General features: G+C 38.3%; 7 protein-coding genes across 34 annotated transcripts; 4 read left to right on the forward strand and 3 right to left on the reverse strand.

Annotated features, from left to right (window-relative positions):
* The first annotated feature begins 66,730 nt into the window (after positions 1-66,730).
* On the forward strand, positions 66,731-83,761 carry HNRNPA3 (heterogeneous nuclear ribonucleoprotein A3). Of its 17 annotated transcripts, XR_007904586.1 has the most exons (15): positions 66,754-66,864; positions 70,534-70,645; positions 71,120-71,143; positions 74,539-74,661; positions 74,751-74,897; positions 74,980-75,190; positions 75,432-75,521; positions 75,582-75,689; positions 75,824-75,904; positions 76,621-76,767; positions 77,560-77,685; positions 77,771-77,842; positions 79,115-79,184; positions 80,904-80,978; positions 83,114-83,761. XR_007904586.1 is itself a non-coding variant. In XM_051787853.1 (13 exons), the coding sequence occupies exons 2-12, from the start codon at positions 70,580-70,582 to the stop codon at positions 77,821-77,823; spliced, it is 1,173 nt and encodes a 390-aa protein (XP_051643813.1). In that variant the 5' UTR covers positions 66,731-66,864; positions 70,534-70,579; the 3' UTR covers positions 77,824-77,842; positions 77,929-78,305. The 17 variants fall into 17 exon arrangements, 14 of the variants coding, with proteins under 14 accessions (XP_051643813.1, XP_051643819.1, XP_051643811.1 ...); XR_007904584.1 differs by lacking the exon at positions 79,115-79,184; XR_007904585.1 differs by lacking the exon at positions 79,115-79,184 and having other exon boundaries at positions 83,504-83,761.
* A 2,354-nt stretch (positions 83,762-86,115) lies between these two features.
* Positions 86,116-110,836, reverse strand: NFE2L2 (NFE2 like bZIP transcription factor 2). 4 transcript variants are annotated; one of them, XM_051787840.1, is made up of 5 exons: positions 110,697-110,836; positions 91,643-91,912; positions 91,394-91,489; positions 90,528-90,707; positions 86,116-88,503 (listed from the first exon to the last, which is right to left on the reverse strand). In XM_051787840.1, the coding sequence occupies exons 1-5, from the start codon at positions 110,724-110,726 to the stop codon at positions 87,295-87,297; spliced, it is 1,785 nt and encodes a 594-aa protein (XP_051643800.1). In that variant the 5' UTR covers positions 110,727-110,836; the 3' UTR covers positions 86,116-87,294. The 4 variants fall into 4 exon arrangements, with proteins under 4 accessions (XP_051643800.1, XP_051643801.1, XP_051643803.1 ...); XM_051787841.1 differs by lacking the exon at positions 110,697-110,836 and adding an exon at positions 110,315-110,476; XM_051787843.1 differs by lacking the exon at positions 110,697-110,836 and adding an exon at positions 110,050-110,272.
* Positions 110,837-135,775: 24,939 nt separating this feature from the next.
* On the forward strand, positions 135,776-183,736 carry AGPS (alkylglycerone phosphate synthase). Of its 2 annotated transcripts, XM_051787838.1 has the most exons (21): positions 135,776-136,135; positions 144,530-144,619; positions 148,434-148,524; positions 152,713-152,833; positions 152,915-152,989; positions 154,587-154,658; positions 156,476-156,555; positions 158,709-158,789; positions 159,869-159,994; positions 162,055-162,163; positions 162,594-162,721; positions 165,272-165,323; positions 167,564-167,640; positions 169,730-169,842; positions 171,443-171,512; positions 172,455-172,516; positions 174,302-174,391; positions 174,826-174,925; positions 175,716-175,781; positions 176,624-176,681; positions 182,713-183,736. In XM_051787838.1, exons 1-21 carry the CDS (start codon positions 135,942-135,944, stop codon positions 182,832-182,834), a joined length of 1,977 nt encoding a protein of 658 aa, XP_051643798.1. In that variant the 5' UTR covers positions 135,776-135,941; the 3' UTR covers positions 182,835-183,736. The 2 variants fall into 2 exon arrangements, with proteins under 2 accessions (XP_051643798.1, XP_051643799.1); XM_051787839.1 differs by lacking the exon at positions 175,716-175,781 and having other exon boundaries at positions 135,803-136,135.
* Positions 183,737-223,449: 39,713 nt separating this feature from the next.
* Positions 223,450-225,895, reverse strand: LOC127471168 (tetratricopeptide repeat protein 30B-like). Its single transcript, XM_051787837.1, has one exon. The coding sequence runs from the start codon at positions 225,824-225,826 to the stop codon at positions 223,826-223,828; it is 2,001 nt and encodes a 666-aa protein (XP_051643797.1). The 5' UTR covers positions 225,827-225,895; the 3' UTR covers positions 223,450-223,825.
* A 1,163-nt stretch (positions 225,896-227,058) lies between these two features.
* PDE11A (phosphodiesterase 11A) lies at positions 227,059-355,222 on the reverse strand. The gene is made up of 20 exons (XM_051787836.1): positions 354,075-355,222; positions 338,467-338,625; positions 307,100-307,189; positions 304,848-304,988; positions 300,908-300,972; positions 296,762-296,894; positions 294,264-294,339; positions 292,805-292,872; positions 292,355-292,447; positions 289,071-289,121; positions 269,264-269,410; positions 269,053-269,160; positions 263,763-263,872; positions 260,923-261,013; positions 257,843-257,943; positions 252,466-252,543; positions 251,027-251,094; positions 248,008-248,078; positions 245,784-245,867; positions 227,059-232,054 (listed from the first exon to the last, which is right to left on the reverse strand). The coding sequence occupies exons 1-20, from the start codon at positions 354,885-354,887 to the stop codon at positions 231,893-231,895; spliced, it is 2,709 nt and encodes a 902-aa protein (XP_051643796.1). The 5' UTR covers positions 354,888-355,222; the 3' UTR covers positions 227,059-231,892.
* Positions 355,223-362,660: 7,438 nt separating this feature from the next.
* Positions 362,661-376,127, forward strand: RBM45 (RNA binding motif protein 45). 2 transcript variants are annotated; one of them, XM_051787844.1, is made up of 10 exons: positions 362,661-363,002; positions 364,277-364,399; positions 364,529-364,655; positions 365,674-365,784; positions 366,103-366,282; positions 367,169-367,298; positions 368,482-368,578; positions 368,934-369,100; positions 370,677-370,873; positions 375,113-376,127. In XM_051787844.1, exons 1-9 carry the CDS (start codon positions 362,724-362,726, stop codon positions 370,867-370,869), a joined length of 1,407 nt encoding a protein of 468 aa, XP_051643804.1. In that variant the 5' UTR covers positions 362,661-362,723; the 3' UTR covers positions 370,870-370,873; positions 375,113-376,127. The 2 variants fall into 2 exon arrangements, with proteins under 2 accessions (XP_051643804.1, XP_051643805.1); XM_051787845.1 differs by having other exon boundaries at positions 368,937-369,100.
* An 8,647-nt stretch (positions 376,128-384,774) lies between these two features.
* Positions 384,775-481,949, forward strand: OSBPL6 (oxysterol binding protein like 6). 7 transcript variants are annotated; one of them, XM_051787829.1, is made up of 25 exons: positions 384,775-384,858; positions 427,279-427,516; positions 439,444-439,539; positions 442,335-442,457; positions 445,722-445,775; positions 446,501-446,614; positions 446,737-446,901; positions 447,415-447,547; positions 447,980-448,083; positions 448,916-449,008; positions 453,833-453,907; positions 458,107-458,272; positions 459,218-459,348; positions 461,331-461,438; positions 463,631-463,768; positions 464,630-464,717; positions 464,913-465,166; positions 465,537-465,674; positions 466,019-466,082; positions 466,666-466,744; positions 467,787-467,931; positions 469,054-469,198; positions 470,234-470,360; positions 470,900-471,022; positions 472,003-481,949. In XM_051787829.1, exons 2-25 carry the CDS (start codon positions 427,415-427,417, stop codon positions 472,109-472,111), a joined length of 2,874 nt encoding a protein of 957 aa, XP_051643789.1. In that variant the 5' UTR covers positions 384,775-384,858; positions 427,279-427,414; the 3' UTR covers positions 472,112-481,949. The 7 variants fall into 7 exon arrangements, with proteins under 7 accessions (XP_051643789.1, XP_051643791.1, XP_051643790.1 ...); XM_051787831.1 differs by having other exon boundaries at positions 384,802-384,858; positions 427,285-427,516; XM_051787830.1 differs by lacking the exon at positions 384,775-384,858 and adding an exon at positions 398,695-398,789.
* Positions 481,950-487,587: the final 5,638 nt, after the last annotated feature.

The raw sequence follows: 487,587 nt of genomic DNA on the forward strand, positions 1-487,587 counted from the left end.
CCTTTCATGAAGTGAAGGTTTGTTCAGGATTAAGATTAAACTGCCGCATTTTGGGAAGAGACGAGGCATCTTACCAGAAAAGCACTTCAGCTACAGTAAGGAACTGGAAAGAGTCAGATCACATCTTTTACTGTATTTCTTCCTCCTCATTTCATTTTCTTTCAGATTTTTGTTCCCTTCCAGACCCCACCTCTGTCCTCTAAAATCTGTTGGTTTTCAGCTTCATTCTTGACCCTCAGCCATATTATTCTCCTGCACACTACCCAGAACATTCATCTACATTCACCTTTTAATAGCATTGTTAATGATTTGAAGGGAGTAAATCACATACAAGATAATGGCTGCAAAAAATTAATAGACATGATTTTTATTATATAATCCACTAGTATACTAATCGTCTGAACAGTTAATTGAAAAGCACTAAATATTTTATTATTCATTTGGTATTCCTTCTCCTTTCACCGTTCTTGCATCTGTTTATTTTTATTTCTTTAGGACCTTTTTACCTACACTAACCTACCCTGTTAATTCATTTTTAATAAAAATTGCACCCTACTGGCACTTTAAAATCCTGGCACTTTAAAATCCTAGCACTTTACAAAAAAAAAATTAGAAATTGAGAATTTCTTTGGACACTCTTACAGATGAGATGGGGAACAGATTCCATTTCAGCCTCGAGAAAGCTTGCTGTAGAAGGAAGTCCTATTTTTTAAATCATTTTTAAAAAATTAGACTTCTTAAAGAACTATTGTCACTTTGAAGCATGCAGACTCCTCATGATAATCAAGCTTAGACTCTTAAAGGGACAGAACACTTGCTAGTCAGGCAGTATCTCATGGCCCCTATTTGTTTCTAACACATTCCAACAGCTCAGAGAAGAATTAAAAAAACCCGAACAAACAACACTATGGGATCTGTCATATGTCAAGGATTTTTTCCAAAAAGGTTATAATAGTTAAATGTTGTGTTACATGTAAATTTATGAAAACGAGCTTTTATTTTTGCTTTATTTTTGCTTTATCTTCCCCCCAGCAGAGAGTATTGGGGTTTGTTTGTTAGAGATTTTGCCTTTAGTATTAGCAAAAATGCAGTGTAATATACTAAAAATTACTTGTTTTGTTGTTTAGTATTTGTAAACTCAGACGTGTGTGTGTGTGTGTGTGTGTGTGTGTGTGTGTGTGTGTGTGTGTGTGTGTGTGTGTGTGTAAAATAACATTGTCTTTCATAAATACATGCATTGACTGAAATAAAATCAGTGATAATTCTGTTTAGGTTTTTGTGGAGAGGGATTGTTTTTAAACTTTAAGTGAGCTTAGTGCTTATGAAAATACCGCATATACAATTCAGCAGGCAAAGAAAGCATCAATGCCTATATTACCACAACCTTTTGATATCTGTGCAGTTAACAGTCGTCCTGCAAAGGACAATTCCAGTGAGATCTCTGATGGTCCCATGGTGGTTAATATAGTTACACACTCACACAGCTACATAAAACTAATGCTAAATTAACAAACCAGACAAAGTTCAGTAGAAAGTTCTACACAGTCTGTGATTAAGCGATTAATGAGATGACTGCATGCAGTATTTTTCCACAGATTCCAGCTTCATTGTGCAAATGAATACTTATGGAGTTTTTTTTCTCTATATGACCCTCAGAACACATGGCCACAAATACAAAACTGTTCAGTTCTATGTGGGCATCGCTACAGAGTTCCTCAAGAGAATACAAATGCATTTTTTCTTAGAAAGATAGAACAAAACCAAAATCTATGAAATGAGGCAATATTATTATTTTATATTGTCTCTATAAACTTCATTCCTTCAATGAGGACCCTGTCAACCACTAGTTCTCAAGCCTGAGCACACGAGGAGGCACTCCACATTGCAAAGATCTGTCCCCAGGATATGAGCTGCAGGTTTACATGGTCTAGCCCTCAGGAAACCTGCAGATCTATTCTAAGAAATGTTCAAAATACTGAAAGTAACTGCAAATGATATGAAGGATTTTATTTTCACTCTGACATTCTAAAAGATTTATCTCAAGTGTTCATACAAAAACATCATGCAAACATTATTGTTTTTCATTCACAAATGAGTGTGTGATTTAGCCTTTTTAATACCTTTCCTCCAGTACACATACAGCCATGCTTAAGACAGATCTCTGGTAAAAAACAGCCCTGAATTTTCAGATGCGCAGGGTGCCTGCAGCTCCTGTTGCTATCAGCTGGAATTGCCAGGCTCTCAGCACTTCTGAAGCTCTGGCCTTTGTTTATGGACTGCCACAGGTGCACTCATTCTTCAGTGAGCAGCCAGCATTTTGATACACTTTAATGTGATAATGGCACATATGAGGAAAGCAGAAAAAAGGTGGAGAGAGCTAAACTACTCAGAAAACCTATTAATTCTGATGTTGCCATATGCCTAATCAACACTGTGTTTGACACTGCTCAGTTTAGCTGATCCATTTCAAGGGTAGGTATACCCTGCACATAAAATGTATCCATAACCACCTCTTCCTCTCACATAAAACAGCTTATTTACCTGTGGGGAAGTGCAGCTTCTTGTAGAACAAGTCCATATGTTCAATGTCACAGTGTGACTCTTGTGTGAGGATAACGAAGGCTCGAAGCCACTGAAAAAGCAGCTCTCCTGGGTAGCTGCAGGAGCTATGCACAAACTGCAGCTATGGAGACAAATGCACGCCTGGAAACAGCTAACTAGCTGGTTCTATCACCATAGCCTCCACTCTCTGCCCTGGAACAAGCTGATGGCCAGTAGATTACAAAGGAAGAGCAATCTCATCCTCCCTGGGAAGATTTCTCTGTGCTCAGCTATATTACTGTGCTCAATTTCCAACCCATCAGTTAAACCTCTTTTTTTATAGGAATTTTGGAATATTTTATGATCTTATGACGATACAAAATGGTCTTCTGTTTGCTCAAAGCTATTGTGCACATTCAACACTATCTTACCCAGACAATCCTCATCTTTATTGTCAATATCTTCATTCGAATTCATTCACACTCTCACATAACAAAAAATGTTGAACTACATTGTCCTACAAAATTAATCTATTAATATTTAGTAACAAAAGGCAATGAGTTCTATTTCAGATTGTATGTGAAAAGGATGGTCCTCTCCTTTGCTGAGCAAAAGAGCCTGTCTTATTATTATTACAGCACAGGCTGTGCACTTCTCTGAGGCTGTTGCAGTAGTGTTTCACAGACAGGGCAAGAAATAGAAATTTCAGCAGTTCCTCCAGAAACAGCATCAAAGAGGTCACACAGGACTACTCCCAAGGTGAAATTCACTGTAGTTCTTAAGACAAAACAATTCTTACGGTATTCTTGAATATTTTGGCATTCCAGGAGAGACTTAGAAGGACTGGGTGCTACATTATAAATATTAACAAAAAGGGTAGGATATTTGGGTTTGTGTATTAAGTTTTGAAAACACTTCTAGGTGAACATATTTTTATTGATTTGTATCTGGATAATGCAGAACTATATGTGATAGGTTCAATTTTGAACCTATGTGATAGGTTAAGAAAATCATGCCAAGTTCTGATATGATGTAAACTAATTGGCTTTATTGGTTACAGTTAATAAATGTTGTAATGAATGTATTCCTTACACTGAATGTAAACCTGGGTGTAATCCTCACACTCAGAAGAGCTTTAATTCCTTCTCAAAATGAACCTCCCAGACACAGTTCTTTCTTCCAAGTTCAGACCACAACTGATGCACGTAATGCAAACCTTACAGGTCACTAGTCAATGTTATGACTTGAATGACACTTTCAAATGACTATATTCTTACCATGTTCTCCCAGTGTTAGGACTAAGCTCTTACCCATTTACGCTGGGTAGAAGGGTTGCTCTGCATCCCTTGAAGCCACAGAGCTCTCCTGTCAACAAGTCCACCAGCACAAGAACTGAAACCCTGTAGGGTAGGACCAGTAGGTCTCCCAGGGTTATTGTACTGGTGTGTCTCCAGCCTCTAGACCTGGAACTGGTCAGTGCTACACTGGCGCTGCCAGCTTTCCTATCCGCAGGTCTGCAAGCTGTGATCCTTTCAGAGTCACAGTTCAGATTTCTCTTTCTGAGCTGTCTGTTTTGATTTCTTTCTGGCTTCTGTTTGTCTACAAATGTTTTTATTTTTGTCATGCTCCGAGGATGAGTATGATTTCCAGCATATACACAAAGACATCAGACTTGCTTGTTTCAGGAAAATTACCATTCTTCATATCAAGTCTTATACATGATAACTATTTAAAGAACAAAAGGCTCCCATTCAGCTATGTACTGAAAAGATACCATGTATGCACTATTAGGCTGCTCAAACTGCTTCAGCAATGAGTTCAAAACAAAGACACTCCAAAATAAAGGGTCTGCGAGGGTTGCCACCACTTTTCAGAGCTTTTGATGCAACAACAAATCTCTCCTGTCAGACGTTCAAGGGTATATTCTTCTCTCAAGAAGAATCCAAAACACAAGAAACTTCATTTTTTGATTCATCATTGCCTTGAAGAAGGACAATATCATATGATGAGATGACTACAAGTCATGAAGTTTTGTTAAATAATTTATGTATCACTGTCTTGATTCTGTATGATTAAAGGCATGTCAATGTATTGCTATAATGCATAATAATACTAAGGTTAATGCTATACAGCTGTTTTTACTTGAAAGGATTTTCAGATGCTAATTATACTTTCCTCAGATTTACAGCTTATAACTGAAGTTTCCCTTCCAAGCATTTTTTACCTCTCCAAATGTAAGTTTCACCAGTATGTATCACTCTTCATCGTTTCAGCACAACACTTACACTTTGTGAACTTAATGAAAATATGAAAATCAAAATTAAAGAGAACAATGATAAATAAAAATCACGAAGTTGAGCCTTTTCAATGTCAGTTGACTCTTCTTTTGACATCACTCAGAATCTTAACGCTCAGCTAATGAAAACTCAAAAATAGTTACTTAAGTTAGGTAAGCAGAGGCACACAAGCTGAAGAATTCAAAGTCACAAAAGGAGGCAATAACAGAAATAAGAACAATGCCCATAAATACTATTTTAATTCTTAACTGTTACTGTGAAGACTGATGTCCTTGATATTAGTGCAAGTATCAAAGAGACTAACAACTTGTAAGAAGAAGTACTCTGTGACAAAGCACCAGTGCTGTCAAAGTAATGATATTACAGCAGTGTATCAACAGAACAGCCATGTCAAAATCTATCTAATCCCCCGTCTTGCCTTCTGTTATAGACAATAAGGATGCTTCAGAAGGATTATATATCACATACTGCTATTTCTCCAGAATAGTCCATTTCCTAGCAATCTGTACTTCGAGGACTTTCTAAGCCAAAGCAGTAAATTTGTATTTAATATTTTTCTCTCAGAAATCTGTCTAATTGTTTTTTGAATCATAATGATTTTTTTGCAAGTTCAATACTAAACATAAACATTGTGGTCAGGAATTCTACTGCTTACTTTCTTTCAGGTAAAAAAAGGATCCCTTCTGTTTGTTTCAAACTGAACACTCACTAGCTTCTTTAAATTCCTGTTCATATAGACTAAATATTATTTTTAATTAGTATATAAATTCTTGGTAGTTTGGAACATATGAGCACAAGGATAGGTGGCATGTTTGTTTGTACTGAAGAATCTGCTTTGGCTTTTACAAAAATGTAATGCTTCAAATAGATTTGGTGGGTGTAGCTGAATGGGCTCGGGGCACTGTTTCTTCATAGTTTTAGCCACAATTTCTTATCCTGAAATCAAACCCTTTTTTATTCTAGGAAATCTCTGTGCCCTTACCAGAGCTGAGAGCTTTTTCCCAAATCTAATGTTTAACACTGAACACTTAAAACTCTTCAGTGGCTTCAGAGTGAGACTGGCTTATGAGGGGAAAAGAAATAACAAAACAAGAAAGCACTACAAAAGTAATGCCAAGTTCTTTCAAAGCATGAAGTAGTTTACATTCTTTTTCCAATATTGAAAGCAGTTACATCAGAGTAATGACTTCTGATTTGATACTTGAGGCATCTTAAAGACTTTACAGGAGTGAGACCAGAAGGATCCTACATCTTCAGAAGAGAGAATAAAACATTGTATTCTTTGCTGTAACACACTTTATTAACAAAATGCTTTTCTCTCCTCAATTTATGGTAAGGTCTCTGAGAAAACAGTAACCTCCAATGGTTTCTTCTAGTTTCTTAATTAACATAAGCTACAGAGACCTGTGCTGCAGAGTCACCATCCTACCAGAAAGATTTCTGTAGACAGTCTGTGCAATGGAATTTCCATTTTTATCACTGTGCTTTTTAAAAACATTCGGTTTGATTAAGTACCTGCAAACCCTGTCTGTCATTCTCTAATCAAATATATTTCCATCATTTATTTACACAATCAGATAGTGAATTTTTCGAAGACTCTGCAAGTAGATCTGCAATTCACATAGATGTATCTGAGCTTTCTTTGAACTAATTAGACTAAAGTGAGTTCCTCAGCAACAGCAGCCACAGCAACACGGGAGGTGCTACATGCAAGCTACTGCATACATACCTATGGCCCAGGAAGCTTTTGTAAAACAGATTGAACTTTTTTCCCAGTGTAACTATACAAAGATTGTCTTTCAAGGAATGCTGCAGGGATCAAAACTCAATCAACCCTATGGTATTACCAATAACTTGATTAGGAAATAAGGAAAATGTGTTCTTGCAGTTTGGAAATGTGACAATAGACCCCATTGCTGAGAACTTAACAATCTTTAGAAACTATGAGTTTCTTTTCAAATAAAATATTCTATAAAGATAATATTCTGAGGGACAAGAGACTGTTTACTAGACACAAGTAATGGGTTTAGATTAGGTTTTTGTTTTCAATCTTCATTTTTAACAGTGTGGCATTTGCCCCAAAGGCAGCACTCTGGTTTATGTTACCATCCCTGGGAAATACATGCCCCAGAGAGAAGCTGTTTAATAAAAAAGTTTTTATAATATATTCATGATAGTTAATGTGAATAAATATTATATCCTAATGAAATATATCCTTATCAGGGCCACAGAAACAATTCATCACTTCACCATAAGGGAGTTTCCCAAGAAGTCATTCCAACAATATCAGTAGAAAATAAACACATGCATACACACATACATAACAAGTTTGAGTTTTTTTCAAGCCTTATCACTGAATGTGGTTTATAATGGAACTTGCTGCTAAATTAAAGTCTACTCCCTCAAGGACTCTTATGCATCTTTCAAAATGTTTTTAAAGCATTTTACTCTTCAATAGATCACTACAACGCCATGTAAATAAAACTGATTAATAAGAATTCAGTGAGGAGAGAGAGGCATTCACCATAAAACCAGGAATGCTTTGAGCTCTGTAGAGATTCTTTTCTGCCACACACAGCTTGGCTGGAAACATTCCACTGGTCCCACAATGCACATGTTTTCAATTACAAACTACAGATTTTATCAGAGTTTAAGTTAATTATTTTATACCTCTGAGATAAAAGCAATTCATGTTTAAAAACAAAAGTACATATTTTCCTATTTTAAAGCAAAAATATTTGTGCTTCTCAAGAATGGGCTGTGAACCCGTTAGGACAATTTTTTACTTTTAACATCATTGTCATAGGGAATCTATTCTTCTCTGGTAGTTTACCTCTCTTGAGTTATCAAGCCTTCACAGCTTAATGAGAACAAAATTACATCTTGTGGCAGTCAATTATGATCCTGTTACTTACAGGCCTTTAAAAAAAAAAAACAGCCCCTGCACTAGCTTTTGTAAAAATGATCCAGCACGCATTTTCTACCCACTGCTGTTTTCAATGTCCAAACTGTATCAAAGTAAAACAACCCAAAGGAAATGAAGCAGTTTCTGTCAACATCCCCAATGTGCCATATGAAGTATACACCCAGTATAAAACTTGAGATTTATATGTTAATAATATCGGCTTGTATTTAATAAGTAAATCATATATATTGTTTTACAAAATGAAAAGCATCATCAGTCAGGACAGATAAATCTCTAAAATATGTTACTTAACTTTACGCCAAAACCAAAAATATAACTGTGTGGAAATGTTGTGTTTTCAAAATTCAGTGTTAATACAATAATACCCTGTCCAACAAATCAATATTTTTTGTTTTCTCTTCTCTGAGAGGAGAGTACACACACCATGACATTACAGTTAAAAGCTAGTAAAGGAAAAATTTCTCCAGCATTTTTTTAAAACTTGCACAAATGCCAGAAAAGATGATGGATAAGAGTTAATGAGTACTCCACATCAATTGCTGAAAGCTTATTTTCTTTAAGGGTATTTGGAAAATTAAATCTTCGTGTTTCTGAAATAGAAGACACTAGAGGTCTGTAAGATGGGGAAAAAAACCCACAGACTAGGGACTCTATCTTCCTCCCTTGTCATGGAATTGCCACAAAGCTGCAGCCAAGTCCACACTGCACACCACCACCTATCAGCTTATCAGTCTTTGAAATAGGAGAAATAAAGGTTTGCTGATCTGCTTTAGTAAAGCACCACAAGATTTACATAAAAAACATGTTATGTATGAATGCAAAACTGACAGTAAATATCCTGAAGCAAAGAATGCCTCATCAGCAATGAGATAACTTGTGGCAAACACTCATTACTTAGCTAATTTGTTGCAGAAAAGAATAAAACTATAACAAATATAGTCTGGACACAAAGGGCATCCTGAAAATAAATTCTGCCCTTCTAATTTCATGATAATTGTCATGTAAATTAGGAGAGCTAAAATTACACCATCTGGAAAAGTAAAATGTTTCTTTTCTTTCATGAGTGATCCTCAGAAAAGTCTTTCCCACCTGATTAAGTAACATTGTGTTTGTTTTTTGGACAATAAAATGTAAAAAGTTTTCTTTTTCCTGTCAGCAAATGATGAATACATGTGGAACAGATTATTTAATACCACTAGACCACCAGGGAAGAAGATTTAGGTGAGCAGCAGCAGAGCTGTACCATTTATTTTTATTACCATGCATTAAAAATTATGTTTACAGATAATTGTTTTTCTCCCTCCAATAAACCAAGATTAAAAAAAAATCAAGGAGAATATTTAATAATACCAGACCACCAGGGAGGAATTTTAAAAGTTGATTTTTTTATTGACAAATTTGATTCTCTTTTTCTTTCTTTCTTTTCTTCTAAATTTCCAATTCTTTTTAGCTGCAATTTGTGGAGAGAAAATTTGAAAATAGAATGACAAAATGAGTTTTCAGATGGGGGAGTTTCACTCAGATTAGATTGTCCCTTTATAAGGGCAATTAGCTAATCAAATAGTCCCTCAACACCAGCAGTTTTATAACACCTGTGTAGCTGCCCACATATTATATAATGTTTTGCAGCTGTAAGTCCTCAAACATTTGGTCACACGGTCCTATTTCCTAGTATTTGTCAGTTTTGCTCCAACTGAAGTCTGATACTACTGCTATCTGTTTCTGTGGGAGTGTTACTGGGTATAAAGTTGCTGAACTTACTTCACTTTCCTGCCAGAACTGTGTTTTATATAAACCTCTATTTTAAATTCCCAATCCCACTTTGAAATTAAAGGTTTGTGAGAAAGGTCATTTATTTCAGTGATGATCATGATGCTAGGAAACCCCAAAAATACTGGAAACATAAGTAGTCCGTTTGCTTATGTGAGAGCTCCAGATGATTTATCTATAAAAGGAATTCGGGGCCAAATTCTCAAGTCAATGCTCATTAGCTAAACAAAGCTGATATGGGCTTCAAAGTCAGTAGTGATTTTGCCTAAGTAAAACCAGCAAGCCAGTCAGGATCTGATAAGCATCTGAATGCCTCAGATTTACAAAAAGAAAAAGAAATTAAGCCACTGAATGTTTAGCTGTTTGTCTATTACAGTATGAAAGGAAACAGATGTTAGAAGAGGAGTCTATGCTATTATATAGTGCTGGTCAGGTTCACACTATTTTCTATTTGAAGAAAACAAACAATTCTGCATGCACAGCAGGGCCATAAAAACATGCAGTGACACATGAATGTGCAGTGAACTTTTTCAAATGTGCACTGACTTTTTGAAACATAAATGTTGGCTACTCAGCAGTCACCTATAGCTGCTGCAGCCACTGCTTGGATCTCTGTTTGCCAATTCACAAAGTGGTTACAGAGGATTTTTTCTTATATGCAACTTTAAAAGGAAATACATATGCCTGGAATTCAACATTTGCTACATATATTTTCATTTATGTCCTGATTGTTTTATCATCAATCCACACACCAACCAACTGTTAGCTTAAATGCAAACTATACACTGTATAGGGAGGGCTTACAAACTTTCCTATGTTGCTCTCATGTGACCAGAACACTCACTCAACAAAGCACAAACAGCCTGCAGTGACATACTGCTTATCTTGTGTCTAATGACACAAGACACCTCTTCTTAAACTCTTCTGCTTTCACAGCCAACCCCTCCTGCCATTACTGCCCAGGAGAGTGTAAGGCACAGTGTTCATTGCTGACTGTTCCTCTCAGTACCAGCAGATAAGGTACCAGCAAAAGGAGAAGAAAGACCTGCTCTAATGAGTACAGTTCATTTCTCAATTCCTACACCATTCTTTCCCAGACATGGTTCTAGTCTTACCCTCCCACATACAGGGAACTCTTCGTATTTGGACCTTGTCTTCTTCCTCTTTCCGTTCTTTCCCCATCCAGAAGACTGAAAAGGTCGAATAGCAGCTTTTGCAAGGAAGGAAAAAACTCCTTGCTCTTACATGACTAAGTCCCCCACCAAAGCTCACCTTCATAATTTCCTATGGATGCTATGGATGGAGGTGATCTATGATTTCTCAAATAGAATGCTATTATTTCTCAGATATCAAATTCTCCAGAGCTCTACTGACTACACAAGTCTTTATCCCCACATACAACCTTCTAAAATTCTCCCTCTGAAGCCCTAGTGACCAATGTCTTCTTTCAGATCCCCAGCAACCAAGTTTTCTAATATCCTTAGCCTCCTCAAATCCCAGCCTTCATTCACAGAAGTCTATACTACAGTTAGAACTGAGTTTTGCCTACATTTTTGACACCACCAAGGAGTGGTGCTCACTATAATTACTTGAAATTCTTCCAGACAGTTTAGAGGGGTTCTATTTTTTATTTTTACTTTTTTATTAGGCCTTTAGCTTTGGTTCTAACTTTCCTATACTGGGGAAAAGTCAGTCAGTTTGTACTTTTTTTTCTATGCTGTTTTCAAAACCTAGAAGATGAAAGGGAATATGTTGGCATAATATCTAAATCTAAAAAAGAGTAATTAATTTTTATGAGATTCATGAAACTTCACATATTTAATTTGCAGGCACATCATATTATCAGATCTAAACATGTATGCTTATTCTTAATTTTTTTTTTCAGCTCTAGCTACGAGGACAGTAAAACATACCTGTTCACAAGCCATTTGGTACTACTCTATGTGTTTGTCAATAAATATGTTCAGTAACTAAGTAATGGAGCTAAGTAGCAAACTACAGTAGAAAGAAAATACGTTTCAAATGAGGTTTGAAATGAGAGCAAGAGTCAATGAATGGGAGTTACACAGGTGTATCTATCCCCAAAAAAGCTTAGTTATGAACGAATGAAAAAATATTAATTTATCTTCCCTCTCTGGATATTTGATCATAAGCAGCATTCAAAAATTATTCGAGTTGTCTAACAGCAGCAACAAACTGATTTTTAAAGGAGCACCATAAATGCTCTTGCAAAATCAGATTCAGCTACTACATTCACTGGAATTTGAATCAAAAGGCTGGGCTCCTCCCAAACAACTACAAATCCCAGGGCACAGTCATGATGCTTTCTGGCTCTTCAGGTGTTGTAAGTGTCCTTTTCCTTACTGCTCATAGCAAGTACAAGAAGCAAACAAAAGAAATGCAAACCTTTCTGGCTAAACTAGTAAGCTAAATCCAGGAGAGGCAAATAGCATACCAGTTGTCCAGAGCAACACCTAGCTGATGAATGAACTAATGATGATGGACAGCAAACACATCCCTATTCCCAAGGTAAATTCTTGTTCACTAAGTTAGTAAAATCATGAATATCATTATTACATTTATTTTACACAGCATCTGCACTGGACTCGCTGTTACATTTTATTTTGACTACTGTAGCAAGTAGTAGTTATTCAGAAGTGTGGGCACATATATCAAGGGAGAAAAAGCAAGGTGAGACATGGTAAGTGGGCTTACAAGACCATTTTTCATGGCAGTTGTACAAAGGGAATAGTGAAAACATTTTCAATTTTGACTCTACTTCCTTTGCCCCTTGTCTTGAAATGCAGTGTTTTTCTTGGCATAGGAAAGGTGTTGTTCATACTTCATTTTAATTTTGCCTGTTAAGTGACTGAACGTAGGAGTAAGTTCTGGCAATGGAAGAAATTATTTTCTTAATTTTTAATGCTAATGAACATACAGTTATATCATATATTCATGATGCCTTGCACTTAGCACTTACAACTCCTTAACATTCAAAACCACTTCGCAAACAAGCATAAAAATGATATGTAAAGATTACTCACATAATTTTCCTTGCAATATCTGCTTCCAATGTCACACCACAGAAGATGTTTTGAATAAGTCAAAAATAATATGAGTGAAGTATTATTGTTTGAACTGACTTTGGACATAAGACACCCAGATGAATGCATCTTTCCTTACAGGAAGTGTTGTAGGTGGTCAAAGCCCTGAGTTAAATATTCCCTAGAATAACAGCTAATACAGAATCAGAGCATCTCAATACAGACTTGTTCCTGAGCACCACAGTTCAGTATTTGGAAATAGTACCAATGACTGACAACTTGCTTCATCCATTTCCTTCAGTATTGTCCCATTTTCCTGCTTTTACAATATTTTTACCATGACAGACTTAACTAATGCACAAGCACAAGACATCTTTTCGTAATTTTGAACTGAGTTGGATATAGGTAAATGGAATTCAAGGCACTGCATGAACAAGCAACATCTCTCCGCCAGTTTTGGACTATATTCCAGTTGAAGTTTAAAGTACTTCTTTTCTTGTTAAGGCAAAAAAATCTAGCTTAAATAGAATCACAGAAGGGTTTGGGTTGGAAGGGACCTTAAAGACCATCTAGTTGCAAAAACCTGGCCATGGGTAGGGACACCTTCCGCTACACGAGGTTGCTCAGGGCACCATCCAGCCTGGCAGTGAACACTTCCAGGGATGGGGCATCCACACCTTCTCTGGGCAACCTATTGCAGTGTCTCACTACCCTCACAGTAAAGAATTTCTTCCTAATATTTAATTTAAAACTATACTCTTGCAGTTTACAGCTATTACCCCTTGTCCTGTCCCTCCATGCCCTTGTGAAAATTCCCTCTCCAGCTTTATTGTAGGCCCCATTTAGGTACTGGAAGGCGCTCTAAGGTCTCTCTGGAGTCACCTCTTCTCCAGGCTGCACAACCCCAGCTCTCTCAGCCTGTTGTCATAGGAGAGGTGCTCCAGCCCTCAGATCATCTTCATGGCCCTCCTCTGTATTTGCTCCAACAGGTCGCAGTTGGAATTGTTTTCTTTTCCTGCTACCGTGTTCCATGCAGTTTGGAAGCATCTATTGCATCACTTTCTCTGGGAAGCTATCAAGTTTCATCTGCAGTTTCTGTAATAAAGTTACATATAAAGAAGTTTGATTTGAGCATGCTGCATGAAGAACTCCAGCCTGTCCAATTACTTGTTCTCACTAACTTGCAAAAGAAACCATATTTGGTAAATTCAGCCTCTTTCTCTTGTTTCACTGTTTAAAGTTTATAATTGTCAGGAACAGCTGTACATGTTGCCAGTCACCTTCCTAAGAACTAACAAGCCTCCAACAGACAAAACTTCTATTCTCCTGCTAAATTTGTTTTTAATTATATTGCAAGTAAGGAAAAAAAATACCCCAGCTGTTAACACTGACTCAGAAAGGCTGAAAGGAGATGTAGAGCAGACATTAGGAAATACTTAAAAAAATTCTTGCTTTAGTAACAGATATTTCTGGCTTTGAATAAAATCTGAAATATTCTGAGATGAAACATTAAACAATAGACTGTGACTACTATTTTCAGATTTTAATGCCTTGAATTCTGCTTCAAAAACACAATGTATTAACTTTATATTTGCAGGTAAATACTAAGTTATTTGTCATAATAACTTTACAACTTTGTGTTTTGTCTTGCCTTGATTGCTGAAGGTAATAGGGTCTGCTTTATTATGCCCATAAATTGAGTCAATTGACTTATCCTTATATCCTGTTTCCTGAACTTAATGAGAGATTCTGCATCATTAGGAAAACACATCATCCTACAACAGGATCAAAAGCAAAGGAAGACTGATAATAATTCATTTGGATTTCAGAGAATGCTCACAGGACAAAATTTCAGTGTTTTGACCTGAGTTAGGACAAACAACTGGCTTTGTAAATAAGTTTGCTGATTACTGTGCTTAGTTTGCAAATGGCCCCGGAAACACAAACAAAACTGACTTCTGAATGTAAGTAACATTCAGATGAATATAAACTCCCTCTGCTTTGTATAAAAAGATAAAAAAGTTCAGAAGTCCAAAATATCAAAAGAAGCATGTATCAAAGCAACATATTAAAGGAGCTGTTCCCAATAAAATAATAGAAATTTTTTCAACTTTAGTGCATTTTTATTTACATAAAATATCTATTATATGTTACGTCACCATCATATTTGAATGTAAATGGTGCCATCTCATAATCTAAATAGGACAACAAATCTCTTAAATCCCAGCAGATTGAGTTTATTTGGTATCTGGGCACACAGATAGAGCACCAGTACCAGACCTGGCTAATAGGATTCACTGTCACAGAGCAGGTCACAGGAGAATTCAGTCCCCCTGCCTGATCCTTCACTGCTGTGCAACATGGCCTGTGCCACTGTTTGGCCCAGGACAGTACCCACAGCACATGCTTCATTCCTAGCACTGGGACAGGTTTTCTGTGGTTTAAATACAAAACAATACCATCCTTATCATCTTGCCTCTGCTCAGGAAATATAAGAAAATAAAAACTGATCAACAATCTTGCAACAGATGCTCAGATGTTCTCAATGAATAGGAGTGCATAGGAAGTTGCTCTAAATAACTTTCAGTTGTTGATTTTCCACCCATTGCCACAAAGATGTTTTTATTCACCCACAGACAAAGTCAAAACTTTAAATGAGAGTAAGACCTAGAAAGAGAGAAGAATGTTGCATAGAAAATGTTTTCATCAAAACTGAAAGCAAACTGTGGAAGTATTAAAAGTAAAGGTGTTTTCAGGCCTTTTTTCAGCTCACTTCTGGGATTTTTTCTGAATAGGAAATTTATGAAATTTCTAATGCAGATATGAAACTAAACCAAACTACAGTTTTGTTTCTTAAATATGATTCGAATATGCACCTGCAGTCCCCTGAATTCCTGCCCTTGGGAGTTCACACATTGCTAACAAGAATTTTTCATTTACTATTATCTTTAAAGGATAAGGAGTAATTTCCAGATAAAACCTTATACAATTTACATAAAAGCTTAATTAAAAAGATAAATTAACTACAAACTTAAGGTCTGGCAAACCTACTGAACTAGACAGCTTGAAGTTAATACCAAAAGCCATTTTTTCCAAGTAGTAAGGAGTGACTGCAACATACTGTATGGTAAACCATACCTGACAATCCAGTAATACTTACTCCTGCTAATAATAAATTTTCAACCTCAACTCTGCCTTTGAGGTTGTGGATATATACCAATGCATTATTATAACCTATCTTTTCTAGATATGCGAATATTTCTTCTGGAAAATATTATTTCTATTTTGATTCAATTTAGTTATGAAATAAGCAATCCACGGTGGAATAATTATAAGAATGCTATGTATGTTATCTTGAATTAATCTAAAATCATGAGTAGGAAGGTTTTCCTGCAGTATGGAGTTTTATTGTTAAATGGAAGTTCGAACTGAATACTTTTGAGCCTCGGTGGATCCATAACACTTTTCCACTGCAAAGCACGTACAAAAGAACTTTATATGCATGTTATCAATATATGGTTGCAATAGAGAATGTAGAGTTGGATGTGTCAGGGAATGCTGCAAAAGGCTCCAATCAATGACTTCTCTTTGGTATGTATATTACTGACGGAGTAGACCAAAATGGTCAAAGACAGGGTCTACTTACTCCCTGTTTAGGCACAGATTCTCTAAACAAAAGCTCATAAAAGCTCCTCAGAGTTGTTATAGTCTGTCAATAAAGACCTTGTTTAAGATAAACCACTGTCTTGCAAAGTTACCACGTTCCAGCAGTTCGCACATATTTAGCATCTATTTAGGTGTTCTCAACACTTCTCCACTGTGATTATCCCTGTTTTCTAGTAACTACACATTAGAAATAGACATCCTGCAAGTATATTTCTATTGTTGTTCTTTTAGGCACTGCATAAGAGAGACAGAAGTTACAAGATGGCGTAAGTGCTCCCTTGGCCACAAATATCTTCAGTAAAAGAAGCTGAGAGAGAGAGGTTGTTCCTAACTAACTAAAGATTAGTAAATATTAATTGCATGTCCAAGTGCTGCATAGTCTTGTTTTTGGACTGGTTTAATGGTGGTTAAAGTTAATGACAATTTTACAACACGCAGCACATCCGTCACACAAACAGCTTCATTTCAATATATAGTTTTATAATAGCAAAGAATATGTTCCCTTTCAGGAACTGCCTCAGATCTTGAGTGAATGCATGTAGATAATTTAGATAAAAAAGATGAATTTTCTTTTTTTTTTTAAGTCTTTAGTCTAAATTGAAATAAATACAAATGCCAACAAGAAGGTAAGAATTAATCTTTCTTTGGAGAGGCTAAAAGCTTCCTATGTATTGGCTGCATCAATTATACATTGACATGAATACTGAGAAAAATAGCTCTAAAATGCCAATGCATTAATTTACACATTACAAAATCTCCAAGTTAGGCTCAGAAATTTACTCATGGCACTTACAATATAATTGTGCAGAAGTACTCTCTACTGAACTGCAGGATCAAACTTTTACTTAGAACTCCAAAGACCTTTCTGGGATGTCACCCAAGCCTCACTGCTCTTTTGATTAACTCCACTAACTGCAGGATGTGGGAATCTCAGTTCCAGCCTCTTACTACTTCCAGGAACCAGTAAGAACACGCAAACCCTGTCTCCTCTGGAAAAATGGAGAGTATTGGCTGTCTGTAGAGGTGGTTAGTGTATCTCCTCAGGGCTTAGGTATTTGGGTGTGAATTGAACAAAAGCCAGTTATTTCTGCAATCATCATACCAGGAACTTTCAAGGAAAATAAATGTGCTCCCTGTTTGTCATGATAGAACAACATTGAAGTCATGTAAGCCAATTCCACCTGCCTTCATGAACCCCTCTGTTTATGAGGGAGAAAGAAATTGCCTGCGCAAGGAAAAAAGGGGTTTAAGACTATGAATTGTGAATGTAAGTGGTGTGCAGAAGCTACATAAATCAGGCCTTTCTTTATCAGAAATGCCAAACATATTGTAATATCTTCACACTCATTTCTTTTCTCGGAACTACTTTACGGATGTTTAAAGGGTGTGGAAAGGAAGAAACACTTATGTGAAAACACTAACATTGGCAGGCATTCAAATTGCTATGCAGACCCACTGCAACCAATTCTAAAAGTCTCTTAGCTAATATTACATAGTATTTTATATAATACCTCCCAAAGGGTTCAGAGGAGAAATTTTGAAGTAAAAGAACTAAATGACAAGTTTGATTTTTGTACTGAACTCTGGAATAATAAAGTCTGGGATAATTCCTTCTCAAATAGATCTGTGTTATCGAATCGATAACCATTTTTTTTTAGATTCTTTTTCATGCTTTAATGTATTTCTAAGTCCTCCCACATTGCCTGACACTTTCTTTGGCTTTATAAATGATCATGGAAAAGGTTGTGCTGGTGAAGATGTTAACTTTTTCAGAGTGCTATGGTTAGGCCTAGAGACAGCTTGAATATTGGAACTGAGCACCAATCTATAGGGAGCAAAAACACAGAAGTACCGGGTAAAGCATTGACAATATTACTAGCCAGATCAAGTGTTATAGTTTCACTAGATAAAGCTTTTTTTCAGGGTTTGTCACTCTGCTGCTAGGTATAGTATGTAAAAATACTTACCTTATGCCATAAAAATCTGACGATTTATTAATAAATAAAATACTTTGTGAACAGTGTATATTTGCATAATGATAAATACTACTAACAAAATTAGCAAGGACTACTAGGCCGAGGAGAACTTCCATTTCTGTTTGATAAATGCATAAGATTCCTTCTTTTTCTAGAAGCAGGAACCATTTCCCCTCTTACTATTTGCAAATAACATCCTCTTCTCTGTTCCTGTATTGTATTTATAAAAGCATATAACTTTTGACTGTTTCGTAGAAAATAAAGCTTTCTGTGTCACAGTTCACAGAGATACTCTGAAAAACTACTACCTCTAGTGCTCGTTTTAGAAAAACTAGTCTTTATTCTCAGTCAGAAAAAGAACTTTTAGCCAAGCCAATCTAATTGGTTTGGTTTTATAAATTACTTCTAGCCACTTGCACAGCTTTGTTTTTACCTTTTTCAAACCTAAATGGTGTCAAAGAACAGGTTGAGAGTTTCTGGTGACACAGAAAAAAGATTTCACATTAATTACAAGCTACACAAATGTTGCTTTGGCTTGACTTAGGGTTTTTTCTTAGCCAAAGAGACATATTTAAATCTCTCAGTATCCTCTGGATATCTTCCTTTGGCCTGACTGCCTACAGGAAATAGCTTTTAAATACCAAGAGTGCACAATACTTGTCCAAGCTTCAAACACAGTTATGAGATTTGTAACAGCTTTTATTATCTTCTAACATATGCCAAAGTAGAACACATTGAATAGCTCGAAGCATTGAAAAAGGAGAGAGAATGTGAACAGGTCCTGAAGCTATGGGTGATTACTGACTTAGAAGAGTGATCACTTTCTGAAGACACATATCTTGTTTAAATAAACACTCAAAACAACTGTGCAAAGGACTTCTCTCTCATCACCTTGAACTGCATCCTCTTAGCTACACAGAAATGTGTCTTTCAGTGTGAATTTCCTCTGCTGCAATCAGTATTCCTTGTTTTGGAAAGACCATGTATCTATAGCAGCAGTGTGAACAAAACAGCTTTCCACTCAGTGAGAAACAGACAGAAAGGGAGCTGGCTCAGGAGGTCTATTCCCAATGCTCTCTTACTATTCCACCTCTCACTAGAGGAGGGGGCTAATGCTCTGAAACGCTGAAGTATTGACAGAAGATTGGCTGCAGGCATATTATTACTTCAGTGGATAAACTCTCACCATCATAATTATCATGAATACTGCAGTACTATTAAGTATCACTTGCATACCTTTTATCTCTGCTAACCGTCATTACAAAAGAATATTACCTTGTTTTTCCAACTGCTGAGAGCATTTGAGAAAAGTGAATTACCTGCTCTTCAAGATCTTTACCAATCATGTTATATTACCTTTTTTCATGCAATTTTTCATGTGTTTCCAATTTAATTGGTTTACTGAAACTTCAGATTGTGAAAAGAATGAAGTACAGTTTGGCGGCAGCAGCAGAGGTCATTGGAATACCCAGCTATGGCCAAAGCAAAGTACCACTCCATGAAGCAAGGATGAGGCAGCTGTTATGAGATTATCAGTGGTATTAATTTCAGAGATCAGGATGTTTAAACCAAGTACCTGGAAAAGAATTGTAGGGGTTTGGGGTTGGTTTTGTTTGTTTGTTTGTTTTTAAAGAAAACCTACCCTTTTAAATTATCTTATCAGAAACTTTATTGCAGTCTTGAATTGAATAGGGAGGAATAGAGTAAAAAGTAGCACTCATACCAGAAAGGAGTTCAAGGAATAGAAAACAGGGAAATTAAAAATCAACACTTTCTAAATAGTGATGTCCTAAGTCAGCTTTATGATGCTCCTAATTCATAGTTTTGCACCTTCCTCCACAGGCCAGACATAGTGAGGTAACTGATATGCTGTTGCCAGATGACAATTTTAGTTGTAAGATATTTTAAGTGATAATCCATTATCTGAAATATCATTTTGCAGTATTTCACATTGCATTTACTTTTAGCACATGTATTGATAAAACTTACAAATGACAGAAGGGTATTTTTTTGAGGTAAACACTTGTTTAACTGGTATATAGTGCGTTATCCCTGAAAAGTTAGTCACCTTCCCTGATTCGTGTGAGTCTTTCTAGGAACCTATAGGAGAAAGACATTTTAATAAGAGCACAGGTTATGCCAGCAAATTCGTTTCCATTTTTTAAATTTAAAACATTCCTTAAAAAAATTCCTGCTCACTGAAGAACACCAGCACCCAAAGTCCTAGGACTTTTTTCTGTGAAAACTGTGCAAGGAATTATTTAAAGAATTATCATATTTAATAGTCATATAAAATCTAAAAAAAAAAACCAAACAAAAAAACCTGCCAAAAAACCACCCACAAACCCTAAAAAAAACTAACTGAAAACAACAACCCACATGGTTTCGTGGTAGGAAAATTAAAAAACAAAGCCCAATGAACATTACTGAGCTCACCAAAAGCCAAGGAGATGAGGAATGAGGTAGTCTGTGGAAATGGCATTTGAGGAGCTAAATAGAAGAAGGGAAGAAAACCAGTTAGCAAGACACTTGGAAGTTTAGGTGAGCCAGAGGCAAGGCATTCTGTGATCCATACAAGCAGTCAGAGAAAGAGCTGGCTGCCCATCAAGTGATGAACTGAGATACTGAGCAGCTTGAGAGCTTGCCAGGTCAAGAGAACTTAGAAAAGAGGTCACACAGCTGTTGACAAGTTGGTTGATTGGTACAAAACCTGGCAAGAAAATAAAAGCTCACCTCCCTGCTGATTTTCTGTTGATAGCTATGACAGAATGAACATTCCTATGGAACATTTTTGTTCCATCAACAGGCATATTTCTATTGGAAAAAAATCTGCAAGCTTTATTGAAGGAACATTCTGTCTTACTTCTAAAAATACCTACTGGTCATAAAAGATGTTACACTGCTGGAGACAAAACCAGTCTCTAGGACTACTTCAACTGCTTTCTTCCCAATAATGGAAGAAATGCCTTGGCCAAATTCAAGGCATTGTCATGAAAGACAAAGTTCTGGATTTCAGTTCTACTGATCCTAAAAATGGAGGGACTTTTGAGTAACAGATGTATGAGAGCAGATAACAAAATAATGCACTGCTACTAGAAAAATAGTCAAGGAAAAATGGGGAAAAGCCAAGATATAGGACTTCACTACAAAGACATAAGTCTCTACTATTTTCTCATTTCTAGCATATTATTTGTAAAGAGGCCTAGATTTCATTTTCTTGCAGATCAGTGAAGACTGAGTTAAAATAAAAACCCTGTTCTCTGCCAACTCTTCACTTCAGAAAAAAACAATAGGAATATTTTCTGGCCAAGGTCCAGGGTTTTCATGCTTTTCTGAACCAAACAAGTGTACAATATTAGCAAGGGTAAGAAAACTATTATTATTTTGCTAGAAACAGCTTTTTAAGTTGCACAGAGTAGCTCAGTTAAGCAGTAATATTTCTCATACCATATAGGTTTCATTGAACTCAGCATAACAACATGTGATAGGTGAAAAAGGAATCTAGTGAATAAAGACAGCATTATTAAAGATAGCTGAGCAGATCAACTGTCACAAAGACACTCCTGTATTCTTAAGGTAGAGATATTTTCCATGCTCTTAGCCAAAAAAAATAGTGGCATTGGGGAGGTGAAAGAAAGAAGTATGCTTTCCCTTACCTTGGCAAGAGATGGTGAGTTGTGTTCCAAGCTCGTAATTTTTATTCTCATTCTGACAATCACAAACACTTACTTAAGCTGAAATATTGGACCATGGTGCAGATTTTCAAATATGATTTTTGAAACTTGAACTCTTGACTCATATTTACATGAGAATTATGACATTCTATCCCTTAGTGTTAATACATGTCCATTTCACAAATCCTATACTTTTGTTTTTCAGCTAACCAATCCCAACATAGAAAATCCCACCACACAAAGTAAAATGAGTGATAAATTACTTATCTCTCAACAACATTATAAGTCATAACAACAAATAACAGATATCAAGCTATCCACTTTCTTACTTTCATGAAGCTATATCAACCTTGCATTCTCCATATAAATTTACTTTACAGTTCATCAATTTAATTAATGTTTTGTCCATCAGCCACTGAACCCAAATTACCCAAATTCTCTTCTTTTTTCTCTTTCTTTTTTCCTCAGCTTCTTGCAGCCTTGAGCCAAAATTTTTCAACTTTCTATCCACAGCAACCATTGTAGCCTGGACTACATCCAGCCTTTTACTAACATCTGTCAAGTCCATATTTGTGGTTGCAATGAAGTGGAATAGAAAATAAAGATGGATGGCAATGGATTAACCCAAACACTTCTTTATTACACTGTAGCTATTTTATATGTCTCTCCTGCACTGAGTCTTACTCATGTTTCCATAAAAATATCCTCTCCTATGTTATCACCTAGTAACAGAAGAAAAAAATAATTCTTTTCATTTAATGAGGCAAGTGTTAGACCAACATTATCAGTGACACAACTAAGATTCGTAAGTCTGAAATGTAAACTTTTGTCTATTGCACATAATTGTTCATGCTCTGTTTCATACATACTGAAGCTCATAAAAGTACCTAGGAGGAAAATATTTTGTCTGCAAAGATTAAGAATAAAATCTATATAAAGGGATTTTATTTTCAAGATTCCAAAATGTAGTATTGATAACTTTCAGTTCTTCTATGAATTCCACCCAAAAATCTCACTTCTTTTTATAAAAATTAATTAGCCCCCGTGAGGAAATCCTTATAGACAGAAAGATGATACTAAACCACCCACATAAGCCAAGCAGAAGGCAGATCTCCTGACATTGTGCTTGTTTGTCAAACTCAAAGCAAGGAAAGGAGAGTGTAGTTCTTTGATGTGCTAATGAAAACTATTTATTGCAACAGCCTGTTTTTTATTATTATCTTAATGTCTGTGTCTGTAGAGTTCCAAGCACAACTTTTCTTCAGGGGAATTCAGTGGTCATTGAATTCAGTGGGTGTATGTTTGCAGCCCTTTTACTTAATAAGAAAGAAATCCATCTTTGAGTGCGAGGTATAAATAACTGGGGGGGTTACCTGAAGGAATCATAAATGTAGAATATTTGAAAACTCAAAAATTCATTAGCTCCTATTAATTTCCAGTAGAGTCTTTAAGCTTTAATTTTTAAAAAAGCTTTCTAGGAGGAGAGCATTTGCTAAACTTGTGCAGGTATAGCATGTAAGATGGACATGACAATGAATTACAGCTGAGCTGTCTACTGACACTGGAAAGAAATGAGCTTGGAATTCAGGTTTTTTATTGATTAGATTCCATTTTGAGCATAAAGGTAGGAATAAAGATAACAACCCAGATAACAGAGTATAACACATGATAAAAAGTCCCAAGAAGACTATTAAAATGTACTTTGGTATTTAGAATTGTTGGATTTCTTCCAAGCTTGATAAGACACTGCCTATTACTTTCATGAAACAGTTACAGAAATTCAGCTTGGCCTAATGCTCTAAATCAATACATGGGAAAGATTGAAATTTTACAAATGCTCAAAGTTTTTGTCTTATAAAAGTGCCCAAGGGACATGAAGAACTTGAGCAATCAATAACTATGCTAGATTTTCAACTAGAACCAGGTGATAGGAAGGCAAATTCCTCCTTGAGTTTGTTCTTATTCTGTGATCATTGTGTTTGAAATGAGCTAAAATGGTGTCTGAAATCTGCCAACAAAGAGTGCCAAATGAAGACACTAAAGATTTGTAATTATCACCTGAAAAAATAGGATAGTAACCAAACACTATTAAGTCAATAAAGACAAAAAGGAAAAAAAACCCCAATTGTTTTAATTAATTCTGATAGAAAGATAAAGCAGTCCTACATCTCTAGGTTAAAAGCCACTGAAGTAGCTAGTAAAGTCTGTTCTGATTTGGGCCACGTGCTACTTACCTCATTTCTTGCCAGGAAGTAAATGTCATGGATTTAAAAAGAATGTAAATGAAATGTAGATGCTAATGTTGTCATTGAGTAATTTTTTAAGCATTTGTCTCTATGATAAATACATCAAATGGAGAAGGCTTTTTTCCTGGTAAGGGTCAAACTGACACTGCTGATGTATTTTTAAAGTACCAAATAGACAGGCATATCAGTAGAATTTGCAAGATTAGTAGGAAGCTATAAGTAGGACTCTCCAAGTAAAACAAGAGATCTGAAGCACAGGCACTATGGAAAGGCTGGGCCACATAAACTTTTCTTATGCTTGTTGACAGTCTGTCTTCACAGGAAACAAAGTAGAATGCTCCCCCCAACACAGGACATTTTGAACACATAAAAGCAGTTTGTGGTCTCTCAGCTTACCCCCAATGCTGAAGCCTTCCCTTCCAGGCTTCCTGCAGGAGCAAAAAGTGAAAAATCTCAGTCACAGCTATGCCAGCTAAAAACCATTGCCTGCGTCACTCCTACTGCCGTCACTATCTACTGAAACTGTTCTTTGACTGAATTTTAGGAACAACAAACATGACAGAGCAAAGTTCCTGAAGTAAACAGAATCCCAGAATGGTTGCTGTTGGTAGTGACCTCTGGGGATCACCTGGTCCAACTCCCCTGCTAAAGCAGGTTCATCTAGAGCAGGTTGCAGAGGATCATGTCCAGGTGGGTTTTGAGTATCTCCAGAGAAGGAGACTCCTCAGGCTCCCTGGATAGCCTAATCCAGTTCCCCATCACCCTCAAAGTAGAGAAGGTTTTCCTCATATTTAGATGGAACTTCCCGTGTTAGTTTGTGCCTGTTGCCCCTTGCCCTGTCACTGGGCACCATCGAAAAGAGCCTGGCCCCATCTTCTGGACACTTGCCCTTGAGATATTTGTATGCATTTGTAAGATCCCCTCTCTTCTCCAGCTGTCTCATCCTGTCCTCATAAGAGAGATGCAAAACAATGAAGAAGAAATGGTAATATATTTAGAAAAAGTATGAATGATTGCTTATTAAGCAGATGAGATGGAAGCATTCTTCCCCTATTGCCATATGAATATACAGACAGGGTATGCACACATACACTTGGTGGGACAATATCACAGCTCCCAAATCTGTACCTTCTGACAAGTTAAAAGATTATATTTTAAGCTGCAGGAATCAAAGCTCTTCAGACATCTGTTCTACCTAAGCTTTTCTCAGTTCTGTGTGAGGCCAAGTTGAGGAAGGGAGAAAGGAAAATAGTGATTGCTAATGTAACAGTATTGAGATTTGGAGAAACTCAGGTTGTGGGTCACAAAGAAACCTGTATAACCTCTGCGTTTCTCAAAAACATTACTAGATCAATTTTATCACATATAATAAGTGATCTATCTTTTAAAATTATTTCAGAGCAGAACCAATAGTTGTGTCTTACACCAGCTACATAAAGATCTGTGTTATAACACTAAGTAGCTTTTTTGGGTGTTGGATTAAAGGAAGTAAGTTCAAAGTTCTGACATGGGGCTAAAAAAATAAAACAACTTTTTCTTACATCAGTTTCGTCATTTGTTTTGACATCTTTTGTTCTGATGTGAAGATTAACAGACTCAGTAATACCTATAGAAGAGTTCAGTTTAATTATTGAAGTGTTCCTTATGTATGGTTGTTTGCCTATTATTATTTTAATAACATCCATTAAACTGTGTTAAACTATATTTTTCTTACAAATTTTCATCACGAACCCTGTATGTGAAGGAAAATTTATCTGAGAAGGACTTGCCATAGTTGTAAAATCATGAATTTGTCCTGGAAAATACCTCAAAGTAATAAAACAGTTCTGTATATGTTGGGGTTGTATAAATTGATGCTTTCTACATTTTATTTTAATTTAAAAGGACTTCAGATTACTTCATGTGCCACAGCTAAACTGGCTTTTTTTCCTGAAAAAAAACCTCACACAAACAAAGACATTTTATACCATCTCAACTGGTATATTTCTGCTTCTGCCACCTCTCAACACTGTGGCAAGTGACTGGTCCTCAGAAGTATGGCTCACTCTAATGAAATTATAGATCTTCATAACTGTAAAGCAAGACAAGTTATTAAAGGGGACCTATTACTAGCCTTCATATCAATGAGTCAGCTAATATCTAGCAGCATCTAGGTTCCTACATGTTCCTCCTCCAAACTGCAGACTTTTTATTCTTCTAGTTATTCGCAGTTTGGAATAAGAATATTTCAGCTGACTACTATTATCTGTTTCATTTGCTGTAATAGAAGTACATGGTAACTATCACTGGTCATGCTTTGGTTGTAAATTGATGAAATTATTCCAAACTTTGGAAAGCCAGCTTTTCATTCTCTGCAGAGCATTTTTCTTTTTTATAAAGTTGGGTTGTTGCCAGGAAGTCTATCCTCCTTGCAGCATCTGGCCTCCAGGTTCTCTAAACTGAGAACCAGCCAGGAAGAATTAAAATAAGGCTGATTTTTATGAAGTTCTCTGCATGTAAGTGTAACATCTATTCCAGCTTCCAAATAGGACAGAAAAGAGTACATAGAAAAGTTGGAAATATTTTTCTTCTCTGTATTTTCTTAACCAGAATGGGTGTGGTTGGCTGTCTTCAAGCAGTTCAAACAGCAGCAGATAGAAGTTTAACCATAGTCACGAGCCAGGCCAAAGGTACACGTGGTTTTTGGCTGGCATTGTTCATCATTTGCAGTAACGGAGATTGCTTTGTAAATATTTATCTTGCTAAAAATGCTTCCTGATGCTGAGCATTAAATCCTTGACCAAGGGAGACTGCTATCACAGTGATGAAATTCTAACAACTGAGGTGCAATTTCTACTCTGTTGTCTGTAATTCCTCTGCTGACTTTCCTATTACTATGAGGCAGTGTCATGCCACTAAAAAAAAAAAAAAAAAGCAGGCACAAAATGAGAAATTAAAGCCAAGGAATATCCAGAACACATCATATTCCATGCACATTGTTCTGCCAGAGCACTTGGTAAAGCAACATAATAGTGATTCATCAAAGTTACCCTCATTTTTGGCAGCGAGGGCTTTTATTTTATTTAGTTATTTTTGAATAATTTTAACTTTCAGAGGTTAACTTCTCACACAGAATGATTGAAGTTGGAAGGGATGTCTGGAGATCATCTTGTCCAACCACCCTGTTCAAGCATAATCACCTAGAGCAGGTTGCCCAGAACAGAGTCCTGACAGCTTTTGAGTATCTCTAAGGAGGGAAACTCCACAACCTCCCAAGGCAACCTATGCCAACACACCGTCACTCACACATTCAAACAAAACCTCCTGTCTCCTTGGCTCTTGTTGTGCACATTGTTTCTTGTCCTGGCACTGAACACCACCAAAATAAGCCTGGTTCCATCTTTACATCTTCCCTTCAAATATTTATACATGCTGCTGAAATCCCCCCAAGCAATCTTTTCTCTAGGCTAAACATCCCCTGTTCTCTCAACCTTCTCTTCAGTTCCACAATCATCTCAGTGGCTCTTTTCTAGACTCTCTCCAGTATGTCCATGTCTCTCCTCTACTGGGGAGCCCAGAACTAGACAAAGCATTCCAGGTGTGGCCTCACCAGTGCTGAGTAGAAGAAAAGGAACACTTCCCTGATAGGTTGGTGATGCACCTTCTAATGCCCAACATACCATTGGCCATCATTTCTGCAAGGGCACATGGCTGCTCAAGCTCAACTTGGTGTCCATGAGGATCCCCTGGTTTTCTACAAAGCTGTTTTCCAGCTGGTCAGTCCTCAGCATGTGCTGGTGCATGGGGTTATTCCCACCAGGTGCAGGACCTTAGATTTCCTTGTCTTGAACTTCATGAGGTTCCTGGTCTAATTTCTCTGGCCTGTTGAGGTCCCTCTGAATGGCAGTACAACACTCCTCCCAGTTTGGTTTCATCAGCAAACTTGCTGAGGGTAACTCTGCTTCGCAATCCAAACCATTAATAAGGCCATTCAATAGTATTGGGCCACTATTGACCCCTGGGATACACTTAGTTACTGCCCCCAGCTACATCTGGTAGTGCTGATCAGCACTCTCTGAGATCAGCCTTAAGGTTCTATTTACATATGAACTAGTTCCTGGTACTGAAGACATGATCTAAATTATATTGGAGGTTTTTTCTTCTGCAGAATCATGCAAAAAAGAGCAACAGTCATAAATCACTGAAAAATAAAGTTTACTAAACCCTCTGAGTAGTGCACAAATTTGTGTATGTATGAGATATGATGACGAAGGTAGAAAAGACGATGCATCACCAGTGATGTATTTTTAGTCTGAGAAAGTGATTTGTCTTTCTTGCACAAATTTTTAAATTTGCTACAGATCATATCATTAAAATGAAAATAGCACTTTAAAAATAAAGTTAATGGGTACTTTTTTAAAATCATAAATAATGGTTAAAATCTATTTTCAGTTACACACAAGTATCAAGAGGGGCTTTTGAACTTCAAACTGACACTTAAAAAGCATGTTATTAGAAGTCACAAATTCTTGAAGTGTCTTATTAAAAATAACTTATTGTTACTATTAAAATATTAATAAGATTAAAATGTAAAATATATATTAAAATTATAATTATCTCAATTTAGTTGCTTCACCCAAAATGCTATTTCTATCATGTCAATAGAACAGGACTTTCATATTTGTTGAGATTCTATCTCTATAAATTACATCTTGTAATCAGTTCTTAAGTACTGAAAGAATGAGTTAGCATGCAGTGGTAATGCAACATGTAAACTACTTCATTCTGCAGCATAACTGAACTCAAACTGACCCAGGGGTGCTGAAATGAAAATTTACAGCTTCCAATAGGTGTGGGATTAGCACATACTGTGTGCTAATCTCTGTTGCTCAGTTTACATTTAAGACCCGAAGCATTCACAGTTTTAAAAATTACCTTTGGATTGAGTTGAATTTCACATATAACTCACATGCCAAAAGATATTTATAGAAAGTTTAGTTAATTAGCTGCCCAGCCAAAAGAAAGCAAATGACGACCACTATGAGCAGTCAAAACACCAGAAAGCAATTTGGTAATAAACAATTAAACTATGTATTTCCTTCCCTTTCATACCAGTGGAAAATGTACCAGGATCTCTGTGTTCACTAATTCACTTAAAATTACTTCAGAAGAAAATGCAATTTGCAATAGGCTTTGCTTCAAGCAATAAATACACATTTCCCAGCTTAGTGTACATCCACAGCACTGAGATCATAAGGCTTTACAAAAAGCATTACTTAGTGAAATTTCTCTTTTCACCACTTATGGTGGAGGGGAAAGGACTTACTTCTGTTGCATCACAACACATAATGATTTCTTAGTGAAGCAGAAATGGCAAACTCATCTTTGAAGATGCAAGTAACATTCTTCCTCCTCACTCTTTGAGGATTACTGTCCAATGAGTAATGGTCATTTTGTATATGGCTTTCCCTACTAAATCAATGTAACTATTTTTTGCAGTTGCATTTTCCATGAATCTTTTACATACAAATGCATGGACACACACCTGAAGAAGATTTGAGACCGCAATCATTGTCTTTGAGGTCAAGAAATACAGGCCTGAGCTTACAAAAGAAGACTTTTACTGCTTCCTGTAGATTCAGGTTCCTTATCTTTCAGACAGACATAGGAGGACAAAATGGCTCCAACATACATGCTAATACTCTCTTCCTGTCTTGAACAGAATTTATCCTTAACCTCTGACCTTCCTAAGAGTCCAAAGCAATGTCAAAACCAAAATTGTTTGTCACCACTATTGCTTTCAAGAATGTCCACACTACTGGGGACATCATTCATAAAACAAGCACGTTCTTTCATGTTCCATATAAACAGTTACATATGAAACTGATGGCATTATATATTACTAGTAGTAGTAATAAGTTTTTTTAGGGGTGATACATATACAAATAAAAAAACCCCAACAATCAGCAGTGACTCAAGAGGATAACATTAAATTCACACTTAATGGGGTACTGTCAATTATTAGTTTTATGTCACGTGAAATTTTATTTCTTCTCAGTTACACAGAGAGCAATAACACGTTTTCATGACTGTGATTCTTTCTTAAAACTCCATCCTTAAAGACAATACAGCTTTCCACAATTGTCATATTATCTCTTCACTCTAAATAGTATTCCCTTAATTTGAACAGTATAATTTTAATGAAATGCTTTCCCACCAAAATCTTGACAATTGGAATTCCATTTTCCCCATTTCCTGTACCTTTGAGAAAGTCAACTGTACTCATTTCTAAGGCTTCCTATTTGATATCCTCAGTACAAAATTAATGGAAGCATGAGTTTCAAACATGGCTGGATAAATGGCTGCTACACAATTTTCACATAAGTAAATTCATCTTATGTTTGGCTATTACATTAATTGCTTTCCTTGAGCACTTATAAAAGCTCATGGGTTTCTATACCACATACTTTTTAATATGAGGAAGGTATGTTTATGTTTTTGTATTATGCTGTTTTAAGAGAGATTTCCTTTCAGACAGTTTGCCCATTCAAATCTCCTAAAAAGTGTCAGAAAACATGCCAATCATTTAGAAACTGTAATGAGGTAGTATTTTGAGGAAAGTGAGTGGGTGGGACCAGAGTCAACATACGCAAAGGATTTTGTTATCACTTTTGTCCTAGATTTGTTTCTGTTTGGGCAAGTCATTTACTAGTGTGTACTAGGAACTGCAATATCTGTAAATGAATAAACCAACAAGTTATGAAGTAAGCCTCGAACTCTTATGTGCATTTAAATATCCAACAGTAGTCAATGGAAATATTCAGGCATGCAAAAACAATACAAGGTGCTTAGAGATTATAATATGAAATATAAAATATGATCATTATTCATATTCTGTTACTACTATCTTTCTATAAAATTTACTGTAGTTCAGCCACAGGTCATCAGAATCAATGAGGAATCACCAGGGGAAATGGTCTATGGTCAAACTACATAATCATAACCATTTCTTTTAGCCTTAAAACTCTATTAATCCATTTAAAAGCTGTTATAAATCTAGAGGGTTACATTAAAATCTCATGACTAATAAACACAAATACATCAGCTTAATTCCCTTTTAATATGTTGTAAGTTGTTATGTACTAAAGAAACTCAAACTAAAAACTGAAATAAACAGAGCTACAAATATAAAATTGAGATATTCTATCATATTTTCAAAGCCATTTCTTCCCATATGAAATGTATTCCACCTAGCAAAACTCAACACTCTTAAACTGTATGTGCATTTTCTTCTGTTCTCAAAGCCTTTTGCTTTACTTCTAAATTGTGACCATTTTATAGAGTGGAATGAACAGAGTTCAATTACTGGTTCCTGTGGGAAGTGGCTTCTATTCAGCTGTGAACAACTAATAACTCTGGTGAGCCTGATTTCTGGTGAGTCTCTTGGCCTTTTCTTTTTCAACCAATTATTTATGCACAGCATTTTTTTAGTGGGACCTTTTCAGGCCTGTATAAATAATTTAACATGGGTACCTTGAATTCTTGCTGTTGCAAGTTTAATCAACACCTTGTCATGTGGAATCAAACTAATTTTAAAAGGCTCTAAATAAACATCGCCATTTAATTGTTCATATTATCAGGTAAGAAATTCTGCTCATCTAATAAGAGGTGTATATCTGTGTTCCTACCCTCTTCATTGGGTTAATGGTGATTCAATATATTTAGAGCTGCAAGCTACTTCTCTAGGCTTGAACATTTGAATGAAAAATGGGCAATTCAGCTACGTCTCCCTTGGCAAAACAATCCATTTAATCAGTGTTATAGTTTGTATCTAAACAGTAGGTTTTAATCGGAGTATCCATCTACTAACTCTAAATAGGAGGAAGTAGCAGGAGTAGAAAAGGGAGTGAGAATCATTGTATCATTGCTGAGTCAGTTTGTTTCCTGTAACTATCCATCATAGCAGGAGAAGCAGCAGGCAGATGCGCACTTACTTCAGAGGAGATTACTTTTTTCCTTGGGGATTCCAGTGTTGGATCGAGACAACATCTGCTCCAGCACTCCAAAAAAGGTTTAGTATCTTCCTTTGTTCCTTTCTGTAGAAATGTGCAACTATTTTGTGCAACTGTGTGGCTGTATCTTCCAAAAGATATTATGGGCTTGACACTGAAAATACGAGTTTCAGTGACAAGTGGAATAAAAGTGGCATGGCATACACAGGCAGTTTAGTTAAATGAATATGATGGTATCTCCTTGTCTTGCACAAATACAGACTAGGCTTGTGAATAAGGCCTTTCAGTACTGCTGCTCTCTTTTGAAAGTCTTTGCAGTAGGACCAGGGTATGCCGTGCAGTGACACAGTTATCAGACAACACAGAGCTGCACACACACCCACTCATGCATCACATTATTATCTGATTCTCTGATATTGTAACAAACTATGTAAAAAACCTAAAAGCAACAATCTTAAACTGACTTGCTCCACTCAGGTAACTAGACCTAAAGCTTGGTTTCATTCAGCAATCAACCAATGGAAGTGCTTGTCTATTCCCATTATGTCCGAAGAAACAGTCAAATTACCATGCTTTTACAAAAGTTCCCAAAGTGAATCTTGGCCAAACAGAAAAAAAGGCAAAGATTTGGCCTTCTGGTCATTAACTAAAGAGATGCAAATCTATTACTTAATAAAACATTTCTAGGACAGTAACTGTTGGTAAGTGGAAGAATTCAGCTGAATTTAACAGAAGATGCTTCCTAAAGTTATTAAAAAATGCTTGAAAAATTTCAACTGAAAATTTATTTGATATTTTCACTTCTAAGAAATAGAATTTAGTAAGAAGATACAGAAACGATGATTAGCAGTTGGTCACTTTACCTTAGTAATAACAGTACTCAATGTATATATTCATACTCCAGCAAAATATGAAAGCTTGTTTGAAAGTACTTGGTGGATCACACTGAGAACTATGATGTCTCTGTGGATGAAGTGTTACTCCCATTGTGAATATGTTGATTTTGGACCTTCATTTTTAGTACCATGAATAGCAAACTTTTAATCATACATAACACAACAGATAGGTAAGCAGGGGCAAAACATGAAGAATTGCCATGCTGTTAGAGATATCAGGCATATGAAAATGAATATTCAAGACTAAATTAGATACAGGTATCAATATTTGAGTATGCCAATTCTGTAATGTCAGATTATTCTTCTTAAGACCAAGTCCTTCATTGTTTATTGATTTTTGACAGCCAAGGACACTGCTTGGGCCAGTTTCTGCTTTAGGTGATCAGCATAATGTAACATAAGCCTTTGTAAAACCTGATTTATATTTATATTATTTATATTTATATTTATATTTATATTTATATTTATATTTATATTTATATTTATATTTATATTTATATTTATATTTATATTTATATTTATATTTATATTAGCAGAAACAGATCCTAATACAGTCAGGGTTCCCAAATTCTGTTTTGCACAAAACATAGTATTCATTAACACATAGTATTCAGTATTAAAACAATTCACAAATTTAAATACTTGTAGCAAACTTCTAAGTTAGTAGAACATTGAATTAGTCTCTGTTACATCGTCCATATCTCTCTGAGATCAGACAAATATCTTTTAATAAATGGATTTGGATATAATATCTTTCTGGGCTTTTTTCCTCAGATTTTATTTAAACTTTTCTAGAGAATATAACACCAAATGGAGTAAAGAAAATCTTAATACTAACTTGTTTCCAGCCGTTGGCTTGTTTTCTGGTTTGGGGTTTTCTGGTTTGGGTTGGATTTTTTTCCCCAGGAGAAAAAAAAATCAATATTTAAGGCAAAATACAAGAAAAGCATATTTCAGACTCACAGTTATATATCTGATGCAAAAACTCACATCATAAATCTGACCTTGTAAACGTAAAGGGAAAAACATCAGATGAAACTTCAGTAGCATTTTCCTTGTTTTCTTAAATTTCCTAAAGAAAGATAAATTACTTTTGCATAACAGTATTTAAATCAAAGCCCATTATTGTCAGACTTCCCTCAGCAAAAAGCTGCAGCACCTATTGTTTTCAATATCCTATGGCTATTTTCTTTTTCTCGTAAAATTAAAATGTTCAGGAAGCGGTCTCACGGACTCAGTAAGTGGTTGCTTTCTCCTGCAAATCGGTCTTGAAACAATGTTTCAGCAATGTTAGGAAAACATTTGGCTCATGGTACCATGACTTGAATGATACTTAAAACTGAAGTTGCTGCTGATTTGAAGCACTTCAAAATCAAAGAAAAGAAACGATTGATTTCAAAGGCTTTTTATCAGATTCCAAAATAACTCCCACTTTCATATGACTTTCGTGCCCATTCTGCAACACAACTAACTTATTGTTCTCTATGGTCCTGGTACATCTGCTCAAAAATGCATCCCTAGGCATTTACTGTTGGCTTTTGCTGGTCATTAGGTGTACCTATGGACTGCTCTACATTACTCTGTTGACCTAAAGACTTCAGAGGTAAATACAAGTGTAAACTGTTTCCTGCTTAGGTTCTCTATATATTGTCCAGTACTATTTAAATAGGTATAAAACCAAAATGAGAATCTGTCCTACTGTTTTGGTGCTCAAAGGTGCTCCATTTTTCTCAGGCACATGTTCTTGACAGTCCAAGAACAGTTAATTAGGGGTTCTGATTCTCTGTTTTTACTTTTTTTCAGAAAAGCAACAAAAAATGAAAATAAATATTGCCTCACATGTAACACCAGATTTTTTATTTATGTTACAGCCAAGAAGGAGTCATTTATTTTTTAGTAAATATTCTACTGTAACCATTAAAAAAGTAATTGGGGGAAGAAGAAGACTGTTAGAGCACTGGAGTTAGAAACATACCCTGAACTAATGAATACATTTTGCAACTAAAGAGTATTGGCTTTCCCTTTAAAAAAAAAAAGAGAGAGAGAGGATCAATACAGCAATCCAGGTGAATATTTTCTAACATAACTACCTTTTGACTTTGTATTTTTCCTTTTATAAAGATTAAGTCAGAGTGTAAAAAGCCAATTTAATAACATGAAGAGTTTGTTTTTTCCTTTGCTTCCAGAAAGAAATAAATGTGTACAGCATTTATAGCAATGGTACCATTTGCATCACAATATAAAAGGACTTTTACTGCACTGTGACAGTAGCTCTAAAAGTAAACAGAAGAAAAAAGTGAACCTTGCCACTTGATGACGTCAAATGTCCAATAATTGTATGTTTAGTCACTTGGGTTTGCTTTGATATCACCAGAATCAAATGATATGGTCAAAGGGGAAATAATTAGCATCTTAACTGATAAGGGCACAATGCTAGGACAGTGGAAAGCTATGAAATTGGATTGCATTCAAGCTGAGAATTGTTTTACTGTGGAAATGTAGTGATCTCTCGGGACTACTCTTCAATTGAAAATGATTTTCCTGTTTATAAATATACATCACTTGAGGCTGGGTTGTTGGGGCTTTTCTTTTTGTTCAAGTTATTATCTTTTGAAAATTATCTTGGCTCCCAGGAGTTATTGAGCTTATTTAAGATGACAGCTTTCTCTTAAAATTGAAATCCAAACCCATTTGCAGTTATGTAGTTTTATTCCCTTTCTGACTTCAACAATTAAAAATGGAAACAGGCATTTCATTGAGATGATTTAGAATTTTAATCCTACAGTACCAAGGCATCAGTTTGTTAGGAAAACAAATCTTATTATGCGAAACTTGAGTGTTAACTGCCAGGAAATAACCAATTTTACATCACAGCTGTGGAAAATTTGCTTTAAAAATACAGGAAAAACCTCTCCATTATTACTTATCTGTAAAGATGTTCTATGTCCTTACATTAAAAACAATGCAGTAATTGTCAAAAAAAAAATTCTTTTATACTATTGGACATATTCTGAGCCTAGTTACAGAATGTTGACTGTATAGATATACAATTAAATATAACATAATAGTCATATCCTTCTATTCTTGCTCAAATAAAAGCAAGAATAAAAGTTTTCCAGTCATTTTCTCTCAACATTTCTACTGTTTCTCAAAAAAAAAAAATCCCTCTTAGCCAATTATTAATCCAATTAACTACAGGTCCATTAGCTTGTAGATGGAATAAATAGCTGTTCTGCAGTTTAGATAGAATAAAGAAATGGGGTTTCAGATCATAAAAAAAACATAAATGCATTTGCTGCACATACAGCTTGTGCCTGACAAAAATGTTCTGTTATATATTACAATAAGGTGTTGATGTACTAGAGTCTGGATCCACAATGTGTAGCAGAGACAGAGTTGGTCCAAGTCATCTGTATATTCAGCAAACTTAGAAGTCTCCTCTCATTCAGACTCCCAGGAGGAGAACACAAGTCTTAAAAGCAGACAGACCTTTCAGTGTCTTGTAAAGAGCTGAAAGGATTGTGTTTTCACAAACATTCAAAACCTTGATAAAAAAGAGTGCACGTGCTGCATTCAGAGAATTAATTGCATATTATTAACACTTCATAGAACACCTACTGGAGAAATGCCCAATGGAAATATTGCTTTTGATTTTTAGCTGTTAATATTTTTTCCACAAGACTCTACTTTTTTCATATTCACACACCTAATAACCACAGTGAATCAAATTCAACATCCTGCACTAATCTACTGGATTGAATGGCCCAGTTCCAGACCTGCTATAACTGAATATGGCCAGCAGTGTTCCACACATTTCCATTTGTTGTATTCAGGACTGGATACAACCATTAGTCGATAAACAGTTCCTCCAAGACACATTCATATGACATTAAGTCATTATAATTAGCCAGATAAAAATAACTGTTTGACCCAAACGTCCGTTGTGGATTAAGTTTTGGATAGAAACATTTCCTCCCATTCTGTTTGTGATTGCTTGAAATAAATACATTTTTTATAGGTTGTGTACGCATGCAGAAAACCAATTTAACAAAAGCCAAATAAAAATAAAATCTACAGGCTGTTCCAAACCACCAACGTTGATTTCATCAGCAACAAACAGTTGTCCTGAGAGTCTTCAGGTAGCAGTCAAGATGATAAAACCTGGTACACAAGGCACAGATCCAGCTGTTATTCAGTGAAAACTGTCATCCCTCAACGGCCAAACAAGACTTTGAACTTTCAAGCTCTCCATAAACCTAATTAAAGCAAAAGTCACTGTAATACCTAGAAACATCCTGATGAGCAAAGAGAATGAAAATTTCAAGGGGCAACAGGAGAGGATGATGGGGACTGAAAGAAGTGAGCTTCAGATAAATTTTTCCACAGTATCCCTGTCTGGCTGCACAGATTGGAGCCATACTGTGGTTGAATTTTTATAAAAGACTTTTTAGACTTTCATTTGCTGCAGAAAGGTGCAGGTGTATTCTTAATGGGAAGTTACAGTGAAAATTCATGTGCAGTGCAACTTCAGCACTTTGGAGTCCAGCCACAGTGATTGTCACTATCTTTCATTTTAGTGAGCCAGATCGAATGTGACAGAATTCAGCCTGATATTTCCAGAAATACCTTCAGGACCTCACAAGTCACCTCAAATCAGGTTTTCTGCTTAATATGATTGAAGTCAGCCATGAAACAAATAACCACTTTAATGATGCCTGGGTTGTTGTTTCATAAAGCTTTCCTATAATATTTGACATCTCTTACTTCAGATCTTTTTATCTTCCTTGCCACATCCAGAAATATTTGTTATATTATGTGGGCTAAACTATATAATTAAAAGAATTAAAAGTTAGTAGAAACAGAAGAGAGAATTTCCTGAATAAGACAGTTGAAATACATCCTAAAGAATTAGGAGCTATCATTGACTTACACAGTCCTTATATAGTAGGCAAGTAACTCAAAGCAATTTTTTTTAAGTGATCACCAAATATGTGTTCTTCATGCATGATAGGAATAATTGGAATCAATGGGGATAGTGCTTTTAATGTGCTACTATATTACCAGTGCTATTATATAATACAGGGCTGTTATACCAGCTGCTGAGAAAAAACAAGCCAGTACTGTCAAGCCATGCTCCTAGAATTAGTAGATTCTTTTGATTCTTGTTTCTATCTGTCTCAGCTTTGCATCTGTAAAATTGACATAATGGCACTTTTTCTCCCAAATGTTTTGTTAAAACAAATTATTATGAAGAACACCATTGTGATAGCAAAGAGCCCAGTGTAAAGCTCAAGAGGGAGTTGATGTTTATATAAAAAGTTCTAATAATGTGCTGCAAATGAGTGTGCCTATTGAACAAGAAGATATTAAAAGTTGTTATTATCTGAGTGTAAATTATCTAATTTAGAGTCAGCTGTTAAAAGGGCAAAGTCACAGGACCTGGATGATGGTGCAAAACCACCTTGTGAGGATAAAAGGACACACCTTTGGAACATATGGATCACAGACTGCAAGTTTTGTGCTTTCCCTTTCAAAGGCAGCCATTTAAAAATAAAGTGAAAACTGAAAAATGTATACATATACAAAGCTTTCTATTTCCTGAAAAGAAAATACCACACGCAAGACCACTTTTTAGAGATGGAACTTCCAGCTGCAACTTTTTCAAGCTAGTTTCTTTTCCCTGTTTTCTACATGTGTATTTCTATAAAATATTGGCTGCTGACCAAATCTGACACTTGGATAAAATTTCTACTTATTCTTGAAAACTTACCAGAAAAACTGAAGCCAGGGAAAATTTACTTCAAAACTGAATATGGCCCATACAATTTTGTGTTAGGCAACTGAAGATTTTCTCGTACATTACTTCAAAAGCTTTAAGTACCTTTTGCATCAACTTGCTAAAAAAAAAACAACTAACTCCTACGCAACCTCTTACATGACAATGAAGGCAAGATGGGAAAATCTAGAATCCCATACTATTGTCTCCCCTCTCTCCCATAGACCTAGCACATTATCCTTCTTCCTTCCCTCAGCTTTTGCATCTGGCTCCTCCTTCCTATCAGTTCTGGCATTTCCTACTTGATGCCTCTGCAAGGGCATCCAGCTCACTATCAGCAACACACAATTCCTCCCCAAAAACTATCCTTAGTTACAAAGAGACATTTCAACTGATACAAAGTGAGCAGTAGAAAAGCACTCTGAAGCAGGGAGAGAAGAAGCTGCCATGGGGCACAGAAGGAGAACACCTCTCTTTTCAGTGGTCAACTGGTATGTCAAGTCCTGCTCCTGATATTACTTCTGTTCCTACTGGTATTAACAGCAGGGCAGCCTGATAATATCAGTATCCTCTGCTGTTAGTCATGTGGTCAACCCTTACCCTTTTGTCTGCACAGGTGAAATTTAATAATATGTGTATGCAAATTTAATCATTTTATTATTGAATGTATTAATAATTCAGATAAAAAGAAAGGAATCTTAAAACTAAGCTCCAAGAGAAAGGAGACATTATGAGCAGAGTCTGGCTTCTGTTTTCTGTGTTGTCGGGTTTTTTTCCATGAAAGTTCATGTCAAAACTCCTGTTTCCTGGAAAGGATTATGGTTTTGTTTATACAAGCACCTGTGTTACAGTCTTTACTAATAAGCAGATAAAAGTCCTCCCACAACTCTAGGACAATCCATTTCCAGCTCACCTGCAGCAAAGGACTCAGCAGGAAGACAGAGGGAGTAGAAAGTGTTTTAAAATCTGTATTAACCCTGATGCTCATCTCATTCAAAAGTGTTCCCTCTAAGACGTCACAGCAATGGGTATTGTGATCTTTTTTTAAAATCTGAATTTCTAGAAGTCATTCTCTTTTGTATTAAGATTGCATCCAACTTCCATTAGCCTACACATCTTCCAGAAAGTATTATAAGATTTTATGTTTGTATATGTATATTTATATATAAAAAGTCAATTATATTTTATACATATACTTTAATTATTATATGTGTATATACACAAACCAAATTCAACACATACTTAAGACTATTTCTAAAATGTGGACACCCATTTAGGACAAGAAATAATGAGCTGCATTTCTTACAAAGGCTCCTATGACACAAGAGTTTCATTAAATCTTGCCTCCAGTGACTAAACAATCTGCAGACAAGTCTAGTCATTTCATAGCTCTTGATTTTGGAGCTATGAGCAGAGCTTCCCAGTCATGCAGAGCCAGATGGGGTTTTTAACCAAATGCAGTGTGAAAATGGATGTTGCAAACATTACTGAATGAATCAGCAAATTCTTGTACTCCAGTAGCAGAGACAGAACAGTAAAATAGGCAGCATAAATCAAAAAATGTGTTGCTGTTTACATGATCAGTGGGAGAAAGAACAGAAAAATAATTTAGCTTAATATAACTCTTATGAAAGCCATGGCAAATTGCACATTGCAATTACTACTGGTCTTAAATTCTCAGGGTTTTCTCCTCATTGCTAATAAAAACTGCTGACATTATTTTAGTGGGCGTTGCTTGGCATAAGGTAGGTAAAGTGCTTCCATTTCTTTTGTAAAATCAGGAAAACTAGGTACAGACAGGAAAAAAATTCTAACTTTGCTTAATTTACCTGGTGCTTTCTTTGCCTCATATGTCCCTCAGGGTTTTCACACTTTTTCTCAGCAGCAGATATGAGACAAAACATGTATGATGCTCGATCACCAAAAGAGATAAGTTTCAGTCACTGAAGTTCCTGAATGAATGAGTCAACACCCAGGATGGAAAACAAATGTCAAATGGCATTTAAAAGCATATAAGGAAAACGCCATCTGCACTTGAAGCAGCCGGTGCAGTCACCACACTACATCACCCAAATACTACTGGAAAAAAGCCACTACAAACGACCGTATCATAAACAGACATGAGCACAAGGGACTGAATGGAGCTGGATCATCATCGTATCAAGGGGACTTCTGAATATTCTTAGGTTATCTTTATCTTTTCCTGGTTATTCAATGTGATATATCATAAAGCCATAGGATATGATGGGTACAATAGCAACTAGTAATTTTGAAAATCTATTCACAAATTCTTTAAGTGGAAGGTCTCTGTGTCACTGTTAGTCTTTGCATGTAGCATTAAGAATGTAGCATGGAACCCTGACTCCAATTAAGCAAAATACCCAATCAAAAAATAATTGGCATCTTTTAACCTGGTTAAAAATGTAAGAAATATTTTCTTTTAAAATGTACTCTTCACCTCCAGGCCCAGATTCTAAACTACAGGAATGCCAGGGAAAAAAAACTGCCATAGAAAGCTGTCTGTGATAAACTGGAGAACATGGACACTGGACTAAATGCACAGTAGAGCAAAGATGAAAGGAATTATAAACAACAAATATTTATGATTAGATGAGAGCCACGTCATTAAGCTTGCTAGTTTCTGAACCACACAATAAGATTTTTTTTTTTCAGAATTGTAAATTCCGTGTAATTAAAGATTCAGATAATTTAAATAATCTTGAACACCACCATTGCTGATTTGTTATGCATTGTTTTTGAAAATCATTTAAATTAAATTCTCTTTGTATAACAACAATAGGAGGTAGTAGATTAGGTGCTCTTCATTGTAAAGCTTTTTATTTTCTGCTTGGCAGCTTTTAACCAACAGTGGTTCATTTTTAGCACTTATTGCATATATGATTGGGTTTTTTTTGTCAGCTTTTTATTGTTTTATGAACTATTCCTCCACCACAAAAAAAATTAGGGCTACTGCTACTAAAATTATTAATTTCTCTGGAATAAAAGTCTTTTTTTCAAACATCTTTTGTTGGAAATAAAACTAAATGATCTTTTATGAGGAATAAAACAAGACTAAAAAGGTATATCCTCAAAATATGAGGAGGCAAAACACTAAAAGAAGACATAAAATTTTTATTCTCTCTTGACAATAGTATATATTGAAATGGTAGTCACTAAGAGTTGACAATGATAACTTACTGGATCAACTCTGCTAAATATTGTTAACTTCTCTTACCTGGAAATCTATTTCATTAAAACTGCTGTATTTCTTGAAACCTGTAACTATTATTTACTAAACCATTATAGATTCCAGAAATATCTCACTTTAATTACACATAAACAAATGTTGGGGTTTTCTTTGCAAGTCTGAGTCACATTATATTTTCATACCTAAAAAAAGGGGCTATTTACAGAAAATAGGATATACTGAAGACATGTTGATTCCACACTGATCTTTGACATTTTTTTAAACATCACAACTCTAATAAATCAGTAAAATATTATTTTACATGTTTGATTTTTGAGTATAAACTCAGAACTCTTATGGTTGATAAACATTTCTCACAACTATATGCGTCTTCCAGATTAAGAACTCACAGTACTTTAATTAAATTTCACCAGAGCCCTTCAAGGCTTCAATACTTTTCAAGTATTATTAGTTCAGCTTTCACTGATGACATGGAAAATAGGTACAGATCAATGGGGCACCTAAAATAATTCATACCTACAAACTCTTCCAGTTGGAGTCTTCGCTGGACCACAGTTGATTCAACTAGATGAAGGCCCATTCACTCCAAAAGAATTAACTCTAACTTTGGTAGATTAACTCTACCAAAGTGTTGGCTACCTTATTCTACAACAATGACATTGATACATTCATTAAAATATGTGAGCAGGATGAATCTCCCCTTTAAGCATCAAATTTGGCCAGCTATTCTGTGGGACATCCAACTTATTCATGCTTGTGATTTTATTAACAACTTGTTTAGAAGTGAATGTAAGCTGACACATCCAATTTGAACACAGATGAAAGCTGAGCTGGATACAGATCTACTGCAAAAGTACTGCAGAATACAGTACCTCATTTGTTTTGAGCTAGTTTTCTGATTCTATTTTTACTCTCCATGATTTACCACCGGTATCCTCTGGGTGATAGTTAAGGAAACAGATGCTGGGAATCTCTGTCCCTTCAGTTCCTGAGAGGACAGGTCTGACTCACACTGGTGCCTAGTCTCTCCTTTGTACTCACACATGCAAAGGGTGGTTGTGTGAAACTTAAATTACTGCTTGATTTCCAGTTTCTCATTGCCAGTTTCCTCAAAGTTTCCACTTACGTATTTTACAGCTTGACCAGTTTCATTTGAGCAGCATTTTATTACACATTTCCCCTTCCAAAATCTAAACTGCATGTTCCCAGGATAAAGTTAAATTCTTTTATTTTGAAGTGTTCTATTTATTTGGGATTTTCCAGTGAAACTGGATAGAAAAAAAAAAGTACAAATCTGGGACAAAGTTGAAATTAATTTTTAACAGATGCTTTAGTCTGAATTTTTCCTCTACCACTTTGAACAAATGCATTATAGAACATATATAGAACTATTGAGCAGAAACAAATACAGTTTGTGAGGCAATTGTGGAACTTTCCACTGTCTGTGTCCAGGTAAGAAAAGGCTTGCTGGCTTTCACTGATAGACTGTGGTACTTAGCACAGTGCAGGAAGAATGACACTGAAGATATGGCAAGACAGCAGAGTATTCCTCCCTGGATGAGAAAAGGCACATATCATGACTTAAAAGGCAATCATTACTATTTTGAGAATGTTGCTCAAAACACAACCTTATAGTAATGAAGGAGTTAAATGACACATTTGATTTCATTCATAGAAGATTTTTATTTGACCAGAATTAAAATCATAGTACAGTTCAGAGAAGAGGTCCAGTGTCATTTAGCAATGAGTTGCCCTGGCTGAGCTTCTAGGAGAAATAGTCACAATATAATTAATCTGGTGGAACAGCTGGATACACAGACTGCAATTAATTTTGCTCTGAACAGTAACAGTTCCACAGCAGAAAGAAATTATATTGGTCAATAGATTTTTGAATTATGTAGGTTGTGGGCAATAAAGAAAATTATTGTTGATATTGTAGAACTTGTTTAAATCAACTGAATGATTACAGTAAATCTCCATACTTATTTAATCTGTACTAGTATTCATTTATATGAAGAAAAAAGCAGATTCACATTTCAACTTCTAACTAAAGAGGCAAGAAAAGTTTTAAATAAACCATCAGACTACTCGCACGAAACAGAACAAATGTGGACTGTTTACTGTTCCCTTGTTCAGTACGTTAAAAGCATGTCAGAACAGTGCATAACTAATATCCATATAATAGAAACTTGCTTCTTGATTATCCAGAGATATAGGCAGTATGTCTTTAAGTTTCTTTCAGGGAATATTTCTGCAATAAGAGCTGGACTTTTAAGCAGATGGTCACCGCACAAGAAACAGTTGAACAGTGGCACCCAGAGGTGAAAAGTGTACTGCTTGTGAAGAGATTCCATTTGTTGTAACCTGTTTCTCATCTTTTCCTTCTGTCATTCCCATCTTTCCTTTTCCAAGTAATAAATAACGACAGAAAAATGATGCAATTTGGAAGAACATCCTCTAGAGTTTAAAAAAGAAAGCTACTTCTCTGTAACAACTATTATAGTTGGGAACAGATTTTAGAAACACGTTTTCCTACATATTTTCTCTAACAAAGAATAGGATTAAAATAACTATGGAAAAAAAGGATATTTTCAGATACATCTCCTTAGATGGAATTCTAAAGCCACAAAGTCTTGCATTCTCCCTAAATTCACTAGCTGAAATTATTGTGCAGGATTATAACAGGAACTTGAAGATCCAAGCATAAAAATTGGTGGCTTTCAGGAAAAGGTCTTGGGATCATAGTACAAATAGAATTACAGCTGACACAAATGGTCCAAACTGTCTCAGATGATTTGACTTCAGATCTTCCAGACAGAAACCTACTGTAGCATTTTCATAAAAGCACTGGACTGAGAGCACCACCCCTCTGTGAAAACCTCTCCATGCTCCTTGGTCAATATCTATTTTTATATATGCATAAATACATATATGCGTTACACGCACGCCAGTTATTTATTTCACAAAAACTTTAATTAAATGCAAAGAAATGGTGTGGGTATGCAGCCAGTCTCAGTAAGGCCCAATAAAATGAGGCCCATTGGTTTTTAATTAAAAAGGCCATACTTTTGCAATTTGCAATGAGTGCCTGCATTTTTCAGCTAGAGCAGGACTCTGTACCTGGGCTGAGCTGCAGCAAACTCTGTCCACACTCTCTAAGGATCCTCGAAACAACCTTCCACTTAATGGTCCATAATAGGCAAGCATCTGCTCAAAAGAGAAGGGAAAAACAAGCAGGTGTTTGTTTTCCTTGAATTTTAAAATTTATTTCTGTGGGTTTAATGGATTAGGTGAGATGCCCCTAGTTTCTGATGATTTTCCCTGCTCTACTCTTTATGCTGGTCGCTAATAGCATTGTTATTGTTATCACCATTATTATAACTATCATTATTTATTATCATATAAGCAGCAGTAGTAAGGTGGCAGGCAAAATGTGAAGTTCACCTTTCTATATCTGCTTTTCCAGCCCATACATAAGGAGGGAGTTTCCATAAATTGTAGACAGACACAATTCCTAAAATTATCTACATATCAACTGTGTTCAGGATTGCACTTAGACTGCAATCCATACAAAAACCGTGAAGTCAACTTGCAGCAGTTTATAGGGTAGGACATTTCTCCACATCTGCCTTTCAAGTAGGATTTTAAACAAGAATGTGAGGGCAAATAAGGATAGAAATTGTGACTTTATGCAAGTTCATATCCTTCCTCTCCCCATCACAACTTTGTTTTCCTATCTTTCTATTAAGATCGCAGCTATTTGCAGAAAATGGTAGTTGCGGCAAGGCAGTGACTCACTGCACGGATCTGCCATGAGCTGCGAGCAGAATTGAACAGGCCGCAGCGCCGTTCTCAGCACGGTGATCCCGTAATGATCGCCAGCAAACGATCGCGTTACAGGAACTGCACGGGGTGCCGCTGGGTTTATGGCACGTTTTATCCCGGCCGGTCCCGGCGCATCCATCCCGGCGCACCAATCCCGGCGCATCCATCCCGGCGCATCCATCCCGGCGCACCAATCCCGGCGCATCATCCATCCCGGTGCATCCATCCCGGCGCATCCATCCCGGCGCATCATCCATCCCGGTGCATCCATCCCGGCGCATCCATCCCGGCGGCGCGGCCGCAGCTCCCGAGGGACCGCACGGGCGGCGCGGGCGGCGGCGCCCCCTGGCGGCAGCGCCGCGGAGGGACGGGGACTCCGCGGGGCATCGCTCCAGGGCACTGCACATCCACAGCTCGTCATTCCCAGGGCACTGCACATCCACAGCTCGTCATTCCCAAAGCACTGCACATCCACAGCACATCATAGCCAAAGCAGATATCACCTGGCAGTTCGGTATCCACGCACAATCTGCGGTGAGAAGGCCTAAACAAAGGCACCGATCAAATTCCTCACGAGCATCAGCAGCAGAACTGCTCGACGCTCTCTTACACTCCATACAGAATGTATTGTACTTATTATTATGTGTTACTACACTCGTATTTGCCTCGGATGTCCAGAAAATATTTTAATGATCCTAATTAAGATTGTGTTTTGGCTGTTTCTTGTGATCAGTTTATGTTCTTCTCATAGATACAGGCAGGGATTTGGCTACATTGGTTTTGGATTTTTTGTTCTAGTTCCCAGAAAATGTCATCTGAAAAGTGATCTATTCCTTCTGAAACAAAAGTCCCTTAAATGCATGGTTGGAAATGTAAAACTTAACAACAATGTTTAGAGCACAGTTTCTCTTCAAAGATTGTGCTGTAAAGAAGGTGTAAAAATAAATAATATTTATCACCAGCCAATAAATAAGGGCAACACCTTTTAATTCCATAAAAATACATTGAAAGAGAAGAAACATTTAGTGGAGGGGTAGAATAGAAAATCAGTATGTATTTCCTTCTACAAAAGTACAGAATTTTCTGTGCTCTGTAAAACACAGGTGTTCTATATGGGTAGGGGGAAAAAACGCAACACACGACAAAATAAAACAGAGAGCAAAAGAAATAAAAATATCAGTTTATCCTTACTGATGATAGACACTTGGAGATAAGTTGAAACAGAAGTGAATACTCTTGTTTCAACACATGGAGGCATGTATGGTGCAAGAGATGGGGAGAAGGATTCACCCTTCCTCCATTTAATCTTCTAATTTATAGACATCCCTTTAAAATTGACTGATTTTTTTTAAATCTCTCAAATGAAAAGACACTGCCTTAACCCTTCCCACCTTAGCTGCAGCACCCAGGCTGACATTCTCACTCAGCCCACGCCCCAGACCCCACATTGGTAACGCTAAAGAGATCTGTTTATATTTAATTGCACGTGTTATGCCACACAGCCCAAACACAATTTTCTGTCTTGCAAGCACTGCAGCTTATTGTACTTGGTTGTAGTGATACAAGAAGAAAACTAATCTACAGTTTTGCATCAAGGGTTTAACCATGAATAATTACTCTTATGAATTTTCCTTTATAATCTTTGCTGCTTATGTGTGCAGCCAGAAAGAAAATGTTCTCAGTATCTTTTACATACAACCCCAAAGGCCATACCCAGAGAGTTAATGAGTAGTCCAAACTTCTGTTCCTGTCAAGCATTCACTGGATGCATAGATCCCCAGTATTAATACATGTTACAGATTTTCATAATTTCTGGCAAACTAAATTGCCAAACAACCTAATCAATGGTCTATTTATCTAACCTAATTTTCCACTGCTCCAGGGGCATATAGAGGAGCTTTCCATGAAGTACAGTTCTAGACTAAGCTGTCCAGCTTAACACAGCAGTTGGTAATTTTCCCCCAAAGTATTAGTTTATATCCCCACTTAAAAAAATGAATCCAACAGGACTGCGAATGCTGTTACTCCTATTGTTGGATAGAATCTTGTTTAAAAGTTTGATATAGGAAGACATTTAGTTTTCCATTAGAAACTAAATACTCTTCTGATAAAAGAGTTGATAAAATGGAACTCTGCAAGAGGAGTAGCCCAGACAAAATATCATACATTGCCTATGCGGGGCACAGAACCGACCTGGCTGTGCCCTGCACATGCCATTTCTAACTTCAGTGACTCTATGATTATAAGGTTACAGAACACTTAAAGTTGTTTGACATAGTTAAACTATAGCAGCACCATATAAGCTAATTAAATGGTATGTCTGGACATATATGAGTTTTATAGTAAGTAAGGTAATTTTACAAGGTATGTTACTATTTAGAAAGACATATTAAGCAGAGATCCTTCTATTAAGCCTAAAATTTGAATCTACATTGGTAGATCCTTAGGTTATGCATTATGTAAATGCATATAAGTGCATATATATATATATATATATATATATATATATATATAAAATCCAACAATAGTGGCCTGTCTGCTGCCCATCTGATTTTAACTAACCAATACACTTATCAAAATGACAGTATTATTTTCATAGCTGCCTGAACGTAAAAATAAGTTCTATTTGATATATAATGTTTACATTAATCCTTTTAAACATTTGCTGCCTTTCACCCCGTAGGTGATCTCTGCAAAATATGTCGAGTGATTTATGAAGGTCTGACCCAGCAAAGCACGGAGAAGTCTCACATCCCGCTGACTTGAGGAACAACTAAGGTCTTCTCCATGAACCTTCCAGGAATAAGCTCTGAGGATTTGGCAATCTTTTGGGGCTATGGTTTTGTTCAGATTTTTCTGTACTAACTTGCTTTATCATGCTTTCATTTTGTACTGAGGTCAAATAACAAATATATCCAAAACCCTCTCTCTGAGCAAAATTTTCAGCTAAGTCAATATGAGTTTGAGTGAGAAAGGAATTCAGACATGAGTAAAAAGTTTGTCACAGCTAGATGTTACATGGCAAAGCTTACTTCAGAATTTTATACTACACGGATTTCACAATCTAGACCTGAAAAAATAGTTAATTAATAATATATAGCAAAAATATTCCTACTATAGCGAGTAGTTTGTGCATCTAAAACTAACATTCACCAATCCTATCTACATTTCTTTCTCGTGAAATTTCCTCTACTACAAAGCAACATGTAATTCAATGGAAAAATACTGGAAAACTTAAATCAATGGGAGTCATTTTACTACTAAAAAGAAAATCCATTGTTCTAATTTTTCTTTTTTGCTGTTTGCCCTTATACTCCAGAATTTTCTCTTTTTCACTTGATATTTTGAAACCTGGGTTTAGGCAGTCTGTTAAGTAACAGTGGCCATGAAAATCCACAAGGCATTTGAAAGGATCCAGAGGATTTATTTGCATCTGATTGAACTAAATGACTAAGCAAAATAATAAATCTTTTGGAAAAACATATACCTCTTTTTAGGACACAATGTAAGAGCACTCAGTATTATAACAGGTAGCCTAATTTGAACACTAGTAAAAAGACAGCACAGCATTCTTAAATTCTGGAAAAAAATGTGTTGTTCTTTCAGTTGTGTCTTTGCTAACAATTTGGAAGCATCCATTGTACTACTACTGCAGTGTTATTGAGCTAGTTTTATTAAGGCAAATTTATAGCAATGTTAGAAATTAATACCACTCTTATTTCCTCCAGTGCCTGGCTTTATTGAATGCCATGGGGCATATTAATCAGTAAAGCCAAGTAGTGCATGAAATAAAAGTATAAATTAACCTGTAACATGAATGTAAAAGGAAGCTTAATAAAATAGAAATAAATAACACTTAATGATAATCAACCCCGCCTGGCTTAACCAAGCATATAGTGCAATAATGCTATCAGAAAAAAAAAGTATTTAAACAAAGTTTAAATCATGATGCAAACAACATCATTTACAAAGTAATACTTACTTCACCATGTTGTTTAAACACACATAAGATTGTATAAAACACCCTCACATTTCTACCCTGTTACTTCTTCACGTAAAATTCCTGTCCAATTTGAAAGCAGGCCCAAGGTACAAGGACTATGAATGTGAAAATTATTTGAGAGCAATTTTTGCATTTAGGTATAACTGCAAAAGAAATCTTTGTATAACATATTTTGCATATACCAAAAATGTATCTCCAAATATCAGCTCAGAGCAGAACAGTCTCTTCAAGCCTGTTTCACACAGGTGAACTGCACACAATGTGTGTAGTGATTTATTAAGGGCTTGACCTTGCAAGTGGGTGAAGTCATCTTAACCTGTCCTTAAATTTATGTCGAGGTTTTTCTAAAGGCAGTGTACTCTGCAGTATAACAGAAGGGTTTTTTTGGAGGGGAAGTCTCTTCTCTGCAGGGTACAAAAAAACTGAGTCCAAATAATTACTCCCGGTACACAAACTGATATCTGCAAATCTTTGCAAAATCAAAGATAATTTTGTAATGATAGAAGAAACAACAGCTTGGCCTTTCTCCTCAGTTACTGAACTTTCAAAGCACAAATATTTGGCCATGTTCTCATATATAATGACCATGTTTATGAAAATATCTTTCCAAAAACAGGGGGGGGAAAACGGCAAAAATCTGTCAGTACCATAAAACATCAATGTGTCTGCTCCCTCTGCTGGCTCTACTGCAAAGTTAACCGTGGAACACACCTACTGTGATAGCTCTGCTACTAAAAACACTGACACAAATATGGAACCACTTCGCTAGAAACACCAAGCAACAAGACAGGCAAGCTGAAAAATTCTGCATGAGTGATTGCACACATCACAATACAGACATGATACTAAAGGAAAGGTTTTGCAAATACAAATCTAGACCATATTGCAGATCATTGCATCACAGTTGGGGTATTATTGTGAAGATGTACTAATATCAGATATAGCCAAACCTTAAAAGATATGGTGAGCTATGCTGAAGACAGTGTTTGGATAGACCTGTAATGCTGGAACCAGTACTATTTTTTTATTCTTTTTTTAACATTTGCAAACTGTACAAAGGACTTGCAGACTGGTTACATCCAGGGGTGTCCAGGCTCCAATAGAAATAGTTAAGAATATTATTTTGCAGAAAAATGCAATGACACTGAACAGGAGGCAAGCCTAACATTTAGTCCAAGTGAGATCCCCATACTCTTGGATGATGTTTGCTCTGAGTTCTGGCAGCTAATGAGTTGAACCATCTGTAGCAGTTTCCTGACAGATGTGGCCAACTCCCATACCGGGCCACTCCATCTTCTGACACAGAGCTTGGTGGAGGGCTCCAGTGACAGCATTCCAAGGGAAAGGCAGAAAACGGCACCCTCAGGTATTCAAATGTGGGAGCTCTTTGTCAATAATAAAGCAGCTGGTTGTTGGTTGATTTTGTTGGGGGTTTTGTTTGTTAGTTTGGGGTTTGTGAGATTTCATTTGTTTGTAGGTTTTATTGCCAAAGGGCTTTCCAAACACACTCCTTTTGATTTCAAAACTATCGTGAAGCTTTTTCCCCCCTTTGTCAGCCATGGTATCACATTCAACTCCACCAACTCCAACACAACATCAGTAGATGTAAAGGAATTACATGACAGCTCAATTTAGGCAGGTTTTTTTTTTTTAAATCAAGCTTTAAATCAAGCTTAAGATCTGGATTTTTCTTAGTCAACTGAGCTTAATGTATTACATAGATTTTAAAATACATAAATTTCAGAGAGTTCTATGAGATGCACAAGGGTATCCAGTTTAGAATACACGTAGTGTGTATTATTTCAGTACTATATTAACAAGACATGTTCTATAATAGTAAAGAAAGCAAACTGCTAAATCTATATCTTAGTCAGTAAACATGTAAAAAAATAAACTTAAAAATACTTTTTAAATGTTTTTAAAGAACATTTTTGTATAATATCTGCTTGCTGCATAAATTACTCATTTGGGACAAGAAATACATTTGGAGTCTAACACCATGATAGCTAGAGGACTGCCAATCCAAATGGATGTATCAACATAATAAATATTGGTCCCTGTGTTTATGTCACTGAACTCCATGTTATTTTGTTTGAAAGTCAAATGCCTTGGCAATTTAATCTCAGTGCTGACAACATTATAGCCATTAGTCCGAATAAGTAATTTTTTTTGCTTAAATGACAGTGGAATTCCAGTAAAATAAAATTAAATAAATAAAATAAAATGGTGGTTTAGTTACACACTGATACTATGCTTATGGACATTTATTTAATTTAAAGCACAAAAAGAGAAAAATAAAGCTGGAGACTGCCATTTGTTGACCTCACATTCAAAGTGTGTACCTAATTTTCTATGACTGTTGCAACTGGACAACATATGATATGTTCTTTGAAAAATTAAAACATTATTTATTTAATTCAAAGTTATGCAAATGTTAGGAGACTACCAATTTGCAGAATAAACCAAATAATTCAAGTAATAAATTAGGAAACAGCATTAAAGACATATTATAAACATCCCAGTTAAGAAATCAGCTAAAATTCCTACTTGCACTTCAATATTTTAAGAGATATAGGGGTTTTTAATTGAAATATTCCCTGTAGTATTAAATTAAAGCAATTGTGTTGTAACAGCATATGAGAAAAAACAGAAAGTGCACATCTGTGACAAATACACTGGTAAGGAAAGCGGACCAGAAGGAAGTGTATGATGAAACTATGATGGAATATTTCAAGTAGTTATGTGGAAAGAAACACACATGCACCATGGGCCCCTGAAATTTTTTCACATCTATTAGAATACAATTTATTTTCATAACAGAAAACTATTTCTTGCATAGGTTAATATTTTAAGTGTCTCTTTTAAATAAATTGCCTGTGTATCTGTATGAGTTGATTCAATCTCATAAAAAAATCACTCCATTTTCTTCATTCCCTTGGATTAGCAGCTATATTTTTACACCAGTGTAATCACACACATTTGACTGGAAGTAAGACTGTGGCAGCTCTGCTTGCTGCCTGCAGCTGTCACTAACACTAGATCTATCTTCACAAATATTATTACAAGTGTGTTCATCTGAGATGTCCTTATTCACAATAGCTGACCTTCATGGCTATGTCTGACATTTAAAAAGAAAAGTTCTGCTTTACAACCTTCAGTGTGCCTTCAGTTATAAATTACTCGTAGAGTATTAGTAATAATAATTGATTTTAGCAGTAAGTAATAGAGTTATAAGCAGCTTCTACTATTTAATGAAAGAAATGCTTCATCTTCTAGTTTTATTTATTAGTATTCAAGAGCCTTCCACAACCTCATTGAGATCGGTTATTGTTTAATTAAACTAGAAAAGATGGCCTGTCAATGACTCCTTGTTCAAAATAAAAATAAAAAAAATTTAAAAAATTAAAAAACCAAACATTAAAAATATTATTTTTTGCATTTCCTTACAAATGTTCTTAAAGGTTGCTTATTTTTCTTTTCTGTTGTGAACTTATATGAATACAGACAGTGCATGTGAATAATGAATTGTTTCAATTTTCCCACATGTTAATAAAATACAAGATTTTCATCTTAGTGGGGTGCATCAGCTAAGTAAATAGAATAGAATAAATTAAGAGTTTTACCCTGTTCTGGCCAAACTAAAGTTCTCAATTTTCATAAATAAATCAATTGCAGAAACCCTCTAAGTATCTTTCTGCTGCTCACAACTAATCTCCACTGCATTTTTAAAGAAATTCAGTTTCTAGAAAAGTAAAAGAGCACCTACAGCTTCATATTGCATAAGAACTGATGTTCACACATGAAAACCTAAGAACTAAAAGGCTTCACTGGCAAATGGCCTGATGAATGATATAATTACTCCATCAATAATGGCAGAAAGGTTTCAAATAAACAATACCAAATTAAAATCCAAGTGGAAAATTATAGCAGCGGATCATTTTATTTTGCATTGTTTTGTCACAAGGTACTGATAACTGACAAATAAAACTTAATGTCATCTTATCATGATGCAAATAAAAATATACTCTACACTTACATAAATGTCACGCTTGAGACACTGTCTATCATCTCTCACCACTAGCTGGCACCATAGCTTTAAAAATGTAGTGAAGTATCTGGTTTATATCTTACTAATTAACAAGCCAGCTACCTAATTTTTAACAGAAAACAATTACTCAAAGCAAACAAGAAATATTTCGGGCTATAAACTAAAATGAGTCTGAAAGTAATATTCTCAATGATGACTGGTATGATACATCCTGCAAAGGGAAATGGATAATAGTTAACAGACTCAGGGGGTGTTTTTATTACATGAAAATAAATGGCACTGTGCACAAATGGGAGAGTCTGATATTTTTGCTGCTGGCTGGGAGACCGTAGGGGTCAATATCTTGGGTTATGAAGAGGATGAACCCCAATAAACTGCCTCCCTTACTGGGCTTTTCATCCCAAATTAACTCAGAGGCCACTTCAGGTTCATTCCCAAAGAAGCAGCTTTATTGCACCAGCTAATAAATTTCACAGAGTCTGTCTCCTTCACTGGCTTCCCTTTTCTCATTAGAGCCTGCTGCTTTCATTGTCTGCTGGCTGGATACAGATGCCCTGAGAGGCAGGGCCCTGGTTTCCATTCTCTGACTGCAGTGGCTCTGACATTGCAATCGACTTCACTGCCATGTTCTGCTCCAGTTCTTTCAGACCAGCCGCTATGGGCTGACCCGACACAGGCACTGCCACACGCACTCACACATCCAGGCCCACACAAAGGTCAAAGCAGCAGTTACAAGCCAGCCTTCTACTGCTGAGCCTCAGAAAAAAAATCAGAAAACTGTTCCAAACTGTCTATGAAATTTCATATTTATTTACAGGTTGGGCAAATAAAATGATATTGTTCACCCAATACCAACAACAGAGCACTGATAATTTATAAATACATCACGTTGGAGGCAAATCTCTCAGTTGTGATCTGAATACAAGAAAAACTTCCATAGAGTAAGAAAATCTTCCCTAAAAAGAAAATAAAGCTTTCTCCTACTCTGGGATTCTGTGCAACTGTTAATCAAGTCAAAAGTCTCTGTGAAAGTGAGGACATACTGACAAGATTTTGGTATCAGTAATGGCAGTCTCCTCAAGAGAACCCTGCTATTCTGACCTTGGCACCATTAAACAGCATAGCTCATAAAGTTACACGTATTCTTTTTCACAATCTTCCATAGGACCAGAGAGAAGAGAAAGTACACTTGGAAGAATAGTGCTATACATGTTACGAATTCTGTAGTTGGTTCACTACATAGCTAGCTGATGGCTCTTTTTTCCTGACCAAAAAAAAAAAAAAAAAGTTTCACAGAATAGCTTATACTGTTAGCTACATAGGGAAAAAAGCATTCTAATTCTTCCTGACATTTCTGTCCTACCTAACAGGGAAATGGAGAACCTGGCCTACACCTTCACTGTTATCTACACTGGTCAGATTCTGCCATTTGCATACTACAGTAGCACTGCCGGGCCAGTCTCCAGCCTGCTTTAAGCACTGCACTTCCACCCAGGTGAACTGCAGGCAGAAGGCAGCTCCCAGCACCAGCACAGAGGTGAGTATGCACACAGACTGCACTTGTGTTTCCAGGGCGATCACTGATGTCATGGAAGTGCAGTTGTCTGAAATGACAAAATCAGTCCTAACTAATAGATCGATTTGGAAGTCTGTGCATGGATGGATTTGGGTTAATAAACACTATACCATATATTCAAGCTGATATGGTGCAAATACTTACCTTCCAAAAGAAAAAAACTCAATCAAACAAAAGACTGGAAATCAATGGAAGGAACCCACCAAAACCAAATTCTTTTGGTGTTTAAATCTCTTCAATATCTTCATATTTGCTAGTGAATTTCATTCTTTGCTGATACAGATATTCTGTGTTTTGTAAAGCATTATTTCAAAATTAATGTTATCTTGGAAGAGAAAAGAACAATTAAGAAAGCATACTTGTTTCTCTCCTACCTCAAAAAATACTGTCTAAGGAACACAGATTCAGATCACAGTTGTTCTTTCATAAGAGGAAACTTTACAAGGCAACATTTCTTCATTGTATCTGGACTTCTCAGACTCCTGTCTTTTGAATGTAACACTTCCAAAGTTCCCTCTGTAGCCAAAGGTTTTGAGTCTTCGTTTTGTGTAACAAAAACTGTCAATAAACAACAAATTAGTTGTCCCTATTTTTTTACAAAGCCATTGAAGTTGACACCTTTTCACCATATATACTCCACAGGATAAACACTGCCAACATCAACTAATCATAATGTTAAGAATGTGGTAGGTTTGCCTTGTTCCAAAGTTGTTTTGAGGTCATTTTGGTAGTCCTGCAAATAGTCAGTGGGGCAGCCCTTTGTAACTGAGTCAATTCCACAGAATTCAGGGCAGGCAGCAATGGGGGACGAAGGATCATAAATTGGAGAAAACCCACCAGTTTTAGTGAATGCAGCAGAGAAGCTTCTAACAGCTGCAGTATAATAAAGAAGTGTTAGAGTTAATCCACTGCTATCTGTCTTTATTTTGCTAACCCAGTCGAGTGGACACCACAGCATTGAGACTACATTAATCAAAATTTGGAATGACCTGTTTTTCATTGCAAACTGCAGTTATCTTTCTTTACTGATTGGCCTTGACCTGTCAGCTGCATTTGGTACTGCTGACCCTGGGGGTTCTCTCCAAGAGCCTGGAGTACTACGAAAGGTTGTCTGACTGTTCTTGCCTGGTTTAATTCATATTCTACTCAACATGCCCATTTTATTTCCAGTAGAAATTGTTCATTTAATTGCATTGTAAGTTTTATGGGGTATGCCCCAGGCTGCATTCTTTATGCCAAGCTTCTCACTATTTATCTGTGGAGGGAAGGGGGGGTGTGACTCACTAACCAAGCTAAACCAGGCTTCATAATACCAGTAATTTTCACTGCTTTAAATCGCATACAAAGCCATTTTGGGAATAACACAAAGTGTATATGTCACCACCTGAGGTTGATCTGACAAATGCATTGTTTTTAAGTGAATACTTTCAAGTCAGGTTCATCCTCTTTCTAGGAATTTAGCAATCCTTTCTTCACTGTTAGTATATGCTATTCTGATAAGAGCCCCTAAGTACAGCTTTGTATCTAAGGGCCCCAAAGTTGGTTGGATGACAGCCTTAGCACTAAAAACCCAAAGAGTTCATAGTCAAGAATTCACTATTTTTTCAGATAATACTACTGTAGTGGTGTCAATAGTGTGCAGTAGAACTGATATATTACATCAGTATCATGGTCATTATGAAACTGAAAAATTTAGATCCATCATGCAGGAATAATCTGGATCCCAGTCATCCAACCAGTTTTGTAAAGAATGACTCCTTCTTTACCAAGGGCCAACTGTAGGGGCATGCCATGCAATTACAATAACTATTTATTAACATTTCATTAAATTTATTTTGTGTTATATTAGCCATCTTATTTTAAAATAAAAGGAGAGATTGAAGAAAAAATACAAACTATAATTATAAATATAAAAATAAAATTATCATTAACTTAAAATTTTTTACAACCTATTTTTTAAAGCAGATGATAGTAATAAAAATGAAAGATACAATCAAAAATTGTAAAAAAAAGGGGAGGTACATAAACAGCAAGGCAGTTCACTCATGAGTAAAAGCAAAGTATAAGACAATGTCTGTTGAGAGATCGGAAGGCAAATCTGGAAACAAAACACCTCCAGATTGTGAAAAAATGCATCCTGGAATCCAAATTTTGTGAGCCTGGACATATCAGTAGAATAATAAATGTAACCTTTGGTGGAAATCTTTTAGCCTATTACATAAATATGTTTAAGTAGACTCCAGATGGACTCTGGTATTTATTCTGTTGTTCCTTGTTCTAACTTTATACTAATTTTAGCTGAATTAGCACCAATTACCTCATCTGTAAGTACAATCCCCAACCATTTATACAGAAAGAAAACAAGCAGTTTGTTTCCATAACCTGTCCCCACTAAGTTCCTCAAGCCCTTTCTTTTTGATATCACTTTTCTCTGCTATACATTATATTTAGGAACAAGAGAAAAATAAAGAAAAAAAATAAGGTATTCCTTTTGATTAGCTAGGAGCCAATGACTTTTTTCCTTGTCATGCCTCACCTTGAATTTTTTTCCCCACAACACAGTCTGCCTGTTGAGCAGTAATTGCTGGGGGAGTATTGCCAAAGTAATAAAAAATCTGCATTAATACTGTAACATTCAGCTTAACTACAATTGTAGCACATAGATTACAAAAACCGAAAAGCATACACACTTTCCACTTTTGATGAATGCCACAAATTACTCATAACAACATGTGGCACCAGAACAGAAATGAGCCAACAGCTGCAGAGATTTAAGTCATTTGTACACTGCCTGTTGTCTGGTACCTCCCCTGCTGGAAGTTACCATCTTCAGAAAACAGTAAGGAGAGGGGAATGTGGGCCTACATTTCAGATGCTGCAATTCACAATCCAGCATTTTAAAACATAGCCAATCTGACTGTAGTAAAAAAACAAAAACAAACAAACAAACGAAAACAAAACAAAAAAAAATGAAACCAAACCAAACCCCCCACACACACACACAAAACAACAAAAAATCAAACCAAACCAACCAAACAAAGAAAACAAAAAAAAACCACCAAAAAGTATTTGAATTCAGCATTATGAAAGTAGCATTTTGCTTGATTTTATTAGAAACACAGAGATTCCTGTCCCCACCCCGAAGTAACAATGACCAATTATATATTAGTTGAACTTTTCAAAATGCTCATAATTTTTTGTGTATTCTGTGTGTATTTATAACCCAGTTCCTCACAGAATGGTTAAAGCACAGCTGACTGTCACAACAAAGATGGTTTACTTCTCTTCCCAAATCATCCTACCTAGACTGCGAACTTACAAGGTTGCAGTCCTACAATATTATGTAGTGAATTTCCTATGCAGTTCTCAGTGGAAACAGGAACACTCACAGAGCCGCAGGAAGAGCAGCAGTGACCAGGAGACTCTCAGGAAGGTCTGAGACAGTTTTGGAAAGGTCTGGGGAGACCTTCTGCACCGGTTGGTTTCATACAGTAGTAATTAATATGGGTTCTAGCACACTAAAACCATTTATGTAAGGCAGACAAAAAAGCAACATGGCCCCTGCTACAAGGAACCAAAGGTTTGTGGGACAGTTATCAAGCTGAGATAATACCTAGCAGCAAACTGTAGGGAAAGCATGATTCAAAAGAAACTATTTTATATCAAAATATTCCCTTCTCCTCATCACCCTTCCCAGAGAAGTAATTCAGCAACATCTGTTTTAGTCCAGTAATCAGCTTTCATTAGAGTAAAGAAGCTTGCTATTGCGTGTATGTACAGGAGTCTTTCTAAAACAGGTTAAAGTTTAGGTATTATTTTTACTGGAATACCACTAAAGTAAAACCCTAATAATGGGATGAAAGTTGCACAGACTTTTTTCAGCTTATATACTGACAATTCCTTCTGCATCCTAAGGCTAAAATGCATGTAAAAAAATTGGTTGGGATCTCTGATACTGATTCCACAGGAAAAAAAGAAAAGAACTTGGGTTCAAAAAATGGACTGTAGGTAGATCTTAAAATCAATATTGACAGATTTAATCCAAAGGTCAAACCAGGAAAATCTGCCTCTTGTTATTGAAGTGAACAAAACCAAAAAAGGAAGAGCTTTAGGCTGGTAGCTAATATTTCACCAGTGCTGCAGTCCATGTATAATTTAATACTCCCTGACTAGCTAATAATACTCTTCTTTGTGTTCCTTTCACAAGTTTTGCAATAATGGTCAAGATTTGTAGTTTCCAGCAGTCAGTTTGGAATATTGCCTTGCTGCTCCAGGTCTGATACAGTAGTCCTAATTTTCCACTGGGATGTGCTACATAATTGCATCAGTGTGCTTTCTGAAACTCTTGCAAGGTTGTTAATCTAAAAAACTACAGGAGACAGAGGCTTTGTTTGGGCACTGGACTACAGAACAGAAGGAAAAATAACTAATTAATTTAATCCCATAGCTAACTTCACAAGTTGGAGGTAAAAGCAACAGGTGTACTGGAGGGTTAGCACACGCCCGTATGAAAGGATAAAGAAGCAGCTACTTCTTGCTTAGATAAAATGGCAATTTTAACTGACAGAAAGAGCAAGCTGCATGTTTTCTATGTTTATATGTTATAAGCACCTTTATTTTTAAATATAATCTTGTGTACTGATAGACTTGAATATTGAACAAATTCAATTTTCACTACAGCAAGTGTCTGTTGACCAAACTTAAAGAGAAACTCTGAAGTCACAGACTCCCAGGTGATACTTCTTTGAGGTGGCCCCACTGCAGTGAGGCAAACAGATCCATTTATCTGCATGGTTTTACTAACAAGCCTCAGAAATGGCACCCAGAAAGAGTATGAGAATGGACGATATCTGCAAATTACTTGTGTCTCCTTAGACTGCAGGCCTCATCCTCAGCCAACATAAAGCACAAGCAAGAATCAGACATCAGAAAAGAATCTGATTTCACAATTCTAGAGGCTTTATTTTCTTTCCATATTGGGCACATTGCTAGACAGTTTATTAAATCCCTTAAGAACTACAAAGTCAAACTATGTTTTAAGTATATTTGGCTCAAGATCTTGTAACCAAGTCCTCTGACATCTGGGTAATGTAGATTGATGAAATACATGTTAAATGCAGATGAAAGAACTCCAATGTTATGGTTGCAAACATTACATTTCACCAAGTGACAAGTTTCAGGGGAAACTGCACAAAAAATACTTTTTTGTCATTTTTCCAAAAGAAAATTAGCAGCATTGAAAAATCTGAATTGTTCCCATTTATACAAAGTGACCTGTTTGAAAGTTAAATATTCATACATTTTTTTTAATTGGATCATTGACCTTATGTGAGATTTCTCTTGCATAATCTATTTGCCTGTATTACCATCTTCTTATTAACACAAAGAAGACAATTAATACTATGTCCAATGAATTCAAACCATGTCTGTCCTGAAGGTAGAAATGGAATGGGATTATATATTGCCATAAATATTTCCACTACTCAGCATTTTTAAACTGTGTTTATTGTACATGACCTACAATATTTGGCGAACAACCATGTGCAGCCATTTCCCTGGCAAGTACTCTAGCATTACAGGGCATTTTTTTAAACTAATAACACAATTTTCCATGGAATACATCAGCTTGTACACTTGAGGTCTCTGAATGTACAAATGACTACCAGCTGGTTTCCTCACCTTTGGCTATATTCTCTCTGCAGTTTCAATATATTTCTCTTAATTAAGTGATTTAATCAGCCACAATGAGTAGATTGGTTCTTGACATTTTCTGCAGTTTCACTCTACTTGCCCAGCATCTCCACTGAACTCCTGGTATTGGTCAGTACAATACTGACCAATAAAAAAAAAAAGCAGGGAGAAAAAAGTATAAGATATTTGGCAGAAACTAATATAATCCTTATGATATGGGTTTAAACTACAACCTCTCGTATTTTAGGGCTTAATATTTTATATTTAGCAATATCTATTTCTAACTAAATACAAAATCTCTATGTTGGGAAAAAAACACAAACTTGTACGGGACGTATTATGAAAACTCAATTTTTTTAAAACAGATACACCCTAATTCCAAATTCCTAATACCTGTTCCAAATGCAATCATTAGCATATGTGGCATTACCCTCTTGAATTTTAAATTTATTTTGGCAGCTTTTGAAAGACATAGTCTTATTCACATATTTCATGCCATATATAAAGACATGCACATATGTCCTTATGTCACAGTATTCTAAAAATCTCAAATACACGTTATAAAAAGAATAAACTGTTTCTCACCAGTAACAGACCAGAAAATAATCATGTAAAAAATCAACTCAATGCATTTTGAAATATCTGACTTGCGAGGGGGTGTAATACTAAAAAGTGGAGTACGATTTACAAAGAGACTAAAACACAGCATGCCACCAAATAGCACGATCCTAGCAGCTTAGAGCATAGCACGGAGAGCAAGTCAGGAAAAGGATCATCTGTGTAGCTGTGTTTTTAAAAAATCCTGTCTGTGACAGGTGTTGGCAAAGTAATTGTTAGGGTAGCTACAGTGTATACCAGATAAACAGTTAAAACTATGTTTGATATAAATCACAGTCGGAAGACTGCGTGTAAATTCAGTTTGGGGGGGGGGGGGAAAGCGAGAGGTTTTCTTGTTTAGCAGTCGGAGAGCCACTCTGAGCCACACAAATCCGGTGCCAGATGTGAAGCGAACGATTGGCTGGGCACAGACCATGTGTTCGAGCCGTGCGGGTACGAAAACCCCTCCCAGAGCCAGATCTGCATTGCAGTCCAGGGAAGAACAAGATTTATTTCCTCTGCTCTACTCTCTTGCACAGATACGTACGCAAGCAGGAAATCCACCTCCTCGCCTTCGCAAAATGTATCAAATGATTCTTACTGTTTAGTTAGTTGTTCAATTACCTCTAATTAGTGTTTTGCAAATCTTAGCAACAAAGAATGAACACCATGATCAAGCATAATTACGTATTATTTTTTACAATTTTGATTTCAAGAACAGGAGATATTACCGGCTACATCCTCCATTTTTCTTCTTTCTTCTACATTTCATATTATGCAAATTTCAGAACAGCTGACTCCTCATGCACTGGCATCTCAAACGTAACATATTAAACTTCATTTTACCTGGAGTTTTCAACTGTAAATCACATTCTTTTTTTCTCCCAGCAATACATTAACTCCTTTCTGTTTGATCTATTTAAAAAAAATGTGTTTGCTAACAAAAAAAATTTCTAGCATAAACAAAGAATTTTGCTTTTAAGAAAAAATTTACCCAAATTTACCGTAGAGCCTTTTCTAAATCACACAGCATAGAATGTTAGGCATAGGATTCTTTGTCTGAAGTAAGATCCTTAAATATGACTGTTGACACTTAAACATGGCACCTTTACACTTTGTCTAGGGCATAATTCTGCTAGTAACAGAATTCCCCCATCCTAAGACAGTAAATGTGAAAATCTTGGGCCCAAAGTTACAGAGCCAGCTGTGTTATAATGGTATCTCAGCAAGCTATTTTTCCTTCACTGCTAGTGGCTTTATTGTTTGGTTCATCCTAGTATCGTTGCTAATGCACACTTCTTCCTTTCATTTTTGTCAGAAGGGTTCAAGAAAATAAAATTTTTTAAAAAAATTCAGATACAACATAGACAAAGCAGATGATGGAATAAAATACAGTCTAATAGGTTCAGATTTAATTAGCATACAAAGAAGAGCAGAACAAAAGGGAAAAAGGAGTGTTTAGGAAACTATTCATATTTATAGCAATCCAAAATGCAGGATTATTTTCCATATTACGTGTCTGATAAAAATGTAAAATATTGTAAAAAGTTAACATTTTATATAGAGATTAATTCTTTGTAGAAAGAATTAATCCTGTGACCTTGAATGAAACTGAAATATACAAAGGGAAAGCATTTTAAAAGTATTTTTAACTGAGATGCTCAAAATTGTTTGATCCCTCTCATTTTCTGGATCACAGCTCTCAGATATAGCTCTTAAAGAACAGAAGTCATGCAAATTGATCTAAGGTCTCTGACAGATGGAGTCAAGAGTTTGGTGCTATTTCCAAAATATTTGCTGGAGATTACTAAACCTGTACTAGGCTGGTAGATAAGTATGTGTGTTTTCTGTTCAAACTTGCTCATAGACTGACATATTACTTCCAACACCCCTTATCAATTATTAAAATTAAAATAGGAGAGTTCACATTGAAGCAGCTGACGTGTCTGCATGCACTGAATAACTTCCACAGGAAAGAAAACCAGACAGAAAGCCTTCTCAAATCACAGCAACTAAGACCTGCAGAGACTACCAGAGTTCTGGGGCATGAGACATTTGATTGGCACAATCTGTAGTGGAAAGGGCCTTTAGGATTTGTTGTTTCTGTAGTGAGTGTGTATACAAATATATGTATGTATACATATGTGTCTGTATATATGTAGTCATATATTTCTGTACATATATATAAAGAGTATTATTAACAATTACTGAAATATAGTAAATATTGTAGCATAACTGTACTAAAAATAATTAGTTTATTAACTCTATGTATTTTTTAATTAATGAAGTAAAAGGTTTCCATGCACCATACACTGCATACAAGAATTGCATAAATATTACAAGACTTTACACTAATTTATTATCCTGTCTTTTTTTCAGCAAAGCTCAGCAATTTAAATCAAATTCAGAGACGAGAACAATTCTTTCCCAATGAAGAAGATAGCAGAAGCTGCAGTCTTGTTGTCTTATTGTGCAAGGAAGCTTGCACAATAGTCAAGTGTCTGCAGTAACACTTGTCTATGTTTAAATATACTGTATTTCTATAACCCAGAAAAAAGAACTGAATGTTAAACAAACATTTGTCCTGAAGCTCACGCAAATGCTTTGCTTTATAGCACTCAGGCCTTCTTATCAAAATTGTAGTCTGCATCCTTCTTAAAGTATGAAACTTAAATATATGCAAATCAACTACATTTGCAAAACTATCATGACAATACTAACATTTAATTAATAATGAGTCCATTTGTTTCTGTAATCCCAGAGGTTTATAGAAAATACATTTATTTCAGTGAATTGGCTCCATTAACATCACTACTCTAGAGACTAGAGTTCAAGAGCAATTTCATATTCACATCTTAAACTCTGTGTAACACTAGAAAACACTTTAGCCAATTTCACTAACAATATTTACCTATGCAAGGATTCACTTCACAAACAAATGCTGTATAAGAATCAAGCAATAAAAACCTCCAATAAACCCAGGACAAAAAAGGACATTGAAGAGAAACTGACATTTCAGCCACAGAAATATATAAAAGCAAAAAGCCTTTCTCACTGTTTTGGTTTTTTTTTTGTTTTTTTTTTTTTTTTTTTAACTACTGCTTCCTTGTCTTACAAAGAGGAGACTACATGTTTGCAAACACCGCTAGTAAAAAGAAAAGCATGTCAGCCACGTGCATAGATGACCAATACCACATCTGTTAGATAATGTGAAACTTCATCTGACTATGAAACTACATCAGCCAGAATAGATACAGGTGTTTTAAATGCTACATTTTCACTTACGGAAGTGGGTGACCCGAAATGGTAAGCAATATTCTACTAGATAACCTGATAACCTGAAAACACTTTACTAGCAGAAAATTGTTTGTTTGAAATCAAAATTTTTTTTTTTTTTATCTAAGCCCTCAAGCTTGTGGATACTTTTCATTTGCCACTGTGAATCTTTGTAAAATGTGCATCTCCTTCATTTACTGGTTTGTCTTTTATGTCAGCGCAGTAAGCACAGTATTATAAAATTATTACATTCTCTACAGTTGATTACACACAGGGGAGGGCGATCATGAACTGAAACTGTAGAATTCAAATGTGATCTGCCTATGGCTGTGCAACTAAATGAAACTCAGAGACAATCAGCCTTCATGAGTAACAGTTAAATGCAAAATTAATGACAAACAAACTAATAAAGGCATGGAATTCTTCGAAATCAGGAAGGCAGCTCCCATCTAAACTACAGGAACCTTTGAAACTAAGAGATGTATTTAGCCAGTACCATTGTCTGTCTCTTGATACTCTCACCCTGTGGGTAATGGGCAAGAGAATAAACAGCATATATGAAGCATTTTATTTTAAATAAAAAATGAAATTGAGTGGTTTACTTGATTGAGAGAAGGAAGACGAGAAATTGTTGGGTTTGGCCTCAGTGCAAAGAATATCTGGAGACTGCTGAGATTTTCAATAAACTTTCTGTAAAGGCATCTACCTTCTCACAGAGATGCAGGAATGATCTAAAAACTTGTTTCAACTTCTGCACACAGTAGCAGTGAGAACATTTCTAGACCTATTGGGAATTTCTCTACGTATTAGGAAAATTCTCTTTAGTTAACCAAACAGGTTTTTAAACCTTTGCATAAATAAAATATGCCAGTCTGAAACTCAGTTTTTTGGGGGTTTGGGTTTTGTCTTTTTTTTTTTTTTTTTTTTTTTTTTCCAGAAACTGTATGGTAAAATAAAGAAATTAAATTAGCAGCTAACACTAAACTTCCAGTGATTCAGTAAAACCACATAAACTAGTTTACTCCTTTACACAGCATAATAAAGATATTTTTAAAGTGGCTAAGTGCCAACTCCTGCTTAGGTTAGGTCATCATACTAAAATAGTTACTGATACTGTGAGAGGATAGAGATAACCAAAACTAAAGACACGTTGACTTTATTGGTAGGTTTTTATTATGCTGCTTCTCCTGACATAATTTTTCAGATATGGAAAAATTTTTAATGCATGTGCTTAACTGTGCTTTATTCTACTCAAAATTCTTGCAGAATACCCTCTTTTGAACTCTCCATGCTACTTTATGATGGAAAACGCCATTAAAAGGTATAGGCAATGTGTCTGCGTGGGAAAGTTCGTGAAATATATTGCTTCGATTTGTTTTGCTATTCATCCGAATACCAGTTCAAAGGGTGAGCGCCGAACAGGCTCTGGAGAGCCAATCTTTAGCTGCGTCCTTGCAGCATTTCCACAATAAAAACGATATGTGGGGAAAAACAACTTCTCCTGGAAATTCCTGAGCGCCTCAGGCACATTCTGATACTCCTGAGGAAGTCCCCCGTAAACACCGCATCTCCTCCTTCCTTCTCTTTCGCACAAAGCACGGCCTCCCTCCTCGCCGCCCCCTCCCGCGCAGCCCTCAGACGCGGACACCGCCCTGCAGGGGCCGCACCGCCCGCAGGGCGGGGCCACGTCCGGGGGGCGGGGCCGCCCCGCGCGCCAGTCGCGGCTGCGCCTGCGCCGCCACCCCCACAGCGGGCGGGCGGAGGTTCGTGCGCGGGGCCAGCGGCCGGCGTGGGACCTACGGGGGCGAGAAGGCGCTTTCGCTGGACGCTCGGCACGGTGATATCTTATCTTTTCTCGCTTCTCGACCCCTCTCCCCATCTTTCCTCTCCTCACCTTCCCTCGCTCCCGGCCTTTTCTGCCCCCCCGGCGGGGCGCGCGGGCGGGGTAGAGGGGCGGCGGGCCCTGAGGAGAAAAACGTTAATGGCCGGAGCGCGCGCGCGCGCGGTCCGAGCCCGCCTTCCCGCCACGTGACACCCCGCCACGGCCTCCTCCCTTTCCCGCTCGGCTCCATATTGGCGCTGCGCGAGGCAAGTCCGGGCACAAAATGGAGGTAACGGGGAGTGGGCCTCGCCGGGCTCGGCCAAGGCGGGGGTCGAAGGAGAGGCCAGGCCAGGCGGCTCGTCGCGCGGAGCCGGAGCAGCTCGATCTCTACCCGAGCCCTCAGGCGCAGGCGGGCGGGAGGGCGCGGAGCGAGGGTGGGGGGCACCTCACGGAGCCCCTCGCGGTTCCCATGGCCGCCGCCTCCTTGTAGCGTTCCTGGCGCGCTCCAGACCCGCTTTCCCTGGCGACGCGGCGCTTTGTTCCGCAATGGCGCGGGCAGGAAAAGGGAGGGAGCGGGAGAGCGGCGCTTCCGCCGCGCGGCCCCGCGAGCTGCGGCCGCCATTTTGCAGCGCTCTGGCGTGTGGGCGAGAGCGGCCCGGCCCTCGGCCTGGGGCAGGGCTGTGGGTAGCAGAGTCCTCCGCAGCACTCCTGGGCACACCGAAACACCTGGGCGCGGATTCAGGCGGGAGTAGGGAGAGGCGAGCCCCACACGTGCCTGTGTCATTGTTCTGCCCTCCCTGTGTTCTCCCCTCCCCCCACGTAAGTTACCCGAGTAGTGCGCCAGGGACATTTTTTCCACACTCACTTTCCTCAGAACAGACTTTTAAAGCGTTAAGATCGTTAGGTGCAGTACGCTGCTTCTCGTAGAGGAATGCTGATACACGTTGCGACAGCTCCCTAATATCTCTCACCCCTTTCTAGGGGGAGTTAACACGTGTAGCGAGCCTCTGCTGCCCAGAGAGGTGGGGGAAGGCAAAGTACAGATCTCTCTTCCCTTTCTTCACTCTCCCAACCACACATGCACAAAAGTCACGACATTTGGTGGCATCCAGCCATAATCTTGGTGTGCAGCACGAAGAGGCAGCCCTGTACAAACCTTGGTTCAGATATCCTGAACTTTATTGAAGCCGAGATCAAATGCAGACTGAAACAATCATCCCTGCCCTACCTGGAGGGAAATGGTCATTATCTTCCCCCTTTTCTTTCCTCGAAACCTTTTCTCAAAGGCTTTTTTCTCAAGTATTTCAGAGTGTGGTGAGAAGAATAGTGCAGATTCTTTTGTGTGGTGTTTATTCCCTTCATTGCAAGATGAAACCCTATAAAATTAAGATCAGAAAACAAGAGATCACACTAGTGATCTACACCAACTACTGTTCCTACATTAAAAGCGGAGAAGAAACTGGATCCCTTAGCAAAACAGCTAAAAATAACTTTTCCATGTAAACAATTGTTTTAGCAGCTTCAGGGTTTAACTGGAGGGGTTGATGTATTCAAAGCATTTGAACATGCTTCTGTAAAGCTTGAAAATCCATCCCATAAGATACTAAGCTTTTATCTTGGCAATTTTTTTCCCAGGCAGACATTCCTGTTGGCATTGGGAATAAACTGCCAACACACCTAAAGCTGAAAATAATTTTTTCCCCGCTTTAACTTTTAGGTTTACTACAGTACACTAAGTGTGTGCACTTTAGGTCCAACTTTAGCTATTTACAGAAAAGACTGATATATCTCCATAGTATTCTCTGATTGGACAGGAAAACCTCCATCTTGGGAATGTCTGATTTGCCTCTGTTAGCTCCTTGTCTCCTGTAAGAGGTACAGCAGCATTGTAAGTTCCTTTGAGTAGTGAGATGTATCCTAATGACTTTTTCTCATTATAAGCTAAGAGATTTGCTCCAAGACTACTTTCATTTCTGTAGTGAAGTTGCAGTATGTAAGTCTTCAATGCTAGTTTAACTAGCATTTAGTGATAGCTGTGTTCCAACTGAGCTGGTGGTGTGGCATTAGCAAGGAGACAATACTGTTCTGACCGTCGTGGCCTGCAGAGACCATGCCCGGGAGCTTAATGTTGGCCAGCACTGAGCCTCACGGGGGGAAGCAGCAGGTGACAAAATTAGAGAGGGATTGCATACTTTCCATTACTTACAAAAAGTATTTAAATAAGTTTATCCCTTTCCTCCTAACAATTCCTGAAGTTGTATTTTGCCATACAGCCAGTTTATAAAAAGCCTTTGAACTGTTAATGGTCTGTTCCATACCTGCCATGTATGACTTCAAGAACTGAACAGGTCAGTTGAAGCACTTAATATCCTAATACCTCCTAAGTCAAACTGTTGTTTGATTTAATGGATTTCAAGAGGAGGTTTAATATTGTGTAGAGAGGAATTAAAGATAATACAAACACTTCGATGTTACTTAATAAAACCTTTAAAATTGTTAATGTGTTAAATCATGATACTCAAGATTTCACAGCTGAGTTTAATTTAAAGCTGTATTTTAACATGGAATTATATTAAACAATAATTTCCACTATGAATAACAGCACATATTGGTCATTAGTAGGGACCTGTCTGCCTTTCCGTATGCAGTATTTGCATGAAGAAAACTTTAAAAAAAACCCCAACCCAAACAAACAACCCCCACAGAAACACACCTAATTTTGTAGATATCTGTGATTTTAATACACCACAAGAGTAGTTTTACTGAAGTATGTTATAAAATGTACAGTATTGCATTTTAGTGACTGTAATAAAGTTTCAGGAAACATCCAAAGTAGTGATGAATTGTGGTCAGATACCAATGTGCTAATACTAAGGCAAGTAACTTGAAAATCTCAAAAAATTTTAAAGAATAAAGGCTGTAGAGAACATTTTTTTGTTTAAATGTATAGGTATGGGTTCATCCACTGAGGTTATCTTGTAGAAGATGTAATTTTTGTAATGATACATACATAACTTTATATAATACAGTAATCAAATAGATAATTTGGAAGCAAAAGTAATGTAAATGTCTAGTGTTACATATTGCTGAGGATCAGATGTTAAAATTCCTGATGTTGCAAGAGACAGTCAGTAAATTCCACTGCTGAAAGTGGTAAATGGTTTTCAGTACAGAAAACATTGTAAGACATCCTTTAGTGTTCCAGGATGCTGGATTGCTGATTACAATAGGTTACCATCAGATAGTTCTTACTAGCACTATTTACAAAATGTTAAGTGTTTTGGGGTTTAAAATCCAGAGATTTTAGATTTATATATTTTTATATATATATTTAGAATTTATATAGTGGTTTTGGGTATCAGAGGTGGCATTTGCTTGCCCTGTATCAGTTGTATCTGTGATAGTTATGTAAGACAGTAATAGATACAGGTTTTCTGCAGATTTTAGCCTTGTACCTAGGTATTCCAACAGTTGTAAAACGAGCTTTACTAGGATAGCAGATGTTCCTTCTGCAGCTCTTCATCAGCAAATAGGCTGAGGATTTTTACCCTTTTAAATACTTGGATTTTTTTTCCTGCTTTTACCCGTTTCGTCCTGTAAAGCCACACCTGTGCATTTCAGCCAGAGAAGGCCCTGTGTCACAGGAATTGGGGTAAGTGCTGACTTATCCAACCTGTTTTCTAGGTTTCCTAGATCTAAAAGAAAGGCTGAGTTAGAGTACCCTTCCAAAATGGCTGCTATTAAGGAAGAGAGAGAGGTGGAAGACTACAAGAGGAAAGGAAGACGATCCTCACAGGTGAGAGGATTGTTTTTTTTATTTAAAAAACACAAGTTTTAAGGGGAAACAAAAGAAAAAAACCCCAAGTTACTAATTTCTATCTGATATATTAATAAATGGCTTTTTTTTCTACCTTCTTCATCCCCGTGTTAGCAGAGTAACTTTAAATTGCAGTTTATTGCTTACAGTTTTAAGGGGTGGGGTGTTAGCATAATGGGAAAATTTTGCTTTTCTAGTTTTCTGTTAAAACCAATTAAATATATGTTTCTGATTAAAGCAAGGTGTAATTATTGAAAAATTCATGCATCCTCAGAGTATCAGCAGGAACTTGAATACTTCATATCTTCAAAGTCCTGTTTTTAGTGGGAATGAAGACAGGTTCCTTTTTTCTTTTTTCTTTTTTTTTTTTTATGAAAAAATGGTTGCCTGATAGTCACTGCAAATGAAAGCGAGCTGTACTAAGTAAAAATAACTGTTTTCTTTTGCTTCTAGCAGAAATACCGTAGACTGAATAAGGTGCGTAGTATAGAGAAGATGTTGGGGCTGTTTCTGGGAGGATGGGAGCTAGTTACTTTGGGGCAGGGTGTGGAAATGGGAGGGGGGTGAAGGTCTTGATACCCTTCAGAAGGTAATTTTAAGATCAGCAAAAAGGGTGTTAAATATGTCTATATAGTTTATAACTGAGGCATTTTCTGATTGTTTATTTCGATTTGCTTGCTTTCTAACATCATTTTTTCAGGATGCCTGAATAGCTAGTTGAAACCAACTTTTTTCTGGAATGATATACTACTGCAATGTGGGAGGGCCTCTACACTTGGTTCAAGAACAAACCTTGTTAGAGTTGAATGCGTCTGTTAGCGTGTGTGTAAAGTCCTTCTGGAAGGAATGTTGAAACTCACTGATTTGGACTTTGGATAGAGTGTAACTGAGGTTGCTCAGCTGCATACTTGTAGTTCACAAGCTCTTGTAGTTCACAAAAGTAGCTTACCCTGGAATGATTTTAAAACCTATAGAGTTTGTAGAGAAACTGTTTCACAGAGAAAGGTGCTGAGGCCACAGTTGCCTGTCAGCTTTCCCGTTTCAGAAGACAGTCTAGGATTGTACTGCCTGGGGGACAGGATGGTCTCACGTTTAGCCACAGCTGCCTGTAGGTGTGGTGCCAGGCATTTTGCGGACACTTGGTTCATAGAGGTATGATGCATGGGAGGGCTCCACCTGAAACCTGTGCCTCTAGAGAGAAATACTGCAGCTCCAAAAGGCTGATTATTCAAAACCCCTGCCATAGAAAATTTCAGTTGATAGCAGCCTCGGGATAGAGGCAGTATGTATCTGCAGCAGCATTGTCAAAACGTGTCCGGATTTCTGCAAAGATTAGGATTCTAACTGCCATCTTTTCTTCCCCTCTGATGAGAGGTACAGTTAGGTTGTGCTGAGCGTTTGGGGGTTTAGGTAGGACCTAGGAACTAGTGTTTCGATGTTGCTGGCGGGAGGAGGTGAGCGGAGGGGACCGCGCAGTCCCCTCAGCGCCGGCCAGTCCCTGCCCTCCTGCCGGGCCGGCGGGCCCCGCCCATGGCGCCACTGCGGCGCTGGGATCTGACGGCGCGGCCCCGCCCCCGGCTCCATATTGACGGCGGAGGAGACGCGGCCGCTCACAAAATGGAGGCGGTCGGGGCTGCGCAGAGCCTTGGCTTTAAGGAGGAAGGCAGTAGTCGAGGCAGGAAAGAAAGTTTCCCGCCTCATCAGAGCCTGTTAATGTGCTTGGAAACCCCTTAAACAGTTCAGGGGAGGAACAGCGTCTTGGCGGCTAAATGCAGGCTGGGCGTTCTTACAGCTTAAACTCTCCGCCCCCGTAGAGGAGAGCTGCAAAATGGCGTGCTGGCCTGCGGTGTCAGCTGAGTAGGAGGCCGCCTGCTGATATTGTTGAAGCAGTGTGGTAGTTAAACTAAGGAGGAAGGGAGAGAGGTGTTGCACAGCATTTGCTGCTCAGGAGAGACTGCTGCTATGAGTAACCTCCAGCAGAACAACCGAGAAAACAGCGCTTTGTAATATAGGACAGCACTGAAAACCCCAGTGAGAACAAACTGGCTGGAAAAAAACTAATTCCCTAAGAAAATACTGCTTTTTATTTTTGTGTAGAGTTCCTATAACGTAGGTGTGTCCTGAGGATAATTTCTCTCTAATGAAAGAGAGAAGCTATAACAGCAGGTGTTCTTGCTCCTGTATAAGAACAGCAGTTCATGTGCACATAATAACAATAAGCTGAGAAGGACTTCACTTTTCCTTTCAGGAGTGACCTGAAAAGTTGTGTGGTCATTCTTTTAAGGTAAAAGCAGTCTGAGTCATTGGCTGAAAACCATCATAGCCGTGAGGGATATTAGAGAACTGTGAAAAGTTTGTCTAGTTTTTCCTTATATAGGTTTTTTGTTTTGGAGGAGTCTGAACTCTGCAGTTCCACAAAATAAATTTCCTTTAATATATGTAAGAGACTTTGAAACACTCAGTGTTCCCAGCTTTAACATGACCCAGGTAGAAGTTACGTATTGTCTGTAGATTTAAAAAAAAACAGCAACAGAAAACAACACTTGGCCTAAAGCAGTTTCCATATGCAGTGGGTGTGTTACCCTATAAAATTTTAAGTTTACATATACTTAGAAGGGAGATTTTATTTATTATACTTTTGTAGTCCAGACCACTTAGAAGACCGTAGAAAAGAAGCTTAACTTGGTAGTCCTAGGATTGTTGACTGTTAATCATTTATATAATGTTCCTGCAGTAACAAGGCCATAAATAGAAAACTATAACTGAGAATGCTCATGGCTGTTTCTCACAAAGTTTAGCAGATATGAAAGCAGGGATTTGCTTCTCAGTCAGTTTTTCATTGTCGTAGGTGTTGTTTCCTGTAGTACAACCTGAACATTATAAACCAACAATTTCCTAAAGCACTGTGTAAATCAGAAAATCTCCCTCAAAGGGATGCTTTCCTGGCTATTCCTAGCACCTTAGCAGAGCTTAAAGCACCTCAGGTTTGAAGCAAGATGTCCACACATAGAAGTCTGTGGCTGGTTTTATGTAGTTCACCTCTTACAATAATGCTGCATCTAGTCTGGTTCAGCGCACTGCAGCAGAAACTGCGAAGCCTGTTGCGCATTTGTGCTGCAGAACTGAAGTCATACCTAGTATAGCTGGCCAGTACCTTGTGGACTGTTTCACATGCACAGAAGTTCATGATTGCAAAACAAGGTTTTAATTTGGTTGCCTTTTGGTAAGACTTCCCTTACAGTGGAAGAAAGTTTTAAAATAATATTTCGTAAACTCCTGTCAAAGGTGTGGGGAAATTCCCTGCCTACTAAAAAAATGCAGCACTGAAAGCAGAAACACAATTGTACTTGTAAGCCCACTTTAATCATTCTATAGAAAACTGGGCTCTAAAACTTCATTTTAAAATGTGACTGCTCATATATAGGCAATGTTGTCAAAAACTTCAATTAAACTCATTTCTGCATCCTTAAATTTTTTATAGTTCTTTGTGATTATGCTTCATGAAATGTTAGAACTTTATCCAGCAGCGCTTCATCGCTAGTCCCTACAGAGCAATCTGCAACTCAAAGATAGGCATAGAATGAATGCACTTCCAGGGGTTGGGGAGCAACCAAGTTATTTAATATATTGAAATTCTTTTACTGTTTGTATTTGAGCACTCTTAAGGTAGTTAGTTAGTGTTTTAATTAAAATCACACCTCATTAATTGTTTATTATGCTGCTGTCTTATACCCATTAGAAGTCATTGTTTTTATGTAAATATATTCCACCTATTTGTAGGTATAATGTGCACAGATAATTTTTAGTAATTCTGTGAAATTTTAATTCTGTGATTTGTATTCAAAATATGTTTTTGATTTTTGATTTTGTAGGGCCATGAGCCGAAGGAGCCAGAGCAGTTGCGAAAGCTGTTCATTGGAGGTCTGAGCTTTGAAACAACAGATGATAGCTTGAGAGAGCACTTTGAAAAATGGGGCACACTCACGGACTGTGTGGTAAAGTGTCTAATAATAGTTGGTGGTTTGGAAAGGGTATAGGTACTTAATCTAGGACAGAGATGCAGATACCTCCTATGTTCTTGCAGGTGATGAGAGACCCCCAGACAAAACGTTCCAGAGGCTTTGGCTTTGTGACTTACTCTTGTGTGGAGGAGGTGGATGCTGCCATGAGTGCTCGACCACATAAGGTTGATGGGCGCGTGGTTGAACCAAAGAGAGCAGTTTCGAGGGAGGTGAGTTAGTGTTTCAGTTAACCTTTTTTCCTCATGTTTACCTAATAATGTGAAGCACCGAATGTCATTTTTGGCATTTCAGGATTCTGTAAAGCCTGGGGCACATCTCACAGTAAAGAAAATATTTGTTGGTGGAATTAAAGAAGATACAGAAGAATATAATTTAAGGGAGTACTTTGAAAAATATGGCAAGATTGAAACCATAGAAGTCATGGAAGACAGGCAGAGTGGAAAGAAAAGAGGCTTCGCTTTTGTAACTTTTGATGATCATGATACAGTTGATAAAATTGTTGGTATGTAAGTCTTCATTGAGTACTACTTTTGTGGGATAAGTGTTAATGTAAGACTTCAGAACAGCAACATGTGGAATGAGGTGTTTGCATAGTCAACTGCTTTACTGTTGTAAGAGATGGGGTCAGTTTAATTTTTCTTTTAAAAGTTGTGGTCATGCCTTACAGTAGCTGTCTCTGAGAGTTTTACAGCATATTATTGTGATGTGTTTTTCTAACTTTGCTATTTCACAATTTTCTGTAGTTCAGAAATACCATACTATAAATGGACATAACTGTGAAGTGAAAAAAGCTCTCTCAAAACAAGAGATGCAGACTGCTAGCTCTCAGAGAGGTGAGTTGTAGTTGTGCATAGTTATTTTATGTAACGGGCTTTCAATTAATGTAATTCAAGTGAAATATTTTGTAGGTCGTGGGGGTGGCTCCGGCAACTTCATGGGCCGTGGAAACTTTGGAGGCGGTGGAGGGAACTTTGGCCGAGGAGGAAACTTTGGTGGGAGAGGTAAATGACTGGAATATTTATATAGAATGTGATTTCTGGTGTGGTTTGTTTTTTTTTTTTATTTCCTGTGTCAGTTGGCTTAAACATTTAACATGTGTGTTCAGGAAAACATTCTCATCTGTTTTGTGTTCTAGGAGGCTATGGGGGTGGTGGTGGCGGTGGTGGGAGCAGAGGAAGCTTTGGGGGTGGTGACGGATACAATGGATTTGGCGATGGTAAGTGTATTGTTCACTTTCTTTTTCCCCACACTGTTAGAACAAGCTGTAAGTCTTACATTCACCTTCAAAACAAAATCTGCTTTGGTGATAATGTGATAATAGTGATAATGGAAGTTAAATGTCTACATTGTAGAGCTGTGAAGAATTAGTGGTTTTTTTGTTTTCCCCACAAAATGATGGATAGATGGACAAAAATACTCCTTTGTATTTACCCTTTAAATAATTTCATATTATGAGGTCATGAGACAGCTGTTAAAGATTATTGAGAACTAAATGAAGATTCTGCTGTCAGTTGAAAAGACTAAACTGAATAAAGCAATGGCCAGCTATCATACCAGAAATGTTTTCAATCAGCTGTAAGAGTTTTCATGGCTCGGTAGTATCTTTTTCATTATGAAGTTTGGATGAGTATCCAGAATGCATCTGAAGAGAAATGTGTACCTTACCAAAAGGCCAAAAAGGACAATTATCAATAGTCAGAAAGGGACGAGGGAAGTAGTATGTGATTACTTGGGTCCTGACTTTATAAACATGGGGGATTTTTTCAGTTAAATAGCTTAGATAAAGTTGGAACCACAATGAGTATAATAAAGGGAAAATGCTGTGGGAGATTTTTATTGGGCAGTCGTGTTGGTTTGGGGTTTTTTGTTTAATGGACCCTTCCTTGCCGGTATTTGGCTTTGATGTGTTTAGTTTGACTTTTTTGTTCAAAGGTGGCAACTATGGAGGTGGTCCTGGCTATGGCAGCAGAGGAGGTTATGGTGGTGGTGGAGGACCAGGATATGGAAACCCAGGTGGTGGATATGGAGGTGGTGGAGGAGGATATGATGGCTACAATGAAGGAGGAAATTTTGGTGGTGGTAAGATGCCAATTTTAATTAGACATCCATATTTTTTAGTCAGGTCTCATTTTACAGTACCTGAAATATGGTGCTGGAATATGTATAAAATGGCTTGTACAAGTAGGTTTTAACATAGAATGCCGTGTTGCATAAGGAGAGTTCTTTTCAGTGTGGATCAGCTTTGATACACTATAACACTATGTTGCCTGGGATGTATTTTTCGAAAAGTTTCAGCTGTAGTTCTGTGTGTGGAGGTAGAGTATTAAAGATTTTGACCATTTTAAATACACTGTTTTCCTCAGATACCAGTTCACATCATGTAGATCACATCTTCCTTTCCAAGGACTGTGAATATAAGTTTTTATGAGCTTTTTTTATTGTTTGCCCCAAGTTTGGGAAGTCAAGCTGCAAAAGCTGCTGCATACTTTGTTATACTTCCTGATGTACATTTGCAGCATGCCCGTTACACTTCTGTCACTTTTTGGAGCAAATAGTTAGTATGTAATTTACATTATTGTCATACATGCAGAGTGTTGGGCAGTGGAAGAATGATGGTGAAACTCATGTGCTTTTCTAACTTTAAGGGCCTTAAATTGTGTTAACATCAAATTGCCTACTCAAATCGATAAATTTTCCAATGTTAAGGGTTTTCTGTTATTCATACGTTTTGCATAAAGGTAGCATGCAAAATGCTTGAACTTCATTTGAAATAGTTTTAAACTATTACTTTCAGATTGGATACCATAATTTGCAGGCTTTGTGCCCTAAGAGTTGATCAAACATGACTTTATACATTTGTGTTTGTTTCAGGTAATTATGGTGGAAGTGGAAACTACAATGATTTTGGCAATTACAGTGGCCAGCAGCAGTCTAACTATGGTCCCATGAAAGGTGGTGGTAGCTTTGGTGGCAGAAGTTCAGGCAGTCCCTATGGTGGTAAGCATGATTTTGTATAGAGAATGTTTTTTGAGTTAAAATCCCTTGTTATTCTTGTATTTCAATATACATCCTATTTTTGTAGGTGGTTATGGATCTGGAAGTGGAAGTGGGGGCTATGGTGGTAGAAGATTCTAAAAATGCTACCAGAAAAAGGGTAGGTGTAATGTATATTTATAATGATGATTAATAATGTGCAACTGTTCACTGAGAGTAATAATTTTCTTATCCTGTATTCAACAGGCTACAGTTCTTAGCAGGAGAGAGAGCGAGGAGTTGTCAGGAAAGCTGCAGGTTACTTTGAGACAGTCGTCCCAAATGAATTAGAGGAACTGTAAAATCTGCCACAGAAGGAACGATGATCCATAGTCAGAAAAGTTACTGCAGCTTAAACAGGAAACCCTTCTTGATCAGGACTGTCATAGCCACAGTTTGCAAAAAGTGCAGCTATTGATTAATGCAATGTAGTGTCGATTAGATGTACATTCCTGAGGTCTTTCTCTGTTGTAGCTTTGTCTTTCTTTTTTCTTTTTATTTTCCCATTACATCAGGTATATTGCCCTGTAAATTGTGGTAGTGGTACCAGGAATAAACAAATCAATGATTTTTTAACTTTTCAATATTTGTGTAGTTCAGTTTTTCCACATTTAGTACAGAGAACTATAACAGAAATAAAATGTAGTTTAGGGTGTTTCCTTGTTAGTTAATAGAGAAGATTAATGCATTTCTCAATTACTATTTTGTATTAATTTAAAGTTAACAATAGAAACACCTATTGATTTGCAGTCTTAAGGGTCTAGTCTCAGTGTATATACGTAACTGTCATTGACATGACTTACATAGGCATACAGAGGGAAAACATCTGTATGTTGCATTATAGTTTGTTTAGATGTATAACTAGGATTGAGTTACTCAAATTAGTGTTTGTGAATCATAGAAATAAGCTTTACCTTAATGAAAATTTAAAATTACTTTTTGGTTTGTGCATATTTTTTTAATTTGTAGTTCTGTATTAGTACTAGCGCTTCAAGAAAATAAGGCATGATAAATATTTTAACAAGACCAACTTTAGACACATGAAAGCTGTCTCCCGTCTCGTTTGAGATGCATAAGGGATAACTGAAGTTGTTTAAGTCTTGGGTTAAGAGAAAAAGAAACTTGCTTTTTACCTTTATATTTATTGTAATTCCCGAGAAGTTAAGGTGGGGGGAATCAAGTGCCTGTTTCCTTGAGATATACAATGAATCTGTTTCAATAAAACTATACTTTGGGGAGGGTGGCTTGGAATTTTCATCCCCTTCCTTTGTCCCCATTTCCTTTTCCCTCACACCAGACTGCACTGTTTCAATTAAATGAGGCATCATAGTGAGAGTAATAGGTATGTTCCTCAATAATTTAATGGCTATATACTTTCTTGCATGCACCCTAGGCAATTTTCTGGACACATTCTTCTGACTGGGAGCCAAGGGTAGCGCAGGTGTAATCACTGACAGTCCCAGGTAATGCGTTCCAAAAGCCCATTCCCCGTGGGCTCTGAAGTAGTATAGTTTGTAAGCTGCTTCCCTTGCAGATGTCTGTGCTCAGCTAAGAGCTTGAAAATAAAACACCATCTAATTGTATTTTTCCGACTAGAAACACTTCCCACAATGTAGAATGTACAGTCTCAAGTTCCCACAGGCAGAGCGATAGTGTGCTGCGACTGGATTTGGTGCACTGGAGTAGCAAATGTTACCAGCGCATATGGCTAGAAATGGTACTCCATTCTCACTTCTGACCTCCAAATTAAGGCACTGCAGTCTGTCCTGTCCTCATCTGATGTGAATTCTCTTGACTATTGCCAGGCCAGTGCTTGCTGTCCATTCAGACTAAGAAGAGTAGGGACCCAGTCAATAAAAGAAATACTCAGACACTTGGCAATATGTATTGGAATTACTCACACCTGTTTCACTTCTGGGTCAATGTGCAGTATAAGGTAAATGCAATTCCAGTATAGGAATGAATCTGCAAAGATGTATGAAATGGCTCAAGGCATAATCAGTCATATTAATAATGAATTATAATTTTTAAGAAGTGGTAGAAAAATGAGTGTGTTGTTTGAAAAAAAAAATTAAACATATGTTATTTAAACACTGTTATTGGAGTGTATTTAGACTGCAGTACACTAAAACAAGGAACCAGTGTCAAGATGGTAGCGTCCAAAATGGATTTCAAAGTCTGCTGCTTATTTTCTGTGGAGTTTTAAAAGATCTCAAAAGTTAAAGCAAGAATTGGTGGTTTAGTGAACGCTTCTGTTGTACATATTCATTTGGGCTTGGGGTGGGGGGGAGGCTGTACTTCAATAAAGGCATTTTTTAAACAACCCATTTGGAGTTTGAAAACATGGGAAACTAAACCACAACTCACTAGGGAGTGAGACACCAAACTACCGACTTGTTTTGTATGTTACTATGCTGTAGAAGATGTGTAGACTTGCACTTGGGGTCTGCAACTGATTGCAGGGACAACTGGAGGATGGGGTTGATGTCCCTTCTGACAATTGATCTGGTATTTCTAAATTTTTTTAGAATGTATTGACAGTGTTCTTTTTAACAGGGCCTCTTGTAGCTGTACTGTGACAACAATGTTAACTTTGAAAAATAGTGTCATAATAAACTTTATGAACAAGATCTGTATGCAACCTTTTAAGAGATGGATGTAAGTGACCGCTTTGTAGGTGGGTGGGGTAGCTTAGCTGTTGTTTGTGATGTGGAAAAGTGTAAGCCCTGAGGACAGTGATTCACCAGCTTTTCAGAACCTAGGATGTACTTCTTTGATCCATACATTGCTAAGGAGACTCGTAAGACAGGACTTCAGCAGCCTATTGAGTATGGAGAAGTCAGCCTAATAAAAGAATGACAAGGCAGCAGGAGCAACAGCTTCAACTTCCAGAAAAGTGAAGGCATAAGATACTGTGCTGATAGTGAGCAGCTTTCCCAAGGCTAGTTAAATCTGCTTATCACAGCTGAAATATCGAAGAAAGTCTAGCAAGAGTTCTTCACCTTTTGGAACCTCCTTGAGTGATAGCTACTTGAGTTGACTCAAAATCAATAGGTCTAGCATTTAGACCTGAAAGGAAGGGCAATGAGCATAGGTAAGGTTTGCCTTTAAAATTTTTCATGAATTATAAAGAGTAGCGGAAGGTTTTTTAACAAGGTAAGAGTAATTTCTTTAATTTTCAGGTTGAATGAGAAGCTGCTGCTTGACAAAATGGGGAATGTCTTGCACATCCTCTTCAGTTGAAGGTTTCTGACTGGGTAAGATTTGTAGTGTATAGTAAAACATCTGTTTAACCCTTCTTTCCTTCTAGGCTTTCCTTTGCCAGCCTTTTGATATCAAGGAAAGCCATAAGTAGTAAGGAGCAAGTATTCCAGTATATGTCATCCGGTTCCTATCCAAGAATCTTGTGTTCCTGGCAGATACAAAATTGCTGTGTGTTCCAGATCAACAAGACAAACTGTAAATGTTTTGAAATAGGCACTCTGGTTACTGTAGGGGGGTGTGCTGGGGTCGGGGGTGGGGGGAAATTGTTCTGTGCCATGTAAGGGAAAGAGCCCCCAGAAGCCCAGAAAGGCAGCAACGCTGAAGCAGTTCTGCAGTTCTCAACAGTGTGTGACCTGCTGCTGCATTCATTCTGCACCCTTCAAGAGCCGGGACTTCCCTCCTAGTGAGTGGAGCTTGGCTTACCAGGTGGGGTTGTATGTACCTGTACAAATCAAAGAGCTCCCTTTTAGATTTTGTGTGCCTTTGGGCAGGGTAGTTAAGTGGAGGCCAGTACTGTCACATGATACCCTGAATCCCCAACAGCTTTTGTACAAGTGAAAACTCATGGAATCGGATTTTATGCACATTGGTTCTTAGCGCTTGGAACATGTATTATTTCCTTTTCTGCATCTTTGATCGTTACAGGTCCCTTCATATAGCAGTCCAGCATCCTTTTAAACTTCCTGAAACGTTTCTGAGCCTGTGCATCATTTTTATGAAGTCAATTTCTATTTTAGTGTTGGCTATACTGCAGTTATTCTGAAAATAGTCAAATGGAATCTGCATTTCAGTTTATCAGAGGCTGAGGCATATTCACAAACTGATTCAAGTATTTAAACTTTCTGGCTGCCACCTGTAAACTTCCAGAAAGCAGTTCATGATTTAGTAATGTAAAATCAAAAGTTAATTTGGAAGTAATTTACAGAGATTTTCACAAAATCAGGAGCTACTTAATGGAAAATCTCCCAATGACTGTATATATTTGTTTAAAAAACTTTGACAAAAGCTTTTGCTTAGCCAAGGTTGAGCCAAAATCTGAAACTGCAGCAGTACAGTCACAGTCATAGTGTATTATGCCAGTCAGCTTGTTGCAGAGGTGACAAGCTTGCTTGCTTACACCTGGAAGTTGAAAACCTGTGATTTTCCTCTGCTAGGCAGAGCTTCCCCCAGGCATTTGTGTAGCAACAGGTAGCAGGGAACAGCATTAGTGTTTCACCATTACTCAGGTGAGGGCAAATGCTGTTGTGCTTGCAAGTATCTTAAGATTGTTTTAACAAAAGTAATTTTTAACAAAAACTTTCTAGTTTGCATTCTACTACTAGCCTATGTATACAGCAGAATTTTATCTTTCCTTAACAGAGGATCCCACAGTGCTGCAGATTGGTTTTGTGCTCTGGACAGGTCTTTTTGCACTACATAAAGAACTAAATATTCACTTAAAATTATTTTCACACTTAGATTCATAACACTCTTATTAGACTAATTGGCTTAGGTTCAATTATTCGTACCCTAATTTGTTCAGAAATAACTTTGTCAAAGATAAACACGTTCTTGAAGGGACTACTTGGTCGAGTGTAGCTTTGTCTAAGAGTCACTTTGAAGAGTTGAGAATGTTATTTTATAGCCACCTTTTTTCTTTACTGGCTGCTGTTGAAAATAGCAGCTGTAAATAAAGATGGAGATCTAAAGATGCAAAGTTAATGAAGCACTGGTCCCTAAGCTGCAGTTGTACAGAAGTTTATTTGAAAACAAAGATGGTACTTCCAGGTAGTAAGGAGGGTTTCCCCAAAAGGAGGCCAGATTGATGCAGATGTGATAAGTATGTTATTACATAACATGGAAATTGAACACAGCATCTTAACTTTTATATCTGTTTAATATTTAAAGCTCTTAGTCTTTCAAGCATTGATTGTGTGATGTACTGATGTGCTGTCTTTGGTTCCTGTGTTTAAGACACTAACATGTTTTCATATGCTGTCTGCACTGGGGTGGAATGTTCTCTTAAAAATCAGTCTGTGGTCTCTGACAAATGCCTGTATCTTAAATTGTGTCGAGCATGTAGGATCTTGAGTATCACTGAAATTCAGATATCTGATGGATGATTCTTTTTCTGCTGTGGGTGCTACAGGTTGCCATCTCTATCTATTAGCTTTTTCCTGAACTAAAGTAATCCAAGTATCTCCAAGTAGAAGAAAAATGGCCTTCATGTAGAAGATAATATCGCAAGACTGGAAACAGAATAAAATGGTATAATAACTGGCAAAGACTTCAAGAGCAATGGTGCTAGTGTGCTGGAATCCCAGAACTTGTGGTTAAACAAGTTAAAATAGCATAGAAATTAAAAATTTCAGTATAGTCCATAATGGATTGAAATTTGTTTAAAATATTTCAATTTTGTATCAGAATAAAGTGTATATTGTCAAATGACTTACAATCTAAAATGCGTTGCCATCACCTTTTTTTAGTGCTGTGATGAACACAAAGCGGTCTTGAATTATTGCAACACGTTTTCTTACAGGATCATCTTTCCAACTTGGGGACTGCAAGTCAGAAAACCTTGGTTCAGCCCATCTTTTCAGCTTTACTTTTAACAGTTTTAAAACTGGATGTTTTGATCAAGAAATAAATGGTTTCCATGTGGAAAATTGTCAGCATATAAGGTCAGCACTGTGATGCTTTAGACTTGTCAGTGTCTCTAGCCACTCTCAGGTTTGGGAATATACTCTGTACCTCAGTAATAATAATAAAGGTTATAGTTTGCACTATGAAGTTTTTACATACATGAGTGGTGTGGAATTTTTTTCATTACTGTTAGATGTTTCAATGCGAGTACAGCATTCACTGTGTTCATGATGTGAATACTGGTTTAGATGGAATGCAAGTTGTCACAGTCAGTTCCTTTAGCCTGATTCTTTGCCTGGTGAAATTCAAACAAGGTGTCTGCATTAACTGCAGGTTTTTTATTGTTGCACTTTTTGTCTTGGTAATGCTATCCTTGTATTATATTTTAGACATGGGTACAAATGCAACAGCCCCTCTGAAGGTTGTAAGGTTGCTGTTTGGCTTTGGTTCTCACATTAGTGAACGAATTAAGGAACAAATTGAAGTGCAGGGCAAGAGTCTGTTTTATAACCACTTTGTAATTAAAGTATTTATACTGCAGTTAGAGAGAACATTTTCTCTGTAAGTCAGACATTTGATAGCCTAATTAGTGGCAGGGGGAACCCAGGAGCATTTTAGGTTCTCTCTGCTTTGCCATCAGACCTGCCTGTGTATTAGAGCTACTGTGTATCAGCGTTGAAAGACTGTCCGGGCCAAGGCTCAGTGTGCTTTCTCCTTAATGCCTGTGCTCTAAAACAGCCATCCTCAAATATGGATTAGTCCTCTTGCTTTAAATGGCAGCAGTGTCTGGTATTCCTCTAGTGCTCGCCCAGGTTTGGCAACTGTTAGAGGTGCTTTTCTTCCTGAGCAGTGCTGGTGGCAAAGTCAAGAGGCACATTTAAATAACAGCAGAAGGAAAAGTATCACTCACTGCTGCAGTAGCTTTGATTTTAGCTGGTACCTGGCTGCCCTATCTAGAGCAAATAAATCTGCTTTGTCCATAAAATCGAGCCTCCCAAGTTATCACATTGTTACTGACCGTTTGCTCCAAGCAGAGGAGTGTTCCTGCGTTCAGAGCACGTAAGGACTGGGCAGGGGGATGGCCTGGCACACAGTTAACAAGGAAGGTCAGTATAACCAAGGTAAGCAGCCTCGAGGTGCAAGCTCGGTCACCTAGATTTGCATTTCCTAATATCTTCTGTAAAACTGCATATTTTAGTACTTGCTGTAACAGGCATGGCCCCTGTCACTGCAGGGATGCTGCAAATCTGAGATGAATTTTTTTCATGACTTCCCAGTATCTGCAGTGTCAAATACAGACATTTTGTGGGGCAGAGCCTCACCTGAAACTCTGCAGCAAGGAACACAGTATGAGAACTTCTATGAAACTTTTATGTTACTTTTCTCTTGAGGTAGGTAGGGCTGGAGCATCTGATAGTCCTAGGTTTAAGTACTAAAAACATTCTTCTGGTACTAGCACTTGGCAGAACATGTGCCTTTTCGGACATAGTTAATAGGATCATGGTTCCTGGTGTTACACTGCCCCGAAGCAAACCCATCTCTGTGGGGAAGCTGTTACTGCTCTGCTTTTCCTGCTCCTGCTCTACTCAGCCAAGACTGCACTGCAGAGGGATAGTGTGTGTATGTGTGTGTGTTTGCACCAGGTATTGGGGAGACCTCTGCTATTCAGAATCAGTTACTGAGTTGCAGGAAGATAAATGACAAGGTGACAAAGGTTGTGGGGTAATAAAAGTAAAAGCTGACTGTGAAGTTACACTGAGTGATGCTACTGTGACCAGCCCGACAATAAAAGGGCATCTGAAATTCTGTGCATCCAGGGAAAAACAAAACTACATAATTGTTGCCTCCAAACTAGTACTGCTGTTGAGGTGAGAGGGCTTGGAGTCACTGAGGAGTTGTGTGAAAGCAGCGAACAGCATAGAAGAGTTGAAAAACAGGAGCCCTTCCACAGCATCCTGTGGCACAATAATACTTGTCAGGACTGTGGCTTTCTGTACTTCCTAATTGCACGGGGGAGGGGTGAGGACACTCAGAAGGTTAAAAAAAAAAATTATATAGTATGGAATTGGGATAATCTAAAATTGTTCCTTTAGCTTTCATGTGCAGTCATGGGAAGCTTTCTGATGGATATGCAAATCCAGCACAGTTAAAAAGTCTGGGAAATAAAAATCTCAAGACTAAACTCACCAGCAACTGTATCATTTTACTTGGCATTACTCTAACTTTGTGAATAATGAGCTAATGGAAGGCTGGATTCCTAATCTGATGTCTCTCTTTAAACTCTCCTACAGTAGTATTAAACAATTTTTGTGGATCCTACTCTACCCTTTCTCAGCATCTCTGTCCTTTTTAACAGATGTGCCATGAGGTCTTGCAAAACAACTTGGGTTTTACAATTACTTAAATGAAGTCATGCACAATACTGCAATAGACAAAATACTCCTAAAATTATATAGAGCATAAGTAGCAGGAAAAAACTCACTTCAGATTAAGCATGCCTTTTAGAAGTTTTGTAAGAAGATATGGTTTTTAATGTTCACAAACAATGTGTCTTACAAATCATGCATTTTTTGTACTGAAAAAATCCACAGTACAGTGAGTTCCTTTCAAGAGTAAACAAAACAATGCTATTTGTTTGCCCAATTTTTATTCTTTTATAAATCATAATTTAAACTCCACAACACTTTTCAATTCACTGAGCATTGATTCCAAACAGTGCAGTTGGCTGGCAGTTAGTATGCTGTTTTCCTTAAGCACCAAAGTAACAGCAGGGACAAGTGATGCTTGTTGATCCGAGACACAAGAGTGTATTTCTAGAACAATTACTCTAAAATGTACAGAAATTTTAGTTGGAAAAAGGCATAATGCTGACAATGTCTTAACTGATTTTAAATGCCTTTGGAGGGAAGATCTCACAAATTTAAGTAGTGTTCAAAGAGCAAAACAAAAATGTAAACTTAGCAGAGACTTGAAACTTTGTGCTACGTGATCTTTCCAAATGACAGTTTAAATTACGCTGAATGAAGCATTAGTAATGCTGACAAGGCTGTGCAATTGGTTATTGTGCATATCTGTTACATGAAGGCTTAGCCTTGGAAAACTAGTGAGGATTTCTCTTCTTTAGGGAAATAAACATGCATGTGAAGTAGAGTTTAAAAAGTTTAATGAACTGATAAAGCAAAATCAAACACTGTCAACTTTTATACTAAATTGAAATAATATATTAAATATAAAGCAAGTATAAATGTGTAAGAAAAATGGGAAACATACTATTGCATATTTATAAAAAAGTATCAGAAGCCAACCTGTTTGTCTTGCAAGAAATTATATTTAGAAGGCTAAAATCATTTATATATATATCAAATAAATCTATGAATATAACAATAGATAGAAACAGTATATAAATATGGCATCTTTAAATATTTACATATATACGGAAACTAGTCAAAGTGGTGCTATAAGAAGGAAACATCTGTTATAAAAGTGAGATTACAAATTTTGCATACATCCATCTGCATTACACTATTAATTTTCCACTTGCATCTTCCATAAACTAATTAACAACTTTAAAATTATCATTGCATAGATTTGAAAAATATTACCTAATTCTGCATTCCACCTCACAGTAAAAACTATCAGGATAATGATACAAAAATAGTAAAGAACAGTAGCCAGCCGTACTGCCCTTCAAAGTTTAGTCCCTGACTTCTTGCTCTTAGGAACAAGAAAGACATTGCCATCTGTAGTTTGCTGCAGTGAATATTCACTAGGAGAGTAAGGCTTTCCGTCCTCATCACGTAGCATGCTGAAGACCTCGAGGTATAAGGTGGTTAGTTGCTTTTTTATTTGGCGGAGGCTCCTGTCATGCTCTCCTTTTTCCTTAAGCAATTTCTCTTTCTCATCTTTTAGGTGAGTCAAGTCTTGTGTCAGTTCCACTATATTTTCCAGTTTTCTTTTACGGCAATTTTGAGCAGCCACTTTGTTCTTGCCTCTCCTCCGTATATCTCGAATAAGTGTGAGCTGGGCTTCATTGAACTGCTCCTTAGACATCATTTCATTGAAGTCCTCAACAGGGAGATTGATAATTTTTTCAACAGGAAAAGGGATCTGCAGAGCTTTTGCTCTTTGCTCATCTCTTGTGAGATGAGCTTCCAGGCGGCTTGAAGGTTTATCTTTTGTGAACGGAGCTTCGGGGTAGCCGGGAGCAGCAGGGGGTTCTTTCTTTGGTGTCTTTGTACATGGCAAACTTGGTGTTTGAGTGTTTGGCCCCACGGAAGAAAACACTTGATCCTGGAATTGCATAGAGTGCACACTAGCACTGCCCTGCAGCACACTTCCAGGAGCACTATCCATGTCTTCCATTTCAGAATCACTACAACCCAAAGTCTTATCTCCATAGGCAGATGATTCCACAGAGTGTTCAGGTGATGCTATACTAGAACTTGCATTCAGTGAAATACCAGAGTCAGAGTCATTACATTCTGGTCCGGTCCCTGAGAGGTTGCCATTAAAAGCTTTACACAGTGAGAAGTAAGAAAGATCAATAGGTTCACTCAGAACCTCCGCAAGGGATTGACTGATAGTGTTTGTCGTTGCTGCGTCACCATTCGCCTTTGTATCGATAAAGGTGGTGTAGAAATCCTCACAGAAATCAGAGCTGGAAGGGGACGTGTCATTTAAAGAGTTCACACTCAGCTGGCTGGTGTCTTCTGGTGGCAAAATGCTGGAAAAGGGACCCTCAATACTATCCAGGAAATCAGGACCGCAGTTAACATCCTTTTTCATCACACGTAATGAGCTGCAGTAATGACAGCTGCTGTGCGTCTCTGCTGGCTTGGTAGCAGGGCTGGTGATTGTGCTCACCTCAGCCAGGTTATCATTTTCAATGTTAAGACACTAGATGGGAAATGCAAGGGAGAAGTTGAGAAACACATCTCCAGTTGATAAACTCGTTTTCTATAACCTCCAAACATTAAATATTTTAGCAATCAGCACGCACATAAAAGGGGTATTACAACACTGCTGTAATCCAGATGACTACAGCACACTTGTACTATGGAGAGGCAATCTAGGAAGATGACAGATATAAAAACATGAGCACAAAGCAACTTGTTCTGGACAAAGCTATTTAGATAAAGAGAGTAGAACATCTCAAACTCAGAGCAAGTTGCTGAAGAGACCCATTGCAACGCTTTAGGAAAGATGCATGGAGACCTCCTGTTCTGGTAATTGCTAGTGTGGATCCTGGAGCTGCCAGGTCTGAACTTCTCACAAGCACCACTGCTAGGAATGGCACGAGTATAGTAAATGTGAAATTCCTGAATGAGACTCAATGAGCATTACTAGCAAGCAATTACTTTTAGGACTCTTAGTTTCATGTTATGTTTCCTCAAAACCAAGATTCTTTTAGGATTTACTGAATGAAGCAGCTGTTCAGCACAGAGAAATGAAATTCTTGGTGAACTAAGAGTACTTAACATGAAACCTGGCAAACAACTTGCCTCATACTTTTAGTTAAGCTGGCTAACACCAGTGTGAGCATCAGACTGTTGCACTGATGGGCTTTCGCTGGCTACAAGATCAACGTTCTTTCCAATGGGGTGGAAGTTTCTTAACTGAAGCTGAAAGAAGCAGGCCTGCTGTCCCCAAGGAATTAGGCAGTTACCAAAATGATTCTGTTTCTCTTAATAACAGGACCCACACACTGATTATTTAACCAGAGGTTGTTCAAGGCTTAAGCTAAGGTTTTCAATGTGAGAGCTCTGTTTTTCCATTTCTCTAAACTTAATTTCTAAAAGACAGTGCCCTCAGTTTAATTATCTCACCTTTTTTTCCCCAGAAAATTATTCAATTACTATTCAGAATTACTCCAAGATTCTTTTGTTTTGGTTTCTTAATGTTTTTTCACCATCACTGCTCCCTCTTCACAGCCAATTGCCTTTGCCACTTACGTGGGGCTTTTAAGCCTACCACAGTAATAAGGTTAGGAAACTAGAAAAAAAATTGAAAAATATAAAAAGATGAAGGGAAAAGGCAGAGTGACAGAAAAAACACAATTCCTACAAATTTTCACTTTATTTTTTTGAAATATGATTTGGATTTACGGGCATTCCACCTAGCAATCATCTCTTGTATTGATAGCATAAAGTAGAGCAGCATAGTGCTGGAGCATGGTGACATTCTACAGTAACATATTTGAAAATAAATTTATTCTCGTTTATAGTCAAATCTAAAGAAAATATAAATAAAAATATAAGGATAGGATTAAAAAAACCCTACATATCCTCTGTATTAGCAAAGTAACTTTTTTGTTCCTTTGGAATATCGAATTTTGTACATTACATAAGTAGTTCTTACTGAACACATATAAGCAGCATTTATATAAAATATACCTGACTCTTCTATGTACCTAAATACATGTTCTATTATCAGCTTTAAAAAACCTCTTCCTTAGATGAAAACTGAATGCAAAAGTAACTATAAACGATTCATACAATCAGACACTGCAAAAAAAAAAAAATTTACAGTGCTTGTGAAAACAATTCCTGTTGTAGATCCATAATTCAGAAGTGTCCATTTTTAAGCAGCTGAAATTTTAACGATGTAATAACGCTGCAATAAGTTGCATATAGAGGCAAACAATGACTTGCTAAACATGAGGAAGTTCTGTTTGAGAAGTTAGAGTGTGTTTTATTAAGGCCTATCCATAAACAACTCATTTCCTTCTTTCTACAGGTTTTTCAAGATATTATTTTTGAAAAAGTTAAAGCTTATATTGAATTACAGGCACCCTATAGGTGCAGAATCCAACACAACAGTCATAGTCACCATCTGTTCAAACACTATTGTACTGCCTTCTCCAAAATACCACAGTCTTCCAAAATACCATGCTTCATTTTTCAGGTGGTTATCACACTAACCTGTAACTCTGGAAGGGACAATAATTCTTCCCAGACTTGCTCTATGTTCTGCATATTCTCTGCATCAGTGGGTGGAACTAGATCAGGTGATTCAGGTGGCTGAGTCTGATCAGAGGAAACGAAGGCTGTGTTGCTATCAATCTGAGCAGGAACCAATGACTGAAATGCAGCTGAAGAAACCTGAAATGAAATAAAATAAAATAAAAATTAAAAAGCCAAACAAAGCAACAATAACAAAAAAACCGACCACACAAAAACCCCACTCAAAAAACCAGATTTGCATTTCCAAAGCAAAAACCTAGTTTTTAGAGTTTTACTGTTTCTGCAGAACAGACGGGTATTTCCTAAGAAAAGCATTTTTGTAAACAATGGGATAATATCAAAATATTCCCATGAAAGGTGTTTCCATATTAAGGAAAGAAATGGGGAGGGGGAAAAAATCTAGAAACTGCCTGGTGAAGGGCCTATCCTTGCACATCAAATAGTCTGGGTCAGCAGATGGAAATAAATCAACTTGAAGGCACTAATCCAGAGAGCTGTGCTGAGCTCACTGTCAAAACTGAGCAGCCCACGACCACTGTGTGCAGAACTTGGGGTGGCTGCACCAGCTGGCCTGACAGACCGAGCCCTGGCTGCAGGACTCGGAAGCGGGAGGAACACAGGAGTACCAACCACTCCATTCCCTCCAAACACAGCACTAGTTCAAGCCTACCACACTGCTTTATTCCAGCTGGAGCCAGCTTGAGGAGAAAACTTCAATCAGACCACAAATTAGTATTATGCTGAAGACAAATCTCACTCAGAAAAGACATGAGACTGACCCTGTAGAAGACCACCCATGAAATTGCTGTATTGATCATTTTTACCTCATTCTCATCTATAAATGGGAATGCTTCTGCCAAGAGCTGCATGCAGTCATCAAAGGACAAGGCCTCTGCTTCTGGTTTTGAAGGCTCTGTGGTCTAAATAGGAAAGTTATGAAAAAAAGTCACTGCATCTTTGAATAACTGAAGAATCTTCCATTACAGTAACACATGCAAATTAATTTTAGGCAGCCACTAGCATTATGCCTTTCTGTGAATGGAAAAAACTCACAAACACATATTGGAGTTTACCTGTGAAAAAACAACTGGTGGCTCAGTATTTTCTGACTGAATGCACTGAGCTGGCTGCACAGGAACAAATTCACCTGTCTCTTCGTCTAATTCCAGCTGAGCCAGCAAGGCTTTCTCCCGCTCTTTTTGCAGCTGTTCTTGTCTTTCCTTTTCAAGTTTCTTCTGTTTCTCGAGCTCATACTCCTTCTGTCGTTGACTAAAATCAAAAACTTCACGTCTTGCCCCAAGGTCTATATCTTGCCTCCAAAGGATGTCAATCAAGTTCATGTCCTGTAACAGAAATGCTTTTTTTAAGCAAGTGTCCTCCCCATCAGAACTGGTTTAGAACAATAGCAAAGCTTCTAACCTCTGTGTCAAATGGGTGGAGTCATGTAACTTAGTCCTATTCTCTTAATCCTACAAAATTATTGAAATAAAATATGGCTCTATATGACCTTCCTGAAGTGTGTGAACTGATGGTTTGGTTTCTGTGGCCCACACACAGGCTCATGGAAACCAAGAATTTATTACATTTGGTAAGGTATTACATGAACTAGCTAGAGGATAAATATATTATTCTTTTTTAACTTGTAGAAAACATTAAGCTATAGAATGAATTGTGTCACATTAAGAAAGTCATTTTAGGGGAAAGAAGAGAAATTGAAAAGTTTGACCATGTAAATTTTTTTCATGTGATCTTGTAAAACTGTAAAAGCTGACTAAAAACATGATGGCAGCTTTCTGAAGTAACTAAAATAGCCATACTGCAAAATGTATTTTAAAATATTTATGTTCCATCCTGGTATTAACCTTAAAGATCAGCAGAACAGAGCTTCAGAGTTGGAGGACAACGTAGTTTCAAAGACACCAAGTGATGTAACATCACTGTAGCACTAAACACAATTATTAAGACTATTATTGAAAAATTGTAATTTAAATCTTAGATGTTCTAGATGTGGTTGGTTTGGAGTAGCTGAATATAAACAGTGCTCAAAGGGTTTCAAATACAGTTAATCAGCTGGCCTCTGGTTCATTACCGAGTTCATCATTATCAGACAGCTAACAATGACCTTAATTTCTTGGAAATCAGCTACCCCTTGCACCTGTAGTGTTTCAGAAGACAAATTCAGTTGCTATTTATGAAAAAGCAATAGGTTAATACTACTTGCTTTGGCTACAATTACTTTTAATTTATTGCTTCAGGGGTTTTTTTGGAGGCTGAGGGACAAGAGGGTTAGTGGATTGTTTTGGGTTTTTTCTGTTCAAATATTCAATATTTTTACAGGCTAAAGTTGAGACTATTTTCTTTATAACACTCAAAACTTATCAATATGTATGTCTGTTGATACAGAATTTTAATACTTGGTAGCCACATTTCTCAGATGGTAAGTGCCAAGCATTTATCTGGTGCATGGAAGTTTGGATTTTACGTCATGTTTCATTATGCTGAAAATTACCCTTTGGGGCAGCACATAAAAATAACATTCAGTGTTGGGCATCCTCACCAGACTAACACACTACAAATAATACACCAAACAGTGCATTTCATTTAAACAGAACCTTTCTGGTTCACTTAGCAGCTCTACACCCAAGATACAATTTTTTTGCCATCATTTCAAATTAAAACATTCCCTTATCTCGAAAGGTTATTTTCAAATAAAGAAGCAAAATAACCTGAATGCCAACTCATGCTGCCATTCAAAACAATCACTTATATACAACAGTTATGGCAAAAAGCTTTAGGGAAAGTCCACATTTGAACAAACCAATTCAGTTCTCTCATTTATTTATTAAAAATTCTGTACCATTAGCACTCATATTTACATATGGCACGAATGACTTATACTAATAACTAAAAAAATCACTTTTTAATAAAATTGGGTAGTTACATAAAATATATGGGTGTAACACAATGCAGGCACTCCCAAATCTAAAAAAAAAAACAAAACATTTAATATACCTTACTGGGAGAGACCAAACTCAGCTTTAATGGCCAGCAATGAAGAAGCTGAAATAATTACAGTGGCTGCCCAAGACAATGTTTGGTCTTTCCAGATTGGCAGAGTAAAATGAACTAATTAAGTTCTGCAGTAATTGGAGATATTGCAATATGGTACAGCTTCATTAAGGGCCAGTAGTTTACCAGCTGCTCACTGTCTCCTGCAGCAGCAGATCCAAAAACTGTTTCCTAGTCTCTGAGCATTTGCAATATGTTCTGGATAAAACTGCAGGATCTGGATTTTAGGGCTCACTTCTGAATTATTCATTTACAAAGCAACATTAAAAATGTGAATCAAAAGATGTGTGTATATAATGCACAAAGCTGTGAATTAAGAAAGCTGTTTTCCTCCATGAGTTGTAACAGACTGCAGCACAAAAATATCAGAATTGGTGTTCAATTTCAGTTTAAATCATGTAAAACAAAAGTGAACGGAAAAAAAGAGCTACAGAAGGCAAAACACGTTTTCCTTAGGAAGAAAATTCACATAGCCTTAGTGCAAAAACTTATGGCACAGCTATTACTTCTTTCAGCCATTCTACTGGCAATATTCATTATCAAAGTTAAGTAGCTTTGGGTGCTGCCTCAGTTGTGGGATGAGATCTCTCCAATAACACCAGCTGACCAAAGAAATTGCTGTGGCTGTACAGCACTGCCTCTGTGTGTGCGTAGCAGTCAATTCAGCAAGCAGGATTCTTTTTTGAATGAATATGTTTCCATACTTATCAGGATTGTCAGGATATTCAGCTGTTGTTTGACAACTGTGACAGCATTGATTGGCTCCTGTCACTATTTTTCAAGGGACCATATTTAGGCCAATGTCTTATCTCTGGCAAAAGGCTGAGCTTTGCCAAACAGCTACCCTGGAGAGCGATGCTTCTTGGGAGCATCTTTATTTATTCTATTTAGTAGTTGTATTTGTGGCACTAAAAACCAAGAGCATGGGTTGTTTTGTTGTCTGTTGTTGAGGTTTTTTTATTATCACCATGTAATTGGAAAGGAGTTCTCCTATTTTCAATTTGAAAAGTTCTACATAAATACAGCAATATTAGCCTTAACTTTGAATAACAATTCAAGTAATTACATCTCAGCCTTAAATAGGCTACATGGAGGAAGTGTTCTTCTGGTCAGTATGCTGATATGTAGTATCAAACAGCACACTGATTTAAATATTAACCTGCCATTTAACACTTATCTATAATTTCAGCCAATGCTTTTAGTAATACTGCCCTTTTTAAGAAAAAAAATATTCTAGGCATTAGTCCAAAGCCTCAGGTCAAAGTTAACGGAGTCAACATTGACCAGTGATTCATTAAGGAGTCACAACCACCAGCATAAGGTAATGGCAAAGAACTCTTAAAAAAACTTTCAGTCTAAAGCAAACATTTTGCAATACTGTTCCTTCAGCCTCCCCTCAACCTTCCTCTTTAAATTATTTCTCTGCATTGTTGAACAGCATCACACACATACACACAGGTATCCACACAGGCAGGCACTCTATCACTGAAGCATTTTTCCCCTTCTACTGAGAAAGCATCCCAAAAGTAATTGTGTCTTTGATGTCTGGAGTCCACGTGCACAGAGAGTCCTGTGAAAGACTCATCTGACCCAGGGCTTGTTGCTGCCCTTCAGAGCCACGCTAACCACTTCCCTTAATATCACACATTTACTGCAAAGGCACCGGCCTCATGTGACAGACTCCACAAGCGCCCACTTGTTCTTTCCTCCGTTGTGCAACTCCGTGAATTGCATCAGAGGAAACCATGGCTTTGGCAGAGCCAAGAGGCCGCAGGATGAGCTAGGCCTCCCCTGGAGGAGGAAGGGCCTGGTCCAGGAGGGATTGCAGCCACAATGCTTCCCCGTCGCCTCTAGAGCTGAACACCAACACCTACACTGAGGGGAAATACATTACAGTATTCAATATGGGTATTACTGTTGTCCAACATTTTTAACCTCTGGGAAAATAATATGGATTTAATATTTTCCCCAAGCAGACAGTAATTTAATTTTGGTTATATTTTCTTCATAACTTTGTAGGCAGAAAAAGAACTTTTCAACAGACGACATGCTTTGCTTTCCCATGATCCATGTAAGCAGGAGGTGCCTTGTACTGATGGTTTGATTTTTCTGTTCATTTAGTGATATGCTCTTCCAATCACATTGATAGCTTAGTTTGGACATATAAAGGCACTTTTAATAAGATAAACATAAATGTTAAACAATTCACATTAAGCCACCATCTGGCCCCCAATGGAAATTTTCATGTTTTGGATTTACATATCAGCATTTGCCATCTGGGCAAAGTCTGTTATACATTTTATGAGAAAATCTCTGACTACATTGTAAAGTTTGACAATTAACTCTTATTGCTCCTAAGCAAACATTTGCAGAAGGGTAAACAAGGGAAAGCGACCCTGTTTTCATGTTACTTTCATAGACTGACTTTTGTGCTTTAAACAAAATGTTAATCTTTTGTTTTATTCCTGTCTCATATATCTGACTGGTTTTGGTGTTGTGTGGAATATAATCCATTTACAGGTAGCACTGGTAGAATGGAAACGATCCAGCAGCCCAAGTGTCAGCAGAGAAACAATCTGTTATCTCAGACAGCACCTTCAACCCATTACTAGCTATCCCCTTGATACAGAGCACATTGTGGGGTTTGTGCATTCACTTCTTAAAGTCCTGCCTTTTGTAACATAAACTGGGATAACACTAGCAGAACCGCTCACTAGACAAGGATTTATTTTCCTCTCCCGTGATCTGTTAGCATCTAACCCCAAAGAGACAGATGATTTCACATGCCAGCATGAGTCAGTGAAAGAGGAACAGAAACAATGGCTATTGCATCCAGCAAGGAGCTCAGATCAACATCCTATGAGGAGCAGGAAAGCACTCCCATACCTTACTCACAGAAACAGACATGGCAAAGTATCCTTCAATTCTTACTTCTTTTCCAGAAAGCAAATGAATGAACGAAAAGCACCTTACATTTTTGCTTTATTCAAAAAAAAGTGTAGGAAGTGAGGATCAAGGACCTGAGATACTCCAAGGCAAGAATGAAAAGGAGGCCATAAAGTAACAAAGCAAGTGCAAGAGGAGCTGGACACATCTCACCACTTAAGAAAAGCACAGTGGAAGCAACAGCTGAATGTCTTTTCCTCATTATTTGCTGGAGGAACCGATCTTGTTCAAGTAGTTTTTAAAAATTATTTAAAAATCATGTAATGTTTTCAGATGATCTCTGTCATCACCATAACTAGTGGTTGGTTTTCTAAATCTTTTTAAAGGTAAGTTACTTATTTACAGCTTATAATTACAGAAAAAAATCCTGGACACATAAGCCTCATACTTGAGAGAAAGCACAGAAAGCAGATGAAGTTAGCCCAACATCAAAACTTTTTAAAAACAATTGAGAAGAATGGAGAAAAGGGAATGGTAGAAGTTATCTGCACTGCAAGGCAGAGTGTTACCATAGCAAATTTAGATGCCTGAATTTAGGGTTTGGAAGCGTGACAGAACAGACAGCTGTCAAACAAAGCCATGTGACAGCAACCTGTGATTTGTGAATATACAAGGTCAAATCCCTGACTGCCCTGCGGAGCTGTCTGCTGTCCCACATGCTTCACCAAGACCTTCCAGGCAATCAGGGAGCAAACACAGTGCTTTTGAGTTTAACGGGTGTCTTTTTTCTGTCTTTCATACCTGTGCCTGGTATGGTGTGACTGGACTCATACTAAACCAGTATGTTTTAACACTACACCAGCCTGCTTCTGCTCCTTGATGCCTATTTGCCCTTCCTGGCCCTAAAGTCTTTGGATGCCTGCATCAGGAAACATTTTTTAAGCCCTGGCAGGCTAAACCTAAGAAAGGACTCTTAGAGTTGAAAAGCCCTAGCTTTAAAGAACTGATGTTGCAAGACAATTTTCACTCCATGTCTACATAAATAAGACTGTTAAAATATGCTGTCCACGCTGACCATGTGTCTTTGGACATTCTGCTGTCTCCAGCGAGACAGATAAGATCAGTTCCTGAAATGTTAAGTGTGTGTAGGCCAATTTCTATTTTTTCCTAATATACATCTCATATTTCAGACTGTACCTCCCACTGTATTCCAGCATGCTCTCCTAATAAATGCCAAATTGCCAGGATCTACTCTTATAAATTAGATTAATGGAAAAATTCCTTGGCTGGATTGTCCAGCATTCTTAAGAAAGCTTCGCTACAAGCCTTGTCTGGGCATTACTCTGACAAAAATGGGGAGAGGCTCTGCCTAGCAATTCTGGATACTACTCACCCACTCTCCCAACCCTCACACCAGAAACATCTCCTCTGAGCAGTGGATGACTTAGTATTTCACCTGAAGCAGCACCTTCCAGGAATGGTTTCAACAAAGGCTACGTCTGTAAGGTCTGTAAAGCTCTCAACATGATGGTTTTCTTAAATACACCCCATGGCAAGCAAACTTTCCAAACTGCCAGGGAAAGCATATACCTTGTATATTTCTCCAATAATAGTGAAAAGACAAGTTTCTTTAAGCCTGAAGAACATAAAAAGAGCAAGAACGTAACTGCAATAAAAAATAGCTGTTGTAGGCTGTTTATGGTCATTAATGTACTAACTTTATTTCAATTCCAAAAACTGCAAAATCCTAATGCTAACAGTAAGCGAGACCATAGCAGGTAGAGAAAAACACCTTCATCAGAAAGACAGCAAAGAAAAGAAAAAGGAATGACATAAAGCAGTTTACTTTTTCTCTTTGGTAAGTTTTCTCTTTTTTCTGCAAAATCAATCAATCCCTACTTCCCTGCTACTCCTTAAAACACGGACTGTGTGCAAGAGCCTCACAGCACTCTCTTCCAGCCTGGGGCACAGCAGCAGGAGAGACATTCTCCTCTCTGGTTCATTAATCTCTGGAGTCAGAAATACATATATATATCCTTTCCCACCACATCTGGTCTGCCTTGAGGTGACCATTTATGGTACAACCGATCAGGGGATTCTTGCTCAGTGCTGCAGATCTTTTTGCAGAAGACAGAACATGAAACAATCTCAGATACTCCAGAAGTATCTGTGCTTTCTAAATTGTTTAATCAATACATAGTGTAGATGGTAACTTTAAAATAATAATACAGTTTAATACAGAGGGGCTGAATGGGCCCAGGACTCAACAGATTTAAAAAAAAAAAAAAAAAAGAAATCACCCCCCCCCCCCAAAAAACCCCAACCAACCAACCAACCAACCAAAAATACCGTCTCATCTGCACAGCTTACAGAAAGCAAAATCTTAATTCTGACACTGGCACTTATTTTCTTTGTCCAATACCCGATTTTTCCAAAGTTATCCTCTAGTATTGAGGATTAGATCTATCATGCATTGTATTTGCTCCAAATTCCCCTGCTTTAGCTGAAAGGAAAAGACAGGGTAAGGTCTAACATAGTGAGCTGCTGACAGTGAATTTTTCTTGAATAAATTGAACTATGCCCATATTTTCAAGTGCTACCCTGACTGCTAAGAACAAGCCAAAAATGGCCAAGGGTGTCATGTCACTTCTTCAAACTTAGTCCTAAATCTCTTGACATCTCGGAGTGCCTTCTGGAACATCAGTATCCAAAGCAATGAGTCGTACATGTTTTCAGAACTTTGCCGTTTCACTTAGATGGGTTCCGTTCTTCTCTTTCCAGTCTTAATTATACTGTGTTAATCCAATTTTCACTTTTCCACAGTGTATTTGGGTTGTAGTGTTATGGTCCCTTCTACTCAAAGTCTGATTCTCTGTTTCAGCTTAACAGAGCTATTTGCTCTTATCTTGCATCAGCAGCATTACAAAATTATTAAGTCAATAAGCACACAAGGTTAATATATATTCAAGTTACAATCTATTACACAAGTTGCACAATGAAATTAGGAGGCTGGCAAACATACAAGATTGTTTTCTATGAGAGGGTTAGTCTGTCTGTTTGTTTTTACATGCTTGATACATCAACAAAATACTGCTGTGTTGCCTCAGCAAGTAAAGTGGGTGATTCTGTTGCGGTTGACTTTCTAGCTGTTGTCTAATCTGAAGGTGCTGCACCACATAACTCCATTTTGAAAAGTATTCAAATAGCAGCCATCTCAGATAGACCAGCTTTTCCTGAAATGAAGTAGATTTCTTAATGGCTTTATCTGTGCTTGATTTTCTTCCTCTCAAGTTAAAACTGCATCATAATACAATGGGCATTTATTGAATTTCGTCATTTATACAATAAAAAATCCCCATATGTAAACAAATAATGTAAGTAAAATACTGATCTTTTAACAGCAGGAATACAAAAGCCTTTGTGTTCCAATTTATTTTCTATATTGAACCTACAGTACTTGGAAAACAGTTACCTGTTAAATGAGTATCTTCAAGCTATCCTGCAGTAGTCAGCCAGGTATGTCCTCTGTGTGGACATTGCCACAGGATACTCATTAGTTTATCCACAAGAGGACTTGTTTATAATAATGGCTCAGTCATCTGGGAAACATGATCCAGTCAAATTACAGCACATTCGTATGTCCAATGAAACAAATCAGGAAGCAAGAAAAGATGAACATAGGAACAGAGGAAAGAACCGAACAAAAATGCAAATGACATTTATTAGGTTGTATTAACCTTGGGTTATAACCTATTATAGCCACTATTTTGATTTCACACTTTTTAGAAAAGCATGTTTCAAACCAAACATGAAAACCGTGTATTTGTTTGAGGGTAAAAATATTCTCCAGGATTATTTAGAATCTTTCTTGTACCACACATTTTCACCACACTGGGATATTACTGTAAAGCCCCCATTTCTAGCTGGCATTTTGCTGATGGCTGGGTAAGTTACAGGGACAGGCACCAGATGGGTCATTACAGCCTGGACGTGGAAACTGCTGTGCTCTAGTACTACAAGAAGCACGTTTCCACAAGTTCCATCTCACTGATCTCACAAGCAACTTACTTTGGTTTTGTTGTTTGTGGACTAACTACAGCAGTAAGCAACTAGAGTGTCTGGGTGGGTTACAAAGCAATGAGGTTCACCACATGTCCTGCCAGCACACATCTACCAGCCCTCCTTCAGAAGCACAGACATCTTACCTGGTAAGGCTGCACAAGGAAATTCCACACGAATCAGCCTAGAGCACAATCTTAAGCCTAAAAGCTTAAGAATACGGTTATATTGCAGGGAATAGTGTTTGCTCCAGATATGGGCAGATCTGTGATGTGCCCACATCTGGCAGAGTACATAGATACTCAGTTCCCACTGCAGTCTGTGGGGCACAGCTGTTAAAACACCTTTGTGAGTCAGTCTTGCAATTAATGTGCTCTTTTCACATACATAATTCATATAGATAATGCTGTGAATTCAGTGTCAGTCCATAGTTCTGACTAAATAAGCAGGGTGAATTTTTTTGAGTGTTCAACTTCTAATACAATTAGAGAGATTATTTAGTTTCTAAAAGGGGAGAAAAAAACTGACCCAGAAATAAGGCCAAAATTACATTGCTGTTCAACTGGTCACCACCAGGCAGTACAGGACTATAACAGATTGGAGAAAGGGAGACCCAGAGGCACATTTTCACTGTGGTGACAGTATCTTTCCAAACAAGTAATCTATGGTTAAATGGTTTATTTGACAATATGAACAGCCTTCATTAGTGACATACTACAAAAAAGCTTCAGTCAATAATAATACCACTCATCTGTGCACTGATGACCAAAAACACTCTCCCTAAATTGACATGAAACATCACAGAAATCGTTATTTAATTTGCATGAAAGGACTTTGTATAGCTTTTCCCCTTCCTCTAGCCACACCATTATGTATGTGAGACTTGTCTTTCCATAGAATGAGGCAAGGGTAGATTTTACTCATTGTCTTAAGCACTTGTAATTCACACATTTCTCAGCAAAAAGCAAGCCTCTAAAAGTCATCAGCCCCCACAAAGGTTTCAGGAAGCTCTTCCATGTGAAGGTCCTGTAAAGTTAAACAACTAAATCAGAAAGTTCAAGAAGGGCCAATGTGTCAGGCATCCACATGTAAGTTATCATTTCTGTACGCAATGACAGCTTTTACTTAAAAAAGGTAAGCCCATTGAGGAACTGAACAACAACTGGGTACAAAACTAAAGCTTTGTCTGTGTGATGCAATCTAGCCCTCACTTTTAAATTTATTAATTCCGAAAGCAAAGGGATCTAATTCATCTTCCAAGGCATAAATCAGAGTAGGTAAATGGTTTTATACTTCTTACCAAAGTAATTGTCAATATCCTCAAAAGAACAACAAAACTGCAAAACTCAACTACCAGTAATTGCGTCCTTCCATCTAAATCAAAAGCCTCCACTGCCCACCATTTCCCTTGGGGCTTCTTCCGTGTCTGTCCCCTTGGAGTATACAGGACACTCATAGCCCACACACCCAATTATCACAAGGATGTCTCTCTCAGCCTTCTGATTAAGTAGGTAGATGTACCTAAGAAATCAAGGCAGAGGCCATTCCCTGACGTGTCCCCTCATACACTTTACCAGCACCTATGACAGCCAAAACACAACTATTTGCCACAAATAATAAGCATGTCAATATACCTTTTTCATCCACAAGCAGTAAACATACTGCAGGCATGATAATATTAAATATGAGGGGGAGGAAGGCATCCAGTTTGCAAGTATATTACAGTACACTATATTTAGCAGATTGTTTCTAAAATCAGCATTTATAGCTGATTTTTCTAGCAGAAGACATTACAGAATATTTTCTTGCTTTCCAGATATAATTAGAATCAATTTGTTGAGCAAAAATGTTAAGATCACTTGTAAATTAAGAAAAACATGGAATGCAAAGAAAATGTCAGTTTTGGATCTTACGCAGTTTTCTGTTGACCAAAACACTTTTCTTCCTTGTGCCTCAGTAAATACTTAGGAAAAAATGAGATTATAGCAAATTATCAGTAAAAAAATTGCAAGATTCTAAGGTTTCTCTGTAACACAGTTAATTCAGACACGGAAAGACAGTTAGGGTAAATCACTGCCCATTGACTCAGCTATGAACTGTTAATTGTTATTACTAGTTGCATTTTATAAGACCTTGTTCATCATCTCTGCCTCATACATCCACATTTCACCAAAAACTCCCATCCCAAGCTTCATTTTGAGTTTAAAATAATTCTATGGCTCTGACCTTAGTAACAGTTTTTCAGAATAATTTAAAGCACTCAACTGTTTCATTATTTAAGTGGCTTCCATTCTTCATTTTGCCAACAAAAAGAAACTCTGAGAGATGTCTAGACATGTGCACACTGTTTATCAGCTGAGCAAGGATTCCCAAGAGTGGTTGGTGCAGACAAGATTCCTGAAGTGGTAGATGATAAAGGATCACAAATCGAGCCATAAAACATTCCACAGCACTACAACACTTCACTGAGTCACAACAACTTATACTAATTGAAGAACTGACCTGATAATATTCTAGTTCAAATACTAAAACTGAAATAGCACAGTATCATAAGTCACTGTGCTGTAATTCTCTGTTACAACCTACACATCTATGAGACACAGAAATATGATGTGCATTTCCATAGCCAAAGAATTCAATTTAAATAATTTGGAAGACCGGCTGTTAGAAGTCACAGGTTAGTTTCAAATATAAGTTCTGGTTTTCAAATTATGCTATTTCACTAGCATTATTATTTACTGACTTCCATTTTCATCCTTAGGTATCTTAAATCCTATTTGCTTCAAAAGTCTACTCAGATTTTTTGATTTATTTTACAAATATCAGCGGGACAATCTTCCAGAAACTCCTCAGCTGACACAGATCTGCTGAAGACTCATATACAGTAGAAGAAATTAAACCAAGTGTGAATATAATTCAGTATTATAAAACAGAAAACATGTCCATGCATCTCATGTCAAATAATTCATAGCAGATTGCATCAGGGTCTACAGTACATTTGTTTCAAGAGCACTTAATGACTGTATTATCTGCACTGGTGCAGACTTATCAGTGACTCCTTCTGTCATAGTGGTGAAGACAAGCATTAGTGTAACAAGCTGGGGTGGAATACTCGTACTGACACGTCTTGTATGACCTCTGCCACTACAGTCTCCCTGTTCTCCTTCTGGCCATGAAGCATCTGAAAAGCTCACCCATCTGAGCTGAGCTGCACCAACCTTCAGAGCCACCCACTCATCCCTGCCACCCTCTCCTGCCCATTGTTCTGCTACCCAGATGATTGTGTCATCTGGTCACATAACTGCGCGCAATCTAACTGGAAATACCCTGATTTATAACAAAATTCAGTCTTCTTACCCAACAGCACATAACCCAAACAAACAGTTCCTAAGGGTAGAAAGAAGAAAGGATCAAGTGTCCACACACAGATGCTCAGCTGCAGAGCAGACAGAAAAACCAGTCATCTTACATGGGAGCAGACCTGCATTGACCACGTGCTGCCTGGGAATTCTGAATGGGGATCTTCCAACAGCCCAAGCAGTACAGGAATTGCTCCACTCCAATTACAGCAATAGGTAGGAAGATATTAATTTTACCACAAGGGTTCAAACAAGCAAAACCCCCCAGGATCTTTCTATCATAGCTCTTTACAACTAAATGGTGGTCATGACCTGACCAGGAAGCAAATCAAAGTCATGGCAGCTTTTCACATAATTCAGCTGTTGAAAAGTCACTGCTTCAACATTTTGTAGGTATTAATTTCAAACACAGCAAATAGACACACCCTTAATCATAAAACAAACCTGCTCTTAAAGGCACGCTATCAATCAAGCTCCTTCTGAGTCAATTTCCCAAGTACACAAACTTTGTTTTCCAAGCTGTCTCCAGAAGTGGAATTTTTGTTATACTTACAAGAGACAGCATGTAAAATCAATACAGCAAACAGCAATAAAACTTTGAAACTGCAAGAGAGAGGTGGGGACAAGGAGGGAAAAGTTGATATCTTTACATTTCATAGCAAAGCAGAAGATACTTCCTTAAAAGGTTTTAAAGAGATGGTTTCAAACTGGTCTTACATAACTTGTTGCTGCAACATCAATCTTAAAGGAACTTTATTTTCCTTTCTCTTCTCTTTTTTAATAAAATTACTCATAATAATACTGCAGAAGTGAGACTAAAAGTCTTAAGACTGCAAGACATGTACAAGGTTGGGTGGTGTCAACTCCCTCAGTACTGCAATAGCATTAACAACAAAGGTATACTTCTTGAAATGGTTTAGTTAACCTGTCAATTAATAGTCATTTACAGTACCTTAAAAATAACTTTGCTAAAAATAAACACTATTTTATTCCCAGTATAAAAACTGCAACTAATCAGGCCAAATCAGAAATATGAACTGATATAATGAAAAACTTCAAGTGGATATGTAGTGTATAAATTGCACTCACGTAAGTATTATTTCTCAGCTATACCCATCCTACTGGAGCTTTGCCAATGAATACTTGTGCTAGGGTTTAGTAATCTACTACTGAGCAGGAGTTATACTCTGCTGATAAAATAATGCTAACTTGAGTAATTAGCACTCTTATTATCTCCTAATAGCTTGCTAAGATCTCTGTGAACAATGTATCAAAACACTTATTTTAGAGCGAATATTAACATAAAAATTAAAAGGCAAACACAAAGCCCATGTATCAACACATAACATTCAAAAATCAATGTGTCAGTTAAAGAAAGCAGAGCAAATACTTCACCAAGAATTCAAAATGGCAAAAGACAGATAACAGAAGATCCTTCATAGGATGAAGACAAATGCTCTTCTCCAAAGTAATAATTAAACACTTTTAAATTAAATATTAATTTGAGTAACCAAGAAGTCTGTAACAACAGCAAGTAAAGATAAATGTATGGTGCCAAATTAATATTTAATTTAAATGGATGGTTCTGAGAGACTTTGCTTCTATTTGAAATAGACACTTTGCTTCTATTTGAAATGTTGGCATATGCATGTCAAGGTAAAACTAATATTAAACGAAGAGAATCTGCTAGGGAATGTATTTTTTAATTTCCTTATTTTAAAAAGTTGTAAAGAAAAATTAAGAAATACGTATCTAAAAATCACTGAAACAAAAAAAATACCCAGAGACAGAGCTGTTCCTGCACTTGCTTCACAGAGCAGTAACTGCTCTTATAGTTTAGAAAAACTTGAGTGCTGTAAGAGCAATTGACTTCTTGATGCTGCCAATTAATACGTGACTGTCACTAGCCTTGTTTTTCCCATACAGAAGGCAGTTATGGGGTAGGAAAGCTGAAAGTACACAATGCCTATCTTTACTTGAAATGTATTTGCCAGTATCTGTTTCAGATAAGCCTTCCATGGTTTTCAGCAGTTTTATCCACCACAGATAGCATTGCTGGCTTCAGTTCTTACCGGCTGGTTTAATTGTTTACCTCAATAAAACAAATATGCCATAAAAGTATTACAGTTGAACAGTCTTGAGCAGCATTTCAGTTCACTGTATATCAGTCACCCTTGGATAACACAAATTCAAAGCCATGACTTCCAGCTCCTCCTCCATCATTTTTCACTGGTCTATATGACAAGACTTGCATAGGTAGCAGATGAAGTGTTTTCAAAAGCCATTAAACTAGTTTATTGCTGAAAATGACTAATCTAACCACTGTGTCATATTCTTTCCCCTTCACCTAAAGCTGTATTCTGTGGTACAAAGTTTAACTTTGGTATAATATACTGTATCAGAAAACTGAACATATTTCAAACTCTTTCAAGGTCTCTAGGAATGTGCTATATTAAAATAATAGGTTACTTAGGGTTGGAATGAGATGGAGGCCAAGGCAAACTTTAACCAGGTGATTAACCTGGAGACTTTGCAGGACTTCTTGCTGGCTGCAACTCAAGCACTGCAACTCAAGCAGCAGGGGATTAATATTTAATTCATGCCCAAGAGGTTACTGCCTGGACTTGTACCATACCAGCCTCAGCCAAGACAATCACTGCAAATACATCACGCAAAGTGGCCTAATTTTAGTGAATGGTTTAGTCATTTTAAAGTGTATCTTTATAATTGCAAGGGAGAGGAAAAAGAAGAAAGTAATGTTTGGGATACAAGAATCAATCTAATTCCTTCTTCCTGATGAACCACACATGCAGTGTTACAAGCATGGGTACACCTGGCATCATTTACTGGCGTCTTCAGCTGAACTTTCTGTATTATCTCTTTCTCCCCTAAGCCCACTCTTTTTTGAACCTCCAATTGACTATTTTCACTCTCCTTAAAAAGTCTACTGCATTGCAAAAACGTTCAGTGATAAATTCCAACAGCTTTTGCTGTTTTGGGTTTTCTTGGTTGTATTAAAGGACAAAATATAACAAAATTTTACAACTAGATATGAAAAATTCAACTATAGTATGAATTGATTTTACTTAGAACAAATATTTCACGTAAGTCCTTCCACTTGTAGTTTTCCTCAACATCAGCTCACAAAGCCCAACGTGTTCCACAAAGATATCACAGATTTTTTAAACAAAGTATGTTCAAGATGCTATTGCTATATTCATTTCAGTCAGGATCACAGAAATAGCAATATCTATCAAACGGGTATTTTTCTGATTTGCAAGTTTAAGAGGTAAAGAAAGTAAAAGAAACAAAAGGCTATTCAGGTGCAACAACAGATACAATAATCTGACACTTTTTCAGTAATTTCCTTGTCTTTCTGGACTATACATAACCTGTTGCATTCTTATTCAGGATGACTATTATACCATCTCTATTTTTTTAATTAAAAAAGAAAAAAGTAAGAGACAAAGCCAAAATTTATTCTTGCTCACAAACGTTATTGGGAAGTGTACACAAACTTTCCTAACCACCCACACAGTGCTATAAAAATGTCTCCAGTTCTTTAAAGCACAGAGAGCATCCAGCTGTCCCTCTGCTTACACTGGATATTCTTTTTTGTTACAGTTTAGTCTCTTTCAAACATTTCCCAACAAACTTTCAAAGCCAAACTCTTCTCCAACTTCAAGTGCTAGCAACAAACTTCTTCAAAGCTCAGATTTTCTGAGACAATTAACTTGCACTTCCATCGATTTCCAGTGCAATTGTAAATTCTTAGCACATTTGAAAGAGAAACTACAGAACAGGATTCATATCATGGATATTTACTACACTAACAATAACATCCAATTAGCTGTTTTCCTGAACAGATTGACATGATCAACTCCTACTAGACTACATTCATTTCAGCCAAACGTACTACATTGCATTATATCTAACACTGGCTTAAACAAAAGATATTCTTTTGTGAGTTTTGAAGGAAAGAAAGCTCTACCAGTACAGCTCGATATCACAAGGTGAACACAGAACAACTGGGAGGGTCAAAATAAATCACTTTTACTTAAGAAAGTGGTTGTGATACTCTCTCATCTACTTCCTCCAAACTTATCCATCATTTTGATTGATAACAATATGCTCAGAAATGTGGATGTTTTCTTATATTGAAATTTATCCACACAGATACATAAATAGATATTTTTACAGATACCTTGATCAGATATTCCTATTCAACAAGGTTATTAAACCTCATTGCCAAAAAAATCAACCAACTCAAAAAACAATGACTTATTGCCAGTCCTGAATAGTGTACTTCTTTGACTTGCCTGCAGAATCTACCTCATGTGGAAATGATAGGCTATGGGAAATAAAAAATAAATCTACTCACTTGACAATCTAATGCAGCATGTCAAGAAAAAAAAGTATGTGCAGTTCCTCATTAGAGCCCTTTACACTGAAGAGATCACACTTAATTGAGCTGGAGACTCTTCAGGACAGTTCTCTAGGTAGAAAAACCCTAACAGATACACTTACACGGACACTCAGTTATTGTCCATTTTGCCAGTTGTCACAATCAGTCTTACTTCAGCCTAAGTGCAACCCACAACTTCATTTCTGTGTTGGAAAGGGACTTCTTTTTCCTCTCTTATTGTTGTGAGGCTTAAAACTTAGTAAGAGAGGAACTTGTTGAGGTTTGTTTTTTTTTTACAAGGTTACAAGCAACCATTTCAATAACCTCAAATTTACTGAAGAGAACAGCTACTACATCCTGCCTTTGTATGTGTGATTTGAAACATCATGACACTTGTTCCATTGCACTTTTTTCTTGGATGGTCTGAAGTCCATGTTCCTCACATGTAAGAGGCAACATTTCATTTCACCTCTGCATGCAGAGGTGCATCCTATTTCCAGGCAGAGGTGTACAATAAGGGAATATCTTTTTCAAGAATATTGCAGGCAATAGCACTGCTAACTCCTGCAGAAGTGTGTAGCAGAAGGTGGCGACTTTTTACATTCTAGTTAAGGAGTTAGATCAGTCCCAGTCCTTCACACTCACCTTTACTGCTATGAGAATTGCTACCAGGCATATAGAAACTAGGAGCTTGTACTGCACTTGCACAAGTGCACAAATCCTTCCCCATCTGTTGGCTCACAAAATCTGAGGGGCTAAATGAAGATTGTGCTCCCTGCTGCTCATTGTGAGTGAACATTTTATGGGAAAGGATACATAACTTTTCCATTTAATAAATACAATTAAAACTATACGTCAAAGATGATGATTATTTGCCATCTAAAGAACACAATGCTTTTTCAGGCTAGGTCTGTAAGAGAAGAAGCCAGCAGCTGCTGAACTCAGGAAAACTGCAACAGACGGCTTGGTAGAAAAGGTTTGACAAAGCAGGCAAATGAGTAACAAAAGTAAGGTTTTGGGAAGAGAAGTCACAGTTGATGGAGGAAGAAGGTAGAAAAGCAGGCACACAGGAATTGGTCTGTCAATGGTCCCTCAGGAATGATAACAGAAGTACCTCGATAGTATAGGCAAAAACAAATTCACAGGTTATTTATATAGCACAGGCCAAGAAACTGATTTTTGCTACACTATTTTCCAAGAAACCAAGAAGGAAGCAAAGTGGTCATGGCTATGCCACACACACAGCTAGAAAAACAGATAGGCCAAGCAGAGCCTAAGACGGAAAAGTAACCGTGTCCATTGAACAGAAAAAGGTATATCCAATACTGCTAAAGTGACATTACCTGTAGGAAATACCCACTTATATAACCTGAACAATGTTAAAAGAAACTCCATGGCATAGCATATATTGTACCAACCCACACTAGAAGATCATCAGAACACAAGAGTCTTAGTTTTGGAGTATTAAAAGAATTAAAACAGATCGAGATGAAGCTTTAAGTATTACTTCTTTAAAGCTAACACTCTGTTGATAAGGTTTCCATTTAAAAGCCGAAGAAAAACAAGATTATATAAAATGAAAATGGAGTTCGATCATGTTTTCAGTTATTCGCCCCGCTCTTGTGCAACTAGTTTGCAACACAACGGTTCAGAACTTCCCCGGGCTTCGAGAGAAGAGCTTTCTGAGCCACTAAGTACAAACCACGAACGCTCCCGAGCCTCCAAGAGATGTGCCCCGACAGAGCCCACGGCCGGCCCGCCCCGCAGTGCCCGAGTCCCCGGAGGGGCGTTCCCAGCGGCCGGAGGTGCGAGGGGCGCACCGGCCGCAGCCCCGACAGCCGGCCCGGGCTCCTCGGGCTGCCTGTGCGGGGCTGGCCCGAACCCGAAGCCGTCCCGGGGCGCTGCGTTGTTGTGCAACAGCCCGGGGCGAGCCCGGGCTGCAGCAGCGGGACCCCGCGGTAACTCACCCGAGTGCGGAGCGGGAGCGCCCGGGCCCGTGGGGACAGCGACGCGCGGCTGCGCCCGGCTCAGCCAGCCCCTCCGGCGCCGCCCCGGCCGCTCCCTCGGGGGCGGCTCTGGCCCCTCTCGCCCTCCCGGCCCCTGCGCTGCCGAGGCTGCGGGCGCGGCTGCGGGCGCGGCTGCGGGCGGCCCCGGCTGACCCCGGCCCGGCCGCGGCGGCCCCGCCCCTACCGTGACTCAGCACGTCCGCGGGGGCGGGGCGGCCGCACGTGCTCCGCCGGGCGCGTGACGCGCGCCCCGCCCTCTCCCGGCACCGGCGGGGCTGGGCCGCGCTGCCCGCGGGGGGCGGTGGGTCCGGGGCACCCGCGGGGACCCCCGGGCCGCGCTCACCTGTGCGGCGGGCGGCGGCTCGATCTCCATGGCGCGGGGCAGCGGCGCACGGGGAGGCCGGCACGGCGCGGCGGTGGCTGGCCCGACACCGCCCGCCGCTTCGCTCCGGCGCTGTTTGGGGACGGGGCCGCGCCGGGCCGGCGGCCGCCCCCCCCCGCTCCGCCCCGGCCCGGCCGCGCAGCCACTCAGCGCCCGCGGGGCCCGTGGAGGCGGTGGCTTTCCCGGCAGCGGCCGCGTCGGGAAATTCGTCCGCCCTCAGCCCCGCCGCCCGAGCCTCGGTGCCGCGGCCCGCGGGCAGCCCCTGCTCGGGGTGGTCCCGGTGGGTGCGGGAGCCCCGTGCTCGGTGAGCTCGGCGCTGGAGCAGGGGGACGGCCGGGACGGCAGGACCCAGAGGCACAGCAGAGCCCCGGGATCAGCCCCGGGATCAGCCCCGTGTGCGCTGGGCGGGGGAACCCGAGCGAGCCACCGGACCGGCCAAAACAGAAATCGGGAGGTCTGGGGCTCGGCACACACGAGTTGTTGGGAATTGGTAGCTCCGGGCGAGGTCCCTCTCAGAGCAGCTATGTCACTGGTCCTGATAACATTTTGTCAACCTTTTGGCTTTTCCAGCTATTAAATATGCAACACGTATTAACAGCACATCACATCCACCAACACGTCCTACTCCTCAGGTGTAATAGAAAGCTCGTGCCAGAACACGCCTAAAAGTAGGGGGGGACGCTTAGAGCAGACAAGCCAGGATCCTTACCCCAGTGTCAATGCCAAATAACTGGAGTGTCTTATCTTAAAGCACCTATTGGTATTTAATAAATGACATTATTCAGAGAGCTAGCTGAATTCCCCTTGAAAATATAAGCAGCAGTCAAATAGTTAATCAATTCAGTGCACTGAATACAGCTTTGAAAAGGGTCTGACCACTGCCATTGTGTATGTAGCCTGGGTGACAGTATATGTCAGTATATACCTTTCAGATGATCCTTTGGTCATTTCTTGAGCCCATTTTTGAGGCTACTTTCAAAGATCTAATAGAACCAAATAGAGTGGAATTAGGACACTACCTATTCCTTTGCAGGTGCTTTGCAGGTCTCTAACGCTGCCTGCTTTGGGTACGCACAACAACACAGCTGTTGGTGCACCTGGCAATTTAAACACAGCTGCAGTGAAAATCTCATTTTCAGTTTTGCCCTTCAAGGTACAAAAGTGTGATTTTATAACTTAAAAAATTGCACAAGTGTATAAATTTGATAAATCTCTAATAATTAAATTCCTTGCACCTTCATGTTGGAGGCGGATGTCTACCCAAAGATTTATATGAAATTGATATATCCCTTGGAAGGGAAAAGAAATTTAAGATTTCTTATATGCATATATGGTAACTGTACTAGATATAGTGGGAGCCTTCCACAGAGCCGCTAAACATCTTACAGAGGTCTAAGCAGAAGATGTGCTGAATGAGGCAGGTATATTGAAGTAGCTGTTATGATGCTATGGCTTTGATTCCATGGAGGTAGAATGCATGGCGACAACGAATCATTTGCAATGGCGAACAAGCAGGAAAATTTTAAGTATATTCCCGCGTATTATTTTTGTAGTACCACTTTATTCTGTGGTCTAAAAGTGAACCCAGCTGAACCCAACTGAAAGGACTCTTGTTGGAGATTCTGGAGAAACTGAAGCAGGCTGTCACAAGTTAAAAAACCTTTTGCTGCCAGCTCCTTGCAAAACATGTTTTTATTAAGTACCAGCATTTGACTTTTTCAGTTTTATAAAAGAAACAGTAAGCAGACCACGTTAGCACAAAATGAGTAATACACAATGTAAGTACCTGAAAAATTGTCCTGAAGCTATAAAAGTGTCTTTTCTACATGCTTTATTTATTAAAAAGCAAAATAAAAGCAAGCATGAATCTGAGGTGTTAGGTTGTATCGTAGTGCAGAAATAGTATGCAAAGCCAAGTAGCTTCCTTGAAGCCTGGAGTGAAAAAAAAAAAAGGCAAGGACACTTCCTGGTCAGGCCAGATAAAAGAACATTGACTATATATTTCATTTGTGTTCCTTGCTTAATTTCTTTTTTCCTTTCCGTGTGCTCAGGCAGACCAGCCCTTAATTTTTAATCAGAAGGCAGCCATCCAAAAATCAGCTTAATAAAAATACCACATCTCACTGCATTATCCTGCCCTACGCCACTGAGGAACGAGGTGTATTGTGCTGAGAACTTTCTGAAACAAAGTACCCTCAATACTTGTGCAATATTGTTAATTTTTTTCATTAGGCAACCTGAAATACCTGAAAACACAGGTTTGTTTTGTTAGTTGCCCTTTATAGATTTTTGTGTCGTAAAGTTTTGAAGAAAACGTTTTGAAGAAAAAGTTTGAAGAAACATCTTTCTAATCCTGGAGATTATGTGGGGTATAGTAATGCTTTAGTCTCTGCTTGTAAATATAAACTTTTGACCAAGCAAGAAAAATCCAAAATGCATTTCAATTTGGTGTATTCCTGTTGGTATACATTCATTTACCTTATAAAACATACATACCTAGTCTATATGTATTGACAGTCATTATTGCAATATTAAAGCTTATATGCAAATGAGATAGATATAATTTTCAGGAAATTCAAAGTAGATGAAACAGTACATTCAAGAACAACCTATGGTGGTACTTTACAAAGAGTATAGAGAACTTTTTATTGCTTTAGACTTTTTGTTAATTGTAAAATTTAGAAAAGTATTAATTTGATTATCAGAATTTTTTTCTAATATATTTTCATGTTCTTTTTAAAGTAATGTATGTGCTTAGCATTTTATTTTATATTGTAATAATTTTGAAACTTCATAGTGCCACCTACTGCTGAAAATAAACTTTTTTAAAACCTTGCTGGTTTGGATACATTCAAATAAAAGGGCAATGGAAGAAAATATCTGTTGGAATAACAACTTTCCAGCTTCTGAAAAATGTCAGAAACAAGTGCTGACTTGTTTCAGTCAATTTCAGGCACTGAATTCTTGAACTTTCAACCAGTGACTAATGGGAAGTGACTCTGAGGATCTGGGATTTTGACTAAAGTTTCTTTGATGTTACATTTTTAATAAGGAATTTAATTTTAAAATTTATCCCTGTGATGTCACTAGAAAGACATTGGTGAAAGGAATTAGTGAACCAAAATTTATTTTTCACTCAGTGGTAAGGTGACATCCTCTCTTTTACAGAGAGCTCTGCAGGAGATGTAGGCCAAGCACCCCAGAATCTGGATTACATGTGACACAAGCTCTGTTCCCTTCTTACATCTCAAAGTCATAGGATGGACCAGAGATCCTTGCTTAGTTGTTGGCATAAGGTGGTATGTTCTCATCCGTGATGGCTGGAATTCATCTTCTCTAACCCTTACCATCTAAAAGTTAGATGAGGTTAACATGCAGTCTAAAGTACAGTAAATGGTTCTCTCTTCTGTTCGTGGAGAAAACCCTGTCTCTAGTACTAGAGTACTAGTAACCAAATACCCACAACCTTTCCCCACATCCCAGATGTTAAGTATTGGTTATGATTTCATTCCCAGGAACAGTGGAAATACAAGAAGTGGTAAGACTTTGTACATGAACATGGACAAGTAAAATATAGACCCTTAATCTTTCTGAGGAAAGCTCAATTTTAAATTTGACTCAGAGGAATCAGGAATGGTTTATCTTCTGCTGCTACTTGTCTCATCCTGTAGAATCAACTGACATTGATATGCTTTGAATGCATGATTGTCAGAGTTTCTACCTTGTTCTGGCTGAATGACTTAACCTCAGAAATTAATTTCCTTTCAAGTTGAAAAATTCTTGAGAACAATGGATTAAGACAGATAAAAGATAACACAGGGATGTTTTAGCTATTGCTGAGCAGTGCTTGCACAGTGTCACGGCCTTCTCTGTTTCTCAGGCTTCCCTGACAGGGAGCTGGCTGGGGGTACACAAGGACTTGGGAGGGGACACAGCTGGACAGTTGATCCCAACTGACCACAGGGATATTCCAGACCATATGATGTCATGCTCAGTATATGGAGCTGGGAGAAGAAGGAAGGAAGGGAGGACATTTGGAGTGATGGTGTTTCTCTTCCCAAGTCACCATTACATGTAATGAAACACGGCTTTCTGAAGATGGCTGAACGGCTGCCTGCTGATGGGAAGCAGTGAATGAATTCTTTGTTCTGCTTTGTTTGTGTGCACAGCTTTTGCTTTCCCATTTAAAATATCTTTATCTCAACCCACAAATTTTCTCACTTTTACCCTTCTAATTATCTCCCCAGTCCCAGTGGGGGTAAGTGGACATGTGGCTGTGTGGGGCTGAGCTGCCCACAGTCCTTTTTGGTGCCCAACTTGGGGCTTAAAGGGTTTGAGGTAACAACGGGTTTGAGGTAACAACAGGTTTGACTGGAGTTTGCTAGACTGAATTTGTATCTGTTAGTGCTATTTAGCTATTAATTTGCAAGGTGCTGTCCTTGTCATGGGGCTTGCCCTGCTGTGCATTAATCTAGTGCTTGTTAGTGCCTTTTTTTCTGGCTCTTGCTGTTTGCTGTAGGGCTTATCATCTTACCCAGCTGTGCCTGGGAGCATTTTGATAACAGACATGGCAATGTGCCTAGGCTGGTTCATGGCCTGGGCATCACTGCTGTTTCTGTGCTGCTGGGCTGGACAGGCTGCAGCTCCAGTGTCAGTTTGAATTGAAGGGATTCGACCTGTGGATAAGTGCAAGAGCAGGACAACCTGTAGTATTCATGGCTGTGGATAAGACCATGTTAGAGCAGATGTGTCTGTGGCCATGGATATGTCTATACCACAGCAGGGTGTACCCTGTGGTGATTGTGGCCTGGGGATAAGGACACACTGGAGAAGAAACACCTCAAAGCATCTGGAGCCACGGATAAGTCCACAACACAGCAGGTACACCCCTGAAGAGACTGTGGCCCATGAGTAAGTCCACACTGGAGCAGATCCACCCCTAAGGGACTGGGGTCTGTGGATAAGTTCACACTGGAGCAGAGGCAAGGGTAAGAGTATACTGTGGTGTCCAAAGGAACCAGAGATGGAAACTATAATGTATATACCTCTAAATTGTTGTAAACTATGATCTGAGTTGCATGTTATAGGATTGCTATAGCAGGAACCACTACCAGTGGAGAACAAGGCTTACAAGAAGTGGTGCATGTGCAGCAGTGACCCAACCTGAGCTGGCTTTGGTGCCCAGTAATTCCACACAACACACCATCTCTCCTGTCCTGAGTGACCACCAGAACAGCTGTAGTCCAACATCTTGGACTAATGAACTCAATGGGCATTTCATGAACATTTTATGGACATTTTACAGGGGTGGTTCATAGACCGAGGAAATTATATCTGTGTCTACATCAAAGGATGAGAAAGGGGAAGGTGCTTAATGAGGATCTGTTGGATAGAGTGGGATCTGAGCAGGATGTAAATGGTATGGAATAAGGTGTGGAGATTGTACTGGCTTTGACTGGGATAGAGTTTATTTTCTTCACAGTATGGTGCTGTGCTTTGGATTTGTGATGAAAACAGTGTTGATAAAACACTAATGTTTGTGACTCCCATGTGATAACAGTAGTCTGTGACCCTTCTCTCTATTACCTGTCTAAATATTTAAAACCAAAAGCAAACAGGCAGTGACTAGGGATGCTCTTCTGAAAGGAGTAGGGGAAGTTCTTCGCAACAGTTCTGTGTTGCTTGTCTACCCCACATTCTTGCTTTCCTTTAAAGGCCTTGCCAAAGACCTCTAGTGCCTACTCCTTTTTTGAGGGCAGTTACAATCCACCCAGTCCTTCCCTCTTGATTCACTCACTACGGACTATGGACTTCCAGTGTTAATGTGTATCAGCCTAAATACTTAAAAGCAATGCCCACTGTGTCCCAGAAAACTAGAAAGGTTGAAAATGTGGTTCTTCCATCACAGAAAAAGACACAAACTCAAATCACAGTTGCCAAGAAAATGAATAAGCTATTTGGTGATAACATGTGCAACAAAATAGCATCATAAAAGTGAAATTATTTAAAGTACCATTTGAATCACACAGTCATCATTGATTTAGTTTCCAATTATATAGAGGTAATTGTATTAACAACCTGCCTTTCAGTTTGGTGGGAAAACAATTGAAACTTTTAATGTCCTGGCATCTGCAGATAATAAATAATACAAGCTGTGCTCCTAACCCAACTAGAATCCTAAATCTTTTTTTACCCAGGGCATACTACAATATCTATATGTCTGATGGAAGATACTTCTATGACCTTCTGGAACCAAGACAAATCTGGAATAAGTCTAGAATAGAGTAACTAGAATTAAATATTAAAATAATTTCAAATAGATGAAAGAGCTTGTTCCAGAATTAATGACCCTGTATATATAACTATTTAAATTACAGGTTAAATTGTGTGAATAGAAATGTTTGCAGCCTGCATTGTACTGGATATATTGGGAAGAGTTTTAAAAGATGTAGTTTTGTGATTCTGCTGAAGCCAGACTAACTATAAATAAACATACTACAGAGAGTCTAAAGTGCATCATGTGCTTTAGAATCACAGAATCGCAGAATTAACCAGGATAGAAAAGACCTCTGAGATCATCAAGTCCAACCTTTGACCTGACACCACCTTGTTTACTAGACCATGGCACTAAGTGCCACATCCAGTCTCTTCTTAAACACCTCCAGGGACGGTGGCTCCACCACCTCCCTGGGCAGCCCATTCCAATGCCCAGTCACTCTCTCTGTAAAGAACTTCTTCCTAATGTCTAACCTAAACCTCCCCTGGCAGAACACCATGTTTGGTATGCTCTTGAGCTCCCCACCATCCTCTAAGTGTTGGAATACAGTTATGCCATAACTGAGCTGACGCAGATCCTGCATGTCTTTCCCTTTATATTGTCAAGCACTCCCAGGAGCTCTAACAGCCTAGACATTTCTCAAATGCACACTATAATTGCTCATGGATTTTTTTTTGTTGCCCCTTCCATATCCAAAAAATCCAGAAAGTATGAAAGCAAGAATAATACTGAGGTCTGTTTGACTTCCATTTTCTGATGCAAGATAACACAAGCATTGGGTAGAATATCTGTCCTATCAAAGTATTTTAGCAGTTTCTATACAAATAGAACTCATAGCTGAAACTGCTTTTAATCTATGATACATTCATAATCTCTTCTAGGAAATACCTTCCTTATCTTCTAACTCCTCATTCTGTATGTCCTCTGCTGTAACAAAAGTGTTTGCTAAACAGAGGAGACCCCAAGTTACTTACTGTTCTGATTTTCAAAGCGAATGGGACAAGATGGCTGCTTTACTGCCCCTTATTTTTTCTTGCCTTCTTTTTTTTGTTGACATTTTCATCCTGGTAGTCCCATGACATGAGAATATAATATGTTGTTTACTCCTTCAGCCTCTTGTCATGCCCCATGTATTTTGCAGCAGGCAGTTTGTCCTTACCATGTTTAAAATCCAAGCAACCTGCTGTGTCTATTCACACAGTTCTGCAAGAGTTCATACACGTGGGTGGGATGCTCTGGGTCTCCTTCACAGGGCTGTCATGCAGGCAGCCTGCTGGCTCTGTCCTGAGCTGTCTGGGGGTTGTGAGGATGGGATCAGGCAGGAGGGCAGACACCCAGGCTGTGTCAGAATGCTTGTGCAGCCTCACTACTGGCCAGGCAGCAGAGCCAACACCTTGGCCAAGTTTACAGCCTGGCTTCCAGTGTCAACAGGTCCTCTATGTCTCAGTATGAAGGCAAGAGTCAGCAGTGCAGAAACCCTGAAGTCCTCATGTTTCTGTTGGTATTTTGCCTGGGTTTTTTTCTTTTTTTTTTTCCCCATCTTGCATCTCTTTCTCCTCTTCTAAATGCATCGTTATGTACATGGTGTTGCCACCCATTAGCTTCGTTCCTCATCTTGTCCCCATTGGTGTGTGATAGTGAGAGGCTAACATATAGGCCTAGGGAGGAACAATGACTATATTTGAATAGAAAGCAATGTCAAACAGTTGCTGTGATCCTCAGCACTGCTCTGGAGGAGCAGTGTCCTTACTTTTTATCTAAACATGTGGTAGAAACAAACCTCTGGGAGTGAGTTTCTGAGAAAACAAAACATAAGCTGGATTCTTAGAATATAAATGCAACTCTCATTTTTATGCACTCTTTTGGGACCTGCTCAGCAGCAGCAGCAGCTAACAAAGCAGTGTTGGTATCTCTGGCAGCCTGATAACCCTTTTTTTCTACTTTTTATTTTTAAGTACCTTGTTCCAGAAAAAGTCATTCATTATGAGTTCCCCTTATTCACCCTTAAAGTTTTGGACAAGTTAAACATATACACATATTTCCAAATAAATCTGACCTCCAGTCACTGATTGTTTCCCTGGCTTTTTTTTCAGAACTCTTTCTCATTTATTTTTTGTCTTTTTCACAGTGTTGTGGATAGAACTGAATATTTTAGGCCAAAATGAAAAAGAAAATTACTTAACTTGATGCTGTTACAGCTCATGGGGAGTCCAAAATGACATCGCTCTTTTGCCTTGCCATGTCCTGCATCTAGTTGCCAGGGGAGGAGAAGGACAATCCCATCACTCTCTTTTCCAGTTCATATTTTTCAGGCTATTTCTTCCATAGAAGTATTATTTGGATTATTTGTTCACTATCTATCAATTTGCCTTATTCTAGATCAAAACCATTACTTTCGAGTGCAACATTTCTTTACACCCCATCTATAAACCTTTTTTCATTGGTATTTGCAGCTTTTTGAGATGTACAATTGTAAATGTCAGCAGCATTCTGAAGTTTACTTTATTATCCTGATGAAAATAATTTAAAAAAAAAATCAGCCCTCACACCCATATCTATCACACCCCAAACATCTCCTCACAGTTCAATATATCATATGTCTTTGCAACATTGTATTGAGGTTCCCAGTATATGCCAGAGTTTCCAGCATACTGTAAGGGTGTTTGAGAGGGAGAAGCCTATATGGGAGCTGGAGCAGCAGTTTGGTAGCTGGCAGAACGAGGCAGCTGGGCTGTAAGCAGCCTGAGAGAGCTTCCCGGGGAAATGGCTTGCTGTTGGCAGCGTCAGTAGTAGCAGCAGCAGGACATAAGGAAGCAGGAGACACGACAGAACTGCATTTGTGACTGGCAGAAGACTGGTGTCAAATGGTCCCAACATGACCCACCCCAACCAATCCCAATCCTCATTTGGGATTCAGCTGTAGGGCTGATAAGGTTGCCACTGTTAAGAGGTAATTGTGCTTAAGGGAGTTGCCCTGTTTGTTCCTGGAAAGCCATAAAACAGTGGCATTACTTCTGCAGACCCTGTGTTACATGAGCAGCCTGGTAACCAGAACCTGCAAAGCATCCTGCCTCCAACACCTACAGCACTGGGCACAGAGCTGGGCAGTCACTGCCTGCTGTCAGGGGATGGGTGTCCACAGCAACTCACGGCTTCCCCAGCAAAGCCAGCTTGAATTAATTTTTCAAGTTAAATCTTTACAAAATATGACTTGAAACCTTTAAAAAAATATACTACATCTGCTGTCTTCTCTTCAGCCATTCCTTTTATAAATCTGTCTGAACAAATCACTCAAGTTTACACAGTAAGATTTTTTTAATTAGACCTTAGTGTTTGTTGATTGTAGCCCTAGAACCTTCCAGATGTTGAGCAATCACTGTGCAATATTTCTAGTACTGCTCACTAGGAACAGAAATTATGCTTAAGAGAGACTGATGCCAAGAACCACTCCTTTTTCTTGTGAAAATGTGGTTAATACATGTTTCTCAGTTCCCCACATCTATTGTGATGATAATTTCTGTTGTAATTGCAGTAAGTGTATCACACGTGCTCCAGAAACTATAGCAGAATGCAGCTACTATACCAGTGCAGGAAACATAAATGGTTGCCTGTATTAATTCGCAATTTCTTAATCAATTGATTAAGAATCCGATTTTCAATCAAGCTCTCTGTTTGCAAGGTCACAAAAGCTTTTTTTCCTAGTGTGCAGTGTGTGTTACATTAGCTCACAGACTGTTTGCAAGTGCAACAAAAGCTGGAGGTGTGTTGCTTGGTGGAAACAAGTCCACTGAATGTGTATGTTTTGCTTAGGAGAGTTGATAACTCCAGTAGCCTGGAGTAGCCCCCATCCTATAATTAGTGATGTTCAGGACCTCTGCAAGTCTTAATAGGTTATTATGCAAACTTAACAAAAATGAGAACTTTTCAGAACAAGATTTTTGCTGCAGTTCATACATGCAATTTTTTTCTCTGCTAATACAGACAGTTACTTGGCTGTATTAGTTGGCTAGCTTTGACAAAGTTAATTCCTGGGACTCTGCCTGACTTCTTTTCAAAATTTGAAGCTGTTTTTAAGGAGACTCAGTGAGAAAACACAGCACAGTGAATTTCACTAACTCTGGCTGGCTTATAATGGAAAGGTCTGTAGTTACCCCCAGGCATGAATTTGATTACATTAATAGTAAAAAATACAAAATAAATCACATTTTAATTCTAAATTACATTGTTTGATGTAATAAGAACTTCCCTACCAGATAAAATCTAAATTAGTCGTCTTCCAATAGTAATTCCCAGATGTCTCTGAAAAAATTGCCCTATTCTTCAACCTCCTTTCACCCCTCTGCAACTATAATGGATAATTATGTAACAGCTCGACTGTAGGGGAAGTTATTTTCTAACCTCAGGCTGGTGGTTGATTTATGCCTTGAACTGTGAACATTTATATCCATTACGAATTTTTATTGGGTCCAATCTAATTCCCTGCACAAATGTATGAATATGTATGTATAACCTTTTCCTGAATCCTGCTAAGTGCTTGGCTTCAAAGATACCATTTGCTAGCATGTTTCACAGGAGTACTACTTTTGCCAATTTTAAATTTTGCTTTCATTATTAACATCGGTGTTTGCTCGAGGCATGTATCAGTGGTAGTGATAACCACCAATATCCTTTTCCCCAGTAACTCCCTGCTCTGAACACCTCTGAAGCCCCAGCTGGAGCCTCTGTGTGCCTCTGCTGGACCACAAGGTAGCAATCTCCAGTCTGCTGACATTTCCTGCTCCATCCCCCCATAGTCCAGACCTCACCTTTTACATTATGGGTTGATGACAGGCAGAGGGATGATACTTGCAGCAAATGAAAAGGTTAAAGTGTCTCTAGCACTACTATCAGTCTGCTGCACTGTGACTTTCTGAATTTGCAAGGGTCATTACAATTTAATGTCAAGGGAAGAGTTTATTTTGGGGAGAAGAAGTTGTTTTGGACTATGGGAAAGAAATGAATTTTGATTTGTGTGGGGTCAGGTCAAAGAGGTGCTTTTGTAAAACACTGGGGAGGAAGGGCTTAATCTTGGGATGGCCTGTTACAGCTACATTCTCTTGCAAAAAAACGGTAAATTATTTTGATTTGTGGGAAATTGGTTATAAGTGGTAAAAGAGGATTGGATTAGGAATGATTCTGAATAGAAAAGTAAGAACTATTTTACTTAAAGAGGGGATTTCACTAATGTTTATATGAGATGACTACTGCCATAAAACAAATAGTTGGGTTTTGATTAGAGGGAAAAGAAGATGGAACAGACTGTAGGGAAGGCCATGAAAAGAAAAGAAAATATCTTCCTTTCTCCTCTCAACCCTGGACATTACTAGTGTTATCTGCATTCACAGAAATCTCAAATGCAGGTAATTTCCAGGATAGTCAAAGGGAAGAGGAAACTTTGCAAGTCAAATATTGAATAAGCACAACTTCAATAGTCCCTGTATGAAAAGTTTGAGTGTGAGTTGTGAATTCTCGTAACACGCTCTCAGTAAGGAACTATTACAGGACTGGAAAAGTTAATTTATGATAAACAGGGATATATACAAAGCCAAAAGAGATATGTGGGGTGGTTACAACAGACAGTTGGCAATAATTTCATACAGAGAACTTTGGTGATCATACTCAGTATAGAGCATCTGTGGATTTAGGTATAAAGCTTCAAGCGTGGTATAAATTCTTTAGTTTGGGGGTGAGTTCTGAGACAAGGTCTCTTGTTGGTTCACTTAAATATATAATGAACAGCTCTGAAGCTTTTATTTGGATTAAAATTTCCCTGGAACTCAAGGTAATTTAGATTTGAGGTCTTGGCTCTGGTCCCTTCCCAGCTTGTACTCAATATAAATTACTGTCCTAGAACTATGACATGTTCAATTTATCCTCCATTTCAGATGGCTGAAAAGTGCATGCATAATTCTGTGCATGCCACACTTTCTGTAATCTACTGTGACAAATAGACCAAATGACTAAAACTGCCAGGTAATACACTTTATTTTAGTCACGAACCCACACCCAGCCTTAGTTTAAATACCAGGCATTTGAATTATTTGATTTGAATCAATGCCAAATTCAATCTTATGCAAACTCAGAAAGAGAGAGGGAAAAGAAGTCTTGGTATTAACCCAGTGATTTATGCGTGGGAACATAAAGCAATAACAAGCAGCAATTGATCCAATTGTAATGACAGGAGTGGACCACCATGAAAAATTTGACAACTTTTCGTTGGAGCTACTGTGACTGACGGGTTGGGAACAGGGAGATATTTTTTCACACAGATAATGACTACAAGAAAAGTAGACTTAGGGACCAGGACTCCCAGAATTCCACCTTCTATGAGAAACACTGGTCAAGGTCTATATGCCATGCTCCACTGACACTGACGTGAGGATCTCCATTGCACAGTACAATAGAGGATGAAAAATATTCCCATTCTAGAGATAAAAAGAGAAAATACTTATTATCACACCTGTCTGAGAGAAATATATATTTTTTCATTATCTAATTCCAAATAACTATATCAAATCAAGAGCTGTATCCAGAAATTATGAACCCTGATGCCGAGTTTTGATCTCCTGGGTCAGTCTGACTTGCCCATTAGTGCCATGAGCTTAGGTACAGGGAGGAAATGTCACCTGAACGTTCCCCAGGGAGAAAGCAGGACTGCCTAGAATTCTGTCAGCATTAGGCACCCCATAGGGATAGTGACTTCTAGGATTATTTTATACTCTGAAATATTACTATTTTTCCTAGGGCTATTTTTACTATGTAGCAAGGCCATGTTTGCATAATCAATAGCAGAAAGACAGACAACTTTTCAGCTACACTTACTATTCCAATATTCAACTCAACCCAACAAAAGAGACTGGAGTTTTCTTTGCCCACTGGTACCCAGGGAGGCTCTGAGTGAACTTTCTCAGAAATTACACACAGAAAGGTCCAACTCCTTATAGCTCTTTAAGCAATTTTCTCCTCAGCCACAGACCTATCCTCTAACTTGATGCCTCTTGGTGGATGTGTTTTTTTTCCTGAATTGTTGTGCCAAACAGTTGTTTGCTGTGTTAGTTTTTTCCCAGAAAGGCACCTGTTCAATTTTAGATACTGTTCAGCCTGTTCCACGTCAGTGGTCTGCACTACTCCTCTGAGAGCCCTGAGCTTTTCAAATATTTCAGGATGCCAGCTCTCTTATGTGCTTTTCCCCAGCAGCCAATTTTGCTCGGAAGCTCTTACAACTGAGCCAACTTCCATTCCTTCATAAAGGGATACCCTCTTGTTATTGCAGTTCAGGAGTTCCATAAGAGACTTTTAATGTCTCCAGAGTGTTGTTGTATACAATAAAATCTTGAATTAAGCTTTACCTAACACTTGTTCATGCAATACTCATTTATTGGCAAATTGCATTTGTTTCTGCTGTTGACAAATACTTTTAGGTCTGCTGTTGACAAACACTTTTAAGTTTATCTCTCATAGCAAAATTACATGACCAGATTAATATAGGCCTGAATAAAATGTTATGTGTTCAGTTTGAGTAGCATCTCCAAGCCTGAATCACTAGAATGTACACTGCCATCTTGTGTTCTGAAGTTCTAGATAATATAAAAATGCACACTCTACATAGAGCTTTTCACAAAATAGGAGTTGGCTATATGAGTGGAATCTGCAAGGTTATCAAAAGATGTTTTCTGTAATTTTCTTTTCTTTCTTATAAAATTTAAAATAGCAAGTTTGACTGGTAACTCTGAATTCATCTGTTCTAAGAATCTGTTCCTTTTAGTTAGTGATTTATGGGCAACCCAATTAATAATAATTAAAAAAAAAAAGACTACAGAGAAAATTCTGCTACAGCCAAGCCATTATCTTTTTTTTCCCAATAATAAGGTCCAGTACGGACTCCAAGGTATAGCTCTGTTGCAAGGCAGCCTCTGAGCTGGCGTGGAGTTGCCAGAGGAGTTGTATGCCAAAGGCTTCTCCTCTGCAAAAAGGGGGTGTGATAGAAAAGAGTGAGGACTTGGTTTTTTAGCTGGAATCTCTCCCTTTGGAGCAACTATAGACTGAGCATAACTACATCATTGCTGAGGCTGTTCCAGCACGCACCAGAGGATTGGTCACTTGCTTGCAAGAGGACCTAAAGTGATATTTACTTGCAAAATGAAGAAAGTGAATCTAGCATCTCTGGTCCACAGTGTTTATTCAAAATTGGATTAAAAAAACTGCAAACAGTGGCTGATCTTGGTGGATGAAATAAGTACTGCATGCTCTTCCTCTAAAAATGATCATTCCTTCTTAACATGCTAATCAAAGAAGTATTTTTGTACCTGCATACTTCCAATTGCTTTCACTGTATATCAGTATTTAGCTCTGCCTTTTTATTATGTTTTTATTAATTTTAGCTTCTTTCTTTGATTGTTTAATATTGCAAATGTGTAGGAGCACTCTCAGAGTTAGGAACAATGGCTCTATAAAACTCCAAAGGATTTATTCCATGCAGCTGTTGTTGCCTGAAACAAGCATAAGCAAGATAGGGAAAAGGGTGCCAAAAATCAAGTGCTAAGCTTAGAGACACCTGGGGCAGGGCAGGAAATAGTAAAAGCATATCAAGGTAACAGATGCCAAGGTAGAATGGCAGAGAACATTAGCAGGGGAGAGAAGCACACTCGGCCTTACTCTTTCAGAAGTTTCCCTCAGGTTAGTTGCTTTCCATGCCAGAAACTTTTCTTTCCACCTGTTTGGCATTTGTTAGCCCACTTGCACATACTTTTGTACATGAACTTACAGTATTATTTGCCGTCTCTGAAAGGCAAACACTTGTGGCACCCATTATTGTCTGGTGCAGGGAGTCCTTCTGTCTCCCAAGGTTATTTTTTAATGCCTTACATGCATAATATACCATGACACAGAGTTTAAGCAACCTCCCTTTCTTGTGAAATGAGCAGTTAGAATGATTTGAAAGGGCTTTTGCTTCTGTAACAATACTTGTATAATACTTTAGTGCTTTTTAAACTTGTCTTCAAAAAGTAACGTGTGTATTGCGGTCTGGTTGCACAACCTCCTGTGCAGTAAGAGGAGAACACTAAAACTGTTTGCACAACACATTGCAGTCAATGTTTAAGTAATGCAAAAAGCTTACTTAAAAAGGGCTTTGTCATTTCAAAATCTGGAATGCTTTGCTAAGATTGTTAATGCTATTTTATTTACTTTATCTGCCCCTAAGATTCATGCCAGCTTTTTTAGTTTTCTAGAAGAGAGTGATACTTTCTTAGTTTATATTCTTCGCTGTGTTATTATTCAAGAGATTTTCAGACAGAAAAAGCTAACTGGCTACATATGAGGAATAATAAAACAGTAACTCAAATAATTATAGAATTTATGAAAAATAAAGCAGGAAACTGTTTTCTGTAATCTCTGTTCTACTGTAACCTCTGAGGGGGTGTACATATACCTCTCTGGTGATTGAATAACACTGGCTGTAATAGTTACAGCAAAAGCAGAAGAGGGAAAACTACTGCAAACAGAGCAGGTCTGGGACAAGAACTGATGTCTTTTGTGTCCTCAGTTCCTGGAGATGTCAGCTGACAAAGCCTGTGACTGATCAGTCTAAGCCTCTCAATCACCCCATGCTCCAGCTTTTGAACATCTGCCAACAGTTGCCATACCGTGTTAAACTGCATAATGTCCTAGCAATGGATGAAAGTTTGTTGTTTCCATCCCCAGTTTGTTTTCCATTAGCTAGTTCATTTGGTCATTGTGGGACCTTTACTGATGCAAGAAGATGCCTGTCCACCAGCCTGCCCATGCTGGTAACTACCTACTGTCTACAAGTTAATGGTGGGAGACAAACCACTAGGGATAGTTCTAAGCATGTGAGTTGCACCTATCTCCTCTGGATGAGTTACAGTATGTTACAGCAGCACCATGTCTGAGCTGCTGGGTTAATCTTGAATGTAAATTTTGGAGAAAGTACTAGCTCAAGTTTAGACTTTCACATTCCCATCTAGGTGTATCCTCTGACCACCTAAAGTCACAGGCATTAGGCAAAATTGCAACCACTGGGCACAGCTGGGTCCAGCTAAACCACCAGTGCCCTTGGGAATATCAAAGTATTTTCAGAGAAAGGAAAGCATCAGGGAATGGCAGACAGAGTTCCACTGAACAAAACTTCAAAGCATTTATTTATGTTTTCTCCTGTAATTAAGCTCAATATTTCTAAGCTTTTCCAGGGATACAAAGCCTACCACTTTTGTTATTGCAGCCTTTGGCACTCCTGGTAGAAGTAAATTACCTGGAGGAGGAGGAGGAGAAGGAGGAGGAGGAGTAAAATCCCTGGAGCACAGGCTAAACTTTCCAGAGGCCTTGCATGTATTTTACTACTCAAGGATACTTGTCTGAATAAAAAGAAGATCCACCACAGAGCACAAAATAACAAGCCTTAAATTTAAAGTTTCATAGGCTTTTGGTTTATGTTTTAGCCAAGCTGCCTTTCCTTTAAAGTGTCCATCTGCAGGGTTATAAATGATAGTGAGAAAGCCTCTGCTTAGGTTTATTTTGTGTTAGAAAGAACAGTTGGCCATCTGCTGGGTAAAAAGAAGGCTGTGCTTAGGTGCATTTGGAAGCAAAGGTCACAAACAGCACATTCTAGTCCTTTGCCAATGACACGTTTAGGCTGGGTCAGATCAGGAAATGCCTTGTTAATCCACCCTGCTTAGTTTACCAGCTCTCCTTAGATTAGAACTCAGTATTGTGCAATTTCAAATGGCTTTCACATAGAGATGCTGTCTATGTAAGATTTTTGCTGTCCCCATATGTGGTAGGTCAAATGAGATGATGTCACCAGGTCTCAGGGTACAGCTTCAGCCTCTGTGTTCCAGGATATGAGGCAGGGATGTCTGCAGTAGGTGAGGACTCTAGGACCCACTGCTGACCCTGTCTGGCCTATGCTGGGACTACCTGCAGGATTTGCAGGGCTGAGGACACTGCAACAAAACTTGCTACAGAGGCACTGAATAGAATCAGCTCATCACAGGTCAGCACTCCAGAAGTCTGAGAGATGCTTGAGCAGCTGGGCTGCTGCCTCTGGAGTCTTGCTCCATCACTTAGTACATTTTGAAGAGTCCTAGGAGCAAGTACAAGGTAAGATGGAGTGAGATATAAAGGGTTGACAGGGCAAAAAAATAAAAAATCAGAAATATTTTCTTTTAATCCAGTCAAAACATAACTGACTGAAAACTCAAGATTGACAAGGCTCAAGTGTGACTGTTTTAACACAGCCAACAGTGCCATACAAGTCAAGTAAGAGCTACGGAATGCAGGAGCACTTGGCAATTCTGGGATACATGTTATCACCAGGAAAATTAATCTCAGGCAAATAATTTTCCCTTTTTAATTTTTAATGCTTTTTAGAAGCTGGTTAGAAGCTGCAATGAAGTCTGTTTAGAACTATAACAAAATGTTTAGAAAATACTCGGCTGATATATAAATATACACTTTAGTTGACTACAAAATAATTGCTAAAAAGCTTTCTGTAAAAGCCACTGAAGATCCAAACCCAGTGCTTTCTGCTCTGAGAGTTGGAGAGTTTGAATGATGTACTGAGTAATAAATGAGGAGTTTAAACAACTTACTGGGGGAATAAGACAGAAATGATCTCTAGCCATTTAAGGAAAAATTCAAACACAGGAGAAAAACTCAAATTAGGGACTCAAAACCAGGCATTTTAGCTCTGTCTTTCTTACTTTCCTGTGTACCAGGAGTCTCATCCTCTCCATTCCAGCTGAAAGTTGGTATTCTAATAGGAGTAAGGCAGTTTTAATGCTCTTGGCCTGAGCTGCCTTGTACCAAAATGTCCAAGGTAAGTGCTACCATTGTCACAGCAAGACAATTGTCCTGACAATCCCTCTGCTGAATTTATTATCGTGGGTTTATTCTTCCTTCAGTCACAAGGTTGTACTATTTTCCTTAACTGCCCTCTTAAAACTAATGCATACACTGGCCAGGAGGGAGTGCTCTAGCAGGGGAGCCAACACTATTATCCCAAAGTCTTGATGTTCCAGCAAGCTTGGGAATGATTGCCCTGAGGTTTCTCACCAAGCTGCTTTCAGCTCACAAGAGCATGAGGAATCACTCAGTACCTCTTTTTATGCCTAGTCATTAGGTATATTTACAGTAGTACTTTCTCCATCAAAGCCTGGCACTGCTTTCTTTGCCCTCACTTTCTATTTTACAACTGTTCTTTTGCCTCTAAACTTCCAGTGCCGCAGTGCCGAGGAGCCATGAACACAAGGACAGCTTGTTTTTTCACTTCTCAACACACAAAGAATGTTGTGTTAAACAGAAAATAAATTCTGTTTCTCTCTCATTTGAAAATGCCTACCTTCCTCAGTGACATCATTGCATGTAATGGAGCAGTAAGCTGGTCCCCTATCAAACAAAGCAAGCAGCAGAGATTAATTATCTCACAAATATTTTGGAGAATCAAGCAGTTCACCCATTTGTGCTGCTCCATTTCCCGTGTTTTCAGCTGAAAGAGCAGGCTGCTGTCTAAATTGATGGCATCCTTTTCAGCTGAGACCAGCTTAATCTATTTTGTGTTCTTCAAAAAAGGAGCTGCCTTTGTTGTCCCTTTTATGCACCACATTTCTCTATTGAAACAAAGCACTGGTGAACAGCATTGGCCTGACAGTGCCCGGGACTGGAGTCCTCAGGTCTGGCAAGGCAGCAGCAGTAGGAGCATTTAAGGTGTCCTGCTGGTGCAAATTCCACAGGATAAACTGATGCCAGTTTTTAGTTGTATATACTTAATTAAACTTGTACAAGGAGAAAATCAAATATGCAGATGAATTCAAATCACATCATCATCAGGAAGGAAACAACATTTTAAAAAGTCAAAATCAACAAATAACCAGTATTTCTGAAAATGAAAAGGAGAGAGACTGCCAGGCTGCCTGCTAGTGACTCCCACTATTCAGTCTGCTCTAGCAGTGCTTGCTTACTTATAGGCAAGGCTGCTTTTTAGTGGTTCCTATGCATGACTGTCCACTTCACCCTTCTCCGGGAGGGTCTCTCTCCTCACAAAGACAGTTTAGCTGCCTCTGGAGCAGCTGCTGAACTGCTCCAGTTTACAGCCTTGCATATTCAGATAAATTGCCACTCATTTCTCTTAATATACTGTGCTGTAATTTGAAAAATGCTGAAAATTAACCCTTTTTACCAGCATTTCTCGTGCTAAAACTGTGTTTTAAAAACTGCAACAGATTTGCATCTGAGCAGAAATATTGCTTTTACTCTTACAAATATTCTGTTCAGCTGTCTCTGACTGCCCCAGCCTAAATTAGAGTTGAATCAACATTTGTTTTGTTTCACATAATGACAGAATTAGCTACATTTGTTCAAACTTCCCTGATTTACTACCTGATCTCATTATTTAGACTTCAGTATGTCTCTTCCTTCTGTTTTTTCTTTCTCAGATGGGGTGAAGCTGAAGAACTCAGATTCAGTTCCAAGGAAAAGGAGAATGAGGTATGTCAGCTGCGTGCTTCTGCCCCAAACAAAATGCAAATAGTATAGTACTGGCATAATGATAATTTGTCTGCATGTAAGCTATTAAATCACTCCCTTTCTGCTGTGGCTGGCCACCAGTGCGACACCACACGGTGGATGGTGCTCACCAGCCTGTGGTTAAATTCCCTGTTCACAGCTCTGTGACTGGTTCCTCTTTTGCTGACTGTGATTTCCTCCTTCCTGTTTCTCCATTCCTTGAAGAACAGCAGAGGTACAATACAAATATGGTACAAGGACAGAGAACATCTTATGTTCATGGCATTGGCAGTCTCCTGTTGAAGCTTTCTGTGGCACAAGCTCAAAAAAGCCACTGCTGAATGTTCAGTTTGCCTCCATTGTGTGCCATGTAATTGGGTGCTCAATCCCCCCTTGGCACAGCACAGGAAGAGACTATTAAATGTCTAATATCACCATGTGTTTTTGTTTACAATCTGCCTGATTCTCATCTAATCTTTTCTCATCATCTTTGAATGTATTCTTGAGGGTCTTCATTCTGAAAAATGAATTATGTTTGTCCACTCTAGCTTTTCGAAGCTGTTCAGGTTACCTTATTGACTGAAAGCTGAAATAGTTGATCATCTTTTATACTTTCTCTCTTTAACAGGGCAGAGCTGACTACCATGTTCAAAAACTTCTGCAGTTTTTGTGTGTTTAAAGAGAGAACATGCTGCCCACTAACCTTTTCCATATAAAAAAGGTCAGCTTCAAGTTGGAGATCTCTAAATAGGAGGTTTCAGTCGTGATCCATACTCTGAAGGCTTTTATCATCTTTTTCCTAGTTTCACTCCTATCCTTGTGTAATCTTTCAAATCCAGGCTGATCCCTGCCAATGGCTTGAGGTCCTGCAGGTTTCTTCCTAGCTCTAAGACCTGGGCCTTTCTTCTTCTGTCGCATGGCACTGAGGCTGCCTATAAGATGAGCTCATAAGCTGGTAGTGTATGGATGAACTGGTGAATGGATGCAGTGCCTTTTCCCCATGGTCTGGCGCTATAAAAATGGCACAATGCCTAAGTAGGCCTTAGAGAAATTGGCTACTTCAGAAAAACATCTTGGCCCACTCAAATATCAACAAAACTCCTCCCAGAGCATGAATTACTTGGCGTTGAATGACATGTTCGTGAATATGTGTAGGCTTTCTTTTTTTTTTTTATCCTCTGGTGAAAAAATGACTAATGCAAAGGTTATTGAAAGGGCTTATGCCTTCCTCCCCTTTTGTTGCCTAAACAGCTGCTTGTGAGTTCATGATTCAGCTGTGGATGTCCCACACCCATCCTTTACCCAGGGTAGCCAAAACCCCACCTCTTCTGTAGGTGGGGTTTTTGTTCAGGGGTACAGAGCAAAAAGGTGTGCTAATACATTAGTGTCAATCACATCTGAATAGCAGCTGAACTGGAGAAAGCAAGGACATCTGAAACACCCCTTATTCAAGCAGGTGTTTCCTTCTGTTTAAACCTTGCAACTCAATGAAGAGTCTTGAAAAAAATAGTTTCTACTTTTCCATTTTTCAAGGAAGCAAAGGATTTTTTATGTTCATTTTCTCAGCTGCTAGTCATATAATACTGTTCTTCTGTTGCCCTCAGAAGCAGTGAGGTGAAGCAAGAATTATAACTCAAAGCTGTGCTACTATAAAGTGAAAAATAAACAAAAAAAACCCCACAACTTTTTTTCTGCTACTTACTCAGTAAAGAAAAAGCACAGGTGTTTACTACAGCACTGCAATTCCTGCCAGCTTCTGCTGGAACTGGGAACTTTCTCATGTTTCAATAAAATTTCTTTGAAATGTTTCAAAATTCTTTTTACAGTTTAAGCTGAACACAGTATTCTCTTCTAGATGCATGTATGGTTGCTATTTCAGCCGCTTGTAAGTTGCTGTATCCCATCAATTAATTTTCCACATCTGATACCTACATCTCAAGGGCTCTCATGCTACATTAGGTAATTCTCAGAATCTGTTGCAGAACTTCATTCAAGGCAAGAAGATTTATCAGAAGAGTCTTTTCTTTCCACAACCTGTGTACGGGTTGCCCAAGAGTGTAGTGTTTGTCTTGAGCAGAAAGTTCCCTCTGTAGTCTCCCATGGAACCAATGCATAATAGAGCTCTGAGACACTTTGTCATGAAGACCTCTCTGAAAGTTTAAAGTACTTTGACCACTTTATTTTGTATTACACTGTAAACTGTCTTTAAACTAATATGCCAGTGTTAAGAATTCTGGAAATTAGTGTTTTTGATGACATGAGGAGTATTACATTGATCTGGCATCTCACTCATTCTCACAGATGCACTCGGGTATGTGGGAAGGACAGCTCATGGAACAACGAATGCTGCTGCTTTGGCTCAACAATGTGTAGACTACTTCCAACTACTACCTTATAGATCTGCTGCTAATTTTACTGACATCATCTAGTTCTCTTTGGTGTCACAACCATATTACTTTTAAAATTGTGTTTCCTAAGTTTTCTTCTCAGCACTCTTACTTATCAGATAGGCTTTATATGATTAAATTAGACATATTTTTTGAAAATATGCTAGTGGTTCACTTCAGGAGAGTGAGAAACAGCAACCTCACAATCCAAGAGCACACTATGTTACTGCTGCTTTTTGTGAAGATTGCCATCATTCCAAGGGAGCCAGGGATTGCATGCAGAGCACTGATAGGAACTCAGCATTCTTACTGTAAGAAAAGACCCCTCTTGCGCAAAAACAAGGTGTCACCTTTGCTTTGCGTAAGACAAGGGCTCTCTATGGTTTCCAAACCATACCACCATGTCTCTACCGTTCCGAGTTAAATCTCCACCCACACACATACCTGAAAATTAATTGGGAACTTTTTTGAAATTAAGTTGTGAGGTGGTGACAAATATTGCTTATCAGATATTAGTTGAATTCAATTTTTCACTGGGAATCTCTATGACTAGGATCAAATAAATGAGCAATGGTCTCGTCATTGTTCCGTACAAGTGATTGTGATACAAAGAAACATTTTAGGAAAATCTGAAGCCCAGTTTAGCGGATTTAGTATTTATTTGCCAGCATTCAGCAATGGGGAAAGTTTTAGATAACTGTGACTTAAAGTCCCCCCAGCTATATGCAGAACTTCAGCAAACAGTGTGAATGGAAACTCAGCCGAAATCCGTGTTTGTTCCCTGCAGACTGCCTCCACAGCATCAGACAGCTAAATGTGGATATGCATCAGTTAATCCAGAAAGTTGTATACAAATGATTCACAGGGGGCAAATTTAACTCCATAACCAAACTAACAAACTGCCAGAACAGCTGTTTATGTTGTAGTAATACCAAAAACCTAACCTAAGGCTGAGATCCCATTGCAACTAGTGCAATCACTGCCTTAGGAAAATTACAAGCTATTTTCTAGTCAAAGTATACAAAGGGCATAAAATCAATTGACGATAGTGAGAATAAAAGCAAAATAAACAGTAATAACACCTGGGTGGCTTTTATGTACTGCTTTTTATCAGTAGGCCTTACAGAGGTTGGTCCTACATTGTCACACAGTCCTTAGTGTATTTTCAGACCAGTCTCTCCAGGGAGATACTGTTATCCTTGGTTTATATATGGGGAGCTATGACTCCAGGAAGCACCAATATTGCACACAAGGTAGGGAACTGAACCAAAGTCTCACTGCTTGTGCACTCCATACTGCTCCCTGGAGAACTTCCTGCTGGTTGCCTAGTGAATGGAAAGGTATCACGTTGAAGTATCATGGGAGAAATAGGTCTCTAAGCAAGGTTCAAAAGAGGGTAAGAGCTTTATGAATTTTCATGTGATTTTATTTCATATACATAACAGATGTATGAGGAAGGAATGAACAAATAAATCAGCAATTATTGACAAAATGTCATTATGAAAATATCAGTCATCACATAGATACTAGCATTCCATTCAAGACTTCCAAAAAGCTGGCCGGTGCCAGTCAGCTGCAAAAGCTGATCATGAAAGTAGGTCCTCTGTGACAACTGAGTAGGCTTCACCAGCGGGACCTACTTCATGTCACAGAGAAAAAGGTGGAATTAATCTGAGGTCATCTAGCCCACCTCCGTGCCCTGAGCTGAACTGCTTATAATGATATAATTTCTGATAGATGTATGTTGTCTGTTCTTAACGCTTTCTAACTTGGCCTCTACTTAGGCAGACTACAACAGTTTTTCATTTTCACTGCCTTTAGAAAGCAGTCTAATGCTAATACTGAAGTTACATCCGGTAGTTTGAGCTCATTATTTCTCCCCAACCTAGCTGGGACATGAAGGGCAGATTGATTGCTTCCTTTCACTTCATAGCAGTCTTTTACATATTTGAAGACTGATAACCTATCTTCCTTAGTCTTTTTTAAGGGACTCAGTTTGTTCAGCCTTTTTTCATTCCCTGACGGAAAAAAAACCCCTCTTATCATCTGTTCTCCTCTAAATTTTTTCCAGTTCCCACATCTGTTCCTGAGTGGAAATCTAAAGCACTCTGGTGCATGAAGGCAAATTCCTAGTAGCAGACAGCACCCGAGGCTGGCATGAAATCCGCACCTCCCCTTAAATCCCAATTCTTTTCCCTCTTCAAAGTGATGCTACAAGGTGAATCCCAGATGTTCCCACAGGGCCCAAATACAGTCAGGATTGAGTTTTTGACAGGATTGACCCAGTGATGGCTATCCCAGATACAGAAGGGGTATATTCCCAGCAATCAGTTAGCATTCATTTCATGGCATGGGTTTATTGGGGGAAGCAGATCATCGGGAGCCTGGAGCATCCCTTCTAGGACTCCATGGCGTGGGAATGGCAAGTTATATAGGCAGAGACACTTGGCTCAGCAGCCTTGCACTTACCAGGGCCTTCTGCCCCTGTCAACAGCTACGATAAAATCTTAACTCCTGTAGGATTATCTGCCACCTCACCGACCTATTTCTTAAGTAACCCACCTATGTTATTGCCATTAATTAGCATTTCATCATTAATTTAGGCAATCCTCGTCTCTAAAGGACACCTTTGTGTTCTCTCCGGTGTGTTCAGCGATCTAGCGGGGCTGTAATTACCCCACGAGACGTGAGACATCTCTAACAAACGCCTTTTCTCTCTCTCTCTCTCCGGTTTCCTCAGGCAAGCCCTGCCCTGCTGAGGCAGGAAGCTCTGGCAATACGGAGGAAAGCAGGAAGAGAGGAGCGAAGGAAGGCAGGCGGCAGAGCGGAGCGGAGCCGGAGCCGCTCGGTGCCGGCTCACCCCGCGGGCCCGGCCCGGCCGTGCGGGCGGTGCCCGCCGAGCCCCTCGCGGGGAGCGCCGGGCGGCGCCTTCCGCCCGCGCGCCCTCTCACCCGGCGGCGGTCGCGGCACAACACGGAAGCGATGGCGGCCGCGGCCGGGGAGGCAGCGGGAGGCGGCGGCGGCTCCCCGTCCTCCGCCCGGCGGCGGCTGCGCATCATCTCCGGGCACCTGCGGGGCGGCCCGCGGGCCCCGGGGCGGGGAGCGCTCTCCCCGAGCCCCTGCAAGGCGCAGGGCGGCTCCGCCGGGCCGGCATCCGGCTCCATCCCGAAGAAGCGGTGGGTGCGGGCGGGGTCCCCGCGCCGGGCCGGGCGGGCTCCCGGAGCCCTCGGCGGTGGGTGCGGGTCGGGACCGGGGCAGCCCGTGCTGCGAGCGGGGGTCTCGCTCCCGCCCGGGGACGGGCGCGGGCTGCGGGGCCCGGGGAGGCCCCGCGTGGGCCGTGCGGGGGCAGCGGGGCTCGGACGGACGGGGGGAGGACGAGGCTGATCCCAGTCGCGGGTGAAGTGTTAACGCTGTTCACCGCTGTAGGACTGGTGGAAACCGGAGGAAGGTGGTCTTCAGCCCCTTACCTGCTTCTGTAGTAAGTGGGTTTGTGTTAAAATGGAAAGTCGTCATGGTCCCCTTAATAACTGGAGATGTGATGGAGAAGTTTTGTTTTTATGAGATACTTTTGAGGCTGCTCTAATGAGGAATGTTGAAGCACGTGTGAAGAGCAAGGTCTGTGTATGGGTTCTCAGTCCCGCCCTGTTCTCAGACGTGTGAAACCTTCAGCTGATGTGAGTGCTGTCAAAGTGTACATTAGGCTCTAGCTAAAGTTTCTTAGATATGAATAATTTTAAACACATGAACTACTTTTTCATGGTTTTGCTATACGAAGTAGTAAGGAATCTGAGGTCACGTGAGACCAAGAGAAGACGCACAGTCAAATTCTCTGGTTTGTTCTAGTTCTAGTTCTAATTCTCTGTTTCACTGGCTCTTGGATGTATTTTTCTACTAGATTGTTTTTAAATGATACAATTATAATACCATGGTATAGTTTCATGTAACTTATTATGAGGCCCCCTTTCTGCTGGGGTGGACTTATATTAATTTTGTGATTGTTTTTCCCCCCCCCCATTTCTCAGATGTGGATTTTCTATGTAGACATTGGCTTGCTATCTTATAAGAGCATTTTAAAATTTAGGTCATACACAACCTATTGCTTTCCATTGAGCTGTGGACAGGGACTGGTATGTTAGTGCGTGGGGACTGTCCAGAGACAAGCAGATTGGGCAAGTAGTTGATTAGGATAGTTGTTCTTCCTTTGAGGAAAACCCATGCAGACCATGCTTTGCTCTACACTTTGTCAAGAAAAGAGCAAGAAACAGCCTGAGTTATTCTAACAGGCCATCTGTGACCCAGGGCTACAAGCAGAATCTGCTTGAGTAATTGTTAGGTATGCTGGAAGGTAAGAGTGCTGCAGAAATGGAGCATTCACTGATGTTGATCTTGTCAAAATAGGTTGTGTTATAACTTATTCAAGTCAAACTTTAAATAATTTGGTCTTTGTTAAAAGAGATAATTGATTTAGTTGAAACGTTAACTCAGTAGCCTGTAGGCTTAAAATTTTTTTTCTGCCCTGGAGCAAAAGAAGGCAGGACAGGATCTTGTGATTATCCTGTCTCTTTGTGTAGAAGCTGCTTTCCTGTAGGATGAAGAGAGGCTTGTGAATATCTTTTAATTATTATGGGCATACTGTTATCCAGGGTAGTTGGTTTAAGGTGTAGCCAGCTGACTGCTGTGTATGGAGTTCACAGTCAGGTTGTTCAGGGTAATGTGTTAATGTCACCATACCTTCATGTAGATTCTTGCAGTTCTTGCTGTAGTTGCTGCTAATGATTATGACTTTATTAAGCAGCAACATGAATTGACTCCTAAAGAATTGGTACTACTTGAATTTAACAAGTGACATCAAAGAGCATTCATATCTTACTCCCAAAATTCACACCCATCTTTATTATAAAGACATAACTCTTTAGACAGCAGTGTTTAAGCCACACTTGATGCTGAACTGTATCCTGATACAGCTGATTTCTGAGCTTAAGGTGGTGGAAACTTAGGGCAAGGAAGGAAAGGGCTGATGCCACTTCAGAGTCTTAAGAAATCAGAAGAGTAAGAAATCATAAGAGCCTATTGCATTGGGAAAGGTGTGGCAGTTCATAGGAGGTTCTGTGATTACATCAAAGTAGTTAATTGTTAGTTGAGGTTAATACTTGAAGTAGAGGAACAGGTAAAGATTCTCATATGGAGACGTTATTCTGATGAAAAAGTGTCATAATCTGATGGCAAATGTGACTTCATATGCAACAGCAATTCCTGTCTGACATCTAGGTCCAAGTGGTTGCATGTCAGGCAGATGAAATGTAAGAAATCTGTAAAAATTTAAGTAATACAATATTTATGGTAAGGTCATTTGATACCAAGTAAGCCAAAATGGATATATGCATTAGTTAAATTTGATTAGGAAAAAACCTAGATAAAAGTGTAAAGTATGTTTAATATGTAAAGTTCAATATGGATTATTATATGAAAGTAAGTAGCAGTTTATGGTGAAACCTGAAAGAATTTTTTAGATCAGCTTCTTGATATCTCCTGAAATCTGAACCGTTATGTACAAGAAAATGAATGTGTATGTATAGTTGTTTACTTTAACTTGATGTGTTTATTTAAACTGAATAGAATTAGAATAATCTGTTAATGCAATAGACTAGAGTAATTACTTGGACTAGAAGCTACTTTGAGCTGAAGTAAAGTAAGGAGATCAGTAGTGTAAGAAGTTGCAGCCAACTAGACTTTCCTGAATTGTTAGGGTACTTCTTTGTAGAAAACAAATAATGTTGAGTATTAAAAATGGATTGTAGGCAGAATGTGATGGACAAGCATAATGCCTCTGCAATGTTGTTGTATCCAAAATTGAGTTGTTGTGTACAAGTCTTCAGGGTTGATAGTGAAGGCCAAAAAGTTTTCTTTGGCAGTTATCTCATATATATGCTACAGAGCATGCTAAAAAAACCTCTGTGGAATAGGTAAAACAATGTTGCCCAGAAACTGAACTTATTTTGCTTTTGCAGATTAATGGCAGACAATTGATTTTTTCATTAAGTTGTTTCTTTTAAGACAGCAAAGCAGATATCCTTGTTTTGCAAGTTTTCAGGAAATCCTTCTCAAAGGACTGATCTCTGGTGTTTGAAAAATCTTTAAGTGCTTATTCATTTACTGCCTGGAAGTAGCCATGTGTATGCATTTTTTGTAGTAGAGCAGTTTCTTCAAAGATAAAAATGAAGCTAGTGTCAGCTGAAGTAGTAGGTGGAATACATGGAACTTCTAGTAAAGTATTCTGTTGCATAAGAATCATCATTTGACTGTGTGCTGAGAAGCATGGTTATAATGTCTTGCTTTTCCTCAATCTTTAATTTTCCCTAATTGACTTAAGCTTTCTGTGAAAGAACACTAGAGAAACACCAATTTCCTTATTCCTTGGGGCTTTGTTTATTACAATGTGGTGAAATGAAGAGTAATGAAATAGTCAAGGCTAGGAATGAATGTAAGGAAAGTGAACATTTGTTTTGTCAGAGTAGTTTAAAGAAAGCACACTGTTTTTGAGTACCTAAGTGCTGAAGTCTTATGCCTAAAATCTTGTTGTCTGTTTGCTGCTTACTGTAAATTTAAACTGTAAATATCAATGCAGGTTTGTGTTGTCATATCAGATGTTCAGCAAACAGAATAGCAACTTAATCAGTGTATGTGCAGCTGCAGAGACTTATCTCAAAGTGTGGGCTACAGAACATGAATGTGTCTAAGGTTATAAAACAGATGTTATTTGACTTCAGACTTGATAATGATTATATTAGATTTGCTTCAGGGAAGATCCTCCAAGAGGGAAAAAGTATAAGAATGACAAACACAGTAGGTGCCCTCTGCCTGCAGCATGGTGTTCTTCTCCAGATAAATGATGCTTTCACAAAGCAGTTCTTGAAGGGATTCCTGGGGTTGCATTCTCTTTCTTTATTCCAAGCACCTGATACTAATTTACTGCTGGCTTCAGAAACACTCTGTAGTATTGCTTACTTGGTTGAGAAGTGTGACTGTATAATCCAAACAGAGAGAGTGCTCCAGAGGAGAGGGATCTGGTATCACCTGTGGAAAAGATTCTGAATTTCTACCTGGGGGTCTGAGTTGGTGACCCAAATTCCAGCTGAGGTGGGCTTTGAGGAGTTGCTCTTTGGGTAATGTCTTGTAATGCCTTATCACCATAATATTGCCTCCGTATTACTGCACCCATGCACTGAGTTTTGCAAGAACTCTAAAACCTGGAACACTTTGTTACAGTCGGCAAATACTGGTGCTTAAGCCCATGTGGTAGCCCTTAAAACTGCCATTTTAAACTAGTTTCCTAGAATCTGCTGGTTCTTGCATCATGCAGCAGAAGTGCCTGTGAGTATTTTAGGTATATATGATTTTAATGCTGAGCATGCGCTGGTGATTGAATTTTTAAGGAATGGCAACTGTATAAATAATGCTGAATAAGGGCAGTATGAAAATGCCAAGGGAAGAATGCTGTTACAATATTTAAAAGACTTTGTTTTCTTGTTTGCCTTCTGTTTCTTATTATGTTGTCAAATTACAGTTTTAATTTCCAAATGTGAGGTGGAAGGACAAAGAAATGTAGAGCAGGTGGGTGTTACAGTGTATTTGCCTTACTTGAAGGAGCTGTTGTAGTGAGACAGACCTAAGGAAGAGCAACCTACACCCCTGGCTTCATCTTGCAGCTGCTTCTGAATAATACATCAACTAATATGTAACTCTCTTCCAAAAAGATCAGTCTTTGAATTAGATGAGTATGACGCTGATATTGCCTCAGTAGTCATGGAGGCCTGCAGATCTCCTCTGGATGTCTTGTGCTTTCCTTTGTGCTGAAGGTAATTCTCTTGAGTCTTGAGGTTCACCAGCTCTTGCCTGTGAAGAGCTGCATGCAAATGGAGCATGCAAGAAGATCTGAACAGCTTGATCTTCCTGCAGTGTGTCAGTTACAAATCAGAGCTGACCGATCAGCTGTTCATTTAAAATCTGGCCTTTTTAGGCTTCTTTATTTTAGGGAGCCACATGCAGTATTTCCTCTGACTTGTTCTTAGTGTGTATACATGAAGTGCTAGGAACTGCAGTAAGTAAATCAAACCACAGTTCTTAAACTGACAGTATTCTGGTGGAACAAAAGAATAAATGTAAGATGACTCATTCCAAAAGCGGCCCTTCCTGTCTCCAGAAAGAAACCTCAGACTTGCTCAGTATAGTTTTGAATATAAAAATTAAATGCTTAAACTTTCTCTTCTGGTATTTACCTGTCACACGATATAATACTGCCCGTTGTGTGTGGTGGTGTGGAATCTCCTGACTTTGCATTATGAGGTAGGCAAGACGTTTTAGAGTCAGCTATTGTTGTACAAACATGCAAACCGTTATTTCCAGTTTTAATTTAGTTATTCTTATCACACCAATAACAGGAGCTGTGTTGTTTGGCAGAGTAAAGCTTTGTGCACTTATTTTATTCAGAAATAGTTCAACCTGAAAATAAACTCTTTGGAGTTAAAACTCAGACTCTGTTCTGTATTTTAAAGCCTAATGAAAGTACCAGGTAGTTTAACACCAACCTAGGAAATGAGACCTTTAGAAAAGGCAAACAACCAGGATTGCAGTCAGCTTAGCAGAAAGACCTCATATCTGGGTCTGTCTTTGGTCCCTTAATTAATAGTACCTCCCCATAATTTGTTGGGAGGTATCTGTCTCTACTGACATCAAGATTAATGATCGTTTCAAACCTGTACATTATCAGTTTATCTCATGTTACCAGTTTCTTTAAGACCTGACCTTTTGTGTTTCCAGCTTTGCAGCTAGTTTCTCTAGCCTGTTTCAGGCATCATACTTGGCATATTTATTTTGGCACTGCTTTGCAAGAGCCAAATTTTGCCTTCCTCAAATTTTACTTATTAATATCAAGTCTGTTCTGACTTTACAAGATTCAACCAACTCCAGAAATCAGGTGTATAGAAATACTACATTTAGTCAGCAGAGGGAGAAATCTTACCTTGAAGAGGACTGCAGTGATGGGCATTTGAGTGGAACATTTAGTTTAAAAAAACAAAATAAATGCAACTTGAGTTGGCCAATTCTGGGTCAGCTTGTTCTCAGCTGGGAACAGCTCCACTGTGTATGACTTAGTACCTTTGTGGAACTCGGTATAAATATATGCAATATTTATAAATATACCTATATAGAAATAAGTGTAAAAATAGATAAGTCTGCATAACATGCTTTAAGAACCCTTTTTGATAATCTGTCATGTCAGCATGACAGCACAAGGCATTCCCAGGCAGTGGAACATGGGTGGATCCTTGCCCTTTCTGGAGTGAACTCTACATGTGTAAAGATCAAGTCTTTTGAGAGATGAGGCAGCCAGAGGGGCTTCTGTATGTGGACAACTGTCTGCTCAAACAGTTAATTTTGGCTTAAATTTTAGAATCCGTTCCTCAGTATGGAAGAACAACATAGACTGACTATGTCACAAAACTGTGTAGAGCTTCAGTACTCAGTAACTGATAAAGTTTGCTTTAAGTGCTAGATTTGTCAAAGGCTTGTTGAAGTGTCTGATTCCAACAACATGACCGTGGCCTTTTTTCCATTTGATTAATTAAAACCTTGCATGAAGGCAGTTTGAAGAAAATGGATTTTATTTAAGCCAGGGCTATTTAATTACAACACCGATAGTATGTCAGTAGCCTGTGTTAATATTACCTTTATTATGAAAGCCTTTGGTAATAAATCATCACACAGTTATCTTGTGTGTAATGCTGGAGCTGGGAGTGACTTGAGGCAGTGCTTTCTCTGAATCGCGAGGTCTTTCTGAAATGGTCACCTCTGATCATCTTACCCTTATATTATACAGTCAAAGAGCAAAAGCTACATTCACTGTATATGGGGGAGGGAAGTTAATGATCTGTTGTCAGACTTCTTTATCTAAAGACTTTGTATTAACTAAAATTCAGTTTTTAGGTTAGTAACTTCATTTGTAATGTAAATAAATGGCAAGCTTTTAAAGCAAAGTTAAATTAATGTGTAATTATTCTTAGTGTATTTCTTAAGTCTTAAATATGTTTACACTGATATACTTCTGATGACTTCATCATAATTGAGATCCTCTGATGTGGTTGTGCTTCAGTTTTTTCAGTTTTCTGCTTCTATTTTGGCAGTTGTGGGTTTGGTTTTTATATGTTCACTTTGTTACAGTATCATATCGAGATTGTATTTGCTATGTTATTCCTGCAGTTCTTGGGGTTTGGTTTTGCCTTTCCAAAATATGTTTTCAGTCCAAATGTATCGCAAAGTGCCTCATCAACTGAATGTTAAGAATGCTGTGGCATTGCAGTAGTGATGGCAAACAACTAAAATGATTATTCTCTGTCTAGAAAATAAATGCTAAATTTCTTCTGTATTCTGTAAATATTTAGATGGTACCTATTTGTGTGTTAGTATTTATGTATAGATGTAAAAACAAGCATCTTTCACACATTACTGTTGCCAATTAGAGAACATCACCATGTCACCAGTGGTTTATTCCTCTCTACCCAGAAGAAAAATAAACAAACAAAAAAGAATTCAGTCACAAGAACCCCATGCAGCACTACAGGCTGGGGCATAGTGGCTGGAAAGCTGCCCAGTGGAAAAGGACCTGGAGGTGCTGGTCAACAGTCAGCTGAACATGAGCCAGCAGCGTGCCCAGGTGGGCAAGAAGGCCAATGGCATCCTGGCCTGTATCAGCAATAATGTTGCCAGCAGGACTAGGGAAGTGATTGTCTCCCTGTAGTCAGCACTAGTGAGGTCACACCTCAAGTTCCATGTCCAGTTCTGGGCCCCTCACAGCGAGAAAGACAAGGGAGGTGCTGGAGTGTGTCCAGAGAAGGGCAGCGCAACTGGTGAAGGGTCTGGAGAGAAAGTCCTATGAGGAGCTGCTGAGGGAACTGGAGGTGTTTAGCCTGGAGAAAAGGAGGCTCAGGGGGACCTTATCGCTCTCTACAGCTACCTGAAAGGATGTTATAGCCTGGCAGGGGTTGGCCTCTTCTCCCAGACAGCTAGTGAGAGGACAAGAGGAACTGGCCTCAAGATATGTGAGAGGAGGTTCAGATTGGACATCAGGGAGAAGTTCTTCACTGAAAGCACAGTCAGACATTGAAACAGGCTGCCCAGGGAGATGGTGGAGGCACCATCCCTGGAAGTGTTCAAGAAATGACTGGATGTGGTATTTAGTGCTATGGTTTAGTTGACTTGGTGGTGTTTGGTTAGAGGTTGGACTTGATGACCTCGGAGGTCTTTTCCAACCTTAATGATTCTATGATTCTATACAGTGTGCATTCACTTAAGCTGGTGATGGTATTTAAAGAGCATCTGGTCTTTCAAGTCATAGGATGCAATCTGAAGAAGTAATGGTTGTGGCTTCAGAATTTCTTCTAGCTCTAAGCTATGTGCTTTTGATATGTACGTAATTTCCTGAATTGCTCTCTGATAAAACTTTTTTCAAAAACCATTTTGGATCTGCAGTATGCTAATATGCTAATATTCTCACATATTTTTCTCCCTTTAAGGCAAGAACTTTTGAAGTGGAATGGATGGGGATATAATGACTCCAAATTCATCTTCAATAAGAAGGGGCAAGCAGAATTCACAGGAAAAAGGTAAGTTGAAAATTTATGTAACTGAAGTATCTTATAGTAGTAGTTTTATTGAAAAGAACTTAAAAGCTGCACAGTACAGTTAATCCAAAGAAGGCAAAAAAGTTGCTTCATCTCACAGAATACGTTATTAGTTCTGCATTTAACAGGTTTATTGAAGTCTATACACAATAGTCTAATGTAGTAAAATAGAATGTGTGGCTTATTAAAAGGTTTATTAAAAGTGTTATAAAGACAAATCAATGTGAGTCTTCTCTGTAACTTGATATACTCATGCATTAAACATTTCTTAGAGAATTAAATCAGACTGAGAATCTGCACCATGTTCTAAAACTTTAGATAACACACAGCAGGTCAGTGTAGTTTTGAGAATCTTTTGAGCATCAACTAGTTGCTTTATTAAACTTCTGATTTGTTTCGGGTTTCTTAACCATTATATATGGAGCTACTTCATCCTCTGAACTTAAAAACTGCTCTTCAGTTCAGTGTTCTGTAGTGACTTCACTTCTGATTAATTACCCACTGACCCTTTGTACAGCAAGCTTGTTTTTCTGAGAAATATGTTTTTTGAGAAATGACATTAAAATTAAATCTACTTGGGGATCTCTTAATTTTGTTCCAATGGAATTTAAACCTGTCACTTGACATCTTACTGTTTTTTGTGTGTTTTTTTCTGCCTGAGTGGAAAGTAATCTTGCAGTCTCTTTCCTGGTTTAAAAAATACATTTTCCATAAGAGTAAAAAAAAGAAGGGGGAAGAGAAATAAGTTTGAAATAAGTACTTTCCTTTATAAAAATTCCTTCCTGGTCTTTGCATTTGTGTAAACTAGCATGAACTAGCTTGCATCTAAGCTGCAGAAACCTAAGGGGGATGCTGAGCACTTCAGTTGTTAATGTCTTGATTTTCGGGCCCAAATTAAAATGCAAAGCCTTCTATTAAGCAGTTTACTGTGTAATATTTAGGGAGATGCTGCACAGAAAATCAAAGCACGCTATATAGAATAAACAAAGATAAAGGAGAAAGCATCAAGGCTACCAGTCGCTGTTCTAGAATGGGAGGAGAATGGTGGGTTTTTTCCCCTCATCTACATTTTGTCTCTCTAACTGAGACATAGTATTAGAAATGCCTTGTTGGGCCACACCAGTATAGTTTCTATAGAATAGTTTGTTACAGTGGCAGAAGGAGAGTGTTTGAAGTGAAAATAGGAGAATAGGCATCTGCAAAGGTGTTGTAGATGCTTTGTCCTTTCAGTACCCACTTACAGATCTGTTGTCCATATATTTGTCTAATAACCTCAAGTCTGCTCGTACTGTCTTCCTGTACAGCATCTCACGGCAGCAAGTTCCAGGTTGCAGTTGTAAAGTACTTGTGTTTTGAACCAAGTATCCCATACTGTGTTGCAGGAGTAGGTGAATGATAGTTCTTCAGCCTATCTACTGTGTTATCGATTATATAAGACTCAATCATATCCTCTCTTGCACTTTCCCTCCATGATTAAGAAGTCCCAGGCCCAGAGCGTGCTGTTCTCTGCACCCTCTCTAGCTTCATTAGATCTTTTTAAATCTTTCTGGAGACGGGGACAAAAACTCAAGGATACACCAGTGTTCTACAGAGCAGCGAAAAGAGATGAACTGTCTTCTTTCTTATACCTGCCCAGTAGATGCATAGCACTGTTGGCTGCTGTTGTATGTTGTCAGTGAAGATATCATGGTTTTTTCTATACTGACTACCAGTTACCAAATAATGCCTTTTTTTTTTTTTTGGCTTTTACAATTACTTTACCTTTCATCTTCTTTTGTCTGCTTAGGTTTTTTAGGATCCTGAGTTCCTGTCAGTGTAGTGTCTGTCTCCCCAAAAGAGCTTAACGTTATACACCTAGTTGGAGAGTCCACTGATGAATCCAGATTGCTGATGAAGGCATTAAGTAGAGCTGGTCCCAGTACCAGTGTGTGTGGCAAACTGCACTCCTGAGTCTGTCTTGGCCAATGATCAATAAGCTGTGCCCTTTCCTTCTTAGCTTAACCTTATCTTATCCTTCAGCTTCGAGAAGAACCTCTTCAGCTCTGTAGTAATGTATTTTCTTAAATAAGTTTTGGGGTGAGCACCTGTGGAAGTATAAAGGGATGTGGAATTTCATGTTCATTGTATCCCCTTTTTTCACTTTTTGTTTTTACACCCTGATAGAACTCCAAGGATTAGTGAAACAAGATTTCCATTTATGAAAGCCATGTTGACTTTCCCTACAGACAGATTTATCATGTGTCAAATGATCTTTTTATTACAGACTCTGCCATTTCACCTGGGGATAGAGGTTACTTGCTAGTCTGAGCAACAAAACCTATTTTTGGAGTGTGGCAGGAGGAAGGTCTTTTGGGGGGCTTCTTGCACCATCAACATATATATATACAGAGCTTGCTTCCTGCACAATCATGCACTGCACTCTGTGCAGTAAACTCAGTAATTCCTTCTGTACTGTGACTTCTGTCTCTGTCTTGACTTAAAAGTTTTGGGGTTTCTGATAGCTTTAGTTTGTCCTTTGAATAAGTGACTAAGGTTACCCTTACAAACTAGCTATAGTGATAGGTTGGCAACTCCAAAAAGTAGGTCTGGAGAAGAAAACACACCAAGCTGACTTGGATCTCTACCTTCGTTGCAAATTCTTGATGCAAATGCATTAAACTTTCGTTGCTTATTGCATTTCCTGTTCTAGAATTCACGTAACTTTCATGTGGGTATGATGAAACAGTAACAGCTGTCACAGGAGGAATGGCTGAACCCTGTCTTCCATGCTGAACAGTCTAGCTTGAGTTAAGGTTGTGGGCTTTTATATCTAGGAATAAAGTAGGGGGTTTTGTCAGTAGAAGAGCTGGGGGTAGTTGAGATGAGGAAACAAAAGGAATTGATCTTTCTGTGTAATAGGTAACTCAGCTGTAGAGTTGGTTGCATCAGCCATGAAGGACAGGGTTGTGATGGGATTAACAGTGACTGAATAATCTTAGAGGGAAGACCCATTAGGCCTAATGCAGTGACCCAGGTGAAAACTATGGTAAAGATTCTCAGCTGCTGAAAGCTCTTAATCCCAAAGAAAGATGTTTTTTTTTCTTCTCTGAGAATACTTGTGCATACATAAATATGCACAAAGTGTGTATATGTATACAATTAATAGCAGTAGTTTCTAGCTGTTTTAAGTGTGTCCCTTTATGTGTTTTCACGTGTGGTGCATGTGGTCAACAAGCAGTTCCTCTGTCTCTTGTCTGTATGTCTGCATTTGTCACATGGCTAAGCTCTTGCCAAAGACTTTGTGCTGGAAATAATTTCATGTTGCTTGATGGATTCTGATGCGTTTTGGTGATAAAGGAGGACTCTTTAATACTGGTTCTTTTTTTTGCTTGAAAACATAAGGTAAACTGAAATGAGTTTGTGTATCTGAGCCTGCTGTTGACATTGCAGTGTGTCTGTGCTCACGTCCTCTCTCCGTAAATAGCATGTAAACTGTGGCACTGCTTTCTACACTACTGAAAGGGAGAGACCTTTCTTAAGAGTGGTGGGGTGGGATATCCATAAAGCCTTATGCCACAATTCTGAAAGAAAAGTGATACCTAAGATGCTGACAACCAATTTGATTCTGTGTAGTACAGAACAGTTAAATACAATAAAATGTGCAGTTGCTTGAAAAGTAAATGTGCAGAAGCTTTGCAGGCTTGTAGGTAAAGAATTTGATTTTAAACTTGTTTGTGCATACATAGAATTGAAAGAAGTGTATCTGACATACATTTATTTTAATTTAAAATGACCCTATGTAATATTGACTTTTCAGGTACAGATTAGGTGGTATGATATTACCAACTTTTAAGGAATGGATAGAAAAAACCTTTGGAGCAAGTCTGGAGCACAAAACTACCTCTAGAGTAAGTAAATAGCTGAACCAGTTCCTTTGAACATTAGTCTTGGTGATAATCAAGACCACACTGTTAAAGATGATTCAGCTGTTGCACATAATTGATTTAAATATAGTGTATTAATACCTCCAATTTTTTTTAAAAAATACTTGATGTAGAATTACTGTGTGGAACCTTTCATGCCTTAGCATGACTTATGGTTTCAGGATAACTGGTAGTACATTTATTGGAATTAAAGTTTCCAACACAGAAGTTTTTCGTCCTTGTTGGTAACTTGCATTTCCAGACTGTAGAAACTGTTAGCCTAGAGGGAGTTCTTTATGCAACATCAATTTTGTTCATGATAACAAAGACAGAAGATACAGGGAAGTTAAATTGTGATGTGTTTTCAGTGTATTAAAGGTGTTAAAGTTCTTATTTGACAGTAATTCTTTTTTACATGTCTGGGTGCTGAAAACCAGCTACCGGAATACTCAGGATCGAACTGAATATTTTTTGAAAAATAACACATTGGGAATGTTCTGGGTTTTGTAAATCATGCATATTTTTCTTTTTAGAAAGAGTATCTTATGTTAGTGTCAGGAGACCTGATTCCCTTCTTGTTAGAATTCCTTTGAAGCTTCAGGTTCCTAGAAGCTTCAGGTTCCTAGAAACTATAGACAGTTGCTTAAGCAGTGTTGGAAGCAGGCTGTGCTTGTTCTGTGACTGTAGCAACGCTGCTTTGGGTAACAGTTGTACCCATTTCTTGATTGAGTTCAAGATTACCTGCTTCAAAGAAAATGCAGTCTCCTAGGGCCTGGAAACTTGAATGTTTCTTCAGTCTTCTATTCATCAAGACATTCTTTCATCTGCTCTGACTTATAGGATCTTCATCTGCCAATGTATTTTGAAAAAATTCATCTTGATGTGTTTTTGTTGACCAGGGTTGGTCTTAACTGTCAGCTGCTTTAACTTGCTGTGAACAGAGGTCTTGAGAACTGTTGTTCCCTTTCTATGTTTAGAGAAAGTATAGAAAAAAGTAGAGTTGAAGGACAACTACAGATTTTTGAATAATGCCCTGATTCCATAATATGTTTTGCAAACCACCTTCATGGGATTTCTGCCAGCAATGTTGAATGCATTTTTGTTTTGTTGTACCCCTCTGGTTCTGACGGTCTTGTGATCTGGAACAGATTGTCTTGACACAGAACAGGACTCTTTGGAGTCTCCAGTATCTATCTGGACTTCTCATAGTTAGTCTCAAATACTTCTACAGGTCCCTCATTTTCATGTCTGTTGTAGCTCTTAGTTTATATTTCAGTTTGTCATACTGTGTAGGGTGTTTGCCTTCTACTATCATCCAAGCATGAAGAAACTCTGATATAGAAACAGCAGTAGGAAAGGGACCTCTTGGTACATTTGTCTTTCTCTTTCTCTTCCTGCTTTTATCCTGTAAGATTGGAGAGTTCCCTGTTGCATGTGACTTTTCTGTTTAATTAACAACAGTAATGTCATGCTCAGGGCTGTTAAGTTTTTTCTTTTTTCAGACCAGACTTAACACTGACAGAAGTTTAGACCTAGTTCACATAGGCTTCTTGTCTAGCCTTTCAGTGCACAAATCTTAAAATGTCTCATTCCCGTGAGAATAAATAAAGGTATATTTTTATTTGTCATTATGCATAAGATTTTTATAAATAAATATTAACTTTTTAATCTTGGAGATAAAAACTAAAGGATTAAAAAACTTGTGGAAGAGTTAAAAACCAAGATACTTAGAACTATCTGCAAGGAATTATTACAGCTTTAAGTAGTTTATGTCCCACTTACAGAGAACAAAGATCTTCAAGCACTTAACATTCAACTTGAAATGATAGAAAATAGTTCTGTCTGAGGAAATTTGTGAAGAAACAAAAGTTTAAAATATAAAATGTAAGCACAGCTAGCAAGGATTTTTCTTAAAAGAAGTGGTTTAAAGGACTAATTGGTACCTATTTGTTTGTTTCTCATATTTTCCAAGTTCCTATTGAAGCTCTGTTCTTTGGGCTAGCAAAAAGCATTGTGTGAATGTACATTAATAGCAGAACAGTAAGAGCAGCAATCCAAGACCTGACTTTCATTGTGCTTATTGTGACTGGCTCCTAAAATCATGATCTCTCAGTAGTGGTGTGCCTCTCACCTAACAACACTTAATTTCAGCTTCTATGTCTTTAGGTGACAAGGTGAATATATTGGAGGCAAGACTTTTTCTCATCTGTATGACACCTTATTTCAATAACTACAACATTAGCCTTAAAGCAAGTCAGGATGGCACATATCCTCTTCCAGAAGTCCAATCCTTCTTAAAACTTTATTTTCATTACATCACGTGTCCCATATGAAAATTCTAAACCAAACATTTGGCTATCCTTTTGAACCTGTAAATTATGTTAGCTATCAGTAATGAACATCTCATGCAACTGTTTCTTTCTGAATTATTATTGTGAGTACTCTTAATTTCTACATAACCTTGTGTAATTCCTTGTAGATGGACACTGGTAGGCAAGTTCCATCACCATGGATCTTTTAACTATCTGAAGACTTTCCTGTGGAAGTTTAAATCTTTCCTTCTTCAGCTTTCACAACTTTGAGACTCAACCCATTCAGAATAGACTGCTGCTGTTGTGACATATGGGATACTACTAATCTCCAATTTCCTTGCTGTTAGCTTGTTAACTGGTACTATCTTCTAAGATTTTATTTTAAGACCCGTACTGGCAAAAAGTATCACCTGTTCTGGAGGTTATGTAGAGCAAAGAAAGGCAAAACTCTGTTCCAGAAAAGAAAAAAATTCTTTGACTCTGTGGAACATGAGTGGAAAATGGTGGTAGGGCTGTAAGCCAGCTCTTTGTGGCATCCCTAGGCAGCCTGTAGTCTTTCCTGGTAGCGCTATAACAAAAGCATGAGCACGTTCCTCTCTTTGGGTTGGTGTCAGTTAATTTGCCAGCAAGGTTCTCATGAGAGAAATGTGAAAGCAATGCACTCTTTTAACTAATTTCTCTGCAACTCCAGATATTTGAAACTGTATTTAAAATTAAAGAGATGTGATAAAAACCCTTTCATTTCTGCTCTCAGACTTGAGGGACTTAGCTAACGGGAAGTAAGATTCTTGATGAACATTTTCTTCTGAAATAGGACTTGAAGTGAAGAAGTTAGATTTTAGTCATAAGACAAGCTTTTTATCTAATTAAAGAACTCTTTAATTAGAGGCCATTTGTAATAGAAGACATATTCCTTTAGGGAGATTACCCATATTTGCTCCATTTTTAAGGAGAAAAAAAAACCATGGGATTTTTTTTCCTTTTTTGGAACCTTCATAGCACATAAAAGTGTTACAGTTAATGTCTGCAAAGACTGAAGTGGACTTCAGAAAAGAGTTAAGTGGCTAGGTCTGCACTTTGAGAAACCATAAGAGTACTAGATAAGACATCTTTTGGAAGGACCTGGGAGAATGGGTCATTAACCTTAAGCAAGGGTTCTCCCCCGGGACGTACAGAACCTTGATTCAAGGCCTGTTGGTAAGTCAAAATGTCCTGTGTAGCTTCTTTGAAAGAAAAACTTTTTTCCGAGGTGTTGATCAGGACTTCTGCCTGGAGGCTTTCTGGAAACACCTGCATGTTTGTGACTCAGCATGGATTTTATGAACTTTTGTGGGTGAAGTGTATTTAAAGCATGCCAGTTCAGTTATGTGGTATCAGTTGTGTCTGATATCAAACTTACTTGGGCCTTGCACTGGGTTTCTGATTAGGCTTTGGTCCAATTCGGGTTTAACTTCCAGTACATGACAGGAGATGGGAAAGTGGGTTAGTGAAAACTGAACACTTAAGTAAAAGAATTTGCGGAGTTGTGGTGGCTTTAGTATGTATTTTAGTGTTTTGGGAAGTCTTAAAAAAGGTATTTTGTTCAGTATGCACTCATAAGCTAGTGTATTTCTCTGAATTTGTCAGGAGGAAGAAAGGTAAGAGTGTGCTACTGAAATAAAACTTCTTGTGTGCATATAGTCAGCTGAGTACTGGGTAGGATAAGTTGGATTGGTGGTTGAAGATCTGGAGGAGAAATTATTTCTTTCTGATTTGGAATAGTTGTGTTAGGGTAGCAGTGTTAACCTGTTTTTATTTCTGTTGTATAGAAATGCTGTAAGAGTGAACCTATCTTTAATGAACTTATTTTTTTGTATTGTAGGCATCCTTAAATGTTAATGATGTACCTCCATCCATTGTAAATGAAGAATTTCTTCAGGATCTTATAGCCACTAAAATCTCATATTCCCAGGATGCAGAAGATAGGGTATTCAGAGCTCATGGTAAGAGAACTTGATTTAGGTAACTGTGCTACTTTTGATTCTTCCTTCTTTGGACTTGTTAACTTATTGTTTGTGTTTCAGGTCACTGCCTACATGAGATATTTGTACTCAGGGAAGGAATGTTTAAGCGAATTCCTGATATAGTTGTATGGCCTGGTAAGCTTTAATTATCTTATTCTTCCTCCTAATCTGGGAGGCCATTGTTTACTAAAGTCTGGTGCTTTGTAGTCATGGGGAAGCTGTCTCTTGGTTCACTGACTTTACTCATCTTTACAGAGAAGGAGTTTTCTCATGAATGGTAATCATGATTATTTAACATCTGGACTGCAGATTGTCTGTGAAATCCCATCATTTTGTGGGGAAGTCAAATTTACTAGTAAATATAGCTGAGGCTTCTGTTAACAGATGAATTCATGACTTAAGTAACCATAGTGTAATGTGAACTTGTATGTTCACCAAGAGTAGTTGTCTAAATGGCAATCCAAATTTTGATTTTTAAAGGCATACATGATGGTAGAAGGTTAGTGAAATGTTTGTATTAAAGAACTTTGTTTTATGACATGCTGTACTTCAGTAAAAACTCCTATCAGAGCACTTTACAGAGGATCATTGACTTGAAGACAGAGCAGTGCAATCTGAGTATAGTCTAGACCCACTTTAAATAGAGTAATAAATAATGCTGTTGCAGAAAATGTGCTTGTTTCTGTCTAGTAGAAGAGGACAAATACTTTTTTTACCTAAATCATGTGCCTCTGGTCACTAGGAACTACTTCATGTGCCATTCTTTAGTAGAGAACCAAAAGGTCATTCGATCTAAGTACCTGTCGGTTTCTGTTCAGCTGTATGAATCCAGTTCTTTCCTTATCTTTTATAACTTTGATAGCTGCACTGCATTACCCAAAAGATTCTTATAAGAACTTAATCCTAGCTCAGTTTCACCTCCTTTATTTAGAGGAAAAAATCACATATGAGAAGCATACAAAGAGGCACTATAAGATGCAATTCATTACTTGAGAACAGCTACTTGCATGACAGCACTGGTGACTATGAACAGTACTTGCCACAGCTTGTGTTTTGTGTAACTCCAAAAGCAGCTGAAATAAAATGATTAACTACTTTATTTAAAACTGCTCTGTATGGCAAGAGCAAAGTAGCTAGAGTTTGAAAACCATTTATTTAGTCCCACTCATTCTCTGCTATTTCTACAAACTCATGTACAAACTGTATTTGCTCTCTTTTTTGATCCTTTTATTTGTCTGTGCACAAGCATTTCTGCTTCCCTCTTTGTCCAGGTACAGAATGCATTTTGAAGAACTAAATTTCACCAGCAACTCCACTTCTGAAACTGAATGTCAGCCAGGAAGAAAAGTTCAGCTTTTAGAAGAGACTTATTTCTCACTTAAAATAAATTGGACACCCTATTTTCAGTAAAAGCTCTAATCTTGATTTGATGAATTGTTAACTGTTTGGTAGCCCATCAGGCCCTGAGAATTTGTAGGAGGTCTCAATCCATGAGTAGAGCAAGACACTAAGTGGTTAGTTTTTCAAATGTAGAATTGTTTGAAGTCTAAACTTTACTCTGTAACTCCTGTAGTTCTGAACTCAGCTCTTATCTAGTGCCTAACTTTGAAATGCCTTCCTTCCTGGTGGCAGAAAAGGCATTGCTGCTTATTCAGACCGTGGTATTTTGTAATAAGCAAATAATAGTACTAACAACAACTCCTGTTTTTGTTAACTCTCTGGACTTTTTTAGTTTGCCATGAAGACGTAGTTAAAATTGTGGAATTAGCCTGCAAACACAATCTCTGCATAATACCATTTGGTGGTAAGTGTTATGAAATCTCATATCTGTTTAAGGTCATTAGTGAAAATGTATTCTACTTCAATTTAAATGTGTGTTCTTAGTCATACAGTATAACAATAATTCAATAGTTAGACTTTTTTAGTAATATTTTAAATGTGTTCTTAATTTTTTTTATGATCTTGAGGTATTAAAAGCAGCAATATTCAATTTAGTGGAAGTCATCAAAAGTATGTCAATGCCTTCAATATTGAATATGCAAGAGGAATGACTATATGAAGGTGAAATCTCCCTCTGTGCCTTGGAAATCCTAATTTCCTAGAAGTCAGGAGATTCAAATATTTATATTACATATACCATGGTTTTGGATGCATTACTTGTGCTCTATTCCCACAACATGTATAAATTAGGGTTTTTTTGTTGTACTGTTGAAGCTCATAGTTTCAGGGAGGATTGTGGTCAAACACTGTACTGCAAAATAATTTTAATTTCCCTTTAGATACTTTTCAGTTTGAAAGGTAGAGACTCCTATGGCAAGAGGTTTTCAGGAAGTGTTCCACAGACAGAGTACAGGTAAAGGCCTGTACAATCTGTGTCTGTCTCAGCCTAAAGAATTAAAAGGACTTCAGGTTTTTAATTGTGGATGCTTTTTCCTCTAAGCCTGCTGAAGTAGAGTTGTGAGCTACCTTATTTTGACATAGAGCTCAGGGAACACGGGATGTTGGCTTTCGTGAGCTCAGTCTGTGGGAAGGTTTTTGTCAAAAACTCTTAAACCTGTGGTATAAATCTGTGTATTTTACTTGGTACTTGCTTATGCTGTAGGAGTATAGCCTTTGTAGGAAGGATGTTTACTGTAGGTCATTTGATGGCAATACCAGATTTGTGGAGCTGGTTCCTCCGTAAAACAGGCTTACCCTTGCCAGATGCATCTGGAGAGATGCAAAACTGTTAAAAGGCACCCTTGGTACTGGTAAACTGGTATAGCTGAAAGCAACAATATTGACTATTTCTTGTTTACTGACCAGGATACAGAAAGATGTGCAGGTTGTTTTCCAGGTTTGTTTATAGTAAACTACAATCAGCTTGTGGAGTTATTACAATAGGAGTCGGTATTTAAGGAAATGTCACTGGAAACAAAGGTGATGGGCTTTACTGCTCTTGAGCGTTTTATTAGCTGGCACTGTCTCTGTACTTGCCATTGACTGTTCTTCTTGTAGCCTGCTGTAGATAGATCTCTTCAGCATCCTATTCTCTCTTTTCCAATGGCTTTTGCAGTCTTAGAGAAATGAAAGGCTTCTTGGCATCCTGTAAAGATACGTTAGAAAACTGGAGAAGTCTGACATTTGACTGCATCCATTTTTTTTATACTTACACCCTTTTGGTTTATTTTTTTACTTTTAGATAAGTATTAAATTCCTGTGTTAGGTAGACTTCTTAATCCAGCTTTGTAGACTGAAGTGTAGTGGCTTCCATAGTGGTATCTAAACACTATATAGAAACCATAGCTCTCTGTTTCTTCAAGGCTTTGGAAATTCTTATCCCTCCTTGTTTTAAAATGCTGTGCTGGCCTTAACAGAAGCAGCTGAGATGGTCACAGAATGTTATGTTTTTTTTACGTAGTACTCTTAAAGCATTGTCCAGCTCCACTGCAGCCTTGATTTTGTGAAACCCAGTTTGGGAGAAGGGATGCCCCTAAAAGGCTAATCACTAGCCTCAAACAGTTCATTCAGTGATCTTACTGTATTAAGTTCCATATCAGAAAGGAGGGAGAGAGGGATCGTATTGGAAGAAAAGCTACCTGAGAATTTTATGATCACAATATATCATTCCCATATTTGCAGGAGGGACAAGTGTCTCTAGTGCCCTTGAATGTCCTGAAGAAGAAAAAAGAACAATTATCTCGCTGGATACATCACAAATGGTATGCCTTTCTTAATGTTTTGTTTTAATTTTTTTAAATTATCCTACAGTTACATTGGTGATCACTAGTACATTTCTTTCTTTGCCAAAATAAAGTAGGTATGGAAATATTAATCTGTACCATGCATGATTAAATTGATACTCCTTCAGCTTAAGTGATATTTCTCCGTTGTTAGCCCTGTACTGCTTCATATGACCTGTATGTATTTAATAAGAAAAAAGTCACTGCTAAGCCTTCTTATAGCAACTTTAAGTGAAAGTCAGAGGAAGCCACTCATCTTCTATATTGGAACTTGCATCTGATGTTAGATGAAAGGCTAAGAGGAAGTTGCTATTGCAAATTTCACTAGTTTTTGCAGACTTTAAATTACTTAAAGCAGAGATTAGTAAGGTGACTTAATATCTATAAATCAACTTGAAGGATAAACTTTCAAGAAAAAGCTCTGGGTTTTTTGTGTAGATAACATCTTGAGAACGTGAAGTTCATAGCTTTATGGCAGTCTAGAAATGAAGTTCTGTAAAATTTATTGCTAGTTTTCATCTTTCCATTTTTAAGAAGCTTTATACTTTTAAACTGATAGCTTTATGGCTACATGGTAATGAGGTGCTTCAGATAGAGCTCTGTATCTTTGATGTAAGGCTCTACTGCCTCCAAATACCTGCTGAGCTTAATTCTTTTAGCCTTGAAGGTAAGACCTGGGTTTTGGCTCCATTTTCTCCAGTTAGTCAGCGGTCCTTCAGTTAAACTTGTTTCTCTCTGTTTCTCGCTACAAAGTGGTATTTTCTGCAGAAGTGTTAATTGCATATTGAAGGAAGCTCTTCTGGTGTCTGTGTGGAGTGAAATCCAAAGAGTACAGTAGTGACTTAGACCTTCATTTGAACTCATTGATTTATAGCCCAAAGCTCTGACTTCTGTTGGGGAGTGGGAAGGAAATGTTGTTAATTCTTACTATCATGGGTTTTTTTGTCAGCTAGATATGTAAATATGCACTGAGTTAGAAAATAGACCACTTTTCAACCATCTTGAATGACTGCCAGCCAAATAAGGAAATTAAGGTGAAAAGGAGCATTGTCAGAGTTAAAACCTGTGTATGTCGGAGCAGTTAAGACAGTTGCATGAACTTTACTTTTTTAATAAGTATATATATATATTTAGGGTCTATATTAGATAAAAACTGATTTATGTAAGCATCGGAGATAATTTATACAGTTTATATTGAAACTGAAGGTGTCTAGAAGGAGCTGAAGTAGTTGGCTTTGAATAATTAGCCCATACTTCATGAGGGGGAGAGAATTTTTTTTAAAGCCTAGTTTAAGTTAGACTACAAGATGTCCACATTTCTTTAATTTGAAAAATCAAGGCAGAGGGAAGTTACAGCTGTTCTCCTTCCATATAATGTTAATACACAGAATTATCAAAGTACACCAGAAGTGTACTAAAGAGGGTAAGCAGAAACTTCTATAGTGTCCTTAGTATGTTGTTAAGTTCCTTAACCATATTTGTTAAGTTTCTCCTTGCTGTGAATTGTCCTCATGGAGAATCATGCTTAGCGAACCATGTAACTTGCGGTGTTTGCTACTTTTCCTGTTTAGTAGAATATGCTGATGGGACAGTGAGTGTCTTGTCAGATAACATGATGTAATCCTTCCAAGTATCTTAAACTTCTGAAGTATGTACCTACTGTGGTATTCTGGTGTACTGTGTCAAAATCCAAGAGCTGAACTGGAATAACTGAATGTACTCTGTTTAATCCATGCAGTATGTTGAAGAATACTTTTCTTGGTGTATTCTTAATGTCCAGATAGTCAGATTCAGGTACCTTCAATCATGTTAATTGTGGAAATTGCTGTATTGCTTAACTCCTGTTAAGAGTTTTGACTTAATTATTTCTGGCTTTTTTGCTTTGTTTCTGTAAACGTTCCTAGTATAAATTAATTAATAAGTCTCTTACTCTCTTATAGTGGTGACTTTATAGATTGAAACCTGTTGTGTACCTGTTTGAGGGAGTGAGGAGGCTCAGCTTCCATTGCTGTAATGACTGGAGTGGTATTAGTAGTAAATTGTATGACCAAGCATGTTGATCCTAGCATTAGGGAGAGAAAGAAACAAAAATCTTGAACACTGGTTCTTACTTTTGATTGGCTTTTCAACAGAATCGGATTCTCTGGATAGATGAGAAAAACTTAACAGCTTGTGTAGAAGCTGGCATTGTTGGACAAGATCTGGAGAAACAGGTATTTTCATCTGGTTAACTGGCTAGTATTTTTTCATATTTTTCTTAGGTGTTCCTCATGTCTTCTCCAAAGCATTGAATTCTAGCTTAATCCCTGTGTGTTTCATGCAGCTGGTGTGGTAAGAATTACATGCATTGGCTATGAACCAACCTTCCCTAGTATATGACCAGTAAACATATAAAGCCACAATTTCCTCTAATATGAGAGAGAACCATGAGCTAGATGAATCACCATAGACAGTACACAGAAGTGACTTTCAGTCTTTAAGTTAGAACCACTTTGTACAACAGAACATAGTTCATGATCCACATTATGTGGTATACTTAAATACAGCTGTCCAACATGATTGTTATCAGTTAGTCAGTGCAGATTGATTATCTCAAATGCATTAATGCAGTTATCACTTAATGTGAGACTACTTGGTCTTTGAAGCTGTCGGACAGCAAGAATTAGTGTTGTAATTCTGGGGGCATCCAGTCAACCTCAGGTGCTGTGCAGATGGCAAAGCCAAGTTAATACAGAAAAATGAGAAACCAGTGATTACTTAATGTACAGGAATGTGTGATCTGCATCACAAATAGTTGACAATGTTGCATACAGGAAGCCCAACCAGATGGCTGTGTATTAAAACACATCTCTCCTTGAGAGAATTAAGTACAGGCAATTTACTCGCATTTTCTGCAGACCCGCTGCATAGAAATTAGGATAGAAAGAACAAGAGATTAAGTATCTTATTTATTGGCAGCATTTGTGCAAAGTTGGCACTTACTTAGTCATAACTTTTTCCATATGTATTTGAATTCGCACCTTCTTTTGAATGATAGAGGTCCTTTAAAATATGGGGCAGGAGTATATGTGGCAGGGTGATATGTGGCACAGTGTGTGCACAGCAGAATTAGAATCAATTTGCATTTTATGTACCTATCAAAGATAAAACTTGTGCTTGAATAAATTGGTGTGTGATTGGGATACTTACTTTTAAAAAAAAAAAGGAAAACAAACCAAACAAATACAGAGTATTGACTTTGGAGTACTAAGCCAATGCAGGCTCTGTAGGATGTGTTTTTTCCTTTCTTTAGCTTGCTGAAAGTGGCTTCTGTACAGGCCATGAACCAGACTCCATGGAGTTCAGCTCACTAGGAGGATGGGTAGCAACACGAGCATCAGGCATGAAAAAAAACATCTATGGAAACATTGAAGATCTGGTAAATAGTTTTAATACTTTTTCTAGTTATTCTGTTCAGAGATTTAACTTTTATAAATGACTCACAATAAGAGAAAGGAAGAGTAAATAGTGGTTCTTTGTGTGATACAGTTTTGGCATCAAATCTTGACTGAAATGCTTGTTTGCTTACTTTTGGTATTAATGGTAATAATCCTTGTCACTGATCTAAAAGTAATTTTCATTTGGGTACTCACAGGCTAGCCTAAGGAATCATTATCCTGTCCTGACTCTGGTGCTGTCTTCTACCAGTTTGTGCTCTCTGTTAATCCAGTGTAACAATCCTGTCAAGCTTTTGGGGTGATTGCAGAATTCCCGTGTTTTCTCCTACCTGTTGTGTGTACCTGAAGATGTCTAGTTGAACTATCTAACTCTGACAGCAAGCTAGCTCTTTCCACCTTTCTGGATCCCCCTAGGCTAGTAGTTTTTTTCAAATCAGTAGGCTGATCTAATTGACCATGTGGATGCACAGTGGTGAAATCTAATGCCACCACACGGTCTGTAGGAACCCAGAGGAAGGAAGCAATACACTGGGAATGGCCGTATTCTACTCTTGAATTTGTTTTAAGCATTGAAATGGTTCATCTTTATATTAGGTAATTTTTTTGGTTTTAAGCACACTTTTTGATTTTAAAGTCCACCTTTTCTGTTATAATAAGTATATTGAAGATATTGAAGCTAAATCATCACTGTTCAGACTTTGCCTGTGTTTTTGCTTCAAACTTCCAGCTTTCTCTGGTAGTTTGTACAATAACCCTTCCACATGTGAATTTTTTCCTCCTTTCCTGCAGTACACTCTAGGTAATGTATCCCTGTCACCTCAGGCCTTTTCATCAGCTCATAGTTCAGACCTGTTTGTTCTGTGCAGAGATGTGACACTTCACAGTCAGTGACTGAGCTTGGCAGGAATTACACAGTTTTTATTCAGTAGACCTGGCTGAACTAAAACTAGTAGCACTTACAGAGTGTCGTTGTTCCCCTGCTGCCTGAAGTGTTACTGAATGGTATAGTTTGGCTTGTACTGGGAGTTGTGAAGCAAAGGGCTTTTCTATTATGGAAGCATAACTTCAGGCTAAAACAGCTTCTGAAATTTTCATTAGGAGGAAATAGGATTGAAAATTGATTCAGAACAGTTCATGAGTTTCAAAATGGCACAGTGAGAATGTTTCAGGGAAGTGTTTACCTTCCGAGGAAACTTTTATATCTTGAAACAGTGTGTTATATAAGCTGCCTAAAATCCACTTACTGCAGAATCAATGGTTCATAAATTGCATATAATGAAAATTACTTAGCTACCTGTGCTTGAAAGTTTTAAAGCCATTAGTTGAAATTCAGTAGATTTGCTTCATTTAAAGGCATCACTAAAGAAAAAAAAAGCTGAAACCCCACCCTTCCTTGGTATAAAATAATTGAATAGAGGATTAAAAAGCTCCCACATCTGGGCTCTATTGCATATGCCTGAAAAAAGCTGGAAGCAAAAATATTGAAAAATATTTTTTAAAAAACAACTTTCTCACCCTACATATGTGTTAGTCTTATGACAGATTTTATATTGATAATCTGTTTCACAAAGCTTACTTCTGTCTTTCCTCCTAATGGTAATATTTCTGTAGCAATCAGTGGCTGAATTATATTAGCCTGAACAAGCAGCAGTACTAAAGCAAAACTTAAGCAAAGTTTAAACCCTCACTTTTTTTCTCTGAAGTACTGTATATATTCTGCATTAAAATCCTGGTATTTTTGAAGTTCTGTCTACACTGAGAAACAAAACAGTTTTAACTGGTGTTGCCTGCATGTAGCCAACAGCTGATATGATTTGCCAAAGAACTGGAAATGATCTGTTGTGTGGGGAACCATGCTGTGTTATAAATAATTGTTGGTAACAATCCTTGGGTTACCCAAAAGTTCTTGGGATTGCCTACAGAATGCCTAAAATCTGCAAGGCTGAACTGTATCAAGCTTAATATGTTTTGTAGAAAAGAAATATAATAAAAATCTGTGCTTAATGCTAGTATTTCTAATCATTGCATATTGTTTAAATAGGTGATTCATATAAAAATGGTAACTCCTAGAGGAATAGTAGAAAAAAATTGTCAAGTACCTCGCATGTCAACAGGACCTGATATCCATCACTTCATTATGGGATCTGAAGGTATAAATACAGTATCTTCACTTTCTGCATCTTAATTCAGCTTCTGTAGTGGCTTGATTGTTTGAGCATCTTTAATGCTGTGACTTCCAGTGTGTCGATGGGTAGCATTGTGCAGACAGAATTTCTTGTGTTAGGATAATACATTGAGACTTTAATTAGGACTGTGAAGTTTAGCAGCTTTTAACAGTGGTTTAGACAGACCTGTGGAGTTAGCCTACAAGTCTAGTAACAAGCATCATGATTTAGAGGATTTTTTTTAGGAATTCACCATGTAGATAGTCAGGAATAAATCCCCTACTACTGCAAACTGAATTTTTGGGATTTCAGATTTATGTTAAGTTATAGCATCCTGATAAGCAGTTGTTAAGTTGGGTAACTTGCAAGAAGTTCATCCTGCAAAATTTTGCTCAGTTTTTCTTTTCTCCTGAAGGAACTCTTGGAGTGGTTACTGAAGTTACGATAAAGATTCGTCCAGTCCCTGAATACCAGAAGTATGGCTCTGTGGTCTTCCCCAACTTTGAACGAGGGGTGGCCTGCTTAAGGGAAGTGGCAAAGCAGGTAAAGAAAAGCTGGATGTTGACTTCCCTCAAGGACATGGATTCTAGCAGTAGGGGTGTGTTGATGCTTTAGTATTTCTGGCATTTGATAACCAAGAATCTGAGATAGGAATCTTGTAAGCATATATGAAAACACAGTATATGGTACATGAGGCTTTTGGAAATTATGCAGTTGAGGATTGAGCATTTTATGAGTTTGCTTGGTATTCTGAGCCAAAATGTGGACAGGCCTTGTAATGGCTTGTTTTAGTGGGAGTCATTTGCATATTGCAGCACAAAGAATTTGGCTTTGCATCTCCTTCAACTGAGAACTTTACCCTCAGATTAATTAAGACTGTGTAAAAGGGACCAATATTTAAAGGAATTAAGCTGCAGCATACAGGCAAAAGGCAGTGAAATTTACGGCTCTGAAGTGGCAATGGAACAAAAGGAATGCAATGAAAGGATATGGCTTGTGTCTAGAAATCACTTCCTGGAGCACAGTGACATGTGCAGGTGAGGGGGATATTTCGAGGTGCAGTTGTGCTTACACTGTAGTATTTAAATAGAGAATAGTGTAGTCAGGTGGTTTCAGGTAGCAAAACTCATACACAGTACCCAAATTCCATAAAGCTTTTTCTCCAGACTATGCTTCCAAACAGATCTTACACTGGCGAGCCTCTTTCTCCACTGACTAACTTTTCTTTGCTCTGTGCAAAATGTATCAAGTCGTATATATGGTAGAATGTACCCTGAATTGGGGAAGTAATTTCAGAAATGTTTTAATTAATGCCAAACTAAACACAGCTTTACATTTTTTCCAGTGATTGGTCTAAATTAATGGCTTAATGTTCCAAGCCAGATGTTCAAACTGGTATGTGAATGACATGTATATGCTAGTCAGCAGCACTTGCCAGTTTTTCTGTCATGCTTCTACTGCTAGTGCTTGTCCTTCCTGTTAAAGGTACCTAAGCAGACTTTTCGGGAATGCTTAACATTTACAGTCAGTTAGGGAACTAGTGTCTTTTCCCTGTCTTAGTTAGAAGAGGGGGGGAAAAAAAGGCACAATTTGCCACTTAATGTCGCTCCGTTTCTAAGCTTCTGTTGCTGCTGCTGCTGTTTCACTGCTTATTTGAGCCTGAACTACTTATTCTTCTCTTCTGTTGCCCCTTGCATCAATCTCAGTAAATATTACAGTGATTGCTATCTGAAAAGCTGTTTCTTTTATGTAGCAGTCCACTTTAATGTAAGAATAATCAACCTGCAGGTTGTGGGTGGGTTAGTCTCATTTAAAACTACTCTTATAGCCTTCTTCTGTCAACCTGCTTGGTGGGCTTAGTTCTTCATGTTCCTTCTTCCTATTGTGTGACCAAAGATATATTAATGATACTAGGAAGGGCGAACAAGTGAAAGATAAGTATTTCCATATCCATGTGATTAGATGATGGCTAGCTTAAAATTCAGACTTTGTCGCATTCCTCTGGTCATACATTTCAGTATGATTGGACATGACCATCAGAGATTATACAGTATAGGCATGTGCATGAAGCTTACCTAATTGAAGGCAGCTGTTCTTACTGTTGTTGATCTCTGCACAGTGCAGAATCTAGATTAGACACAGGTATGGATTTTAATTGCAGTCTGATGGCAGAGTGTTACTGTACTAGGTCTAGCAAGGATGGATTTGACTTTCTTCATAGCAGTGTGGTGTTAGCTCTTGTATTTGTGACCAATACAGTGTTACCACTCCAGTGTTTTAGCTATAGCTGAACAGTGCGTACACAGTATCAAGGCTTTCTCTGTTTCTTACTCTTCCTGCCAGCAAGTATATTGGGAGCAGACAGGAGGCTGGAAGGGAAAACAGTTGAGACAAACAACCCAAATTGACCAAAAGCAGATACCATAAAAATCATGATCATAAGTAGAACTGGAGGGGGGAGTTTCCCAGGGGTTGCCATTGCTTGAAGACTGGCTAAATATAGGTCAGCTGGTGGTAATTGATTGCTTTTTGCATTATAATTTTGTGAGTTTTTTTCCCATTTTGCTTACCCAGCTGTCTTTATCTCAGCCTGCATATTTTCCCACTTTTGCTCTTCTGATTTTTCTCCCCATCCCACTGATGAGAGGGGTGAGCAGCTGTGTAGCACTTAGCTGCATGCCAGGGTTAACCCTCAACAATTAGACTTTTCCAGTGGATTTGTATTTTATGTGTATCTCCAATTACACAGCAACATAAGCTTAATACACTAAATGAGTATCTTTAGTTCATATGCCAATTTAGAAAACCACTCAGAACTTGAAGGTCAAAGTTTTTTGCTGTTACTATGTTGGCTTGAGGTTAAACTGAAAATTCTCAATGCATTATATCCAGCCATACCTAAGCGATGTTGCTATTCAAGTGAAAACAAGCTTATAGTCACCCCTTTTCAATTATGATGATGGCCATAGGTCTCTGGTATCAAAGCGTGCTTTCTTGTATGCTATTTTACAGTGAAATTTTTATTGTAATGAATTTTAAAACCAACAATCATTTTATTCTCCTCCCTCTTATTCCCCTAACTTTGCCTCCAAGAGATGTGCTCCTGCATCAATTCGCCTTGTCGACAACGCACAGTTTCAGTTTGGTAAGTATGTAGATCATCTTGTCTGTTTCCAAGGGGTTTTTAGTAGCTTAAGTCTGCTTTGAGTCATAATTCTTTTGCTCAAAACTAGATAAAGAAGGCAATAAATCCAAAGTTCAAACTCCAGATAGTGCCATAATGTGTAGTTTCAGAAAACAGAAACCTGTCTTTGTCTCTGGGGAAACAGTATCAACTAGTTGAGTCAGTAAAGAGCCATGATCTGCATATAAATACATGAGATGGGTTTTTTTGCTACGTTTTCTTTCTTGACATAGTCTCCTGGTGAGTTGGAAATTCTGGAGTCACTTCCTCTATTTTGCTGTAAAGGAGCAGAGATTATAGTTTTGAAGTACAGTACCTGAAACATTTTCTTCCTAAGGGTATTAATGAGAAGTTGGATATGAAAAAAAATTAGAATGCCAGCACCTTACTTTGAAAGTAAGTGGGTTGATGCCTTTAAATTTCATGAAAGCATCACAATTGGTACACAGATTCCTTAGAAGTAATAGGTTTTTTGTAAATATTCTGATGTGGCAATGTTTGACTGGGTGGGAGAGAAGCAATGACATGCTTGTCCAAAGTGAGCTGTCTGTTTTCAAAAGAAGCTCCGATGTAGTAAATGCTGTAATTGTGTGCAAATACAACTAAGCTGTGGGCTTTAAGTCAATGATGCTACTAGAAGATTACTCAAGACAAAGATTTTGTGAAATTTCCTGTGGTTCAAACACCTAAATAGGACAATATCAGACATGTAGAAAAATCATTTTTTAGCATTTCTTAGGAAAACTTGTTATTTTAACTCTAGTAAATTTGACAAAAGATGTGTTCTGGCTCAAGATGCTCTCGTGGCGACCTTAAATTCCACTACCGGAAGCTAATAGCTTGCAGAACTTGAAGGTCTTGCTGAGACCATGCTATTTTGATTGTATCCAGAAGATGAAAATGTGAAGTGTGAACGATCTTGAAAACCCCCATTTTAATACCACTTTAACAAATCAGAATTTCCGAAACTTCTTTTAGACAGAAGCCTCAGTAATGAATCTCAGCTTCAAATGGCATTAATATGATGATGTTGAGAAAGCTGAATTTCGTTTTTCAAACCAAGGAAATGGGGATTTGTTAGACCCAAGAGCCCAGCAAGCCTTGCTGCTTGCTTTGCTCACTCTTTTGTGTTACACTATTTCACTCAGACATTTCCAACAGAAGGCAGATGCATTTTTTTTTTCTTTTTCATTGGGAAGCACAGTTTGACCAATTATAGGCTTTAAACATAGTTTCAGGTGTGTCAATATAGATTTTTCTTGTAGTCACTATTAATTAATTTTTTAGATTGTGATTTAACAAATTCATGTCCTTTTATTATCTGGTGCTTTTTTGTGTGCTTAGTTAAGTGTGCTTGGAGGTATATTCCTTGGTTTGTATCAGCAGAGAGAGTTCCTCTTTACTGAAGAGGAAAGTGGAGTAATCAGTTGCTGAAGTTCAAGTGTTATTCAGGAGGAAATACTTTGTGAAGTATTTTAGAAGGAAGTATCATGTAAATGATGCATAACTTTTTATGAATTGGGCTCACAGCATGTAGGCCAGATGCCAGGCTGCTAGAGTGAAGCAGTAATGGGAATTCAGAAGTTGTTTGTGACTGAAAACAATGGAACAAACAGTAAAAGACTTTCATCTCAATTAAATCCAGTCCTGAGGCATAGATGTTAATTTAACAGGCTCCAAGACACCATTTATATATCCTGGTAATTTTAGTTCCCCGTTTGTCATTAAGGAAGCAATTACTAGCTTTATGTAGAAAACTTCACACAAGTGACATAACTGTTAAGGAAAAAGTTGCTTAACTTCTAACTTGAACCATTTTTGGCTGTTTGTTTCAGTGGTTTTGGCATAACTTTAAAAAAAGGTCACTGATTTTGGCTGAGTTTTACAGTGTAAAAACTAATTAAGTACTCTTTTAAAAATTTTCCATGTGCCATAGGCTTGTGAAATCTAATCTAGGACAGCCTTAATTAAAGTGTCAAATATTTGTGCACAGTTGAACATATGTCTTCAAAAAAGTAATGAAACCTTTTCCTAAATAATTTTCTAAATGATTAAGACAATTCTCTTTGATTTTGATAATCAAAGTGCTCCAAGCAATTCTAGCAATTTTGACTACCAAGCCAATTTTTGTTTGCCCATTGAAGTAGGAATCTTAAGAGCACTGTTTGCCTTAACGCACCTTTTTCTGCTTTTTGCCAAAGGTCACGCTCTTAAACCACAAGTTGCTTCCATTTTTACATCATTTTTGGATGGACTGAAAAAATTCTACATCACAAAGGTAATTTGGGGGTTTAATACTGTTTCAAACTTTGCATGCTGTTCATAAAATTCAAGATTTTTTGCCTAACTGCTTCTAATGCAGCTGAGTTTGTTGTATCTGATACTGCAATGTGAGATATATTAACTTGACGTTCTAAAGGTGGTTTAATTCAAACTGAGATTATCTGTTTGAGGAGTTATTACATGAGAGCTGTTGTCACTGGTCATACCTGTACCTGAGATTAGTGTGCCTTTGTTTGGCAGAAAATCGGTGACAGCGGGAGACTGGAACCAATTTATCCAGCTTGTAGACCAGTGATCATCAGTTCATACTGATGAAGTGGGGCTAGCACTATAGTTTATTTTTCACTTCACAGGTTTTGTCAAGGCATGATCTACCATGTTATTACAATGAAACTAGAATTTTTGAAGAATCTCAAGATATTTGTCTTGATTTGCCCATATCGACTGGCTTTTTGTCTTTCTGGAATTCATCCCTTTTTAACCTAGAATTTGGTACTAAAATACCACTTAGGCTTTTGTATTAAATAATTTGTCTTAATGTTGAGTTTTCCTCCAAATTAGCTAACTAGAGAGTTCCTACAAATATGGGTATTCAAATGTAGAAAATTGCATTATCATGGATAAGAGGAGGTAAACATTCCATTCATATAACACGAACAGATATGCATATGAAGCGATATGATAATACCAAGTGTCTTCAAAGAGTGGGCTCTACTTTTGAAATACAGTGGCTAGTGTTGATTCTGCAGCTTTTTCTTGGACTACTGAAGTGGGAAATAACACGTGTCTTGGGACTTCTGTTGTTAGGGAATACCTATTAGGTTTTGAGATGGCCCAGAAATTTTGCCTTCCACCCTGACCTACTGTAGTGCAGGAATGTCTTAAGTAGTAAAGGTTTTGGCAGCAAGATTGTTGTCAGGTTGAAGCAATCCTAAGCCGGCAGTATCTACTGCTTCTGCAGTCAGCAACAAACATCACTGCTTCTTGGGATATTGTATCACAAAGGGATGTTGTATGCCAATTACAATTCTTTCAGCTCAGTAGGAGAAAAAAAACTGTGAAGCAACAAGAGAAATGCTGTGTAATACTGATGCATAGATCCCAGGCTGGTGACCAATCCTTGGCTCTTATGTTAGGGCTCACTCCCCTGGTGCATATGAGCAACTGCTGCTTCAGAGAAATCCCCAGCTGGGTTGGGAGGTAGGAGTAGACAAAAGGAATAATTTCAATGATCCTGAGACTGCTATCGCAGGTGTTATTGGGACCAATATGCTGAAATCCATCTTATACCTTATTTCATCTGTGAATTTGGGAATGTTCACTGATAGAAGAATGCTAGGTATTGCTAGGAACTGTAGTTCCTCCAGTGCCTCTTAAAGGCAACTATAAGGTGTTAACTGAGCATTACAGCCAAAAGATGGCAGAATAGATGAAAGGATTCATACAAAATGAAATACAAGTGGTTCTAGGACAAGAGGGGACTGTAGATAGCATCTTAAATTCCAAGGACAGAAATAAAGGTCTATTATCATTGTAGTAAAAGTATTTCTTTCTGTTCATTAGCTATGCTGTTTTTGTAGGACTAGTGGGTAAGACAGATCCTTTGCCTGGTGAGGTATATGCAGCTTTGCAGCAGTTTTCATGATTTTTTATTGGGGTAGTGGGATTTTCTGTGGCACATGGCTGATACAACTATTTTTAGAGCTGTGACATTTATGGTGGTCATAGTCATCTTCCTGCTTTAATACATAAATAGTTGATAGAATATAAATGTCTCTATTGCTCAAAGCTGTTTTTTCTACAGCATAGGTAGACAGCTGTTATGTCTATCCTGCTTTTTAACAGGAGGAAAAAGGTGACAGATAATTTCTGTTATTTCAGTTGACTTGTGTCCTGTAAAGGAAAAACTTAAATGTTTTGGGAGTAAATTTTTGAAAGATGATTTTTTTTTTCCCTAATCTTTCCTCTTTGTTGCAGCAAGACTTACTGGCCAGGGCACGTGCCATGTATTTGAAATTAAAAACCTGTTGCTTGTATTCTACCACACAGACTATGAATAATGTAAAGTTTGTCTCTCTTTGCAGTTTAAAGGATTTGATCCCAACATACTGTGTGTAGCTACCTTGCTCTTTGAGGGTGACAGAGAGAAGGTTCTTCAACATGAAAAGCAAGTCTATGATATTGCCACCAAGTTTGGGTATGCTTTTCAAAGAACTTTTTCGGTGTGAAGCTGGGAATTAACTATCCAGGAAGAAATAAGTGTACTATATTTTTGTAGTGATTACTGTATGGATATGTTCTCAGTTTACTAGTTTGAAGTGGCAGCAATCAATTAGCTATTGAATGTTCTCTTTGATAAATAAGGCTTGCAGTAACTCTTAGGGTAACTTTACTGAAAAACTTCAGCTCTCTGTGTATTGCAGTACAATATTTTACTAAATATAGAATTGATGTTATTAAAATGGAAACTAGCCCTTTTAATTGCTTAGTGGCATGGAAGTGGCTTGTTTTGCAATACTAGACTCTACATTTTGACTGCAGAAGGGGGAGGCAAAATCATAAGGGTAATATTAAATTTTTGCAGAATTGATGTGAGCATATGAATACAAGAAGCTTGTTTGGTTAAAGGAGTGCAGTGACTTTCTGTCCCATAGGCTATGTCCTTACAAAGGAACAGAAAACACTCACTGAAGTGGCAGGCTGAGTAGTGATCAGGTAGTTTCTTTCCTTCTGCTTCGATTAAGCATGATTGATGAAAGCCATCATCAAAAGTGTGATTTGTCAAGAATGTACTTTTTATTTTTAAGAAAGTTTTTGCTAATATTGGTCTCAGCTATACAAATGTACCTATAAGTATTGTTTTATCCATTTCAAGGCTATCCTTTCTGAAATTTGTGTTTTCATTGTGCTTTCTTTCTATCACTTCAACCATGAATCCTTTTGTATTTTGGTGTTTCAAGATGATGGTGTATTGATAAGGGATGCTTGTCTGTATTAGATCTGTTAGAAGATGGCGCTGTCTGTGCTGCTTAGTTAAGGCTATTAGTTAAGTGTTTAATGGTTTAACCTGTTTTAAAATACTTAAACCATTTAATGCTTTTATAGTCTAATGTGTCTATCCTTCTTCAGGATGTTCTATCCTTCTGGATGTCTGATTTCCCACACACACACCTTTCTGGGATTTATGGGAGCTTCTAGAAAGACTGATTAAGATACATAGCACTTTCTTATTCTTAGAAACCAATAGTTAAAAACAAAGGCTTTCATAATGATCCTTGATAGACTAGTGAAAGCAAGGCTTCCCTTTTCTTTAGTGCTATGGCTTTTGTGTTTGGGGTTTTTTTTTAATTCATTCACATCTCTTACACTTTTGAGATCTTAAGTCAGGAGTATTGCTCTCATGACCTGGGAGCATACAAGTGCACAAATTCAACATGCTTAGAAATGTAGTTACACATGTTCCTGTAAATTAATATCCTGGATATACTATGTCAGCTTGTGTTTCTCTGCTCTTTTGTGAGTTTTGAAGACTGTTATTTTAAGATCACATCAAATGTTTTGTTATGTTCATCTTTCTTCTGGTTATTGAATGAAAAGACAAATGCAAACCGTTAAAAGTCTGGTCTGAAGTAAGTTGTTTTTTTTTAGTGAAGAGACCGTACTATTTTCAACTATTGTAACACATCTTAGGCAGCTAAACTAGCAGAAATGTTTAATAATCAAAGTTATTTTACAAATATTTTTGTAAATTGGTGACTACTTTGCTGGAAATTTAATTAAATTCTTGTAAATCACAGTGGCTTGGCAGCAGGAGAAGATAATGGACAGAGAGGATACATGCTGACATTTGTCATCGCATACCTTCGGGTAGGTCAGCTTTTGTTTGTCTGCTGAAACTTCTGTTAATTAATATAACAAAATATAGAGATGTCTTTTTGAAGATGCTTTCTTTGAAATCAAAGTGCAGGTTGCCTTGGATGATATCTCAGACTTCTCCTAGAGATTGTATCTCTTCCATTTCTGACTAGTGATTATTCATGGAACTTCATCTGCAAAATACCATAAAGACATTAATTTATATTCTTGTTAAAGAAATAGTTTCTCATAACGGATTGAGAAAATTAGATTGAAGATCCACAGGTTGAATGGAATCAGTCTTGGAGAGTACTTGAAATACTCATATGCTCACTTGGCTTTTTACTCTTAGGAGATCTGCTTATGACTGTGGTTTGAATCAGAATTCCAACATAATGGACCTTCTGTCTAAACTACTGCAGCTGTTCTTATGAATTTTAGTCTTACTATTTGAGATTTTTTTATTTTTCAGAATAATATGCATATCCCAAGTGTTTGATTTTATTTGTCTTTTATAGTCAGGGACAAATCACTGAATTTCCCTCTATTGCAGCAGGCTGTATGTAAAATGGGAAGATATTCATCTTTATTCTACCTAGATAGTAACTACATTCTAAATAAATATTTCTACTAGGTGTTATGATGGTTAGCACAGTGAAGCTCTTGGCTTGATACTATAGTTATACAAGTATTTCATTAGTGTAGACATACTGACAGTCTGACAAGTTGTCTCACTGTAGCCTTGACATCAAATATTTGTTGTCTTTGTCTTTAAAGAGCTTCCCTATTTCCATAATAATAAACTTATGTCTCTGGGACAGATGGGTGGTTTTGCTAAATTAGGATTTCTTTTTTTCTCATAGAAACTAAAAAGTTGTTCAGTTGTTAGCTGTGTAGCATACACTGAATGTTGATGCTGAATGTTACTGATAATTTCCTCACTCTGTTTATTAGGACTTGGGCCTGGATTACTATGTAATAGGAGAATCATTTGAGACATCTGTTCCTTGGGATAGGTAAACTGTGATTACTCTTTAGAATTTCTTAAAACTTGATTTCATTCAAATTATTCCTAACTCATGTTTGCTCATGGGGATACTTAGTTTAGGCCTTGTGTCTATTTAATGCTCCCTGATGTCCTTGCTAGTAGTCCTTGCACCTCTGTGTCCTTGCTAAAGTTGCTAGTAAATTACCTATCAGGATTTTGTAAATGCAATGTGTCAAGCATTCAGTAATATTTCTACATAGGTTAGCTTATTGTAACAAATTTAGAACTTGAAATTGCACATTGAATTTACCAATTGAAATTGCAATTGGTGACAATAACTGCAGTGGGTGATGAGCAGCCATGTGTGTGGGATCAGCTGCATATTTCAAAGAGAGAAGTCTGTAGTGTAGATAATAAAAAACTTTTAAGTGTATTTAAATAAGTTTTTTCTTTCTCCAGTAATGTAGGGAAATGAAAACTGAAAAGGTAACTTTTGCCCAAGATTAAGATCCTTTTCCTAAGCTTATTTCATGTGTTAGCTGTGGTTGAGAAACATTTGACTGCAACAGAGTTTAATATACAAAACCAGTTTGGATGCTTCTGTCCATTTGGTAAACCGGAAGTCTCTTAAGCAGGATCTAAGGTGATTTGAATCAAAGCTTTACAGCATTCAGTGCAAAGTCTGATGACTTAAACTGGCAAGCTTGTATCCTTGCTGTTGAATTTAGTGGCAGTGATAAATTCCAGACCCTGTTTGAAAATTGGCAGAGTTATATTAAGTGAGTGGAAGAAGTTTGAAGGTAATTTTAAAGCAAAAGTGCTCTTCATTTTAGTTTAGCTTTATAGATTTTGAAGCATGCTAACTGCTTAGTCACCAATTTGTTTTGCGTCTCCCTCGTTTCAGAAGAGAACTAATTTTTATCTAAAATGTAAGAAAATATTTAAAATTATCCTCACCAAAGGAAATGCTTTGAAAACCTTTCTCTACTTTGACTCATAAGAATCATGTAACTTTCCATAAACTGATTAACTTGTTCCTTACAGATAGCAGATATTTGAATAAAATATTTAGCTGACTTGCTTATTCATTAAATAGTTTAAATTTCTCTTGTATTCTGTTAATCTTTAAAGTAGTTTTAGATCTGTGTAAAATGTCTTAATCTGAATTGTACAGTGTAGCACTACAGACCTTTGTGGGAGAGCATATTACTGAAGAAATGGTTATTTGAAAAACAGGGATTTCTTTTAGTTGCATCTTTGGTTGTACCTGGGTCTGTCCTAGAAGATTTAAAAGAAAAAAACCAGAACAAGTATGGCTTATGACAAGGTTTAATCGCTCATTGCCATATTAGAATTGTAACATTTCAAGCTGGCAGACTAGTGTACAGCTGAAGAAGAATCTCCAGGTTTGGCCTTGCAGCATTAAAAGGCTTCTGAGTTCTCGAGTTTTCTACTGTATTTGTCTACTACTTTGCCAAAAATTTGAGGCTATTTTGCTAAGAAACTTAGTAAAAACGTACAGAATTAGGTAACCTCCTTTTTTCTGAACACTTTTACCACCTCTTCATTATGAAAAAGAGCTTTTAAGTACTCTGTTTCAAAGTAAACTTGCTCTTCAGAAGTGCAGAAAAAGCAGTACCAGTGGTCTTCATGAGGACTATTCTTAGAACAGAGCTAGTTCACTCTGACTTTAGAAGGTAGTCTTATGTTGTGTTAGATTATGATTTTTAAAAGATTGCTGAGGTTCTTTTTTCTAGAAGTTGTATAAAATCACATATTAAAATTTTATGTTTTAATGTGTTTCCTGTTACAGGGTTTTGGACCTTTGTAGAAATGTAAAGGAAAGGATAGTAAGAGAATGCAAAGAAAAGGGTGTTCAGTTTGCTCCTCTTTCCACCTGTAGGTAAGCCAACAATCTCAACAATTTTTCTTGAATCTTTGATTAGTAAGAGAACTAAGGAAGAGGTCATTAAACTTGCTAGCTAGCAGGTAAAGTAGATCCAGTAATGATACTACAAATATTAGTAATTTTGACCTTCCTCTTGAAACTGCAAGTGGATTACATGTAAGAGTGGGGAATTCAAGTGATTAGTAGCACTTGATTAAACTTTTGCTTATATGTACAAGAGCCAAGTGTAATGACTTAACAGCGTCAGCTTTCAAAGTCTTAGCATTGAGTTGCTCATGAATTATGACCAAAAAGGGTAAAAATGTTAAAAAAAAAAAAAAGATGCTACCCTTTTGAATAAGATAAGTAACCTGATGAATTGTGTAATGTCACATAGTGGTTGGCTTGATATCGTGAAGTTTTGTTTGTAATACAGTTTTCTTCAACAGGGTGACACAGACTTATGATGCAGGTGCATGTGTCTACTTCTACTTTGCCTTTAACTACAGAGGAATTAGTGATCCTATTCATGTCTATGAACAAATTGAGGTAATGTATAAAAGAGCAGTAGTTACAGGAGAGAAGCTGATGTCCTGTAATATATGCTGAACCAATTGGCCAAGCTAACGGAATTTTGCAGGAGAGAGCTCAAAAGCCTGTTCATAAAGCTTTGATCATTAGCAGCTAGGAAAAGAGGTATAGTACATCAAGTAGAGAAAAGACTACCAAGTGACTATTTTAGGCATCAGTAGATGAATACTTCTGACTGAAGTATAGGAAAGCTTGACCTGGAGTTTCTTGCATGACAGAAACTTTAAACCTTAAAACCCCAATCCATGGGAACCTAGTCTTCCTTAGTTCCAGTATTTACAAAACTACTTCTTTTTCTTAATACTCAGTCTGTAAAATGAGTGGTAAAACTTACCACGATCATACTTTATTAATAGTGCTGCATGTAGAGCATAATGAAATGGGGGTGTCTGATGCTATTTTTGTTAGGCCCAGATAAGTGCTGATCTAAGTCTGGTGCATTAGACCAGTTGTAAGCTGCTTGAACATTTCCAAAGAGCTCTGGAATAACTCCTCTTGACACTTTGGCTGATGAAACGTTATACTTACCTAGTTGGGGGAAACTGGTATCCTTGTTAGCTTGAAGATGTAAATTCTTAGAAGGACTATGGCCAAACTGCTTTTTGTCCTATTTTCTGTTTCGAATGCTCAAACTTCAGCACCAGAAAATTGCTAATAGGACTGTGGAGAAATAGTCAATATTTTTAACTATGGAGAAATAGTCAATATTTATAACTAGGATATAATTCTTCTCATGCTTATTCTTTAGAAATTTCTCTTGAATTTGGCAAGCAAAGTTTTATCTACAAGTTCTGAGGCTCCTATGCTGTTGCGTGTAGGTCACTGAAAAATGTAATACTTGAGTGCTTATTTAATGAAACTTTACTAATACCTAGATACTACTTTTTATTGGAATTAGTTAGCAGTGTGATTACCTGGATGCATGTCTTCCATTACAGTAACTAAATTTAACCTAACAAAATGAGTTTGTTGACCAAGTATATGTGTTCTATGGCAGACTGAAAAAATCTCTAACTGCATATGTGCAGTTATATATGTTATTCCTAAAAAAGTACACTTATTTGAAAAAAACATGTAGTGCTTGTGCTTAGAAAGGCTTTCATTGTTACAGCTTCTGATCTCTCTAACCATTCACAATCAGAGGTGGATGGCAAAGAAGATTCTAGAACTCTAAAGTGTTTGTATAATTCTTACAATAAAAAACTAAATTTTGTTTTCTGCCGTAAACTACACCCATGAAAGGGTTGTCAGTTTTAAAGTACCTTACTGCCTCAACCAGAATCTTGGAGATCTGGGTTTAAACACTGATCTGAATAAGGATCTTGAATCATTCTGGTGTGTTTTCAGGCTTCTTTGCTTTCAAATGAGCATCCCAGCCACTGGACTACTTTAGTTTTAGCAAAGAATATTCTATTTGAGAGTAATATATTTGTTGTAAGTGATGCAACTTGAGATATTGTGGCTTTGATAATGTGTATTTAGAAAATTCTTACTTACATTTATCTGCAGACTTGATGTTTGCCTGTATTGTGTGCCCTAATTACTTCTGAGACTTTCCATACACCTGTGTGTATGACTGCAATAGCGAGCATTTCAGAAAATCAAAAAAATTTTGTGCATTTTCTGTTGAATAAATACCATATCTTTCAAATTTAGAGGGCTGCTAGAGAAGAAATACTTGCCAATGGAGGAAGTCTTTCACATCACCATGGAGGTAATATTCTCAGTCTAATATTAGTTTCCTTTATATTGCTAAATATCCATTACTACGTAAAATAGTTTATAGTAGAACTTTGAAAAATATCTCACAAGCATTAAGTGAAATCACTGGGGAAGGGTCAAGGGGGAAGGACATCTCTTGGGATTCTTTCTAGAAACTTCTCACTCCTTTGCTGGTTTGATCAGTTTGTCTTAAGCAACTTCTGTTTATCTTTGTGCAGATATATATTCAGTTATAAAGACTTTCAAGTGGGAGTTCCACAGTTTTAAGACAGTTTAGAGTCCCTTGTGGCTCAGTGAATGCTGTTAGCCCAAATTCCAGAGCACTTAGGCAAACTATCTGCATAAAGAGCTAGTGACTTTAAACTGGGCTATGTTGCAATCGAACATTGTTGCATAATTGATGTTATGTAAGTGTTGATATTACTGGCTTGTTGTCTGATAAGTTCTAGTTATTCAGTTTCTTCTCGTGGAGTTTGGGGATTACTTGTCCTGTGTTGCTAACATCTTCACAAGGTATTTTGTGCTTCAATATTAAGAATCAAAGTCATGTATAAGTGATACTTCATGTACTTGATGCTTTACATATGCTTTTCCCACAAAGTTTGATAGCCTAATTTGACTATATGTGTCCTTTCTAATGCTGTAACCTTGGATGTCAGGAAGACTTGTTGTGAAGTCAGTTTGATTTGTGCCCCTAGCTTCTTGAAACTGGTTAACTTGCTGTGTTTCTTCTCTCTGTTCTCTTGGGGTATTGCCTGGCCACAGATGTAAGAGCAAAGAGGAAGTGTATGGTTTAAAACTAGACAAAACCTTTGTAATTCTCAAAGCTCTCTGTGGGGAAAAGTATGAAGGGCAGAAACTGTGCTTTAAAACATGTTGCTGACTTCCTAGACTTGAAACTTTTAGGTGTGGCTGTTTTCAGGCATCTTGCTTTGTGATAGAAACACACAAAGAAGTCTGACTTAGCAGTATCAGGATGTGTAGGTGATAACATGAGTGGAAACAGTTTCAGTATTTTTTGTTTGATATGCTCTTATTGTCCTCTGATTAAACCTTTAATATGGTGGTGTAGTGGACCTGTCAGTTCTTGCACATGTGATGTGGAATTACCCACTTGATGTGCTATTGTGCTCTCCCTGCTGTGGCAGCTGTATTTTACTGTGACTAGCATTTCATCCACTAACTCACATGCAGCTGGAGCTTGTCAAACATTTGGATGTATTTGCACTCAATGTATAAAACCTTGCTTACAGCATGTGTTGAACAAGAAAAAAAAATACTATGTAGCATTTTCAAATTCTTGCACACTTGAACTTTGTAACTTCACAGCTATGGAAAACTGGATTTCTGTTCAACTTCTTCTGCTCCTGCTGTATGCATGACTGCCTCTGATACTGATAAGTATTTTCTGCCTTGAATGTTTTTGTCTGGCAGTTCATTGTGTACAATATTCAAGATTAAGTTTTTCCAATGCTTAGTAGATGTGGTGCTGAGAATTAGCCTCATAGTATCAGTTTTATTTACTGACCTTGTCACTCCTAGCACTAAGACTGGTCTATTGTGTGGGGTATAAGAAAATACTGGTGCAATTCCTTTTGGTATTTATCTTGTAATTGTGATTAATAACAGTTGTTTTCACTATCTGGAAACAGACAGGCTGGTTTGTCTGCCTACAATCATACTGTGATAAATGGAGCTATTTTAGCTCTGGGTTTGTGTATCGAAGAAAACAGATGTAGTCTGGGACTTGAGGCTATGGGAAATACAAAGCCTGCTTACGACAGTCTTCATATACTCCTTTAGTGAAGAAGTGGCCATATATGACAGTCTGGGTGGTGTAAAGCTCTACATTACTTTACCTCTGGGGAAGGACGAGCTACAGGGTAGACATGTGGCTACAATCCACAGCTGAGTACTGAAATCATGATAGTCTTAACTTTACAAAGAGTAGCTTCAGAAGGACTTAACTTTGGAAATATCTTCCTTCCTCCCCATTTTGGTTTTCACCTTACCTTGCCTATGTCCTACACTTAGAAAGGGATAGTGGACATTTTCAAGCACAGCTTTGATCCTTCTGCCTTTCTGGACACTGCACATCTTCAGATTTGAGTCATGTAAGTAAGGGCTGCTAGAGAGCCACGGTTAGTGTTTAGAAACATAGCATTTAAAAAGCACCACTAGGAATGATAATTTCTTGTAGATACGAGTTTAACTATAGATAAATAATTACTCCAACCATTTATGGCAAGCCCTAAAAACACCCATATGATGTCACACCTTTCATTCTTGAATTCTTGTTTCATTAAACATGCCTAGTTTTGTATGTGTGAAATAACATGTGCTGAGTAGGTATGACTGGTATATAAACACAACTATAACCCCTTTGGGGTACAGCACCAGAAGGAAGACGGTTGCATTTGGACCCAATCCCTTTCATATTACCAAGCTAAGGACCCGTGTAAAACTAAAGAACAGGGTAAAAATTAATGATACATTGATTCCCTTTCAGGGACTGTGTTAATTAAAAGTGGTAACTTAAGGAAACAATTATCAGACTGTGGGGTGGAGGAAAATAGCCCCATTTAGCCACTTAACATAATAGAACTAATTTTCTCCTCCTTTCCGGACAGATTGACTAGAGTAAAGGTTAACCATGTAGCCCATGCTGCATAGGTTTAGCTATAGTATCAATGGCAGTTTATACAGGGGGACAAAAAAAAAGGAAAAAAAACCCACAACACTAAAAAACCCCCAATGAAATCCAAACAGACCCAAAAAAACCTGAAAAGAAAACAAAGGGAAAACCAAACAACCCTACACCTTATTTGCATTCAGGTGCATGTTTGACACTGCAGTTCTTTGGCATCAGTAAGAAGCTGTGGCTTAAGTTATACACTGCAGTAACTAACCCACACAAACTACAAAATCTGAAATTAGAAAATTCCTTTTTGGGGGGGAGTTGAACACATTCTTTTCTAAACAGGAAAAGTATTTCTACCCTTAGGTTAGGCACTGCAGACTGATCATGCTAGAGCTTGCTAGCATTAGAATTAGTTGAAACTGTGACATTTGTTAGACATGGAGTAACTTTATGTGAAATAATATAATAACACAGTTGTATTTTTCTCCTTGGTCTGTTGAAAGTCTTAATAGAATAGTCATCTTCAGTGCCTTTAAAAAAAAAAAAAAAAAAAAAAAAAAAAAAAAAAAAAGCAAAGGACTTCCTGACTCATCAACACAAAACTTGAAAGTATTTAAACTAAGATACCAAGCAAAAATGTGCAAGATGATGTGCTGATGGTGTTACTGATACAGTAGACTTGACGTACACTGGTCCAGTATAATCCAGTGCTACCATGCATTAGATTAGTGCACTGACCTTTCTCAGTACTGCAGAGTTCTCCCTGGAAGAGTAATAACGTGTTAATTTCTAAGAGCAGAGAGCTGTTTCCTGTAGAGACTACTAGCTTCAGGAAGAGCATGCAACAGCTGGAGAGCCCCATCCTTCTTAGGACCTGTCACTGCTGCTCCTTTTGCAAAGCTATTGTTATGCAGTAACTGCCTCATCAAGTTGAAAGGGCTGGAGCAGAGGAAGTCTAGAGCCAAGTGCAGTGCCACTAGAGCCTATTTCCACTGGGACCACATGATGCTATAAATTTATACTCTGCATAGGTGTAGACTTATTCCTGGACTCAGTCAGCTACATGAAAACTTTCCTTACAAGACTGTTCATGTGTGCCCTAGTACTTCATATTCCAAAAATGAGAAAAACAATTGCTGCCTGCTCTTTGCTACCTCCATTTTTAGCAGCCAGACTTTTGTAGCCATCCAGATGCATTTTTGAAAATGATCAAGTGAAAAGGGCAATGGAAGCTTGAACAACTTTGCCAGTGAAACCAGCTGAGGGCTGGACCAGCATGTATCAGAACTGGGAAAAAGTTACTTAGCCAGTTCACGTGTTTCTCTTTCATACATGGACTAGAATGATAGGTAAAACTTAAAAATAAAATTGGTGTTGGACTGTCTAGAGTTGCTACTGAACAAGCTTCTTGGCTTTCTGATCCAAAGTACCTCATCTGTGTAGAGCCTTTCATTCTCTTGGTCTACTTTCCGTTTTATCAGATGGACCAGCTTAGAGTTCTGAGAGGTTGCTTCAATGCTTTTTAACTCTAATATGAAAACTTGAGTAGTTGAAAAATCCGTGTATATCTTATTGGCATGAACAGTAGGAGCAGAGGATCAACTTTTCTGTTATAAAGGGTTAAAATCTTTGCGTTGAGCATGTTTGTGAAGGACTGCTGGTAACTGTAGTACAGCTTTTTTTCTTTCCAGTTCACTAATCAGATGTATGTTAGATTTATTATCTCAAAAGTATAAACCATAGAAAATTTGACAAGATAGATGTGTAAATTATCACTTTGACAGAACTAATGATGCACTCCAAGCACCTTCTGTTTTCCAGCACTCGGTGAGCGACTTCATTAAATATGCAACGACTGTTTGGTGCTGCTCAGACAGTAGTTCAGTTCCTTGTGGAATTACATTATTACTGGAGGTGTAAAAGAGGCAGGCATGCTAGCTGTTGGGCATCCTGCTGTGATTCTAATGTGCTCCATCTTGTTGGAGCAGTTGTTTGCAGTCTTTTCAGGACAATTACATCCATAACCACAGAACACATTCACTGAAACTATATTACAGATAACAGTTGAGAATAGTAATGACTGTTCTTCAGCTGCTTGTGTAAGAGCCAGTGTGAGTGACTTAAGGTGATGGTCAAGCCACATCCATGATTTGGGTTTTTTTGTAGAAGTATTAAAGTTTTCCGAGGAAAAATTCAACCACATCAGCTCGCTCAGGCGGTCACATTGTAGTGATAGTATATTTACAGATGGGGATTTTTTCCTGAACTGGGTCCACAAAATATAGCACAGTTCCTAGCACATAACAAATATAGCAAGTAACAAATTCTTTTGTCCTTCAGTTATGGTCTTTGCTCTTGACACACATGCTGCTGATAGTTGTTTTCTAGCAAAGTGCACATTTCATTCTGTCTCACATTATTTGCTTTTTCTGTTGGCATTGTGACTGGCTCATATTCCTTAAGGTATAAACAAATATACTCTGTTCTCCAGAGGTGTCCCTGTAATTTATTATTCTGATGACAGTTTGATGGTTACCCTGAAAACAGGGCACAAAAGATGGCTTGAATTTAGCTTCAGATACTCTTAAAGCCTCTGTCTCTCAAACCTTTACTATATTGTATCATACTGACAAATGAATTGTGTTTCAGGCTGACAAGTTAAATGCTAGACTGTGTTTAATGAAAAAATGTCTTTAGTTTTGAATGATCTGCTAATCAGAGTTGACGATTTTGTTAATTAGCATGTGAACACTCGGCTATTTAACAGGACTATTGTGAGAATTCAGTGAAAGGAGTTCTTAAAAGATTGTTTCAGCTTTGCTTTTTATTTGTTATAGGTAGTGAATATTTTTACATGAAAAACTAAGCTCTTGTGTAATGGTATTGAGCAATTACCAGCCAGCACAGAAGTTTTTGAATTAAATATTAAGCCTTCTTTGTAGGAAACGATTTTTTGCTATTTAAACCTATACTGGTTTAAGCTTGATTATTGAGTTTTGTTTTCAGTTTAAAGAGATCAAGAAATGCAGGGTTCTGCTTTTTAGTAATCTCCTCTACAGTTTCCTAGTTAAAATTAGTTTGTGGCTTTTTAAAACTTATACTGACTCCCTGTCTTAATAGAACATGTGATTGCAGCCTGAGCTTCATCTAAATTTCATGGTTTCTAAAGAAAGTAGACTGTGGAACACAGTCTTCCTCTGGGAGTATGCTGAGCTTAATGAGCTTGATAGTCTGGTGGGCTCAATAAATCAAATAAAGCAAAACATTTCTCATTTTTGAATAAAAGCATTTATCACACAGTGTTTATTCATTCATGTTTGCAAGATTGATTGGCTCCTCGAATCCTGCCATATATTGAAACACTTTGTTTTTGTTTTTCCAGTAGGCAAATTGCGGAAGCGCTGGATGAAGGAGAGCATCTCTGATGTTGGCTTGGGAATGCTGAGATCTGTTAAAGAATATGTGGACCCCAATAATATCTTTGGAAACAAAAATCTTTTATAAAGCCCTGCACAAATGATGTACTAAAAATTAAAAATTACTGTTCAAATTCCTCCACTTTCATTGTATTGATATCCCAGTAATCAAATATAACATAGATTAAACTTTAAAAACTAGTAACTTACATTGATTTTTTGCTACTCCCTTCCCCCTCCCCCCAATAAAGTGTAAACATCACTGTTAATGTTTATGGACTTTTACTTACAATGCTCTTAAACAACCCACTGGGCACAAGTACCAACCAGGAAATGCAAATTTGTTTTCCAAGTTTGGTGTAACACAGCTGACAGTATTTTCAATGCTGGATACTGCCAGATGTTTCTTACTTAAAGAATCCCCTGCAAGGAGGACAAAGACTGACAACTGTGTTTTCTACAGAAGCAGCTGCTCAACCCAGCCTCTTGCTAAAGGAAAGCTGCTAAGAGACAGATGAGAGAACACCAAGGAGTACCTCACTGTACTGAAGGATTAAGTATGTAACAGACTTGTAACCAGCAAATACTTAGAGTACAAATGTAGGCTTTGATCAAAAGAAACAGTGTAAGTCAAATTACTAAAAACTCAGTAGTCTCTCACTGCAGTACTACTTGAAAATTATACACAATTGAACTGTTCTGAGTTGTATTTGCATTGCTGGGATAATCTTAAATTAACTGTAGGTCAGTCACTAAGTTTTGTACAATGGACATTTCTCACTGTATGTTGAAAACAGGTTTGTAACAAAATTTTGCGTTCATCTGTACTTCAGTCCTAGTGTGTATGGTTTTTGATCCTGTTTTGTTTGTTTTGCACAGATGCAAAATATCTTTATCAGCTAAAAAAAAGTTTTGGCTATTCAAATGAAACTGCCCAGCACTGTCTTTTGAAACAGTCTCAACAGTTTAATAAAACACTTAAGTGGACAACCTAATGTTATCCTGGAAGTGAGATTTCCCATTTAAGTTTTGTACAGTTTCCTATGGCCTTTATGAATCATTTATTTACTTCACAAGTAGCAACAATTTTAATTGTCCATTGAACTTTATGAAAATTAAATATTTTCTTGATCAGTATCATGTGAGAGTAAGCATTTTTACATTGAAACTTGAATATTAATCAGTAAAATAAACTAAAAGAATTTGTCAGTACTCATGATCCATTTTTAAGGTGGGTTCTTTCTTAAAGCAAATTATCCAACTTTTTGATAATTAATGTAAATGCATAAGATAGAAGAAATACAGACTATCCTTTGAGGACACTGTTTCTCTAGCCAAGTGCTTCACAGCTCTGTAGTGTCAGTTTGGACACCTTTTGTATTGGTAGTGCCCTTAATGAGGAGAAAAAGATAAATTGCATTTTTGTTTTTAAACTATTTTAGAATACTGTCTAATTAGCTCTCAGTTTTGGTAATATACCAAAAAGAGTTTAAAGTGCTTGAAAAAATACTGCATACCAGACAACTCTGAACTTGTTTAAAGACTAATTTCAATGCTATAATTAAAACTACTGAAAAACATGAACACTCAAATCATCACTTTAAAAATGCATGCTGTCAAGGTATTTAAACTTTTTTATGATCTGCAGGTCATAAGGCAGAACGTTCATGTGATACTTGCAATGCAGCTACATTTATTTGGAATGCTCTTTGTCTCACAATATTTCAGCATAAAAATGTATTATTTTTTCTCTCCCCCAGAGTTCATATTTCAGCAGTAACCAAAACAATGGGTGTAGTCTCTTTTAGGAAACTGAGCCTTCACACTGTGGTTAAGTGTTCCTTAAGTAAACAAAGGTGTCTCAGCAAAGTGAATCTGCACATTTTTGTGCAGGGCACTCCCTCATCTCACCTGCTGCATGGTGGTGACCACAGGGCCACAGCTGGTGTCTTGCTGATGACTTGTATCTCTCTGAAGTGGAGACCTTTCTAGGAGTTGGTAAATATGAAGGGTGTTTATGTGCCTCAGTGAAAGTTTAGGTCTAACTATGAAGAATTAATTTTGAAGGAAAGTATGTGAAGCTTTTTTGCAGAATGACAGCACAAAGAGAATTAGAACAAGTACTCATAGCATAGTTAATACTGGTCTCTTAAGATTTTGACTAAAGTACAACACAGCTCTACAACATCCTTTCCATTTTTTAATTTTCTCACTATGGTTTGCTCATCCCTTTTTTTATGTTGAATGTACACAGGTAAAAACTCCTTATACTCTCTAACCTTTAAATAGCCACGACTTCTGAAGTGATTTAAAACGTAAAGATTTTTACTGTATGTCAATTGTCATATGGGAAAGTGAAATAACAGGCTATAAGGGTCCCAAAGCACTGTCACTGGATAGCTCTGAGGAAAAGATTAAGTATGAATGTAATGGATATTTTTTTCTACTGGCTCCCCTATTACTGTCTTCCTAAGTATTTCTCTGTCTTACGAACCAGTCAGAGCTTAGTGAAACTACAGTTGAAACATATGTATTACTGTCTTTAACTTCACTTCTAAATTCCTAGTGAGAGCAGAAAAAAATGTAATGCAATTTCAGAAGACCTAGATATACACAGATCATTCACCATTTACATGAAATCCTGCTTTCTCTGATACTACAGTTTTCCACCACTCTTCTTTCTGTATCTCTACTTTCTTCCTACAGACTTCACTTCCCGTAGCTGCAGCCTGTTCAGAGATGGAGTTTGATCCGTGCAGATCAGAGGTGTCGATGCCTAACACATGACTTTTGTATTTGCTTGATTATTTTGGCCATATTTAAGTTACAAGCGGTTTTAATTAAACTTGTAATTACTTCCAATTACATAGCTTCTTCTCCCTTTGAAGGAGGAAAGGTGCAGAGTGACTATGGCTTGACTGTAAAATATGTTTACATTAGAGAGACCTTTATAAAAGTTTTGAGGGGAAAGAAGCAAATCTGTTAGAAGTTGATCCAGGATCTAAATCTTGCAGTCAAAGAAAAACATGTCTTGATTTGACTTACAGTATATTGGTTAAGTTAGAGATGTCATCTTTGCCTTACAGCTGTGAACAGAGGCCAGGCCAAATAGTTCTTCCATAGCAATGTTAATTAACTGAAACAAATCTCAAAGGCAGGGATACATTAGCACTGAAATCCAGAAAACACAAATTGCTTCTCAATCTTGGAACTGTATGTTTATCAAGGTTGTAATTTAATTTTCTGCAAATAAAGCCAAACAGTGTTTGTCATTTTAGTGTGAGATTAACTGTAAAACTTCAGTTGTAATGTTAAGAGATTACAGAACCTTATATTATTAATAAAAAGAAAATTGGCCTAAACAAGTATGTGGTTTTTGTGATGAAACTAAACAAATACATTCTACCAACTTGTCATATTGCTTCACTTTAATTTGGTGATGAACTTTTACCTAAGGAAAACTATTAGGAAAGCTTTGGCACTTGGAGAGAGAGAGAAGAAATTGAATTTGTATGCTAATTGAAAAGAGATTGAAAATGTATGCTAATAGGAGCTCTGGTTTTTTGTCCCATCTACAAAACAGGAAACTGAGAGAATTTCACTGAAGGAAGGGCAAAACCACACCTGAACGCCAAGGCTACCTGGTTCAGAAATTTCACCTCCTCAGTACTCCCTGTTTGGGCAGCACAGTGACCATATTCAACTGCTCTTGGAAAGTTCTCTTAATATAACACAGGAGCATACCTTGTCTTACTCAGCTTCCCTATATTTCAAAGACCTGTTGTATTGAGTTATTGCAACAGGCATCTCATTTCTTGCTGTTGTGCTCATGTCTTACGTAAAACCTCCGTGTTAAGGTCCTGGAATCTGCTTGAAAGTTCTGCATGCACTATTGCACCATTGTGAGCAGAAGTGTTTCTGTTATCTGCATTATTGCTATAAAGTCTTTGTGCCTTTTAAGCCAAAATGGCTGAAATCACACAATGCCTGAAAGAGCTGTTGAACTGTCTTGTAATACAGTCTTAACACATATTGCACAAAAACTGCAAAAGTCATAGTATGCAGGGGACAGAAGGGCTAATGATGAGTTCACCTTGTAGAACTATCACAATTTCTCAATATGATCCAAATTTTTTTGTGTGCTTGCTCACAGGAGGGAGAAAACTACCTGACAGCCAAGCATTTTATTGTGTTTCCCTTCTATTAACAGCATTTAAATGCAGTATTTTTACTTAGATCCAGCAAGTCTCAATTTGAAGATCTTAGATGATGATATACTTGTCTCAGGATGACAGCCAGACCCCACCAGTGTTCTCTTTGTTTGTAATACATAAATTTTATAAAAAGTTGGATCTGAACTTGCAGCTGTGTAAATACTGTAGGCTTCACTGTTTATGATCTTATAGTCCCAGCACTGACTTTGAATTCATATTACCTTTACCATAAATCGATGTCTTTCTTTAGGCTCTCTATTGGGATCAGAATTGGCAGGTGGCTGCTTTTTTCATGTTCATCTTTAAGGTCTGCTCTGCTCAAAGGGCAGAGGCAGTATTGCTCAGAGATGTTTGCCATGCTGTCTCTGAAAAATACTAGTGCTGTCAGTTTTTAAATAAATTTTAAAAGAAGAATATTCCTTTTTAAAAATATGGGGGCTATGATATTTTAAATTGTACTGTTACTTGCAGTTTTTACCAATACAAGTTGCAATAATACATACCTTTACTGAAATGCTATGAAATGTTTCATATATGAATTTGGTTTTGCACTTTAGAAAAACAAAGCATTGATCTTTTTATGGGAAACTTTATGAATGTTTCATTTTGATTCAGAATGAAGCTAAATTTATTTCAATTGGCTGTTCATAAATTTCAGTGTAACATTCCTAGTCTCCCTTTTCTGCCTTCATGGTAGTATGCAATAGTGTCCCACCCCCTTATTGGGACATAGTAGCTTCTACATTAATGTATTTGTTGTAGTGCTATAAGGTATCATAGCAGCCTTCTAAAGGATAAAACAGCAATGGAGTTGTGTGTGTGCAGGAAGATGATGGACAAAACTTGATGATGGGCTGTAATCAAGTAAAGTTCAAGTCAATGCTTCTAGAACTTCAGATCAAAGTAGGAAATAGGTGAAAAATGTTTTGTTTAAAAATAATATTTTAAAACTATTTTTAAATTATGAAGAATGTCAAATGATTGTCCCAACTCTGCTGTTCGATATCATGTGGCTTGTCTGAGGTTGGCTGACTTCCCACATTACTTCTACATAGCAAAATATAAAATGGATGGTCTCAAGACAGGGCTTTGATAAAGCTGCTTCCTTTCAGGAGCTGGAAGGGTTGGCTCTATTCCCATGAGTGACGCGGACACTCTGAGCATGTGGATATCTGGCATTGCCGTTGCATCAGTCTGTGCTGTCTCAGCAATACGGTATTCAAAGAAGTTCAAAGACAAGGAATATCACTGATGTTGTGTACTCAAATTAAGTTTGGCAAATACTGAAAACGTAAAAGGGCACTTTGCTAAGTTCAGTTCTTGACTAGGCGCAATCCTGAGGATGTGGGAGTAACAAGAAGGCACAAACCCAGCCGCTGACCTTTCTCCCTCCCAGCCTGTGGCAGCAGCCGGCAGTGTTTCCTGTCTCGCCTTGTTCCTGCTGCTGCAGAGCAGGAAATCCTGACTGCCCAGAGGCGAGGGTTAAAAGCCCTTCTGAAACATGAAGTGACACACATGCTCACCTAGCAAATACAGAGCAGCTGGGTAAATACACGTAGAGATGAGGCCATAAAAGCTGGTCATTAAGGAAAGTAAATCTGGCTAATGTTAGAAAGCAAGATGTGGGTGAGCTGAATGGAATACTTTGATAAGTCAGTAAGCCATAAGGCAAACTGATCTTCTTATAGGGCACTGTTGGTTCTGGAAGTACAGGGCAAGACTATTTTTCCAGACTTTTTTTTTTTTTAAGTTAGGATTTTAGTAATAAATGAAGGGTTTGTCTTTCTCTGTTCATACTTGTAACTGTGTAATGCCTAAATTCGAAGCTGTGCTCAGCTTTACAGGTTAGCATATTCTAGTGCAGGAACATGGGGAATAGAAACTGCTGGCTTCTTTGGGATGGTATCAGAGCTCAGTTTATACATGCAGAAGTGCCTCAAATGGATTGTAATTGTCAGCCTTCTCCTTAAGAGGTGAGATCCCTCTAAAGCATAGCATTAAAAACAGTCTGCAGGGAACAAGAACAAGCTGTGAAAAGGGGTTGGGGAGAGAGAAGGCCAAAGACAAAAGATGCTGGAAGATGTTGCTCTAGCTTTACAAGCATGGAGTCTGTCCATGTTGTTACCCAGGGTGTGGCTGGGGAAGCAGGGTTTACTGCTTTGATGGAGGAGATGAGTGACAGCTGCCCAAGGGGCAGTGGAAAAAATACTCCAGTGCAGAGGTTAGCATTGCAACCTAGGACACGGAGGCTGTGCATCTGCAAAGCTTCAGCAGGCAGCACAGCCCATCAGCACGCTTAATAAAAACTGCTTTGCACAACTTCACTTGTCTGCTGTATGACTTACTGCTAATGAAATCACGACCAGGAAGCAAAGAGAATTGCTAACGGGAAAAACAGAGCAAGGGCAGTGCAAGCCAGTGTCTTGTGTGTATGGCTAAATTACAATGAAATGAACATCTGGCAGCAACAGCCAGACAGAAGGGACCTGGTTGCTATAGAGAAATGATAACTTTCAGATGGTAACAAATCTGCTGCCTAGGTTACAATTTAGTACTTTTTTAAGGCTGATGAGAGGAAATCACTATCTCTTCATTTGTAGAGCTGTGGGCTGCTCTGCAAACACAAATAAAACATAATGTTATTTCCTGTTCTTTTCAGTAGCTCATGTAAGACTCCACTACATATCTGGGCTCGAGTAGGTGTTTACAGCTGAGTCTTTGGGCTGCCTGCACAGCCGTGCTACAGTGCTTTAGGTGCTTCTGCCTGACCTCTATCGCTGCGTGATTTACATTACTAAAACCAAAATTTCCTTGCTGCTGTTGCAGAAAGAATAGGCTGATTCTCATCCACTCCTTCAAAAAAAAAACACCAAAAAAAACCAAAAAAAAAACATGAAGAAAGAAGAGCAAAAGGGTTGCTTTAGTTTTCTTCTGTTTGTTTTAAAATCTTGTGCTGACATGCTACATCTGCAGACCAGTCAGGACACAGCAAAGCTAAACCAGCTGTGAGTGGTTGGATAGGGAACCTTGTTGTGAATGATACATTAGTGATGAGTTACACAAGTGCGGAGACACTGTGGTAATGAGCAAGAGCGTCAGCAGCCAGAGCACAAGTACTCACCCCTGGACTTAAATTCAGATCCCCTGAACTGAGAGCTGAGCAGGTTTATAAACACAGGGACTAGCGTCCAGGAGTAGTTGTGCTTGCATCTGTTCCCCTATGCATGCAGAACTGTGTGTTCCATGTTGACATTTGGCATCTGAAGTCATATCTGTGATGTTACTCTTCTGCCGTGAGTCTGGAGGATGGGATCTGCTCATTGCTTGCACATCAGCCCTTCAGAAACAGAAACAAGATGTTTATGCGTGCTGACTTCTCGTGAAGCTGGCTGGGGAGCCACATGCCAAGACAGCAGAGGTTTGCTGGTCTCCTGCCAGGCTGGGCTGTGTGGGTGTTTGACACATGAAGAGCTTAGCTGTCTCACAAGGGCTGTTTTCATTCTTTGCATCTGCAAACTCCTGCCATTTTATTCCAGATATATTTTTCCTGCTCTGGCTGTGTGTATTTTGGTCCTGAGAGAGGCACCTTTGTCCTTCACATGATTTCCAGTCCTGCCTGAGCAAATTTCACCTGCCTAAGTCACATCACACGTGGGCACACCCCCCCCCCCCCCCCCACGCACTATCCTGGCAGCCACTGGAGGATAGGTCTTAACCTCTGGGGAGGAGATAGTTAAACAAAGGAGAAAGAGGTCAGGAATCTCTGCTGACAGCTACCCCTTTGAAAGACTATTTGGCCCTTTCCGAACCTATTTTTGACACGACCTATTTCTCCCCCATCCCCAATGATAATAATAGGTCTCAGCTGTGTTTCTGTGTCAGGTGAGGGGGAGATTGGTGCACCAGGTGGGAGATGGGGGTTGGTCATCACCTGAGCTCCTTCTTCCCCAGCCATGGCAGGTTGGAGGGGTGTTTGGAAGGGAGTTGTCTTTGCTTGGGGAGCTGCAGTCCCTGGAGTAGGGGCTCCACAGAGCAGTGGTGCTGACCACAGCAGGCAGAGGTTAGCAGGACACTCCTCCTTGAGGTAAGTGTGCATACTTGTGAGGATGCTGGTGATTTTGTTGTTTCCTGGCCACTTGCCGATAGTAACATGGGGCTTGGAGCCAGTGTGAGTTGGGGAGGGAGAAGTGCATGGGGGGCTGCCCTTGGCTGGACAGGGTGCCCTGAGGAGACCCTGTGGTCAAAGGGGCTTGGAGGTGGCAGCAGAACAGAAAGGCTTTTGTTCCCTGGGCCGAAGTGAAGCTGCATGAAGTGCTCCCTTGGGGAGAGGCTGAGGGGAGTCCTTGCTCCAGCCTGGGATTGCCAGAGGCTCCCTGGGAAAATGTGAAGCCCTGAGCATAGCTGTGTGGAGTTCAGCCTCTCTCAAGGTGCATCTGTGTGTCCATGGGGATCTCTTGGCTTTTGCTTGCATTTCAGAAGTGTTGAGGCAGGGTTTAAATATGAGATCTATGAATCCTCAGTAGCTTAAAGAGGCAATTTCGCTTCCGTGTAGTTATATTAGTTGCTTCTGATAATCTTTCTTCAATTCATGTTCTGCCCTTGTTTATAAGCAGCCAGCCCACATATATCCAACCTGACTTTGCTAATGGATCCATTTTTTTGTGTGTTGACTGATCTTGAGGTTAGCAACTGCTCAGCTGTGGAGCAAGGCAAGTAATTGTTATTTGCCTTTGTACTCTGAAATTAGTTGGCAATTTTCAGTTAAAAGAAGCTTAATTCAAATTTTGCTTGGTATGCTGGGGCTTCCGAAAGCAGGAGGCTTCTCTGGTGCTGCTGTGGGTCACTTGTGTGTTATGTACTCTGTGTTTGAGCTTTAAAACACCCCTATTTGTCTGCCATTGCTGTTGGCTTTGAAATGTGACTGAGAAGTGTCAATACACTTGCTTAACAGTTTTGGATGTGAAGAACGGCTCCATTTCAGTCTTTGCTACTTTTCCAAAACAATACATATGACAAAAGACAGAAACCATTCCTCTACAGTGGAAGCTACAACAGAATTTGCTTTTAACCACTGTGCTACAGTGACTTGGGTATAACCTGCCTGTAAAACTCCACAGCTGCTCTAGCTCTCTTCCTGTTGGAAGGCTGGCCATAGAATAAATTAAGAGTACAGAACTGAAACCAAGATGTGAAATTAAACTTTTATTAAAGTAAATCAGGTCCTGGATTTATTTTAAAGAGTGAGGCAATAAAAGTGAACATATAAAAATTGTAGTTTAAAATAATGTACTTTCTTTTAATGTCATTTCTCTGTTTTCAATTTTATTGGTACAACTGAGTTATATTTACTGAAGTTGCATACCAGTGTTTTTCCAACTGCGATGGTGGCTCACATGCTTGACTTTCACTTTTGGGATGCTATGGAGAAAGAAGGGGAATATAGTGGAAAAGGGAAACCACAGAGACCTCATTGCAGCTCCTTGATCCACCACCATCTGGCACCAATGCAATGCAGGGTAGCCCAGGGGTCTCCTTATTTTACTACAGGGGAGGAACTCTCAGGCCTCTTCCCCACCACAGAGTGTGCCACAGCTCCTAGGCTTCCCCAGCCCTCATGAGGAGGCAACTGCCCCAGCTGTGAACTCTCCATCTCTGTCTTGTATATTGGTGGGGACCCACTCCCCTCCAGCATGGCACAGGGACAAGAGGAAAACTTGCACAGGCAAGGATGCTGTCTGCTGGCATTGGGGCTGTTTAACTGTTAGATTATTAAGCCTCCTTAGTTAAGTGCTGTTTCTCTACACTTCAAGAGCAATAGTAGCAGGAGTGAAGCATTTTGATTGTATTGAATTGCTTTACCTGTTGATATCTTTGATGTGTATTGCTTAACTTCGCGGAAGATAAAATAGAGGGTCTTCCCTCTGGCTTCAAGATCTGCTGGGGTAAGGAGGGAGAACCCTCATTTCATTTCTGGATTCTTCTGAATATATCATCTTTGCACTGAAGAAACTGTAATTCCTGTAAAAGAGCATTCCAGTGTGCTCTGGGAGGAAGGCTGGAGGACAGGGAGGAGCAGGCATGTAAGTGAGCAAGGTGCATCTCATACCCAAAAAGGATCTTGTGTTTGCCATGGATGCAAAAGGAGGAATCACCTGGGTGGAACAGAAAAATTACTTAAGTAAAAGTATTTAACTCTGCTTGCTTAATTTACTCATTCTCTGTCAGCACCCCATTTATTTGTAGAACTGTGGCCTCAGTCCTGCAGCTACTGAGCCCTTACAATCACTATTGTTGTTCAAGCCCACAGATCACCAGTCCAATTCAGTCCAGAAGACTGCTCTGGCAAGGTTAGTCACCTCTTTCATACAATAGTTGCTTTCAAAGACAAAAATCAATTTTTTACCTATTTGCAACTGAAAATTTCCCTATTTCTGTGAAGAGTTGGCTAGCAAAGACTGCAGGGGCAATGCATTTTAAGACCTCATATCAGGTTTGCTCAGTGTGGATACATTACTGCACTCTTTGGAGTTTCTTGTGCAGGCTACATCAGCAGAAACAATTTCTGTGCTTCTGGTGGTGGCTTTCTTCTCTGGATGATAGTGGCATTAACTGGGTGTACAAAGGCAAAGTTGTGCAGATGTTTCCATGCAGGACAATGTTTTCCTCTGTTGTTATTTCTCCTGGCACTTAATAAATTCAAAGAAAACAATTAGTCTATTTCAACCAGTTTATAAAGTTGGAGAGAAATGGTTTAGGTTATTTCAAATGGACAAAAGATGAGATTTATTATGAAGTCTCCAAGTCAGAACTGTCTGCACTGAAGCACTCAAGATTCATCAGCTGGAAAATGAATCTATGGCATATCTGTGCCTGGGCTTCCTGATGCTCCCAGTGTAGACCCTTCTCTTGTCAGATTTGGGGTAAACTGCCTACTTTGTGGTGCTGTTAATTCACAACAGGGTAGTTTACACAGAGACATTAACTCTGTATAAGTAAAATAGAGAATGAATTAGCAACACACTGGTTGCATTACTGAAGCTAATCTATATTAATTCTCTGTGTGGATAAAATGCTGAACTATCTATTCTGGAGCTATTTTTTTTCTCAAAAATTGCAAAGTCCAGAACGAGCCTGCAAAACTCATGTTGCCCTTTGACATTTGGGAATGGGCAAGCTTATTATTTTGACAATTGGATCCCATCCTTACTTGCTCCACTGCCCTCTGGCCCTTGCACTTTTGGAAGAGAGAGATGCAAGGGATGTGTCTGCAGCAATGCTGGGGCAGAACAGAAGGGACTAATGATCTGGTTTCTCTGCTGTTACCAGTGTATTGCCATTGGGAAATCACTGAGGGAGCCTGCTAATTCTATTTTATTACTGTATATTTTAAAGACTGTCCAAAAGCCCAGGGCTTTGGGACAGGTCTTCATTTTAGTTTAGTCTAAATCAAAATAAATAATAAAAGCCTCATGAAGATGTGCAGGCACTGTGAGATACTTATCCAATCTGACATGATGAAAAAATAAACTAATGATGTTTTATAGGCTCATGAAAAAAATATTTACTTGCCTCATATGACCATACCAATGAAGTTTTAAGCAGATTAAAACCAAAGACAGATGCCAATGACCATACCATATGGAAAAAAAAAATTAAGGAAAACACAATTATGTCAAATTTAAGCTCACAAAATCTGATTTAAATATATTGGTCTCTAAGTGCAATGTATACTTGATTCTCTTCTAAGACCAAGAAATTTTGGTATACATTTGGCAAGTCCCTAGAGATAGCTGAATAAAAATGGTACAAATGTACACTGGGTAAGATTTTGGATCAGAACATGGAGTTTGGGAATACAACTAAGTTTGAAATAAGGCTGGTTTGATCTGCACAGTTATTTGTTTAAAGACACATCTGAGATACCAGTGGCTGTTAGAGTAAGGTCACCAAAAAGGCAGGGCACCTGCAAAATAAGCATGTGAACCCAGCTGAATAGAGCTGAATGCTATGGCGAGTATAGGTACATTTAAGTGTTGAAGTGTTTGCCCCGGAAGTATAAGTGTCTAGGAAAATTGGGGATATCAGCAAATCCTCTACCTAGCATAGAATCACAAAATCAATTAGGTTGGAAAGACCTCTGAGATCGAGTCCAACCCATGACTGAACACCACCATGTCAACTAGACCATGGCACTGAGTGTCTTTCTTTAGACACCTCCACGGACAGTGACTCCACCACCTACCTGAGCAGTCCATTCCTATGTATAATCATCCTTTCTGTGAAGAATTTCTTCATAATGTCCAACCTAAAGCTCTGCTGGTGCAGCTTGAGACTATGTTGTCTTGTCCTACTGCTAGTTGCCTGGGAGAAGAGGCCGACTGCCACTTGGCTGCAACCTCTTTTCAGGTAGTTGAAAGGAGTGATAAGGTCACCCCTGAGCCTCCTCTTCTGTAGGCTAAACAGCCCCAGCTCCCTCAGTCACTCCTCAAAGGACTTGTGCTCCAACCCCTTTACCAGCTCTGTTGCCCTAATCTGGAAAAAGTCACAAAGTCCATGCTGCATGCCATAAACAACTAGTTTGGGTTGTAATGTGTGCTTCTTAGATGGGAAGTACTTTTGTCACAGAGATGCACTTCTGCTGTGATTTTCATCCTCTGCTGAAAAACAGGCTGGTACCTCTAACAGTAGGAAACTTTGGAATCGAAATGTACCACACAGGTGGCTCCAGAATGGAAACACACAAGTTTTGTCCATAGAGCAGCTGCCCACACTGCCCCCAGTGAGCTCAGTGACGAGGCTGGTGAGGGCTCAGGGTGGCTAAGCAGGTGTGTGCACAAACATACAGGTGTGAGCAAAAAATGGACCATCTGGTAGATGGTACCAAGGAGGAAAAGTTTTTTTTGTTTTGAGGATGGAATAGTACACAAGACAGACAGATATATCTAAAAATAACCAACTCAACACATTTGTGGTTCTGACTACCACATAAGCATGCACCTTGCCTTGCACTGTGTTAGCCATAGACCACTCCAAATAAGTAATGAATTTCCAAAAGACAACAATTCTCAGGGGCTTTGACATTCTTCCACATCCTTGCTGAGGACTTGCTAAGTCCTGCAGTCATATAGCACTGGCCTTCTGCCTTTTTTTCCTGGATGGTAAACTGATGGTCCATTAAGAGACTGTTTAAAAATATTTACTTTTTTCCTTGAACTTGATCTCCCACAGAAGTGAATACATGATGTGCAAATACTAAAAAGGTACACATAAAAATGGGAGAGAATGTGGTCTGGGCAACATGAATGAGCTGGACAATTGCCCGGGGGTGGAGTAATTCATGATATGACAATGGTGATCTTAACACCACTGAGAAACATCGCATAGGACCTGGAGCTGAACTTGAACTTTGAAAGAGCTAAGCTTCTCTTAGTAGTGTAACCAGGAGCAAGCACATCTCAGCTCTCCAGAACTTCTCTGAATCTAATTTCTGGCTGGGAAAGAATCCTACATCTCATTTATATCTCAGATGAATTTTCTGTAAGTCAACATATTTCTGAGAAGGATAATTATTTTTCCCAACTTTTTAAAAATTTTAATTCAGACCTGCAAACTAACCTGTAAAACAGACTAAAAACAGGCTAAAAAACTGCCTAATATATTTCTGCCCATGGGAGATCTGTAGCTGGATTTTGGGGGGTTTTTTATATCACATTTGAAAATATCTAAGTAGCCATGTGTGATTGAGATTAACCACTGTGCAAAATGATTGCTTTCAGAGAAGAGTGCTGACCAGAGCTCCTCAGGAATAAAAGGTGCGAGCTCTGTTAGCTGTTCAAATCTAATGTGAAAAGACTGGCAATGCTTATGTCTTACTGCTTACTGCATTTAACCTCTTTTCTTCCCTTAAAAAACCTCGCCCCAAACAAACAAATTATATAAACCAGAATGACAACAAAATACTTCAGTCAATGCAGTGAGCAGTGTCTGGAGCAGAGTCCTGCCTGGTGTATGGACTCCTATAAGTCCATACAACAGGTGTTCAGGGTGGCATCTGAGCCTTTTGGCTCAGATACATCCTTATGGATGTATCTATCTCCTAACTGGTCATCCTTGCCTAAAGTGGCTGCTTCTGGTCCCTTTTTCAGGCGTGCCCTTTCCTATAAGTGCAATTTGGTCTGTTTGTTTCCTGAGCTGCTTTTAGAAAAACTCCAACTTTTTTATCACTTGGAGCTATAGGAAAAGCTGTCTATGTGTTCACTGGCAGAGCAAGCAACCCCATTTCCCAGCACTTGAGCACTCTCTGACAGATAAAGCTGCAGCTGTCTCCTACCAGCCATGCTGGAATGACATACTGGACAAGCGAGTCTGTCTCCTCTGTCTTTTACAGTGCTGGCCAAAAGCAGTCTGAAAATACAGTAAATCTTTATTGAACTCTATATCAAAGATCATCTTATAACTTCAGGGAAAGTTAAGTCTCACTTTAAGCTGGGTAGTACAGGTTTGAATGGTAAGACAAAAGATGTTGAAAAACAAATGGTTGATGGAGTATATACTTAGAGTTGATGGACATCCCTGGTCTTAAAAAGCATTTGCTGTTTCCACCATGCAGCAGTCAAAGATCAGTTTGGTGTTATTTTGATTTTATGAAATGAGTTTAAGGTACTTAAGATTAACACGAAAATTTGAAAGACAATTAGCAAGCCATTTTGTTTTCCTTTGGGGTTTGGTTGGTTGGTTTTCTTGGTTTTTTGGTTTGGTTTTTTTTTTTTTTTGAGTAGATGCATTTCAGTCCTTGTCTTTGCTTGCATACTATATAGCAATTATAACATCACAGGAAAAACTGAGCAACCTGATCACTGCTTCTGTCAGTGCACCCTAGAAAAGTACCAGTTGGCAATCTTCTTCTCTCTGTTCTTTTATGGTGTCTGTTGGGATCAGGAGGAACTGTAGTCAGAGAAAGGAGGAAGATTCCCAGTTCATTTAACCTTTGGGCTTTCTGGAGGCATAACAGGAGTATTTATTACTGTTCCTTGCTTTTAATGGCCTTACTAAAAGCCAGCAACTCCTCAAATGGTTGGTGGGCCCCTAGCCCAGTCATGAGTAATGAACTGTCCTTGACAAACTCTGATGTGAAGTCAGCCCGCACAGGGCAGTTTGCTATAAACACAAATTCACTGGCTTCCCTTTTGACAAGTATCTTTATCTCTCTTGTATACTGAGCCAAAGGATCTGCTCCAAAGATCCCAAACTACAACACACTCCAAGTCTCCATAGAAACACTGCAGTTCAGGACCATCTCTTAATGACCACCAGCTGAGAGGAGAATTAGAGGTGCAATCACAAGAGGCAAAGCTGTCCCATCAGAAGGGATGATGATAGAAAACCCCTGGAGAACGGCTTCAGTTGAAAAGCAGAAGTAGTCTGTTGGGTTGCCCCCCTGTCTCTAGTGACAGAGGGCATCACCTCTGTTGATGAGTCCTTCAGTTTCACTACAGTCACTTCCAGTTCTGTTCTCCTGGTCTCTTCCATACTGTGGCCCTCTGCCAACAAGGCATGCAGTCCCCAAGAGATTTTCTGCTGTGGGATATTTCCCTTGCCATACAAAAGCAGAGGTCCAAATTGTGCAGCTATGACAATAATTGGCTCTGAATCAAGGAGTATCCATCAGTTTTTCCAGCCTGACCCTTCCAAAGTTTTGGAATTCTTTCCTTGCTTCATGTTACATCTCTTTTTTGTAAAATAATTGAGTCCAAGTTCTATTAGCTAATCTTATTATTTAACCAATTTTGGTGGTTTGTTGAGCTTAAATGGGGTTTTGTGTTGTTTTATATAAAAGCATAACTCTGTGGGCACTGGGTTACAGTTATGAGGTGTTAATGGGCCCTGGCAGAGCAATCACATGTTCTGGAGCATGTTAGGGTTTGCTTTGGGACTTTATTTCATTGTCTCTATGCTACAACTTGAATATCTGTTCATTTGTTGATTGGTTTTGCCTCTGTCCCATTGCTTTCACTGGCTTTTGTTTCTGTTCTGCCAGGCTAAGTTTAGCAGGACTTCTTCCATGCAGAAATGTGGCCACATGGAGTCTTGGAGCAGTGTTTCCAGTGGCTTGTTTCACCAGGGAATGGGCAGAATTGCTCTGGTTCTAACTTTGTTGTGTGTTTGAGTTGTTAATGCCAGTAGATTTTACTGTTTCCTTTCTTGGGCTTGTTCTATTTGTTATAAGGATTTGCTCAAATATTAACATGCTTGGGGTGCCCATACCAAAGTGTTTGCACTTTGTTCTGATCTATGTTGTAACTTTCTGTGATCTATGGCCCCCAGCACAAGGAACCGACAAGGAAGCACTTGAAATTATGGTTTGGCTGCAGATACTGGTTTAGAGCCCTATTCCTCTATTAATCTGCATTGCAGACAATAGGCCAGATCAGTGCAATGCCACTGAGCCTTCATTCAGTGACCCAAAATTTATGCCAGCTGAGAATCTGGCCTAACATCTTATTTATAACTGAGATTAAATTTGCAAAGAGAGGTGAGATCTTCTATTAGATTCCCTTGATTTATTTGAGGGAAGGTAAAAAACATGTAAAAGATGAGGTTTTGGGCATGCAAGTTTCTTTTCAGGGAGAAGTATCTTTAGTATCCCAATCTTCCAAGGTTACCACAGGAATTGTTATTAACAGTCTATCTGCAGCAAAGAGCTGCATGGAAAAAAATTGTGAATAATGATGAAGCATTGAGCTTTCCCTCCTGGGTCCTGCTCTCTTCACCACATTGAGCCCTCCCCTTCTGTCCTTGCTGTCTTACCTGGGGAAAAGAAGATCTGTGGTCATCTCTCCCCAGATCTGGCAGTCTCCCATGCAGCTGACCCTATTTCTAGGGTTGGTGTGGTAACTGGCCATGCCTCCCTGGGATTGCTGCTTCTCCCTTCCTTTGAAAGAAGGGACTGCACAAAACCATCTCACTAGACTTACATAGGCTGGGACCTGGGACTTCACCCTCTCCACGTGGTCCTAGGACAAGTGTTGGTTTGTTGAGCTGTCACCCATCAAGCACCGCTGTTTGCACCTCACAGGTAATCAGATGCAATTAGAAAATGTAAATTTGGATGTACTCTTGGAACTATTAATTCATGACCTCTGCAAAGGGGAATTGAGCAGATGGCCAAGACTGTTTGAACAAGTGGGCAGTGCCGGGTCCCCCTCTGTGGGCCTGGGTTCAGTGGAGGTGGCACCACAGAGAGCTTTCCATGAGGACACGGTGAGGTGAGGGCTGCTGTCTGTTTTGTCCAGTCAGACAGAGCTGCCAGGTCAGTGAACACCAGTGTGTGTGAACACCAGGTGTAGAGGTGTGATTTTTTTTGGCTGCAAGTACAACTGGTGTGGCAGACGCCCATGAAGCAGAGATGGCAATGCTGCCTTTCAGTGCTTGTGTGCACCAAGTGTTCAGAGTCCCATATATACAGTAGGAATTTCATAAACCTCTTTGAGCAAGGAAACCACTTCCTCAGTTTCCCAAAGAGCAAGTGAAACCAATGCCTTGCCTGGGATTCTCATCAGCCACTGCCAGCAGATGTCCCAGCTGTGCCAGGGTCAGGCTCTACTGAAGATTTAGCACTTGGCCTGTCACCATGAAAGCATCCCACCTTCTTCATGTTTTCTGACACCCTGGTGAGGTTTGCTGCAGAGACCATGCTTAGATTCCTTTGCTGAATTGATCGAGGATGTAATAGGTGAAATGATGGAGAGAGGTCAGACCTAAACGAGGTGGGTACAGGGTATAACAGGAGGAATAAATCTTTGTCCCCCCCTTCCTGGCCAGATGCACCATAAGCCTGACAGACTTCTGATTTTATACGGAGAGCAACATATGCTACAGCTTTTATTTCTCTAACCATTAATCAGAAGGTATTTTGTATAAACAAGGTAATTGCCAGCTCTGGCCAGCGTGGGTGGGCTGACAGAAAGTCTTTGCAGTTCTCTACAGCACAGATAATCTTCGCCAGACACTGGCCCTGGTAGCCAGCAGCAGCTGTAAGGACCATACGCCAGTGTGGGTGGGTGTGCAGGGCTGCACACCCGGCTCCCGCCTCAGTGCTGGGAGGGGTGGGCAAAACTATGTTTCTGGCTAGCCCAGGGAAACACTGCTGAGGACTGGGAATAGCAGCGTTTCAGCAGAGGCAAACCCTCTTGCATATGTCTGGGCTCTTTGTCTTCATGGGTTATAGCCTGGGTTATGACTGCTCATTTTGCTATGACACCAAGCCTGTGATTTTTCTTTTCTTAGTTGTGCCAAAGAATGTAAAACTGCAGACAGGACAGCTCAGCACACATTATTAGGCAGCTTCTTGCCTACAACCCAAAATAGGGCAGGCAACTAGAAATGCTAAGAGGGCTTTCCCTTGGTGCAGGGGGTGGGGAGTGACATGAGCCAAGTGCTGGGTGTGGAGGCGGGTGCAATGTTCTGGCAGTGAAGTGCCCACTGGCAGTGAGCTGGAAGGAAAATACTGGGCTGGAAGCCTTTTCATGAAAACCAAGCCACAGGTACTTTCCACCTCATGTGAGCCTGTGGGAGAGGAATAGCCCCAGGGGCTATGCTGCTGAAGGGATGCTTGAGCACCTTTCTCTGGAAGGTTTTCTGGCTCTGCAGGGGCGCCTGTGAGTAGACTGTGCACGGACAGGTTCTGGGGAGCTGGCAGGAAAGGACAGAAAAGCTTCACAGCATCAGAGTTATTTCTTGAAAAGAAAACATTTTATTGTCCAGTTTTATGCCACTATTTGGTGCAGTAGTAATTTATCTCAAAGGATTGTTTCCAGGCTACTGATGTCAGGTGATGTGAAGTTGTAGCCAGGCCAGAACTACAGTGCCAAGGTGGTTTTGAATAGCAGCCAGCATGAGCAAGAAGTGCCAGGGTGATAATAAAACACTGCTTCTGAAGGCACTTCCAGGAATTAGCAATCTATTTTAATTTTAAGAAATCTGACAGTTTTGTAAGGATAATTTCTAGACTGCTGGCGTAAATCTACCAATCAGCAAATGCTCTGATTCTCTTCTAGAAATATTCATTAATTAATTTAAAATACCAGAATTACAGTAGGATTAATAACATCTCTATTACAGCAACAAAAATCATGCATCTTTGTTATTGATATCTTCTTCTATTGGGAAGGAGTCCCATCAGCTACAGATTCTCTCTAGACTCCTGTAGTTACCAAAAGCCCATCAGTCGCAAATGAGGCTAATGTGAGGTGTGAAGAAGTACAGCACTGGGACAGCAATCCCCCCCCCCCACCTAATTCCAGCTGTTACATGATGTTCTCTGGTATGGGAGTGACAGTTCTGCTACATTTAATTTCCCCAGAAATCATCATAAAAGTAGGGGACAGAGGGACATTAATTCAGTCATAGAGATTGCTCCAGCACAGTTGCCCTTGCATGTTTGCTGCTTAACTTTTGCAACTTCAAAGGGTTTCAGAAAACTTAAAGGTATGCTAAGAGAGGTCAGCCCCAAGCAGCAAATTTCAGAGCCAAATCTTGATGCCCAAAAACTTGAGGAGATTCTTATATCTGGAGATTTGATTTAGTTAGTTTTAGAAGTACTTCAAAACCTGCATAGAGGCCAGGCTTGCACTCGTCAGCATCTCAAAATTTAGTGGTGGTTACTTTGCAGTGAAAGCAGATTTATATCTTGCTGGTCTGGAAGTGACTGATTTGCTGAACATCAGATGATAGAATTTGCTATAACAAACTGCTGGATTGATGATCTAACATGCTAATATGCTGTTACTGACAACATGTGATGATTCAAAGGCAACAAACACACCTTGCTGTGCCATTTCTTAGGGAATAATTTCTTCCTGACAGTTGTAGTGATCATCTTACACCATGAAGCATGACATTTGATTACTAATACTTTAGCATGCATAACTACAAAGGTTGTTATTTTTAATGGAGTGGACAGCATGTCTCGTGGGAGCTATAAACACACTGTGTGCATTTGAAATACAATTGTAATGATTTGGCTTATTTTAATACAGAAGGCTTTGCCCGATTTGATTAGCTAATGAAAACACAGCATTGCTCAACAAATCAGCAGGATTCATAGTTAATATTCATAGTTAATATTTTTCATGAAGTTGCAGTGTAAGGTAGGTAGTTTTCCCCTCAGTAATATGTCTATCTGGAGTGGTAGCAATTTCTGCTGAGAATGTCAAGCTTGGGAACAGCAGCGTGCAGTTGGATGTATCAGAATTGTCGGTTTTGTATATCTTGAAGTGAGAACTGCAATGACAGAGCACTATGATTTGGAGCAGTCCATCATTAAGTAGTGAATTCTCCATCCCCCATTTTGGCCCTCCCTTCCGTGGTGGAAATTTTGGCTAACTACCTCACAAATCAGGAGGACTGGAGTTTCACAAACATTTTTCTAGTGCTATTTATAACTGCTCCTTCAATAGGCAATGCCAGCTGAATTCAGTCTTTGATGCTTAGGTGTTTCAGAAGTAGCAGCATGCTATAATTTCACATGATGCCTCTGGAATTTCCTAATTTGCATGTATGTATTGTGCAAATGCTCTGTCTCAGATTAAACAACCAGTGAGCAGAGACTGACTAACAAGCAGCTTCCTTCAGCTTGCTGCATCCCGGCATCTGCGGTTGACTCCAGTTATCAGCTGTAAAGGTGGGCAGTCAGTCAGGAATTGTGTGATGTTGCCAACATCTCCTTAATGCAACTCTTTTAAATGTAAATACAGTTGCAGCAGTTGATTTTCAAACCAGATTTGTTATGACAGTGCCCTTTGGTAGATGAGTCCTTCACTGGAGATAATAAAAACCCACCTGGAGGTGATTTATTCTGAGCTCAAAGGCTGCAGTACGTGTAACCTACGTCTGGTTGGGGTGTTTTTATTTGGTTCTAAAATCGTGCATGAACTAAAAGATCTAAAATAACTTCAGAATGGACTATTAGCACAAGCTAAACTTATTTTTCTCATATTGTTCATGAATTATTTCAGAGTGCAGACTGTGTGGGATTTGCTGCTGTGCTGTACTTTCTTCACTGGGTGACGGTAAACGTGAGGATTTTTGTCACCTTTGGTCCCATACCTGGTTCTGTGCTTTGATTTCCCAGAGCAATCAGTTTGAGGATATTTACAGCTGGAGTGCTGGATTTACATCCCATCTGGTGTGGCCTACATGTAAAGCACCTCCACTGCATCAGAATGTGCTTTTGTCATGAGACTTGATATTTTCGCAGTGCGTTGTTTCTCTGAAGAATCTGTTCCTGTTACTGGATGGTTGTTTTTTCCTCTGGCACAATAACAGCACTGAAAACTTGGTGTAGGGCTATATAGGGTGTGTTATATATATAAAGGGCTATATAGGATCTACAGTTTCAGTACAGGGCTACGCTTTGACAGACACGTGACTAAATTCTGCCCTCCCCTTATTTCACTATACAAGCATTTTTTAAGTGATGACAAACATTTGACTTATTCTGTGTAAGCTGATGAATGCATATCCCAGACAGAAAACAGGAAAATTAAGTTCACACTACACTGGTGCTTAAAAAACTGGGTGGGCCGCTGTTGGCAATGCTTTCTTTTTAAAATGAGCTTTCAAAATTTGAAGTGGCACTTTAACGTAACAGACAAGTCTGTTACCTTAAAGGATATGGGAGGCTTCAACCATCAAAAAAAAAATCCTACTGGTGAAGATAATATTCTCATCAATCTTCAACATAAGGTAAAATCCTTTAGCATTTGGGTTAGTTCCAAGCCTAGAGGGATGTATTACTCTTTTGGCTCTTCTTCTCAGACAAATGATCTAAATGGGAAAATCCCAGACAGTCCTCTCCTGTTTGCTCTGATTTCAGCATGATCTTAAAGCTGGTCATGGTATTTGCAATTCATGGGAGCCTTCTCATGCCCCCTCCTCTGCCTGGCCCATCCTCAGAAGTTTGAAGTGTCTGAATAGACGAAGGTATTAAAAAAAAAATTAAAAAAAAAAAACCTTTGGCTTGGTCTTGCTTGTTCTTATAACTGGATCACATAGCAATGAAGGAAGATGTTGGCCCACAGCTGAACTCTCTTCAGCTCCTTTTCAAAGCTGAATGTGTGTGGGTCCAACTGTGCTCTCCACCACTGAGATTTTCGGACCTTTAATGTCAGTGAAACTAAATAGAAGTTACAAGCTACCTATGTTTTATTGGGTAGTTTTTTCCTCTCTCTTCCCATCCCCCTACTTCTTTTTGATGGCCTTCTTGTTTAGTGCTTTTTGGATCCAGTCCCTACATTTATAGATCCAAAGGATATATTTTATCTACGTCCGCCTACCCACACCAACCTTTGATTTTTACAGAGATCTGTGGCAATGACTACATTTAAAGCATAGCAAAATAGAATTTAAAAACAAATTGAATCACACCTCCTGGCCACCTCAACTCAATCCAAATGCTGCAAGTATAAGGACCCTAAGTTATTATGCAGAAACTCTTTTTGTCATCAGATATGCAGACCAAACGTTCTGTGTCTGTTTCACTTTTTCTTCATTTCACCTTATTTGAAATTAGAGTGACAATATATAGAGAGCATGCCTGCCTGCCTGCCTGCCTATGTCTGGCAAGATTTCAGTCGTCTATGAATTTATATTGCTTTTTTAATATTGTTGATAAGTGATAGTTTTATTTCTAGACCATCTAGGGGATGCATAGGGTGCATTACAAAGTATAATCAATGCAGTGGCCGCACTCATGTTCACATGAATTTACTAATAAACTAATGTTGCCAGATATATGAAGAGTATTAGGAAAAGCCAAAACGTAAGATAACTTGTAACCAGGTTTCTTTTCCAGATTGAATGTTGAGATCAGTTATTTATTTGTTATCTAAAGTAGGTGAGAAGTAATGTGACTGGTGTTAAGATGCACTACTTACAATGGCATTCTGGACACTTTTTTAGTTGATTTTTAGTGGTCAGTGGATTGTCTATTGAAGGACTCTGTGCTTTACTCTTAAAAAGAGACTTATGTGCTTCTGGACAACCAAAGCAATCTTGGATAGTAATTATTTTCTCTGGGTAGAAGTGCTGTTGAGAGACTGCTAATACAAATCATCTTGCCCTGTTATCACCACTCAAACCTTTCCAGTTCACACCAGTAAACCTGCTCATACTTACTATGGCAGCATTAACAACCACAGGGGAGAAAACTTAGCCTTTTTGCCAGAGCATATTTTCATAAGTCCCTGCCTCTCTGCCTGCACCCATGTGGTTTAGTGTTTCAGCCTGCTTCATTAAGCACTCTTTTGACAGCTTCTCAGTTTAGCAATGGTAAGGCTGCAGCTGCAGAAGGTGTCTGTGAAATTCTTCCTGATGTGAAGAAATTGCGCAGCTCGCCTGCTGCCTCCTTACTATGAAATGCTGCTTCTATTCCCCAGTAAACCAGCTGATTTGCTAAAAGAATTTCTAGTTATTTATTTTTATGTCTTTCATTATTGGTTGTTCATAATCACTCTCAGCCTTCCTAACTTTCATGCCCTAACATTTTATTTGCTCTAGTTCATATTCCCTTTCTTTTGGCTTCAGTTGGGCTGAGTCTTTGGGTTTTCTTTTCCTTTCTTTTTTTTTTTTTTTTTTTTGAAAGGCACCTGTTTGGCTTGAATAATATCTTGCCATTTAGCTATTTTATTACTTTCTCGCATACTTTCCTGCCTCCTCCCTGCAATGCACACCTCTTTTTCTGTGCTCTCCATGATTACATTCAAGTTTCTTAAATAGCTTCCATGCTGAGTCTAAAGATTTTAATTTCCTTGCTTTAAAGTCTTTTTAGTATCTACTGCATTAAGCCCAAAGTTTCTCTTCTGTGGTGCTTGTTGATGCAATGAGCTCCTCCTTGGGATACTGAGTTAGAGTGGCCCCACCCAACGTCTGGGTCCTCCCTGACCTCTTCCTGGATAGCCCTTGGCAGCTGCCCGTCTGGGGTCCTGGCTGCCCATGGTACGAAGGATACTGGGATCAGGAGAGGCATTTTCTTAGCAGATGCCTTGTGCACTGTCCCTTCTCCCCTCATGTGCATCCTTTGAGCTCAGTGCAGCATAGGCTATTTCCAATCACATAACAGCGTGAAGACTCATTGATATCTGGGATAAACAGGGAAATCTCCCTTATTTCTCTGGAGTAGACATTTCTCTTTTGTCACCAGATTTGGTGACTCCACCTGGCCCCAGCTCAGGAATGAAATGGGTGGTGACACGTGAGAAATGGATAACTACTGTCAGGAGAAACTATTTTGGAGGGAAAAGCTGTGGGTGGATTTTTTAGTTGTCCGAGACTGGCTCAGTCATGAAAGTGTGTAAGAATTCAGGTGGGGTTGCTTGAGTCTGTGATGGTGGTGGTGTGCTGCAGGCTTTGAGCTTCACTGGTGTAAAAGAAGTCAGCAGGGACTAACAGAATGCGAAAAGCCACTTTGGAATATGTGCATCTGCATGGAAGAGTTTTATGCTGCTCCTTTCAAGCCTTCATTTTGCATGTTGCTGGTGTTTGGTGAATAGTAAGAACTGATACTTGGAGGTAGAACATGCAAATGTAACATAGTGGAAGGAGGACACTGGCTTCTCCTCCTTAAAATGCAGAGAGACTTCTGGTGGAAAAAGACAAGCTATTCTTAAATTTTAGTGGTATAACTCCAGGAAATTCAGAAAGCTTGAGAACTTGGTAGGGTGGTGGTAAAATCTAAACAAAGATTGCAAAGTATATATTTCTCAGGTTTTAAGGCAGCTCTTTTCTAGACTTCGAGTCTTTCCTATCAAGGACTGAATGAAGGAAACAGATGTCTGAGCTCCTCAGAACTGAATCAGAATTGTGCAGTTTTAGCTTGGCTCTGTTTTTCTTCTCTCTGCATTGTTACCTTGAAAATATCTAGCTCTATTTTCAGTTCTTAATTTATTTTTTTTGCCATTCTCTAGTGCCAGAGCACAAAGTTTCAGCCTAAACAAATTTTTATAAACAGGTTCCAAACTCCTCACATAAGTTATTGGATTGAAAGTACTATTAAGCCTTTGACTGTATACATGCTGCCAGGAGCTGCAATAATGCATAATGGCACCGAGTGCTGTGACTGTTCTCTTTTACTACCCAAAGGGAATACAGAGTGTAGGAGAAGAGAACTTCAGGAAGTGACAATTTCCCCATGGCCAATATGTTTGCTAGAAGGATCCCTTGACTGTTCTTGCAAGATAAGACATGGAAAATAAATTATAGTTATTTGTAATGACTCTTTATTGTTGCAGCAAAGCTATGGCCAGTCAGGACTGGTAATGAGTTTAGGTGTCCTAAGCTCCCTAGTTTTGTTACATTCCTACGCCTGGAGAGTTTATTTAATTGAACTGCTGTGTTTTTATTACCAAACTTTGCGGCTTCAACATGATATGAGGCAGATCATGGGAAGCAGTGTGCTAGGAGAGCATGGAACAGCTTTAATTGTTTCAGATTCCCATATGCTGTCCCTCCTCCTCCACCACCTCTGTCCCTCCAGAGGTGCCTCTGGGTCGAAGTTGAATTGAAAAGTCATTTAACATAAATACTTCAGCATGCCTCAGTCCCACAGGCAGTGGGCAAGGTACCAAACTTCCAGGCGTTTTCAGAACAGCCTGAGGATGGCGTGCCACAGCAACAGCACTGCTGGCTGCAAGCTCGGCTTGCATGCTTTTCTTCACCGACACTGTAATTCCTGCTGTACTTTAAACAAGAACAGACACTGTTCTCTAGGCTTCCCTCCACAAATACATACAAACTGGGCCAAGCTCTCTCCTCAGTGGCGTTGGAGTAAATCAGAAGTAATTCCACTGACAGCCATGAACGTCGCAGTGAACTTACAGCAACTGAGGGCAGAATTTGGACTGCTCTGCCTGCCTGTGTATGCGAAAGCTGTCACTCCCAGCCATGCTGAAATGCTCGTTTACTGCAGCACATGGATAGCATTATTGTTATTTCAGACTTTGTTTGGGTGGAAGTCAGTGGTTAAACACCTGAAATCTCAGTAGACAAAAGAGAAGACTATAAAGTTTTATGACTGTGGAGTAGGAGATTGCAACATGTAGGTTTGATTAAAAAAAAAATTCCAAAACTATGTTATATTACATACTTTAGAGGTTTTGTCACTGAGTTGATTAGTATGACTTAGTTATTAGCTGTTACTAGAAGCTTTCCACTGAGAAATGGAATTAGAAATACCAGTTGCTGTATTTTTATTCACAATCTTGTTGAATTCATCTCAGTCTCCCAGATGCACAGAGAAGGAGTCCTAAGGCTGTTTTACAGGTTTAAATATTTGCTTATTTGTTTTTTGGGGGAAAAAAATGCAATCTGCAGAGAGAAAACTAATGTTTTGTAACAGCTGGGGTTCAGATGCACACACCAGAGCAGAAAGGGCCAAGGGCTGTCAGCCACATTTGTCCTTGGGCAGCTGCAATTCTGGTGACTGGGATACTTATTTTCCCAGGCCAACCCTAGTACATAAGTTTCTAAGCCTCTCCAGCACTCCCTGACCTTCTTCTATCCCTTTGGTTTCCCCTCTTTTTTTCTCTGCCACCCTTACAATTCTCTTTCACTCTGCATCCTCTTTCAAAGCCCTGTGATAGCCACCCTAATCACTAGAGAAAGGCAGGGGGTTAGAAAATATGCATGCTTTCTCACATGCACAGGAATTCACAGGTATTCCTGAAGCATATTTAACATATCAAATATTTTTTTTACCTTGCAGCTAGACCATATACATCTTAAGAAAAGACAGTTGGATTTTTGTTCAATCTCTGACTGAACAAATGCGGGTATGTTTAGGACCTACATGAGTAGATGTCAAAATGGTGGTGGAAGGTGTTGATATGATGTATACCTGTGCACTTGACTCTGAAATGCAATTTCTGTCTTTTAGACAGCTAAATTTGCTACTCACAAGGGCCTAACATCAGAACAGAACAGAGCTTTCAGCATGACTGTAGTGTATTTATTTGAAACACAAAATAATGTTTTCAGGTCATCGTTTGTAGTATCTGTCCAGCCCTGTTTTCTGTACAGAGCCCTCTGCTTCTTCCTCTTCCTCCCACTTCAATATCTTATCCTGTGTATCTTTAGCCAGCACAACCAGTGAGATCCAGCCTCTGCCTGACTTGGGTGCCTCTAGGAAAGTTCACTGGCTGATGGCATTTAAAAACAGGAAAAGCACAGTGATTTGAGAGGGTAAGTTAAGAATTAAGATGAGCTTTAGAAAGCACAGCAGGCCCCAAATCAGCTCATCCCAGTGAATTTGACTTGTATTGGTAGCAATGAACAAGTCTCCAGTGTCTCTCAAGGCAAGCAGCTGGGGCTGATGGGCCAGCAGTGGGATACTGTGAAGTCTTGCTTTTTGACCTGATTGTGGGAGTCCTTGATTCAAATACAAAACATTGATAATATGAGCCTTCAATTGCTTCCACATTTCTATTTGAGCATGGTGTGCCCAAGGGAGACTTGTGGGTGTTCAGGAGTTCACTGGTAATCTTATTTTACCCATTTTTATTACTGACTGAAAAGTGCAGGGTTGAGAGGATTTTTTTTTTTAGCCATGTTTTTGCTGGTGGAGAAATATAAAGGAAAGAAATCCCTCTTGACCTGGGAAATGATGTTATATTTTCTTTAATAAAGAGTAAATTTTATTGTGCACCAAGCCAATTCACAAACTTGATCTCTGTAACTGGCACTTTTAATTACAAAGGGAAAACCGGAATTAGTTCATTAATGCTGTGAAAAAGAGCAGTGACCTACCTGCCAAATGGCAAGGTGGAAATAATTAATCTGGTAAATTAAAAAGGAACTGATAAATTAAAATGCAAAACCTTCCATGTGGTGCATTAAATTAGAGAGTTGCAATTTCCAGAGCACGTGTTTATTGTTAGACTTGATCCTTTCTTTTTTTGCTTGACTTGATTTTGTGTTTGGCAAGTCCTGTTAGAGAGTTGTTTGGTGTTCTGGGCTAACATATAAATTCATACGCCCAGGCGTATTTTGCAAAAGAGAGCTTGCAAGATCAAGCTTTATGAAATCCAGCTGATGAAATGTACATGCTTTTTTTTTATTGTCATATTACAAACTTCCATATTCCCTTTGCTTTACTTGGTCTCCCACTGTTAAATGTCACTTGCCTTTCCTTGGGCTCTAAATGACCCAGGTATGGGGCTGAATTGCTGGGGTCATCTCAATCAATTTATGACCTTAAAAATCTGATCCACACAGAAACTACTGAGGAGATGGAGCTGAACCCTAAAGTATACAGTATATTTGCTCCACAGAACTGGAAATAGTAAAACAGTTTCTTTTCTATAAATACCAGTAAATCCTCTTGACGTTTACAAGTACATAGTATTTTTTTTATACACTGCATGATCTCAGAAGTGCTTAACAGATCAGTGAACTGTGTATCTGCTCAGCATAGGTAACTACAAAACCATTATATGCCCTGCAACATCCTTCACAAAAGCTCAGGACATTTGCATTAGCTCCTGTCCATCTCCAGGCAGTAAATTGCAATAAGAAATATGGTCTACTTACTGAATGTAAGTAGATTTTGAAGTTGACCAGTGCTCTGATGCAGCCTACAGGAAAATATGAATGTTATTGTTTACTTTAACTAGGGCATATATCATACAGAGCCAAGGACTTCTCATTTGTTAAGATGAGAGTTGTGCTTGTCAGAAATAGTTTGGGACGTGTCCCATTGCTAGGGAAAAATCAAACTGGAAACCAAAAGCTAGGCAGAGGATGATCTGAAAGTTTTATGTCTGAGGTGTTAGAACTGGCAAGCATTAAAAATACAGGGGGAGAGCCAAGTCAGATGTTTCTGTAATGTGGTAAAAATAAGCAGTGCATGTTATAGCCTCTTCAGAAGGTGTGGGTTTGCCTTGTGAGAGGGAACAGCGCTAGATGGAATAAACAGCTGTGGCCAGAAATAAAATTCCTGGCAGTTCAGCAGCTCTGGTCCTCCTTCTCCAATACTACAAATCACCAGGGGGATTTCCCTAACCCCAGCTCTCTCCAGCAGCTCTTCAAAATCACCAGGCAGCCCCCACCACAGGGTTTTAACTCCTGAATGCTCATATGTATTGATTAGATTTCCTCGATAAATCCTTAAGATATCATGATTTAGAGCTGAATTATACACTCCACACCCATTTTTCTCATCTAAACCAGCACATCATTGCCTGCATTCCAGCTGGGAATTTCCTCCTGGTGAGGGAGACTCAAGCAGTGACCAAATGTAGGGGTGCAACTTCAAAGGGAACAGCACAGAAAAGGGTGAACCAAGGGATAACAAATTTATTTACTGTAAATGAGCATAGAAAATGTAAAATCTGCCCTGGGGTACAAAACTTGCAAAACTTTGCTAAAATCATGAGGTTTCTCAACACCTTTGTCAGCTTCTGCTGTAACAGCCCTATAAAAACCAAGGTGGATGTCATTGCTGTATGATGAAAGCTATCTCAACTAAGAAGATAAGCCCTCAAAAGCAACTAAAAGGTTGCTGAGACCAGATATGTATGGAAGGCTGTCCTGATGTGGTGAGCTGTACGAGCATTGCCAAAGTCAAGGGAAATCCCATTACTCCAGTGTCCACCCAGTGACTGTATCTTGCTCTGGACTTTGTCCAACTGGCTTGTGAGGCTTGCTCTCCTCTCATCCCTCTGTCTGTCCCACTGTCCTGTGCCCGGCTGGTGGTGTTGTCTCATGTAAAGTCCCATCTCAGATTCAGATGTCCACGCAAAGTGTGTGATGAGACCATTGTATGCTTCCTGAGTATGTAATGAAGGGCTCTCCTTGTGTGTCATGAACTTAGGCTGTACTGGAAGCCACGGTTCCCCTCCTCATCCCCATGCATTTTGCCTCAGTGCTCTGCTGCCACAACTGATGGTCATGGATTTGGTGAGATGAGCTCTCTAGCATTGCATGTAACAGCAGAACAGGCATAGGAATAAACAAATCCCAATCTGTGTTTCATGACAGCACCTCTTTTCAAACCCACAATCCAAGGATTGAAGAAGAGAGGGTTTAAGATGGGCAATAGACTAAGCTCAACTAAGATATTTAAAATGCATTGCCAACAACCCAGTACACTCAGCATCTCATTTCCAAGGCCCAAAGCAGGAGGTGATGGTCTGCTCAGCGGGCATTGGGACCCTGTTGTCTGGCCCTCGGAGCCATAGCCTAGGCAACTCCTTGCCCTGCAAGGGGTAAGCAGCCTTGCAGTGCACTATGCACCCCCTGTGCAGGCGTGCGCTTTCAGGTGGTGTCTCAGCATGCCATATCCTAAGGTACAGATTCCCAAGGATATTTGGGAACCTCTTGCTGAAATGATGAGGCTCAGGTGCCTACATGCCATGCAGATCTTGGCCCAAGGGTTTTGTTGCTTCATCTGCAGTTGCTTCACCCCTGTCCTTGGGCTAGAGAGGGAAATGGCAGAGGTGGCGTGATGATCATTGAAAGCCACTTCTGCACGCAGAACATGGCCTCAGTGTCTGCGTGGGTCAGGTCTGACTTCCCTATCCCCAAGGATGGGAGAAGGGCTGCTGCCCCCTGCACTGGGGGCCATCCCCCTACTCAGGGCATCCCTGTGGGTGTCCCTGAGCAATCCCTGCTGGGGGCTGAAGGAGTGGAGGGGAGCACATGTGCAGCAGCGGCCAAGCACCAGTGTGGCAAGTGTGTAATCCAAACCTGCGCTGCATTTGGCCTTCCCTGCTTATGAAAGTTTCTATTTTTCCAACAGGCTGTTCTTCCTTATGCTATTTATAGTTCAGTCTTCCTCCTTTGCTCTTTCTTTCCTGTCACACCCATGCTGTACTTGTCCTCACTTCAAATCCTGAACATGCACCTCTGAGCAAGCTTCCAGGCTGTGGTATATTTTATGTGCCTTTATTAGCTTCAAAGCTGGAGTGAGATTACGTGATGTCTAGATTCCTTGCAGTCAAACTTAATATCCTGAGAAATGGGAAATTTTACTGAAATCCTGCAGAACTGGCCAGGGTGTGGGAGGGTCCATCCTGCTGTTTCTGTGCCTGTGTTGTTGCCATGGATGTGCAAAATTATTCGGCTTGAATTTTTTTTTTTTTTTGGGGGGGGGAGGAGTGGAAAGGGGTGATGTCATTTTTGTGTATCAGCATGGGTGGGGCAAATGCCCTTTAGGTAATTTTGCCACTTCCCAGTTAAAATTAGTGCGAAGTTGTGATGAGAACCCAAGATGTGTAAATTTGAAAAAACCTGTGGGGAAAAATTACGGTGAAAACATGTTGCATGAAAAAGGTATTCAGCCTTCTGAGTACTATGGGAAAACATACAGGAATAGCTGTAAGCAATAATCAGAAGGATATGAAATGTATGCTAGTTCTTAGCTAGTATAAATATTCATTGCTTCAAGGGAGCCAGGCAAGCCAGCATCAGCTGAGGATATTAGCTACGTGTCATGGACTGGAATATTTCTGTGAAAAAGAAAGAAGGTGACTGTTAACAACTGCATTTGTGGGCAGAGCCAAGACTTGGTCCCTTGGAGGCACAGAAGGGCACCCTAGGCCCCCTGCAGCCCTTAAAGACTTTATCCCATCCCAATGCCCTTGCTGTTGCCAGTGCTCCTGCTTGGCTGCTCCCAGTCTGAGCTTCATTTCAGATGGGAGAAATGGCACAGTGTTTCTCCCCGGGGAACTCTGCCCTAGGCTCTGCTGTATATGCAAGATGCTCAGAGAGGGAAGGTACTGGAGGGTCTGTATCAGAAGCACTAAGCTGATTCTGAGGGCTGCACAACCACACAGCATTATCCAGCTGCAGGGTTACTGACACACAGAGAATAACCTCCTGTGAGATCCCTGCCTCTGCTCTCTAATGAGGACGGGCAGGCTCTCAGGGAGCAAATGCAGGAGCCAAGAGCCCTCGTGAGGGCAGTGCCAGGCTTACTCCACAGGTTTAAAGTAAAACTCCCACTGACTGAAATCTGTCACAAATCCTCATTAAATGGAGATGCATTTATTGTTAGTGTTATAGTAGTGCCCAGGAAGGCTCCTACAGGATTGCATCAGATTGCAGGGATTCAAACGCAGGAGGTGAAGAAAATGACAGTCAGGAAAATGTGTAAATGAATCTGTCTTTGTTCAGTGTCAGGAAATTAATGCCAGCTTCTTAAGGCATGGGAAATGACATTTGTTGCCAAATACACACTGCTCTGGATTTCATGGGAATAATTATGACAGTGAAATATTTTCTTAACTTGACCTTGGGCCGCATACTAAATGGAAATTTTAGTAAAAATGTAATTTTCATTACAAATGCAAACTGAGACACAGTAACCTATACCTATGGAGGATCTGGCCTTACAGACCCTGCCCCTGCTCCACAGGGCCAAATCCTGCTGTCACTTACATTGGTGTAAATCAGACTGTATTTTGTTGAACTGCATGGAAGTACTGGGGCTTGTTTGCTCTGGGTAAGTGTGAGCATAATTTAGCACTTGGTAAGGACAGTGGCCTCGGGAGGTCAGTGATATCCCAACTGAGCAAATCACCAGCTCGTTTGGAGCTCGCACAGGAGCACTGTAAAGCAGAAAAGTAGTGGTGAGGCATAAAGTTTATCCCTGTGGCATCCTGGGAACATGGGATGGGGCTTTCTTGAAGTGTGGTCTGAGGTGACACTTGGGCATGACAGAGTCCTAACCAGAATCTCATCACTGTCTGCAGACAACCTACTGGAGATAGCAACCCCCTTCTGAAGGGCTGAGCACATATTCATCAACAGCTAAAATGAAATCTCAGTTTTTGTAGCTCTGGTTTGTACTTCTGGATGTTTCCAATGTGTTGATTACCAATCCAGTCATGCTGTTTGCATCCTGCTTCTGACACCTCCTTACATTCAAATGAAGAAACAGTTATTAGCATTATTACATATTTCTTTGTAAGAGTTCTCACCCCAGATTAACACCTGATGGTACTAGGTTTCAACAAAAACCAGAATGACAGTGCCAGCAAATAATCTGTTTTGCGTTCTCATTCTGGGCTCATTTCCCCCAGTTTAATTCAAGAATAACTTTAGAAGAATAAAAAATATTGTAACACTCTATCACTAGAACAGGACAAGAAACCTGGACTCAGATCAGCTTATATTTTCATCGGGAAAAGGGAGAACATCAGACAGGAAAAAGACTTTAGGAAGAGAAACAAAATGTCACAGCCCACTTTTGGTTTACTTTTCTTCAGTAATTTTATGGCAGAAATATTAGGCAATCATTGTCACATAGGTTGCCTTCCTCATCATCCTGAGCCAAGGCTGATTACGTAGGTTAAAACTCAGAATGAAAGCATTAGTTTTTTAGGTTTCTTGTGTAAATATACATATATTTGAAAAATGGAAATTAGAGAAATAAATTTTGCAAAACTTGGTCCAGTCTTAAATTGCTGGAGACTAATACACATCCTTAGTGTTTTCAAATGCAAAAGATAGGAGGTATCTATTTAATGTGTCTCCCTAGGGAGGAATAATCTGATTTCTAACATGAGAAAACACCAAAGCCAAGGGAGAGACCTGCTGTTACTCCATCACAGAAAAACATGTTCCTTTGAAATTTCATCAGCTAGAAAATCAATGAGTAGGGTTTGGGATTTCATAGAGGAATTTTACTGTTTTTTTTTTTTTTCAGATCCAAATGATAAAAATGCTATAAATTCTATCTTAGACTCTGCAAGTGAAAATTTTAAGAGATTATGTGAGTAAATCATTCATCCCTTCTGAATATCCTGCTGATAAAAGGGGACCCCTGATGTGATATGTACTGTCAGGTTTGAATCTGAAGCAGAGAATTTCTTTCAAGTTCCCTTTAGGGAATCTGTACATTTTATGCTGAATGTTAGGATCACCTCTCCAGGCATAGAAAGGAAGCTAGAATGAGACCCTAAAGCCATAGAGAAATTATCAGAAAGAAATAAACTGATTTCCTTTTTTTTTATTAAATTCTCCTGTAACCAGCTTTATAACCTAGCAAGTCACAAAAATTTCACAGTACATTACACACTCTCACTGGCGTGCATTTTGCAAGATCGGGGAGGCATCCCTACGGTTTTGCCCTGGATTGAGCACAAAGGCAGAGGGCAGGGCTCCTGCATCTCCCTTTCCAGAGACGCCATCCTGCTCTAATAGCTTTCCTGTTGACTCTTTCATTGCTATTAAGTCTTGTTACCAGCATTTCATGTCTTCTGAAGCCCTGATATGATTCCTGTGCAGCCTAAGAGGCAGAAAAGGAGGTGCCACTGGTTACGCTGGGTAAAGCTGTGGCTGCTCCCCACCTCTGCAGGAGAGGTGATTCCTGCCTTGCAAGCGATTGCAAGCATTCAGAAGGCTGATGGGGAGGTGCTCTCCGGCCTGTGAACAACACCCATAGACCAGCTGCGGACAGCTGCGGCGGCGATGTCGGTGCCGTGACTGTCCCTTTGCTACCGCGCCGGCCAGCAGACGTGGCGCTCTGCGCTGGAAAAGCGCGATGTGCGCTGAGCTGCTCCGCAGGGGAAGGGCCAAGGATTTATGTGCTCTGTGAATCTCCCGTCCCTCAGCGCTGATGGTGCTTCTCCATCCCTCCTGCTCCGCGTGGGAGCCGCAGTGATAAATACTATTTACAGAGCGAGAAAATCAGACACGCCACGTCAGAGCCCTCCCGTTCCTCTTTGCCGGCCGTGTGAGCGGCCGTGAATCAGCTGAGGGGCACACAAAGAGCTCTCTGAGGCGCTGGAGAAGTGCAGCTCAGAAAAATCCGAGCGGTGTTAATTTTAGTTTGGAAAACGGCTGTTAGTAAACAGTTCAACCCAACAGGATCTGAGTGTTAGCCAACTGCCTCTGCCCTCTCCCACGGGAAAGAGGGCTATAAAATAAAACCGACTCATAAAAAGCTGTTAGTCAACCTGTTCCCTGCTTGTGACACGGGATGGCAAGGGTCCTAGGGGCAGAATTATGGAGAAGGTAAGCAGCAAGAAATGCTGAAATTCAGAGAAGTGGGCTATTGTGCACAGTAGAAGACAGAATAGCCAGGAGAAGTTCAGACTGTTCAGAGCCAGTGTGTACATTCACGCTACGGAGTTTAAAAGTTTGTGATGCTGACTGATGATTCCCATGTTCCAGAAGAAAATCTGGCACCTGTGTTTTTGATTTCCCTCTCCAAGCCGTTCCCAGTGGAGTGGCTGTTGGGACATGGGTATCTCCATGGCTGGGGTTGTGCTGCAGGAGTAATCCTATGCTGTGTGGACAGGAGTCCTCAGCCCCTATGCTCAGAGCCAGGGTGGGCAGTGTGGTTGCTGGTGGAGGCTGTGCCTTGCCAGGTCCAGGTGCAGGATCAGGATCCCCTGCTGACTTTTACCTCTCATTGTGCAAGAGACACTTTCTTAATGGGCAGCAGTTGCACCATGGTAAACATGGGGCTAGCTGTTTTCTAGGCAGCATTTTAAGTGGGTAGAAACAAGGAGTTTTGTTACTGAATTTGTAGCTTTTCCAGTACTTTCAAGAAGATGCTCTTGGATGGCTTGAAATGGCAGTCTGTGAAAATGGATATTTTCTAAGGTGCCAGTTTAAGACTCATTGAAGTCAATGGGAACTTTTTTATTTGTTTTCCTGGGCTTAAGTTTGGGCTATAAACTACAGTCAATTTAGGGGAAGATCCCCAAACATAGAAGCATTCTGGACTGAATGTTGGGTTTGGCGAGGTCTGCTTTGTGACTGGGCTTTATTAGTTAAATTCAGGCAAGGTCTAGGAAAATTATGCTGATTAAAAGGTTCTTTGGAAAATGAGTCCAAATGTCTCTATTTTTCTACTTAATGGAAAAGCGTTTGCCAAAGAACAAGAGATGCTTTGCTGAAAATAGAGCCAAAAAGTTTGTCAGTACTTAAAGCCTCTTTTACTTCATTTAGAAACTGTTTCTTTTTGTAGGTCATGTTGTCAAAATGAGGTGCAGAGGACTGCAAAGCAACTGTTTGTTGTACCAGTTACGTCTCAATATTTCTCTGCAGTTTCTTCCAACCTGTGTGCATATTTACATTGCTGTTTATATATTCCTTATATTACTGTTTAGCAGCACAGTGATTGAAGCTGGGAGGATTTTAACACTAATTTACTTTTCACTGTTTCCACACTTGTGTAAATCCGTCCTGTCACCCCTTAGGACACTGGATAGGTTCCTTTCTGCTGCTACTGGCATTCATTGTCCATGTTCCCACATCAGCACAGAGCGACTAAGCCACATGTGCCTTGTCAGAAAGACCAGCCTGTCTCTTGTGAAAGCTGATGCAGCACCTCGTGCAGTCACCAACAAAGGTGGACACCACATGAGCATCAGCGCTGCGGGCCCTGGCTCAGTGCATCAGAGGTTCAGCAGGCAAGGCTGGAAAGGACAATGCACATCTTTTTCACATCACAGCATGTAGTTCATGGAGAAAGACAAATGTGAATACCATCTGGTGTACCAAGAACTAGTCCACAAAACACACTTTCTGCAAAAACATGAAGATGGGCATTGTCTCAGGCATATTCACCCCTAAGAAGAAGCAGGATTTAGCAGAGTACCAAAATATAGAGGTGGTTTTACTTGCTGAAAGGTTAAAGGGAGATAAAGGAAGAGAAGACTTGGGGGGGATGACAGGAAGGATCTTTCAGTGCTTATCTTTCAGCCCACACAGCCACGTTATCACATCAGTGTTCTGAATCTGAATTAGTCAGGGTCAGACTCTTCTGCCTTTGCTGGAGACTAAAGCCAATATGGATGTGTGGAAGTTTTGAACTCAGGCTTCTAAAATAGGACGTTATAAGGAAGATACTGTGGAACAGGCTGTTGAAATCAGTTTTTATTCTTTTATGTAACCTCACCATTTCTAGAGAAAAACCATTCCTCTCCTTGTTCATCTTCTAATAGGGCTTGTTTACCCAGTAGAAACATCTGCTAGATGATTCTAGCAGATTGTGGCATCCACTACCTGTGTTCTGATGATGATGATGTCAGCAGACATTTGATTAACTACAGAAGCTTGAGCACCAAGGGGATCCAAGGTGGGGTACAAAGTAAATCACGTCTCAGGCCCTCCATGCCCTCCCGTTCCACCTGCCAGCACAGGTGGGCTGCTGGCAGAATGGTAGTTTGAGGCCTTTGCTTGTGCAACATGTGCTGTGATTACTGCAGGGGCAATCGAGACAAAAAATGTGACTACTGCAGTACAATACAGCTTGTCACCTGCAACACGGGTGGCAAGCCCTTGCAAGGTTTGAGGATACTTTTCCTAAGATGCCCTGTAAGGACAAGATGCAAAAGAGCGCAAATAAAATCCTGGAGATTGGCCTCTATATGGCAGTGATGTACATGGGAGGCATCTTGGGCTGCTCACCTTTCAGATACTGATGCCCTAACAAAGGGCTGAGGGCTTCTTTCCCCTTGCTCCCAATAAAAAACTCTGGATGCTCTTGCTTAGTAATCCATGCTTATCTGCAGCTGTTCGCCTGCTGCAGGCCCTGGAAATGCGGCCAGCCATTTCTGTGTGGTGTTTTTTGTTTACATTCTTTTAAATGAAAACAGTGATTTTTGGTTGGGACAAAAGAAGGACTGTGCTAGCTTAGTGCATTAATTTAGGTGGATTTTACTAAATTTATAAGACACATAAACTGTTATTTCCTGTTTTCCCTTCTCTCCAAAAATGTATGTGCTTTCCTTTAAAAATGTATTTTGAGTGTAAGTCACATAGTGATAACACTAAATGTGGTATAAAGACGGTAATAAAAGTGGTTGTAACATCTATATATTTTTCATGACTGAAGTGCTCTGCAGTGGGAGATGCTCTAAATTCCTGCTTGCCACTGGAGGAGGCAACACACTTATGCTGCAAAAGGTGTCAGCTGCATGACTGCAGAGCCCAGTTCTGCTGGGCACAGGACAGGCGGGCAGGCAGGACAAATGAGGGCTGGGGTGTCTGCCCTGGTATGTCACTGAGGTGGGAAGGTTGGGTGGATGTTGCTGAGGAAGAGGCTGTGGTGGACAGGGTGGAAATACTGCTGGAATGGAGAGGACACCCCAAGCAGAAGCATCTGTTAATGCAGCAGAGGAGAAAGAGCCTGTCCTGGGCTGCCTCCTGTTGTGCCTCAGCTCTGCCACTTCTCCCTCTCCTTTCAACAGCAGAGGCCTCTCCACATTGCAGTCATGGTGTTCAGCATCACCGAACTTGCTCAGAAACCATGGGTTGTCTGGGTGTGCAGTGTACTCGGTGAGGAAAAGCACATAAAAGCAGAAGGAAAAGGGAAGAACGGGGGAAATGCTGCTATTGACATTTTCTCCTGGCTTTTTTTGTACCTCTGTTGTGTTGCAATAGGATGAAGCAAATTCCAAGCATGCCGGCTGCCCTCTAGCTGTATCTTCTGAAATAGCCACAGCTTGCACAATTCCACAGCCATTTATGGGGACATTTTTTCCACTGGGAGCATGGCTGTTCTCCCTTCCCACCCTGCGGCCGAGGGCCCGGTGCCTTCCCCGGAGGCTAGAATGAATCAGGGGGTGTGTGCCAGAGCCGGCTGGCCCTGTCGCCTCTGCCTATTTGTGGTGGATCCTTGTGGGGCCATGGAAGGCAAGGAAGAGATGAAGTGCTTGGGGCTGTGAATCCTGACAGCAGTGCCCTCATGGAAGTCACACACTGGCTGTATGGAAACCTGAGAGCATGTAAGCATCACTAAACAGCCATGAAAAAGTCTATATTGCTCTCAATTAGAGGGATTTCAACCTTTGCACAGGCACGAATCTGAAAAGTGAATTTTTTTTTAGAAGTCCAGTGACTTTTACAGAAATGAATATTAAATAAAGGGCATTGCCTGTTATTGCACTTCAGATGCTGTTAGGTGGTGTGGCTTTTAAGACCTCTTTTTTAAAGGTCATGCTGTTTATGCTGCATAATATCTAATACAATTGCACTGTAAATTAGAAAAATGCTTTACAGCCTGCTGCTGTGCTTCATGGAGGTGAACAAAATTTGAAATCACAGGTCTCCTCCTCGTGGGGAAGCAGTTGTGGGAAATATTTAATGTCAAAATAATCAGGGGCTTAATGGCCTAGTGATGAGCTATGGAGGCCTCTCTAGGACACCTTGCCACATCTCCTGCCTGCTCTCTAGAATATTTTCCCATTCTTGACACTGTTAAATTTGATTTTGCTTTACTGTTCTAGGAAGTTTTGGGTAAACTGTAGCATTACCTAACCCACAGCCATTTCCTTTAGCTGCACACAATATGCTCAGCCCTGACAGGTTTCTCTCCAAACAGGTAAAAGTTGACTTTCTCTATGTTGAAATGGCTGCAGGCCTGTCAAGTTACTATATATATAAACTCTCTGGAAGGATTAATATTCTATTCCTCTGTAGTAGCTTCAAAACTTCAAAAAAGGCTGTTATCTTTCCTTCCAGGTAAACTACACCATAGAAACTGGATTTTGAGGGACATGCAGCATGATTCCAAAATTCTCCCCTGACAGTTCTTCAGGGAATCAGTGTCAAAAGCAACCAAATGAGTTAAAGCCACAGATCTTTGATCCTTATTTTAAAAACTTCATCTCACACATTTCTTCAGAAGGCAGAATACACAAAAAGGAGAGCAGCCATGGGGCACAGAAACAGTCTGCATAAAACCACTGGAAGGTGTTTTGGTCTCACTTCACTGTGGAACATATAATATGGTTGAAAAGGGATGGGAAGACTGTTGAGAAAACACACTGACTGATGGCAGTGTGATGGACATGCCAAGTAAGGGAATTAAGCAAATAAACAGAGTTTCAGAGAGGAATTGAGAGATGCAGGAACACAAGGAGAAAACTAAGCAGCAGATTTCTACCACCTAAGGGTAGAATTGTAAGCCTTGCATGAAATGGAAGTTACATGATGGAAGTTTGGTGGTTTTTTGAGAACTCTGGAAAAAAACATAATTTCACATTCACAGGGTCTCTTACTAGAGACTGGTATACCCTAAGAATGGTATTTGGATTAGAGGGGCTGCACATGGATGACTGAATTACTAAGTAAGCACTTCCTACCAAGTAGGTTTGCAGGGCAACAGCTGCCACCCAGATGGTGCAGGCACAGGACTCTGGGGGTCTCAGAAGCTGAGGGGCAGCACTGAGCAGTGTCTCTTAAGTCAGTTATGTCCAGCCATAACAAACTTTATTGCAAGGGTAGATCTAAACTGAGGTACCAATCTAACAGAGCCTTCTTGGATTATATTGCTGGTCCCTGTATTAGGTATAGAATTTGCCAGAATACTCCTGCATTATTACTGAGTTAGCAAAAGACACTGTTCATGTTTGTAGAACTGATTTTTTAATATAAAGCCATGTCTTGTGTTCAAATATACAATCAACGTGGTCTGCAACATATTAAAAATACCTTGGAAAAAGCAGAATAAAGAAACATTTCACACATAGGCACAAATTACAGAATGAAAACAACTGTTTCTTCAAACTCTGTGCTAGAAGAGACAGATAACACTTTTTTTTTAACCATCAACCAATGAAAAGAAACTTGGTCTAAATTTCAGAAGGATAAAATATTGTCTTACAGGTGAAAACTCTATATTTCTATAATGACATTCTTGGTCAATACATCTTAAGCTGCATTTAACATGACAGGTTACTGAGAATGCCCCTAGTTATTTGATGCAGGTTAATTTAATGAAAATATTCTATTTTCCACTGAATGCTGTTAAAATACAGCATGAAATCTTTAAAGATTTTTGCAAGCGTGAACATCACCTCACAAGTGTAAGAAAACAACAAAGTTCTCATTTCTGCTGTCCAGTTAACACCATCTACTCAGCCCACCCAATGATCTTATACATCAGAGCCCTCAAAAGCCGAGCTTCATAGGTGACCGTGTTTTTCCCACTGTGCATCCTACTCTCTTCCAGGGGGTGCTCAATGACAGCTGGGATGTTTCTCCCATACAGCTCACACTGCTTCAGGAACTGAACGCACTCCTGGATGACACTGTCACGCAGCATGATCATGTGCTTGGACATGTTCTCCAGCAGGGACAGGAAACACCGCTTGGCGTAGTACCACGTGTCAGTGCTCAGCTTTTTGTTATACGGCTCCAGACTTTTAATGATCCTTGAAATACCAAAGTCATAGTTTCCCTTCACACAGTAGAGGGTACCAATGACCAGATTGACAATGCAAAGATGGTAGGTGTTTTTATCAGGATTGTCATAGGACAGCTGCTCTTCTGCCTTCTCGATCTTCCTCATTAGTTCCTCTGCATCTTCATTCTGGCTCGTCAGGATGTAGGAAACGCAGAGATTGGCTAACACAATGGCACTGACATTGAGGATGTTGTCATAGTGCTTCTTAACTATCGGCTCATAGAAGCTGATAGCCTCTTTGTACTTGTTCTCTTGCATGAAGAGCACATGAGCCACGTTGAGCTTCCACACCTCGTGTTCCTTGCAGAACTCCACCGATTTGCGGAAGATCTTTTCCACCATTGTGTAGTTCTTCATGTCCCAGTAAATCTTTGCTTGGGCCATCAAGACAGGTACATATTTATCCAGAGTCTCATCATACTCATTAACTGCCTTTTTTAGAGCTTCATCATCCCAGTTTTGCCTAGCTTCCTGTACCTGCTTTGTGAGTTTTCTCAGCTGCTCAGTCATTGTCCCTGCTAAATCATCTAGCTTGTGGAAAGCCTCCTCAGGGGCAGTTTGACAAGTGATAATGGCATCCAAGAAGTTGTACAAGTAAGGTGTGAGCAGTTTGTAGGTCAGATGGGTATTCTCTGCCAGCACATCAGCTGCCAGGTCGTAGTACTGATGCTTGCAATAGAGGAGTAGCAAGTTACCAAAAGTTTCTGGTGGACAGGGGTTCTGCAGGAGGAGAAACTGTAGCTTCCCAAACCCTTCAGTAGGCTGGCTGTCCATGTTCATCAGCGCTTGGTTGTGCAGCGTGACAGGATCCAGCTCCTCCTCGGCCCTCGGGGGCATGTCAGTGAGTGCCTCCTGGGCCGCCCGCAGGTTGCGCAGCTGGTACTCGATGGCTGCCTTGAGGTTGAAGGCCTCCACCAGGGCCGTGCGGTGCAGGAGCAGCGTGTTGCCCACGCTGCGGACATCGATGCCCTCAGTGGTCATGCCCACACTGAGCTCGGGGTGCTGATGGATGCCGTGCTTGATGATGTCGGAGATGTACTTGAGGGCGGCCGGGTACTGCTTGGCGGCGTAGGAGCACAGCGCCATGTTGTAGGACAGCTCCGGGCAGTACCCCAGCACCTGCATGGCGCTGCTGAACTTGGCGCTGGCCTCCTCGTGCCGGCCCTGGCGGTACAGCAGGCAGCCCAGGTTCACCTCGGCATCGGCCCGCTCCGAGGGCTCCTCGGCTGCGCTGGGGCCGCCATCAGCGGCGGCAGCCAGCTCCTCCTCCACCAGGCTCTGTGCCGCCGGGAGGTCGCCCTGGGCGTAGTGCACAGCGGCCTGGAGGCGCAGGGCCCGGCGCTGGAAGGCGGGCACGTCCAGCAGCGGGCTGGCGGCGCGCAGGGCCTCTGCGAACAGCCCGGCCTTGTAGAGGGCCTGCGCGTGGCACAGGCGGTACGGGGCCAGCTGCGGGTGCAGCGCCGACAGCTGCTCGTAGCACTCGGCCGCCGCCGCGAACTCCTGCAGCTGGTAGTGGCAGTAGCCCAGCAACGAGAGGCAGCCCCGGGAGCGGCTGCTCTTCTGCAGCCCGCGGCTCAGCAGCGACACCGCCTCCGCGTAGCGCCCGCCTCCGATCAGCCCGTACACCACGGCCGTGTGCTGCCCGTCGGGCACCGGCGCGGCCTCCATGGCCGGCACCGGCACCGCCGCGACGGGGGCGGAAGGGGAGCTCTCGCTGCCATGGCAACGGCGCCGCCGGGCCGGAAGCGGGTAGCTTCCCGTTGCCATGGCAACGGCGCTGCCGGGCCGGAAGTACTCCCCGTGCTGGCGGCGGGTTCCGCGGTGACATTGCGGGCGTGGCGAAGGGGCGGTGTGAGCGCGGCCCGGGATACCGGGATCGGGGCCGCCCCTCCGGCAGGGGGATGGCGGCGGCCGCTCGCCCAGGCTTGTCCGGCCGCCCTGGTGCCGGTGGGGGCTGGTACCCTGGAGACGAGCTGCGTCCTCTGCGTTTGCCCGCCCCCTTGTGTTCCCCTCCTGTCTCCCGGCCAGATTCCAAACTGGCTCAAAAGAGCTCGAGCCTCATAAAGTCGCTGCCTAGACTGGGACTTTCCCCTCCTTTCGGGATCTCATGCAGGTGGAAACAATAAAGAGTAAAAATCAACTATATTTCTAAATGTTCTGTGACAGTTCCCTTAAGCAGTACGTGGTGTAAAAGCAGGCCTTAAGCTAAACACGCAGTCCGGGAGTGCAGGAAGTATATTATTGCTATCGTGGGCTTTTTCAACCCAAAACATCCTCGTCACAGCCCATCAAGATCCACAGTTCGTTACAGCTGGTGGAAGGCAGGAAGTGTGTTTGTACCTTGGCACAATCCACCGGCTTTCCTGCAGCTTTAAAAAGTAGAAGAAATGATTTCCAACTTTTCTGAAACTATTTCAACAATGTAACTGTGCTTTGGAGGGACTTTTTACCCCATGGTATTTCTACTGAACAGTGATGCATCCAGATCGCATACTGTATAATCTGTGTAATTACATTTGAACAGCTCTGGAAGAGTCACTGTTCAGATTTGGTTTCTGGTCACTCCAAACTGATGCCAAGTATACTAAGTGAAGAAGTTTGGTTTGCTTGCAAGGTAGTGTGTCAAAAATCGTATCTGGGCCACTCAGTCTCACGTGCTTCCAGGACCTTCTATATGTGTGATTCAGTAATCAATAGATACAGCTCTGATTCATCCCAACAAGGCAGTTTCAAAGCAAAAAAGCAATAATAAAGAAAGAAAATCACAGCAAGCCATTAAAATTGTTTTATTTCTTTTAGAGAGACCAATAAAACCAAGTTGTTAATTTCAAAAACATGCTTTAAAAAACTGAATAAGCATAGTTTGATCTACTAAAGCAAACAATAAGAGTAATGGTCTTAAAATGCAAAAAAAGGAAAAGATGCAGAAGTCTTTTTAAAAAGTTACACATTTTGCAAATATGTGGGATTCGCATTAGAACGTACACATGGTACTTCTGTGCATGTGTCAGTTGTTTCCCACAGGCAAAGGTTCAGGGGTTATAATGGTATTCCCCATACAACGGTAAGATGCAGTGGCAACATGCTTATAAATTTGTAATTAAATACAAATTAATCCAAGAAAGAAAAGGTAACAAGCAATATACAGTATGTATTCCAATACTGGCACATTCAAGTGATGGAAATCTCTGGAGTATCTCATTTCAGCTGATTTATACCTCCCACTTCATTGCTATGTTAGAAACCATTTACGTGACTTTACTCTTTAAATCATTCATCTCTTTGAAAAAGCCAATAAGAAAAACCTTCTTGCTCTACATTTTCTTGCCCCGAACATTCAGCATTGGAAGTGTCTGTTAATGTATTTTACATAACCTTGAAATAAACCTGCTTTAAAATTTCACTCAATGCATAAGTGACCTATCAGTAACTAAATTGTTTTAATTTTATGAAGGGAAAATAAGTATTTGGCCTGTAGACTGAAACACTCCTATTTTTCCACTAGGATTACTTCATCTAAATACTACAATTGACCTTAGGCACTGCTGGTTGCAGTTTTCAAAAATAATTTGTGAGTATAGTATTGGCTTTGTTGGTAACTACAGGCACATTATAAGACTGCAGTGCACTCTAAGAAGGAGCAATTAGCAAGGTCACCAGACCAGAAAAATGCAGCTGCTGTACCAAGGACACCATCTGAAGAAATACCTGAGCTAAAATGAAACATCCTTGTCTGCTCTGTGATTACAAAATATACAACTGACCTTCTGGGCAAGACCCCAGCCCTGTAAATAGGGTTGGCTCCATGGGGAGTTGTGTCCACCACCACATGAGACATCCAGTTTAAACTTCTGGGAGCTACTGCTGCCTGACCCTGTGAGACTTTGCTTTGGAGCAGGAGCAAAACCATGTCCTCACAGAAACAGATGTCTACATCTTCATCATGTTATGAAGCTGTTGTCATTTGTCTGTAGGTCCCAGGCTGGGAGAGAATTGTCTGATTTTACTACTTGAACTATGGCCAAAGACACCTTCTGGGAATCTCATTCCTGGGAGGTGGGAAACCCTTCTGCCTGAGCCACAGCAGAGCTTCTACCCACGTGCTCCTTGCCTGGAACAGTGTTCGGTTTTCTGGTGGGGTCACAGTGTCGTGTTGTAGGGGAGCACTTTAATCCAGAACGGTGTACATATGAGCCTCTCCTGAGCTCTTCCACCAAAGCCTGTCTGCTCCGTGCATCTCCCAGGAGCGATGCAGAAATTGGGGCTGTACCCAGCAGGCATTCTTGGCTCCGTGCTAAGCACATATAAGGGGATTTGGCAGAAGGGCAGGAGACAAGACCACCAATGTGACTCCCCACAGGCTGGTGGGGAAGATGCCTCTGCAGTTCAAAAGCCTGCTGCAAATCAAGGAGGATTTGAGTGTCAGGCTTTTTCCTGATTACCCTATGCAATTCTGTGTTTGTTTTGTTGTTTGGGTTTTTTGGTTTTTTTGCAAGGAAATGTTTATTTCGGTAAGTGGTCTCACAGGTGGGAATCCTGAGTGGAATTACTGTTTGGCCTGAACCATCTTTGAGGATAGGGAGGAAGATCCAGATCTTCTCCTGAGCATTTTCCTGGTGAAAAAGTGAGGGCTGCTGCCTGGCTCCCTAATTCATGGGACTAAAAACCTGACTGAATTCAGGTTGCAGTTAGCACAATTCAGTAGAACACCTAGAAAAAAGGCATTGCCATTGAACCAGCTTAAAGCACCTTTGGGGAACAACAAAGCCTGTGTGATCCTATGGATAATCTATGTGCTCATCACATTTTAGCACTGGAATTGTAAATTCTAGAGGCCTCATTTAAGGCCAAATTTTCACTAACTGCTGGAGCAAGTAAGTGGTTCTTTGTTGCTGATGTGTTGGGCATCTTCAGGGGAAGGCCAAGCACATGCCCTCTAATTTGTCCTCACCTCTCGTGGACCCATGTTTTATATGCACTCACAGAATTAAGCCGATTTCAATGGGTTTTTTAATGTCTCCTTGTTCAGCAGGCAGGGAAGCAAGTAAAAGATGTAGAATGAGATTAAATGATCTACACAGTCATCTCTCCTGCGCATATCTTGGAAGAGTTTGGCAAAACTGACTGAAATACTGCGAAATACTGAAAACCAGATACGATTTCTGTCTATCAAGCTTATGAGCAGTAGCTAAAAAGTGGTTTCCACCATCTTAAAATATAATAGGCTTGGAATACATTTCTTAACTGTACTGCATGCTTCCACAAAGAATCCTCTTTTTCTCTCCAACAGTTTTTGTTTTAAAACATAATGTAAGATTTTTGTTTGTTTAGTTTCAGAGACCAAATGCTGTTCTGAGATGCACTACTGGGCCCCCCGGTTTCCTCAGGGCTGCTTCGTTTCGCCTGAGAACAATTTGATAAGATCGAGCTGTGTGCTCTCATTTTCTTCCTTGTGATGGAGGAGCAGAACCATAACATTAGTCAGCAGTTTCTGAATTTTGACCCACAATGGCAAAGATACCAAAAGACAGGAGAAATAGATGGAGGCAATTACAAACAGTCACTTGATTGATGGTTGACATTGTTAGAGCTTCAGCTGTGTGTCAGCTTGCGGTGGTGCCGAATCCCCATCCCTGCCGGTGGGTGTTGCCATGGGCAACAGTGCACTGAAGCCAATAAAAAGGAGAGGAAATGAGGGGAGACTCAACCTTCGGGGAGGCTGTAGGGTATGCATTATAAATTATGTTATACTTAGCAATATGCAATACCAAAATTCAGGAAATCTGTGTGTACCTGCCAGCAGTACTGTTGGTTCCTAGTATCTGTTTCTCCCATAACGTATGTATTCTAAGTTTGTATGGCTTGCTGCTTACTATACTGTGTCTGTCCTTATTCAGAGAAGAAAGAAGTGGTAAAAGAATAGCAGAAACATTTCCATTTGATGCATGTACTTCACTGCTGTGCAGTCTGCATTTCTGGTCCTTCCTGCTTCTTTCTGCTAGAGAAAGTGATGTGGTTCTGTTGTGCACTGACAGATTGGCTCACAATGCTACTGAATTTCCAGCTATTGTCCTACACACTGTGGTTAGAAGCACAGAGCCTTTTTGTTTTGCTGTGTTTCTTTTAAAGAAGTGATCAGCAGATTTGTTGTTTCTGTTTGATTGTGAGACAGATGTAGTCAGCTTTTCTAAGGCGCTAACGACTCACTTTCCTTGGAAAGGAGGAAAGCTCTTTTAGCATCTGGTCAGCTGGGCCAGGTTCTGATTTCCATTAAGTTGGTGCCAGTTCAAGGTAATTCCAGTGAAGTAAATGGAATTTGGCACAGGTGTAAAACTAAGCTGAATTCAGCTTTAATTTCTGCTGCCAGACAAGCCTATATTTAGAATCCCATTTTTCATAGAGTACAAAGGCTTTCTCCCCCCCCATGAATGGGCAGTCGTTAGCACTGCAACATGACTCCTTTTGTGTCCGGTCACGAAGCAGAGAAAGCACCCTCAAATCATAGATCACAGGCTTGCTACACTAGTGATCCTTGCACTAATAAAAAGAGATCAACTTTCAGGTAATACCAGGGGTCATCACACAGAACTGGGTATGTTTGGTTTTGTGACCTATCATGTTTGATTAGATTTTTATGGACACCTTTACCACTGATGGCTACATGTGAGCCTTGACTAGAGCAGTGCTAGCTGTAGTAATAGCATCTGAAATTGTACTGAAAGACCTGCAAGAGAGTAAGAGGTAGTCAGTCCAGTGTGATGATATTCTTCCTCTCCACCATTTCAAAATATTAATTTCAACTGAAAATTATACAAGGAAGGTTTATCCGTGGTCCACTTTTTAATGTAATATAAACCTGAAGCACAAGGCAACAGATTTCCTTTTTTATTTGTACTCTATTTTCATAAAAGCCCATTAATCTTTTCCTTAGGGGACACTGTAATTTAAAAAAAATGAATGCATTAAAAGAGCATTTTTTAAAAGAAAAAAAACCCACTCTAAAATTACCATGCAATATTTTGCCCTTGTGCAAACTTCCCCTTGCTGAGAAATTTGCTGCTCTGTTAATATGAATTTCTCTGGGAAGAAGGGACAGCTTGGTGCTTTTAAAGATAATAAAGTTTGTTTTTAAATGTAGCAAAGGTAGGCAATTCTAAAAGCCCTGATCAATCACTAAGAAGCTTTGTTGTAAAAAAATACTTCTTTAGAATACAAAGCAGGCTTTTCAGAATGTTCAGGCTTAAAAGAGGAGGGAGAGTAGGAGAGGAACATCACAAAAGCAGGCATAATTGATTCATAACATGTACTGAAGAGATGCAAAACAACAATGTAATTACATACTATTCTGTTTTGTGCAGCTCCTTGCATATGAATTGGCCAGCTTGCATCCCAGTTCTGCTCTGTATTATTAATTTTATTAAGATGTGAGTTCTTATATTTCAGTCTGTTGTCAGCTTTACGGATTTTTACAGCAGCAGTTGAAATGTAGTGGAGCTGAATGAACGCTTCTTATGTTAAGTCTTCCGTGTCTCTCCAGATACCAGTGCAATCTCACTGCAGGCCTTCCTTTCAGTCCCACTAAACCTCACAGTAAAAGCAAACTATGCTGCCATCAAGATAATATCCAATCAATTAAGCATGTCTGCTAAAGCATTTCTTAAAAAATGTTGGGTCTAAGCTTATGTAAACCTTTCAGACAGCTCTTATTGTAAAGTGACACTGATATTTGCAGGCTTAATTTATGTCTTTGAGAGACATTGTAAAGGTAGAGGAAAAGGAGGATGAGGATGTCACCTGAGAAGGAAGTCTTTTTTGGTGCAGCTCCTCCCATTTACCTCTATTTACTGCCACAGAGTCCAGCATAGGCTTCAGTTTCACATTCAGCTTCACTAGACACTGAAAGAAGATTAAAAAGAAGATGAATGAAAAAATATTGACAACTCCTTTGATGGACAGTACATGGAGTAACAGGGTAAAAAAAGAGTTTAATCTGCACCATGCCCCTACCCTCCTTGCCCCCAGGTGTGTACATACCTGTGTAGGTAAAGGTTACTGTTCTCAGTGAGATCTTTTCATCTATCTCACTCATTTCACCTGAGGCTTTAAATAAGCCATCAAAAATGTAAAAAAATTCACATAAGATGGCAGAGTTGCTGCTCAACTACTTTAGCTTTCTGGTAATCTGTATCTGTAAAGATAGTCCGTTTGAGGAATCCCTGTGCCTGAGGCTATCTGATTGCTGGCATCTAGAAGCAGGAGTTCCACTGGTTGGATAGGTTGGACAAAGCTGAAATAATCTCCCTAGTGCTAGATTATTTTTTCCTACAGATGAGTAAACCACAACAGCACTGTGCTTTGCCAAACTGGCAAAAAAAAAAAAAAAAAGAGTGTGTGTGCTCAAAATAAAGAAAAATAAATGAGTTTTCCTTTGAGACTGCACTGAAATCACCTTTTTTGTATATACCCAGTCCAAAGTTCACAGAGGCCAGTAAGAATCTTTTATCTGGTTTTATCTGGCTTTGATAAAGTTATGTAATTCCTGCATAACTTTGCTAGAAGTTTATTTTACCTCCCCCTTTAATATCAAATGCTTATGTGAAAAGACCATAAGTGCTTCACTTGGTTGTATCTACATTAAAGAGAGACAGAACCTCATTAACAGCAGCACTGCATGTGAAGAAAGGGTTAACCAGTTACCTCCCAAGCAGTCATGTAATGTGTCCTTTCAGGACAGAGGAGTATTCTTCTTTTTCAGCTTTTCTGACTAGCAAGAAGTGGGGTTTGCTGAGAGCTGGGCAGCATGTTTACTCTGACAGCAAGGAAAGTACGTATTTGTCATTTGAAAGAAAGGGTTGGTGCAAGATTAAAGAATAAAAAAAAGACAAAGAAGACAGCAACAGTTCCTTCTGCACTTCTAAAAGTGCAGAAAATTATACAGAAAAGAAAGGAAAGGGGAAGTAGGTACCTTTGCAGTTGATAATTTTTTGTTTTAAACAGTAAGGTTAACAGCAACTGTTTTAAATGGTCCCCAGAGCCCAAACACCACTAAAGGACTGGATTTTTTTTATAGCTAGTCTGCAAGCCATGGGAGCTTGGCTTGCTACCGAAGTAAGTCTTGGTAGATTTTTAATTGAGCTATTATACGGTAATTAAGGGTTAATGGCCTGATTTTAAGATGTGCTGAAAACTTGCAATTTCAGTTGACTTCAGTAGGAAATATGAATGCTCAGCACTTCTGCAAAATCATACCATGAATAAGAAGCTGATTTGTGTGGAACTCAAAGTAAATCCATTTGAAATTATTTCCTCAGAATATGGCACAAACTGGGCAGATTATTTTGCAATGTTGGGCTTGGGGTAAGAGGCAGAGTTCACTGCACTCCCTGCCCCATACAGTATTGCTCATTGTGATGGTCATTCATTTGACAGAATGGATGCGGATTTTTAACATTCCCATCACCATGCCTCAGAACTCTCAATTTTTCTCTCTTTATTTCAGACCATTGTGAAGTCCTTAAATCTGATATGGTGGAGTCCAAAACAGAGGAGCATTAATACATTATAAACAGCTGAAAATACCTGAAAAGCTCACTCCTGTTACCATTAGCACCTGCATTACCACTGCCAGCTCAGTGTCGAGAGGTAGCACATTAGACACTCAACTCTTGACAGCAACTTATCAGATCCTTTCTGTGCAAAGCCAGTATCCATCCCCTGTCAGTTAAGCTCATTGGTATTTTCTAAATCTTGAAAGGGTTTTCGTGAAGTATTTTTCCAATATACACTTTAAATTAAAAAAAAAGTAAATATATATATATATATATATATATAAACACACCCCTGGTGGTTAAATCAGTGTTTAAAAATCAGCATATTTCAAATCTCTCTAAGTACAAGGATGGTGTTCTGCACTCACACCCTGTCAGCCCCAGGATCTGTAAGCACAACCTGCTGTACAAGCTGTTCCTGTCATAAATGCTATACCAGGAACCTACACCAGCTACAGGCAACACAGAGGAGACGGAGCTCACTGGGACAGCAGACTCTGTCTCAGTGTGGCTCTGCAGCTCTCGGCTATGTCTGTGTCCTTTTTGTACCCTTTTTTTTGCCATGACTGACCACAAGACCATGATGTTTTCAAGACCAGTGCCAGGGAGCAAACACAGAGGTCTGGGCATGACCTACTGCTGTGCCTGGCCCTCCAGGCCTCGGCATATGCCATGCTCTTGTGCGAGGAGACAGCCCTGTCACATACAGTGCCAAGGGGATTGTGAGTGCTCGAGGTGCTTACATCAATTAGCTTTGCATCAATACAGCCGAGAACAGAAGCCTGAGTAGGTTAGGAATGTATACAGGACCCCACAGTTCTACAGTAATCACTGTTGTCTTACGAGCTGTACACATATTTTAAATCCAAAAGTAAATACACATATATTTCTTAGCAATACAGACTTAAGTGCACATTAGAGTCTAATAATCCAAGTGCAAGAGAGGCCACCAGGTAAATAACAAGAATGGTTAACTACTAACATTAACTTTGATGAAATTTATTACAAGGAGTATTTAAGAAAGAATAAACCATGTCTTTGACATTAATTTTTACCATAGAACCAGCAATTAATTCAATGGAATACCTACAAAATATATAGTGTAATTTTTAGAAACTTTATTTTGTTACACATTAATTTAGAGTAGGAATACTTGACAGTCCAGATTTTGCACTGGGTCTATAAAATGTCTTTATTCAGACATTGATTTGATGTTTGAACCACTGCTTCTGTATTTAGTATCCTTTCACTTTGGGACTTTTTCATTCTGATCTAGTCTTTTAATTAAACTGACTACTATAATTCCTATGGAAATTAGCTTTTATTTTACTTTTTCCAGCTACCAAAGCATTTCAGTAGGATTTCTCTGATACCAAGTGCACAAATTGGATTTTATTTCTTCTTGAGATGTAATTAAAAACTCATTTGATTACTATATATCTGGCCCTGTTTTAATTATTAAACTCCAGTAATCAATTTGCTTTTATGAAGCTTCTGGGAAATTATCTCAAAAGCAACACATTTTTCTCCCTTCTGGCAGGCTCTCAACCATTTACTGAATTACATTCATAGCACCTGTTCCTGATCCGGATTAAACCACCAATTTATTCCCAAAGCTATTTAAGTTTATTTGGCTGTAGCCTTGTCAGGGTTTTCTACCTCCTGGCTGCAGTTTTTACTTTCCATTTTATTGCAGGAGAACCCCTTGATGTATTGCTCTTCCATGCTACTATTTTTGATGCATGCCTCTTATGAACAGCTTTGCTAGCGATCTGTCTAATCTGGTATCCAGGTTCCTAATGCCTAATTTATTATTTGCCTTACTAGGCAGAGGCTTGGTCTTCAACAGTCTGACAGGGGATATCCCCCCATAAACTCAATAGTTCCAGAAACACCCTTTTTCCTTGTGCCTCCTTGGTGCAGCAGGCAGGCTGTGGGCTGGCAGGCAGCTGGGCTCTGTGCTGAGGGAAGCCCAGCTTGGGAGAGTTCCTGTCTCCCGAGGCCTCAATGTCCACTTGCAGTCCTTCCACTGCAATGCAGCTGCCTTGCTACACAGCCATAGGTACAGGATTGGTGACCTTTCCCATTTTATCCCCTTTACTGTAAAAGCTGTTCTTAGTAGCAGTGATAAAGCATGGGGGAGGAGCAGTGTGCACTCCAGCCTTAGGAAAAACCAAGATGTGTTTCCAGTTCCCTTCTGCATCCATATATTACCTCAGATGCGCAACTAAGCTGTTTGTCAGAAAGTTACTGCATAGCAGTGACTTTTCCTTACCATCTTTAATTATTTACGTGTCTTTTGGGACTATGTACTGCTCTGCCCACAGCATCCTTTCGCAAGGTGTAGCTCCACTTATATGAAAGCTCCTCCAGCACAAGAAAAGGTTAAAGACACTTCATCAATATATTATGTGCATCTGGGAGAGGGGCAGGGCTGCCTGAAGGAAGAGCTCAAAGGGGGGAAGAGCATGAGGTACTCAGAGAAAGCTATTTATGGGAGAAGGTAAGGAGGGGAGAGTAGTGTTGGTTTTTTTTCTTGTGTATAGAGATGTATTTCTTAAGCGTATTTTGCTAGATAAAGCATAGAGAATGCAGAAATAGTAGCAGTAGCAGCAAACCCCTGCAGGGAGAGGGGGATAGGTAGCAGCAGAGGCATTTGTTGGTACTCTGAGTACCAGCCTCCTGGGCTGAAGTGGGGTGTGGGGGGAAGAAGACTTAACCTGCTACATCCCATTCCTCTCTGGGGAAGGACGTTAGCTGAAACTGCCAAGATGCAGCGCAGATGTGGCCAGAGGCTAAACTATTGCTAAAGCAAATGCAACATTTTGTTGTATTCTAAGACTGATACCAAATATTTTTAAAGAGGAGCACAGTATGTCCTAACTTACAAACACTGCAGGACCTCCAGCGTATATACTTTTCTTTTCTTCCCCTCCCCACCAGAGATTCTCATCCAAATATTGACCAATTCTGACCTTGCTTAACTTACGAGCTTTGACAAGATTACAGCTCATGAAAGTATGGTTGCAGGGCTAATATTTACCATATAAATTCATTTTTATGACTGAGCACATATAAAAAAGTTATAGGTCTCAGTGTTCACTCTACTTTTGAACCCAGTGGTTTCTAATGAATCACTTTTATTATGTAGGCAGTTTCTGAGTTGGAAGGGAGGACCAGTGACCGAGAAGCCATAGGGATAAATTCAGACTCGGTGTAAGCATATGAAGCATTGTTGAAGTCAAGAGAGTCATGACCAGTTACAGCAGAGCTGAATTGAACTCCTGAGTTTTGCTGAAGTGGCTTTCACGTGAGAATACATAGGCCAAAGGTGAACCATCTATCTGAATGTCCTTGAACTTCAGATTAGTTCAGATAAAAGGGAACCGGTGTTGCAGACATCCACAGATCTGATCTTCATAATACTAATACTTGATGGAAGTTGTTTTGAAAACCTAAAAGTATTTCTGTATACATGCCCATATACTAAACCCAAAAAGACTGCTAAATTTCCACTATCTGTAGGTAGAATGCAGAAGATAAAGTGATATATAGAAGATATAAGGATTAACCTCTATGAACCCTTGATTGCGTGTGTATATGAATTAATTATTTGCCCTACCAATTCAGGACTGTGTTTAATCATTATGTTCCAGAAAAAAATACGGTATTTGTGAGGGGGTTGAGTTAATGAAAAAATAAAAATAAAATTATTGCAATCTTCTAATGGTTGAAGTTTGTTTATTCCTTCTATGGCTTACTGAGGAAGGGTCCAGGTCATCAAGTACATAATGCATGAGTGCATTATTTTTTCATTTCTGCCAGGGAATTTTTTTCTGATGCCTAAAAATGTAATTAGATGAAATGAATATATTACTAACTTTCCTGATAGAAAACAGGAGGGTTTTTTTAGCTTCTCTCTAAAAATTGTTAGTGGAAGGAAGCCAGTTGTGACTGGAAAGGGATCTAACACATGCATCAGTGTTCAGCTCTTCCACTATGAATTAGTGTTAAGCTTCTTTCTGGTGAAGGTATGCTAGCAAGAATAATACTGTACTCCTTTGTAAGTAAACATGCATACTAGAGAAAGATGATTATAAGTAAGATTCACCACTGGTAAAAATGTGCCAGGTACTTCAGGGAGGAAAGTATGTACAGAGCTCCTGGTAGCCAAATGTGCTCTGACCAGTATCAAGCATGTTATGCTGCCAAAGGGAGAGTAATTCTGAAGGACCGGCTACCTACTGAAGTAGCTCAACTGATGTGTTGCTATAGTTGCAAAGGATTAATCTGTTCATAATAATGTCATGAGACCAAGGGTTTGCTAGAAAAGAAGAGTTATTATTTCATAAACAACTTCTTATTTAGCTGTGCCGTTTATGGTTTAGATTCCATGTCAAGCACGCAAGAGACAGAATGTTTCAAACTCTTTTCCTTTCGAGATTTTAGCCAAGCAGCCAATCAATGTCTTCTTCCTTGCTATTAAATGGATTTTGAAAAATTCTTCAAACCATATCAGTCTCATATGCTGATTTAGTTCTTTGAATTTACCCTCAGCTGGGAATTCTGCAGGCAACTGTGATTCTGTTGTGTTAAACACTTGAAGCGTTTCATCCATCATCATTTCTAGTCCTTTTCTGATGCAATGTAGTTTGTGCTTTGTCTTTCTTGAAAACTGAATGGCTGTTAAATTATCCATTCATCTTCTTTCAGATTTGCTGTACAATTTGAGTTCCCTCTATTGGCTGTCTCTTCTACCTTATCTGCCAACTTTTCAATCTACTTCCTCAGATCTTTATACATGTTTCCATACATGACTGCATGTCCTTCGCTATACATTGGGCAGATAATTCTAAGTACAACAGCAACAGAAATTGTAGTATTATGAATTATTCAATTTTTCTCACAGATCAGGGTGAAAGCCTTCAGTGAAGCTTAGCTTAGCTTCACTGAAGTCAATGGCAAATGTTGGTTTTTCTATCTTCTCCCAAATATCTTTGTCAATGAACTGCCCTTTCAGTTGAGACTGTTTGGAAGTAAGTTGAAGTACTCTTGTTTGAAGGGGAAAAGTACTCCTTTCTGCTGTCTCTTCTTCTAAACATTTTGGAGAAACTTGTAAATTCCTAAAATTATTGATAGAAATACAATAATCTCACCAAATTACCAAAATCCTAGCAAAAGTGATATTCTCCTCATTTTCAAAAGCAAAACAAAACACTCCTTGCTCTCGGGAAGGAAAAAGAAAGGATTGGGATCTTTGTTCCTATTTTAAAAAGGTGTTCATAATACTCACAGACAGAAAAATTCTTGCTCTGAAACCAAAACTATGCCTTTTCATATTACACTGTGAAATAATGATGCATTTAGACAAAAATTGCAAATAAAAACATTCTTTCTTCTCTTCCTGTTTTTTCTTTCTTGTATAGCCCTTTTTAACCTTTTCTATTAGTAAAAAAGTAGCAGAAAAAAGAGACTCTCAGATTAAGGGCAAGAGGTAAGAAAAACAGTTTGCTAATGCTTATTCCATTACTGGAATAAGTACTAGTATCTGAGTCTTCTGAAAGCTCAAGGGAATTCATTCAGGGTGGCCTCGTTTAGATTCATCATTAGTAGACCAGCAACAAGGCAACAAAGGTGCTGAACCTAGTAAAGTTCCCATTTCAAGGCTAGAGAGAGATCCTTCTACAGTGCCAAAATCTTCTTTCTCTGGGCCAAACACTTATTCCTAACATAATCCTTAGCTACCAACTTCCCCCCAGCACTGGCATTTGGCCTGATTAAGTTTCCTCTGAAGCAAATTTCTTCCAAACACAGCAGAATATGTTGCACCTGCTCTTCCTTGGATAATATTACCCCCTGGATTTCAACAGAAAGTGAGACTAATTTGATCTGCCAACATCTGTACAGCCCCAGTCCATGGCGTATCACATACTGCATCCCAAGCCTATCCGCCTTGTCAGCCAGGCAGTTTCAGGAAGCGTAAATGCATTATCTCTCTGTGTCCAAATCAAATGTCAGAAATAAACCCTGCCAAAAGTGTGCATCTTTATGGTATTCCTTAGGATCTATTAAAAGTTATCCTTCTCTTCCCTCAACATGCTACAAAGGAAAAGCTGGTTTCAATGAGAATCACACAGAATTGATCAAATTGCTTCCTGTGAACACATCTTTCCAAATTGCTAAGTCCTGATTTTTGTTTTGTGGGGGTTTTGTTTGTTTGGTTGGTTGGTTTGGGTCTTTGGGTTTTTTTTTGTTTGTTTTTTTTTGTTAAAACACTTCTTAACAACTTGGGAACACATTTCGTGGAATGTCTAATATTGCTCAAGGTGAACAGCTAGTGAACTCTCTGCCCCCTGACTAGTTGCTAACTTAGAACACCAATGGCCTGACTTTTGTATCAACATTCCTAGGTATAGGAGAAAGGTGGAAAGCCACTTCCAAAATGTTCATAGTGTCTTCGTGACTAAATAATTTTAAAAATTTTTCAGTTCTGACTGTACAGACAGGACAGAAACATCTGAAGGAAAATGTAATGGTTTTAATTGAATCCAGTGACTCTTGCCTGGGTAAAGACAAAGCCATGCCATACAATCCATTCTGGACAAGCAGAACTTAGAGAGGAGTGATCCAAACCCTGAATTTCTTATACAATATTTCCTCATGCAAAATTGTAACTGAAGGACAGATGGAAAGGGAGAGAAGTGATAATTGAGGAAGGGCTGCATCAGGATATAACAGTGTGAGCATGATTGTTAAAGCACACTTTTTTCATATTCTCTGCAAAGGAATATTAAAATGTTAATCTCCTGCCTTACAATTTTTAGTAGAATATGCACCTTTGAAAAAAAAATCACTGTGTGTATATGCACTTCCAATTCAAGTATCAAAGTCAACTCTTGAACCAGAGAAGTTAAAGCACAAAGGTAGCCATGACTGTTGAATATTTCTGTGGCTCTACCATTTATGATACCTTATGCATTTAATCTAAGTTTACAAGCAGAATGGATGCTTTTGCAGCTACATCATCATACTCTACAGATAGATTTAATTACAAGGCCAGACATTATCTTCTGTAGGAAGACAGGCATATCAGAGCTCTTGGAGTTGCAGACAGAGAGATAACATTTCTTTCTAAGTATGTCAAACAATGTGATAGAGAAGGATCTGTCCCCCCACATTCCATTCAAAACATTTAAAGTATTTGCTAGGCTAAACATAAATGTTTCTACTGTTCCCAGGTTCCCCCTATAATCCTGGATGGAGCAATGCAAATCCAATTTTGTAGATACTATTACATGTTTAAAGCTCTCAATACCCAAGAAAATCTTGAATAGCTCTAAAAACAGCACTAAAATGGAGCAGTTCAAGGAGCACCAAGGTAGAGGTGAGCAGGGCAATCTCAGGCACGCATAAGTTGTAAAAGCCATGAGCTTCTTTATCTGCCACAAAGACATCTCCCTTAAATTTAAATAGCTGCTGTCATTGTCACTGACTACCTGACTATGTATTTATCTGCCCAGAAGCAGAGTGCATGGCCTTTGGCCCTGCTATTCATGGGGTTACTGTCTCTGCCTAACAATGCCGTGAACAGAGCTGGGCTGCTGTTAGCATCTTTTGTTTGATGTGAATCGCTGAAGCTTTGATGTTGTTTGTGAGAAATATAATGATTAAAAAGAATAAGATCTTCACTCTCCCACTGTCTGCTCCCCACAAAGAAATCTAATCTGAGTTGGGAAAAATCTGTGACTGATCCCGTCTTAGGTAGACACAAACGATGGAGTCCAGGAGAGAAATCTGTTAGTATTGAAAGTCTTAGCATCTCCTTACTGGAGGGTCAGAGAGGTAATTTGTCTTAATGATCAAAATTCTGTTTCCTGTTACACAAACATCTATGTTCAAATAGGTATAGAATACTTTCTTTGTGTGGTGAACACAGCTGCCAGTGTAGCCATAGTGCTTTATTTTCAGTGGGATGCCTTAGATTTCTGCTTTAGTTACACATGCTTCCCCTTTATAGGTTATTCTTACAAAACAAGAGGGTGATTACTTCATAGTAAAGCTACATTAGTGGATTTGAAATGCTCTACAGTTCAAAAAAAGCATTTTCTTTATAAATTATTATTCTAATATGCCTTGTTTTTCATCTGTACTGATAAATGCTTTTCTTACTGTCATTTTTGAATGAAGAGCAAATGTGATGCAGTAAAGCATAACCAAAGCCTCTAAAATCTGAGCTTCAATGTAAATGGATGACTGTTCTGCTACTCAAGGCAAAACCTCCCACTGTCACATAAAAATACTCTGATCAGTGATCACCACAGTAACAAAAAAGTAAATTCAATAAAATTATAATGTCCCAAGTGTAATAAAATGCAATGAAAAAAAATTGGGATGCTTTTATCTTTACAGACCTTTGATCCACAGTGTGAAGGAAATGGATTTGATTACTAAGGTATTTTGAAATTGGAGGTGGCTTGATTCCTACATTGAGCAGCAGATAGGTGAGAAAGAAAGGGACCAGAGCTGGCTTACCTTGTGCCAGGAGCAGAGTCGGGCTTACAGAGCAAGCACAAAAAGATTTTGGATTTAGGCACTTGGATATGGGAAATCTCTCTGTGCATAATTCCAGATATTAATTTTTTTTAATATATATATCCCCAGCCATCATTATATATCTATATTCACCTTCAGGCTTCACATTAGCTTACAGTGTAGAACAGTTTTGTGTATCACTGATGTTTTTTTCTTCTGGATGGGATGGGCATTCCAAGGGGCAGTCAAACAGGACTGCTAACAGAGTTGCATAGTTCTTGTTGATTTACTAATCACTTGTAAACCTTCTCACAAAAAGGGGCCAAACTCAGGGAACAGCCAGGTAAGCAGAGGGATGTGATACAAGTTCCCCAACAAAGGAGACATCATTATCCTTTACCTGGGAGAACTACTACACCTCCAAGCCGGTTGTCTTAAGCCACCTTAAGGAAATGCAGAAAGCAGAGCAGATACACAAGGAGTAGGTAGAACCAAATCTTCCCAAAGAATGTTTTGGAACATTCAGAAGAAAAAAGATAAAGCCATAGGAAAGCCATAACTCTCTAAAAAATGCTGCAAAGTTTATATACTGTTTTAAGTATGAAACATTCCTCATGGGCACTCTGGTACATAGCCTAGCTCATAAGCTTGGACTGCAGAGAAGATATGGTTTGTTCTAGTACTGTCAAAGGCACTGGGGTGGTATCAGACCACTCCTGGAAGTTTGGGCAGTGAAGTTCCTTCAGTATTGCATTCTTCAGATATCCATAGCTGCCAAGAATAGCCTACTCTTGAGAACTACTTAGAGCAAAGACAATTTCAGCAAAGACAATTTTCTGCTGATCTCACATGGGATTAATGGGAGTTGCCAGCATTCATTGGTTGCTGGGATCATCTCTGCTGTGTGGGTGTCAAATAACAAAGACCACAGCATTAGGTCCTGCTGTAGCAACTGTGTTGGTAGGGACAGATGCATTCCCCACAGCATTTCCTTCGGGGATCTGCCCACACAGATTCAGGACTTCTGCTCACTAGCAGGGGAAAAAATACATGCAACAGCCTTGATTTTGTTCTCAATGGCTTAATGTTGTAATTTTGGCATGAAAATGAGTGTCAAATGTTTGGGGTTTTTTTTCAAACACATGTTTTTTAGAAGTACTGTGGTAGTGAGCTATATAGGTACCACTAAGATTTTACTGATTTGTCAGCTGCCACTCCACCTCTTTATATTGCATTTGCAATGATGTAACCTGTTCTCTCCACACATGCAGATCCTACAATGTACTACAATGTCAAGAATTTTAAAGCATGTTAGAAAAAAAAAAAGAAAAGGAATCTAGGACTTGTGTTCATAGTTGTGTTCAGCCAATCATAGTTGTGTTCAGCCAGCCCTAAACAGAGGACTGACAATGCCTGAATACTGTGCTGATGTGATATCTGTACTGAAGTTTGATTAAGCTGAATATGAAAATTAAAACTTGGCTCCACACTGAAGAGAGAATCTCCTGCAGTGTGACACTATGGCATCCAGTTTTCTGTTTACCCCTAAGGCTGGTGCTGCTATGACTTCCAGGTTTGTTGATGTCTCTTTTTTAAGTTGTTGAGCAGCAGGCTAATGACTGCACAGCGTGATGCAAAGACAGTAGAAAGCAGGGAAATCAGATGTGAATATATTCCCCAGAGATATCCTGCTAAGATGGAGCTAACTAACCAGAGCTTTACTGCTCAGATGTAGTCTTCTCATGCAGAGGATGGGCTGATTATCAGCTCTTCCTGCTTTACTGTACATTTTTGGATTACAGATGTTATTACACATAATGAATTCTGTTATAATATGCATTCTAGTGTAATGTGAACTATTATATTAAAAGGAACATTACTTTTAAAGAGTTTTTGTCCAAGGCCAGTGTCATTGTCTCTTCCCTATATTGTTCAAAATGATCTTGGTAATCTAAAAAATACAGGTTTATATTCTTCTTCTGTCCTTGTTTTGCCTTAGTTGTTCGAAAGCTGTAGCTGTAGTTTATTTCATCAGGACAAAGGCAAACCTAAGGAATGGACAGGATCTGCTGGCAAAGCAGCAGCCCACCTTGCTGTTTACACAAGTGTTGTTGTCCACGTCACACAACAGGAGTTGCTGTTGCTGCTGGGTAGTCACTTCATTATTGCCACAGTGGCAGCCTCAGATGCCACGAGGTATGGAGGGCAGAGGGCACATCATCCTTCTTACCTTGTATGATATTGGTGATATATCTGGTCTATAAAATGAAAAGGAACTGCCACTCTATTTTTATTTTTGTGTAGGGAAGCTACATTCAGGGTCAAGTTAATAATTTTAATGTTAACATGGGAGCTGTATCTGCTTCCCAGCTCCCGCGTATCATCACTGACCCATTCACTGCTTCGAGGTGTTAGGCAGTCTAGGGTGCAGTAGAACTTGTTACAGTTCCCCAAAGACACTTAGTGAGAACATCCTCATGTTTTCTCAGATACCAGTGGCCAAACTGTCAGTCTTTGGTGGTGTAAGGCGGTCTGTGTGGTTTCAGTGAGTGGGAGGAAGACTGACTGACACAGTAATTGATGATTAAGTTTCTACAGTGTTACTCTGCATTTATCATCCTGCTCTTGAAGCTCTGCTTTCTATACAGATAAGAGAGAAAAAGTTACAATGGTGAAACCATTGTGAAGCCATTTGCCTGTTACACAAGTAAAATCCTGAAGCTGGTTTAATCCAAAAAGACAGAAGCACTGTTCTGGTAGGAAAAAAAATCTTCACTGAAAGGCTGGTAAAGCACTGGAACAGGCTGCCCAGGGAAGTGATAGAATCACCATCCCTGGAAGTGTTAAAAACCCATGTAAATGTGGTGCCTGGGGACATGGTTTAGTGGTGGACCCGGCAGTGTTAGTTTAATGGTTGGACTCAATGATCTTAGAGGTCTTTTCCAAACCTAACGATTCTGTAGTCATCTATAGCCTTAATAGAGGAGTACTTGAGAGTTTGCACACTGTATGCCAAACACCCAGGCAGTCTGTACAGAAGTATAATTAAAAGAGTAAACTCTGAGTTAAACAGCACACAGGTTAAACCACAAATTATTTGTCACTGATCTTAAAGGCTTGGCCTAGAGTGCCTCTTAACAGTTTAAAAATGTGCAAGAAGAAAGTGCAAAGGCTCAGCCTTGAGCTTGCCTTAGGGTCACACAGATTGGGACAGGTTTGACAGCAGCACCTACTGAGATTGTCCTGCTGGCATATCTGTCCACAGTACTCCATACCTTACCATGATGAGAAGCAGTTTGTCTCAAACATAATAAAATAAACAGTTACCCTATCAGCTTTTATAACTCAGAGAGGAATTTTATTTGCAGACATTACCACCTTTGGAGAATCTGAAGATTTCTGCATAGAATTCAGACTTTTGGTAAAGTCAAAGAAGGAGAATAGTTCAAATAGCCTTCAAGGCTTCTCTGAAAACTAATTCTTTTTCCCTATGGAGGCAAGAACAATATTCTCTGAACTCTACAGGAGCAGTAAGTAAAAATTACCTCATACAATGGCATGCAGATGCTATCAATCCACTCGAGCTGCAACCTGGGTAGTTCATGTTTCCTGTTCCGATCAAAAATGGCCTGAATTGAGAAGGGAACAAAACTGTCATGCTTTATTACACTGCAGTATTTTACAGACACATCATCCAGCACTTTTCAGCTATGATCAAATTCTCACAACTAGAACACTTTGTAAACCATAATCAATTTTTGCAGCAGTCTTCCTACTGCTTTGCATGGCATGAAAAATAAACTGTTTATTTTCAATTCTGTTTTGAAATTTTTAGGCTGAATCTGTTCATATTTTATAATTCTGTGATGTAAAATAAATGCTCCACAGTTGGAGCTGAGCTGGTAAGTAACCTCCTGTGCAAATGTAAAGTAGATACCTTTGAGTAGAAATTTCCCTTCTCTCACACAGGGTTTTCCAGCTCAGCAAAATGAACAGTGATGGATCTGGGCTTGCTCTCTCCCTCCCAGTTACAGAGCCTTTCTGCAGAACCAGCTGTGACTGTGAATCCAAAGGGTAGGAAATCAACAGATTCATTTTGGGAGCAGTTATCAGTTTGTTCCTCTGGAATCAGCCTAATTCACAGCTCACTGCACTCCCTCAGTGATATGTCATGGAATAGGTCAGCAGTTGATCTTGTTTAAAAATTCCTCATTAATGTAGTAAAACTCTACATGCTAACTGATGGCCTTATCTCCCAACCTAAAACACTTAATATATCAGTTTACTGAATTTTTTTTTAAGTGGTGAAGGGCCAAAAAAGAGGATAATCTTCTTTCAAGCAGTAAGGCTTCAGAGCATCCTACATGTGGCCCACAAATGACTGTATTCCTTGGTACAGATCATAGAGCCCAAAAGAAGAGTGAGAAGTCTCCCTATTATGGAGAAAATATTAAAGCTATTTAAAGCAATACATTTCTTTCCCACCTGTCTAGGCTGTTGGATGCAGATTTTCAGAAGACATGAGTCCAGAAGAAAGCTCTGGCTTTTGCCTTTCTCTGTGATTCTACCAAGGTATGCCCAAAATGTACATGTAATAACATACCTTAAAATAATTCTTACTGTTACTGGACCTGGGCCATTTGCACTGGCATTCATTGTTACTTGAAGACAGTAACATTACCATGCATGTTAAAATAAAACTACCTCCTATTATGTTTCCTTAGTATGAGAAACACACTTTGCAAATTTTATATAAAGGGCAGAAAAGGCACTTACATCCATACTGTATGGAATGGTGCTTTCAGTTATTCAGGCCAAGATTTAGTCTCAGAATTGTGAACATCATGACTGTGTGATTACTGTTCTCCTGGACTACAGTTCCCACTTTTTCTGAGAAGATCTATGCACAGAACTATTATAGGGAAGAAATCCATTTGTGCCCCAAACTCTGACAGTATACGAAGCGAAAAACCATTTATTGTAGCTGAGCATTATTTACTACCAACTTTTAAGCTTTATTGATTTCATTACATCACCACAGGCTTATGTGTGAACATTAATGTAGTGAGAACGAGTTTGAGACACTGGACTGGCCTTTTCATATTTGGAAGCATAAAATTTTGGAAGCATATTTGTAAATGGCTCATAGGTTAAATTCTTTAGTATACTTTCTGTTACCTGTTGCCTCCAGGTAATGGCTTCAGAACATTTTGAGTTATTTGACTTGGATAAGGTTTTCTCTTCTAATCATTCAATGAAAAACTTTATGAAACATTCCTAATTCTCATTTGACACTTTATACCCATCTGCCTATAATCCACTCAATACTGATTTACTCTTTTATTCACAATGTTACATTTAGCTGTATACCCACAGAAATGCATTTCAGCACTTGATACATCAAATAACACAGATAAACAGCTGCAATATAAAGTAAATCTGACAATTTTGATTTCCATAGGTAACTGGTGATTTTTGATTTGAATTCTGTGTATTAAAACCAATACCCACTGCTTAGAAAAGTCAGTGACAAGATAATTTTGGGAACAGGTACGGAAAATGGGTAAAAGGGCTCAACGCACAAGTGACTGCGTTGACAGGAGAGATTTTATATATGGTTATAAATGCTTATCCTTCTTGGACAGAGGTTCTATTCACTCCAAGACTTTTCTTTGTGTACAAAATACAGTTCATTTTTCTGAATGAGGCCAATAATATTTTCTTACTCTATTCCAGTTAGTAACTATTTCACAAGTGATAAAAACTTACTGAAGGGGTGAGTTTTAGTTCAGATCTTTCTCTGTCTCCTTGTTCAAAGAACTCACTGGTTACCAGCTCAGCTGCCTAAAACACAAATCATGATAAAGATTAGAGTTCTTGTTAAATAAATTTTAGGATAATGAGTTTCTGCTTAGACTGTGACTTCAGCCCATGCTTAATTGTAAAGCCCCATTACATGACTGATGTCAGGCACATGTTCATATAGTTTTCAGGACTGGGCATACAGGGAGTATAAACAGCCATATTCACTGATAGGCACAGCTATTTACCCCTTTTGATAGGGAATTGACTGGGGGAATTACACTGCAATGTCCAGGTAGCACTCAGTGCTGTTATGTGTGACTTACTGAAGTACTGAGAACAGAATGGAAAATTACAGCTTCTTGTTGGCATCCACAATTATGTCTGTAAAGATGCTTTTTAAAACATGCAAGAACTCTCTGGGTATTTACAGGCCATTGCCCTCTACACACAACTTCACTTATCAAAGAAACTTAATTAACCAATACCCTCTGTTATCTTAAACTAATGTGAATTCATAAAGGGTTTTTTCCCCCACTAGACTTTTTCCCCTGTGACTGTTATCACTACAGTATCTGGATATCTAAATATAAACTCAGACTGTGATGATAATATTGATTTAAAATCAAGAACTGGCAGGTTGGAAGTTGGAATGTGTCTTTTTGACTTTTGTGAATGCAGATGTTCTATTCACAGCAGAGATTTGTGCTTCTTAGGAGAAGATGAGATTTAAAAACAAATTTGGTTATGGAAACAAGAGGAATTTTAGGAAGTCAAACAGTGAGTAATTCTGATATAGTACTGTACTCTTGTCACATGTGGGGCTTTGAAGGTAAGCATATGCAATATTTGAGATGCAAACAACCTGGAAACTAATCCACTGAAGATGGCATTCAGATCCTAAAGCTCCTGTCACGCCTGCATACTGTTTTCAAGTCAGGAAATAATATTTCATAAAGCCAAGCCATGAGAGGGTAAACTAAGCAGAGAACCTGCACTCCAAAAATCTCAAAATTTCTTGCTCTAGCAACTGCATGGTAGGTAACATTCCCAAATCCTAAGATTGTTATAGTTGAAATAAGAGTACCAAAATAAATTGGAAGTAGGTGAAGTGATGTTATAAAGTACTCTTAAATCTTGAGCCAGGCTAACATAGTTTGGAACTTTATAATGTATGTAATCCCACTGCATTAATAAAACTCTGGATCAATATTCCAGATAGAGGAATAATTTAACGACTTAGCAGCAATTAAGGGTTTGCCAAGTGTATTGTATAAAAATAATCAAAACATAGTATCATGCCTGTGTCTCAGTGCTATTCTGATCCTGTTCTCCTTATGTCCCTTTCCCTCTTCTTTTATCTGTTTTGATCTTTTCTTCCTGAATTTTCCTTCCTACATGTGGCTTTTATTCCCTTTGATTCACGTATTTTAATCTCTTTCTCCCTTGCTTTTCATGTTTTTTTTCCCTTTTGGCACAGTTGAGGTCCAACTATTTCCTGTCTTGCCTCTGTGGACTTATTAGTGCCTCTGCTCAACCAGGTAATGTTTCAATCAATCTCAGACTGGATTTTTCAATACAAAGTAAACCTGTACACTAGGCTGCAGGGGAATTTTCATCCACAGACCTCAAAAGTGATAAGCATAAAAAACCCCAGTTTTCCAGAGACTTCAGCACTAATTCAGCACTGTAGCACAAAGATTGACAACACGGAAAGCAGCCCCTACTTGATATTTTGGCTGTCAAAGAAAATGCAGAAGGGTTAAGGAGGAAAAATGAGGAGGGATTACACACGCTGCAGCTGTGGCCAGGTGGCACTGAAAAATCCTGTGACTTGTTTTCCCACTGCAGGATATAAGCAGCTTTCCTGGTTTCCATGTGAGGTGGCCATTATTCTGGCCAAGCAGAGCAACAGCCTTAGAAGAACTGTTGTCACGATCTGCTTATAAAAGCAAAAAAGACTCGCCTGACAAAACTGCAAGTTGAGCTAAGCCCTCCCCCCATAAATGTTTTTTTTTTTTACTTAGTTGATGTGTATGTACCTTTTGTAGATCCCTTTCAGCTTCTGTTACTTCCTTATCCTTCTCTAAGAAGTCTGTCTGCTCCTGCATCAGTAGTTACCTGGTCCAGCTTACTCTTTTTCAGCCCATCTTTATAACTACTACTTTGCTATTACACCAAACTCCCTCCAGCTGTGTACCCACACCCAGCTGAACTGGTATGTTTTCTATCTGCTTCTTGATGCTGTAAATCCTTCCAGGACCTGACACAGTCTGCCTTCTACTAGCTTGTTCTGGACCTCAGTAAAGGACAGAGAATGATTAGCATGGATACTGGAAATATTAAGGATGGATGCTGGGAAAGGGAGGATGCCTAGAAGAGGGGAAAATATTGGAGCAAAGGATGAGACTTTTGGGACATGTTGCTTTCTTATATTGTACTTGCTTGCCAATGCTGGACCCCTGTTTTTGTATATTGCTAAAGAGCCTACTCAATAGCAGAACCCCGAATTTTTATTTGTTTGTTTCTAAGTAGAGGATGCTAAAAAAAAGCTCTATACTAGCAGTTTTTTCAACATTGTTAAGAAAATGAACACATTTCTCCTATCATATGTACTGAAGTTTTATGTTAACTGCAGTTTGCAGCTCATCTGCTGGTATTTTTGATTTAGGGAAGATTCTGTCACTGTTAAGGAAAACTTTGGAATAAAACAAGTAAGCACAACTTTTTTGTTTAATCCATCCATTTTTGGATATGGATTTAAAAGGTTAATAAGAGGAGATGCTGTAAAGCCAGATGTACACACCAGCATGTGTACAGGTGAAGATTATGCAATAAACCATTTTTTGCAGAAACCCCCTGCTATTTTTTTTATAGCATTAATACCACTGTAAATTGATTCCAGTTTTGGTCCCTTGTAAGCCAGGGCCCTGGGAATATTGTCCTGCCAGTCCCGCCTCCTCTCAGCCCTGCTATTAATCATGACTTGCCTGTCTTGAAATCTCCCACGGTTTGGTCACAGCTCCAAGGTCACAGGCTGTCATTAGCATTGATCTGAAAAACAGAAATGAACAATACAAGCTGAATCAACCTTTGTTGGATTTCTAAACAACTGTGCTCTGGATGCATAAATAAATAATACATATATAAAATGTCAGCCCTGGCACCTTCTTTTCCTCCAGAAAAGAATGATGTTTGAAATCTCAGCCATCAGCATGGCTTTTACATCACAATTGTGCCTCGGAAGTCTAATGTGTTGCAGGTCATAAGATGATGAATTTTGGTATTGTGCATCGCACACTAGAAAAGAAATGATATTGCAAGGGAGTAACTGCTAATTTTGCAATACTTCTAACACTACTTACATTAATACCTATAATATATTAGAAAGCATGTGCTTCACATGATATAAGTAAGGGTATTATTACATAATAACACCTACAACTGGATTAATTTATATGCCTATTTGTAAGTGACTGCTGTAGCAAGAGAACCTATAATCACAAGAGGCATTCCAGACACTGTTTAAGCAGTTTCTACTGCTCATCTACAATAAAAATTTAAGATTTACTATGAGGTATATGGTTCCACTGTAGTTTAATACCTAGCTACAACCATGTTTTATATGCATTAGGAGAAAGAAACCATTCAGCTGTAGAAAGCGTTTATGTACAGTACATGATGCAGATAAAAGTCTAAGAAAGTTTAAATGAAGAACAAGGGCACTGAAAATGAAGCATCAAATATATTGTCTGAATCTAAAATTAGGAGTGGGTGAAATGGTATGGAAAATAGAAAATGGCCAATATTTTGGTCAAAAGACCAAAAGAAAGCAGAATTTTAATGAAATTTCAGATAAAATGAGACATAATTAGGCATGCATACACAAATACACACATTTTATTGTCTAAAAAGCATGATGTACTTAAACTATCCACAAAGTCTGAGGTTTTCAATAGGATGCACTTTCAGGGCATTCTTGAGGGCTAGAAGAGTACTGTGTATATGCAAATTCTCAGGTACAGACTGGAAGAGCAGAGAAAAGCATGGCCAGTGAAAGAAAACAGCTGAGAGGAGGAGGGAGCGGGGAAATGGACAAGAAAGATCCTTGTGTCCTAAGGCTGTATATTGATGCTTTCTGGAAAAAGAGCAGAAGGGCTGAACAGTAATTGGTGAGGCTGCGAGAAAGGGAAGAAAACATGACAGTGTGAAGGCAGAAATAGGAATGCAGAAGGTGAAGTCATGCCAATTAATTGCAGCCCATATTTAGAAATCATACCATATATTTAATTTCATAGATCATATTTTTAAAACAAGGTACCTTCTCTTGTTATTCTAAGCCTTAACTCCACAATATATGAAATTCCTTCAACAAATACTGCTACAGGCTAAAATTACCAGAAAGCAAGAAATAACAGTGCTCACCGAAATATTTCTCGGTGTTTTTTTATATTCCAATCATAACCACCTCTACTGACAAGTTCAAAAAACTCGGTCCTTCTCCTGCAAAAAAACAGAATTTCAGAGAAAGAAACAAGACACTTCCAGAGCAGCACTGCAGCAGGAACACAGTTCTCTTTATGAGACAAAATCACTGCACCTCATGTATTATTGTTATAGTCATTACACTGACAGTCCATTTAAGCGAAACATACTAATTTCCGAACATGTTCTATAAATGTCTGTTATCAATGTCAGAGTTGCCTAGTAAAAGCAATATTGTATTTATGGTCTCCACAGATAAGGAAATTAATGGCTCTGAAATGTTCGGTCTTCCATGGAAGCATGAAATGTTCACCTACAGCAATGGACAGACAGACAATAGAAGCACCACTGAAATATACACATGCTTCTCTTTATTTGTCCTTGCAAAATGGTTTTTACTTCTATATCCTGAAGGGTTTTTCAGGGACATGCAACTCCAGTCTTTTTCCAGCACACAGAAAAGAACAGAGACACACACAAGCTGCAGCTGTCTTGAGTTGGTAGTTCTCATTGACTAGAAACTACATCTCCCTGCCTCGTCCCATGCTTTGTCTTCTGGAATATCTTCCCTGGATCCTCAAAGATGAACAAAATGTGAAATGGACAGAACATGTTAATGCCTGATTGTTGCCCTTAAGAATCAAAATTCTGACTCATTATAGTCTATAATCTTTTATGGCACTGAGTCTCCAAGCAGCTCTTCCTGCGTGCAGTGTGACTACAATATGTAATAGATCCTGCCCAAGATACAGCAGTAGTTGAGGCACAAACACTTAGAGCACCTTGTCCACAATGACACAGCATATGAGCATCAAAGTTGGAAAGTAAATACCTGTGTTCTGAGTGACAGTCCAATGTCCCATCTCATATGAGACTGGGCTGTCCCTTTGTCAAATGGAACTGTAGTTAAGATTCCTCAACAGGAGAGAGTTTGCAAAGTCTTATATTTTCTACATTTACTTAAACTAGACTGAAATTTTGAACAGTGATTAATGAAAGCACAGCCTGATGGCAGCCAGTACATGTTTTGCACAAAAGGAGATTCACAGTTCCAGGAACACTACCTCTGATGAGTGGACAGAATGTTATGTGGAGCACATTGCGTTATTCTTGTCCCTGACTGTTGTGGTTATTTGACCAGTCACTCCTACTATAGGGTCTTTCTATAATGGATGTCATGACAGCAGCTAGAACAGGGAGATATAAGCATGATGATATCTAATCCCTTATGCTTCACGAAGTAAGATGTGAAAGAGCTTCATGTTACAAAATTTTCTAGGACAATGCAAAGTCACACATATGAAGAAAACAAAACTCAATTCTCTCGCATAAAGCCTCATGCATTGTGGTCCCTAAGGAAATAAATATTTCAACAGTGAAAATTTTAATGGCCAAGAGTAGTTGTCACATAAACCTCAAACCAGCCTAACCCTGAGCAGAACAACGCTATGCTGAGCATCAACAACTACACACTCTATTAAGAGAGCGAGTAGTAGATTTTTGCATCTTGTATTTCAGTGCCCAGTCTAACAATGCAAAATTTGGAAATTATTTCATTTTGAAGTATTGGATATTCCGAGAAATTAATAGGTTACTGGATAAAAATTAGGAAAGAATGTTTAAAACTGAGAGTTCAGGAAGATGACATCCCAGAAACCTCAAATATTCAAATTTAAAATATAGAGATCCATAAAGAGTAACTGAAAATGTGAGTCTCAAGGCTGTATGTTAAGCTGAAAACTTTAAGAATTTTCTTTGAAATCCATTTAAAGGGATACAGAAGTAGTAGTCCAACTCCACAGAGAATTTCTAGTGTAGCAAGGAGTCAACCTGAGAAAAGCAGCCATGTATAATGAAACTATTTAGTGTTTCCTACAGGTTTCTTATGATTGGTATCCAAAATTATGAGGTTTGCTATTAATAAGCAAATATAATACATCAGGACTTCAGAAATAAACTGAACTATAACAATTTTGCAGTGTCTTTGAGTAACATTGACTCTGTGTTTTGTCTGGAAGGGAAGGTTGTCTTGCTACATATGACAAATCCAGTTGCTCTACACCCAGCAGTTCAAGATAACATTTGAGTGAATTTCCATAAACTTCATTTTGGTTCCATGCTTTTGCTTGTTGTATTATCTACAAGCATCATTATCTAGAATTATTTACTAAAATCAAGTATATTTTCCATCTGATCTTTCACTGAAAGTCATCTTTTTGTTTGTTTGTATTAAAGTAGTGCCTTAAGAAGGTCATAATGCCTTGCTCTGCCTGGAGTTTTGTTGCTGTTCTGCTAGATGGAGTTTGTGATCATTAGGTTCAGGCATTTTAAGAATACCAATACGAGAATACCCTTCTCTACAAAAATATTGAAGACGTAGCAAACTGAAAAAACAAGCTAGGTACTTGTGTAGAAACATCTGTTCACATTGGTTGGCTTTAAGAAGTGTAAACCACCAATGTTTCCAGAGAGAGATTTTCAGGCACTTTCGGAAGTAAAGTAGCATAACTACCACCTTATTAATAAATCATAATAACACAAAAGGAAAAAATAACTTGTCTGCAGGGTTTTGAGTAAAGAGGCCTCATTTGCTAAAAGTCTTTTGATTCATGTAGCATATAAAAACAAATTATGCAAGTAAGGAAGAATAATCTTGAAACTTGGCCTATGGCCCTTTTGGACGTTATTTTTCTGTATTAAAGCTAGAAAGACAACTTGATCACGTAGGTTTTCAACCTGAGGCAGTCAGGGAAGAGAGCTCCATTATGTCTAGCTCTGAACAGGGTTCCATCCCAAGGCACTGCCACGGGCCCTCCCTGGCTCTTCCAAGGGCTGCAGGATCTCAGCCAGGGGGAACACATGGAGCTGTACCAGGGCAGCTGCCCTCTCAGTCCCTGCCACTCATCTGTTCCTTGACAACACAAAACATTTCTGCAGCATTTGTTATTTGTGGTGAGACAGGAGAACCTGTACTGGCACATCCCTGTGGTCCTTGTATCTCACAGAATCATCAAGGTTGGAAGAGACCTTCAAGATCATCTAGTCCAACTGTCAACATAGCACCACCATAATCACTCCAAGACTCCCCAAGTGCAATATCAAGACATCTCTTGAACACTCCCAGGGATGGTGACACCACCACCTCCCTGGACAACTTATTTCAATGTCTAGCCAATCTTCAAGTGAAAAAGTTTTTTCTAATATATAATCTGAACCTCCTCTGGTGCAACTTTAGACCATGTCCTCTCATCCTTTCACTTGAAATATAGCAGAAAGACTGACCCTCATGTCTCTAAAACCTCCTTTTGGGTAGTTATAAGGAATAATGAGGTCCCTCCTGAGCCTTCTCCAGACTAAACTCCCTCAGCCTCTCATTTCTCATAAGACATGTTTTCTAGACTCTTCACCAGTTCTGGTGCCATTCTCTGGACATGCTCCAGCACCTCAATGCCTTTCTTTTCGTGAGAAGCCCCAAACAGAACACAGTACTCAAGGCGTGGCCTCACCAGTGTCGAGTACAGAGGGACAATCACTTTCCTAATCTTGCTGTCCACGCTATTCTTGATACAGGCAAAGATGCCACTGGCCTTCTTGGCCACCTGGGCACACTGCTGGATCAAGTTCAGCTGGCTGTCAACCAACACTCCCAAGTCCCTTTCTGCTGAGCAGCTCTCAAGCCACTCTTCCCCCAGCCTGTGGTGCTGCCTGGGGCTGTTGTGACCCAAGTGCAGGACATGGCACTTCGCCTCACTGAACCTCATGCAGCTGTCCTCAGCCCATCACTTCTGCCCACTTCATTTGAAGCTGTCAGCAAACCATGTCATACCAGCCTCACAGATAACAGGCAGTCCTAACAGACAGCTTCAAAAAGAGTGCTTGAAAGGGTTTATTTGTCCTGCTCAAAATATTCATGTCAGCAAGCAGAAATTCCTTCATAGGCTAATGTTTAGAAGTTATTTATAATAAAACTACTTGCTAAAATTCTTTCTTAAGAATACTTCTTGGGGAATAGACTTGGGGAAACAAAGAGTATCAATGTATCTACTGCCAGTAGTGTTTAAAAACAACCCCTGGCACAGGAACCAAATACTGAGAAAAATAGACAAAGCAAACACTGCAGCATCCCAAGTAGTATTTTTACCTTTAACAGTTAAGGATACAATGTTCATAGAGATACTTGAACAATTTCAGAATAAAGACTTTGCCTGAAGTTTTCTGGAAACTTGGTTTGGTGTCATCCACCAGCACATAAGAGGAGCAGGATCCAGGTATACCACCCTAAGAAAAACATTACTAAATGATACCCAGAACTGTATGGGATAGGATCCCAGTGGACATCAAATAAAAATGACCCTGAGATTAGTTCAGTTGGTTGGAGCATGGTGCTAATAACGCCAGGGTTGTGGGTTTGATCCCTTTATGGGCCATTCACTTAAGAGTTGGAACTGATGATCCTTGTGGGTCTCTTCCAACTCAAAATATTCTGTGATTCTGTGAAAATTCCCAAGGATGAATTATTGTCAAGACTGCAAAGGTAGTACACTGAAACTGCACATCTGACAGCACTTCTCTAAGTCAGGTGCAGGCACGTGCCAGAGAGGGGGATGTCAGAAATGCAGTGTGATGGTGACACCACAACCCTTCCAACACCATGCATGCTCCCAGACATTCTCACTGGGAAGAGCTTGGTAATAATTACCAGTATTTGAAAAACATAAAGTAGCACCCACTTGAAATCTGCTTAGAGATTTGACTTGAAAACAGGGAAAAGGAAGAAAACTGGATGAGAGTGACTCTATTTTACTTCACTTCAGTTTTTTAAGACCTATTCTCATCCTGTGATGCAAATTGGCATAATTTGTCTTCAAAGAAGCAAAGTACATGCTTTTGTTACCTCTGCAACTGGATCTGTAACTAAATACAATATTTCTTTACATACATGTTTAGAAATACTGAAATGGTGGAGATGAATTCTCAGATGTTGTTGATTTTCTACATGCCTGAAGAAATGATCACAGAAGGGACAGAAGAATTAAAGGACTGAGCTGTAACTGATTTCTGGGATTGCTTTGAAGTATAAGTCTAGGATTTCACTTGCTTTTGGTGGATACAGACATGTTACATGTTAAAGCAAAACTTACTTGGACACTTGAGATATTTCTATTAGCCTAAGATACACTAAGTATTAAACTAAAGCTCTTCAACTGTAGCTAAACACTAATTTCCCATATTATATACCCTTATTGGTATTTAATAGGTCATTAGAATAAGTTCTCTGAATTTTCATTTGTCAAATACAAGAAATGCCAATACTTACTCAAAATACAGAGTGAGGTCTGTTGCCAATATCGATTGCTTTAGAAGCTGCATAAGGTCACTGTAGTCCTTAGAGGACAAGTTAGCAAAGATGTTGTGACCCTATAATGAAAGAGATAAAAGAGGTAAAAGACTGGCAATCAATATAGGTTTTGAAAAGGTTTTCTAACTCTTTAGTCTACTGTTTCTCTGTAACACAAGCCTTTTCTGATTCATGGTAAAACTACAACAAAATAATAATGTTAATACTGCTGAGATTACATTGAGGTGGAAGAGCTGATGATTGTAATCCAGCACCTGGTATGTTTTTCTAAACTCTGCTGAAATTATAGCCTCTTGAGTAAAGATTTACTCTTTGCTCTGACCCTGCACAGACTCAGTTTATGGGGGAAAACTATGGATACATCTCAATCTTTCCTCTTATTAAATGTTTTGGGGAGCTGTGCATTGGAGCTTTTGAGTTGTGCTCCTAATAGATTTATCTGCACTGCTGCTTGCAGGCACATAAGCTGCTGTAAGAGCAGTCAAGGACACTAAATCAGTTTTTCATTCAAAACAGCCCATTTGCTCACTCTGCCCATTACTGCCTTGTCTTACAGCCATTGCCTACACAGGCTAAAGAACCACATATTTATATGCAGTTTAAACACCCTTTGTGGGCCCAATTGGTGGCTTTTTAAGGAATTGTGGATTAAGAATTTGAAAGGTGCTCTATGGCCAGAATGATAGGAAAGAAATTATTTTACACTGCTTTTTAAGAGTAGGAAGGTCCTTTTGTAACTGAATTTCTGTAATTCCTCTATGAAATCCCAGAAAAAATAAGCTGAAAGAAAACAAAATTAATGGAAAATTCTAAATGTAAACTTAAGAAATTATCTTTGTGACAATAGTCACATATAACTATATTAACATAAATAAAAGAATTACAGGTTGTTTGTTCTTTTTTTTCTAATCACCTCTAGAAATGTTGAAGTTCTTGCTAAACAGTCTTATTTTGGTGGTATTTAGTCCTGTAGTGCCCACATTCAGTATGCACTGCCATCTACTGCCTAGGAAGATTAAAATGCTCTTAAAACCAAGAATTTTCCAGTAACAGGATTGCTATAACCATGATGGTATGAGGACATATATGAGATAAGGTCCAGAGGTAGAGATGGCATTTTTTATTAGAGCAGCTAACTGTTGGACAGAAAAAATAATTTACCATGCATAAAATTATTTCTTTTCAGCTAGATATTGAGGTTTTGAGAATTTAAAGCTTATTTATGAAAAAAAATTACAATCAAAGTACTTAGAAGAAAGTAAAGCAAAATGTACCAGAAAAAGAGTTCTTACAACAGGGGTAATTTACCAAGTTGTCTGTTATTCTCTAATATCTAGTGCCTTTCTGACCTGTTTTATTGTCTAGAAAACCATGTCACTACTAAGCCCAAGATCACTATATTGAGGTTAACATGTCAAGAGTAAGGGATAAATACCTCCTTTGTCCAATATGCTAAAAACCTGAAGAAATAATACAACATACTATGTTTCCTTGTAGTCAGCAAAACCAGACTAGAACATTTCGGCTAGTTTGAGAGAGACTGGCTGCTCAGCTGGCAAAGGATGGTGTATCTTTAAGTAGATTGGGGGATCCACATCTGCATTTTTTCCAAACTAAATGGTATTATGTTCCATTAGCAAACAGTATGGATTGGACAAAAATCCTGTAGGATTAATTTTCTGGACTAGAAATGAAGAACTGGAAAAGAAGCTGTCTGAATGATCAAAGGTGAGGACTTGCATTTCAAGTAATACTTTACATCTCTAAAGAAGCTGGACTAGAGTCCAAAGAATTTTTTGTTTCATAAATTTATTGATTTTTAAGCTGGAAAAGATAAAGAAAAGCATCTAGACTGACACGGAGTTGTCCATGTCTTGAGTCTGAGACATTTAATTATGATGAAGATTTCAGGAACTAGAGAACTCACTGTTTTCCAGAAAACCTTGTTCCAGAGGCTGAACAGAGTCACTAGTTTAGGAAAAAAAAAACCCAAACAAAAAAACCCTATCCTTTTTCCCTATTCTGAACTAGTCTGTTTCTCATTCAAATGCTGCTTTTTCCTACACCTTTCCCTGGTATTATAAGGGAATTTAATTTCTAATATCACCTTTTAGATAAGCTAGCCTAGGCTAAACAAATTGAGCTGTTTAAATCTCATGCTGGTGCCCTCCTTTCCTATGTTTACTTTCTAAATATAATGTCAAGGAACTGAACACTAAAGCCACAGTCCCATGACAAATCTCTCTGGCAGTGTACACAGAGGTAAAGCCATCCGCCTGCTCCCATTTGACGGTGATCACAGGGCATTCCCAGATGCTCTTCAGAAGTTACTGCAGATCAGCATATGGTCTCCAACTGTGCTGCACGAACAACAAATTTTGGTTTTATATTTACTGAATGCATTTTGTAACAATCTAGCTGTGTAAATCCACTGTTTCGTAAGGACTGCATGTCCATCCTTCTCCTTTTTCCACAGCATCTCTGGGGTAGTGCATGCTGTAGATACTGTTACACACAAGATATTCCAGGCAATAACTATGTCTTCATATGTATCTGCAAAGCAATTACTGTACTTTGGGCAGCATGATATTACTGATATTTATTTTTAAAAATAATTTATTAAAAATATGAAAAACCATCACAAAAATACTGACTACAGAAAGACTGTCAAAGAAATTAAATTGGTGCAGTAAAGGATGACTGTGATATTCTGAATATGATACCTGTGGGGAAAGGTAAGAGTTGTTTCAGCTACCTATAAACCACTGAGCAGGATATATGTAAGAAGACTGAGAAAAGCTGACAGTATTATTAGGATATGTTCTCCTTGCCCCTCGCTGATTGAGACAAATATAATCTCTGGGCTCTATGATCAGCATTTGTAGTTGTTTAATTTTGTGCTAGTTGTGACCTTTGTGGTAACCAATAAATAATTCCTCAAGGAGAGGACATTAAAAAGGTACCATGTGTGGTATTTCCTTTCTTCTGCTGAAACTGCCCAACAGCTTACAGTGAGATTAATAGTAATGCTTTTGTACCTCACTTTGGAGAATCATGACAGCATGATTGAAATGGTGATGCTCCAAGGTAGCAGAGGTGCCATAGAGCTGAGCTAAGGCTGATCCACTCCTGAAACAGAACATGGGGAGTCAACAAATACTGCTCATCTGCTTACAAAGCAGGTTTCAGAAACAATTTAGTAACAAAAGCACGTAGCCACAATTCACCTCCATTTCAGCAACCACACCTAAGACAGTTGACAAGGTCAAAAATACTAATTTAAAGCCAGATACAAAGCATTTATGTTCTAGACTTTGCTAAATATCATCAGCTGACTAACAATTTTTCTTGAACTACAAGAAATTTTGTAACACAACTTTCAAAGTGCCTCAGCAACAGCAGAGGCGCACCATTGTGCAGTAAAGACACACAGTAACATCCTTGATCTAGGATTGGCTCTTCCACTACTTTGTTTTTTTAATCCTTAATAGACATAAACACAATGGCTTACGATGAGCAATTAGAAACTCTTAAAATAAATCCCCAAAACACAACAACAAAAAAACAACTACAAATGCACTGAGGTCCTGTCAGTATGTAAAATCACACATTTAAAAAAATACTAAGGTAAACAAAAAACCACAAGTGAGAGCAGTGACTATAAAAGCAAAGTTTAGCATTGCTTCAGAATGTATTTTCTCATCATGTTTATTGTCTAAACCAAAATCAGATTCAAAATGCACAGAGCAGGTGGGTTTTCTAAGTTTCTAAGTTTTTCTAAGGATAAAAATCTATAGAATACAATTATAAAATTGCGAATCATTGGGAGGTGCAGAGAAAGGGACTGGATTGTCAGAATAGTTGCTGTTCACACTTCTGGGATCCAGCCTAAAGCAACAAGATGGGTTTTCTTTCCAAAGAAATGAGAATAAGAGATTATGCTAGAGACAGGAAGTCTCCTAGGAGCATATGCCATAAAACTGCACCATACTGATACTTAATTATCAGAAGCAGCTATATTAGAGAGAAGGATGTCCAGGAAACATTGTCCCTAGAGAATGTGATGCTGAGATATATAACAGAGCCATTTCAAACAACTGTGATATTGCCTCCATCATATACCTCTTGAACTTTCATCATACAGAACAGCAGTATCGAATACTGAAGATAAAACAGGAAAAAGTGATGCTTAAATTTATGTCAGGTTAGAGGAATAAATCATAGTTGCTGTTATGAAAACTACAGCTTCTGTTTTCAGGGATGTTTTATGCATGTGTGGTAATGTTTGTCTTTCATTAAATGTCTTCAGCAGTTTCTTTATGGAGTCATAAAATGGTAGCCTCCTCTTTGTACTCCATTGTCAAACAACAAGTATAAGTGATAGCAGCCTAGCGCTGAAACCCTACACCTTTAACTGAGCCATCCCTCTGCACAAATGATGCTGTTGTGTAATGTTACAGTGGAGAATTGGTTAACTTAATCAGAGACTAAAATTGCTAAGATGTAAATTTTAGGTCTCGTAAATTAGGAACATAAACATCAATCAGCTGAGCTTCCTTCCCATTTGTCTCGTCTATTTTGATTCTCTTCAAGTCTCCACTGCAAAAAGGCATCTAGCAGTGCTTGGTAACCTTTGCACCATGAGCTCTGTCTTTTGAGCACTGCAATTGATTTTCCTTGCTATGGTGATTGAAGATCCAGACAGTGTCATTGTTTCATTGAGATTGTATGGCAACACCAATACCTCAGGAAATGGCAGCTTAGTGAACATCAGAAACATCAGTTTGAGTGATGTTCACCGAGGCAACTTGCCCCCCGAAATGCAGCAGCGTGTACATACACACATTGCAGCAGAGTATTTCTGCAAAAAGTAGGACAAAACAGGCTAATGAAGCATTACACTGTCTTTCAAGTATCTTTGGACAACCATTTGACCACTACCCCATCACACTGGAGGATTAGCAGGAAAGCAGAACAGAAAAAGCTGCAAATGCACACTGGGATCTGCAGGACATATTCTGACTGTAGAGGACCTAGGGAGTGAAGAAAATCACATGGGATTTGAAGGAGTCTCTGTGTCTGACAGCTTTATTTCACAGCTTGGCCAGGATGTTGCCAGGGGACATTTTCTGTTGTCCTGCCTGTTCTCAGGGAACACTGATTTTGGAATTAATTTGACCATGGTCAAAGGAGTTTCCTTACTACCACAGTAAGAAGTACCACCCTCAAAACTTCCTCAAGCCTGCTTCTACCTCACTGTGCCTGATGGCAGCAGCATGGACAGTAAAAATACACGCAAGTCAGGGCTGCTAAATCAGGTCATAAAAACTTTGAATAAAATAAAATTCATTTTCAGAATTGAAAACAGTCTGTAGAGTAAGATTTCACATCAGTGAAGTATGAATCATACTTCGTAAGCTAGGAATTACTTTATGTATGCTTGCTTATACTGGTGTGAAAGTTTTTGTGAAAGCATTATTTCAGTTTTACTTCTTTTCTTTTCTTCTCAATAAGGGAATAAGGTTTTACTCAATATCATGCATTCCAGTCAGTAAGAACAACCCAGATAGACAATTTAGATGTTTCCTGGGTTGAATACCAGAATCAATAATAGCTGAGCCTGAAAGGAACATCAAGTTTTGGCACCACATTTTAATATGTGGTGTCAGTTCAACAGCCTGCTACAAAGGACAGGCCAGCAATTACCTAAAGGAACAGAGAATGATAAAGATGGATTGTCCCTCACTGCATACAGGAATAAGAATACTTGGCCTTGGCCTAGGAGGCTTGAAATTAATGCTTCATTCTTTATCCTGGTCACCTTTTGCTCTCCCATGGAAGAAAACCAAATTAAAATAGTAAGAATTAGAAAGCTTACTTGGCTTGGAAGGCATTGTTGGTTCCCCTGTGGTCAAGGTCGTGACATAAGCATCCCACAATCAAAGCTAAAATTTCAATTTCACTTAGAATCTCCTGGAATCCTGCAGTCTGAGAGCAGAAAAAAAATAGCAGCTGTAACTATCAGTAGCAAAAGGGATAAGTAATGTTAGTCCATCGAGCAACAGTCAACTTTGTTTTGATACCATGAACGTTTCAGTAAGGAGAAGATAAATGCTTTATTGTCATATTCTATTCCCTGCTGTATGTTAGATGGTTAGCAGAATAGATAACGTCCTTGGAGTGATCTGTTATTATCTCTTTGTTGCATTTTCAGCATGCCATTTCTCTGCTACCCAGAAGGCACTGAAGGCAAAAAGAGCTGAAAACAAACATCAGTAACTGTAGACTAAGATAGTAACTGGATTTTCTGATCAGAGAAATAAAAAACCCTCAAACTAAACTGATTCCATTTTGAAATTATTGTTCTGAGAAGTATTTAGTAGATTTCTTCAATTCTGAGATGACCACTTAGGTCAGTCCCTACTGTCCGAGGTAGCTGAGACATTAAATCAGAAGACCTATAAAAGAACCCACATACAATGTACTCTATGAAACTGTTACGAACTATTAAAAGATTTTTTTTTACCTGGGACAATGAAACGAAGTGGCATGCTTTAAAGAGGAAATGTCTCAAATGGCTTTTTTCTGCTGCAGGTACCCACTTGAATTTGGGAGAGATTTTTGAAAACAGATGTAACGAAATTGCCTACAAGCAGCTCAGACTGTGTGAATGAGGAAGCTGATTCTAGAAACATTTTTTTGCCACTATACCTCTCCTCATGGATACTTGCCATAGCAGTCTTCCTGCCTGAACTGACTCATGTCAGAAAGGAAACACTGTTGGTATTGGTAACCTCATGCATCCCAAACAGATCCTGTCTGGAGGAGGTGCTAGAGCCTGTGTAGGACACCACCCTGTTGGTGCTGTGCATCTTACCCGTGGCAGAAACAACCTGGTTCTTCAACTCTTCAGAAGCAGAAGGGCATATTGCCTGCACAAAGTACTGGCTGAGCTGGAAAATCATAACACTTGTCTTTCCACAGTGCCAGTCTCCAAAGACACTTTTCAATTAGCCATATGACCTAGTCAGTATGAAAGGAAATTATATTCAAGAAATATAAAAAACATTTATATTGGAGTACCAAAGCAAGGCTAAACACTAACACCATCTGAGAAATCCCAAATCCCATTGATTTTCATTGGGACATCACACTGGCAAGAAAAGGGTTTATGTGATACAGTGAGACTTGTTGTCCTTACCTGGTAGGAACTTACGATCCACTCAGAAATGCCAGTCAATTGCAGCAATACTCTGAAAACTCTTCTATTCATCCCGAAGACCACGAATTCTACTTAAAGAAATGCACATTCAAATCCAAGTACCCTCTGTTTAGATAGTCTGAAATGTAGCTGCAGTTAATACTCAGGCAGGACAGGGAGCCAAGCTCCCCCAGGTGCTCAGGAATGCATTTCAGTGGGAACTGAGGAAGTGCAGAACAAAAAGGACAAAAGTGCTACAAAAGCTTTATAATTGCTTGAAGTTTACACATCAGAAAAGATGATGAAGTATGAGGAAAAAAGATTAATTTTGTGTAGAATCCACTGGTGTACAGAATAACTTGAACATTAGGAAAGAGATTCTCCTGATTTCTAGTGGCACTGCTTTTTTTTTTAGTTTCATTAACATGTACCCAGGCAGAGGAAATTCTCTAAAAAAATAGTAGTTTATCGCTTTATTTTTTTAAACATTGCTCTTGTATAACAAATTGTAATAAAGGTCTATCTTAAAAAGAGATTGAAAAATAGGTTTTTAACTGATGACATGCCGTATGTCATTTCGGTCTAGAAAAAATATTCATAGCTAAGTTAAAACAACTTAAAAAAGAAGTTCTATAATATAAAATTGATGTTGTAATAAATATTCTTTAGCATAACACAAGCTTTGATTAAACTCAAGGATTCAATCTGTATTGCAAATGCAGAAAAGCTGATTAGGGAATTTATTAACAGTAGCAATATCTCAAAAATAAATGCCACATTTTATTTAATGTAAAGTCTAGTCATTGAATATATGAAAGAAATATAGTATATGTCATTTAGTAAAAAACCATTTAATTTAAAACAGTGTTACAGTAAGGGGATATCTTCTTTGAACATAATGCAAGAAAACAGGGGATTACATTTCCCCATTTTCTGAATTTACACAGAGAGAAAAAAAAACCATGGCTATAGATGATGGTGCAGTAAAATTTATTTTCACCAGAAAAGGAATGACCCATAACTCATGAGTGGCACAGTCTCCAGTGAGTTATGGAGGTCATTCTTTCATGTGAGGAAATGAATTGCATTCATTATACCTTGCCCCACATCTATATGTTTTGTTATTAGCACACCAGATGGGATTTTAATTTTGTATTGCTTACTTGTTCATTTTTACCCTTTGAAATAAGTATCAATGTTAACTGTGCTGGTAAAGGCATTGATAACAAAGCTTGGGCTTGATCCTGTGTTTTACTCTCATGCAATGTCTTAAATTGTGGGAGCAGCCTTGATGCAGTGCTTGTCTTCAGAATATCTGGACATCTGAAATACAGAACTACGGCTCGCAGAACTGTGCTTATAATTGTTCAGGAGATATAAAATACGTAGGAACATACTTTAGATATGCAAAAGGCTGAGTTCACTAGGAGTGAAACAACTGGTTTACTCTTTGTTAGATTTCTGTTGTTTGGCTTGTTCAAGCCAGCTGAATTTTCCCTCTACATTCAGTAAGAGTATGGTCAGGCCATTAGAGGTTACTGCATTACAGATTAGACAGTACTATGCTATGGTAAATTCTACCTGAAAATGCCCCAAATAGACCTGTCGGATTATACTTGTGGTGCAGTCTATACTGCTGACTCTCATGGAGACATTAGAAATAAGGTGCAATAACTGCACAAAGCAGTGCTTTCTTGACCATCAGAGGCGGCCTCTAAAGCCCTTTAAAGGGCTTGTCAAAGTATTTTTCCCTTTTTTACAGTGCAAAAAGAAGACACATACTAACTCGGATGGTATCCCCAAGACAAATGCAGTAGGAGCAAGCCTTGTGCTGTTACTGGTCTCTTGACTCTCTTCTGTGTCTTTTTTTTTTTTTTTTCACAAGATCAGTCAGATCAAACAGAACACACACCTGAACTTATTCTGTCCTCCGCCAGAGCCAGAGCAAAGTGGGGTGGGATGTGTGGCTAGTTCAATGTTGTGAGCACATGCAACTGAATTGCTCAGTTTATTACCAGGAGTGAGGGCAATGAAATGAACTTGGCTTGAAAATGCCAGATCACATCCCACATACAGTCGCATCCCTGTGCTGACTGCTAAAAGGATCCTGAAATTATGCTGTGAGAACCACAACCAAAGCAGTTTACAGTGGAAGCCTGGCAGGCTGCTGGAGCAGCAGGGATGCGCTCTCTCCCTGCTGGCTGCCAATGCGGACACCTCTAGGCGAGATGGAAGTGCCGGGTGAGAGAGCGCGTTTCCCAGCGAAAAGAGCAGCGTGCCGCAAACCTGGCCTTGGAGCTCCACCTAGGGGTCTCCCCGGTGAGGCTGGGGGGCTCCTCACCCCGGGCAGCGTCTGGCAGAAATTACTGTAACTCACACCGAACGGCGCTGCCCGCCTTTGCCTTACTCATCAGAGTAAAACGCTTTTCACTTATCTAAAGCTGAAAAAAAAAAGGTGCATGTCAAATTTATGGAACTCTAAAAACCACCGACACCCGTGCCTTCCGACCAGATTTCATTCGAGAGCGTCAGAAAGTGCCTGCTGAAACAACGTTAGTTCTGCCCAGCTGAACAGCCCCGCGCCCAGAAGAAGATGTGACCGTTCTCCCTTGCTGAACGTCTCCATTTCCTTTGTCTCGTGGTGTACGGAACAGCTTTGCTACACCTCCATAAACACTCACAGAAACAAAGCCACACGGACGGGTTTGGACCAAGCACTAGACCAACATCTACCTGCTAGGGGAGGTCAGACTTGGTTTTTTTCTTGCCCAACAAAGTTCTGGCACACAGACAATGCCAAACAGAGGAGGGCAGCCAGGAACCCACACACAGGACAGTTGTGCCTTGTGAGTAGGAAAAAGGCCACTGACTGACTCAAATCCATGTAACAGTGCACTGACCTGTGCTGGGAATGGCACAGGCTGTGGAGTCTCCCTCTCTACAGAGTTCAAATCCTAAGTGCACTGCAGAGACCAGTCAGCAACAAGAACATAGGTATTCATGGAACAAAAATTAGAGAGCAAGCACACAACATCTCAGATAAATAAATACTTGCACAAATGCTACAAATATGGTCAAGTTAATGTTCACAATAGATTAGGCATTAAAACTGAACACGAAGAAAAAAATTTTAAAAACTTGAATGTTTATCAGAAAATAAGGCAAACCCCAAATGTAAAGTACAGCAAAAAAGTGTTTTGTGCTCACAGACATGTTGCTTCTCTTTCACCATATTAACTAGAATATTAAATATCCAGGATCACTGAGGTTTTTACTGATGCATTTACAAGAATTAAAGCCAAGCATGGGTTATTTCACACAGTGACGTTGCTGTGGGGTAGGGAGAGAGAGCAATTATACTTGTTCTAGTATACTAGCAGTGGTACTTTCAACAGAATTTACTTGTATGCTGAAGGGAGCTACAGGTACTGATGGAGATACATGTTAATAAAACCCCTAAGCATTAATGGTGTCCAGTGGAGACATGAGATTCACTTAGATCACTGTTCTGGAAGTTAACTTTGAAATGCTTTTAGGGAATACCTTCTACAACTATTTAGATGAAGCTGGATAAGGAGGTAATAAATATCAACATCATAAATACTTTGGGATTCTAATCTTCCTTGGTTTTGTACTTTCCAATTTAAGAGTCTGAAATAAATGTCAAATCAAAGGGTTCCAAAAGAAAAACATTTTGTAAGATCAAGATGTATAATAACAAGCTCACTCCAAGAATGCCATCTGTTTTCAGTCACTTTAATGTGCTTATGATACCACTGTCACGAAAACACTATAGGGTTTTGCCAAATATGCGATGCCTTACGTTGAACAAGTTCTGTGTGCTTTGCTATTGGAAATGAGTAGCATAATAACCAGAAAAGAACTGAATGCTGGAAAATGTTTAGACATGTAAGGCAATGTGGCAGTAAAAGCTCTTACGGGATTGCGTCTGGAGCTGGATACTTACGGTTAACATGGCAAACATTAGCTGGCAGACATTGAAAGCATGCCTCCAGTTGTGATACAAAACCATCCGGTAATTCTTCCTAACCGTCAAAAGCCACCTACACAGCGTCTGAAATTAAAAGTACAATTTGTATCAGGGCTACTAAATGGGTACAAATGGACAGAGCAGTGCCAGAACAAAAGCAGCAGATATCCGCAGCGCAGATGGTTACCTCGTAGTCAATTTTAAATTTCTGAACCATTCCAAGTTCCATGAACATCCGCAGGGCTGCAGTAATCATGGCATCCACATCAAGTGAGAAGTCATCAAAATGGATATTGTCAATGCCAAGCTCTGACACCAGAGGGATGTTTGCTGCCTGAAAATGCCAAAGGGAAATTTCCGATTCAAAACTTTGGTCTTTTTTTCCGTGTCACTCTTACAAGAAACAATCCGTACATCAGTTCTGACCTGTCAATACATCCCCTGCTTGATTCAAATGCCGAGCAGTAAAAGTCTTCATCTGAGAAATACAAACGTGTCAAGCTAACAGAGTGTGGAAAGAGTGGGAAGGAGAAGAACCTGCTATGAGCAGAAAATATGTTCACCATCACAACTGGAGCCCAGATACAGGGCTTAGACTGAAAGTTGACCACTTTACAGCTACTGCAGTAACACAATATATTCCAATGCAAATTACAGTGTTGTAATGCAAGAAACATCTGGACAGCCAGCAGCTGGGAATTTTAATTGCTACCATTTAGAATTGCAAAGCAAATATACTGCTCTGCAGAATTTCTTCATCCAAATGTCTTTACAACCATAAGTATACAAGTGCCCTCTGCTTTATACTCTTCACTACATGTACATAGAACCGAAAGAAGAGCAATACAAAATATGTCTAGCAGAAGTATTTTCTAAAGTAAAATGAAAGAATTTTCAACATGCTGATTATGTAGTAAGTCAATATAGCAACAGCAAAAGCCTTACATTTTGCTGTCTATGTAACAGGGACTTTTATTCTGTTTGCAAGAGAGGAATGAGCTTCTCATGAACACACAAACATACAGACAAGTGTGCCGGACTGGCTAATGCATACAGCACCTGCGTGAGCCAGGCAGAGGTGCTGACAACCCTCACGGGCTTCCTTGCCCTTCTTTACGCCCCTTCAGACTTGCCATTCATCTCCCTAGAGAGGGCAGGTGGAGGAGGATGCATTTGCTGAAGGAGCATCTGTTCCCTGTCTCCCACAGTGAGAAGGTGATGGGTCAGGTAGAAGCCTCACAAAGGCACTAGATCCAGCCCACAGTCTATGAGCTGGACAATGCTGAATTAGTTAAAATCACATGGACTCAGCTGGTATGGCACATTCAGCTACTCACTTGCATAAAATATCAATTAGTTCATGCAACTCTAAGTTCACCTTCACAGTTACAGATTCTGCATGACCATCTTATGGCTTCCTTCTTGAAAACTTGTGTTTTGAAATAGTGCACCCTAAGTACAACAATTTCTGACATGTAAAAAGCTTCTTCTGGTTGAAGAGAAAGTGCCACTTCAATAATGACTTTATGCTGAAATTAAGATGCTACACTACACAAGAGAAGATGGTGTAAGCCTGTCATAAAATAGTCTTAACATCATGGGTTTAACTTATTTGCTAGCTAGAAGAAAAGTCTTTTTAGTTCAGTACCCAGTAAAGCATGCCAGTACCACAAAAAGTCATGGCACTATACCAGTGTGTTTAACTGATATAGGAAATACAACAAATCCAGCAAGTCAAGTGTCATCCCAGGACACAGCTGAAGAACCACTGGAGCATGCAGGTAGAGATGTCAGTTCTGTTAACCGCACACTTCTTCGTCTGCTAGCATAATTATCCCTGTTGAATCAGTTCAGCATCTTTTTTTAAGAATTACTGAAAAATCTGAACTACTTCTAGATGATCCTAACATGAGTTACACCTTAATGCTCTTTAAGATTTGTCTGAAAAACTATGTATATACTTCTGAGGTAAAGAAAGAAAGAAAATATGGTTAGGTGTGAAGCAGGAAAGCTGACCCGGAGACTGTGCTGTCCAGACCTTCAGCAGGCTTACAAAAATTGTGACTTCCATCATTCAGTTATTCTTCAGAGCTGTGGGGGATACTCAAGATGCACAATAATATTTAGTCTATGAATACACTCACTGCATAAAAATAGACTCGCTATAAAATGTCTTTGAGGGAAGAAACACATTTTTACACCTTATACTCCTTTGTTCCTTAGTGAAAAGTTTAAATAACAAAGATTCTAAAACAGAAGCACTTGATTGTCAGCAGACCTTCTTGAAATTTTTTTATCAAAACTATCTTTACAAACCGCCTGTTGCATTTTCATTAACTTTGAAGTGGGGTCTGATCAAAATTTTCACTTTTTTGGCATCTTAAAGGAAAACAGATCTTTTCCTTGCAATTTTTTACTGGAAACCAACACTGTTACCAGCCCATTACAATTCAAGAGAGAACACCTGAAGCAGTTGCTCAACTAAAATTGTTTTTCCATTTGTCAAACACTGGAGAAATAACAATATATTCCCAACCTATTGCAAACTGAACAACAGGATATTAATAAAACAAGTCAAACCCAATTTCTTCCCATGTCAGTCTGAAACTTTTATGTATTTATGAGGTTTTACATTCCTAAATTTATCAGGAGTGCCATAATCCAAAATAACTGCTGAATTAATAGCCAGGAGATAACAATTGTAAAAAAGAACCATTTGCTTTAAAAGAGCAATAAAGGAAACAACAGAATTATGAGTGTAGAGACTAATTTGAATAATGTTAAAAAAAAATATATTGTGGGGCTGCAGCAATATTCTGGCTGCACCTGGCATTGATTACCCTCAGCTTCTTAGGCAAGAAATGCAGAAGTTCGGGTTTATAGGAGAGCAGTCATTAAAACTTCATTATTTTAATTACAGAGATATAAAAAATACTAATAATACAGAATATTAAAACATATTCACCCCTAAAATTTTGCTGTACTGCAGGAAAAATTCCAGTGGATTTCTTAAAATAAACAGCAATAACAACACTCTCTTTCAGGAGAACAGAGAGGATGAAAGTACCATGACAGCAAGAGAAAGGGGCAGGCAATTAAAATTCCAAGTTACAGTGAAATTATTTTTTAAAGCACCCCAGTGTTTTAGAATCACTTAAAAGGTTTACTTCCTTTTGAGCATTTTGAAGTTCAATTTCCCCTTTCTAAAAACAATTAAGAACACTATACCCTGAAATCTTTTTACGCTGAGAATCAAGCAATTTCAATGCTCTTCGTCCTTGAGAAAAATTCACATGACTCTTCTGTGAGCTTACAGTAAATTAAAACTGGGTGTGCCTCCTCTGGTCACATTTCCATACTCCAGTACTAAACCAAAAATTTGTCTTCAAAGGAATCGAGAACACAAGTTTGGCTGAACACACGGAAGGCAAATGGTCTTGCCTGATGAGGTGCAAACTCAGTAGCTGCCACACTGGGAAGCTATCATCACTTGTAGGCAGCTTAAAAAGAGGATGTCATTCCTCCAAATGAGACCATAAACATAAGGTCTCATATACCATACTCAGGAGTGCATGGTATAGGGTGGAATGAATACAGGAAGGAGGAAAAGAGCCTTTGTACTCAATTCAGATTGGAGACAGATTCTTCTTGCCCCACTGCTCTTTGCTATCATGTAGATTGTATCACAGCCTGCTCAGTACATGTAAACATGTAGGAGACAAGCAACTGGTTGAGCCTTACCTTATATCAGCCATTGCAAAAGGGCCATATGTCATTAATGAGCATTTTACTTCAAAATACATGGAACACCAAAGTGGCTTCCACCATAAAGTCACAATTCTGGCCACTACAAAAGACAGCCCATGGGAACAGAAAAATAACATTTCTGGTTCCGTATTAATACACGTTTGGGCTGCTATGGATGAGTAAAACCTAAGAAGGAAAATGTAAGGAAACTAAAGTCAAATTTTTAGGGAAACTTTGAAAGGTTGAATACTTGAAAAAAAAAAAGCTACTACTACATCTACTAGTAGGTGTACTACTTACACCTTAGTGCTGCTGAAGACAATTATTTCACAGTTTTAGAATTATGTATAAAACATGTTCTATAGAACAGGTTCTTTATATTGTTAGCATGCAACTACATAACAAAGATAAGTATTCATTAATACTCATTTTTCTTCTGAGCAGTGTGTTTAAATGTATGTCAGAAAAATGCAGTATAATATGCACACAGACATACACAGAGTGTTTAACAACATTCTTGCTGTAAGGGTGAATAAAGTGACTGCAATCAATCAGCAGAAACAAAAGTGGAGTCTTCTGTTGTTCTTACTAAACACATTTCCTGAATGAGACAGAGATTTTACATTCAGCTTGGTTAATGTTACTGCAAATTGCTTTCCCTTTAATCCTGCTTTCAGTTTCTGACATGCAACACACAAGTACCTTAATAATGGCCAATACTGCTATGAGAAAACATATGCAAACCATACCATTAAATGTTCTCTTACATGTGAACTTCAAATCGGTTTATAGTTATAAACAGTAAAAGAATGATCCCTTGGAGATGGGTGAAAGTAAAGGGGACAAACTTCCTATCCTGAGTAACTTCCAGGTGTAATAGCTGCTATAAGCTCATGATAGGTATCTTGCTACATTACCAGTCCTTCCAAACAGGGAAGAAACTTTATGGATTTCCCTAGTGATCCACATAGTTTTGCAACCAAACTTCCTGTGAGAGTTGAAACACTAGTTTTCACTATGTGAAAGCTATATTAAGCTAAAAACCTTCTTGTTCAGTTAGTTAGATGTATTGCCAGTGGAGACCAGTGGACAGGTCACATGCTGCCAGCATAAAAAACAGTCAGAGGGAGATAACTCCTTATGTAGGGAAAAACTGTATCATGTCAGGAATAAATACGAAATCACAATCAGGATATTTAATAACCTCCTATAGCAGAATTTGATTATGAGGCAGTCTGGGTCAGTGGTGGGAAGAGGGCAATTTTAAGGTAGTAATTACATTTTGTCTCGTCTTGCTATAACACTCTTATTCAATTCTTATTTCCTACAAAGTGGCACACACTGATAGACAGCTTGTTTCTTAAATAGAAGATACCTACAGCTAAGGGTCTGATCACAATTAACTTATTCAGCATGTTATATGAAACAGTTTTTAGAACACATTTGATACTAAGAACACAGGAAAAAATGTGATTTCACAGATTGACAGGGAAGGCTTACTTAAATGATTTTGCACTAATTGGTCTAGTAGCATATTCCTCACAATCTCCTACACCGGTATTTGATAATGTGATAAAATCAAATGTAAAGAAACTGGAAAGTTCTTTATAAAGCATTCTTTCTCCTCATAAAATGTTCATTACCATGGAAGTAGTCGCAGTAAACACATTAAACACTGAAATCCTACTTTACTGTGTCATCTTAAACTCTTTCTACTTCAGTTTTAGTACCTGTGTGGATAAGACATCCCCTGCTTATTATGCAAGGGAAGTATTTTGAAACATACTGATAAGTATATCTGTATGGCTTTGTTTAAGAAAAAGGCACATTCTGCCATTTGATATACTCAGTTTCCTTCCTATGTGATAACAGAACTGTTCTGTAACAGTAACTTCCACCTACTGAATGTACTCCACTTTTTGTATAGCTTTGTTTACAATGACATGTGAAGTGGTTAGTAAGGTTTCCTCATCATAAAATACTGCCAGACTGATGGAAAAAAGTAACTAGAAATTTGATTAAATATAACACATATACATATTTCCCATGAAATATATATCCCAATATAGCAAAAGAATGGCACAACAACATATCCTAAATCCCAGGGGCACTCAGAGTCCACAGTCCATGTACTATTTGAATCGCAGGTTGGGATCTGACCTCATTTACACTATAGTCAAACTGGAGCTCCAGACAATGTGACATAGACAAAACAAAAAATTAGACTGCCCTTTCAAGTATCTCTTCTCCTAGAATCTCTCAGAAGACTAGGAACTGAAAAACCTTAAAGGATGATCATCAAAACCTGCATAGAAAGCATCAAAGTGAAGAGTATTTAAACGTGATGCTTTATCACTCACTTAATGTTCTATGAGGCCATTCCAAAGACAGTATTTTCTGATGACAAAGATTTTTATTTGCAAAGGGTTCTTTTCATATATAAAGGCCTCTAAAATACTTGCTTATATTTATAGCTGCAGGCATCTTTTAAAACGTATCTCTAGAGTCAGTTATCAGCAGTAGTGGACAAATTTTGCACTTCTTCATAGTCATGGAAGACTGTTATATTCCAGTCTGAGACATCTACTCTCTCCAAAAAAAAGAAAGAATTAAATGTTGCATCTAGGCATGTTTAATGCCCAGAGCAAACCAGCTTTTAAAGGCCTCCATCCATTACTGCAGACTGTGGATGGTGTCTCTCTCTGCCCTTCACAATGCTGAGTTAGCACCTCTTTTCCAATGACCAACTGAAGCAGAAGTAGGACAGTAGCATTTAAAGGGAACTTTACAGTATTTACAGTAAAGAGGAGTGGGCGTGGAAGAGACAAAGTAAGTAACCCAACAGATGAACAGAGGGTTGCAATTGTGAAATCAAATGCCCAAACTGTGCCCAAAGTCCCACAGTAGATGTCTGAGCCATTTGCTGGAAAAAGTCATTCCTTGCTTTAGTCAAGGTTTTACATGTGCAAACCAAGAATAATGCTGTTCTGTCATCCAGCTTCAAAATCTGCAGTCAAAGCACGTATATGTGGTGCAACTGCTCCATCTTCAACTGGCAAATTAATAGTGTAACATGTAATTAAGACATGAAATGTGGAACAAAGAAAGCTGAATTTAGTCTTGTTTCAGAAAGTTGTATTTGGTTTGATCATTTACCAACATAACTACTTAGTATGAATACTGGTATTTATTTTAATTAAAAGAGAAATTTCATGGCATTAAGAAAGCTATTTATTCTCGTCCTTCTATTAGAATAAAACAATAGCCATTAAGCAGTACAGCACTATCAAATATAGTATTTATGATATTTTTTTATTATTATTACAATGTACCATGGGCTTAGGACAAAAATATGGTATTTACTTTCTGCTTTTGGGATAAACCTGTATGTCCCTAAGAAAATGGTTTGTCTTATAATTTTCATTTTAAAAGGGCAAGGGAAGGTATGTCATTACAGTATTACACATCCTATTTTCAATGGTAGACCCAGAATTATAACTAAAAAGCAGAAAGCATACTGAATTTTTCTAGTAAGTCAATCAATCCTGTCTGAACATGTCACTTTCTGAAATTGGGACCCATCAAAAAGGAAAAATACATTTCCAAGATAAAAATATTATGTTTGAAATTTTTTTTACAAACTCATAGAAAAGACACAAAATATGTTTTTTTATGTTGCTAAGAATCAATCCTTGATGCTAAAGTCGTTTCCTAGTACACAGAAACAAAATATATGGCAGCCTATAAAAGGAACAAGAAATTTTGATTTTAAAAGAACAGAGACATAAAATAAAAGCAATTAATGGTCTGAGCATCTATTATTCTTAAGGCCAAAGTCCATAACCACAGCAGCCTAGGACTGGAGTTTTACAGGGCATGCACATTCGACACAATGATCTCCCGAGGCGCGCAGGGGAGTGTTCACGTCCTTTTGGCTTTTGGTGATTGGGAAATAACCAGTGTGTCACATACTGCAGGCTAGCAACTGTCGAATTTTTATGACCATTAGTGCAGATGAGAAGTTGGTACAAAAGGGTCTATTCAGTCTCTGTTCCAGAATTTCAAACAAACACAAGCAGCAAACCTAGGGCAAGTATTTCTCTGTAATACAAAAGCGTCAAGCATGCAGGCTGCCATTTCCCACAACAGCTTCACTTGGTTTTGGTAGTAGAAAGTCAGCTTTGTTGCTCTGATGAAGATTAGAATGGGTAATGTGGACTGACCCCCCCCTCCTCACGCCTGTAAATTTTGGAGGGTGAGAAAAGAGGGATACAATGTAGCCTTTTCCTACCCAGAAAGGGAAGGAAAGGTTCTAGCTCCTTCCTTGGAGACTTAGAAGAAGAAAAACCTAATTAAGGGTGGAAGGTACGGGGACAGGTTCTTCTCACAGAGAACATGATGTGAAGGGAAGAACTTGCTCTTTTGGTGGCAAACAGCCCAAACCATGCCCTGCAATTCGCAGTTGGACACATGTTGCAAGAGAGCATATGAAAAAAGCAAGGGTGTTGCCAAGAACACACACTAAGAAAAACCCCAAAACAGAACCACAAAAACCCTACCACTGCCACAATGGCACATCCAATGGTATTACACTATTTTTTCAATCCCAGTATATTGCAGCAGCATTCACTGCACTCAAGCCAACCTGCAGGACCACTAGTCTTGTGCCACGCTGGGGCTGTGGCGGTGATGCTGGAATGCACAACAATGGCACTGGAACAAGGTTCCTGTGAGTCACTGAAATTTTCTTTCTGAGCAGCTGTGACAAATCAGGCTGGCAGTACAGTGACTGGTGGTTCAAGTTATGCAAATGTATGAGTGGGTTACTGCTCCACTGGGGAGAAAGTCCTATTTCAGATCTGCTAGAGTGACAGCTATAGCAGAAGCCTGTCAGGTAGATAATAAATAATATTGACAATACCTTCAAACTTACAACATACATTTACAGAAAAGCTACAGAGAAAATTTCAGTGATTATCCTTAATGCACATTTTATCTTCGTCTTTTTCTCCTTAGTTTTTATCAACTTCCTATTGCAGGTTTAAAAGAAATCCAACCATCCTATTCAGAACCCATAAATCACTCCCTAGGAGCATTCAGGACTGTCCAAAAGAGCTTTCTCCCAAAACCAGAGGTTCATCTTACTACAGTTTAACAAGCCAAGGCTTAACGTGTGTGAGGTTTCTGCAGGGCAGGCTGAACACTGAGCCCAGCTCCTCTCCCAGTGGCAGAATGTACACGGCACCCTTCATCTCACAAAGCACATCAGCAGAGAAAGCCTGAGCACCCAACTGCACAGCAGCACAGAGCTCTAGTTCATACACAACTCACAGCCTCACCACCACGTGCTTTCTGAGAAAAAAATAAAATGTACAGATCCCATTTTTTTAACAATAACAAATAACAGACATTTAAATCCTCTATTTATTTAGCTTCTTACTTACTACCTATATTTTTATACATTTTCTCTAAAGAAAAGTTGCTTTCATATGTCACTACCTTAGGGTGGAAGGTTGCAACACAGCCATAAATACTTGTTTCTTGTCATATTTTGAATATATGTATGTATTATGCTGCTTATAACTTTTCCTTACCACTCCTCACAGCAACAGGTTTCCTTCAGGGAAAGTACAAGTAACACAAGTAGATACCTGGAATCAGCTTAACAGCGGAGTTTATGAAGGCCATAAAAAGAAATTGGTTTTTTGTTATTTTTGGGGTGGAGTTTTTTTGTGTGCCCATAAGCTTGTTGCAGGGACGAAACGCACACTGCCGCATGGCAGCACAGAAAGCAGCGTTAGCTGAGCTATGTTTAACCAAACAGAATGCTCTATGTGCAGGCATTCTGATGGGATTCTGATGGGATGTGTGTGTGTGCTACAGTATATTTCTCATACATGTTAAGTGTTTAAATTTGAAAGACTAAAAACACAGAACTACTGACATAATTTCTCTGTTAGAAACCAAATTCACTCTGCCTGGGATTTTTTCCCAGACTAAAACAACAGCAGAACCCCCCTAGGCAGACAATGAAACGACGTAATAAATAATCTGTAGAAGATTGCAATCACAAATATATTTTACATAATATATGCTAGATAATGTTTTCTTTGGATGGCACAGGCCCACACATCCCAAACTGATCTAGAAAACAAGTGTGCATGTAATTTTTTTCTTTCAAATAATCCCAGAGCCTAAATTAATACTGCACAGGAGCATGGTAGCTCACACACTTGTGCCGAAACAGTTCTTTCAGCACAACCTCTTTCTCATCAGCTGATGGAGGAATGCAAAAAAAAAAATTAAAAAATTGCTGGATATGAGACTGGATGTAACATGGCTGAACCTGTGAGGATATTTCTCCCACGTCTCTCAGCGACTCATGCAGGAAGAACACGCTGCCTGTGCTGCTAACATATTCTACCACATGCACAGCCACAAACATTATGATGGTGTGAAATTGCACTGGCATTACATTTTTTTCAGGATTTTACAGCTTAACAGAAATGCTGCTAGGCTACCAGCCTTAAAGTGGAGCAAGGATGGCACCCAGTGGCCAAAGAGATTCATCTCAGAAAAACATGTCTATTTCCCACTCTTCACTTTTGGGAGTTTTAGTTATAAAAAGGTTCTAGCTCTAATATCAACTTGTTGGAAATGTGAAAAGCCTATAAAGAACACTGCCTTCTTCCTTTGGAGAACATTTATGTTTCTTTCTATAAAAATATTGTTTCAAAAAGCCTAAAGAAATATTTCCATTAGTAATTTAAATAAACACAAGTAAATATTTATGACAAACAACTGTTTGCATCTGGAACATTGTATAGAGGAAGAAATAAACAGAGAAAGATATTTTTTTCTTGTAGCATATGTGCCAAGGGAAAAAAAATTTCCCTTAGTTTCAAAGCCAGTATAACAACCAGGGAACTTGTTTATTTTAAAATTAACATTTATAATATCAATGCCAACCAGAAAGTTTCTATCTAAATAGTTTGGTGAAAAGCAACTTGATCTTTTTGACCAGAAAATTCCTAGTTTTAACTGTCAGTCTGCTGGTACTATAAAGAAATCCAAGCACAGGTAAATAAAAAATAATTTTAAATGTGAAACATTATGCCATTTTTATGGATTTCTTATAATTTGGATTTATTTTCTTTTATTTATTTGGATTAATCAGACATCCCTCTGGCTTGCATGGTATTTTAAATGTATTCTATGCCTTATCACTTTTTTGCATGGTCACTGGCTAAGTGGTGTAGCAATGCTGAACTGTGTTTATTCCCCAATGTTTTCCAGCTGACAAGAGATTCTTATGGAGTATGATGGCTGATCAGATTGAAGGACAGACAATAGGTCTGTTGGATAATAAATCATTTCACCTTCACTTGTGAGCAATATTATGTCCCCAACAATTGCTATCTCTAACTTGATTTTCTAAGCATTCTCAAGACCTACCCAATTGTGGTTTCGTATATGAAAACAGATGCAAGAAACAAAATTTCCCATGTAAATAACAAAATGCAGCATCTGAGAGCAGCAAAGTAGCAGTCCACTTTTTTTAGTATGGATAACTTAATAATCGTGTTTAATTACTCCTCTGATGAAAATGTCTGTTGTTTTAAAACCACAATATTACTGTGCTTAATTACTAAGAAACTGAAAAACAGTCACTATTAAGGGCAATAAGTCAGTAGTATTTTAAATTACTTAGAATGTTATTTTTTTATTACTGTAAATATTAGAGTACAGCAGAAATCCTTCGATTTATCTAATTCAATTGAAATCTATTTCAGCTTTAAAGAAAAAGACTTTTTAAAACAACTAGTACAAAGACTATTATTTTGCCCATGCACATATTTTAGTTTTCTGTTATTTTCATTGATTGGAGTTTATTACCTGCTAAGGTCTTTAACCAGGAGATTCAAGCTCTGGTTGAATCTCTATTGTGAAGTGGCTGATCTTAGAAGCAGTCATTTATTATTTAATATTTCTAGTTACTGTATGTCTTTACTTTGCAGTCAGAATACTAATGCTGTTTTTTCACTTTTTTTTAATAATAACCCTTAAGATCCTTCTTTTTGACCTACAATGTAAATGTACTCAAGGATTATTATGTATAGCATTAACACTTAAGAACAAATACATTTTACCTTTATATATTAAAAAAATTCCACATGAAGTTACTTATTGACTTCTGCATTATGCCCTTCTCCTGATGTAATCCACAGAACAGAATCTATTCCTTGCTGAAAGAAGCCTCTTTCAAAAATTCACTTAATGACCTGTGCTAAACTCTTAAGTTAACAGAAAAAATTGTCTGGGCATGGGTATATGATTAAATTGTGGGCTTTATCTAGCTTTCAGGCACAGGCTTCTTTCTTTTGCCTTAAATCTCTAATCGTAGATAGCGTTTCCTCAAGAGAAAAATTTATTTTAAAACAGGATTTACTTATCTCCTACACTAGAAAATAAACCAGTTTTGTGCAGGCTTATCATAAAAATGCAACATAGTTGTGTCACACAAATCTTTTGCAGTCAGAAAGCAGAATTGTTGAAATCTTTCACAGATGTCTTAATATTTCTGTACCCTCTTTGCAAACGGGAAGGCAAAACATGAAGAAGTGCCCTGCCCTGGCTCAGATGATATGACAAGGGCAAGGAAGGTGCCCAGTCAGACCACAAATATTCAGAGGTGGGTGGATGTCTCCTCATGACCGCTGTGACCTCCCTTTAACTCCTCCACAGCCAACAAGCAGGGCTGGCTGGCCCCTTCCAGCAGGCAGCTCAGTGCTTGAGCCCCACCAGTTTAAAGTACTCTTTGTAAGCCTTCCCTCCACAAAATCCTGGAAAACTCATATTTCATTTGCTTTGCAAGGAAGGGAACATTTTACTCTGGGAGCTCCAAGTTTTCACCTGAAATAATAAATACAGTAATTTTAGAAGTATATGAGGAATAATTTCTGTGACCTTTTGCAGCAATTTAATCTCATCTTCATTTCAATAAAACGGAATGTTTAAATTTTTGAAACCCAATTCAGAATTCCCACTAGTTTTTTCTATTAACTATCCCTACAATTAGGGCAGTAGTATGTAGTATGTCATACTGTAGTATGACACTAGCCCAGCAGGACAGCTTCAAAAGTAATTCCTGAACAGGTGCCTCTTGTGTCTGACATCCCACTTTCTTTATTTCATGGAACAAATTAAACCAGAAAACCTTAGGGAATATTATTTGAACTGAGAAAACATACTCCCTTGGTGCACTCTTCTCTGCTTTGGCCAGCTGCACTTTGGAAATTTCCTGACCCAGAGAACATCGGTCTCCATTTGCCTTTTCCTTCTGTTAATTAAGCACTTCAACCCATTAACATCTACAGTGATAGGTCATATAGTTTAGGTACATGTTTGCTGAAGAAAGATTTTTAATCAGATTAAAATCTGCACCCTGATAATTTCATTTTATGTCTCTAAATGTAAACATTGCATGAGAAAAGACTGTGAGCAATCTTTCCTACTCCTAAATGCCATTTCCTTGTTCACTGAAATTGAAAAAAATTGAACTACAGAGCTCTAGTCTGAAGTCAACAGATGACAGCCTCACATTTCAGAAACTAGTATAAACCCTCAGTATTTTATTTTTAATCATTATTTATTATCTGTAATAATTTTCAGTGTATGCAATGTGTTCCTGACTTCTTATTACCATGACAACTGAAGACATAGGCACATGTCAAAGTGTAAAAAATGATGTAATACAATAAAGACCTCAAAGTCATGAATTATGAAACTCTTAACATGGCGCTTTAGGTCTTGTCTTATACATGGGCAGTGAATGTGGAAAAGCAGAGAAATAAACTGTGTTTTGCATCTTGTGATCCTGTGCCTTCTCAAAAGGGAAAAAGGGAACATATTAACACTTAAGCCCTGTTTACTCTCAATGTTTTTTTCGTATTTTTTTCCTTTTTTTTTTAATTGTTTCTATTCTCAGCGGAACTTGAGCAGCTGGAATAGCACTGGGGAAAAGCTCAGTGCCAGCCCACACCCTTCTGTGACAGCCAAAGAGGAGTCTGTATGACTAGCCTTGGAGGACAATCTGGAAATTACTGAAGTGTGTGAAGAGCTTCACACTTACACAGAACTGCAGGTCTCTACAGAACTGTGCATGTTTCACCTTACACGTGGCTGGGACCGTGGCTTGCAATACTGACTTGGCAGTGTGACTACATGCCTTTGGTTTTTGGTAAACCCAGGTTACCAAACGGATTGAAACAGCACTGTCATCAATGCATAAAAACCTCATATTCTATGACAATATTTTGTAAATGATCTGAAACACAAAGGCCAGATTGCCTTTCTGAAATTTAATTACTAAGGAAGACTATAAAGTAATTATTATAAACCACTACAAATTATTTGATTACGAGGATATAAAAGTAACTAAAATAGTTCTAAATTGAAAGATGGCGTCACAGCAGAGAATAACATAGCCACGGAATGCTTTCCCAATCCTTTCAGAGATTGGAGATAAAATTAGTATAAAAAAAATCAATTTTTTCATTGTGCTGCCCACTCTTAGGAATTTAAGGGTGCATAAGACATGAATAACAAGTTCATTTTCAATCACATGTAACTCACTTCAAATATCAAATTCACTTAGATCCATCATTTTTCATTAATTCAACTGTTTACATTGTCATATACGGTAGCAGTCAAAGTTGTTTCTTTGTTTTGGATCAACTCATTCCACTGTTTTTTAGTTAAAAGTGTTTTCAAGAGAGACACAAAAGCCTCCCTATGCCAAAGTAGGACTTAAATAGTCACACCTCGGGCTACAAAACTGAGAAATGCAGGAATTGTTATTCATGTTACATTTTGAATTGAAGATTCTGTAAAGCAGGTGATACATTATTTTTCATTGTGTATCTCTCCTGTGTGCTGTTTGACCTAAAAAAGGGAATCTCTCAAAGGGCTATAAATAATGCATCACAGTCATTAAATATTGATCTGGCTTACACCAGTCACAGCTGCGCAATTAGGTTTGCTTCTTAAAAATAGCTTCTTGTACATTACCCATAATAGCACAGTGTTTACATATTCCCTTTGGAAACTACATTAGTTAAATTTAAAGGTGATGTGTGTTTGTGGGACTGCTTGCTAAGTCACAGGACTTGTTCCTTACTGTCTCAGAAGTTAGTAACTCTTGCTATAAATATCCTGTCCTGGACATAATTCTGCATTCTTTACTCATGTATCTTGGTTTTCTACATTCACACAACTATATTTAGGCTTGGAAAGCCTGAATTTCAGGAAGAAGAAACCTGGCACTACAGGACAATGTCATAGGATAGTATCAATCTTAGATTAATCAGGCTTCTCTAGTCTTACATTTTTCTATTCCAATCATACAACTGCTTATAGCGAAGCACAAAGTGTAGTACACAACAGAAATAACTGAATGGTCTTTTAAGGTTGAAATACAAGAGAGAACTGAGTTGCCAGAGTTTTTAAAATCATACCTATTTCTAACTTCTTGGAAAATAAGAATTTTTTTCAATTCTTATTTTGAATAAGAATACTATTGATACAGCTATGATTCATTGGTGCATTACTTTAGCTTATTCTGCCAAAATTCAGTTTGAATTTAGCATAGTTGTGTAGATTCAAATGAGGAGAAGCATTGTGACAAATCAGGATGAAGACTTCACACATTCTCAGATATAAAAGAAAAGTTTGCATTCAAGGTGGATTTTTTTGTTTTACTTGCATCTGCCCATGGAAAGTAAAGTTTATTTTTTTTCCTGTATCTGGAGGAGTAGCATCAGAAGTCTCCCTATCACAGTAATGCAGCACTTATCAGAAAACCTAAAAAATATTATGCAGTTTGTATGAACTTAACAGAATATTGTATTTAAATAATTTTTTTGAAGTCATAATAATCCAAATCCAAAAGTAAAAGATGAAAGTTGAAAAATCTTTAGAAGCAAAGAAATGTAAAATAATCTGGCAACAGATACTCTATGTACAATACTTGCTACAAATTTTGTTTTCATTGCTCTTGTTTTAATCCCACAAAACATTCACAGAAGTCTCACCCTCTTTCTTAGAACCTGGAAGTAAAGTGCATATTCTAAATACAAGAATAACCATAGATACCAGAAAAGTAATTCTGATTAATCATTAATTCAGATTCAACTGCCTGTTATTGAAACTCTATCAATTTAGTTTCCATGTTTTCCCCCACTTTAAAAACCTACACATTTTCAGGAAAAACAACCCATTTTCTACTGAAACAGTATTGAAAACAACTCAAGTTTTCACTTAGACTGCATTTTAAACTAGCATTAAAAGAGGACTAGATCTTAAAATTTTACCTTTTTTTTTTTTTTTTTCAGAGATGTTCTGTCAAAAAACGCATTGCAAAAGACTGGCTACCAAGAATAAATAGAGGCAAGGTGGCAGAGGAAACATTACTATGCAGTTTTACAAATGCCAAACAAAGCCAAAACCAGCAGCATCCTGCTGAAATCAGTGGCAAACCTCCCATTACCTCCCCTGGGGCCAGATTAGCACCTACAGAGACTCAAGGATTTGCTCAGGCTCTGAATCCAGGTCTTTGCAGTCTTGTGTCTACCCGGAGAGCTAAGCCCCCTCTTATCACTAAAACAAGCTCACACTGGGTTAAGGCCTTGAATTTTCCATTCCCACCCGCCCTGGGCGTGGGAAGCAGACTGAGTGGCCCCACCCAGGTCAGCAGAGCAGCACTTGCCCTCACTGTGTCTGAGCTCACACTGGTCCTGCTCCCAATGCCCTCCAGAGAAGTGTGTGCCTGCAATCCCAAGCGCTAATGAATCCCCAGATAATGGAAAGGATTGGTGACACGGATTTTTACAGCAATAATTCGCAAAACTGGGTTCTCTTTTGAGAAAAAAACTCCATCCATTCATTAATAGAACGATTTCTGGTCATATAAGCATTTTTAAACTTGGCTTTCTGATTTTTATTATGAAAGCTATATTTTAGAAACACCAGAAATAGAATCCCTTCAAAAATGTGCAAAATCAATTCAATGTTCTGTGTGAATCTACGTTGCTGCTTTGTTTTTAGACAATCGTGGAAATCAGATATGGAATTGGCCAATTGCATGACATGGCTCATTTTCATACATTCATGTTTCATTGTTCCATACTGTGAACTTCCCTATGTATTTTCCAGCTCCACAACTAATAGTGCTTTGCACTTTTTCCCAGCCAAGTATCTGGAGAAAGGTATTTTTTTGGTAAGAGTTTCTTATTGTTTTCTTTTTGTTTGTTTTGGGGGTTTTGTTTGCTTTTTTTTTTTTTTTCATTAATTCTTAGATGGAATTAGAAGAAACAGAAATAAATGTTATTTAGTTTACAGAACCTGGTCACAGTGATTATGTTTAATTCTTAAAAAAATATATTTGTGAATTTGTATATTTGTGAATCCATCCACTAACAAGAGATTACTGAAAGAATTTCAAGTAAAAAAATCAACTTTAACTAGTCTTGCTAGGTTTTCTATAATGCAATAAAATAATTTACTGGTAATTCTCCTGGCCAGAGGAAAAATAAACTTAAAGTACATTTGCAATTTTTCAGTTTCTATCAGAATATTCTTGAGATCTTAGGAAAATAAAATATTAATGGAAAAGCATTTTATTAAGACCATAAAAAATAAGATTACAAAGAGGAAAATAAACAACTTGTACTACAGGAATATGTAATTACTTCCAAGCTGCTGGGGTCCAGTTACAGTATGTGTGGGGCAAGATGCTGAAAAGTTGTCAACTCAAATGTATTGTCACTCCAAAGTCATTAATTACTGTTGGGTCTCATGTCAGTCAGGAGCCAATAGTGAACTACTGGCATCACTCTCATTTAGATGTTTCTATCGTGTGTATGTTACTGCTCTGCCTGAACCAGAACATCAGGTAAATCTTAACAGACATTTCCTCTGACATCTGCCAATAAATCACCAAGGAGAGAGGGGACAGTTTTAGCCCCAAACACCCCCAGAGGGAGGGATGGTTTATTAGCCAGTCAAGTCTAGAAGATGACCCTAATATAACAAAGGGCTTATATAAAATATAACAATGTAACAAATAGAGAAAAGAGCAATGATTTCAGGGTAGGATGCCTCGGGAGATCTCAGCAGGGAGACCGGCTGCCAGAGCTCTGCAAGTGGGGAGATGGGAGTAATTTCATCCCACAGATGGATGGCCCTCTCTGGGGATGAGCTTGTCACAGGCCCACAAGACGTGCTGGTCATCTCTGGGTTTTTGTTCTTTTTATTTGCTTAGATCCAGTGGTGTGAAGCATTAACAAAGACTACCTGGGTCTCATTTTGTCAGGAGCTGAAACTGAGACAACGATATAGGAAAGGGAAAATTTTTCTGAAAAAATGGCTTAGCTTAGTTTAAGGATAGCTTGGTTATATTGCTTATTTTCTCATCTATGTTCTTTATTAAAAATTGTATCTTTTGGAGTTATTAATGAATGAATGCTTTTCACTTCCTTTTACCTTATCATTACCATTAAATGGATAGTTGCATGCCTTCAAGGTAAATGAATAATGACAAGACATTTCTTAGTTGGAGACTGGCATATCTATTAATGAAGTCACCTGGGAAAACAAGTAGAATAGCTTTTCATCACACTAGCATCTAAGTCCAAAGAGTAATATAGCAGGCTGCTATTTCAACTACATAGACCATGAAGGAGAATGTCTTTCAATGGCTGACAGCACTCAAGAAGGATGGCCTTCTGGTGTGTACAAAGATACTGGTGGAATCCTGACAGTCATAGAAACGATATTACAGGTGCTTATTCTAAGGTAAATGAAAATACAAAACAAAATAAAAAAACTGAATAGTCCTCTATCCCTTTCTTTCCTCTCTCTCAACGGTGTTCAGTGTTCTTTTTGCCAAACACAGAATACAACTTATGCACACAAAAGTGTTTTCCCCTGGCTGCAGTGCTGGGTTCCAGTAATAATTCAGTAATCTAATCTTCAGCTTACAAAAGCCTGGGTAACTGCACCAGTAACTACAATGGAGGGAGCATATTACACTCTTATCACCAGGTGTCGATACAGTCTTAAGGCACAGCCATCATTTGGGTAATAATTTACAAACTAATTAACTAGCAAGAGCTGCCCTTCCTCAGCCCAGGTAACTCCTCAGTATCAGCTCTGTGAAGTCACCCATGTCTTCCCCCTGCCACCAGTCATCCCCGTGGTGCAGAGAGCAGGTTCCAGCCTGACAGCCAAGTGTGAAAATAATGACCCAACAGCTATTTTTCAGTCAGACAGGTGCCAGGGTGCTAGAGCAGGGAATGCCAGCACTGTGGGGTCACAACAGTCCAGATCTCCTGCCCAGACCTCACTACAGTCTCTGATGCACTTTATGTACAGGAAACCAACACTGATACACTCCACAAGAGCCTCCCAAACAGTTTTGAGGAGCTCTCTACAACATTGCCTCCTCATAGCCAAGGGAAGTGTCAACCCCACGTGTTTCCTCAAGCAGAAGAAGACCAACTAAGTCTATCACAAAAGCAGCTCTGCAGTGCTGCCAGCGATGGAAGAGCAAGGTCACTGCTCCCCCTACTTTCTATCCCGTGGCAAGGCAAGGGATGGCAATTACATGTTCAGAGAGAACATGTTCTCTCTGAACATGTAATTATTGGTCCCTAGCAATGCTACATTCAGAACACATCACTTTAACATTCTGCCCAGGGCACTTACAGAAGTTAAGGGATTCCTCACCTTCCCACCCAGCCTTGTGAGCCTACACACAATCTTGACAGTCAATGCTCTGCTTTTTCAGTAGACACAGAACAGCTTCCACACTATAAGCACATAAAGTCTCAAGTCCCTCTTATTTTCTCTAGTCTCTTCCTCATCTCCTACATGGTATGACTTCCCTATGGTGGTCCATGCTGAGGAGGCCACCAAACTACAATGACACGCAGTTCCAGCAGCAGTTCAACCAGCTCAATGGAACTTTGGTGGGCCACTGTGCACCCACCACTGCAGGTCTTTATCCTTTGAAAGATTTATTTTTTTTCCACCTTTCCTGCTTAGCAGTCTAACATGTGATACATCCTTTATAAATCATTGTTAATTAAGATTTTCTGCTTTTGATGTAAAAATTTTCTCTCAGATAATCCACACCCATTTTAATTTATTTTTATATTTTCAAAAATAACTAAAAACTCAAATCTTACCTTAAATTTATCAACTTCTGCCTTCGAACATGTTGCATGGTAAGACAACACCTGCCCCAGAAGAAAAGAGAAAAAGCAGTTTTGTACACTTGACAAATAGAACTATCGGGGCTCTGTACTACAGTCTAATCAATTATGTTTAAAGCAAATTTAATTAATATTTGTACGTAGTAATTCAGTTCTGAATGGCAGCACATAATAGCTAATTGCAGGTTATGAGGCATGCATTTGGCATTTATGTTGCAGGGAATTTTATAGAGAATCATGGACAATAAGTAATTTAATATTACAAGGATTCCTACATTGTTCTCCTGGAGTTCTACAATCAGAAGGAAAAGAATTTAATGTAAAACTCACAGTAGACTTACAGAACTTAAAAAATGTCTTTTGCTGTAATGCCTGTGCACATCACTGCACCTCTGTGCTACACCTGACATTCTTTTCAATACCCTTCTGGAGATGACAGCATCAAACAAAATGCACAAAGTACTGCAAACCTCCTCTCATTACCTATTAGTATTCATCCATTTATATGGAATACGTTCTATCTTATGTGACAACATTAACATTGAACAAGCACTCCAGAAGGTGGAAGAGCCAGTCTGTGTACGGGACTCACCAGTACTGACTATGCATGGGACAAGGTCCTGGTCCATGGGGGACCTCACAGAGCCAGAGCACTCCTGGCCAGGACAGGTCCTCCTCACCACACAGCAACACCCAATCTGCTTTATGTGCCAAAGCTTTGATGTATGCTTCTCATTTTGAAATAATTTTCATCTATGAATGTCAAAGACCCTTGACTTATAATACCTTGTGGCAATAAGTCCCAAGATGTAGTTACTCTTATCAGTTTTAGAGATGTCACCTTTTACAGTAACAGGAATTCATTCCTGCACTATAAAAGAATAAATAACAAACACCAATTCATTTTTTCTGTCCCACATTTTTACTTTCTATAACTACACATCATGTCCTTTCTCAAGTAGTATCTATTTTTCTCTCCAATTGTATTGTAACTATACTCAGAAATTGTTAAAATTAGTAAAATTATGTCTTCTGCTATGATAGATTACACTTAATACCAAAATTCTCGTCAAGTTTCTCCTTTATCTGCATTCATTATATCCCTCTAGATTTTTACAGTCTTCCTTAATATTTATTATTCTAATCTTCTAATCATTTGCAAATTTTGTATCCTTAATACAAAAAAAACATTTAGCCTGGTTTTGAATTATATGGTATACTCCTGTAAACTGTCCCCACCATTTATTTAAGTTTTGGTCTTCTATTTATTAGTCAGTCTTATGAGAATACTCTATAAAAACCTGTAGCAGTATATCTGGATAAGAATCTTATTATGGTATATATCAAATTGATTTATTTTACATCTGATATCAATGTCATTTTCAAGTGCCATTCATTGCCATTCTCGCTAAATACATAAATACTAATGAAGTATTCTATTACAGTAAAATGGATTCACAGTCCTTCAGCTCATACCATTCTACTGTTAAACACTTTTCTGCTCTCTTCCATCACTTCATACAAATATTATCAAGCACTGTTGCTCATTTATAGAAAGAATTACTCTTTATTAAGGAATAGTGGCCATTTATCAAACCTCTACTCTCCATGTAAGCTATATGGTTACTAGTCTTTTTTAGATCTAAGAAAGAAGCTGTATTTTAAACCAAAAAAAATTAATTTTCTTTTCTTTCAGTAGCAAATAACAAGTGTCTACGTCAACTTTCATCCCTATGTATCTGAGTGTGATATCTGGCACTGCCTGTTTTTCTTGCCAGGAGGAGTATTCATTCTAAGGTGTCATATTGCACAAATATCTGGGACATATGAAGGCTTATACTAATTCATGACTATATAATTTAAAGAATAAGGGATCTTGCAGGAGGCCTGGTAAGGTCTCTTTTCCTCCTAAATGAATACATATAGAGGAAAAATAAATAAAGCCACTTATGTTTATGAAGTTTTCTAACACAAAGAGTGTTAGACTTCAAAAAGTCTTAATATGCCTGTGTCGACCACATGATAGAACTTCTATACACAGATTAATATTTCCAACCCTAAAGCAGAGGAAAAAAAGACTCTTCATAGCAATCCAGTTTAGTTTTTGTTTTACTGGAGAAATACTCAAATCTATTTTTGTGGTTCTTATTGTAATGATGGGTACTGTATAAATTCAAAGGAGGTACACAGTTAAAGGGTGCACACGTCAGGGATTACAGAATATGCTGAGTCCAGCTTTTAAACCTGCACAGGATCATCCCCAAGAGTCACCAGATGATTTTCTTCACTTAGCACATGTGGAATTTGAAACGATACTGAAATCTTAGCAAAGTTACCCTTTCATCAGGGAATGTTTTAAGATTAATTGGTCTTGCCTGATGCTTTTTAAAAGATATGAAATTTAATTCAAGCTGTTCTTAATTATTATTTTAGTAGAAGTAATGCAAATTTGTAAAGCTATCCTCAAAACTCCAAGCTTTGTTCTTGCCAAGATTATTATTAATATGATTACAATTAAAATCTCCAGACACATGACAGAGAATAGTGCTGTATTGTTGAATCTGCTTATAGAAGTTGAAATAATCATTTTTTTTTTAAATGTTCTGCATTTTAGAATTTACTTCATGGGAGCTGGTAGGTATCATTAACTGGGGGGGAGCTGAAACAGGAAGAGCAATAAGCAAAAAAATAGAAAGCTTTCCATCCATTTAGCTCCTCTATAAGTATTTTACAGAAAGACATAATGTGTTGGAATGCCAGGACCTTGCATTATGTATTGGCCTTGGCCCACAGCAGAGCTCTTACTGAGCAGTCACCCATCCTGCTTTGACTCTGTTCTAGCAAGACATACATCTGATAGGGGATCAGCAGATGTTACTTTTGATACTAAAAATCCTACTGACAAGGAAATACATATAACAGGTAGATTAATTCCTACACTTATATCTCTAAGAAACTAGATTCTCCACCACCACTGTTGCACCCTCTAATGTAAAAAGCAGAGGCATCCAATGAGATATCCAGGTTCAAAATTACTGAAGCTGTGCATGCGCTCTACAGCTAAGTGCACCTTGAGAAAGTTTCCTTTCGGCATTACCTTAATAAGACAACCCAAAGTGCAGGGATGTAGATACACAAAATTATTCTACCTACTAAATAAATATATAAATAAATAACTGAATAAGTTCAGAAGCAGTAGGCTCCTTTACATGTGATACTTAGGAGTAAGAACAGGTGTCATGAAGATGTACACGTACGTCAAGAGCCACAGACTGTTTCGCCCAGGATTTCTTCACTTGGTCATACATAATTGTGTTGTTGATACCCAGGCCACAAAAAATAACAAAAGCCTAAAATTAAAAAAGAGAAAAAAGAAAAGAAAGTAAATTATAAATCAGTTATAATACAAACACAAAGATGAGTGCTGGCTTAATTATTAAAAGAAATTGCTTGGAAATATTAGGAATAATCATGCTTAGACAGGTTATCTTAAGAATGCAGGTAAGTGACTGGCCTCCAGGTAAGAGAGATCAGATGCCAAAAACTTGTTTTAGTTAGGATACAACCTTATTAAGTGAGGAGTTCTGAGAATTAATATCAAACCGCAAATATAGACAACATATTCTTTCCCCCCTCCCTAGCATTACTCAGAAATAACAAATCCTGCTGAAAAGTATGTTAATGCTAAGAAACTAAATGCCTCTTACTTCAAACAGTCGCTGGTCAGCATCATCAAAGGATTTCCCATCGAGCCTGTTCAACACTTGAGCTACCCCTTTAGAAAGAGTTAATATGAATTAATTCTCAGAGTGTTTTATTCATTGGTAAAAAGTAAAATACATATTTCAAACTGAAAAGTAAAATTGCAAATATTTCTTCTGAAAATCATTAAACAGACATAAACATGCAAAAGTCTGATTGTACTGATACCAGTACTCAGTTTACTTTCAATTGTTATTCTTTACTCCCTATGTTAAAATACTGCAAATCTATAAGTCACTCACAGTGCTTTTCACAAAAGGTTAAAGATCTGCTTGAGTAAGAACTTGAGCACTTTGCTAACAACAATCACGTAAGTTGTCCTAGCAATTTGGAGTTAGCAGTAGAATGTGCTGAATTAGTACCTTCATTCTTAAAATCTTGGTTGGTTTAGCATCACCTGGGTATATAAGTCCTTTTTCACTCATGACTGATCCATTAATTAACTGGACCAATGAAAAAAATGCATTTTCCTTAAACCACTTGAAAAACTGTTCAAAGCTCTTGTCTGTATCTGAAGTAATACTGATTTCTACTGCAACAAACCATTTCTATTTCATTTAGCTACAACATGCCCTTAGAAAAATCCTTTAAGAGTCATCAGCAGTCAAGGAATCAGATTCTTTCTACTTCTTTAAGATAATGCACACTTCACAGCAGCAACAAGCTGTATTTTTAAGACTCAATCCCCACATCATCTCTACTAAAGAAGCTCAAATATCCTGCCTTCACCGATGCACTACTGAAAGCCACAACACAGGGATCTAACTCTTGTGCTGATAATTTAAATTGCTATGGCTTTGACGTCAGTTCTACTGTGGAAAGTTAGCAGAGGAATCTGGCATTGTTATTTACAAACAGCACCTTTTTTTTGTGCCAAAAGTAGGCAATAACACAGGGCCAACCGCAGGTGTAGCATAGCTGGGAAGCCTCCTACCAAACATTCAATAAAACCCTGTCATATCCTGATCCGGCAAACACCACTGCAACAGGCAACTCTGACAGCTGCCACAGCCCCCCCAGTAAGTTTTCCCTGTATATCATTAGAGGGAAATGACCATTTTCTTGATGCAGAAACAGTTGCCTGAGTTGTGTACTAAAGAGGGAGACCCGAGAAAGACATCAAACATTTTTTACTAGGATTCTTAGAACTTTTGTTTTCATCACATTAGTTTTAATGTTTCAGTTCAATATATAACTTAACAGTGACACAACTGGAAAGCTGAAAAAGTCCATGCAGTATCCAAGACAAAACATCCCTTCTTGGATGTACACTCAGCATGCATCCCAGATACCATAACTTAATAATATTCAGCCGTGAAAAAGAAGAGAAGGAACACAGAATTAAAAAGACAGAACGAAATTTACATTAGCACAAAAGTTATGCATCTATGAGGAAGGTCTTACCAATTATTTGGTGGGTGCTGTTCCATATAGGAACACACAGAACGGATCTTATGTGAAAGCCAGAAATTTGGTCAGCCTGAAATGTAGAAATGAGAGCTTCCATTAGTGGTAGGTACCATTTGCAGCCTTTTAAATCATAGTAATAGAAATGTCCAGGAGTAAGAGTAAGTATATGTTTAAAAATGTCATTCCGTATGGATTGGCTCTCACTCAGAAAAAATTCTGCTGAAACCTCATTCACAGTAACAAAAGGTCATAAGGGTTATTCTAAAAATTGCCAAAGAAAATATAAACATTGGCATCTTTGACACACAAAGCTTATACTATTTGAGTGTGATTTGGCACTGAAGACAAATTGCAATTGAGGCAATATCCAGACAAATCCTGGATTACTTACACTGGTGGTTTAATGGAGACAACTTCCACTGAACAAGTGTGCCTTAGAAATACTGTTCCCAAGTGTCAAACTGAAATTGGACTTATCAACACAGCTGTAAAAGGAGGCTCACAGGAAATATGCATTTTCAAGAGTAGGTGGGGAATTGTGCAGAAGTGTAAGTTAGTAAGAAATGGAAGGATGGTGTAAAAACCAATATTTGAGATAACTGCTCCTTTTGTTCTGATGACAATTTACTGCCTCATTTATTGTTTTCTATCTAATACAGTATACAACTTCAGAATTTATCATGTGTCACTGATTCCCTCTCTTCTACAGTTAATAAGCTTTATTCCATAGTGTCACTGCTGCAAAATCCAATGAATCGGAAATATTTTTTACAAGATTAGAGTAAGAATGACATGAGCCCTCCTGCAGAAGATCAGGAGATGTTCTCTTACTAAAACTGCCAGTGCTACAGGCAATCTGTAATAAAAGGAAAGTAAAAGACCAGCAATAATTCATATACTGGAAGCATGAGGGGATCACTGTGATCTCCTAACTAGCAAAAGATATAACTCAGGTTTTAACAGGATTTCTGCTTATTATACATACTCAGAACTCATCACTGAAATCAGTGACACCTAAAATCCACAGAAGCAGGGGAACAATTGTTACAGATATATGCCTTAAAATGAACTCAAAAATACTTTGGCATTAAGTTCTTGGTGAATGAGTTGAAAGTTGAGCATAAACATTTGAAAATGACAATTAGTGTTCTGAAAAAAAATAGTGTTTTCAACAGAAGCAGAGAACAGAACATCTGTTCAAAACTACAAATGTTTGTATGTATGATTCCACCTAAGTCATAAGGGATACTATTTTCCTCCTACTACACTTGACTATAGAAATAATTGAATGCAAAACCTGACTTTAAGAATTAAATTTTCACAGGAACCCATCAAAAGAAAATAATTGTTGCCCTTTGTATTGTTTTCTTTTTCTCTACATAAATTGGGCAGTGTCTCTAGCTTGGAAAGGACTGTGAAACAAATAAGAGACAGCTGAATTATTCAGGACATGATATAATAAAAGTACAACTGCAAACATCAAGAATTGACATGCTTTATGCTAGCGTGTCTAAAAACCCCAGGCATTAATTGTATTTTTAGAAATTCTGAACGTATTAGCATCAACATAGATTTCTTGTAGTTTTTTACAGCAGGCCCCTTTTATTTTTCTTATTTCAAAAAACTCTGTGGGTTTGAGAGATAATCCCTTTAATGATGCATGGAATAAAACTCGAACCAAGCCAACTCTCAACATGAAACACTTCCAAGCACACTTATTGTAGTAATATAGTTTGGGAAGCTTTCTGACCAAGGCTGTCCACTGATTAATGTGCTGCCCAACTGCTGGCTAAGTCCTCCATAGTAATACTGTTTCACTGGACAGAATTCAGTGAAGATTTTGTCCTTCTATATGCCTCTAACATTTATTTAGATGTTAAGTATACACATAGACTTTTATCTGCAGCTACGGCTTTCTAACTGAGGCTGAAATGAATAAAACACACAAACAACACAATAAGATACCTTAAGATACACAAACAACTCTTATTGAAAGCGATATGTATCTGGAAGAAATAACTAATCCAATGTGTATTTGAGCAAATTAAAAGGTTAATTGGCTAAGTTAAATCACAAACAACATTTCTGCCTTGATATCAGTTCTATTTACAACCAGTGTGTACAGCCCCTGTGACCCCAACAGCTAACACTGATGGTGGTGCTACACTGAACATCAATAAATTTTCAGCAATAAAATCAGTTTGCATAAATATCAAAGCACATGATAGATGAAGTTATCACTTATAAATAGGAATAAAAAGAATGATGGACAAAGTAACTGCCTAAAGTCATACAATAATTCAGTGATCTGTGTCTACTGTGTAAAGCCATGTCAATACCAGAAAGACCATCAGGAGCACATACTGGTTAGGAAAAAAATTCAAAATAAATATTTACATGTTTTAGAGCTACTTGGATATAATGACAAAATTTTTATATAAGTTGCAATGCCAAAAAGATAACATATATTTACATTTCTAAAAATCTCTTACTTCAGCATCAAAGCGAGGATCCTGATAGGCATCACTGATATTCACTGGGAGACCTGTGGAAGCGACGAGTTCAGCAATGCTATTATTTATTAGCCAGTCAGAATAAGATGATTTTTCCACACTGTCTTTGAAACTATCAAAATGCAGAGCAAGGGAAAAGAAGAATACAATCAGTGTTACTTGCAAGTCCAGCATGTCTTACATGCATATTCATAGGAAAGGCAGAACCATTCGCAATTTTTAAGTTACCAAGAATTAACTGTGGAACAGTAATTTGGTATTTACTGAAATGATACCTCAAAAATTCCCTTCTTTACATAACTCCTTCTATTGAAAATAGCATCAGCATCCCAAGTAAGTAAAATATATGATAAATATATGCATTTACCTATGAATCCAGTGTGGATTATGTTCCAGGTTTCTGTGGGATATAGGTCTGCCCACCTAAAGCTCTAAATAATATTTAGAACAGTTCTAAATAATATCAGGGTATTTTTAATTTTTAGTTCTAATAATTTTCCTGTCAAAATGCCTTTTTTTTTTCTTTTTTTTTTCTTTTGGTCTGAAATGACAGACCTGAATGGCTGAAGAAGGGATCATGAAATTAGTCTTAAAATCAATACTTCAAGTATGTTGCAGCAGGTGGATCCAAGCAGTCACACAATACGTGAAGGTTTCCTTTTTTTTTTTTTACTTGGTTCAGCTTCTGCCACAACTACTGAGGGTTTAGAGAGCTATCACTAAATGAGCATAAGACATGAATTATGGGCTCAAAATTCATCACACTCCACTGCAGCTTCTCCAGAAAACCCAGTATCTACACAGACCTTAAAGTCCTCTCCCTATACCCCATCCAATCAGCAGGAAAGTTCTCACTGACCTATTGCAGGCAGGTTTTTGACATTTGTAAGGTCTAGCTATTCATATGTGAATAAACAAATGCATGTTGTCTTAGTTTTGAGAAGAAAATTGATTAATTTTAAACACATGAGAAATATTACTTAGAAAAAAGCAATGAAGAAGCTATGGAGAAGAGTACAGTAGCTTGAAGCTTCGAAGTAATGCACATGAACGAAAGAAGGATGCACAGTAAAATCCTTGAAAGAGTCAATCAAAATAAAAGGATTGACTTTGTCAACTGCATTGATTCTCTGGAGACTAATTCAACTACGTCACTCATCTGAAAGAAAACTTAATATTCTTAAAAGACTATAAATAAAGGTAATAATAATGATTTACACAAATCTAAGTGTATCAACTTTCATTTGGGATAAGAATTTTGAGTGACTATAATAAATGTTATGTGTATACTTTGACATGAGCTTTTACATATATATTATATAAGGGGTTTTGAGTTAAGTAAAAGAGTCACCTTCATAATTCAAAATTTATTTCAGGACATCAATACATGAGAAGTAAAAAATCGTTAAGTATAAGAATCTAATTTCAAATGCATAGTTCTCAGTTCATAACTTAAAAATCTGAATGGTATTATCGCTATATTAATATAAGACACATAAGTCAGGACTGCCTCATGGGCATCAGGCACTTTAAGCAGCAAATGAATTCAAGTCAAATAAACAAGCTAAAATTGATGAAAAAGTTTTAAAAGTAGGTTTTATTACATTGTCTCCATTCCTAACAAGTGCTTTACACCGATACTTTGGAAGAGAGGCACAACATTCCAGGGACAGCGGTGGTGAAATATCAGTAGAGGGATTTTAGCAATTCCTCTGTACCAGCCCAAATGGGAAGGAGCACTGATATTTTTGCCCACACAACACATACTCTGGCCCAGGCAAATGACGTGTCCACTACCAGTGGGACTCAGGTTAGAGAACTGTAATCTCAGCTACCTGCTAAAATGTAATCCCATCTGTGAAAATGGCTGCTTCTGTGCAGGGAAAACACAGTCCACAGCACATTCCATCAGGCTCATCTTCATCTAGAATATATCAGAACTTAAACCTCAAGACTTCTAAGTTTTATGTATTATTTTTTCAAAGATTTAGGAGACTTGGCAAATCTGTACTTCAAGAACAAAATCACTGTCAAAAACAGGCATCAGTGTGCCATTGTGCATAATAAACAAACTTGATTATGGTATGATGGAAAATTGCAAAATGAACAGATAAATTCAAGCGTGGTATTGCAAGGTATTTCTTTACAACTAACAGCAAAGAAAAAAGCTCTGAGTATTTATTATAATATTTAGGAATTAAACAGGTGAGCCGCTATCAGGCATATGTAAGAAATGCAAAAAAAAAGCCAACTTCTTTTTCAACTCTGTGAGAAAGTTGTATTGTCCTAGGAGTTTCTCTCTCATTCAGGTAAAACTTATAACTAGAACTGTTCTCAGCCTACAGTTTCTTTGAATTTCCATTAAAATTTCAAATGAAAAATATTTATCCTAACTGCTGTAATGATGAAGAAATTCATCTTGCCATTTTTTTTTCCACATGTGAAGTCTCATGACTATATTCAGTTACAGCTGCAGAACATAGAATGAAAAGGGCAAAACTCACTAGAAAAATACTCAAATGTCAAGAGCTCACGGCATTGTTCTGTATCCTAAATAACCTTTATTTTCCCACTACAGTGCCAGTAACTCAAGCTGTGCCTGTGGTAGATCCAAATGTGATGTCATATCTACCAGTCTAACCTTGGTCATTGTAAAACCAACTTCACCGTTCACTGGATAAAAAAAACCAAGAAAAAGCAATACATCTTTATATTAAGATACACAGAAATATACCTTTATAAGTCTTATAAAGACTAGCTACTAGGTTGCATGTGTTTATTCGTGTCTTGGACTAAAGTTAAAATAATCTTGACTACATGTGGAGCAGGCTACTACAAACTGCTTTGTGGAAACATGCTAATATAACTATGGTAACAAGAAACGAGCCAGCTTGGTTATCTTGACACCACTCTACATTGTTTTGACTAATCTGGCTACAGATCAAGTTGGAGAAAAACAGGAATAACAACCACATCCCTTGATTCATACTCCTGTCCCCGAACAAAAGAAATGTATTTTCACCCCCTAGGAAAGACCAACTGCTACTCTGAAACTCTTTCAAAAGCAGCAACTTGTGATTCTCAGATGAATCACAGATTATTTATTCATATTTCAATCTTCCTGTTTCTTATCACTTGTTTTCGATTTGCCTCACCATTCCCATATCTGAAGTAGTGGACAGGACATGAGAGAGATCTAGTCTCTACCCATCTTTCTATGTGGCCCTGGACTCTGCTGTCAGTTTGCACATCTTAAAAACAACACTACCCATCTTTTTAATGCTGCAAGATCAATCCATGAGAAGGTTTATAACAAGCATTTGATATGGAGAATTCTCATTCAGAATCAGTATGAATTAATTTGCATAAAATGCATTATATTTTACATTATATGATTATCATATTTGCAAAATATGATAAACACTGAGCCCTGAAAGATGGAACAAAGCTCACAAGAGCCCTCAATCTTCCTCCCCTCACTAGGTATGTAGGGCATTTTATGTGAACTGTTACCATTGGTATCATCTCATAGGAATTAATATAGCAACCCTACATGAAGAAAAAGCTTTTTCTCTTACTACTTAAAATTAGCCTTTTATAAATGTTTACACAGATCCTAGTAAGCAAAACATATACTTCCGTTTTGACTGGGCTCCCAAATGAGATTTAGTCACACAAACACAGTTTCTAGGAAATATATATGCTCTGAGGTTTCTAGGCTTTCCAACTTGACAAGAGCAGAAATAAAATTTTACTGGAAACATTTCAACACACTGTACAGAGGCATTTTGTAAGAGATCTAAAGTAATTCTGTAATTTTTAATTCAGCATTAACCATGCAAAACAATATGTGTGTTATCCACAAGTTCAACAATAAAAAGTCAGTTTTTTTCCTGGCTTCTTACCTGAGACATGCACATATATATAAATATAGGCACATATATTTATTCAAGCAAGTCTCCATTTGAAGCAAGCAGGAGTCTTGTCTGAGTAAAAACTGTAGGCTCACACTCTTCAATCAAATCTACCCAAAGTTCCATCAGCAAATAAAAGCTTGGTGAAGAAAAATTTAAAACTTTGCGAAAAAGAAAGTAATCCATAACCACAGAAGACGTGAGCACTAACCTGTTGTCAGTATCAGCGCTGCATTTTGGAGATAACAACTCAAAGGATTTTGTAAATTTCACCACCTGTCACAAAAAAAGTAACTTAAGATTGTTATTAAGATTAATATCTAAGAAAACAGTAATGTGAGGTTCCTATATTTAAGCTGTATTTTTATCAAATGGTCTTAGAGTAAAAATACAATCTGTATTTCTCCAATGGAGACTTCATGTTCAAAATACACACTGTGCACAGTTTACTAACAAACAATATAAAACCAAATCATATCTTTCAATTCCAGGAAACTATCTTCTAAAACAGGATATGCTTCCCTTTAAAGGCTTTCAGAATGTGAGTTATGGAGCTTTACCCAAAATTCACTTGTTTTATATAGGAAAATATACATTTGCATTACTAATTGCAACTAATTGCACTTGAACATACGTGCCAACAGCACCTATATGAAACATTTTAAGAGTGGCTAACATGGCACAGAACAGAGGTCATGTTTTCGGATGAGTCCCCAACTTTGCTTCAGTTCTGTATCGTAAAAGCTTTTTGCACAATGTACAAATGACAACATTTTAGACATGGTTTAATATTGAGTTACTCTATGGAGATTTATTTTGATATGTAGGTTAAGCCTCCAAAATGGGGGAAAATCAGGAAAATAACTGTTTTGCTACTTCTAAAAATTACCAAATGGGTGGCAAGATGCTATTCTCCTACTCCAAATTAACCTAAGATTTATGACCATTTCGAAAAAGTTTAGACTTTTTGACCACATTTCATAATTTGGTCTAGAGGAATGAGAACTCATTGCTTATCGTTTGAGAAAAAAACCCCCAAGGTCAAAGGCAGAAATAGTACCAAGAGCAGAAAAATGAACTGAACAGTCACTCAGAAGTCACTAACACAATGCACTGTTCAGTGGAAAATAAAAATCATATTATACTTGTAAACACAGTGACATTTCATAGGAATGGAGTAGAACTGTCTGCTGCAGTTATAAGATTGGGGGTGGAGGGGCAGGAGAATTTAGAAAGAAAAAATAAACTAAAAGCGTTAAAATTCTATAGCAGAGAATATATAAGTGAAATACAAACCTTGATTTTGCTTTTATGAAAGCTAGTATAATTTAGGGCAAGCTCCACTGCAATTACTTCATTTCTATTAACTTAAATGAAATGAGAATCATATCTTTCCTCCAAGGAAAAGGAATGGGTTTTTTTTCTGCCATACAAACAAACTTATGAGTCTGTCTCTGATAATCATTTAGACTTGTCACAGCCCAGCAACAAATAATCAGCTGCAGAGTCAGTGAATCCAATAATTCTTGGGTAGAAAAAAAATTATATTATGAACAATGTTTTTATTCTTCAACTACTTCTCAAATCAGTAGAAAGGAGGACAGTTTGTGCTGAATAGTTTGAAATCACTGGAGGGAGCTACCAATATGAAGGCAGCCACTTATTTTACTACTAATAACAATACTCATAAAAAAGTTAGGCATTTTTAAAGAGACTTTCGTACCCTATAAATATCAGTACTGCAAAGTCTCAGTGAAAGCCCCTGCCAAAACATCTCTCTGTTCAACTTAACAGAGCTCTGCAATGAAATAATTATTCACTGGTCAAGTGGACAGGGCAATTGCAAAAAACCAAACCTACTTCAGTAATGCTGAAATTTGTGTTTTCATTTCATCTGCTCAATGTAAAAGCTTATTCCTATCACTAGAACATGACTATCTCAGCATTTGTATACAAATGTGTCTTTTCCAATGGATTTTGTGTTACAAGAGGACTTATCTTTTAACAGCATTTTCATTATTTAGGAACTGAAACTAGTTCTCATTATTCATTTTGCAAAGTAGTAAAGAAACTTGTTAAAAGGGGCAAACACAGCTATTCCCAAACAGACCCCTGCCAACCTAAAGTGAGCAGAAAATTTCCAGGAAGGAAAAAATCCCACTGGCCACCAAAAGTAGCTGAGAAAACTCCCTGTGTTGCAGGTTCAGCCCTCACTGTCTTGCTGTTCTTCCACACTGAAGAACTGGATTCCACAAAATTATATTAATGAGACAAGTTCAGAAGCTGATTACTGTGAAGACACTTATTAGACTGCTGTAAACCCTGCTGAGTTGCTGAATACACAGGATCTCAGTTAACAAAGTCTTGATGAGTTTATTTTTAGCTGTGATTTCTGAGTGGCCAGTAGTCTGACTGAAGATACAACATGTTTACATACTAGAATAGAAATTACTTATTTCAGTCTTTAACACTTCAACAACAGATGCAAAATTATGAACACCATAGCAATATCAACAAAGATACCTGATAATTACTTACTGGATGTTATGCAGAAAAGGTTAGTTGTAAAAATGAGCATTAAAGATTTGGTTGATGATGCAACTGTTTCTGGTTCTGAAACTGCTTGCAAGCACCACCCATTTGATAAGTCAATGGCCTGAAAGTGTTAGCAAGGTTATAAATGTAAATGAAGCTATAGACAGGATTTTTCTTTCCTTCTTGGGGCTATATCATAAAAGAAAGGAACTGAGCAAATAAATATTTGATAACAAATTAGGTAATTTTTCCTTTTTAAGCAGACCACAAGAGCAGCTTGCTTCTAAGCTAAGAAGTCATAGCTGCTCTGTAGTAAGCACTAATTCCATCACACAGACTGCTGAGAATCACAGAATATCAGCTGGATCACACACCAGTGATAGTTTGATCCATCAGCAGCTTACAGACATCCATTAAATGCCTTCAAGTGGCCATAAGGAATCACAAATGGTATCTTTCAGTTTCCATCTGAAAAAGTACCTATACTGGTTTTGGCTCAAGTGGCACTGATTTTCTTCGTAGTAGCCTGTAGTGATGATACGTTTTAGTTATGTGATGAAAACAGCATTTATAACACAGGGGTGTTTTACTGTTCAACAGTACTTACATAGTGTCAAGGCCTTCTCTGTTTCTCATTCTGCCACCCCAGGGAATACCTTGATGGGTGCACAATAGATTGGGATGATTCCAGCTAACTAAAGGGGTATCCCGTACAATGATACCATACAATGTCATGTTCACCAATAAATCTGAGGGAATTTTCCACTGCACATGATGAAGCCCTGCTTTCCTGGAAATGACACATCACCTGCTTGCTGACTGGAAGGATCATATGAATTCTTTATTTTGCTTTACTTGTGTATATAGCTCTTGCTTTACCTACTGAACCATTGGAGGTGGGAACGATGAAAACTCTGAGGACTGGAGGAGGAATTTTGAGGAAGAGGAGACCACGTGAAAACAAAACCCTTTTATGATGACTTAAACTAATTAAACTGTTGCACTTTGGGTTATGAATTTGTGTTCATGGTTAACTGTATTTTTCCCCACTTATTGTACCCCATTTTCTCTAAAAATCCCCTTTATCCCATATGTTCTTATGTCCTGTTATCTTATTGGTCAGTTATTGCTGCATTGCAGTATTTTCCTTATCCGGCCATCCCTTCCCTATGTGGTTTTTTTTAGCATGTTCTGCCCTTGCTCCTTCCCAGTTACACCACTTTTCTGGCAAGTTCTGCTCCTGCCCTATATAAGGCAGGAGCTGTGTTAATAAAGAGGCCATTTTGCACCAAACTCCCTGAGTGGCGAACCCTTCTTTCCCAGTGGGACCATCACTGAACTGTCTGTACCTCAACCCACAAGCTTTCACACTTCTAGCCTTCTAATTCTCTTCCCCATCCTACTGGGCTGTGTGGGACTTAGCTGCCTACTGGGATTAAAACATAACAGTGGTACTGATAAAGATTTGACCTGTACCTAACTCACATTCAGGAACAACATGCTGGAAGAATTCTTGCTGTCCAGTACTTATGACAGGCAACAGCTCCACTACAATAAAAGGAAGTGCTCCACCACTCAAATATTAGTCTTTCTACAGAATGTGCAGCTCCACTTACAGGTGATTCGATATCTTCCAGAAGTAACACTGAGCACCTTTCACACTTCAGCAGAGTCTGGGCCCGATGCATAATTTTCTTGACAATTTTCTCCAAGTCAGTCTGTTCCTCAAAGAGATCATTCACTACTTCCAGTAATGCCTGCATACAGGGACAGAAAACTCTTATATTGGCTGTACAAATTAATAAGTACGTGGAGCATTGCAAAGTGGACATTATCCCTGGGACTGATTTTAATATGAATGATCCATTGAAATCTTCATTCAAAAATGTTCTTAATGGTTATGGCAACAGTATTGGCGTGGGGGTAACTGAAGAAAGAAAGTATTTCTCAGTTCATAACTAGGTGCAATCCAACTCCTAGCAAACAGTGGCAATCTTTCAAACTATTTCATTTTGGTCCAAAAATGAAAAAATGGCTGCAATGCAATGAAGTATGGATTGAGTTACTTGATTTTCTATATCGAATTTGCTAGGGCATTTAAACTCCATTTTATTCTTTTATTACCCAATTTTCATGTTCAAAGCTGGAAAGGAAAAAAACCCACATCAATACTTCATATTCTAACAGCACTCTGATCCAGCCTTTACCACTAACATGTCTGTAAAATATAGTGTTTTAAAACTGAGGGCTTCCCCTCTCATTTCATCAACTTTAAAAAAAATAAGCCCTGTCCTTTCTTACCATGGATCAAAAGAAGTGTGCTTTTTCCTTTATTTTCATTTAGGGCACGGACACTAAAGAACATCAATACAGGTAAGCATATAAACTGGAGTGGTCTTAGCTCTTCTAACAAGGTGGTCATCAGCAAAATTGTGGTCACACTCACTGGAAGTTGCCACTGTTGAGGGCCAGTGTGATGGGAAAGGCAAAGTATGGACCTGTCCACCACTTAGTACTTGCCAACTAACTTCAGCCATGGACTAGGCAAAGCTAAAGACAACCAATAGGCTGGAATGCAATCATGTACGGGTCACCATGTAGTTGTCAAATGGCAATGACATTTGTTATGCTTTGCATGGCTGAGCAGCAACAAGAAACAAAGAATCTGTATCTCTAACCCAACCTCCTGACACATCCAACCACCAGAATTTACCCTTTTCTAATAAAGAATGAGGATGTCTCTAACGCTTTTCTGCTGAATGCCTCTCTCAGAAGATTAAACATTGATTTCTTAAAATTCTGTGTAGTTCTCTGCAGTCTGGGAATCTGAAGCAAATTTTAAGCCTCTGTGTAGTCAAACAATTATTTTATTTGAACATCAAGCAAAGAAAAAAACTCCGACAGACAATCTTTTTTATTCCCCAAGTCTCCTCCGCATCTCCACCCCAAAATATAATGGTCTGTTGTCAGATCTGAACAGAAGACAAGCTCAGATTCCTCATGACCCTTAAATATAAGAGCCATTAGAAAGGGCTATTGTTAGTTTTCAAAGTAGTGCAAAGCATTAGTTTTCACATATGGAAAGCACTAAAATCACGAATATAAAAATGTCAGAGCTCAATATACAGGCCCAGACCACTGTTTTCCCCTATTTTGTGAAGGAAGAATAGGTTCAACACTATCAGGGGTATTTTTACCAAAGTTTTGGAGCTGTGCCCCATGCTAACAAAAGTATAACCTCCTGTCATCATTGCAGGAAGGGTGATTTAAAAAAAAAACACCTCGAAATTACCATTTTATTTCTTGAAAAAAATTAAAAAACCTCTCTGACAAGTAAATGACATGAGAGCTCAGCATTATTTTCACTTCAGAACCTCCTGTCCCAACTCATGCACGGCACTAGCAATCATGAGTAATGCATCTTTGCAGACACATGCTGTCAAAACCCTTCATATATAGGGGTTTCTTTCCTGCTTACTTTTAGAAAGATATATCCACATTATTTGCACATGAATTGAATATTAAAAATTCAGGATGGAAAAGGTTTGATATTACTAGAATTTTATGAGAGTTTGAATCTCTGCCAAAGCAACACTCTCTCCTGAACTGTCTATGCCACAAATGCAATTGTTTCAGCACTACAAAACATGGAACTGACATCAGGAAACAACAGCCACCCCCACGAGTGTATTTCCCTCCCACGCTCTCTGCTTGCTGCTTCAATCAAGGCAGAGATCTGTTGAAAACACAGTTTTTGAAATGAAATGTAGTTAAAACTGTCTGCTTAGCAAACATGTACACATAGCTGGACCCTGAAGGAACAAAAGACCAAAGTTTGATATTGGTCCACTACACGTTTTTTACTTACCCTGCTTCTGTCATATTCCTTCCTTGAAGCTGCAAATAGTTGGGCATTGGATATGGCAATCCCACAGAATGGGAGGTACATCTGCATCACCTAGCATGAAAAGAAACTCACAGTTATTAAAAACAACTGCATCTGTTTATAGGAAAGAGACCTAAACTTAGGGGACATGTCCCAGGAGAGTCTCAGCTCACTCGCTCTTCAGTAGAACACTGAACACAAAACAAAATTGTCATGGGCAAGGTACATAAAATAGGTGGAAGAGAGATCAAATATCTAGGAAAGAACAAAAGCAATTGAGTTCAAGGGTCCCAGCAGTGAGCATTCTCTGGAAAACTGCAGACCCTCAACTCCATAAAATGTCTGCTGAAGACTACATTAAACTTCTGTAGACATCACAGCTTCCCGAGAAAAATATTCTTTATTTTTCTGGACCTTTTTCTTGTTCTAAGCTCAAGAAGTAAGCTTGAATCACATTCCTGTTGATTTCTAGGGGATGTAGATTTTGGAGAATACCATCACAGTGGAACACAGCACATTGATCCAAAACTATTAGTCAGAAAGCTGACTGTCTTCTCAATGAAGGTTAAAAAGAAATAGCTAAAGAACGTGCTTGAAAAACTGGGCCTTAATGCATCATCACACATGAAGAAAGATTGGAAAAGAGGGACTGGGAACATATTTTGAGATGCACAAAATGACTTTAAATATCTGTAGGACCGGCACTTTCATGAGGATGACAATGGATCAAAGTCCAAAACCAGCATTTTTAAGCCACATACTGGTAACAAGTCTGTAATATACTGCCACTGCTGAGTGGTTCCCAAGCTTAGGTCTGAAACACTTAGTAAATTTTACAGGTGCTGAATAGCCTTAACATTTGCAAAGCCAGTGGGAGTTGAGGTACTCTGTTGTTTACACAGCCAAAAGAATGCTGCAGCAGCTAACTTTTCTTCTCTTTGGTCTGTTGTCTGTCTACTCTAAGGAATCCTTTCTGTAGCAAGCTTTGGCATTAAGAGGGCATTTGTCTTTGAAATTATATTTAATTAGAAAAATACTGTTTACCCAGGAAACGTGGCTATTGAGGCTATTTGAGGAAAGAACCCAAAAGAACCGAAACAGTAGCAACTGCTGTTATACTTTATCTGCTTTAAACACTCCACTGGTTGTATACCCACCTAGTCTGTGTTTAAGTAATGAGGAGTTTTTGAAAAGGATCTTCATATCCTCTGAATTTTGTGCCTTCACAGCTGGCATTCTGTCAGAATAACTGCAGATTTTAAGGTGCACACCTATGCTGCTAATTTGGAAACATTTTATTTTCAACCTCTTTCCATCATGATTGCCTCTAAAGGAAAATGATACATTCTGGACTCTAAAAACAACCAGATCTTCAGGAAAGAATAGACAAAATGAAAGAAAATGTTAGACTGTAACAAACTGACAAGTGGGATTAATTTTTTGGTGGTCAGAACTTCTCTGAGAGAATTTTGCATCTTTCAATTTAGTTTTTTTTTCCAAAATGAAACAGAAAACCTATCCATATTTTCTTGTAATGATATTAAAAACACATCCAAATAAGAGATGCAGAACCAAAAAGTTAACTTGAGAAAAATCTGACATTTAGTGCAATTTGGAATCTCATAGTGAGACTGGATACATTTTTACTTAATAAAAATAAGTGAATACTACTATTTATTGACCTCCCATTGGAACCTCTATTCCCAACATTAATGTGACCCTGTGACAATGGAAAGCATACAAGAAGTTTATTATGAACCTTCAGCCATCACAAAAACATCTAGCAAAAAAGTCTTTTTATCAGTAAGAAAATATAATTTTGCAATATTTAAAAACACTGCTCCCTGGAACTCAAACTCCAAGGCACTGGCTCTATACAGAAATTAACATCCAAAAACCACTGCTTTATGAACTGGCAAGAGTCTGGAAAGCCGCTGACATAACATCATTCTTTTCACCACTTGAACTAATTGTGTAAGGTGTAGTGTAACTAAGAAAAGAGACACAAAGCTGTTTAAGATAATCAGTAGAAGAAATTAACAAATGTCAACATCTGTGAAGGAAAAAAAAAAAACAAGAAAAACACTCCTGTCAGGTAGAGAGAAACTACCTTGTGATAAGATACATCAATTATCCCTGTTTACCTAAGAACAACTGGAAAAACAAACACCCACTGTTGTTCCTCTTTCATACCTTCTGAACTCTGAGGGTGACTGCTACCTAAACCACTTTTGGAAAACAAAGAATGAAGACATTTCTAATGGTAACTGCATTTTAAATAAGATTTTTTTAATCAAAATTGTAGAATGGAGCAGAAAGTAATTATCCTGTCCTGATTTCAGATTACAGATTTAAATCTGCAGTACTGATACTTACGGGCACCTCCAACATGTTGATGCTATGGCTGTTGACACTCCGTACAAACATGGAATAATGTAATATTCAACTTTTATCTGTCTGAGCCACATACTGTAAGGAGCTGGTATTGTTATTCAGATTCACACTTCAGGGATTTTCCCTCCAGAGAGAATGTAAAACGTTGAGGAAATGGCACATAACACCATAAACTGGACACAGCCTCTTTCCCTCCTTTAAGTGACAGGTACATAATTACTAATTCTCTGGTGATCCAAGGTAAAAACATATTGTATCACTAAACCATAATGCACTGTAATTCTATTTCCATTCCTGATGACTACTACTATTTCTCCTTATATAGAAGAATGTAACTTGTAATGAGCATAAAGCACAGTCCATATTTTATTATCTTAATTCTTCAGCATGGATATGCTTCAATAATATAATAATGACTTTTGGTAACAGCAAATAAATTGAACAGAAGACTAAAATGTATTGTAAGGAGAGAGTATTGAATGGTTGGCCATAGACACACTGTTAAGCATCACATGACAGGAAATGACAATTATAAATGACATGGTTATTTCAAATTGTCTTGGTGAGACAAGACCTCATTAAGAAGGAGCTGGGCTTTTCTCCATCTGCTGTTCTTCCTGTAGCACTGAACAGGCCAGGACAGCTTGCCTCTACCAACCAACATCTGTACAAGTTTTACAAAACAGTTTATTAAAATGAGGCCAACCAGATGCAGCAACTGTGTTCTGACACCGGGTCCAAAGGTTGAATATGCAACGTGTTTCCTTTACATCAATGCACAAAATATTAGTGTGAAACTCATGGAAAAACACCCAATATAACCTTCTGAAGTACATAAAGTAATTTCCCTTTGTTACACTGAAGGCCATAAAAAAATAGTTTTGAAGCAAAATGGAATATATCTGAAAGAAAATTTCCTTCCACATCTATTTTAAACTAATTACAGGAAAAGAGCCTCCAATTTTATCAAACTAAGCAATTTTCTAAGAAAGCAAATAGACAGAATTAAAAAAAAAATCAAAAGCACAGCTTTAGCAGATACAGCTCATTAATTTATTTTGTCTAATAAGGTTAGTTGTAATGATTCATCAAAGTACTATTTTGCATATTGAAAAACAAATATAAATATAGATAAGTATGTAATAGTATATTTTATAAAAATTATGTTCAGGTTGAATAACAATCTAATGAATCTGCTGAAATGTTGAAATATACTACTTTTTTTTTTTTTTGTGCCAACTATAAGGCATTCAGGTTCAGTCACTGCAGGTTAACAAGATTCTCATACCTAACCCTCCAGTAAGTACTATGTCCTTGGGCAGCAACTACACTCACGTCACAAATTCACAGCAGCACACAAAAGCTAAAAAGCTGTGCTCACAAACTGTTCAATATTTTATCAGGACAGGAAACCTTGATGAAAAGAAGATGAAGTAATGGGCACTGCTTCAATATCTCACTCTCTTCTGAATTCTATTATTTCATTATGGAGTTATTTTATGGTAGGAGTATTAAAACATAACTACCAATGAAACAAATAGTATAATTACTGGAAGTTTTCATATTCAGTTATGTAGCTACCTTTATTTTCAGCTATGTCTTGAAGATGATGTATCTTTACTGCAAAACTACACCGGTTTTGATCAATGAATGCCCTGACGATAGTTACTTTGTCCTTCCCACAGAAGGATATATTCCCATTGCTTTAGTATCTCCACACACCTCCACACTGTATGCCTAAAGATAGACCTCTGAATAAGAACTGAAGCAGTATAGTCTAATATTTGGAAGTATAAAGCATTTCTAGATTCTGCAATATTAACTGCTCGGACAAGAAAGCTACAAACTGTGCTCATGTTTCATTGAGTTTTGTTTGTTTGTTTTTAGTGGCATCAGTTCTGAAATCCGTAGGAAACACAACAGTTCTCTCTCAGAATTTTAAAGTGCAGGTTTCTGTATGTTTCCTTCCATAATCACAGTTTTACAGGCCAAAAGTTTCATACCTGGTTGCAGAGTTGTCTGGGCACATCAGCATCTGGACACCTACACTAGAGCATCACAGCGTCTTGAGTTGTGAACACTCATTTTCCTTTCATCTGGCTTTTCACAGATGATGAGACATAGAATACATAAGTTAATAAAATGCTTATTAGTGTTCCTCTGAACTGCTAAAAATAAGTTAAGGGTTTCTTCTCATGATCTGGTCTTACGTTTCACAATAGCTTCATACACGATATAAATTTTTTTTATCATCAGAAACAGGACGGAGTAGACCTCTGGCCAATGCCTGTCCTCAAGGGATACCACCTTTCCCTTCACCACACAGTCTGGGGATGAAGGTCCTTATGGAACCTGCAGACTCTTCCCTTGCTACACAAGAAAAGTCCTTGCTGGTTCCAACTTCAAAAGTTCAAAAGAAGGCTATTTTCTAGAATTGAGTACCTCATGGGAAATAAGTTTTGAAAATTTCCCTTCATGAGAAGGTGTAAAAGTAACAAAGCCACATGCACATAGATCTGCACTGCTAACCATGAAAAACAGCCAGTGCTGCAATGGCAGCACACTGCAGAGGTAAAATGTTAGCTTCACGCTTGCTGGCTGGAAAGCAGCCCTGAGTCCAGCCTCAGATAAGTGCAATGACATTTACTCTGCCTCCCCCTCATGCAGGTTTGCCCTGACCTAGCATTCTCCAGGAGTACACACTGCTATAACTATCCAATACAGTCTAACTCATGGATTCTGGCTTACTCCAAGCACCTGCTTGCCTGTGGCCACAAAGGAAAACAATTCTGATGTCTGATGGAAGACAGAAGCCTCTCAGTAATGCTTGTGTACTCACTCTGACACAAACTCCAGGTTAAGCTCTCAGCAAAGGCCTGTCTGGTTCAGTTGTTTTCTTTAGTGGCCACAGGAGCCACTTCTCTTTACACAACTTGCTCGGGAAGCCTGGGGGGAAAAGAAGCTAGAACAGCCTTCCTAGAAAGAGAAAAGAAGCCCTTTCAAAGTAAATGTTGTTGCTATAGTTTAAAGTGATAAATGTTTTGTGGACATACTTTAAACGCAGTCAGGGAAGCCAGCTGCCCTTTGAAACATTTTCTAAGGTGTGCAAAATAGGTTCAGAGAATGAAATATTCTACTGAATTCTGAAAAGGATAAACCAAATTCAATTGCAAAATGGTTAAGCGTAAGCATTCATCCAAATTCCTTCTGCCAGCTGTGCAGGGTCTGGCTATCCACACACCTGATAAAATCTAATTGTCATTTAAGTTTGTAATTCTCAAGAAATATTTTCCAAAATTATTTTTCCATCCCAAGCATGGAGACAACATGGTTGGTAGAGACACCCCTTGAATTCTGGGCACCCAAACAGGGTGCATAGCTCCCACCTTTATCAGTGAACCTGCAGAGGCTCCTGCAGCCCTCCAAAACAGTGTGCTAATGCTCGCAAACAGACAGCATCATCTCTGACCTATAAAGCTCACTATCTAACTATGGAACCTTTTGGTGTCTGCAAACAGCTGAAAAGGACCACGGGAGCAATCCTTCAGCACTGACTCTGTACTTGCCCGTCTCGTATAATAACTGGCACACATTCAAACCAGATAACTGCGTCACCAGACAGATTACAAAACATGTCTCAGGTAGAAGCAGACTCATTACAGTTTTAAAACCTGAATCCTATGTAGGTCACTGTCCTCACAAACCATGGCACAGGGAGACTATCACATGCAGGACCAAGGGGCAGGAAAGGGCAGGAGTGCAGCTTAAATGTGTTCAGTCTCAGCCTCTCATCTTTCTGCAGGCCCCATCACTGCCCTCTGGTTGCTCAACACAAACCCCATCTTTCTTTTCTGCTGTGCACCCAAGATCTTTAAACTGGGAAAACAAATGAACAAATTGAATTTGATTTACCATAATACACTTGTAAGACTGTTTATACAGTCAGAACTATACACATCTACTAATCATATCTTTTTTTATGGCAGGTATTTGAAGGTTTCTTATTCATAACTCCCCTCACTAGCAAAGGGTGAAACTCAAAAAATCTAAACAAGCCATGCTGAATTATTCTGTTACACAAACGAAAACATTGGCAGTGTCTATTAAATCTATTTTTAACGATATTCGGTAAGACATATTTAAACATTTTAACATTGGATTAAATTTAGCACTCAGTATAAAGTAGAAAGGACAATAAATTGTACTGTAAATTTCCATAGAGCATCTAATTTTAAATGCTGTTGCTCCAACTGAATCTGAAATAGGAAAAAATTCTGCTAAAGACTAGAAAGTCAAAAATAATTTAAATATATGTAAAAGAAAAAAAGGCTACTATTCTATGATCCAATTGCCTGACCTCCTACATGCAAAATCCAGTTATTTTCACTGCAAACTTCTCTATATTTTACCCAAACCTGAATCAGTGACAGCCACTAATAAGCCTTGTCCCAGCAAACACTTCAAACTGCCACTCCGTTATTCAACATGTGATATTAAGCCAGGATTTCTAGCAGGAAAAATTAGAACAAGAGGAGAAAAATTACACAAGGAACAACAGTGGTTTTATTAAAATCAGAAGTGTATAAACAGAAGAAGAGTAGAGGTAGCAGACAAGGAGCATCACCATGCCAGTGTAAGCACCTGTAAGGCCAATGTCTGGCATCAGCAAACACAGTCCTGGGCATTCAGCAAACACACATCAAGCTTGAAAGCAAGGAAAACTCACTCTGCAGGCAGCCCAGATGAGGGCTGCAAAGTTAAAGTAATATGATTAACCAGTAAACCAACATGTTTCTATATTGTAAAAAAGTCAAAAGCCATGGAGACTCCTCATTGCAAGGGCTACTGAGGGCTCCCAAATCTGGATGGTGGAGGTACTGACTATATCTGTGTGACCACCTGCAGCCAGAAGGCCATTAAATCAACCCAACTATTACAGATGATTTTACTTTACCAACTCTAGTGTTTCCATCCATTGATTTGGAAAGTTGGCAGGACTCCATCCTTTGTAGCAAAGTCTTACAGAGAAGTGCTAGGCAGCTTTTACTAGTTCATCTGAAATAATATGGATTACAAAAGGTCATGAATCCTCAAAACCACAACTCTACCCACGAATAAACTTTCTCTTCTTCAAAGGCTGAACGCTGGTCATCTTTGACACATCAAAATTATATCATCACCTTAAAAAAAAAAAAAATCAAGCTGAGATGGTTCACGGAGGACATTTTACTTGTGTAATGCTTTCCAGAAAGACCAAGAGGGGCTGTTACTGCCTGGGTGCTCTCCCCCGTTTAAAGAAGAGCCACTAAAGTCCAGTCCCCAGCCTGCAGGGAGCCTGCAGCTGTTGTGTGAGGCAGGCAGTTCTGCAGTGCCTAAACCTCACTATATCAAAGCACTTTGGCAGACCATGAACAAAGTTTTACAGCAGCAATGTCATGTCATAATTTTTATCTAGAGACAGCAAAACTGAGCCAAAGAAAGATTAACTGATTTATCTGAGTGGAGAAAGAAGGTCACAAAGAAAAATTCTGTCAAAATTTTGGAAAAGCTCCTGGTTCCTACTATGCTTAAATCAGTGGAACCAGCCAGTCCAAAGACACTGTTAAAGCTTTATAAATGTCACTGCATGAGATGGGAAGATCTTGATATTGGCACTGCAAAGTGAGAGCTGTGAAGACTGAAAATACCAATGCTAAAAACAAGAGCTGCAGATCAGAACTTTAAATTGGCATAGGAAAATTAATAAGTATCACCTCAAAGTTGATTTTTCCTGAAGCACAGTTGCAGACTTTGGTTTTACCATTTCAACTTCCACATCTGACCTCTGGCAGATACTATCCATAATAACTGATCATGCTAACTGAGTGGTATTGAAACCAAGAATAAATTCCATATGCATCTATACACTGAGAATGTCATCTTCAAGTCACAATTCTACCTACAACTGTTAAACTATTCAAGTCGCAATTCTACTTACCAACTCCCAGTTCTTGTTAATGATGAGAAATAGATTTATTCATTTACACAGCGCTGCAGATTTTAAGTATTAGAGTACACACACTGAAAACTACTTCTACTAATTCTTGATTTAGCCATAACTGAATGAAGATGTCTTCTTTCACTTTTAGTACAAATTAAATTTTGTCTTTAAAGCCAGAGTGCAGGCACAGGACCAGAATCACAAACTGGCTGAGACTGGCTGGGGCCTTTGGAGGTCACCTAGTCCAACGCCCTGCCCTCAAGCAGGACCACCTAAAGCTGTTTGCTCAGGACTCTGTCTAGACAGTTTTTAAATATCTCCTAGGATGACTTCACAACCTCTCTGAGCAACTTGTCAGCCTCTCTCACAGTAAAAAAGTGTTTCTTGATGTTCAGAGTTTCCCCTGTTGAAGTGTATGTCCACTGCCTCTTGTCCTATCAGTGGGCACCACTGAAAAGAGTCTGGCTATGTCCTCTTTGTAACCTACCATCCTCTATTTATACACAGTGATTAAATCCCCCCATGAGCATTCCCTTCTTTGATAAACAGTCTCAGACCCCTCAGCCTTTCCTTGTAGAGGAGATGTTTCAGTCCCTTAATTCTCTTTCTGCACCTTTGTTGGACTCTATCCAGTATATCCATGTCTCACTTGTACTGGGAAGTGCAAATCTGGACATGTTGTTATGAGTCATGAGTGAAAATTAATCCTGCTGTTGCATGAATACTGTGTGCAGTTTAACAAAGAAAGAAGTAAGCACATTTACATATAACAGTCTGCACTGAGATTACTGTGACATTAAGAAGTTTCTATTCAGGTTCTTCTGTCACATACTTCAAAAAGTGTTTTGTGATTTCTGAAGGAGAAACTACTTGAACAGTAGCCTTTTTCATATTGGACTTTGTTTAACAGACAGAGAATGTTTCTGGCAGAGCTTACTGCTGAAGCCTGATCCTTTGCCATGCTGAGCTTCTCCTTCTCCTTCAGCAAGGTGGGTGTTTTTGCCTGAGTAGAGCCAATGTTGCCAAGAACCTTCCTGCTAACTGAAACTCCGACTGGAACACAAAATCCTGAATCTGACACATAAACCAGCCAGGTTACACTGTGCCTGGTGTGAATAAGTTTAGTTCCCTTGACTTCCCCGTCTGCAGCATCAGTTCCAAGGGGATGAAAAGGGTTAGTTCTGTTCAACTAGAAAAAAAAAGTGAAGCAAGTGAGATCCATAGCACAAGTGACCCTTCCTTTCACCACACCCTTTTATGTATCTTGTTCCAATCAGGATACATTGTACCTTGACCCTTTGTTCCATAATACATAGAAGCATCACAACACAACATAATCACATCATATTTTTGACACATATTCTTATGTCAATTTGTTGAGTTTCTCCTCAACATTGGGAAATTTGCCCGGGGTGTTCTACATTTGCCTATTTTGAGTTTATGTATACTTAGTGACTAATATAATTGTTACTGAATGTCAGAGCACTTTATGTTGGTGACATTTGTCTACTCTTCATATATTTCTCCCGAGAAAGTTGTTCTTATTCTTTTTTTCCAGTTTTTAAGATGAAAAATAATGGTAAGGAATGCAGTGTGTTTTTAATGTATCATTTTTACCCATATATTTTTTCTTAGAAATACAATATTTCTGCAGGAGTGCAGAATCTTATTCTAGCAGAATTGATTATACAAGTGGACACACTTAACAATACTGTTATTTAAACCTGATTATACCAATTAGGAATCTGAATTAGTATCTGTTATAGTATTTTCAAACCTGGTTAAAACCACTTCTAACATACATTGTAATTTCTACCTATTACATTGTGTTAATGTTTTACACAAGGAAGTAGGGGAATAAACCCTACAAGCCTTTGTCTTTAAGAAAACAGCTCAAACCCTCATGTTAAATACATATCTGAGAGAAAAAAAGAAAGCAGTGTATAGTAATAATATCATCTTTAGAACAGTTTCTGTGTAAAGTGACAGAGAAGTTGCTGGAGGAAAACTTATCTATACATCTAGATAGTGTCATTCTTAGTGGTTTGAGGTTGGCAACTATTAAACTAGGGACAAATGAAAAGTAACACAATACCAAGGCAATAGAATAACTTCTTAAACCACGAGAAGGAACAAAAAGGCTAATTCTTATTGGTTTTAAATGAAATGAGATTTTTAAACCATCACAAAGCATAGAAAAATTCCTTAACTACTTTCTTAATAAAACTATTTACAGAAAAGTGCGTTCAGCAATTATATATTACCACTCCTTCATTATGAGCACAGTGGAAAGAAACAAGAGCAGAAAAGCAGCTGAGCCAAAGAGTGCTCTGATCTACGTCACTGTGAGCCTGCAGTAATACCTCTGACATCTTAATTTGGATTTACGTGCTTCTAATTTACAGAATTTTGTTGTCTTTAAAAATGTGGAAAGGTGGTTGATGCCTCGGGCCATTTTCATCAGCTCTAGCTGTATCAACATCACAGAAGGCAGACTAACATTAAAATTTTTTTTACCCTTTCCAGGCAGATGCCAGTCAGGAGAGGCTGAGCATAAATATTTACACAATTCCTGCAGAACCATGTAATTTGTAATAGAGCCTGAATAGTTTGACATTCTCTGGTTTTTCTATATGTTATTCTATGTCTACTAGGATGTCCAATTCTCATACTTCACTGTTCAATCCATGCACAAGAACATGCCAATGGAAACAGGAAAGGAGATGATCATCTCTGCACAGAACTTTGAATCCTAATCATAATTTCAAAACACTAAGCAAGAAAAAACATAGGGTATCTTTTGATAAGACCTTAAGCCAAAATTTTAGTGAAAGTGATCGAAACTTGTGCTTCAATTTTCTATCTTTATTTCACTGCAAAAATAGGAAAAAGAAGACATATGGCAAAAAAGGATTGTTCAGCAAATAGTGAAATGTGCACCTTATTAAAATAAACAAGGATTCAATCTGCAATATTGAAAACACACCAGATCTAGAATGCAAATGTGCTTTCATATGAAAAAGAACCCACTTCTGTCTTTAATCTTCAGTTAAAAAAATAACTTGAATCCTGTTTGAATTCAATTGTTCTGCCGAGAACCTTCACCTGACATTGAAGTTGTCTATCCCCCTTCAGCTTAACTTAAGCCTTGAAAGGATAAACTTTGCCAGACCAGTTAGAACTAAGTCAGGTATATTCCTGAACTAAAAGCACCATTTTTTCTTTCCCTGAAATTCTCTCCAAAACCAGCACCTTATCATAAGTGCTATTTTGGTACTTGTCGATTTCTTCATTACACCCTCCATTAACTCTGCAACCAGGGAGGTCAGTATCATTAACTGTTTCCAGTTTCAGCTCATGAAACTTTAAAAATAAAATCAAGTAATAATTTTGTTATCTCCTTAGAACTTAAAAAAAATGTTCTAAAACAATGATTTACAGAAAGCAGCTCTGACACACATTTTTTGTGTGCGTATGTGGGGGATATTAATTTATTCAGCTGACATTGTGATAATTAACTCAGACAGTAAACTAGTGTCTTACAAAACTGCCTTTTGAGCGTGACTGATTGACAAAGCACTGGGAGAAGCATTGCATTCCATATTATTGCACCTTTGAGCTTTAAGATTGGGTGGGCTTTAGCAGCCTGACTTGAAAAATTTATTTTCTGTGCTGCAGACTTCAAGGGGCTGATGAAAGTGTGTGGGCTAGTTTGGATGTGAGCCATTCTTTTTCCACACATCATTGTGTCTCCTGCACTAATGACTCACACCTGCACATGCTGCTATCTGATTTCTAGGCAAAGTTATTTATAAACTGGAACAGCAGTGCCAAATTCTAGTGGTATAACTATACCCATTATTATTTACCTAAAGTACTTGTCTGTGAAGCCCAGGCAATTTGGGGACAGCAAATTAATTTTTCTTTGAGGAGCCATGAAAACCGGATGCAGCTTCTTCCCAGTAAAACCCACACTGCAATTTCATCTTGCAGATTTCTATGAATCTGATGTGTTAACACACTACCTTTCACATGGCTGCCAGATAAATACAATCACAGGCTTCTGAGGTCCTCTGCACACAGAAAAAAATCCTATCTTCTCTCACAGCAGGTATGGGAATTATTTGCTATATGAGTTGTTTATATTTGAAGACTTAAATGTTGCAGGCCACTGCAGACAAAAGATATTTTATTCAACCAAAAATACTGTTGCCCCAAGCTTATGATTACAGTCTTGCCTGCAGTGTCTCACTCACTGGTTCAAGGAAGTATTCAAACCTTCACATTACAGTCTCTGCTTTCAGACGTTCTTCCTCAGTGCTGAGTCTTTTGCTAGTTATGATTGAAGAACCATCAGTGTTTGGTATCAATTATGTATCTTTTTCTCCTTCCTCTGCAACTAGCCATGAAGTGTTTTTAGTACAGCTTCAAATGAGGCCATTTGTCTTTCTTTGGGGTAATTTGGCGAAGGGCACAGAAAAAAATCCAGTTCAGAACAACTGTCTAAATGACCTTTCAATGAAAACAGCATTATGACCCATACAATGGGTTACATCCTGAGAGATAAAACAGTGATCTGCTGCACTGTAAATGTTCAAAGATATTAACCTTACACCTACTAAGCACACAGCATCCTGCCCCTTAATAATGAAAATCACACAGTGTTTTGAATCTCAGACTGAAGTGATCGTGTATCTAAACAAAGCTCTGTTTAAATGAAAAAAAAACCAAAAACCAACCCTAAGCCTCTATACAGGAAATCATAAGTAAGCCTGTTACAGTTACTTATACAGACATACATTTTGCTTCCAGCAAAACAAGGTTCTTCCAGGCATATACTTATGTATACTTCTCATTGCATGCCTCAGAAGAAAATCTGTAAGGTATTAATATGGCTGTTGAACTGCACACCAGAGAGCATTTGATTTCCGGTAGCTGAACTGTGATCAGAAATCAATATGCTGCTGTCTTCCTTGGTGCAAATTTACTGACATTAAGAGCTTGCTTCTGCCTACGTTATTAACAGTTCAATACAGGGCCAAATTATTTTAAACTTTTACAGGGCACTCACCAAAACAAGCCTTCATTTGCAGTTGCAGCCTTTAAGCAGTATCACAGTTAATTCAGCTTGATTCTGTAGTACCAGGCGGTAAAACACTTCACAAACTCACAAGGATATCTAGTCTTTAAGCTACTGAAACAATAGGAAAACAGGCTGTCCTTTCATCGCATAGGCTATCCTCCCCTCATAGATATTTTATTAAAAAGTCCGAGAATAGAACAGTGTTCTTTCATTTGATTAGGATTGGAGTAGGCTTGCTCTTTTTTTACCTCCATAATTTTGGACTGCAAAAGTTGCCATTAGTCAAGCAATGAATACCAACCAAGGCAAGGCTGAATGATCAGGGCATTGCCCTGGGTCGTACATCCTGGCTTCTTACAGCTGAGTAGAAGCACAACAGAAAAATTCAAATTCATCTCACTGCACATTTGTCCACATTTGCTCTCCTTCTGCTTTTATTCCTTTATTATGAGTTTAAATATTTTCCCAATGCCCAGTGTTTTTATCTTATCTGCGCAAAAAAATATTCTTAGCTTAGATTATCTTCTGATATGTATTCAATCTTGTTGCAGTCCTTGCACCCACTCATTTTTCCATCTTTTCTACCTTATTTTTAGTTAATTCTCTTCTCAAAGTTATTATTTCCTACTTTGTCTCTGCTTATGGAACAACCAATTTTAATTTATCTATTGAACCTTAAAAAAAAAAAATCTTTCTTACTTTGTTTTAGTTCATTTGATGTGATTTTTTTAATAGTAAGAAATTCACTGCTTCCATATGGAAAGTATTTTCTTTAATCATGGAACTGGAACAGCCGAAGAAAAATGGCTGAATTCTGCAGGTTTGCCTGTCAATTGTCCTGAAATACTACATGGTCACATAAACAGGATTTATTATTGCTACTTTTTCATGACAAAATTTTTTACCAGTACCTATATGTGACAGTGAATTTTATGATGTTTTTCAGAAACTGAACACAAAGCATAGATTGATTTCAGTGCAAAAGACCAATAGGTGGTGCCAGTACTATCAAATCCAAAGCATCAGAGAGCTCTATATACTTATACAAATTGCCTGAGGCAGTTTAAAAATAAAGGTCTTACTGTTCCTTTTTCTGGACAAAGAGTTTATCGATTCTGAAAACAGTTAATTTTTAATTTGTAACTGTAAATCTGATTTCATATGTTGGGAAAAAACCCCAAGAACAAAACAAAAAACTCCCACCAAAACCAACCAAACAAAACCCAATCAACCAACCAAAAAAAAAAAACAAACCACTGAAAGAAAACCAACCAAAAAAACTACGCACACTTATTCAATCTCCTGTTTCTCACAGTTGCTGGTCTAACATGGAAACAATTAGCCTTTTCTTGCACTGGTATTGCCACTCCTTCCTTCCCATCTCTCCATTTTTACCCTGTGCAGATTCATGGAGAGCCAAAGACTGCATCCATACTGATAGGAGTTATGAGGCTCCAGAGATTGGAGTATTTCTGGCTTTATCTGCTTTCATCCATATGTCTAGCAGGCAATCCCTGCACCACCAGCAGAATCACACAGTCTCACTGGTAGTAGAGCAGTGACAGCTATGCAAGGCAGCACACATGGACTACAGGGCATATTCCTGCTGGCCTGCAACATGAACTACAAACAAATCCAGCCTAAAAGCCTGTATGGAGATGCCTTCATTCCCTCTCCCCAGATTGACCTGGTAGATCACAATCCCTCACTGCTCTAAGAGACTTGTCCTTAATCATCTGTGTAGAGTTGCTTTACTTCTCTCCAAATATTCAGCTGTCTGCTCAACAATTACACTAAGTTCTTAATTTCCTTTAACTAAATTCAACAATTCAGTTTTCCTCATGATAGCATCACTTATGCTGCCTTCAACATCACCATCTCACTCAGAATACAATCGGCATAAAATTATTTTCTCTCTTGTAAATGGAAGAGAAGACTAGGTCCAGTAGCCAGGACACACAGAAGTAAACAGTCAGAGCATTGTGGTTTCCTTCTCTGGTCTGTCACTGACCTGAAAGGTTACTGCAAGCCCTTACTACCGACTTTAAGGTTTACCCTGACACTTGACAATACCAATATGCACGGTTATAATGCACTTACTATTCCATCGAACAACGAAACGAAGAGCACTCTCTTCTTGTGTCTGCTTCTGGGCTCCTTAGTAGAAGAGAGACATGAAGCTTTCTAGAGCTTAGCAGAGGGCTACAAAGATGATTAAGGGACTGGAGCACCTCTCTCAGGAGGAGAGGTTGAGGGAGCTGGGCCTGTTCAGCAGAGATGATGGAGAGGGGACCTCATCAAGGTCTATAAGTATCTGAAGGTGGTGTGTCAAGAGGATGGATCCAGGCTCTTCTTGGCAGTGCCAAACAATAGGACAAGAAGCAATGGGCAGAAACTGATGCACAGGAAGTTCTCTCTGAATATGAGGAAGAAATTCTTTACTGTGCAGGTGTTTGAGCACCGGAACAGACTGCCCAGAGAGGTTGTGGTGTCTCCCTCACTGGAGATATTCAAGAACCGTCTGGATGCAATCCTGTGCCATGCGCTCTGGGATGACTGTTTCAGCAGGGAAGTTGGACAGATGACCCACTGTGGTCCTTTCCAACCTTATCCATTCTGTGATTCTGTAATTCTCCTTGGTTTAGACATGAAAAAGAGTGTTGAGATCACCTCCATGTGTTTTAAGGTGAGTCACCTTGCATAAAAAGTCCTTTGATTGAACTGTACTGCAGAACACCACATTCATTTACTTCCAGCTGGGTGGAAGTCTATAATCTCAGTGATAACTCCTTGGGCAGGAGCTGCTGCCCATTCATACAGTTGCTAATACAACCAGCTAATGGTATTAAACCCAATTATTTCTGTTATCCTGTATAATACAAAATACAATTGGGGTCCTAATTCAATAGCATTAAAAGACTACACAGAGAATTAAAACCTCATGTGGAAAACTAATTGAATTTCTAACAAAGAATAATGTAGTGCTCCCTGGAAATTAAAAGATGGAGTCTTAGTTAAAGGGGATTAATTCTGACCTTTCCTTCTTCAGTCCCAACTTGGGAGACCACTGACATGTCCTCTTCTCTTTAATTCATGGAAGAGGCATGTAAGCAGAATGCAGACATACACAGGTGAGAATTGTGTAAGCGGATTGCACAGCAGCTTAAAGTGCAAGATGGCATTTGGAGCTACCTGAACTAGCCTGATCAGCAACCCTAGTCTAGTTCTTAGAGACAAAGTTTTTCAGAATTATTTTGAAAATTTGAAACAACACATTATTTTTCTACCTCCAGGCTGAGCTCTCTTTATAATGCTTCTGTCAGGTATAAGAGATTTTCAACCAAGGACTAGAGGTTTGAACAAAACTCTGTGCTTGGTATGCTCTGAAGTCAGTAGAGTTTAGAAGTAAACAGGCTGCTTATACTCAAGGCTTAAAACCACCTGTAAAACCTTGTCCTCCAAGAGTCTGGTGTTTTGTATAACTCTCAGTTGCATGATACCTTGAACATAATTTTAATATCGGTTATTTATTATGTCTTTATTAGCAATGTAAGAGAGGTATACCTACATACCCATTCCCTTCACTAATCTTAAAAATCAGGAAAAATAAAGTAGGAAAACACAAAGCATGGTTTTGATATAAAAAAATCTTGAGCACTGTATCAGTACCCTTCTAATTTACTGTAATCCCTAACATACAACTGCATTAATGAAAATGTGGCAAACAACGGTATCTATTTATCATTCTGTCCCTGAAAAGACTAGAACCAACTTTTGGCTAATGCTTCTACCCACCTGAACTGGCCTGATAAGTAACCCTAGTCTAGTTCCTAGAGGTGAAGAGTTTGCCACTTCTACAGTTTTTTGACTATGACTACTATTATGTGATTTTTCTTCTTCCCTTGACTTTCCTTTTTATAGCATACTTTCAGATAAAAAATTTATAAAGCACAAAAATTAAATTCCCTCAAAGCATCCAAGAGGTCTACGGAAACCTACTAAAAGGTCATCAGATAAGTACTTATGACAACCCATTTGTCATTTCTGTAATACTTCCTACCATCTTTTTGGAGAAGCTGCCTCCTGCTCATTGTCTGTCCAGCACCTACTGTACTGGGGTCTTGGGCCCTTGAGTTGGGCTTTTAAGTTAAAAAAAAAAAAAATAAAAATTGGATTATTGACACATGAAATAAGGGCACACTTTCAAGTAAGATAAACCTATAATGTACCTAAAAAAGTAGAGGATTCATTATCTCCATAACAATCGTACTGAAAAAATTTCTCATTAGATTTACCACTCCTACTATTCTATTGAGAGAATGTAAATAATTAACTAAGTCATTCAATGTGTTATATATGATTTCCTAAAGAGAAACCACAACATATAATAGAGTTTAGTTCAGAACTGTTCAAGGGCAGCACATATTAATGATGATGCAAAACACACAGTATCTTTACTAAGAGGTTTGGCTTGGAACTTGTGTACTGTGGCCACTTGAGAAGGAGCTGCATCACCCAGAAATGAAACCTTGCCCCCTATGCCTCCCACACCAGACCACACTCTCGGTGCTGCCACAGCTCAACACCTAGGCTTGAATCCTGAATTCAAGTTATTAGTTGACTAGTGCATTTTATCCAGAGTCTGTTTTACCTGGAGCACTCTCTGGCATCCAAAAGCCAGCTAAGAATCCCATTTAGACATAGTGATTACATCTAAGCACAGTTAAATTCAGGATCTCTTTGTAGCAGTCCTCTGCAGGACATGAGATGGCAGACTGAAGCACCAACATACGCAGACACACTGGATACTTTTATGGGTGAACAGGGAGGCAGCTATTGACTGCAAGGTATGTCTTGGATCAAGTAGCCAAAAGACTATTTTTGAGTGAAGACACCTGAAGTACACTTTAAAGTCTTGCTTTTGGTGTCTCCCATTTTTTGATCTGATTATCTCCTTATCTTTTTGTCTTTGGAAAAACACTGAAGAGTGGCAGGCAAATAAGGTCTGAAGCTATGCAACAAAGTCACGGGAAAAGAAATAGCAAAAAATTTCTCATAAAGCAACCCCCGTGACCCATAGAAATATCTGAATGCAGTTGTGAACACGACTTTGATTCTGGCAATTAATGTTCAAGTACTTCACTCTACATCAAGTGAAGTACTTATGAACACTTGATAAGGCTAACAATATCAAAATCACCCTCAAATGACAAGTCAATGGCAAACTATGGAGCAATAAAATCTTGATACATCTTCCCACATAAACACATAGTTTTAGAGAACTGACTTTGCTTCTTCTGTATTTAAGGCAAATAGGAGAGGCCTCTCCCAGGCAGGTGTCAGAGTCAGACATGCAACTAAGTGAAGTTAGGTTCGTTAAAATTTTGAAGTAATACAAAGGGGACACGAAATTTCAAGTGCCAGGCTGGTGCCATAGTGCCTTGCATCCACTTGATGGCAGTGTGAACAGGCGACTTCACTTACATAAGGGGACAGCGCCGAACGGGCTCAACCCGCGTCCCGAGGGGTAAAGCGCTGGTTTGACACGGAGAGAGAGCTGCAAACACTGGGAGCCTTCCTAGCCTAGTTGGGCTGCGCTCATACGGAGTGAATGTCTATCACAAAGCACAGAAGCAGCATGAGGATTGCTAACTTGATTTATATTTAATTAACATTTGCAAAACATGCTGCCATCTTTCAGTGCTAAAAACGTACAAAAAATAGCGGAGGCATTAAGCTATAGGAGAGTCACCATTTATCGTTGAGATGCACTATTCTTGCTATGCATGCTCATCTAAGTTTGTACCATCACCACCAGGCAGGAACGCAAGCCACTAGAGGGGGTGAGACCCTCTTCTGGTGGCACACGAGCGCGAGCCTCAAACGAAGGAGTGCAGGATGCTTTCTCCATCACTTTGTGGCTGTGCCCTCAGCCTGGGTCTGCCACAGCTTTTCACTCCCTAGCCCTGCCCTTTCCTGTCTCCACTTCCCCTCTCCCTGCTGCAAAAACCTGCCTTAGAGACAAGAATCTCTATATCCCTATGTGTGCTTCTAAATGACATTTAACGATCAGCCTATTCTCGAGGGGAGTTTTTATGTGACAAATGAAAGTGATAAGTTATCAGCACGCAGCTCTGGCTAATGCAACAGTACCAATCACAAGACTACAAATCTGAGTATCAATTTAGTAGCCCCACTGCCAGACTAACAGGAAAATGATAACCATGCCATTAGGCAGGGCAGCATATACAGCAGCAGAACCTCTGTCCCCCAGAAAAAGGAGGATCAACTCCTAAAATTGAAATATTGAGAGAAAAGAAAATGCAAAATAATTCCATTAAAGAAAGAAAACCAAAACAGTTCTGGTACTAGAACTCTGCCATTGTAAAAGATGCACCCAGATACACAATGTTCTGGTTACTGTTCCTATACTCACTTTCATAGCTTTCACAATCATATTGACATAAAATCACACTGTCTGATTGACTTCACATCAGAAGAACAGCAGTTATCCAAGAAAAGCAGGTTCCATTTAAAACACTACCTCCTGGATATTTTTAACTGTTAGATATTTCCTACTTCAACATTACATTCTACTACAAGTATCTAACATTTAATCTTTTTATATAAGCAAAATAGATCTTAGTATCTGACTTGACATATCTATTCTAATAAAATTCAAAAAACTGACAGCAGAAGCAAAACAGAAGGCCATGCAAATTATAATAAATTAAATTAGAATCAATTCAGATTATTCATCTCCAGTTCAGTTTTCATTAAAAGTACCTGATGAAACAATAATTGAAGTATTTTGTTTTAATGTTCAGGACATACTATTTTAGTATGACATAGGTGAGAAACATGATCACTCTGTAGTTACTCAGTGGAAGAATTCATTTTATTGAATCCTCTGTGTACACAGAACACAGAGGCTTATAAAATAAGTTTCCCACCATTTCTACTCTGAAAATGGATCCTAATTATTAAAGAATATGTTAAAAGTTGTAATAGGTTGAGGGGGAAAAAAACCAACCAATGAACAATCCCCATTTCTTTATTCTTCCAAAAGTAAGCATTAATGCAAAAACTTTAAGCTGATAGCTGACCACATATAAAGCTCAAGCTCATTCCTATAGGTTCTTATGGTGGCTTTTCATATATCACTGGAATGCCTTCTGCTTCCTATGTACAGTGATTTCCCAAAACTCACTTCAGAAAACTAAAATGCTTTTGATTTGTATATGAACTCCTTGGTCTGGCAGCAACTATTGAGTTCATCACACAGTAGTCATATTTTGTCAGATGTTCGTGGAATCATACAAAACCAGATATAATCTCTCCATTTATAAGGCAAATTACAGTCTCTACATTATATGTTTTTTCAGAACTTAGATTAAATGCAGTATCTTGTTGCTTTAATTTTTTAGTAAGAAGCTTCTTGTTAATCTGCTGGTTTAACACTTCTGCAGGCAGACTTCAGCTTTTGTAAGTCACCCACACCTTCACTGCTCTGTCTAATTTTATCAACTTCTTGAAATTCAGCATTATTTGATATTGTTTAAGAGACTAGATATCAGAGTTTACCTTTGGGAGAACTGTATTATAAAGGTGACATTTCAGCTGTTATGCATGTCCACTAGGGTAGCAACAATCTTTTCCATCACCAAGAATCAAAATTTCTGGCCATACAGGATTAAAAGCCCATGACTTTACACCTTGAGTTGAATGAGAAGCCCTAAAATCCTAGGCTAGCGCAGATTATCAGCCTCTGTAATTCAATCACAGAAGCAAGTGCAGAGCCCCACTAACCACATTTTCCACTTTGGGTGACAGAAAAAGAAAATTTGGATTGTGTTTATGGTAATGTGTCTTGGCAAGCTTCTTCCTTTCAAAGCCTTCTCTCCTGCTACTCCAGGAAGCAGTACTGTATTCATAACTATTCTGCTCAGTAGGACAAGTCTGCAAGGGCTGCTCCAGCTCAGACCACAACATATGGCCCACTGTCCTTCAAAATATCCCACTAACACCTCACCACATGGCAGCTAGGACAGCCTCAGCTCTTGGATCTCCACAAGTTCATCACACACATGGGGCCCTGTCCATTACAGCTCCGGGGGATTTCCACTCACATCCCAGTTTAAAACCTGCAACAACACTGCATAGCTATTATAACTGAATTTGCTTTGTAACCATGACACCAGCATCACAAAATGCCAGTCTGTTTTTATATAGCAAAACCTTTTTCTTTTTTTAAACAGAAAACAAGATTTGTTTTTATTCATTCTACTACATGGACAGCAAGTTGCCAGCAAGTTAATACTAAGGTTAAATTCATGCCAAGTTCAGTCCAAAGACTGTAGCCTTACATAGCTGCCAGTATAAATATTTTCTTGTTTCACTAAAAATGTATGTGGATAATTATGCATTCCACATAGACCTAATTAGCAATTAAGGATCCTACTCACAGCTTTCACAAAGCACTGTTACATGAAGTATTCTTCCTGATGCCCCTGCCTGTATCACTATGCTGCTCACAGGAAATATTTTTCTAAACAGTTTGATAACCTGAAGTGCACTGCATAATTTCCTGCCTGAAACTTCTGGCCACCATTCACTATTAGGACCAATGTGGCTCAATTATCTCTTACAGCTCCAACAACATTTCAACTATAAAGGTCATCATAACATTGATTGCCTTAACCCCAGTTTAGTGATTGGCAGCTATGCAAGAGATGTGAAATCCCTATCATTACTTGGTTAAACTACTTTAGCTTTCACAATTTTAGCCAGCTCTACTCTGGAACACATAATCTGGCTGTACAGTAACTGTTCATCTTTTTGACTAACTCTCACTGTTTTACAGTGCTTGTTTTACATGCTTTAAGTTCAGAGGGTTTTTATTAAAAACACAAGGCAACATCCACAGCAATTCAGGGAGCTCTGGAATCTTTCATAAGAGTACAACGAGTTTTTGCTAAAATTAACAATCAGCAAAGTGGGCTAGCTCAGTTAAATGAAGAACAAAACTTTTTTTTTCATGGTAATGCAGTAAATAACATCAAGATGACAACAAGCAGTGTAGACCTGCCCAGGCTTTCAAAAAGAGTTTTGGGCACAACTAAGAGGTAGTTTCAAAACACTAAGAAAAGCACAGTTGGTTTTCTAAGTTCGAGTGTATAAAAAAAATTGTTTCAAATGCCTTCTACTTCTCCAGACATGGAAAGTACCAACTGTCACAGCAGTGTTGAGGCACTGCCCAGGGGCTCTGGGGATCAGGCACCTCTCCTGCCAAAGCAGACAGATGATTGCAGAAAAAACTGTTGCACCAGGTGGAAACTGCTGAAGATTTTTAGGACAAAACAAAGGGGTGAAAACCAATTAGTGACTGACTTTTCACTGTGTTCACTAAAAGCAAAACAAGAGGGAATAGCATGAAATTAATTGAAGTCACATGGCAGTTCTTCACACAACATGCAGGATGTTGTGAAAGCTATAAGCTTATTTTGCCTCAAGAAATGCCTGAATAAATTCTTAAGTAGAAAATCCCTGGGGCTGTATTAAATACAAAGATACCATGTCAGGGCCTGAGCTGCAAATAAAACTACACTGGTGGACTATATGAGAGAAATACCATCCTGTGCTTGCCTCATCCCAGGCATTTGCTTTCAGCTGCTGACAGAGAAAGGTCCTATGAAAGACAAGGACAAGGGTTTTACTCATTTCTGGCCAAAGATTTAAACAGCCCTTTCTCAGATACAGGGGAAACACATTCCTGTATACTCCTAGCAGGCATTACAGCTACATTGCTGCTTACATACTCCAGCTGCTGGGCCAAAGGCGTGAATTTCTCAGATTGACAGCTGGAAAGATAACACGGAGGAGGACTGAATTCCTTCTAACATACAATCAGGAGTTTGCCAATTACAGACCAGCTACACTTTCGCAAACCAATCAAGGACAGCAGGGTGGCACAGTTTTCATGGGGATGAGAAACACTATAGGTAAAGCTGGGACAGAGATGAGAAATACTATATGTAAAGCTGGGACTATTAAAAAACAAAAAGCTGAAACTGATTTTTGCAAAATTGTTTTGGTGTTTTCTAATCAGATCTGTTCAAATAATGTATGCTATATGCAAAGAAAGCATTCCACAAGGCTTCAAAAGCTCAGGCTGAGCTCAAAAAGAAGGAGAGTAATTTCCTTATTATAAAGTAAGAATACATAAAAGTGAAAGTCTGAAAGCACATATGGATTTTTAATTACAGTTTCTTATGAAGCCCATATAAATATGCTGAAGGTCAGAGGTTGACTTAATTTTTAGCAAAATTATTTGCTAAGCAGTTTTCAATATCTCCTCTTGTAACCTGTAGCTACAGATAGGCTCAGCATCACTATTCCAGGGGGAAATACTTTTGATGGCAGAAACTGCTGTATGAACATTTCATTCTGCTTCAGGAAAGATAAGCAATTCACAGGAGATGCAAAATGCTATTTTCTAAAAGTATATCAAGCCTTGAAGTTATTATGAAGAACAGCTAGGGAGAACTGAATAGACTGACAGAAGTTCAGAAAACACTTCACTAGGGACAAAGTCCTCCCATCCAGCCCACAGGGCTCATCTCCTGTAACTGTCAGAAATAAAGGCTTCAGCAGCTGTTGACCACAAAGGTTCTCTCTTACATGCTTCTGTAATAAAGCCCCAGGGCAGATTTCACTTCAATCAATCAAGATTTTCCTAATAAGACATTTGATCAAAATAATTTACGTGGTTTAATGGGAGTTTCACCAAGAAAAGACAGCTGAAAGTAAAAACTTTATTCCTTAGGTAATGCAAGAACAGGGTTTTCTCCAGAAAAAATCCAACAAAAACCAGCTTTTCTAATCAATTCCTTATATAGGCAGAACCTAAGAGTTTTATTGTAACACAAATACACATTACAGCTCTCAGATGGGGAGATCTTTCTGCTGACAGATGAATCAAAGAAAATTCTAATCCTCCTGAGACCTTTCATTATTGTTGTTTTAGCATTCAAAGCATTTAAGTGAAAATTCTATTAATATAGTTTTAATTAAAAAAAAGTAATATTAATATCACTGTTTCGAGTTCCTGAGGTGTCTGAAAATTATCATCAGAACTGCAGAGTTCTTGGCTTCCAGGCTTCCTGTTGAAAAATTTATTATGCTTCTCATTGAATAACATGGTATGGCTGCACAAAGGCTTCCATGATCATGACATTTTGTTGCCTTACCAGTATTCCTGTGAAGTTTGTTCTTGTGTTTGACCAGTAGAGATCTGGGCTTCTTTCTCCAGGCCTGCTGCAATGCTTTGTGAATGCTAATGAAAGGGAAAAACAGTGCACAAGCTCCAGGGCTATTTCTATGATTCAGAATTTGCAGGAAGACCTAAGTTCTCTTAATAAGACTTAGACCCTAGGTACTACTGAATGCTTCATAATTCACCTCTCTGATGGATCACTTATCCCCATAACTCCTCTGGAATTGGGGAATGGGGATGTAATTAATAAAATGTAATTAATAAAAACAGGTTTTGATAGCATGACTGAACTAAGCCTGAAGGAAAGCAGCACAGTCTACTGTGCTCAGACTCTGGGAGCCTGTCTGCACCCAGTGGAGGCAACAGAAGCCAAAACTGATCTCTTTACAATGCTCTGACCCAGATGAATGAACTTAAAACTTCATAAAGTAGACTTGGGGGTCTACATTTAATTAAATGTTCCTATGGTAGAAGTTAACAGAGATCTTTAAAGCAGATGAAGGAAGCAGAGATCCTTCCATTTAGTTTATTGAACTTTGAGTCATACTACAAACCTTAGCCAAATGACAGTCTAGGTTTACAGGCAGGAGCTCTTATTTGCTTAAGTCTCTCCATAATAATTAAGAAGACACAAGCACAGGAAATATGGGAAGAACCAATAGGTTCCGATTCCTGCTGGCAAACCTGACAGTGTGCTTGTTTTATGATAAGCATCTAGAGGCATCAAACAGGTATCAAGGATTTAATACACAAACACCCAGCTACAGGGTCTCCCTGAATCTAGGAAAATATATACTTATATTTGAAAAAAACAAAATAGTTCATTGAAATATCACTGTGAAACATCTTAGACATGTTTCCATACCTCAGAAAGAAAGATATCTGATTCAAATATTAAATACCAGTCTCAAAACAGAGGTATTGATACAGTTAAGTTTTTCATAAGTTTCAAGTACATTTAAAGTTCTGTAATTAAAAAGGAATCTGCACTTTCATCTTAACTTGAAAGCATGACTGAATGTATGTAAGATAGAAAGAAGTCCATGCAAATATCAGCCATGGCAGTCATTTTGTGCTGTTGGTTGCAAACCAGTAGTATGAAGCTTCCTTGACAAAGTAAATATTCCAGCGGCAAGTTGTTTTAAACTCCCCCAGCAAGACGGTTCATTTACTGTGATTTATTTTAATTTAGATTTCTTTAACAGGTACTTTTTGAGAACTGTGCCTAATAGACCATTAGAGTTTTCCCAGATAGTTGCAGTGCTTCAGCACCTTCATCCTTCAAATGTCTTTGTTATTTTCTGTCTTCTTTCAGCAAATTTGTCTCTCGCATTGGGATGTAAATGACATGTGGGCCACATGATACCTTTGAGGATTATGCCAATTTTAAATAATAGGTTTTGTAGTCTCACTGCCATGCCAGAGAACCAAGGTAAGTATTAGCAAGAGGTCATCATATACTGCAATATATGAAACATAAAAAAAAAATAAATCTTTATCTGATTTGTTTCTCATGTTCCTTTCTAGTGAAACCACCAATTATTTTCAGGTGACTTTTTTTTTTTTTTTTGTAAATTCCACACATTCACAGAGCTGGGGTCATCATTTTCACAACAGCCAGAGATGTTTGCCTGTTCTGGATCACTTCCTTTCCAAGTAGTTTTATTTACAGTTGATTACTTCCTTAAGATCAAGATATGGTCCTTACTGCCAGCATGACTCTAAGCTCATCATGCAAAAACTCACAGAAAATGAATTAGTAGGTATAGAAAAATCCCTGAAAATCTGCATAGCAAAATCTATAGTAGATATGGTATAGAATGTATTCAAGCTTTAACTAATATGGACCAAGAAATGAACATTAAATTGGCCAATTTAGAATCACAGGGCTTCTATTAGGAATATAAGAAATTCAGATGTTGGAGTATGAGAACACTGCAATCTTCAAGCCCCCACAACCCAAACATACATCTGATGAATCCTGGAATATATAGATATATTTTTTAATAAAGCTACCCACAGAGCACAGACAACCAGATATAGTTTTCCCCTCCCCCCGCAGAGATCTCATTGCATTCAAACTACTGGTTTTCAGTAAAACAAACAGGGTTTAGTTCAAGATGGCTGCCCTGGGTATTCTCCCCTCAGTTAATTCACTTCTTTCCGACTAGGAGGACGTCAGAGGCTGAGAGAAACAGGATGCCAATTTAAGTGACCGTGGAGCTGCTGCTGCTGTTTGTTAAGCCTCTCTGATGGAGTATTAGATTTGTTTTGGCACTGCACTTCAGAAGACTCTAAAGGGCATACAATAATCTAAACCACAGACTGTCAAACTCTGGTTAGGCTGAGTTTCTCTCCAGTCCTGGAACAAGTATGACTCACCAACAAACAGCACATATACTCAAATGAATCTTAAGCACAGCGCTGGCAATGCATGTACGGTAGACAGTTCTTTTTAAGGGTTTGAGGCTTTATCTTTCTACTCTATGTCTGTGCAAATGAACTGGTCTCTTCACTTGCAAAATACATGTACAAGTACGTCACCTGCCTATTTTTCCAAAGAGTTACCAGCTACACAACATAGTGTAATAGCGATGGCTCTAAGTAAGGTATTCCACTATTGTTTGTATCAAGTGGAAATCTCCAAAATCAGTCTGTGCAACTGAGCCACTAATGTTGGGGTGACAATACACGCTGTGACACTGAACATCTTTCCTTCATGCCCGTGGCTGTCATCTAATTCTGCACTTAAAGAATGAATTGGCTGAAACATCCCTTACAGGAGAAAAGAAATTTGGCAGTAGGAAGTAATTATTAAATGTGCAACCTTCTTTTAAATTCATTATTAGCGCTGTGCTTTTAACACTGTGGTCAGAGATGTAAAGAAAACCCTGTGAATTTGCCATGAAAAACAAAACTAGAAAAACTTTGAAATATAATACTCCATTTTAGATATTGCAAAATATAAACTTGGTTACAGCTCGGGAACACTAAAACCTCCTCAAATCTTAAATATTTTATTTGCTATTAACTTCCTGAAAATAACTAAGAGTACATAAAAATTATGCTAGCAGCTACTTAATTCTAATTGAAAACACAATTCTTTGTTTCCTAGTGAGTCAAGACAGCAGTGTCCCCAAGAGACATTTTATTATACAATATAGTCTTGTTGTTTTGTAAAAAAATCCCAACACATTATTTTAATTGGTTCACACAATACTAAAAAAGGATGGATACTTGCAAACAAGAGCCAGACTTAAATGATACTGACATTTCCTTGAGAGGGCTTGGAGGGGAGGAAAAAGACAAGTAATTTAGATTTTCATCTTCTAACCATTCTGAAGTTGCTGGTTGTCAGAAACTGTAACATCAACATAAAGCTGAAAGTATATCTTTTGCCACCTACTCATCAGGTTTTTCTGCACAAACTACTTTAATACCCAGGCAGCTCTTTTCTTATTTTGAAGAGGGTTTCCCAGTTTTCACTTGCCCCCTTTCCTCACAACCACTTTTTGATATTATGATAAGAGACCTATTTGCTAATCCTGCTAGGCAGTTCTCCTGAAAGTATGTACTCTCTTGCTTCCCAGAGGTATATCATGCTTTCTAGGTTATCAAGTGAGTGAAGAAACTTAAAAGCACAAGTTTGGAAATAACAGCACATGGACTGCCAGTCCTCATTAAATCTGAGATCTATTACAGGCCACAATGATGGTTATGTTCTCATTCACCTTTCCATAAAAGCTACATGTCAGAACTCATTCAATATATTCTTGAAGAGTTCTAACATACAGGTTTATAACTAAAACAGTGCTATAAATGACTAGTAAATATAATACAAAGATGACAAAGTACAAGCAACTTTCTGATATTAGATAATATTTGGTTGTCACTGAGTGAAAGAAAATGCCACAGTCTCAGTATTGGCATCAAATATTCATACATTAGAATAACTATGTAATACACAATTCACACGTACACAGGTTTTTTCCTAGCTGAATTTATGATGAATGTAGTACCCATGAAAAAGTTGCATTTTAAACAAAATTCCCTTTACAAGGACAGTACTAATATAAAGAAGTCCAGAAGAACGCTATTTGGGGAAGGTTTAATTTGCATTTGGCTACCCACTGAGGCATACACTGCCAGATTTCTATCATATGCTAATAAAACAATATTCAACACCCAAGATTTTCAAGAATCAAAAGTACTTCAGAAGCAAGGTTATGCAAGTTTAACTTCTAAGTAAACAATTTAAGTACGAGATAACTTCAGATGTCCAAAAAAGTAGTATCTGAAAATTGAAAGTTATTTTTAAAGTTATTCAATTCACACTAAATCACTATGCTGAATCAGTTACATGGACACCTTACAGAAACAGAAATCAAAAGCTAATTATTTTTATGAAAAGAAAGTTTGGATAAGTTTTCACAGAAGAGAAGATTGTATTCAATGTGGTGCTAAAATAAACGATACTGCCAGAGACGGGAATTACTTTCTTCCTTGTTAATTAACATGTTTAGAAGAAAAGATCTAATCAAAAGATGACAAATATAAATAGACACTGCAATGAGTATTGCTCTTGGAATTACTTTTGTGGTTTTATAAAGTTATTAATAGTGTCGCTGTGAAAAGTAACCATATTTAGATAGCATTTATGAAAGTTTCCTAAAGCTCACTCTATGATGGTATTATGTATAACTGGAGAGCTGAGCCATCCGTACTGTTAGTCTGTCGAACCATAAACTTTGTTACTGTTAGCCTAATTTATTCTCCACTCCTTTATTTGTTGAATGTATTTTAGGATTATAATCCAAACATGTCCAGTCTTTCAAATTGGAACCAAATGGCTACGTATTTGTGGGAAAGTGAAGCTTAACAAGAAGTTGGTAAGCAGCTCAAGCACATCAGATCAGAAAATAATGTTGAAACACATTCAGAAAAAGCACTAAAAACAAACAGTGGTACACAGTAAGCAGACTGGCTCCTCACACGTAAGTAGGTGTTGCTAAGAACAACTGCTGGAAGACCTCCACTTGATAGCAAAGTTGTACAATGGTAAATAATCTAACAAAAATAGAAGAAAAACCGGTTTATAACTGTTTCTGTTGGAAGATGTCTGGACTCCTTTTCATTCTCTCTCACCTTTAATGCACCCACTTATTAATATTTCACTTGGCAAAGACTTTCCTACCTGGACTGCAACGGTTCTTTCACATACTGCAATTTCAAAAAGGCAATCAATTTTGAATTACTCCCACTGTACAGCAAACCCAAGTATGATTCTGTTAGCAGACATTATTCATATAAAGAGTCATAATAAGATTCAAGTTGTTATTCTCACTAAACAATTGTTTCAAACCATGACACAATTATGTAAAAGGCTCTAAATGTATTGCTGTAGGTATATAAAAAGTAAAAATAATATTGTAGTAGCATCTCCAATAAATACTCAAAATATGATTAGTATGATTTCTATGGAAGATGAGTTTGATTTATGCCATATTTTGTATGTTCACTGTTAGTTTAGATTTATAATGCATTTCATTCATGTCAAGCTATGTTTATTATAAAAATGATCTCCAGTTATTTAGATGGACTAGTGGGACAGAATTTTCCCCTTTAACAGGCATTACTTAACATCTTTCTGTCATAGCATAGACATGTCAACATGTATGTAATACAGCAAAAATGGCTCTGCATCAAATATTAACTGCTTTTGAATCAACACAAAGAGCTTTTGGGGGCAAAGTCTGCCTCTAACTACATTTCCACAAAACTGACATTCAGTACTATTTTAATACACAGAATTGTATTTCCCTATTACATGTTTAAAGGAGACTCCATTTCTCTCTTCTGGGCAGACAGAGTCGCTGTTCTGTTCCTCCTCAGTTTGCTGCCCTCTACCATTCTCTTCCCCAGTCATGTTTTGGCTTCATGCACATTTCCCCTCCAAGGTCAGCTGTATGTATCTGCCTTCAACCGCACCATTTCCTATTTTCCTCACTGACTTTAATTAAAGTTCCTTCCTTGCAGCTTCTTCTACTTTCCTGCATTTTGAGCTCACTTTACTCTCCAAATTCTGCTCAATATACACACCTAGTGCCTCCTTCCCATCCTCTTTGTCCTTTCATGGGTATTTACAAGTCTCCAATATTTTAGAATAACATAGAATTGTATATGCATAATTTCCTCTAAAATAAACTTTCTTTTGCATATGCTACAGACATTTATCCAACAGGAAGCACTAAGAGAATATGTTGATTTTTAAAGTCAACAAGCTTAGAAATATCTCTGTGATAGCTTTCACCCCAAACTAATTCTTACAGGTAGAGTTTTCAAAAAATAAAAGTCTTCCCATTAAGTCTACTACGTGAAAAAAGTCTACATAAGATTAAGTTGACGTTTCAGCCACAAGAACTCACACATTTACAGCACGTTTCTTACTGAGAACAAAAAAAAAAAGTACATTTTATGTTATGCATCTCCAAAAACATCATGAACACAAGTGCTGTGCTATTTACTTATTTGGATTAAGAATCTTTAGACAAGTCTTCTGAATTACAGAAAAAAATGAAAAAACTATACAAAAGTATATATAGTATATATAATCTTACTTTTTCATCATCATCAGAGAAAGGGGCACCTCCTGGAGTTTTATTTATTGCTTGGGCAACACCAATAATCTCTCCATCACTGTTTCTTATGGGCATGCACAAGAGTGACTTTGTCTTGTATCCAGTCAGTTTGTCAATCTCATCATTAAAACGTCGATCCTGCAAAAGAAAATAAAGAAACATTAACACACATTTCATATATCTAAGCTTTCTTCAGGCAGCAAAGTTATTTCCTCAGTGTCTGATATAGTATTTTTCAGTAGTATTATGCTGTTGTTCCTCTGTTATTACTACCCCCTTCTTTATCAGCTGTTTTTCCTCACTCAGAAAATAAGTACAAGGTTTACCATTACATAATTGCATTCGCTGAAGTCCCACATTTATGTTTCAATTAGAAGAATGACATAACTAAAGAATCACTACCAAAGCAGATACCAGGAGAACATGGAAAATGAAGATAAATGTATGAGGAACATAAATATGAGAAAAGTGAATCTGCATAACACGCCATGGACCTTGACAAAGCACAAACTCCTTACAGACACACACAATTCAGCACCACATCTGTGCCACACAACATCCTTGTCTCTATATGGGAGGCATGTGGATTTGACAGATAGACCACTCAGGGGATAACAAATTGGCTGGATAGTCACACTCAAATAGTTGCAGTCAACAGCTAAATATCCAAGGAGACCAGTGACAAATGACATTGCTCGGAAGTTGATATTTGGACTGGCGCTGTAACATCTTCGTCAGGAAAGTGGACAGTGGGATTTGGGATTGAGAGCACTCTCAGCAAGTTTACTGAGGACACCGAGCTGTGTGGTGAAGTTGACACACTGGAGGGAAGGAATGCCATCCAGAGGGACTGTGACAGGCTTGAGAGGTGGGTCATAGTCCTTGGTCCTGGCCACAGACGGTCAGAGTCACTTTGCCCACAGTTTTCACATGTTTTAACACAGATAAGCAAACTACCAGCAGCTAAAATGGTCATCCAGTACCTGCTTACCCTGTGGCTACAGGCAGTGTTCAGTTTCTTCAACCTTAACCAATACTGCTTGCTTTACTATCTCTATATTACTGCCAATAAACTTTCCTACCAGTCAAGCTGTGGGTAACCACACGGCCCTTGCAGGCACTGGTGAGGTCCTGGAGCTCCTCTGTGCACACACTGTAGCCCTCCAAGGCACTGAAAGAGCTGTCTGCAGTTCATCAGATGTATTTTCACAGAGTGTGTGAAGCATGCCCATGCTGGGGTTTGTACAAAAGGATAACAAGCTGTAAGGAATGCTGTGCTACCTTAATGGAGAACGAGTGGAGGAGAATGAGCAGGTCTGGTATGTACTAATTTCTAGATTATCCCTGGCTGGGAAGTCACCAGGGATATATTATGTTATACAATCTTATAACTGGTACATGAGAAATACCAGGAAGAATCAATTTCAGACAGAAGTGCTTTATGAAGTTGTGATGCTTCAAATTTATGTTTGTGAAGTCACTATACTAACACTACATAAAGATGAAATGAAAGATTTTATGGAGACTGTCTCACAATATTAACATTCAACAAAACCACTGTTGAGTAGCCTGAAATGGTATGGGCAAATATCTGGGTAGTCTGTAAGTTCCTAAAATGTAGTATACATGAACTAGAGTATTTTTTCATTAATCTGCAGTGCTCTAAGAGGCAAATGTACCACAACTCTCATTAGTGATAACAGAACAGAGCAACTGAATCCCCACAACAGATGTTTACCCTTAAGCTTTACATGACAAGTAGCAATCATTTATTCAAGAATTTTTCAAGTATAACTTTTTGTAGTGTTGGTTATTTTCGAATTCTGCTGGTCAGGAATTTCATCTAGCATAATCAACAGGGTTTTTTATTACTTAACATGTTTTAGGCCTGATTATTTCATATGCTTATGCATTCACTTATATTTAGGGTTTTTGAGCAGTGTTAATGCATAATTAACTACAAAGATTTTGATTTATTTTAATTAGTTCTTATATAAAGTCCCTAAATCATGATTGAATAAGCTTGCAATGTAATCCTATTTATCATAAAGCATGCACTTGTTAAAAAAAATACAGAATGTGTACTGTGAGCATAAGATCCCTCTTACAACAGAATGACAGAAATCAATCTTGTACAACCAAATACTGAAAATATTGATCATGTATGCTGAAGAATAAATATACTAATTAAAAGATTCTCTTTGAAGTAACATCAGCAAGTATTTTGTTATTTGTTTTCTAAGGCAATTAATGTGCCTGAGGTTACACATTTATTGAGGAATGTACACACGAAATAAATACTTGCATCACAATCAAAGATGACTTCACTTGCCAATGCAATCTAAATCATAAATAAAACTAGAATTGCTTCATACTCCTTGTCATTCCTACTCTGTGTGGGGCCACAGTGCTGCACAGACTATATTTCTACACCCAAAACTACAAAATTATTAAAATCTTAGTCATAGTACTGCAAACCCCGGTGCATTAAAAAAATTACTTAAATTTCATTTAGACATTTCTTTCTTCAGATCTGAAACACGGTTTAGGGACAACTGCCAATAACACATTTCACACTAAAGCAATAAAGGGTAGCATCTTATGTCTTGGTGAGAACAGATACTATAATACTTGTAGAATTTCCTAAGGCAATACAATGTAAAATACTATAAATTACCATTTTCAAAACCAAATTTATATTGCATAAAGTATGCACAGGGTGACAATATTACATCTTGAGATCAAATTACATTTGGTCACTGCTTAAGAAATGATGCCATCACTTTATAGAACACTTGTGAATAACACCCAGCGAAGACTGGTATGGTCACACACAAGCACCTATGCTAGGCCATGCTGCCACTTCACATCCATATTCTGTAGATGCTCACAATTTTTCTGTCAAGTAAATGGAGACTATTTTTGGCCCTATTTCTGTCTGTTGCACTTCAAATAAGATTGGCTATGTGGACTAGTATTCCAGCGCAGTACAAACACTTTAAAAAAATACAACAGAAACCTCAGGTTTTCTGGAAAACAAAGTACAGGAATGTCTCTGTTCAAACAAAACACTGTGCAGCAATCCATTCTCTTGAACTGTAAAACTCAAACTGCAGATCATAAAGTAACTCAAAGGAAGCTAAAAAGTTGAGAAAAGATATTGCTAACAGCACTTTTGTTCATCTTGTTAGAGAATACTCTTCAACAGCTCTTCTACAATCCAGAAAGGGAAATAATGCTGTTTACTGGCAGAAGCTCTGTTCCTCCAGGGTGAAGTGAGCATTTACGCTACAGACAACAGTTACAGCCAGTTCAGACCCCCCTGAAGGAACTGAGCTGTTGTACAAAATTAAATGCAACTCTGGTTTTCAAAAGTTTAGAAAACATTGGTTGTGAATTAATACCCATATTTGTCTCAAGTGATGAAAACAATCCATACAGTCTTTAATCTAAGAGTTGATTGTGATGAGGAAGAGAATTCATTAAATTTTCAATGATGCTAAAAACTGACAGTTTTTTTACTGACAATTTTATATCTATTTTTATTTCCATTGTAAACTCCAGATGGTATAGAAATAGACTGTTCTAGTCACCTTAAAATGTAATTTAGAAGTGCTCTACACTCATTCATCATAAAAATTAACATATATTTAGCTACTTTATTACTTATTGCACATTTTCATACATTTCAACCACAAGGAATTAATACCAACCATGGTATTTATAAACAGTTTATGGCCCTCTTCTGCCAGAGAATATCAAGTTCTTGGTTCTTTTTTCATCATGCTATTTTTATTTTGTTCTGTTTCAATTCTACAACTTCATTAGGAGTTGTTCCTCCTTAGACTTATTTCTGCCTCTGGAGTGTATTAAACAGTCTTTGCTTCCATAAAGACCAGATTACTAATATACAGTCTTTGATAAGATTCTTTTGAACTATTTGTACCTAACAACTTCTTTAGGAGAACCAGAGCCCCTATTGATGAATGTTTTTTAATAATAGCATCAAGGACCCAGATCTGTGTGATCTTGTGATCTTTCCACAGGCTTTTAAACACTTATATCAACTTTAACAGAAGCTGAACTGTTCTGCAGAGTAGAGAATCCTGCCTAGAAAGATACGGTTCTTCTACAACAGAAGAAAGAGAAATGCAGTGCAATTATCGCACAGTAGGCTTCACTAATTGATAAATTAAATATTATTTCTTCAACTACTTGTTGGTAATGTCTGAACTACTATTTGGAATTAGCTACTGTTGCTGAAATATTGATAATATGCTTTGTGCTATTGAAGAAACAGTTCCTGCTCTACTAATTTTGTTGCAAGCAAAACAGAGTACATGGAGAGAACACTGAAACTACAGAATGCCTTGAGCAGTAATGCTGTTGTTGATTTACATCTGATCCATCTTATAAAAAAGTAAACCTTGGACAGGGAGTTTAACTGAAAAAAGACCACGAGTTGTGATTTTCTTATCTGAATACACTCCATTAAGTGATACAGGTGGCATATGTAGTCATTGCCTTTTCAACAGGCCTCAAGATTAACCTAAGAAGTGCTGTTTGATCTGCAGTGCACAGTGGCACACAGGACAGGGGCTTGTGAACCTGTCCAAATTAGATAAATACAGTACAGGTGCCAGTGTCAGCAACAGATTTAATGAGCTATCAAGCCCATGTTCCTTAACAGACGCTACAGAGCAGAAGACACAGGAGGCATTAGCAGTCTGAAAAGTGCTGGTGTTTTCTTTAATGTACAGCTCATTCCTGCTCTATTGCTTCTCCTTTCAAGTAGATTCTGGAAGTTTGTATCTCCCCCTGGGACCTCCATACCAGGAGATAGCAAGCACAGAGCACCCTGAAGCAGACAGCCTTAGTCCCAGAAGGGTGCCGTTCCAGAGAAGCATCAACAGGTTTTGGTCTTCCCTACCATCTGATATCAGATTATCCACTTATGCTGGAGAACTGGATTAACTTTTGCAGAAGGGTATTACATCTTCAGAGCAGAAACTAAAGGTACAGTAGTATAAGAAAGTTAATGCAGTTAATTGGAAAAAATTGAGAATCATCAAGATGTGAAGTGAAACTATCCCTAATCTTTTGTAGAAAAGCAAGCAGGAATTTAATTTTGGTGACATTTGGGAAAGTGATGAGGAGAGATAAAAGCAAATAAAATAAAATACTGTTTCTGACAACATTGATACTGTTAAACCATGAAATACACACAGAAAGACCCAATAACCTGCATTATGTTCCAAACCTGTTATCCCCATGCTCTTCTTCTTTTATTCACTTATTGTCAAAATGTACATGGCAGGATCTAACGGAGATCATCAGTTGAGCTGTGATGGCCAAGAAGCTTAGACAAAAATTTATGCCTACCTCTCCCCACAGGGTAGTAACCCTGAGCAAGGAGGCCTGTTTAGCAGCTGATAACAAAGCTGGTAAGTCAGAGAGATGGGTTATGTCAGACTGCAAACATTTTGAGACACAAACTGTATTATCCCACATGTTAGAACAGCCTGCAGCACAACAGGGTCCTCATTTAACCAGGCTCCTGGGCAGTAAGGAGTATCAGGGCTTATGATACCAATGAAGCACTTGCTTTTATTTTTTTTACATCAAGACATATATTCAGAAATTAGGGACAGACTAGATACATTTGAGAGACTTCACCGTAATTTTAATTGTATGACAGTATTTTCATGCAAGAACATTCATGAACTAAAGTTTACCACTGCCTGTTTAAAACATTACTAAAACCAAACATAGCTGTTTTTACTGCTTTGGTTCTATATAATAAGATTTCTACATAGCAGAGACATGAAATATGTGAAGACTGAGGCACTTTTAACTGGAATTTCAGAACTGCCAACAAGGAAAAGTTATTCTATAGGAGAAACCCTATCCTTGTCTCAAGGATATTTATTGATTGTAAATTCTTATTAGGTAAATATTACCCTGTAAAATGTGATGCTCAGTCAAGTAAAGACACAGAAGAGAGAAGTCTTGATTGATCAATCCAAGTGCTGGTATTTCAGCTGCCTGTACAGGGACACTAATCCCAGTTTGTTTTAGGCATATTTAAAGACTGTCAATAAATGAGAACAGACAAACATCTTCAAGGGGTTTCTTTATAGAAGACCAGATTAAGTTCTGGAATTATATAACATTATCAGAATCTCAAGTTTCTTAAAAAAAGAAAATCTAGTTCCTGTAACTGTGAGGATAACATTAAGTATGATCTGAAAGTAATCAATAACAGAGGGATCAGAAATGCTAGACCCTGGAACAGCAGTTGTGAGCAGCATGAATTCTCATCATTGAGCTGGTGTATTCAAATTCACTGTTTTAGATCCTGTACATTCAACATATGAGATGAAAACTCAAAATATTGACTGTGCTTGCAAGCTCTGATCCCATATGATATTCATTAGCTTGGTGTACCCAGGATTTCAGGCAATTTGAATCAGGATCTAACCAAATGATACCTATCTTTTGTATCTTGAGTCCTCTGGATTGACTACTGTATTCATAAAATTAGTCTGTAAATTTGACTATGAACGTTACACAAATTATTGGGCAAGCAGTTAAAAGTCAAATCAGCTGTATTATTGATAGAAGTGGTAAATGAAAAAAATCCATTAGGGCCCATCCCTGTTTTCTTTTATGTCAGTAGCAAATTGATCATGTATCTGAATTCACTAAAGAACATTCATTGATCATGATTAAACCTGAACAGCTACACTTAAAGGCCTACAAAAAATAATCCACGCTGACCAGGAAGAAGAGACAAAACCTCATTTAAAAAGGTCACTATTTCTGTCATTTACTAAAATAATTTTAACATTTCCAACCAAAAAATTCTGAAGATATGCACTATTTCACAGGAGACTATCGAGGGTCTCTGAAACCCCCATGAAAGAATCGAAACAAGTATTTTGTTTTTGTTATACCTTACTTGTTGTAGATTATGTTAGAAATTAAAAAGTTTTGGCTCCTGAAGGAAGTTTCACCAACTGCATTTCAGTGTTGATTTTCAGTTTAAGAAGGTACTTCATACATTGTTAGTAAAGGTATGAGTTTCACTGGGTTTTTCTGTTTTGCTTTTTTGTTTGTTTGTTTGTTTTCCCTAACATAGAACAGCTCTTTGAACTTGGAAAGAAAATAAGTCTTTTTACAACCTTAAGAAAACTAGGTACATTTTATGTAAGCATTATTAGCATAATTTAGAACAAAGAAGAAAAAAAGTATAATCCTAACCCGAGTTAGCTAAAAATCAAATAATCTAATGGAGGACGAAACCTGCCTGAATATATTTCCAGGAATTAAGTCTTCATGACAGACACTGTTCTCCAATGACCAAGGAGAAAGCGTTGAATCCAGTGAAATCCACTAAGTGCCTCAGCCAAAGCTAACAGATACAAGAAAAAGTAATTTCTGATTTTATTTAATGATTTGAGAACACTGCTTTTTAATCACACCGAAGAGAACACTACCAAAGGTGTTCAATTAACAGGCCTGGCCTGCTATATTTTACCTTCACTGCACCATTTTTTTGTAGTTTTTTTTTTTATTAGAAAGGTCTTTATTAAAAAGAATGCACAATAAGCTTGCATCAAAATTTCCATGAATATACTGTATTTAAATTACTGATTGAGTTGCTAAGTTGTATAAAAAATAAATAATATAAGTAGCATGTTTGACAACATTGTTAACCTGCGTATTACTGTACTACCAAACTGCACGGGACAGACAAGTTGATTTAACGTACTTGAATGACTGGATTTATAGGAAGCCATCCTGCAAGAGCCTTTATACTTACAGAAATAAAGAAACTGAAGTTGGAAGAGTTTATAACAATTCAATTTCTTAATCATGCTTCCTATGACTATAATACATAAACTTTTATAGAAAACAGAAAGAGCAATCCAAAAGACAGCAAGTTATCTAGATTCAAAGCATAACATTAAAAAAGTTAAATACAAATAAAAAAAAATTAGGGCCTGCAGTCTGTTCTAGATGCATTTTTCTAAAAATCACATATGGTGCAAACTACACTGTGCATAAACAGGAAACAGAAACCAAGCAGCAAACCTCTACAGTAATGGAGAAACCTTGTAGAGAAGAAATTCACACACAAAACACAAGTAATGAATCTCTATGGAGACTTCCATATAGGGATTGCTGCAGCTATTCCTGTTATCTTCCCCAAAATCCCTAAAGCCCCAGAGACAAAGGCAGCAGGAGAACAAACTAGTACCAGGCAGCATCATCTCAAACCTAATTTTCACAAGTAAATAAGCACAGCCCAGTTATATTGTGACTATTTATATAGTGACAACAATATTTCTTACAAGATAAAATAAATAGATAAGAACACACAAAACAGCTCAGAACTCTCTGTTCTTTCCAAAACAATTCTTAAAGTAGGGAACACTCATCCTCAAAAAATTTTCAGTTTCCAGATTTAAAACTAAGACTATATGTAGTTTGAACTTCTAAAATAGCTTACTTTGAAAAAAAACAAAAAACAAAAGAAAAAACCAAACAAAACAAAAAAACCCACAAAACAAAACAAAAAACAAACAAAAAACCAAAACAAAAAAAAACCAAAACCAAAACAAACAAAAAACCAAAAACAAACAAAAAAAAGGTGTTCATTCGCAACAATGCAATACTAAAGTTTTTAGTGTTTCCTTTTTCTTCCCCACATGTCAGCAGCTTGGGGCTTTGTTGAGTTTGATTGGTGGGAGTGCCTCATATGGTCCTTTTTCTGACCATTGTTTCATTTATTAGTTAGACAATGGATATAAATAACAATGCATAACTGGCACAAAATTGACATGAAAAAACAGTATATTGGTATACAAGCACTAGCAAGTTTGCAGACATAACTGTCTAGCTAAGAAGCATAAAAACAGTTCATGCTTCATAGTCTGAGATGATCAACAGCAGAAAATATTCCTGTAGGACACTACCCAGATCCATCACATAAGGGGTTTTTTTCTTCCTTCAAAACAAACTCCTGTTAGATCACCAATAGTACAACAATAAGCCAAGCTGTGGTCTTATGTACAGCAGATTCTGTGCACTTCTATTTTGCATGTATCACTATTAAAGAAGCTATTTACAAAGAAAATTTTTTTTCTCTAATTTTAAGTATTTTGAGATCAATACCTGTTTGCTCCATCACAGCTCTCCCGGCATGTACCAGACCTGACTGAAGCCCCACTGAGAACCAACTGCAACCATGTCCATGCTCTTATCTTGTTTGAAACTTGCTTTGAAACAAGGCTTAATGCTGAGCTCCTAAATATTTATGATTCTTCATATGAAATATATACACATGGAGGGTGGCTTTAAAAAGCTGATACTCCTATGAGCAAAGACTCCTGGGTGTTTCACAGCAGAAATCTATGTATGGGTTTAACCCCAGCACCTGCAGGAGATTACTCAGGTGGGCAACAGATGGTTTCAAGTACTACAGAAGCAGTATAATAGGATTCTTGAAAAATAAATTAAAAATATTTTATTTTAACAAAGCAGTAGTGTTATCAACAAAACAACACTCATTTTTAAGTGCTCACTGTAGAGACATGAAGCTCAGACTGCACACTGTTGCTGTTACCCTGTTAACACACAACTCTGCTGACCCCGTAGCTCAAGTCATTTATTTTTCATAGTTTGTCAATAAGGTTATTTTAGAAATGTAAAACAAATTAACTCAGGTAATGATGCATATAGGCCTGTTTATTACCCTGGTTATTCTATGGAAAAGCTATACAACAGCACATGACTGTAAATAACCAAAATGAAATATCCATTTGTTTTGAAAAATCGAAAACCAATCAAGCAGAACAACAAAATCATTTACCAAATGAAACTACAGCTTTACTCAGTCTTGTGTTTGCAACAGGATTTCAGCTAAAATCAGAAGAGCCAGATTCTGACAGTCACTGACACACTATAATGAAATATACAGTATTACCTTCTCATGAGGAAGCTCTAGGCAGAGTTTGACCAGTTTCACATCTATTCCACAAGGAACTTCTTTAGTGACTGAGGGGAAAAAAATCCCTTAAAACTTCTGTAGTCTTCAGACAGACTGGCTGAGCAATATACTAGTTAATGTCTGTCAGCTTACCAAAAGCAAAACCACTGTAGCTCTTCAAAAGGCTTTTCCTGCACAAACTCTGCAAGACCAGCAGTGCCAGTGTACACTGCATTGTGCAGCCCTGCCTGTCCTGGTGATCCACCTGAGCTGCAGCGTGGAGACATGAAACAACTGAGCCTTTGGGTGGCTTTGGACACATGCCAATCTATGTGTCTCTGGAGCTCCTGCCCCTGGCAGGATGTCTAAGGTGACAGTGATGGTGGTGTGACCTGAGAAGGTCTTAGGATGTTTTACACATCAGTCAGAAACTGCTCCCTAAGACGAAGACTTATGGTGTGAGGGAAGTGACAGATGAGGAGACCTCCTCAGCTGCTGTCCTGAGAGCTCTCTGCCCTTCCCTCTCAGGGGTGCTGCCTCCTGCAGGAAGATCACCCTCTCCCAGGCCAGCATCACTGTGACACAAAGGATGTGTTCATGGCCACTGGGTTACAGATTCAGGAATAATTAAACAGCCCTTCACCAATTTACTGACTTGTACTTCGAATTTCAAGCTTTCCCAAATTTTGCACGATGGGCTGGAGTGCCCTTTCGTGCAAAGCACATCAGGGCAGTTTGGTTCTTTACTGTTGCAATTATCTCCTGCATTCCCCATGGTACTTCCTAGTCATGTTTAATGCAGAGCAAAAAATTTGTTTTAACAGTTTTTTCTTTATTACAAGGAATTTTTTAAACTGCTGTTTATTTTGCTTGCCAGGTCTCATTCTCTTTGCTCTCTAAAGAGCAACCTCTATCCTTGTTAAGAGTCAGCACCGAAATGAATACGGCTGTTGTCGGTGCCAGCTGCCCAGTGCTGCTGAATAAAACAGTGCTCAAATGCTTCTCATTCGCAGAGCTGAACTTCCCAGGGCCCAGGGTTTTAATGCTTTAACTGCTCTTTAAAATTGAAAGAGACACACTTAATATTGATGATGACAAACAGCTACCCTGCGTAACAAAATGTGGCTCATGCCTCTTCCTGACCTTTACACCAACAGCCAGTCCCACATGGGTACTCCCAGGCTGAAAGCTTTGCACCCCTGAGCTGTAGCTTTGTGATGCTGTCCTGGCACAGCAGGAGCCAGTGAATGCTCAGAGCTCACCAGGAGGGCATGAAAAAGACAACATCCATGCCTGTACCTAGGTATTCAAGGATGTTTAAAACTTACTGAAAAGGGATGTGTGCGCATAACTATGTTACATTTGGCATAAGCTTGAAAGAGGTAACAGGAGAGTCCAGCAGAAAGAGAGCTCAATTTGTCTCTTATTTTGCTTCATTTTAGTTCCAGTAATGTGGTTACATTTTCTTTTTGAAGACTTGAGCTGTACTGAAAAATAATTCTGATCGTATTTTATAGCACTTTCTCCAACTTACAAAACCCATCTCTTAGCATGACTCCATTTAATATTTTTCCTCTCTTTGCTACACATTTTATTAAAACATCCATCTGGTAAGACATTTTTGTCTTCTGTCTTTTAAAGCTACTTTTTAAATTCCAAATGTAGTGTAAGATGTACAGAAACTTTATTCAGCTGACACTAGAAAATGGCAGATCATATTTTTCACCCCTTTCTGACATATGCTTACTATTCTAGAGGGTAATATTTTTTCCACTAGTTAGAAGAATTTGGGATGCTATTAAATTATCTCCCAACTTTTGCACAGCTAAAAGTATAGCAATAACCAAACGTTATTTGTGATTTTAAATGTTTATTATTTAAACACTGCTCTAAAAGATGGGAAAAAATTGAAATTATCAGTAATTTTGGCTAAACATCATAGATATCCTGTGAGAAGGAGGGATGACGTGAAAAAATCCATAGCTTTAAATAGGAAAAAAAATTTAAACAATTCCTAAGAACTACAGTTAATGGCCTCTCTGCCTGTATACTTACAATATGTTTAATAGTATTCACATATGACTACAGAACCTACATCTATTCTCTCCTAAGGGGAGCCTCAATGGACGTTTAGGCCACAAATTTCCTTGCCAGTATGACCAAATTCTTCCAAATGAGTGCTCAAGACATAGTGCACTATTCACATAAGAATAAGGAGTCAGAAATGCTTCCCAAAATTAACATATGGCAAGACCAAAGGCCCTATAATAGAACTTAAAATGACTAAAAGTTCAATTTGTAAATCAGCTGGATTAATTTTAGGAGAAAGAGTTCTAGACTGGCTCCAAAATGCACAGAAAGTATCTAACTGCTTTCTTGTTCTCAAATCCTCTGTATTGCTAACTCTTGCAGATCAGATAATATACTGTTATAAACTCTCATCACATGACTTTGAAATGTAATAAATAAAGCTTTTAATGACATGAATGAAATTGTGCAACTTTTGAATCAGTCATATAACATTAATCTAAACCTTTCCATAAACTACTTGTCAAATTCTTTTTTGCTGTGAGCTTCCAAGAAGTTTGTTCAGTTACAGCTGAACTTCATAAATTAAATTACTGTGAGATATTATATAGTCATTGTTTAGTATTAAAATAAGTGATTATTATACAGTCCTCAATACATAATATTAATTCTAACCCTTATATATATGTATGTTTATTGAATTAAGAAAGATTGTTTACATGAGCAGATTTAGAAAGTCAGACTCAACAACACTAACAATCACCTGGATTGTGGAAAAACCCCAGCCTATTACTGATTTAATTTTTTAGTATTTTTTTCTTTTTAGAAAAATAAATGTGCAACTGAAAAACTACACTGCCTCTGAAAATTACACAGCCAGTCATTTACAAATACTTCCTAAAGCAGTTGGTGTGTGTATGGGGACAGGGGACTTCCTGCATGAAACAAACTGCAAGACATGACAGGACTTAATGCTGATTGCACTGAAGTACCATTAATGTCAGTAGTAGCTGACCATACAAGCAGGCAACGCACTTTCCACTCAGTGGTAGAATTCCAACTGGTGTTTGATCAGGCTCTGAGAAAACAGAGATGGTTGGATGATAATAAATAAATTACCCAATACTGTAAACTAGCTAATTGATGATATGGAAGTATATTTACCTCTTTTTAAACAACGTCATTAATATAAAAAGCAAGCAAAAGAACTTTAATCTAAAAGTGTTCCTCTGACCTAATGTAAGGCCTTTTCTTACCAAATGAGTAGCATAAATACAGAAACCGTCTTCAATGGACAAAAAATGGTGCTGTGCTGTCACCACTTTTTCTCCAGCTCCACCTGACAGAGTTTCCTGGTGGTGCTGTTTTTTACCTGACAGTTGATTAAACACTTTCATCATCGGTGGCAATACTGGCAAAAATCCTATCATCATATTTATTAATTTTTAAAGTGCTCTATTGTGAGCCCTACAATGACCTGAAACGGAACAGCTGTCACTTCTTCACACACATGTACTTGGGCTTCCATAGAGCTCTTTTTACTATTTAATTGGAAAGGTCTTCTTTTAATGATGCACAATGGATACATACACTTGCCATGTAAGAGAAGATAAACTGTTACTAACCAGAAATGTAACAGAAAGCAGATCCCCCATGTTATTATCAAGCAAAACTTTCATAAATGTTGCAAGATGTTAAGCTTCATTTGCACTAAAGTCAATCAGAAGTAGCTCCACTGAAAGCAGGGAAGTTGCAACTGATGTAATTACAAGATGGACTTGAATTAGAACTTGCCCATCTACTGCAACTAAAGTACTTATGGCTTAAATACACAATGAATTTTATTATTTATAATATTTAAATTGACTTTTAATAAGAGCCAGACAAAAGTATAACATAAATAGTACTGGGAATGACAACTTTATGGATTGTTTTTCACTTTCCTCTGCGAATGAAACAGACAATAAACTGTTTAAAGTTGCCGGACTTTTTCACAGGGAAGTGAACACAACGTGAACAAATGTTGAATAAAAAATAATACAGTTTCCCAGGACCAGAAAACACACTGTCTTTCTAGGGGAATTTTCACCTCCAAAAAAAGATGGCTGGAGTTATCCCGAGTTAAAAAGAGGGATCAAGCTCTTTCCCGGCCAAACTCAGACATCCTTTATCTGTTTAGTGAGTTGACACTATCGAGAACATACTGCTTCACCTGCAGCAGCAGATATTCTGGGAACTGCAGAGTTTTTAGTAGTGCAAATAAAAACAGATTGCAAGAGAAAGTGTAGAATGGAGAAAGGGAAAAACAACAGAAGAAAGCCAGTTGAGATTTTTCTTTCAAAAGTAATCCAATACTCATTTTAATCTGAACATTATTACCAAGCTCTTTTCATTCCCTTTGAACTCTGTGGGTTGGGAACATCTGTCAGTCTGGATCTGTGAGGTGTCCGGTATTTTTCAAATACTGCTTGACAAATAAATAAATATTCAGCTTCAAATATCTGTATTTTAAAAAAAAATCTTGTTTTTCGAGTTTCTTCCTTGTAGTTTGCTACAAAGCATCATCAGTTTTTTAATGTTTATTATTTTTGTTATTACTGTAGAGCAAAATCAGACAATGGGCAACGACTGTTACTAAAATTCTTAAAGACATACATCTCCCACCTTTCTAATGCTTTCCATGATCCTAATTGAGATGATCTGTCACTCTGTGGTTCTTAATTTTCTCAAGAACCTCAAATTGCTGATAGTGACTCACACAAATAAACACTGGAAATAGACCCCTGGAAAAAGAGGTACATTTCAAGCAAGGAAACTGAAGGCTCTGTCTGCAATAACACACTCAGGGAAGGGCTCATCTGTCCCTGCTGAAGTCAAAGGTAATGTTTGCCTTCAAGCCAAAACTACATTTTCACAATTCACACTGAAGCCTCTAAAAGAGTAAAAAGTGGGAATAGTCTTTGTTGGATAATAACAGGACTGGTTATATCACTCCTAGGAATAGGTTTGAAAACACATGCCACGTGGGCTGAGTGGGCATATGCAAAGGTGAAAATACATGCCCTTTTGAAAGCAATGAGATTTTTTTTCAGCAGTGGACAGGCAGGGAACATTGAGACAGAGATTTAAGAACACTATCACTGGGACTGTCATGAGCATGCTTTGAAACTTTTCTTCAGCCGACTCCAAAACATGTTTTCAAAACACATGAAGCCACCTATCGTTCCTGTGAAATTGAGAAGCACTGCTGTACCGATTTCAGTGCTACTTTAGCCTCATCGGCCAACTGGGAGGGGCTTTCTCTCTCGCCTTTACCGGAGCCCCCTCTCACCCCGTCAACAGTTGCCCCGAGCATCCCCGCGGCTGCTCCGCGGAATCCCCGCCGCCCCGGCTGGGACGCCCCGGCTGGGACACCCCAGGGGAGGCTGGGCGGCGGGGATGGACACCCCGGGGGAGACTGGGCGGCGGGAGGGACGTCCCGGGAGGCGGCGGGGCCGGGCGATGGCGGGGCTTCTCAGCAGATACCTCCCCTGCCGCGGTGCGGGAGAGTTTGCCCGGCTCCTACCTGGTAGGCGTCGGGAATGTTGACCGTCTCTCCGTGCTCCGCCACGTAGCCGATGATGCCCTTACCCCAGGGCACCTGCACCTCGTTGCTGTTTTCGGTGGAGCCGCAGGGCAGCAGCGGGGTACCGGCGTGCACGTCGAAGAACTTGGAGACCAGGGTCTTCTTGCCGGCAGCGGCTCCTTCCACAAGGAAGAGGGAGCTCCGGTCCGCGTCCACCATGAGGCAGACGAAGATGAGGATCTTGTAGCTGAGGCTGGTGAGGTCCAGGTCATTGGAGATGTCCTTGACCAGCTCCAGGAAGAACTGGCGCTCGTTGTGCTCCTTGAGGTAGCGCTTGTAGTCCAGGGCGGTGGGGGGGTACTGAGGCAGGCTGACGCGGGACTCCAGCAGGGCACTGAGGATGTGGGCGGTGGTGGGGGGCAAGGAGCTGGCCTTCCGCAGCAGCGCCCGCCGCCGCACGCTGCTCAGCGGCTCCTGCGCCCGGGCGTGCACATGCTCGTCGTAGGTGAGGTTGACGTGGATGGCCTTAGAGCGGGCGAAGCTCTTCCGCAGCTCCTTCTGGGACGCTCGGCGCTGCAGTCCCCCGCCGCCGGGGCCGGGACCGCCGGGGCCGCCCGCGCTACCGCAGCCGCCGCCGGGGCCGTCGCTGCTCCGTCGCTCCTCCGACGGGCCGGCAGTGGGGGCGGCGGGTTGGGCAGGCGCTCCAGGGAGCGAGTTCTTCCTCTTCAGCCACTTCTCCACGAGCTCCGGGTGCCTCTCTAGGAAACTTTCCACGGCTGCCACGTCGAGGCCGGCATCGCCGGCGGTGGCCATGGTGCCGGCGGCGGGGGTGGCTCAGGCCATGCCCTGCCGTCGCCACGTGCTGCCGCCGCCCCGACGGCCGCCCCGGGGCACGGGGGGACTGCTGGAAGCCCCGGCGAAGGGCCGCTCCTGCCCCTTGCCCGGGCCCTTGCTCAGAGCCGCGCCTTCTTCTCACCACCTACTTTCCCCCCCCGACCTCCTTTTCCTGCCCACCACTCTTTATTAATAGTAGTATTATTCGTATTTTTCTAGATATTCTTTCTGCTTCTCGGATTTCAGCCCCTCTCCGGCTCTGGCCCCAGTCCTCGGTTTCGGGCCGCTCCCCTGGTGAGTCGGGCAGGCGCTGCCGCCGCGCCTCTGGAGATGCTCCGGGAGCGCTCGGGCAAACCCCTTCTGCCAAGTGCTGTCAGTGCTGGCGGCGGCTGCTGCGTAAGCCAGCCGGCAGACCACTGAGAAGGAGGGAGGGGAGGACGCGTGAGCCGAGCGGGGGGGCAGGCGCGGGGGAGGGAGGGCTGGCAAGCCCCGCTGCGGGTACGAGGGGGTGCCGTCACCCGCCTGGCCAGAGCCGCCTGAGCAGAGCGGGCGGGGCGCGCAGAGTCCCCCAGCAGGAGGACCCCCGGCAGTGGGGAGCTGCGCTAGGGAGCTTCATTCAACAACATCGGGGGGAGAGGGAGGGGCCTTTTGTTTGTGATGCGTGTTTGGGGAAGAGAGACGAACCGGGCTGTGGGCCGCGGGAAAGGCGGCGGGAGGTAATGCGAGCGGTCTCATTAAAGAGCTCTAATTTATAGCGTTATCTGAGCTGATTCAGTACTTCAGGAGACAGGCGGAAAAACGGAGCCCATTCAAGAATCTCGAATGAATTCCGTTTCTTGAATCTCTGCGTTGATTTGCCTACAGCCTCACCCGTGCGGAGACCCAGCTCTGCCCGGTGCGCACTGCACCCGCGGCGCTTCCCTCCTGGCGCGGCGTGCGGGCAGCACCGCGGGCTCTGCCCGCCAGGAGCCGCCCAGGGCTTTCTGCCGAAGCCGCTTTCCCGCAGGGCAGCCCGGCGGGAGCGGGCCCGCTGAGGCGCTCCTGAGTGTCTGCTCCGGCATCACCGGCTGACAGACGGAATCCGACCGCATCCATCGCCGGCAGACGGACGGGGGTTATTTTTATGCGCACGTGGAGCACGTTTCATTGCTTAATCAATGCCTACGCGTAAGCGATTGAAAAAAACACAAGAGTCATGGATCTTAACACGTGAAAAATGTCTTTCATGCGCTCACCAAAGACTGAATGAAGGCCGCTTCAGAAATTCATGAATGGGAGTTTGGGTGGCTGGGAAAACACACGGGCAAATCTTCAACCAAACGGGATTCCGACCTGCCGAGGACCCTGTTCCTGCAGCAGCCCCTTACGGCGCGGGGTCCAGACAGTGCAAGGATTGGGAGCGCTTTTGGGACAGGTGTCGGTAGCTCAGGGGGGTTCGCGGGTGTCAGCCGGGAGAGGAAGGGCTACGTGTGTGTCCCAAAGGATTGCCGCGTCTCCCGCAGCAGTCGGGGGTGACAAGGGACTCTGTGCAGATGCTGCGGCTTCCGCAGCTAGGAGACTGCTTAGGAAGCCACAGACAAAGGATTTTGGCTCCCAGTCTCGGTGCCCGCACTGTTGCAGGCTGAGCAGCCGTCCCCTCCCTGCTGCCGGTCCCAGGCCGCTATGACGGCAGGGCTCCGTGCCTGCCCCCCGCCTTCGACGGGGTTCTGGGCAACTCTCCGTTGCACAGGGATGCTGCCGCAGGAGGACGGGCTCTCCATTGAGAAACCCCGCCGCCCGCGGCACCCCCTCGGCAATGGGGCAGGCGGGGGGCGCCGGGGGCCGTCCCCGCCAGCAGCCCCAGCCGCTGGGGAGAGGAGGGAGCCGGGCTGGCCCCGGGCTGCCGTGGCGCTGGGAAAGGGGGCGCGCCCGGCTGCAGAACCCGCGGCGAGGGGGCTGCGGGGTGCGCGGCGTGCGGGGCGAGGGGCGGCAAGCGCGGGGGTCGGAGGACACGCTCTAGGGGGTCGTCCCCGAGCTGCTCGCACCTCTGATGAAGCTCTTTCCTTGCAGGTGGCTTGGGTATGAAATGGCAGCGCATCTCCGCGGGGGCAAGGGCGGCTGAAACACTGCTCTTGAGGCGTTTCCGAGCGCGCTGCCGACGCGCCGCCGGAGCCGTGACGCAAAGGGGTTCCACACGCGGCAGCGGGCGCAGCCCTCCAGACTACGCCGCGACTGTCACATCGTCCGCGGAGGCCCCGCTCTGGGAGGACGCAGCCGAGGGGCCGCCCTCGCCCCCCGCGCCGCCGGGGCCGCCGCTGAGCCGTCCCCGCCAAGGGCGCCGCTGCCGCACGCCCCGAACCGCATTTGCGGTTTTGCAGCGCTGGCACAAACACTCCCCTTACACAAAGAAATCGTATGAGCTGCTGGAGGTCGGTCTGGCGCGTACCCCCAGCTCTCAAGCAAGGACTTTGGGTGCGAAATAATTGTATCGAAATAATTTTTACTATTTCGCTGCAGTAAGGTTTGGTCTGAGCACTCATACCCGTGTTTACTATGAAATGGTTACTGTGTAGCGGTTCTGTATGTAAATACTTAAAGCAATTTAGTGTTTCTGTAAGCCTAGGTATAAACAATATTCCATTACCGTTTCTTCAAGGTCTTGCGGCATCTTTAGTTTATTTTCTGGGACTTTATGCATGGGATTCATTACATTAAAAATCTGGATATTGATAATCTCTCAAATAGCAGAGTCAAGACTTAAGAAAGTAAAACTGCAGTTGTCTCCACTGCATAAAATACATAGTGAATGCTTTACTGTAACACCTTAATTGTAAAGAAGTTTGCCACCTTAAATCTGTGTATAAACTAGAAGCTCTTCAGGATGAAATGTGACAAAGATGATCACAGTGGCTTGACTGTTCTATAACTTGCATGGGCTTTGGACATGGTATCAGGATAGAACCTGATTCAGAAGCCTAGCCTGGTGTCCTGTGCATTGGTGGATGTTAGGAGAAAACTGGGGTCTGTCTGGCACACATCAAACTATACATCTGTTTGTATGATGAGTAAACCAAGTGCACTGTATACTGGGCTGCAGCTTCATGTGTGGGCCTGAGATAATTAGTTTAAGCCTTTTGTGGGAGGGCCAAAAGAAAAATGGATTTTTCAATGCCATGAGATTGTGCTGCCTTCGTAATTTTACAAGCATGCTGTACTGAGGTACAGGCAGCTTACATCTGATGCATCTTACATATGATGCACCTTTAGTCAGCAGGGATGCACAATGCCAGCTCAAACAGCAAGAAAGGCTTTAGCCAGTCTCACCTGGTTTCCTTGGGTACAGACATACAGAGGTGCCCTAAAAGAATCACAAGCAGAAATATCAGTGCATTTCTCAGGCAGAGTGTGTTTCTCTGTTCAGAAGGGCAGTGATAGAGCGCTCCTCAAAATGAAAATGAGAAAAGCACTTGAGAAAGTTTTTGTTATTCAGGCAGATGCTTTAATTGTCTAAACAGTCAACAGAAGAGATCCTGACTATTAAACTGAAAGGGGGAACTATCTTAAAACTAAGAAAAACTAAGAAGCACAAAAGAAAAGAGAAGCAAGTGCTCACCCAGTTGTGTCAGAGAAGTTGTTACCTGATGCTTGCTTATTCCCTTCCTTCAAACCATCAGTTCAGTTCTATGGAGTGCAGAAGACAATCAGTTAAAGCCCCTGGTGGGTAAGCATTGAAGCAGTACCGATAAAATGAGCACCTGGGAATAGACACTGTAGCTTTACATAGCCATAATTGACTAATATAGTTTCAGTGGGTGTTTGAATAACTAGTTGCAGAATCAGGTTCTCACATGTCTTTATAGAAAGGAACAGTATTTGTATAGAACCTTCTATTTCTGTAGACGTCTCTATATGAAATGTATAACACCATATAAATAATGCCCACCTCACAATGTTACTAGGACACAACATCTCAAAACATATCCTTATTTGATTTTGCTAACGCCAGTCCCTAATGAATAATTAACATCAAAATACTAAAACTTGACATAGGAGCTAGTCAAAATTAAAACCATCTTTCACTAACATTGCAGCTGCTGAAGCAATGTTCAATGAAGTTGCTTTTTTTCCAGGTATGCAAATAACATCAGCTCTTTCATTCTGCTTTTTAATCGCAGCAAAAATAATTTTTGAACCAGGAAGGTATTTCTTAGGGTTTTCTAAATACTCTTGTCAGTGTATTCTCACTCCAAACAACTCACGAAAAACAAAAAATATAATAAAGTACAAGGCTGGCACAACATCGTACATGTATGAAAATATCAATGGTTTCAAATCAAAGGTGTGATGCTTTTGAATGTTGTCCATGTAGAATCCAAGATAATGTGAGCATAAATGATAAATGATACACATTGTCTTCGTGTCACTTTATTAGGTAAAATATAAGTCCTTTTTGCATCACAGAAAGTTGCAGTTCTTTGCACCATTTCACATACAACTACTTACTACTTTTAGAGTATGTAAGTATCTTTGCAATTCCAATATCCAGAGGATCCAACCTAATTTCATACAGTTTCTGAAAATGAACATCTGGAGATTGACATGAAATTCATCAAGCTCTGCTCCATTGAGGGGCATTAGAAAAAGGGTTGTCAATGGTCAGTTCCTGGAATCTCTTGACAAGTTGAAAAACCATTAGTGTTTCCTTCTAAACCTGCTAAAACCCGTCTCTGTCAACAGAAGCCTACTGTTGTACTTAAAACTACTGCAAGACCTACAAATGACATGACCACGTTTTTCTTCTGTCCTCCAGAGTTGACTTCCCATTGTCTAAAGTGGATTTAGATATTGCTTTGTTGACTTTCTTTTAAAAAGTTGTACTAACATTGGTATGATGTTTTCACACAATTTTAATGGGAAAAAACAGTCAATATGTGCTGACAATGTTTTGTATGAAGGAAGTCCCAGTATAAAGTGAATGTCACAAAATGTTTCCTAGAAATCACAGAAAAATAAAGAAGTCAGCCAATTCTAAAGCACTTTAGTAACCAGAAAAAAAAAAAAAACAAACCAGGACTGTATTTGTAGTTAATTGTTTGATTCAAATAATATAATTTATATTCAAATAATAGAAATAAAAACAATGAAACCCACACAGAATACTTTCCACTGGAGTTGTTCCACTGCTTTTCAAGACTGTCTGTATGAAAAACACAAGAAAAACCAAAAGTCATAGCATACTAGTAGGAGATGGTATTTAGTCAAGCAAAATAACTGTAGCATACCATGATGCCAGTAGAGGGTAGTTAGCAGAAAACAAAATTTAAAAACACTCCAGGAACAGAAATTAAAATCTGCCCGTTGGTACTAGGAAATTCTAGGAAAGCTATAAACCTTCTAATTTGGTGTACTGAGTATTGGAAATTTTACTAATATTTTAATACAGGGAACGAGGATTTTTGTTTCCAAAACTATTTCAAATTTGCCTGCAGTAATGCAAAGTTGTGAGAGTAACTCCTTGTGAGTAAGGCTTTCTATCATAGCTCTAAAGAAAAAGGTTTTTTGCATATATATCCCATCCAACACTGCAGCTTATCCATGCCATCTGTTAGTTTCTCCTTTGTTTTTGTTTGCATCTAAGTAAGAAAATACTGCAGCTTGTCCTGTTCTACAGCCAAATAAACCCCAAAGATTTGCTCCTGTGTTATGCTTTCCATCTTTTCCAACAGTGTGGCACTAAGAACATTTCTGTATAAAGATATTTTTATGTTTTTCAACATCACCCATTTTGATCTATGGAAAAAATCTAAAATGTTGGTCACAATTATCACGTTCTTCCTCTTAACAACTACATCTGCTTACGTGAAAGGGGCATTTCTGCATATTTAATTTGCTTGTGAAAAGTAACAGAATGTGCGCAGCCCGATCCCCTGATTTCTTCTTTTAACTTCATTTTGAACCAGGAGATGTTTATCCATTAAGATCCCAGTAAGAATGGAGTCACACTCTGTAAAGTATCTTCTACAATGCTGTTTATTTACAATGCTAACACTATAAAAAGAAGTATAATCTCACATCCCTTTAGATGGTGGGAGGCCCAGGTGGTGTAGCATTGAGGGAGCCTCTGACTCACACATAGCACGTTATGCAGACCACCTTCATAGTAGAGAGCCTCACCTGTGGTCTTTCAAGCTGTATAGGATTTTGTAACATGGAAACAACTCTGCCATTTCTGCAGTCAAAACAGAAATGATGGTCTCAGGAATCTTTGCTGTGCTGTTAGACAAGGGCAAGGCCAGGCAGCAGCTGTAATTGTCAGTACCTAGCAGGGGGTGCCCACAGGCTTCTCTGTAAGGATGAGCCAGCTGACTGAGTTTACCCTGCTCATCCCTGGCTGAGGCATGTGTGCTGCACAATATGGCCTGAAGGCCAGGCTGTACCTGCAGCATGGCCCAGCACAGCCCCAGCCTGCTCTTGCCTGGGGTGACTGTGCCGTGGATCACTGACCCCCTCAATGTGCAGTGGTCAGCACCACTACAATCCTAGGGCACTGACAACTCCTTTAGGAGGAATTCTTTTTTCTTGAATCCAAATACTAAAGATGTGATGAGCTTTATAAGAACATTGCATTCTTCACAATTAATTAGCTCTGTGCTTATTTTCCTACAGATAGCTATATTTCCTGGGTATTTTTTGTGTTTATTTCCTATGAAATGTATAAAGTTCCCTGGTCTTCTGTATCCTGAGCATTCACAAGAAGCCCTACTGTTGCCTATAGCAGCAAATGCCTTGAAAATAGTTTCTTCACAGAGGAATTCTCTCTTTGTGACACTAGTGCTCTTTCAAAGGAGGTGAGTCTCTAGTTGAAAGATGCCCTTTAAAAGTAAACAAATCATTTCATCAGAAGTGAGTATGTTAGGAAAATAGTGACAGAGGGTACAAACCTGGGAGGAGTGGTCGATGTATCAGGTCCTACCAGATACCATCCATACGAACCTGACAGACTAGAGAATGGTCTGACAGGAGCACCAAGAAGTTCAACAAGGTGCAAGATGCCTGCACCAGAGGAGGAAAAACCGCATGACCCAGTACAACCGGAGGAGGGAGGTGACTGGCTTAAAGTAGCTTTGCAGAAAGGTCTTGTGGTGGACACCAAGGTGAACATGAGCCAGCAACATGCAGCAAAGAGGGTGACCAGTATCCTTGGCTGCATTAGGAGTGCTACCAGCAGGACAAGGGAGAAGATCCTTCCTCTCTACTCAGGACTGCTGAGGTACCTTAAGACCTACTGGAGAGAGTCCAGTGAAGGGCCACAAAAGTGAGTAAGGGACTAGAACCTCTCTTACATGAAGAAAGGCCAAGAGCTGGGACTGCGTAGCCCAGAGAAGCGAAAGCTCAGGGTGCATGTTATCAATATACAGGAATAGCTGAAGAGAGAGAATGAAGGATCCAGACTCTTCCCAGCGGTGCCCAGTGACAGAAACAGAGGCAATGGGCATGCACTGAAACACAGGGGGTTCCCCCTGAATATCAGGAAACGCTTTTTTTACAGTGAGGGCAACCGAGCACTGGCACAGGCCACCCAGAGATGTTGTGGAGTCTTTATCCCTAAAGACATTGCAAAGCAGCGAGGACCCGGCGCAGGGCCGCCGCTCGGTAACGGGGCCGGCCCTCGGTGATGGAGCCGCCCCCGGTAGCAGCGCCGAGCCCCGAGAGCGGCGCCGGGGACGGGAGGGGCGCGGCTGGCGCGGAGGAAGAGGTGGCGGAAGGGGCGGGCGCGTTGTCTCCCGGCGGAAAGGGCGCAGCGGCGCTTCCCTGCCGGCCCCAGGGAAACTCGTCATGGAGGAGAGCAGCGGCGTCCGCCTCTCGGCCGAGTGCCTGGACGAGCCGCCCAACAGCCGCATCTTCGTGGTGCTGGGCAAGGACACCGAGGAGACGCTGATCCGGGAGCGCTTCTCCCCCTTCGGGGACATCCAGAACATCTGGCTCCTGCGGGACAGGCGCACCAATGAGTCCCGCGGCATCGCCTTCATCAAGTTCGCCCGCAGCTCGCAGGCCTGCCGGGCCATGGAGGAGATGCACGGCCGCAGCCTGCTCCCCGACACCAAGCCCATCAAGGTACGCGCCGGGGAGCGGGCCGGGCGCTGTGGGGCGGGCGGTGTCGGGGCCCTGGGAGCAGCCCTGGGAGCCGGGCAGCGAGGGACCGACCGCCTCGGCCCGCACGGCCGGGGCTGGCGCTGAGACCCCTCCGGTCACGGTGGACCCACGGCGGCCTCGGGGAGCGGCTGCGGGGGATCCCAGCCGTGCCTGAAGCTCCCACGTGTGGCCTAAGCTGTAACAGGCCGGAGGGAGATGCTCTACCTGGAAACTGCGGGGTCTTTCTTTGGGGCTACGTTTTGAATTTTCAAGGAGTCTCTGTGACAGAGATTCTTAAACAGTATATTCTAAGTGTTGTAAGCAAGACAGATGTGAATAAATAGAGCTGGCTTTGCACGTGTGTTTCATGTTGGTTTTGTAGCTCATGAAAACTTTTTTCAAAACTTTTTTTTTTTTTAATCCATGCAATTGGCTGGCAGCTTTCAGACTCCTGTTTTCATTTGAAAATGCAATTGAGTCAGTAAAATCTTTTCTGAAGAACTTGCCATCAGAAGCCAAAAGATCAGACTTGTATTCCTTTCTCCCCTGCATGACTATTAGAAACATAAATTAAGAGCTCTGTGAAATCAGTTGCTGCTTTTGTATAAGAAGCTTACTTAGAAAATGGCTTGTGTTTTTCTTATTTGGTTGTTTGGGGTTTGTTTCTTTGTTTGTTTTTATTTGTGGTTTGTTTGTTTTTTCTCCTGGTTGTCTTCTGATGTGCACTTCTGACATGAAATTTACTTCGGTATTTAAAAAGGATTTTAACAGTAACAGATGTGAGAAGTTATGATCCTTCATAGAGCACTAGACCTGCAAACTTCAGCCCAGTTGAGCAGTGAACTCCAGTAGAGCAAGGTTTTAATAAACTGTTAGGCCTTTTTGTTTGTTTGTTTGCATATTTGTTTTTACTACTGCTGTACTAAGCCTGTTACAGTAATGCATTCTTCGCTACCTCTCCCATGTCACTGGGCATATTGGCAGTGCTGCTGAGTCAGTAGCAGTATTCCTCACCATTGTTCATTATCCCTGGTAAGACTTTCTGCTGGCCTCTGTCCTGCTTGGGAAACCATTTGGGGTGATTTATATTTGTAGATCTTTTGTCACAGGTGATCACAGCTGTTCTTTTTTTCTGTGTCAGGAAAGCTAGCTTATGCGAAAAATAAATACAAAGGTTGTTAAACCTTTTTCTTGGTTGTTGATATGTGTTTAAGACCTATTGCCAGTAATTAGTGTCTGTGTAATTATTTCATCAGGTATTTATTGCACAGTCAAGAGCTTCTGGAAGCCACCGAGATGTTGAAGATGAGGAGCTTACACGAATCTTTGTTATGATACCAAAAACCTATACAGAGGAGGATCTGCGAGAGAAGTTTAAGGTACTGATTTGCTATTTGATAATTGTTATTTTAAAATGGTTTGTCTTAATTATCAAAAGGATTTTTAGCACATGAAACTTTTAGGCATTTTCAAATATTGGAAATTAATATGCTTTTTAATTGTTCTAGATGTATGGAGACATTGAATATTGCAGCATTATTAAAAACAAGACCACTGGAGAAAGTAAAGGTTTGGGCTACGTGAGGTATCTAAAACCATCGCAAGCTGCCCGAGCAATTGAAGAATGTGATCGAAGTAAGAATCTGACTGAATTCTTTGACTTTTTTTTTGCAATAAGTGTGTATCATCATTAATGTACCTTTTATTTTTAGTTGTGTTTGCAGGTAAATTATTTGTGATGTAAAACATCTTGAGACAAAGTTCTTTTGCAAATAAATAGTAGCATTGTTAACATTCAGTGAGGACAGTCACCTGATTACATTCTTTCAAGACCAGGAGAAGAAAGGCTTTTGGGGAAACCTGACAGCAGCCTTTCAGTCAAACCTCCTGTTCAATGTTGCTTAGTCACAAATATGAAATAACTTGGTGTGAGGACTTGGTTGTTTGTTGTTCTTACTTCTTTTTGTTTCTGTTTTTTTTTCTCCCTTAATATACACGGTGGTTCTGCATCATATCTATCATGGTTCTATAAAAATGATATTTGTGCATAGGAATATGAGCCTGAGATTACTTAGCAGTCAAATTGTATTTCCATTTTTCTGTGAGGTTAAAATGAAATTAGTTGGATAGCTTGAGTATAATACCCATTTCTTTCATAAAAGCAAAACCTAGATCAGTGCAAAACACCCATGAACTGCTGTTTTAGCAATGAAGTTAATGGGATTCCTTCTGGAGCATCTCAGAATTGTGCTAAGTATCACAGAATGGTTGAAGTTGGAAGGGACCTCTGGAGGTCATCTTGCTCAGGCAGGATCACCTTGGCACTGTGGTTGCTCAGGACAATGTCCGGGTGGCTTTTGAATATCCCTAAGCATGGAGACTCCACAACCTTTGTGGTAAACTCTGCCAGTGCTCAGTCATTTTGACAGCAAGTAGATTGTTGTGCTTAACTTGTGAGTAGGAGTAGTTCTATGTGGAAGCTGTTAACTTTCACACAATTACTATGGCAGGCTTCAAGAGTTATAGTTATTTCACTACAGCCAATGCTTACTGGTCTTTCTGAATAATATGGTTCTAAATATGGCACTTGGAGAATGTGGGTCTGGTCAGATAACTGAGATGTGCTGAGGTGTTGCTATATTGTTTCTTTCAGGTTTCAGGGCCATTTTGGCTGAACCTAAAAATAAGGCATCTGAGTCTTTTGAACATGACTATTACAGTAATAACACAAGGCAAGAACCAAGAGGAAATACGCTTCCATTTTGTAAGTCACAGCTTTTGGTACTAAACGTGATTTGTAGTCTCGAGTATGGTCACTAAGTAAGAATGTGGTGTGGAAGAAGGGAAGCTAATGGAGTCCTAGGCCATCACTTAAGTAGTAGATTGGATGTTGAAGTTAGAAACTAGCCAGGCATTTCATCTCTATATTTTTATGGCTCACTTTGCTCTGGTTGGCCAATTATTTTGGCCATTACCTTTAATATATAATTGACTTGGATTGCTTTTAAAAGTTGAATGCAGAATATGCATTAAATGAAGGCATGCTGGTGTGATGACTCAAATTATTTTATTGATTCTTGAGGTATGCAGCCAGAATTTTGTAGTTTTGAAAAAAATGAGAGCAGAATTCAAGAATCCGTCTCCAAACGTCTGTCAGTGTTATCACGGCTTCCCTTTATCCAAGAGCAGCTGTTTGCCCTCTTTGATTTAGTTCCAGGACTGGAATATTGTGACGTTCAGCGAGATCCTTATACCAACAGTGGTAAGTATAAGTACAAAAAGTTGGGTTTTTTTTAATCTGTGAAGGGAATTCCTTGTACTTTTTACTTCAATTAATTTGTATTGCAAAATACAGTACACTTGTGGGAAAGAGTCAGTGGTTGCTGCTGTCACTGCATAAACCCAAACCTTCAGTTTTGCTTGAACCCCTGTTTACAGATAGCCATAAATAGTTTTACTTTCAGGTAATAAAATCTCAAGAATGATGGGATCAAAGTCATGATAAGTGGTTTTGGTCAAATTAATAGTTTTAGGTAGAATAAATGAAGAAAAAGTTTCAGAAATTATTGGACATCTAGTTAAAATGTTCTCTAAACAGATCTTTAGAGTTTTCCTCTTGAAATGGGCGTGGGGTGGTGTGTGTGTATGTAGAAGGTGACATGAGTAAATGGGATTAAATAATTCCAAAACAGATCATGTTTTCTATTAAAAAGATATTTTGGTTTCGGTCTTGTTTTGCTGCTGCTGAGAAAAATGTGGAAGTGGTCTCTTCTCCAAGAAGCTTGAAATGATTCAGAGAGCTAAAATATAACTTTACAGTTCTTGAGATTCACTCTTAATGTGATAGTTGCATTTTTAAATGAAATCATGTATCCTTTTGTTACTCATTCCAGATGAGTGAAGAAGACATGTTTTCACTTGTGTGGTTTTATTGCCAGCTTTTCAAACTAGCATAAATACAGCTCGTCTGTCACTAGTTAATTCCACTGAAGTTTTCTACAAATACTTCTGTGATATGTGGTAAAAAGACCTAAGAATTCTGTGCCATCCATGGCTGATGTGCAGTTTAATCTTTTGCTCTATATGAGTGTAGTTTGTTCTTAGGATTTAGCCATCTCACACTGAAACTGTGTGCACTGTATTTGCAGGCTATGCTGTGATTCAGTACAGCACTGCTGCATCAGCTATATATGCCAAGTACAAATTACATGGGTTTGAGTATCCTCCTGGAAATCGATTAACTGTCACTTTCCTAGAAGATGGGAGTGATAGTTCAGAGTAAGTACTAATATATTGAGATAAAAAGTTGTAAGTTGTGTTCTGGAGAGCAAAATGTAAAATAAATACATCGTTAACATAAGTAGCACCAATATCGCTCTGAGCTTGTTCTATACTCATAGATAGTATTTTCTGAAATTGAGGTGTTTGGTTTGGGGTTTTCTTTTTGAATAGTTTAGAATAAGCCTTTTGAAACTCACTAGTCTTTGATAAAGAAAAGATTAAAATATATATTCTTAAGATTCTGTAGAAAAATCTTGGATTTGTCAAGAATCTTTGTCAGTGTATCTGTAATATGTCACAAGGGCTGGAATGTGTTTTTGATCTCTTGGTTGTTTGCAGTAGGGCGAGTAGTAGCCTTGTGAAGCACTTGTAGAATAAAGCTGCTGGTGATGAGGATCTGATATCCTCACAGGTCTTCCACCATCTCTAACTCATTCCTGCCAATTTGAATGCCCATTACAAATTGGAGTGGCTTAGATACTGTCCAGTGAAAATTTTGGCTTAGTTTTATCCTAAAGGAATCTAGTTCATGTCAAACCTATTCTGGGAAATGAACAGGGACAGTAGGGAGGGACAATGGGGAGACTCACTTCAGAAGTGCGTGCCTGACCCAAACTAGAAAAAATGTTGATTGCAACCTTCATTCTCCAATAATTTCTGCAGCATTCTTACAACTCAGGCTGTGACTCTATGCAGAATGTACAATTGCTTTTTCTTATTCTGCAACAAAACAAAATAAAATCACTGGAAAATAGGAGCTGGAAGTAAACTTTCTGTGATAGTATTTTGACTTCTGAACTGAATCTTTGTGCTGTTTACTGAAATAGGTGAAATTTTTCTGTCCCTTTTGCTTTTTAGGCACCTCTCACAAAATGTAGTGGGCTCTTGCAGAGATAATTTTATCTTTTTTACCCCTAGAATATTAAAAAAACCCCAAAAGGTAGTTTTGTATCTGTATATGTAGTAATGTATTACTGTTTTCAGTGAGTTCCAGCTAGCATGCATACTTTCAGGTCATGTCTATAGAGTGTCCTGAAAACCTGGCTTGATTGTCATTATTTACATGATATTACAGATTTCCAGAGATACTCTTAGATGTGGACTGAAACTTTTCTCTTGCTGAATTTAGGATTAACTTAGCTCTTTCTTTAAAATATTTTATTATCACTTCTGCTTGCAGCCTCATCAGAAAAATGGCAACACAGCTGGTAACAGCCCAGGTGTCGTCAGCGTTGCGCAATAACAACACGATTGTTCAGCAGTATAGGACACCTCCTGTAAGTTCATATAAAGCACAGTGTTAGTATCCTTCTGAATTGTAAGAAACTTCAGACATATCAATAAAGAACACTGCTCACTTTCTTCTGTAACTGTTTTAGATGCTGCACTTTTTAAGATGTACCTCTGATTGGTTGGTACATTTTTATTCCCTGTAAAGTTGTCTGAGCTTACTTGGATTTATTGTCCAATTTAATGAAATAACCAAAATAAATAAAGTAATGAAGATTAGAACTTGTAGAGGCTGTTTATGTCCTGTGATGGGAACAAAAATTGTAAGTAAGATAAAATTACTTCCTCTGTCCCCTGCCCCCCCAGTTAATTTATACTTGTGTTTTTTCCCTCCTGTTTCAGCAGGCGTTTGGAGGAACTTCTGGCCCTCAGTTACTTCAGCCCCAAACAGATGCCATTCTGCCACCACCCAAAAAAAAAGTTCCACCTGACACTTCTGTGAAGGAAAGGCTTTTCATACTTTTTCATCCCCATCCTTTACCTGTTGTCGTTTTGGAGGATGTGTTCTGGTAAGCCTCCATTTACAAATAAGAGCTTCCTAACAAAAACAAAACAAACTATGAAATATTTAAAATAAATGTTGAAAATAGAAAAGATTATCGTGAAAATGCTTTCCAAAAAGAGCAGTGCACAGTGATTAGTAAATATAAGTGAACAGTAAGTAACAGTTGCTTTTTGAAACTAGTTTGTAATGGAATTCACATTGAAGCATAGAGGCAGTGTCAGCAGTATAGCAGCTTTATTATCAATTAACTTAATCTAAAGTAAAATGTCTAGTCTTCTAATGCTTATTTTTAACCAAAAAATGTGGTACTTCCAGTTCTTCCTAATTTATTTTGCATTTTCTTTTAAATATTTCTGTAAGATATTTAAGTATTTTGATAAATTTCCACAGTAACTTAGGTGAGTATATCATATATCATAATGGTTTGCATCTTTCAGCTGTTCTTTCACACGACCTCCTTTTAAGGAGCAAAGACTTGAGGCAATTTTTGCCATCTTTAAAACAAATCTATAGTTAACTGTTCTCCAGTGTTTTCTATTATTTGTTTGTAGTGTACTCTTGAAGAAAAAGACATTTCCCTTTTCTAATAGCTTGCATTTGCAATAAATCTTTGGAAAGCCAAACTATGTACAAAGCACCAGGAAAGGAAAAGAAATAGTATGCACATAATGGGGAATTTAAAACTACCTATTTGATATACTAGATTTTCTTAATCAGATGCTGGAGAAGGAAAAAGCTGCGTATACATTTGTGTAACTTCAATATGAAGTTTGCTGACTATTTTTCAGAAACGTATTTTAAAGAACTGTCTAGGAATCTCCTGAGGACTTTGGAAATCCGTTTTCCCTAAAGCTTTTGTGTTTACTTTCTGAGTCATTTCAGTGAGACCTTTTCAAAGATGAATCACAACTAAGTTCATTTAAGTGAGATGCAGGTTTAGCTTCTAAATTATCTGCTGGTTTGCGTGTGTATGTCTTATTTTTGGTTTGTTTGGGTTTCTTCTTTGTAGTGAGTCCATAACTACGACGATCCCAGCGGAGGCAGAAAACTGGAATGCTTTATTGGACTTACAGTACAGGGTTTTACACTTAAAGGGTTTAGGGTCTACATATTTAACAGGAGGTTGTAACTATTACAATTTATTACAAACAGGGCGTTTCAGCCCCAAGGCTTTTGTTTAAACCTAGCAGTTTTCTTTTTCTCATATCGAAATTTTGGAATCCAACATTTCTTATTTTGTTTTTTTTGGGGATGTTTTGAGTGCCATGTAGTGTTTGGGGATTGTAGTATTGATTAGCTTTACATATTCTTTTAAATAAGAGAGAAGTCATTGGTGTTTGTGTTTCTGTTGTAATATTCTGTAGAAAACATAGTCTGTGAACTTCTGGTATTATTTCTGTTCCTACCCATAATTCAAGAGAAGGCAATATGAAAATTGGGAGTTTTAGAAGAGGCCAGCAGAAGAAAACATAGTGTACATATCAGAATACAGTTGTTGCAGTTAACAAATCATATATACTTCAGATTGGATATGTTGCAGGAAAACCTGTAAATTCTTTTTTTTTTTTCCTCCCCCCCAGTCGTTTTGGACAACTGATACAAGTTTACCTTGTTGCTGGAAAAAATGTGGGCTATGCAAAATTTGCAGACAGAGCAAGTGCCAGTGAGGCCATAACTGCATTACATGGCAAGATTGTGAATGGTGTCAGGCTCAAGGTGAGGTTGGCAGACTCGCCCTCGGAGGAGCCCAACAAGCGCCAGAGAACTTACTGAGCAGGTGAGTACCCAGGCTGAGCTGTTACTTACACTGAAGTGCAGCTACATGAAATAGTAATTGGCTAAGTATTTTTAAGGTTAGATACAAGCATGTAACGATAAACTTTAAACCTGTTCTTAGCTAACAACTTGAAATACAATTTGTTGTATATCTGTTTGTGTGTATATACATACACGTATCTGTGTATGCTTATATATGCACGTATGCACTTTATTTTAGCAAAAACGAATTTTTATAATTCTTGGGAAAAATATGAACCAGTTGATAAAAATCAATCTGGATGTTCATAGAAATATTTGCTTTTGTACATAAGAGAATCAATTAACATTGAAAAGAAAATGCAAGAATAAACAATGGAACTGACATCAGCTTCTGTGTGTCTTTTTTTTGTTAAAAACACATGCCATCAGTGGTGTTGGATAAAGATGCAGAGTTGAGCTGTTGGAGGATAGAGGAGTGAAGGGGTAAATAAAAAAAGGATGCAGGGGGGGACAGGTAAGGTTGTCAGGTGAAACCAAAGGTTTGGGATATTTGGGTCATCTGGATTCTCAGAAATCAGATGTAGCTGAAATGTGTGATAGTGAAGAAAATATTGCAGAGCTTGTGGTGGAGGGATTGAGATGTGTGTTTAAGATAATTAGTCTGAGCACTTACTGTTTGATGCTTATGGCCTGTGAAAGCTGGCTAAACTCTAGAGGTTTCATATTTTTTAGACTTCAGGGACCAAAACTGATTTGTTCTTTTAAAACATTGCTTTGCTTCAAATTACATAAAATTTAATAAAATTTCTTTTTTTTTTTTTACATTTATTTTTTAACATTAGAACTGTTACCAAAAGAGAAATATAGTAGGGGAAGAAAAAACTATTTTCTGCAAAATAACTCAATATTACTATAGCTTTCAGATATTTCCAGTAGCCATATTATCTCCCTAAGGGACATAGTTTTGATTTAACTCATTCAGAAAACGTCACATGAAATCCTGACCCTCTTCACGTCAATATTTTACCTCTAAGCTTCACTCCTTGTACCTTTCTTTGTATAGATGTTCTTTGTGACCCCAGAGTTGCAAAGATCAAAAAAAGATTTTGCCCAGATTGTTCCTGTTCTCCTTTTTTCCTGAGGACTTTTGTGTTGCTCTTCTGATAAGCAGCAAATGCTAAAGGTGGCTTTAGTCTTTTTATATACAACTTTTGTTTTAAAAAATTGGATTTCTAGCATTCTTTTTCTGCATTGAATTACAGCTAAAACTAATTTGAAGCTTTTTTCCTTTTTTTTTTTTTAATCAGCAGGTGAACACAATTTTAAGTAACTTGTACCCATGCTCTTATCTTCGTACAAAGTTTTGTTTTTAGTGTGACTTTTACTTTCAGCAATTAAAGGCCAGCCTCTGGGTCTCTACAGGAATAACTATGATGTGACGTGTAATATAATACCAGGTCTGCCTTGTGTACTTTTTACTAGAAAAGTGTAAACACAATATGTGTCCAAAATTAGAAAAATGATCTATCCTGAAGTTTTCTTTCTTTGTTTTTAAGAAAGATAAGAGTGAGAAGACTGGAAAGTTTTCTTCTGATGGTCTATCTAAAACTGATTTTTTTTTTTTATTCACACATATGAACACACACAAAAGCACATGTTTTTCCAGTCGTGATTGTTGAGAAGATTCTTTAACATCTCCAGGTGACAAACAGTGTGCAGTTGGTCACCAAATAGGATTTTCAAAAGGCTAAAGCTTACTTTATGTTTCAGATTATGTTATTAAATTCTAATATATACATATTATTGACTAATCAGAAACATAAGGTCAGATAGAAGGTCAGATTGAGACACACACATTTTACCTAATTAGAAAAATGGAAAACTAAGATCCTATTTAAAAATTATTTTTTTACAATATTCAAAATTACAGCAGACCTCTTCTGTCCTTTCCTAGGTTTTTGTATCTCTAAAATTTCAAATAACAGAGTACTAGTTTTAGTTGTTGAAAGACAGACATGTTAACTCTGTCTTGGACAGATTACTAGTAATTTTGGTGGAAATGGCTGCTGAGTATTTCCCTTCTGGTTAGCCTTTCATCTGCTGAGTCTGTGCTATATCACAGGGAGAAGAGATTTCTAAATTTACAATGTTACATCCTGTACATGAGGTTCTTGATTCTGAGTCTTTTAGCAGGTTGTTTTAGCATCTATCTCTTCTTAGAACAGATAGACAAAATTACTTGCTCTTTTTGGAGTTCAGTTGGTTTCTCAAATTCAAATGAAATGGTACATAAAAGGAAGGATTCCCTGTCAAAATGGGCTTGCCCATTTAAATGAAGCTTATCACTGCCTGACTTTGCCTTGGAACAGCTGAGGAAAAGCTTTGCAGTAGTATAGAAGCTTATATTTTGCTTTCACCTAAAACGTTAAATTGTGCATGTGAAAGGAGATGGAATTCTCTCTACCTCTCTGGGTTTTTTTGAATGTGCGAGAATATTAACTTTTGTTCTTTTTGGATTTTAGCTGTAGGAAATAATCTGCCTAGCTAAAACTTCTCTGAGTTTTCACTTAAGGAAGTCATTCCCTCTTAAAAAAACCCTGTTCTAAAATCCTATTGTATTGCTGGCTTTTTGTCTCTAACAAGGTGACTGGATTTCTGCAGTAGTCCTTTCTATACAGGGTTCTCTGATTAAAATCTGTGATAAGACTTGAGAATTCTAGAATCTATATGAAAATAAATGGAATTCAGTGGAATAATTAAATTTAAATAAAATATTTTTTCTACCCATTTGACGTTTTTCCCTAACACTTCCTTATGCAAATAATCTTTTTAAAAATACAATTTACAAAATTGTTTCTTTAAAAATGTTTTATGGTGACAGTATGCTACTGCTAATGCTCCTGCAATGTAAACATCTGACCATAAGAACTTTGTTACCTTGCAACAACCTTTTGTTTATCAGGTGAATTTGCATACATATGTATTAATATTCTAAACTGATGCACCTAATGAATTTTACAGACTCTGGCTCTCCTACAAGTCAGTGAAAATTCAATTTATATGAGTAGTTAAAAGTAGCAGAGAAAAGATGGAAATAGAGACTAGTAATGTTCTCTTAACTACTTTAAGTTCTAACATAAGGTTTTTTTTGGGGGTGAGGTTGTCCCCTCTTATGCTAAGTAAGTATTAATGGCTTTAAACTATCTTGCTTTGAATCAGTCTAGGCTTGAGAAGACAACAGTGTCTACTTCTAGGCAGTTGCTGAAAGCAGACCAATCTTAATGTTCTTGTTATTGACCAGCCTGTGCTCTCCACTCAGAGTTTTGCATTACTTTGAGTATTTCATGAAAACCTCACTGCAGTGTCTGATGCCAGTTGTGTAAATTATATAATTCAAAAATGGAAGAGGAAGGAAGGAATTTGCTATCTTTTAGAAAAATGTATTCTGGAAATCCAATTAATCTCTCTATTGCAACCTTATAGTTCTATTTTAATACCACCCCCACTCCCAAAAACAACCCCCCACAAACAACAGACCCACAAACAAACAAAACAAAAAACCAAAACCCACACAAAAAGTCTCTCACAAAACTTCCAAGGAGTCCTTAGAAAGCAGAGCTTCTAACTAGCAATGTATTAAAAATGCAAAGGTCCACACAGCTGTGTGGATCTGGGTTCTGTGGGTTTTAACAATCATTGCTGATTGACTTTAACCCACAGCAAATGGATTAATTGCATTTTTCCCCTTCTGAAAAAGTTTGGTGTCTTTAAATAATTATTTAGTCACTTACTAAGTTGAAAAGCATTTATTCTGTCATGAAATACATGGTTATTTTTGTCTTGTTACTCTTGCTCTGAAAAAGTCCTGCATCACTGACTTGATTTGCATTCATTTTTTTACTTAAACTTTATTAAAATCCTGAAATTAACATCTATATTTATAATAATGTATTGTTGTGCAAAAATGTTTAAAAAAAGTAATTGTATCATAGTTGAGATGTATTCTGAAAAAAATAGCTGTATTTTGTATCAACAGTGTTCCGCAGAAAAAATGCGGCTTTCACACACTGCTTAGAAAAAGAGACACTTCTTTAAAAGTTGGAGAAGCATACCTAAAACTTTAATATTATTCTTCTAAAGATATTAAAAGTCTTATTTATATGCTGTTGTAGTGATTCTATTTTATAATATGTACTTTAAAATAAAAATATGTATGTTGCTTTTTGATGCTATTTTTGTACTTGTGTTTTTTCTACAGAAACTAAATAATGACATGACCCTCAGCTAGCTGACTGACTGACTGAAAACGTGACTAGACATGGTTCCTGTGGACAGTGACAGCTTTTTCAGTGACAGCTTTTTTTTTTGTTGTTGGTTTTTTTGTTAATTGTTATTTAGTTGATCTTCTCTCTATGGTGCTTTTTGATTTTGAATATGCAGACATGCAGTTTTGAAAATTATCTAGGTATTTAACATTGTAAACTGGTGGTTGTTCTTGTAGTAGTATATAATCCTGTATTACAGAAATCTTGTTTTTATCTGAATTCCTCCTATAAGATGGAAATTACAATGATGGGGGAAATAAAGGAGTCAGCATTTTCTGACTTGACTGGTTAGTTGATAATGATTCAGATTCTGTTAAGATAGAAGACATTTCTCATAATCCAAATTGCATTGAAAAGTGAAGTACAGCAGTAAATTCAAAGAAAATGAAATAACTGTTTAAAAACTGCTATCAGGCGTGACAGTATTAATCTAGATTTAAGAAAATAGCTGTAACCTAGAAAATGATTCAAAGTACATTTTTAAATATTTTGTTGACTTGGGCCAAAAGTACTTGTTATGCTTTGTATGCTGTTTAGTGAAAGTGACATTTGACTGTGGGTCAGACTATCAAAACTGCTTACATTTATCCTTTCTTATCCTGAGGTCTTTTGGTTATAACTGGGGAAAGTATGGAGTCTAGGGGTGTGGGGTTTTTTTTGTTATGGTTTTTTTTTGTTGTTTGTTTTTTTTTTCTTTTTAAGGGGTTGGGGTTCTTTCCTCTGCCCCCCTGAAGCTTTCAATGCATATGTTCAAGTAAGAGTTGGACAAGTCAGCATTTCGGCAGGATCAAGAGCACATTCCGGCACTGATGGAGAGTAAATGAAGATAGTTCAAATAAGTATTTGCACAGAGAATTTTCAAATGCCAAATACTTTTCTATGTATCCCTGCATACGACTTGTTGAATTGAAAATATCCTGGTTATTAAAATAATTTATACAGATAAAATTGAGGAATTCTAGTTGTATGCCCGCTACAGGACAAGCATGCCCTTGGATGCATCTCCTATCCTGGTCCCTTGATCATTGGTGTGGGGAGAGACACGGAAGCAGCCTGTAATTTCTTCTGTCTCTGAGCACCTTTGGAAGTATTTCCTTCCAAGAAATCCCTATCTCACAGGAAGGTTGGGATGAGAATGCAGGTCTTACTCCCTTAGTTCCAGGATGGGATAGTGAACTGTGTTTCAGGGTAGACACTACCAGTATATGCACTTTTAATGGGCTGAGAGAGTTATTTACATTGATAAGGGGGATTGGGTCACAGGGGAGACAGAGTGAGGGACAGTAGATCTGGATAGTGGGGTTTAAGAAACAATGAGATTTGAGCTTTTATTCTACCCTATAATTTCATGCACTTATCCACTTTTTTCCAATCCAGGAAAACTAATTTCATATTCTCATCATGCCATTTTCCTGAACTTATTATTTTTATTTGTTAAACATTCATTTAAAACTTTATCAAAGATTCTGCTCAAGTTTTTCACAGAATGTTAAGTTAGAACTGCAGTTATACTGGTAAATTTTCTCCAAATAGAATGAAGAAAAAACTATCAAAGAAGGAGGGTTAACAGTGCCAAGTTCACTTACAATTATAGCAAAGGGACAAAGGGTGACACCACAGCCTGCAGTGCAGTGAGGCAATCCCCCTGGTTCCAGCAGAGGTCACTGGGCTCCTGGGTGTGTAGACAGAGAGTGCAGCTCAAAGCTGACACTGCTGAAAATCTTAACCTGCTCCTAAGATAATCAACCTATATATAGAATTTCATAACCAAAAACTTGTGGGTTTTTTCCAGAGGTAAAGAATTATCGCTAGGTGTATCAATTTCAAACACATAATTTAAAGTACTTTTAATAATTAAAATAATTTCAAGTAGTTGATTTAAAAGTAATCGAGAGAAGAGAGAAGCCTAGTTTAACTTGTGTATTTTCTCTGAATTTTTTTAAGCCATTTATTTCTTCACAGCCTATCAGTTTTGAAATACAGATGTTCTAGTTTTGCTCGCACAAGCCTCACATGTCTATTTCTGATTTATTTTTCTTGCTGTTCCAGAGGCTTTTCCTAGTTTTGCAAATGCAGGATTAGTCAAATACTTTTAAAATTGTCATGCTGAGTATGAAAGTTTTCTGTGAGATACCTGAAAACACTGCATACAGAACACCTCTCTATACTGCTTTTTGGCATTTTTGCAATTTCTCTGTAAAAGATTAGAAGCAAGATAATGAGCAAGAATTAGGAAGAGAATTGGGGGAAAGAGATTTAAAAAAGGAAAAATAAGGAAGATTATAAAAAAAGGAGTTCTGATTTCAAGACATAGAATGGGAAACAGTCTAATAGGAGGTAAGGCATGAGGGGGTTCCTGGGGAAAAGCCAATTCGGATATTCGGAAAAGCAGGATAATCCAAATTATCCAGATCTTAAGACAAAAAAGACAGAGTGCACTGTGGTGCTCTGGAAGCCAAATGCTTTAAGATTAGGTTGTATGTAGGGATTTGGAGTCCCTTGGATGGATGTCCATCACAAATGAACCGCAGAAGCCCTTACATCAACCTATATTAACCTCATTCTTTTGTGTCTTATTTCTCCTTCCTTTTGAAATGCAGTGATTGTCATGCACAATGCTTATTTCATATACACATAATGAATATTTTGGCACCAGAATTACTTTTAAAGCAATATCTGTTTTTTTCAAAATTGTGTGCTTTCTGTTGAGCTCATTTATCTTGTTGGGTAATTTCTCCTTCGTCACTCTGGTGTGTGGTGGTTCTGTTCCTCTTCCTTGCGCTGACACAGCTTACCTCAGCTGCAGCTGTCTGGAGTTCACTGAACAACTTGCAGCACAAATTCACATCAGGTCACTCATCCACAGCCTCTGCTTTTGGCAGGGATAAGCACAGCAACAGAAGCTTGAGTTACAGGCAGAATCAGGCCTCCTGCAGCCAGCCTGATGCGGTACCGCACTCAAAACTCGAGGTGGTTCCAGATGCTTCAGACAGCTCTGGTAGCTGAAGCTGTGGAGACTGAAGTTCAACACCAGGCAGCTCTGCTGGGTGCAGGAGTGAGGAGAAGTGTGTAGCTGGATATAACACAAAACACCGTTCAGCTGCTTGCTCTGCTTGCTTATAAATGCTTTAAAGGAAGCTTTAAGAGGAGTTGCTTTGAGGGATGATGGGCTTTATGGCCCTGGTGCTTTGTAAACATCGTAAATCACAGCTTGAAAATAACACTTCGGTGCTGTAAAGTCCTCGTATCTCATAGATGGTGGGGCTGTTGTTTTAAACTATACATGGCACTGTCAGATTAATTAAATATTGATATAAGACTCTTATTCTTCTGCTTTAATAATATACATCTGCCTGCTCCCAAACCTTAATTCTTTTATTATGATAATTGAAATTCTTGAAATTCTGCTCTCTGGAGCATGAAGTCTAGGGTGTTCAAATCCAGTGTTAACATACAATATCCAACACACACAATATCTGCAGGACTTATATTAAGGCTGAAGAGTTAAATGCTGACCAGACTCTATATTTAGAGAAAATGTTTACAAGTCTTGAGCATGCAAATAGAGAGAGAAGTTTCCCTGGGAATTCTTCCAACTCTTCTGACCGAGTTCTGTCTTTGGAAGGTGCTAATGAGGTAAATTTTCCAGATGACATTTTAAGGAATACAGGACAATGTTAACAGAGCATATTTGGGTATGTGGACATGAAAACTCTATCAGAAATGTAAATGTCTGCTGGAAATATTTTCTAAAATTGAAATTACAAGCGACTTAACAAATAAAGTTGCAAGATTGCTGAAAGTTATTTAAAGTATCAGAATGTAGATTGTCCTCATCCTGGGCACACTAAATCTCCCTCCTAATGTGTCTGTTATATCCAAGGATAGCAGGCGTAAAGTTATATTTAATCAACAAAACAAAATAAAGGCAATGGCATATAAAACCATGTACTGTATGTCTTGACCCAATGACGTTTTTAAATTTAAATCAAGTCCATAGAGTTCACTTCTATTCAGAGTTCACATTAGTGTAATAATGCTGGGGAACACTAAAATTTGCTGCCCTTCTCTGTGACAACATACCAGCTAAGTTATTTAAAATTATTGCCAGAATTTTAGACACGGGTTGTCCATACACAGGTATCACAGTAGGTTTTTCCTTTCCCTAAAGGCTGAGGATACAAAGATGGTTTCAATGCCCATATATGAAAGCATTCTTGGAATTTTAACCTGGAGACCATCTGAAACTGTTTGAAGCTGGGTAATCTGTTGTTGCTTTGAAAAATAAATTAATTAGGTAGTTCTCAGAGAGTGGAGAGGAAACTTTACTGCTGTGACCCTTTTTAAAGGTATTCTAGTGGAGTTATAAAGAGAAGAGTCCTTTAAATACTGAAGCTTGAAAGAACTTAGTCTAGAATAGAAAGCAGAGTGCTGATAATAGCCAGCAGGGTTGGAAGGTAGTAGTAATAACACTTAAAACCAGAGATTTCTTTGTTGTTGTTATTTAAAATTGATAGCTCAAAGTGTTTATATTGCTTTGGTTTTGCAGTCTGCACAGTAAAGAAATCATGCAGTCAGCTGAAGATAAGGCTATGGGACTACTACCCATTGCTAAAATCAAGTATGAAACAAACTCTTTTCCTTATCTTTGAGTGGAGATAGTTAACTATAGAGAGTATCAACCATAAAGGTTTTGTTTTTCTGAGATTGAACCGCTCCTGCTGATTGGTCATATGTTTGTCTTCAGAGATAATTGGAGTTCTGATAAACTGCATTTGAGATTTGCTTTTCAGATTTCTGGCTTCTTGTATTTAATAGGGATATTCTTAATAGAACTCTTATAAATTGTGATTATCTATGCAAGATGTTTACCTGTAATTTCAGTTTTAAATCATCTTTGGGTGTTTCTACTTCCCTTTCTAGTTTCTTCAATGAGAAGACATAATTTTCCCTTTTTCTTCAGGGATGTCCAAGAATGGTTTATATTTTATTTCTGTGATCATCTATAAATATGGAAAGTATTTTTGTTATATTCTATGCATATCTTATGCTGTTATGCTTCAGGATTTCTCTTGCTATGTGCTGTCCTGATTTTGTATAAAGTAGAGTAAAAAATGGTGCTGTAATGAATAGACCAGTGTATATGGACTATCACTACAGAAACTGAAGAGCAAAATGTTGAGATGATAAAAACAGTTTTTCCAAATTCTCTTTAGGGGAACTGAAAAACACCCAAATGGAAAGATCAGGAACTAAGTATCTGATTTCACTCCCAGGGAAGATGGGGAAAGGCAGGAATATGCTTTCGTACGTAGGGATGCTGCTTGTCTTTGGTTTCTCACACCTAACTGAGGAGAAAGAAAAGAATAAACCATTTGAATGGCTGCACAAGACTGTGTAAAAGTCCATTTAATCTGGTATCCTGCTCTCTACAGTGGCTGGAAACTGATGCTCAGGAAGAGTGTTGAAACGGGGCAGATAATGAGTGTCCTTTCTTGGACACTTCTCAATAGGCAGTGGGGCAGGTACCTTTTCAGCAAGAACTGCAAAGGAAATTGTTGTGCCTACAGCTGTCTTTCATTCCTTTGTATAATCCCTGCTTAAAATCATCTGTTTCTTCAGCTTCATAGCATAGTATAGAAGCAAGCCATCTGCATTAATAATATTTTGTATGGAAAAGTTTTTCCCAGTTGTTTTAAACCTGCTGTCTGATCTGAGTTTCACTGAAGTCCCGTGTGATGAAAAATAGCATGTGATCATTTCCTGTCAGCCTCCTACCTATCATTTGGTATTTTATAGATCAAAAGACAATCCTTTCTCAGTCTGCTCTTCAGCTAGAAATTATGTCCTCACACAGATGCATTCCCATACTTCTGTGGTTTTTTTTTCAGCTGCATGTGTTTTCTAGTTTCACATTTTCATGTGAAGGAACCAGAACTGTACACAGCACTCCAGTGCAAAGAGATTTACATGGGGTTGCAATGAGCTCTTCTGCTTTGTTCTCTACTGCTTTTGGAGCAATTTCTAATACTGTTTGCCTTTTGGACTACTGCTGAGTAGCAAACTAATGTTTGCAGAAAACTACTCACAATGATTCCAAATAATAAAGGCTAATTTAGAGCCCATTATTATGTATGTTTAGTTAGGGTTATTTTCATTACTGTTTACATTAGTTTGCAGTTATTGACATAGATTTTCAGCCACTGTCTCATTGCCCTATTGCTCACTATTGTCAGCTATATGCACTATATACAGCTGCTCAGAGTCAGCTTTCATTTTGCCTATCATGAGTAATTTTGCATCATCAGGAAACTGCAAAGATCATTGGTCTTCACACAAGTAATTTTAGGCTATTTGGGTGTAACACTGCTAATCAGAAGTATTCTAAGCAATTCAGCCCTAAGGAGGACTCAAAGAAGAAAGTAAATAATGTTGTGTTAGGTGGTCAGAATCTGTCAAAGAAAGGGGGACATCGATCTGGTTACCTGATGTCAGTCCTGATGGCAGCTGTGCTTTCTGGTTCATGGAGATGGCTCTTCAGTCTTCTGGCACTCCTTTACTGTAGGGCATTTCCAGTTTGCATCTTGCTGATGCCTGCCTTTCTGCTTTCAGAGCATGTGCCTGATATGAACCTGCCTCCCAAGCTCTCCCTCTGCCTAATTTGTTTATTATCAGACACTCTTTAATGCTCTTTGGTGCTCTACTTAGTGCTTTTTCTTCAAAGCACGTCCAGTTCACTGCTTACTACTGGTATATTCTCACAGTTTTGCATAATTCAATGAATTTGCAAAAAAGATAAGGTGTAATTTGCAAAAAGCTTTAATAAAAATGTGTTTGCTACCTATGCCTTGTGTAAGGGTACCGTTTTGCCAAACACATGCAAACCCTAACAATAAATGACAGCAAAGAAACAATAATATTACTTATTACAGGAGAAAATAAAACTATTTTCTTAGGGTTCTGTTAGTAAATATTTTCAATGCCCATAGATTTGCTTATCTTCAGGGTATGGGTGGCAAGCAAACATCTGCTTTTATATTTAGTAAACTTCCCTGCTGTCTGAATGAAGAATGGGACATTTTAAAGGCATTTGTGTCTTGCTGAGAATTATGGAAAGAATTCTAGGGTTTCACCTGTGGAGGTTTTATCTCTGCATGGACAATCAAACCATGTTTTATAGTTTTCTTCTGGAAAACCTGTCTCCCAGTTGTTGATGAGAGTAAACTTGAGAAAAACAGGTCAAGTTCTTGGATGGACAAAATGGAATATAGCTCCTCTCCTGTGTTTAGGTCTTTACCTCAACATTTCATCAAGATGTTCAAACCTTTGCTCCTGGTGGTGCAAATTATGAGTAAAAATCAGTGAAAAAAAATCTCATGTGATTAACAACAACAGAGATTTTCAAAACATTTATGTAAGCCTACATAAAATAGGCTTACATCAATATTTCTGAATGATATGGTCATAATCATCTACAGTTCTCTAAGAAACAGTTCTAGGTAAATAAGGCCTTAGAAGATGAGGACGGTACCTGCGTGCATACACTTCACTAGCATTTTGTCATCCACCATCTATGTAACTTAACTGTATCATTTTAAAATATTTAAACTGCCCTTCTACATGTTTGTTTCTCTTTGGTTTAAGTATAGGCAAATTAGTAAAAAAAAAAATCTCTGTACAATAGCCACTTAAGAACTTGGTATCAAGATCATTAGAAAATATTAAAGAATAAGTTGTTCAGAAACAAGCGAGCTAATTAACAACACAGTTTTCTGGAATTTCTTTCAGGTCACAGATGTTGAGTGGCCTCTTGTCTGAAATGGTGTTGTTGAATGGTGACCTTAAGACACCTCCATTTCCTTGCCCTATTACTTACTTAGTTTAGAAGAAAAATAAGTGACTACATTCCTGGTATTACTAAGTGTTCCATAATGTATGTGGCTTCTTACTTAATCTTTCTACGGATTTTATATGAAAACTTACTCTGACACCACCATAATCCCACTTAATGTTTTTCCTGCTTCAACTCTTGGAAACTGAACACCGAAAAGTTCTGTTACTTAATGAATTCCATAACTTTATTCAACCACATTCAAAATGAGATTTGCAGTTTCAGCTGAGAGAATAAAGCATTTTTTTCCAAGAAGCTTATTCTAGAGGTTACACAAAAAATAGTGTGTCAAGGGATTCTTCTATGGAGGTCTTTGCTTTAATAGGAAAACAACTGTGGTTCTTTGTATGGCAGGGTCTCCAGAATGAGTCTTTGTTGCACAGAGGCTCTGTGCAGATCTGGAACTGCCAGTTTGAGAAATGGGGAAAACATAAACCAGCATCATACAGCCTGTTTGTCTTTGCTTAATGAATAGTGTAGGCTCGGTAATTTATAGAATGCTGTAAATCTACTTTTTTTCCCCAAGGTATTTGCCCATTTTTCCCCCCTTCTCTTATTGAAATTTGCTGACAGGGGCATCTAGTTCTCCAGGGATTTCAACCGATTTTCTTGGACAACACAATCTATTTTCCGTCTTGTTACCATGATCCAGAGAGCAGGGCTAAGCTGGGGGATGTAAATAGTAGGAGTGCAGCTTTGCTAAGAGAGGTCTCAGAGCCATGCCTGGAGAGGAGGACAGTGTGCCAGCCCTGGGGACAGGGAGTGACCAGGCTCTAGCAGAAGGACCAGGGTGCCAGAGGCCAGTCATTAACCAGACAGGTGAGTCTGAAACCTGTCTCCTCCACAGCAGGGTGATCTGTGCCACTCAGCAGGTTCTCTACACAACACAGTCCAGCTTCCCGTTTCCAAAGATGTGTCTAAGCTACCAAGGATGTCGTAAAAGCCGTGATGGAGAATCTACAGAAAAAATTCCAACCAGCCAAAACCCGACAAAACCCCCTAATACAGATTAAACCAAAGGAGTGATTTCTACCGCAGCTTTCGAGAGCATGTAATGTGTGTTTTTACAACCTCCCATTATCGGCTGACAAAGAGTGATCGGCTAACGCAGTGAACACTGCGGGAGGGTGACGGTGCAGGGTTGGGTGTCGTGCTTGTGTCACCAATCCTGGGTGGGGAAAGGCCCTTACGCGGCTGCTGACAGCCCAGTCCCTCGGCGGCACCCCTTTGTCTGACACCATCCTCCCGCCCCTGGCACGGAGATCCCTCTCTCTCCAGCGCAGCCCCGCTGTTGCCCACGTGCTTTCCCGTTTAATTCCAGACCTGATGTCATGACCGAAGCCCATGACTCGCTCCCCGCCGCTGCCCCGTTTCTCCGACACGCCGGCAGCAGCTTGACTCTGGGCTTTGCCCGGCGCACCGGGGCCGGCTGCGGGAGCGGACAGCGAGGTGCGGTGCGGTGCCGAGCCCCGGCGCCGCCCCGCCGCTGCGCGCACAGGGCCGCGGCCGCGCTCGGCTGAGCATCCCTGCGCCGGCCGCCCCTGCCCAGCCCAGCCCCCGGTACCTGTGCCCGGGGGCAGCGCGGGGCCGCCCGCCGCAGGTGGGTCCCGCCGGCGCAGGGGGCACCTTGGCCGGCGGGCGGGGGCGGGGGGCGGCGCGGCGGGGCTGCGGCGGCGGCTGCCCGCCCCCTCTCTCCCTCCCTCCGTCAGGCGGGCGGGGAGTGCGGGGAGCGGCGGGGCGCAGCCTCCCGGGCCGCAGCGGGGATGCGCCGCGGAGCCCTGCGAGGAGGTGGGCGCTGAGCAGCGGCGCTGGGGGCGCGCAGGGGCCGGTGCCCGGAGCCGGAGCGGCGGGACGGGCCGTTCTGAGAGGCGCGGGTCGGGGCGGGTCGCGGCGGGGCCGGGGTCGGCGGGCCCGGGGGCTGCGCGGGGGGCCGGTGCCGCGGGGCGCGGCGGTACCGCCGGGGGGTGGGAGCGGTCCGGGGCGCAGAGGCGGCGGGGCCGGGCCCGGGGCTGGGGCTGGGGCAGTGGCAGTGGCCCGGCGGGGGCTCTGCGGCCCCGGGGCGCAGCCGGAGCATCCGGACCGCGGGGGCCGGGCCGCGGTTACGTAACGGCATCCGCGCAGGGAGATGCGCCCGTGTCAGCCCCGAGCCCGCGGCTCCGCTGTCGCTCCCCGAAGTCAGGGTTTTTTACCCCTTCCTTGCAGAGCAATTTAAAATGCCCCAATAAACTGTATGGTCTGTGAGGTTCGGTTGTAGATTAGCTATTGCCAAGTTGATACAGTTAGGATACCTTTGTTGTTTTCCTTCTGTTTCTCTCAGAACCAGGCAGGAACGGCCTGTATTCCCAATTTGCTGGCAATGCTGCAAAAGCTTTCCAAGTACTTTGAAGATGTATGGGTTCGTTAAAATTGACGTTTGGAAATCATCTGTTTGTCAGAAGTGCTGATGTTTAAAATGACTATCTGACGTGGGTTTTGCTATTGGCTCATCGTTTCATTTCAGTTTATAATTGCTGTAGTGGGCTGTGAGGCTACATTGTTGATTTTCTTCCCAAAAGCTTCAGCAATGCAGATGCTATGGACTAACAGTAACTGAAACAAAAGACCTTGCTGTACTTCTCAGAGCAAATTAGGAAGCCAAGGTCGAACAGCGAACTGCAGCACAACTTGTATGGGGAAACAACAGAACAAAAGTATTCACAAATCTTATTAGACAGTTTAAGTGAAAAGTGTTCCTTAAATAGACTCTTACTCAGTAGATGAAAAAAAATTGCTTAGTGAAGGTGTGAGGAAATAGCTATTTTAGGACTACAATTAACTATATCAGCTCAATTTTAATGGAACTAGTACGTTTAATTGCATTCCTAACAGATTTTCTGTTCTCCAGATGATTAAGTTGCAGAATGATACCAACTCGAAGATTAAAATCTCATCAAATATCTAATGGTTTCTGTACAATGTAATTGTGTTTGGTTTATAATAGTTCTTTTCTAATAACCAGCCTTTGTCCATATAGCTGTAGATACTATAATTAGACCTTTTTTTTTCTTGATGTAAAGGACAGGACCTTGACCTTTAGAGGTTAAGCAGATGTGGTTGTTATGGATCTTATACATTTAGTAAAACATTTTAAGTGTATGTAATAAATAGAGTTTTCTTTTTCTTTAAAAACTACACAAGACTAGTTTCTCTTTTATTTCCTTTTAGATAAATTAACAGAGATATGTACAAGACTGATTATTTAAAAACCTTAAATAATTTATATTTAAACTACCTTTTCTGTACAAATACATGGCGGGATGTGTATCTGGACAACGATGCATTGCAGGATTTGTGACTGAAGACTCGCTATACATTTTCCTTTGCTACTGAGGGCTGAAAGAGGTACCTTTTGTTGTACTGTAGTTCAACAAGCTTGCTTCTTCAACTTCCCATTAGTTGGCTATTGCACTCACAGATCCTTCATAGTGCTTATGAGCTGTATTGATAGGGGTCTTGTTAGCAGTCTTGCTGATTACTTGCTTATTTTTTGTTCTTTTAGTCCATTCTGGTACTTATTCATAAATCTCTGTGATGTGAACACTGGTTCATGTATACTTGTAGGAACAAGTGTGCATTTTTTTTCCAAGTGCTGATGTTGAAAGGCTGTACTCTATGGATGTGATCTTTTATATAACCATCAAAAACATAGCTTTGCTCACAGGTGTGAGAGTTCCTGTGCATCTGAGCAGCCATTCGGACATAACTACAAAGCCACCATGGCTATGGAAAGATAAAGCTTTGTGACTTCTGTAGTAGGGGAGTCCCCTGTCTCCTCTATTGCAAATGGTGGTGGAGATGGGACTACTCTCCTTTGTTCTTCTTCCTCTGGTCCATTCTGGAGACAAAAGCAGAGGGTCTTCATAGTACTGCTTCATTTTCCTTTAGTCCTCTGGCACATATGTGTGTGATATGTACATGTGTTTACCCCTTGCTGCTGCACATTTCAGCTGAGGCATGGTCTACTGATGGATTTCGTAGTGTGATGGAAGTGAATGCTTTTGTTCTTGTTTGGCCAAATACATGTGATATCAGCATGGGTTTTCTCTACCTTCCCCCCCCCCCCCAAATCCTTTAGAATCCTGGGAATTTACACTTCTTTACAGTGCAGCTTTGCCTCAGGAGGGTTGTGTTTCTTAAGGGTCTTAGTCCTCTAGGTCAACCCTTCTGTGCCTGTGACATGCCAGAGAACCTGCTGTCACTGCAGTGGGAGACAGGAAGGAACTGCTAGTGCTTCACTGCTAAAGATGTATGTGTTTATATTTTTACTGTGTGTGTATGTATTCAGTGAGCCTATCCTAATGGTTTATTTAGCCCTTATGCCTTAATTATGCAAATACTTGTACTCTTTTCTAATATTTTTTTTAAAACACTGAGCAATTCAAACAATGCAGAAAGATTTCTGGGAGGGTTTTTTTGTGTCCTTCTTTTTTTTCCTTTGTAACTAAATGCTTCGTGGTTTTGAAGTTTTTGACCGTCCTAGCATGAGAAAAGGCAGCAGTTTTTGCAGATAATTTTCATGAGAAATTTTACTCTGGGCAATTATACTTAAAAAAGGAATTTCTCCAAGAACTTCCTTCAGGCTTGTGTTTCTTTCTTAAACTAAGTTTAATGAGATTAAAAAAACTCTTCACACTGGAATACTAAAGTAAATACTTACTTTTTTTTGGGGGGGGGAGGTTGGTGTTGAATTTGCCATATCAAGGTTCTAGGTGTTGAAGGAAGCAGCAACAGGTATAATACACAAATGAAGATGAACATGCTCAGGCCGTTTGAGGGATGTTGGATTTTTGACAGATTTAAAACATGTCTTTGGTCATAGATAGGGAGACTCCAGCTGCCAAAAGTCTAGTGACAAGGTAGTTGTATAGTAGGGTGCCAGGTAACAAACTCAATTTGGTTGTAATATGAAATATTAAGGAATATGTAATTATAGAGCTGTAGAATAGTTTGGGTTGGAAAGGACCTTTACAGGTCCTCTAGTCCAACCCTCTGCAATGAGAAGGGACATCTTCAACTAGACCAAGTTGCTCAGAGCCCCATCCAACCTGGCCTTGGATGTTTTCAGGGATGGGACATCTACTACCTCTCTGGGCAACCTGTTCCAGTGTTTCCCTCATCATAAAAAAATTTATCCTTATATCTAGTCTGAATCTACAAGGTGTTACTCCTTGTCCTATTGCTATTGCCCTAGGCCTACTAGTAGAGTTCCTGCTATGAGTGGTGTTATTACATTTGTAAATAATGTCACCATGTCCATACCACAGTTTTCTTAGCTGTAAATACAAACCCACAGCTTTCAGCTATTTCCTGTAAGTCAGAATACAGACATGGAGGCAGCTAAAAGGGTTTTTTTTAAATGCTGCTGCTGTATATATCCTGACGTATGGTGTTTCTGGCATGTCTGTTTTGGGGTTGATCCTTTAAAAAGAGTTGGAAAAGGATGGAAGAACATTTTGGTGCTGGTAGCTGATAAACCAGTGAAAGGGAGAACAGCTAAATGTGAAATGTGGAAGCTGAGAGAAGACCACGAGAGTTACCATGTATAGGCAGTCAAACTCATGAATTTTAGGGAAACTTCTGGGCTGCACAGACCGTTAAGATATTAAGGGAGGAAAAAAGTGAACAGTGCCAAAATACTAGAGACAACTGTTAAAAGAGGAAAAAACAGGGTTGGTTTTATTGGTGTTGTTTTTTGTTTTTTAGGCGGGGTTGGCCCAAGTGACATCTGAAGGGTCCTTCCAACCTGAATTATTCTGTAATTCTGTTTTGGCATGAAAGGTGAAACCCAGAAAATTGATAATTTTCTGTTAACAGTGAAAAATAGATGGTACTCAGAAACTCTGAATTATTTTTTTTTCTGCATATGTATATTAATCCTACAGAATTTCAGATAGTTTATAAGCTGGTTCCAAGTGAAATGTGTCACTGTTTGCTGAGGGCTATTTACATAGGGGGTAGCAGCAGGTAGGGAGATGCTGAATTTCCAAGCTTTTCCTTCTGAGAAATCTACAGGCTGGTCGCTTAAATGGTTTCAATGTGAGCCCCACCATCACCAACTCAGAAACTGAAAAAGATTTTATGTCATTACTTATTACCTATAACTTTAAAAAGAGAAGTTTAGAAGGAAGGAGTAGTAAGTTGAAGAAAAGTAAGAGGATAGGTCTGGAATGTATGGCAGTTGTAAACTTCTTAAACTAGGAGAGCTTTATAATGATTCTTAAAAATGTTCACTGTAGCAGAGAGAACAGATGCATTTTGAAATGAAGTTAAATAATTCCTTTTTTTTTTTTAGTTCCTTAAAAGTGAATATATTTTAATACTAATTGAGAGCACATCTCATAAAGGAAATAATGGATATATTAATTTGAGGTGTAAAGGAAAGAAGTCTCTAATTGATTATGAGCTTAATATGGAATTGCAAGAATTTTAGGTAGCAGGTGTCGTGTTGCACTAGATTTGAAGATTAAGTTTTCTACCATAAAACTAATTATTTTTGGGGAAACTTGGCTTTCTTGTATTCTTGCTGGAGGATGGAACCTGTACTTCTATCAGGGTGCAGTCCCTAGGCATATCTTGAAGGTTCTGTGTTCCTCAATCAAATATTTCACATTTTTGGAATTTAAGCCCTCCTTCCACTCCAATGAATCTTTTCCTCCTTATTTTGGGATGCTGAGAATCCAATGGATAAGCTGAATCCACCCAGAATTTAGCAGATAGAAAGTCCAGTCTTGGTTATGATCTCTCACAGTGCTATCTGACTGCTTGCATTCATAACTGTGCTAAAATAGGTGTTTTATTTTCCCTTTCTTACAGTGGAAATTGAGAGATGGAAATGATTCTAGCCTATAAACCACATAAAACCCCCAGTAGTTTTCAGTTTTCATGAAAAATGTGAAAATCACAAAAATCATGCTTAGCCCCTATTGAATTTCACGTTTTTAGTCCAAACAGAGATGCAAAGGAGCTGATGGGTTCTCTACCTAAAAGGCTGAATTAAGTGATCTCTGTGGTATTGAATGAAGTCCCACTCTCTAATGCAAAGGCTGTATTGGTGGTACAAAGCTTTTCTGTAGTATCTGTTGTTTCCAATTAATTTAATGAATTGTGATTGTGAAGGATGCAGAGGTATTAAAATGATGTGTTGGATCTTTACATCAGGACAGTAGGGCATATATCTGGGATTGCCTTGTTATGACAACAAGCAAACCTGAAGTAAGTAACATTTGTCTGAGAACAATCTATAGATTGATTTCAAGATACCTTATCTGGGAATGTGATATCCTTTTTCAGATGATGAAGTGAAAAGTTTTCTGTTGAGAAATGTAATAAGTTCAGGTTGCCCAAAGAAGAGACTGTATGAAACTTGTGCCATGGGGTGAGGACTACCTGCTCAGATAGAGGAGACCTTGGCTACATCTGCCCACCTCTAACTGATCTGATTAATCCTGGAAAATGAAAAAACAATAGAAGAAATTCGTTCTGTAGCAGTTGCTAACTTCATGCTTCCTGTAACATGTTTGAAGTGGGAGACCAAAGAATTACAGAAACCTTAGTGATGACTGCTAATTGACCTTAGATATGGACCATGGAATTGATGAGACCTTTGATGGCTCATGCTGGCAGTTTAAATGAGAAGGGAATAAATAATTAAAGCAATAGCCCCACGTGTAGGGGAGCATTACAAGGGATATGCACATACCTCTGCCACTTGGAAGGCTGAGCTGGAGGGGAACAGCCTTGTGCGAGGTCCAGGCCACTGGTCAGGACTTTGACACACTGAGCAGCTGGGGTGAGCATTCTGTTCCTCAGGGTCTCTGGTGTCAGTGTCACTTGGACCTTGATTTGTGTGTATCCTGGAGCAGACAAGCTGGAATAGAAATGCCACTCTCATCCTGCTTAATAAAATGCTACTAAATTGTGTGATACAGTGGTGTTTCTCTATCCTTGCAACTATCCCACTATCCTCTTTCCCTGTGACAAACCCAGTGTGGATACGGTGATCTTACATGGGATTTGGGTCAAGAGGATTTTCTTTGAACATCCTACAGGAACGGTACCAGGCTGATGATTCTTCTTCCCGTTTCACCTCTGCCTTTACTGTCTCTGTCCTGTGTGTGGTCAAACTGCATCTGCAGTGGGACTACAGATGGCCTCTTGTTCCCACTTCTACTCTATGACGATTTTTATGCCTAACCTACTCAGGGATGCCTGACATCATTTTGATCTTGTTCAGGAAAACAGCTTTTAACTATTTCTTCCTTTCTACTTTTGAAAATAAAATTCAATCTTGTTTGAAAAGAAATGGCGCTATGATTGGAGAAGTGGTAAAGAAATAAACCCTGTGAGAAATAAACCCTGAGAGAAATAAACACTGTTGCTCATCTTCTTAGATTATGATTTTTGAGATTTTGGCCACAAGATAAAAGTTTCTTCAATTAATTTAGTTTCTAGAGTAGGAAAACATTTAGGATAATGATAGAGAACAGTTTATTTTCTTTTATACCTTTATATTCAGGATGCTAGTTTGTCATGTTGTCTCCTGGTAAGGATTGATCTAGGGAAAATGGAAAGGCAGAATCACTAATGGAGAACTACAGAAATGGCAACAAAGGTACCAGATAAAGGGACTTTCAGCTTGAAAATTGGAAGGTGGAATGTTTAGTTTAGTGATAAATGTTTCTTTTAGAGTGGAGTGGGTCAGCTGGGTGAGAATATGGTGGCTGGTGGTGGAAATGATACTTGGTTAAAAGGAAGAAGCTTCAACATAAAACAGCTTGCTGAGATCTGAAACTTGGCAGTTGGTGTTGAGTCATCTTGAGGTCCCTCTGACCCCAGTGTGAGCATGACATATGCATCCCTCTGGTAGGTATTTATGTCTCTTTCCTGTATAAAGTCTGTGTTTCTTGGTTTTAATCTGTTTCTGGAAAACGAGCTTCATAAGATATTTGCAAAAAATGAGAAAGATGGGAATGATCTAAAAGGGAGCTATAGAGTAGTCAGAGGATGAGTCTGGATGTAAAGTATCAGTGTGCCCCTGGTACTGGAAGGTTACCTCTGTAGCCATACAAATTCTGTGTCTTTCTTCGTAGTGGTTGAGGAATGTGTAAAATCCATCTCATTTTTCCCCTCTTCTGGTCAGCTGAATGCAAGTTTTCTTTCCAAGTTCGCCTGTGCCTGACAGCTGTGTTCTGTAACACAGAAGTGTGTTCTGTCACTGTGTAACTTCTAGTTATGTATGACCTATAGTCAGGTCATACATAGTTGCTACATGGTTTAATGTTCTTGAGTGACATAATTGTGGGCAAAAATAATGCATTCTCTGACTGAAGAAAAAAAAAAGAGTTCTATAACTCCACTTAACTGTGACCTGTATTTGTGTGGGTGTAAAATATGCTGTGGGAAGCTAAATGTAAATTATATGGTGTTCCACTGAGCAGGCTTTTCTCCCTTCTCCTAATGCCTGATAGTGTAGCCTACATGTAAAACCCATGGTCAGTTTGCAGTATGCAATGCAATGCAATTACTTTTTGCAATGCGAAATAGTCTTAAAAAAATCCCAAACAAGGTATTTTCTTTAGTAGCTGCAAACTCTGTCTCCTGCCCAGTCATCATAAGTACCATTGTGTGACAGAGCTTACAATGAATAACTAGAGTGGCTTCTGTCTCTAATTAATACAATAATGGTTGTGTTTTCTTTTGATTTGGATTGAAGATTAATGGGGCAGGCCTGAAAATGGGCCAGAGACGAGGGTTAGAATTAGCCCAGCTGACTAACCCTCAGACCCTTACAGGACTGTAATAGCTCCACATGGTTGTGGAGTGTCTGTGAGTTTAAGGGATAAAAGCAGCTTCAGAAATAATCTATTATATGCTTTTTAATTTCCATTTCTGGTGATGCAAAGATTGTGGTTGGGTCTGCAAAGTAGTTGGTTGCTCTAAAGTGTAACAATGGCAGCTTGGGTTAATAGCTCCTACCATTTCCATAATGGCTGCTATGTGTGTCCATCTGCCTAAAGAAGAGAAAGTGTGTTACAAATTTAAGTTTTGTAAGCTACATTAGGAAGAGGAGAGAGTGTCAGATTCTTGCCTTTAAAATTTACAAATTCTTATTTATAAATTTCTTTGGTTTCTTATAGTGTTTTGGCCAAAACAATATAGTGTGAATCTACAAAGGATAAGTTTGAGTAAAACAGCCATGCTGTAATCACTTGGCCTTTCCTAAAACTGTGATTTTTTTTTTTAATTCCCTTAGGTTTTGAGTTTCCCAGTTGCAATGCCCAGACTGGTTCCCCAGAGGCTGCATAACAGATCGCTGCTCATAGTTCTCCTGATACCTTGTGCCTTCCCAAGTGTCTCATTTTTCTCCTAACTGTATGGCCTTTATAGTTCCAAATATATACTTGTCCTCTATGATGTGTGCACATTCTAATAGTTGAGATGTTACTCAAACTGTTAATGCACTGTTAATGTATGAGGGCTGTGCACAGGGTGGGGGAGGAAGGATCATTTCCTCCAGCTCTGATGCTGCTGCCTGCCCAATCCAGACCTGTACTGGCTCTTGGCTGCCAGCTCGTGGTGCAAATAAAGGGTGATATCATTATCCTCTGCCACCTTACAGTATTTCTGGTATAATTAACTTCTGATATATTCATTGTTAGATTTCCCTCTCAATGTTCTTTAGAATTTTGAGAGATTTATTCAGTATTTGAAAGTTTTTGTGCTTTCTTCTTAACTTTGTGAGTGTATTAACTCAATAATTTTGCATAAAACTATCAAATGTCAGTCGTAAATGTATGCTGTTTCTCTTTACTTTTCCATATACTATTTCATATTTGAATTGTTTTAAAGGTACACAACACTCTTTTGTAAAGTTAAATACATCGACTTCAGGATCTTCTACATTTTCTTCATTCTTTTGCACATGTATTTTTTTGTAGTAAGTCAGTAAAAATGATTTAAAAGATGCAGTAAGGAATTATGCTGTGTTAAAAATAGGTAGATAGGGATAAAATAAGGACTTGATAAACATGGTGAATTTCCCTTGAGGGCAACAGAAGTATGATAGCTTACATCAGTTGAAGGGGTTTTAAATACAGTAAACCAGAACTATTTAAGCTGTCACTGATGTAAATTAGGCTCATAACTCTCTCTAGAAAAAGGGCAATATCTCATAACAAAGAAGTTTTATTTCTTGATGCCACTGCATGGGTTCAATAGTAAGCTCTCTATCTGTTTTCCTTTGGTTCTCCTGCTTTGTCTGGTTGTGGACACTGTGCTCAGTGCTGAGGCACACAGAACATGCTTGTGGAGGGCATAGCAGCTGCAAAGATTCTGTACTTCAACAACTATGGCAACATTTCCACATTGAAAGCTGATGGAAACAAACTGCTCTTTAGGCTACAGATACCTTGAGGAACACATAGTTCTGTTTTCCTGGCTGATTCTTGGGAAGTTTGCCATGAGAACTGTGTCATACCTTTGTGATGTAACACTCAGAAAACCACCAACACTGTCTAAATCTGTTTGTAGATGTAATTTCTTATAAATAATGCAATGAGTACAAACTGATTTCAAAACTAATTTTTTTTAAAGCCGAATGCACCAGGGGTATGTTCATTACCTCTGGCTTTCCAGCACTGACACATGCTTCCTCAGCTCTTGCCCTCTGTCATTCTGCCTCTCCACAGGTCACTCCCTACCCTTTAATTCACTGCTCTCTGAATTTCAGTCCTGTGCCAGGGCTCACCCACCCTTCAGGGTATGTCCCCTTGTCCCGGCTGCCGATGCTCCGTGCCTCTTCTCTCCAGCTGCCATCCCGGCTGATGCAGTCTTCCGTGCTTCTCCTGGGTGTCCTTAGGCACCTCAGGAGATCCTTGGCAGGTATTGTCAGAGACTGGGAAATATGAGAGGAAAAAACCTTTGAGAGCAAAATGCCTGAATATTCACAGTGTAAGCGTACCAAGGAAAATCAGTTATTTTCCTACCAGTCTTTATGCCTAGTAGCAGTGTAAGGTGCCATTTCTTAATGGCAGCAAGTGAAATACTTTTGCACTTGAGGTTGGTCATTCTGTCGAGGTGGGTTATACATTTCAACCGTGCTGAAGCAGATTTAAACATAGTGGTGCAACATCCAAATGCAAGTTTCTCGTTTAGAAGGACAAGTCTGAACAGAAATAAGTGTCTGTGTGTGTTGTGAGATCCAGAAAGTAATTCAGGCAGACCTTTCTGAAATTTTTCTTTTTAAACAATCTCAGTATTCTGCAAAAATGACTTTCAATTCTTTAGTTTCCCACAGGTTACAGCACAGAAAATCAATACTTTTTCAGCTAATGTCAATTTTTTCCATTAAAGGATAAATGAGGAAGCGTGAAGGTTCTAGTCCTCTCTGACTTCTGTGTGCTTCCCAGACAGCTAATTTTAATTTATCTTTATATTTTTTATAGTGTGTACTTACTGCTTGTCATTTTATTCTCATTGCCAAACATTGCTTATGTTTATGAGTTAAATACTCAAATAATGATGGAACCGTGGTGCGTGTTTAAAGCCTTTGTTCAAGTACATCAAGTTAAAAGGGTGAATGTTTTTTGAGGAAATTAAACTTTGTAAGAAACTGAAAACAATGCCTATTATGGGTTAGTTTTTTGCTCATTTGGAAATGTTCTGGCTTGTGTTATCTTTGTAATCACTGAAATTTGTCAGTGTTTAACTGTTGATACTTTGCAGGGTTTGGTCAGTTTAATTTTTACAAACTAAAATATGACAAGACAGGATAGACAGTTTACAAATACTTTCGAAGACTAAAACATAAATATTTGAAAGGAATGCATTGTAGACTTCAAACTCATAGCCTGTTGTCTTGCTGAGGGTCTGACTGGAGTGGTGGGGAAGTGGAGACCGGCACCCTGGGCAGCTTTAGAATGTGGTAAAAGAAAAGAAAAAGAAAAAATTAAATGTCCTAACTTTTTTCAAATGCATAGGAAAAGTTTTGCTTTGTAGAATAGATGCAATTTTCCTGTTTCAGGATGCTTGTTAAAAATCAGAAAAAACAAAGATGAATTTGAGATTTTCTTTCCAGACCACTGTAATTTCGAGCTGAATATCTACAGTGCTTTTTTCCCCCCCCTTGTTAATCAGCCTTTTGGAATTTTTATAGTCAGGAAGCTGTCCAAAAACACTTATTTGTCAGCTGTCACTATGTAGCATTAATACAATTAACCTTACAAGTCCTTTTTTCTTCCGTAGTATATTTGCTTGGTAGTCTTTCAAGGATCATTTTGCTGCTATTTTCTGTTGTTGATTAATTTTGGGACAGGTATTGCATACAGCAGGGGAGTTTTTCTTCTGTGTAAATGGCTATGGGCATCTTGGCTGAGGTTACTGACACATATTTGGCTAAATGCTGACTTACCAACTATTGTGAAGGATTGAAGAATGTCAAAAAAATAAACTGAATTACTTAAGAAAATTAGTGTTGCCCTTACAGTTGGATTGATCTGTGAAGGGAGAAAAAATTTGCAAGAGACCTTGAAAGTCAATATTGAGATAAAATAAGTGTCATCATTAACAAAATATTTTATGATGTTGGGGTATGAAACTGTCCCAAAATGGCTTAAAAAGAAAAGTGGCTAAGAAAAGTATCATTATTCATTCAGTGGCAATATGCACATTAGTGAATAGTTTCAGTTGAACTCACTTTTGAGTAGAACTTGGATGCTTTTGTGTAATTCAGTTTTCTGGTGTAAGTCTCTGAAGGTATATTTATTTAATATAATGACAGTATTATGACTGGTGATAAATTTTCTGGGGGATAACATTTATGTGTAAATGGATCAAAATATATTTTCACTGTCTAGATGATAGGTGACTCAGAATCAATGCATTTTATGCTAGTGAGTTTACAAATACTGAGTTACCCTAACCTGAGTTTATAGTTTGTGAATGGTAACAGGGAGCAGAAGGAGAAATTTTATCTATATTTCTATTCTTATGGTATCTTTTATGATATTTAATATAGTAGCATTTTATCATTTATACTTTTGGCATTAATCTTGCATGAAATATTTTTTTCGGGATTATTCTTATGCCCAGATGTTGCTGTTGAATAATGTTAGGAGATTGCTCAGTAACTAAGAAATCAGGAACATTCAAACTATGGGTTATAGGACATTAGAAACTCAGAAAAACTTGATGACTTGAGTTGCAACTTCTGACACAGATCGTGAGGGCTGGAGCACATCTCCTATGAAGAAAGGCTGAGAGAATTGGGGTTGTTCAGCCTGGAGAAGAGAAGGCTCCAGGGAGACTTTATAGCACCTTCCATTATCCAAAGGGAACCTTTTTATAAGGGCGTGTAGTGACAGGACCAAGGGGTAATGGCTTTAAACTGAAAGAAGGTGGGTTAAGATTAGATATAAGGAAAAAATTCTTTACTTGAGGGTGGTGAGGCACTGGAACAGGTTGCCCAGAGAAGCTGTGGCTGCCCCCTCCCTGGAAGCATTCAAGGCCAGGTTGGATGGGGCCCTGAGCAACCTGGTCTAGGGGAAGGTAGCCCATGGCAGGGGGGTTAGAACTAGATGATCTTCAAGGTCCCTTTCAGCCCAAACTATTCTGTGCTTCTATATTTAGGTCTTCATGGCCAACAAAATATGAAGTGAACCCTTCTATCCATTTTTCTGCTTTGGTGGTGGTACATAAATCTTCTGTTTCATAAACATGTGTGATTCCCCTGAAGAGGGAAGAGAATGCTTGTATTTTGGTCATCAGTTTTATTCATGCAAGTTTATCATTAGAATCCTGCCCATATTTTGTTGAAGCTTGTTCTGGAAAATCCAAATTTGTCAACATCTTACATGACAATAAGAAACTCTGAGTGGGAACAGTGCTCCCTGATTTGTCAAAGTCAGTGAGCAGAGGGAGGTGGAATACTTAATGAAGACTGTTTGACTGGAGTTTGTGACAGCCAGCACATCCTCTCGGCTCTGGCCAAAACCACAGATAAAATCTTATGGCAACTGTTAACAGCAAAGGTGGAGGTGTGGATTGAATCCTGGCAACAGGGGATTTAATGATACAAGAATGAAGTCTGATGTCATCATGAAAGAAAATTTTAAGTGTCCTGTCTAACAGTAATAAATGCCTCCTCTTCGGGTTGACAGTCAGTCCTAATAGAATTGCAGGTGAATGGTGAGCTGCTTCCTTCTGAGATATCATTATGAGAGTAATTGAAAGAACCACATTTATGTTCAGCTACTTACTGCTCGAGGTCTTTTTTTTATCTTTAAACCAGTGTTAATTTAGGTCAGCCTTTAATAGACCCACGTATGCTTTCTCTCTTGATCTATATGATGTCTAGAGATATCATGTTCATTTTGATGCTAGTATATTATATGACATTTCAGTTTATAATCTTTGATATAAAAACAACAGGGCTTTCAAAATAATTTGATAGTTTACACTATGTATTTATTTATTTTGGGCATCCTTCTATATTCCTACTTCTAAGTATAGTACCAAGTCCTTAAAAAGTATTTCTTATGTTGACAATTGGCATGGATACACAAGTGCAGCAAGAGTCTGTGATTCTGTAATATTTCTGCCCTATGATTTGAAGTGTTCAAGTCCTCCTTAAGTAGATGAAGAGCTACAGGTGCTGCAAACTTTGAGGCCTGCACATAAATACTGTAAGAGCAAAAGTGTTTTCCAAAAATTAGCTCATTATTGAAAACAGAATGAAAATAGAAAAAAATCCACAAAAGTTATTTAATTCCATGAAATTAGTGCAAATAATGTTGTAAGTTGTAAGTCATTTGCTCACATAGCTCTGCAGAAAATTAACACACTGCCAATAGTAATAGTTGTAAGGACAGACAAGTCTTACTTTAATTTTCCTGTTATTTATCTCCTGAATACAGTCCACCAATGTCACTTGTTTTTTTAATGTTTCAGAGTGCATAATAATTAATAATAGAGAAATATGACTCCTGTTGTGTCTTCCTCCAGGCTTAAATAATAATGTTTTGTCTTATCTATTTATATTGTGTACGTTAAAGTGTCATTATGAAATTGGAAATGCCTCTTGAGTATGTTTTATGAAAGTTGAAGGCCCATGAGTGCTAATGGTGGGATATCGCTGACCTTGTTGGTGTATTAAGTGCTTGTGGTAACATTTTAGGATGCAGAACATTTTGATAGTCAGTTATCTGTGACATGGGCCTCTCAGATGGTCTTGTTGTTCGAGTGTTCTCGCTGGTAAAATCTGCTTTCTTATGTTAGAGAACTTGAGTTCTTTCCTTGGACAGGGGAAAATGCCTGAAAATGTGAAACGTGTGGAAGGAGCCACCCATTATGGCTAAGGAAGTATTTTTGCAAAAAAAAAATAATTGCAAGTACATGCAAATCTAGGTAAACAAACACTATATCAGAGCTTTCTGACCAGTTGTGAATAAATAAGTACCTGAAATTGCTACAGTTACATCTCTTACTCTGTCTATTGGGAACTATTCTCAAGCTTTGGGAACTGGGATGATCCATGAGGAGAAAAAAGGGTTATAGTCAAGATTCCTTAGAGTACTGCTAATGGCTTTGAAATATTTTTTGTTGCCTTTTTTCCTCTTCTCGACGTGAAAGGTGAGCACAGGATGGATGTGGTAGATTAAGTCTGCTGAACCTGGTGTCCTGCCCTTGACAGTAACTCAAAGCAGGGAGCACAACACACTGCTCTTACTAGCACTTTTCCTCTGCTCTTGGACTGGGAAGTGTCGCAGGGAGTTTAAGATACATCTTTCCCTCCTTACTTGGTCCAGTCAATTCCTGGACCATATATTTGGCATGTATATGTGCTTGCTATAGCGTGCTACAGTAAGTGTAGGTTTGGAGAAACTCAGGAAGGATAGACTTCGCTTCCGGTAATATGGGTGTAGGCTGGGGAAACCTTTGTATTACAGGGCAGAGACTGAAGTGAAAACAGAGTAAACATAATTAAAAGAAAAATTTGGGTAATTTTTCATCTTTCTGCTATAGTCTTAAAGGATCTGCTGTAAGTTTCTGCATGGCTCCAGGGGCAATGAAAACCAGAGAGTTTCAGGTGGATCTGTACCTCCTGTGTGCCAGGCAGAAAATAGAGGCAATACTGGGATCCAGATGATTTTGTACTGTTGGATTAGGAACTGCAATTTATCGGTTTGTTAAACTCTGAAAAAAGTTTCGATTTTTGTGTCTTTGTTATTGAATTTGGATTAAATTTACCAAATACTTTATGTAAAAGGGAAAATGGAGAAAATTTTGAAAAGCTGAAATTTTATCTGAATACATTTGTAATGAAATGTTCATTTTGGTGTGTCTTGATCTTTAAATGGTCTTTTCCCCCCACATTACATGAAATTTCTCCGTTCTTCCTCCTTTTGGTCTCTGAGCTAAAAAAAAAAAAGCTACTTTTCATACAACCAAAGTAGGTTCTTTTTTCAGTTAAGGATTTGAGGTTTATGAAACATGTCAATAAATATACCCAAGGAAAAACTTGCTTGTTCCAAAAATATAAGGCAGAGTTTCCTAGTTAAAAAAAGCCATCCCAGCATATGGTGTGTTTCTTTTGAGATGCAAAATATTCATATACTGAGATGAACCCTCTGGAGGAACTCTGAGGAAGTAACTTGCTCTTAAAGCTTCTGCATTTATTTGTTTCAGCAGACATTTATTTTATGAAAATTTTTCATCCCAGTCTTTAAAGGATGTTAATAGTGCCTTGCCAAAGTGCTGTTGACAATCTGTTTCTTATAGGATACTGTTACATGTACATATATATATAAGTTATAAATAGCTTTTTTTATATATTTAATTTTTCAGGCCAGGAGAAACATTGAGATTTACTTTCAGCATGAGTCTAGAATCACACTGTCTCTGGCATAGTAGTTGTTGTAGTCTTGTATGACAACTTATGTACAGTTGTATCTTACATGACTTTAATTGCAGCATATATTGGGTTTTATGTGTGGTTGACATGTTATTGCATACAGGGCTGCCTGATGTATATTTTTTCGGTGCCTCACTTGTTGTAGCAGTAACCTGTGTTCACTGCCCCTGTGCTACTGTGACCTTCATACAGACCAGCAGAAAAAAATCCATCTTGTTTGCTCAGCATCCCAAAAGGCAATTAGGAATGGTTGCCCGAGCAACATAACATCCTTGTCAAATGCCACAGGGATTTCTGTTTCTGTTCCCTCACAAATGGCATGCTTCCATGCACAAAACAGTGGAGAAGCGAAGGAATGTTGTTGCTTCCCATGTGTTTTTTATCTTTGCTTGGACTCTTTTCTGCTGAAGCAAAGACACAGAGTAAACAGAGGAGTAGAGAAAAAAAAAAGGCAGCATGAATAAGGAAAGGAATCCTATGGGAAAGAGAAGTGGGGACGCTCTGCATTTTGGGTAGAGGAACAAAGCAATGGAAAAAATCCAACAGACAAGATTGTCAATATGGAAGAAGCATTTAAACATAATAAAACCACTTAGAAAAGGAAAAAGGGAGAAAACATGGGCAATGCTGGAAGAGCAGTATAAAGGGGTAAAAATGGGAAATATTTTTTTTAGCATCTAATAGCTCTTACATTAAAACTGTATGAACTGTATTTATTAATGAGATTTGTCTTGAAAAATCTGTAATACAGGCTTTTTAAATTTTTTTTAATTTTATTTTTAATTATAAAGAAATCAACAGACTTATTGATGCTTTGATACTTGGGTAGGTTTCCCTAATACAAAACCTACCGAAGATCCCTTCTGAATGCAGGTGCCTTATCGATCTCGTGGTTTAAGGCCCACTTGTATTTTGCAGCCAACAGCACACAGGGGAGCAATATGGCTAGTATCACATCTGTCTGCCTTTTTTCTTCTCAGCTTGAATGAAGCTATCCTACCTATTTACAGCTAGGATAACTGTGGGGAGGCCTTGGCACCCATCCAGACAAAGGGCTCACACTCAACATCTCTACATCCATAGTGGGATGCTGTAGCTACTTTCCTGCTGTTAACCCACCTAATTTTCCTTGTTTTATACACATATAGCCTGTGAATTCTTGGATAGCTCATGTACTGTAGGAAGTATTCATTCCATCTGTTCAGAGCATTTGAGCTTTGTAAAGAATTCAGAACAATTCAGAGGTTTAGACTGTGACTATTTTTTTTAGACTGTAAAGAATTATATGGAAATCTTTTGAAATAAAAGCTAAGCCACGAGAAGAAAATAGCAACAACAAACTAAATAGGAAATAACGAATATCAAAAGTAGATGATTTTTAAGGTCCCTTCCAACCCAAACCACTCTATAATTCTATGAAGTATCTTCTTTCAGTGTTTTTCCTGAAAGGGCTGTGTGTATGTATTTGGATTTTAACTACCTGAAATCTCCTTAAGAGTTAGTTTATTCTGCTACTTGGGTGCTACTTTCTTTAATTTGTACAGAAGGGTATTCCTTGCTAGTCCAGAAGTTTGTGTTCTCCTTTAACAGCTTTTCTGCTATGTAATTTCATTATGGATGATATAATCTTTAAGGATGTGTCTGTTTGTTTTTGTTTTTTTTTTTTTTTTTTCTCCTCAGTAGTGTGGTTTGATGGGATCAACAAAATCTGTTATATTGATGTGTGTTCTAATATATTGAATCTAATTTTTGCTGGTCACTCTAGTACTCTGTCAGCTGCTTTTAATGTAGCTGCTACTGCCAGCGCTCACAGTGACTACGGCAGACTTGTGCATGTGGAATTGGGTTTAGAAATCAGGTGCACTGGCTTATAAGTTACAGAGCTCTAATGCCAGCTACAGCAAAACTCATCTCCATTCTCTGGGTGGCTTAATAGTTGACATGAATTTATTTTCTAATTTCATGGCACCCACTTCTGTTCACATCCTGTTTATATTTTAACCTGACTAACATCTCTTCATATTACTGCCTGATGTTTTGAAGGCAAGGTGAGAATTTAGGAGGTTAATTTTAGGATTCACCTAGTTAAAAAAAACAAAATTGACTCATCTCTAAGTAAAATGAAAGTACTGTGTTTGGGTGTGCTGTCCTCGGGATAAAGCATCTCTGTTTATATAAATAGAGATTTTTATTTATTCATTTGGATGAAGCACAGCACATTTCTAAAGTGTAGTTAAATAGATAAAATTCTTTGTATCTTTTTATAAATGTTATAAATAATAAGCAGGGAGACCTAGTGTAATTTCCCTAACATTTAGGGAATAGAATAAATTCTACTGAACGGTTTTGGGTTTTTTCCTTTCTACCCTGGAGTCAAGATCTGTTTTATGGTATGTGAATATACAGATTCATAATTTCTGTCTATTGACTAAAATATATATATTTAAGAAAAGAGTTTATTTACTGTTTAATACAAAAATTGGTTACTTCATATGTTGCAAAGCTTTTTATTTCATAGGTTGTTCAGTAAATTCTAACTACCGTACCTAGAATTTCTTGTTTTAAACAATACATTCATGATAATCTCCTTATAAAAAAGCAAATGACCATTCTGTTATTGTAGAACTCTTTTTTTTCCCTTCCATTTATCTCCTCTACATGCAGCCTGTGTAATCTTACTTTCTATTCTTCTGATCCCATATTTCCCAGGAGATCTCTATGTATTATTATTTTTCTTAGATAAAAGTAGAATTCCTGATACATTTTCTATATGTCTGCCATTAACATGATTGGGAAGGGACTTTCTGGGCTGCTTTATTTATTTATTTGCTTGTATTCCCATGCTGGAGTGCCTTGTCATATGCAAGTCAAGTGGATTGGTGAGTCACTGTGATGTTAAAGTCAGATTACAGTCAACCTCCCCCATCTTACTCAATCCTTCGGAGATATATGGTCACTGGTAATGAATCATCTCTTGACTTCACTGATATATTCCTGTTATTTCTGAAAACTTTGTTACTGTGGCAGATGTAGTACAGATACAGAACAAAATAAGATGGAATGCACGTCATAACTGAAAGGTGCTAACTGAGTTCTGGTTGCAGAGTTTTTATGTGCAGTACAGTTCAAGATACAAGGATTCTAGGATACAATACTTCTAGGATTGGTACAATTTATTTTTTTTTTAATCACTACATAATGAGGGGTTTTTTATTTGCAACCAGTCAAGGAACATACCATTTTTTACAGGCTACTTTCAGAACAGAACTGCACTTTTATGTGCATTGGGGAACTTTTAAATGATAGGAAGAGATGATAGTTGTCTTACTTAGTCTACTACATGATACAATAGAAAAACCTCCACTTGTAATTCCTGCAACAATCTAATTGATCTGCACCATACTATCTGCAGTAATTCTACTCTTTGTTTATACCAATTCTATTTAGAAACATTACAAGACAGAAGCAGAAGAAACTGTTGCGAAATGTGGAATATGTAAAATTTTCCTAAGAAAGGATGTTCTTTGGTGTTTGATCTTTGTATACTTTCATACCTAAACAGCAAGAAGGGAGATTTAATCCATGAAACATATAGCAGCTAACAAGCTCTAAGTGATGTCCAGGTGTTAGAAAGATGAATGACTTGTTGGTAGAATTGCCTCGTTAGCCTTTAGGGCTTGTCATGCTTCAGTGATCTCAGGCCTAGAGGGAGGTTAACAAAGATTGAGAAGAAGGATGCTCACTGATAGTGGACACACAGAACGTAGAATTTATGGGCCACAGGGACATCTGTTGGAACTCCAAAGATAAGGAAGAAACCACAGTTGTACTGAAATCAGCTCCAACTGGGTGACAGCTGATTCCAAGAGGAGGAGTTCGCAACTACTGACTCACGGTCCCAAGGAACCCACTGACTCAAAGGAATAGAAAGACTAAGCACGCAGACTAATTAGCATGAGAAGTGAGAGAATCATTAACCAACAGAAGACTAATTAATAAGAGAACTATGTAACTTGTAGCAAATGAACACGAATTCCTTTGTTTGCTAAAATGTATAAATACTAAAAAGTTTTGATAGTTGATGTGCTGATTTGTGGAATACCACTGAGCACCCAGGCTTGCACAACTCTGAAATAAATTATCAGTGTCTCTCTCAAGTGTGTAATTATTGGCTTGTTGCACACTGGGTAACAAATTCGACTTTGTGGACAACAAAACCACCCAAGTTATTGAATCACATCACTTGCAGTTCTGCAGTGGGCAATAATTCCCACACGTCTGTAAAAGCATCTGTGTGGCCAGAAGTCAGAAATATGCCCAGCGTTGTGAGTCCTGTTGTATCAAAATAACAGAGATAAAAACATGAATTACACTACTGAGAAAGCAAACCTATCTCCACTCTATCTTGAGGTACCCCAGTGACTTGGAAGCATTGATATGTCCCCAGCAGAGTTTATACTCACACTCACGTGCCATTCACCTTTCCTTCCTTTCTGAATTCTGCATAACAAATGACTGAATAATGCAATAAAGTTGTGCAGTGGATGTGAGCATGCTACGAGCTGTTGAGAAACAGTAATTTGATTATCTATACTAAGATAGAACCATTTTTTATGATATTTGAAATACTCAGTTTTCCATTCTGGTACAGGAATAGTTATGACTAAAATGCTTTCCTGAAGAACTAGCAATACAGCAATTGGTACATAATTTTGACTTTTTTTTTCTGTCATGATTTTTCTGTGGCAAGTGTGAAGGTGCTCTTTAAGTGATTTGTATTTTACCTTAGCTTGGATCTGTCACACCCTTATCTCCCGTGTGGCTTCAAAGACTTGGTTTGTAGCATTGCAGGTGTAAAGATGATGTATTTGATCATTATGTGCTCTGTTTGTCCTGGCTCTAATAGTGGCTTTTCTGGTTCAAGAAAGGCAATGCAAGCAGCATCTGCAGCTTTGTGGCAGCTTTGCAGCAGTTTCAATCTTCATAAGTGTGTCAGCTTCTTCCAATGAATAAGTACTTCACAGCACTATTTTCTCTTTGGTGGGTTTGCTCTTATATATGATATGTTCCTTAGGAACCAGTCTGTTTTTTAAAGTGATACATCACAGTAAGGATTTGTGTCTTTTTTCTGTATCTCCTGGAGTAAGAAATGAGACCTGTTAAATGACAATGTTGATATCAATGAACCTCCTTTGGTAACAAATATGTATATGTGTAATATCTTTGAACTGACTGTACCAATACATAGACAGTGTTTTGGTTTTGGTTTTTTTTTTGTTGCGGTTTTCTGAGGTGATATTGTACACCAAGATATACTAGAGTTGTGTATCTCTGAGGAATGCAAAGCATCCAGGATTCCTCTCTGCTTCTTTGTCTCATGTGTGAAATATGCATCTTAGATAATGAATCTAAAGTTCTGTGATAACAGTTGGCATGCACAGAAATAGTAGTTACATAGTAATTGTCTGGTGATGCTTGTAGGTGGTCAGGAAGTGCTGGCATTTCTGATGGTGCTAGTTTATTCCCTCATTCCTATAGCTCCATACATACTGCAGCCTTGGTCTGTAGTTCAGAAAGACAGTGTGTCCCAATATGTGTGTGGTGGTGTTTTTCACTTTTTCTGAAGTTTTGTCAACACTTCTGTTTTTAAGCATTTATTAAATCATCTTAATTAGGGTGCAGTTTTTCATATTACAGAATTAAAAACTGAATATTAGAGCAAAAGTATTTCTGTAATAATTGGCTTTTGTGGCCTCTCAGCCCACCAGATAGGCAAATAGTCAAAGTCTAAAACATTTCAGCATGAATAAAATGTTCCAAATTAGAATAGTTAGGGTCACTGTGACTACAACTCTGGGTTTTTCTGTGTGACTGTAGAGCCTAGGACACTGCAGAGTATCCCTGGTATCTGCAGTGTGGAGCATAGGCAGTGAGTCATAAATGCTCTTCTGTCTTAACTATCTTCAGGAGGGAGGATAATGCAAACACAGTGTTCCTTAGCTATGGCTTCTTTCCAGGGGCTTTCAGGCAAAGCTGAGTGGCAGTAGTCCCAATGGCTTTTGTGATGGGAAAGCTTTCATTAGTTGTGTCAGTAACACCAGCACCTTTTTTGACATGGTAGACCACTAACTGGTGTTAGTTAAGAGTGAGATTTGATTGCTGTCAGCTTGCTTTTAAAACGTGACCCAGAGGGTTCTGACTGTTCCCGAGTTTTGAATCACAGCTCTGGTATTTGTACATGGGTGTGCCAGCCTAGTCGAATAGGAAATTACTAAGATTCCTTTTATAAATAAAATGATGAATCTTGGGTTTATGCTGGTATGGAAGCACGCTAAACCATACAAATTTAGGAACTTTTGTAAAACATCCCAGATTCCCCTGATTTCTGATTCTTACTTTTCTTTCCAAGCATAAAAAAAAATATTGAAAGGACTTTTTTTTTTTCTTTTTTTTTCTTCCTGGCATGGTATTCTATCGTTTTCTTCAAGTGCTAGATAAGGGCTGTTTGGATATTTGCAGATCCATAAACTGCTACCCTTATTACATTGAAAAAACAGTTCAAAGAGAGCTAGCTCAACCTTCTTACACTATTAGCATACCATTAGATACAGGTCTGTAGGGAAAATACTGCAAGATGTAGGTGTTACTTGCTTCTGTCCTGTTTTTTAGTTCTAGAATGTCACTGTGGTTTTACATCTTAATTAGCTCCCATATTTAGTAATTATATCAACAGAGAGAAATGTAATTGCATGCAGTATTTGTTTCTCTTGGAGTAGTAGTTAATATCTTGGGATGTGGTTTGGTTTTGGTGGTGGATTTTTTTTTTTTAGGGGAACTCTGAGTTAATTATTTAATTGCAGTGAATGTTTTGAAGATGATGAGTGCTGACCTAATGACTACCTTCCCCTTTTCTTCGCTTTCTAATATGCTGCATTGAATTCCTCAGTTTCACTACTGGAAGTGGCCATTGCATTTTATAGTTCCCAAGCAATTGGAAGAAAGAGAGACTAGTCTCCCTGATAGTCAAATGACAGGTGTTTTAAATACCACTTCTCATATCAGGTTGTCCAAGCAGGTCCATATATATGATGGCTAAATAGAGACTATGCTCTACAACGTACACAGCAGTTAGATCCAAGAGAGCTGAACTGATGAATAGTTGTGGACTATCTAGAAAATACCATTATAACCAAGCTTCTTCACAGTAAAGAATGATAGATTTGTTTTAAAATTGCTGTTTGCTGTAGTGCATTGTGTTCAGGATAGAATAAGGAATTGGAGCTTTTATTGCAATTCTTTTTGTCTTGCATTATTTTTCAGATTCAACATTGTAGCGATTTTGCCCCTTCCTTTATTTTATGCAGTAAAGTCACGATTAGAGGCTTTAAAGGAAACAGTAGTAACTTATGCCTATCTGGAACAGATGATATATTTCTATTTGGAAGATGCTTCAAGGAAATGGTGCCTCAAGACTTTGGCTCTGTTCCACTTGATTGAATGTACCATCGTTGGAATATTTCATCATAAGTTAGGTGATGAGTCATTTCTGACTCAGAGAAAGAAAAAAAAAATCAATCTATAAAGAAACCCAAGATTTGAAATGAGAATGACAGTCAGGACAGAATAAAAATAGGGAATGTTGGGAATCTGGATATGAAATTCCCTAGCATCTCCATTTTGTAGTCTTTTATTTGTCTAGTGGATGAAGTCATAAAGAAAAACCCTTGAAAATCAATCTCTAATTAATGAAAGCTACTGTCAACAGTAGTTCACTTAATGAAGTGGAATATATGGTAGACTTCTCTTTTATGCTAAATTCTTTGAACTGTTAGCTTTCAGTTTACTTCACTTGGGATAGTGAGGAGATGTTTGCCACATAAATATATAAAGGCACTGGTAGGGGAAGAAGTGACAACTCTTTTACTTGGAAGCATAGACCATAAAAAAGCGAAGTCCTTGTGGTCTCTTTAATGTAGAAGTCACAGAAAATGGCCTTACTACTTGTCATTGATACTGTTACAATGACTTACATAAAAACCTGCCAATATCAGTGCCATTGTTGAGTCCTTTTTGTGCAAATTAGAGTTATGTTCTACGTTCACTATTATTGGTCTTGCCAGTCGTCCCAAGCCATTCAAAAATCAGCAGTTTTTCCCTTTGAAAAGGGACTTACTGAAGTGCCACTCTAGTTTGGTGAAGGCCACAGAGCGACAGGAGATAGAGGAGGAGACAGGAAGAGAAGAAAATATGTATTTGTGATGGACAAACTTATATAGCTTCATAGTGGTTTGAGAAAACATGCAAACATTTTAATAAAATGAAACAATATCAGACTTCTATATATGTAGTAGTTACTTGTTTTTACTTAATGTTTTAAAGTCAAGGGAGGTAGCTGAATATTTACTACACAGGCACAGAAAAAGGAAAACTAGGAATATTGTACTTGGTGTTTCTCTCACTTGTGCTTTGATATGAAACTTACCCATTTAGAGGATAGGCTGGGTTAATCATTGTATTTGGCTGGATCAAATTTCAAAGAATATGTATAAATAGTTTATAATACATCCTTGTCTTACTATCTTCTCTGCTGAATTGTCCTGCAGTTGCAAATATTGCAGTCTTATGTTAAAGTTGCTGGATAATATTTTTATTTAGATTTTTGTCTCCCCTCAAGCTGAACGCGTCATTTCCTCATCTCAGAAGGAACAAAAAAACCCCCACCAAACATTCTAAGAAGCACAACCCTAATAATTCTAGGAGCTTTTATTTCTATTTGCCACTGCTTTATGTTTTAGTTGCTTCCTCCTCAGTGTAGAAAGATGACTGTGTTAGAAGTAGCATCTCAAGAATATGATCTGTCCTGTCAGCACTTCATCATCAGTTTTGCTATGCTGAAACTGTAAAGGAGGCTTCAACCCAATGTCGATCCTATGGGTATTGCTGGCTTTGATCATAAATTGCCTTTCCTCAAGTGTCTACTATCCTTGATAGTGTTGGATTTGAATTTCTGTATATGTTGGAAGGCTCTCTGACCCAAAATGTTTATGAACGCTGAAAACTTCCATCAGATTCCTTTTCATACAGCAGTTCATTAGCATAAACATGCACTTACATAGCTGCAGCTCTCTATCTTCTTGCTGTGCCTTTTTTTTAAAGTTCTCTTTAAATCTAATGGATGTGATTAAAGAAACTGATACCATTAGCAGGTAAAATGAATATTCCTGTGGTCTCTGTGACATCCTTAGCCTTTGATTATTTTTGGCATGTGGATTAATACAGTGTATGGCAAATATTGTGGTATTGGCACTCAGCTACCACGGGTTCCTGAGGGTAGCTACTTCAGACTGAAATTGGTTGTTTAAGCAAATAACCACAACATATAATTACTTAATTAATATAAAAGCTCTTTAGTTTTCTATAACTTCCATCTTGGATTCATTATGACAAGTTAGAAATGACCATTATAAATAATGAAACAGGATTTTTATTTAAACCCCTATGTGAAAATATGATCTGGAAAAGCAGGCTTGTCCTCTTTATAAAAATAGGTTTGGGAGTTGGCTCCTGCTGAGCTGTTCTCTGGAGGCTGGAGGCAGAACTCAGCTTAGCGCCTTGTGCCACAAACAGCATTTCAAGCAGGGCAGCATTTTATTGTGGAATGTGAGAAAAAACCAGTTTTTTACAGATCACGTTGACAAACACAGTCTGTTAATGGTTTTCTAGTGTAAAGAACAACACTTAAAAAGCAGGCAAAAATAGTTCTAAAAAGACCTTTCTAGGCCACAGCAAAACCATATCCAGCTATGATTTACCAAACACTGACAAAATCTTTCTCACTTCAGTGTTGCCTTGTGGAGAGCTCTGATGTACACTCTGTTTTTACATCTCAGTGCTGCAGCAGGCAGACTGTATTTATAAACGGTCAATTAGCACCATCATCTCTAATCTATGGATATAGTATGTCAGGGAAATACCCATCTGAAATGTGATGCAGTTATTCAAGAAAACATGCAGATACAAGGGATCTGTCTACAGTTTATATCCCACATTTCTTCTTCCTACTCCTTCAAAGTAAACCATCTTGGAACTGTAAATTTGTAGATACAGTTTTGAGGTAGAAAGTTCCTACAAAGGCCTTGCCTTTCAAGGATAAATAATCTCTGAGATGTTTGGATTTATTGGTCAGTTTTATTCTTGGAATGTACTAGTTGCACAGTTTCTTAACCTTTAATTGGTCATACTTAAGAGCCAGTTTTTTTTCTATTGAGACCTATTATATATATTAATGTAACTCTTGTATTATAATTAATAAATGCTGTAGCACAACATATGTATCTATGGTAGTTCAGTTGTCGTATGTGCAGCCTTCTAGTGCAGACTGGTTAGGTAGTGGAAAGTAAATTAAACAACTGTAGCAGGCAGTACTCCTAGAAAGCAAGGGATGAATGTGGAGTGCAATGCTCTTGCATTACCAGCTGTGAAACTTAAGGAGAGGGTTGAGGCAGAGCTACCAGAGGAAGAGCGAGATATGTGTGATGCAGCCTCTTTGTGTACTGGAAAAGATAGCTAGTGGGATTTTATTGCATTGAAAGCACAAATACCAGTGACATAACTGGTCATTTTGAAATCAGATTTTTGCCAGCACTGGATAGACACACAGGAGGACATTTTTGTAGCGACTTTTTTTGACAGTTGCTGTAGGGTAGTAGAACATTATGTGGGTTTGGGGTTTTGGGATTATTTTTTTTTGGTTGGTTGGTTGGGTTTTTTTGTTTTCTTTTTCCTCCATTTCTGTCTCTATTTAAACACGAACTGAAAATGCACATTACTGCTAGGAAGCCACTGCCTTATATGGTCCTATTAGCTCTTTTGGATTGCAAAAGCTTCTGAAGGGTTACTGCAAACTTGAGAACTCTTAGAGCCATATTCTATTAGATCTTGTTTTTTTTTTAAGTCAGAATGCTGCAACCTGCCTGGCGCTGTGCTGAGAGCACTTGGCACTTTTACAGCCATGTCTTTGGTTGCCGTTGTACAAACTACCCTGTGTATACACCAGAGCAAGCATTGCATCCGACGGTAGGTGCATGCTAATTCAATAATTTTCTTTGATGCTTTTTCCAGTATTTAAAAATTTTGTACCTCTGAAGTACTTCTCAGTGTATCTTTTCACTACAAACCCATCACAAAAGAAGCAGCCGATCTCCTCTTGAGTGGACTGCCCCAAATCTCAGGTATGACTAAGGAAGGTTAAAATACTGCGAAGTCATACTGACTTCATTGCATCTGCAGTTGCAGCTTGGTTTGCAGTTGTCACTGCTCTTAATGCAAAGGTCTGATTTATAGTTCTTAGCTTACTAAATCTAGATTGGACAGAATTTGAATTTAGAATTGCTGGTCTGACCAGACTGGTGAATACTTCATACCCTCATTATAACTTATATGATACCGTGCAGAAAACACAGGTGCAGGATTGCCATCAGACACAGGGATAGCCTAAGCAAGTGAGGATGTGACAATCCCTGTTAACATCTGATACTTGTACTTAATTCTCCAGTCCCTCTGGGATTTGGAGACTGAGTAGAATAAACTTTAAGAGACTTGGAGCAGCTCCTGATTTGGTTGTGCTACTCATTCCTAGATGGAAAACAATTGTATTTTGGTTAGATTTAATTGAGTTAAAAGTACATAGGAATCATTTTGCTATTCTGATTTCTGTATTTTTATTTCAGGTATGATAAATGATACAGTAAGTGAAAGATTGATAGAAAATTGTTTTATGGGCTATACATAGAATTTACACACAGAGATGAAACAATACCAACGCTTGCACCATATCTGGGACCAATGGTGTCAGCCAGGACATGGGGGTGGAAGAATTGCCTCTGTTCAGGGCAGTGTGGTTGTTTGTGGAAACTGCTTCCACTGAAATGCTCATTTTTTTTTGTGTGATCTAATTACCATACAAAGGAGAAGGCTGTAAGTTAATAATCAATCAAACTACAGAAGAGAAGCGAATAAATGTTTCACTTCAACTTTTGACTTTAATAAAATATTCAAAGATTTCTAAAGTATTTTAGTGCATTGTTTCCCTGTAAGAAGTGTGTGCATAAAAACTGCATTATGAGAAATTAGTCATGAACTGTGTTCCAGCAGTCACAATTTCTATAATTTATAATATAACTATTCACTACTATTACCTTTTTGTTGCTAAAAAGATTATACTACTTTCATTACAACAGTCCAAAAAAGCATACTTTTGAATAGTTGCAGTAGCAGAAGGCAGAAACTGTTCCAGCTTTTTTTATGTTTTCTTGCTCTGTTTTTGTTCCTGCCCTGAGGATCTTTCCATGAGCTGAAACTGCAAAAGATTTAGGTTTTCACTGTAGTATAGGTACTCTTGGTCAATCTTGTGTTAGCTCACCTGCATGAAAGGTCACATTTTCTGAGTTAGTAAAAAACTCAGGTAGTTCATTGGTATATTGTGTGACTTTTTAGACCTCCTCGACATGTGAATATCAGCTCTCTTCTAAAACAGGAAGCACAAAACAAGTTGAAAAGTCAAGGTGTTCTGTTATGTCATTGATGCTCATAAACATCAGAGGGCAAGAAGTTATTTTAGGTGACCTGAGGTTTTCAATTATTTGAATTCAGGCAGACCTTAAGTCTAAATTCATCCTTAATTGATTTTACTTTTAACTGAATGTATTAGAGAAAGATATCTTGTATTTCCTTTATGAGTTAAGCAATGTCACTATTCATGAAAATCCATCACTTGGTTCTTATGATTCACCCTGTCCAGCTGACTGGTGTGGAGATGGTCAAGCCTGCAGAAGAGCCCTCTTTCAGCTGTATTAGTTGACTTCATCAGTTTTCTGTGCTAGAGTAGCAATTCTATTGACTACTAGATTTTACATCCATCTCTTGTTATGCCCTATGACTGTAGCTGAGTCACTGCCTTTGGCCAGGACAGGCCAGATGCTGGATTTGCCTTTTGGCTGTTCTTTTCAGTTGCAGTGTTTGCTATTCGCTTTGACGTTAATGCATACCAGACAGCAAAATGCTTGAGTGTTGCTTTCATAATTGAACCTCACATTTGGCTGCCTATACTTTATTAGCAGCTGACCAACTCTGGGCACTTGTGCTTGTTCAGGAGAAGAAGGAAACAATTCTTTTTGTCTTCCCCAGTATTATCAATTTGTTTTCTCTCTCACCTTAAAATAAACCTCAATTTTTCACCTTCCAAGTTCTGTGATGTGTCAGAGCTTGCTACAGTTTTTGCATTTAGTCTACCTCACTGATCCTCTGAGCAGCTCTCTGAAAGGTTTCTCTCTGATGACGTTTACATCTACAAATGTAAAGTATGTGATTGTGGCATTCACAGATAGAAGAACAATTTATTGTTTTATGTGAGGTAACATTTCTAAAGTTTTAAATTCACCTCAAATAATCAGAGGACTTTAAAAAACTTTTAGTTCATATCAATGATAGTATACCACAGGTTTAGTAGTCTTGAAATAGGACTTCCTTTGCTTGCTGTTATGCCACTCATTTGTTGTTCAGATCAAGCTGAAGAAAAACTTCCTCGTATCTCAGCCTTAGAGAGAAAGGCCTGTTTATTGCAAAGTGGCAAGGTGTAGCCATTTGGTCTTTAAATTCTAGTTGTGGGTTCTCTTAGTTTTTTTCTTATGATTAGAATCTGCAGCCATGGCCTCTCCCATGGAGAGCATTTTTTTGCAAATAATATGTTTTAAGTTGTTTCTAAAGAATATTTTTGGTGCGAGCTGACCTTCTAGGCTGTGCTCTGTGACCAAAAAAAAAAAAAAAACACCAAAAAAAAGTGGGGCATCTATAGGTCTTGGCTTAGAAAAGGAAAGATAAAGTCAAAGGACCATGATTGTGTGCAATCTATAAGAAGACATGAACAAAGAAAAAGGAAAGGGGACCTGACACTGTCATGAAATATAAAGGAGTAACTGGGTTGGTAGGGAGGTGGTCTGTACTTTGTGATTGAAGGATAAGGGAGAGGAAGAATGAAAAATACTGGAGTGGTGACAGAGAGGTTGAGCTTTGATGGGAATGGGTTTGCCTTGCAGAAGACAGAGTAATTGTGGGAATCTGGATTGATGCAAGATAAGAACAGTGAGGGGAAAAAATTTGTAGTAAAAATGAAGATGTTTGTGCTTCTACTGCTCTGTTATCCCTACATACCTTCTGTGCTGGTTATCACAGGTTATTTATATGGCACTTGGGTGATAGAAGTGTTCTTAAGCACCAGCTATCTCACAAGCATGAGGCTCTTATGAGGCTGGTGGATGTGAATGTTGGTCACTTGCACAGAATAATCCTCTTCTCCAACCTGTGAAAAATTAACCCCTTTCTCAATTGATTGACTGAGCTTGATACACTGTATTTCCAGACTGCATAGCTCTGAGTGTCTCAGTCTTATTCTGGGCTTCCCTTGTACATATTGTGGTTTATTGTGTGTCAAGTAGAGAAAAACAAACTTCATGTCTTGCAAGTGATGCTAATCCAGCAGGTCATGCAATAATGATTGTCATTTACTGAGGTGTTAAAAGACAAGTTGGTTTTAGACAGATGAAAGAAGGTTCTCAGCTGGGCATTACTAACCTGGGTGCTTTCTGTAAGACACCAAAAGGTACTAAATGTATGTCCCAAATTATGGGGAAGTGTAAGTAGAATAATGCTCAAAGAGAATAGCAACATTTGATGTTAGAGAGAAGAATGGTTGTTTGCCAGTTGACATGTTTGCTAATTTATGGGTATATAACTGCTAATTGTGACCAGAGGTTTTTGTATGCCCTGCATAACTTGAGCCAGTTTTGCATAAGTCTGATGGAAGAGTGTAATGTGGGTTATTATGAATATACAAGTGATTTGCTATTGTGAAATTCATCTGTGATTGGAATAATTGCTCATACATGCTTCTAACCAGTATACTGTTGAAACACAGCATGTCTGCTACTGTGTGCAGTGTGATTAAGCATCATGTTGAACTCTAGAGTATATAAACAAGTACACTGCTGTGGGAACTAGGAACTTACCTTACCATTTTGCTCAAGCAACGATTCAGCCCTCCTCTTAATTAACTAAATACAGGCCTCTCTGTGCATCTATAAAATGTTTGTCAATTCTTTAATTATGCCAATTCTTCTCTAAACTTCATCAAACTCATTAAAAATATTTGAGAAAGCTGTGAAAACTGATGTTAGATGCCTAAAGTCCTGTAAATATAGTGTATTTGTGCACTAGCAAATTTTGCATTTGAAGAGAGCTCTTCTGTGTAGTAGGCAAAGGTTTAACAAGAATTCTTGGCTAAGATTGAGGTTAGACATATTCAAAGGAGAAATAGCATGCACATTCTTAGTAATTCAGGAAAATTAATTTTTTCAAGAACTTATTAGGATTTGTAGTCGGTTTACACCACTGAGTGCTTTTGCACTCAGGGTTGGACGATTTACTATGGTATATGATTTATTTCAAACAGGAACTAAGCTGGAAAATTCCTTTTGTCCTTTTTATGCTAGATGACTCCAGTATTCTCTTATGGCTTTATACTCTGTTTATGTATGTTTATCAATACTTATTAGGAGTAGTTTTCTGTCTATAATATGTTTTGGAAATCAATGGCTGATGGAAAACATGCAGCTTTTCAATGATGAGAATATTCTAGGACTACTCAGATAGTTTTTTCTCTACAAGTTGCCTTGGGGCATTGCTGTCCTCATATTGGATCATGCTTTGTGCACAGGCAGAGACAATTTAGTGTGGTGTAATTTCAGCTGAAATTATTGGTAGTGTTGTAAGTAGAGAGTTCCTTCTAGTACAAATGAATGTTACTTTGGAGTACATCATGTTTTTTGTCAGTGAAGCTGAATGTTGATTCATTAGTATTTCAAAAGTAGGAAGAACTAAGCATGTCTAGCTATTGAAGTGTGCAGGACCTAGTGCTTAGTTGTAATGATAGGAAACATTATGTGTTTCCCTTATGGAATAAGAGTCAAGAGATAACCATTGCGTATTAAGAGAAAAGAGATTTTTTTGTTGTTGTGGGGTTTTTTTGTCACTGATTTGTTATGTCATGAAACTACTTTTGAGCAACTGCCCATTTTTATGCTCAGTTTAATTTTAGTCAGTGTGTGTTAGACTTTGCAGGAACTTCAAAAGTGATTCTGCCATCTCATGGTCTTTTCAGGCATGCCTGTGATTCCTAATGTATTTGTCAAGTGCTCAAGACATTTTTTAGGGTTTTTTTTTGACATGAACAATAATTGTCGATTTTTCTTTTTTGTCTTTCTAATGAAATGATCACTGAGTGAAGCGCAAAGAAATTCATGTAGTAATGCGATTAAAAAAAGACTTTATGAAGTGCTCCTGCTCTTCATGGAAAGTTAGGTTATAAACATATGTGTCAGATTTATTTAAAGCAATAAGGAAAAAAATATTAACAGTGATCAGAATATAGATTGCTTTAGATTTCAAGAACATTTAACATTCTCTCATACAAAAGATCAGACTTAATAAATGCCTAGTGACAAAATTGTGGAATCTCGGGTGGAGAGATTAATGGGGTGCACCAGAGATAGAATTAAGAAAAAAAACCTCATTTTATCTCTCCTTTTATATATTGATTTGTTCTTTTTTTTCTTGGTTGGTTGGTTTCAATTGTGAGAAGGAACTGTGGGAGGGAGAGGCTGCATTATGGTGGAACCTGAACTCTTCCTATGGAATACGTCACTGGACTGCCCTGGATGAATTCCTGCTTCCTAATCAGCAGGGATGACTGAGCTTTGGGATATATAAAAACCCATCCCAAAACCTTAAAAATTCCAGTCCGAATATGAAAATGTCTTCTCATACCTCTTCAACATTATAAATCTGTGCCTTATTTCTAACCTGCATATATTTATCTCCTTTTTTTTCCCCATTAGATTTTGGTATATCTTTCAGAAGAATTCTGACAATAAATTCCTTCCACCTCTGTAGTGGGCTATAGATTCTCATCCAGTGACACTCCAATCTTCTATTTGACAAACTAAATAGGTTGACCTCTGTAAATCTTTTATTAGTAGTGATGTTTTTCAATGTTGTCGTCATGCTTATGGTTCTTTCTTGAACCCATTTGTGAATGTCTTTGAAATGTTGACAGCAGAACTGGACACAGTGATTTAGTAGCAGTCACAGAGGCAATACAGCCTCCCTATTTCTTCTCAGTATTTCCCAGATTATATATAAGCCATTAACTATATTATCCTGTGCAGCTGTGATCCTCTTATTGTTTGTCAAGCTAATTGCCTCTAAGAATAAAATTCCATTCTGATTTTTGTTCCTGGATGTGACCTTCCATTTAGCACCCCAAAAATCAGGGTGGTGGAAGCTCTGACTAATATGCCAGTTTTGTGTCTCCCCTCTCAGTTCTCCGTGATCTGATCAAACTCAATCAGTTCCAGTCTTGTATTTGTTCCCATAAACACATTATGTTTGTATTGAGACAGCACTGATTTTTTTTGACACCCTTCCTGCAAGCATTTGATGATAATGTTCGGAATTCAAGATCAATAGATAGACATTTCTTAATTTACTCTGAATCAAAATTTTACTTGGTAAGTTTGAAACACAGCAAAAGTGTAACGTTTGTGTGGTAGTGGAAATAAAACATGCAGAGAAACAAGAGGTAGCTTAATAAATGGAGGGCAGTAAAATGCAGCTAGACATGGATTTCAAGGGTCACAAGAAGCTTTTAGGCTCCTGTGCTCTGGAGGATTAGTACCATTTTTGTGACAACATTTTGTAGCTCTTTTAGAAGGGAAATTAATTTCATTGCTTTACATCACTGTTCAGTTGAGACTTTAATTAAAAAGCATTTTAAGAGTCTTTAGAGTTGTAATCTATTTTTCTTTTGTCCAGGTTGCCCAGTGGTAAAGAAAAAACTAATTGCTAAAAATAAGGAAAAAAATGTGTTTTGCTTTTCTTTTAAGGAGCTTTTTGAAAATTGTGAGGGTTTTTCCCCCCCAAAAAGCAGGATACATGAAAATTTTTTATTCTTTAAAGCACTTCCTGAGTTTTGATTAAAATTTTTTGCATTTATTTATTTATTAATTTATTTATTTTAAAATTTAAAAATGTGATTCTCTGAAAAGGTTTGGGTGGAAACAAAAATTCCCCAGCAAGGTTTTTAGTTTTAAAAAGTGCCTGAGGGATGTAATAGCATGTATTGCTTTTTTTTCTTTGTTTTTTTTTTTTTTAAAGGTGACTTGGATTTAGATTAGTCTAGAAAGGCTTTTAATGTCCACCTGTTACTTTTTCCTGCTTAATGTTTAACTGGTATATATTGCATGTTTGTGTTTATAAATTTGTGAATCTGTTTAACCCTCTGCTCACAGCAGTCTATTACAAATGCATATGACACAGATTGATATTCTGCCTCGGTCGTATGCAAAAAATATCCATGCCATACAAATCAATAGTATTCTATTACTGTGATAGCCTGAGGAACATGGAACAACAAAGATTTCCTAATGAAAATCCTAGGGTCAATTCAGTTATTGAGGCAATCCTCAGAGACTGCAAATGAGTTGAGGGTTTATTTTGAAATTGTCATCTAAACTGGAGGTTTTGACATACTGGAACTCCACTAATTACCATGTATGCTTCAGGGCTTCTAGAAGGGCAGAAAACTCTGCTTATTCATGTAGGCAAGCAGAAAATAGAAAAGGCAGATGTTGTACTGTCCTATTCTTGTCTGATTCTGACTGTTTTTTGACCTCATACATCTATTTCATAAAGTCTGTGTATTTTACAGAGTTACATCCCCATGCAAGTATTTTTTCTTAATGAAATTTTTATATTTTATATTATTGAGATGTACTTGGACTAGCTGCCCAGAAAAAAAAATTACAAGTTAGCTTTAAAGAAATCATACCAGCTGTAAATTGTTGGGAGGCACTACATTCTCTTAAGGATGACATGAGAGTAAAAGTGTCTCGATGTTTGCTGATACTGCAATCTTCTGTGGAATATGCTGTTTAAAATGAAGAGATTATGTACAGTAGACCTTAAAAACAAAAAACCCACAAGATTCTCTCCCCTACACCCCCTCCCCTTGAAAAAAACACCCACCAAGCCCAAAACCACAAAACCAAACCCACCAAAACAAAGCCTAAGGACTTTTAAAACCATTGCATTTAATAAACTTAGTCACTGTTTTGGGAAACACTATGTTAATTAATTTTAATTTCCTTGATAATTCTTCCAACAAATGCTTGTTATGGGAGGTTGTCAAATGCAGGGGTGTAAAATATGACCTCTATGAAATATGAGGCTTTTTTATTCCATTACTTTTGCTGTGTTATTGAATATCAATCAGTCAAGGAGAAGTGGTATCCTAATTAAGAATAGTGATACAGGTTTAGAATTTGCTTTTATTGACATAAACGTTGTGTCTTAGCCAATTAACTATTTATTCCTGAAAGATTTTGCAGGAAACTGCATGTGTAAAATGGATAAGTACTGCTTTTGTCTGTCATCTTATGAAATAAGATAAAATAGCTAGCTGTTGGGTTTTTTATCAGTTGAGTTTAGTGGTTGCATTGCTACTGTGTATTTCTAGTTATATGTAGCTAAATGAGCAAACAGTAATGGATGAGGTGAAGGAGATGAGTGCCCACATCTAACCACACAGTAGGTCTTGTAAGCAAACACGAGATCTCAGAGTTTGTCTGAAGCTGAGCAGTGAAGTGACTGCAGGAGAAAGGCTGAGTGTGTGCCTTGATCACCTTGCAGCAGAGGCACCACTGATTAACACCATGATCTCAGGCACATCATCATCATGGTGCACTTGGCCAGCACAGTTTGCCATTTCCATGACCGCAGAATCTTTATATTTGGAAAAGGCCTTTAAGATCATAGAGTGCAACCACAGATTAATACTTCCAAGTTCACCACAAAACCATGTCACCAAATGCTACAGCTACATGTCTTTTAAATACCTGTAGGGATGGTGACTCCACCACTTCCCTGGGGACTCCTTGCTGTGGTGAGGGGCCCAAAACTGAACACAGGATTCAAGGTGTAGCTTCACCAGTGCTGAGTACTGCAGATCAATCTGTGCCCTGATCCTGCTGCCCACACTGTTTCTGATCCAAACCAGGATGCCACTGGCCTTCTTGGCCACCCAGGCACACGCTGGCTCATGTTCAACCCACTGTTGACCAGCACCCCTGCGTCCTTTCCAGACAGCTTTCCAGACACTTATTTCCAAGCCTGTAGCATTGCATGGGGATAAAGGTCTTTAGACATGATCTTAAGCCTAAATCATTCTATGATTCTATGATCATGGAAATTGCAAATTGCACTGACCAAGTGCAGCACTTTGGTCTGTATCAAAGCTACTCTCCAGGGTAATGCTGGACTGGACTCGTTTCCTACCTACAGTCAGGATCTAGATCCTTTTGAATATGAGGTAAAGAATATTTGTAGCAATATGTAGGCACTGTGTGTATTGCTGTATATAATATCAGACTGAGAGTTTGTAAATGCCAATGTTGTTATGAATGCCTGCAATTAGAAATGTACATTTGTTATCCAGACCTTCAGTATGCAGCTTTTAGAATACCTGAAAGGAGCAATAGTTACACAGTCATACGAATTCCAATATCTTCTACCTTAAAAACCATTTAGTGCTAGCTAGATTTCCCAGTTTTCCTGTAGCACCTCATTTACTCCTTCTTATATATATTGGACCTGAAAATAAATCATCAGTGGCTCCCTTTAACTGAGTGTTGTTTTGCTATCTAGGATTTAAAATTCGCTGGTCAGAATTTTATGCAAATAAAAACCTGCAAATAAAACAGGTTTTAAAGTGAATTGATTAAAATCTTTTCTTAAGAAGTTGTTGCTTTACTAAAATGATGTGGCTGATTCTCAGATAGTGTCTGTAAAGGGAATGATTTGCTTTTTTGTTAAAAAAGAAAAACAAACAACAAATTACTTATTTCCCGTGAGTGATCTATTAAATCACAACATTGCTACCACATTGAGAAGTTTTATTTCCATCATATTTTTATGTTGGAAACATTCATGTACTGTAACAAAAGCATGGTTATGATTTTCCTGCATGGAAGGTCAGCAGTAAAGGGGGGAAGAGGCAGTTACATATTCCTCATGATATGAGAGCAAAGGTTTGCCTTCACTGAGTACTCAAATATTGAATGACTGTGTTGTACATCACAGAAAACCTCTTCTCTCCCAAGTGAAAAGCAACTCCATATTGACTGATCAGTTTGAATATTTTCCTTGAAATAATGCCAGTGGCACTTGCATATTTTTGTTTCATTTCTGTTGAAAGATTCGTCTCTGCTCCCTAAATTGTCTTCTCAAATTACTTCAATACCACGCAAGATATTAAACACTCTATAAAGCATTCTGGGCACTCTTGCAGAAAAGACTCAATCAGAGTGAGAAACAACATAACATTTATCACAGAAGTCTGTTATTTGAATACAGACTTCATTTAGAGTTGCCCATTGAGAACTTTAATTTATCTTTTATGTGACATGCATTTATTTATAACTCTGGATTTACGCAGCTCATGCATTTGTACATTTTTGTCATTTCTGCTAAAAGCTTTTTCACAAACCATACTGCAGTTGGTGCAGTTGCCCAGGCTTGGTGGAACATTCAGATTTTGGGAGAGAACAGAGATTCCCTAATCAGCGTCAGTGGACTCACCATACAGTAGAGGCTTGTAAAGTGCAATAGCCACAATATTCCTACCTTTGATATTGCTAATATTCATTTCCACAGGCCGCTTTTCTCCTCTGTGTCACCTATTTATTTTGTGCAGTTTATACAGTTTGTGTTTCCTAAGTCTTTGCCCAGTTTGGTCCCTGGTGTATTGTCTCATTTCATTCCTTGTGTTTCTATCTCACACCTTTTAAACCACCTAACTTTTTTTTCACCCCAATAAAAATAGCCTTTTTCGATTCCATTCCTCTACACACCCTTTTTTTTTTATTTTATTTTAGCAAATAACATAAAAATACTCAATATTAAAATGAAATTTCAAATAATGACAATCTGCACAACTTCAGATAGAATGTAGTTTGTTCATTGAAGAAAATACAGAGTACTGAATTTTTATATGGAGATTCAGTGTCTACTTCAGTATTTTGATACTGCTGGACAGTCCAATCCACAGAATTCCAGGAAATACTTTTAAGAGATGTTGAATCAAACATATTGTAAGCTGGTGTAAGAGGTGATGAGAAATCAATAATTAGCTCTCAATGCTTCCTTGTCTTTCAAGCTGTTTAGTGTAACATTGATATAAAAAGTAATCACACTACATCTTGGTAATGGATTGGTCATTTATTTTGATGTATCTGGAATAATTTTCTTTCATATGATAGACAGCAGGACTATGGATAAGCATAATATCTCTAGTGTAAAAATCAGTGGTTTCCTCTATGAAAAATAAAATGTATCATTTTCCTTTATTTATTTAGGCAGAAAGAGAGAGTAACCTTTGAGGATGGAAAGGAATGGATTTTTTTAATTATCTTTTGAATACTTGATTTAAGACACCACGTATTGGAGGGAAAAAGCACCAAACCACAACACTAATGAACAGAGAATAAATGAGGAAAAAATAACTGTATGGTAAAAAATATTCAATTCTGATGTTGAAGTAGAGAAAGAATAAGGAATTAGGAATCCCTAGCTTTTTCCCCCACACTCAGACAAACTGTAACAATTGAGATCCGGCACAGAAATGTAATTGAGAAAACACCATCTTGAATTCCAAGGCTAGCTTAAAAAATAAATAAAGTAGTGGTAAACTGCAAGAAGTGGTGAAATAGTTCTCCTTTGTAGAAGAAATGCAATACTAGATATTTAATAAAGCATAAACAATTTCTTAACTGTACAGTAAAGCATCTTTAGTGTATTTCTTAAATAATTTCTTATTTTAGTTTCTGTAAAGTAATTTTGTATTTCTTCATGAATAGAATTAGATATAGAAGTTTATCTCATCTGGAGGATGTTACAATCATGGCACACGATTTTTTTGCTTACGGATCAGAGTTAAAAGACCTCACTGCATGTTCTGCTTACAAGACTCACTCTCTGCATGACTTTGGGTAGAGCATTTTACTTTTCTATATGCATCGCCTTCAATAAAAAAATAAATAACTTAGAGTGTACTGAAGAACCAGTAAATTATTACTAAATTAAAAGTAGTATTTTAAATGCAAAATAGTTGAGATGCTGGTATAAAAAGATGAATACAAAACTCCTAGCTGGGCAAGTCATACTTCTGATGACTGAAGTCTTCCTGCAGTGTCTGGTTTTTGCATTTTAGGAAGTCTGTCTCTTCTCATACGCTAGAAGCAATGAATATATTTCCTGCCTTGGGAACTCATGGCAAAGCAACTTTCAAGCTAGTCAATGCCTGGTCACATTTAATGTGCTGAATTAACTTATGGTCATAAACTGACAGGTGGTTTTGAGCAGTTCATGAAGGAATTTAGTTGGTGTGTGCAAAATGCAGCCTACAGGTCAATGATACTTGGACACACAGCAATTAATAACCAACAGCCAATACTGTTACCCTTGTTTATGTCATTATTTTTTTTCCAATTGATTTCTGATGAAATTGATTAAAATACTTCCTAGTTGAAGACATATTTGCTGTAAAGTAAAGGAATAATAAAATTGGCCTCATACAATGAGACAGATGTTTTGATCCTTGTTAGGAAACACTATCAGAAAAAATGTATAATTACTAGGGGGTCATCCCCACTCCCCAAAACCCAGTGTCATGGTTTTTGAACGTGTTTTTAGATTTTCTGTTATTTTGTAGAAATATACTACCATAATACGTGGCTTGTTCCTGTTCCCACTAGAGTCAATAGCAAAATTACCAATGAGTGATGGAAAAAGCCTATGAAAAATGTTTCAAAAACATTTGGTTTCATTTAGGTAAATTCAATTCGTTGGCCAAAATATTAGATTTCTAATTGTTTGCTTCAATCAGAGCTACACAGAGACTGGTGTCTCTTTATGTCAGTTTCAGTAGATTTATTCCTACCAGCATGCTGTAAAAAAATCTCTTGCCTAAATTTTAAGCCAAAATTGGAAGATAGACTCTCAGCAATATGGAAGAAAATCCAAATCCAATGTGTAAGAACCATAAAGAGCTCAATGCCAGCTCTTGCTAATTTGCATTATATATTTTTTTTGTTGTGCTTACAGGGTTTCTTGAGAGCCTTCAAAACACACTTGAAGTGCCAGATCACTGTCCTTCTGTGCCATTACTAAATATAAATTTTTCCACATGAATCAACTGAGTGAAGATCAGATGTTTTAAAAAGGGCTTGGTTTTCATTTGCCTAAAGGCTATTGTGCTAAAAAGAATTCAGTGACCTCATAGCTGAAAGTGACTGCAGATTTGCTATTAAATAACTCAGCTGTGCTGCACAGCTTTGCGAACCATGATTGTAATATTTTTGTTCTAATTTTTGTAATTTCATTTTTTATTTATATGTAAATTACACAGACCTTAAGATCATCATGGCTAGTATTCGCGAACAAAGATTTGGGAAGAGACCTTAAGATACCCTGTTGGTACACCTCTCTGACCAAAATTTCCCTGATGCATTTGTAGGATATGAAAATGCTGCTAAACTGGAACAATAGTCCCTAATATTCTAGGATAGAAGGAAAAGCCTTTCTTTGGATGCAGCTTCATTGTTTTCTTTCTGAAGTTCTGAAACAAATGTGTCGTGCAGCTGTTGGAACAGCCATGTCCTCCCAGTCATGTCACTGGATGCTGTGTGAACTCTGTTGATCTTATGTGGGATCTGTAATTCTATGGGAGGCTCCTTGATGGAGATAGAAGCTCATTCATAAGATATGAATGAGATTCATACTTGCAAAAGTACTGATAACTAATGGAGTGAAGTCATTCCACTTTCCTATAGTAAAGCAAGCAGAAAAGGTCTCTGTTACTTATGAGTCATCACAGATCTGGGCTGCAGCATGGGTGTTTCTTAGGGTACAGTATTCAGAAGCTGGTGGCTGTAAGGCACAATGAAATTTTTTATTTAGCTGCCTCTGAGTATCTGGGTTCAGGATGATATTCTTGCATGGATATCTTTTGTGACTGGAGAAGCTAGAGCTCTGCCTCCAATATATCATAATTTCTTGAGCTTTGTAGTCATGTCTGAGTGTTAGTTAATGTATTTTTGTCCTGATTTCATTTAACATGGTGTTCCATCTACAGCTAGCAGTGCTGACCTGTGATGTGCTGTCATCACAGTGTATCTGGAAGGGCACTATTTCAAAATTAGAGAGAGGGCAGTGGAGAAGATATGTCGTCTGCCTGAAGCTAGTATCTCATTCAGGGAACAATTTTATCCAAGGTTAATGGAAGATCAGACACAATATCAGTCAGCTGAAGCAAGATCACAGTTATCTGTTAAACATGGAGAAGTGTAACTCCATTCCTGAACTGTCATGATGTACTTGCAGCATTTTGATAGGGCTTGACAGATAGTGTTTGTTTATTGACACAAGTATCCTCTGTGCTGCTCTAAGTATCTATTTTTCAGTTCTTGTGTGGAAATTAAGTGTTTGGGTGAAGTGAGAGGAAACATCTGATAGTCGTAAAGAGGTAATGTACTAGCAGTGGCTGAGTAAACAGTAAAGGGAATGCCCCCTGCAGCTGGGGTGGGTTAGCCCTGGCTGGCAGCCAAATGCCCACCCAGGCATTCACTCCCCCCTACCTCAGTAAAGCCTTTGATACTGCAAGTGTGGTCACCATCTTTGAGAGAGGGACCTGCTTTTAAGAAACAGCTTGCAGAGTCCTTATTCTAATTGCAGGATTTTCCAGAGGTACTGATTATATAAAGGGGTGTTCAGTGATATCTGTGCAGTATGAGAAGTCCACAACTTGATAATGTTGTGATATTATGCAGGATGGGATAATGCCCCCTTCTCAAGAATTTGTAGTCTTTGCCTGAGAATTGTTGTAAATTACTAATGCCTTTCCTTATTTATTTTTTTTTTTAAATATAATACCATTGTCATCTTCTCTGAGAAGGCAGATCAATGCATTTGTGTTTGGGAAGGGGAGTAAAAGACTGGGAGACCTTTGGATTAAATAGTCAATAGATTTCTTTGCTGCAGAACTACTTTGGAGCGAGGGTGTATTCATTCACTCTTTCACATTTTTCTTTGTTAAGGTGCAGTTCAACTGAGACTGAATTCCTCTTTGGCTGTCCATAAACTGTGAAACAGAAGGATGCGGAAGACTATTCCTTGTCTTTTTGTACATGAGTGATAAAAGCACAAGATCATTAATACAAGTTTGTTGCAAAGATGAGTTCAGAGGAGAAGAGTATATCTCCAGCTCACAAAACAGCCACTCCATCACATAGAAGTGCCTCCTCATCATCATCGTCTCAGAGAGACAGGAGGCAGGTAAGGAAAAGCTCTAAATGTTTGCACCATCTGGTGGGATGGTACTTTTATTCCTGTAATGTGGCCTTTAGTTCTTACTAGCTCTTGATTTGCTTGCTTATAGCACTGGATGATATCACCATAGCCAAGAACTGTTGATTTTTTTAGTTGATTTTTTTTTTTTCCATTTTCTGAAGTGGCTCAAAAAAGATTCAGAAGTAACATGGGCACTATGTGCAGCACTGGAGCAAGAAGTGTGTAATCACATGGACAAGTAGGAAACATGCTCTGAAATCTTTTGGGAAGTGGTTTCTTTGATGGCATGAACCTACAATTGTTTAAAATTGTTTTGTGTCCTCTGTGGATATCTCTTCTTGTAAATATAATTACAGAGATGCATTATCATTTTAGAAGGTTGTAATTCAGTTTAAATATCATACTGTTCGTCTTTTTGTAAAACCTAACGTTTTAAATATTATTATTTGTTTTACTACAAATTTACACTGATTGTACCACATACTGAAGTACTAGTCCAGTTATGTTGGACTTCAGTTTTTAAGATACCCTTGTCTATGTGGATGTAATACATCTTTTCTCCATGATCCCTTTGAGATGAAGACTGTATTATTTCTGCTCAAAACAACTTGAGCGTTTCTGTGGCTTTTTTGAGAGATGGGTGTAGTCTGGCCACAGCACCAGTGGGAGCTGCCCGCTAGAAAGTGTGGGAGCTACCCACTAGATTTCAGATTGGTTATTACATGTATATTTACAAACACAAAGATTTATACTGAAAATTTGGTTAGAACAGATAAATATTTTAAAACTGATCTGTGGAAAAGAGGCAGGAAAAGAGCTTATGTAATCATTAGCTGTGGTACACATTTACTTGAATGGCTGTGGCTTAGGAATATTTTCGCAGCTACTTGTATGCCAGCTGGGACAATATTTTTCAGCTGCTGCTGGGGAAGTTTTTGCACTTACCTGTCTTATGAAAAATTTGAAAACTGAGAATTTTGATGAAAACTGTAACATTTACATCTTTGAATGAAAATAGTCTTGCCATAAGGTATGTTTAAAATGTTAAATCAGTAGAATTCTGATGTATGTTCAGTAACAGGCAGGAAATATGTCTGGAATTTTTTTAATAATTTACATTGCTTGAGTAAATCCAAAAATTATTTTCTCACAGGTGATAAATATTTTCCCTGTCAGAGTGTACAGGATTTGGGATAGCTGTACTCAATTAATTAAGTCCTAGTTAGCATATAATCTCCTAATTTTTCATTACTTCCATGTGGAGCAAGGATTTCGACACCTTTTGTTTGAAGCATCGGTGTATTTTGTCTCCCACATTTAAACTTCAAGAAGGTGAATGCAAGATCTCATAGGAGCTGTTGGTCTCAGCTAAGAGCATATCCTCTGAGTTTTCTTTGTAATTAGGTAGTTGGATACAATCATGCAAGTGAGAATGAAAAAAAAAAAGTACCTCTTGGGAATACATTTTACATAAATCTAATGGCTACCATATCTGTTACCATAGCAACAGTATAGAGCAAGGTATACCTGTCATCATAACGAAATGGATGCTTAACTTTAAGTCCATATTTGACCATGGAAATGTGAAGCATGATTTTAAAATAATGCTGTAAAGGTTGGTGATGTGATGCATCCAGAATATCCAATAAAGTGTGATGATGCTTAACAGTTATATTTAGGCATGTAAATGTGGACTGGAAAGGCTACTGCTAGGCATTCATTTTTTGCCTTCGTGCTTTCAGTGTTAAAGGCAGACAAATATCCAAGAGAATGAATGGATGAACAATTTCTTCTGCAGAAAGACACAGAGCTAGAGCAATGCAGCGTGAAGTGCAGTGGTACTATATCCAGGAAAAGAAACATACAGGTGTTTCCTCTGTGCATGTAGACACAGTAAATCAACCAGCTTCATCCTACCAGCTACTATAAGCACTGTATTTCTACTATATTTCTAATTTCTTTCCTTGCTTGTGGTATTATTTGTATATTTTTTGGTTTTCATAGGCTTTTCCTCAAACACAATGACAGCTCAGGGGTGGGGGGTTTTGGTTCAGGAGGTGTTGGGTTTTACTTTGAAAAGGCTTTAAAATTCTGTTTTGCTACCTCCTTTTACTCTTCAGAGCAGGTAGGAGAAAAGCACCCTTCCTGAATTGGTATATGAATGTGGAAAGTGATGTGACTGGATGAAGTGTCAATATAGCTTTCATTGTCAAATGTGAGGATAACACTTGATCTTTCTAGATGGTTAATGACTGAAATCTTATCATATAATTCTTGTCAAAGTCATACCAGCAATTATGGAACAGTTTCCCTTTAAATAATGGTGCAGGAGGCTGAGTGAGTGTGAACATGATTATGATAAATCATTTCAGGGAGAGTGGAAAATGTTGTGCTGTATATAATGCTGGCATTTTAATGTAGCTTTCTTATTTGTGCAATATATATCACCTAAGAGAATTAGAAGTCAGCAAAAGCTTTGACATTGCCAATTTACAGGCTCCATGACTAAGTTAATAGATAAATGAACAGACTAATGAAGCCAGCGATAACAAAAAAACTGATTTCAGATTTTTGTCATTAATTGTCATTAAAATCATGTTTGATTTGGACTGCTAGATAGAAGAAGGCCCAGAACCAACCTGTTTTGTTTAACCCCTGAGTTGAACAGGGTGGCAAGTTAGTTGTGGTGTCCTTGATAAGGAATACTTCAGAAGGGAACAGCAGCAGTTTTTCCTACTGTGGAACTGTTGCAGAGTGTGAAACACACTTTGACTTCCACTGGCAGTAAGAGTCTTCATACACAGGTTAGCATAAAAAATGCAATTCTGATAGCCTTTTTTGTGGACTGTGCTGACAAGATAGATTCTTGTTTTTCATCCCTTATGAAACTCTGAAGAGGCTAGCTGTATACTGTTGCACAAGAAAACGTAGGAAAACTAACAGCTTTTAGAAGGTACAGCTGAATATGATAAAATCATATGTTGTATATTCAGTTGTATGGATGTAAGTTCTTTATGAATATTGCATATTTAGTCAATAAATAAAATATGTAAGTCATAAGGCAGACTGTAATATTATTAGAGAATATATATTAGAGAATATATATTATATATTCTCTGCAATGCGTGGGTAGGAATATTGTGCTGAGAAGGCAGAAAGAAGTGAATACATCATAGGGTTAATAATGTAAAGTTCGAAAAATTGAAGCCTGACCCCAGGCTATTAAACAGAGTGAGTGATACAGAAGGATAGTAATAATATTGAAACTGTGAACAAAGGAGAGATTTTGACTTTTCTGGCCATCATCTGAAGGGTTGCTAATACCTGATCGGAAGTGGATTTAGCAATGTCTTCTATTTTAAATATGAGGATTTTTCTTCCAAATTCTTATTTTCTCTTTGTGATCTCTTTCTTTTTCTGTTTCCCTTTGTCTGTTTGCTTTTTCTACAAATCCTTCTTTTCCCACACAGCAATCACAAAAGAAGAAAAGCATTTAGTCCTATTGCATTTAGCCTTATATTTAACCTTTCTACTAGGAGAGCTTTCATATTTCAAATGACTATTGTCTTTCAACCATATGTAAAGAGTGAAAGATAGGGGCTTTGAAGGAAGAAGAAAAAATGATTTTCCAGAGCAGCAATCTGCTTTTCAGATTTTAACACGGCTTGTTGGTTTTTTGGTTGGTTTTTTTTTTTTTTTCTCCTTTCTGTAAGAGCAGCATTGACTAATAGAAGGGGTGTACTCAAGGGATGCACAAAGGACTGAGTCTGGGTTGAAGATGTTTACCTGGCCATGAAATTTAGAAGCAGAATGTGATTTCAAGGCTCTGATCTTGCCTAAAGGTCTGTTGTTGGAAAATGCCTATTTAGCTTTTTACAACCATTGTATTTCAATTGTCAGTCTCCTGAAAGCAGTATTTCCTAAGGTGAGTATCACCATTTTGTAGATATAAAGCCTTTAATGATGATGGAAGGATTGAGTCATCTGTCTACAGCAATCTTAACCAAACCTTAGTTTATAGAGTAACTGTAAAAAAGATACTGGAGTAGGTGAATCTGGAGGTGAAATGTATGAACCTGAAAAAAAGGACCAATAATCATTATTTGGATATAGAGATGCAGTAGCAATCTAGGCCTCACAGTGCTGTGTACTGTATTAAGCATATAAGAAAAGGCAGTCACTAGCTTAAAGTGCTGATTAAATGAGACATATATTGGGAGCAGAAAAAGAGAGGTGACTTGTCTGTTGTCTCTTTCATCAAGTAACGATACAGCATAATAGGAAATTATGATGGTTTCTATGTCAATTCTAGAGTTTCATGCTTTAGGTTGACATTAAGAAGCATAAAAGTAGAATTATAAAAGCTATTCTTGGCTAAGAAGATCACCATCAAGTTTTTTGCAAGAGACAGAGCTACAAATTTTTCACAGATGTACTGCAGGGACCACCAGGTTCTGTGAAGCTGAGTTCACATCTGCGTGCCACAGCAAGTGGGTGGCACAGGAGGAAGAAGTAACAAGTACCAGCAGTGTAGTGCTCAACTTTGTAGAAAGTAGAAACTACTTGATTTGGAGAGCAAGAACTGTGGTCAGGAAATACATAGGTGAAAAAACTGAGTAGGGGAGAGAGAACCAGGTAGGCCAAATGCTTTGTGAGGTTGTAGGATATGAAACTAAGAAGGAAGGACTGTTTTTAGGGAGAACAACAACTGTCTGAAAAAGTAAGGCAGAGTAGGAGAGAAACCAAGCATGGAAAAATTTGTGGCTTTGGTTTTTTCTTTTGTGACCAGGAGTATCTGGGAGAGCTAGTTGATGTGTAGAAGGAAAAAAAAAAAATCTATGAGAAAACTTTATTCTAACTGCTTGATGTTTAAAGTCTTTTTGTATGATTATTCTAAGGAATAGCAGGTTTGCTTTTTATCTGTCCTGTAGAAAAAGGAGTCTAGTGTTTGAGACTGAAGCTACTTAATGCAAAATGCTGGGGCTTAAAATGCAAAACCTGCTGTTGCTATTGCTTTGACTCCCTTTGCTGTTACACCATCCCTGGCAGCTCAGAGGGAAGCAGAAGAGTGGCAACTGGAAGGGTCATGGCAGGAACAGCTGTGGCTGCAGCAGCTATGGGATTTCAGCCAATAGGGCTTTTCCCTTGCTAGGCTAGGTCCATCATATACACAGATCTACCTTGCCAGCTGGAAATTCATTGTCCTATTTAATTTAGAATTTTTGGTATTTTTTTTGAGACTGGGAACAATAAGATGTGTGAGAGTTTGTGAAGGGATAGGAGGGAGTGTGCATGGTCATGTAGTGTAATTTTTTAGTTTTAATATGTTAAGATACCTCAAACTCAAGCTTTCTCTTTATGACCAGTTACAATCAGTGATGCAATATCAAGGATGCTTTTATGATGTCACTATAGATTTCTGCCTCACAAATTAACAATATAATTGATTGGCATTTTTACTGTCCAGTGTACTTGAGACAGTGTTGCTCATGTGAGATTGCAATATAATGTAATGTAATATATTCAATGAGGAAGAGATGTCTGAGAGCTTTTATATACCTTCTTTATTCTTAAATTGAGTAGCAGCTTACCTGCTTGTTCACTGCTGTCAGCCTGATGTAATGTCTGGGAAAAAATTCTTGGTGCTTACCTGTAAATTTCACTTGTTCCTGTGTCTCTGTGACTTAAAAAGAAAGGCAAGGATGGACAGTGCTCTAATAGATATGGTACAGACCTCAGAACGCAACCTTATTCCTGGCTTTGCTTTGTAGCAAAACATAGACTTTTAAAAGCCTTTTTCTTCTCACTAGTTTGTGAGAATTATTTCAATAATAATTATTAATCTCTCTTGAGACTTTCAAACTAAAGATGCTACTAAATGCCAAGTACTGTTGTTACAGTGATGTAATTCTCTTTCACTCTCTTTCCTAATTAACTTTCTTCACATAAAACAGTTGAAGCAGGATTAGAGCAGAAGAGTTGAGTACTTTAAAAGCAACAACTCACCAGAGCAAGAAAGTGTTCTGAGGGAGCCAAGGAACGATATGGCAGAATTGTTAACAAAAACATGTAGTTATTCTTTAAACTGATTAGCTGCTGCTACTCTACAACATAATTTTTTCCCTGTGCCTTTGACAGAGTGCAAAAATGTTCCTTAGGTTTGGAAGGTAGTATCACTCATGGGTGATTGAGATTATGCACATTTCAAGATGTACAAATGTATTAGGCAGAAGAAATGTAAGCCTTAGTAAAGATATTTGCTGTTCTGACACTTCTCTTTTCCTGTTTTTATTAAATACTTTACCCTGGAATTGAAAATGAAGCGCTTATGTAAAAACTTTCCCCTAGTAGAATAATATTTCATGTTTTAAAAAAAAAATCTGATTAAAAATTTTTCAACCCCCCTTTTTTCCTATCTCCTGTCTTTTTGTACTGTGCATATTAAAGTTCAAAGGATATTGAGAAAGGCTAAGTAGGTAACTTACAGAAGGATGTGAGAGTCATAGGAAGAAAAGTCTTTCTTTTTCTGAATCTACGCACTTTTCTAAGTGAGGCTCCAGCTTTTTGGTTTATGATTAGTGTTAAGTTAGACTCCCTTTCATGTCTAGAGTGCTTTAATTCATAAACAAATTGACCTATCAAGGAATGGTTTTGTTTTGTGTATGTAATTTTATTTTCCCTCCTTTTTAAAAACTATGTGAGCATGAATAAAATGAATTGCTAGCCTCAGACTATTTAACAAAATATCAATCCTTTTGATTGTGATTATTCAATATTTATAAAAATTTTGTATCATTAGCAAACGTGAATTCTTTCTGTCAGATATTGTAAATTTGTCTGTTTGCTTTATCTTGAGATAACTGCAAAAGGAGAAGATTGTCATTAAAGATTCAGGCTGCAACTTGGTAGGTGCTCCGAACCATCGTTCTGGCAAAGGGAAGGTTGCTGTTGCAATGATAGCTCGTTTCTGCTTTATCCAGTGGAGCAAGAGCTTATTTCTCTTCAGAGTTTGTCAAAAAGTACTTTGAAAACCAAAGGCTTCTTTGCTTCCAGAGCCTAAAAGCATTGACATGAAGTACGATATAAAGCTGGAGCTCTAGCAAGAGCTGACATGGAGCTCCTGAGCTAACAAATCCTTGACATTTCTGTTACACAAGCAGTGTTTATTTTGCATATCCCAGGAAAGAAGTAGGCATACATACCTGTATATTATTCATATGCTACAGAACTGCTTCTTATATATATATATGCTTGTCTTTCACTAAAAAGGTTACAAAGAGAAAATGTTGCTCTTAAGCACATTTCTGTACAAGATGAGCATGTATTACAAGAAAAAAAGTATTAACTTCATGTGCTATTCATAAAGTGTTATTAAGTTCCTTTGTTGGATAGTTCATAGCTGAGATTGTTGAAATCAGCTATGGAGCAGTGTCAATAGGAGAGACTTAGGATGAGAATAGGACCACGATGGCTTTATAAAAATTAAAAAAAAAGTGTTAGAAGAAAGAAGGGAGAAATACGTTGATGCGATATGATTGTTTTGCTTTGTGCTCACCCTTCTCTCACAGTTATATTCAAGAATCTATCTTTATTCCAACATCTACAGAAGGAAAGCCAGAGCTGACTGAGAAGCAGCCTAAGATAAAAGCGAATTTCAAGGTTATTCCCTTTGCAAATAATATTGCAGATTAACTCGGCATATATCACAGCTTGTTTAAAAGGTAGTAAAAATGGTATGTATTCAGTCAAATCTGTGTCTACCTTTATTACTTCTACTGTGTTTCGGATAACTGGAAAATGCTACGCTTTTAGTTGAGAGAAAGTGGTCGAACATTGCACTTTGTACTAAATGGAATTCAAATAAGAACACAGGTTTGCTAGGGTGCAGTGAATAGCAGGTAATAAAAGATACAATAGTTAGTTCTTCAGATTGAAAAAATCCAACACACACACAAAAAAAAAACCAGAGAGAAAAACTCTATTTTGAATTACTGTTGTAGAAAATTGTATGTCTAGGCCCCATGGTTATTGAAGACTGCTAAAATGCTAGGAACAAATAAAATGGCCCAACAGATCTTTTTCATTAATTAACTGTTAACCACATGTTGTGCATATTTCTGAACTGCAGAGAGTCTGTGTCCAATGTGAGTGATAAATTCCTCACCAGCCTGTCTTTTTTTTTTTAAATAATAAATTATAAAATATAGAGAAGTCTTTGCATTAAATATAATTCATTCCATTAAATAAATAAGCAGTGAAGTAGAAAGGGGAGGCATGTGTACCGGACTTGTCCTTCACTAGATTTCCTGTCTCTACTTATTCAAAATATCTTTTCTTTCCTTGTCTTCCCTGTGGAAACAGCTAAATGTCTTTTGTTTTGTGGGAAGTCAGATTGAGTGACTAAAAGTTAGGGTCCTCAGCCTCTGGCCTGATGGGAGACTAACCTTGCCAGTGGAATGGGGAGGAGAATCCAGGGATAAAAAAAGATAAAACCTGAGGTTTGAAATAAGAACAGTTTAATAATTGAAATAAAATATAACATCAATTGTAGTGAAAGGGAAGAACAACAAGAAAAAGAAAAAGAAATAAAACCTAAGAAAGGCATTTGATGGCCAATACAACTGCTCACTGACAGCTGACCGTGGCCCAGCCTGTCCCCAACTAGTGATTGGCCCCTCCTGGTCAACTACCCCCAGTTTATATACTGAGCATGACATTCTAGGGTATGGAATATCCCTTTGACAAGGTCAGCAGTCTTGGCTGTACTCCCTCACGGCTTTTTGTGCAACTCCTCACTGGCAGAGTATGGGAACTTGTCAAGTCTTTGACTTAGGGTAAATGATACTTAGCAACAACCAAAACATTGCTGTGCTGTCAACATTATTCTCATACTAAATCCAAACCACAGCACTATACCAGCTACTAGGAAGAAAATGAACTCTATCCCAGCCAAAACTGGGATAATGTCATACTGGTGTATGAGTCATTGAACTGTAAACTGAGAAAAGAATTTGGCAAGATACATAGAAAGATGTTGTAAAGTATGGTTTCCATTCTTGCCCTCCAGAGAAGATGAGAATATGATAGAACATCATACTGTTATTTTCTCCATCAATTTCTTTCTCTGTCACATGTCTTTGGGAAGCAACAGGAAAAAGGCAGGGCAGAACAAGCATTTGTGTTCCCCATACGTTGGTTTGTTAGGGGGCATTTTGAGGCAAATGTGTGCTCACATATGTAATGTATATTGTGGATAATCACAAAGATGAAGGAAAGATTGTAGTTAGGACTAAGACTTAGCAATGGCATTACAGAGTAATTTGAGTTTAACTTGTAATTCTACTGAATTAGTTTTGAAGAGCACACAGAATTTAATAATGTTGGCGTTTTCCTCCAAGACAGATCAACACAGGTAATTCTGAAACATGAAGGAAGTCTGGAATGCAGCAATGTGGAGATTGGTTTTTGTCTGACTGTATTCTTGGGATGAGAGGAATGAGAGTACCAGGTTGATTGATACACCTATGGATTATTCATTTTTCTGTTTGATTATAAACAAGCCTCGGAAGATGTTTTGATCTACCTCTTTCTTCCTTTTCTTCTTATCAGCTTTTTTTTACTACTTCCTTTACCAACTCTGTTTTTTACATTAAAACACAAAAAACCTTGATAATACCTTCAAGATCTAAGTAATTTTTATTTTTGTAATGCTAAATAACTAAACTCTTGCTCTGTGAAATTAGCTGCTTTTCAAAATGTCAAGTGATTGTGTAATTTCTAGCTGCAATTTTGCAGAAAAATAACATGCATTAATGGAAAACATTTTGCACCAAGTAATGTCTCTTAATATTATGCTAGACACATGTCACAAATCTAAAGAAATGATTTTGTGTTAGCGTAATGGTGGTCATAAAAGAAAAGAATTGAAAAGCAAACATATAAAAGGCAACAAGCCAACACTTCTGGAAGTAAGGAAAGTAAAGAAGGCAGTTTTATTTAAAAAGTGCTCATTTTCTAATTTTCAAACAAATAGTTGAATAAGCCAGCATTCATTAAAGTGCTGTCAGCTAATAATGTATTTCTCTACTGAAGTGGAACTGTAATGACTGAGGGCTAATTAAAAAAAAAAAAAAAGGCACAAAACCTCCTTGCCTTAAAACCATGCAATTGAAAATGTCACTGGAAATCTGGCAAGCTAAGGGCTGTTGGTTACTCCTCTCTAAATATTGTACAAAATGAAATTGCAGTTATGTAACAACAAACTGCACCAGCTGCTGCATATGAGACCTTCAGAACATCTGTGTTGGGCATTGCTCCATCTCAAGATGGATGGATTCCTGCCTGCCAGACAAAACTGGCAAGAAAGTTGTGAATCGTCCTGATTATGGTAATCAAGAGACATTTTAGTCTTCCTTGGAGGAACAGGTTTAGGTTTTCTTGTATATTGTTAAAATGTGATACTGTGTACATTTTCTCTATTCAGTGAGAAATCTTATCATTGTTTATCATTAGGAACTTTGTGGTTCTTTCTTTGCTGAAAAATTTAATTGAAAGTAACTGAAAATAAATGCTGGTTACTGTTGTATAGTGGCAGTGATGCTTAATCTCCACTGACAACAGATACAGTCTCCACATTTTCCTATTCTCATTCACAGTCACAACTTGAAAGAAAACAATGAAGGTCTGTGTGTTGCTCTGCAGCAAGATGGGGTCTGTGTTGTATATGCATTTAAATGAATAGCTGTGTTTATTTTAATTTAGTTTGGTTATGGTCCTTATGTACTTAGTTGTTGGTATAAACAAAAATATTTACACTACAGTTTGTGTGTGTTTTTATATTCCCGATTGTTTCAGCTGTCACTGGTACCTATGTAACTTCTTCTTCAGGCAATGTAAAGAAGCTTAATTGTGAACTGAACTTATTTGGCATTTTCAGCTGAAAAAAACCCTTCTCAGAGGGTATATGGCAATTGTGTTTGTCGTTTGTGCTACATGTCCTGGAAATGAAGTAGTTTTATTTTATACCAAAGAGATACTGTTGACATGTTGCAGTAGAATTCTTACCAAATAATAGTTTGAGATGTAGCAAAATTTCACCAGAGAATGAAATGCAGATCCAAGCATTAAGAATGCGGTTATTTTCTCCTGTATCAAAAATTATTTTTCTTTTATAAAATAATAGTGAAACATTTCTGGAAAATGGGAAGACCTTTTTAGATGTCTTTTAAGAATAGTAGTTTTTTCAGGACTAGTTTTGACATTATGTATTTAATTTTTATTATTAATAAAAATTGAATAAAATATGAATAAAATAGAATAAAATATGAATAAAATATTTTATTATGATGCTTTGAAGATATAAAATTTAATAGTATTGTCAGATGTAAAAACAGCTGCAATTGTTTGAGATCACAGTGTTCCATAAATGTGCACTAGCAAGCCCATCAGCTGAGACGCAGTAACTGACCTTGTTAACACCTGTAATATGTTAAAAGCATTCATGTAATTAGTTACTTCAGTTGAGAAGCCAATAACAAAATGCTAAGGGTTGATAATGAATATGTTAGAGGCAGGACTATCTTATGTGCAGTGATTTGCTTCAGAAGTGAATGTAGAGCAGTGCTGACTGCATGATATTTGTACTCATTGTCTTGTATATTAGCAGAAAACATAATAGGAGCACTTCTCATTTGTGTAGGTAAGAATGGCATTACTTGTCTTTCCTGGCTTTTTTTTAGTTAACCATAATTTCTAGATTAAAGAGAGCAATTAGTTTAAAAACCAATAATAAAAAAAGAGAGAGAAGTATATTACCTCAGAAGACGAACTGTTTGTACACTTAAGTCATGGATGGGTAGCATTTTGTATGTTTTGTGCCATGGTGTTATCTTTAATTTTTGGGGTTTTTTTAGAGTGTTCATATTTTGGAGCGGAAGGCGTCTTCGGGAAGCACAGACCCTTCTTTAAGCAAGCAGTTCCTTGAAAGCGATCATCTCTCTCTATCCAAGGTAAGCAAAAGCATTGGATGTAATCTGGGTGATGAGCTTCCCTCTGGAGTTACAAAGCAACTTGACTAACAGCTTTGGGATACTGTTTTGTATGATTCTACATATATTGTGAGTCTGCCCTGGAGCCTTTTGTTCCATAACTGAGGTGTCAGAGGAGACTAATCTTTAGCAGTTATTATATTAACAAAATCAAGGATTTTTTTTTTTTTTTTTACTTGTGGATGGCCCCCAGGAACAAATTTTACAACCTCAGAGTATGGGGCTAGAAGGAACTTTGATGATCTTTGTGGGTTCCTCCTGACTCAGGATATTTCATGATTCTATGACTGTGAGAAATTTTCCAGTCCTGTCCTCTTACTATGGTAGAGCAAATCACTTCCAAGTCTAAAATTGCTGCTAATCAACGATTATATTAGTTTTAAAAATATGTCCTAATGACATTCATTGTGGGTAGTTTGAAATTTCAAATCTCTTGTTGAGACCATCTTTCCTGAGGCAGAGAGAAAGAGAACTGCAGGAATGACACCACCGGTTCCTGAAAGATGGAGCCTTCTGTGTGATGTTTTGAAGTCAACTTCTTCCTGGGAAAATTCCTCAGTTTTGGAATAAGTGATTCCAAACAAGTCTAATTTCACATAAAGGCGGCTTCATTTTAATATACTTCATATGCAGAAGCAAGATTATTACTGAAAAGGATGCTGTGATATTTGTGGAATATTTGGTGGAAAAGAAAAATCTGAAATTAAATGTCTGTCAGTTCTGAAACAGAACTGGTAAAACAACTTCAAAATGAAATACTGTATTTGTCCAGGGAAAATGAAATGGTTTATTCTTTTTTATTTGGAAAACAAATATTCTGCAGTCAAAAAGACTAGGTTCATAAAGCTCTTGGTGGTGGCTCCCTTAATCCCCATATGTGGGGCATATGCAGACCCAGGGACGGAAAGTTGTGATTGTGTTCCCCCAGTCCTGCTGCTTTGCACAGGCTGTTTCTCAAGTAATATGTAAGGTATCACTGAAGTCCTAAAGTACTGATTGCCATTGGATGAGGATTCTTCAACATATTGCTTTCACTCTGTTTTTTCCCCATTTCTGGCTGCTCTTTCATGATGTCCCTTATATTGGGCATATTTCATCACACCGAACCTGTGGGATAAGGCACAGTTAGGATTGTTAGAATGGTTTTAAGAACAGCTTGTAGCACTGATGTGGCAGAAGACAAGTATCCACACTGCACTAAGTAATTGTTCATTTTATCCTTCTGTAGCAGGCCTTTTGTTTAAATGAATAGCTATATGAGATTGTGTGGTCTCTAGCTGAGAACTAATCAATACTGATGTTATCTAGTAGATAAAAGACTTATGCCTGCATCTGATCATCTAAAAGAGAAATCAATATGATGAAGAATCAGTTGGCAGAGTCCCAGAGAAGACTCTCTGCTCACCCCAGGGGACTTAGAAATTTGTTCCCCTCAAGTACCAAGTACTTCTTTCTATGGAAAAAGTAATGTATATGTGATTCTCTCTATAGAATGGAAATAGAATATCCAAGCAAATATAGGGAAGTAAAAAAAGTGGGGTTTGAGTATGGCATTTGCAGACAATGAGATAATTAAAGTTTATAGTTATGCAGGGAAAACTAAACTGAATAAGGATTTCTGTTACAATTTACTGCAGTGCACATTGTCATAGAGCTTTTCACCCTTCTCAGAATACCAAGACTTTACTGAAAATTGTAGATTTGAAATTTGCTGTTACCTTTGAATTTTCATAATAGTAATGTCAGTGTTATCAGAGCTGTGTAATTAACTTGGAGGTGTTATGAAAGACTGACAGCGCTCGGCTTTGAACAGTTTTGTGGGAAATGGAGAGACATTTGTTTTTCCCTTTAAATGTTTGATGCTATATGACCTCTTTCCTTTCTTGATAACTTTTTATAACATTGCTGGGAGTTGTGACAGATAAGCTGAGAAAATGCAAGTTTAGAAGTTTGTAGTGTATAATTAGTAAAATAGAGTCTGAGTAGGCAGGCAATAAGAGATTTTTAAACTGGTGCAGAATTCTGTTGAAGCAAGAGGGTAGAAATAAAGGCATGACTTAGATTTTTTTTCTCTTTAAAAATATTGTTCTTTACGGTTCACTGTAAGTCTGGCTTCAGTTGCACCAGTCACCAAGCATAAGAAACGGTACGTACAAGAAATATGCTTTAATTGGCTCCCTGAAAGGCATACAGCTGGTTGTGTCTGAAATTATACTGCTCCTATGTTTTTCTCTAGAGAGAAAATTAGTTAACTTTCCTATAAATTTCTTGTAATACAGTGAAAATGAATGCAGGAAAATAAAAAAAATCCTTTTGCAGATTTCTGAAGGCACAATTAGCCTATGAAACTCTGTCATAAAATGTCTTTGAAGATGATGGCTAGCTACATTCAAAATCAACAATAAAGCAACTTCTTCTGTTAGCTTTTCTGATTTGGAGGAAAAAGTAGGGTATGCAGAATCAATGCAACTTTTACTTTAAAGATCAGAAAATTTAAAATTTTTTATGATCAAGAAATACCACGAAGACCACTGTTAATATATACCTTATCTGGTAAGAGTTAGACTTCCAAAAGTGTTCATGTTTAGTAGTTTTAAATGAGATACAACTAGACATAATATAGTGACTGTGTAGTTTTGTACCTAAATTTTAAAAGCCTAGCTTTCCTACTCTGTCTCGCATTGGAGAATTTGTGCTACTTGAAAGTGCAGTTTTTCACCATGTGTTAATCAAAGTGTCTTCATATTTTTCACCAGGAACCTGACAGCTGGGAAATCATAGAGGGTCTGAAAATAGGCCAGACCAATGTCCAGAAGCCAGACAAACATGAAGGTTTCATGCTGAAAAAGAGAAAATGGCCATTAAAAGGTTGGCACAAGGTAAATGTCTCATAAACCAGTCAGAAGGTTATTACCTAATTTTATGAGTTGGGACTTCTTTGTCTAGAGGAAATTAGGATGTCAAATAAATACCCAGGATTTTGGTGAGTGACTTTTTCTTTCACCTATGTATAGAGTTAGTTTGCAGACACAGCTCATGGCTTTTAAGTCACAGTGCCTGCTGCCTGCTGTTGTATTCAAAATCCAGATGGAATTTGTAAATAACACAACAAATGCCTTGTGTTTTAAGAGGTTTGTTCTTTGCCATATATTATAAAAAAGTGTAACTGTGTACTCTAAGATTGCGTTGAAGTACACTGAAGTACACAATATCTACATTGAAGAACACAGCAGAGGAGAGCTGAGGGGTTTTCCATGGACCCAAGATGTTCATACAGGAGAGCATTCCCCTTCAGGTCTGCTGACTGAACATATTTGTTCAGCTTTGTCCCTGAATTTTGTTTGTCTTCTTGATTGGAATCTTCATTGTGGGCATGCAGTGGGAATATGGATTTTTACCATAAAATGTCTCTATTTAAAAAAACCAAAACACCCCAAAACTCACACCTAAGTCTACTAGTTCTGTTGAATTAATTTGGACACATATCTTCATGCATGATTCCACCTTTTGTTAACCTTAAACCTGGTGTTCATAAAATTTTTTGTCTGTATTTCATACCATAATAATTGCATTTCCCCTCCTTTTTAGGCAACAAGATATGTGGTATTAATGCTCAACCATCTTTTTTCACCTGAGGCTACTTGAGGCAGGATAATTTTCTGAGACAGAATACATTTTACACCAAAAGATAGTGAAATCATTTGGTATACATGGTGTTTTTCTGGGAAGAATTAATTTATTTATTTTTTTTTACTGAACACTGTTGGACTTATGTCTGAGTCCAATGCAGTCCACACTGGTATAAATTACAGGTTTTTTCTGCATATTGCACTAAATTAAACATATGCCTACCACAATTTTTTGTGCATGCTTATCTACGTTAGATGTTTTGGCTTTGTTTTTCTTAATTAGAGTTTGTAGTTTCAGCAACCAAATACATAAGCACCACCTGAATTTAGTCTAGAGATATTAAAGGATTTCAAACTATGTTTCAAGCTGAAACACTGAAAGAACAGAAAAGGATAGCCTATAGAAAAACCCCAAAACATGACAAAGCAGACCATTCCTCCACCCCCAACGACCCTTCCACTCTCAAAAAAAAATCCAAACAATTAATAGATACATAAGAATTTATAGAATAAACCACTGCTCCCACTCCTTTAAAACACATTATGTTAATATGTTGTTTCTTGACTAAGTGTCTGTTTTGGTAAGGAACTAATTTATAGGAGAGCAAGAGCAGTCCAACTTTCACAGTTCTATAAAGAAGATCACTACTGATGATCTGGATGACTTTAGAGCAGTTACTTGTGTAAATAATTTTTAGTGTGATTAAGAACTTCAAATTTTAGCATCCCCCTCTACTTCGCCTTACATTTCACCTTAGGAACTGAGCTTAGGTTTTGAAGCTGTGGGTTTCCTAGTAATTTTATTTGTTTTTCAACTGCTGCCCAAATATCCTGGAGTTTCCATAACAATACTGTGTGCTAAGAATCCAGTGAAGGAATTTCAGAGACAGTAATTGTAGCATGTGCTCTGTTAGTGTTCTGATAGTAAAGCCATAGATAGCATAACAAAGTAATAGATAGCATCCTTTGTCTCTTGAACATGGCATGTCATATTCTGACATTTTTGAATGTGCTTTAGTAGCATACCAGCTATAATGTGTGCAACTTGGCAAACATCACTTTCTGAAGTGCATTGTGCTTGGAATGAAATGATGATGAAAGATCATTTTCTTTTGTGTGTGCAGCTTAGAGAGACAGAACAATATGAAATTAACATCATATGCTTGTGAAGTTCATTAATGACCATACCTAGGTAAAAAGAAAAGAACCAAAAAAGTTCCTGTTGTTTTGACATCTTATTCAATGAGTTATGTCTCCAGGAAAGCACTGTTTTCTTGCCCTGCATGAGATTTTGGTACCATCTGTTGTGTAACAGACATAATTTCTAGAACCATCTTCAGGGGAGATTTTCTGCCATCTAACTCGGACCCTGCTCATAGTGTTAATTTAACAGGTTTATGTCATGAAACCATTTTCCTTCCCTTCCATGTCAAACAGCTTTGAGAATCAAGGATAGTATTTTGCTAGGTTCTGGCTTTTTAACATAGATTAGTGCTTTAGCTTACACTTTAAAAATAGGAATTAGTTGCGCTTACTTTGCATGTTTTGAAAGCTAGTGATGATAGACACAAGTTAGCAAATCTCATTTCAAGTCTAGGTGTCCTGCTAGCCTGTGTCTTTATGCTGTGTGCCAAAGTCTACATTAACTTGACTGTAATGCAACTTGAATGATCTGGTACAGACAAGCTAAGGCAACTTTTGTTGTGTGAATAGGGGATTCTGCTCTCTGCTGAAACTAAGAACCACTCAGCAAAATAAAGATGTAGCTGTAGCACAGATAGGCAACATTAGGTTAGGTACCATTAGTCCTGGTAACCATGTCAGTGAAGATATAGGAGCTCACACTGTATCATTGACTAACACCCAAAAAATGGGCTCTCCTGTGACCTGGGTCTGTTGCTGGGAATGCTGTAATATTTGCAATAGTACTAATTCCTGCATTACCTAGATTACCACTGGAAAAGGTATCATCAGCATGAATTATAATCTCATTTTTGCTTCACTGTATGGATGTCTGCCATAATGCACAAAGTTTTGGATGGTCTGCCTTTTCAGATGTAGATCTTACACTAGGAAAAACTTTTCAGTTTGTGGATAGGGGAAGGTAGGTTGTTAATTTGAAATGTGACCACCTTTTGTGGGAAGAAAAACAGGAAGAAAATGAAGAAACAGACATACTTCTCTTGTCCTACAATGTCTTTCTTATAGAGTTTATTGAATTGGCTGGAAAATTGGAAAAAAAATACCCTTCATTATTGAAGTTTGCTAAGATCAACCTAGAATATAATGTTGAAAAAAGAGAATCTAGTTTTTCTTGCTTAGAAGATAATTGTCAAAAAACAAGCAAGAGAATTATTCAATACTGTATTTATACTCTCCTTCCAACCCCCAAGCAGTTTCTTAATTGCTACAGGGTAATCCTTTTCCAGATGAATTGTTGTACATAGTTTAAATTGCATCTGCTCATTAAGAAAGAATGTTGTTTCTTTCTTTCTTTCTTTCTTTTTCTTTCAGAGGTTTTTTGTCCTGGATAATGGAATGTTGAAGTATTCAAAGTCACCAATAGATGTAAGTAAAGTTGAAGAGCATTTTAAAACTTATATTGGAATTCAACTTGCCAGGATCTCATACTCACTCTAGGTGTATTTATGACAGTACACACATGAAAGTTGTTGATGGATTCAAAGATAGATAATATATATATATATAGAGAGATATGCAAAGCATGTAAAATTCTGGTTGAGTTATGCCTCAAGACTTCTACCTTTTTTTACTTCTATGGAAAGAAAAACTATATCACTTAAAGTAGTTTCTTTAATGAAGTGCTTGAGAGATTAACCTGTGTATATTTCTTTCCCAATTTTTATGTCAGTCAAAGCTGATTATTCTGAGGCACAATAGGATAGGACAGAGTGGATAGGAGAGAGAATTGATTACAATGTAAAAGTTAACATTAAATTAGTTAGATCTGATACCAATAACTATCAAGCAGTTGCAGCAGGGTGCCAAATACTGTCTAATATTCTGTTTCTTACTTACCTGTACCTGTGTACTCTTGTGAACCAACACACTTAAACTTTGAAGCTGGCTTTGCATTGAGCATTTCTTCTGAGATACTTTCTTCTGACTATAAATATAGTGTTCAGTCTGAGTTCAGCTTTTTTTTTAGTAAGGCTTTGTGTTAAAATGTTTATCGAATGGGAAACCATTTCATCACCAGATATTCTTCTGTTAAATACGGTGAAGTGCATGATACTTTCAAATTCTTACCCTAATTTTTTTTGATTTTTTAGATACAGAAAGGAAAAGTCCATGGGAGCATTGATGTTGGTTTATCAGTCATGTCTATAAAAAAAAAGGCTCGTAGAATAGATCTTGACACAGAAGAACACATCTATCACCTGAAGGTAAAAAGTTCAAAAATGTACTATTTTTTCATCCCTAGTAGAATATAAATAAATGAAATTGTAAAAGATTGTGCAGAAAAGTAGTATTTTGCATGCTTTGTTGACAGTAAATTTTTTTCCAGGTGAAGTCACAGGATTCATTTGATGCATGGGTTTCAAAATTACGCCACCACCGGTTGTACCGTCAGAACGAGATTGTGAGGTCTCCACGAGATGCCAGCTTTCATATATTCCCTTCAGCATCTACTACAGAGTCTTCACCAGCTGCTAATGTGTCAGATGGAAAGGTGTGTAGTGTTCTGTTGTTGAAAACTCGTGGCTTGCTCGTGCGGAGTTTCAGTGGGCTCTTCTTATAATGCTGTTAGAACAGGAGCTTCCACTGTGGGGACCTAGGGCCAGCAAAAAGCTGTCAGTGTGTGCTGCTGAAATACCATCTAATTCAACCTTACTGCAGCCTTCATTAATGGGCTGCTGTAGAGATCTTGCAAAGAATTCACCATCTGTACAGTTTGCACTTGCCTTTGTCATCAGATAGAGACCTGTCTCTTTGCTGATTGATAATGTTCTTCTTCTTAAGCAACAGCTTTTCTGACCAGTGGTTAGCAAACACAGTTCACTTGTGAGGTTCTTGGTTTGGTTCTCCTATTCAGAAAAATCTGCGTCTTGGGGAACTCTAAACCAAATCACAGATGTCACTGAAAACACAATGCTTATTTTGATTTCTGTTCTGGAATAGTGTGGTGATTACACTGACAAAGCAGCATAGCAGCAGTAAATTTAAGCATTTTATTATGCTTTAGGTGCAACAAAATAACTACCCCTGGCAGTCTCCTATACCTTGCAGTAACAGCCTTCCTGTCACTTGCACTACTGGTCAGAGTAAAGTAGCAGCCTGGTTGCAGGACTCTGAAGAAATGGACAGATGTGCAGAAGGTTAGACTTTACCTTTTCATGCCTTGTTCTTTCACTAAAACTTCTTGTTGATACATAATAAGGAAGAGTCAAGTCCGTGAAGTGCTTAAGTTACATCTTTACATGCATGTGAAGTAGCTCTTCAGGTAATTAAATGCTTGTGGTGGGAACTTTGCATATTTTGAGATGTCACTTTTAAAATTTATCTTAATTAATCTGTTATTTTTAATGGATGTCATTGTTCAAATATGATCAACTTTTGAGATCCAGACTTGTTGACTCCTGTAGAAATAATGAGTGTTCAACATCTCTAAAAATAAAATTGTTACTTAGATGCCTTACTACAAGGGATTTGGACTTTTAACTTCTTTATTGCAATAACGTGCTAACAATGGCAAAAAAAAATATGTCTGAACTGAAGCACTTACTATATTTTTATTTTATGTCTGTTAGATCTTGCTCATTGTCAGTCTAACCTTGTGGAACTCAGTAAACTTCTTCAAAATTTAGAAATACTACAGAGAACTCAGTCAGCACCAAATTTCACAGACATGCAGGTAAATATGCTTGAACATATATCATTACACTGAAACATTTGTTCTTGTGTTAAGGGAAATATAGAGATGTTGTCTGTTAACTCAGAATGTTTTTCTGAAATCATTGTGAATCTTGGGTGAAATTTTTATCTTATATGTTTATTTTAAGCATGTGTAATACTGTTTCAAGTACAAAAAATAGTTAAGATGTATTTATTATTTGAGTTAAATAGGACAAATCAAACAATTATTGTAAAAGAAAACTGAGAACTGTTGCAGTAGAATACATGTATAAATTGCAATTGTACTTAAGGAGTTTTTGTTATGCTGAGTAAGATAACATTTTAAGTTTTTTAAGGATTGGAGACCCAAAGACCCTCAAAGACGAAGTTGCATGCTCTAGAAAAGAGGGCATAGTACAAAGGTCCCAAGTTTTGGACTGTTTCCCAGTTCAGGGTGAGTTTTCCTCTTGACAGAAAGCAACAGCACATCCTAAATCATAAATACTTTCCTCCTTTTTCACTGAATTCTTTTGAGTACAAAAATGTCTGAGTAGTACCACGGAAGAAATCCATGAGGATTTCAAGATCGGGTCCTAAATATTGTGCACCTGTGAAAAAAGCGTACCAGTCATTTTGCTAAATGAACCAACTATATGATATGTTTACAAAAGTGTCAGGATAGCTACAGCTGATCACTGCTGCAGTTTTGGGGCCTGGCAGCAGCATTCTTCTCCTTACTTTCTAATTTGTAACTGTCTAATGCTACAACTCTTTACTAACTTGCTATATTGTCTATGTTGCTTGTATTAACTTAATAGTACTTTGTTGCTTTAACTATTTGTGTAATGTAGGCTAACTGTGTAGATATTTCAAAGAAAGACAAGCGGGTCACGAGACGATGGAGAACAAAAAGTGTCAGCAAAGATGCAAAAATTCAACTTCAGGTACTGAATGCACAATGTTTTACTTTTCACTGTACTTTTAGATTAACTTCTAATCATGAAATGATATATTAGCTGGAAGTAGGAAGTCAATGTGCTGTCTTTTATGTTTCTGATGAAGTAACTCAAATCTCAGTTTGTTGTGCAAAACCTAGAGAAATAGTGAGAAAAGTATTGATTTTACTTTCATTCAAATGAAAACATTGCCATCTAGGGAAAGGAGAGGGATCTGAATATTAGTCGATTAAGGTGCATAAAATGCAATAGACACGCACCACATGGGTATACTGCTATTCTGTATCAAACTTGCAAAGAAGGGCAGTTGAAGAGATGGCATCAAGCTAAAATCGGAAAACCTGAATGAAATATTAAGCACACGAATTGTCTTTGTCAAGACCTATATGGGAATATTACCAATAATAAGTATTTTCACAAGGCTTCTCTTATGGAAAAGGCTGTAAGGGAGCAAACTGAATAACCAAAGAATAAATTCTGTGAAGAAAGAATTTACTCCGCCCTTCCATAGAGCTGAAAGGTAAAAGCAATAGCAATAAGCATAACATGCATGTATTGCTACCTTGTGTTTTGTTGGAGGCAGTTCTGTGTTTCAAGGTCTGATCCAGAAGTTAATCTTTTTTATAACTGAGCAACTGATAATGAAGACTATATTCAATTGGCTTTGGGAGCTAACACTCACCACTGTGATGTCTGCTACTGAATAAATAAATGTTAGCAACTTTTGATCCATTAAAATACCTGGAAATTCATGCAAACTTTGAAAGCTTATAATATGTCCCCTAGAGGCACAGTAAGGAGTTTTCTGTGACTTTTTTTAAGATTAATAATCTTAAGGAAAGAAGAAATTGTAGTTGCATCAGCCTTCTCACTGCAGCTCTTGTAGGGGATTTTTCTTTCTACCTATTATACTTTGACAAATCATAATAGATTGAACAAGGAAGCATCTCTTAGGATTAAAAAGGTTTATTAACAAAGGAATTTTGGTGATTGATGTCATGTACTATTACCTGCAATTGAAGGATCACTGCTCTTCCCTGCTGCTGAATAACACAGGCAAATAAAAATATCAGGAAAATACCTGCAAGTACTTGGTGCCTGTAAAGAGTCAGAGTCACCACTGCATGTTCTTCTTTCGTGCCACAGTGGTCTCCGAGAAATCCTGTCCACAAAAATGATGAAAGCAGTCAATTTATGATGATCTATGGTGGGTCATAGTGAATAATAAGACATTCTTGTGTTGCCTAAACCTTACCAAAGTAGCACTGGTCTGGACTTCTGTCATTGGCACCCGACTCTCAAACTGCTGTTTGTGCTTTGGCAGGAATTGTGCCTCAGCTCCTGAAATTTTCGAATACATGTGGTTTGCAGGTTCATGTAAGAGAGTTTGTGTGCATAGCACTGCTTGACATGGGTCTGTCTGTTCGTTCTGCGTTGATAATGAACTCTGCCTAACTTGGGTCAACATGAGTTCCTGGCAAGATTAATGCTGGAAACGTAAAGTTTATTTTTTTAGAGCAAAGCATTAAGTTATTGTTGACTGACTTATAAATTAATTTGTAGTGAAACAGAAATAATAAAATTGTTTTAAATTATATGAAAGATGAAGAATCCTTTATGGCTTCTCCATTATCTTGCCTAGTTTAATGAGCTCAACACATTATTTATTCTTCCAAGGGCTGTCCTGTCTCTTGAATGGTCTAAAGCTGTGATCTGTAGCAAGATGGCCTTACTCTGATTCACTGTGTTATTCCTAATTTGTTTTGTGTTGCCATTCCACTAAAATGTGGATTTCCTCTGATGCCTAGGTGCCCTTTAAGTTAACTCCCATTTCTTTCTACCTTCATTGGCCTCCCTCATAGGTCATTTTTTCAAGACTACTCAAACTTTCTATAAACTGTTTATCAGGATATCCACTACTGAGAATCATTTTGTCTAATTTGTGATCATTTCTTCATGGTGCTTACACATTAATTGCTATTAAATGGTTGACATTTGGTACAAAGAAAATTTCTGTTCTTGTGTTACTTTCCCCGTGTCTCCATACATCTCATTAGTTGTAAGGAATAATGCTAATAGTAACATACTAATTTTAAACTAGTTGCAATATTAATTCCATTTGTAGTATTTGCACCTTTTTTTTTTTTAGAATGAGCAGTTGTTAACTACCATCAAAGACCCTCTGATAGTATGATGTTGAGAGCCATCCTTCTGGGGAACATAAAAATTAGGGAGCTTTATATACAGGTGTGTTCTTTGTGCGTAATGGGAAATGAGAGAGTAATTTTTACAGGCTTGGCATGTGCTGTGTAAGATGCAAGGAGAGACTTTTTCCATCTGGATTTTGTATTATACTTGTTACCATTTTTTGTTAATAAGATACCTTTCATTGTATTCTTGCTAACACATTCTGCAGTATGAATGCTAGGTGTATAATGTATTTAAAATATATTTTTTCTTGTAAGAACAGCTGCTTGATTTGTTTCTTAGAAATATATAATTACCAATTAAATATACCAGTTCTGTGTGCAGTTGAATTTGCTCACACAGCTAATCCCAGTGACTAGAGTGGGGGTACTCCCTGATGTAAAATTGAGCATAGCATGTGTATGTATGTTTGCAGGTTTGGGGATTTAGAATTGTTTTTAGTAAATAGTTTAGAATTAACAGCTTGCTTTACAGGCTTTTACTGAAGAGTAATACATGAATTGCTTCTCTGAAGAAAGATTGCTTTTATGAAGGAAGTTTATTTTGGTTTTAAAAAACCCTATTTAAAATCTTATGAAAATGGCCTGCAACAACAAGTTATTTGACCTGTATTAATTCATTTTACAAATGATACTTTTGTACAAAAACTGAATTTTGGGGTTTCAGGGGTTTTTTTTCATTTCTTTCCCTTTGAGTAAAAGACTAAGTTATGATTCTCATGACAGCCTAAACATATTCGAAGGAAGAAAAAAAAACATTACTGAAAAGCAATCAAATAAAAAAATGCTGGTTTTGTTTCCCTCAAAAGCTCAAAGTTGTGAAGTTCCAAGACTAATTTTTTCATTTTACTTTTTTTTTTCCCCAGGGAGAGTAGTGTAATAGAGAGCTATATAGTATGGAGTAACCTGAAAAGTCATCTTGTTCTAATGAGCCTTTCAGCTCAGAGCTGAAACCAGATCCAGACTAGGTTACTGCTTTTTTCATTAAATAAGTATTCCTTTATATTGTAACTCAGATTATGACCTCACTTTCTATCGTGTTGAGAAGAGTGTGTGGTTCTGTAAAGCTCACTGTCACCATTTTAATAATATACCTACATTCATAATCTTGCACGTATATATATTAGTATCTCTCTCTCTCTCTACATATATATGTCCCTATTATTTAAACAAGAATATTCTTCCAAGCTCTTATTCACAAGATAGGCATATTTCTGTAGAGCACAAAGACCTTTACATTATGCATACGATATGTTCTCTGCTTAATGAAGTTTATACTCAGTATTTTAGAGGTTATGTACATGTTTTTTCAATGTCAGAATTATATACTACACCTGAAGTCTTCTCTTACTGTGATCATTAGACAACTCTTCCACTTGTCAGTAGCATTGCCACTAGTATCAGTCAGAGGGTGAAGTGTTAGGCCATTCTCAGATGCAGCAGCCCTACCAGTGGGAATGTTAGAGAAGCAAGACAGTTCAGTTAATAACTGAAATACAGTATCCTGTTCTTTAGCGTGTGTCCATGTATCCAGTCTATCTATACCATCGTTATTTATACGGTCCCCAGGCAGCTTTCAGAAAAAGCAAAAATGTATTTAGATCTAAAAATCCTGAAGTGGCTATAGGTGAAGATATAGAGGAATAAAAAGGTAAAGGAATTGAGAATTGTTTTCTAAAAGCAGAAAGGTGTATTTTCTAGTCTTCCAAAATCTTAAAATGACTTCAAAATAACGACATTTTGACTAGAGGTTAAATAGAATGACTTTTTGATGGGTGTGGAGCTTTTCTGCATTAGATAATTACTTGCTTGACTTTAATCTACCATGATGAATTTTCTTAAGAAAATGAAAGTGAAATTAAGCAGGATGAGGCACAAGTTAGGCATACAGAAAACAAAGTAGCTGTTGGAATACTTAGTTTTCATTTCTGCTGCTTTATCTGAGGTTTTGCATTGCTTCAGAAGCCAAGTCTGCAATAATGTATGGGAAAAGTAGCTGGAACTCAAAAAAGTGATATGTGGAGAAAATGAGTCAGTAGACTCAAGGATGGATGTGGAAATGCTAGAGCTATGCATAGGAATGTTTACATAAGCAAGCTCACTATATAACATACACACTGAAAAGTTCTACCATTGAGATGCATGCATCTTCAATGACCACAATTTATGCACTTCCACTAATGCAAAGTGATCTCTTTCAGAATTCATCTTCTAGATGGTCTAGTGACCCCCAGAAGGAGTTTGGGGTTTGTTTCTTTTTCTGTCATGCCACAGCATCCTTTTTGTTTTCTTATTCCATTATTGCCTTATGACTCTGAATGGCAATGCTAATAGATTTTTTTTTTTTGTAGTCTTAGTGAGTGCACTGCAGTCCAACTCATCCACAGATAATTTTAGTGAAGTACTGAGCTTTTTATGTCTCTGGCATACACAACTGAAATCACATGATATGTCCTCAACATGGGTAGGCCATAAGAGTTAACAAAATTGAAACCCACTTAAAGACTCTCCCTCTCCCTTTTCTGATCACCTTTCATTTTCCTGTGTCCCATCACCCCTTCCCTTCTCTTTTTCTACTTCCTTCTCTTCTTGCATTCACTGTCAGGAAGGGCCGGCACCGAAGGGCCAGTTCAGCACAACACGACGCCGGCAGAGACTGGCAGCTGCAGTGGCTACAACAGTGAGTGGATTTAAAAATCAAGGGATAGCTCTAAAGATGGGAAGCTGTATAACTTGATTGTGTAATAAGCTTATGAAAATGTTTCTTGCACTTTTTGGAGGTGTCTGTGCTACCCACTTTTAGCTGAGTTCCTTAGGAGTGGTCAGGCCCAACAGAAATTATTTCCATAAATGTGGGTCTGAGCTTGTTTACATGGTACATGTCCCTCCTCCTTTATGCAAGTGCAAGTGACAGTTAGACTCAGGCCCTGCCCTATTTGAACATGTCTTTGACATACTCTGCTATATACTATAAAATAGTATAAAAAATTGATCAAGTTCTGCTAAAGATTGTTGTGACAGTCTATAGACAAGACAGCAGAATCAAGGAGATTTGTTACAAACAACCATGGAATTATAAAATTTTATTAATTTTATAAGTAATATAAGGTTAGCCTTTTCTTTTGAGACACTTTCTGTTTACATTCCATAATCCCAAAAAGTCATATTACTACTTCAGTGTCTGTATTTGGTTTTGCTAATTCTCTAAGTCTTTGACAGAAAGTATGGAGCTATAAAATCAATACAGGGACTGGGAATTAGGTGGGGGAAGTCCCGTTTGTGAAATCAAATTAGCATCCAAAGTATATCTTCAGCTGCTGCTTTATCAAGAAAATACTCATTAGGAATGCACAGTATAGACATTAGTACTAATCCATCAACTAAATAGTACAGCAGCTAGATAGGGAAGACTCTGTGCAGCCAAAGATTGAAATGAGCTTTAAATGCATATCTCTTATCAAGCCCAAGCGGTGAATATCTTTACCAGGCTAAAGTATTCCAGGGTCTGCTGTTCCAGGCCATAGCTAAAATCCCCTAAATCAGACATAGTCTCTGTTTAAGCCTATCTTCAGCTTCTGCTACCTGAACTGCAAACTCAGTTACTGCTATGCCCTCCTAAAAAGCATGTTAGAAATCAGTGTTTCTCCAGTTTCCAGATTAACTCATTTAAGTTTATTCCTCCCTAATCAGTTGATGCTGAACACTCTGTGCAATAATGGATTGCTATTTTGACTTCATCAGTCTCCCTGCATAGCACAGAAATCAGCCCGATTCCTGATTTACTTGGCTGAGCAGCTGAGTTGGTGGGAGGCTCTAACCAGTAGGTTCAACAGTAGTTAAACAGCATTGGTAAGGGTTGTACTCCTTACCTAAAGAGTGCTTCAGTGGACAAATACAACCGGACTTTGATTGGAAGGCATTAAGGGTACAGGGAATTGGTGAGTTGTTACCTGCAGGTGAAGTGAGGACCAGTTGAAGGAGGTCTTGGAGTAACTGGAAAAAGCACAGGAGGATGGAAGACTAGAGGCACCAAAATGACTCTGCAGCTGTTACAGCATTTGTGGCCATGGTGTGTTCTTCCTGGCTGATGCAGCAAAGTGCTCGTCTGTCCCAGTCTCTCTCTCATCTCTGTGTGCATAGACCGAGGGACACAGAATTATATCAGTTAAATGCACAGCAGAAAGAGGACATTTTCCTTACAACCCACTCCACCAGGAACAGTCTGTTCCTACATTAAAACATAATTCTGAAGAAGGTGATGGATGAGTGGGTATTACGCCTCTGGCATAAAGCAGGAAGTTAGGACAAGGTTCATCTGAGGTCATGTCTGGAAGGGTGTGTATGAAGGAAACTACAGTCATGCATCAAGAGGCTAAATATTTTTTTAAAAACTTTCAAAACAACAACAATAAAAAACAACCAAAATGTGAATGGGTTATAAAGTAAGAATCAAGTCACCATTAATATAGAGAGAAAACACGTCAGTGCAAGGGAAAAAGGGTAAGAGAAATATGTTGGCAGTGGTTTTTGTACTCTTGCCTATGCAAGAGAATGAAAATTTTTGTTTAATATGGGTTTTTTCATCTGTTATAGAAAGTAAGTTGGAAACTTTTCTAAAAGATGCATATGAGGAGAGTTCATGTCAATCAATAGTTCAGTATTTTTGGTGCTTGCATTTAAAGCAGTCAGCAAGGCAGCTACTTATCTCTGTCATGTGAATGTATATTTCTTGCACGTAGAACATGTAAATTCTGCTTCTAGGACATAAATTAAAATATTTTTTTCCAGTAAACCTCACTTCAGAAAGAGTCCTTTTCAGCCTGCCCAGCTGAGGTATGAGGCAGAAATGATGAATCTAAAGCAGATCTCTTCAGCCAGATTCATCACAGAGTGACTAAAGAGCCCCCCACCACGTGTGGGCAGCCTGCCTGCAGCTCTGCTAGTCTGTGTGGGTCTGGGGCAGCCTGACCCATCCCCACAGGCACATGGGGCTGTGAGGACTCTCCCTCAAGTTCCTGCGTTATAGCTGGGATCAGCTTCTTTCCTGCCTTCTGGATGGTCTGAAGGGTTAGGTACATGCTCCACACACACAGAGGTATCAGGGCTACTCTGCCCTCCTGGAGCCACCTGGAGCACCTTTGCAGTGCTCTCCATCAGAAGGTTCTGGAACATGCTCTCCGATTTAAGAAGAGGAAAGGTTTTTTAAAGGAAATTTGAAATTAACCTACATTTAGCCACAGTAGTCTGTTAACCTAGTTTTCCTGGGCTCTTAAAAGAGACAGTCTGGTGCTTGCAAAGAAGATAATGGGTTAAATATCCAGTACAAATGGAAGGAATTTATTCTATACATCTCCTGTTAATGAAATCTTCTTGATATGAGGCTAAAATGAGGTCCAGTAAAAACTACCTACTTTGTTGATATAACTATAACTCAAAATACACGAGAGAAGGAATAAACCTTATATTGGATAGGTGCCACAAAGCTAATGTTTTATATATATCTGGAAATTGAGGAAGAACAGAGTGGAAAATGGTATTTCACAGAATATGCTCATGACTGGCATGATGAATAGATCCCACAGGATTTTGAGGGTTACATTGGAGAATCAGAAATCTAAAACATATACAGCTTTTACAGGAAGGGATTGATAAAACCATTCCCCAGTCTAATCAAATAACAAGGTACCAAGTTCAACCACTAATGGCAGTATAGAACTAATCTGTTGATAAAAATTCTTAGTAATATGACTTTTTATGTTGTCTGCTGCTCTTTGTCATGCCTTGGAAGAGACATTTTATATTTTGGCCTCATTGTTCATATTTGATTAATTACATTGGGCTGCAGTGTGAAAATTCTTGATATTTGATCAATGTGATGAAATGAATTAGATTTAATGTGTTAAACAGTGCTTACTATGTTAAAAAGTGCTTAAAGTTTAAGTAACAGAATTTAGTTCTGCATGCCTTTCCTTTGCATTTACATTTGAAAATTGGGTTCTTGGCCTGATTTTCATACAAATGTGTGTAAATGGTAACATAAAAATAAAATACAACATATGCTCACACACACATCACATATATAACAGTGGTAGCCATATACTACATATGTAGCATACAGGTAGCTGCTCAATACATGATACATATATATGTAACTCAGAAATTCTTGTTTTATTACTGTACCTGAAAAGTATAGGAGAAAGAGAAGTGGAAATGATAATAAGCTAAATTCTTTAATCCATCTTACTAAACCATATCCCTCTGCATTTGTTTATGGTTCATGCGCTTTAAATGAAAATCAGGTGGATTTTTCATTTTATTTGTTGTTTATTTGTTTAGTTTGAAAGAAAATAGAAAGACTGTATGCTTTTTCCGTCTTCATAGTTGCCGTTACAATGAGTTTCAGCTAAAGACTTACCAGTAGTTTTGAAAAACTTCAGTGATATATTTGATAATGTTATATCCTGTTTCTAGGTCTGTGGAGGAACTTGCATACTTCAAATGTTGGTATTGTAACAACTGTCATCTACATGTACTCTCAAATGTTCAAATATAGAGGAGCATGTCTCATGGTTCAATTTTCCAGTAATCTTCTAAGCATTAGGAAATTGTCCATTTTTGAAACATTAGAATTTAAATGCTCCACCATTAGCTGTTAGCTTTGTATTTAGGTTGCCTTTTGTCTGTTACAGTGAAAAACTTCAAGAGAATTCTGCATCAACTGTGTTGAGATTTAAGAGAGTAAAAAGTTACATGTTCACTCTCACCATGTTCTTCACGTTTTGAACTAAGTCTTTTCAGAAGAAATTTATATTTTGCTTCAACAGAGTCAAAAGTTTGGTTATGCCTTATACAGTATTTCTTCACTGTTTCTTGCTGTAGGTCCCTTTCAGTGCTACAATGTCACCCATTCGATTGCATTCATCCAATCCCAACCTTTGTGCAGACATTGAGTTTCAGGCTCCCCCAAGCCATGTAACAGACCCTCTGGAGTGCTCTGCTGAGTACATGAAGCTTCAAGAAGAATTCTGCTTGATGGCACAAAAAGGTAACTGGAAATGTCAAGCCTTTCCTGTAATGTGCTTCTCTGTTGTGTTTCTTTATTGCCTTCACTTAGTTATGACCAGGGCATTCATCTGCATTAGATGATAATGTGTAAGAATTTTTAGCTGGTCAGGTGGCTTACATAAAGACAATGTGTTATATTTTCCATGAATGTCATAGATATAGAGATAGGTAAACTCTCTATCTGATGTGATTGTTTTACAGGTCTTCTGAACTACTGTATGCATCCTTTAAATATGTGACTGAACTTGCAACCATTTTCTTTCTCAATAAAATACTTTCTTTCTCCCCAAAGATGAATCAGAATGTCACTGCTACACATAATGTTGTGCAATTCATTTTTGTGCAATATTTTCTATGTCGGTGGAAACAATGGAAAATGTAAGGGAATGTACTTTAGAAATGCCCTTTTATTGTCAGTAAATGAATGCTCCTACAAACTGAAAAATACTGTTTTTAAGAGGGTTTGTTATCAGTTTGCTATCTGTTATATAACAAGCACAGAAAAAATGTGAGACTGACATCTTAAAAAAGTTTAAAATCTGTTTAAAGACCAAGTAATCCTCTTTATTAGTGCAATATTAAGTCTTAGCAGAACTGATTTTTCTGTTTTTCTAAAACATATAAATAAAAACCAGAAAGAAAAGAACACACATTGGAAACAGTTTTCCCAAATATGCACCTTTCCATATGTTCAGTACCAAGAATATTCCTAGGTGACTTATGTGTGCACATTACAATCACAAGCTGTAAGTGTTTGTACTTAATTTGGCATGGAATACTTGAAGTTCAGATCCTTGTTTCAAGTGTCCATAATTGTGGGAAGGAAGTCTCACTCGCTGTCTTTATTGCTGAAATATTGTAATAGATGTCAATGTGATTTCTGTAACCAAGAAAACACTTGTTTTATTTTTCTCTTTTTGCTTAGTGCATTCTCTTTTGAAGTCTGCCTTTAACAGCATAGCTATAGAGAAGGAGAAGCTTAAGCAGATTGTTTCTGAGCAGGATCTTACAGGCCACAATGCTCAAATAGCACACCTCAGACAGTCCCTCTCTCAGGTATGTTCTTAATTTCATTTTGAGCACATCTAGCTTGCCAGATGCACTATTTCTTTTGTATTTTAGCCATTTCCTGAGGTAAAAGGAGCCAAGAAAAAGCTAAGTTCTTGACTAGAACTATGATGTGTTCTTTTATGACATTGCTCTAACCTCAGTGCATGTGGAGGTAAAGGATATAATTTGTTTGTGTAAGTATGTATCTGTTACAGTTTTCCAAAGTAAAGAAAAAGCACCAAATCTTTTTATACAAATGCTAGATATCTCTCCTGGAGCTATTTCCAGCACAGCCAAGGAGATATTCTTGTTTTCATAATTAAGTTTTAAATTTTGACTGTATGTTGTCAGATTTGTTTTATATGTCCCTGTCTCTAACTGCACCAGGAATCTTGGGTTACAAGATGGGTAAATTGAATTTTCAGATACACGCCTCTTACTGTCCAGCATCTCTCCCACTTAAGCTAAAGGAAAAATTACAATTTGCTTTAGTGGGGGAGAAGGAGTAAAGCAACAATAAGTCCTCACGTTACCAAATAGCTCAAATTTTTTAATTCATTGTCAATGGAGCATAAAAGCTTTTGCTGGATCTGTATGGAGGACTGCATCTGCAAGAATATGAGCAGAGGTTTAAAGACAAACTTTTTTATAGATATAGCTACAGACACATATCATGTTATGCAGATTGATTACTGTGTGTTGTAATAAGAAAAGGTTAAGGACAAGAGGTAAGGATAACCATTTCTGGTAATTAATACAAATTAACTAAGACCTGCGGGGATTTATTAGCAACTTGTATTAAAAAAAAAAGGAAACAGGTTTTCTTCTAGGTCCTGGCCTGCAGTGTTAATTTAGAAGTCACTGTCACACATTAGTTCATAGTCTTAATGGAGAATAAATGGAAAATTGACTGTGACTCAGATTGTCCAGTCTCATGACCAGGTTTGAGCAGTTTAAGAAGCTACTGCCAGGCTGCTGTTAAGTCATCGCCTTCCCTTCCTGGTAGATGGCAACTTTAAGCACGCCCAGACTGTTTCAGAACAAAGCAAAATTGGGTAATTTAAGCTGTTTAGTCACAGTTTAAATTTACCTGTTTTACTTTGGTCCTGCTTTGTCTCAGTACATTCATGCAGTTTCTTCCTGAGTCTGCACTAGGGGGAGATAGAACAAGATTCTTACTTCATCATAATAGTCTTTGTCTACTAAAACAGCCTGTCTTTCTGTTCTTTTCTATGGTCCTCAGTGCTGAGGTTAAGCCAGTTCATGTTCTAGATATGTAGCATATTCTACTTTTTCTGGATTTCAGAATCTTGCATGTGAATCTTTCCAAATTTATAATCTAGGTCGGACTTTAAAATAGGAGAAAAATCATCAGATATCAGCCTAATTCTGTTCGTATTTGTGACACTGTAATGGATCAGTAGTTTGAAATAAGTACTCAAAAACAAATCTATAAAATTGATCTGGACGGGCAGACAATGATACTAGCAGTTGTGTTGATTTTACCAGGAATGAAGCAAGTTCTGTTTTCAGGTTCTAAGTGCTGACAACCTTGATTTGGAAGGGGCTGTACAGTTGTAAGCCCAGATTGCCTCTTGGGGTATTTTGTGGGTAGTTCCTGTTTGTTGTTCTGCAGTTTCACTCTTTCTTGCTGTATTCGCTCCCCACTTCCATAATGTACATAACCCACCAGTACACCTGCCAAAGAGCCATCTAAAGAATTAAGGTAGAATGCCAGTGTTACACTGTGGGAGAACATCTGTTCCCCCTGTTTCCTGAAAATCACTGAAGGCAAAGTAACCAAAGATTAAATCATGTTAGAGAGGATCTCAAAATAGGTATCTCTCTATAAGTGGAAGAAAGGAGGTTCTGTGATTCTTAGGAAATTGCGGGGAAGAAGATTTTTTCTTTTTTTTTTTTTTCTTTTTTTTTTGGTCTTTAATGCTTACATTTTAATTTTAAATGAAATGTGCAATTTTTATTTTAAGGCTCTCAACCAGAATGCTGAACTAAGGAGTCGCTTGAACAGAATACATTCAGAATCTGTTATTTGTGATCAGGTTGTCAGTGTAAATATTATCCCTAGTCCTGATGAGGTAAGACTTTGGCCTTTAATGGATTTAGAGTACAAACAAACCTTGCTAATTCTCACTGATAGCTTAAACACACCTGACAAATAATAGAGTTTTTCAGATTGGCAAGTGTTCATTCGTAGAAGAAATCAGGTTATATTTCCTTACATAAAATAAAACTTCTGTCTTTTGTTTTGCATATGTCAGACCTTATGAAAGAACTCAGCTTGATCTCTTTAGAGGAAGAGAGAAGGACTCCAGTTTTGGAATATTAATTGTTGGCTGTGGGAATTAGTGAGGTTTTACTGTATTTGAATGTAACACACAGTACCTAACCAATTCTGTATATCAGTTTCTTGCCAAATCAACAGAACAGTTTAGTATTTAAAGGCCTTATTTTGCAATTCCTTAAAGGACCTGACATTTTGTAAGTATCTTGAGTGGTACTGCTAAAATCAAAAGGTTCAGTCTATGAACCAAGCACTACAGTAATATGCTTGCAACATCTAGTCTTTCTTGTTTTGCTCAACAGATTAGCGAACATTTGTATTAATAACAGCACGCTTCCCTCATGACAAATCTGAATTTATGAGCTGTAATATATTACAATTAATATGGTTACTTTGACAACCATTCTGCTTGATTTTAACAAAATGGTTTTGATTTGTCATTTCTACTATTTTTTTATGCATATGCCATTTTAATTAACATACTCTTGTCTCCTAATTATTTCTTCCAACAAGAAAGAAAGGTTAAAATATTTTTCAAATTACTTTTGTTAATTTGCTTTTTGAAAGCATCCAAACAATTTTTCCAAGAAACCAGCATGCTGGAGATAGGCAACAGAAGACAGAAGTGAAGTGGTGCCACAGCACAGCAATCTGCAGTGAAGTTCTAGGCAATGGCCATCTCCTCTGTTTTGTATTTTTTGTTGGTTAGCTGTTTCTTTTTCAGATGTACATTGTTGTCCTGGTAGAAGTGTGCCTGACTGAAGGAGCTTTTCAAAGAGGTTTCCAGATCTCTCATTCAGTTCTTCTGTTGATTGTTTTGTATATGTATAATCTTGCAGTGTGTAGATAATTCCCATATAAGCATCTTTTTCAGGTAGAAGCATGTGTATTTCTCCAAGTCCCTCTAGCTTATACAAAACTTCAAAATTTTAATCACTCCCTGTAAAGATTACAATGAAATTACTTCTAATTTCATTGTAATTCATCCAACATCACAAACTATCTACAAGCTTATAAGTCCCAATGAAAAAGAAATGGGTTTTGACCTCTTGCTTTGTTTATGGGAGTTTTTTGTGATTTCTTTTCTTAGTGCATTTTGAGGTAACTGTATTAAGGCTACTGGATTAAGATGTCTACAAAACCATATGCAGGACATCTGGAATAAGATTAATGGGGATTGAGTTGCAATCTGAAGAGTTAACTGTGTTTAGAAGGGCTTCAGTAGTTTCATCTGTATTATCTCCCAGAAACAACATGCTGTATAAATTAAGGGATTAAGTCAGAAGCCTGTTTCCCTCCACAGCAGCAGATCCTTTCATAAAATGATACAGGGAGAGAATCTTAATTTTCCTTAATGCGATAGCCATAGAGAGTTTGTTCCCTTTAGTAGTATTGAGTCAGTGTTAATGGCATAATTCAGATGAGATTTGGAGTACAAACATGAAATAAAAGCTCACAAATATATATTATACCCATCCTCCTAAATATTCAGACATGACAACCATTGTTACTAAACTGGTTCACCAGGTCGTTTATTTGGAAAGTAACTTATCACTCCCTGACCTTATAAAAATTTATATTCAAATTTTGGTTGTATCAAGGCTAGGTCCCAGTGATGTAATTTGTTATAACCAGGTGTCCTTTCATCTGAATTTCATGTTTGAACTTGTTGACACAATCCAGCTATTGTCCACAAAATCATTCCTTTCAACAGAGAATTAAATCTGCAATTTCATGCTACTAAAACTTAGCAGTAGATGCTGAGCAGGCCTCAAATGAGGACATGTATCTCTCTGTTCAAAATGCGCTTTGTTTTGTAATTCTTAGTCTCCTCTGTTAGGTACACACACAGTACTACTAAAATGCTGTCTTTACTCTCTGTGCTTATATTTGGCATAAAAAAATTAGTCAGGTGATTTACACCTTCTATGCATATTTCTTGTATGTTAGAAATAATAATTTTACTTTTCTGTGCTTTATTTACAGCCAGGTGAACAAATTCATGTCAGTTTGCCACTGTCTCAGCAAGTTTCTAATGAAAGCAGGCTCTCTATGTCTGAATCTGTTTCAGAGTTCTTTGATGCACAGGAAGTGCTTTTATCTGCCAGCTCGTCAGAAAATGAGGTAGGCTGTGACAGCACACTGCAGCTTTGCTGTTGGACAGATTTAGGTATTGCTACCACTACTGAATTACTTTTTTTTATATAATACTACTTGGAAGATATAGATAAATAAACATGAGACTACCATCTGACGAGGTGCAGATGTTCCCTGAAGTGTAAAACTGAGTTGAAAGTTACTTGTATCAGTAGCTTATATTCAGAGCATGTCCTTTCTAGTTCCACGTAAGGATGACACGGACAGGAACAGTTATGTCTGACTATGCAGTCAACTAAATTTAGATTCTAAAATATTCTTAAAAAAAACCCCAAACAACAGTCTTCTACTATACACATAATCTCTGTAATGAGAGAAATAGACAAAAAAGTAGTATTTCTGGAAAAAATTATTGTTTAAAACAATTCTTAAAACCAGTCCTAACACCAGTGTAATTCTTGTTTTGCAAAATGATAGGTTGATATTTATATAATTTTTTTCTGAAACAGAAGCTGCGTTTTATCATTTGCTTCTTTTTAAAGAGCACAAATTGGACTCTCTCTTCTCACCTTCCATCCCTAGCACATTATGTTCTCAATTTTTTGTTCATCTTTGATCTCACTTGAAGCCACCTTTTGCAAATTTAATATTTGGTTTTGGCTTCATAGTAAGAAAGTCAGAAACATGAGGAGAATGTAGCATTTGTTTTGACACCTTTAGTACATCGGCAGTATGGGCTGATTGAAACATCCAGCTGATTTAGTTAAAAGCTCTAATTGAGTACAGATTATTTCTTTGAATATTTGTGTTTCAGTTTACTATTTTTGTCTAATTTGGCAGTATATTTTATATGTATTTGAGTTAATTGATATTTTATTTATGTTTTAGGCTTCTGATGATGAATCTTATATCAGTGATGTGAGTGACAATATATCTGAGGACAACACCAGTGTTGCAGACAACATTTCTCGGCAAAGTATAGTGTTTCAAACTTTGGAAAATCACATTTGCTGTGTTCATGTACCAGAATTACTGCATGTCTGTACAAGACCAACTCAGCTGAAAACAGTGAAGTTGGGCTTGCTTGTTCTGGCAATGAATTGGTTCGATGGAGAAGTCTATTTTTCTTAATCTGGTTCTTTCTTATGATAATATTTTTTTCCCTTCCCAGTTCTTAATGGTGAGCTAACAGGAGGCGCATTCAGAAATGGACGGAGAACTTGTCTCCCAGCTCCCAGCCCTGACACCAGTAACATCAATCTGTGGAATATTTTGAGAAATAACATTGGCAAAGATCTTTCCAAAGTATCCATGCCAGTTGAGCTAAATGAACCTCTGAATACCTTGCAGCATCTTTGTGAAGAGCTGGAATACAGTGAACTCTTAGACAAGGCTGCTGAAACAGATGATCCTTATGAACGCATGGTAATAAATTTAGTGTAGCACTTCTGTCTGTATTGAAAAGGGAGTTGTTGAATGGAGGTCCAGGCAGGGTCCTCTCTTGCTCTCTCTTCGCAGAACAGACCTGGTCGAAGGTAGAAAACGTGTCATGTACAAATTGTAGTTTTAAGGGACTGTTGAAAGACTGAATGAGGCCATGAATAAAAAGAAATTATATCAACAAAAGGAATACAGTTTATGCTAGTTTTGGCTGGGATGCATGGCTTCATTCTCAGGCATGCTTCGTTAATCCAATTTTCAGTCTGGGTAGATTTGAGTTGTGTGATACCATATAGTAATGGCATGTACACAAGAATCTCTGCCTATTCTCACGTGCTTGTCTGTATTTTCACAGGTTCTCATAGCTGCTTTTGCAGCGTCAGGCTATGCCTCTACCTACTTTAGAGCAGGAAGCAAGCCATTTAACCCTGTGCTTGGAGAAACTTATGAATGTATTAGAGAAGACAAAGGATTTAGATTTTTCTCAGAGCAGGTAAAACTTTTTTCTTGATAGAAACTCTCATTTAGATTAATATTTTGGTTTCTTCATTTTTATAGAATAATATCATTTTTTATTTCTAGTTAGAATGGTTTACTTTCTTAGCAGTAAATAAATATTGTTAGTATGAGTGAGTTTCATTAAATGCTAGAAGGTATATGTTTTTATAGTAATCGCAAGGAACTGTTTTAAGTACAAACATTTAAGTTGTCTGTGTTTTCATAGACACATAGGCTATGAAGAGTGGGGGCTATTTAGTATTTTCATATTTCAATAACAATTGTACTGTCTCAGGAATGAAAATGAAATGTTTTTAACTCAGCCAAACTGTTTTCCAGGTTAGCCACCATCCTCCAATTTCAGCCTGTCACTGTGAATCAAAGAACTTCGTGTTTTGGCAAGGTATACTTTTTTAATTTAGAAGCGTAACTCCTTTTTGATTGTCAAGTAAAAGCATTGTCTTTACAAGCTGAGATTTGCGTTTGGAACTTACTCAAAATTTCTCTGCTTATTTTTGAAGTAACATATTATAAACTGATGCTCTGATTTCACTCCAAATTCTCATTCTTAAGAGTGAGCAGATGTGTTACAACTTCCCTTGTCATTTGCAGTCTGTTTTTACTTTTCTGTTTAAAAGCTTTTTACCAAGAAAGTTATTATTTCTTATAAATGCAAGCGGTTCTTTTTACACATTTGAACAAATAACTCTTTTTTTTTCCTTGTATCTATTGACATATACCTTTAATTTATATTGAATGTCTTCATGAGGGATTTGACAATAATGTAGCACAGACATGATTCCTAGAAGAAAATTAAACTTATCTTTAGTTTTTCTGTTTTGTATTATCATGGCAAATTGATACTGTCTACTGTCCTATTTTGAACTGGGTGGTCTAGCACAGATCATCTCTCGTGTCACACTGATCACTGCAAGGGGGAGACTTTGGTCATTTTAGTTTTTTAAATCTTTCACTATTATACTCAGATATCAGGTGGAAAAACAAATTCTGGGGGAAATCAATGGAAATTCTGCCAGTTGGAACCTTGAATGTGACTCTTCCAAAGTAAGCTACTGTCCTCTCTCCTTTTGTTTTCAGTCTTTGCTGGAATCTAATCTGTACTGCCTTGTGAATATGGGGGAAAAGGTATACAGACATCACATGAATTGTACTGGTGAGGGTTAGTGCCTGGCTCAAATGTCTCCTTAGTGTTCAGGTGGGGTTACTGAAGCATTTTTGAACCTGAAGATCCATTTCATTTTTTGTAGGAAAAATATGCAAACTCTCTAGAAAGCCATGGAGAGAGTGGGATAGAAATGTTTCAGGAGAGAGAACCCATGTTTTATATGTGCAGTAGTGAACAAGGCTGCTGTATAGGACTGTCAGCAGCTAGCACTGTCCTAAAGCTCTGTGTTGCTAAGTGTTCCGTCAGAACAACCACTAGTGGCCATATAAGTCCTTTTTTCAAAATGTAGATAAACTAAAGCATGTTCTTCAGATGTTGGCAGAGTAGTGAGAAGTAGTAGTTTCACTGCAGGTAAGACTGAAGCTCTGATGGACAATGTGCTTTGCACAATATAATAATACCCTCATTTTATTCTTGTTTGACGTTAGAGATCCTCTGGCTCTGGATAGTTGTTACAGAGGGAAAGGGATGATGCACCAATGTGCTCCTGGCTTCCTTCCTTTCCTTGACCTTCTTTTCATATTTATTTTGTTCTGTTTGTGATTTATTTATATTGTCAGCTTATAACCTCAATTCAGCCATATGTTGGTCTGTGAGACACCATCCTACCCCTAGAGGAATTGTGGCCAAAGCACTTTACTGTGAGGACAGTGAATATTCCATGCAGGGCGTCAGTGGTTCATAATGTCTTGATTTGTGGTTCATACCACCATTCTGCAGTTCTCTGCACGGGAGCTTAGGTGAGCTTCTCTAAGGAGGATTAATAATGTACCCAGAAGCAGTACTTCATTACTGTAAGCTATGCAGACATTTATGAGCAATACGGTCTTGTATTTACAATAATGGAGCAATGTTTTGCTTTTTTGTCAGTAAAGATCATGATTAATAGATGTTACCAACTAGTTTTTAATCTGTTCTTAGGTACGGAGACTACTATGTCTGGAACAAAGTCACTACTTGCATACATAATATTCTTAGTGGAAGGAGATGGATAGAGCACTATGGAGAGATAACTATCAGAAACACAAAAAGCAGTATTTGTATTTGTAAACTCACATTTGTCAAGGTAACATATGGATCCTAATACATATCCTGTGTTTATATAATTACATAATTTAAGCATACATCAGTTTTTGATTTCTTCAGTATTCCTGAAATCCACATTCCACATTTTATCCTATCAGTTTTCATAAATATGTAAATTGTCAAATGAAAATGCTATGTCAAATGGTTTGATTCTGTTCCACTGAATCTTTGATATCAGTGTGTTCCATTGCTGTATAGTTGTGTGCTATACTGTTCCTGGCTTCAGATTAAAAATCAAATGTCAATTTTTTTTATATTACCACAATGAAAACACAAAGTCACTGTGTGCTTCTGTGCTATTTTACTTCTGCCTTTACTAGAAATTTGTTGGTCAGTATTTTATCTCTTTAAATTAAGTAATGCTGCTTTGGTTCATAGTATTTTAATATTGAGGCAACGACCATATATAAAAATAGAACTCTGTATAGCTATGTTATCATTTATTACTATCAATTATTTTCCCTAAAAATAAGTCTGTCTGCATATTGCAACAAAAGACATCTATACCATCGCAGTGTTAGCAATGGAGTGTTGCCATAAATCTGAAATCTGTGTTTTGATTGATGTTCTGAGAACGGGCAACTGGCTCTCAGATGAAGGTGTAAGAAATAAATGTGTCTAAGAAAAGCAAAACAGAGAAGAGAAATAGAAAGAAACAAATAACAAATAATATTGGCTGAATGTCTTCCTTGCTGCAAGCAGTAGTGCGTGGCACCCATCAGAGGATTTCCTTACAGGTATGAGTATTTCTTCATATAGGAAGAGGAGAGTTAGCTGGTTCTGACTGGCAAAGTGTCATTTTCACAGAATTATGTGGGATTTGGGTTATTGAATGACAATGTAGTTCCCAGATGTGCAGATAATTTAAATCCTTTTATGCCAAAACCACGTAGAAAATTATTCAGGGTTTCTCATATATTAAATCAATTAATATTTAGATCATCTGACTTTCGAAGTTTGGTAGTCTTGGTTCCCAGTGAGCTGTTCCAATACAAAATTTGGACAGTGGGTGCCATGTAGCAAGATTCATGCAGTATGTGTATTGGTACAATGGGTAGCGTGAAAAAGAGCATGAACTAGTAATTTTTGCTTAAACTTGCAGGTGAACTACTGGAATTCAAATGTAAATGAGGTCCAGGGTGTTGTGATAGATCAAGAAGGGAAAGTGGTTCATCGTCTCTTTGGAAAGTGGCATGAAGGCCTTTACTGTGGAGTTGCACCTTCAGCCAAATGCATATGGAGGCCAGGTAGGAAGCTCATAAGAAACTCCAGCAGGTGTTGTGGGGTAAACCTAGATTATGTAAAGCTGTTTTAGCCTTCACTTTAAGTACACAAAATACCACTAGAGAAATTAAAATTCCTGGCTAGACAAATAAACAAGAACTTACATGACTTTAAAATAATGGTAAATGAAAGTGTTCTTACAGGGCATAATCATCTACATCACAGTCTGACTCCAGGTCAGACTGAATTCTTAGGGTCAACATAAGAATAAAATTAAGAAAAAAACCGGATGTCTGGGCTGGTCAGTCTGCCTTCTCACAGAGAGTGAGGTAACTCACTTGGATTCAACAAATATGAGTTTGAGTTTGTTGTCTTTATTAGTTTTATTAGCTTAAAGAATTGGTCATCAGAGATGGTAAGCGCCTATGATTTTAAGATCTAATTGCAACTTCCTTACTGCTTGCTTAGAGGTGCTGAGGTTGAATGAATCATCCTTTGCATCTGTATCTTTTGTACATGCATGTATCTTTCATACGTGCATTATCCAGGAATTGTCACTATTCTTAGTATTTTGAATCCTGCTCTGTATCTGTAGTATTTTGAGCCCTGCTTTGCACCCTGCTCTGCAGTGTCTGCTTTGACTGCTGATAGTGCAGTAAGGTGTTGGACAGTGGAATCAGTCTGTGAGTGAGCAGTAAGTTCCAAAATTAACTCTAAAGATCAGTTAAGGTTAGGTTTTAGACGGATATTTGTTAAGCCCACTTTCTGGGTAACAGCAGATTATTTTTAACTTGAAAATCTTGAAAACATTAATTTTTATTTTAAAAGAAGTGAAGATTATAAAATTTTTAGGCTATTAGCATGTAATTACAACCTCTGCAGATAACCAGTTGAAATTAATATTTAGTGAATTTTGTTCCACCTAGTTTTGATGCTTTTTAATTGTAAGAGTAAAATATATTATTTTTTTCTGTTAAAATTTAATAGAGAAAGGAATCTCTTGCATATTTAGAGTTATAGCTTAAAAAGCTTTTTTTCTTTCTCTTATATGCATACAGGCTCGATGCCAACCAATTATGAACGTTATTATGGCTTCACAAGGTTTGCTATTGAGCTAAATGAATTAGATCCCTTATTGAAAGATCTTCTTCCTGCAACAGATGCCCGCTTCAGGCCAGATCAAAGGCAAGAACGCTTATTTATACACTTAATATTTGGTGGGCTTAAGGCTGGGTTTGGCTGAGTCTGGAATTTTGTCTGTGTCTTCACTGCAGTCTGAATTAAGCTTTGGAGAATTCTGCTAGTAGAGAAGACAGTATTGCAATCAAATTTCTGCTTTACCCAGTTGAGTTAAAGTAGAAAGCTTCTTCTATGGTAAAGCTATAGTGCAATCTTGGGGCAGATTTCTCCTAACAAGCTGAAAGACAGGCTCTGAATGTCATGCCCTCCTGCTATGACTGGAAGCAACACTAATTCCCTCCAAGTTCTCAGTTCATAGTACTTTAGCATTTGTGATATGCTGAAGTTACTGAAGAAAGTGTATGCCTTAGGCTATAGGTCAGGCACATGTAGCTGGGAAGTCACATCTCAGACTAGATCTGAAAGTAAGTACAACACAGACAGCAGACTTGGCTTCTGCTTGCCTTTTGTGGTGATTGGTGCTAAAAAAAACCCTTGTAGTCGACACTGAATGATTTATATAGGGCCTGCTGTTATTCCTACAGGCTTCTGGAGGAAGGAAATATAGAAGCAGCAGCATCTGAGAAACAAAGAATAGAGGAACTTCAGAGAGCTCGGAGGCGGTACATGGAAGAAAATGGCATCGAATATGTACCCAAATTTTTTAAGTGAGTCTGTTTACTTGAGTGATAAGTCTCTGTTTTCCATAGTGTAACTGGACAAAGTACTACAAGAGTTACCACCAACCTAGTCTGTTAATCATGAAACCTTGGAAAGTTGCAGTTTCAAGAAACATAATTAGATACCTGATCTCTGCGTGAAGCATTTTTTACATAGTTTAAAGCTTCATAATGGAAAGATCACTTTCTCACAATGGACAACAGCTATACAAGCCAAATGAACCCCTTGGCCAATGTTTTTGAACTTTGAAGTGGCATAGAAGTATAATATTGAAATCTCAGATTTACCTAGGTTATTTTTTTAAGTCATTGCATAAACCAAGTAATGTGTGGCCTAAACAACAACATAGAACATATATATGTCTAAAATGTATATATATAAACGTATGTGTATACACTTAAAGTTTATTTATTTTTGAGGGAAGGGCTTTGTTGTCTGTTGGTTTTTCATTAAGCATTCTTCTGAAACAAGGGATAGTCATACCAAATAGCCTGATAGTCATACCAAATAGTCTGATATTTAGCATGGGGAATCAAAAGTGAAAAGACTGAATGTACTTGATGCAGTGATAGTATAATGTGAGCAAAATACAGGGGAGACCAAAAAAATAAATGGTAAAAGGCTTACATTCTGCAAGCTACATCTATTGAATGATTCCCTGCACATAATCAGAATCTGTAATGGCCAAAGAGGTTTTATATGGCTCTAAGACCTGTTCACACATATCAGACAATGGGTTTGCAATCTGTTTGCAGGCTGTTTTCTCTATCTTCCACTTTTGATATAAGTAGAGGTTGATTTTTGTTTTTAAACCCCTGACTGTTCTTGTGTCCTTTAGAAATATAAAATCGTATTTAATATTGGTTAGATCAGAGAGGTGTGAAATTTCATTTTACATTGCATAAGAGTAGAGATCTATGGTCAAAACTTTTTTCCCTCTCTTTTTTTTTTTTTTCCCTTTCTACAGAAAAGTTATCGATGCTAATCAAAGAGAAGCCTGGGTCACCAATGAAACCTACTGGGAACTGCGAAAGGATCCTGGCTTTAGTAAAGTAGACATTCCCGTACTCTGGTAAACTGAGAATGTAGATCTAGTAAACATATCACTCTGAAGAAAAAAAAAATAACTATGCACAATATGTTTCTTATAGCTAAGCGTGGTTTGTGGGTCTACGGAAAAAAAGTATCATACACATTTATATTCATCTTTATAATGGACTTCTGAAAGTGCATTAGACCAGGCCCCTGACCACTTCTGGATCTTTTTAATTTTGCAGCAGCCATTTAAAAAGAAAAAAAAAAAAAGGAACAAAAACCTTTTAAAGTTTCATACGCTGAAAATTCAGAACAAAAGAAGCAGATGAGTTATCCAAAGTCACTCAGAAGAGGTGGTAAGCGCAAGACTGCAATCGGTGCTTTAAACAGACATTAAGAGTAATACACTTTAAATTAAAAAAAAAAAAGGGAAGAAAAAGAGAAAAACATCCATTTTGTTTCAACTATTTTTGTTAAAAACTCTTGAGTCACAACACTGACATTTCTGGCTTCAGGTTAGTCCTTTGATGTGATGTGCTTGGACTGGCCTTTGTCAAAAAGATATGCTTTTCTGGAAGCTGTTCCCATTCATATGCCATTGTTCATGCCTTAACAAAATATGAAGATGTACAGTAAGTAATTTTAAAATATCTATGCTTAGGCTTATGTGAAGGGCAGATTTTTAAAGCATTAGAATTTTATCATAATAAAAATATTGGACGAGCTGCATTATTTAAAATCAAAAGACAACCAAACATCTAAATGTATTTCAGAGGAATGAGATCTACTGTACATGCTTTAGCTTTGGGATGCTGACTGTATAATCAGACTTAAAAGAAACTCATAGCTGGTTGAATTTGAGACAATTTTGCTAAATTCATATGAATTGCTAGTCAGAAACTTTGTATTCTAAAATGACTGATGCTGAGATGCAGTCATCACTTTTAGCACTGGCTGGACATAGACGTCACAGTTAATCTCATTTTCCCATACCTGTTTACACAATTAGAAATCCCTGAAGCTTTGCAACAGTGTTAAAAGCACAGAAGGATTTCATGGGAAGGTCTCTGGCTTCTCTCCAGAAGGTGGATAGTACTGTAAATGCAACTGTTTTCTGCTACACACACTGTTTACTTTCCTGGCTCTGTTTTTTCCCCATCCACTTTTCTTATCTAAATTTATATTTCAGCGTATGGCAGAGGCTTCCAAGTGTTGTAGCTAACAACTACTACTTGTTTTGCCAAAATAGCTTTTGTGCAAAATTATACTTTACATTCATCCATAAAGTGGTTCTATATTTTTTGATTAAGAACCAAGTCTCTTACATGTTGCTAAGATTCAGTTAATACAAGTGGGAGAAGGCTTGGCACTTTCTATTTGAAAATCTCTGAATGTTAAAAGTGGGAGGGCAGATTTTAATAGAAGGAAAAATTTATTAGATAAAAACTACGTTCCATATAGTATGATCTAGTCTTCCATTTATACATGTATTATATATCCTGCCATCGATGATAGGTTAGAGTTCATGCATATACAGTGTATTTCTTTCTGCCCATACACAGCATACCTAGTGCACACAGATTTTTCTATTTAAGGTTAATTCCAGTACTGAGACCTAAAATAAAATTACTAGATAAGTATGTGATCCTGCCAGCAGAGCTGCTTGATCACCGTGGATCACCACACATGCCCAGCTCTCAGCATGCTTCTTCATTTTGCAAGGTCAGCTCCCTATAGAACTCAGATTACTTTGGTTGTTTAATTTAGTTCTCCCTGTTGATTATATGACAAAATAACTAGCAGGGCAACTAGCTACTGATCAGTTCCAATGTCTTCATGCAGTTCTGTTAACGGGAAGAATTATGAAAACCTAAAGAAAATATTGAGTAGGCTTTTTAAGAATTGTGAATGCTGATGAATTGTTTATCAATATTTGGTATAAAAAAAGCTATGTGTAGATGAATAGGACTTCTTCCAAAGAAAACTTTAAATTATTCAAAGAATGCTATCTTTTTCTTTCCTAGTTGAACCTAGTCTGATTTATTCATTTTTTTTATTTCTGCAATTGTTATTATAAGAAAATGAAAATATATCAAAGTTTGTTTTTTTAAGTAATATTTGGTTAACTTCATCCTACTTGCTTTAATAACATTACTATGAATCAAATTTGCACATTGTGCCCAGAATAGCAATTAATTATTCTGTGTTGCTTTCTTTAAAACCAACTCTATTAAACTCTTGTCCACCTCTTGCTCCAGTCTTTGTGTGCAGTTCACTGTGATAATAGGAAGCATTATGTGTGTATGACTGCAAGTACATTTGAGGGACAGAACTGCATGTCCTCAAATTTTTAATTTAAATACAGAAAGAAGGTCATTAGTTTAACAGTGTTCTGGTAGTGCTTTGTGAATGGCATTATTTGCAATGCAGACTGAAACTTGGTGAACAGTGGAGATACTATCACTGAATTATTTTTTACATTTGGCATGCCATCTCATCCTCCTGATTTAATGTCACCTGTGAACTAGATATGTAGCCTTGTGTCCTTGTCTGGGTCACTAGTGAGATGTTGATTGACATGGGCCACAAAATTGATCCCTGCAGGGCCATCCTTGTTGCTGGCTGCCAGCGGGGCATAAAACATTAAGTGCCCTTCAAGCCTGGGCATTTAGACAGTTTTCAGCCCATATCTCTTCATTCATCCAGGCAGTATTTCCTTTTGGAAGGCATGAAAAATACTATCCAACTCAGTAGATTTCATTGCTATAGGTTTGGTAGGTGATGAAAATCTGTGTAATCATTTGGCATTTGAAACCTTTTAAGCAATTTAAGACATACTAACTTTCACTTCAAAGACATATCCTTTACTTTTTTCCCTGTGTTTTCTCAAAACACTTATTTCTGTACAAAATACACAACTTTTATGCTTTTATTTCATGATAATGAGTTGTACTTTCAATTAATATTTTAAAAGTGTACCCTAATTTCCTCCCTGTTCTGGAACTGTGGATATGATTGGTAATAATAGCTATTTTCGTTGAATGTAATGTCTCACAAAGACTTAAATAGCTTCATTCTTATTTTAGATCAGTATTAACAAGGTGGTAGATTTTTCGGCATATTGAAATTGTTATCTCACTGGGAGAGACTATTTGAATATGAGTTGATTTTCATACAGTATCACTGTGACTAAAAAGTCATCTAGATACCCATTCTAATTTTAGACAGATGTAAGTTGCATGAAATAAACTTTTTTATATTTAGCTTTAAAAGTGCAATTCCCACTATAGTATCTTTTCATCTCACAAATAACAATACCCTTTTTTTTTTCCTCAGTTTGAACTTCTGACTCCAAATGATGTTGTATGGCATCTGTGGGTTTTATTTGAATAGCACATGCCAGGAATATATCAAGTATTACAGTGCATATACATGGTACAGTTTTGAAAGATATTTTCCTTAATTCCCTACTGAGCGCTGTCGGCGTTTTATGGAAGCAAATTACACAAACTTTAGGGCACACTAGGAGCCAGTGGTGGTTCTGCCCTCATGGGCACCTGGTGAGGAGTTTGCATTTGGGCTGTGTCCATGTTCTCTGTTTGCAATGGAGGTCACATAATTTTCTCACCTCTCACCAGTGGAGCCCAGCACAAAGCCAGTCTTGCATTGAGTTTGTCTCAAAAAATCTGAATTTTCAGAAATACCCTAAAGGAAGGGAACGGAGGTTCATTTGCAATTGCACAATAACCAGGAGGGCTGAATGTACCAATTCTCTTTATTTTGCTAAAGTTGCTTTCACTGGCAGAGCTATTTTAGTATAGGGAAGATTTGTGTGGTCTCTTTGTTTTACAGAATTTTAAACATTGTCTGGTGCAACAATAAACAGTAGCTATTTAACATGCCATTGACTGCAGTTGTAATCTGAGGAATTAGTACTTTTAGATGTCATTACTAATAATAGAAGTGCATAATGAAAGTAAGAGACTTTTTCAGATTAAATCCACCTGGAAGGAAAGTGTATTTGTATTCATATGCTAAAATTACAGTAGGGGTTAAGTTAGAGAGTTTGGCTCACCTGGTGGAATAAGATTAACATTGACAAAATTGTGTAAGAAACACTGGAATGGCTTTACTGGTAACCGTGTGTTATACACAGACCTGGGAGAAAGCTAGCAAATTTTACTATGTCATAACTGCTTACCTTGGCAGCTACTGGGGTGAAAAATACTATCTTGTTTTTTTCTTTCTGTCATTAAGTATTAGTCATCAAAACTGTATAAAACTTGAATTTCCTCTTTAGTAAATGTATTGATAGAAGTTGAGATATATTTAGTATAAAAAGTAGTATAATTTTCTACTTTACCATGCATGGTTACTTTTATGATAATTCTGATAACTCTCAGTATTTTCATTAAGAAAGGTCTTTTTTTCTTATTCTTTTTTTTCTTTTCTTTTTTTTTTTTTTAACAGAAGAATCTATACTAAGTACGTTAATAAAGGTTTAATTAGAACAGTGACTGGAACCTAGGAGAATGTTGCAAATCTGAGTAAAGTCAGAGAAATGGCTTATTTACAGCAATTTACTTTATTTTTGTATTATATATTGTAAGGAGTCTACTTACAAAAGCAAATGCATTATTTGCTTTTTAAACTAGGGTATGTAAAGTGTTTTCATTCATTGGCCTGGTGTAAACTATGTATTTCTTCCACTAAACTAAAAAGCCTCTTTATAAGAGGACTTTTATATGGTCTCTTGCAAGTTTAAAAAGTGATATTGTTGTACTTGTGTTTTATATACCAACCTTCTCCTTTGTCAAATTTTGTGGCATTATAAACTCCTCATCTCTTTGATTTTTTTTTTTTTACCTTCCTTACAATCTTTGACAAACCTCAGAAAAGAAAGAGATGACAATGGAGAATGGTGAAACTAGTCACAGAAGCTGTCCATATGAGATGTAAAAAAATGGAAAGTTTTCTTACTTCTACAAATTAAAATGTCATCAGAGCTGTTGAATCCATTTCAGGCAGGTTATCTTAATACCATTTTTCTTTCCACTGATCCATGACAGCATGAAAAAAGGGAAGATTGGTGACATTTGCTCAGAATTAATGTGAAGTTGAAGGGAAGTTCTTATTCCTTTTATAAATAAAAAATGACTGTAGCCAGCATTTGGCTGAAGGTGTCTTGGTAGTGTGGACAAAGAGAGTTACATATTTTATAAATAAGGAAACCATAAAGTCTGAATATATAATCAGCAGTTTGTAATATAGTCTTTCTGACCTATGAATAATTCATTTAAGTATGGTAAAGCTACTTATTGGTACTCCTGGAGCAACGATTCAAATGTCTCCTGTGAAACACTAAAACATATTTCCATGTTAACTGCTACTTTTAATGGTCTGCACTGATGAAAGGGGGATATCTTACACCAGTGTATAATGTTGCTGGCCCAGAACATTAGGCATGCAAAATGGGAAGAGGTGAGGAAATCCCTTCAAAAACTCAGAAGTGGGTAACTTACCTGAGTATCAAAATGATGTGCTATGCAAGAGCAGCGCACACACTGGGAAATATTCAACCAAAACTATTGTTCTTCACTGAGATACTTACTCCTTGTGCCAGTTGGTGCAGCCACACATGCAACGTCTTTTTCTGAAGTAGCATCACTTCCTAGGATTGCGCTTGTGTCCCAGTGATTGATTTGTCAGGTCCACCAAGAACAATCAGTGTTAGAGTCAGGACTGCAAACTCAGATTTCTTGTCTATTAGTCCTGTGCTGAATGTTCTTTCTTTCTTTGTTAAATTCACCTGAACAAGGAATATTACGGTAACATTAACATAGTTAATGCAAGGTTAATCCTCAGTATTTTCCAGGCAAAAGAAAATTCAGGATAGCTCATTTAACTGTGTGGAAGAACCACAGGTGACATCTTCTATTATCCTTGTATTTGCTTAATATTTTATAAAATATTTTGAGAGTGGATCACAATAAATATATTAAAATCACTTTGTCACCTGTCTTGAAATCAACTGTGAAAATTGTCACTACAATTCAAAGTTAGAAAATAGGTCTATTTGGTTCTCAAAATAAGTGTTACTGATATTCTTAAGTGGTTGAGATATAGTATAACAAATTCAGATCACAGTAAATTTTATTGTCAGATAAGTCTCACAGAAGACCTGACTGAGCAGAAAAATAAGTGCCGATGAGTGTATTTTGGTATGCAGGCATAAATGCAAAATGACAACTTCTACCTTAGTCAAGCTTTCACTCTAATTAGCAAAGACACTGGTTTTGTTCCTTTGTAATTATTTCTGAACTAATTGTTCTTTCCTCACTGAGAATCAATCACATGTGAAGTTTGAGTTTTAAAAATTAAATCACGTTTGGAACTCTGCAGACATAAAGAGTGGTGCTTCTGTCTTGCACCTAATGCTCATGTCTTGCTAAATCTCCAGCTCGCAGGGTGGACTAGTAAAATTTCATCCTTGGACCAAAAAGGAATATTTTCCAGTGGGATTCTTCCTTGTATATTGATTTGTGTCTAAGTTACTTACTATAAAATAAGTAAGAAATCAAGCTGCTACTGTCTGATATCTGAGGTAATTTTCTTCCTCAAAATGCATAGCAAACTACTTGTTCTTCATCTCTTACTGCTAGATTGTCTGAAGAGGATACTTTTATTTAGTATGTAAAAAGCCATCATAAAATTAAACTACTGTGGTATCCAGAGAGATTATTATGGTAGTTCTATGTTAGGATATTAGCTATATTTTCTTTGTTGTAACCAGTAGCAAGACTCTTCTCTGGGTCTTTATCTACATTTCTCTGTATAATTAACTCTTTAGTGATTTGTGATTTCTTAGTACTTCAGTAGCAAAGAATTTTGTATTTTCTCTCACTTTTCAACAAAGTTCCTATAAATTTGGAATAATGTCACACTTTTTTGGTGTGATTGGATCCCATGCGCACGTCTATGAAATGTAGTAAACGTTAGCATTTTTTACCTTGCTCAGATTATGAGAATGCCATTAGAAGAGTAAGGTTTATATTAGTTGTCATTTTTACATTGCCTTACTGAGCTTCTTTGCTTTTAACAGCCTTTCAGATGGGAAACAGCCCTGTGCCAATTCTTCAGCAGGCCAAAATGTCAGAATCTAAATAGCTAGAAGACCATTCTTTGCTGATTGCCCATGTCTCTGTGCTCATTCTGAAAAAAATCCCAAATCTGTTGATTCCTTGTACCCCTCTTCACATAGTGTACTTGTAAAAGGAGATTCTCAAAGTCTTTCCACTGTGGTTATGCTATTATGTCAGCAAGAAAGGCATACAGAAACTTGCTTTGTGGTTTTAAGATGAATTTAAAGGCAAATAGTTGCTTTCTAGAAGCATAACATATAGAACCAGTGCTACTTTTCAGTACTGGGTAGACAGTATCTGTTTTAGAGGGAAATAACAGACTGTAATGAGAAAGGGTCTGAGTTTTAGATGCACCAGATAAAATTTTTTCTGTTGTTTGAAAGCAATAGAAAAGGGTTACTTAAGGGAAAGAAAGACATTGAGAAGTATTTATGTACCCAGCCACCCAAATGTTGCAGAAGGCATTATTTTTGAGCACTGTAATACTAAGCCTCACCTGCAGCACCCTTAATTTTATGCTCAAAAGTTCGCTGTGGGCTTACATAATGAGATGAAGAAGAATAGGATACGGGGGAAAAAAAATCAGTACCATGATTTCTAAATAGTCAATAGAATATTGATTTGCAAATATTTGTAGTGAAAGTTATATAATCTACTTATAGTATCGCAATTTTCAAAAGCATAAATTTAGTCCTTCATAGTGCATTCAGTAATTTAACATTAAAAAATATTGTTGATTGATCTTGATTGATTTCTTGCAAATGCATTCATCCGTGCTTGACTATTCACAAGTTTGGGACGTCTTCAGGATGATTCTTCTTTACATCCCATCTTATTATTCTGATTCCAGAAATGGGCTGTAATTGTGCCAGTGAAAACCATTTTATTGCTTATGGTTACTATGCATCAGTAGCTGAGGAATAATACAGAAAGAATATTATTTGCATATTCCAAATCTATAGACTTATTTCACTGTAAGAGTTAATCAGCAGTGCACATCAGGTTTTTCCTGCTTCATCTGCTTGGCCTCTGATGTTGCACAGGCATCAATACTTACTTAGTATGAACATTGCAGTTTAAATCAGTTTAAAAGATATAGATGCTTAAGTTCAAATAAAAATGCTCAACAATGGCATTCCTAGGAAAAATATATAGCTGGTTACCTGGTTACACCAGGCTTTATATTAGTTGATTTTTAGTTCCTACATGCTTGAACAAATGAGCACTTAGACAAGGCTTGAACTGCTGTTGGTACTCCATTCTCCATTGAACTCAGTGAGCTTCCAGGTGAGTGGATGATGTAGCTGCCCAAATCTATTTCAGCTGTAGGCCTAATGTGCTGTCAAGCCTAGGTATTCAACTAGATGCACTTAAGCTTAATTTTGAACATGTGCACCGAGTTGTGAAAGATAAAATGTGTGAAATTCAGTTGGTTTGACTGCTTGACACTCAGAGCAGTATATTTGACTTTCCTTTGACTCGCTTGCATTTTGGAACCTTATTCTGGAGCTTGTAGTATTTAAAAGCAAGTTAACTTCATGCTTCTGCAAAGCTCAGTTAGGTACGACATTTGGAAGAAAGAACAGTGCATTAAAACCATAACAATTCATCATATTACGTCTCACTCTGGCAAGCTTAATTGTAAGAATATTTGCAGTCCCTTTTTCTGGTTTCCCTTTACTTTCCCCACGATGGTCCCAGGCCAGAGTTGAGAGCTGCTAGTACTGTATGCCAGTCAAAAAAAGGAGTCTGATCTTTCTGATTTGTGGAAAAGGGGGTGGCTGACTAAGAGCACACTTCTAATCTCAGCCCAGAAAAGCATGAATGTGAGAAAGTGCCTCTTCCGTCTAGGCTTTAGCACATAAACAGAATTGCTTTTTTTGGTATATTGAGATCTCTGGCTACTTCCAAGATTGGACGTAGCCAGAAAGAAACAGTTAAAATAACAGTTTTAAGTTTCCAGCTGCAACACTTTCTGTGTGTCTTTGCACTTATATGTTGGTTTTGAACGTACTGTTGTAGTAATCCAGAGAGCAGAAGAGGCCTCACACTGACTACCTCTCATGCAATAAAAACCAAGCTCATTCAATATTTAATGTTGACTACAGTCAAGCATCCTTTGGCCACATGATTCAGGGAGGTGGTAGTGGGGGGGAAATAGTAAACAAAAAGTAATAATTAAGACTTTTTTCCAGTGATATATGCGGTATACACAATACCTGTAATACCAAGTCCAGCTGAAGGAGGTCCTACCTCTTCTGGTAGGAAATAAAAAGTGAACTTGGCTATGCTATAGTTTTTGTTGTGCTCTAAAATGTAACGAAAGATGTCATCTGTTTCCTTTAGGGTAAGTCAGATTTACCAGGATATTATGTCCAAAACACACACACAATTTTAGTTTTTGAGGAAACATGATGCTCTTTTACCTGTTGCAATGTAATTGGATAATGCATGTACAAATGACTTGTGTAGCCTGCCAATGAATGTTGCTAATGCCTTACCAAAAAAAAAAAAAAAAAGATAAAGCATATTTTTTGTATTTTTTTTCCTCAGAGGCAAATCCAAACAATGCTAGATTTGGGAAACTGTTTACTGAAAAGCATTTTCTAATAGATCTCTGAAGAAGTGCAATTGTATAATTATTATTGTTCAGTGCATACAGTACATTGTCTCCATCACTCTGTACACTGCTGCTATTAGTGCTTGTTCTAATAAATCTCAATGTACACTGTTTAAACTGCTGTCATCTGTGTTCTGATTTATCAACATAACATTGAGAATATGGTTCTTAAAAGAACTATTTGTAACTAGTTAAGTGAACTGACTGTTAATTGTAAAATTCTTAATATATATTGTACAGATTGATTTTGAAGAGGTGGGTGATAGTGGCAGCAATAGCACTGAAACACTGGCTTCTCAATAGCATCCCTGTTCCTTTCTAACCTTTTTCCAGTGCAGGAATATTTTTATAAAACTTTTCCCATGTGATTCTCTGCACAGTTTCCTTTAGATCTGTTTGGGATCTATCAACTGCAGTCTCAAAGAAGGTAATTTTCTTTTTGGCAGTTTCTGGATTTATCTTCATGCTACAGCTGGTAAGAGCCTTTTTCTTTTTTATTTTTTTCACTTCATCTTGCTCTCTGTAATTAAAGGGAGCTTGAGTATGCTCCCCAAGTTTTGTGAGAGGGTGTAGGAAAAACAGTTCCTGATGTTCTCTAATAGAATTGAAAAAGAGGTGTGGAAATTAAAAAAAAAAATTGACACCCACCCCTTCTGGCATCTTGGAAAAATAACAGTATGGCATTTTTCCATTGTGTGTTCTTGTCAGTTGTTCAACCCTTAAATTTACTTAAAATGAAAACGTAATAAAAAACAAGAATTTGGTTGGGAGGAGAAATTAAGATTTTTGTTATTTCTTGGCATTGTAAAAAGAACAAGTGTTCAAACAGTCTGGAATGCTGCCTGAGTGGAAGCAATTGCAAAGGAAAGGAAAAGCTTTTTTCATGAATGGCAGTGCTTTCTCTCTTGTGTCAGAGTACACATCTGATCTCGTCCAAACCGATGCTCTGAGACAGGTGGCACACTGAGAACATATTCCCTGTTAAACAATTCTATGAGCAAAATTCAGCTCTGCTTTCACATTTTTGTAGTTGAGATCTGTACTTTGCCTCTGAATGCTTTGCAAAACAAATCTAACAGTTTTGGATGACCATGACTCAGCAAAATTTCCGTGTGTGAGTGAGGTGTGAAAAACTCTATATCATTACTTAATTGATTAAAAAAAGATCAACACAACAAACCTTTAGGAATAGAGTGCAAGAGGCCTCTAAGGCAGCACTAGCAACCTGACAACTAATTTAGTACCAAAACTATTACTTTAAGTATGAAAGTAAATTACATATTTAAATTTAATCTAACCAAGAGACAGATGATACTTCTTCGTAACCACAAACATGTAGGCGCTGTGGTGGGGTGAAGTGAGACAGTGTGGGAAGCTGTTGACAAGATTTCGTCCTGACTCAGCTAAAGGAGTTGCCCACAGAAAACTGTTCCAAGTTTCACTGCTGGTACAAAAATCTGTTCTGATGTGATGATACACAACATTTTTGTACAGCAAACATATCAAGCTACATGGTTCTCCAAGTCCTTATGATCTCATTAAATATTTAAGCTGGCCTAACCAGTTTTACAGACCTACTCTAGTTTTACTGAGTGGTGAGTCTAATTTTACTCAAGGGCAGCAAATGTCTTGTATTAAGACTGTACTTTTTATTTCTGAAAGGTATATCTAAGATGTAACTTAGGCAGAGTAGGTAAAAGACAGGCTAGGTTATATATCCCATATTTATATCCCAAGTGCATATTAATAATGATATATTAAATTCAGAGCAAATTAATAAAGTGTGCATAAATGCATGCTACAGATATGAATCTGCTGTTAAGATGGTTTTTTACCTGTGATTAGACTACACTAAGTTACATTTGTAATTACAAAGAAAACCTCCAAATTAAAATTAGGTGTGTAGTTGCTTTTTTTCACTGGTGACTGTCTGGCTATATTTCCTTCAGTAAAGAAAAGAAACTAATTACTAGCTCAAATTTCATGATTACTCCAGGTTTCCTGAGCAGTTTTTTTGATAAGTCAATGGAGAAAAAAAATATAATTAAACATTCCCAAAAGGTTACACTTGTTAGTCTGCAAGTGGACTGCAAGTGGACTACAAGAGATATTTTTTTTTAACTGATAAAATTTAAGGTGTCAGTTGTCTCTTAAGTTTCTCCTTAAGTAGGTAATTTTAGAGAGCCTGGAATTATATTTAGCTGTCAAAGAAAGTGAAGTGATATAACTGATATAGCACAAGAGCACATCCATTTTTCAGTTCTAGTTCAAGAGTTAAATGCTGATCAGCTGACCTAGTACAACAATATTGATCAGGCTACTTTTTATGTTTGGTGACAAGAATATTTTATGTCAGCTGTCTGTTAAAATGCTTAGTATCTGGAAACTGCTCAAGTATATTATTTTATGCCTACATGTGTGAAAGAAAAATTAGGAAACTAGATGAGGAAATATTCTTATATCAGGAAGAAAAATAGGCTGAATAAGCATAGAGGTGATTATGAAAGAGAATACTGAATTCTTGCATGCCCTAAAAACACCTACTTCATTTTGTCTGTTTATAAATACTCTGTATCCAAAGATCTGAGAGTACTCTATAATAATAGTCAATTCTTTCAGTATCCTTTCCTGGGAAGTGAGGTATTACTACAGCCACATGTGATAGGTTTCATAGACTGGTTAATTGCCCAGTATCACAGAACAGCTAATGTCAGTGACAAAAATAAATGCAGTTCAAGCCTGCTTTTCAGATTAAAATGTGAGGAGAAGAAGCCAGGAACAAGATATGTCTGTGACTGAAGGAAGTATTATATAGAGCTAAGTGTCTCAGCACCCATCAGACAGATTAGCATGGGCAATGTAGACAAATCCTTTGTTCTGTAACCTTTCTTCAGATATCGTGGCACAGCAGCATCTACAGTTCTGCACCCTCATACAGGTGGATGTGCAAGCCCACAAGGCTTTCCTCTCACATAGACTCACCCACTGACAGATGCTGGAAAAAAAGGATTAGTTGTTTGGGCAGCATCCTCCAAAGGAAAGGAAGCATTAAACCTACTTCACAACTGGCTTGTTTGTTTCCAGATTCATCTTCACAAACTAATAATGCTAGATGATGAACTCAGCTTTGTTGTATGCTGTAATGTTTATGTAACATAAACACAGCCACTTCTTTTGGCTGAAAGATGGGCCTGCTTCTCATATAGTGAGTATACTTACTCATATAGTAAGTATACTATCTTAGCACATCTATCCCTGGAGGACTACTTTTGCATTTCTTTTTAGTGTATGGTTCACAGCTAAGACATCCATCTGCCCATTAAAAGTATTGCCAATAATACTGGGACAATTACAAAGAAGCAAAAGCTGGGATATTTCATACACTCTAAAGATGGACACATGAAACACAGATCTGCAGTAATCTGAACATCCATGAACAGAGGTCTGAAACCTGAAAGGTAAGTCTGTGGAAGAGCATATAAAACAGTCACCAGAATGTGTGTTCCTTCGTTGCATTTGTGTTTCCTTTTATAATCAACGTGGCTCTAGTGAGAAGGCAGTGAAGTAGTACAAAGGAAGCAACTGTGCAGCACATACCAAGTTGACAGATGTTGCTTGTATAAAGGTGAAAGAGGGGCAAGGTCAGCCAAGAGACACAGAGAAACCAGTTGAACTCCACATCTTGTAGCCTTTCACTGATGTAACGCTTACAGTGTAGTGCAGCTTTAAATGCTTTGGTTGTGTATGTAGCACAGACTATGAGTATGTATTATCATAGTTTATTTTGTAGCAGAGAGTAGAAGGAGGTTCCAATAGTTTGCTTGAGCTGTAAATTGGAAGTGATATATAAGAAGCAAAGTGATAGCAGGTGTGTGCTGCATGTCTTTCAAATGGACTGTTTAATGTGACCTTGAAAATAGTTTAGAACAGCCCTAAAGTTTGTTTTAGATATCTGTATAGAAAAAGATGACAGCATTTCCTGGACCTTTTAAATTTTTTTTCAAGTTCGTTCTAATTTGTAAAGTAACTGTTCACACACAAAAGTCTCATAAACGCAGAGGTCCATTAAAATACATACCTCTAGAAGCTTCTTATTAAAATTTTCTCCTGACACTACAAAGAGTAGTGGAATATTCAAAAGGATATGGCTCCACAAGAATTAAAACATACTTTAAATGTGGGGAACTTAAAACATTTTACGACTGGGCTTCTGCAAAAAATTTAAATATGCCACTGCTAATTCAATTGTTCCCCTATACTGCATAATGAAAATATAATTCGGGAACTAATTTAAAATTTTCACTGCACTTGCACTATACTAGAAAAAAATCCAACATGGAACTATATCTGCTGAAGCTAAGTCTGCTGAAAACCACCTTCTTGCTTTAACTTACTTTCCTTCCCACAGTGATTTCTGAATGCCATAATGCTTTGTGAACAGCAGTCACTGCAAGCAGTGTGCCAAGTGACATCAGTATCCCAGCAAACTGCAAGATCAGGAGTTCAGCATGGCAGTGGTAGTGCCCTCATACCCAGGAACTTGGTATGGGAACTGGCTGGTTTTGCTTATCCTAGAGAATCTATAGGCATACTCCACCCTAAAAAAATAAAATATAATAAGGACCATATTTTGTGCCATAAATTGTTACCACCTGAATATTTAACAGGATCTATATTGCACAGACCCTGTCTTTCTAGGGAAATACTCCATATGCTGGAAAGTTGTGGAATTTTGCAAGTAATTTTTTTTCAGTAGCATTTTCTTTTGCTGGTTTTTATATGTTAAATTCTTACACTTGTTCTTTGGCAGAGATCTGTAGGTAAACGTAATACAGTTCAAAGGCAATTCAGCAAGGAAGTCTGGCAACCAACAGTATCTTTTTGTACACTAAGAAGATATTAAACAAATTACCAGTATAATTTGGTACAGATTGTGGGTTTAATCCTTTCAAGTGAAACACTAATTCAGTTTATCCAATCAGTTAACACTTAAGATTTCTTTTCTCCCTTCAGCTGACTGGTTAATCATACTAATTTTATTATGTAGTTGACTGTGACAAGAAACAAATTAAAATCATATCAGTTCACATGGATTACAGAAACATCAAAATAATCTACAGATGGTTTAAGATTTCTGGATTGAAAATAGTGAAATAATTCCACATTTTCAGTTCCTTGGAAAAATCTCTTTAGACACCCCATAATTACAGGTGTCCAATATTCCTGCAGGGATAATGTAGGATAACTATCTAATAATAAAACAAAAACCATTATGGAATTACCTAATAACTACAAGAGGCCTTCTGCATCCTCAAAGGTTACATATAAGGCAGGATAGTCCTCTGCATTTTACTCTTAAAAGGTCTCCATGTTAATATCAATATGATGTAAGGAAAAAATACGGTATTTAAGCTTAAAAATTCTCAACTGTATATAGCTAATGCTTGCTCTGTTACTGTTCCATGGCTAAGACCCACTCTGAAAAAACAGAACCCATCTTGCATAGGAAAAAAATATCTTGCTGTTCCGTCCAGGTGGGGATAATAGTAAAGAAACTGCAGAACACAGAGCTAAATAAGCTACCTTGAATCTGCTCCCTGTGTTGAGGCATGAGCTGTCCTTGGGCAAACACACAGTCACATTTGGTCTACAGGAGACAGACAATGCAAAGAGAGGCAGAACAGAAGGGGGTAGTTAGGAGCAGAGAGCAGTTATGCTGGAGTTGTAGGGACAGGAAAATCAATTAAACCCCCAT

Source organism: Manacus candei, unplaced genomic scaffold, assembly GCF_025592945.1.
Source record: "Manacus candei isolate 608988 ecotype Guabito, Panama unplaced genomic scaffold, ASM2559294v1 h1tg000023l, whole genome shotgun sequence".
NCBI lineage: Eukaryota > Metazoa > Chordata > Aves > Passeriformes > Pipridae > Manacus > Manacus candei.

What these genes read in the sequence shown, in the direction of transcription:
- NFE2L2 (XM_051787840.1), bottom strand. Translation starts at nt 110,726, where the DNA reads ATGGAGATCGAGCCGCCGCCCGCCGCACAG. An exon ending in AGCCGCCGCCCGCCGCACAG is followed by an intron (nt 91,913 to 110,696) that starts GTGAGCGCGGCC and finishes TTTCTGTTACAG; the next exon opens with GACATGAACTTGATTGACAT. An exon ending in CACCAGTTGTTTTTTCACAG is followed by an intron (nt 91,490 to 91,642) that starts GTAAACTCCAAT and finishes TTTCCTATTTAG; the next exon opens with ACCACAGAGCCTTCAAAACC.
- RBM45 (XM_051787844.1), top strand. Translation starts at nt 362,724, where the DNA reads ATGGAGGAGAGCAGCGGCGTCCGCCTCTCGGCCGAGTGCCTGGACGAG. An exon ending in ATCTGCGAGAGAAGTTTAAG is followed by an intron (nt 364,400 to 364,528) that starts GTACTGATTTGC and finishes TAATTGTTCTAG; the next exon opens with ATGTATGGAGACATTGAATA. An exon ending in GATGGGAGTGATAGTTCAGA is followed by an intron (nt 367,299 to 368,481) that starts GTAAGTACTAAT and finishes TTCTGCTTGCAG; the next exon opens with CCTCATCAGAAAAATGGCAA.
- PDE11A (XM_051787836.1), bottom strand. Translation starts at nt 354,887, where the DNA reads ATGGCCACCGCCGGCGATGCCGGCCTCGACGTGGCAGCCGTGGAAAGT. An exon ending in AACAATGCCTTCCAAGCCAA is followed by an intron (nt 261,014 to 263,762) that starts GTAAGCTTTCTA and finishes GTTCTGTTTCAG; the next exon opens with GAGTGGATCAGCCTTAGCTC. An exon ending in AACTAAAACTCACCCCTTCA is followed by an intron (nt 245,868 to 248,007) that starts GTAAGTTTTTAT and finishes TTCTCAATTCAG; the next exon opens with GCCATTTTTGATCGGAACAG.
- HNRNPA3 (XM_051787851.1), top strand. Translation starts at nt 70,580, where the DNA reads ATGGCTGCTATTAAGGAAGAGAGAGAGGTGGAAGACTACAAGAGGAAA. An exon ending in TACAGTTGATAAAATTGTTG is followed by an intron (nt 75,191 to 75,431) that starts GTATGTAAGTCT and finishes AATTTTCTGTAG; the next exon opens with TTCAGAAATACCATACTATA. An exon ending in TTCAGGCAGTCCCTATGGTG is followed by an intron (nt 77,686 to 77,770) that starts GTAAGCATGATT and finishes CTATTTTTGTAG; the next exon opens with GTGGTTATGGATCTGGAAGT.
- OSBPL6 (XM_051787829.1), top strand. Translation starts at nt 427,415, where the DNA reads ATGAGTTCAGAGGAGAAGAGTATATCTCCAGCTCACAAAACAGCCACT. An exon ending in ATCATCTCTCTCTATCCAAG is followed by an intron (nt 439,540 to 442,334) that starts GTAAGCAAAAGC and finishes ATTTTTCACCAG; the next exon opens with GAACCTGACAGCTGGGAAAT. An exon ending in TTATCCCTAGTCCTGATGAG is followed by an intron (nt 461,439 to 463,630) that starts GTAAGACTTTGG and finishes CTTTATTTACAG; the next exon opens with CCAGGTGAACAAATTCATGT.
- LOC127471168 (XM_051787837.1), bottom strand. Translation starts at nt 225,826, where the DNA reads ATGGAGGCCGCGCCGGTGCCCGACGGGCAGCACACGGCCGTGGTGTAC.
- AGPS (XM_051787838.1), top strand. Translation starts at nt 135,942, where the DNA reads ATGGCGGCCGCGGCCGGGGAGGCAGCGGGAGGCGGCGGCGGCTCCCCG. An exon ending in ATGGAAACATTGAAGATCTG is followed by an intron (nt 159,995 to 162,054) that starts GTAAATAGTTTT and finishes TTGTTTAAATAG; the next exon opens with GTGATTCATATAAAAATGGT. An exon ending in AGGCTCCTATGCTGTTGCGT is followed by an intron (nt 175,782 to 176,623) that starts GTAGGTCACTGA and finishes TTTCAAATTTAG; the next exon opens with AGGGCTGCTAGAGAAGAAAT.